Source organism: Diceros bicornis (genome assembly GCF_020826845.1).
Source record: "Diceros bicornis minor isolate mBicDic1 chromosome 21 unlocalized genomic scaffold, mDicBic1.mat.cur SUPER_21_unloc_1, whole genome shotgun sequence".
In the NCBI taxonomy this organism is placed as follows: Eukaryota; Metazoa; Chordata; class Mammalia; order Perissodactyla; family Rhinocerotidae; genus Diceros; species Diceros bicornis.
This window is the reverse complement of record NW_026690885.1, coordinates 3,577,444-4,154,159: the sequence shown is the minus strand read 5'-3', so window position 1 is coordinate 4,154,159 and position 576,716 is coordinate 3,577,444. Positions and strand designations below refer to the sequence as shown.

The window sequence follows — 576,716 nt, the reverse complement described above, 5'->3', positions numbered from 1 at the left end:
CTGTGTAGTTCCCTCCCACTGTGTGGCAGGATCAGTCTGGGTGACCAACACAATCCAGATGAAGAGAGAATATGACCTTCTGAGGCTAGGTCATAAAAGACTTACGGCTTCTGCATGGGCTCTTTTGGATCACTTCCTTTGGAGGGAACCTGCTGCCATATTGTGACAATACTCAGCACCATGGAGAGACCTACATAAGGAGAAACTGAAGGACCCCTGCCAACAACTGGCACTAATTTGCCGGGGATGTGAGTAAGCTACCTTGGAAGTGGACCCTTCAGTCCCAAAGACTTTAGATGACTGCATTTCTGGCTGACATCTTGTTTCTCATGAGAGATCCTGAGCTAGAACTACATAGCTAATCCATTCCTGAACTCTTGACCTACAGAAATTGTGAGATAATAAATGCTTGTTGTTTTGAACCACTAAATTTTAGGGATAATTTATTACACAACAAATAATTTATACATCCAATGTGAGTCCCGAAGATGCCCGAGAGATGGCAGATCAATGAATGCTTTCCCACAGTTATTATATTCATATCTACCTATTATGAATTCTCTTATGCACAGAAAGGTAAGAGTTAGTGGTGAAAGATTTCCCAAAATGATTGCATTCATAGGGTTTTTCTCCAGTGTGAGTTCTCACATGTTTCTTAACAGATGAGAGATTATTTAAAGCTTTCCCACAGTCACTGCACTCGTAGGCTTTCTCTCCGTAATGTATTCTCTTGTGCACAGTAAGAGAAAAACTGCTGCTGAAGGATTTCCCACACTCATTAGACTCACAGAGTTTTTCTCCAGTATGAGTTCTCACATGCTGTGTCAGATGTGAGCTCTTCCTAAACGGTCTACAACAATCATGACATTCATAAGGTTTCTCCCCTGTATGCATTCTATTGTGGACAGTAAGGGAGGAGCTTGTGCTGAAGCATTTCCACAGTGATTACATTCGTAACGATTCTCCCCAGTATGAACTCTCCTGTGCCTTTTGAGGATACATCTAGTGCGGAAGACGTGAAAACACTGGTTACATTCATAGGGCTTTTCTGCAGTGTGAGTTCTCACATGCAGTCTAAAGGATGAGGGGTTACTGAAAGCTTTCCCACAGTCACTGCATTCATAGAGTTTCTCCCCATTATGTATTCTCTTATGAACAGTGAGGTAAGAACTGCTGCTGAAGGATTTGCCACATTGATTGCAATCATAGGGTTTTTCTCCAGTATGAATTCTCTTGTGCTGAATAAGATTAGCTTTTGTGCTGAAGACTTTAAAACACTGATTACACTCATTGAGTTTCACTCCAAGATGACTTCTCTCCTGTTGATTAAGAAATGAATGCTGACTATAATTTATAATATTTTTAATATTCAATGCTATCATAGGAATTTTTCTTCCAGGAATTCTGCTATGTATAGCATCATTATAATTGGTGTTTTTGCCACTTTGAGTGCCTGTATATGATTTCTGCTGGTTTGAGTTCTCAGAAGTTAAAAAAGATGGATGCTTTGCCATAAGTCCTTATCAGATTCACAGAACATCTTCTGATAAGTTTAAGACAAATTTATGTTTGAAACACTCAATATCTGAGTCACATTTATGGAAACATTTACTTTTGTGAACACTCAGGGAAGAAAAACTTTGGGGGATAACTTATGCTTCTCTCCAAATTCACAAGAGTTTCAGGGTATCTCTCCAGAGGGACAACTTTTTCTTGGGAAAATGAATCTCTTGGTAACTTTGTGGCTTTTCTAATTTATGGTATTTTCCTACTGTGGAAAATCAGAAATCTTACCATTTTTAAACCTTTAGATTGTTCTTCTCTAAAAACATGCTGCTTAGAAGTTAACCCTTGGACTTTAAGTAGAGTCTCCAAATCCGAAACAAATTGAAAAGAAATTTAAGTTGATGAAGGAAAGAAAAGGTAAAATGCACACATTAGTGAAGGTAGACCCGAAGGGGTTAGAGATTTTCAGGAGGTTTACAACGAAAGGGACACGAGTGTGAAAATTTTAGGTTTGTATTAAAGAAGACTCTAGAAATATTGAGACTGATGCTGATGGAAAGAAGGAATTGTCAGGAATGTAAAGTGAGAAGGAACTAGACAAAGAGCTCATATGAGACTTAAATTTAAAAAGGAAGAGAGAGATCTTTTTCCCCCCTCTGAGGCCAAAGTAAAGTATGAGATAATGAACAGAAAGTTAAAGAAAAAGAAAAGGAGGTCCACGAGGAGGCTCATACTAAACGTTTTTGGCCTTCTTGTCGGAAAAAAGGGCATTTTACAAATATCTCTGATGGATATTTCCTAATGTAATACTCCAAACTGTCAAGCCACAGGCCAGAGAGGTTCCTGACAAAGACTCATATATACCTAGTGCTCACCTGGACAGGTGCCTGGGAGAATTCCTCTTTCCTCTGTCCTCACTTTATCTTCTTGCCCCAATTCGGAGAGCAGACTAGGTTTATCAACTTGATTCCCTATACATGGAGAAAAGACATATGATGTAGGGGACTCTGCATGGGACAAGAAGCCTCACCATGGAACTGAGGCCCATACTTCTATAGATGAGCAGGTGTGACTTTAGGAGCAGCAGTACAATTATCCTTAAATTCTAACAAATATAGTAAAACTATCTTTCACCAAGAAAAAAAAATGCAAGCATCCTCAGTCAATATCCAGGGTGACGGGGGATAACTGGTCCCAGAAGTTCATGCCCAGTTTCAAATACAGACTTAAAAGCCCCAAAGCTTTTATCCATGGAGAACATGAAGTCAGGGCAAGGAGTAGATCTTCAGTTGATAGGGAAGGCATTAGACCACAAGCTCCAGGATGGTAGGGACCTAATTCCCTAATTCCTAATTCCTAGCACAGACCTCATTCACCACCATATTCCTAATTCCTAGCACAGACCCAGGAACATAAAGGTGCTTAAGAAAGACTTGTGAGAAGTGATGTCAGTGACAATGGTGGAGTAGGTAACTCTCAACGTCCAACACTCTACAAAACACCAGCAAATAAACTGGTAAAAACTGTCGGAATCAACTTGATTGGAACATTGGAGAGTTATAAAAAGTTTACAGCAACCAGAATAATGCTTAATCAAAACAAAAGTGAATTTGGTAAGAGAGCTCTGTGACAATTTAACTGACCCTGGCCCATCACCTGTTCCCCACCATGGCAGTCACCTTGAAGACAGCAGCCTGTGTTCCTACTACTGGAGGGAGCAGAACGGATTTTATTCTCAAAGAGCTGTGGTTGCTTGTTTTGACCTGTCTGGTGGCTCCCTGAATGACTGGCTCAAAGGGCTTGCTTTTATTTTGTCTAACTCCAAACTCTCTGAGTGCTGAGGTGGCTATGAAGGGTGGAGGGCTGGGGCATGTGCCAAACACATTTAAATGTATTAGCCACTGCTGCCTGGGGCAAGGGAAAACCATTGAACCAAACAAAAGACTAACCAAAAAGTCTAAGAGGAAAGCAGGGAATAAGATGTTTTGGACAAAAAAAGGCTTCGAAAAGCTCCCACATGTTCCTAGGTATACGTAAGACCATGCACATACCCAGGGCTGGGTGCATGCTCTGAAAAGACCTGAGAAGGCACTAAGCCCTCACCTTTGATTGACCTTCCTGCTCTGCACAAGCAGGAAGTGAAGGCTAAGACAGAGTTGGCAATCGCCTGATTGAGTTTTGAAAGCACGCTCCAAAATATACACAGAGACCGTCTGCAAAGACTGTGCGTTTTTGGGTTCTAGGTATTTAAGGAAATCTCTGACAAATCACTAGCTGGCCATTAAGCTAAGAAAACAGAGACTTCAGTGGCCACACATGACTAATACAGACATTGCAAAATTAGTTCAGAAATGTCACCAAACAAACAACACCAACTACAACAAGCAACAACAACAAAACTTAGGGATGGGGGGAAATCTGATTTACAGAATTGCCAGACTATAATGCCAAACGTCCAGTTTTCAACAACAAAAAAAATGAGTCATGCAAAGAAACAAAAGTGCTTGGCCCATTACAGGAAAAGGAAATTAACAGAAATTGTCCCCAAAGAAGGGACTTTCCAGACAAAGACTTCAAATCAACTATTTTAATTATGCTCAAAGAGATAAAGGAAACCATGTACAAAGAACTAAAGGAAATGGAACTCTTACCAAATAGAGACCATCAAAAAGATAGAAATTATTGGGGCTTGCCCGGTGGTGTAGCAGTTAAGTGCGCGTGCTCCATTTCGGTTGCCCAGGGTTCGCAAGTTCGGATCCCGGGCGCGCACCGACACACCGCTTGTCAAGCCATGCTGTGGCGGCGTCCCATATAAAGTAGAGGAAGATGGGCACGCATGTTTTCCCAGAGCCAGTCTTCCTCAGCAAAAAAGAGGAGGATTAGCAGATGTTAGCTCAGGGCTGGTCTTCCTCACACACAAAAAAATAAACAAAGTTCTGAAAGAAAACAAACTGTCACCCACAAATTCTATATGCAGCAAAAGTCTCCTTCAAGAAAGTGAAAAGGAAATCCATAGAATGGGAGGAAATATTTGCAAATCATATGTTTGATAAATGTCTAGCATCCAGAAGATATAAAGAACTCTTACAACTCAACAACAAAAAGACAAACAACCCTGTTCCCCCTAAAATGGGCAAAAGACTTGAATACACATTTTACTAAAGAAGATATAGAAATGGCCAACAAGCATAAGAGAAGATGATTCTTATCTCATTATTCTTTAGGGAAATGCAAATAAAAGCCACATTGAGATATATACCACTTCACATCTATAAGGACGGCTTTCATAAAAAAAAAAAAAGGAAAATAAACAAGTGTGGTTAAGAATGAGGAGAAATTGGACCCCTCACATATTGTGGGAGGGAATGTAAATGCTGCACAGGTACTCTGCCAAACAGTTTAGAGATTCCTCAAAAAGTTAAAACATAGAATGACTATATGACCCAGTAATTCCATTCCTAAGTTTATACCTGAAAGAACTGAAAACAACTGTTCAAGGAAAAATTTGTACATGAATGTTCGTAGCAGCACTATTCACAATAGCTAAAATGTCCATCAACAGATGAGTGGATACACAACAAGTGGTATATATGCACAATGGTATACATTCAGCCATAAAAAGGAACGAAGCCTGATACACACTACAACATGGATGAATCTTAAAAACATTACGCTGAACAAAAGAAGCCAGACACCAAAGGCCATATATTGTATGATTCATTTATATACAATGTCCAGAATAGGTAAATCCACAGAGACAGAAAGTAAATTAGTGGTAGCCAGTGGCTGGGGGTAGGCAGGACTGGGGAGTAATTACTTAATGATCATGGGTATGATAAAAGGGTTCCGGAATTATAGAGTGGTGATGGTTGCACAAGACTGTGACATTATTAAAAGCCACTGAACTGTATATTTAAAATAGTTAAAATGGTCAGTCTTTCTGTTTTGTGAATGTTACATGAATTAAAAAAAGCCTTGTTACCTGAGTCAATAAATAAATGCAGGAATGATGTCAGGCTTACCAAGAGACGCGAGGTTCCTGCAGTTTTCCAGCATCACATCCCTGTACAGTGTTCTCTGAGAAGCATCCAGCAATGCCCACTCTTCCAGGGTGAACTCCACAGCCACATCCTCGAAGGTCACCAAGTCTTAAACCATCACAAACATCATGGCTTAGCCAAGGACCACCCTCACCAATGTTGACAGGAAAAGGGCCGAGGATGACAGAACTAGGGAAGAGGAACCCAAAACACACGATGTCCGGGCAGGTACTGAGCTCTGCTCTCCTTTGCTTCCAGGCTCAGCCCTCAATGCTCGTCTCCTGTCTACTTACTTCCACCCACTCCCAAGGTTAGATGCATGTCCACCACATACACGGTTGTCTTTTTCCAGTAAGACTGTGGGCTCTGTAATCTTATTTCTCTCAATCTCCAAGGTTGACAGGCTGGGACACTGCAGAAAACAGAGAAATACTCACTAGTAGCCGTCATAAATTACTTGAGTACAGGACACGGTCATGTCTTTCCTTTAAAAGTCTCAGCAGAACACAATATAGACGGTGACCCCGGAGGAAGCTTTGAAAATGTAAAAAATGTTGACATAGGCTGACATTTTCTGGGCAGCCCCTCACCCTCCATCAGATGCTCGGAGATCCTGGGATGCCTGAGGACCTGGTTTGCCTGTGAGGCTCCAGGCCACAAAAGATAAGTCCAATTTCTGGTCAAAAGAATAATTATCTGGAGAAAGGAGTATCTGACTTACCAGTAACCAGCTTGCCAGGAAGCCATGAACAAGACCTTCCTCCTCTGTGCATCTTCTCCGAGGAGAGGCTGGGTACAGGGGAGACTGAGCTGGAGAAGAAGGAAGGAGTCACAAGAATCCAGGGATGCCCTCTGTTCACAGATTATTCCCATTTCACAGATAAAGAAATTGAGGTTCAGAGGGACATCATTGTTACTTCATCAAGTTTATAGAAGGAATTAGAGGTAAAATTCATAAAATCCCACACACTCACCACACAGGTGACATCTCCACAGACACTCAAACCACTGAAGTCCCAAATCCCAAGAACCACATAATCAGATATCAGTGACCTCAGGGATCCTGGGGCTCCACTCCCACCTCCCCTGCTCAGCCCCCTCCCCTGTGGTGCAGGGGCCTTTAGCGCCTGGACTCTGAGGGCTGTAAGGACCCAAGAACTTAGCACAAGTTGGGGACAGAACCATGGCCGCCATCCTGTGATTCAGTAAATGTTCGTGAACAACAGGGCAGTGGAGAACCAGGATGCTCCTCCTCTTATCCCCACAGAGCACTCAGGACAGGGCCCTGGAATAAATGGGAAAATACAAAGTATTCACAGCCTCTCTCCCTCTCTAGGTTACTGAGGACGAATCTGTCTTAGCCCGTCCGTCATGTCCTCCTTCAGACATAATATATTTGATACTGGGCCTTTATTTTGCTTAGCAGGTGATGAACTCAGGGCCATGTGATGGCAAAACTTGTCTTCTTCTGCCCCAATGGTATGACCAATACATTACTGCTCCCCCCATTTTAAGTCCTTGGCTTCCCTGAGTCTCAGGGCACATTCTTCCCATCCGCGTGGTTGTCTCAATCACAGTCCCAGCTACAACCCCTGTTCACGGAGACTTTGGCACCTGACTCCCATTGTTATTTCAACCTCCAGTCCCACCTCACTTGGATGATGTCAGCGTCCATGAGGATGAGTCTCACAGTATTAGGAGTTTGTCCCCATCCATCTTGGCCACACATTTCCATGGGCACCACCCCAGGCTTTGTCATCACCTAACACTGCTCTACCATCTAGAACACTAGTTCAGAAACTTCTCTCTCTGAACCCAAATTCCCAAACATCTACCCTGCTGACTCATTTCCTCCTCTCAGGACATGTGTTCTACCACACATGGCTCCAGTCTACCCACTCTCCTACTTTATTGTTGTCCATCTACTACCTTCTCTCCTCACTTCATACTTACCCAACTTGTATTTCACTGTCTCTCATTTCAACATATTTCCTTATCCCTACCCCCTATCTTCACTCTGGCACAGCAGAACTCCAACCAAGCATGATTCCAATAATCTGCCTGCTCCATGGCAACATCTGGGCAGGCCACCCTGCACAAGAGATGTCACGTTGCCACCTCCAGAAAAACATGGTCTCCACCACGCAAAGAGCTCTTGACACTGTAGGACAATCCCACAAGTCTCTGAAGCTTCCTATTCATCATACCTTGTCTAATGTCTCTAAATCTCTCACATGCTCACCTTTTCCCCTATGGTAACCAGCTTCCTAAATAGCCCTCAATGATTCGAGCCTCCTGGTTGTCACACTCACATCGAATTAGGGCTGACCTGTGTGACCAACAGAATATTGTGGAGGTGACTTCTGAGGCTAGGTCTTAGAAAGCACTGTAGCTTCTGCCTTGTTCTCTTGGACTGCTGGCTCTAAGGGAAGCCAACTGCCATGTTGCAAAGACACTCAAGCATCCTGGTTGGGAGACCTACGTGGAGAAGAACTGAGGCCTCCAACAGCCAGCACCACCGTGCCAGCATGTGAGTGAACCACCTTGGAAGTCAGTCCTTCAGATGACGGCAGCCCCAGCTGATATCTTGATGTGAACTCATGAAAGTCCCTGAGACAGAACCTTCCAGCTAAGCTGCTCCTGAATTCCAGAACCACAAAAACTGTGAGATGACACATGGTTATTGTTTTAAGTCACTAAGGTTTGGGATAATTTGCTATGCAGCAATAGATATCGATGAATACACTCTGACTTTCAGCAGATGGTCTTGCCTCTTACTTCTCAAAGCAATCATCCTAAGGAGTCCATTTTCCTGTCTTGTCACCAAAATCACAACCTACGCCACGGTTTCCTCCCTCTCCTGTTACAAACCAGGAGCCGTCTCCCCTTCTCTGTAAGGCCGTGCTCTGCAGCTCTGTTCTTTGCTCCATCCCGCCTGCCTTTTTAGGATCTGAAGCCTATCGATGATCTCTTATCTACCCTTCCCCTTCCAGCTCTCCCACTCTACTGGACTCTTCCTCCCACCATTTCAACCCTATGCAGTATTTGTAGCGGGGAAATAAACCTATCCTAAGAGCATAGTTTTTTTTCCAGTTACTTCTCAGTCTCTCTCCCTCATCACTGCCAAAGTGTTTGCATTCTGTGTCTCATTTCCTCATGTTCCCAACACAGGACACTCTGGTTTCCACCACTTCCATTTCAAGGACAACACTCTTGGTAGAATCATCAATGATCTTAGTCACAGAACAGAGATGTAGATGGTAAATACTGATACTATTTCTTATCTTTCAGATCAATAAAAATCCTTTGTTGGAAAGTCTGTCTGGAAAGGCACTTTCATACACTGTTGGGGTACAACTCCTACAGAAGAAAATTTACCATAATTAAGCAAAACTGCAAAAATATTTATCCTTTCTCCATCATTCCCACTACTAGGAATCCATCTCAAAGATACAGAAATACTAAAATATTCCTCTAAGACTGTTCACTGTGACATTATTTATAACAGCAAAGAAGTAGAAACAACACAAATGACCATCAATAGGGAACTGGTTGAATAAACTATGGGATATTCACCTAGTGAAGAATCATGCAGCCATTAAAAAGTGATAAGATCTCTAGGTAGTTATAGAGATAATTATCCCCAATAAATATAAGGAGAAAAACATCAAGGTACAAAAGTGTATGCAATGATTCCTTTTTAAAAGAAGGGAAAGGCGGGGATATATACATATGTATATGTATACATATAAACGTATATACATTTGCATTTTATATGTATATGTATTGTATGTAATTGTATGTAAAATACAAATGTATTTTATATAATACATATATATATATAAATATATGTACATATATACACACATATATTTTGCATATGTATATTTTTACATATACACACACCTATTTTCTTATATTTGCAAAAGAAACGCTGAAAAGATAAAACAAATGAATACAAACGGTAACCAAGAAGGGTAGGACAATAATTGAGAAGAGGAGACAGGAATTGAATTTAGAATTGCCTAAATATGGCTCATTATACAGTTTTGACTTCGGAACCATATTTTAAAAATACAACCACAATCCTCAAAATGGAAAACAAATAACTCAATGAACCGAATTTGCATATAAATTGGAAACAGGACTACAACAGAGTTTGAAAAAGAATGCTTTCACGGGACTTTAAAACTAAGTATATTGCTAAATCAGCTGGTTTCCTACTGAAGGACATTTGAGTTGTTTCTCTTCTTTTGCTGTTGGAAATAATGCTTCTGTGAATAACCATCGTGTGTAGATGTGGTCTTGTATTTTGGGAGGTTTACATTCAGAGTATATTTCCAGAAGCGGGATTGCTACGTAAAGACAGCGACTCTTCTGGGTGTAATTTTTTATATACACTGAAGGAGAATATCATTAAGTAAATAAATTAATGCTATTCAGAGGCAATAGTTTTAGTATAACATATAAGAGATTAATATAAAATCAAAGAAAATTAAGCAAAAAACCACTGTAAAGTTAAATCGAATTAGAAATATCATGTTAAACTCATGATTTAAAAATTACGTATTCTCTACTGCAGAAATTGATAAAAGAAACCTTAACTAAATTGGAATCAGGAAGGCCTGTAGTGGGAGCTCTCACACCCTCTCACGTATTGTCAATTACACCAAACAGGAAGTGACAGAGACTTGTGTCTTGGACATGAAGTAAAACTGCTTTATTACTGAAGCAAGATTTCTTTTTCCACCTGACAACATCCTAGCCAATGAGAAACATCACAGCTCAACCAACGAAAAACGTCGCAGCTCAACCATCGAGAAACGCTGCAGCTCAGCCATCGAGAAACACCGCAGCTCAGCCAACCAGAAACGCCGCAGCTCAGCCAACCAGAAACGTGGCAGCTCAGCCATCGAGAAACGCGGCAGCTCAGCCATCGAGAAACGCGGCAGCTCAGCCATCGAGAAACACTGCAGCTAAGCTAACCAGAAACGTGGCAGCTCAGCCATGGAGAAACGCCGCAGCTCAGCCAGTGAGAAGCCTTTGCTGCCTTGACCTTTACTTCCCCCAATGGATTTTCCTTTAGAACAGCCCCTCCTTACTCCTGCTCTTCTCTATAAAAGCAGCTCCCCTCCTTTCTTTTCTGGATTTGCCTGTGGTTTGCCATAGCATGTATATCCTGAATTGCAATTCTTTTGGCTATTCCCAAATAAATTCAATTTCAGATGAAATAACAGGCAAATTTGCTTTTTAAGTTGACGCTACTATATCCACTGAAAGGTCTTAGAAGCAATGATACTCCAGAGGCACTGAGCATACCTAGTGTCCAGCTCTTCGTTTTTAAGACTATTTACCACTAAAAAGAGCAAAGTACTCTATGCACTAATAATAGAAAAATCTCCAGTATATGTTAAAGGAAAAAAGGCAGAGAAAAATGCATAGAGTACTACAATGTTTTGTATAAGTAAAAGGGGAAATGAAAATATATTTGCTTGCATTTACTTAAAGAAAATCCAGAACGGTAAGAATGCATGATAAACCAATCAAAGTAATTACCTATAGGTGGCTAGAGGAAGGAGAATGGGATGGAAAGAAAACAAGGTGAGGGCAAGACTTTGTAAGGTATATCTTTTTATATCACCTTAGTTTTGGACCAAATGCAAAGAAGAATTCTAATTAGATTTTAAACATTTGAGTATTTTATAAAAAGTCAAGTAATTTCATTTTTAACCCGAAAGTCTTCCTGACTCCTTGTGGTGACAACCCAAGCCCAGGAAAGCCCACTGGCAGGTCTTCTGCACAGCGGAGGCTGATGGAACCTGTCGGTACCAGGTCCACACGTTACTCACCTGCTCACACAGAAATCCGAGGATCAACGAGGACAGGTGGACCCTGAGCCTGGTTTCACCTCAAACTTGAGCTCCATGGATGCTTTTCTTGGCTGAGGGGGGAAAAAAGCACAGAGATTGCTTTTGAGACCTTTTATAGGGAGTAATACAGCTGATGGATGGAAAGCCACCCCATTCACTTTTCTTTTTTGGATTTACTGATTTAACTGTAACTGTTGGCTGAGACTGGATTTTCCCGATTCCTATCCAGACACCTGCTCCCCACTTAGTAAACTCAGTGAATAAAGGAGACACAATCGCTGTCCCTCAAATGTCGTCTGAGAGTAAGACAGTGACATTAGACATCTTTCGCATGTCCTGTCCTCCATGGTACATCCCAAGTGATGCACTGTGGTTTTCTTAGATTTCAGCCCAGAGCTGGGCACATAGTGGGTGGTCAATGCATGTTTGTAGAATGAATGCGTGAATGACTTAAAACCAGAAGTGGAAGAAATTGGGGACGGTGGGCTTGGGAGAGAGTAGACTCCAGGGGTGTGTGTGAATACGGGTGGGGGGACCTCTCTGGTGCTCTCAGTGCCCCGGGTAGGGGAGTGGCAAGCAGAGAGCACAGAGGTTTACCTACAACTCCTGGAAGGAGGTGGGATTTCTAACAACAGACTTGAGGTAGTGAGCTTGCCACCCCTGAGAGTGTGCAAATGGGAGGGGCACATTTCTGGAGAGTTCTAGGGGAAATTTCTGTCCCAGGGAAGGTTTGGGGCTGGGGGAACCTTAGTCTGGTCTAAATGAGAGCCCTTTGGGTTTGTCAGCAGCCCAAGAGTGGTGGGGATTTGTGCATCCTCCTCACTTCCAGTTGCATATGGGACTCAGCTTGTCCCACATCCCTTCTGTGTGCATGTGGCTGGCAGCGCCCTGACCCCGTGGTGCGGGGTGGGTCTCCTTTGAGCTCTGGGATGCAGTCGTCATGGTTCTAAATTTGGTGCAGCCCTCAGCCCCTTGAGCTTGGAGGTGCTGCCCCCTGGTGAGAAGAAAAAGCAGTTCCTCCTCATCACTTTGTAACCTTTCGGGGGTTCTTGTTTTGGGTTTTTCATATATCTTCTGACATCCTTTTTTTTTTTTTTTTTGTGAGGAAGATCTGCCCTGAGCTAACATCCTTTGCCAATCCTCTTCTTTTTGCTGAGGAAGATTTGCCCTGGGCTAACATCTGTGACCATTTTCGTCTACTTTATATGGGATGCCGCCACAGCATAGCTTGACAAGCGATGTGTCGGTGTGCGCCCGGCATCCGAACCTGCGAACCCCGGGCCTCCGAAGTGGACCGTGCACACTTAACTGCTTGCACCACCCCGCTGGCCCCTTGACATCTTTTTGTTTTGTTTTTGTTTTTTGTTTTTCCATTTTTTTAAATCTTTTGTTTATTGCAGTAACATTGGTTTATACCATTGTAAAACTTTCAGGTGTACATCATTATACTTCTATTTCTGCATAGATTACATCATGTTCACCACCAAAATACTAATTACAACCCATCACCACACACATGTACCGAATTATCCCTTTCACCCTCCTCCCTCCCCCCTTCCCCTCTGGTAACCGCCAATCCAATCTCTGTCCCTATGTGTTTGTTTATTGTTGTTATTATCTACTACTTAATGAAGGAAATCATACGGTATTTGATCTTCTCCCTCTGACTTATTTCACTTGACATCTTTTTTTATATATATTTATTTATTTTTTATTGCGGTGACATTGGTTTATAACATTGTATAAATTTCAGGCATACATCATTATACTTCTATTTCTGCATAGATTACATCATGTTCACAACCCAAATACTAATTACAATCCATCACCACACACATGTGCCTAATCCCTTTCGCCCCACTCACTTCCCCCTTCTGCTCTGGTAACCACCAATCCAATCTCTGTCTCTCTGTGGTTGTTCATTGTTGTTTTTATCTTCTAGTTATGAGTGAGATCATACGGTATTTGACCTTCTCCCTCTGACTCATTTTGCTCAGCATAATACCCTCTACGTCCATCCATGTTGTCACAAATGGCTAGATTTCGTTGTTTCTTATGGCTGAGTAGTATTCTATTGTGTATATACACCACATTTTCTTTATCCATTCATCCCTTGCTGGGCACTTAGGTTGCTTCCAAGTCTTGCTATTGTGAATAATGCTTCAATGAAAACAAGGGTGTATGTATCTTTACACATTGGTGTTTTCATGTTCTTTGGATAAATACCCAGCAGTGGAATAGCTGGGTCGTACGGTAGTTCTATTCTTAATTTTTTGAGGAATCTCCATACTGTTTTCCATAGTGGCTGCACCAGTTTGCACTCCCACTAGCAGTGTATGAGAGTTCCTTTCTCCCCACATCCTCTCCAACACTTGTTTCCTGTCTTGTTAATTGTAGTCATTCTGATGGGCGTGAGGTGATATCTCATTGTAGTTTTGATTTGCGTTTCTCTGATAGTTAATGAAGTTGAACATCTTTTCATGTGCCTGTTGGCCATCTGTATACCTTCTTTGGAGAAATGCCTGTTCAGGTCTTTTGCCCATTTTTCAATTCGGTTGTTAGTGTTTTTTGTTGTTGAGCTGTATGAGTTCTTTATATATTTTGGAGATTAATCTTGGGGGTTCTTGCTGATTCTACAGGTTGAGGCCGCCTGTGTGGGCCGGGAGTGGGTAACACAGCACAGGGGGTCCAACTCGCATGTTTCTGAACTGGGGATCTTGGCTTGTCTGCGGGGCAGTCCCCCCAGCTGAGGACCACCATCTGGCCCAGGATGGGGCTGGAGACACTGCCCACTCCCCAGGACACCATGGGACAGGGTGGGTGGGGATAGCCAGAGCATTCACCCACCCCCATTGTCTGATGGCAGATGTGACAGATGGGTGGGGTGGGCTCAGCGCTCCACAGATAAACGAGTTTCCACTCTGGAAAATTCCTGCATAAGAATGATGCTGGCAAGTGAGTCAGAGACAGAGACTCAGGGAGAGACAGAGACAGAGAGAGCCTGTGGGAGATGCTTAGTGAACAGGGACTGGTTGAAGGAATGAAGAATGAATGGTTCCTTGGACTGAGAGAAGAGAGGACTCAGCATCTATGTGGATAAGCTCTGGCAGCTCGTGCTTGTTTTGTTGGTAAACTGGGAGGATGTGTCTTGGGAGACATGTCCAGGCTGCTGGCCAGGGGTCCTGACGTCTGTGGGGCTGGATGATGGTGTGAGGCAGAGGATCCTGCCTTCAGCAGGGGCCCAGCGTGGCTGAGGATGAGGACAAAGGGAGGAGACAGTTGGGAAGATGCCCAGCTTCCCTATCCTGAGAGGCTGGACTCCCTCTCCAGGCCCCCGCAGGGACAGGATGGGATGGGAGAGGCCTCATAGGGCATCCTCAACGCAGGTCCCAAAGAAAGCTCCTGGGGTGTGTGTCCCAGGAAGAGGCTGAGCGAGGTCTGGGGAGATGGAATGAACTTGGAATGAATTACAAGCAGAATGGAGGGAGATGGGGGTGGACAGCTGGGTCATGGTGGCGTGGGTGGCCCTTGGGAACATCACTGGCCATTGGTGTCTCAACCAATGGGATGGGACCTGGGGGGGGGGTTCCTGGGCGTCTGAAAACCCCAGGGTGGGGTGTCCTGGGGGTTCATCATGAGGTGACCCTGGGAGAGTGTATTTGGGGAGGGAGTTGGGAGGTCAGAACACAGGGGAGGGACCTAGGGCATTAGTGGGGTCATCATGGGATGGTCCTGGGGGCCAAAGCCTTCCTGGGAGGATTCCAGGGCTGAGGACTGGGGTCAGGAGGTGCACTGAGAGACAGACCATGCAGGGGTATTTTCAGAGGGATGCAGAATAAGGGGCTGGGCTGAGAGCAGTGGCGTCATCCTGAGGGTTTGGGGTTTCAGAATGTGGTGTTCTTTGGGGGTACGAATGGGGGATGGGTTGTGGGAGCACTTGGATGGAAGGAGTCTAGGGGAGCAAACTGAGGGGAGGGCAGAGTTTAGGGGAGGGGCAACTTGGGGCATGGGATTTGGACGAGGGATCCTTTAGTGGGCCATTAAAGGGGAGACCCCTGATGGTCAGAACTTGGATTTTTGTGGTGAATGTGGGGTTTCAGCACTTGTGGGGAGAATTTTGGGGGTGCTCATATTATCAGAGTATAGGAGAACTTTGGATAAACAGCCAAGAGAAAACCAATGAGGGGGTGGATTTGAGGTGCTTAGAACCAGGGATGTCTTGGGAAGTGGATCTCGGGGGTATGTTTGGGGGGATTAGAAATTGGGGGCAGACTATGAGGGTGCACCTAGGGGTTGCAACACTCATGGAAAGATTCTGAGAGGGGGTTTGGAGCGCCCAGTGCAGTTCCTTGGAGAGGAACAGGGTATGGGGGTGGGTTGAGGATCCTTGATGGACATGGCAAGGGGGTGAATTGGGGAGCTTAGAGCCCAGAGGAATCTTGGGGCACTATATATCAAAAGAAATAGGTGATGGAGGGGAGATTAGGGGTTAGAATCTGGGGATGTCTTGGGGGTGGGCTTGGGTGGGGCCCCAACCTGAGAGTGCCCTGGGGGACACAGATCATGGAGACGGGTTTGACAGGGTGAGGACATGGTGGTGTGTTGGGCCTTGATCCTGGGGGAGGTGGGTTTAGGGAATCAGAACTGGGGTCTCTCCCGGGATGGACAATGGGAGGTGAATTAGGACAGGGCAGAACCAAGGATGTCTTTGGAGGCAGATCTTGGTGGGTTGGGTGTGTGGGGTCAGAGCAAGGCGAGTCTGGGTGGGTCCAGGAGTGGACGAGGCAGGGATCTGAGGGAAGGGAGGACAGAGCCGGCTGGGTAGTGGAAGCTTTACTGCCCACAACACTCCCCACCCCTGCTCCGGGTCAGTAGCACTTTCAGTACACGATGTGGGGGCCCTGCTCCTCGTACTCCTCCCGCAGGACCCAGCAGGACTGGAAGGCGCGCAGCGAGGCCAGGACGGAGCCCGCGATCCACACCGAGAAGCTCCTGCTGGGCCGGGCCGTCACCACCGCGCGGGCCTCGCAGGGCAGACCGCGCGGCAGCTCCGCGCGGAAGCGGCCCTCAAACCCCGCGAAGAGCGAGGAGCCCCCGCAGAGCAGCACGTTCTGGGCCACGTCCGCCCGCACCTCCAGGGGCACCTTGAGAAAACCCCGTGTGGCCATGGTGGGGAGGCTCACAGGCGACAGCCCTGGGATCGCGGGCGGGCTGAAGAGCAGCTCCGGGCACTGGAACAGCTCCTTGCCCAGCGTGACCGTCCGACCGGCAGCTCCAGCCTCTGCCGGTCTTCCTGCTCGGGCCGGGCCTGCTCCTGGAGCAAGTCGGCCGCCACATAGCAGTAGCGATGCTTAATGTCCTCCACCGTGTCCAGGTCCTGCTGGCCCAGCTGCACGCCGGAGCCGAGCAGCATCTCCGCCAGGAAGGCCGTCAGGTGGGTGCCTGCCAGGTCCAGGCGCTCCGTGGCGTGGGGCAGGCTGTAGCCCTGGAAGACCGGCACCGTGGAGGTGACGCCGTGGCCCGTGTCCACCACCAGCCCGCTGACCCGCCCGTGCGCGTAGACGGACAGCACGGACTGGGAAGCCACGTACATGGCGGGGGAGCGCAGCGACTCGAAGGCCACCTCCACCAGCTTCTCGCGCTTGGTGGTGCGGCTGAAGGGCGGGTCTGAGAAGAGCAGCGGGTGGTCCTGGCTGGCCACGCGGAGGTCGTGCTCCAGCAGGTGGCGCCAGATGAGCTGGGCCGCGCTCCAGTCCACCACGATGCCGCTCCGCACCGGCTGCACCAGCGTCACCTCGGGGCGCGCGCGCGCGCGCGCGCGGCCTCGCCGATGAACGTCTCCAGCGCCTGCTGCCCGGTGGGGGCCGGCTTCTGGGGCTGGCAGCCCACGATGGTGGCCACGGTGTAGGTGGGCCGCACCTGCCCCGCGAAGCCCCCTTACAGGTGCCTGTGCCCATGTCGATGACCACCGCTCCGGTCTTTGGTGGCAACCTGTCGCCCACCGTGCTGGTAGCGTCCTGCTGCAGGGTCTTGTTTCCCGGGGTTGAGCAGGGGGTCAGGCCAGGCTTGGGGGCCTCTGGGGAGGACTGAGACTCCAAGGGGTTGGAGTGATTTGCATCCATGGCTGCAGGTGGCCGAGTGGGCTGCTTGGCAAAGCTGACCCGTTTCCTCTAGGGTGTAGAGGTGTGGGGGGAAAAGGTGAGGCCGGGCCTGTGGCAGGCACAGGCAGAGAGGGAGAGGGGCCGGCCAGTGGTCTGTGACATCACCCTGCCCTCTGCCCCCTTTAGAAGACATCACAATGAAGGGGTGGGGATAGGGCCCCTCCCTGTCCCAGAAAGCTCCCAGGACACTCATCTATTCTGCATTCCCGTCAAAGTGCCAAATTCGGAGGAGGAGGATAGAGGGTGCCTGAGGAGGGATGTCTGACCCAGCTCCCTGATCCAGAACCCAGTAAGACCCAGGAATCTGTCTCTTGGGGCCTTATCTTGAAGTTATTCACATTGTAGTATGAGAGAGCTGGCCACAGGCCTCCTTAGAATATTAAAATATTAATCCTTATAATAGTCATCGGAAGGTGATCAGCTAGTGTGGCTTTCTTGTTTCCAAGAGGAAACAGAAACCAGCTTCAGGAGGAGGCAAGGAGAGGCACAGAGACCCCTGTACTAGGTTCTTTGACTCTTCTGCTCTTCCCACTGCCTGGAACAGCCTCTGTGCCCCCTTCCTGCAAAGCAGACGTTTGCCTCTTCCAATCTCAGTGGGACACTACCTCCTCCTAGAAGCCTTCCCTGATTTCCACTCCCTCTCTCTACTACATGGTGGCAGTGTGGGGTGTCTTCCTTCTCTCTAGGGATTTTCTCTGCTTCCCCTTGGTGGGGAGGGGGCATCCATGGGGCTACCAAAAGGGGCTTTCAGTACAGATAAAAGGTGGTTGCATGTGAGAGGAAGTAATAGTCTTGACTAAGGAGAGCAGGCTGGACAATGGATCAGGAGAGTTGCTTCAAAACCTGTTTTTGGTGGTGGTAGGTATCACCTGTTACAACAAATAACAAATTAAAAATTTGTGTGTGTGTGTTTGTGTGGAGTGCTAGAAATCATCATGACTAGTGCTAAATGTGCCGTGGAGATATCGAGCTGAGAGAGACTTCATTTCCTAGTTGTGTCTAGATTTATTACCGTGGCCAGAGAGCAGGGTTGAGTTTTTATTAAATTAATTAATCAATCAATTAATTATTTGTGTGTGTGGCCATTTTGAAATGTTCATTTACTCAGCCATTTATTGAGGGTCCAGGGGCTTTTATTTCCTCCAGCTTTATTGAGATGTAATTGACATACAAGATTTTGAAAGTTTACGGTGTACAACATGTTGATTTGATACACTTATGTATTGCAAAATGATTACCACTGTAGCATTAGCTAACACCTCCATCACATTACATAGTTACCATTTTTGTGGCGAGAACATTTAATATCTGCTTTCTTAGCATCTTTCAAGTATATAATTTGTTTTATTATTTCATTCAAGTATATATAATTTATTCATCTTCCAAATGGAAATTTATACCCTTTGACCGACATCTCCCCATTTCCTCCACCCCCCAGCCCCTGGTAACCACCATTCTACTCTCTGTTTCTATGAGTCTGCCTTTTTTATTTTCTGTATATAAGTGAGATCACACGGTATTTATCCTCTGTCTGACATCTCACTTAGCATAATGTGTTCATCCATGTTGTTGCAAATGGCAAGTTTTCCTTCTTTGCCATGGCTGAATAATATTTCTTTGTATATGTATACCACATCTTTATCCATTCATCCATTGATGGATGCTTAGTTTGTTTCCATATCTCGGCTGTTGTGAAAAATGCTTCAATGAATACAGGAGGACAGATATCTTTTCAGGACCCTATTTTCATTTCCTTTGGGTATATACCCAGAAGTGGGATAGTTGGATCATATGGTGCCTCTATTTTTAAGTTTTTGAAGAACTCCCATACTGTTTTCCACAGTGGCTGCACCAGTTTACATTCCCACCAGCAATGCACAGGGGTTCCCTTTTCTCCACATCCTCACTAACTCTTGTTATTTCTTGTCTTTTTGATAACAGCCATTCTAACAGGTGTGAGGGGATATCTCATTGTGGATTTGATTTGCATTTCCTGATGATTAGTGATGCTGAGCACATTTTCATAAACCTGTTGGCCATCTATAGGTCTTCTTTGGAAAAATACCTACTCACATCCTCTGCTCATTTTTCAATTGCATTGTTTGTTTGTTTTTGTTATTGAGTTGTATGAGTTCTTTACTTATTTTGGATGCAGGCACTTTTTTGGACTGTTCACAATGACCAGAAATATACTAAACAACAGCATCTTCTCCATTATTTTCAAATTTAGTTTTCAATTTTACTTTTTAATTCTCAGAAGGCTGAAAAAAACAACAGGAGGAAATGAAGTCACCCATAATCTCACTGCTTAAGAAGTCAGGATTCTGCCTCCGACCTTCTGATGCCCCTGCTCAGAGGTGACCTGATTAACGCTTTGGTGCACAGCCTTGCTGTTTTCAAATATTTTTGTTTAAAGAATAAGAGGAAGCATTTTGGCTAGAAGTGTTTCGTCCTCATGCTTATACAAAGAGCCATAGTGGTGATGTAATCAGATGGTTTTGTCTTTATCATTTGGAGAGTTTATTGAAATCACACTTTCAAAACAAATTTAAGGAAGCTTCATTTGTGGTAAAATAAACATAACATAAAATTTACCATCTTAGTCATTTTTAAGTGTGCCGTCCAGTGGTGTTAAGTACATTCACATTGTTGTGCATCCAATCTTCAAAACATTTCATCTCATAAAACCAAAACTCTAAACCTATTAAACCACAGCTTCTCATAGCCCCTGACCCCACCATCCTACTTTCTGTCTCTATGACTTTGACTCCTCTAGGGACCTCCTATAAGTGGAATTATACAGTGTTTGTCTTTTTGTGACTGGCTTATTTCACTGAGCATAATGTCCTCAAGGTTCATCCACATTGTAGCACATGTCAGAATTCCCTTCCTTTTTAAGGCTGATTAATATTCCATTATAAGTATATACCACATTTTGTTTATCCATTCATCCGTCAATGTAAATTAGAGTTGCCTCTGCCTCTTGGCTATTGTGAATGATGCTGCTGTGAACATGGGTGTACAAATATCTCTTTGGGACCTTGCTTTCAATTCTCTTAGGTATACACCCAAAAGTGGGATTGCTGGATCATATGGTAGTTCTATTTCTATTTTTTTGTGAGACCATCATACTGTTTTCCATAGCTGCAACACCATTTTACATTCCCATAGCCATGTAGAGGGTTTCACTTACTCCACATCCTCGTCAATGCTTGTTTCTGGTTTTTAAAAAAGTTACAGCTATCCTAATGAGTGTGAGGTTGTAATAGAGCTTTGAGTATCAGCATGTTAAAAGGACACATTTAGCTCAGATGGATTATTCCATTAAGAATTGAACAGACTCTGTTGAGGGTCCAGCCTTTAGTGCCGATAGTGATACAGCTGTGTGTGGACGAGGAGGTGTCTCCCATTTCTCCTCCTTGTTCAGCACATCTGCAGGATGGACCCTTGACCCCATGAAAGAGTATTGTGGCGAATTTAGGTTACAGCCACTTAAGACAATAATAAACATTTTTTCCCTTTAAAGATTCCTCATGGCAAGTGAAAGGGGTGATAGATGACAGCTTGGAAGGGGGCATCATGATGACTTAGAAATGGGTACTATGACCATTTTTTCTGATCAGGAAATAGAGGCTCAGAGAGGTGAAGTGACTTGCCCAAAGTCACACAGCTGGGGCGTGGCAGGAGCAGGATTTGAACCCAGATCTCTGAGATACTGCAGTGACTGACTGTGAGTCCCGGAAATTGTGAGGTCTCAGATCCAGCCCAAACGGTGGAAGTGGAGGTTGGGACTCTCTGAGGGGATATTGTGTCTGGCACATAACAGATGCTAGATCCTGGGATACCACAGCAAACAGGGCAGAGACCGTCATGATTAGAGGCAGCAATGCCGTGATATTGTTAAGACCACAGATCTGGAGCCAGCTGCTGGGGAGCCAGCTCCTCCCCTTCATGGCTGAGACAAACTACTATTCTCTCTGTGCCTCATCTTCCCCATTAGCAAATTGTACGTAATAATAGTACTGACGTCAAAGGGCAGGTATGGGGAGGGATGAGTTATTTGTGCAGGGTTAAGGTCCGTGGATGGCGCATAGTAAGTGCTATATGAGAGTGTTAGGTAAGTTACAGGTAATGTAGTCTGTATGTGCGTGTGTGTGAGCAAATGACAACTGGAAACATCCAAGTAACAGCTTTGAAATGGAATTATGCAGGATTAAATGGATTTAAATAGGCATTTCCATTGAAAGGGCATTTCGTGCACACACATCAACCAGACTTCAGATATGTGCAGCCAACTCCTCCAAAGCCCACGTGGGCCGGCATCTCTATCCGCCTGCCTGAGGGTGCTGGGAGACGACATGTACAGCTTCCCGCCGGCAGGGGGCGCCCAAGACCACCAGCATCTTTTCCTTCCCCTGCAGCTACTGTGTTCTCTTGGTCGGGAGTTCTCAACCTTGGTTGCAAATTAGAATCACCAGGGGAACTTAAACAAATCCCCAGATCCTGGCTGCACCCCAGACCGATTGAATGGGAATCTCTGCAGATGGAGACCAAGCATCAGTGATTTTTAAAAGCTCCCAGAAGAACTTAATGTGCGGCAATTGGAGATCTACAGATCTGGGTCTTCAAAATTCTTAAATTCTTCATTCCCCCTATCGTCTGAAAGATGGACAGTGAGTCTGGCTTGTGAGGCAGTTGTCTCAGACCAGCGGGTCCTCTTGCTTAAAGGTGTACGAGAATCTGCAGGAGGGCTTGTTAGAACACAGAGTTCTGGTCCTGCCGAAAGATTCTGGTTCAGCAGGTCCAGGGTGGGGCCTGAGAATCTGCATTTCTAACAAGCTTCCAGGTGAGGCTGATGCTGTTGTTGCTCCACTTTGAGAAGCTTGTAGCCTTGTAGTTTTGTTTCATCTGGGAGATGAAAGGAAAACTCACAATAAAGCTGGAACTACAGGGTTTCATTATTTTATTTCTAAATACATTTTTAATTTCAAAATTTGAAATTACAAAATATTTCAGGCTTACAAAACTTATACACATGCACACAGTCAAAGCATCAAAAATACAGAATAAATCAGGATAGCCAAGGTGCAGAAACAACCTAAGTGTCCATCAGTGGATGAATGGGTAAAGATGATGTGATATATATATATATATATATATATATGCAATGGAATATTACTCTGCTATGAAAAGGAAGGAAATCTTGCTATTTGCAACAACATGGATGAACCTTGAGGGCATTATACTAATGAAATAAGTCAGACAAAGACAAATCATGTGTGACCTCACTTACATGTGGAATCTAAAATAGCTGAACTCAGAAACAGAGAGTAGAATGGTGGTGACCAGGGGCTGGGGGTGGGGGAAATGGGGAGATGTTGGTCAAGGGGTACAAACTTCCAGTTAGAAGATGAATGAGTTCTGGGGATCTCAGCACAGCATCCTGATTATAGTCAACAATACTGTATTGTGTACTTGGAAGTTGCTGAGAGAGTAAATCTTCAATATTCTCATCACAAAAAAGAAATGTGTGATGTGAAGGAGCTGTTAGCTGACACTATGGTGGTAATCATTTCGCAATATATAAGTGTATCAAATCAACTCATTGTACACCTTAACCTTACACATATATTATGTCAATTATATCTCAGTAAAGCTGGAAAAAATGCAGACTAAAAAGCCAAGATTAATAGAGCATCCCTATTTGTTCTCCAGGGGTTAAGGCAAGAATGCTCAAGTGATCAATGGCTGATTCTCTTAATTTATTGCAGTAGCCTAACACGTGGAAATTATATGTCTCAAAATCGGGTGGGAGAGGGGCAGTAGACAGAATTTACAGATTAAACTAGACTGGCCATGAGATGAAATATGTGAAAGCTAGATGATGTGTACATGAGGGTTCCTTTTACTACTGTCACTATTTTGCATATGCTTGGAATTATCCACAATTTCTAAGTTAAAAGCACAAGTAATAAAATATGTGTTCATGTTGGTTCCTGGGGATGGGAACAGATAGTATGCACAAAGTTAAAAGCAGTAGATGGAGGTTGTTCTTAGTGTGCAGCACACTCCCATGGCTATATGCAGACTCATGAAATACCAAATTACAAATAATTTTGTTAGAAAGTAAAGCATATATTGCTGAGAACTCTTTTTTTGCAACATTATTCATACATCCTTCAGAACTTCTACTTCTATGGTCGACTGTCACTATTTATATCTAATTATAAATATAGTATAATTTTAAGTGTATGGCTTTATTATCCAGTTGTTTACATTAACTGAGCTACTCAACATTACAGTCCTACTTTAATGAATAGATAAAAATAATTTTAATTAAATTATTGAAGTACCTGAAATCTAATTTATATACTTATTTCATAAATAGCAATTATACTATATTAAGTTTAGAGTGTTTCTAAACTGGCTGAAAATAATTATTTTGCCTAATTAGGTAGATATGCCATTGAAATTTCACTTACTATTAATTTTCTTAGCAAAATTTTCATTGAAAACAAAGGTAAATTTCAGTTAAGCCCCTCTTCAAATTAATATTCATTCATAATTAATGAAATTTGAAATAAAATATTTTATATGTTAATAGTGACAACATTTAAATAACAAAAAATTAAGTGTGCAGGAAAATATTTATCATGATATTTTCTAAAATGAAAAGAATAGGGAAGCTTGAAGAAAAGAGCTTACAAACAAATATATCCTTTTCCACCAGCCCCTTGTCAACCTTAATTACTTTTTAAGCCTTAGCGTTACAAAATAATCAATTTAGAAAATAGACCTATCAATATTCTGCCCCAAGTAATTCTTCATAAGTTTTAGATAAAGGTAGAAGAGCAAAACTACAGAGAGAGGCAAATACATAGACTGATATGGTATGAGCTTCCTTCCCATCTTTTACGGCCACCAGAACCTTCCCTTTCTGAACTTTTCATTTCCTCTGTAAATGTCGACCAACCTTAACAGTCTGATCATAAGACGGACCAACTCCCTCCCAGATTCCCCCACCACCGCCACCAGAAAATGCTGAAAAGGAGATTCAGTCTTACTGCCACTACTGGCCATATATTAGGAACAAGACCTGAATAAAAGCAGAAGCAATGGGATACCTACCAGTCAGCTCATCCCCTGTGCCACCATATCTAATCTGATGCTTATTTAACAAATGTTAAATTTAACCTTTCTTTGATTTAACCCTTTTTCCATCCTGGCAAAGTTAGTACAACATTGGAAAGAGATTAGCATTCATATGTTTTTTCAGAAAGTAGAAATAATAAATACCCAAAAGGAGTAAATGATTTTAGGAGCAGGAGAAGATTTACAAATTGTCCCTTTATCAAAAGAACAATACAATCTCCTTATTCACACACATACCTGTGTTGAGTTACTGATAGAATGACATAAAAATATGATTTAAAATAATAATAATAATAATAATCAGGACTAGATACTGGCCCAGGATATTTGTCTCTATCTCAGTGTAAAGGTTCTTAGCACAATCATAAAACATAAGTTTTCTTGGTTTCTGTTTGGCTTGGTTTGGTTTCAGAATAATTCTTCTTGCCCATCTAATGTAAGGGAACTGGCAACAAATATTAATGTGAAAATTAAAAATTCAAACTTCATTTTAAAATTTATTTCTATTTTTAATATAACCAGAAGATCAAATTTTTCCAGCACCACCACTATCACTTTCTTTTAGAATGCCAAAGTCTAACCCCAATGTGGGGACTTAGGAACCAATGCATCCTTTTGCCAGTTAGGTGGCCTTCGGGGAGAAATTGTCCATTAGCTTTCTCTCCATTTCTTTCCCCCTTCCACTCTTCTCTGTAACAGCCTGAGCACATCAGCATTTCTCTATGGAAAAGAAGCAGTCATCATTGAAGATATTTGATGAGCAAAACTGAAAACTAACGAAATGAGAAAGATTAAGAGACTGTGAGTAACTCACCACCTAGGAACTAAACAGGAGTAAATAAGTACAAAATGGCTCTGAAATATGTGGAAATGAATGGTTGTACTCCTTGGGTATTCTAGATTACATTTTCAAGCACTAAAAGAAAATAATACTTCCAAACTCACTTCTTAAAACTAATTTCAGAATTTCCATTATACTACAATCCGGATGTGTCTTGTAACATTTACATGTGTAAGGAAGGAAACATAAGTCGCTCTCATCACGCTCTGGGCAATGTTTAGTGCATTTCCAATGCCAGTCCCTTAGGGACAATGGTCAGCTCTCCTGCCTTTTCTTTTCCCTTAAAGACTAGTAAACACCACACTAGATTAGAAGCCCCACTGATTAAGAAATACAGAAGAAAGAACATTCGTGCCTCTTGAACAATGAATGCCCTACCCTATAAACGGGTAGTCTGATTTATATTATTTGAGTTTAGTTAGCAAGAAGGGGATCAAATTTTTTTAATCCATAGTTTAAGATATTTGCTGTTGCTTAGAGATAGAGAAATGAGAAAATAAAATCCAATCCCCTCAACTTCATCAAGTCACAGAAAAATACCAAACCAGACTAGGATAACAGCCAAGAATTGAAGTATAATTTACCAATGTGAATCATGAAATTTACAGATTCATTTTCTATATGGAGAGAATTTAAGAATGCATGAGTATAATTGCAAAACAATACATAAAAGCTTGAGTCTAACAAAATGTTATTTTAAGGGTTCTATAATATGGTTGGATATGCTCTTAAGATCTAATTTGTATATAAAACAGATATGTTTATGAGTTTCTTTATAACTCTTTGCAATATGTTATATAATAATTTTACTTGGTCAACAAATATTTTAGAGATAGTTATTACTATTCAGAGGTGGTTCGTAGAAATATTGGGTATAATGGAATGCCTCAAACAAAGAGTAGCACTTAAAGAATTTTATGAGAAAGGAAAAGACAGATTAATAAAATGTATACACTTGAACAGCATTTTTAATGCACTGGAAAGATGCTGTGCTATGTACATGCAACATTTGAATTAATAAAACACTACATATACCCCAAACATCTTTATGTATACCAAAGCCTGTGATAACTAGCTCTGAAAACCTCTATGCATGTCTATGCCTATTTTATTATCATGCACGTGAAAATTAGTTACTCAGATCATTCTGTGTAGCACTGAGAATATCTGAGAGCCTGCTTTTTAGAAAGAAAGTGGACAGTCACACTCAACAAACAAATTAAAAATGACAATAGCATTCCTTTTGGTTATTCTTTCTCACTCAGTTCATTCTTGCTGGTTAAGGTATAGAAGGAAGGAAGATAAACAAGTCCTTCTCCAAAGATGTTTACTTGCTCTAGAAGCTACCATGAATTTAATTAAGTGCCACCCACCCCTTCTCTGCAGAAGCCTTAAAAAAAATATTAAAAGGCTGTTTAGTTTTCATAGATAGAGTCTTCTAGATCAACTCTTGAGAAAGGCTAAGAATGTCTCCCATATTCCATTAGCTTGTCTCTAGTTTGATTTCAAAAGACTCTAATTCTCAAGGCAGCCAGGGGCCACAAAAAAGGTAGGGAGCAGAGAATATCAGAAAAAAAGAAAACGTAAGCAAACTCAAGAAGAATTAAAAAGAATGAAAAGACTCAGAAATGTCTTTCTCTTTTCTTTTACTTTGAGATTATCATAATTTCATTCTTTAGAATCTTTCCTTTTTCTTTATCTAACTTCCATTATATTACTTCTTGGCCACGAGATAATACCTACTTAATCTGCCTAGCATTTATGTCTATGTCAGATCATTTAGTTACACCCTTCTGCCTCCACTCCCTGAAACAGGCCCTCCATAACCACAACCACACCCCAGGCATTAGGAAGTTGATTAGGAAGATTAGATTAGGAAACTGAGGCCCAGAGAGACTGAGCCTTGGCCATTGCCTTGAAATTTAGTTGTCTTCTTATGATCAAATGTAAACTTTTGATATTTTGCACATATATTGTCAACTAACCCCTAATGCAACACCAGGGAGCTAATAAGCTCTATCAAGACGCATACCCAAGTTTCTCTGGCAGTCACCTTATTAACTGTTTCTTTTTGAAAGAATTTACAGGGATATCTCAGTGTAAAGCCAAAAAAGAAACAGAGATGAGGAAGACTGGCAACTCAAAAAGCCTTATCTAATTATTTCAGATAGAATAACCTCCCACTACTTATTTCTATATCTGATTGTTTTATTTCCTCTTTAAAATTCATCTTTAATGAAAAAAATATAGAATATTCAGAATTTTTACCTAGAGGAGATCCTATATGAATCCTTTTATTTTTCTCCCAGAAGTAGAATAATTCAAACCAAGAAAAGAACAAAACTGAAAAGATTAAAAAAAAATTATACCCACACATAATAGTTGACTCTTTTCCTCACCATTCTGCACCTTTATCTGCTGAATTTTTCTAAAAACCATCAATTTAAAAACATGTAACTTGCACTTTTATTCTCTAGTTCTTTTATGTCTGTATAATGTTTTCCAACACATTATGCACTGTTGTACATATTAATTGCATTTTTAATATAAATGTATTCTTTTGCATTAATAGTTTAAACCTGTAGGCCATTCATTATGATTAGTTATTTGAAGTAAACAAATGAGTCCTTGAAATCAGTTTGTTATATACCACAAGGAGAGAGATTGTTCAGTAAATACAATTGATAAACTATGGGACTGAGGACCTCTGCTGGCAGTTTTGAGGCATTATTTTTTTTAAACCATAATACTGACAAGAGGAAAGGTGAAACTCTCGCTTTAATCTGAAGTATTCCTTTTTACTTAGAATCCCTTAATTGCCTTCCTAAAACTTTAATTATTGGTTCTACCGCACTTTCAGCAATTTGAGTCTTTCATTTCCACAACAGTTGCTTTACTTTTTAAAAAGAAAAACATTAAAAGTAAGACTATTGGATGAAAATATTAATTTTAATATTATTAATGTTTTAAAGCAAATTAAATTTGTTCATGAATAATGACTTCATTTTTATTTGACATAGTGGCTGCATACAGATATATTTAGATGAAGTGTGTATATATAGATATAGATACATCCTCATGACACAGAACATGGAATTTAGTATCAAATTAGAATAAAATTTTAATAACATAATTATTAAGAAATTTCTCATTTTTCCAGAAACTAGACTTGTTTCATACGTAATATATATCTAGACACCCTTGGAAGACAAGTTTTTATCTAAATGTTCAGAGCAATTTTTTAAAGCTTGAAAATGCAGTTGGACTGGTAACCCTTCACTCCACTTCACCCCACTTCACCCTAATGTCACTTACTTGTGCATTCTTTCTATTATTCATAAATTCATGTATTATTACGACTGAAAGAGACCTTAGAAGTCGTATAGTTCAGCCCTTTCATTTTACAAGGAAGACATCTGAGACCCATAGAGATGAACAACAGCCTCTACCTGTCCTTGCCAAGTCAGGGCGAGATGAACAGATAACTCCCAGAGACACTCATCTTCTAGGGACATATCTCCTCAAGCAAGAGAAGGGACATGGACAGCAGAGTTGCAGCTCTGGGCCACAAGAACCCAGTTCTGCTGTGGATACAGGAAGACCTAATCTGAGCTTGGTTCCAAGCATTCAAGCTGCTAGGAGGAAGTTTGGATTCAGGGGCAGGAGCAATAATAATAATCATGACAAACGTTATTGAGCACCAAGTATGTGCTAGGCAGGCACAGTCCTAAGCACTTGACATGGGATAACTCACGTAATCATCACAGCTATCCTGCATAGGATAAAACTGCTAGTATAATTAAGGAAACTGAGGCACAGAGAGATTGAGCCACTTCCCCAAGGTCACTCAGTGAAGGTTCAAACCCATGCGGTATGGATCCACAGCTCATGCTCTTAATCTCACATTATGAGAAAACATAACAAGCCCAAAAATTGGTCCCAAAGGGTCCATCCTAGAATTATAGGTGCCCTGCATAACCCTGAATCAGATAGAGATCTCCTACAGCCCAATTCTATTAGATCTAGAATTCTAGAAATTTAAGAGCTGGAAAGGGCCTTGGAGAACATGTAATCTGGTGCTCTTTAATCTCTTTTGGTTTACAGACTTCTTTGAAAATCTGCTAAAAGGAATAAAACTTGTCTTCTGAAAAATGCATAAACACACATGATGGCACAGCAACAGACACACACAATTATGCATAAAATTTTGTGTTGCTTATGGAATCTCTGAATCCCATTTATAGATCTTAGGGGACCATAGGACCCCAGATTTAAAATTTCTGACTTAGACCAACCTTCACAATTCACATTTTATATAAAATGGTCTGTCTCGTATCTCTGTACTCAAAGCAAAGAGGCTAGCTTTGTAAATGACAGTGCTGTCTGACTGTTTTCACATGGTGGCACATATAGAAAATGATAATACTGCATGGCACCCAGGCATAAAGAAAGAAACCTTCTCAAGACCAGAGGTGACCGGCCCCAAAAACCCAGCATCCCCAGACCTCACCAAACCACCCAAGGACTGAGAAGAATCAATATTTCCAAATAGCCACACCCAGTCACAGCATAGCTGCTGGGAAGGCCTGCCTCAGAGTCCTCCACTAGATGACAAACTGCAAACTGGCTTAGAACACCAGGGCTTAAATTTCCTTCTCACTCCCGAATCCACTTAAAATTCTCACTCCCACACTAGCCCCAACTTAGTTTACATTTTAAACCTCACTTCCCAGATCTTCAAAATAATAGCTAGATGGGGCCAGCCCAGGGGCGTAGTAGTCAAGTTCGTGCACACTGCTTCAGCAGCCTGGGGTTCACAGATTCGGATCCCAGGTGTGGACCTGTGCACTGCTTATCAAGCCATGCTGTGGCAGGCGTCCCACATGTAAAGTAGAGGAAGATGGGCACAGATGTTGGCCCAAGGCCAATCTTCCTCAGCAAAAAAAAAAAAAAAGAGGAGGATTGGCAACAGATGTTAGCTCAGAGCTAGTCTTCCTCACCAAAAAAAAAAAAAATCCTAACAAAATATAGCTAGATGTATTAGTTATTGATTGCTGCTTAACAAATTAACGCAAACTTAGTGACTTAAAAGAGAAGTATTTATTATCTCACAGTTTGGGTGGGCAGCAGCTTAGCTCAGTGGTTCTGGCTCATCGTCTCTCCATCAGGCTGCAGTCGGAGCGTCAGGTGGGGCTGCAGTTATCCGAGGCTTGACTGGGTCAGGAGGATCTGCTTCCAAGCTCAAGCAGAGAGCTATCGGCAGGAAGCTTCAGTTCCTCGCCACCTAAGCCTCTCTGGGACTGCACACAACATGGCTTCCGCCATGGCAAGTAATACCAAGAGAGACAGAGAACCTCAAATGGAAACTGCAATCTTTTTATCACTTAATCTCAGAAGTGACGCTTCTGCTGTATTTGATTGTCACACAGACCAACACAGGCACAGTGTAGGAAGGAACTGCACCAGCGTGTGAATACCAGGAGGTGGGGTCATTGGGTGCCATCTCAGAGGCTGGCTACCACACTAGTGTTTATTGAGTGTCTACTCACTTACAAGCACATATTTATAAAGTATTATCTCATTTAGTTTTTACAGTAGTACTCTGAGATAGATATCCCCATTTCACCATATTGGTCAAAGAGCCTAAGACCAAGGGATGTTAATTGCCCAAGGTCATACAGATGATAAGTGGCAGAAGAGAAAGTCAAAACAAGGCCTATCTGTCTGTAAGGATTCACATTCTTTTCAACATGTTATTATATTTCCATGATGTGCTTTGCCTTCCTGAATCTCAATTTTTCTAGATCTCATTTCTCATCTATGAACCCCCTGTCATTTTCTTTTCAGTTCTGACCCATCATTCTATATTTTGCCCACTCGTGCTGCGAATTCCACATCCTCTGATTACTTAGGTCAACAGCACTTCCTCAGACCATATTTAACCCCATCTTCTCAATAATCATGTGAGATGTGCAAAGCATTATGTATCAAAATATAATTGTAACTTTAGTAATAGCTATTGTTTAAAAAGATGTAAAAAAGAAAAGTGTAAAGATGTTGAAGAACAAACCTGAAACATATAATTGTTTCATTTGCAGAGATTAACAAGTGTATTCCACTGCCAGTAAAAACAGGCTGAAGTTTCAGTGAGGAAGGAGAATGAGGCAAAGTGGAGGTGCCACTGAGATGATTTCCACATGTTTCCTGAAGACTCGACTGATTAAAATGGATACACAACAAGCTACAGGATGAAAGTGGCCCTGTAGAATATCAGCTGGCCATTCAAGTTTTCACTTCAAAACAAACAGGAGTCAAATATGAAAAACTGCCTCACTTGCTGGCCTTTCTGTCTACCAACTGCACTAAGTAGTTTTTACTGAATGGACTGGTGGGTGTATATTAATTAAAGGAATCCCATCCTAATACCAACCTATCCAGGTATTAACTTCCCTGGATATCAACTGGTCAACATGATATGAGCCAAGTAGATATGTCTAATCTAGTTTTCTTTCCACATATAAAAGAGCCTTAAAAATTGTGCTTCTTGAGATGCATCAAATCTGAAGTTACCCCTCTCTGGTCACTCTGAATAGGCAGTGGTAAAAATGTGTTGGAAAGATGGCGTATGCATATGTGTGCGTGCATTTGTGCATGTGTGTGAGTATGTATATGTTTGCATGAATGTTGTTCTATGATTAACAGTGAAAATCAGACTTCTTGTCCTATTTGTACATTGTTCTAAGTCACTCTCACTAAAGTCATGCATTTGTAGATATGACTTTCCCATTTTGGGGGAGCAGGGGATGTAGTCATAATCTTCCCCAACTTAGAAAAAATCCTGAAGCTTAGACAGAAGTTGTGGACCATATAGAAGAACCAAGACTTAAACTCATGTCTCCCAGCTCTAAATCTAATTCTCTGTCTACTACACCAAACCAGAGAATCACAATCAGAGAAAAACTATTGGGAAACGAAGGGCTTATGATATCGAAGTAAGAAATAGTATCTCCTTTCTCCATCTGATTTTAAAATTAAACAAGAAAAGGAGGTCCTCAAATTCTTTGAAGGGATAGAGCAATCTTACAAACACTGAAAAAAGCTAAATGGTATAGCCCACCAGCCTTAAAATATTTTTACCACTGTCTAAAATGTTCTCTAATTAGTTTCATTGTATTCTTTCCAAGAGACCCTTTATAAAACTAATGTTAATTTCTCAATTAGGAGCACTATACATTAATTCATGTGATGAAATAACCATGTTAGTATAAGCTAGTGCAGAAATTTTCATCGTCCATGGAATCCTGCAGCCTCTGGAACAGTATCTTATAAACTTCCTGGAAGACGAGGTGCATGGGTGAGTCTCTACCTCTCCCGTACGTCTTCTTTTACAGAGCTATCTCATGATTTTGTCAGTTTTATGTGTTGACATTTTGTTTGAATAAAGAGTTACATTGTTTTTAAAACTCTGAAAACCACTGTATTAATTCATATTGGAAGTTCTCTTTTGGTATGAAGATGCTGGGTAAACATTACATCCCTAGGACAAGTAGAAGGAATCACAGGACAAGGCCATTGAAAAAAATCAAACCCAGGGAAAATGTGAAATTCATGAATTCTGTCAATAGAGGGAGTGCTAGGCAAGTATGGAACTCAGAAACAAAAATGTAAAATGAGGAGACAATTCCAATGAGATGAGCCGGTGAAGGGGTTTCCTCTCCCATCTGCAAGACTCAGGGTTTGTTGTATGCTGGGGCTGGCCCTGCAAAAACTGGTGTGCAGCCCTCCTAAAAGAAGCTATGTTCAGTGTAAATCTTGAATGTTTTCAAGAACATCTTTGGCAGAGATCTTATGAAGCTAGGAAGGATACAACTGTGCCAGCAAGTTATATATAAAATGCATAAACCTGAGCACAGAGGATTTTTACAGGAGTGAAACTATTCAGTGTGATACTACAATGGTGGATGCATGTCATTATACATTTGCAAAAACCCATGGCATGTACAACACCAAGAGTGAACCCTAATGTAAACTATGGACTTGGCGTGATAATGATGTGTTGATATAGGTTCATCAATTGTAACAAATGCACCACTCTGGTAGAGGATGTTGATAATGGAAGAGGCTATGCATATGTCAGGACAAGGAATACATGGAAAATCTCTACACCTTCTCATCACTTTTACTGTGAACTCTTGCTCCAAAAAATACAGTCTATTTAAAAAATCTGTAAACTTGTCTTTTCCCACTATCAATTGTTATTAGTGAGAAAATTGGATATATAAAGACCAATTTTGCCCAACTGCTCTGTACCATACACAGATTATAAACTTGTTGTTTTTTTCTAGAGACCTATAAACTATTCTCTCTTAACTATGTTTCTCCCATTAAGAATGAAGAAAGACCTTCAAGAGAGGTGGCAAAAGTAATACAATGTAATCAATTATCTAGGAAATGCAAATAAGAGTTTCCCCCCCATCTGAAGTGACAATGGTCATAATATTGCCCTTTATTTATATAGCTCTCCAAAGAGTTTTTACATCAAAAGACCACTCATGTGGTCATCAAAATTACCCTAAAACGTGTAGAGTAATGAGAAATGAGAAAATCATGCCTCAGAGTATTAAGTGACTTTCCCAAAGTTGTGCCACCTGTATGTTGAACCAAACCTTTTGCTCTTAGACAGATGCCAGGATTCCTGTTAAGAGGGAGAAGAGGGAGAAGACATGAAAAAAATCCAAGTCTGGGCTGATTCGTCGCAAATTTGGTAACAGAAAGGGTAGGTGCCTTTCTCCCAAGGCAAATCCTTCATCTTTATTTTAGATCCTATCCAATCCTACTTCCCAGGAATTGTACTTAATCAATGACACCCTATTCTTATTTGTCTTCATATCTCCATTTCTACTGGATTTTTTCCTCTGATATATATATGTGACTATCCCAAGTCTCTCAAATACCAAACGAATAAACCAAACTTTTCTTGACCCTATGTCCTACTTAGATAGACACCATTCTATCTCTTCTCAGTTAACCTTCTCAAAGACAGTCTATAATAATTGTCTCCACTTTCTGACCTCTTATTTATCCTTCAACCCACTCCCCTGTGCCTTCTACTTCTTCTATGCCATTGAAATAATTATTGCCCACTTAACCAGTGACATTTTTATCAATAATCCCAATGGGAATTTCTCAGTTTTGAATGACTGGACTTTTGAGCTGGTTTTGACAAAAAATTGATTGCTGTCATCTTATTGATACTCTTTCCTTCCTTGGCTTTTGTGTTGGAGGAGGATGGAATGGAAAAGGAACAGAAAGCTTTCAAGACAAAAACAACAACATATATAAAGACTCCAGGGCACAAGGGAAGTGAATCAAAGAATTAAAGGATAGCCATTGTGATTGGAATATAGATAGTAGGGGTGAGCATAGCAGAAGGTGAGCTGGAAAGGTAGGTAGAAACTAGGTAATGCAGACCATTTTTAAGACTATAGATTTTACCCTAAGAAGAAAGGATGAAAACTGAGGAAGGACGTGATATAAATAGTTCACTAAAGACCACCCTGGCTACAGTCAGGAGAAAACATTGGTAGGTTGGATAGTGTGGACAGGCCACATAGGAGGCTACTGTAATAGTTCAAGTAAAGACGATGATGGTTGAGAATAGGCTGGTGTTGATGGAGATGAAGAGACATAGCTGGAGGCCACTTTATTCTGGTTTTGATTTGACTTTTCTGGCCACTTCTTTTTTTCCATGTGACTCCTAATTTACCATCCCTAAAATATCGATGTCACCCAAGATTAACTTTTTTCTACCTTTGAACCTTCTTCATTTCATTATTCACCATCGTATCTAAGTTAGACATATATATTAGTATCACTTGTATAGCTTTCAAAATAAAAATATGTCCAGAACTTATTTCTTCTAGCATTTGGCATATGCGATGGCCATGAGAATGGGCCTCTCAGATCTCTGCCTGCAGGCAGTGTGACTCGGTCAGTTCACTCAGGGCCCCAGCAGCACTCTGAAACCATCACAGTTTTATTGAGGCCATGCTGGAGGCCAGGCATTTCCCTAATTAATGAATTTCTTCTACATTTAACCCTATCTCGGTGTCTGTTTCCTGGATGACTCAAACTAAGCTCAGCTGTACCAAGAGTAAACCAAGATAAAGGCAGTAAGATCAAAATTTGGGTTGGTTACCCTGCTACCTGGCAGTTGAATAGGATGTCATCTGGTTAGTAGAGTGGGCACGGATTGTCCTTGACACAAGGTGGCAGCACAAATGTTAAAATTTCAACTGTAGAAACCTGGGGAAATGTCCCGGTGGAGGAGAATGCTATGCCATGTGCAATGATAGGCATTTGAAAAATGATCCTAGTCATTGCCAAGTTGTTTTGACACACTGCAGAAGGATAATGAGAGACTAAGGGATGTTAACAAGCCGTTAAGGGTTAAATGTGAAAGCACTATGTCCTCTCTAATAACCCACAGGATGTCCTTACCTCAAATAGAAGAAGGGCAGACAGACATAGCTGAGCAGTAAGCTAAAGACTTAATTGTTAGTCTTAGAGTCCCAGAGATGTAGGAATGCTCAGCCAAGGCAGGTGTGTTATGTAACAGTCAGCTTCCTGGTAGGAAAACCTAAGGCCCTTAAACATCCCGAATGGATGCCCCTGAGGATGTTGACTCTGCAACCCCTGAGACCTACAGATTTACACAAGTGGTCCACACTTCCCTAATAAGAGCTGTTACTTCTGCCTTGCTAGAACATGCTGCAGAGGCCTCTCCCTCACAAAGCATTATGTGCTCCTCTCAGGAACTTCCTATTTGATCTACCAGGCTGACAACTACCAGAGGTAAAACCCAGCAGAACCAGACGGGATACATAATGGATCAGATAAGAGAGGAAAGAGATGATTTACCTCAAGTGTTGCAAGAGTTAGTCAGCATTTGCCAGCAGGAGCTAAGGGAGAACTCCTAGGACGGGGTTTTGAAGATATTTGATCAAGTGAAGAAAGACTATAAGACTGGAAAAGCAATAATTCAGTGATATGGGGGCATTTTCTTGGGACACAGGATTTAGCACCTTAGCAATGGCTCCAGGGAATGGCCAATTCACTGCTGGGATGACTCTTAGAGGGCTGGAAAAAATGACAGCCACTGTGAACAAAGCGGAAATGCCTGATTTGTCCTTGCAGAAAATGAGAAAGGAATAGAGACCCTGGGAGAAGTGGAATAATATGTGAGGGCAGAAGAACTACCAGAGGATTATGTTCCATGGGAGGGCCCAGAGTCCACACTGTTCACCAAGGCCATCAGGAATGTGCTGGTGAGAGGGGCGCCCGCACCACTGAGAAGTTCAGTGGCAGCTCTCCTTGCAGACCAGGTATGGTGGCAGGAAAGGCCTTCACGGAACTGGGCTAGTTTTATCTCAGGAGATGATGGGATCCTGAAGTAATTGAGATCAGGTGGTGTGATGCTCAACTGCTGGACCCACAAGGCTACAATTACTACGAGGACCAGCAAGGTCAGAGGGGTAGCCAAGGCCACTGGACCTGCAAGGAGTTGAGACAGTTAATAGAGAATGGTGAGGGCCGGCCCCGTGGCTTTGCAGTTAAGTGCACGTGCTCCACTGCTGGCGGCCCGGGTTCGGATCCGGGCGCGCACCGACGCACCGCTTCTCTAGCCATGCTGAGGCCGCGTCCCACATGCAGCAACTAGAAGGATGTGCAGCTATGACATACAAACTATCTACTGGGGCTTTGGGGGCGGGGGGAAATAGAGAATGGTGAACCAAAAAGCAAAATAGACAGCCAGCCAACCAAGGTGTTGTTAACATCTCTAATGTTAGGGAGAGGGGAGCAAGAATGGAGGAACAGGACATCACATTGAAGGTGATTGCTCCAATAAAAATTTACAATCTTTTGCTCATTTTCCAGACCTGAGCTGATTTTCAGGACCAGAATTGGAACCCATTGGCTGAAAAGATGGCCAGGCCCCTAGGAAGAAGACCCTGCATTATATACTGGTGATGATTTTCCCAGGCCTTTCCCCAAAGGGACATTGTCTTGACATGAGTACAGCCATGTTTGGCCGCTCCATTGACCTACAGCCACCAGCACAAAAAGAAATACAAAGCTGCTTTCTGCGTGGTGGGAACCGGCCCTTCTCTCACAGAGGGAGTTGCAGGTTGTAACATTTCAAGGCTCTTGGAGCGTCGTAGCACGGGATGGACTGGCCATCTATGCCGGGCTGGGACGATAACCAAAGAGAACAATGCACGTACACAACTACTGGGCTGGGACGTTAGCCAGGGGGCTCAGTGCACGTACGCCACTGATAACCATTTTGTGCATGGAAACACTAAATGCTTGCTCTGCAAACTCTGTAATTGCTTACTCTGAAAATTACTGATGGTATAAAAACTGCTGGAAACTGAGCCCTAGTGAGAGTTCCACCTGTGGAAGGGACACCTTGCCCAGGACGTGTGATCCTTGCCCAGCCGCGTCGATTGACAGGACTCTCCCGGCAGTGGGGCGTGGATGTTGTGAGTAACTGATTTGATGTGAAGTAATTGATTTGATGTGAAGTAATTGATTTGATGTGTTCTCTTTTCGGTCAACCTGGTGTTTCTCTTTCTGGTTGATTTGTGTCATTTCTCTTCAGCCGATGTGGGTGTTTTCCCTTTCCAGTCGGGCTGATGTTTTTTCCCTCTTAATATTTGACCTATTTAGATCTGTTTGCAGACTGTCACCTTTACTATCCTCTATATAATAAAATATACCTTCGGTCCATTTGTTTGGAGTGGAAAGTGTCTTTTACGTCTCCGATCGAATCCCCGAACCTCTCATAACAGACATATAGCCATTTACTTGGGTGAATGAACACTGGGAAAAGAATAAACATTTGTTGATGATTTAAGAGAAGAAAGCAAGCTGGCAAGAAGGCCAGAAGAGTTAGGGAAGGTTTTAAGAAGAAAATAGGCTGAATCAATAGGATTAATTCCCATCTACTACTTATCATTTTAAAAAGCTGTGAATCAAGTTATAGAAAGTATATTCTATGACCACAGTGGAATTCAATTTGAATTCAATAACAGAAAGATATCTGGAAATCCCCAAATACTTGGAAACTAAATAGCACAGTTCTCAATATCTCACAGTTCTGAATACATCAAAAGAGAAATAATAAAATATTGTGATATAATTAAAATACAACATATCAAAATTTATAAGATACAGCTATTGCCTATATAAAATACTCTCTGCCTCAGTCTGTAATAATTTTAATTAGTTTACTTTTATTCGGTTTAGTATCTAGAATATAAACTCTGAGAGCAACAATTTCCTCTTTTTCTACACTGTATCCCCAGTTTCTAGCATAATGCTCAGTCCCAATTAAAGAAATATATATGTAGATGAACTCCACCACTCAGAAGCAACCACTAAAAAATTTAAGTGTATATGCTTCCAGAATTTTCTAGGTATGTATAAAAATATTCATATTATTTTTTACAATAATGGAATAATATTATCCACATCCATTGTAGACATTTCCCCAATTAACAATATATTGAGAAGCAATTTAAGTGTGAATAAATAAAGATATACATCACTTTTTAGTGGTTGTATAATATTGTATTATATATATTTATCATATCATAAATCTGGTTATTATTCAATCTCTAGCCATGGACATTTAGCCTTCTGGTTTTTTATACTAAAAAAATAATGCAATAACTCACACACACACATCATACTTATCTGACTATTTTTTTAAGGAAAAATTTCTACAGGTACAATGGCTCACTTAAAAGGTATACAGATGTAAATGTTTGATACAAAATGACAAATTCTAGAAATAATGTACAAATTTCACAACATACTAACCTAGGTATTTTTTTTTAAAAGCGATTATCTTGATCTTGGAGTCAAGTGTACATCGATAATTCTATTTGCCCCTTTCACTCAAGTAATGGTTAAAATGACAATTTTTCTTTGCAGCTTCCTAGTAGTCCATTGATAAATATTGCTAACAATTGTGCATTTTAAGATTTTTTAAACAAGCTGTTTTTGTTGTTATTTACAAACTGTTGATGAATGAAACTACAGTACCAATAAGGCTAATTGTTGAGCAGAATGAACTTGATCAAAAGCACTTATTTTGCAAATGCCTTAAAATTCGAGCAGACTACTTGATGTAAAAAATATTTACTCGAGGATGAAGCTATTCTTTCTCTTCTCCTACAGATCTTTTGTAGCTACTTTGGAAAGTAAGTGCTCTAAGAACCAAATTCCAAGTTTAATACACTGTTATTCCAAAATAGTATTCATTTTAGCCTCAATTTCTCCATTGACAAGATACAGATTATTATCACTTGTTAGCACTTGTATAATAGCTGCCTGGCAGAAAAATGATGGGATGTATGTCAGATAACTACTAGATTCCCCCACATTAGTTCCAGGCACTTTACACTACTATAATTGTTGTAATCTCACCAGGAGATAAGTAGGAATATTATGAATGAAGGAACTGGAGCAACAAAAATTTAATAGTCCGAGGGCCAGCCTGGTGGTGAGTTAAGTTCCCGTACTCCGCTTCAGCAGCCCCGGGGTTCATGGGTTCAGATCCCGAGTGCGGACCTACTCACCACTTATCAAGCCAGGCTGTGGCGGCATCCCACATAGAAAAGGGAAGAAGATGGGCACAGATGTTAGCTCAGGGCCAATCTTCCTCAGCAAAAATAGGAGGCTTGGCAACAGATGTTCGCTCAGGGCTAATCTTCCTCAGCAAAACAAAACAAACAAACAAACAAACAAAATTTAATACTCAGTAGTCAAATAGGCAGAAAAAACCTGATCATAACTTAGATTTTCCCACATCACATTTCAGCTGTCAAATAACTGGCCCCTGAACAGGAAAATGCAATGGATCATGTTCGTAACTAGTAAGTGACTCTTTGAATGTGACGGGATTTAAATAGCACTCGATAACTCAGATTTGGAGAATAGATGGCACCAGTCCTACATTCCAAAGGGAGGTTAAAGCAGGATCAAATCCTAAGCAGGATTTGGATATGCAAATAAGGCATCTGAGAAACTGTTTTGCTCCCCCATCCCAGGATCATGTGGGGTCACACAGACCCCTTAGCCAATCTGTCACCTCCAGCCAAAAAAAACATGAGATTGAAGAGAAAAGGGAAGGCAAAGATTAGAAGAGATTAGGAGGAGGAAGGAGGTTGCTGTGGACCACTATGCATGCACTAACACCACCCTGAAGCCTGTGGAGAGGGGCATTGATGGCGTAGTCAGAAAGCTTGAGATATTTGCTCTGGAATTTGGAGATCACACCTGCCTGACATCAGACTCACGCCTGATAAATCTGCCTGGCCTGGTGGCTGACCATGGCTGGCCTATCTCTCTGAAGACTGAATCAAGAGAGATTGTTCCATTGTAGTCGATGTGTTCCTGACACAAGAGACGATTGGCCTGGGTGTTGTCCTGCTCAAGAAGATTGCTTTCCTACATGAGATAATCCAGCAGGGAGTAAACCCTCTGAATTCCTAAGAACTAAAGGAGGAGCTATACAGTCAGCCAGAAAATGTATTCCTCAGCATCAGGGAAAGGTAGGTGCAGTATCTCCAATGATGGAGGAGGGAAGGTGCAGTGCTCTCCAAAGGGCACACAGAACACTTCTGCCAGTAAAAGTTGACTTTACACATCTGCCATGGCCAGAGGAAACCAACACAAATCAGTGCCAGACAAGTAGTGTCCATAAATATATCTGCCTTCCCCACACCTCTTTCAACTCTAGAAAAAGAGTGAGAGGCAACCTCAAGAGTGGGGAAGGAGGAGAAGCACTCTGTAGAGAAATAAAGAAGCTAACTAGGCCCCTCTTTCCACAGCTGGTGGCCAATCTAAAGAAGGGGAGAATCTTTAACTTCAATGAACTTAAAAATTCTATTTCATGCAAATAAATATTTGAATGACCTGAGATTGTCTGCAGGACCAAAAAGTAACCTGAAAAGTTATGAAACCAGCTGTAAGTTTATCCATGGAGCAAGAGGTGAATTGGCCCCATAGAAAAAGTAGTATAGAATAATGCGAGATGAAAATTAAGTTGCCTCGTGATTGCACACTCCCTTTGTGTCCCACTATTTCAATATAATAATTCTACACTAAACCAAAAGAAAAGTGTTATTTTTATTAGGCAAAATATAATAGCATCTGTAGACTACAATGCATCAACTATGACAGTCATAGTCTGTCAAATAACAATTGGATATCCACAATAGGAAAAAGGCAAGTTCTTATTATGGATTTTCAATTAAAGAGGCATTGTTAAGTAACAGACTTCAGCTTTATAACGTGAATATCAATGAGTCTAAAGGTACTGATTAAGCTCCATCTATGTGTCCATTTCTCTTTCCCTCTCCCTCAAAGGAGTAAAGATTCTGATTAAAGAAGCATTAAAACACTTAAAAGGTGTGGTTCCAATTAAAAGTTCAATACAGATTTTGAAATTTAAAAAAAAAAGAATATTAGAAGAGGTTAAGAAAGCTTACTTTATGAAAAGTTGAGTTTTAAAAATGTGTGTTTTATTACTCACATAAGCTTGGGTTTGTTTGAATTTGACATGTGCTTATTCCTGAAAATAAATAGGATATTTGAGGGGCCAGCCCCGTGGCTTAGCGGTTAAGTGCACACACTCTGCTGCTGGCTGCCCGGGTTCGGATCCTGGGCACACACCGACGCACCGCTTCTCCGGCCATGCTGAGGCCGCGTCCCACATACAGCAACTAGAAGGATGTGCAGCTGTGACATACAACTATCTACTGGGGCTTTGGGGGAAAAATAAATACATAAAATTATTTTTTAAAAAAATAGGATATTTGATACTAGAAAATCCTGAAAAAGAGCTAGAAGTAAAGATACCATATCTAATTTATTCAAATCAGCAGGTGGCCCAAATCTATTTACACTTCATAAATATTTCAATTATAGAAACAAAAGAAAACAGCAACATAAAAACCAAAGAAATCAACACCACAGAAACTGCTAACAGCATATGATGCTTTTAACCTCTTTAATATAAACATATTTTTCATATATTTTTATTTCTAAATATCTTTAGCAACCATGCATTTTTTTCTTACCTCAGGGTTCACTAACACACGATAAGAAATGGACTTTTTAAACAATTTACTTAAATGCATTATTATAAAAATAATTTTAACAAAAACTAATTTATTAAATTTAATAATTAACAATTAAATTAGTTAATTAATAAGTCATTATTAAATAATTAAATTATCAACTGCAATAAACCTTACAATCATATTTTATTGCTAAATTATTTTTATCTCCAAAAACAAGTAAAAAATGTTAAAAGAGAAACTTAAAAAACAACAAAAATTATATAGGTATACTATCTGATTCTTTTTGAAATTAGGAGAATATTGAAAAAGAAGGGAAGGAAAAAAGAAGGAGGGGGATAGAGCAAAAGAGGAGAAGTTGAGACAAACCTTAAATAAACAAATAAGCTAATAATATATCAAGTGGTAAATAAACTAAAAATATACGAAATGGTTGCAGTTTCAGTAAGAGCAAGTAACATTTTGATTTACAGAGTCCCATTAAAATTGGATCAATGAAACTCACTAACTAGATTTTATTGACACTATGGGGGAAAAATCTGTCTATGTCCTGGAGTTCCAAAATGGAAGAATAAATCCAGGAGCTACTAGAGGCCATCCTGCCCATAGAAGATGAGAGCCGGGCTGAGAATAAACACAAAAGAAAGCAGAGCTGCAAGATGGAGAGAAAAATTCCTGTCAACATCTTTGACCCCTTGGATACAACAGGGTCTATGGAACATAGCCCTGCGACTTTCATTTAGGGGAACCAATAAAGCCCCTTTTTTTGTCTAAGCCAAATTGAGTTTTTTTTTAATAACACTTGCAAATGAAAGTGTCCTGATTAATGCAATTCAAAAGTGAAATTTATTATACACAAGTAGTTAGAAAGTTGAAACTGATTAGCTGAGTGTTGGTGTGGTAGTGGTTCCAAAGACGTTCATGTCCTAATTCCTGGAACTTGTGAATATGCCACCCTACGTGGTAAAAGGAACTTTGTGGGTGTGATTAAATTAAGAATTTTGAGATGAGGCGATTATCTGGGTAGGCCCAATGCATTCACAAGGGTCCCAATAAGAGTGAAGCAGGAGGAGTCAGAGCAGAAAGAGAGAAAGCCAGACGCAGAGACTGGAAGAGGGAAGCAGAGATTAGAGGCATGAGCTTTGAAGATGGAGGAATGGGCCACGAGCCAAAGAATACAGGTGGCCTCTAGAAAAGGGAAACAGATTCTCCCCCCACAGCCTCCAGAAGGAATCAGCCCTGCCGACATCTCGACTTAGCCCAGTGATTTGTACTTCTGGATTCCATAACTGTAAGAGAATACATTTGCGTTATTTAAACCACCAACTTTCTGGTAATTTGTTATAGCAGCCATTAGAAAATAATAGTAGTTGGGGCTGGCCCAGTGGTGTAGTGGTTAAGTTTGTACGCTCTGCTTCAGCAGCCCAGGGTTCACAGGTTCGAATCCCAGGGGCGGACCTATGCACAGCTTATCAAGCCATGTTGTGGTGGCATCCCATATAAAGTAGAGGAAGATGGGCACAGATGTTAGCCCAGGGCCAATCTTCCTCAGCAAAAAGAAGAGGATTGGCAACTGATGTTAGCTCAGGACTAATCTTCCTCACCAAAAAAAAAAAAAGAAAAAAGAAAATAATAGTTGGACATTTCATGGAAGCATTTTGTGTGTTATTCCAATATCCTCTAGATGATTAAGAGAATTATCCTTCTAACAAAGCTAAAATTAGATTTGGGGTATGCTGAATTGAGAAACAAAATATTGGTTTGTACTTAAATATTTTCTCTACTCTGACTACTGAAAGATCCCAGGAACAGTGATACCCCAATAACAATGAGCACATCTAGCAATCAAATCTTGGTTTCTAAAACCATTCTCCATTAAAAGAAGCAGCTCCCATTAGAGAAATGTCTGATTCTGGGGCTGGAGTTGGGAAAGTACAAGATGAGTCTGGAACATCTTTTTGAGCCAGAAAGTAATAAAGTACTCAGTGAATGAAAAGGACACGTCAAACTGACACAGAAGCCAATATAAAGGAACTTCCACTGACCAAATCAAGAACAATGCGAGCATCAAAATAAATAATAACAAATTACAGCCCATTTTATAAAATAGGAGTTTGTGAATCCATATAAATAAAAATAAATAAATAAATAAGGAGAAGAGAATCCTATACTATAATGGAAACTAGTAAATATAGAAGGAATGCTTAAATCAGAAAAATCAAATATTTAGCAACCATTATCATAATAATACCATTAATTCAGCCAAAATATATCAATGGATACTAAAATTAATGGGTGAAAGTTTGACAAAGAATAAGATATTTACATATTAAGAGAACCAAAGAAATTGCAAAAAGAAAAAGATAATTATGGCATTAAGCTAGCCCTGAAGTCTATACCCTCTGCATAGAAACTCTCCCCAAATACTTATTAATTATAAAGAGAATCGAGTAACTTTTGAATGGACAAACCTTATAGAGACCACCTCAATCAAGGATTCAAACTGAATATCACCAATGATGGAACAAATTAAAATCATAGACCACCTGATAGGATGCAATAAAAAGAACACACCATCGCTTCTGTGTTTCTGCGATATTCCTGCCACATAACATAATCTGAATCTAAGGAAACATCAGACCTACCCAAATTGAGGAGTATTCTACCAAATAATTGGCCTGTAAAAGTCATGAAAGTCAAGGATGACTGAGATTCAAGATTGAAGGAGATTAAAAAGAAATGACAATTAAATGCAACATGTGGTCCTTGACTGGATCTTTTTGCTATAAAGCATATTATTGGGACAACTGCCAAAACATGAGGGGGTAGGCAACCATCTAGAAGTAATGTAGCAATGTTAATTTCCTGATTTTGATGATTATATGGTATTTAGGTGGGAGCATGTCCTTGCTTTTGCTATTACACATTAAGTATTGGAGCGTAATGGGCATTATGTCAGTAACTTGCTTTCAAATGGTTCAGAGAAAAAAAGTTCATTGTACTATTCTTGCAAATTTTCTACAAGTTTAAAATTATTTTAAAATAAAAACACTCAAAACTGTGATTAAATTTTTTGAAAAAATAAACCCAGAAACTACAGTTAGATTTGTGTAGCTCTGATGCCAAAGTCAGCACCATGGACAGACAAGGTTAATTATGTTGTCTTGATTATGCCTGGTTCTTAATAACCAAATCCCAAAAAAGATGTGTATAAGTTAAAAGACCACTTGATGGAATTTGAAGGTGCACTAGCCACAACTGTTTCCGCCTTTCAACATCTGTTACTGACACTGATGCATTTCTAATCTCCTCCTCTAGAGAACATAACCTGTGTAGTAGACACCATGGTTGTCTACACGGCATCTGTTCCTCCTTCCTCTTTTCTAACACGATCCCACTCTTGCTTAGGCATCTACTCCTCGCACCATCACCAATGTTTTTAAATTTATTTATTTATTTATTTACTTATTTATTTCTTGTGTTTGTGTGTGTCTGAGGAAGGACAGCCCTGAGCTAACATCCATGCCAATCCTCCTCTTTTGCTGAGGAAGACCAGCCCTGAGCTAACATCTGTGCCCATCTTCCTCCTCTTTATATGGGATGCCGCCACAGCATGGCCTGACAAGCGGTGTGTCCGTGCTCGCCAGGGATCTGAATCCAGGCCGCCAGCAGCAGAGTGTGCGCACCTAACCACCACGCCACAGGGCCGGCCCCAATTACCAATGTTTTGAAAAGAAATTTGATGGATCCCGGCACCAGAGTTGGGCCTTACTTATCTAAAAGTAATTCCATTCCCCATGCTAGAGATTGGTTCAGCTAATCCAATTAGTTTGTGGTAGTCCCCTGGCCTCAAAAATTGGTTCAGGAATTAGCTTGTAACCTAATAAGGACCAATGAGTCATGAAGGAGGGTTTTCTGGATGTTTCTGATAAGAAGCTTCTTAGCTTTTAGAAGCAAAATAGAGTACTTGCATCTTCTCCATTATATGGAGCCTAGAACCTCTAAAAGGCATTTTACCACCAAGAGGCAAATCAGCCTAAGGAAATCCCATCACTTTAGAAGGAACAAAACCAAGGAAACTGCAAAGAAAAGGAGTTGTACTCATGGTGTTAAGCCAGCCCTGAAACCCATCCTGCCTTTCTATGTTACGTTGTGAGCCAATTTAAACTAGTGGGATTGAACTGAATTTTCTGTTACATACTTCCAAAGTATGCTGATACGATCTGTATTTTCAGGTTTGAAAAGGTGGCACACACAGGCTAATCTTTCCAGGTAATTTCTTATTTTATTCTCCTCTAAAGCCTAATATGAGAATAGTGGGAAGAAGAGAAGGAAAAGAAGGTAAATAGTCTATTAGTTGAAAAGAAATTTGGAGTTAGAAAGGTATTTGCATATACATGTAAAATAGGGAAAAGTATTTTATTTATTTAACAAATATGCATATGGCACTTATGTGTCTGGCACTGTTTAGATGTTTTATAATGTTAACTCACTTAATTCCTATAAAAATTTATGAGAAATTGTTATTACTATCATCCCCATTTTTTTTGTGTGTGTGAGGAAGATCAGCCCTGAGCTAAAATCCATGCTAATCCTCCTCTTTTTGCTGAGGAAGACCAGCTCTCAGCTAACATCTATTGCCAATCCTCCTCCTTTTTTTCCCCAAAGCCCCAGTAGATAGTTGGATGTCATAGTTGCACATATCATCCCCATTTTTAATTGGAGAAATTGAGGCACGTGGATGTTAAGTAACTGGCCTAAGGTCACAGCTAGCAAGAGGCAGAGCCAGGATTCAAATCACTATGTTATATTAATCCCAGACAGAGAAAAGATCATCTAATGAGGACACTTCAGTATTACGTATGTACAAAAGGATACGGCATGTGGTCAATTCACATGCAAACCTAGGATTTGCATCAGAGAAAATCAACATTTCTCATATATCAGAAAACATAAATAGAACTATTAGTCATTTACCTAAAAAAAGATAATTACTGTATGTCTATGTTTATCTAAAACCAATACATGAATAGATAGTAGCACAAACTCAGTAATTATGAAGTAGGGTCTATTATAGTAGAAAAGCCTGTTAAAAATAGAAAAAGAAAAATTCCTCTTGTTAAAAATAGAGGGTGTTTGGAAGATATAGTGGAAAATATTTAGTGAATATTAGTGAAATATAGTGAATAATTTTAATTGTCAACTGGGAAACAGTACCAGACACAATTTTCTTTTTTGTCCAATACAATCAAGACTTTGCTTATTCAAGTCTGCCTAATTGATGCCTGAACTTCATTTCCCATCACCTTTACCTAATTAGTCTAGTCTATGGTTTCCAGAGAAGGTAGGTCTAACAAATCTTCTCCAGGCTCGGGAGGGAAAGAAAAGCAGCAGGAAGACCTCTCAGCTATGCTAAAGAAAGTCCTGTGTTGTGCCACGGTTTGTATATGACTTAGGGGGGCTGCCTGTCTCCCCTTGAACAAATCTTCTTTGAATATTTCCCTTTCAAAGCTGTCCATCATGGTTGAAGTGAGTGTAGAGAAGAGGCCTAATGATAGAACAAAGAGAAGAAGAGTAAGATGGGAACTCTCTTCCACCCACCATGACTGAAGTGCTCAGTGATGCCTTTAAGTGTTTAAATGCTGCACTGTCTAAATTTTAAATCGACAAACATAATATCAAGCATACAGTAAGGTTAACAGCATAATTTAAAATGTCTCTACTTGCTACAAGGAAATTGATCAGAAACAAGCCAGCAGTAAAACTTCACCAGACAGTTTTTAAGCTGCCTGCCCCATTCCAATCAGTCCCGAAAGCCCAGCTACATTCTAAGAAGGCGATCAACATTACTGGTAAACTGTTTTGTTGCTGTTGTAGTTAGCATCTTGATTCTATCTATATCAAATGTGTGTTAACTTTACTTTTTATGTTTTTTCCATTTCTGAATGTCAGAAAACATGTCTTTACATTGATATTCCCCACAGTATGTAGAATATAGCAGCTATTAAACAAATGCATTTGAATAAATGAATTACAAAGACCACGCAGCAGGAGTCGTGAGCAGCGGTCATAATTCATCGCCCTTAACCTGTCTTGCTCCTCTTCTGCAGCACCGCCTGTGGAAAGCAAATGAATGGTTGGTTCTGCTCATTCATAAGCTCAAGTTCATTTTCCTGCCACATTTCAGAAATCGCCTGGTTTCACTGATTGCACGATACGTGAGGCCCTGCTCTGGGGGTTCCTTCAGCCCAGAACGCCCTCTCTTCTCACAGTCTTACCCATTTTTTAAAGTGCATCTCCAAGTGTTCCCTTCCTGACATAGAAGGAACATTAGCTAAATTTAGAAGGACTGAATTTTAGTCCCAACTCTTACTCTGACTTGCTGTGTAATGTTCGACAAGTTATTTAACTTTGTTCAGTATCAGTTTGTTTTTTCAAGTCGAAGCTTGAACTGCAAGGAAAGTTACAAAATGATACCCAATAGGGTTGTATATATGTTTCCTTTGACCACTCTAGTGTGGTGTGTGTGTGTGTTTTAAATTTTAAATGACTTACCAACATTTTAAAGTTGAGTAGAATTTTTTCAGTAGAATCTCAAAAAATACAGGGAAGACATTTTTCTAATTTTATTGCACTTATAAAATAATTTGATTAATAAGTTTATTGTAGGCTTATCATTTTATCTTGGCTTTTATAATATGTTGCTAGTTACAATCTTGACTTATTTGATGGTGAGTAACTGAGCAGGAATGCAATTGCAATTTTAGGTTCCTGTGGGAAAATGCAATGTGTTTATAATGCATTTTCCAGAAATGAATTGGAAAAAGTAACGGTTATCTTGTGATTTTTGTTATTTTATAAGTTCACATGCCCACTAAACTAGATTTAACTCTTGTTATAATTAGTTGTGATTTCAGAGTTTATGAGGTTTGCTGATAAAATCAAATTTAGATTGTGGCTAAGGTTGTTAATATTTTCTTAAAAGTAAGTTTAGTTGGTAGCTGTGGAGTATAAATAGTTGAAATTTGTATCAGCGCCAACCAAATTTGATTCTGTCTTCTCTCAGCTGCTTGTCTTTCACATTAGAAAATAAAGGGGAAAAAGAGCCAAAAATCTTAGTCGTGCTTACCAAGTACTTGAAGTTAGTTTTCAATTGACATTCAAATAAATTGGGGAAAAGAAAAAATGGTCATAAAGGAGTAATACAGATACATGGAAATAAAATTCTACAGGGGAATTTTACTTTAAAATTCACTGCATGATTTAAATGAGTGTATACAAGTGTCTGTGTGTGGATTTCTGACACACATTAAATAACATCAATTAGATAGATGTACATGGGATAAAGTAAATAAGTTGCAAACCTATGATTAATGCAATGGTGTTTGTAGGCTTTGAATAGGCTGCCTCTTGGAATTAGGTTAGATAATGTCATCTTCTGAACTAGAATTGAATATGCTTTTATTAAATTAGTATTAGTTATCTGGATAAGTAACACACTGAAATAACATTTGTAATTGTAATGTTAGTGAATCTAGCATTTTAATAGCATTTTATCTAGCATTTTAATAGTCTATTAAAATCCTTTCAGGGAAACAAAAAAATAAATACAAAAAAAAAAGATAACCTGCAGTCTGTATGACATTTTTAAAAACTAGACCCAAAAGGTAAAAATTCCTTTGTCTCTAGTTCAGCCCTTTCAGGAAACAGAGTTCCTAGGTGTGATGGTTAACTTTATGTGTCAAATTGACTGGGCTACTGGGTGCCCAGATATTTGGTCAAACATTATTCTGGGAGTTTCTGTGAGTGTTCTGGGGTGAGATTAACATTTAAATTGGTCTGAGTAAAGCACATTGCCCTCCCCAGTGTGGGTGGGCCAGGCTCATCCAATCTGTTGAAGGCCTGAGAACAAAAATGATGACCCTCCCCCGGGAAGAGACAATTCCTCCTACCTGACTGCCTTCAAGCTGGGCTTCAACTTTTTCCCGCCTTCAGACTCAAACTGAAACATTGGCTCTTCCTGGGTCTAACGCCTGCCAGCCTCAGCCTCAGACTGGAACTACAGCATCAGCTCTCCTGGGTCTCCAGCTTGCTGATCACCCTGCAGATCTTGGGACTTGTCAGCCTCTGTGATCATGTGAGCCAATTTCTCATCATTAATCTATTTTTTATATATATGACCCATTGGTTCTGTTTCTCTAGAGAACCCTAATACACCAGCCATCCACAACATTAGTTCACTGGTCTGTTCATCACATATGTTCCTATTTTAGAGATGGGTCCATGACACTATCTTATCCTGAAGGCATTGTGCTTTAGGAATATCCATCTCTTTTTTATTTTCTTTAAATGTTTTTATTAACTTTCTGATATTAATTTTATTTCACATGAAGTCTCTGTTACAGTAAAAGAATAGGTAGACCACTAAACATGTATTTTCCAGACTTCTCATCTAGCAATTTCGTTTTTAACCAAGTGATTTGTGAGATTAATAAATCAGTTTCTTTAGAATGTATCTGTCTCCCAAAACCTGGTTGTTCTTGAATGGACTCACAATTCACAGGTGCTCACAACAAAGGCTAAAGAGCAAATTCCAGGTTCAAGGTGGGCTCCCATGGAGTACTTGCTCCATATGACCTCTCTGAATCTTCTCTCCTTCTCCCCCACCCTTCATCTTTCCACTCCACTCCACCCCATTGGCATCATAGTTACATTCCAGAATTTTCCACATTATACAATCTTTAGGGAACAGATGGTAAGCGTATTTGAATCTCAATTTCTGATTCAAATTCATTAGTACTGGCTGTCTTACCCATTATGTTGAGAATTAACAAGCAAGTGTAGACCATTGGTAGAAATGATTAATTAGCTATGTCAGCCATAGATGAGACAGAAAGCAGTGGCTGCAAAAGTCATGCATTCACCATCCCTGCTCCAGATTTTTAAGTTGACACCCTTCTAAAATATACATGAAGAACAATGTTACAGGAAAATTTATTGAGATAATAATTTCTGTCTTATTCCCACTCCTCTATGAGACTCTCACAGGAAATGCAACTTTAATTTCATTACAGTTACCCAGACCCTTAGAAATAGGGGCTTCCAGCATTGTACTCCCATTTCCTTTAGTGTTCAGGCTTGTTCACAGCTTTGGGTTTCAGAGGCAGAAACGGAGATTGTCTGGCATCCAGGAGACAACTCCTTTTTAGGCTTTTGTTTGGGACTCAAAGCACCTGTGGTTACTAGGTTGAGTAATCCCAGTGGGGAGAGGGGAAGAAGGCTGTGCTTGGAGTAATTTTAGAAAATTGCTTATCCTAGAAAAGAAAGAATAGCTTCTGAGAGACTAGTGAAGGCACAGGAGGACTTTATGGTTTTCATATCTGGTGCACATTCACAAACCATTGGTCCTAATGGCAGATACTAGGGAGGACTGAAAGCCTTTGGACATCTGTGGAAGCCTGGCCTCTAAGTCCTGAGATTCTTCATCACAGAGAAAAGAGTCTCTGTGACGAAGCCTGAAGTCAGTACAGAAAACCTGTGTGAAGGCATCTGAGTCCTTCTGGAGCAGCAGTGCCTGAATAATGGTAGAGAAGCAGCTCTTTCCAGCAGCAGCACTTGATAGAAGGAATATTAAATGAAAACCAACACAATGGACTAAGGACCAGGGTCGTCTTCCGTTTTTCACACACTCGAATATTTGCACAACCCTAAAGAGAGGTAGTAGTCTACCACTCCCCTACAAAAAAAAATATTAGACTAAAAGTAGGGGGCTCAAATCCACATTCAAGTTGTAAAAAAAAAAAAAAAAAGAATGTTGTCTATTGTTCCCCAAGAATTGCAGAGCAAAGTCATACCTAATACACAAGAATTACAAAATGACAGAAAATACATGATAATTTAAAATGAGTTCAAATTCATTGGTATCATCAGAAATTCCACAAAGCTGGGAGAAGGGGTCAGAGAATCTCATGGGTGAATGAGAGAAATAAAGAATGAGGATTGAGCACATATGTGTGGTGATGGATTATAATTAGTATTTGGGTGGTGAACATAATGTAATCTATGCAGAAATAGAAGTATAATGATATACACCTTAAATTTATACAATGTTATAAACCAATGTTACCACAATAAAAAAAAAAGAATTAAAAGAATGAAGATTGAGGCACTAACAGCTTAAGCCATTTGTCCAAGATCACATAGCGAGTATGAGAGAACTGAAATACTAACACAGGTTTTCTGATTCCTGTGAGACTAAAGGAGCCAGGGTGATTCAGTATTAGGAAGCATGATTCATGTTGTAGTTTTGGGAACCATGTAGGGGGCCAGAGATCAGGTGGCTGAAAGTGATCCATGGGGGCCCTATGCATGATAGGGAGGAGTGAACAGAGTATCATCAGGAACAGGGCGGTACAACCATGACACCCCACAACATGTGTGACAGGTGAGGCATCACAGCAGATTGAGAAACTATAAATGGGGTTTGGAGTTAGGCAGGTCTGAATTCTTCTCGCTTCTTTGGGAAATGTGTGTAATATGCCCAGGACGTGGTAGGTAACAGATCAACGTACTTTGAATAGAGGTGCAGTGAGCTTGATTTAAAAACTTAGGAAAGAATCTGCCACAACAAATCAAAACATCACAGCAAGCTTCTTGAAGAAAATGATCCAGGAAAAGAATTATCTGTTGGTGCAGGTTTTTCACCATGGTTTGCTTTGAAAGCAGATGCTTTTTAACCTTTTATTATAATTTTTATATTTGTACGTATATTTTGTTATATTCTGCAACATTTATCAAATTTCTGTTGATTTCCAAATTTCTATAAGACCTTGATCTTACCAAATCCAGTTCTGTCGTGCCCATTAAAATTCAGGAACATAATTCTGAAAATTGGCAGGAAATTAACATGTACCAAATTTCACAATTCCCCTAGTCTTTTAGTAGACGCTGTTTTCTATATTTGCAGTCAATATTTTTGCTTTAAAAAAATTAAAGCAAAAGATAGTGGAAAAAAGTTATTTTAATTTTTTGTGTGTGTGTGTGTGAGGAAGACTGGCCCTGAGCTAGCATCCAATGCCAATCCTCCTCTTTTTGCTGAGGAAGATTGGCCTTGGGCTAACATCCATGCCCATCTTCCTCTACTTTATATGGGATGCCGCCACAGCATGGCCTGACAAGCAACACTTCAGTGCACGCCCCGGATCTGAACCTGCAAACCCCGTGCCACCGAAGCGGAGAGTGCACACTTAACCACTGCGCCACCGGGCCAGCCTCTATTTTAATATGTTTTGCTTCTTTATGGCACTCAACCAATCCAAACTGCTGATTAAACTATTCTTGACTCTCTTAAATGAATCATTCCTTATAAATTTTAAAGTCTTTAGCAACTATTCAGTGTGCTATTACATATATGAGATTTATAATTGTGCTCATATTTAGTTCTATTTGTTTTTATTAATTATGGAAGTACATATATCACAAAACTAGACCAATAATGGATACACACACACACACACACACACACACACACACTCCTATATAGATGCTTTATACCCTCTTAGCCACTTATTCATATAAATACCATAACAGAACTGAGAAGAAAGGAGCTTCCCACTTAATCAATTTTTCTGTTTGACTAGTTTTATTCACATTATATAAAATAGATTCGGATGTGGCTGAACAGTCAGCTTGTTAATTGCTCTCTGAACAAGTTCTAAATGTGTCATTATTATCTAAGTAATGAATAATTGTGGGTGTGATTTCAACATGGAATAACCCGCCCTCCGCTTTTATTTCTTAAGAGGTGTAATGTAACTTCAGTTGCTTTCAGTCGGATGTGACATCTTCTGTACGATTGATAGATGTGTTACTGACACGCGTGGTCTTGATGTGGCGAATTCGCTTTCGTCTTTGATTAAGATGAACTGTCCCGTCGCAACAGCCGCTCTCCCGTCGTCAGTCTCACAGCCAGCTTCCTGCCACTCCCCACACTGAGGCTTTAACAGCATGTTCAGCAAGTGTCTTTGTGTTTCTATATCTGCAGCCCCGTTTCCTGTTTCCTCATACGAGAGGCACGTAAACCTCTACTGCCCTGCAGTAGAAATCTATTGTTCTTGCCTGACTGCCTCTCCACTCCTGCTCACAGCAGCCCAACCTTCCTTTGGAGGATCTCCCCTAACCCCTTTCAGTCCTTGTGATAGGAGTGGGTCTCATCTTACCAGTCCCCCAACCACTTCACCTCTGAGAATAGGCATATGAATCAACTTGGCCAATGAGATTAGTCTGTCTTTGGTTACAGAAGCAACACAGGTAATAACTATTATTTGGGCATTACACTTAACAGAAAATTAAAAATTGGCCTATTTTTTATATATAAAAATAATATACCTATAGGATATAATATTAGCTTATTTCTGTAGTGTCACTGAAATTTCCATTTGATTGCAATTAAAATATCTAGAATATTCAGTCTCAAAGAAATTATAAATATTAATGGAACAACATTTTATTTATTTTGTTGCAATGGGTATAAAATTGAAATGTGACATTGAAGGTCATAGGAGCTCTTGGGAAGGCTCTAATAGGATGAAAAAATGTGGTAATTGCCATTATGGGCACAACCAATTTTGGGTTGGGTCATGTCAGCTGTTTAGTTCTAGTTCTTATATTAATTTGTTGTAATAATAAACCAGTTGCATATTAATACCTGTCTCACAAAAGATTAGATAGGTTAAAAAATGCTTTGAATTAAAAGAAAACTCACCATATAAATTCAAGGAATCATTCTCAGTTTTCTCCTCCCAATTCTACAAGACTTCTCCTAAGTCCATTTATATTTGGACCTCAACCCATGGGTTGAGAATCTATTCAAGTTCAATATTAAACGAAGTAATTCAACTAATAATGCTACAGACACTTATTTAAAGAGATGTTCTGAATAAATTATTTATAAAAATCTGGGTTAATTGGCCAAAGAAATGCTTAAAATTTTTCAAAATTAAATAATCAATGCTTTATTACTTAAAGGGAAAATTGATGGCACAGAGTTTTAATGATTCAATTAATGGAAAATTATAATGAAATTTCTTTAAAATTGTTTTCAACATCCTAGTGTACCACTAGATTCATTACCATTGTCTTTACATTCAAAGGTATTAATATCAATGGAATAATTGAAGACAATCAAAATGGAACTCATTTATATCCAATTCTCCTTTTCCCAAGGCTTTATATTGCAGGTTTATGTAGCCTTTGGATTGAAAACAGAAAAAAAATTTTTCTTGGCTAAAAAAATTAGCTTTTCTGGTTCTTTCAGAATAAACAGAAACAGAAGAGTGGTATGTAGAATGGCTAATTGTTTCATTAGAAACCCAACCACCAGAAGACAATAATAAAACCATACTCAACTAATCTAATTTTTATTTATTTATTTATTTTTCCCCCAAAGCCCCAGTAGATAGTTGTATATCATAGCTGCACATCCTTCTAGTTGCTGTATGTGGGACGCGGCCTCAGCATGGCCAGAGAAGCGGTGCATCGGTGCGCACCCGGGATCCGAACCCAGGCCGCCAGCAGCGGAGCGCGCGCACTTAACCGCTAAGCCATGGGGCTGGCCCAATACTCAACTAATCTAAACGGCCAAACTGAAATAAATTTCCATTTATTTCAGATGTCCAGAACAAAAACACCAGCACTTCAGTTAAAAGCAAACACACAGCACAATTACGTTGTTGATATGACTATAATAATTAATCCCATCAACTCTAATTAAACCTTAATGATCAAATCCCTGGGAATTTCTTCAGAGTTCATGAAACAGGCAAGAATTTCATCTATTATTAAATCATCCATAGAAAGCTTACAGTGACACTGTTAGTGATATGCTATATTAAGCTACACTAGACCGTACTTGCTTGGCTTTTTTAAATAAAAGAAAATGTAAAATGTAGCCTCAAGTTTTATTGTATTTGTTGAGAATGATACAGAAGAAATGGTGAATATTAGTTAGCTATTGAAGTGTAACAAATTACCCCAAAATTGAGTGCCATACAACAGTATTATCTCACTATTTCTGCAAATCAGGAATCGAGGCACAGCTTAGCTGGATCCTTCAGCTCTGGATCTCTCACGAGGATCATCTTGGAAGGCAATCAAACTGTCAACTGGGTCTGCAGTCACCTTAAAACATGACTGGTGGTGGAACTATTTCTAAGCTCGAGAGGGGCTGTTGGCAGAATTTAGTCCTCTCCAGCTCTCGGATTAAGGGCCTCAGTTGCTCACTGACTGTTGGCCAGATGCCGTCTTCAGCTCTTTATCATGCAGGCATCTCCATAGGGTAGCTCACCACATGACAGCTTGCTTTATCAGAGCAAGCGAGTAAGAAGAGCCAAAGGGAGAGTCTGCAAGAAAGATGGAAATCACAGACTTTTACAACCTAATCTCAAAGTGACACCTCTTTTGTCTGTTCTATTTGTTAGAAGAAAGCCACTAGATCCAGTTCACACAAAAGATGAGGGGATCCTACAAGGGGTGAATAGCAGGAGGTGGGGATCATTGAGAGTTATTTCAGAAATGGTCTACCGTGTGGTGCCAGTACTACTAAACTATAGGGGTTGTCTGAGTAGAATAGTGTCCCCCTAATATTCATATCCTTCTCAGCACCTCAGAATGTGACCTTATTTGGAAACAAGGTTGTTGCAGGTGTAATTAAGTGAAACTTATGTCATACTGGAGTAGAGATCAGCCCTATAATCCAATATGACCAGTGTCCTTATAAGAAAAGAAGACACACAGAAACATACAGGGAGAATGCCAGGTGACAACAGAGGCAGAGATTGGAGTGATGCCCCTACAAGCCAAGGGATGCCAAGGATTTCCAGCAACCACCAAAATCTAGGAAAGATCCTACCCTAGAGCCTTCAGAGGGAGCATGGCCCTCGCTTTCAGATTTCTAGCCTCCAGAACTTTGAAAGAATAAATCTGTTGTTTTAAGCCACCAAGTTTGTTCATACTTTGTTACAGCAGCCCTAGAAAACTAATATTTTTATATAGGTGCTAATTTAAAGAATAACTATATAGATCATCCCAGTAACAGAACTTTTTCTTCTGAAGAAAACAGTGTTTCTTCAGGTTAGATTAAGTAATACACAGATCTCTCTTTAAAGAAGAAAAATTCTCACGTATTACCAGTGATAAAACTATCTTAGGGGCCCGCCCGGTGGCGCAAGCGGTTAAGTGCGCGCACTCCACTGCAGTGGCCCGGGGTTCGCCAGTTCGGATCCCGGGCACACACGGACGCACCGCTTGGCAAGCCATGCTGTGGCAGCGTCCCATATAAAGTGGAGGAAGATGGGCACAGATGTTAGCCCAGGGCCAGTCTTCCTCAGCAAAAAAAGAGGAGGATTGGCAGATGTTAGCACAGGGCTGATCTTCATCACACAAAAAAAAACTTTATTAATTATATTAGTTTTATGATAGATGATATTGCTTTGCTGAACATAAATGACACTTGTTGGGGTTAATAGATTATTTGCAAGTTTTACACTTCATTTATTGTGGGACGGACAGACTTGTAGGTGGCCTCAGATACCCACCTCCTGGTATTACACCCTTGTATAATCCCCTTCCCTTGAGTGTGGGACCTGTGACTCTCTTCTAACCAAAAGAATACGGCAAAGGTGATGGGACATCACTACCACAGTTACAGTATGTCATATAGGATTCCATCTTGCCAGAGACTCTCTCTCTCTACTGCTGGCTTTAAAGAAACAAGTTGCCGTGACTCTTACAACTGCAAGTAAATGAACTCTGTAAGCAACCTGAGTGAGCCTGGAAATGAACTCTTCCCCAGTCAAGCCTCCAGATGAGACATAGTCAAGCAGAAGCATTGACTAAAGCCTTGTGAAACCCTAAGCAGAGGACACATCAAAGACCTGCTCAGACTCCTGACCCACAGAAACTGTTAGATAATAAATGTGGGTTGTTTAAAGCTGCTGTGGTTGTGGTAATTTGTTATGCAGCAATAGATAACTAATGCTCAACTTGATTCTTTTGATTTTAAGCATGATGATCCCTCATTTGAGTTATTATTGTCATTTTTTGCAGGGGGAAGTTTTAAATTTTTTTAAAGACTTTATTTTTTTAGACCAGTTTTAGGTTTACAACAAAACTGAGAGGGAGGTACAGAGATTTCTCATCTACCTCGTCCCCCACATATTCATAGCCTCCCCCATTATCAACCTCTCTCACCTGAATGGTACTTTGTTTTTTTGTGTGTGTGTGAGGAAGATTAGCCCTGAGCTAACATCTGTCACCAATCCTCCTCTTTTTGCTGAGAGAGACTGGCCTTGGGCTAACATCTGTGCCCATCTTCCTCTACTTTATATGGGACGCTGCCACAGCACGGCTTGACAAGCAGTGCATCGGTGTGCGCCCGGGATCCAAACCCCAGGCCGCCACAGTGGAGCGTGCACACTTAACCACTACACCCCAGAATGGTACATTTTTTACTGAAAAGATGAACCTACATGACACATCATAATCACCCAAAGTCCGTAGTTTACCTTAAGGTTCACTTTTGGTGTTGCACATTCTATGGGTTTAGACAGATGTATAATGACATATATCCATCATTGTGATATCATACAGATTATTTTCACTGCCCTAAAAATCCTCTGTGCTCTATTATTTTTAAATAGTGTATTTCTTTCAAACTATCAATCATTTTTTGATGAATCAATCAATTACCTAGTGCTGACATTCAACACTAAAAAGTAAAAATCTCTATTTAATTAAAAAGTCTTTTGTATATTTATTATTACTCTTAGTACAAAGAGAATTCTCCAAGTGGTGGGTAAATAAATTAGAGATTTTTACAATACGATTTTTTGCAATGTTAATATGATACGATCACACACGTAAGAAGACAATTCTCCAGTCACTTTTCCCAATTTAAACTACTGTGAAAATTTCATCCATACAGCACATCGTGATGTCATTTGGCCGTTACTGGGTAAAACATAAGTCATAAAAATAAATGCACACTCCACAGAAATCACAGGGCCATTCCCAGATATAAATGATCAATCAGATGATCCAGAATATACTTATTTTTGCTTACATTAAAATTTTAAATTATTTTATAAACATAACTGCAAAATATAAAAGTTCCCATTAATTAACATTCAAAATTATTCCCAAAGACACTCAGATCTATACTCTTGTTATAAAAATAGTAGAACAAAAACAAGTAAAAGTGATATAAAGGATATAAAAGGATAACTTGAATAATATTAATATGTTAACTTTTCTAATATAAATAATTTGCTACATTTGTTTCATTTATCAGTACTAGTTATGTAACAGGCATAAATGCCCTTTGTCACTAGCTTGGGATACAAAGATAGGCTCCAGGGGCCGGCCTGGTGGCGCAAGCGGTTAGGTGCGTGCGCTCTGCTGCAGTGGCCCAGGGTTCACCGGTTCGGATCCTGGGTGTGCACCAATGTACCGCTTGTCATGCCATGCTGTGGCGGCATCCCACATAAAGTAGAGGAAGAGGGGTATGGATGTTAGGCCGGGGCCAGTCTTCCTCAGCAAAAAAAAAGAGGAGGATTGGCAGATGTTCGCTCACGGCCAATCTTCCTCACCAAAAAAAAAAAAAAAAAAAGATAGGCTCCAATTCTATCCCTAAATCATGGGTGACTGAGGCCCTCCCCCAGTCCCCTGAGTTCTCAGTTATTCCCTAGAGCTTTATCAGGGTCCCAGGAATATCCCCATGTGGTGTTTAGGGAAGATGCTGCACTCATACCCACGTGGTGGGGTACCCTGACCTGGTCATCAGCCCTGGGCTGAGCTGCTAGGTGGGTCCAGTCTCTGCTCCTGGTAACTCACTTGAAACTCCCACAGTCAATGCCCAGATCTTAGAACGCTAAGACTTCTCTGCCCTTGTCAGAAGGATAGGCATGGAGGGGCAGGTAGGAAAAGGAATACATTCCAACCTTCACTGATGACTAGCCTATCACCCAAGGACAGACAAGAGGCTTCTTGATAAAGCATAAAAAAAGAAAAACAATCAATAAAGTTCCTTGGTGAGACCTTCTCTCTTCAATATTCAATTTCTAGCAGCACATCTCAAAGCTGACAACAAAACAATGATATGCTACGATAATGTAGTTTTTTTAAGAACCATTGTCCAATTATACATTCATATTTATTTGGTGGATTTCAAGAAAAAATTGAAATACAATACTTAAGTATAGTCATAATTATGCATTGCCAAAAAAAGGAACACTAAAAATCTTCATTAAGCAATTCCACTTCTAGGTATTTACCCAAAAGAACTAAAAACATGTCCATCAAAAGACTTGTAAAGGGCTTACGTTTTCCAGTGCAGCACGTAAAGAGCTTGGAAGTCACCACTCCAGCATCACAAGCAAGAAGCTGAAAAAACTGAACATCAGCAATTCTTCTTAGACGCATCAGAGAATTGAGGTCACAGGGCAGGCATTGTTAAGAAGAACAGAATGCTCTGGTGTGTTTCAAAATGTTTCAAAATAGGATTTTTCTCCAATCTTCACTGTGAGAACCCGGTAGAGCTCCTGGAGGAAAATCTCATGAAAAGGTGGGCGTGGCCCCTTAAGACTGGCCCCGGGGAGGTGGTACATTTCAGAATTGTCTGAGCCTCCAGCAATTCGTCAGTTACCATTTAGGTTTTCTCACCCCACACTGAGTCCCAAGGAGGTTTCTGCTCATAGGTTTCTGCTCCAGTACGTTGTGGTTCTCTGTGTCTGCCTGTCTGTTTCTCCAGCTTTTGAAGACACAAGCACTAAGCAGTTTGTATGTATTATTCTCACTCAATCTTGACAATAATTCTTTGATTCAATTATTTTCTCCACATTACAATGATTAAATGGAAGGTTAGAAAGGTTGAACTGTACCTAAAGTCTGAAGCAAAGCCAGGCCTTGAGCCTAGACTGCCCAACTCCAAAACCTCTGCTTTGAACCACCCTACTGTATGGCCTATTCAGCCCCATTTCCTGTCACGTGACTTGGAAGCTAAGCAGGTTAGCTGTCTCCTGATGGGGTAGGGGAGAAAGCAGAAGATGAGAGGAGACATGCGTGGCAGCCTATTAAGGCAAGTGTTATTACTTGTAATCCTAGATCTACCACTATTTCTATACATCACCTTGGCTTGATAACTTGATGAATAAAATGAAGGAAAATGGACAGACTGGATCCAGATTTTTCCCTTAGATTGGAATATATTAATGGGTTTGAAGGGATCAAAGAACACTGAAATTCTGTGATGGTGGTACATATGTGTGCACATGCTAGGGCATATACCTTTTTCTGGGAAGAAGATCCATGGCTTCAGATTCTGAAGCAAGTTTGTAATCCAAACATTTTAAGATGATCTTTAAGGTCCCTTTCAACTCCAACAGTCTGTGCATCTTCCACTGAGTCATAGTTCTTCTTTACCTTAATTTCTACCCATTATAGAGACAACTTGTTTTCCTTCCAAAATGTATAATGTTTGAGGGGAAAAGAAGAGAAATAATTTTTCATTTTGAAACATTGTGCTCTAAAGTTCTTTGGTGGATGTTTGTATTTTGCCTAACAATTGCATCTGCATCTTTGAACAAATACATTGGATATGGTCATTTCCACATCAATATCACCTATACAGGTAGACTAACTTGTATTCACTTTGTACAGTTAGAGAAGTTCTGGACAAAATCAAATGAGCATAACTCAACCATTCCCATTTTCACCTATATAGTCACTGTGCCAATTTGTTGAAGCTAGAAAGTCTGGATTTTTCAGTGATTTTAAGAATCTTATAAACTAAAGTGAAAAATAGAATTTTTTTCTTGAAGGAAAGGCTTCCTATGTTATGAGGAGAAATGTTTTATTAAGCATTTTTTAGTCAGGAAGTTATGACAAGAATCTTCACACATTCTCAGAGAAACCCTGAAATGGGTAAGTAATTCATAGGCTGGATTTGTGCAACATAATTATTCCTTGGAGATTCTAAGAAATACCTAGGGAGGATATTAGACTTTCATTAGTTATACATTTGGGACTTGACTGTGTTCACTGAATCTTAAAAAAAGAGGAATCTCCCATGAAGGACAGAAATATGAGAACAAGCAAGTAGTGATATGCTGGTAAATGTTTAACAACTGGGTTTCCAGAAAAAATAAAAAGCCCTGATTTGTAGTGTTTGCTGATTTTTGAAAGACCTTCTGAGACAGTAAGAGTAAAAATCAACGTGGACTGAAAAACAAAATTCAGCCCTGCTGTGAATCAGGCTGGAAGGACAAACATACAAAGTCAGCTGCAAAGTTAAGAGGACAAATGGCTTACCCCAAGGTTCGGTGGGTGTAAAATGTCATAACGCCCCCTTTATGAGTGATCACTACTTTCTCACCAATGACGCTCCCAGACGCCCTTTGCTATTCACAATTGGATTCCCAATTGCTAAACCTTCCTACCCTCATGGAGGCACACAACCCCTCGTTAATCCCCAGTTCTCTATTCCTGTCTCAGAAACAGCAACCAACCCAGAATGGATCTCCCCTCCCATAGGCCCTCCTTGGAATCCTCCAGCAGGAACCCAACATTTATAGACCCGTCCTCTCCTCCCCCTTGGTCAGGTGACCCAGCACAGTTCCTCCGACTGCACTCCCTTGCTGTGCGTCAGTCAATAAGTCAGATTTTGCCAGACTACAGGCTGGAAGTCTTTGGCTGATGAGATTTTAACATTTTCATGGTGTTAATACTCCCACCAACGCTGATTTTAAGCTGCCCAAATGATGTCCCTGAACATGATCTGGAAAAACATGAGCACGATCAGCAGAAGTTGGTACAAGCTGGCTCCACGGCCCAGGTTACACTCTCAACAGCCATGAAAGAGATATTTTTTAATCTCTATTTTATAGATACGGAAACCAAGGCTTAGAGTTTACATAAATTATTTAAGGTCACAAAGCTGGTGGCAGAGCCACCATTTAAATCTGTGTCATTCTGATTCAAAATACTATGATCTTTTAACTAACACCACCGTGTTCAATACATTATAATAGTATCATCTCATAGTAATTTCATAGGTGTAGACCTTTTTAAAGACTGCACATTCCATTGCTTGTACAGGCTGCATTTTATAATACTTTTGTGTATCTTCCACACACTGTATGGTAGCTGTGAAACTTTAGGTAAAATATTTATCATCAATGAGGTCTCATCTGTAACATGGGGACAAATACAGTGCTTATCCCATAGGGTTGTTGTATAGATTTTAAAAATTAATAAATATAAACTGATAAATATAAACTGCTTAGCGTAATGACTAACACATAGTCAGTACTTAATAAATGTTAGCTATTAAAATTACAATGCTATATATGTAAAGTGCAAAATAAATGTCATTTTTATGGGCATTCAACTTAATAAGTCTCTATAATTCTCATTCAAATCACTTTCAGATTTTCCTATACAGGTGAGATGGTTTAAAAAATCTTTCTATAATCCTGTTTCCATTAATTATTGCTGCTTTACAAACCAAAACTCATTGGTTTAAAACCACAATGATGTACTGTTTTTCACATTTCTGTGGGTTGTCTGGTGGTTCTATTCCATGTAGTGTCAGCTGACGTCTCCGTACGGCTATGTTCAACTGGAAACTAGGCTGGGGAACCCTGGTCTTCTTCCAACTGGCCTCTCTCTTCACATGTGTCTCATCCTCCAGGGCCATTCCACATGGTGTCTCTCTCTAGCAATATAGTCTGGACTTCCTTACGTTATGATATCTAGGTTCCAAAATGGAGTTTTCTAAGAGGACAACTTGAATGAGCAAGCCCTCAACAAACCCTACTGTGTCACATTTGCTAATGTCCGTTGACCACAGCCAGTTACACAGCCAAGCCCAGAGCCCTTGTGGAAGGGAGCTACACAAGGGCATTAGTATTGAGAGGCATAGTTTTTGGGGGGCCACCAATGCACCAGCCTGCCACAGATTCCTATGCATATTCATGTACAAACCTCTTTCAGAATCAATGAGAAGATGCCAAATAACTGATTTTATAGAGAGAGTCTTTAGTCCTGTGAATAATGAAAGCAGAATTGGAACTGACAAAGTTCCTGTCAGTCTGATTCTCTGCGCCATATGTGCATGGCCCTATCACATGATGAGAACTGAGAAATAATGGCAAAGTCATTTTAATGAGCTAGGGAAGAGTGAATCAATTATGATCCTATAAGTATCAATTTCCATCTACCTCTTTATGGACTAAAAAAAGTGTCACAGATTATGCTAATCATTCATCTAACAACACACACACAACGTCATCATCATTAGGGTTGTCATTATACCCGTTACATTTTTATTAACGTTTTCTCCCTGAAATTTCCATTTGAAAGCCAATGGTAATTTCATTTTGAAATCAATTCTGACTACGAATGGCTCCAATACATATTTTGTTTCTGAAGTCAGCCTCCCCTGATAAAAGCTGGCCTGTTTCACTTTTTTCTTGTTCCTTTCCTCTGTTCTTCTGAGGGTGAAAAATAATAGCTCTTTTCAAAGAAAAGAGCTATTATTATATGTCTACCGTAATTATAAGCAAGATTCAATTACACTGCTCTAAAATATTCATTGCAAATTTATGATTTAAAGATATTTCATTTCCTATTCATGTGTAGTTCCCACACTCACAGTATAAATATTTACAGTTAATTATAGAAAATTTCACACATTAATCCCAGTAGCATGAAAATATATTAATAAATTTACATTAATAAGTGATTCTTTGAAAAATTATTTAGAAGTGGGAAAAGAGAAGAATGTCATATAACTATGGTAGTCAGCGGCTTAAGCTTTGGGGTCTCTTATTTACCCAGGGCCTTTCCAAGGCCATGGTCACATAATCGTATATTTTCGTAAAATCTATAAAATGAGGATATTTTATCTTATCTTAGGACCTTTGTCTATTTCCACTTTGAATTCCCCTCCATCACACGTCCTCTCATGTAGGGTAGCATTGGAACGGCTGTGGCATTTTTAGACTCTGGTAAGGAAAAGTTAAGTGAGGAATACATTTAGTTTGGGTACTGTGGGACGTACTTAAATGGCTTTTGGTCACATCGATGTATAATTGTTATTGCCCGTGATCTCAGCATAGGAAAGTCCTTCAGAAATACTTCTTTCCAATTAAGATTATGCACACTCACACATTGTGAAGGTGCAGGCCACATGAATGTATCTTACAGTGTCTAGCATGGAAATTTGTTGGAGTAGAAGAGAAACACAGTTTGAAATTTATGGACTAAATTGTCTTTTTATTCTGAAGTGGAACCAAAAATACACACCAAAAAACTATAAAGGGGAAAAAAGTAATGTACAGGTATATCGGGCAATTCATTAATAACAAGTACATGTTTTCTTTGTGGATTTGTTCTGTTTACGGTATTGGTCAGCTTTTAAACTTTTGTAAATTGTTATGATTCCTCTTCTCAACCTAAATAAATATTCACCTTCATACTTGATTAGGTAGTAGTACTTTTGTATTCTCTTCTTAAAGAATGCTCCCCAAACTATGCAAGCAAAACCTGGATCTGCTCCCAATGGTAACCAATCTCTAATACAGTAAAATCTTCTATTTGAGGGATTGAGCTATTGGACAATAATAAAACCATGTTAAGTAAATTCTTTTTGTTTCTGGATTTCCATTTTTCTTCTCTTTACTCATGAAGACTGATTCATTCATCTATAAAATGTGACTCTAGTCTCTTACTTTCACTTTAAACTCTGACACGTAGGATTATAGATGAATTTGGGCCAGAGTAGATCATTAATCCTGATTGACTGAACGTATTGGCCAGGGTTCTCCTGAGAAACAGAATAGAGAGAGCGAGAGAGAGAAATTTATTGTAAGGAATTGGCTCACCCAATTGTAGAGGCTGGCAAGCATGAAATCTGCAAGATTTGTTTTTCTGCCAGTCTAGGCCTGCAGGCTGGAGGCCCAGGAAAGAGTTGATGTTGCAGCCGGAGTCTGAAGGCAGACTGCACGCAGAATTCTCTCTTCCTTGGGAAGTTGGTCTTTTCTCCCTTAAGGCCTTCAATAGTGACAGGTGAGGCCACTCACATTTTGGAGGGTAATCTGCTTTACTCTAAGTCTACTGATTTAAATGTTGCTCTCATCATAAAGTGCCTTCACAGCAACACATAGACTAGTTTTTGATCAAATATCTGGGTACTGTGGCCTAGCCAAGTCGACACATCCAAATAACCATCACGCTGATGAACACACAGCGAAGGTAGGAACCAGCATTGCTACATTTACTTAAGTCATGACATGAAAATATATATACCATATTCTATTCTTTTGTAGGATGATGGATTCTACGAAACTAAGTATCCAAATTAATAAAAAGGGACCAGATAAAAAAATCACGTTTTGCGTCACTATGTGAAACAAACAAGATGTTAGAAGAACACAAAAGGGCTTGACTGTAGAAATAGCAGAATGTTGAGATTTTGGCCAAAGTTATGAGACTGGCCCAGTCCCTACGAACCAGCTAGAAAAAACAGACTACTTTGAATTATAATTCCTCCAATCCCTTAGAGAATTCCAGAAAAACCAAGAGATCACAACTATGTGAACCAAGATCCCTTACAGTTCTAATATTCTGTAACTCAATTTGATGTTAAAAAATGAGATTCATAGAAGATGGGGGATGAAATATTGAAACAAGAAGATTTGATAATAGTTCTACACTAGATGTGTTAATGGCATATGCTACCTTTTGCCTCAAAGAGCCTATTAAATCATCACCTTAAATTATCATCAAAAAAGACAGCTTTGAGAGGCAAAGGGGGTTTAAAATCAAACATATTTATAGTTCACATCATAGTTCAGAATAGCTGATTCTCTAAACAGTGTTTCGAAGAACTCCTTGTAAAGTGACTTTTAACAGGTGCTGACAGAAGTTAAATACAAAATAAGACCCCTTTGTCATCCATAACTTTAACATTTTGAAAATAGAGTTTGTGGGGTGGAAAAATCTTTAAATAAATTTTATTAGATGACATGTCATATTTAACATCTTAGCAAAATCCCATTGTTAAGTGGAAATTCTCACTCCAAATGCCAATATTCTTATTAGGAGATTTATGAGCCTTTTAGTTTACGTTTCTTCCAACAAATATCATGCTCTCATGCCACTGTGCAATTTAATACAAGACAGTAGGGCCATATAGCCTATCAGTTGTAGCCTCCAAACATTTTCTCCTGTTAGTCTCTCACTTGATCCTCCTCTACATTCTAGTAAAAGGTCTGTCTGACATCATTCTCCTATACTTTCTTCACTCTCCAGCTTTTATGTCCTACTTCTTTATTCTAATCCAAATCTAATACCTCATTCAAAGATCAGACCAAGTCTTAACCCCTTAATAAATGTAAGTGCATAGAAGGGAAGCATCAAGATAATAAAGCATTCAAAATTTGTAGCAGTGGTTTTCAAACCAGCGTCTTATAAAACCACGGTTTCCCTCATGGTGATCTGAGATATTTTAACTACTAAAATCTTAATATTGGAAGTTTTTTCCCAATTTGCATATTAAAAAATGTAATTAGTAGATAAAATTTTCAATGCTAAAGAGTTCTTTTATACTTTTAAAGTAAAATTTTATTGTCAGCTAGTACCCACCAGACAACAAAATGAATGTATCAATAAATGAATACTAATGAAAATTGAAAAAATATTCATTTTATCTTGTACTGGGTATTAGCTGTTGCTAAATTTTACATGAACATTCTCCTCGCTTGAAAGGAATATCCCCACTATACATTAATACATCAACATTCTGAGTACTTGTTAGCTTCTTTTGAAAGAATAAGTTGCTGATATCCCAGTTAGCTCAAAGTGCACTGACAAATTGAGTTTCTTTATCTGAAGTTGTAGCATTAACCTTGAGCTTGGACACCCCCACCAAGATATCACCACCATATGAGAGCACACAGAAACAGTCAGCCTTCCAACCCACCAGCATCTCTCATTTTAGAAACATAACACATATTTTTTTTTTATCCAGTTGTAAGTTCTTCAAATGCATGGACTAAATTTCACTTCAAATGCATGGACTAATGCTCCACACCACCTATCACGTTACTGGCATATCAGAGATGCTTAATTATGATATTGTTATTTCTACCATTAGATGGCACCCTCCGACGTTAGATCTACCAGTCTTCACCCCACTACCCGCACATATCTTACCAACACCAATCCTAGCTGCAAATCTCTTGATCAGCATCAAAGAGTAACCAGAGACCAATGTTTTGTTTTGTCTTGTTTCCCGCCCCGCCCCGCCCCCGTCCCGACCCGTCCCGTCCTGTCCCGTCCCCACCCCACCCCCCCACGTGTATCTAGTTTCTCTCCTCACTCTTAGTGACTGAAAAAGGAGCAAAAGAAAATGGTAACCTCACCCACCTCTTTTCTGGCAACTAGATCTACGGGAACCCAACATACATTGGCTGAGAACAAGAACAGCAGCATCAACATTAACAATAATAATTACCTTTATTACGTGCTTAATTTGTTCAGGCATTGTGCTAAGCACTTTACATGGATCATCTTGTTAATTTCTCTTAATGCACCTACCTGCATTAAGAGGCATTTTGTAACTGGATAACCATTTTCCATAAATCCTACAATGGGTCTAACGTGGAAGAGAGAAATAGGGTACCCAAAAAGGCCTTGCAGTTGGGGTGAGGGAAAAACAGCAGCCTTGGTGACTAAACCCCAGCCCAGCGAGAGAATGTCCCAGCTGATGCAGGAGGGATAGATGATGACACCCAGGATCATGTGCTCTTCCTGCCTTACCTTAGCACCACTTAGAGGAAAAAGAACATTTCTATATGTGGGGGGAAGTTGAAGCCAGGTACCTGAGGGATACTGTACATATTAAACCAATTTGCTATTTTTTCCTGTTTAATTTGAGGGGTGATTCAGGGGTCTCGAGGATTTGTGAGCTTGTTTTCTAGAGGATTTGTGAGCTTGTTTTGCAGAACAAAGAGAATGTCTTTGGGGAGGTTGTGATCACAAGATGGCTGGCCCTCAGCAGCTGGTGGAGCCCAGAAGTCAGATTGCCCCCGGGCGTATTGGGAGTGAGCCCTTCTTCCCTGAAGCTCCTCCTGCCCAGCCCTTTAGCTCTATAAAATCCCCTGCTTTCTGTTCTTGGGCAAGGGAATTTGAGCGAACCCAGGCTCCCACCTACTCGTTTTGGCCAATTCAAATAAATCTTTCTCCATCTCCAAGCACTGATGTCTCAGTATTTGGCTTGCTGGGCATCGGGCACACGAACTGGAGATTGAGAGGTTCAGTATCAAAGTGACTCCTGAAACGACTGAGATTGTTCCCACCAATAGATGGATTGGGCATTCATAATAGATATTAATTTCAGTTATGGAAAAATAAATGTGTATTTCTTGCACATCTGAGTTTGTAGACCTGGGTATTAATATCACCCTATGGTTCACGGGGAAAAAAACCCCTGAGATTCAGACATTTGTCCAAGATCATACAGATATTCAGTGATGGTGTCTGGGTTTAAAGCCATGATGTCTGAATCCAGAGTTCAGTCTTTTGAGTATTGGATATATAAAAATTTTACAAACATAATGGGAATGGTGTGACATTAAAAAGGTAACCTGCCTCAGTATCATTTCTTCCAGAAGTTGTGTCCTTTCTGTGTATCCCTGGGTCACCAAGAAAAGGCACAAACGTATCTGGATCATAGCACTGTCCTATAGAACTATAATTCAAGCTAAATATATAATTTCAAATTTTCCAGCAGCCACAGTTTAAAAAGTAAAAAGAAACAGATAAAAATAAATTTTCATAAAATAGTTCCTTTAAAAAATATCCAAAATATTATTATTTCACCATGTAATCAATATTTTAAAATTTCAAATAAACTATTTTACATTTTTTTATACTAAATCTCTAAAATCTGGTGTGTATTTTTTTAATTGAGGTATAATTGACATATAACATTATATTAGTTTCAGGTGTACAACATAATGATTCGATATTTGTATATATTGCAAAATGATCACCACAAAAGTCAACATCTGTCACTACACACAGTTATAATTTTTTTCCTTGTGATAAGGACTTTTAAGATCTATTCTCTTAGCAACCTTCAAATATGCAATACAGTGTTATTGACTATAGTATCTGATGTGTATTTTATCCTGACACCACATCTCAGTTCAGATTAGCCACATTTCAAGTGCTAAACGGCCACATGTGGCTAGTGGCTACCTTTTGGACAGTACTGGCCCAGATAAAGCAGAGTAAGGGGGTGATTCCAATTCATCACAAAGGATTACTTTATGACCCCAATTCATGGCGTCCCCAGGCGCTCCTTCCTCCACAAATTGCTGAGGGAAGCACAGCCCTCCTGTCTGTCTGTCCCAGAACTTTACCTTCCTTTGAAAAAAGTCTCAAAATTCTTAGGCGTCAAGCTAGCATTTTCTTTTAGTAAGACAATTTTCATTTAACTTTTTCTTCTCTCACTTTTATGAACAGACTTGTTGAGGAATAACTGGCATACAAAAACTTACTTTAGTGAGAAAACATTTATTTCGTTTTAGTAAGAACAAAAGTTTATCAAGCTTTTACTACCTGTCCTGTACTGTCCTAGCTTTTATTAATCTAAGTGAAATCTTGCAACCTATGAGTAGGTACTACCAGTGTTATCGATCCCATTTCATATATAAGGAAATGGAGGCTTAGCGGACTAGGGCCACTTGTCAAGGCGATTCAGCTAGAAAGAGTGGACGCCTGAATTCAGAATCAGGCAGGCTGCCTCCACCGAGCAACACTGCCTTCAAGGTACCTAACTGCAAATATCAGGAGGAGGCGGGTTTGCACCATCGCACCAGACAATGCCAGAGGCAGAGGTGAGGAGGTGCTAGGAGCCTTTTAATATAATTCCCAAGAGACGCACCAGACAATGCCAGAGGCAGAGGTGAGGGGGTGCTAGGAGCCTTTTAATATAATTCCCAAGAGACGCACCAGACAATGCTAGAGGCAGAGGTGAGGGGGTGCTAGGAGCCTTTTAATATAATTACCAAGAGACGCACCAGACAATGCTAGAGGCAGAGGTGAGGGGGTGCTAGGAGCCTTTTAATATAATTACCAAGAGACGCACCAGACAATGCCAGAGGCAGAGGTGAGGGGGTGCTAGGAGCCTTTTAATATAATTACCAAGAGACGCACCAGACAATGCTAGAGGCAGAGGTGAGGGGGTGCTAGGAGCCTTTTAATATAATTACCAAGAGACGCACCAGACAATGCCAGAGGCAGAGGTGAGGGGGTGCTAGGAGCCTTTTAATATAATTACCAAGAGACGCACCAGACAATGCCAGAGGCAGAGGTGAGGGGGTGCTAGGAGCCTTTTAATATAATTACCAAGAGACGCACCAGACAATGCCAGAGGCAGAGGTGAGGGGGTGCTAGGAGCCTTTTAATATAATTCCCAAGAGACGCACCAGACAATGCCAGAGGCAGAGGTGAGGGGGTGCTAGGAGCCTTTTAATATAATTACCAAGAGACGCACCAGACAATGCCAGAGGCAGAGGTGAGGGGGTGCTAGGAGCCTTTTAATATAATTACCAAGAGACGCACCAGACAATGCTAGAGGCAGAGGTGAGGGGGTGCTAGGAGCCTTTTAATATAATTCCCAAGAGACGCACCAGACAATGCTAGAGGCAGAGGTGAGGGGGTGCTAGGAGCCTTTTAATATAATTACCAAGAGACGCACCAGACAATGCCAGAGGCAGAGGTGAGGGGGTGCTAGGAGCCTTTTAATATAATTACCAAGAGACGCACCAGACAATGCTAGAGGCAGAGGTGAGGGGGTGCTAGGAGCCTTTTAATATAATTCCCAAGAGACGCACCAGACAATGCCAGAGGCAGAGGTGAGGGGGTGCTAGGAGCCTTTTAATATAATTCCCAAGAGACGCACCAGACAATGCTAGAGGCAGAGGTGAGGGGGTGCTAGGAGCCTTTTAATATAATTACCAAGAGACGCACCAGACAATGCCAGAGGCAGAGGTGAGGGGGTGCTAGGAGCCTTTTAATATAATTACCAAGAGACGCACCAGACAATGCCAGAGGCAGAGGTGAGGGGGTGCTAGGAGCCTTTTAATATAATTACCAAGAGACGCACCAGACAATGCCAGAGGCAGAGGTGAGGGGGTGCTAGGAGCCTTTTAATATAATTCCCAAGAGACGCACCAGACAATGCCAGAGGCAGAGGTGAGGGGGTGCTAGGAGCCTTTTAATATAATTCCCAAGAGACGCACCAGACAATGCCAGAGGCAGAGGTGAGGGGGTGCTAGGAGCCTTTTAATATAATTCCCAAGAGACGCACCAGACAATGCTAGAGGCAGAGGTGAGGGGGTGCTAGGAGCCTTTTAATATAATTCCCAAGAGACGCACCAGACAATGCCAGAGGCAGAGGTGAGGGGGTGCTAGGAGCCTTTTAATATAATTCCCAAGAGACGCACCAGACAATGCCAGAGGCAGAGGTGAGGGGGTGCTAGGAGCCTTTTAATATAATTCCCAAGAGACGCACCAGACAATGCCAGAGGCAGAGGTGAGGGGGTGCTAGGAGCCTTTTAATATAATTACCAAGAGACGCACCAGACAATGCCAGAGGCAGAGGTGAGGGGGTGCTAGGAGCCTTTTAATATAATTCCCAAGAGACGCACCATACAATGCCAGAGGCAGAGGTGAGGGGGTGCTAGGAGCCTTTTAATATAATTCCCAAGAGACGCACCAGACAATGCCAGAGGCAGAGGTGAGGGGGTGCTAGGAGCCTTTTAATATAATTCCCAAGAGACGCACCAGACAATGCCAGAGGCAGAGGTGAGGGGGTGCTAGGAGCCTTTTAATATAATTCCCAAGAGACGCACCAGACAATGCCAGAGGCAGAGGTGAGGGGGTGCTAGGAGCCTTTTAATATAATTCCCAAGAGACGCACCAGACAATGCTAGAGGCAGAGGTGAGGGGGTGCTAGGAGCCTTTTAATATAATTACCAAGAGACGCACCAGACAATGCCAGAGGCAGAGGTGAGGGGGTGCTAGGAGCCTTTTAATATAATTCCCAAGAGACGCACCAGACAATGCCAGAGGCAGAGGTGAGGGGGTGCTAGGAGCCTTTTAATATAATTCCCAAGAGACGCACCAGACAATGCTAGAGGCAGAGGTGAGGGGGTGCTAGGAGCCTTTTAATATAATTACCAAGAGACGCACCAGACAATGCCAGAGGCAGAGGTGAGGGGGTGCTAGGAGCCTTTTAATATAATTCCCAAGAGACGCACCAGACAATGCTAGAGGCAGAGGTGAGGGGGTGCTAGGAGCCTTTTAATATAATTACCAAGAGACGCACCAGACAATGCCAGAGGCAGAGGTGAGGGGGTGCTAGGAGCCTTTTAATATAATTCCCAAGAGACGCACCAGACAATGCCAGAGGCAGAGGTGAGGGGGTGCTAGGAGCCTTTTAATATAATTACCAAGAGACGCACCAGACAATGCTAGAGGCAGAGGTGAGGGGGTGCTAGGAGCCTTTTAATATAATTACCAAGAGACGCACCAGACAATGCCAGAGGCAGAGGTGAGGGGGTGCTAGGAGCCTTTTAATATAATTCCCAAGAGACGCACCAGACAATGCCAGAGGCAGAGGTGAGGGGGTGCTAGGAGCCTTTTAATATAATTACCAAGAGACGCACCAGACAATGCCAGAGGCAGAGGTGAGGAGGTGCTAGGAGCCTTTTAATATAATTACCAAGAGACGCACCAGACAATGCCAGAGGCAGAGGTGAGGGGGTGCTAGGAGCCTTTTAATATAATTACCAAGAGACGCACCAGACAATGCCAGAGACAGAGGTGAGGAGGTGCTAGGAGCCTTTTAATATAATTACCAAGAGACGCACCAGACAATGCCAGAGGCAGAGGTGAGGAGGTGCTAGGAGCCTTTTAATATAATTACCAAGAGACGCACCAGACAATGCCAGAGGCAGAGGTGAGGAGGTGCTAGGAGCCTTTTAATATAATTCCCAAGAGACGCACCAGACAATGCTAGAGGCAGAGGTGAGGAGGTGCTAGGAGCCTTTTAATATAATTCCCAAGAGACGCACCAGACAATGCCAGAGGCAGAGGTGAGGGGGTGCTAGGAGCCTTTTAATATAATTACCAAGAGACGCACCAGACAATGCCAGAGGCAGAGGTGAGGGGGTGCTAGGAGCCTTTTAATATAATTCCCAAGAGACGCACCAGACAATGCTAGAGGCAGAGGTGAGGGGGTGCTAGGAGCCTTTTAATATAATTCCCAAGAGACGCACCAGACAATGCCAGAGGCAGAGGTGAGGGGGTGCTAGGAGCCTTTTAATATAATTACCAAGAGACGCACCAGACAATGCTAGAGGCAGAGGTGAGGGGGTGCTAGGAGCCTTTTAATATAATTCCCAAGAGACGCACCAGACAATGCCAGAGGCAGAGGTGAGGGGGTGCTAGGAGCCTTTTAATATAATTCCCAAGAGACGCACCAGACAATGCCAGAGGCAGAGGTGAGGGGGTGCTAGGAGCCTTTTAATATAATTCCCAAGAGACGCACCAGACAATGCCAGAGGCAGAGGTGAGGGGGTGCTAGGAGCCTTTTAATATAATTCCCAAGAGACGCACCAGACAATGCCAGAGGCAGAGGTGAGGGGGTGCTAGGAGCCTTTTAATATAATTACCAAGAGACGCACCAGACAATGCTAGAGGCAGAGGTGAGGGGGTGCTAGGAGCCTTTTAATATAATTCCCAAGAGACGCACCAGACAATGCCAGAGGCAGAGGTGAGGGGGTGCTAGGAGCCTTTTAATATAATTACCAAGAGACGCACCAGACAATGCCAGAGGCAGAGGTGAGGGGGTGCTAGGAGCCTTTTAATATAATTCCCAAGAGACGCACCAGACAATGCCAGAGGCAGAGGTGAGGGGGTGCTAGGAGCCTTTTAATATAATTCCCAAGAGACGCACCAGACAATGCCAGAGGCAGAGGTGAGGGGGTGCTAGGAGCCTTTTAATATAATTACCAAGAGACGCACCAGACAATGCCAGAGGCAGAGGTGAGGGGGTGCTAGGAGCCTTTTAATATAATTCCCAAGAGACGCACCAGACAATGCCAGAGGCAGAGGTGAGGGGGTGCTAGGAGCCTTTTAATATAATTCCCAAGAGACGCACCAGACAATGCCAGAGGCAGAGGTGAGGGGGTGCTAGGAGCCTTTTAATATAATTACCAAGAGACGCACCAGACAATGCCAGAGGCAGAGGTGAGGGGGTGCTAGGAGCCTTTTAATATAATTCCCAAGAGACGCACCAGACAATGCCAGAGGCAGAGGTGAGGGGGTGCTAGGAGCCTTTTAATATAATTCCCAAGAGACGCACCAGACAATGCCAGAGGCAGAGGTGAGGGGGTGCTAGGAGCCTTTTAATATAATTCCCAAGAGACGCACCAGACAATGCCAGAGGCAGAGGTGAGGGGGTGCTAGGAGCCTTTTAATATAATTCCCAAGAGACGCACCAGACAATGCCAGAGGCAGAGGTGAGGGGGTGCTAGGAGCCTTTTAATATAATTCCCAAGAGACGCACCAGACAATGCCAGAGGCAGAGGTGAGGGGGTGCTAGGAGCCTTTTAATATAATTCCCAAGAGACGCACCAGACAATGCTAGAGGCAGAGGTGAGGGGGTGCTAGGAGCCTTTTAATATAATTACCAAGAGACGCACCAGACAATGCCAGAGGCAGAGGTGAGGGGGTGCTAGGAGCCTTTTAATATAATTCCCAAGAGACGCACCAGACAATGCCAGAGGCAGAGGTGAGGGGGTGCTAGGAGCCTTTTAATATAATTACCAAGAGACGCACCAGACAATGCCAGAGGCAGAGGTGAGGGGGTGCTAGGAGCCTTTTAATATAATTCCCAAGAGACGCACCAGACAATGCCAGAGGCAGAGGTGAGGGGGTGCTAGGAGCCTTTTAATATAATTCCCAAGAGACGCACCAGACAATGCCAGAGGCAGAGGTGAGGGGGTGCTAGGAGCCTTTTAATATAATTCCCAAGAGACGCACCAGACAATGCCAGAGGCAGAGGTGAGGGGGTGCTAGGAGCCTTTTAATATAATTCCCAAGAGACGCACCAGACAATGCCAGAGGCAGAGGTGAGGGGGTGCTAGGAGCCTTTTAATATAATTACCAAGAGACGCACCAGACAATGCTAGAGGCAGAGGTGAGGGGGTGCTAGGAGCCTTTTAATATAATTCCCAAGAGACGCACCAGACAATGCCAGAGGCAGAGGTGAGGGGGTGCTAGGAGCCTTTTAATATAATTCCCAAGAGACGCACCAGACAATGCCAGAGGCAGAGGTGAGGGGGTGCTAGGAGCCTTTTAATATAATTCCCAAGAGACGCACCAGACAATGCCAGAGGCAGAGGTGAGGGGGTGCTAGGAGCCTTTTAATATAATTACCAAGAGACGCACCAGACAATGCCAGAGGCAGAGGTGAGGGGGTGCTAGGAGCCTTTTAATATAATTCCCAAGAGACGCACCAGACAATGCTAGAGGCAGAGGTGAGGGGGTGCTAGGAGCCTTTTAATATAATTCCCAAGAGACGCACCAGACAATGCTAGAGGCAGAGGTGAGGGGGTGCTAGGAGCCTTTTAATATAATTCCCAAGAGACGCACCAGACAATGCCAGAGGCAGAGGTGAGGAGGTGCTAGGAGCCTTTTAATATAATTACCAAGAGACGCACCAGACAATGCTAGAGGCAGAGGTGAGGGGGTGCTAGGAGCCTTTTAATATAATTCCCAAGAGACGCACCAGACAATGCCAGAGGCAGAGGTGAGGGGGTGCTAGGAGCCTTTTAATATAATTCCCAAGAGACGCACCAGACAATGCCAGAGGCAGAGGTGAGGGGGTGCTAGGAGCCTTTTAATATAATTCCCAAGAGACGCACCAGACAATGCCAGAGGCAGAGGTGAGGGGGTGCTAGGAGCCTTTTAATATAATTCCCAAGAGACGCACCAGACAATGCCAGAGGCAGAGGTGAGGAGGTGCTAGGAGCCTTTTAATATAATTCCCAAGAGACGCACCAGACAATGCCAGAGGCAGAGGTGAGGGGGTGCTAGGAGCCTTTTAATATAATTACCAAGAGACGCACCAGACAATGCCAGAGGCAGAGGTGAGGGGGTGCTAGGAGCCTTTTAATATAATTCCCAAGAGACGCACCAGACAATGCCAGAGGCAGAGGTGAGGGGGTGCTAGGAGCCTTTTAATATAATTACCAAGAGACGCACCAGACAATGCCAGAGGCAGAGGTGAGGGGGTGCTAGGAGCCTTTTAATATAATTACCAAGAGACGCACCAGACAATGCCAGAGGCAGAGGTGAGGGGGTGCTAGGAGCCTTTTAATATAATTCCCAAGAGACGCACCAGACAATGCCAGAGGCAGAGGTGAGGGGGTGCTAGGAGCCTTTTAATATAATTACCAAGAGACGCACCAGACAATGCCAGAGGCAGAGGTGAGGGGGTGCTAGGAGCCTTTTAATATAATTACCAAGAGACGCACCAGACAATGCCAGAGGCAGAGGTGAGGGGGTGCTAGGAGCCTTTTAATATAATTCCCAAGAGACGCACCAGACAATGCCAGAGGCAGAGGTGAGGGGGTGCTAGGAGCCTTTTAATATAATTACCAAGAGACGCACCAGACAATGCCAGAGGCAGAGGTGAGGGGGTGCTAGGAGCCTTTTAATATAATTCCCAAGAGACGCACCAGACAATGCCAGAGGCAGAGGTGAGGGGGTGCTAGGAGCCTTTTAATATAATTCCCAAGAGACGCACCAGACAATGCCAGAGGCAGAGGTGAGGGGGTGCTAGGAGCCTTTTAATATAATTACCAAGAGACGCACCAGACAATGCCAGAGGCAGAGGTGAGGGGGTGCTAGGAGCCTTTTAATATAATTACCAAGAGACGCACCAGACAATGCCAGAGGCAGAGGTGAGGGGGTGCTAGGAGCCTTTTAATATAATTACCAAGAGACGCACCAGACAATGCCAGAGGCAGAGGTGAGGAGGTGCTAGGAGCCTTTTAATATAATTACCAAGAGACGCACCAGACAATGCCAGAGGCAGAGGTGAGGGGGTGCTAGGAGCCTTTTAATATAATTACCAAGAGACGCACCAGACAATGCTAGAGGCAGAGGTGAGGGGGTGCTAGGAGCCTTTTAATATAATTACCAAGAGACGCACCAGACAATGCTAGAGGCAGAGGTGAGGAGGTGCTAGGAGCCTTTTAATATAATTACCAAGAGACGCACCAGACAATGCTAGAGGCAGAGGTGAGGAGGTGCTAGGAGCCTTTTAATATAATTACCAAGAGACGCACCAGACAATGCTAGAGGCAGAGGTGAGGAGGTGCTAGGAGCCTTTTAATATAATTACCAAGAGACGCACCAGACAATGCTAGAGGCAGAGGTGAGGAGGTGCTAGGAGCCTTTTAATATAATTACCAAGAGACACAGAAGAAACAAAAAAGTCTTCATGCAGATTTCTGGCTAGTCAAGCTAATCTCTCTTTAGATAACACCTATTTACTTATAGGCATGTGACTCTTCAGTCTTTTGCAACCTTAATATTTGTAAACAATGAGCTTTCCATAATAATCCTGCATAATGTTTGCTGAGCACATTACACAGTAGAAATACTTAATGAAACAGAATAGTGTTAGAGCACCTAATTTTTAGTATTATGCTCTCATGGTACATTCAAGAATGTTTGAAACTATACTCAGAGTTTCCATGAGATGTATTCTCCCTTCAAGACCAACTGCTAGAATAGTTTAGAAGCATGAGGACTGACAGCATTTTCCAACTAAAGATGTTCCTTTCCCTTAACCTGGCACCACCACCCACTATCACCTTTGGCACCACTAATGAATATGGAGAGAACCCCCCTTGAGCCTACGTTGCATTCTTCCTAGACTCAGACATGTCTGAGCATTTCTGGCAAACAGATAAATCAGAGCCAGAAGGAATCGAGGGGCGGGGCGGGGGGTGGGGTGGCGGGTGCCTTTAGGCAAAGAAAGAAAGAGAACTGAAGCTCATTGTTTCTTCTATTAAAAATGTCCTGGGTAAAGAGTGAGAGGAGTAACATTAGGCGAGTGTGGCTCGTCACAATCAGTGCCTAATATCAGGCCACTGTGGCTCATCTTGTTCTATGACTTCCCCTTCCTCCTAGGGCCCCACCTTCCCTCCCTCCAGGGACCTGGGCCAGATCCTGAGGGGAGGAGCATTTAACAGAAATGGAGGAGAGCTGCCTAGCTCAGAGGTCTGAGAAATATTGGGCGCCCAAATCAGCACTGCTTTGGAACCTTTGAGAGACAATAAAACAAAGGTAGGAATTTTCCCCACTTGGAGAAGAAGCCAGTGCAGACTTAAGAAATCAAAGTACAGAGTGAAGCCTTGGCATAACCTGAGCTCCAACACACCAGCAGTGTTGGGGACATTTCCAGCCACAGAGCAAAGCCCCAGTGACCTCAGCTTGCCTCAACATGGCAGGGGCAACATCCTCACAGCCACACATTCATCAGCAGCCTACACCCACACTGACAGGCAGCACCAGGCAGCCTACATACCCCCAGAGTCTGGCATAAAGGAAGGAAAATGTTTGCCCGGCGGCTGAGTGAGCTGAATGTGAGCACTTATGGGAATTTATGGGAACTCCCAGAAATAGTTGGGATGGGGATACCTGGAGGCAGCTGGAGGTTCCACAGAGAAATAATCCATGTGTTGCTAGCCTAATTTTATTGCTAGCTTTGTGTAGTGTAGGCACGGGTTATACATGCACTGTGCTGTCCTGCTACCATTTCTCAGACTCCAGCTCATGGTAAGTGTTCAACGATTGCTCAATTATTTGTTCCTGACCTCAGGAAAGAAAATAACATGTCAGCAGAGAACAGGCAAGGGAGATCACTGTGTGGGGGATGCCAGGGAAGGAATGGGCACCAGGATGAATTACTGGATGGTGTCTGATGACCCATCCTACAGGAACATACTTCCTGGCAATGGTGGATCCGGATGCTGGACCTATAACAAATGCGGAATGGACGGCTCTCCTTTAGTCAATTTAGTCAATGGTATTTTGGCAATTAATTATTACCAATACAAGTGATCATGTATACATGTAATACAAGTGATCATACCAACATATGATGGTATCCAACAAATCGAAAGTTTAATAGGAATTTAATTGCTTTATTGAGAAGTTTTTTTTTTAATGTCTTACGTTTGCTTTAATAGGAATTTATCTCAGTTACTCAGTCCTATAACTGAGCAAGAAGTGAGTCACATTGTTTCAGGAATTCAAATCACATTGCACAAATAAATGGAAAAATGATTCATCCTTTCAGATTTCCCTAAACAAACTATAGCCGAGCTGCCAGTAGGACTAACACCAGGAGCATTTCTCAGCAAGAGGGCGCCAGAGGCTGACATTCTTCATATAATCTGCCTAGAGCCAGTGAAGATTTCAGAGTCTGAGGACCAAGTTAAAGGGGCAAAGGAGTCAAATATATAAAAGCGATAGGCAGATGTATCTGGTTCACAGGCTTGCTTTATGCTAATGATTAAATAGTACTGAAATCTCCATAGTTGGTTCAGGATGTTAAATATGTAAATAGCAACATCTGAGCAAGGGAGATAGTGGTATCTTTCTACTTGAAATTGCCTTGCTGAATACAATGGGGTTTTTGTTAATGAATTAATTTTAACAGGCTTTTCTCCACGTAAAAGAAAACTCGGGGTGGTATTTCAATTATCAAAATCATTGGTACATATCCTTTTATGCAACGGCCAAATTGTTACACAAAACAATAGAAAGCATAACGAGGTATCTACTGTGGCATCAGTCATTGTTAATTTGCTAAGCAAGGCCAATTTTAAGGATTTGGGTTTTGAAATGAAGCTGTACTGTAGGATACAGAGAGAGGGTTTTAGAATAGTCAAGTATCAAAAGAGAGAGCAGCCAAGTTGTTTTTAAAAGGGGGAGAAAGGCAAAAATATGATCCAAATTACAATAGAAATAGATTTTAAAAATAAATGTTTTTTAACAGAGAAAAGAAAAGGTCAATGGCCCTGAGGAACTAATAGCAGGAAAATGTCAAGCTGAGGACTCTTCTGACAGAGGCACACAGCACAGCTTTATTCAGATCACTCAGCCTCTCACACCTGTAGTGCTCTTACGCGTAAACAGAAACTGTGTTAATGAGTTACATTCTTTCATCATACCCTGTGTTTCTCCTTTCGGCACTTAAAATAGTAACCTGAACACCACACCCTTTATTATGGAAGAGTGGGGTAGCAGAGTTCATAGTCCTCACGTCTTGTTTTGAGCCAATCAAGCAGACACACAGAATTCAAAAGAACCAACAAATAGCTCAGGTTAGAGCAACAAGTTCCACTCAGAACCCATCGGGCAGTGGAAACTTGAAATGGACTCTGTCACATTCATCTCTCAGTATGTTAGTTATCTCTTGCCACATAATTAATTACCCTAATACACAGCGATTTAAAACAACATAGATTGATTACTCACAGTGTCATTGGGTCAGGAATTCAAGAGAAGCCCAGCTGGTGCTTCTTGCTCAGGGTCTCATGAGAGCCTGAGCAGTCACGATATCAGCGTGACCAGGCTGTAGTCATTTGCAGGCTTGACTGAGGCTGGAAGCTCCACCTCCAAGATTGCTCGTTTGCGTGGTTATTGGAGGGGCCTCAGTTCCTCCCCTGTGGGCCTCTCCACAGAGCTGCTTGAGTCTTCACAACATGGCAGCCGGCTTCTCCCCGACAGAGTGAGCCAAGAGAGCCAGGCAGAAGCCACACATCTCTCATGACCCAGACTCAAGACACACTCAATCATTCCACGATATTCTCTTAGTTCCACAGGTCAGCCCTTTCCAGTGTGGGAGGAGACCACATAAGGACATGAATACCAGGGGGCTAGACTCACTGGGGACTATCTTGAAAGCAGGTTACCATATCCAGCTCCTCCAGTGTTCTAGATACTCATGGCATTCCCATATGGCCAACCTAGATGTAGGCAGAACAATATTTCTGCCAAGGGCCCTTTTCTACCTCCTTTCTCTCACAGCCTCTATGATTCTCTTTATAGCCTTTTTTCCTCACTCTCACCCTCTTCAACCAGACCCTCATAGTCTCTCAGTGGGTCTCTTCTTTGTCAGCTTCTTTATGTTCCATTGCCAAATTGTTCCAGAGATTTTCACTGCTGAAGGCAGAAGAGAAGGGAAAAAAATCTTCACTGAGGTCAGTCTTTTAGATTCTCAATATAAAGCCATTAGCTTCTTCACACTAGCAAGATTCACACTTTTAGTATGTCTCCTGCACTTTATTATGCCAAAGAATATTTGTCTCCTTCTTGATTCAAATTTCCAAAAACCCTGTTTTCTTGGTTTCAGTATGAGTCAGGCTCCAGGGAGCATGGAGGAGGGGGTATGGGATGAGGAGAGGGAAAGGAAACAAAAACCATATTACCATGCAACAATTGCAATCCATCAATTATTTGTAAATGATTCCTTTTGTATACACCTTATCCAATAAAATATAAGCTCCCCAAATGCAGACAGCATCTACTTGGTCACTGCTTTAGTCCTAGTACCTACAACAGTGTCTGGCACATAGCAGATACTCTAAGAATCATTTAGAATAAAATAGGCAGCCGCCTCAATGACGTTATTTGAGAGACTAAAATTGTCTCCTCTTGATATCCTAAGTGAAGATTCATAAATCTCTGTTAAAATATAATTATGCGATCTGGGACATAATATATTAAATAATGTTAATATATTGACCTCTTAATTAATTAGTATATCTGTTCATTTCTTGATATGTATTTGTAATGCATCATAACTTGAAAATAAATCGAAACTTTGTCATCCACAAAGTCATTTACCGAGCACCCACTCTATAAATGAAATCCTTCTATGGCCAGTCAATACACAAAGTTACACCTGTTAGCAGAATTCATTATCAGATCACTGATGAATTTAAATATTTCCTCTGTTAGGTATACCATAATGGAATGATTTACCAAGGGATGCTGCCTCAATTTAAAACCACAGCTCGATACAGAGGCATCATCTTCAGTGGGGTTGAGGCCCCCCGCACCCTGGGCATTTGGAGCCCTGGAATCTACAGTGTTGCACTCCATTTATCAGCCGGTATTCAGGAATAGAGGCCTCAGTGAGGCTAGTCTCAGTATACCTTTTGTGCTGTTCCATCCAAGCCAAGGAGAGAGGAGATACACCACGAGAAATAGTTCAATGAGAAGGAGAGGCTATATTGCTCTGGGTCCCAACCAAAAGCAGATTACATTCACCAGCTAATTCAAGGAGGAGGACTTATTTGAAAAGGGGTGAGTTTTCAAGATATGATGGGATGCAGACAAGCCTTGAGACAAAGTGCAAGTCAGAGGAGCTGGTACTGGTAGAGTGGCTCAACAGGCTTGGAAGAGAGGTGGGCTGCTGACACCCAGGTGCAGACCACTGCTAACAGCCCCCTAGAGAGGAGCCAGCCTCACTCTTCCATCCCTCCAACCTCCTACCGGAAGACAGAGAGGAGGGCACCCAGAACATCCAAGACAGGAGAGCTTTACTTTATTCCTCTCCGAATCCTTCACACAGAGCAGTGCCTGCCACAGACAATGAGTCCTTAGGGAACGTTTTGTGTGAACTGAGCCCAGCCTCCCCTACTCTCCCCCCACACTCATGCCGTGACACCTGGCAGGTCACTCTAGCTCCTGGATACCCAACCTCCCACCTCTACCATAAGAATGATAATAACAAGAGGGATTCTTTCTGGGGGAAAAAAATGAGATAATGTGCTGTGAACTGTACATCTCTACACAAATACGAGTCATGGGAGATCCCTAAAGGAATGCTGCCTCTATGTTTATTACACCAAAATGTCATCCCCTAGGAACATTTTAGTAGTGAAAAGACAGTGCAGATTTTCTCCTTTAAATTATTCTGCTTGATAAAGTAGGTAATGTAAGGCAGAGGAATCTACATGTATTTCCATGTTACTCAATAATTCTATTTTTATTTTCCATGGGCAAAAATCAGTCTTACGAAAGAAAAAAAAAAAAGAGTTGTTTAATTGTTAGTTTAGACTTAACCAAATCTGTATAAAGATAGAACCGAGTTGTCCAATACAGAAGCCATGAGTCATATGTGGCTATTTAAATTTAAAATTTAACGAATTAAAATTAAATATAATTAAAAATTCAGTTCCTCGGTCACAGTTGTGACAATTCAAGTGCTCAACAGTCACATGTGTTTGACAGTGCATAACATTTCCATTTTCACAAAAAGTTCTATTGGACAGCACTGAGCTTAGACGGATGACCTCTCAATTTTCCTCTAGAATTATATTTTGAAACTCATGTGGCTAAAATTAAAAATGACCACACTCTGGTTAGTTTATTCTGACCATGGCTGAGGTATGATCACAACATTAGATTCAAACTATAAATAATGGCTATCAGCATGAAATATTTGATTTTTACAACGAAGACAAGCCTAACTATATTAGCTACTGTTAAGTTATATTTAACAAGAATGATGTATGTGTAAGTACATGGGATTAAGGGGATCTTTTTAAAGTTTATAATTTCCCTCTGCTCATATAGCAGAGGTTCTATAATAAAAAGAATCACATCTTGCCAAGTGAAATCACTTATTTACATCTGTGTAAATATAAACAACGCAAAAACAAATGTGGTTCCAGGCAGTTGGAGCACGGATATGTTAGAATTTAATTTGCCACATCATTCAGCCTTTATAATAACAGAAGATGAGCTGGCCCTGTGGCGTAGCAGTTAGGTGCGCGTGCTCTGCTGCTGGTGGCCTGGATTCGGACCCCAGGCCAGAACCGATGCACCACTTGTCAAGTCATGCTGTGGTGGTGTCCCATATAAAGTGGAGGAAGATGAGCACAGATGTTAGCCCAGGGCCAGTCTTCCTCAGCAAAAAGAGGAGGATTGGCATGGATGTTAGCACAGGGCTGATCTTCCTCACAAAAAAAAAATAATAATAATAATAGCAGAAAGTATGACGGAACCACTTACAGCAGGATGTGAAATAGGTTGCTCTTTGTTAGCTACAGCTGATAAAACCTGATGAACATCCTACATTCTGAATACGTCCTCAGGGCAGAGCCAAAGAGATCTTGCAACCATCACACCCAGTGGCCCACTTAGGGAGAAGGATAGAGACTCACTGAAGAGGAGACTTTGAAATGAATTGAAGGAAGAGAGTGCCATGGTGTCCTGTGGGAAAGGGGAGTGGTGTGCTGCCCCTAAAAGCGACGCAAGTAACAGGAGCCCTAAGAGAATCACCCAGAGAGATTATGGTTTTCTGCAGGAGATATTTCACTGCTCTGGTGGAAGTTTGCTGAATGGCAAAAATGTGTAGGCACATTCTATGAGAGTATTTTAGGAAGCTCTCACATCTGTCTCCAGGTGTTTGGAGGCATACATGAAGATACAGACTGGGTCCAGACTCAGGGCCCTCAAGGAATCTGTAGGCGAGAGGCAGCTGGGGCAGCCTCCAAGGCAGGGCCAAGAGAGAGACCAGCAAGAGGAATGGCCCGCCCCAGCTGGGCCTGGGTGCATGAGGTTCCCCATGTTCAATCTTTGCTGCCTGCCCATGGAAGAAAACCTCATGAGTCTAGCGCTAGGGCAGGAGCCGGAACAGGGATATTGGCAAGTGTCAGCCAGCAAGTGCACTGCAAACATCAGGAAACTACAGTGCAGAGATGCCTGTGGAGGGAGAGGAGGGCAGAAAACCCACCAAATCATCCCACAAAAGAAAACTAACTACGGACACCTGCCAAGGTAGAGAGCAATTGCATCCGAAACACAGCCCCAGGAGAAAGACCAGTACCCAGTAATAGCAAACCCAGTAGGAATATGCAGAACAACTAACAATGGTTGAGTAAATGCTTTACATAAATGAACTCATACAATCCTCACAACCATAACTCATTATTGAAATAGTCATTAAAAAATCATTATTGGCACTTCATAGATGAGGAACCTGAGACACTACGGAATTATAACCAAGCTCACAAAGCCAGTGAGTGGTAGAGGCTCTAACCTCAGGTATCTAATTCCAGAGTCCATGCTCTTAACCACTGTGCTTACTGCCTCCCTTTCTACCCCTTTACTGCTCATCACAGCCCCCACTTGAAAGCTGGAAGAGCCAGGCACAGCAGAGTGAGCGGAGAATTGGAAGGGGATTTGAAGTAAGGATATTGAAAGAACAGTTAACACCTCCCCTCCCCGCCCACATCACTGATCTTAAAACAGGGTCAGGGCTGAAACTAAAGGGAAAAAACTTTACACTGGAAGCAAGATTAAACTGTTGCTTTAGAATGGACTTTTTAACATCTGTTAATGACTAACAAGCTACAAGATCTGTATAAAAGGCTATCAAATACTGGGGGCCAGCCTCGTGGCATAGTGGTTAAATTCATGCACTCTGCTTTGCAGCCCAGTGTTCGCAGGTTCGGATCCCGGGAACAGACCTATGCGTCGCTTATCAAGCCATGCTGTGGCAGAGGAAGATGGGCATGGATGTTAGCCCAGGGCCAGTCTTCCTCAGCAAAAAGAGAAGGATTGGCAACAGATGTTAGCTCAGGGCTCATCTTCCTCACCAAAAAAAAAAATGCTATCAAATACTGGAGAAGGGAAAGCCTAAAAATCAGGTGTGACATTGGTGATAGATGAAGCTATTTTCTGATCGGATGCCACTGAGTTCAAAGCAGTCAATAAATGTTCCATTTTTATAAATATTGTTAATAGTTTGAATCTGACAAAGTTGTGCTTATAGCTCTGCTATGCAGGTTAATAATTAAACTCACCAAGATGGGGCCAAGATTAATTTTAGTCATAGGTTTATCAAAATATAAGTCTAGAAGGACCTTGGGAAGTCATCTATCTTATCCCTTTAACAGACTGTGTTTAAGTCCAAACCAATAATGAAAAATGGTTGGGCACACAATGTAAATGAAATAGAAAAGAAAAAGGACTAATTGCTATATAATTTTTTAAAGAGCAATTGAAGCTTAATCATTACCTAATAACACAAAAGAATAAACTAATAGAATATTCATTTGCATGTCTTTTCAAAAATTCTCAAGTTCAAAAATTCGCAACTTCAAAAATTGTGTTTCCTTATCAATTGATCCATCCTTTCACTTTAATACTGGCAGTAAGATAAATGACTTATGAGAGTCAAACTAATGAAAGCTGTAGGATAAATGGAAAAATATGCTAACTTCCAGAAAACTACAACTTAGAGAAGTTTGAAATAAGTTGGACTAAGAACGTTTCCTTTTCTTCCACTCCCCCAAATATAAATCATTCTTGAAAATTAAACAGATTTTCCAAACAAAACTTCCTTTCTAGCAGGTTACACATTAAAACTCTTTCAGTAGTTATTGAGGGAAAAAAATCTGTCAAAAACATATTGATATTTTGGAACAGATTATTTTAACCGGAAAGCCTACTCATTATGGTGAGTCATGGAAAAAAAAAATCTTTTATCAGTATTTTTTTGAGTAAATGATTTTCCTAAGATATTTCACATATAAAAGTTGTCTCAAGAAAGAAACCTCATTAGAAAACCTAAATTGTCTATAGAGTCTTTAAAGTTGACTAATCTTGGAGAGAATAATCTCTAGATGAGAAAAAGAGGCATAAACACATGAAATAATTTCAAGGAGCTGAAACCCTACACAGTGGCTCAGTCTGAGGTCTGTAATTGTGCTCACAGAGGGCACAAATATAACAGCCACCTCATTTTGCTTCCTTCCTGACCTATTGTAATTTTCAAATGTTATATGTTTTCCCGAAATTAATTTCATCACCAGCTTCCTATCTTTAACTGAAGACAAAATTAAAAGGAGCCAATTCTAGCTTTTTGACCTAACAGCAATAAATGCATGGACCATCCCTCCAGAAATTCTGATTTGTAATCGATCTTGTGTGAACCCTAGATATTAGTATTTTTAAATAGTCTCCCTGGGATGAGAACCACTGCTCTGGCTTATTTGTACATGCAGGAGTGGCTCATTATTCCTTTACTAAAAAGGCCTTCCCTCCAAACCAATGAGAGGAGTTAGATGTAAAGCTCTAGTTAAATCCACAAGCAGAGGGGCCTTGTATGTTCAACATTCCTGCAATTCTGCAACCAGGTTGCCTCCTGGCCATTCACTGTGGTTTTTCCAGCACAATATATATCTTAATTGTGAATCAAAATTTTCATAAATAAATGCTAAGTAGAATTTAAAAGCTGTTTTTCAAACCATTAAATATGTTAGGTGCCCAGACACCAGGCATTTGTTGAGCCTTTGTTAAAACTGAAATTATGACATTGTTTTTACTTCAAATGACCCTCATTACAAATTTACCTAATATTCATTGGAATGACACTTTTTGTAATGACATTTGTATTCACACGCATTCATATTTATTTCTATGGGTGTTTCATTTTAATTTGCCATTGATTAAGAATCAGTTGATGATTCTTCGATTGCCTTATTTGGACAGGAGAGTAGTCCTCACTGCTTTCGGAGGAGCTCCAAGCCTGGTGTAATCAGGAGCTCTGGGTGTATAAGCCAAAGTCTTTTGTCTCATTTGTCACCTAAGCCAATCATCATTTCGACTGGATTTGCACTTGCTGAGAGAATCAGGGGAAAGTTCATTCTCCAATTATAGTGTGGCATATAAAACTGCACTATAATGGCCATGAGAGAAATGGAAACTGAGTATGAAAAATCATTTTCCATTTTCTAAATATAAAGGTGGTTTTTCAATCAGCAAGTCCATTCAGCCTTTTATTCAACTGCTGACGTTAAAATTAAATATCAGTGTTGATGCTTTTTATTCAAGAAGAAAAACACTTATTATTTAACCAGAATTTATATTACCACTCATGCATTTTCTCATTCCCATAGCAAATCTATGAGGCAGAACATCCCTCTTTTATAGACTGGTAAGGTGAGGCTCAGAAATATTTAATAATCTTTTTTTGCAACAAACAGCAAAATTATGGCAAGACCTACTTCTTAAATTCCCAATTCTTGCTTCGTCCCTAATATAAATGCTAACATATATGAGTCAAATGCAGGATTATCTCTCTCAGTAATTGATCAAATAACAAGTATTTATTATTAGCCTAGCACTGTATCATCAGGCCCCATTAGGATGCAAAAGAGTAATAAAGCATGACCTCATGGAATTTACAATCTGGTTGAGTCTAGCTTAATTAACTATTTAATTTCAGTTAGTGTTAAATTTTAAATCCTGAGATTTTTTTAAGTTACATTTTCAATAATACTATGACAGCTGTAACCAGACAAACAAGAATGTGAGAAATACTATAGAACTAATGATCTGATTTCTTCAACAAATGAAAAGAATGAAAAAACAAAAAAAAAACAAGGAGAGAAGCCAATAGATTGAAGACTGTAAAGAAAAATGTCAACCAAATTTAATGTGTGGGTGTTGTTTTGACCCTAATTTGAATAAATCTATTGGGGAAATGCGAACACTGACTGGGCATTTAAGGATAGCAAGGAACCTTTCATTTCTTTGAGGAGTTATAACGGTATTTTAGTGGCTTTTGTTGTTGTTGAGGAACATTGGCCCTGAGCTAACATCTGTGCCAGTCTTCCTCTATTTTGTATGTGGGTCACCGCCACAGCTTGGCTTGATGAGTGGTGTAGGTCCCTGCCCAGGATCCTAACCAGCAAACCTGGGACGCTGAAGCAGAGCATGCAGAAATGAACCACTAAGCCACCAGGCTGGCCCCAGTTGCATTTTTAAAATACCCCTCAACTTATAAAATTAAAAGGTTACCAACCAGTTAATAATGGTTGGTATTTTTACTGGGCATTTATATGTTCCAAGGGCTGTGCTAAATATATTACATGTACTATCTTGTTTAAAATTTATAATACTAAACATTGAGTCCCTTTTTACAGATGAAAAACTGAGATTCAGACTCCTTAAAGGTAATACCTAAAATCTTAGAGCTAGCAAACATCTGAGCCAGTCTTTGAATCCAGGTCTGTCTGATTATAGAGCTCATGTAATCGGCACTCAACCTGTAGTTAATTGTGGGTTTTTTTTGTTTTTTTTTTTTAATCTACTGCAGTACTCTAAACTATGTTTTTAAAGGTAGAAGAGATAAGGAAATTTTGTGATTTTTCTTTCTGAAACCTGAACAATCAAAACTTTTACTACTGCTGAGTATGTAAGAAATGTCTCACTAAGAGCAACTCAGATTTTCTTTTGACTCTCACTGTAAGGAATTTAAGGAATTTTTCAGGGGAGGCACAAAGATTGTTCTTTTCCCAAATTGGTTCTATAAATTCAGCAAGTGAGTGAACACATTCAAGAACAAGGGATATGGCAGAACAAGCATTTAAATCACTTCAACTTCAAAATGCTTTGTGCTCTCCAAATCTTTTTGATCATTAAGCCAGCAGTAAGTGGATGTCTAAGTTGGAGCATTTTGAGGAATATTTTCCAGAAAGTTCATAAGAAATACTGCTCCTTTGAATTGAATAAATTTTCTCCAGTAATTTATTTGAAAACAGATGAGCCACTGCTCCAAGGAGAAAGCCTATTGTCATTAATGTATTGAATCCTTTACAATGTCTTAGAAAATAATTGGACATGGTAAAACTTGAGGGGTAGAGAGATAGGATTGCAGGATGAAACACAGAAATACAGAACCAGCAATGTCTCTCAAAGGAACACCTTTGTCCTAATGTCGCTCCCACGTGAGACAGTAGCGTGAACTAGCCTTAATGCATTTAAAAATTCTGGAAGGGAAAAAAGAACTATCGCCTGATCTCCAATCTGTCCTCTACTCCACATTTGTACCAGAGTCTGTACTATTCAGCACAGCAATGCTATGCATATGCAACACTTTGTGTCTGCAAAATATGTGTAAGAAAAGGCTAAATAAGGAAGGAGCTAGCAGAAGTGAATTACCGCCATTCTGTGGTCCCAGCTGCTGGCTCTTATCTCCAAATCTAGCAAAAGATTGTTGCAGGTGAATTTGCAAATAAAAGGAAGTACTTCTCTTACTACTCTCTTCAGATAATAAAATTTTAAATCTGTTACCAAAGAGTCACAGAAATTTAGAATTGAAGATGATTTTAGAAATCTAACCAAACTCTCTTGGTTTTCACATACAGAAAGTAAACCCAAAGAGGTCAAATAATTTGCCTAAGGTAACACCGTAAAGTTGGTTAACAAAAGAGCTGGTAATGGAAATAAAACTTCTTTACCCCTAGGGTGATTTTGGAGCAAGCGACTGCCTGGATTGCTTGGGAAATTATCCTTAAAGCTTCAGAGTAACATTGCACCTTTTAGCTACATCTTGCTTTATGAAATAAACAATATTTTATGAGATGAATGATTTTAAAATCTCTATGTCATGAGAATAACCCAGTTCTGGAAAATATTTTTGTCCATTTCAAAGTGGAAACATTAATGACCCATATAGAAAATATTTAGAAAGAACTATAAATGATAGTTTCCTTAAGAAGTGATACATATCAGCCATTCTATTAAAAATGGCAAGCACTGAACATTGTATGCACTTTAAAGTATTCTTACACCAGGAAAAATCTTTAAGGAAGTCCTGTAATTTAACATTTCTGAACAATACTGGATTGTTCATCTGAAAGTCCCTATGGTATTTTGATTTTTTGAATCTCTGGCCAGATTCAGAATTCTGAAGGTATGTTAAATTCCAACTCATCTAATTTAAAAATCCATAAGAAATAATATCATAAGACAGTCAACACTAAGAAAGAGGTGTTGAGTAGAATGTTGCAGGTAAAGTTACACCAAGAAGCAAACATCAATTTAAGGTCCGTTATTCCCATCTCCAGTATTAGTCTTCGAACTTAACAGGAAGAATTTTTCTTAAAAAGACATAATTTACCATGGAATATAAGAATATCAAATTTTATATATATATGTATTTTAAAATCTTGCCCTAAAGACATTGAACAAACCAAGTAATTATTTCAAATTACTAAATCATTCATATGTGTAGGAGATGCATGTGGGAGAAAGCAAAATAGTAGCAAACCTGAAGGTGAAATCTTCTAAGACATGAAATCAAGAGGAATTAAAATATAACAGATGAATATGATCATGTCAAAAGCATAAAGGAGATAGTCTTAAGGGGCTCCCTCTGCTCAAATTTGGGACAATTTGACATCAAAATATTAATAGTGCTATTGAGTTATTATGCATTGAAAAAAATTCGTAGTGTTAAAGAGGAGAGAGAGAAATTGAGAGAGGGAAAGGAGATAAAGCTAGTTTGGAAAACTATTAACAACTTATAAATCTAAGTAAGAGATACACAAGAATTCATTGTACTACTCTTTTAACTTTACTGTAATTTTGAAATATTTCAAAATAAAATGTTGAGGAAAACAGCATTCCCTGCTCTCTCTATATATAGCAGGGGGAAAAAAGTAAAGGATAAGATTATACATCTTTTGGTGGAGAATTAAAATTCAAATAAAGTGACCTAGGTAAGAGCTCAGAGGTGATAGGATTAAGTGATTAGTTATGGTCATAACTGGGAAGCTTAAAACCAATCAATTTTATGGACATTAACTTTTTTTTTTTTTTTTTTTTTGCTGAGGAAGATTCACCCTGAGCTAACATCCATGCCACTCTTCCTCTATTTTGTATGTGGGTCACAACCACAGCATGTCCGCCTGTGAGTGGTGTAGGTCTACGCCCCGGAACCAAACCCAGGCTGCCAAAGCACGGCACACCAAACTCAACCACCAGGCCACGGGGCTGGCCCCAACATTAGCTATTTTTTAAAAAAGGAATATATAAACAAGAATGGAGGGCCGGCCCCGTGGCTTAGCGGTTAAGTGCGCGCGCTCCACTACTGGCGGCCTGGGTTCGGATCCTGGGCGCACACCGACGCACCGCTTCTCCGGCCATGCTGAGGCCGCGTCCCACATACAGCAACTAGAAGGATGTGCAACTACGACACACAACTATCTACTGGGGCATTGGGGAAAAAAAAAGGGGGAGGATTGGCAACAGATGTTAGCTCAGAGCTGGTCTTCCTCAGCAAAAAGAGAAGTATTAGCATGGATGTTAGCTCAGGGCTGATCTTCCTCACAAAAAAAAAAAACAAGAATGGAATAGTCTGCTTGTTATGTACGAAAGGGGAATTTGAAGAGCCTAATTTGACTAGTGCTGGGCTTCTAGCACTCTGCAGAGGACAAAGGGGTCTGACAAGCATAAAGCTTTGTGACAATTTGGCAGTCAAACCACTATCATAGAAATGGATATATCAGGTACCAGGTATGGTGGCACATGCCATTAAAATCATCTAATTTCCTGCTCATGAAGCTCCTTCTGTAGATTTTGGTAGGGGAAAGGGAGGAGAGGAACCATGTGGACTAGTCAATAACGCTCTGTCCCACTGGCAGATATATTTCTGTTGACATTGTGATTGGTACTTCAGTCTCCTCTAGTTTTAGTGAGTATACATGGTTAAATATGTCTAGGTGATTAGGAAAAATTGCGTTTCTGAGTTTTTAGATATGTAAATATGGGAAACAGAACCTGAGAAATGACAGATATCAGGATGTTTTCTTCAAGTAGTGCCTTTATTTTACTGCCGAGTATTTCTGAAGTGACCTTGAAATTTAGTAATAATATCAGTAAGAAACTAACATTGGAGGGTAAGAAATAGGTCTTCTTTTAGTGTTGTAAACACCCACAGGAAAGGCAAAAGAACTTTGACACATTTTCCTATAGAAGAAAATACAGAATCTCAGTGGAGAGAGATCAACAAGAAGATTTTTCCAACTCTCATCTGTGCTGATTTAGAGGATCTTTGATTTCCACAGAAATGAGCGAGTTGAAATTAATTCATTCAAAAAACATTTGTGGGGCGAGCCCAGTGGCACAAGCGGTTAAGTGCGCATGCTCCACTGCGGCGGCCCTGGGTTCGCCGGTTCGGATCCCCGGCGCGCACCAACACATCGCTTGGCAGGCCACGCTGTGGCGGTGTCCCATATAAAGTGGAGGAAGATGGGCACGGGTGTTAGCCCAGGGCCAGTCTTCCTCAGCAAAAAAAAAAAAAAAAAAAAGAGGAGGATTGGCAGATGTTAGCACAGGGCTGATCTTCCTCACACACACACACAAAAAAGAAACATTTGTTCAGTTTCCATTATGTGTGAGGCTTCACTCTGGGGATTCAGCACTGGTCCCTCCTCTCATTGAGGTTTTGTTCCATTGTCTGTAATTTATTTTAAAATTCTTCAACATGGAGAGCTAAGTAATTTTCTTTCACAGGGGCCTTTATCTCTCAAACCACACTCTACTTCATGTGTTACACTGGCCTAACTATTGTATCAAATTATTTCAGTGTTCAGCACAACACCAGAAGATGAACTAGTGGGATCCCATAATAACAAATCCAGGTATTGTCAAATCTAAGCCAGTCTTACAACCAACTAAAATTTTCAAGAGAGGATTTCCTGCCTGATGTACTAGATCTTTGGTATTTATCCTTAAACAAATTTTGGCCATATGAATTGTTTCTGAGATCACATGCAAGAGAGTTCCATTATCTGTTTAGATACCCAAGGAGAGTGTTAGTGATTGCAGAATGTGAGTAACAGGATATTAGCATTGGAACATGACCAATTTGTGGGAATCAATTCAGCACCAAATATACATTATAAATGAAATAATCTGAACACAACAGAAATTGTGGAACACCATGGGAATACCCTGGCAGGAAAAGATTACAATAAATGAATCAAGTACATCCTTACAAGGAATACAATGAATAGAGTAAGAGCAGTGATTACTAAGGGAACTTTACATAACAACAAGAAACAAATAGGAAATGCAATACACCGTAATAATTGTTCCCAGATAGCCATTTTGGCACAAGCACAATGGGAATTATAAAAACAATAAATTATAGGACATGCATTAGAAAGCAGCCACATTGTGCAGAATCAATTAGAATTCTGGAGACAGATATCTGCTCAGTAAATTACCTCCAAAATCTAGAGGCAAAGGAAAGAGCTAACGTTTTTTTCACTTTCCAGAAGAAACTGAGGCCTAGAGTAATTAAATAGCCCTAGTTGAAAAGAGAAAGTCTACTTGACAGAAGAAATTCAGCTAACAACTGTGAAATAAGGGATAGAATTATAAATATAACTACATTTCAAGCCCTAAGGAGATTATTGATTCTGCTAAGTCTTATCAATTCATGTTAACAGCATTAGGCAAATGGCTGCTGGGAACCTGGCAATTCACATAGTTCCAACCAAATAATTTTGGTCACAAGCAGAGAGACATAACTTTACAATGGAAGAATCAGACTTTAAAACCCCTTAATCCTATGGCCAAATTTAATATCACCACTGGTGGGACTACCAGACATTTGTGACCCCCAATCTGAGACAATGTAAAGTATTAAACATGACCTGTGATTTTAACTTTGACAAAAATGTTTAAATTGAATTTTACAAAGCTTTTAGATTTGACTCCTAGATTACACAGATTACTGGGTGTGAAGGAACAAGGAAAACACCACCACAAGAAAGGGACCAAGCAACATAAGACATTCTAAAGGACCACTAGGGGAACTTCAGCAAGTCAGAATGTCATCACAAAAGGTACTGCAACTCTGAAAGAGACTCAAGGGATTTAACACAGCATGTTGGGATTGGATCTTGAATCAAATAGACCACTTGGAAAGGGACAATAAAAGAAATTTAAATATGGCCTGAGTATTACATAATATTAATAAATTATTAAATATTGTTAGGTGTGATAATGTCATTTTGGTTATATAAGATGTTTTTATTTTTAAGGAAACATATTGAAGTATTAGGATGGAATGTTATATTTATTTTACTTAAAATACATCACCATAGGCAGTGTGATATATATGTACACATTAGCTTTAATCTGCAAACTATAAGCAGAATACATACACCAGGGAGAGTGAGTTAGCATCTGGAAGACTATTCAAAAGCCCTTCAAAAGTAGCTGCTTCTAGTTTCAATGATCTCTATCTCCAGCCACCAAAGTATTTATTAACTGACAAAATGGATGTTAGAAATTATTATTTTTTAATTATTTTGCATTGGTGAAATGCCTGCTGTACAATGTACATGGATTGGCCAGAAATATTTTGCAGGCACACTGGTCCTGAATTCTGTTGCTATAATATTATTGCATTTTGCTTTGAGTAAACCTTCTATGCAAGTTGCTTGTCAGAGAACCCAAAAAGAAAGGGAACTGGACTTTATGGGGAATACAGACAGGTGGTATGACTGTGCTGGTGTTTGCATGCTAATAAATGCTTGCTGAGTTTCAAAATTCAGTCTGAGGCTTGCTTTATTTCTCACATTGTAATGTGTATCATCTCATACCTAGGTTGAGGGAAAAGAGACCTATAAGTTTCACCTACATCTATGGGAAGTCATTAACTACCTAACTACCAAAGGAACTGAATTGTGAAGGAGCAATGCAGTCTTGACATTGTCAACCTGAAATAGGGTCTAATGGACCACAATGGAGAGTAACTTCAGGGGCCCTTATGTGTAAACAGTGTGTTGATTGCAAAAACGATGGTTGACCAGACCGGGAATTGTCCTCAAGTACCTTATTTTATGTAAAGACAAAACTCAAGGGCATAAAACTTTGTTTTTGTCTAATCTAAATTAAAGGAACTGTTAGAAAATGATTATTCTTTTATTTAGCTTATCATATAAAAGTAACATCTGGGTATCTATTTTCAATCCAAAATTTAGCACTCAGTTTAACTTCAACTAGTTTAATTTCCAATTCCTTGCCTTTTTATTTTATCTACAAAGTACATCACACTCCCTAAAATAGATTCTGAATAAAGGTATTTTATATTTAATAATACAAAGAGAAGGTACATGGTTGCAATGTATCTTTACACATAAATGTCTAGGTAAAACTTAACATGGCTGCCACGAGGAAGGAGCCAGCAACCTAGTACATATAGAACTAACACCTCTACTCATGCTGAGGAAAAAACACTCAGTATCTATTCAATCAGGATACCCAGAACTAGGCCAGACTAGTTCAGGGACATCAATTATGGATGGGCTCCCCTGACACCAAACTCTCACCTCTCCTCACCTCAAAAAGAGATACAGTTTTGGGTCATTCCAGTGACCCAGCAAGTCCCAGGACCTGCTGTTGCCCAACCTGGAGAGGCTCCACAAAGCCCCTTGACTTAACATGCTGAATCTGGGGAAATGTTGGTGGGAAGGGGGGCACCATAATTCAGAGGAATGGGGTGAGGAAATGGGAGGATGGAGCTCAGAATGTTCTCTCAGGCAGAGGCTGTCCCAGAAGCTTTAATAAGGATGAGATGCTGGACTTCCTGTGGCTTCAAAGTCAGCACCTCAATGGCGCACATGGGGCTGCAGCAGAAGTGAATGAGGTGCCTCAGAAGTGGACTGAGATGAGCGCCAGAAGCTGGACACAGGACTGTGCCTCTGGACGTGGAACGTGGCTCCCAGCAGAGAGAGTTGTGGGGGGAGCAGCACGGTCTGAATGGGAGAAGGTGCTGGTGCCAGAGGTTGGCAGGAAACTAGAGTGGTGGGCTGGATGTAAGGAGGAGGTGGAGGGGGTCTTTGAGGCCTGGACACCACCAAGCTGTAGTTTGAATGGATCTGAGGACCTGATCCTGGTGTGGTAAGAGGAGAAGTGGGATCAGCCTTTGGAGGTTTTTGTTTGGGTGGTTGGGCCAAAGTCTCTCTGGATGGATTGGTGGATATTTCCTATCTCGATAAACACACATGAATCATATTTTAAATCTTTTCCTAAAGCCTCAACATTGTTATCATGGGTTATGATTCTATAATTAGATAAAAATAGTGAGAAATATTGAGATAGATCTATAAACCATAGATTTGACTTTGGGACATTTTCAAATAAATTCTCTCTCCTTTTAAAAATTGGTGTATGTATGATAAGAAAAAAGAAATCATGACATACAATAAAATTGCAATTGAAAATATAAGTGCATTATCTTTCAGAGGTAACTGTTTCCTACAGCTAACATTTTGTCACTTAACTGCAGTTGGGTTGACTCTTGGGTGTCTTTCTTTGTGTTTCTGAAAGAAAGAGACCCAAATTTAACTACCATTGCAAGGAAAAAATACCTAAGTGCAATTTTAATTTGGCTTTCTCTAACTTCTTTTGGTGAATATGTAATTTTAAATGTATGCTACACTGACTTAATAAAAATCTTATGTAGTGCCTATAAAGAAATTGGTGTGTGTGTGTAAATTTGAGGCTGGCTCCTACCAAGGTGCAATATATATACAAAGCCTTGATTCAAAGATTAATGCCTACTAAAAAATAAAATAGTTATATAGAGGCACACGAAGATGTGGATTCTATCAAATGATAGCAAAGCTATCTCTGTGCATTTCTGGAAATGTGTAAACTCCCCTTGATGATTCCCATGAGCAGCTAGTGTCCTGGGGGACAGCCTGACTCTTGAGAGGGGCCAACAGGATTCACGGGCAGTGACTTCCTTGTTCCAAACATGGATCTGTCCTTTGATGATATTTTGCTGTAGCAAAGCATATTTTTTAAAAGTCCTCTGGAAGAGAAAACTCCAAAATGGTACAGTTACAAGATGGAAGCATCCCAGATACTTGAGACATCATTAGAGGAGAGCTATCAAGGAGAGACACCGAACCGCATCCAATTTTGCATGAACAAGTCATAATCTTTGTTTTGGTGAGGTGCCTCTGGGTTTTTCTGTTAAAATAGCACTGCATTGCCAATTCTCATTAATATATTAAATAATAGAATTTCCAAAGGGAGAGAAGAGAGATAATTGACGAGAGTCAATATTCAAGGAAATAATGGTCATAGAATTTTCTAGAATTAATAATCAATGCATTCACAGATGCAAGTAGTACAGAATTCCAAGGAGGAAAAATAAAAATAAATCCACTACTAGAACACAATAATAATATTTAAGAATACCAAAGACAAAGAGATCTTAAAAGCAACCACAAAGAATTGGATTGTCTAAAATGGAATAACAAGAATACTGATAACCAACTCCTCAACAGAAACAGCTGAAGCCAGAAACACAAAGGACGATCTTCAAATGGTCCACCTCGAATTGTGTATAGCTGAACTTTCTTGAAGAGTGAGGGTAAAATAAAGACATATTGCTAATTAGAAAGTACCATTGACTGAATTTTGCTAACAGAACCAATATAAGTAGGAAGGAGATGGATTTAAGAAGCAATGGTAAGCAATGAAATAGATTTGGGTAAGTTTCTAAATAGCATAGACTGTAGAAAGTATAATCAAACATCAATAGTAACCAGGGTAGAAAAAAAATACTGAACAGTAACATCATATAAGACACTAGACTCAAATTGAAGCATTTTAAGAACTTTTATTGTTCTGGAGATAGCAAAAGTATTAAGGTTCTCAAAGTCAAATGTATTTGCTCAAAAATTAAGAATTATCACTTAAGGAATAACTTTAGCGAAGTCAAAGAATAATAAAGTTTGATGAAATAGAATAGCTTAAAATTTAAATTAATAGAGATTCACAGTTTTTCTGAAAATTGAGTCCAAGCTTCTGCTGTTCAAAAGAGATACCCATAAAACAAACACATAGGACAAAAGTTTAAGGGATCGACAAAAATGCTATGAGGCAATACAAAACCAAAATTAGCAGGTGTATTCATATCATACAAAATAGACTTTTGGGGAGAAAACTGGAGATCAAGAAGTTCCAAACTGATAAAACCAACCATCAATCTATAAGTTAAACTCTAAACTTGAATGCACCTAATAACATAGTTTCAAAAATATATAAAGCAAAATCAACAGAATTTCCTGGAGAAACTGGTGCATTCACATTCATAATAAGAAATTTTAATATACATCTTTCAATAACCCCTAATCCACTGTTTTATATTTAGTAGATTTGAATGCTCAGGTGGACTTGTAGATTCAGGCACTTGAAACATATGCTTTAATTTTTTTTTTTTTGTGAGGGAGATCAGCCCTGAGCTAACATCCGTGCTAATCCTCCTCTTTTTGCTGAGGAAGACCGGCTCTGAGCTAACATCTATTGCCAATCCTCCTCCTTTTTTTTTTCCCCAAAGCCCCAGTAGATAGTTGTATGCCGTAGTTGCACATCCTTCTAGTTGCTGTATGTGGGACGCGGCCTCAGCATGGCCGGAGAAGCGGTGCCTCGGTGCGCGCCCGGGATCCGAACCCAGGCCGCCAGTAGCGTAGCACGCACGCTTAACCGCCAAGCCACCGGGCCGGCCCTATGCTTTAATTTTAAATGATGCTAGTGTATTAGTTTACCATGTTCCTATGGTATCTATTTTGATCTTACCCTAAGGAGAAAAGAAATATACTATATACTCACCAAGATGATCACAGAGACTGGACCTATGAAACTCCAGATAAACCCTCCTGTTAGGTTGAACCAGCAACTGAAAAAAGAAGAATCAGTAAATATATATGAACTGTTCAGTACTGCCTCGGATAAATGTAAGATGCTTAAGGGATACTAAAATGTATGCAGTATGTTTCCCATCAAAATAATTCATAATTAGAGATGCATTAGGTGTTCAACTAAAGCGGCCACACGAGGTTCATGAGGGACGGGAATGTGGTTGGATGATGTCTGGTAGGTAGTCGCCTGGCGATTCAGTAAGGTAGAGTGAAAAATTCTGGGAATAAGTGGAGTGAGGCTGGGTTATGAAGGACCTGGAAAGATTGTAATAGGCAGTTTGACTTGATGTAAATTTGGTCTAGACCATTTGCTGGTTTTTGAATTTGAACAGCACAATGAAATTTTAAGAAAATTCTGAATGCAAAATATATTAGAATTGCAGCGAGAACTAATGTAGAGATTACCTAGAGAGCACAAGAATGGAGACAAGAAATCCCAAATATAATTAAAGGCTCTGAATAGAATAGAATAGAATGTTTATCAACATAGTTAGATAGAAATAGGAATCCACAGATTTTTGCTAATTCAGAGGAGAATCTCAGAGTGCGAAGAATGTTTAGAGTAATGATGAGGACTTCAAGTGCTTCTAAAGACTGTCACATAACACTATATATTTAACAGCGTACTTGGGATTAAAAACAACACAAAAATACTCGTTTATCAGAAAAAATAATTTTAAGTTTTAAAACATTTAGAAAGCACCATGTATTCAGAGTGCTGAAGCCATTATCGTGGGTGGATAGGATTTAAGAAGAGGCACCTTTCTTGACATCAGTGAATTGGCCTCCTAAAACTGTAACTAATCTAGAGAAATTTATTTAATTTCTGTTTATATTGAGACAGGAGTTTTCTTTCTCCGAATTTCAATATGATTACATTTTCAACCACTACTCAGGCTGCTTTTTCGTGTATAAAATGTACGTGGGAGGTGGGGCTGAATGAGATTTTAGATAACCTCTAATACTCTATACACCCCAGAAATTAATGATTCCATCTATATGATAGTTTACACTTGAGTGGTAATTCAGGGAACTCACCTGCTTACACTTTAAATGATAAACCATTTCCTCCTAACTCTCTGATATTGATGAGAGGAGGAAAAGCCCAAGAAGATGAGTAAGTTGCTTCGTGTTGTGAATACAATGATTTAGGGATGCAGCAAAATTTAGTTGAATGAGAACACCTTCCAGAAGTAGGCAAATCTGATACTGGCATAATTCACTGAACAAGAACTAATCACGACCTCTCTGAGTCTCTGTTTCCTCCCCTGTTAAGTGGGGACACAGGAATAAGCCCTACTTCAAATGCGGATACTGAGTATTAAATGGAATATTATATACAAAGCGTTTACCACGGAGCCTGCACATAGGAAACGGCAAGTGAGAACTGCTGGCACCACTGCTGTTAATATTATGGATGTCAATATTAATAATTATAATTGTCTTAAAAAGTTTCCTGTTGTTGTCCCTTGGTTTCCTGCGGAGAGAGGTGTACACACATTTCCCCATCAGCAGGAGTTCAGCACCCCACTCACAGTGTAGGTGTGCCGTATCCATGGGGGTTGAGCCCTGCAGACACAGCCACAATCACAGCTGGGATCCCATAGCCAAAAGGATACAGAAGCCTCTTCTTGAGTCTTTTTGTGCTGGTGTAGTTGGCCACTTTGAGGTTCCTAACGGTGAGGAGGAGCTGCTGTCCTTCAAGGAGCATCCAGGCAAAAGAGGCCAAGTAGAGCTAGTGCAACACCCTTGCGATGATGGAGCACAGCACCTGGAGGGGAGAGGAGAGTTAATGGAGTGCTTGATGGGCACAAAGAGCACACCACCTGCTATTCCTCAATGCAGTCTCAGGACACATTTAGTGGGAGAAGTTTGCTTAGCCTTCTTTGAATGTCCTTCTTTTGTTTAGTTTTGTTGACAAATAAATCTAGGATGTAATTTTATTCCCACTGTAGCATCACATTTGAACTACTGAAGAGAGATATAAACTTAGAAACATTAAATTTACAAGTAAATTTCACAATTTATCTTTTTAACTATAAAATATTGACACAGGACAAGGAAAGTATTCAATGTGTTAGAGGTTTAAGAACTAAAATAATCCCCGTTGTCTGCCTCCTTAGGTGGGCTGGCATTGAGTCTGAAGTCTTCTTCTAGAAAGACATGATTCCTTCCCCAACTACAAAGGTGTACAAAAACCAATTCTTCTAGAAAACTTGTGGCCTGCTAATCCCCCTGTGTATCTCATTCCTATCACACTTGATCATTGTTTGAAATGTTTCATTTATTATTTTCCATGCTCTCATTCCCACATGACTCCATGTTTCCTCAGCCCAGACCCAACCTCTTTGTGCTTCACTTCCCCCAAAACTGTTCCCCCGGCCCTGTGAATTTCCTGCCACATCTTTACTGAACTCTCCTCCATCTCCTTGATTTTCCTCAAATCTGATTCTCCTTTGGAGATGCTACTTCGCCTGCATCTGTCTTAAGTAGATTCCCTTCCATGTAGACTATGCGCGTTAAGGTCTGAAGGTGGGTCAGTATTCTTTTTACTCATTAACCCACTTTCCTGTCTATTATTCCTGCACAGAGAATCCTGCCATCCAGCTCCAGCTGTGTCATCCTTCACCCTTTCTTATCCTTGGCACTTGCTAATTACTGAGTGACTCCCGTTACGCTTTTACAATTTGAGTGCCTCCCCAGTTTCTGCCATTGTCCTGGATAACTTCAATATCCACTGCCTTGGCTTCTAAGTTTCTTGACCCCTTACCTTCAATAATCAACATTTCAATTTGAACACCTATTTCCACGGCCACACCATACTCCTTGCCATTAAATTCAGACATTCTTCTTTCTAAACTTGTCCTCCCAGGTTTTTAAAAGTGCAATCACTCCAAACATCCTTGTTCTTAAACTTTGCCAAGACACCAGGCTTGATCCTTGTGCTTTCTCCACACTAGTCTATTCCTTCTTTCATTCATCTCCTTCCCTGTCTATCCTCGACCTCAACTTATACTGCTTCAGCCAGTCTATGCAATTATATTCCACTCTCTTGCTTTTTAATTCTTTTATGAAACTCAATTGGCAAAACTCTACTACCAGATAAGCCTAACTATCTGCCTCCTTTATTCCAATTAAGATACTGCCTAAGAACTAAAATAATGTATAGTTTTATGGTCTCTGACTAAAATGTGTTAACGCTGTGTAGAAATTCTTCTACATTTCCTTTATCTTTTCTGTTTTTTGTTTGTTTGTTTGTTTATTGTGGTAACATTGGTTTATAACATTGTATAAATTTCAGGTGTACCTCATTATACTTCTATTTCTGCACGGATTCCATCATGTTCTCATGTTCACCACCCAAATACTAATTACAATCCATCACCAAATATATGTGCCGAATTATCCCTTTCGCCCTCCTCTCTCCGCACTTCCCCTCTGGTAACCACCAATCCAATCCCTGTCTCTACGTGTTTGTTGTTATTATCTATTACTTAATGAGTGAGATCATACGGTATTTGACCTTCTGCCTCTGACTTATTTCACTTTGCATAATACCCTCAATGTCCATCCATGCTGTCATAAATGGCTGGATTTCTTTATTTCTTATGGCTGAGTAGCCTAAAGCTAATGCGATGAGATAATAGTCCATAGTATTAATAACTGAAATCTTTTACTTGAAACCCAGGATCTTCTTGCAGTCCCTAGGGAGGAATCATGTCCTTCTAAATCAGATCTACAAATATTGCCTACTGAATAACAGGAAGGAAGGGAAACTGATGGTCATGGCCTGTGACAGAAAGTTCAGAGGCATAACTTGCAGAGTTTTCCTGACCTGGGAAAGAAGATAAAAGTTGCCCATGATCTGATCACACAGAGGGAAGGACAAACCAAAGGGACAAGAGAGGATGAGGCTAAGAAACCAAGAGAGAACTCCAGAACAGGCTTACCATCCACAAGCCATGCTGGGAAGTTACAAGGAATTTGTTTATCCAGTCATTCAACAAATACTTATTGAGTACCTAGGATATGCCAGTTACTGTTGTAGGCACCTGGGGTGTATCTATGAACAAAATGGATAAAGATCTCTGCCCTGTGGAGTTTACATCCCAGCAGGGAAGACAGGAAGTAGACAAACAGAAATAAATAAAGTACATAGTCTCTTAGAGGGTAAAACATACCAAGAATAAAAGTAGAAAGAGGGGCCAGCCCCGTGGCTTAGCGGTTAAGTGCGCATGCTCCGCTACTGGAGGCCTGGGTTTGGATCCCGGGCGTGCACCGACGCACCGCTTCTCCGGCCATGCTGAGACGGCGTCCCACATACAGCAACTAGAAGGATGTGCAACTATGACATATAACTATCTACTGGGGCTTTGGGGAGAAAAAGGGGAAAAGGAGGAGGATTGGCAATAGATGTTAGCTTGGGGCCGGTCTTCCTCGCAAAAAAAAAAAAGTAGAAAGAATGAGGGATCCAAAGTGGGTTGAGGAGTTAAAATTTGGTGTGGTGATGGTGGACCCCCCTGAGCTAGATTTCAGCCAAGACATGAAGAGTTGAGGGAATGGGCTAGGTATGTGGTATGGTCCTTGTGGCCCATCATAGCGATCCAGTAAGCCCCTATTTCCAGGAGACAGCCGCGCATTGCCTACTTTGGAATAAAACTTCTCTGTGTCCTCCAGATTCTTGTCAGCCCTCCGTGACCCATTCTGTGAAAGCCACCACCTTTGGACAACCCGGCACACGTCTGGAGCGAAGGGAGAAGGTAGATTCTTTGAGAAGGTGGCATGACTTCTGAAAGCCTTGGCGATGATCAAAGCCGAACGGGACAGAAACACATGATAAACTTGCCCATTGAGCTAGCATAGCAGTGGCACCCTCAACCAAAGTGGAATCCTTCTACTTCAGAATATCACCTAAAACACAACCCCAAATGGGCTTTTAGATACTTGGCCGTTTTGTTTTTGTTGTTCCTTCTTGATTGGGTTTATATTTCACAACTGACTCTCTCCGGGACTCAGCCTACATCTTGTGATAACTTTTTACTTTTATTTTTATTTTTTCAGGCTTATTTCATTTTGACCATTGGGTCATTACACTTCCTATTAATTATACTTATTAATATTTTTTCTTGCAAAAGTTTTGTCAATTGCTATTCATGAAGTCACAAGTTCACTAGAAATAAAGCCAGGTATAAATGAACCCCCAAATGGATAGGATCTGTGAAACCCTACATCCCCAATTTTCTGAGATTGCCTTGATTTTAAAATTCTGCTCCCAACATTATCACAACCTAGAAATTCAAGCATTATTTCCTACTCTGTCACTCACACTCAAACAGCCTGGAAATCGGTTGTTGACCAGGTATGACAAGGTGTTCTAATTTTTAGCTTAGAACATGTGGCCATGGGAGAAGTGGGTATTTACGTGTATGCATGTGTGTGTGTGTGTATGCGTGCACATGGGCATGTACATTCACACTCACGTGTCCATCCCCTTTGCAATTTGTCCTCTTTATGAGTCCTCAAGATTATTTCAGCCTTTCTACTGCCTTTATTTGGAAACAATCCCAAAAGCTAACATCTCCAGGAGCTGAGATTTGGTCCCCGGAATCATGAATCCCAAGTTCCCACAAGCCCTCATCCTTTGCTGGTTGAGTTTTTCCTTTGGGTATGAAGAGAAAATGTTCCTAGGTAACTTTTACGACAATTCATTCTGTATCTATCCATATCTATACCCATATCTATGGATCCATTTTGTCCATATCTACCCAAAAGTCCAGTTCATTGGTCAAGGGTATGGGTTTGGATACTCAAGACCTCAGAGTTATATTTCTAAATGAGTTCCCACCCTATTTTTGCCTTCCCCCATTTTTTATAATCATTGCCCTTGTGAGGTACTGAGAATATGGTAAAGAAAACAGAGACTAATCTGGATCTAATGATGCTATAATGCCTTCTAGTATGATGGAGCATGGACAGTTTGAGCCTAGCTCAAAGGGAATACATTTGTGAAGGTTTAAATGAATCAAAAGCCCTCTTGCCATTGCAAGTGCCACTGTCCCCACTCAAGTTTTCCCATCATCCTAACAATCTGCCTCCACAACAAGCAGTGGGAACACAGGTAGAAGAACTGGAAGATGCCTTAATTCTCTTTTGGCCTCCCTTCTTTTGTGCTCTGGGCATCATACTCTGTATACCACTACCCACAAACCCTTAGAGGGTTCCAAATGAATATTCGCTTTCTTCCACATCTTGGCACCAAAAGTACTTTTTTAGTCTTTTCTCATATCCAACACCAGTATGTCTGATCGTACCATAAAATTGACCAGTCAATAAAGGGAAAGGAAGACAAGCTGGCCTAAGGTGAAAGGAAGTGAAAATATTAACCAGAGTAAGTTTGACTGCAGACTCTTGCCACTAATGCAAGGAGTGGCTATCAGCCCCTCCCAGTTCTGGTCAAAGTCCCTCATGCTCTTCTTCTAGATGGGATGACAGAGCTTCCTTGCACCTCACCCCTCCCTCCTTACAACTTCCATTTCCTTGAGTGTAAATTTGGGAAAGCATAATCTACATTGCATGACTATTGTCAGGACTAAACGAGAGAATATGTGTAAAATCGACACATTGACCACCACATAGTCAAATTTAATAAATGGTGGTGGTGATGATGATAATTAATGAGTGCAAGCCATTTTAATTATTTTTAATGTTATTGCTTAATTCAGTTAAATGAAGCACTAAGTGCCTCCCCAAAACATGTACAGGTGCACATGGGCAAGGCTGCACTAGTTAGGAAAACTCCAGTCTGAGCAAGAAGACGTGAGCCCCATGACAGGCATCTTCCAATGTTCTCCAACCTCTCGTGGTGGCGGGTTCTCCTGGAGCCTTCATTTCCCATCTGAAAATGAGATTGGTGCTATCTTCTTGAACCTACCTCATAAATCCTATATGAAGAGATGATAAAGTGAATTGAATGATCTTTTCTACTCTAAACAAAACACAGCAAAACCACAAAACACGCATCTACCTTTTTTGAGGGAATATGTGAAATAATATATGATAACACACTGAGAACTCTCTGGTAAACCATGTTTTCCTGACTCAATCTAAGCACATGACTATGAGGGGAACATCTCTTAACCCTGGAAATAGCCTTTTCCAGGCCTTCAAATTCAATTTCAACAAATATTTATTAAATCCTACTATGTACCATGCACAATGGGAATGTTCTATATCTGCACATTCTGATACAGGAGCCACTAGCCCATGTGATTGTTGAGCACATAAAATGTGGCTAGTGTGACTGAGGAACTGAATTTTTAATTTTATTTAATATTAATAAATTTTAAATTAAATTTAAATGCCCACATGTGACCAGTGACTACCATATTGGACAGTACAGGAACAGACACTGGAGATTCAGCAGTGGTCAAAACAGCTAAAAGTCCTTGCTTTCCTGAAGCGTATGTTCTAGTAAGTGGAGAGTGGAGACAGACAGAAAGATAAATAAATAAAACACACAGTAAGCCAGATAGTGAAAAGTGCTGTAGGAAAAAAATAAAGCCAAAATGGAGGTAGGAAAGGTCAGAATTCTAAAAGGAGTAACACACTTAACTTTTTTCATGCCCAGTAAATGTCTTGTAAAGGCAAACCTCTCAGATTTTATTTTAGGTATCACCTTAAGCAAACTGCAGAGTCCAGAGCACATCATTTCTGAATACATTCATGAATCAGGTGTCTGATTTGGACGGTTGCTTTTATCCTTCTCAACTCTGTACTCAAAATACACCACTTCTCACTTGGTAAAATAATCAGGAATAATGTAGAGCTTAATGGAACTTCTCCATTAAAAGGTTTTGGAAATAATATATAAAATTAATGGTTTACAAGAATAGTTTTAGACACTTGAAAACATAGCTAACCTAAAGACCTTCAATGCACCATGAATACATTCATTTCCCGACCAAAAACGAATCCCAAAATTGGTTTTGATTTTTATTTAAAATTCAAATGTCTGATGTCCTTAAATTGAACAAATGATATTTAAAAATATCTATATCAGCCTCCAACATCTGCAGATTGCAATTTGCATTTTGAAATTGGCTGCTTGAAATGAACGAGGATGAGCACCGCCACTCTCTCTTTCCTTCCTCTGGTTAGCTAATGAAATGCGAGAGGTCAACCCTTTGTCCTTAAATTAGTTCCCATAAAAATATTTTTGTACTTTGCAGCTTGTTATGATGTCTTGAGGCTGAAGGAAACGTTGCCATTAATTATGTCTTTGTTGAATACGGATATCTATTCAGAGTTAGTTGAACAGTTTCAAACAAAATTAGCATGGAGCGATACTCAGGGCCAGCTTTGGGTTGGTTATCAAAATATTTTTCTCTTTTTTTTCCTTTTCTTTCTTTCTGTAAAAAAATTTTTTTTTAATCTCTAGGAGAATGCTCTTTGGCAAGTATGTATTATCTAATATATTCAGCTTTCAGTTGCTACTTTTTTCCAGATGAAGATGAGCTTAATTGAGGTTGTCCTTTTAAGATTGCAGAGCCCTTCAACATCTCACACAAAAGCATCTAGAGGCTTTTCATTTGCCTTGAGTATGTTTCAGATGTACAAATATTATTTACTTTAAACTCCAAATCAAAAGGTGCACAGTAACTGTTTTAAATAAAACATTTGTCAAGACTGAAATATATATAAATTCAAAGCAAGGCTTTTTTTTTTTTTCCCATTATCAAATCATTTATGGTGAGGGAGCTCAGTTAACAAATTTTAGGGTATGTATTGGAGGAACTGTTGAGCAACACACTTCAAGCAAGCACTTATTAAAGGAATTTATTTTCAGACCTCCAAAGATAAATGTTACAAACCCACTCTGCAGCTAAGCTATGGAGTAAGTTTTCCATTTCAGATGCTTCTAAATGTTTGCTTGAATAAGATGGGGTAAAGCTTGATTTTGGAGAAGTGAAGTTGATGGGTGAAATGTACCCAGTGTGCTCTTCTACGGGGGCATTTTGAAGAAGTGAAGAAAAACATTCAGCTACAGGCTCAGCACTATAAAAGCAGGTTTGTAGTATGAGGGTCTTGAAGGCTGATGAATGGGACTCCAGCGCTGAGAGGGAAACTCTATTTTGTGAGCATTTAAATCGATACAGTGGAAAGTATAACACCTCCTAGGGAACATCGAAGAAATTGTGAAAAATAAAATAAGATCTCTTTTTTTTTTTATGAAAGGAAAAAAAATAAAGCCCCAAGTACTACACTAACAAAGTAGATTAACTGGTTTAGCAATAAAATTCTCAAACAACCCAATGAAAGATAATTATTCCCTGTTGTAGGAAAGACAAAGGATATGAACCTTTCTTTTCCCTCAATGAGGGGCTTCTTAATATCTTAAAAAGATTTTGTAGTGCTTTCTATTTTCTTTCATTTTCCTCCAGCTCCTTTCCTGAATATGGAACCAGAGTGTCCCTTGTTGTGAAACATTCCCTGGGAAGAGGTGCTAACCTTGTATCGCTTTTAACTGTAGTATACATTTTTCATTTTAAATGGGAGCTCATAATGACATTGTGTAGACGGGATTCCAGGCCCCCTGATTATCACCATGTCTCCTTGAGCTGCGCCTCTGGAAAAAAATGTGAAGGAGGTAGCCCTCTGGAATGAATAAATTCTGTAGCTGCCTGTAATTATTTATTAAAATAGGTTAAAGAAATAGGCTAAAAAGGAATCTGCCACCCATGTTAGAGATAGTGTAATAAGGGTACATAGAAAGGGAAAATTAACACCAGGGAGGAAAGAATGTTAAATATGTGTGTTCAAGAATACGGCCATCTCTGCATTGTTGGCTCACACGCAGACACACTCCCGGGTTTTTCATTTGGCCGGGTGGGCTGTGCTAATGAAAACGTGGGTTACTAATACGGATGTGTATGTCTCTAATTAACATGAGAATTGAGTGGTAAACATAGCCAGGAGAGAATTCAAGAGATGGGCTAAAAGAGAAGCCAGTGCATCAGGAGGGGAGGGCGAGGAGACGGGTTCCAGAGAAGAAATGGGTCAGCCCTTGTTCAGATGGGTTTAATTTTGTCACTTGAGTCAAAATTGGAAACCCGTTTTCTAGTACAATTGCTTCTGTGTTTAGTAGGCACTGTACTTACAGGCTCCGTTCATTGTGGGAGAATTTTATAAACTTAGCACTCCATCATCACACCATCTCGGGGGTCAACTTTCCACTTGTGCCTCTAGCTCTTACGCAAGGGCTTTTACAGTGTCTTCTAATATATAGGATTCATCTTCGGTTCTGAGAAGAGCTTTTAAACTTAATCCCTCGTTGGAGTACTAATTTGTTTCCTCATCCTTAAAAAGTACTTGTGATTAACTTTCATCAGATGCAATAGGTTTCTCTAGTATGGCCCCTCAAGAAATGTAGGTTTGTGAATTTTTTGTTTTGTTTTCTTGCTGTTGTTGTTTGTGACGGCTGGGGATGAGTACAGTGGAAGGGAGAGGAATTGATTATAGTTGCTGATATTATTATATTTGTTCTTTTTTTAAGTCTAAAAAATGTAACTGGAAATGATATTTGTGGACAGTTGCCTTAAAATATTTCAAATCACGTTTGACTAAAGAAAACAAAAACTACCGCCTACTAAAAACAAAAAAAGGAGCCTTTAAAGATATGCTTTGATATGTCACAACTTATTTTTGCTTTTTCATTCTGGTTTTAACCATGACGTTTGAGTGGAATATTATGCCATGATGTTTATGTATGAAAAACAGAATACACTTGTATATGTTATAGAGAAGGAAGCTCTTTCTAGGAAAATGAACATTTTTCCTTTTCTTATGTTTTTGGGAATGATTTACCAAAGTAGCAAAATGACTCACTGTGAAGGCAGTGTTATCTGTAAAAATAATCAGTGTTCTACTTCCTTTCATACTTATAAGGCTAATATAACAAAGATGTTGCAGAGATTAAAAAATGTGTTAGAATCCTTTTAACCATATGAATACTTATGAATTTTATTGAAGCTCATACGTAACCACTCTATTTAACCAATTTAATAACATGTATATTTTTCTTAACATTTAATGCTAAGCCCCAAAAACTGTGTCCAATGAAAATTTACATTTCCTGCATAATATCTGCATTTCCTTGCTAATTTGTTAGGAAAAAAACTATGAATCTATGCAGAGAAATGCTTTGGATTTATTCTTTGAAAAGTAATACATGTTACATGTAGAGGGTAGTGGAACTACACTTACACATGAAGAGAAAGCAGAGACCTCCAGTGTCTCAGGTCGGAAAATGAAGAGAACTTATAAAAAGGTACAGCTAGAAATGTCATTCCAGTGGATCTCCCCACCACAAAGTTATTACCGTGTGAACAACGTTCATTAGCTTCACCAATATTGTGCTTCTGTTTATTTGCCCATTACCATCTTCACAAAGTAAATCATTCCTGTTCCGCCCAGATTGCTTCCCTTTCCCCGCCCTCTGAAAACCGACATTTGCTACCTGTAAACAGGGGACACCCGCTCAGCGATAAGTATAATAACTTAAATTGAATTTTCCTCTGAATGATTTAGTGAATACTGGAACACATTTTTACTTTGTTGTTTAGACTCAAGAAGGCATAAAATCTCCGCCATCTATTTATCATGTAGTTATTTTAATGTAAACATGTGTCCATTTAGATGAAGTCTTTTCATTATTAAGCTAATTCTGAAGCATCTCAGATAGACCATGAGAAGGGAGCACAACTCTTGCTGATGGGGAACCAAAATCTGCCTCCGTTCAGCCTGCTGTCAGATACGTCTTCATTAGTTTTTTTTGTCATTCACCAGTGGCAAATGCTGTATAAATGGAATGATGATCAGGTCCGCCTTGATAACTTGTCTTATCTCACTAGTTTTCACATCAAAGTTAATCAGCAATGTGAATTGTAATTGCTAGAGGAGACAACGCGTAGATCACTGGTCGTTTTTTTTTTTCCTCCTGTATGGCGTCTTGAAACATCAGCAGGCTGGCTAGAGCAGATAGGCTCAGGAGGAAAATGATGTGCAAGGCATAATAAGCAAGCTGCTCAGAATCAATGAGCTAACCCAATAAGAAAAGAATAGCCAATCAATGTGAGTTGGGCAAATATAATTTAGAAATAATTGCTTGATTGGTTGCCTATAGTAGACTGATTTGCCACACACAAGGATTAAGAATTAAGATGTCAAGGCAAAAAATAATTTGGCAACTGAGGGCATGTAATTTTTTGTTTCCTTCCCTTTATGATTGAAAGAGATGGGCATTTGATATGCTATTGGCCAGAATGAAAACATTAGACATCCTCTCATTCTCTTTCTCCTCCCCTCACAATGCAGGCCCATTCAGAACACATTTGTGATACTCCTGGACAGGACATGAAAAAGGTGCAGATTAAGAGAGGGAGAGAGTGTTCCCATTTATGGTAGTTATGCCCGAAGGATGAATGGGTTGGTACAAGGTGTTTGCATCCCCGCAAAGCTGCAGCATCATTTGGAGGCACTGGCAAAGTGATAGATGCAGATGTTTGCAAAATACACCAATTGTCTGTCCTAGGCCGGAAGAGTTCTGATCACATCCTACATGTTCCTAGTGCAATTTTCCCTACAGCTATTCGCCAATTAGTAAAGGACCCTTGCTATATTCTTCTGTCTAAACTATTGGGAAGTTTCAGCCAGAAGGTAAATTTGCTTTGATCTACATTACACCTAATTAAGTCACCAGCAATGTCTCTATCCCAACATCAAGAAACGTGAAAATGTTAGATTATTTCACTGGGGATTAAACCTAATTTTCGCGTGTTCTGCATTAACCTCTTAGGCTGGCTAATCTGCATTGCTAATGTGGCTGAGGCAGCTGTCACAGCTAAAGAAAAACATGATCGTGCAATCCTTGAATGAATGATTCCTGGCCTGATTAGTCTTAGTGAAGTTAGCTGAGCCCTGGTGATAAAGAAGGAAAATTCCCAGGTTGCCAATAGCTTTGAAAATTATCAGACTGTAAGCAAAAATATACCTCATGATTCACAGGTTTCGGTCCAAATGCCGAGTTGAGTGACATTATTTAAGACTGACTAAGGCTAACTTGAATTGTCACTCGCATAAATGTTTGTGTTTGTTTTAAGGAACTAATGTAATGGATGCAGATTTAAATGCTAATAGAAGCCAGCCAGACACATAAAACCCCAGGTGTTGTTACTCTGTTGGTCTTTTATTAACACAGATTAAATTGTAATATTTTCTAGATAAATTGGCAAAATCAGACAGATGCATGGCCCCCCAGAACGGTGGATAAGAACGACTCTTGCAAGACTTCTAGTTTTCTCATAGATGCACAGAGCACGCTTACACTTTCACGACTCTCTGTCACTGTCAGGTTTTTTAAAAGAGAAAATTAGAAAAATGTGTGCAGTGTACGATGGTAATTAGTCTTCAGGTGGTGAGCATGATGTAGTCTATACAGAAATCGAAATATAATGATGTACACCTGAAATTTATGTTATAAACCAATGTTACCTCAATTAAAAAAGAAAAAATATATATTTATAAGGATGAAAATTGGTTTCTAGTCATTGGCTAGAAGGACTTTCTCAGCTTATCTGCTTTATTGCAAGGGTTGGGCATGTATTTTTCCTCATCCTGCACTTTGCTTGGAATCAGGCTTTGCTGCAATTTCAAGCCTTTGCTTGCTTCTCTCCATTTGATTTCAAAAGCAAGAGATCCACCATGATGGGTAATCTTCAGATGTGGAAAATGTTCAAGGGAGCTTGGTGGCTACAAATAGAGCTAGGAGTCCATTTAATCCGATTAGCAGTTCAGCACAATGGGCCTGCCCAACCCATTATGGGAAATGAAGCCTTTACTTTATTTGTTTCTATTAGCCAAGAATTAGTTTTCAGAAAAGTGGAATTTTGCCCCATCAGATTGCCCACACAATCAACAGAAAATAAATGAGGAAATAGTCTTATGTGTCAATATTTATCTTTTGGCCCTAATTGTCCACAGAGAGGACTTGTTGAGCGTGTAGAGCTGGCAGCCACGGTTTATCTGTGTGCTCTTGATTGCTTCTCCCATTGTGTAGGCACAGGAGCTGCTACTCGCAGGGTAATGACATCTCAAAGGCAGAGCGCCCTGGCTGGAGAATAAAGGCATTGTAAAGCTCTAAGAACACTGGATTGGAGAGCCAAGAAGAACCCTTGATGGCTGGGAAGGAAGGTAGACCCCAGCAAATTACAAGGCATTTGTGACTGGGTTTCAAATGTGGGGGCGGGGAGGGGTGTGGAATAAAAGGAGTGAAGAGATACACGCATCCTTTTTCACCCAGGTTCCTGGGCATCTTCCTCCGCCCGTTTTCCAGGAAGCTCAGCTGGCTCCATGACTGTGGGGGTGCAGTCCTCTTGCTTTTGTTGCCTCTTGTTGGTTGCAAAGTTTTAATGTCTAAAATACTCTCAAGTTTCCCTTAACGATAATGATAATCAAAGTCATTGTAACTAAAAATATTTGAGCACTCACTACATACCAGATATTTCTCTAAGCACCTGATATTTGACCTCCCCGAGGCCCCCTGAGACGGCTGCTATCATGAGGCCCATTTTTCACAAGTAGCTGGGGCCCCGAAAATAACTCGCCCAAGGTCACTCAGCCGGTGGCTATGGAGCCAGGCCTTGGGCGCAAGCAGTCTAACTCCACGCTGCTCATTACCCCTGGGCCCCAGAGCCCAGGCCCCGACCAGGGAGCCAGTGTCTCCTTAAACGTTGCGCCCCGCGCACCTCGCTCGCCAAAGCGCTGACCAGAGGCCCCTTTCCCAGAGACCTTCTTTCTGGCGGATGGCTGATCGCTCTCTCCCCATCCCGAAAAGCCCAAGCCCACACCAGTGGCAGAAGTGGAATGTGAGTCTCTCGCTCGCGGTCCCATCGACCAAGTGTTTTCAAGAGCACAATCCATTCAGTCCTCACACCGTCTTTTCCTGGAAGGAGGGACAGAAATTTCAATTATCCAAGCCTCCCTTAGGCCTCTCAGACCACGGCTACGTAGACTTCCGAGTCAGCGAAGATCACTCCTGAGGGGTCACGCCTCCGCAACTTATCTGGACTGAAGACAATGTCTGTGAACTGACCCCCTTTCCCTCGCTCTGCTGAAAGACACCCTCCCTTCTGGTTCCACAAGATGAGCTGTGGCTACCGATTCATTCCAAGAAGATAGCAAATGGATCCAATCACGGAGCACAGCACACGTTGGATTGGCCATAGACACAGATCCGTAATCTCTTCCATAACTCCAGCCTATTGCACAAAGTTAACAGGCTCTTTTCTTTCCGGCTGGATCTGATAGCATTCCGGGAAGTCTTTGTATCACTTATATCACAGGATCACTGTACCTGTGTGGGAGTTAACAAACCTGCAGTTATGAACTCCTGATATTATCTTTTAGTAAATTAGATCTGCCTTCCCTCTGAATAGCAGAGTTAAGAAAGCTGAGACAAGTTCTTAAAAAAATATTTCTTTGAATTCTATATTACTCACATATGGATTATTTTCTCTTTCTAGCAATTCTGCTGGGCTCATTCTTTTCTAATAATGTGATGCATCATCACAATGCCAAATATATTTTTGACCTCCAATAAGAGCATCTTAGAGAGACAGGACAGGCTCATTAACATTAGCATCAACGTCAACACTAGTTGCATGTCTGTGAGTTGCCCAGTTATATTTGACATGTGTATCAGTTTCCTGTTGCTGCTATAACTAATTACCACAAACTTAGTGGCTTAAAGTGATACAGATTTATTCTTTTACAGTTCTGGAGGTCAGAAGTCCAAAATGGGTCTTAAAGGGCTAAGATAAGGGATCAGTGGGGCTGGTTCCTTCTGAGGCTTCAGGGGAGAATCCATTCCCTGCCCCCTCCAGTTTGTTGTTTTTTTTCTGTGTGTGTGAGGAAGACCAGCCCAGAGCTAACATCCATGCCAATCTTCCTCTTTTTGCTGATGAAGACCGGCCCTGAGCTAACATCTATTGCCAATCCTCCTCCTTTTTTTTTCCCCAAAGCCCCAGTAGATAGTTGTATGTCATAGTTGCACATCCTTCTGGTTGCTGTATGTGGGACGCCGCCTCAGCATGGCCGACAAGCGGTGCGTCGGTGAGCGCCCGGGATCCGAACCTGGGCTGCCAGTAGTGGAGCTCGAGCACTTGGAGCGCAAACACTCAACCGCTAAGCCACCGGGCTGGCCCCCCAGCTCCAGTTTTGAGATGCTGCAACATTCCTTGGCTCATGGCCGCCTCACTCCAACGTCTGCTTCTACCCTCACATCCCCTCTCTCCCTCTTATAAAGACACTTGTGAGTATTTCAGGCCCACCCAGGTAATCCAGGATAATCTCCCCATCTCAAGAGCTTTAACTTGATCCCATCTGAAAAGTCCTGTTAGCCATATAAAGTAACATTCACAGGTTCCAGGAATTCAGACTTAGGTCTCTCTAGGGGGACCATTATTCAGCCTACCACAACATGCAATTGATTCTGGAAGAAAGGCAAAGTGCTTGTCAGTCATTCACTTATTCATTCGTTGTCCATCTGCAAACATTGACTTGTGGGCACTGTGCTTGGCACAAGGGCTGCAGCAGGGAGCAAGACAGTGTTCTCGTTGTGGAGTGCCAGTTCCGGGGAGTGAGTGGCCATCCCCTGGGCAATCACACTGCAAGTTAGTTCATTGCTGGGGAGGTGCAAGTGGGAAAGGAAGAGTTGAGAGAAGAAATGAGGGGGAGCTAGAGCTAATCCTGCCTGGGGGGTGCTGGTGTCCAGCAAGTCCTCCCTGAGAAAATGCCCATTAGGCCAGGAGCTGAGGGAAGTGTAGGGCTTCACCAGGGGAAGAGGTTCCCTAAAGGTGGACAAACCAAGAGGACAAAGTGACCAGCCAAGCCTCCAATCTCTGTCAATCTAGAAGAGAAGCGTTTAACTGCAGGGACAATGATTTTTACTTGGTCTGCTGTAGTCAAAGTTGGGGTCCCTGCTGAGTGAGCACCCATGTTTGTGTTATTTGCTAAAAGGGCAAGGGATCTCTGGAGGTGGGAAGAAGGCAGGGCAAGCTCTGTGTGTGCCCGGCGGCTAAGGAGGCAGAAAACTTCCTCAGTCTTCCAGTTCTTAAGCCCAGCCCTTATCTGAGGAGAGGCAGCCTTTTGTTGTGTTTATTCCACTCTTTTGCAGGGTTAAATGTGGTGCAGAGCCCAATTGGCCCTGCTTCCTAGAAGGGCCAGGTGTAAAGAGTTTGTGACAGACCAGCTTTCCTCCCTTCTGATTGGACTAGGACGTCAAACAGCTTCCACAACCAAAATGCCATATACTAAGTTTATTTACACAGCCTCAGAATAGCTCCCCGTAAAATACTTAATCATTACAAAGGGAAAATAGTAAATTCACAGTGAAGAAGCCTGGTAGACAACTCCTTAACCCAGTGATCAGAATTAACACAACCAGTAATGGGACAACTTGACATCATGCACCTCTTAATAGGATGCACTGAAAAGGATGTGATAGCCCTTCTGGGGTCTTCCTGCCCAAAACGCATCCCCTCAATATAATCATGAGGAAATATCACACAAACTCAAATTGAGGGATTTTCTACCAAATAGCTGACTTGTACTCTTCAAAGCTGTCATTATCACAAAAGATGTATCTACTTTTTGTCTTTACAGATTTGCCTATTCTGGTTATTGGATATAAATGGAATCATACAATGTCTAGTCCTTTGTGACTGGCTTCTTTCACTCAGCATGATGTTTTCAAGATTTGTAGCACGTATCAGTATGCATTTCTTTTTATTGCCAAATAATAGTTTGTTGTTTGGATATATTACATTCTGTTTAGCCATTCATCAGTTGATGGGAATTTGGATTGTTTCTGCTTTTGGTCTATTATGAATAATGCTTCTATGAACACTCATATACAAGTTTTTGTGTGGACAAAGTTGCCATTTCTCCTGGGTGTATACCTAGGGGTGGAACTGCTGGGTCATATGCTAACTCTATGTTTAACCTTTTGAGGTACTGTCAGACTGTTTTCTAAAGTGGCTGTGTTATTTCACATTCCCACCAACAGTGTATGAGGTTCCAATTTCTCTACATTCTCACCAACACTTGTTATTTTCTTTCTTATTTTAGTCATCCTAGTACATTTGAAGTGGTATTTCATTGTGGTTTTGATTCTTTATACTATTCTTAAAACTTTCCTTTCCATCTAAAATTATGTCAAAATAGAAAATGAAAAGAAAAATGTCCTGAACCATAATTACTCTGTAATGAAAGGACTTGGAAGTGAAGTCCTATCTTTCTCTTAAGCTGAGCTGATGAGCAAACAAATAGATCCTGAGGACAAGAGCAAGCTAGTGACCTGAGTTCTAGAAATTTGGATACTTCTGGGGTTCAGTGTTTCCACTCATTTACCCAAAAAACATTTATCAAGCCCCAGTTAAAATAAGTTACTAATAAGATGACTGTGGGGAAATGTGTATTGCTGTCCTTGTCATGTAAAAGTGAACTGCTTTCGAAGCTCTTTTTGGATGGAGATTGAAAAAACACATTCACAAATGTAATAAATGCATATCAAGTACCAAAGGCTATATTTATCTGTTCCGGTAAGATACCACATTAAGCATTGCAACTATGATTAGAGCTATCATTTGGTTAAGTTTATGGTAGTTCACTGTCATCTGCCGTAACCTATCTGGTTTTTGCTGAAACTCACACAGGTGAACTAGATGAGGATATGATGGGGACCACCACTTTTGCATTCTTAAAGTCTTTGAGGGTGATGCAATTCCTCCTGGGATGTCATGATTCTATCTTGGCCAGGACCAGGGAGGAACAGTTTTAAGGGCTTCCACTTGGATCTTCCTTCAATAATATCTCTTAATCCACATTAACAGGGACTCAACATGAGGATTCTGCCAGCTGCTAAGGATCTCCATCCTGATTATGCATATGAGTACTGGGAAAATAACTTTAAGATGGGTGTGAGGACCCATTGGAAACACTGTCAGATGGACTTGGGCCAAAATTCAATTTGTCATCTGATCTGCATAAATCCCTAATAGAGGCCACAATGCTGTTTTAGATCCCTTGGTGTCCGTGTCAGCTCGGATCTGTATCAAATAGCTCTCTAAAGGTTAGGGTATTTCCTCTTCTCTAGTGCACTTACTATGGCAAATGGCCAATGGTGGTCTAACGACTGAAAACCAGATAGGACACAGGGTAAGTTTATAGAAGAGCGTAGAGGAAACTCAAAAATCCCAGATTCATACAAAGAACATGGACTTTGGATCCATGAATATCTGGGTTGGATGCCTGCGCTACCACTCATCGGCCAAGCAAGGCTCTACATCATCTGTAAAGTGGTATTGTTAATGTCCACCTTGCAGGGACATTCCAAATAAATATATAGAGCAGAAGACACAGAGGAGGATCTCATTAAATAAGTAGCTGTTTCTATTAATATTACCAATGGGATGTCCATTGGTCATGAGTCATGGTTCATGCAGCACACGAATGTTCATGTGGCACAGTCTTAGCCAGTTGAATTTTGAGACCTTTATGAGTACGGAACAGTTTCACCTGGAACTTGGAGGCAACAAAACAGTGAGCACCTGCACATAATAAAGAAAGTGTGTCTTTGGGGCAACTGGATTTTACCAAGGAGCAGGAAATTAGTCTGAAATGATATGGTAATGAATACAAGGAGACAGATTTATACACTGCCTTAGTTAGGATCCTGCAAAAGCGGAGTGTCAGTTAAGGACTTGGGTGCTGGCAGTTTATTTGGGAGGTGATTCCAAGGAAGGAATGGGGAGAGTCATATAGAAGAGAAAAATCCAGTAAAATGTGTGCTAAGATTGTTACTGCTGTAGGCAACTGAGGCTCAGTTCTGTTAGGAAATCACATAAAATGCACATCTGTATTGTTGCTTCAAAAGACTAGAAGATGAGAAATTTATCTTTTAACTCCTATCAGCAATTGTTTGAGGGTTACCCCTGGAGGCCTTGGTTCCAGCCTAGCTGGGGGCACCTGTGGCTGAGTATGGCTCCAAGAACCCTAACAAGGCAGGTGGAGCTCTGCGATGGGTCCTTGAAACGGTCACTAAAACGACTTAGGAGATACCTGCCACAGCTAAAGCCAGAGGCCAGCTTAGGGCGTGTTATACAGGACACAAAAGAGGCTCCTACATATATTCGACGTTTTCAGATTTCATTATTATTCCTTGGCTAAGCCACTGAGGTGTAGTGTTTTCAACTAGCCTCAGTTTACCCATCTGCAGTAGTTTCACAGAAGACCATAAGGATTTTGCATTTGTTATACGGCTTTCTGGCATTTACTTCTGAGGATGCCTACCATAAAGCAGGAAATTGCTTGAGAATATTTTAAACATTATGGCCTTTCCTGATGCACAGTCACTTTGCATAGGCAGGAAGCGGAGAGCGTGGGGTAACAGGTCCAGCATAAATATCGGAAGCAATACATAGTACTTGGATTTGGAAGGGTGTCTAAATGATTTGGGTTCTACAAACATAGCATTTTTGGCACCTTGGGGCAGCTATAATCCTGTGTCCATAAATTTCATTTTATTTTAAGAGGATCTGCGCCTATTTTCCTTTAGCTGATAAGAAGTGTCCTCGCAATATGAATATACTTCAAAGCTTTTGTAAAAATTCATTTGGCTCTACCTAAGAAATTTCCCAGTTTTCCATTTTGGGCCTGGGAACAATGGAAATAGCTTTCTTTTAACTGATTCTGGAGAGAATTATAATCACTTTTTGGCGTGGGCCTCAGCTTTGGGGGGTGAAAGAGGTGCTGTGTTGATCGGCTCTCGAGCTTCTTGGTGACCCCACATGGACGTCCACAATGCCAGGGTCCACTCCACTTCCTCCAAAGCCTGTGCCGGCGGGATGACCACGGGGGACTGGCAGACAGAACGGAGGTCGAAGCCTCCGTGTCAGGCCAGTTTCCCTGTGATTCCCCTCCCCCCTCAAAAAAAGACAAAAGAGATGGATTTTCTCTGGATGAAATTTTTATTGTCAAGTCCTTCTGAATCAGCCTTTAATATTATGAGCCACAGTTTGGCATATGCTTTTGTGATTTCAAGAACGCTCTTTCTCTCAGGACAGAATGGGCCTCCGGTGTCACATGGTGAAATACGTCCTTCTTCCTCGGCATCACTTTCCTCCTCTTTGAAACTTGGAGCCTATTGGTTTGGACTGTTTTGATTGCAAGTGACAGAAACCGATCTGGAACTAGCTTAAAGACATAGGGGGCCCTATCACAGGGGTCCTCAGCTGTTTTATAGGGACAAGGGCAGCAATCCAGGGCTGTGAGAGGAATATGTCTGGCCTCAGGAACAACTGGCTCTAAGGACACACTCAGTCCCCAGCAGACTCTCTCTTCATCTCCCAGACGTGTCCCTTGCTATACATCTGCATAACTCCTCTCTCTCTATGTGGATTACTTCTTCTGTCTCTCTGGCCCATGAGGGAAAACTATGCAGCCCTGGACAATTTCCAAGTATAATGTCATAAAGCCCAGCTCCCAACAGGAGGACAGACATTTCAGCTCCGTAATTCCCACAGAAAAACTCTAATTGGCTCACTTTGCACCAATCAACTGTAATCAGGGTTCCATTCAAGGAATAACATGGCAGATGCCTCTATAACCACAGTGAGAAGTCCCCAGAGAAAAGGAGATCATGGATTGCCAAACCATAATTCTCTCTTACCAAGGGGTTGGACCCAATGATTACTAAGGGTCCTTCTAGCTTTAACAGCCCACCTTGCATTCTCTGCTTGACTTAAGCTGACTCTCAGTTCAAAGGAGCTAATGATTGTGTGTTTCTTAAACAGAGGTATAAGTTTGCTCTAGCCAGAGGCTGAGCCTATGATAGTGGAACCAGAAGCATCCCCAGTTACTAATGCTGCCAAGTCCCCTCTATCCTTGGGCTTTTCATTCCAGGAGCCGTTACACATCTAAGCTTACAAACAGCTCCCTGGGCACACCATAATACCCAGCTGAGTATCCTGCCAGCTGAGGTTGCCTTTGTTCTGAGTTAGACCAGGAATCCTGCACAACTGAGCTGACGACTTCCAGGTTGGGGCTGTGGCCTCCACTGAGGCTGGACCAGGGTGAGATGTGCTGTCAAGCTTACTCCTGTGGGCTCGGTCAGGATCAGCTTCACTGAGAGCCTGGCTCCTTTCTGTCTGTTGGCCAGGGCACTCCCTTGGTTTTCTTCTGCATGGGCCTCTGCATAGGGGAGCTCAGGACGTCCATGTATGTCCCCAGGTCCAGGGGTTAGACAGACTGAGAGAGGGGAACAAGGGGAGAGGGAAGAGGGAACACAAGAGAGCGAGTGAGAGAGAATGACAGCCTCGGTGAGGGAATCTGGGAAGGGTCGTCCTGTCACTTGTGCTGGGTCTGCTGGTCAGAAGCCAGTCCCTAAGCAGTCAGTGGTCCACAGGGACGTATAGAACAGGCAGGGAGCTCATCCCTGCAGGGGCACGCTGACCTTGACTCGAGTGTCCTGGTGGCGAAAGGCTCCCTTCCTACTTGGGCTGATCCTGCGTTGAGCTCAGATCCTCCTCCTTGGGAGTGTTGCTCATCGCGGCCCGGGTGTGCTCTCCCGGGTTCCCTGGGCTCCTGTCCCCTCCAGGAGGGAGATGTACACTGAGGGGGCTGAGGCCAGAGCAAGCAGGGACCACTCCACCCTCCCAGCTCATTTGCTTCCTTCCCCAGGAGGGCCGACTCCTCAGGAGCCTCTCCTCACTGCTCACCATCTTCTCTGCTCTGAGAGCACCTCGTTTCAGCCTCTGAAGAAGACCTGGGAAGAAGTTTCCAGGTGGGAAGGCCTCTCCCCATGGGAGCCCTAGAGTGGACAGGGACCTTCGACAGGGCTGGGCATTGTCCCCTCAGTCAACTTGGACTTCCTGGGAGGCAGCAACCCCTGGGGGCAGGGCCTAGGCTGGTGGCAGGTCTCTAAGCGTCCCCACAATCCCCATCTTCCTGGTCTCACCTGATTGAGCACAGGCCTGCACAAGCACACCACCTTCCAGACCCCCTGGGGTTACGTGCAGCCCATCAAGGCCGCTGTGTCTGTCTCATTGTGTGGTTGTCCGTCTCACCTTCCTGGCTGATTCGCTGCTCTGTTCTAGATCCAACCTCAGGCGGCTGCAAAGTTGACCTTCCACGTCAGCTTGCCACTGAGATGGCTACTGTTTCCAGGAATGCTTAGGGGCCGGGCTTTGCCCACGCATGGCGACATCAAGTGGGCAACCTCTGACAGTGAAGCCACCCCCATTCAGGCTTGCGCCGCTCACAGGGCCGTCACACTGAGGGGGTGGGGACGGGACCTGCCCTGGGCAAAAACACCACGACTCTCACTGTTCTTCCCTCAGCTTCACATGCTCCTCAGTTGGTTGTATGTCTTCGGTCTCTTCCCAGAGGTTGTTTTCTGACAGCACGTCCGGTGTGATCATGGCTTTCCGGGAAGAGGATTGGCTGAACTCCTCACTCAACCATTCGGTGCGTCCTGCCGACCCACGCCGATCACTTTCTGAAGGCGCATCCTTTCAGCAATCTGAGGACCCAAGATTGTGAGTCTGTGTCCTGGAGGGATTTTGAGAAGAGCTGGTGGGATGGCAGTATTGCAAAGCATCAAGTCTTGCTTCCAGAAAGCTCTCTGGGATCCTCATCATCTTGCTGTTTTGGAGTCAAAGCCCTGAGATCTTTAAAAAGCCAGCAATGTTAGAACATGGGCAGGACAAACAAAAGTCTCTGGGCTCCAACACCAACTAAAATATTCTGAATTTCTAGTAACCTGAGACGAGTGGAAAGGAGTTGGGAGTGTGGAGTGGAGGGGCGGTTTGGGCCAACTACGCATCTGGGAGGAGAAATGCCACGCAGAGCAGCCTTTCTGGGGGCATACGTGTGGGACATGTGTGCAGACCCCCGCTGCAGACATTGCTGCTGCTGCCCTTCAGTTCCCTCAGCCCACTTGAGTCCCTGCAGTCCCTGGGAGCCAGTCCCCGGCAGGCCCACAGTGTCCCCCTGGAGCACCTGCATCCACTCTCTGCCTGAGGGCTCTCTCCTGCAGCGGGAGCTTCCTCTGCTGCGAGCCTGTGCCAGCCTGTAGCACAGAAGCCTTCACGACCCGGGGTAAACCCTCCACCCACGGGGACAGAGCCAGTCCGGGTGGGATCTCGTCTCCCAGCAGGACTAGGATGGATGCTCACCTCAGTGCTCCCTCGTCAGGCCCCGCACTGGCGCTCCTCCTCCAGGCTCCCTTCCCCATGGCCTCCCTCGGGCCTCCTCCCTCACCTGCAGACAAACCACTCGCCCTATGTCCTTGTCTGCGTTGGGGCCCAGACTCTGCGGAGGCTGCACGCTGGCTGTGACGTGGAGCAGGTTGTCCAGCTTTCTGGACTTGAGCTTCCTCACCTGTGAGATGGGGACACAGGCCTGCCTCCCGGAGTCGCCAGAGGAGACGCAGCGTGCAGAGAGGCACACCGCTGCAAAGAAGGACGCCCGCTGATCACCCAGGGAAAACCCCAACCTTGCCAAAGCAACAGGAGCTCGCGAGGCTGCGGGAGGAACGCGGGCAGCCTGTCCACACAACGTGGAGAGTCACTGACGAGTGTGGCCGTGCAGGGTAGGCCCCCGGACAGTGGAAGAGCCATTCGACAAGGAGGGGGACAGGACAGAGGCTTCCAAGGAGAAAGATTTAAGTGTTGGAGGATCACAGAGGCCTTAGGAAAATCATGAGGCCCTGGAACATGTTTACTGAAATGCTGTTATTGGCCGGAAGAATGTGTTACAAACACCCAGTCCACTCTGGATTACTTCTCATTGGTTGTCGGAATGAGTGCACACTTGTGATTAGAACCCACATTTTGTTAAGTGTAGGATATCTTTATTTTTCTTAACTTTTAATTATTTTTTTTTGTCGATGAAGTGCCAAGCATGGGTTTTCTCCGTTCTTTTCTTTGCATGGGTGGCCTCTACTTTCAGAAGCGGATTCCTGGTGCTCATCACCCCTGCTAACCCGAGGGACAGCCCTCTTTCAGGTCACACAGTGGATGTGAGCTCCAGGTGGGCAGGGACCACGTGGGGTCATACTCACTGGTGAAGTTACAGTGCTCGGCCCCTGGCAGGGACCAGAACGTATTGGCTGAATGAGTGAGTGAAACAATGAACGAATGCATGAATGAGTACATGAGTGCAGGAGTGAGTGAGTGAAGGAATGAGTGAAGGAATGACTGGGTGAATGAAGCAGTAAGTGAGTAAACCACAGAAGCTGGATCCACACAGGAGGAGCCTTTATCTGTGGCGGGCTCACAGCGGGTCACAGCACAAGCCCTGGACGGTGGCATGGAGCATGTCCAGCTGTCCTCCCAGCGCTGAACCTCCACCTGCAACACAGTGTGGTCCTGGATCTTCTTCAGCTCCTCCTCAAACAATGCTGAATGTTCCCGGGAGCAGGGCAGCAGGAAGGGAACCTGAGGAGGGACTTCCCAGACCCTGCGCCCTGGAGGACCACTGTGACAGCCTGGCAGGGGGCTCTTAACACGCTCCGGGCACCAGGCTAGAGATGCTCAAGCAATTCCTCAGGGAAGTCTCCCAACAGCCCATCAGGAGGCCAAGTTATTTCCTCATTGTACAGATGGGGAAACTGAGGCTGAGAGCCTCACCTGCATCACCAGCTAGAAAGAGGCTGAGCAGGGACTAGGACCCCTGTGTCTCTGACTTTGGATCATTGCAAACCACTGTCCTGCACTGTGGCCTCCTCGGGCTCAGGGGTCCTGGCCTCCCTGGGGCCTGCACCCTTCTGGCCTCCAGCCATCACTGAACTAAAGGGACAGGGCCACTCCGTCTGCCTGGGGCTGGGTATGGTGGCCGGAGAATGGCCAGATGTGGGCGCTGTGGGCTCTCCCAGTACCAGGGACCAGCCTATCCCCCCGCAGAGTGAGGTCTCTCTGGGCATCAGGACCAAAAGTTCTCAGAACTTTAGGGAAAAGAGGTCCCTCTCTCAGCATGGGGGAGCCCTTCTCAGGCAGGCCCAAGGGGTCTAAGAGGCACTGGGTTCAAATCCCGGCTCTGCCACTCTGCAGGGCACAGAGGGGGCAAGTCTCTTTGAGCCTCAGTTTCCTCATCAGTGAAATGAAGACAATAATTGCTCCTCCCCCAAGGAGTTGTGGGGAGAATTCAAGGAGATAGCTCAAGAGGAGAACAGAGGCCCCGGTAAGTGCTCATCACCGTGAGCTGTTCCTGCTGATGTCACCCCACTCAGAGCCCCCTGAGGCCCTTCGCCTCTGCCCACTCTGATCTCCCACCAGGCATGCCCTACTCGCTCTGACTCCGCTGTTCCTCTGGAATGCCTTTCTCCACCCCATCTCGTCCCACGGCAGTCAGCCAACCAGGTGGGGATCCAGGACCCAGCCCCATCTCTCCTCTCTTGATTCCTCTTCATTAGAGCTAGCAGCTGTTGAGATCTGAGAAGGTGCAGGGCACTCCAGGTGCAGCCTCAGCGAACTTGTCTGACACCACCATGAAAGGTCGGCTGTCACCCCACTTCACAGGTGAGGAAACCGAGGCTCCAATGGCAGTGCCTCTCCGAGGTCACCAGGGCTCTCTCCCTCATCCCCACTGAGCAGGGCCCCTCCATCGCAGAGGCTGAATGTGCTGGATATGTGGGCTGGGGCTGGCACAGTGCCTGAGGCAGCCATCACTCCTGGAAAACACTGAGGTGTGCTTTGGGCACGATGACCTTCTCCACAGCCTCTAGCCCCGTGCTCTGACATTCTGGCACCTTCTATGACACCTCCACTCTGTCTTGTAAGAGTCACTTCTGCTCACACAAGCTCAAGTGGGTCCTGCTGTTGCAACTGAGAACTCCCCCTGGAGGGAGCATGTTCAAGGAGGTCCCTGTGACTCACTGCACTGACCTAGATGTACTTTCCTGACTGAGGATGGGGCTCTCTGCTTGGAGGGAGAGGGAGCAGGCAGGAGTGTCCAGACCCCCATCATCATCTGTCCTGGATGGCAGGCCAGGCTGCTCAGCTCAGGTGAGTTAGGGAGCAGGAGGGGCATGGGCAAGGCCAAAGCGGGGTCAGGTGTGTTAGGGGCGGGGCCAGGGGTGAGGGGAGTGGGAAGGACAGAAGCAACAGGAGCGAGGCCTTCCAGCTGGGCAGGTAACCCCAGGTACCTTCATCCCCTGCATCCTAGCTGCTCCTCCTTCTCCCTCCCTCCCTCAGGTCTCTGCTTCAGGGTCTCTGGACTCCCTGTTCCCAAACAAGATCACAGGGTAGAAGGAGACCTTGAGTGTCAGAGACTGTGACCAACACCTTAACATCACGTTTACATTATGAGCCAGAATCTCCGCCTCTAGGGATCGGTCCTAAAGAAGTAGAGATTTATGGATGCAGGTGTTCCTTTCAGCACGATGAAATCAGAAATGATCCGTGTTGCCCAGCAGAGGCTCTTAGGCAATTCTGAGGCCGACGCAGAGGAGAAAGAGGATTGACTGGCCAGGGTCCAGCCCTGGGGAAATCAGGTTCCAGAAGAGCACACTCCCTGCAGTCCTTCCCACACGATAGCCGCAAGTGCACACCCATACACACTTGCACATAGACATACCCATGTGCATACAGATGCACACAGCTGAATGGGCACATGCACACACGTGCACACACACGTGCATACAAAGGCAAAGGACTGAAACGGTGAACACTGCCTGTTAAGGGCACTCCTCAGTTTCCACTTAATTCTTAATTCCCTTAGAATTCATTCTTTTACTGTAATTAACGTACATTGTCTTCGTAATAAAAACCTTTACAAAGAAAAACTAAATAATGTACTTCAGTCCAAAGATGAATGATAAATGGATAACATTAACATGTGATTTTAATCTTGTTAGAATTATAAGAGGAATAGAGGCACATTCTATCAAGTTGAAACATCACGCAGGCCTCTAAAGGAGAAGAGAAGCGAGTGGCAATTCCCATCCCCAGAGGTGAGCCCCATGGATGATTTGGTACGTATCTCTCTGGCTCTGTCTCTCTCTTTCTCTGTCTGTCTCTGTCTCTCTCTCACACACAGATTCATGTTCCTAGATGCATGTCTCCCGGCTGATATCACATATTAGTGGTCTTACAGATGGGACGGATGGATCCCATCGCCTCGCCATGGACAGTAGCGTTCCTTCCAATTGCTTGCTATTGCAACCAGTGCTGTGATGAATAGTCTGGAAAATACATCTTTGAAAAGTTGGGCAGGAATTTCTGTGGGATGAAGTCCTGGGATCAGTACCGCCAGCACAGGCGTGCCCCTGGGGACTGCGATGGGTCCTGCAGGTTGGTCTCCAGAGAGGAGTGTCCTTTCACACTTGTCTCTAGGGGTCTACTGGGGCCTCTGCTTCCTCACATTGTCACCAGGTCTGGTTGTCACCACACTGGAACCCAGCCCGTCTGATGGGGCCCAGTGCCCTCTCCACAGTGTCTCCATGTGCGCGTCTCCTCCTCGGGGATCTCGCGCATCTCTGACACATGCTGCCCCTGTGTATCACCTCTCGTTGGCGTTGAATGTGTTTGCTCTTTATCTCTTTTTAAAACTCTGACTTTCGAGTGTTTTTTTGGACCACAAGGATGCGTAACCTTTCCCTGACCTTGTGTCATGAGGAATACATTCCGGTTTGTGGTTTGTCTTTCCAGCTTTCTACCCTTTCTTGTTTTTGTTTTGGCCGCAGGAAGAGCAACGCGTTTCGTGTGTGGCTTCTGGCTCTGGTGTCCCACTTAGAACAGCAGTCTGTACCCCAAGATTATGCACATATTTACCAGAAGGGCTTTCTTTGATACATCAAATCTAGACTCCATCTGGGATTTTCCTATCAAATTAGAGAAATTCTATTTCAAATAAAAACAGAAAAGGAAAACCTATCAGGCCGTTTGAAAAGAAATGGGCAGACACACATGGCCACCTACGGCATGATTTCACTTATAAGAAACATGCAGAACAGATTAAAAACAAAACAAAACAGTGACAGAAAACAGATTAGGGGTTGCCAGGGCCTGAGGGAGAAAGTGGGAGTGAGTGCTTTTAGAACAGGGTGTTCTTTTGGAGAATGAAATATTGTAAACGCATACAGCGGTGATGGCTGCACAGCATTGTGAATGTACTTAATGCTCATGAAGTGTACAATTTAAAATGAAAAACAGTAAACTGTTAAAAGATGAAAGTGAAATTTATTTTAAATAATCAAGATATAAACAATAAAAAAAGCAATGAAAGGAACCATGAAATAGAGAAACACAATTAGGAGGATGGGGAAGGAAATTGGTGGTAAGGGAGCAGGTGGAACAGGTGGGACTGGAGGTGCTAATGAGGGAGGTTCCCGAGCCAGCTCTCACAGGCCTCAGAATTTGGCCTCAGCTGCCTCTCTGTCTCATGCAGGCGCCTGTGCAGAGCTTGACTCTCCTTGCACAGAGGCTGGGCCCTCAGCTGCCTCCTGATCTCCTGCAGGAGCCTGTGCAGGGGATGGCTCTCCCTGCACAGAGGCTGTAGCCTCAGCTGCCTCCCTGTCTCCTGCAGGAGACTGTGCAAGGGATGGCTCTCCCTGCACGGAGGCTGGGCCCTCTGCTGACTCTCGTTCTCCTGCAGGAGCCTGTGCAGGGCATGGCTCTCCCTGCACAGAGGTTGGGGCCTCAGCTGCCTCCTGTTCTCCTGCAGGAGCCAGTGCAGGGGATGGCTCTCCCTGCTTGGAGGCTGATGCCTCAGCTGCCTCTTGGTTTGTCTTTCCAGCTTTCTACCCTTTCTTGTTTTTGTTTAGGCTGCAGGAAGAGCAACGCATTTCGTGTGTGGCTTCTGGCTCTGGTGTCACACTTAGAACAGCAGTCTGTACCCCAAGATTATGCACATATTTACCAAAAGGGCTTTCTTTGATACATCAAATCTAGACTCCATCTGGGATTTTCCTATCAAATTAGAGAAATTCTATTTCAAATAAAAGCAGAAAAGGAAAACCTATCAGGCCGTTTGAAAAGAAATGGGCAGAAAACACATGGCCACCTATGGCATGATTTCACTTATAGGAAACATCCTGAACAGATTTAAAAAAAAAAAGGAAACAGTGACAGAAAACAGATTAGGGGTTGCCAGGGCCTGAGGGAGAAAGTGGGAGTGAGTGCTTTTAGAACAGGGTGTTCTTTTGGAGAATGAAATACTCTAAACGCATACAGCGGTGATGGCTGCACAGCATTGTGAATGTACTTAATGCTCATGAAGTGTACAATTTAAAATGAAAAACAGTAAACTGTTAAAAGATGAAAGTGAAATTTATTTTAAATAATCAAGATATAAACAATAAAAAAAAATCAATGAAAGAAACCAAGAAATAGAGAAACACAATTAGGAGGATGGGGAAGGAAATTGGTGGTAAGGGAGTAGGTGGAACAGGTGGGACTGGAGGTGCTAATGAGGGAGGGTCCTGAGCCAGCTCTCCCAGGCCGCAGAGATTGGCCTCAGCTGCCTCCCTGTGTCCTGCAGGCGCCTGTGCAAGGGATGGCTCTCCCTGCACAGAGGCTGGGGCCTCAGCTGCCTCTGGTTCTCCTCCCTGAGCCTGTGCAGGGCTTGGCTCTCCCTGCACAGAGGCTGGGCCCTCAGCTGCCTCCTGTTCTCCTGCAGGAGACTGTGCAGGGGATGGCTCTCCCTGCACAGAGGCTGGGCCCTCAGCTGCCTCCTGTTCTCCTGCAGGAGACTGTGCAGGGGATGGCTCTCCCTGCACAGAGGCTGGGCCCTCAGCTGCCTCCTGTTCTCCTGCAGGAGACTGTGCAGGGGATGGCTCTCCCTGCACAGAGGCTGGGCCCTCAGCTGCCTCCTGTTCTCCTGCAGGAGACTGTGCAGGGGATGGCTCTCCCTGCACAGAGGCTGGGCCCTCAGCTGCCTCCTGTTCTCCTGCAGGAGACTGTGCAGGGGATGGCTCTCCCTGCACAGAGGCTGGGCCCTCAGCTGCCTCCTGTTCTCCTGCAGGAGACTGTGCAGGGGATGGCTCTCCCTGCACAGAGGCTGGGCCCTCAGCTGCCTCCTGTTCTCCTGCAGGAGACTGTGCAGGGGATGGCTCTCCCTGCACAGAGGCTGGGCCCTCAGCTGCCTCCTGTTCTCCTGCTGGAGGCTGTGCAGGGGATGGCTCTCCCTGCACAGAGGCTGGGGCCTCAGCTGCCTCCCTGTCTCCTGCAGGAGACTGTGCAGGGGATGGCTCTCCCTGCACAGAGGCTGGGCCCTCAGCTGCCTCCTGTTCTCCTGCAGGAGACTGTGCAGGGGATGGCTCTCCCTGCACAGAGGCTGGGCCCTCAGCTGCCTCCTGTTCTCCTGCCGGAGAGAGTGCAGGGGATGGTTCTCCCAGCACGGAGGCTGGGCCCTCAGCTCCCTCCTGTTCTCCTGCAGGAGACTGTGCAGGGGATGGCTCTCCCTGCACAGAGGCTGGGCCCTCAGCTGCCTCCTGTTCTCCTGCTGGAGGCTGTGCAGTGGATGGCTCTCCCTCCACAGAGGCTGGGGCCTCAGCTGCCTCCCTGTCTCCTGCAGGAGACTGTGCAGGGGATGGCTCTCCCTGCACAGAGGCTGGGCCCTCAGCTGCCTCCTGTTCTCCTGCAGGAGCCTGTGCAGGGGATGGCTCTCCCTGCACAGAGGCTGGGGCCTCAGCTGCCTCCTGTTCTCCTGCAGGAGGCTGTGCAGGGGATGGCTCTCCCTGCACAGAGGCTGGGGCCTCAGCTGCCTCCTGGTCTCCTGCAGGAGACTGTGCAGGGTATAGCTCTCCCTGCACAGAGGCTGGGCCCTCAGCTACCTCCTGTTCTCCTATAGGAGCCTGTGCAGGGGATGGCTCTCCCTGCACAGAGGCTGAGGCCTCAGCTGCCTCTTGGAGTCCTGCGGGAGTCTGTGCAGGAGATGTCTGTCCCAGCACGGAGGCAGGGATCTCAGCTGCCTCCTCGTCTCCTGCAGGAGGCTGTGCAGGGGATGGCCCTCCCTGCACAGAGGTTTGGGCCTCTTCTGCCTCCTGGTATGCTACAGGAGACTCTGCAGGGGATGGCGCTCCCTGCACGGAGGCTGGGGCCTCAGCTGCCTCCTGCGCTGCTGCAGGACATGGTGGGTATGATGGTTCTCCCGGGATTGAAGCTGGGTCTTCTGGTGGCTCTGAGGGTTTTATCACTGTCACTGCAGACCGTCTCCCGGTAGCTGCTGGTCCAGGCCTGTGGGACACCGGCGCCTCCATCGGGGAGATGGATGGAATATCCCCTTCCGCCAGCTCCACGCTGATCTTCTTCGTGGAGCTCTGCAAAGACAGTGACTGGCTCCGTCCCAGAGGCATCAGAGCCCTGCCCAGCTGTCCTTGCTGCTGCTTCTGCCCTCTGGTCCTAATTCTCCCAGATCAGGCACACACCTGTGTCTGCACATTATTCCACCCCTGAGGAAAGACCTACACCTCAGGGGCTTGGGATAAACCTCAGGCAGAAGGGCACCACCCCGCACTCCACATCCCACTCAGCCGGCCTTGACCTGGGCTTTGAACCTGACCGACCCCCCAAGGCTTCTAACACCTCACCGACTGCTCCTGCTCACGGTGGTCTACCCACATGAACCCGCCCTTCCAGGCACACATGGGGAGGGGATGTGGGGCTGCCCAGATGGGCCCACAGTGGTAGCCTGGTTTGGAATGGCCTTCCCTGGGCCTCCCGGTGTTACCTTTCCGTCCCTCCGGGTAAACGACCAGAGCCGTCGGCCGTGAGAGGGGCACCAGCATCTGCATCGGTCTTTGGGGGCTTTCCTGGGGCTCCGGCCCCTGGTCATTGGGAAGCAGCAACTAAACATGTTGCTCCTTCTAGACAAGTGCTAGAGAAGTGAGCTCGCTTGGGGGCTGTGTTTAGGATGTGGGTGCCTAGTTACCAGGGTTCCAAGTTCTATTGGGCTCTGTGAGGTCACTTCCTGGGATCCCCTTACCTAAGCTTCCTCCTCACACAAGACCTTCCTAAGGGCCCCCCGGGCTGCTGACTGCTCACTCTCCATCTCCACACCCTGTCCAGACACAGTCACACTGACACAGTCCGCCCCACAGCCTCTGGGGAGGTCTGGACGCAACCAGGGCCCCAGCTTTGAGGACACAGAGTTGAATTCAGTCCCGCTCCTGCTTCTTGCCAGTGATGTCACCCTGGACAACCCTGCGCCTCTCAGGGCCTCCCCTCTCAGGGTCTCTCCTGTGTTCATGTCCCTCTCTGTGTAGTGGGGGTCATTCTAGCATCTACTTCCTAGGGATGTCATCAGGTGTATAGACCTAGAGATCCCTTCAGAGTCTGTGAATCCCGTGGGCTGCTCCCACACGTAGCTCCTGCACAGACTTGGCAGTGCAAGGATTACAGAAAGGGCTGGCTGTGGCAGAGAATACAACGCAAAGAGGCTTGGGTCTGCTGGGCGTCTGGGAGAGGCACTTCCCCTCTTGCCTGTTTCCCAGTGTTCCTAGGGAGGGTTGAAATGAAATGACGTTCAGACATCATCTCCTTCTGGCTCGCAACCCTCCAGGGCCTCCTGTTATGTTTAGACTCAGGTCCAAGTGCCTGAGTGGTGGTCATCTCAGCCTATGTGGTGGGCAGCCCCCACAACGGCTCCCAGCGTTCCCACTTCCTAGGCACACATCCTATGTAATCCCCGCTCCTCTATGAGAATGGACTTTGCGGCTGGCTTCTAACCAATAGAATAGGGCCGAGTGATGGGATGTCACTTCCACGGTCAGCTTAATGAAAAGTCTGTGACTTCTGTGTGGTTCTGTCTCTCCTGTGTTCATTCTATCTCTCTGTCTCTGTCTCTCTCTCTCTGTCTTTGTCTCTCTCTGTCTCTGTGTCTCTGGCTGTCTGTATCTCTCTTGGTCTCTCCCTGTCTCTCTGTCTCTCTCTTTGTCTCCCTGTCTCTGTCTGTGTCTACTCTTTGTCTCTCCTCCCCATCTTTCTATCTCTGTGTGTCACTGTCTCTCTTTCTCTCCCTCTTTCTGTCTCTCTGATCCACTATTCAGGAGAAGCCATATCAGATATTATGAGCTTCCTTCCCTATGACACCCCCTAATGCAAAGAACTGGCAGAGGGTCCCGGCCCACAGACAGAAAAGGCCTGAAACCCCCCATCCAAACTGAATCCTACCACTGCCCCGATACTTGTGAATGATCTCCGAGATGGCTCCTGCCTCTATCGAGCTTCAGTTGAGAACACAGCCCCAGCCTCCTGCTAGACCTTGACGGGGAGCCTCCCAGCTGACCTGAGCCTGGACCCTGGTAGAGACACTGTCAGATGCTCAATGATAGGTCTCGTAAGTGCTAAGTGAGGCTAATGCTGTCACCCAGCATAGACAGCTAGTACCTCCTTCCAGGCCTGGGTCTGGCCCTGCCATCCTCTCTCCCTCACTTCTCTCCTCCCCAGCTCACTCTAGCCACACTGGCTCTTTTCTCACCTCCTCTCTCGTCAAATCCTCTTCTGCCTCCAAGTCTCTGTGCCTTTGAGCTTCCCCCCAGCACGCTGTTTGCAGACAGATGCAGGGCTGGTTCCTCTTGTCCTTCTGCTCAGGGCACAAATGTCCCCAGGGAGGCCCTTTACACCCACCTAGGGGCTCCAGGCCCTCCCTCCTCCAGCACCCTGCTTCATTGCTCTGTAGTACCTTCTCTTCTTTTTCACATGGATTTGTTCATGATTTTGTCCTTTCCATCTCCAGGCTGTGAGCTCCTGGAGGACAGGGACCATGTGGGTGCTTTCTGCACTGCCCTCAGGACTAACATGGGCCCTGCTCAGGGTGAGTGCTGGGGCCACAGTAGCTGAAAGAATCATGAAAGGATCTCAGGGTCCCCTCCCGCCTCTGAGCAGCTCCCATTGTGGACGTGGATGCCAGTAATCAAAGGTGCCTGTTGCTTTGGACAGGGGAACACCCAGAACGAGCCCTGGGCGTCCCTTCCCTGCTCCACTTGCTGCATTGAGCATGAGTGGACACAGGACACCCCTGGTGGTCAGCCCCAGCCTTGCAGCCCCAGGCAGGAAAGCAGAAAGCAAAACACACACCTTTCTTTGTTTGGGGTCCTCAAGGCAGTGGTTCCACCAGGGCCGAGGACGGGCAAAGGAGCAGGACCTGTGGGCTCCAGCAGGGACGTGAGGGACCTCAGAAGCCTCTCTTGCTCCCCGCTTTCCCTCCACTGGCCCTGGCGTGTCCCGTTGACTCACAAGGCCTCCTCGCCCCAGCCAGGGCAATGACTCCACCTCACTTCCAAAGGAGGCCCCCGAGGCTCCGACAAGGATGGCCTTGTCCCTGGTCCCCAGACAAGTCGACCAGTGCTCTGCCATGTTCTGCACTGCCCGGGGCTCCAGTCCCCAAGCTCTCAGGCTGCCTTCTGCTCAGCAAGACCTCGAGGGAATGGAATGCATTTTACAAGGACTCAGAGAACAGTGGGTCATGGATGGAGAACGAAGGTCAATAGACTCTTCTACAAGCCTGTGGGACCCTTAGAGTCACCCCATCTATGCACCCCAATTTACAGAGGTGTAAGATCTAGCCTTCTCTGCTGTATCCCCTCCCCCCTATGGGGTCACATCCTAGTTCCCGGTGCCCAGAGTGGTGGCCACAGGACGCCAGACCTGGTTCTCTACAGGCTGCTCTAGGGATGGCCCCAACCCCTGCATCCCCCTGTGTACCTTGGGGACCCCCTGCCCACCAGTCTGGCATCTCTCCCCTTCATGCTATGGGCCTGGGCATGTTGTTAGGGGACCGGATGCCCATGCCCCATGGCAGAGCTGCCTCCAACCTCTTTCTTCCTTCCTCCTGTCACCTCCCCAGTGAGCACTTCCCTTCTGAGACCGGGCTGGGCATTCAGAGTGTGTGTGTATGCTTGTGTGTGTGAGTGTGTCTACGTGGGGATGCGTATAGCAAAGGGCCCTACATGGGAGGGCGTTGGCAGGGGTCCCCCAGGGGATTAGGGGCTCTCATTCCCAAAGCAAACCCCTTGGAAGTGCTGAGGCTGGCCTAAGAGCTTGGAATGCTCTCTTCCCCTCTGGACTCTGCCCACCTTGTGACCCCAGGGCCTGTCCCTGCTTCTCCTGGCCTCAGTTTCCCAACTGTCCTGTGAGGGTTGGACACGGAGCAACATCAGCCCCGATGAGCATGGACATGGCCCGGGATCTCCGCCCACATCAGTGTGGCAGGGATACCCTCACGGTCTCACAGGCCTCTCTCCTGTGTGGCAACCAGGCCTCCTGTCCATGGTCAGGCACACAGAGGGGCCCTGCAGACAGCACTTCTGGGTGACACAGCTCGCAGCACACACGTGTAACACAACGGTCCCTTGACATGGCTGCTTTCGTCTGTCCCCTCCCCAGCCAACTGCTCAGTGACCCTCACACCCCCTACGTCGCAGGAACACGCCACAGAAGCCAGGTGGGCCACACGGTGCACAGTTGGGTAGGTTGGACATCTGGGGACGTGAGGGTCACTGAATATACACCGACTTCACTGTCCTGGTCCACAGACTCCATCCCAGGGTCCAGCTCCATGCATGGCTCGTCCTGCAGACACGAAGACAGTGGTGGACACAGACCCTGGGCAGGGAGAAGGCCAGGCTGCCCTTTTCCCTCCTCCTCTACACCCCCTCCCTACCACATGAGGTCCAGCCAGTCCCTGCCTGCAGCCCTGGCGGGTGTAGGAGGAGCTGAAGGGAGCCCAGCTGGGCAACTATTGGAGGGAGTTACTGTTATTAGGGAGCCCACTGGGTGCTGAGTGATTGCACCCCATTTTACAGATGACCAGTGGTCCCAGCATTCAAGGTCACTCTGCTCTAAGTGACCAAGTCCAGACGTGAACAGGGGACTAGAAATCCTTGATTTTCACCAGCATTGAGCCCAGCATTGACCATCGAGGCCTTGTCCTGCGTTGGGGCTCCCCCAGCCAGGCGACCTCCTGAGTCCAAGCACTTTGGGCAGCTTCGTCTCCCTGCTTGAATCCCAACACACTCTCCTGAGGTCAGAGTCACTGACCCCATTTTTCATGGAGGAAACTGAGGCTCCGAGAAGACACCACATGACCTTGCCTGTCACAGGGCTGTGAGGTGACCCAGCTGTGGGTTTGACCCCAGGTCAATCTGACCCTAAAGGCTCTGCTAGCACAGGAGCCTGAGGAGGTGGCCTGTGAGCCCAGCACAGAGGTGAGTCCATCCTGGATGGGGGCTCGGGGGAGGGGCACTGCAGACTAGGAGCTCTGAAGGGGGCAGGGGCTTGGCAGGGTCCTTGGGGAGGAAGGCTTTAGGGAGGGTGGGGTGCGGTGAGGGGTGAACTCTGGGGACGGTGTCTGGACCAGATCACACAGGGCCGTGACTCAGGCAAGGAGTCGGGCTTCACTACAGGTTGGTTGGACTTGAATGAGCAGTCTCATCAGAGCCTCAGGCGGTTAGATCCTAGATTTGGAGGGAGCTCGGTGGGCACCTTATCCACCTCCACTCAAGCCCAGATCCCCAAGAACCAACAGGATGAGAAGGCTGCCTCCATTTCTTCCCATGTACAGTGGGCACTGTGGCGGTTGCCTACCTCCTGCCTGGGCTGGGCCTGCTGCCTGGAGGGCCCAGAGAGGGCTTCTTGTCAAAGTAGCCATTCAGGACAGGTCTGTGCTCAGAGAGCTCTGAGTGATGGGACCAAGGGCACGTCCCACCAGTGGGCTAAACAAGACGCTCCTGTCCACGTTGCTGTTGTTTACTCCAGGTGGACAGGGATGATGCAGCATCGCCCACCGTGTGGATGGAGAGGGCCAGCGAGGAGCTATGGTTGAAGAGCCTGAGACACGACACTTGTGTGTGACCAAAGCTGCCATGGGTGTGGTGGAGGCTGAGGAGGAGGAAGTGCTGCTGGAGGCCAAGATGAAACCAGAGACCATCGGGGACCAGGGGGCGGTTGATTTCCATCACTGTGGGGGTGGCATGATCAGCAGAGTCTCTGGACCCGGCAGGACACCCCAGGCCGGCATCCAGCTCCTGGGGTTCTTGGCCCCTTTGTAGGTGTCACTGGGGAACACTGGTCCCAGGCAAGAAGGGACTGGGAGTGGGCTGTCAGGGAGAATGGGGAGGGCAGCCACATTCTTTTCCTTGCCATCAGGGGCCTCTGGCTCAAAACTCATGTTGCTCTCCTCCACCTTGGAGCTGGAGGAACCAGCCAAGTGCTCGCTGAGCATTGGACAATGTCCCTGCCACTGAGGTCCTGGCCCCACCTGAGGTGTCCCAGCACTTGGAGTGGGAGCCGTGCCTGGTCCTGAAGCCTGTGTTGGGGCCTGTTGGCTTGGAGGCTGGACGGAAGGGCTGCATTTGCAGAGGTCACGCCCCCTGGCTGAGTGGGGACCCTGGGACACCTGAAGTCACAGATGCAAGTGACCCGCACCTGGGAAGGTGTGAGGGAGGTGCACAGAGGGCAGTGCCTCAGTGGCAGGCAGAGCTTCATGCCCATGGGCAGCACTCCTTGGCAAAGATCAGCTAGTCCTTTGGACCCTAGAGGGCAGAAGGCACCTAAGGCTCCCAGTGGTCCACGAGAGGCCAGGACAGCCTGCTGACTGGCAGGCATCAGGCCTGCAGCACGAGAGGTTCAGGGTGAAACTGCTCCTGGGTAGCCTGGACCAGCTGGTTGGACAGAAAAGATGGCCACCTGGTTTTTGTCACTCTAGTCTGTACGTGCTCATCTCCCCAGCTAGCCAGACCCTGGGGAGGGTGGTCCTGTGGCTAAACAGCACTAGGGACTGAGGAGAAGGTGCCCTTGGCAATATCGAGTCCCTCTTCTTCATGTGAAGCAGGGTTGAGCTGGCTCCATGCCTGACCTCACCCCCTTGGTGACGGCGGGCTTCCTCAGGTCAAAGTCATACTAGGCATCGGGTTCATGGCACTGAACACATTGGCATCCTCAGGGGTCTTCAGCATGGGGGGGAGGGGCCAAAGGAGGGTTGGCTGTGCTCAGGACAGCCACACCAGGGCCAGGGAAATGCACAGAGACAGGAAGCAGATCAGTGCTTGTCAGGGGGTGGGGGAGTGGATATGGGAGCATGGCTGCTTCATGGGTACAGGGGTTCTGGTGGGGTGAAGCAATGATCTGGAACTAGATAACGGTGACGGTACACAGCATAGAGGATGTAGTTAATGGCCGGCCCTGAATTGTACAACTTTAAGTGATGAAAACATTAAACTTTATTGAATCTAAATTGGAACACATAAAACATAAGAAATCATAAAACATAGAAAAGGGAAAGACATCTCTGGGTGGGGGCTGGAGCCGGCCGGGCCTTAGTTGCTGGCGATGTGGGTGGTGCTGCAGCTGCCCTAGTGCTGGAGCCACTGCTGTGGCTGATGCTGGAGATCCCCCCAGCTCTGGCTGTGCAACTGGCTCAGGAGCTGGACCTGAGCTGGGGCTAGAGCTGGGTCTGTCTCAGGCGGTGGTGCCTGACCTGCTTCTAGAATTGGCTCCGGTCCTGAGACTGACTCTAGCTCTGCCTTATTGACAGATGTGGTGCGGGAGCTAGTGATGGGAATGGCTGCGGCTCTGGAGCTGGTCGAGTGTGGGAGCTGGAGGAGCTCTAGTTCTGGAGCTGGCTGCAACTGAGCTCTGGAGCTGCTGCCAGAGCTCTCACTAGTCCACAGCTGGAGCAGGATCTGCTTCTATGTGGCTCTAACTTTGTAGGTCGAGGTAACTCTGGCTCTGCTGCTGGTGACCGAGCCTTCTCTAGCTCCACAGCTGGTAAACAACGTGTCCTGACCTTTAGATGGTGTCAGCGACATCACCAACCCATCATGAGCTGTCCATCAGATGGTGGGAGCACTCCAGCAAATAGCATCTATTACATTAGTGTTATTTCATCTCAGTTCCAGTTACATATTTATTTATTTATTTATTTATTTTATTTATTTTTTTTTTTGTGAGGAGATCAGCCCTGTGCTAACATCCGCCAATCCTCCTCTTTTTTTTGCCGAGGAAGACGGCCCTGGGCTAACATCTGTGCCCATCCTCCTCCACTTTATATGGGACGCCGCCACAGCATGGCTTGCCAAAGCAGTGCGTCGGTGCACGCCCGGGATCCAAACCAGCGAACCCCGGGCCGCCGCAGCGGAGCGCATGCACCCAACCGCTTGCGCCACCGGGCGGGCCCCCAGTTACATATTTATTTTAAATATACTTAGAAGGAGAATAGGATAACAGAAACCATTTACTCTTTGCTGAGATTTAACAGAGCACACCTTATTGATGTCGTTTTTTAAGAAATATTACACAGTGGAAGACACCATTCTCCTTCCTCTCTCTTTCCTCCCCAAAGGTAACTACTGGCTTGAAGTTAATATATGTATTCTATACACATTTTCTCTTGCAAAAAACAGTTGTCCCCAATTTGCTGAGATTTTTTTATGTGTCTATCAAAGATATGCTTCTGAGCAGATGCTGTTAGAAACTCTGTCCTTTCAAAGTAAAGATGACAAGTCAACCATTAGTTGAGAAACTACCTGCTTTTTAGACATCATTTTTAAAAGAGAGGTTTGAAAATATCTCCATCATGTTACCATTGATCCTCCCTATTTGGAAGAGTTACATTCTATTAATTTTTAGCAAACACTGCATGAGCCAGACTGAACCAGGGCTCCTAGGGGAAGGACAAGGTTAGGTTTCTGCAGTCTTTGGTCGTGACATGTTTGGGAACCTGTCAACGCATACCCTTGTTTTATGTTTGTCTCTTTTGAAAAGACCTTATTTAGTATGGACTGTAGACACATTATTTGAACTCCCAGCCAATATCACTATCCATAACCCATGCCTGAAGGAAGCTCATCTAACGCAAGTGTTTTCTACATATGGCCCAGCACAGGCTTCCTGTGCTTAGGAACACTACACAGCACTTCAGCACTATGTTTGCGGATCATTACAAAGAGGAAAAACAGCAGCAAGAAGCAAAAAAGGTGAAAAACGTACCATTTAATAGACCAGGAAAAGGACACTTGTTGACCTGAGAACTGAAACAAGAGTGTCACCTTGTTCTACCTCAGCTGGGAACGTGCGCCTCAGGCAACTCCCACTTTCTGCCACTCTGCACCCGTCCAGGAATTACCAGGGAAAACACAGTGTGTGCTGGGTTTGGATTCACCTGTAAATGTTAGTGACTAGGTGAATTCACGAATATCAAATTACTGAATAAGGAGGATTGACTCTGTTCTGTTGCCAAAAACAATGAGTGTGTGAAACTCATACTTCAGAACTTCAACGTGGAAGGCTTTCTCATCTGCTTTAAAATCTACATGAAGAGTTTCATGGTTTTGAGCCATTTGTTAAAAATGTCAAAAACATCTTCTGATTGGTTTAAAAGAACAACTGATTGACCTCAGGAATGGCTGTGCGTACTCACCATCTCTGATTTCTCTCATTCTCTCTTGAACCCATTCCAATAAACCCCCACCACCCCACTACAACACTTTTTTCCACGGTCACAGGTGACCACCACATTGCTAAATCCTACAGTCATTTGTCAGTCTGTGATTTACTTGATCTACCAGCACTTGACATAACTATTCACTATGTATGTTAATAAAGTCTGGTAATAGCCAATAAATTATTTTGGGACAATCAGATATTCATTTGACAAAATATTAATAAATATTCTATTTGGTCTCACACCACTCCTTAAAAATCAACTCCAAATCTGAATATAATAAACAATAAAAGTTGAATGAATATTAAAAGTATTAGATTGTTTTAAAAAGATTATAGAACATCTTTATATCTTGGATAATAGACAGTCTTGTTAAACGAGACTCAGAAAGCAGAACTCTAGTCGACAAGATTCATAAAACTAACTACAGCAAAATACAACTTTGTAAGACCAAAGGCACTGTAAATTAAGTAAAAAAAAGAAGAAAACACTCCAACATGTAATCAAGGGTTTCTCTGCAGACTATATGAAGAACTCCTATAAACTAATGAGAGACAAACCATCCAGTGGAAGTGTGGCAAAGGACACGAACAGCCAAACAATTCTCAGTGGAGGAAATATGAAATGCCAGTAACCAAGAAGTGTTCAACCTTCCCAGAGATGACAGAAATACAAAATAAATCAAGAAAGAGACATGCCTTAGATATCAGATTGACAAACACTTACAAAGTTTGTTTCAGGTGTTGGTTACATGGAAAAAAGAATCCACTCATACAGTACTGAAGCACAACTTTTGGAGAACAAATTGAAAATACCTGTTGAATTTCTCAAATGAGCATTTTCTATGACTCAGCAGTTCTGTTTATTAGTATCTGCCCAGGAGATACCTTCACACAGATGCAAAAAGAAACATGTATAAGAATATTCTTCATAATATTGTAATAGCAAAAAATGGGGACAACCCAAACGTGCACCAAAGGAAGAATGGTTCAACAAGACGTCGTTTATTCATAGTAACATGTCAGAGTGACAAAGAATGGAGTAGATCCAAGCAAATTGTTACAGAAGTATCTCCCATATAGTTTTGGGTGAAAAGAGGAGGCTGCAGAATGAAGTGCATATTATACCATTTTCTTTAAACACACAAAACAAAAAGAAAAGAATATTTTTTCTACAGTGACAGATGTATGTGGGGCTGTGGTTAAAGGAGCCTTTAGCTTGATCCATATATAACTTTTAATTAATTAATGTTTTACAAAGGTACTGCTTCATATATTATTTGTATAATGAAAAATTAAAATACATAAGACTAATTAAGTTCATTCTTTCCTACTAGAGAATTTCAGCTACCCCAAAGTAACTAAGAAATCAGAACGTCCACAGGAAAATGTCAGCATAGGTGGGGGACAATTGAGCTTGGCTAACATGAGCAGACATTTTTCATACATTAGGGGAGCTGATATTTTGCTGTAGGACCATCTTTGCCATGCAAACCTTGGGACAAAAGTGCAAGTATTTGCCAGGATACAGCCAAGATATAAAACCAACCAGATCTTGAAAATAAAACGGAAAAGCCCAGTTGTCACTCTAAATCTACCTCTTCATTGGCCAAAACCAGCTTTGAAGCTGTTTTAGCCTGTTTCTCCACGAACAAGAGCCACAAAATTGACGCGCCAGCATCACCACCTCATGGCTCTGCTTCTCATCGCAGGGTCCATCACCATACCCTTTGGCCCCCAAATCTCAAACCAAGAGTTCCGTCTTTTGGATAGCCCTTCAAAGTTAAATGTTTTAGAAATACAAGAGACCCAAGTAGGGTTATGGATTTTTTAATTTTGACAAGTCAAGATTTTTTAAGAGACTGCTGTCTATCATCATTGCCAGTTTGCAAAAGAACAGCTATTTAAAACCAAGAAATCAGAAAGGCCATAAACTCATATCAGAAGACAGTCCTGCTTATCAAAGAACAGTTGAAAGTGGTATACACATTTCATAAATACGTAAATATCCCATAACTATATTAATAATTGTGATCATTAGTTAGGCTGTTAAATAGGTCAACTTGACCAGGTCATGAGGTGCCCAGATCGCTGGCTAAACGTTATTTCTGAGGGTGTCTGTAAAAGTGTTTCTGGAAGAGATTAGCAATTGAACTAGTGGGCTGAGTAAAGCAGATTGCCCTCCCTGTTGTGTGTGGGCCTCATCCAACCCACTGAGGGCCTGAATAGAACAAAAATGCCGAGGAAAGTTGAATTCTCTGTCTCTCTCTCTCTCTGCCTGAAGGTTTGAGCTGGGACATCAGTCTTCTCCCGCCCTTGAACTGGAACTTATACCATTGTTGTTCCTGATTCTCAGGCCTGTGGACTCAGACTGAAACTACACCGCCAGCCTTCCTGAGTCTCCAGCTTGCAGACGGAAGATCATGGCACTCCTATGTCTCCTAGTGGTTCTGTTTCTCTGGAGAACGCTGATTAACACAATCATATTTACATACTTCTCCTTTATCAATCTGTGTCTCAGCTTTATCAATAAAGGCAGAGCTGGAGACAAGGTCTTGTACATAGATACTTAATTTGGATAGTGTGAGAGAGCAGGGAGAGGTCATGAGTAATACTGTCCTTCTCATGGAGAGGCAGCCTTCCTTTGATCCTCATTGGTCAGACTGGCCAGACGGCTCTGTCAGGTTCCAGGCACCCCCAGGAAACCACTGCTTGTCTGTCCTCACTCCTCCTTGTACATGGCCTGAAAATTGGCTCAGAGAACTTATGCAATTCACCAGAGATAGACTCAAGTTGGCCTGGCAGAAGAGGCATTGAAAAACAGGCTGACACATGTTCTGGTTCCTTTCACATCAGATTTTATTCTTCCCTTTACTCACTTATTCTTTCAATAAAAAATGTATCAATATCTACCATGTCTTAATAATGATAGCAACATTTATTGAGCGCTTACTATATGCCTGGTACTGTTACTGCTTTATAGGTATTATTTCATTTAATCCTCACAACAGTGTTATGAGGTAAGTGCTTTTAGTATCCCCCATTTTACAGATGAAGAACAAAACACAGAGAAGTTAAATAATGTGCTTGAGGCCACACAGTCAAGAAATGGTGGCGCTCAAATATGACTCGGGAGTTTGGGCTCCTTCCTAACTGCCAGATGTCAACTGTGTTTCAGCTGCTCTGCTTCCAGGTTTCAGGCTCGTGATGGGGCATAGGGAGAAAGAGAATGCACACCGGGAGACAGGTGGGTGCCATCCCAACCCAACACAGTAAGTCGGATGGAAGTGGGCACCCAGGTGTCATCGGAGCATGGAGGGGTACTCTCACCCCAGAAGTTGGGGCCACTGAGCTGACTCTTGAATGACAGAAAGTGGAGATGGGGCGATGTAAGTTGGGGAGGAGTCCAGGCAGCAGAAATAACAGAAGAATACCACTGGGAACACCACAGAAGTGTAACGGTTTCAAATTTCAGTGCACACGCTCAGGTGGCAAACCATGCCATTGCCTTTTTTCTTTGGGACCTTAAAGTCTATTAGGATCCCCCATTCTCTAGGTGTCAGAAATAATCTCCTTCAATTCAGAGGCTGAGTCCACCCTGGCCCTGGGACCGTGTCCTCAACTGGGGGCTTCTGTGGAGCCACGGTATGTATCTGCATGGAGGACAAAGGTGGAGAAACCATCGTTACTCATCATCAGTCCACATGTTTCTGCTGACACTGTCCACAAGGGGTCCTTGACACAGAATACCGACTTGCTTAGTAAGCCTGTCTTATCTCCTGCTTCCTTGACCTTCTGGCTTCCTTCGGTGATGGCTCTCTCTCTGCTCTCCTTCACTGACAAGCTTCTCCAAAGACTCTCATCACCATGTCTACACTTCTTCCCCTCCCAGTCTTCATTCACTATTCAACACACAGTGATGTGTATTCTGTTCCTACAACACACCCAAAATGTTCTGCTAAGATCGCCACTGGGCTCCACGTTGCTAAATCCAATAGATGCTCTTCTCTTCATCTTAGCTGATTTCCTGGCTATATTCAACTTTCATGACCCGACACTTTCCTACTTTTCTTTCTACAACGTTGACCACCTCCAAAAGTCATCCCTGATTTTTCTCTCATCTCCTTGATTTTACCTCTCCCCAAACATTTAATCTATCAACAAGTTCTATCAATTGTATTGACAAAAATTACACATCAAGTCTATCCACTTCTCTGCAGTTCCGCTGCTAACACAGTGGCATATGCTACAATTCTCTCTCCCCTGGATGAGTGAAACAGCCTCTTCACTCATCTCTCTGCTTCCACACTTGCCTCCAACAATCCAGTCTCTGCACAGTAGACGTGGCATCCTCAATTCTGTGCAACATCTCATCATGTCTGGCTCCAGGAAAATTCAGTTCTGTTTTTCTTATGAATATCTTTGGTTTTGTAAGATATCCTTGATGTTTTCTGGCATATAGTTTTATTTATCTTCATTTTTACTGTCAAAAGACACATATAATCACACACACACACAGAAACTCTCATTAAGGGCCTATTACTTGTAAATCATTAGCTTGATATAGTGAGACATAAAAAGTAACCTCATTCTTTTAAAAAGTAACTTGATAACAGGGACTCTGGCTTAAGGAGCTCATGAATTGGTTGGAGAAAAAAATAAAACAATGAAAATGTAAGCAAAGAGAAAAAGGTGTAAACAACAGTCCACCATAAAATATCATCACAAGATGGCACAAGATTAGTTGCCAAATTAAATATGAACAAATTATTTGCTACAGAAATTCACAGGAAGGAAAATACTGGAAGTTGGACTGGAAAGAAAAAACTTCAGGGAAGACAGAAAATAAATTTGAATTGGCCCCTGAAGAATGAGTAGGATTTATAAAAGCACAAAGAATTAAAAAGTCATAAAAGCTCAAGTAAACTAGTTTTGCTAAAGAAGAAAGTATGGTTTACTGAGTCATCAGAAAGAAGGCTCACACCAGAATGAGGTCAGCTCAGCGAGGACCACGAATGCCAGGGTGAGAAGTCTGACTGATTTTATAGGCAATGAGAGCCACTTAAGCATTCGATGTAGGGCTTCCCATGATCAATGTGGTACTTTAGGAAGATTATTCTGGCATGGTGTGAGACTGAAGGATGAGAGGAAGCTGTCACTAATCCACTCAGCCTCCCTATAGGGAGCTCTCATTTTTTTTTACATAAGCTTTGTGAACAGTTATCCTCCAACAACAGGTTCTGGATGAGCATCTCCAGGATGGTCATGGCTGCACATATCTTGTTTAATTGGAAGAGACCACAGATAACTAAATCACAGGCTGACATTATGATGAGACTGAAGAAGACAAGTCTTTACTCAGCCGGTGTCCACTGGGAAAGCAGGAGGTGCCCTCCACTCTGCTCCCTCCTCCCTTACATCCAGACAAAACACCAGCATCTCCAGGCCACCTCCCTTTGTTCCAGTCAGGTTCATCTGATGCTGTTCCTTACCTTCTCCTTACATCTGACGTCACTGCTCATGCTATTAGGTCCTAAGACTTTGGGACTTCAGCTCCTTTGGCCTTGCCTTTCTTTGGCTGTGACAGCAATGGTCATCTCTTTACAGCTGAGACAAAGACCAATTATTTGCATCTTGGTCTCTCCTCTTTACCTTTTAGGGCTTCATCCTCTGGGGCAGATGCTACAGAAAGACGAATGCCAAAATGCTTTTGCTATGTGATGACAATAAGTTATTTCTACTCTTCAAAGCCCTGTAGATCTATGGGCAGGTCTGTGCATTCCGTAGAACAATATCTTGAGAATGAAGCTCAAAATGCACTCACTCCCATTCTGTGCCAGGCATAAAATATACCCGCCAGCAGAAAACTAGGGGATTGCAACTCCAACACTTCAGTCTCAGACTTACCTTTAGTTTATTAAACACTTTAAAGGATAGAACAGTTAATGATGTATCTTCCTGCTCAAATATTATCAATATCTCCTAATATTTCCAAATAAAATCCTTTGGGAGGAAAGAAACTAATACTTTGGGGGATGTCTTAAGTACCAGGCCCTCTTCTAAGCAGTTTTCATACATTATTTATTTCATCTTCTAAACAACACTTTTAGGTGGGTACTATCCCCGTTTTACTGAGGAGGAAACTAATGTTGAAGAAGGTTAAGTAATTTGGCCAAGGTAACACAGAATGTAAGGAGTGGATTCAACCTAGCCCCATCTTCACTGTACCACCCGGCCCACTCTGCCTTCACATGGCATTCAGGCTCCGAAGAGTGTGGCCCCAAACTGCCTCTCCAATCTAGCACACATTTTCCCGTCTTTTATTTTGTTATATATAAATCACAGTTGTTTGTCCAATCTAATTTCATGATTTCAAAAACATAACATCATAGAAAACCAACCAGCAGCAGTTGCTAAGCTGAAATACACATACTTTACAACCTAGCAATTCTACTCCTAGGTAAATACCAAGAGAAACATGCACATATGTTCATCAAAGACAGGTACAGTACTCAGAGCAGCACTACTCACACGAGTCAAAAACAAAAACAGGGGCATAACCCAAATATCTATCTACAACAGAAGGGACAGATATTTCTACAAGGAAAATATAAATAGCAATGAGAACAAACCGTAGCCATACACACGTATGAATCTCACAAACATAATGCTGTGTGAAAGAAGCCGGGCACGAAAAAGTATATGCTCTATGATTCCATTTATATGAAGTTCAGAAACAGGCAAAACTTATCTGTCCCACTGGAAGCTGGGACAGAGGTCATCTGCCCCCAGGTGGAGGGGAGCAGATATGACTGAAGAGAGATGACGCCTCAGCACAAATCAAGGTGGTTGCACCAAACTATATTAGAGTCATCGTAGTCTTCACAGGCATGACCTCACGCTGGGGAAAAAAAAAAAAAGCCAGTTTTACTAAAGAACATTCTTTTTTTTTGTTGTGAGGAAGATCAGCCCCGGGCTAACATCCGTGCCCATCTTCCTCTGCTTTATATGGGATGCTGCCACAGCATGGCTCGACAAGCAGTGCGTCGGTGCGTGCCGGGATCCAAACTGGCGAACCCCGGGCCGCCGCAGCGGAGCGTGCTCACTTAACCGCTTGCGCCCGGGGCCGGCCCCTAAAGAACGTTCTTGATGGAGCAGTAATATTATTTTTTTTAAAATTTTATTTATTTTCCCCCCAAAGCCCCAGTAGATAGTTGTATGTCATAGTTGCACATCCTTCTAGTTGCTGTATGTGGGACGCGGCCTCAGCATGGCCGGAGAAGCGGTGCCTCAGTGCGCGCCCGGGATCTGAACCCGGGTCGCCAGCAGCGGAGCACGCACACTTAACCGCTATGCTACGGGGCCGGCCCGTATTATTAACTTTATTAAATCTTGACCTTGAATATACCTCTTTTTAATATTTTGATATAATACATAGTATGTGATGAAATGGGAAGTAGGCGGGAAGCACTTCTGTTACGCACTGAAGGACAATGGCTGTCTTGAGGAGAAGCACTTGTGTGACAATGTGAGCTGACCTAGCCACTCTTGATAGAACGTCATTTTTACTTAAAAGAACGACTGACAAACTGAGGTTATTCAGTTTTGGGTATTTGGCACACATTTTCTCAAAAATTACCTCCAAGAGCCCATCAGTTCAAGGAAAACAACTGACAGTATTTGTTGACAATGACAAAATTCAAGCTCTCAGCCAAAATTATGATAAACTTACACTTGATACAAAGAGCTTGACAGCTTTCCACTATGTAAGACTTTTCTGATAGGTCTGTATGGTATTTTGTTTTGTTTTGTTTTCGTATAATGAAATGTGTCAACACTTGGAAGATCTGCAGAACTCAATGAGCAGAGGTCTAGAATAGTAAATCCTTAGAGACGGAACAGTGGTTGCTTGGGGCTGGGTCAAGTGATGGAGCAGGAATGGGGAGAGATGCTAATGTGCTCGGGGTTTCATTTTGCGGTGTTGAAAATGTTCTAAAATTAGACTGTAGTGATGGTTATAAAACTGTAAATATACTAAAAACTACTGCACTGTGTACTTTAAGTGGGTGAATCGTATGGTATGTGACATATATCTCAAAAAAGTTATAAAATAAAAACTCTACCACCGTAATAACATTGTAACATCTGGAGTTTATTTTAAAAAAAACAGGTTGTCAACCCAAAGGCCATGGTTTGCTGACCCCTGTTTTATTGTACAATGTACCATCATCTTTGAGTTTATCATTCTAGAACATCTCTGGTGTCCAGTATTTCAAAGTCTATCTTTAATCTACTATTTTTTTTTTTTTTTTTTTTTGTGAGGAGGACCAGCCCTGAGCTAACATCCAATGCCAATCCTCCTCTTTTTTGCTGAGGAAGACTGGCCCTGGGCTAACATCCATGCCCATCTTCCTCTACTTTATATGGGACGCCGCCACAGCATGGCCTAACAAGTGGTGCGTCGGTGCGCACCCGGGATCCGAACCGGCGAACCCTGGGCCGCCGCAGCGGAACGTGCGCACTTAACCGCCTGCGCCACCGGGCTGGCCCCTAATCTACTATTTTTTTATTCTCCCAATATGCCCTCCTTTTATCTGTGCAGCAAAAAAATGTTCTTTAAAGTGAGAATTGCCTCTATTAGTAAAACAAACTTACTTCTAACCAACACTCCACAATCAACACACACAACAACAACAATAAAAGATATCGGCTGAGGCTACAGTCATCTGAAGACTTGATTGAGGCTGAAGGATCTGCTTCTAAAATCACTCATGTGGCTGTTGGCACGAGGCCTCGGTTCTTCACCTCAAGGATTTCTCCATCTGTTGCCTGAGTTTCCTCATGACATGTCAGCTGACTTCCTCCTGAGCAAGAAATCCAAGAGAGAGCAAGGAAGACACCTCAGTGCCTTTTCTGACCCAGTTTCTGAAATGTACAACATCACTTTCACTTTCTTCTATTTGTTAGGAGTGAGTAGTCAAGTTTTGCCCACACTCAAGGAGAGGGGAATTAGGCTCCACCTTTTGAAGGGAAGAATATCAAAGAATTTGTGGACATATCTTCAAACCACCATAGCCACCTTGGCAGTATACAAACAGGCTCTCATCTCCTCCGTGGGAAGGCAGAGAAACTGGGGACCAGGCCCAAGACTCAATGGTCAGAACAGCCAAACTCCAAAGAAGGATAAATTCCCAACAAAGGTAGGTCTGCTGTACCAAGGTCAGGGCCCGGTTGGGAAAAAGATGGATGGAGTTATCTAGATTGATGTCCCTGAAGATCCTGAATCCCCAGATTCCCCTGAACCCTCTGAGCCTCCAAAGGTAGCCCACTCCTTTCCATTATGCACTAACCTCCTGTCTCCCACTTGCTTGGAGATGATGCAGAGGCTGCTTCCCCACAAGACAATGTTCACCCACCCACCTCCATCTCAGTGGGGTGTGGATATTCAGGATCTGCCCTTCCTGGCCACCAGGACTTTAATCCCTACAACTGTGATTTAATCTCAAAATTAAGATTAAGTCACAACATAACCCAGCTGCTGACACATTGAGGTTGACAAGGGAGCAAAGGGACTATGGCCCAGGGAGCTACAAAACCTACCCAGCATGGACCAGCATAAGTCAGGAGAGCGTGTGTGAGACTGGAGTCTAGGGTGCTTGATCAAGAGGACTGGAACATAAGTTGAATAAGGGAGAGTTGATCCATTTGCAAGCTCTTTCCTAGGATCCAGGATTCAACACTTACTCATCAAGAAAATGAATAGGCAAGCTACAGATTGGAGAAAATATTCTCAATACATGTATCTGACAAAAGACTTGTGTCAAGAATATATAAAGAACTTCTACAACTCAATAATAAACAGACAATCCAACTTTTTTAAAAGGACAAAAAACTTGAGTAGATAGTGAACAAAGAAGAAATGGCCAGTGAACACATGAAAAAGTTCTCAACATCATAAGTCATCAGTAAAATGCAAATTAACCCCATGAGATACTTCCACACACCCATTAGGATGGTTAAAATGAAAAAGACCGACAACAGCAAGTGTTGGTGAAGATGAGAAACAACTGGAACTCTCATATTTTGGTGTGTAAAATGGTACAATCACTTTAAAAAACTGTTAGGCAGTTTCTTAACTGAAACCCAGCAATTCCACTCCTAGGTATACATCCAAGAGCAACAAAAATTTAGGTCCACAAAAAGCCTTGTACAAGAATGCTTGTAGGAGTTTCATTCACAATACTGCCAAAATTGAAAACAGCTCAGGCGTCCATCAATAGAAGAGATAAACTGTGGTATGGTCATATAACAGAAAACTACTTTGCAATAAAATGGATTGAATTATTAATAATCATAATTTGCCTTTTTATTCATATATCACATAGTGATTAAATCTCAACCTCTTTGAATCCATTCCCTCATCCATAAAATGCAGCACCTTCCTTGCTCACTCTACAGGACTGTCATGAGGACCAAATTGGTTAAAGTTGGTGAAAGCTCTTGAACTATTTGCTTCACCTTGGAAATATGGTACAGTGGTATAGTCCTAGTTCTAGAATGCTTTAGACTTGCAGTCAAGGAGTTGTTATTTGTGCACTTATCTTACAGTCACATGTCATCATGCCTTGAGGGCAGTAACTTTTACAATTGGCTTTCTTTCACTGGTATTTTGCCTTATTTAAAAAAATATGTTCCCAACAATTTATCACAAATGGTCAAGCAGATTGCACACTAAACACCCAAATACCCACCACCCACATTCTACAATTGCTAACATTTTGCTATATTGCTTTCATCACTTATTCATGCAGATATCCTTCCATCAATCACTGCATGATGGGTCAGTTTATTTTTTATGGTATTTCCTTCTCTTCTCCCTTCTTGACCACATCCTTGATTCTTACCTCTTTGAAGCGTTTCTTTGGCAACCCTGCCTGAAAGTAAGATTTCCAATCTCTGGGAAATATAGTCATTTTACACTGATTATGTCTGCCATGTATGCTTACTATTTCATGTACTTACATCTTATTTCTCCACATCAGTGGTTCTGAACCAGGGGTGATTTGTGCCCCCCAGGGGACATTTGGTAATATCTGGTGATATTTTGGTTTGTCATGATGTCAGGGTGAGGTTCTGGCATCTGGATACCAGGTTTGCTGCTAATCATTTTATAATAGACAAGGCAGTCCCCACAACAATGAATGAACCAGCCCCAAATATCAATATTGCCAAAGTCAAGAAACCATGCACTAGATAAGTTATAAGTCCTCCAGCTTAGCAGCTGAAGGACAAGTGCCCATTGAAATACAAACCTGGAAAATACCCAAAAAGAATGTTAAATATGTGGTTAGACTGAGAGTGACCAGTCGCAATCTTTCCACCCATGATTTCATTATTCTAGGACACAAGTTACTTTATTCAATAACACTCTGTGGAAACTTCATGACTCCTGGCCTGTGTAGGTTCTGAAAGGGTCTTATTTTCATTGTGGTCCATGAATTTTTTTTGCAGAGACAACCCATTTTGAAACACATTCATCCAAGCAGATGCCTTGTGAGGAAGAGTGACTGGTGTGGGCTTACCCATAAACTGTGTCTCTACCCTCCGTTTCCACTCTGTGGTTTGTTTCTGAGCTGCACCGTATGCTGCTGATTGAACACCCTGAAGATGCAGAGTTAGCACCACAGCCGTTTCTTCTTTGTCTCCGGCAGTTCCATAGGCAGTAACGTTTGCGAGGAGATCAAAAGAATTAGCTATTCCCTGCCATAAAATATAGAAAATGTCACTAAGGAAAATGGAAAGAGATGCCTGAAACTGAATATTCTGTGCCCAAGACCTTTCTCTAGAGATTTGGAACTAAAGAAACACCTTCCTTGGGGATGCTTGTCTTCCTACATATCGAGATGATGGGTGTATTGCAACAGAATGCTTGGGAAATCAACGCAATTGTTCAAACCTAGTAGGAAGTAACTGTTCTCCTGTTATCGGGTCGCTTCTCAAAAAACTATGGATGAATACAGCTCTGCCTTCCGGTCCCACATTCTGTCCTTTCTGTCATTATTTTTCATGTATGTGTTGCTTTTCTTGTTCACGGTCTCCCTGTTCTGCTGTCTGCTATTCTCTTACCGTAAATATTCATTGTTAACCAATTGAGTAAAACAACAACTATATTAAAAACTAGTAAAATGAATAGAGTTAATCAATATGGTAAAAGAATCTGGTGAAATATCAGAGACTTCATGTATTGGGCCAGAAAGAACATCTGTTTTCACCTGTTTACCTATTGAATTAAGCCAAATACATATACGTCTGTGGGCTTCTAGACTGAGGAACTTTTAGGGGGTGGGTGGAAGGAGAGAGAAGCATAGTATCCTCAGTGCAGACTCACAGGCCCTCTTTTGGAAATAGTTTTAACTATTAAAATCTCTCCGAACCTCCCATTCTCCTAGTGATTTGGATACTTATTCTGTATGTGCTCCCTTTTCCTTCAAAAATGAACTAGGATTCCAGTGATCTGGCCTGCTAGCCAGATGATTGAGAGGAAACCCTGGGAGCCATTTGTGATGGTTCTCAACCACCCTTGTATATTAGAATCATTTGACAAGTTAAACTATATAGACAATAGGGCTCTAACCTCAGAGATTCTGATTCATCAGAGGCCCAGGTATAAGTACATTTTGTACAGCCTTCCAAGTGTTTCTAATGTATGGTCAAGTTTGAGAATCACCAAGCATGAAAAGATATTAAAATATTAGAAAGGATTTCAAACCTTTAAAGAGAGTGTTGCATTCCCATTTCCACACCTATTTGAGAGCCTCACTAAGTCAGAGCAAATCCATTTATTGTTATTCTGATAATTTGTGAAATTCAGCTAGTAAAACACACACTAGCATGGCAATTTGGACATTTTCTTTATACCACAGAGATCTGGGCTTCATAGAAATATGTGTATTTAACTTGGGCAGCCAAGACTTTAAGTGGCTGATAGTTCATGTGACCATGATGTTGACTTAAAGCTAATTATGCATTTATAGATGGTTAGTACAATTTGCCAGTAGTTTTCTCAGAACAAGTCAATATGTAAAAATCAAAATCAGTTATAAGAGATTTAGTATCTGAATTGAACACTTGAGGGATATTTTGTGGCATTCAACACATTTAGTATTAAAGAAAGGCATGCTCAACTGAGATTCAGAAAAAAAGGAAAATTTTTAATGCCATGACCTATGAGTTATTAACAGATATAAAGCTGCATTAATTAAAAATGTTGTTCCTGTTAGGGAAATAAGAAAATAGGTGAAACGAAGAGAGCAGAGAGTGTAAGAACTAAATTCATGTGTGTGGGATGCCCAACTCCAGGGCTGCAATAGGGCTAATGGTCACTTCCCCACCCAATTCACAAAAAAATTGCAAAATAGTACACAGAATTTCTATACACACCGCACCACGTTTTAGTTATCACATTGCATTTTGAAAAGTAGCATTTTACATTAGCGGGTATCTAACGAATAAATAGAGCTGGTACATTTAGGTTCTTATTTGGAAAAATATCTACCACACAACATATTGAAAAATGTTGCGAGAGTCTTAAGTATATTCTATGTCTGCCCCTTCTCATGCCCAGTCCACAAGATGATGACGGTATGAAACTCACTTGGACTTCACAGTCTCTGGAAAATTTATTTTTGCCAAGTTGAGAAGAATTAGGGTTGATTTCTAAGAATGAAAAATAGAAGAGAAGCTGGAGAGAGTTACTTCCTCAAGGTCAGGAACTATTTGACCTTACAAGATGAAAAAACGTCTCCCCATTTTTCTTCTCACATTCCTGTAGCATCAAGTATCTAAACGTGAGACAGGATCAAGTTTTCTAAAAAAAAAAAAAAATGTTTTGGAGACCCAGGGAAACAGAGTAACATTAATGAAGAATGTTTACCTTCAAATGTTCCTGAATATTTCTCTCAAACTCCTTATACCATCTCTATAGACTAGTCCCTATACTAGCCACGGTCCCTGTTTTATTATATAAAACAGTGTAACCTATCACCAGCATTGGTGGGCAAGAATTCTTGACATGATTTTTATGGCGTGTCCCCTGCCACCTTTTTTGACTACTGCTGTAGGTTGGGCTAAGGCAGTGGTTCTCAAACTCTGGTGTGCATCAGCACTGCCTGGAGGGCTTGTTCAAACACGCTGCTGGGTCCCATCCCCACAGATTTCAATTCAGTAGGTCTGGGGTGGGGCCTGAAAATTTGCATTCCTGACAAATTCCCAAACATTCCACTCTCCTGGCTGACACGGATGCTTCTGCTTCTGAAGCAAAGACAGCTCTTACCCAACTTCATTAGTCTCTTCTCCTACCTGAAAGTGAAAATATCCAGTTATCAACTTGCACTCATTTCCTGACAGGACCATTTACAGAAGAAACCCTTGCTTCCTTAGCTTTCCTCAAAGCCACGTGGCATGAGGCCAGACACTTCAATAAGCCCCTTCTAGCATCTTCTTACTGAGACACCGAAGCTTCCCAATGGGAGGTGCACTTTGCTGCAGCACATTAATAAACCTAACACTTTGGACATCATATGCATTCCTGGTGGTCCGCAGGCACTGGGATTTATCCATACTTACCCGTGCGTTCTTCCTCTTCATGTGTGAAGTTTGACGTTCCCTTACTTGGAGCCAAACCAGGTTGAGGGGTACGAAGGCAGCTTCCAATTGGATAGGTCCAATAATTTTGGGGTGGTCAGTCAGTGGCATTCATCCTCATCTGTGGAATGGAGCAAACAGTTCATAATCAAACCAGCTGAATGTATATGCTCCACCTATCCATTGGCAGTGGTGCCCAAGACGTTTCTGTCGACTGACAGCGTCAGAAATATTTAGAGATAATTGTTGAAAATATAAATCCCAAAGTAAATCTCAGACCCAGTAAAACGAATTTCAGAGAAGTTGGGACTCAGAATCTGATGTTTTCAGAAAAACACTGGGTGATTTCATTCAGCATACAGGTTTGGGAGCCACTGATAAGGACAGCTGGACTGAAGAGATAAGAGATTTTCCTAAGATATTAAGAGCTTAAAAATTATCCGAGTGTATGTTCTTTAGGAGAATTCTTAGCAGTAACAGCCTGCTGTGCACAAAGGCAATAATTCTCCAGTATCATAGAGATAATCAAAATGGGAATAGAAGACTAACCTGTTCATACAATGTCCACATCTAGGACAGGGAGTGGATAAATGGGAAAAGTCAACTGTTATGCTGTTATGATTCCCATTTGTTTCCTGGGTTTTAATTTGATAATGTGCACAGGCTTCTCTATCTGCTTAGTAACGTTTCCAACTACGGATGGCCTTGGGCTTTGATTGAAAACCCTGGTCTATTAGGCTGTTATTGCAGAATGAGTTAAGACTCTAAGGTGTGGACTACTTTCAACATTCACTGTTATTTTTTTAAAGCAACCAATAAAAGAGAAAAATCAATTGTAGGCCTGGTGTCACATTTCGGTTCTATGACCTGTTTTCTTCCTGGCATCTTTGCTCACTTCGGTAGGTTTTCTCCAGAATTTCACGTCATATTCTAAGGAACTGGTTCAATTTTGCTGCAACTAACTCTGTTCTGATTTTTGAAGGCTGTTACTCTATTTGGACTTACCGTTGCAATCTTCTGTGCCGTTTGTAAAATTCTCCCTTCCAGGACATGATATAAATCCTGTGTCAGTGGTAGATTCATAACCCTTTGTGATGTTATTGCACGTTGCATTTGGGGGACAAGTAGTGGAGACATTTTCACAGTCACAACAACCGTTAGAGTGGAGGAGAGGATAGGAACTCTGTTTAGACCCTGGGCTGCCTCAAGTCAACTTGAGTCTTGGTTACTTGAATCCTTTTATGTGCTGAGTGTGACACTCGGCAAGTGGTACTCACTTTGTAAACATTTGTTCAATGGATGATCAATGAACATGATTGGTGTTGCCAGCTTATGTTATTAGAAAAAAAAAATTTTTCTTTCAGCAGGGACTCAAACTCTTTTGGAAAACATTGGAGCAATCCTCTTGAACTGTCCTACTCAAGGTGTGGTCTCTGGACCAGCAGCATCAGCATCACCCGGGAGCTTGTTACAAATGCAAATTTCCTGGCTCCACCCAAGCCCTACTGAATCTAAGTCTGGGTCCTGGGCTAGGAATCTGTTTGAACAAGCTCCCCAGGGGATGACGATGATGCTCAGGCTTGAGAACCTCTGCATCTCAGCTGCTTCTAGAATAAAAGAGTTCTCTGATGAAAACCCTAAGAATTTTTAATGACTTGGTTTAGAATTTCTTGACCTTTATTTCATTCTTTTACATCAACTCAGTCATGAGTCACCCGGTCACTATTTAAAGCCATGGTTTTCCATCAGCCAAAATTCCCAGCTTCATATTGGACTTCTTAAACCTCAGATTGTTTTCAACACCAGTTCTATTTCTAGTTCTTCCTTCTTTATCACCTCACCAAACCTATGACTCATTTTCTCTCTCCTCATGAAGCTTTCTCTCTAATCCCCTCCATCTCCTCTCCTTTTCCCAAGATCCAAGTCCCTTTCATATCTTCTTATCCATTGTCCTATCTCACACCCTTTCTCCATCATCTCTGGAAGCAGATGGCTATGATTCAGGGGGCAGATTTATTTGTATAAGATTTAATTTTTAAATTACTTTTAATTTCATTAGTTGTGATATTGAAACTTTTGTATTTAATCCAAATGAGATAAAATTATAAAGAAAGATTCATCCTCTAACATATGATAAAGTAAATAAAAATTTTTAAAATGTGTGCCAAAACATGCATCTAAATTGTTCACCTGGGAGATTATGTACTCATTTGAATAAAATCACTCCATATACTATCTTTTAATTCTTTTCTCTTCCTTTTATTTTCCTTTTTATTTTTCTGGTCTTCTTCCTTTTTTCCTCCCTCTTCACACCTATACATTTTGTCCTTGGACTTTATTACTGAAAAAGACAAGAAAATTCACCTCATTTTCACTTTCTCTTCCAAATAGTATTTTTGAAAAGAAATAAAAGACATACCATCTTCAACTGAAGAAGAAACAACACTTTGAATAGCATTTTGTATGATTTCTGACATTTCGCTTTGACCAACCACCTGGGGAAAGGATGAAATGATCTGAATCCATTGAGCTCCTATGTAAGCCCTGAGTCCTGAACTCACTAATGCATTGCTTCTGAAGGCCTCTGAAGAAGTGTTCTTCATTGCTGGTGTGCAATAGAGAAGTCATCTTATTTCCAACATTATGATCAGTGCTTGAGTCGGAGGAAATAGAAACAACACTTATTGTGCACTTATTCTGGCGAGTACTGAAATAGGCAGTTTACTGGTGTTATCTTACTTAATCATTGAAGCAGGCCTCTTCATACAGTAACTCTTAAAGCCATTTTAGTGACCAGGAAAATGAGGTTCAAAGAAGGGAAGTCACTTGCTCCTGGTCTCCCAGCTGGTACGTTGCAGGACGGATAGAGTCTGGCATACTAGGGAAAAACCTTCATGGAGGCTATTACAGCACCATGTTTCAATGTGCACGCGCATGATTGTGGACACACAACAGCAGTTGTAATGGGGTCTTATTTTAGGTTTTCCCAGGAGAAACTACTGATGGATAATTCTGGTCTTTAGATTCCATGTAATTTTCAAATTATGTACAAATATTTTGCACCCTCTTATCTTCCTCAACAGCTATAAATCCATATCCTTTCTGAATCTAAATCAGCTTCCATTTTAGCGAGTAATGGAATACTCAAATGCAAATACCATAGATTTACTTTCCAATGAAAACCTATACATGCTCATTTGATTAAGATGTTATTTTTAGGGAAAAAAAGAAGTATATTCAAGTAGACAAAAGAGCCATATATATTCTGCAAAATATTGCAAAAATGTTACCTATTGTAGCTGCCCCTCTATGGCCGCAGGAAGTGAGGAAACAGTGAGATTCCTCTCTTCTGGTTATAAAGAGTGAGTATCAGAAGCATCTGAAGGGTCATGATATTTACATAATGGAAACAATGGACAAAATGCCATTTTGCATTATTTTGTAATAAAGTTATTTATTAATAAAGGAGTGAAGCATTCTACCTTATCTCATTTTGCCATTAAGAATCTAGTTAAATGAAGCTTTGATTAAAATAATGCCTATCACTACTAAGCATTTATCACACATAAGGCATCCCACAAAATGTCATTCAGATGTTCTATTTATTTTATTGCATTTCCTCAAAATAGCCATATCATGTAAATATTATCATTCACATTTCAAGTTGAGGAAGAAGCAACCTAGAGAGGTTCTATATTCTCCCAAGGTCATCTCTTGGTATCTATGGGAGCAGAGGTTCAAACTCACGATTGTCTACCTGTAGATCAAATAGCATTGGCCTCCATTCTCTGTGTGATATTCTCTTCATTACTTAAGAAGCTCACTTACCATCTCTATGCCACACTTTCTCCATCGGAAACAGGTTGAGGACAATGTTTGTCTTTCTTACCTCCAAATGGTTGTAAGATAATATAAAATCACACACAGGGACTGTGTTGAAAACCCAGTGCTGTAGAACTGCAAGAGGTACTAACCACTTCCTTCACCATCAACAAACCTTGGGTTGAACACTTTTGAATCTCAATGAAAGCAAGAAAGCAGTAGAGTCCTGAGAGGAAACAAAGATAATTTAGGTTAATAGCTGGCATCCACAAATGCCTTCTGGGTCTTCGAGTCGGCCTGGGGCTGACCTTTTTTGCCATCCTGCACATTGCAGAGTTCAGTACTGTCTCTTAGTTTCCGCCAAACCAGGTGCAGAAGTTCAATTAGGGAAATACAGTGTGCCACTGGCATAACTCCAACATTTCCACTCTAGCCAACGGCCTTTCACATTTTTGATCGTGGAGAGACCATTATAAGAGTGGATAATTGGCCCTTGGGAATCAGATTCGATGTTTATTAAGGGACTGTTTCCTAGGAGTTTCATTCTTTAGAAAATAAAGTATTGCCAAAAAAAAAAGCAAAACACGAAAGTTGGACAGAAACTCAAGAGTGAAACAGAGTCAACAATTAGAGGTGTATTCTTATTTAGTTGGGATTGTCACCAATGTCCCATTTTAATGACACAGGATTTTAAGGTGCATGTCAGATTAAGTCTGGTGGCTAGTACTTGTGAAGTCTCAATTTTATGATGCCATCTTTGCCATTATTATTTCCTTGACCTTTTCCCTCCCCTCACCTTTACCTCGACACAAACACATACACACACACACAACCACCACCACCATCAACAACAGGGGCGCATGGATGACACGGGATGGATAAGGCGATGCTGCAGCTTAGCAGACTAAAAAAAGATGAGATGATAACAGTGATCTGAAGACAACTGTCTTTTAGGTTCAGCAGTTTATCTGCAGGCTTGAACTGCACGTTAGATAATTTTCTCATTGGAGAGGGAATAAGCTGTTTAAGCCCTTACCCCAGAAAAGCAGCACTCCTCTTGTAGCCAGAGATTTGAGCGCTGTTTCCTGACAAAAGTCAGAGACACACCTGATCCCTTATTTCTCCCACCTGTTTCATAGAATCTTCAGCGATGATGGTCTAGTCATGTAAAACAATACACAATTTTCCTTATTACCAAAATTGCATGATCATTTTAGCAGAAAATCAGGTAAGCAAAGAGAGACAAAAATGAAAACTGAGTCAACTGTAAGTTCATCTTTCAAAGATATTCCCTATTAATATTTTGGTGCTTTGTCTTCCAGCCAATTTTCCTCTTATGTAGATAAACATAAAAATTTCATTTCACAACGTTGGTATCCTATAATAGCTAAACTTAGTTTTTGCTCAAAAAATAGACTCCGATTTGATTTTTAATGTCCAGAGTACTTAATTTGAATTTATTATAATAGCTTTAACCAGCATCCTATCAACAGACACTTAAGAGTTTGGAAAATTTTCAATATTATAAATCAGCTTACATGGAAGTTCTTCTTTGGTTCATCATGAATTGGACAAGGTCCCATTTTTCTCAGGCAACAGTGGGGAAGGGCAAGTCAGACCTGATTCCAATCACCTTGTGACGGCCTTTTCCCCAGTTAAGGACTCTTGAATCACAAATATCTCCAAAATTTCCAGCATAATATTTAGAGCTCCGCATACCACTATCTCTGTCTCCTCAAACAGCCCAACATCTTCACCAGCTCCTGTGGCCCCAGAAAAACCCCAGTGACACCAGGGACCTCTGCTACAGCAACCAGTTTTTCTGGAAACCACTCCAACCTGGAAGGAAGAGAATAAATCCCCCTTTTTCTGCCTCTGTTTTATGTTTCCTGTGTGACATGAGCTCTGCCATTTATACTTGTATGACTTTCCAGGGCTGCTGTAACAAAATAGCACAAAGTGGGTGACTTAAAACAAAAGAAATTCAATCTCTCCCAGTTCTGAGGCCTAGAAATCTGATATCAAAGTAGCAGCAGGCCCTTTCTTGACTCCCCCAGCTTGCGGTGGTGGCCGCTAATCATTGGTGTTCATTGGCTGCAGCTGCAACACTCCAATCTCTGCCTCAGTCGTGAAATGCTGTTTCCTCTCCAACCAGTCATATTGGATTAGAGTCCACACTAATGACCTCATCTTAACTTGATCACATCTGCAAAGACCCTCTTTCCAAATAAGGTCACATTCATAGCTTCCAGGGATTAGAACATCAACATATCTTTTGGGAGACACAATTCAACCCATAGCAATAGCCTTGCTCCAAGTCAGGAGAGGTGGGTTTGAGTGTGGGAGGCCATAAGATTATGAGGTGGTTGCAAAACCTAGAAGACTCTGCCTCAGCCAGAGTCTTATGTGTGTGTGTAGTTGCGCATCTTGCAATTCCCAAGTCAGTAGCCATGTAAGCCTTTCATTTTTTTATCTTAATATATTTTATTTAACCCAACATCTCCAAAGAATTAGCATCTCAACATGTAGTTAATATATAATTATCATTGAGGTATTATACATTCATATTTTTATATAAAAGCTTTGAAACCCATTGTGTATTTTACACTTACAGCACATCTCAATTTGGATTAGCCCCATTTTAAATGCTCAATGGTGACATGCAGTTAGAGGCTACCAGATAGGAAAATATGGTTTAAAAAAATAGATTTTATTTCTTATAACGTTTTACAGTTATAGGTTTACCATTTTAGGTTTACAGAAAAATTAAGTGGAAATTATAGAGAGTTCCTATATATACCCTAATCCCCCTCAACATAGTTTCCCTATTATTAACATCTCATTAGTAATCTATATAACTTATATAACATTATTACTGTAACATTATTAACTACAAATTATTAACTTGAGTGTGGTACATTTGTTATAATTCCTGAACCAGTCCAGATATCTTATAATTAATGAAAGTCCATAGTTGGAATTAGGGTCACTCTTTGTGTTGTACATTCTACGGGTTTTGACAAATGCATAGTAATATGTATCCGCCATTACAGAATCATATAGAACTATGGTTTCACTGCCCTAAAATCCCCTTTGCTCCAGGGCCATAGAGGTGTGTAAGTGTGACCTTTGTCTTAGTCATAGATGTTTGGGGTGATGGGGAATACAGGGTCTCCTTCCAGCTAGTATCCTCTGCTTTAGGGTGAGGAAAGGGAGGAATTTCTCACAACAGCATTAATAATGGAGGAAACCAATGTTGAGGGTGCAGAAGTGGATCATCACAACATATTGATCCCGGAATTAACATGGTTAAAAGAACTGAGGAAAAGGAAAGGAGGTCAATTTTTAGAAAATCAAAATGCAACTTGATTTCTGCATTGATCTTGAGTTACTGATTTGGAGTCTTATAAATTCAGCATGACTATTGATTCCCCAGGCAGGGACTCATGGGTTTGTGGTGTTTCTGCACTCATGATTGGTGTGCAGCCATGCATGGGTCACACACAGAACGTTCTGTGGCTGCCCTGGGCCCTGGGTGTGTGAGTCTGTCCCTCCCTATCTTGCACTTTGGAGGCATGGATGCCGGATTGTTCTTGTCTGAGCCCTGAGTGCCATGGGCCCTGTCTGTCACCTTCACCTTACACCTGACATTGCCTCCTCTGATGCAGTTTATTTGCATCACTGCAGAGGTTGTTCATGCAAATGGCTTGTTGACTCAGGCTTGGGACCCAATCTAGCCAAGAGCAGATGGTCCCTGGAACCTTGTTATCAATGGACATGGATGAAATCATCGAGTTTAGGGATACCAAATAAAGGAAATGTGCATACCTCACTAAGACTCTATACACTCGTCCTTGGAGATTACATCCTGTGAGAGATGCATAAACACAGTCTCCTCCTTTCTTCCTTTTCAGGCACCTGAGAATGGCATCAAAGTAGACATGGTTTCATGTCTCCCCATCCCACACAGCCTTACCTGTGGAAATTTGTACAGTTCCAGCAGTGTTCCAATCTGGGCAGAAATTGCACATGTTGTTCCAGTAGGGGCTGCTAGAGACTTGCTCTCTCTCCTACAGGTGTAATTTGGGATGTCGTTGCCCAGCCCTGAGAGCCAAGTGAGTGAACTCTCCAGTGTCCTCTGTTCATAGTGCAGGACATTATAGAGATCAACTCCCAAATATATGTTGGGTAAAAAATGGTGGTTTCTGTTGATTTCCTCAATGGCAAAAACCAAGGCCACAACATACTTATAGTTCTTGTACTGAAACCTGCTGTGATGGATGGGGCTCCTTAGGGAAAAGACTCAAACCACAATTATCTTCAAATCCAATGTAATCACTTAATTAAGGAAGAATGCCAAGCCAACTCATTCCATCTGTGGCAACAGCTCTCCTGAAGCCTTAGAATTTATAGCTAAATCAAGTAACATCACCTGGGCTCTGGAACATCTTTACTGAATTCCACACACATGGAGAAAAGTGATTAAGTTTATGAGAAAAGTTTAATGAATGGAAAAGCAGATCACATTCAGAGTGCGTTTTGTAAATGGTTCTTTGGTTCAGGATCCAAAATGCTTGTTCATTTGAACACATCATCAAATGCTTCAGAGAACAGCAATAATATCAACATGAGATTGGAGATAGCCCTGGGGAGGAAGAGTAATTACAACTGAAGGCTCTGGGACAAGCAGAGAAGCACGGCATCTGTGGGTTGAGAATGGTGCAGCAGAAGGCTGGCAATCAAACTGCCTAAACTTCTGCCCCATGAAACTCGTGTATCTGCCACTGTCAACAACCAGGCAGCTAGGAAGAGCTTCAGAGCTCCCATGCAGAAGGAATCACCGTAAGGCAGGAACATCTGGGAGAAGTTTGAAGGAGTTAAAACTGAAAACACTTAGGAGTCTAAGAGACACAGCCTTGTACAGTTTAAAAATTGAAAATGTGATTACCAAAACTGACTCAAATAGAAAATAAAGAGAGAATATTATACAAATGTGACCATGTGGTTTCAAGAGAACATTTGAGAAAAAAATTCCAAATATCCACCAGGCCTGGAAGAATTTACATGGGGCGTTGCCTGCACACCAACTTGTCCAGGAACAAGGTCTCCTGAGCTGGTGTGAATGGAGAGCAGAGGGCGAAAAGAAAAGCATTGAGCCTCTCGTCCTGCAATGAGAACAAGCTCTCCCTCCAGCATCCAGGTGCCTGAAGCTGCGGGGACACATGAGTTGAGCTTGACTTCTGCCCCCAGGAGACTCACCCCAGACCTTCCTTGACAACACACGTGTCATTATAAATAACATGTCAATACATGTGAACATTTAGATGAAATTCACAAATTGCCAGGAAAATGAAAGTTACCAAAACTGTCTCAAGAAGAAATGAGAAATCTGAATAGTGCCATATCTAAAGAAGAAACTGAATCCATAGTTTAAAACATTCCCACATTTCATCGTGTCCAACACCGCTGCTGGCAAATTCCACCAAACATTCAGGAGAGAAATAATACACATTGACTCTAGCTCTTCCACAGAACAGGAAAAATGGGAAAAACTTTTTGATTTATTTTATGAGAATAGCTTAACTTTGCTACAAAAATCTTACAAGGTTATTACAGGAAAGGAAATTTACAAGCCTCTTTTTTTCTGGAACTAAACTCATGTATTCCTAAAAAAAATTAACCTTCCAAATCCAGCTACATATTTGAAGCAGGCCACATCATGACCAAATTTGCTTTAAGCATTGCCATTCTGTGTGCTACTTCCTGAAAAAGGAGAAATAATAATCTGGGTAACTGCGGTTATTATCTATTATATATATCATGTATAATCTACTATAAACAGAACTGGTCATGTTCTGTTTGTTGGCCTGGGTGGTGTTAACACATGTGTACACTTTTTGATAACTTATCAATCTTTACATTTGGGTTTGTGCTCTATTCTGATTGTATGTCATATTTCAACAAATATGTTTATTAAAAAGAGAAAATGAAAGCACAACAACGAATGAAAAACACAACAGTTATCCAATTGAGAAGTGCCCAGAGGACTAACCAGAAAGTTTGGGGAAAACAAACGGAAACAGACCTAACAAGTTAAAATGCAGAGTTATTTAGAGTCAATACAAACCGGAAATTTACCTTATTGAAGGTGAAATTGTAGAGAGATACACATGTGCATGTGAGTATTCTATCATGTATACATACATGTATGTGATATACATAGGTACATGCATTATATATATGTATGAGTGTTTGTGGACACACATGCACATATGTGTCTCTCTATATATATAACTTATAGGGGGTATATATATGTGTGTGTGTGTGTATCTATACATATACATACGGCTGCTCTGGCGAGGGAGGGAGGGACAGATGTTTCCTGACCACCTACAAGGTTTCTCAAACTTAATTTTTCCAACATTTGAAATGTCATTTTTTTAAACTTAATATATGTTTCAATAATACATTTGTATTTTAATGTGTTATACCAGTATAATCCCAGCATTTTTAATTTGTTCATTAATGGCAGAATTCTCCAGCTTGTATGCATTCTCTTGATGCTGTGATGTAATAGGCTGGGCGCTGACAGCCTCCCTTTTGTATTCCACAAACCTCAAGTTTGTGGTCTCTCTCTGGCCTGCGGATTTGGACCAAGTTTCTGCACGTGCTCACCAGCTGTCCTTCAAAATTCACTCTAACCACCACTGTTGGGAGCATACACAAGGAAGAAGCCCTAGGGTGGAGGTGTGTGTATGTGAGGCACGCAGAGCACTGGCGGTGCCCAAGGGCCAGCTGGGGAGATCCATGGGTGAGGCATACCCCACAAGTCGTGGGAGACTTCTTGATGGAGTGCTCAGTGCAGTTACAGGATCCACATCCTTTAAAGCCCTCTGAGAGTACCTATCTGCCAATGTCTCCAAACTCTTCAACCCACCCACACTCATATTTTTGTGCTTCAACAGAGGGCTGGAACTTCTCTTCTTGAAACCTGGACTTCCACAAAGGCCCTCTCCTCTGTGTGTCATGATCTAAGACAGTGTTTTCAGGGGTTTCCATGCAGCAGCTGAAAGGAGCTTGAGCTGGTTCACGGGCCACTGTAGGGTCCAGAGCTGGGACCGAGGTCTGTCTGCCTATTACCAGATGCATGGGTGGGTGAGACTCCCTCTGGGTCCCTTGCCATATGGTGCTGGATCCCACTTCTCCCACAAAGGCACTTTTGTCTATGGATGGATGCCAAAGAATTGTTAGTGCAGGAGTAGAAAAACAGGAGGTGTCTTATTCCACCATGATCCTGATATCACTCTCCTTTGAATTACAGAGATTCCAATTTGACTCAGTTTCTCAGGAGCCTGCTATTTGCCTATAATTCACTACAACCTCAGACTCTCCCAGACCCACTCTATGAAGGACATAGAAAGAATGTTCTAAGATCTACTTACAAGGGCCAGGCAAATAAAAGCCAACAAATTGGTTCTGGTCATTCTGCTGGGAACAGAGGGCAGTGGACGTCTCATACATTCTGGTTTGGGCACAAGACTTCTTGTTCTCTGGGGATGAATAAACAACAAGAAAAGAGAGCCTGTGGTAGGTAAATACATGCTTGATTCATCTGAAAAGATCATCTCCTCCCCTTCATCTTGAAGGTTAGCGTAGGGAGAGAGCACGGGTAGTTTCCACTGTTCACCTTCTCCCTTAATATTCAGAACAGAGAATCAGTTTTATTTTGGGTGCCAATTCAACAAACTAAAAGATAAAATTCCTAACCCTTCTTGCAGATAAGAGTGACCAAACCAAATTCAGGCCAATGATGTGTGACAAGAAGTATGGAGTGGGGGTTTGTGGAGGCTGCACAGATGGAACTGACATAGATGGGAGGTTCAGCATTAGACATATGTGACACCAATCCACAGGTGCTGTAGGTATTATCTCATATACACCTGACGATGTTCCTAGAAAGCTGTTTTTAGCACCATCCCCATTGTGCAGGTTGGGAGACTGGGGAGATCTTGAGAGGTACAGTGGCTTTTCCAGGACACAGAACTGGTAGGATAAAAGAGGTGTGACTTCAGCTCTGTCTCCTCAAAGTTGGCCACTGCTTCCACTCCCAAGGAGCTGTGGGGAGGGTGGTGATGGATATTTGTGTACAGTGACGGAGATGACATGGGCAAGGAGGGAGAGTAGCCAACAGCCTAGCGGGGGCTTTGGGTGGGTCTGATTGAAGGAAGGGGCCAAGTAATAGAACCTTGAAGAAGTGACCTCACTTCCTTGGTGACAGCCCCCAACAGAACTTAGAACTCTGGTTACCAGGCACCCACACTGTAACCACAGCCTCCTGTCCAGTTCATTTGAGTGGAGACACTCGACACAGCAGGATGTTCTCGTGTTGTCCCGTGACTTTCCGAGGCTCTGGCTCCCAGAAAGCCAAGAATGAGAGCATATTAAGTCGCTTTAGACATTGGCTCAGCCCTCACCTCGAATGCCTGTGGCCTTTTGGCAGGAGGAACCATCAGGTAACAGCGTAGCACAGGGCAGGCATCTCTAGGTCAGGCCACAACTGTGATCCAAAATGGACAGCCCCACACCCCTTGACCCTCATTGTGTGTGTGTGTGTGTGTGTGTGTGTGTGTGTGTGTGTGTGTGTATGTGGGAGGTGGAGTTAGAGAAGGTAGTATGAGGAGGAACCACCCTGAGCAGGAGCAGGTAGCTAAATGGTGGAGATCTGGTGGTGTGTCATGTTCATACTGAAGATCTTGGCTGCACAAGAGGATGGTGAGTGCTGGGGACCAAGCTCTTCTACCCACATGTGAATCCTAGGCCGTCGAGGTGTCATCACATTCCTTCCCTGATGGAGACTATGCAGATGCCCCTCTGTGCCTGAACTGTGGTGGGGTTTCCCTCTGTGGCAAAGTCCAGGCAGGCCCCTGATGCCTCCTGGCCTGACTTCTGGGCACTGTCACTGCAGAGCTGCACCCAAGTGATGGTTGAGGAGCTGGTAGATGGTTTCCAGTCCGCCATCTCCCTGGAGCGGACACAGGTGCACCAGTCCATCAATGAAGAGGGCTGGTCTGAGGTGAGTGTGGGTGCAGAGGGGTCTTCATACCCAGGACTCTGAGATGACCAAGGCACTACTAGAATGCAGACTCAAATCTGAGTCTCCCCTGGAACCCCCCAGGGTTTTCTCATTAGAGTGCTCCACAGTCCCACTCCCAAAGGAATCTGGACCTCCACTCCTTCCCACCAGCTACACAGGAGGGTAGAAAGTCACCTCAATCCTCCCGCTGGTTCACCATGATGTCATTGAGTGTATGTCCCTCCTCCTCTCCCTCAGTGTGAGCATGAGTCCACCGTGAATTTAAATGAGGCCTGCAGGATGCGGGCCCTCCAGACAGGCATGATGGAGAAGCTGACAGAGTCCATCGCACCAGCTTTCCTGAGGAGGAACATCTCTAGCTTCACCACCTTCATGGTCAACTACTCAGCCTTAGACACATCCCACCAGGTCCTGGACCAGCTGTTTCCTAGGTGAGTGGCCACTCCCTCCTCAGCACAGTGGTGACTCTGCCCCCTGCCAGCTGTGTGTCTTGCGAGTGTCACCAAATCTCTCTGAGCCTCAGTTTGCTCCTCTGAAAAGTAGGGTGGGAGAGGATAAATTTCATGGGGATCTTGTAGGAACTCATGGGATCAGCCATGGCGGGTGCTTACCTGGTGCCTGGCTCTGCAGAGAGGGCTGTGGACGTGCGGTGGTTGTTCATGGTGTTTATTTCTCTCTTCCCCGTGAATAGTAGTCTGCCTCACCCATCTCTGAGATGCGGCCTTTCTGAGTTTGGAAAAGCACATGGAAAGCACCCTGTCAAGGAGTTGGAGATTCCATCCAGCTGGTCCTGGTCCTTTTCCTTGGGGTAGCCAATCAAGGATCTCTGGGGCAGCAGAGAGGCCCTAGACCCACTCAGGTGTCTGGGATGGTTCTGGGTGGACTACATTCATTCAACCATGTAGATTAAGCACCTACTGCATGCAGGACATTTGGAGACAGGAAACTCAGTGAAAGAAGGAGACACAATGCGTGCCCTCAATTTCCGTCTGAGAGTCAGACATTGACATTAGACATCATTCGCAGGTCTTGTCATCCACCGTCCATCCCAAGGGATGCCCTCATAGCCTCCTTGACATCTGGAGGCATCTCCCCTTATTCCAGCCAGGAGGGCAGAGCGCAGGACCACCTAAAAAAGTGAGTGGTCCTTGGGGCCAGAAGGACGGCCTCCTGTCTCTAAAGAACAAGCTGTGGGGGGAGAGATGGAGGCTGTGGCTGAGGGGAGCCTGTCAGAAGCCGCATCTCACGCATCTTTTGATTCCCATGGGAAGGCAGAGGCCCGGTGGCTTCCATTCCAGGAGGACAGGAGTCAAAGAGCTATGGATGGGTGCCAGGACCCCTGGGAACCAGAGGAGTGGCTGTGCTGAGTTCTCCCCTAGAAACCCATTCCCACCACAGACCCATTTTAATCTGCCTCCCCTTCTCCACATCTACCTCTTCTGACCACCGCCTCCAGGCCCAGAACAGGAGGTGTGTGAGCAACCTGGTCACAAATCTGTCTCAGTGCTCAATCCAGTTGCACAAGTGCATGGAGGGCCGGGGTGGGCTGTGTCCCTGACCTTCAGGAGAAGAGTGTCAGTGGGAAGAGAGTCACAACAGACTCTGTGTCAACCTGCTGGATAAGCAGGCCTGCCACTGCCAGGACAGCCTCGTAGGGGTCAGGGCTGCCATGTGGCTCTCACCTGGATGGAGAGGGGCAGGCATAGGGTCCAGTCCCAAGCCAGGGTGTCTTGGGTGAGAAGTGTGGAGGGAAAGGCCAGGCCTCTGACTCTGTTGCCCAATTGCCTCCCCCAGTGCCATCTCTTCTCTGGTGGGAACCTGCCTGGACCCAGGGCAGGATTTCTGGGAGCTCCTGCACTATCCCTGCTTCAGCATGAAGCTGGCCTCTCTGCATCTCAGCTTGCCTGGCTCGGGGCTTCAGGGCCACACCTACCTTCTCCAGGTCCAGCTGGAGCATCCACGGCCCATTGAGGCAGAGCTGGAAGGTGAGGCGACTGCAGTCTGGGATGACAATTTGCGGAGTGTTCGGAGGCTTGGTTCACTTCAAGGCAGTGGGGTCTTTCCTGGCTTTGACAGGCACAGGGGAAGTCAGCTACTTGAGTGACAGTTTCTTTCTCCTGCTGCAGTACCATCTCCAGAGCTCCCTCCAGCTCCAGCGCCAGAGCAAGGCCCAGCTCCATGGCTAGATCCAGCTCCAGCTCTAGTTCCACCACCTGTGCTAGAGCTGGAGCCAGTGTCACCTCCATCAGTCCCTCCAGGGCCAGAGCCACCACCAACCTCAGCTCCAGCCCCAGTGCCAGCTCCTGAGCTGGAGCCAGCTGGACCATTGGCTCCAGGGAGAATCCTCCCTCCACCTGGTGAGATAACAGCAGAGCCAGATCCAGCCCCAGAGCCCGCCTGCCCCTGGGACGTGACCACCAAGAACCTGCTGAGGGAGGAGAAGCCTGACTTCTTGGAGTTCCCTCCCCGGCTGGTGGCAGAGCAGTTGACACTGATGGATGTGGTGAGCAGCGGGGCTCTCAGGGCAGGTGGGGCCGGCCTTCCCTGTGCCATCAGCTGCCCCAGACCTGCCATTTCCTGATCCAGAATCCCATGATCTCGGTCCAACCTCTTGCTTCCCCACTTACCCTCATGTGACCTGAGCAGCCTTCTTCACTCCCAAGCCTTTGCTGTCCTCATGTGGACAGTAGGGGTGGACTTTGAGAGCAGCTGCCATGCAGAGTGGCTGTGCAGGTGAATGAGGTGGAGCAGAGAGGAAGTTGGTCAGAGTCTGCGCTTTGGTGGGGGAGGGGAGCACACTGAAGTGCTGTCTTGTCCTTGGGTAGTTCACTCATTTGCCCAGGAGGCCTCAACAGCCTCAGCACTAATTAGGCACTTAATGTGTACATGACTACAAGGCAGACAAACAAAGCCCGTGGTTGTTGCTGCCTTGGGGGAATGTGCATCTGAAAGAGGAGTCAGACCCCGGGATGGTCAGAATGGGTGGAAGATGCCCCTAGAGATGGTCATGCAGGAGCTGAGTTCTGGTGCTTGGAGGAAGTGAGACTAGGCGGCGAGCAAATGCCACTTCCCTGCGCCACAGTATCGGTTCCTGGGTCATCCTGTGCTGGGTGCCCTCAGGGGACACAGGCAACACCCAGGGACTCCCACAAGCCTCAGACCGCATTCTCAGCTTCCTGAGCTCCAACTCTCACCACTGACCCGGCCTGGGACTGGGGGCTGCAGATGCTGAGGTAGGCTGTGGCAGGGCTGGGTGACACTCCCTGTCCTCTCCAGGAGCTCTTCAAGACAGTGAGGCCCCACGACTTCCTGGACTCCATCTGGTCCCAGTGTGACAACAGGGGCAATGAGCACCTGGCACCGACCATCCATCCCTCCGTGACCCACTTTAACAGATTGGTCCAATGTGTTGTCACCACCTGCATTGGGGACCCGAGCATGACGGCCCAGGACAGGGCCAGGGTGGTGGAGCTCTGGATCCAGGTGGCCAAGGTAAGATGTGGGAGGCCCTGGGAGCCCCTCTCTGGAGTCAGGGGAACTGCCCCTTCTCCTTTCTCAGCTCTCATGTTTGAAGTCCGTGGTCTGAGCCTTTGCACAATCCTTAGGCCCCTCCTGCCAGGCCTCGATGACCTGACTCCTGGTCCCAGTGGTGGGAAGCTCACCCCTTCCTGGGCTCCTTTCTTGGCTTGAGCTGAAATCCTCCTCCCTGGAAGTATTCCTCATCAGGTTCCAGCTGTGCCCTTCCCGGGTTCCCTGAGCTGCTGTCTCATCCAGGACAGGAGACGTTAATGAGGCGACAGAAGCCAGAGGAAGCAGGGCTCCAGCTCCCCCTCACAGCTCATTCTCTTCCCTTCCCCAGGAATGCCACAGCCTGAGGAACCTTTCCTCTCTCCACGCGATCTTCTGGGCTCTGAAGGGCCCCTCCATTCAACATTTAAAAGAGACGTGGAGACAGGTGTCCAGGTGGGTAGGCCTCTCTCCATGCGAGCACCACCTGGGTGGACCAGACACCCCCCACAGGGCTGGCATTGCCCTTCAGTCAGTTGGGACCTCCTGGGAGACAGCAAACCCTGGGGTTAGGGTCTGACCTGGTTGGCAGGCTGGAAGTCTTTCTGAAAACTTAGGCCAGTGGTTCTGCTTCAGGAATCAGTTTCCCTAAGTGACAGATCATGGCTTGAACCAAATTGAAGATTTTCAAGTGTTTGCAGCAACAGAACTCTCTGTCCACGTGAAATTAAGACTGTTTAAAACATATCTGCTGAGAAAATAAGAGAATGGAGGCCCAAGGTGACAATAGGAGAGCCCCCTCCCCAGTCCCAGACACCTCAGGGCTCAGAGGACACAGTGAAAATGTTCATCCAGGCTGTCTGGATCTTCTGGGTTTTCAGACAAAAGGGATTTACCCTCAAACCACTCCACAGTGTTTCTTTCCTTTTTTCCCTCCTCAGGAAGAACTGTCAAATGCTTAAAAACATCCTCCAAACATGCCACCGGGAGAGCAGGAAGCTTCTCAAGGAGGTGAGTGGAGGCTGGAGACCTGGAAGGACGGGAGGTGAGGTGGGGAGGGACCAGGCAGGATGTGCTTTGGTAAGTTTTTCACTTAAGGTTCCCCGAGAAATAACGGTCTGTCTTGTCCAGCTGGACAGGAAGCGGGGGGTGTGAGCTGCAGGGGCAGGTGGGGACTGTTTGGGGCAGGAGGCCTTGGTCACGGGATACAGTGGTGTCGCCTGGACTGTTCCAAGAGGTGAGGAGCTGGCAGAATGAGCAGGTGTCTGGTTTCCATGCGGACCCATCAGCTGGCCCTCATCATCCTCCAGGCTGGCGGGTGGATGGAGTGGGTGGGGGTTCCTTTCTTCCTAAAGCAGCCCAGTCTGTCCTCAGGAAGCCAGGCCCCTGCTGCTCCTTCTGTCTTCACTGCACCTCACAGGGGAGGGCACTCTGCCTGTCCCAGGGATGGGCACTGTGAGGTCACACAGGCCTTGTGGACACAGGGGCTGCCCAGCCTTGGGCCAAATGGTGGATCTGGGACAGAACTGTGTGCTCTCTGGGACTGTGCACTCTAGTCCGATAGTGGTCACTGCTGACAAACCAGTGAGTCTCCCCCAGTGCCTTGTCGACAAGGATATGCCCCAGATGGGAATGAGAATTATCGAGGAACCTACAGATTCTTAATGGCCTCCATCGAGGCCCTGGAAGGAGGGGCCTAAGGATTGTGCAAAGGCTCAGACCACAGACTTCAAACATGAGAGCTGAGAAAGGAGAAGGGACATTAGAAGTCTCCATGTGAAAAAGGATGCAAATGTCACCATTACACAGTGCCGTGGTCAACTCCTACACTGTCACTCAGATGTGGCACACGGGGGTCCCCTTCCTGAGTGAGTGAAGGAGGAGTTCTGTGCAGGGACAATCCTGAGGGGATCCTAGGGAGCTGAGGACTTTGGCATGGCCTCAGGTCCAGCCTGGTGTCAGAGAATCCCAGGGGGCTGGAAAACACAGAAGCCACTTGCATGGGACCCCGAGACACCTTGTGCCTCTCCATCCATGGCTCAGGTTGACTGAGGGCCTCAACACACCCCGAGAGTCCAGAGGACAGGACATTGGTCCGAGGTGTGTCTGGAGGAGGAGTGAAGGCCGGGGGCCAGGGCCTCTGGCTGGGAGGGGGAGTGGTCTCCTCTGCGGGCCCTTGAGCAAGTCACTGCCCCTCTGTGGGCCTCGGTCTCCTCATCTCGGAAATGGAGGGAGATGATCTGTGGTGCAGGCCTCACAGGGGTGATGAGGTACAAGGGGGAGAGGAATGTGCAGGAGCTTTGTGCTCCTCCTCCTTGAGGGGGGGGACAGCACTGGTGACAGTCAGATGACACTGAGTCCTCAGGGGACCCTGAGAGGCATGGGGAGTCCTCACACTTTCCTGATGAGGATAGAGGCTTAGGGGCCTGGGCAGGCCTGAGGGCACAGAGGAGGGAGTGTTGGAGCTGGGAGTCATCTAGAATCAGGGCACCCTGGAATGGGAGCAGCCATAGACACCAGATGTCCAGGGTCCAAGATCAGGGACCTGGGAGACATGGGGAAGGGAACATGGCCTCCCTGAGCCTGTCCTTGACCCTGCAGGAGGTGACATCTGTGAGGGCCACCCTGGAGATTGACCCCCATGGAGCCCAGGAGAGGCAGCAGCAGCAGGTGAGGTGGCCTGAGGGGGAGGGTCTAGGTGTCAGAGGAGGGGTCACTCACCTCATGGCTGGAGGCATCCCTAAGAGAGCGGTCCCTCCTCCTCCAGCCCAGCTCCTGGAGCCCAAGAGCCTGAAATGCCTGCCCTGGAAGTGACCAGGAGGAGGCCTGGAAGAGCTGGGCCCAGGATGGGTTAGGGAGGGGACGGGCAGGGACCACATACCCTGGGATTTGCCAAAAGCCGCCCCTTGGAGGTGACTGGAGAAGTTGGGTGGTCCTGGAGGGGGCAACTGGGGGGAGGCCGCTGAGGGTCCTAGGCTGTTCTCTGTGGGAGTCTGTGGTAGGCAGAAGGCTGGGGTGAAGGGATTTGGGGGAGGGTCCATGGGGGCACCTGAGAGTTGGGACTCATCTCACCACTCCCACCCTGATTTCACAGGGTGTCATCCCCTTCCTGGGCACGTTCCTCTATCAGGTGAAGCTGCTGGACATTGGGATGGTGGATGATCTGGAAGTGAGTGAGCCTGGAGATGGGGACAGGGAGCAGGATCCTGAGGTTTGGGAGGCGAGAGCCCTGCACTGAGACCTGAGCTCTCAGTACCTGGCAAACCTCCTCTGATGAGAGCCCCATGGCCACCCCTGGGAGCTGGGGAGTCAGGCCCATCTTAGCAATGCGTGAATAGACGCTCCGCATAAGCCCCCCACCAGTCTACCTGGGCTGGTGAAGCTCATAGCTGCCTGCCTGCAGAGCTGCAGGAGGCTGTGTCTGAGATGGATTCAGCCTCCCCCTCGGGCCCTGCCCCTGGGGGAGTGCCATCAGCCCCTGCAAGTGAGGAAGCACTTCTGTGTTCCAGCTGTCCCTTCCTCCCTGAGGCCTCAGTCTCCCCGTCTGTCATCAGAGAGGGTGTGCTACAGAAGGTCTCTGGCCTCAGCTCCCCTGTCCCTCCTGCTCTGGAGCCCAGAGCCTGGCCCAGTGTCAAGTTCTCTTTGTGGAAGGTCTGCCCTCTGCTGGGCCCTGACATTCCTGTAGCCTGAAAGGGGTGGGATGGGGGTTGGTTCTGGGCTTAGGGGGCTGTTTTTGACGGACATTGGCTGTCTCCCTTCCAGGGAAATCGGGTCAACTTCCAGAAATGGTGTGAAGTGAGCAGCTATGGGGAGGGTGGGGATGTGGAAATCAGAGACCTCCCCTGGCAAGACTTTCTCTGGCCTCATCCCTTGGGTCTTACATTTATTGAGAGAGTCAGATCCACAGAGCTGGGCATCCCATCACGTTGGCGGGTGCGGGAGGGGCTGGCATCAAGGACACCTTCCTGGATGAGGAACTAGTTCAAGCCAACTGTGAGGACAGGCAAGTCTTGAATGGAGTGGGAAGGAAGGAGGGTTCCCGAGTGAGCACAGACCCCAGACCAGATCCTCACTCCACACAAGTGCCTGGCAGCGTTCCCCACCCAAGCCCTGTCTGCATCCTGTCCTTCCTCCCAGAAATTCAAAGTCATCAGGAGGATCCAGCTGCTCCAGCAGGCTGCAAATGCATATGACCTGGAGCCCAACGAGCGATTTGGGGCCTGGTTCCAGGCCATGGAGCCCATCAGTGTCCATGAGAGGTGAGGGGGACAGGAGTTGGGTGAGGGCAGGGCAGACTCTCTCTGATGGCCAGCTCCAGAGCCTGTGGCCTGGATCGCTGATCAGCCACAGAACTCGTAGCGTGGTGACCCATGGGGCACTGGGACTCATCTGCTGGCAGGCTCTGGGAGGGGCACCTGAGGTGTGGCTCCTGGTAGCTCACAGGCCACTCTGTCCTGTAGCTACTGGGTCTCCTGCCGGCTGGAGCCCGCACACCAGAAGGCGAGCAAAATGCGGCTCTTCAGGAGAAAGAGGAACCGGACATCCTCCAGTTCAGGGCCGAGTGAGTGTTGGGACCAGGAGCGACTGAATCCAGGGGCTCAGTACAGCTTCGGGCTAAGCATGGGACTGGATCCCAGCTCCACTGCTGAGCAGGCCTGGGACAGGCCGCTCCCCTGTCCTCTCTGGGATTTAGTTGAATCCTCTGAAATGGGTGATGCTAAATGATGCCTCTCGCATCAGGGACAAACGGGGTGCTGTTGATGGACTGAGCACTCGGCACAGAGTTTGGCTCAGAGTGCAGAGGTGCAGGGAGGTGTGCCATGAATCACAGGGAGGGACCCCAAAATAGTCTGTTTCTTCTCTTCAGCCACCACGCCCTTGGCGATGAGCCGTCACACTCTGGAGACCACAAGGGCAGCTCCTCCTGACCAGCAGAGACACTGACGCCCTCGGGGTGCACCGGGCCAGCTCTTCCCACCCTGAGTGAACGATGACATCCTAAGACTTTCCCTGGTTTCCCCTAAAGCCCCAGAGGGAGGGCACCACCCCTTCCAACTCCCTGACATCTCCACCCCTGCGACCGTTAACCCATTGGGGAGGAGTGATATTATTTCTTTAATAGTAAATGGTAGGTTTGACTCTTACGTTATATCCTGTTTCTGTCGCAGCCTGGGTGTTGTGGTGTGGTTCTTTCACTTCTTATGCTCATGTAAAAGAGACACAGAATCTTATTTTCCTCCTTGAATTAAGAACTTGTGTATGGTCACATCTTATTGTATGTGGGAGAAGGGAGGAGGGCCAGCCTCCTCCCTGGCTACTTAATGACACCCTCAAGTCCCCCTTCCTCAGAGGACAGGTGCATTTCTGTGTGGTTCACCTGGGCCAGGAGCAGAGACAGCCCCTCAGATCTCCCTGGATGTCGAGGTTGGAGGGACATTCCCAGGCAGAGCAACAACCACTGAAATGTGGGTGTCTTTCAAATAGCACTTACCAGGACCATGTCCTTCCCCAGGACAGTGGCTGTCTTTCTACAGCTTATCAGGAAGAAGGAATGATTTTTGCTTCTCTTGTTAATGTTTCTTTGATCAGATATTGGAAATTGCCGTTTGCTAAACAGTCTCTGGATTTGCATCAACACTAAATGAGGAAAAATATAAAAAGATAAAAGTTTGCATGTGGAACAGACAAGGCCAGAGGAACACCATGTGCAGATGGACTAAGGGCCGACAGGACATCCCCACCAGGCCGCCTCTAGTACTCCCTGTTCACCCTTCGCCAAGACTGGAAACCTGGGATCCTGGCCCATGCCCTAGGAAGTCCTTTTCTCGCTTGTTTCATATCCAGAGGGAAAGATTCATGATGCAGCTTTTAAAGCTACAACAGGACTTTGTTCCATAAACCTCACTGCTCCCTGTGAACTAGGATTTCCAGCATCCCCGCACTTCCTTGTATGATTCTTTTTTGGCAGAAATTCCCTAGAAGGCCCCCAGCCTCTCTGTCAGGTACATCGTGGCCATTCCTCCCTGGCTGAGCCTGATGGATCAGTGGTGAGCTCTGGTTTGCCAGGACAATAGACCTTAATCCTGTCCACTGAATGACCCACACCGTCCCTTGCTGCCCTGGGTGACATCTGGGCCCCTGTGGTTCTGAGGTCCATGGTCTTAGACAATCACTAGTTTACACACTCAGTCGTGTTGTTACTGACTTGTCCCAAAGTGGCAGCTGGGCCTGAGCGAATAGAGCACTTAGTCCCTGGGACGGCTGTGTTCTTTTCCCCAGTCTGTGCTGTGGTTATGTGGATTTGTGTTACAGGGATGTGAAACTTTACTGTTGGGAGTTTTGAAAGATGAGGCAGGAGAGGGGCAGGTATAGAAGTGGGTCCAGCAGGGGAATTCCACCAATCTTAGACACCACAGACACAACAGATACCACCTTAACAATTAAAATACTGAAATGCTCCCCACGTGTGTGGTGAACAGACACTGCTCAGAGCTCATGCTGAGAATCCACCCGACGACGTGGAGCTAAAGTCTTAGCACCTGGCATTTTGAACATCATGCCCTGGAAACACCCTGTAAGACAAGGGCCATTGTCTTGAATTCCTTGGTACTTCTTCCCCCTCCTTTCTGAAGGCTGCAAGTGTCACCCACGGATGCCTTTTCAGTTCAGCCTGAAGCAGAGTAGAAATCCTGCTTCCCACAGCCCAGGTCCTTCCTTTCAGGACACTGCCATCCAGGAAAGAAAGAATTCATGCATCAGTGTAGACACACAAACACACACACTCATATCCCACCCAAATCCCAAGATGCATGAACTACTAAGAGATTAAAAGTGACTTCAGAAACAGATCAACCAATTGCAAAAGAAGGGTTTCATGAAGATCCTGACTCAAATAAAATGTAAAACCAGGAAATAACCTTGACAAAACTGGGAGACTTGGGATACTGACTGGACAGTTGATTATCCGAATGACATTTTTATTTTTGTGTGTGATAATATTATTGTGTTTGTGTTCCAAAAATCCCTCATCTGTAAGAGAAACAGAAATATTTACAGCTGAAATGATGTGCTCTCAGACATCTCTTCTGGTTAATTCTTGGGGTCTTGGTGTGAGGATAAACAAAGCCAGATGGTATACGAGTTGACAATCTTTAAAGCAAGTAACAGGTTCACAGAGATTGATTTTTCTCTATTCTGAGATTTAGAGATTTTTGAAAACCTTCAGAACACAATTTTGATAAATGTAGTATACTTGCTGTTCATATTACAATGTTACAAATTAAAACCTCACAAATATAAAGGAATGCTTCTCCTTCCTGACCTAAGGAAGCTCTCTCTCAGTCTGGCTTCTGTGAATGACCTGATGATGCCACCAGTTATTCACTTATCACGTGTTTGTTGAGTAATTCCTATGTGCTCTGTGCTGTGTGCAAGGCGAACACATTTCCACGACTCTGGATCTCGTGTGGGAAGGAAGGCAATGAGCCTGCTGCAAGGTTCTCTACGGGGAAAATAATGCCTCCAGGGGGTATGCTCATTCTGGAGATTCCAGAATCAAAGCTACACAAGTTTGCCAGGTAACAGATAAGAGATACTTAATTCATGATATTGAAATCACCTATGTCTGAATTACCATGTGACAATGAAGAGAAGATTGATGGATTTTATGTTATAATTAGATGCACAATCATGGTGCTGGCCTCTGGCCAGGTGGTTAAGTTTGGCATGTTCTGCTTTGGTGTCCCAGGTTCAGTTACCAGGCACGGACCTACAGTACTCATTAGCAGCCATGCCGTGACGGTGACCCACACACAAAGTAGAGGAAGATTGGCAACAAATGTTAGCTCACGATGAATCTTCCTCAGCAAAAAAAAAAAAAAGCAAAATCACAATAAAAATTTATGGAATCGGATTTAATAGAAATTAACAGACAAATCTTGTTCAAGTAGGTATTATCTCTTCATTGAGTGTAAGTTCTAGAAAATACAAATGTAACTTCAAAACACTAATTCCTCAGCTTCAATTCTCCTATCAATTTTAATATAAAAAGGAGAAAACTCATGGTAAATAAAAATTGAGGTTTACCATGAAAGCTCAAGATCATGATGGCCGTTACAAAGAGATGCTGTGAGAGTCAAGCCTGTCTCGTGGGGAATTTCTCATCGGCACCACTCTCCTTTTCTTTAGAACTGATGTTGCCTTCCTCACTGTGTTTTCAGGATGCCTTTCTTGGCTCCTTGCTCTCTCTGCCTCCCCGGCAATCTCGTCTGTCCTCGAGGCCACCGTCAGTCTGTCCCATGCTTTTCCTCACTTTCTGTGTCTGTCTCCTGATATCTCTAGAAGATGTCCGTTGCCTGCAGAGGGGCTGTGAGCGACCCAGACCCATCCCTGGACTCATCTCTGCCCAATATGGACAGTGGCCCGGGTGGGCTCAGGGCTGGTGTGCAGATCCCTCGGCCCCAGCATGTCCAGGGATTCACATGGGCCAGTCTGTGCGACTGTTTAGAAGGTATTTGCGACTCCAAAGAACGTAAGAGTTCTCCTTCACTGCTGCAGGCCTGGAGTCCCTGCAGTCTACAGTATCCACAGACCTTCTGCGGCTTCTCCAAGGTCTCCTCCCACTGACTGCACCTGACCTCACCGCCAGGATGGGCAGTTAGTCCAGTAACTGGCCTCTGGAACATACAGCTGTTTAGGCTTCTAGGTGCGTAGAACTTCAGTTTTCTGATCGGGTTTAGTTTCATGGTCTTACTGTTTCCACTATGAAGTCGGGCCATGTTTTTTGAGCTTTCTCTTTCAAAACAAAATAAAATCTGAAATTTGAACAAAATGGATGATGAAGATTACCATCCATGGAGATCGTTCTCAGCTCACATAGATATTCCACCCTCCTTCTCTCCCTGGACACATGCGTCTCAATTCACACCGTGCATCACAATCATTGGAGGGTTTTTAAAACTCAGAGTGCTGGACCTCAACCCAAGTAGGTCTAGGGAAGGAATGGAGACTTTTCATTTCTAAGAGGTGATGTTGATCCTGCTGGTACAGGGACCACATGTGGAGAACAGGATTCAGTGACACCATCAAGCTGAGGTGAGACAAGGACAGAAATAGCCAGGTCATTATCTAGTGTCAAATCCAGACCAACTTCCCTCTGCCATCTTGCTTCAGGATGTTCCTCTCCTCCTCTCTCTGTCATGGTCAAATTCACACATGCTGGTTCCCCACAGCCAACTGTTATTGGGACACACGACTTCCAAGGACTCCATAGATCCTTTTAGTGCCTCATCTCTAATGAAATTATTCACTATTCCATTATTAGTCATCCACTTCCACACCCCGATCCTATCTTCACCCAAAATTCTCCTGCTCACAAATCAGTAATTCACAAACACCATATTCCCACCACAAATTTCCACATTTCCAGTTTTTACACAAATAAATCCACTCTAAATAATCATTCTTCAATAAACTAGATTACTCCAGTAGGAATGTCTTCACAAACCACTCTTTTTCTTCTCATACTCCTTTCTAGTAACCTCAGATTCACAGTGCATCATTTCAGTCATCCACTGACCATACTCCAAGATTCTTTATTGCCATCATATCCACCCTGCACACTTAAGATGATTTCAAATACCTGCCATGCCATGTTGACACTTGCACTGAAGAGAGAATGCACCAGAAACCTGTGGATCCCAACAGAGAATCAACAGCAACCAATGGACTTATATGCATGCTCTAATGCTTCCTGAATGCCCTGCTCAATTCTTTCCATTTCTTGAGTTCCATAAATCTCTATATTCCGACATCCTCCATATTTCACAGATAAATTGTAAACCACCAGACAAGAACTGTTTCACTCTCTAGTCATCAGATCTACAAATATTCCTCATAAGGAATTCATTTATCACACCCTTTCTGTTGTTATATCCAAAGAAATTGATTTTTTGGCTGAAACGACTCTGATTTTTATCTTATCCTTCCATTTCAATGACATCATGCCCTCAATATTTGTTGTGCTTTCCATAACTTCCCTACTGGAATCATCCCTCAAGTTTCAAATATGCACAAATCTCTACCATCTACAAACGAATCTCTCATCCAGAATTCCTAATAGTCCTCACCCTCCACGCCCCTACTTTCCTCCTCCTGCCAGGCATACATTGCAAAAAGTTCACATATATCCCAATGCCTCTGTTTCCACAGTGCCCACCTAATCCCATCCCCGTTCTGTGGATGCTTCTCTTGCTAACCTCACAAGCCGTGTCTCTTTCTAATCAACTGGGGACTTTTCATGATTTGTCTGACATGCTCTGCAGTAGCAGGTGACATTGCGGACAGCAATGTCCTTTTAAAAGCTGATTTGTCTTTGGGATCCACCACCCTACACTGTCCTGTTCTTGCCTGTCTAAACTTCCTGAGCAACATCCTTGCTTACCTTTATTACCACCCCACAACGATGGATGATTCCTGGAAGTGAGCCCTGCTCTGACACCTGTTCCCCATCTGCACCCTCCTTCTTGGGCAAAACCCATGCATTTCCCTGGCTTCAAATACCACTAATGACCCAAACATGTCCAAATAATCAACAGAGACCTAACTCTGACCCCCAGACCCATTTATCTACCTGCCCACTCACCACATCAGTGATGACTCAACTCACAATGACCAGGTCCCAACTTCAACAAATCACATCCTCAAATAATTTGCTTCTCTCTCAGTGTCCCCAAACTCACTTATTTGTGGTAATAAGCTGTCTACCCCTGGGTGTCACTCTGCACAGCCTGCCACCCCAAACTCACCAATCAATGAACCATCCATGCACCCTTCTGAAGCTACCTACAGGTTATCCACTTCTAATTTATTTCTAATCACCTTTCAGATCTCATACAAAATATCATTTCCACACAGGGATGTCTCCTGCTCTAGTAACCTAAATTACAAAACCCCATTTTACCTCTTTGTTGATTTTGTTTCTATTTTAGTTATATGTGCATTATTATCTATTTCTTTCAAGATTTAATTCGTTCTCACTAAATTAGATATTCCATGAAGACAAGACTAATATGGATTTTCCAACCTTTCCCACTATAGTGTTCACATATGGCTTTGTACACAAAAAGGGCTCACATATGTTATGTGTACAATATATATTTTATATTTATATACGTGTAAAATTCAAACACTAAAACATTTCTTCATGAAATATTTTAAATCCATCCACGTAACTACTGTTTTTTTATTTTTTCCGAGAAAGATCAGCCCTGAGCTATCATCCATGCTAATCCTCCTCTTTTTGCTGAGGAAGACCGGCTCTGAGCTGACATCTATTGCCACTCCTCCTCGTTTTTTTCCTCAAAGCCCCAGCAGGTAGTTGTATGTCATAGTTTCACATCCTTCTAGTTGCTGTATGTGGGACACGGCCTCAGCATGGCCAGAAAAGCGGTACATTGGTGTGCACCCAGGATCCGAACCCCAGCCACCAGCAGCAGAGTGCCAGCACTTAACCGCTAAGCCACGGGGCCGGCCCCTCGACTTAACTACTCTTGTGCAAAGATACCACATTTAGAGTGGTACACTGCAATAAATTAGCAAGAGTAGCTTAAGATTCCAAATCCTTTCTCCTCGTAATCCAATCATGAGATTCTAGTCACAATGACCTGTTTAAAATGCAAAAGTGATTAGTTCATCTTAATTTTAAAACCTCTATTTCTGTCTTCACCACATATTTCTTCTGTTGTCTTATCATAATTATTAGCACTACCCTTTTCATTCCCTGATATGTTCCAGTTTGGAGGGAAAACTATTTGGTCATTCGATTTTTAGAGCGTTTACTACACGCAAAGCTCTGGTATAAAACCTGTGATCTACAAAATAACTAAACAGACTGACTGTGCCTGCTTGATTTAGTCTTAGTGGGAGGAAATAGATAATAAATGGCAAAGGATGTATAACATGCCATGTAGAAATCACTGCTGTGATGAACAATAAGGCAGAGAGTGAGAGTTTGAGCTTGAGCACATTTTCAAATTACTTGGGTTTGTGTGTGTGTGTGTGTGAACATGCTCATGCCTGCTGCCTGGATGGGATGAGTTGCTTCCTCCTGGGGCTTGGGGGAGCCTCCTATGCCTTAGGAAATTTCCTCCATGTTCACTTAATATGCACTTTTTTATCCATGTGTATTAGGATTCTCTAGAGAAATAGAACCATAGAATATATATAAACATATAGAAGTGGAGATTTATTGTAGGAATTGGCTCACAAGGTTATGGAGGTTGAGAAGTCCCACAATCTGCCATCTGCAAGCTGGAGAACAAGAGAAACCAGTGATATAATTCAGTCAAAGTCTGAAGGCCTGACAACCAGGACCTCTGATGTCCAAGTGCAGGAAAAGAAGGACATCCCAAGTCAGGAAGAGACAATGGATTCAGCCTTTCTTGGCTTTTTGTTCTATTGAGCCCTCAACAGATCAGATGATGCCCCCCCACACTAGTGATGGTGGGTTTGTTTATGTAGACTATGGAGTCAAATGCTAATCTCTTCCAGAAACATCCTCACAAGCACACCCAGAAATAATGCTTCACAGTCTATCTGGGCACTCCTGAGTCTAGTCAAGTTGACACCTAAAATTAACCATCACATCATGCCTCTATCCAACCAAGACCTACAGAGATATCACAACATGACCTATGTCATTTAAATTTTCCAGAAGACATGTTAAAGAAAGTAAATACAAACAGATGAAACTCGATCTTATAACATTTTTATTTAACCTAAGAAATCTAAATATTATCATTTCAAAAGGTAGTCCACATCAGTACAAAGAACAAGATACTCAGGTTTTCCACCCACTCTGTCTTACTGGTGAATTTTAATGAATACTGGCTCCTCATATAACTTAATATGATCCAATTTATAATTTTCTCCTATCTATTTGAGTTTTATTGTATCAAAAGTAAATCATTTTCTCCTTATTGTCAAACTGCTCTGCTAGCTCTTTTTTAAAAAAAATTCAAGTTATATATTGTGTTTATGTTAGAAGTCAAATTAAGAATTTAAGGAATTAAGAAGGAATTGATTCCAGCAAAAGGCTGGTTTACTAAAATGGAAGACAGTTCAAGAGCAAATCTCCCAAGAAAATCATAGGGTCAATGACATTGGAAAATTCAGGGTAGAATTAGAAGACACATGGGGTGTGATTAAAAGGGGAGTTGAGAGAACGTGGGGAGGAATTGATGTCAGAAGTGAAAATACACGAGCATGTTCCAAGTTGATGAAAGACATCAATCGACAGATTCAATTAATTCAACATTCCCTAAGCAGAGTGACTACACAGGAAATATTAATGAACTAAACTATGGTCTAAAAGCCAAAGTTAATGTAAAGGGTTTTAGGGATTATAGAGGCCAAATAAGCAAGAAAAAGGCCAATTGGTGATTTCTAACCATAAAGAAAATAAGATAGACATCAACAGAGCAGCATTTTTAAAATGCTAAATGAAATCTCACGTCAAACCAGAATTCTACACCCAGCAGCAATAGTGCCCCAAATAAAGAAGTTCTAGAAAAACTTAAAGTGCAACTTTTTGTTGTTAGTAGCCTTGAATTAGATAAAATACTGGAGTGAGTTATCACACCGAAAGGAATATAATCCCAGGTTGAAAACCAGGAATGCAGAAAGGACTGAAGAGGAAAGGAAAGGATAATTTATAATTTATAAATAAATATAAATGAATTTTATTTTGTGAAGTAATTCTAGAAATCTCTCATGGAGTTTAAAATATATGTAGTATAAAATGCATAAAAACAGTAATACAAATGTCAGGAAGCTTAAAAATAGAATTGAAACTGTTGAAGGTATTAGCATTTGGGGGAGGTGGTAAAAGTAATTATTTGTATTAGACTGTATTAAAGATTCAGGATTTAACCATTAGTGCAATTAAACAAAGACTTCTATATGATTTCAAGTAATAAGTTTATAGAGGAAATAATGGAATAATAAAAGAGTTAAATCAACATCAGTGAAGTAAAGAGAGTAAAGGAACATTAATTATTTAGGTTAAAGGGAAGGGAAAGAGTAATTACATGAGACGTGTGATATATTCTAGAGACGTGTTAATAAATATTTTGGACATTCTTTTATTGTTAAACGTTTACACAGTCTCTATTTTTCCTATTAAAACATAAGTTGTATGGACATTTTTGTACATATAAACTTCCATTCCTATTTTTACAGAAGGTATCCATAGTGGAAGAAAAAGGAAATAGAAACTGCAAATACCACCTCCCCACACAATTGTAGTAAATTTTTTCATCTATCAACAGTATCTGACAGTGTCAATCACCCAACATTTTTGTGTTTAGGTATAAAGCTTTAGGAATCTCTCAAATCCCATTGATAAGAGACAGGATGTCTCCTCTGGATTATCCACTGATTGAATTATCCACTTCCTTCCTCCATAAAAGGGGAATCAGAGGCAGAAGTCACTGCATTTTCTAGCAATCCACGGGCTGTCTGCACATCAGGAGTGGGGTCAGCAGGACAACTCTGCAGCCATGGAGGAACTGCATCGGCCTGTTTTCCAAGCCAGCCTATTCTGGTGAGTGTGGAATCCATACAGACAGCAAGACTGTCCATTTGTACACTTTGTCCTTCTGTGAAACCTCTTTAAGTGAGAAGACAGTAGGTCTTAAAACAAGAAGATACCTTATTGAAAGTTGTAACAAATACTAACACCTAGGAAACAAGCCCCAGTGTCTGGGCCTGCCACCATCCCACAGGGCCAGTTGTTCTGTGGCTTGCTGTGGAACACGAATCCCCAATCATCTTGTACCCTCCACCACGCACCCCCAGCAGGCACACATGTGCCCTCTCACTATGTAAGATCAGAACGCGAGGGAAACAGAAGCCTGCCATATTAAGAGGTAATTAGCAAGGGGTGCATCTAACCATCTGTTTATTTTAGTGTTTTGATCTACATCCTTTATGGGAATAGAATTAAATGAATAGCATTAAATGACTTAGCTTTGGCTAGGTTATCATTTAAATCTATGAGGATTCATATGCACTTTTAAACAGTTTTATTGAGATATAATTCATACAATTCACCCATTTAAAGTGTGTGACTCAATTGTTTTTAGTACACTCAAAGAATTGTGTGACCATCACCACAGTCAATTTTAGAACATTTTCCTCACTACAAAAAGAAACCCCATACTCTTTAGCTATCATCTCCCTTCCCCACCCCCTGCCATCTCTGCAGGCCTAGGAAACCACTAAAAGTGTTGTTTGATCACCCTGGCTGTAATCTCTAGTACAAAAATGGGAGTGATGTAGCAGTTGCCCATGTCTTGCTCCTGGTCCTAGAGGGTAAACATCCACTTTCACCATCAACGAAGCTGTCAGCTCTGGGGTTTTCCTGGATGCCTTTTATGACGCTGAGGTCATTTCTTTCTATTCCCAGTTTTCTGAGTTTTTTTTTTTTTTTAATCATGAAAGAATGTTGGATTTTGTCCAATGCTTTTTCTGCATCTATTGCAATGATAACGTGGTTTTTATTTTTTATTCTATTTTATTGGTCTGATGTATGACATTAATTAATTTTCAGATGTTGAACTAATCTTGCATTCCTAGAATTGATCCCACTTGGTTGTGGCATATAATTTTTCTTATACGTTGCCTGATTCAGTTTTCTAGTACTTTTTTCTGTGAACTTTTGCATCTATATTCATAAGAAATATTGATCTGTGGTTTTCTTTTTTGCGATGTCTTTGCCTGGTTTTGATATTAGGATAATACTGGTCTTAGGAAGAAGTTGAGTAGTAGTCCTCTCTTTTTTATTTTTTGGAAGAGTTTGTGAAGAATTGGTATTAATTCTTCTTTAAATGTTTGGTAGATGTCATCTAGGCCTGAGTTTTTCTTTGTAGGTAGTTTTTTTTTATTACTAATTTAATCTTTTTGCTTGTTATAGGATTATTCAAATTTTCTATTTCTTCTTGAATAAGTTTTTGTAGTTTGTGTCTTTATAGGTATTTGGTCATTTCATCTGAGTGGTCTAATTAGCTTATATCACATGTACATAGTATCCTCTTGTTATCGTTTTTATTCTTGTAAGTTTTCTAGATCCGTTTCCATTTTCATTCATGATTTTAGCAATTTAAGGCTTTTCTTTTCTTGGTCAGTCTAGCTACAGGTTTCTTGATTTTCCTGATATTTTCGAAGAACAAACCTTTGGATTCACTGATTTTTCTCTATTGTTTTTCTATTCTCTATTTCATTTATTTCCATCCTAATACTTGTTACTTCCTCCCTCTGCATGTTTTAGGTTTAGTTTGGTCTACTTTGTCCAGTTGGAAGGTTAGGTTACTGATTTGAGATCTTTTTTCTTTTTTTTCTGTAAGGAAGATTAGCCCTGAGCTAAACATCCATGCCAATCCTCCTCTTTTTGCTGAGGAAGACTGGCACTGGGCTAACATCTGTGCCTATCTTCCCCCACTTTATATGGGATGCCGCCACAGCACGGCCTGACAAGCGGTGCATCAGTGCACGCCCAGTATCCGAACCCAGGCCGCCAGCAGTAGAGCACACACACTTAACCACTATGCCACGGGGCCAGCCCCTCCTTTTTCTTTTTTAAGAGTAGCTATGAATTTCCCTATGTGCACTGCTTTTGCTGAGTCTCATAAGTTGTTTTAGGTTGTGTCTTCATTTTTACTTATTTCAAAATATTTTAAATTTCCCCTGTGATTTTTTTCTTTGATCCATTGCTCAGTTAGGAGTAGGTTGTTTAATTTTCACATATTTGTGAATTTCCAAATTTTCTTTTGTGATTGATTTCTAGTATAATTCCATTTTTGTTGGAGATGACACTTTCTATAACTTCAATCCTTTTAAGCTTATTGAGGCTTGTTAAAAGGAAAACTTCTTGGGTCCAGCTCGGTGGCCTAATTTGCGTGCTCTGCTTTGGCCACCTGGGGTTTGCATCCTGGGCGCAGACCTACACACTGCTCATTAAGCCATACTGTGGCGGTGTCCCATATACAAAATAGAGGAAGATTAGCACAGATGTTAGTCAGCAATAATCTTCCTCAAGCAAAAAGAGGAAGATTGGCAACAAATGTTAGGTCAGGGCCAATCATCCACACCAAAAACAAAAAAGGAAAATTTCCTGTTTCTCTCTACTCACAACAACACTTCTGAAGCCAAAGGTGTGTGGGGTTTTACACCAAGCAATTCTCCAATTCTTGGAGGACACTAACTGGTTGTACTACAAGTTAACTCAATTTTGACAGTAACTGCATGGAGTTGATACAGACTCCATAGCTTAAGGGCTCAGTTGCCTTGACTTCAGATGCCAATCACAAGTTCCAGGTTGTCACCTGTACTTCTGACTGACTGGCTATAAATTGGGGATTCCACAACTCCCTTCTTGGGGTCAATAATTTGCTGAAACAGCTCACAGAACTCAGGGAAATACTTACTTATATTTACCAGTTTATGATACAGGATTTTTACTGAGAATGTAACCAGATCAAGAGTTGCATAGGGAAAAGGAGGGAAGGGGCATGGAGCTTCCATGGCAGGCAAATCACCCTCTCAGAACTTCTATGTGTTAGCAATCCAGGAGCTCTCTGAATGTCTTCATTTAGGGTTTTTGTTGAGGCTCCATTATATACCCATAATTCATTACATCATTGGACATTGGTGATTCACTCAATCTCCAGCTCCTCTCCCCTCCCCAGAGGTTGAGGGTGGACCTGAAAGTCCCAACTCTTTAATCACATAATTAGTTTCCCTGGCAACCAGGCCCCCATCCTTAGGGCTTTCCAGAAGTCACCTCATTAACAGAAACTCAGAGGTGCTGGAAAGGGGCTTTGTATGAATAACAAAAGGTGCTGCTTTCACCTTTATCAGTCTGGAGCTAACCAGGAGCTGGGAATAAAAACGGAATATTATAACAAAATATGCTCCTGTTACTGTTACCAGTTTGGAAATTACAAAGATTTTAGAAGCTCTGTGCCAGGAACCAAGGACAAAGACCAAATATACATTTCTTATTATATCACAACATCACACTTGTTGTATGGCCTAGCATATGGTCTCTTCTAGAGTATGTTCCATGTGCACTTGAGAAGAATGTCTACTCTGCTGTTGTTGGGTCAAGTGTTTTTTAGATGTCTGTTAGATCTTGTTGGTTTATAGTGTGGTTCAAAGTTTCTACCGCCTTACTAATCTTCTGTCTTGTAGTTCTGTTCATATTTAAAGTGAAGTATTGAAGTTTCCAATTATTACTGTTGAATTGTCTAGTTCTACCTTCAGTTTTGTCAATTTTTGCTTTGTGTGTTTTGGAGCAACATTGTAGACGCTGTATTAGCTTCCTATATTGCTGCTACAAATTACCAAACACTTAATGCCTTAAAACAGTGTTAATTTACTATCTTACAGTTTTGCAAATCAGAAGTCATAAAATTAAAGTGTCAGCAGGGCTGCGTTTCCTCTGGAGGTCCTGAAGCAGAATTTATTTTGTTGCCTTTTCTAGTTCCTAAAGGCTGCCTTCATGTGTTTCAGCTGAGTAGTTTTATCAGCCTCTTTTCTGATTGTGGATGTTGGAAGTCTGAGAGCCTTCTTTTATTCATCTTCTCTCTGTTCTTTTTAGTCCAAGCCCTCAGTTTTTCACAGGTGTAACATCTTTGAGGACCTTGTGGGTCTCCTGTGAATGTTACATAAATGCACTTTTTTATACAGACCTTCCTGTACAGAACTTTCCTGATAACCCCATCTCTATCTTCAGTTTCTGCTGAGATGGATGACGAGATCCATGAGTCACACACTTCTTCGCTTCAAAGACCTGTCTGTGAAATTGAATACTCTGACATTTTCATCCTTTTGAGGCACTAGCAGAAGTGTAACCAAGCAAGGGGTCATTCTGCTCACCACAAAACTAACGTCAATCAATTGCAAGATAAGTCGGTGGTCGAGAAAGGGATTTATTAGATTAGCCAGCAAAATTGGAAGATGGTGGACTCATGTCCCAAAGACCATCTTAAACAAGCACCCAGTTCAAGCCGTTATATAGGGCTAGTGGGCTATGAAGGAGGGGCTCAGGTATGTTGACCGTCTGGCATCAGCGACCAGAGGCGCCACACCAGGTCTTTCAGTTGTCATCATGGTGGATGGCAGCATAGATGTTCTTCTCTGAGGAGGTCACCATATTCCTAAGAAGCTCAACAGAACAAAGTTGTCATGTATCACAATGCATCAGCCAGGATTATAATCTGCAGAGTGTGTATATTTCCTGGAGAGTAGCTATTTATCACCTAGGCTATGTGTATGTTAAACCATATACAGCTGGGAGGGTTGGTTAGAGGTTATTCTAAGTTACAATATGGCTTCCTTCGTGTTAACCTTGCTTTAGGCCTATATTGGAGCGTTGTTCAGCCACACCCTTGACATTCTCTCCATAGCACACTTTCCTAATAGTGAATCTGCAAATTTTAGAGTCTTTTGCAATCTGAATGGGTTGAAAATTTCCCAAATCATTAAATCCTGATTCCTTTTTGCCAAATAGTGATCTATCTTTTTTGTTTGTTTGTTTGTTTTTGCACATTTTACTCTAAGTAGCAAGAGAAAACCAGCTGCATCTTCCATGCTTTTTTTGGAAATCTCCTAAGGCGAATACTCAAGTTCATCACCTACAAGTCTGCTTCCCATGTAACTGTAGGACACAATTCAGCTCAGCTCTCTGCCACTGTATTACAAGGTTTTCCTTTCTTCCAGTTTCCAATAACATGTTCCCCATTTCCCCCTGAGCCCTCACCAGCTATGCTTTGAATGTCCACATTTCTTCTACAGTCTGTTTATGAAGATTTAGTTATTCTCTAGTGCTGTACAGTTTTCTGCTACCATTCTCCTCACTTCCTTCTGAGCCCTCGTCAGGATCATTTCTAATGTGCATATTTCCACCTACAATCAGTTTATGGTGATTTAGTTATTCTCTAAGGTGATATATGCTTCCTCTCCCATGCTACTCACTGCCTTCTGAGTCCTTACCAGTAGAGTCTTTAACTTCTGTAGTTCTATTAATGGTCTCCTCAAGCAATCTAGCCCTTTTCTATGATGTTCCATAAAATTTTTCCTTCCTCTGCCCGCTTCCCAATTTCAAAGCCAGTATTTCTTACAGTAGTTCTCCACTTCTGGTATCAAAATCTATATTAGTTTCCTATTGCTGCTGTAACACATTACCAGAAACTCAGAGTTTTAAAACAATGCAAATATATTATCTTAGTTATTGAGACCAAAAGTCCTAACATCCAGTTGCTGGCAGGGTTGTGTTTTTTCTGCAGACTCTAGGGGAGAATCAGTTTCATTACATTTTCTAATTTATAGACGCTTCCTGCATTCCTTCTTTCATGGCATCAACCTCCATCTTCAAAGCCAGTGGCATGACATCTTCCAGTCTCTCACTGTCTGACTCCAAATCTCCTGCTTCTCACTCACAAAGACCCTTGTGATTGCATTGGGTAATCCAAGATATTCTCTATCTCAAGATCCCTAACTAAATCACACCTGCAAAATCTCCTTGGCTGTGTAATGTAAAACATTTCTAAGTTGTGGAAATTATGGTACGGTTATCTTTAGCAGGTCAGTAATTTATCTACTGTAGGTACATATGTTTATTATTGTTATTGTTTAGTGATAGATTAACTTTTTTTTTTTTTTTTTTGTGAGGAGATCAGCCCTGTGCTAACATCCGCCAATCCTCCTCTTTTTTTTGCTGAGGAAGACGGCCCTGGGCTAACATCTGTGCCCATCTTCCTCCACTTTATATGGGACGCCGCCACAGCATGGCTTGCCAAGCAGTGCGTCGGTGCGTGCCCGGGATCCGAACCAGTGAACCCTGGGCCGCCGCAGCGGAGCGCGTGCACTTAACCGCTTGCGCCACCGGGCCGGCCCCTAGATTAACTCTTTGATCATTACAAAATGTCCCTTTTATCCCTAGTAACTTTTTTTTGTTTTGAAGTCTAGTTTGTGTAGTATACCATTGTTAGTATACCATTCCAGCTTTCTTAAGGTTGTTTTTGAATGATTTATCTTTTTTCCATTCTTTTAATTCAACCTATTTCTATCTGTGAAATCAAAGTATGTCTCCTGTAGACAGCATAGAGTGGGTCTTGTTTTCTTTATCTAGTCTGACAATCTTTGCTTTTTGATTGGATTATTTAATTCACTCACATTTAATGTTATTATTGATAGAGTTGGGTTTATGTCTGATACTTTACTTTTGTTTTATATATGTCTATAGTATTTTTGTTCCTCCATTACTACTTTCATTTGCATCAAGTTAAACTGTTCTCTTGTAACATTTTAATTTCTTTAATGATTTTTCACTATATTTCTTGACTAATTTTCATAGTGGTGGCTCTGGAGCTCACCACATATGTCTTAACTTATCAGAATCTACTTGAGATCTATACTAATTTAATACCAGTGAGATATAAAAATGTTATTCCTTTGTAGCTCTAGCTCCTTTTTCCCTCTCAAGCTATCATTGTTATACGTATGACATTTATGTATATTACAAACCCAACAATATATTGTTATAATTATTACTTTATGCAATTTTATATCATTTATAGAAGCTGGGAGAAGAGAGGAGAGCAAATGTATATTTGCAGGGTTTGTTACATTAACCTTGTAATTTAACAGTTCTGGTTCTCTTCATTTATTCCCTTGGATACAAGTTAGCATCTGGTGTCATTTCCTTCCTCCTTATTTACAACTTTGATCCCACCCACCTCCTTGGTGCTATTATTGTCAAATATATTACATTTCTATATGCTATAGGACCAACAATAAAATCATTTACATGCTGTTTCATGCAATTGAAATTTAAATCAGATAAGAGAATAAAGAAGAAATATGCATTTATATTATCTTTTATATTTACAAAAGTCCCTTTACTGGTTCTTGTTTCTTTGTGTTTATTGAGTTACTACCAGGCATTACTTGCATTCAGATTAAACAACATTTCTTATCAAGTGGGTCTGCCAGCAACAATTCTCTTGGTTTTTGTTTATCTGTGAATGAATATTTTAATTTTACTTTCCATTTTGAAAGACGATTTTGCTGGATATAAGATTCTTGGTTGACAATTTTTTTTTCTTTCTTTCAGCTCTTTGAATATATCATCTGACTGGCTTTTGAACTCCACAGTTTCTCATGAGAAGTCAGCTGTTAATCTTATCTGGGGTCCCTTGTACAGACTGAGTCATTTTTCTCTTTCTACTTTCAACATTTCATCTTGACCTTCATCTTTTTATTATGATGTGTCTCAGTGTGGGTCTCTTTGCATTGCATTTATTCTGTTTGGAGTTTGTTGAGCTACTTGGATATTTAGATTAATATTTTTTATCAAATATGGGAAGTTTTCAAACATTATTTCTTCACGTATTTCCTTCCTTTTCTCTCCTTCTGTATGTTGGTGTATGTGGCCTCCTCCCCCCAGGAGATCTGTAGCCCTTGACTGGGAGCCCTGTCTTTCTGGCCACATACATGCAGAGTGGAGTTTCTGTCATGCTGAGATGGGATGGTGAGCTGTGGCTCGTGTATCAAGCACTCTCACTGTTCCTACTGAGATCTAGCAGGTTTCCTTAAGCAAATGTTCTTGCATTTGCTGTGTATCTTTGGGGACATTTCCAAAGACTTTAAATTGTAGTTTTTAAAACAATTTCACCAGTTATGATTGTTTTGCTCAGGAATGTGTTCATCGAGCTCCTGGTGCTGCCATCCTGGAGGTAGAATCCTCGCCTTCGTTCACTCGTGCACTTGTTCAACAAGTATTTGCTATGTTTCTCATATATGTCTCCAAGTGTGCTTCCATATCTTCCTCTTGGATGCCCCACTGCAGCTCAGACACTGATTCCTTCTCTCTTGAGTCCTTTCAACAACCTCCTGAGTGATCTCTGTCTGTAGTCTTGTCCTACTGAAATCCATCCTCCCCATGGCTACAAAAAATATTTAACCCACTTAAAACTCTACAAAGTTCCCAAGTTTTTTCAGACTAAAACTTAAGTCCTTTCCAACCTAGTTTACATCTGTAACTCATGCAGCATCTGTATCTCTTGTACTTTAATCATCTCGTCTAGCCTCAGCATGTACACTTTTGCTTTAATGTAGTTACACAAGTTTTCTTCACCTGCAACAACCTTCTGGCATATCTCAGCTTGAAAAATTCCTCTTTGATATTTAAGAAGGGTTCACTTTGATATTAGCTCAGGGTTCACTTCCTTAGGAAAATGGAGGCTGATTATTTTTTATGCCTCATATGCATAATGTTATCACAGCTTTATAGTATTTGTTTTCCTATCTATCTTATATTTATTAAAATGTGGGCTTCCTGAAACCAGAGACCCTGCCCTTTACTGTTGTACATTTAGTACCATTCACAGTGCCTGACACACAAGGAGGAGGTTCATGAATAGGCTTAGTCAATTTAAAAAGAATTGGCTGTGATGTGACACCTATTTTCATGAAGCTTACGGTTCACCAGGAGTTTCAGTATGCAAGCCAGTTTAAGTTAGTGTGATGAATATCATGATAATTGCATAAGCAGAGTCATATGGAAACATAGGTAGAGAATGGGGCCAGAGGACAATGATTAGGGTTTATTTGAAATGGGTGGGATTTCAGTGATGGACTGTGGTAGGTGGCAGAACCTATCTCAGCATAGATGGAGGCAAAGATGCTGCTTATGGCCTGTGTGGAAACGGTGAATATTCTGATAAGACTCAAGGGAGGGGTTAGAGACACTGTCATGAAAGTAAATTCAGGTCAGATTCTGAAGACCCTTTAATGTCATTTTACAGAACTTAGTTCTTTATTTTCTAAGCATTAATATTTGTATGATGTTTCCATTTGCAGACTAGACACAAGAACGTTGACTTACCAACCTGTCACAACTGTGAAGTCGTCAACGTGTGATTCATGCTTTACTTAAGATTGGGAACAAAACCGCTGCTGAAAGACTTAGAGAGCACCCACAGCACTTGATTTCTTCTTATGGTGAGGGACACAGTTTTTCACATTTAGGATTATGTGATAGAAGTGTTACAGCTGGCTCATTTTTGTCCATGAGCCAGCAGCCAGTTTGCAAACAAACTTGACCCATCTTCAGTGTTCATGGGAAATGACAGGGCATTTTGTGCAGACTAAAACATCTGCAACATAATGGTATCAAGATTAAAATCTACATCAGCAAAAATATTGTAGTTTAAATTACTGTTTCTTTATCTTAAAGAATATAAAAATGCTCTATAGACTCAACATGAGCTGAAATGACGTTTTTGAACTCTGTGTTTGGTTTCTGGGAGTCTTTTTATGGGTAGGTAATGATGACAATAGGATCTAACCGAGCCCTTGAGTAATTTCTGTGGTTGCTTACGTGATAGTTAACACAGGATCTCACTGTAACAGGCACGTCTGCCTTCTCTGCAGGCAAATGGATCCTATGTGACTATTTGAAAGGCTGTGAGAAGCTGGGTGCTCAACGAATATAAGTTCAGCTGAGGTGAATCTAAAATATGATTTTCCCACACGAAATGCTTCTGTCAAAATAAAAATAAAGAGTAATGAGGCCCTCCCGGAATCAAGCTTAGATGAGATACAGACCTGGCTTGGGGGTATCAAGGATGATGCATCTTCTTTTACATTTTCTTCCTTTCACTCTCTTTACATCCTGCTTCTGAGGAATGGTGCCAACCTGCCGTAAGCAGCGGTTGTTCAGGGATACGCTTCAGCGACCTGTCTGGGCCTGTGGGCCTGGGACAACATCCTCTCACCTGGTCCTGCAGCCCCACCTGGATGAACTATTTCCCCAAGGCTCAACTCTACTTCCCAGGTCAGATCGAATACCAGCAACTGAAGTGCATTGGAGACTGCGTCTGTGCAAAAACTTCTCTACACCCCAGGTTTTCCACCCTTTCAACTCATATCTGGTGCTCTTCCTGAGTCCTATATGCAAGAATGTGAAAATAACTATTATAATGGCTGGGGAGAAATTTACAGCTCGGGCCAAGTTCATGGAAAATATACTGTGGGAAAAAGCAGAGACCTTGTGGAGTTTCCACTCTATTCACATTCTGGAAACTACACACACACACGTGACTATATGAATTAAGCCATGCCCAGCCCAGGAGCCTCGAGCCATGTGCCATGAGAAAAAGAAAGCCAGGTGGAGGACACAGGGTCTGTGGGACAGTGGAGCACCACCGAGGACATTCTGTCCACGCAAGTGACATTTGAGCAGAGATCTGAAGGACACAGGACAGCAAACCATGTGGATATCTGGGGCAAGAGCTCTCAGAGCAGAAAGAGCATCCCTGAGGCAGCAGTTTAAGAAACAGTAAAGAGTCAGCCAGTGTGGCTGTAGGGAGGTGGCAGAGGGGAAGAGCGGTCGCAGATGGGGTCAGAGGCCACTGTGGGCAGGATGGTGTCGGCATTCAGAGGACACTGGAGCGCCTCAGCCTTTTCCTCCACCAGTGAAATGGAACCTGCATTCTGTGCTAGGTCTATGCAGGTCCTTGGCTTCTGCAACCACATTTTATACTCACAACAAAGTTTTGAAGGAGCTGTTACAGTAGCAAAAAAATTATTGAGGACATCAGAGAGAGCAGACAACCTTACTAGGTCCACAAAGCCAATAGCTGGGGCATCCCAGCTTCAAAACTGGAATTCCATGATTCCAAAGCCCACTCCTACTCATTATGTCACAAAACAGGGGAATAAAACAAATAGACTCACCTGGCATGTCCTCTCTCACGCCTCAGGCTGCCACATCGTTGCCACCTTCAGCCTCTGCTCAGCGTCCCACAGTTTCCTTTCTGATTCATTGCTTTTAATCTGTGGATAGCTTTTTTTTTTTCCTATCTCCATCTCACTCAAATGAGCACATGATTTTTTCTCTCGACCAAATTCAGAAAAATTTTCTCTATTTGTAGAAAAAGAAAGAATACAATAAATAAACTCTCATGATATGCATTGACTCATATTTATTGTCAACCACTTAACACCGTTTATTTGAAATATTCCATATCTTTAAAATTTAGAGCTCACTAAATGATTTTAGACCAGAAAATGTGCCTTCAAAAGTTAATGTTGTAGATTATCTAATTTTCATTATTAAAGCATACATCCATTGCACAAGTTCTATTTTCTTGTTTTATCTCAAATGTGGTGAATGAATTTTATGTGGAAGCTTTTATAAGAGCCATGTTTTATAGTTGTGTACATTTATTACAGCTGAGTGTATCCATGACTAAAGCAACACTTAAAAGGTGAAGTTTGTATTTTGTATCCTGATTATAGTGATGGTTACATGCATCTATTAAAGGGTTAAATGTTATAGAACCATACACTAAAGGGAAAAAAAGTGGAGTTTGAACAGAATGTCTAACTAATATTAATGGGTCTGCAAATAAAAATACATCTTTTTATGATTCTTTAAACTCTAAAAATGCAAAGTTAATCAACAATTATGAAACGATGAAGAATTTATGAAGTGCTAAGTAAATATCAACTATATTTAGCATGTCTTGGGTTATAGCTTTATAGTAGGTGCTTTTAAGAGTAATGAACTGATGTGTCAAAAACAGTTCTCCAAAATAGAAAAAGATGGAATTATAAGGGAGAAAATAGGTTTCTGCTAAGGATCTTGTCTTCAGAGTCAGATGTTCTCTGCCATTTCCCCTATTTCCTATACCCATCATCACCAAAACAACCACCAGCGAGGTTTTACCCTTTGAATGCTCAAAGCTGACTTGTCATGCTTCCCTGCCAGGGGTTCAGAATGCTCCTCCCCCACCTCTGTTCTTCATTTCATGGGTGCCATGTAGTTGTATGCAGCTTTCAAGTGATCCCAGCTTCCTGGTCTCCATGCCCCTGCGCCTGCCACCCCTCCCTCGAGTGTGGGTGAACCTAGTGCCTCACGGCTCGTGGACAGAAGATGGTGAAAGTGATGGAGTGCCACTTCTGGGATCCGGTCACACAAATCCGTGACTTCTGTCTTGCTGTTCGTAGTTCTTCTCACTTGCTCCCTCTGATGAAACCAGCAGCTTTGTTGGGACCTGTCAAAGGGAGAGGCCCACAGGCAAGGAATTCATGGCAGCTTCAGGCCAGTAGTCCTGGAACAAAGACACAAGTGAGCTGAGAATCAGATTCCTCCCCAGTGGTTCCTTCAGATGTGACCACAGCCCAGCCAGTGTTTTGATTAAAGCTTTGTGAGAGACCCCAAACCAGAGGGCCCCACTCAGCCACACTGAGATTCCTGACCACAGAAGCTGTGAGATCATCAGTGTTGTTTTTTTAAGCCACTATGTTTTGGGGTGATTTTTGTTTTGAGGAAGATTGGCCCCATGCTAACATCTGTTGCCAATCTTCCTCTTTTTTCTCCCCAAAGCCCCAGTACATAGTTGTATATCATAGCTGTAGAGTTGTAGCTCCTCTATATGAGATGCTGCCTCAGCATACCTTGATGGGCAGTGAATGGGTCCACTCCCAGGATCCAAACTGGTGAACCCCAGGCCACTGAAGTGGAATGTGTGAACCCAACCGCTGAGCCACCAGGCCGGCCGCATTGGGTGATTTTTTAATGCAGCAATTTATATGCCATCTTAGCTTTCAGGTCTCAGCTTAGGTGAAGATGTTCTATCTTTTCGATGAGGACTTCACTCCTCAACCTATGGCAGACTCTTCTTACATTCTTTCTTTCAGGCCCATGTTTATTTTTTTAATTACACACTTTTTCAATGTGCTATTATTTCACTTACAAATTTGTTTAGTTATTCATTGTCTATTCCCACTTTATCCTTCACTATAATATAAGTATCTAGAAAATGTTTACATTCAATAAATATTAATTGCATAAGTAAATGAATGGGTGGAAGAAACACAAACTTACAACCTTACAAACAAATTTTTTCTGAGAAGGTAGATGTTTAATCAGAATGATTATTCGGAGGACTATTTTTTAAAAAAGATTATTTATACCAGCCTGGATGGCAAGAAAATTCTCACCAGGAGTCATGGGTCAGGAAGGAAGACGAGGCTCTCAGATGCGGCAGCCACAGCAGGGGGTTTAGAAGACTGGGACAGGCAGTGCCACCCAGAGCAGGTTGCAGCCTCTAACTGTCATTCACAGCTCTAGGCACTTTACATCTGTGATGTTTATCTTTTCTTTTTTTTTTTTTCCCCACTCACAATGATCCAGTGAGGAAAATCTTTATATTTGCTTTTTACTCAATTTTCAGTGTCAGATAGTTTACATGATTTGCTAGGAGCCACATGACAAGTAACAAAGTAGGGTCTGAATTCTGGTCTGACTCCAAACACACGTACATGTACACATGCCCTACCTTCCACTGTCACGTGCTATGGAGTCAGACCCAAGACACGTGTCCCTTAACACTAGCTGCACATTAGAATCATATAGAAGACTTTGAAAGGTATCCATGCCTGGCTGAACCCTGATATACTGCTTTAATTTATTTTTATTATGAATGTCATTTAGAGGGTGTACTTTCCACATCTATCCTAAAAACTTTGGAATTACAGAACATACTATTTGCATAAGGAATTTAAATTATCATGGGAGGAACAGAGATGGTTGACAGCCCAGGAAGGCAGGATTAACGTTTCCCACCAAGCAGAGGACCAGAGACGCTCCAAGGTGGGGTACTTCGAGACAACATTGGTGAGGGCATGAACCTTACCTTGGGACACTGTAGGAAGAAGCTTCTGCTGTGTGATGTGGCTTTGGATCTGTAACTCAGTGTCACCTGAGAAGACTCTTAAGCCTTTCAACAAACTTCTTTGCTTGATCAGATTCAAGTTTGTTTGACCCCTTTTTATGATCAGATTCGAGTCTTCATAAATTAACTAGGAAAACTGATAAGACACAGTACAGTTATGGAAATTTGGTAGACTGGTACCAACCTAGCAGTAGCCAATACTTTATTTTTCATTTAATGAGACTTTTTTTTTACCTTTTTGTTTTCCTCAACAAATTTATAATTCTGCTTAAATTTCTCTTCTCCTAAATTTATATTTCTCCTTCTTAAAAATAAAATACTAGACCAGGAGAAGTTTCTCTTTTCCTCATTATTACCGATTATGGACACAGTGATAGACTTCTAGAAGTTTCTGCCTTTAATGACTTCGGTTTTCACCTGGAAAGGCTTATATGTCTCACAGCATCATTCTCCTGAGAGCTCCATCCTGCACAGGCCTGCGGTTTTAGAACAAAGTGAGATAAACGAAAGGATCTCCAGAAAGTAAAATTAAAGACTTAAAGTTTCTGTGTGGGTTAGTTGTGATCTTAGTTTATGAGCCTTTCCCAGAAAATTGAATGCAGTGAAAGAGTGAGAAAAATAACACCACACATACACCTCCAGGGTCTTGAATTACCCGGAGAAAGATAGTTTCATCCAAGCCCAGAGAAAAAACGAAAGCTGAGGCTGAATTGAAGGATTTAGGTAGCAGGACAGCAGCTGCCAAGCCAAAGTCTGTGCAAACCAGTAACCAGCCAACCCCAGGCAGTGGTTACCAAACAGAGCATCGTCTGTGCTCCCCGCTGGCAGGGACACCTGCTGACTAGCTGGGCACTGCAAATCTTTGACCCCAGGTACCCTGGCGTTGCAATGGGTACTTGCCATCCAACAGGAATGATGCTCTGGTCTTAATATGGCTTCTCTCTCTGAGATGTATGTAGTGGCAGAAGCAAGTGAAGTACAGACCGACAGTTGTATAGACATTGGGAGTGTTGATGGTCTGAGCTCTCTCGTGCAAACAGATGACAGGGAGAGACCTGGAAAGTATCAGCCTGGGTGCCAGCCACAGTTTCTCCTCCATTTTCTTGGAAGAAGCTGGGATTTGGAAGCAATTTCTGGGCTCCTGCTGTGTTGTGCATGGCAGAATAAACACGGCTCTAAAAGAGTCTATTAGGGATAATTAATCATTTTAACTCAGGATGGTTTTTGGAAGGGCTCGTATACCTTCACCAGAGGAGGAATTTCTAAATACCTAGCAAAGGCACCATATTTTTTTAAAAAACAGTTTAACAAGGACTGTTTCTTCAGAAAGCATTTTCTATCTAAATGCATTGATGGCTGGACCTCAAGAAATGATTTAAGTGTTTTTCTAAAACACAAGGCAGGTACTTTTCAATGCAACTGTTTTCAGGGAGAACACAGGGCACTTTTTGTGGGATACATCTTGATACTTACAGAGATTTTAAAAGACAATATTTGGGCTGTGGTTTAAGAATCAAGCAGTCTTAAATATATAAATGACAGGCTGGAACTCTTTCTAAAATAATATATACTAACTGTTCAACACACGGCCAAATCCCAGAGGCCAGAATGTGCTGTGAGAAGGCACCAACAGGTTTGTTTCCTGGGCATAAATGGCTGGAGGGACTGACTGGTACGGGTGGGCCTCGTCCTGCACATGGCACCAGTGAACAACCACATGGGAACTGCTCTGAAAGGTCTTTATCATTAATCTCGGTGTAATCCACGGAATTAATTCTGCTCTTTAAGACTCTTCTTGAAGAGTTTATGTTGGGGGAAGAGAATTTGTTGTCTGAGAGGGACAGTGCATTTTTTCCTTCAACATAGTGGCCAACATTGACTTGTCTTATTTGGGGCATTACCGCTTCCACTGGCACGGCAGCTCCACAGGAGCAGGAACTTCATCCGTTTGGTTCACTCTTGCGTCCCCAGTGCCGAGGGCAGTGGCTGGCACACAAACATGTGACTTTACGTTGCTCTCTTATTGCGCTCATTTTTGTAAATTCATTGGCATGCACTTCCATCCTAGGCTCCAACTTAACTTCCGGGTTTGGGAGGAAGGCAGGCACTGGGATTTGTACACTTGAAATATCTTCAGTTTAATTAGCACAGTGTGATTTGGATGTATCTACGCACAGCACAAAAAAAGAAGATGACATCACCGATGTGGAACTGACAGCAGTCGCTGACCCTCGAGGGAGCAGTACAGGGAGGCCGTTCTCCACCGCGTGTCTTCTGTGCTCTCAGGCACACGGCCGCTCCTGCGCTGCCCCTGTGACGACTGCGAGGCTCCATCCAGCCTGTCCTCCTCACAGACGCTACTTCTGCTCCTACTCTTGGCCGTCCATTGGGAGTGGGAGCTTGGGGCTTCTGTCTCCAGAATCCAGTCAGTCCAGGACTCCGGCTCCTCCAGCAGAATATGGCCAGACGTGACAGGCTGAGCTGGCCGGACACAGGTCCCTTTTTAGGGAAACAGGTCTGCAGTTAATTCTATTTATTCTAGGTTTTCCTCCTTTCCCCCATTCTCAGGAAACTTGAGCAAGTCAAGTTACAGAAAAAAACTGGTCTGACTTTTCTCTTTTTCCTGTAAGTCCTACTTTGTGGACTCAGCTTTTGAAATTCAAATGTCAAGACAACAAATTTCCTCTTTATGCTGTTTCAATAATTCTTGCTTCAAGAAAAGGACTTTTCAGGTCGAGCTGTCTGAGTGGAGGTCGGTCACGGGAGATAGAAATTACAAGGGAGAACTGTACAGTGAGTAATTTATCAGAATGCACCCCCACACTTGGGCTCGTAGATTCATATCTGGAATGCGTTATGAGTAAAGGTTACAAGGATATGAATATCATCCAAGATATCAGAGTAAGCAGAGCCTTAGAGACTAAGAAATGGGTCAAGAAGCCCAGAAAATGAAGAGCACCTGCCAAGAACCCAGGCACTTGGACATTATTAAGAGCTTGAGGGGCCACAAATAGCTCAATTTAACCCTGCTTCATGAAGGTCTTCATGTCCTCCTGGGTGAAACCAGGCCTACGGTTATCGAGAGGAATTAAATCCATTCAACTCAAAGGGTTAAAAGGATTGAAAGGTAGGAATCCTCCCGGACCATGATAAATTGCAATAATTACACGTACACAAACTATGCTTTGCCTTGATATATCAGTTGGAAGTGTTTTTGAATATATAATTGACTAAATGTCTCAATTTTCCACTTCAGCTTCATTTGTAGATACATTTTAAGATAGGTTTTGAGTTTATACACCAATTCTCCCCGGAGAAGAGAAAAAAGTAAAGCAGATTTTAGGAACAGTGCCAATTCCTAGTGACTGATTCCTATATGGATCAAAATAGAGGACTATTTATTTTGTCCTGCATTTTTGAAGATTTATTCTTTATCTACATCCAGGAAGCAGTATGTTATGAAGTGATGTGCAAGTTGAGGTTGAAAATATTCACTTCCTGTTAATAATAGAAGACAAGGGGAGCCAACTGGTATGAGTTATATGCCCAGACTTCAGCTCCAAATCCTTTGTTGTGCTGAGCAAATTCAGTAATCCACTTCCACAGATGGAGTGTAGGAGGGGCCTAGGGTGGTACTTGAGGCTGATGCTGGAGAAACCAACAGTGTCTTGAAGGAGGCGGAGAAAGGAGTGTGGTGATATGGTCATGGCCAATTTTAGAATCACAAAACTATTAGTCTCTGGTATTAGTACCAGACTTCCCAGAACAAGACTAATAGCATCTTTTGATTTATGATATAGATATAACTGGAAAAAGTCATTTTTTTTTTTTCTAGCACAACCACGTGACAACTTTTAGGGTTCTGGAGTTTCTGAAATTCAACCTCTACATTTCTACACTGCTTCACAGTAAAAACTCGTAAGTAAATTTCCATTTGGAAAATGAATTAGGACTTCCAGGAAAGGTGGATACAAACATGTTGACAAAGATATCATATGCTAATTTGTATCAGTAAATCTCTGATAAGTAGTTGCTATGTGCCAGGCACTGTGCGAAGAATCAGAAACTCAATGGTCAGACCAATCAACTCTCCTTGATCTCAGGGTTCCTGGAGATGAGACAAGCGTAGATTAATCACACGATGAGATTAGAACACATTGAGAAAGCACACATTGTGAGAGAATGGTGGGAAGTGAGACAATGGTGTCCTGAGAGATAGACTATCTTTCTGACATTGATTCTAAGATTTCATGACTCATGTGCCTTTATACCAAGTTTTCCTAAAATTAATTCCAACTCCATTGTAACTGGGTCTTCCTGCTACCTTTAATATTTCCTGGAATGGTCTGCATTTCCAAACCAAAACCCTGACATAGCTCTCTGCTCTTCAGTGCTCTGTGGATGCCTTCTCCAAACAAACTGTGCTCACATCTGTCCACATTTCTGATGGAGCATCCACGATCTCAGATGGTTGGTTGAAAGATGAACAATAGGCACAGCAGATATAAATAAATGCCCTTTCTAACATGGAAATAAATATTTCTACAGCAAGTATTCTCTCTAGACAGAATTACCAAATTTAAGTTAAACTTAATAAACATTTATTGTGTACTTACTCTGTAGAAGATACTTTGCTGGGTGCCAACTAGTATATACAGATAAACCCAATCTCTACCATCTAGAAAGACTGTTGTCATAGATAACATAAAAATGCATAATGTATTGGATAGCGTTATAGAGATGTAGTCAAACAACATTGTAGTAGATTAGATTAATTCTTGCTGGGAGAGACTAAGTTGAAAAATTGCATTTAAACTGGTGTTATATAAATTTAACAAATTATTTTAGATATATCATTTAGGAGACATACATATTCTGCAAAGCATATGAATAAAAATGGATATGATGGGGCCACAAACTTGTCCACACAATACTAATATGTGAAGAAAACATGATTTCTTCATTTTTTATTTTCTCTGCTTTTTCTTGTAACCAATCCTTCCAAATGTTCCAGTAGATGCTTCAATAATCTCTCCTCAAGGACTTGGACACATCAAATAATATATTAATTCTGTTTTTCTCATTGGAGCCTTCTTTCCGGAAATCCACCATCCTCCTACACCAATTTGGATGCCATTTGGTGGGCTAGCCCTTGTCAGCCTGAAATCTGAGAGGAATAAACATTTGCTACCACAGCCTACCCTGTATTGTCTTGACTGCTGGAGAAATTGGTGCTGAACGTGGGGTACCACCACAAGAAGAATGGCAGGGCGTTAAGTGGCAGAGGGAGAGAGAATTTGCCCCCATGTGTGCTGGCAATTAGATGTGTGTTGTGCCTCCCAAGGGGCAGGGGATTCAGGCGTCCATGTGACCAGAAGTAGAAGGAGCCGGAAGTCAGCAAGAGGGCCTCTCCAGGTCTTAGCTTTGTTCTTACAGATTAATAAATTTTCCTTTATCAGTCACTGCAATTTTAGTGTCTGCTGGAAAAGAGGGTAGATAATGGTATTCAGTTCCCATGTTTAATTCAAATAATCAAGGGATTGTTATTTATGGGAGAGACTCTGTGAGACTCTGGGCTCTGGCAGCCCCTTCAGGGCTTGGGTGATGGGGCAGCACAGGGTTGGGGACAGGACTCCAACCCCACTTTGCAAGAATCTCATCATCGCTTGGGCGAGTTAGCAGGACCACCATCAGCTATGACAATGAGAGTCGACGACCTACCTGACACGCCCATGTTCTTTCTCGTATTAGGTGATGCTGGCTGGCACAACAGCGGGACTTCTCAGGGGAAGGTGGAAGCAGAAAGTAAGAACCCGGCGGACACACCTGTAAGCTCTTTCAGGGACAGTTTGGCACTCCTAAAGGTCTGAGAGGAGGAGCTCATGTGTGGGAGGACAGCCGGCGGGGGTGGGGGGTGGTGGGGTGAGGCACAGGTGAGGACAAAACCCACGTGCTTCTAAGACCAACGTTGCTTCCGGTATATTCATAACCACACATTCAAAAAATGATGACATTGGTTTATAAAAAATTCACCATTACTGTTCTGTGAGCACTGCTGTCTCACGACATTTTCTGTTTACTAAGCTATTTTTACAAAGTGACTGTAGGAATGTGATGAAAATTGATGTTTGTTGTATATAAGGATGAATTCTAGATGGTTTCCTATCTTTCTAAATGGATCTTTCTCATGGTTAGTTCACTGGAGACAGTGTCCCTTGTAGCAAAGGTACACCAAAACTATTATTTCTCTGGCGATAACAGGTTATTTATTTATTGAAATTATTGGTTAAAATGGTAACATGTGGTTGTTTCCCATCTAGTCAAGGACAAGAGTTGAATGTCGCTAAGAGGCACAATGGTTCCAAATAAAGAGATTTACAATATGGAAGCCATGAAGCAAAATCGTGTTTAATATATTAATGCCATATTAATTATTAATATAGCATGTTAATTATATTAATATATTATAATAATGATAAAACACACTAAAATACTGTATTATATATTAATATAGTGTGTACAATACACTACTATACTATACTATATATTAATGTATTATATACATCTATTAATTACATAATTAATTATATTATTGATTAATATTATATGAATAATAATACAGCATATTGATTAATCAATTGATTCAATATCAATCTCATAATAGTTGACATTACTTATAATAATACATATCACATACGCATGTACAACCCATGTCTAGGCATCTCAAGGGAGCAGTCCGACAAAAGCCGACTTTTTTCCCGGGCTGCTTGAGAAGCAGGCAGTTCTCTCACACAACAGAAACCAGAGCCCAAGGTAACTTGGGACTCCGCTTCTTACGGTATCCAGCTTCTGGTAGTCTGGCTGAAACCACAGATATTCGATTTCAGAAGCCTCTTTCAAAACCTGCGAGTTTTCCTGTGCTTAATCCCCAGAACTTCCACCGAGCTCCTAAAAGTCCTGCGATGCTGCGCTCCATCCTCGCGTGCGCCTTGCGATCTGCAGTAAGGATGGCATTTAGGGATGGACCTGTCCAGGTGTTTCCAGCTTAACAAATGCAGTGGAAGTTTCCCAAATTCTTATTGTCTGGTGTGAATCCCGAGGCTGTTAGGGATGCATATAACCAAACTGTTCCCTTCTGAGTTAGTCTTACGGAAAAGTAGGACATGCCAGATGCCGATATGTAACAACACATGTCCAGTTCAGATCAATAAGTGTGTGCATCCTTAGTCCATCACCATGGACTGTCCTCAGCGGGGGCTGTCAGGAACACGCAGACAAAGGGGACCTAGTCCTTGCTCTTGAGAACCTTATGTTCTAGCAAATTCTTGAGCTGCTTAGATATTAGAAATCGGTTTTATGTAAGTTGGCACAGTTCATTATTTTCCATATTGAAAAATTGTCCCAGAGAGAAAGAAAAACGTACATTTATTGGCCAACTACTATGTTCCAGGAACGTCACATGTATTATCTAATTTAATCCTCTAAGCAATCCTAAAAGAAAGGTACCATTGTCTTCACTTGTGCTTCAATAACCAGCTCGAGGACAAAAGGGATCCATTGCAGATTGGTGAACCCCAAAGCTTTTGTTCTTTCCTCAAGAACCTAGACGTTTGATTTTAATAAACTTTTTCTTCCGTTGGTGATGTCATAAAGTAGATATCTCTAGAGACCAGATCAGAAAAATCAGCAAATTAACACACAGAACATGGTTGTAGACATTGTTTAAGTTTAAATTCTCCCAGCTGTTTCTGCATGTCTGTTTTTCAGATCTTTGTCACTTTGTGTACAAGGTTGGCAAGGACAGCGACCTCTGTCTTCCTTTCTTGGGGGAACCATTTCTCAGCTTCCCATGAATCTGGACGCTACTCAGAGTGCTGTTTGTGAGGACAGGGAACTATTAAGGATTCCTGATCTGTGGCTTTTTGGACAGGTGGCGTGCCTCTATGATGCTACCCTGTTAGGGAGTGCCTCTGGCACATGAACACCCTAACAGAAAGATGAATTGGGCTAATGGGTTTACTCTGGGATCTAGGAATATACTTTTCCTTCCAAAATTAAATGGCCCATATCCGTACAACTCAAAGATTTCCATCAAGAGCTGGAATCAATTGAGCCTGTGATTCTTAACCTTTAGGGTACATCAGACTCAGTGAAGTCTTGTGAAAAGTACATGTGCCTGGGGCTGGCCTGGTGGCATAGTGGTTAAGTTCGCGTGCTCTGCTTCGGCCGTCTGGGGTTCGTGGGTTCGGATCCCAGGCTCGGAAGTACACACCGCTTGTCAAGCCATGCTGTGGTGGCATCCCATATACAAAATAGAGGAAGATTGGCACAGATGTTAGCTCAGGGCCAGTCTTCCTCACCACAAAATAAAAGTACACATGCCTGCTTCTTATCCCTTGGGGGTTCTGGTTCATTTGATCGGGGTGGGGGCCAGGAACTGAGCAGCTGTGTTTTTATAAAATGTCCATCATTTTACTGGCCTCCAAGTTTGAGAACCACTGACCCAAGCAGACAGCCCAGGTTCTGGGTCTTTATCTGCTGCCTCAGCCACCGCTGCTCAGCTGGATCTAGAAGCCGTAATTGACCACTCAATGGTTCTAGTTGTCCCAGTGGGCAACTCTAACTCCACCTGGTTAAAGTCAGGGATTTGTGTAGGTTCAACGAGGAGGCTGCCCACACTTGATCTCTTTCTAGAGTCTAAGAGCCTCTTATCAGTTTTCTCTTAAAATAATGTTTTCAAAAATGAAAATTGAGGGATCATGTGATATTAACCTCACGACAAGAAATGCCTTTTCCTAAATCCATGTCCTTAGTGTGGAAAATGTCCTGTTGGGGGGGAGCTGTGTGTCTGCGGCTCCGTGTTGGTGCTGCAGTCAGGAGATGGCCCAAAGGCATCGATCACTCCCCCATCATAATGAATTGACATATATTAAACTTAGTGCCCGTTACTGTGAAATGCGCTCGTGTGCGTTGTATAATTGGTATGGTGAGTAATAAGAGAGTTTATGCCCCATTTTATTTCATGGAACAACTAACAAATCACAGTGATTTATGCTTTATTCGAAAACCCGTTTCCATTCTTAAATTTGTTCATGCTTTACGAATCCACCTGCTTCTGTTGGAACCAACACTCCTCTGTGCTTTTACTAAGTTATGAGCATTCTGTGGAAAACTTGTTTTGAAAGATAAGAATGGTTACTAGGAAAAACGAGACACGTTCAAACCCTACACCTAACTAGCTTTGTGAGGGGCTTCCCTGACGCACGTCATTTCCTCCCAAAACCTCTGTACAATGTTCAAATCATTGACAGTGTGGGAGAAAAGAAGCTGCTTCCCAGTGAATCACTGTCACTTACCGTCCTGGTGGCCAACTGCATGTGTGACCTCTGAAGGGAATCTCTCAGAACTGTGTGAATGGTTCACAGACTGAGTGATGACTCCTACAGTGCCATCCTCAACACCTCAGCAAGTTTTGGAGACGGAGGAGTCATCACAGCTCACACTCACCCCTGTTAGTTTCCTGTCTGTCCTTGCTGCTCTGATTCTGTCTTTTGGATTTCTCACTGGGGCTCTACTTCCTCCACTCCCAGATGTCAGCAGGCACTCTAATATCACAGATTACTTGGCTGCACCGCCCCTGAATGCTGTCTGTATTACTTACGTAGTGCTGCATATCAAATCACCCCAAACTTAGTGCCTTAAAACAAGAGTAATAATTCGTGATCTCTCTCCTCTTCTGGAGGTGAGGAGAATGGAAGCAGCATGCTCAGGTGGTCCAGGCTCAGGGACTCTCTGGGGCTGCAGTCATCGAAGGCTGGGTTGGGGTTTGCAGATGCACTTCCAAGGTGGGTCATTCACATGCTAGCTGGTTCCTCTCCACGGGCACCTCTCCAGGGGGCTGCTTGAGTGTCTTCCTGACGTGGTGGCTGGTTTCCTGCAGAGAGTGATACAGAAGACCTGGGTGATGGAAACTGCAAGACTTTTGCACATGCTGCTGCTTTGGTGGCCCAAGCCAGCCCTAATTCCATAGGACAGGACCTACAAAAGGGAATGAATACAAGGATGTGGGACCACAGGGTGCCGTCTTGGGTGCTAACTAGCCAGTACATTCCACTAGCTTCCACCCTCATGCAGGTGGAAACCCAAGGTCATCTGATGACCTTGAAGGCATCCTCTCTGACTTGTTTTCCACCACTGTCCCCCATTCCTCTGTTTCAGCCACAATTCCCTCCTTTTAACGTGCCAGACTCTCTCCTCTCTCGGGCTTTTGCACATGTCCTTCCTCTATTGGGTCCTCTCCCCGCAGATGTCTGCACAGCTTATTCCCTCATTCCATGTGGGACGTCACTCCAACGTCACATCCTCAGGAAGGCTTCTGGGCCCCATATTTAAAACTGAAATGCCAGGCCCCATCCTCAGCACACCTTATCTCCCTTCCCTGCTTCAATTTCTCTTTGTTACTTATCACCAACAGTGCCCACCTGTGAATCAGCTCTCCCTCTCAAAAAAAAAGAAAAAAGAAAAAAAGAGCCCTGATTTGTAGCATTTGCATTTCCATTGCATAAACACTCGTTCACCACAGCCCATTTATTTCAAACTCGCATCGTGATGTCTCGGAAAACGACGTCGGGAGAAATTTGCCCACTCAGCCCTCCTGAGCCGTAGGCCAGCTCCACCTCTGTTTTTCTCCCTCCCACACTGTGCGAGTTTTACTTACTTCTTTCTTTTAAGGTCCATGGAGCAGAAATTTTGGTCTGTTTTGTTCACTGCTGGATCCTCCATGTCTAAAACACTGCCTTCCCACAGCAGGCACTCGATAAATATCTGATGGACCAGTGGTGTTGGGAGGTCCGTGCTTTGCCTGCGCCCGTTGGCAGTGATTTCATCCATATTTCCATGAAGTGGAGGGAGGGGAGGGGAAGAAAGGTTTACTTTATGGTCATATGACTAGTGAAAATAATCGCCCGCACTAGGAAGAGAACACACAAAATAACCGTGAAAGTGGGTGTGTGGAATAACTAAGCTGATAATCAAGAAGTGACCCGGGCTTAGTGATGATCTCGTTGATAGATCTAAATTGGCTTCAAGTCTCTCAGAATTCCAAAACTGTGATAATAGTTATGATAATAACTTTGAGACATATACAATTCAGAACACAAATAAACAGAAAGATGAATAGCTCTTCATATATTCAGAGATGTTTCTCATATATAAAGGAATGATTATATTTCACTTGGAAAAGCCAGGAAAGGATTACTCAAGAAATCGTGCTGAGAAAAAATGGCTATTTATACAAAAATAGAATTAACTCTTTATTTAATACCATTCTTCAAAATAAATTCCAGACCAAGATCAAAAGGAAAAACCTTTTAAGAACTGGACACGTGTGGGAGGATAATAATATTAGATCAAGGTGTAGTAGAACTTCCCAAGCACAAACTCAGGAAATAGTAAGAGAAATCTTGATTGATTCAATTTTGTAAACAAAAAAATTATATATTTAAACTATAAAGAACAAATTAAGTTGTAAACAATAACTGGAAATAATTCTTGGTAATACTTAAATAATATATTACAACCAATTAAAGTGGTAGGATTGCATTAAAAGCTGACAACAACGTGAATAAAACATTCACAGAAAAGGACATGAATAAACAACTCAAATGGCTAAAACATATACATTTATGTTAAAATGTGCAGAAAATTGTAATCTAATACTGTTTTCACCTATGAAGCTGGCAAATAATTAAAAAGTTATATTCCTCATAGCTGGCGTACATTTGGCAAGACAGGTACTTCCCCGTTTCTTTAGTGGAAAACTTAATTGATATACTCTTTCTGGAAAATAATCTGACAATATGCACCAATTTCCTTTAAAATAGTCATATTCTTTGATCTAATAATCCCGCATCTAGGAAGCTATCCAAATGAAATAGTGATAAAAGAAAAATACATGTGCACCAAGATGTATATTATAACATTATTATAATAGAAGCTATTTTTAAAGAACATAAATGCCTAACATTAGCAGAATAATATATAAATTATACCATATTCATATTATGGAAGTGTGCAAATATTAAAGCTGATGTTTACAAAGAAATTTTAATATTGTAGGAACATTTTTATGAATATGAAATTAAGTAAAAATGTCTAGATACAAAACGGTCATGCAGTACAGCCTCATTTATAGTATTGAACTAAAGGAAGGAAATTCACCAAATATTAATAGGAATTATATCAGAGTACTGTAGTGGAATTTATGAGTCATCTTTATTTTCTTCTTCACTTGTGTTTGGTTTTCTATAAAGAGCATTTGTTATGCTTTTACTCAGAAAAATAGTTTAATGATTAGACAGCAGTGAGTTAATGTTCAGTGTAGGGTCTGGCCTTTGAGAGCTTCTCAGCTGGCGGAAGCCGCGTGTGTCGAGTCAGCCGCGCCCTTCCTCAGGGCCTTTTCTCACAAACGTCTTAGTTACTGTCACGGCCTGGAGTGTGTCCTCACAGAAGTGATATGTTGGAGTCCTAGCCCCCAGTACCACAGAACGTGACCAGATTAGAGACAGGGCCTTTAATGAGGAGATTAAATTAAAATGGAGCCATTAGAGTGGGCCCTAATCCAATCTGAACTGTGTTTTTATAAGAAAAGGAAATTTGGACACGTGGACCCCAGAGATGTGCACACAGAGGGACGACCGTGTGAGGACCCAGGAAGACGACCATCTGCAGCCAAGGAGAGAGGCCCCAGGAGAAGCCCGCCCTGCCCACACCCGGATCTCAGACCTCCAGCGTCCAGCACCGGGGGGAGTCAATTCTGTTGTCAAAGCTGCCTGGTCGGTGGTATAGTCGTGGCGGCTCAAGCAGAGCAAGACAGGTACTGTGTTTGGCGTGGTTACCTGTAAATACGGATTGGAGCTAAACCAATGGAGCTCTGTGAGCAGGAGCCTGGTCACATTAATGATGTGACCTAAACGGCTGAACGTATTAGCCACGTGCACTGTCTAGAAGGCATTATTCTTTTAAGAGGGTGGTATTTTAAATAAGACTGTATAAGTTTACACTTATGTGTAATGCTAAAACTTTTAACATTGGTATTAATTTTCATCATTCTTGGCTGAAGAAACAGGGGAGGATGGCTTTTGGATAAACTACAAATATTGAAATGTCATTTGTGGAGTATTTGGTTTCAAATTTGGGACAAAGTACAAACAAGGCAGACATAGTGTGGAAAGAAAATGCCCCGAAGGCGTGACTGTGATTGAGTTCGCTGTTTGGCGAGTGAGCAAACCCGCAGAAGGGAGACCCCGTGGGCGGGTAACAGTGCAGGCGCCTCCGTAAATCTCTGAGCCAGCAGATCATTGTTAGAGCGCAGATGCCGTCAGCATCCTGGTGGAAGTGCTCTGAGATATGGCCTGTGAAAATCGCCGTACTTCTCCAAAGAAGGATATCGGGTCATACACAACAGCACTTTTAGCCATACTCAATTACAATGCACACTTCGTTTGTTATGAAATCTGGAAAATAAATGTTTCTCTGCTGCTCTAACCTTCTGTGAAGGTGTGCAAGTTACCACTTTGCCTGCAGGAGTCTGGCAGAGTTTGCCTTCTCTGTCTCTCTCTGTCTCTCTGTCTCTCTCTCTCTCTCCCTCTCCTTCTGTCTCCCACCTCCCTCTCTCCCTGCCACCATCGTCTAAACTTATTATTATAAAAAATTCCAAACACATGTACAAGTGGAGGCAACAGTCCAGTGAGCCCCCGTGTACCCAGCACAGGGTTGTAACAATTATCGATATGAGGACAGTTTTGTTTCCTCTAATACCCCCACCCACTGGCCCATCCTCCACTAGATTATCTTGAAGCACAACCCAGCAATCATCCTTTGACTTGTCTTGACATTGTGGCTTTCCTGCAGGTGAAATCGGCTGTAAACCAAGAGCTTCTCCAAGGCACACAGCTGGTGAACACAGGTGACACCCTTGGGACCCCATGACACCTGAGTTCTTACTCGCCCTTTGGAAAAGGCGCTCCAGTTTGTCACCAAGTGACAGCAAGTGACTTAACATGAATGCAATTGAGCTGAGGTTCAGAGGGCTGAGGGGCTTTTTCAAAATAAGTGACCTTTCTTTTAGCGTTCTTAGGCCATATATGAGAGATGATGTTCTGAATATAGAGATAGATAGATGTTAGGTGGATGAATGAATAGGTAAGTGGGTGGATAGATAGATCCATCAATGATATATAGATGGATATATAGATAGACATAGAGATAGATTCTAAGAATGTGTATGTGTATTTGCACTCTGCTCTGAAATATTTCTATAAAATATTCCTAAATTTAATTTCCTCAGGCAGTATGTTATTACCACTTTGCCTAGCTAACCCATTTTATGAACATGACTTACAACAGTAAACATACAATTGATGACTTCATCTTTGGATTTGGTGTACTAAAACAGGTGCTAACTAAAATTCGTTGATTTTTTACAGTTTTCAATGCATAGCATTTATTAATAATTTTATACTGTAAGTGTAGATCCACACACTTGAATTTATGCTTTTACGAATCACCTAAAGCAAACTTCAACCAATCCTCAAAGATTAGACTGTTCTAAGAGATTTCTAATTATTCTGCCCGCCTCTCACCTCTCCTGCCCCCAAGCCCTCCTGTACATCCCACACATCCTGGTGTCTTACAGATTTGGATTTTACCCTGCCAGCCCCTCAGACATCTCAGTGAGGACGCAGCACGGACAGAGCATGTCAGCGTGGACGTACTCAGGGTACTGCTTTCCCACATGCTCAGCCTGCTGTCCACTCTGTTCCTTTCTCCATTTCATCTTCCAATGAAGTGTGCCCTGAGAGCCTCTTCTCCTCTTGACATCCAGGCCTGCTGCCTTTATTACATATTTTAATTTATTTTTTTTGCTGGTAAAGATTCCCCCTGAGCTAGCATGCTATGCCAATCTTCCTCTCTCTTCTTTTTTTCCTGCCCAAAGCCCCAGTATATAGTTGTATACTCTAGTTGTAAGTCCTTCTAGTTCTTCTATGTGAGCCACTGCCACAGCATGGCTACTGACAGATGATGGGTGTGGTTCCGCGCCCGGGAACTGAACCTGAGCCGCCGAAGCGGAGTGTGCCGGACTTTAACCACTAGGCCGTCAGGCTTAGACCCACATTTTGCACTTACAGAAAATGGCTTTGCATTTTCAATAGTCAGTCCTAGACTCCAGATCTGAACTCCTCAATTAGGTTACAGACTTCTTGGTATCACAAATCATAGTCTTTCTTTCCTCTCGCCTCCCTCCAACAGTCAATTTATTCAATCAACATACGTGGTTCATCTACTAGTAATCAGTCAGTGTGCTGGAAAATTGAGTAGCATAACAGATGGGAGCAGCACTAAACACACCCAAATAGTAGAACTTAATAAACATTTTTGAAAGAAAGAATGAATGGCTACAAGAGCACAATAAAGAATGACCAAGAAGATGACACAGCACAGAAGGGACAGGCTGGGTTAGAAAAGGCTTCCTGGAGGAGGTGGCATCTGTCCTGGGCTGGGATCTTGACAATTGGAGAAAATGCAGAATTTTATTTCAACCATGAGGAATAAAATGCATGGTTTTCTGACAAAAAAGCAAGCGGTTGAACAGATTGGTTCTGCTATAAAGGGATAGCTGAGTTTCTAACAAAGCTTAATTTATCAAAACGTTAGTTTCCATGAGATAAAAGAGGCTAGCTTTAGAGGATATATGATAGGCAATAACAAAGCAGTTTTACTTCCAGGTATTTTAACAATAATTATTTTAATGTTTTAAGTAGCTTGAAGCTGCATTTGTGCACCCCGAAATGAAAATTTTGTTGATAAAAATGGCCCAAAAAACCCTCTAAAAATGTCTCTTGCCCTTTAACCCAGAAGTTCAGGTGCCTGGGACTCCTCTGCTATTTTTGACCTTGACCTTGAAAATTTCCTGTGGAAGAATTCACAGACTCCAGTAGTAAATGAAAGAAGAGAAGAACCAGACGATGTCAGATGACCAGTCCCCCAAATAAAGCCACTCTGTGAATTCTGACCTTATGGTTGATGGCTCTCTACCACAGTTGTGTTTTTACCCAGAGCGATTACATATTTTTCTTTTTGCCCAAACCAGGGCACTTTCAAGAATGGAAAAGGGAACATTACTTTGGGACAACAGGCCTAAACCACAAATCGCCCAAACAAAATTGGATCAATATTGAATGCCAATCATATTCTCTAATCAATTAATCACCTTTTTCCCAATTTGAGTACTGAAAACTGGCACTGTAAAAGAAACATCGGTTCTCACCTGTGGATGAAGCACACACTTCCTGACGTGAAATTCATGAGAATGAAAATAGGTACACCCATGAAAGCCTGTAAATACTATGATCATATTAATGCTTTAGACGATCTGTTGGTAGTCTGTTCGACACTTTGTATTACCTTATTTGAACCTTCACTCAGGTGTTACTATACCAGCTGCATAAAGGAGGAGGGAGAGGCAGGGAGCTGTGGAAACTCTCCCAAGATCCTGGCGGGAGTGCCCCCAGAGAGACAGGGCTGAAACCAGGCATCTGAGTCTGCAGCCGTGGTTACCGCCTGTTGTTATGGGTTGGTATGCAGATTTTGTGGTTTATTTTATTGGAAACTTGGAGCCATTAAAGTTATTGAAGCAGGTAATAGCACACTGAGGCCTCTGTCTTAGAAAATTAACTCTGGCTAAAGCATAAATATGCACTGGAGGGGAGAGAGACCAGAGGCAGAGAAAGGAGTTACGGAATTATCAAATGAGAGGTTGAAATGAAGCGGTTGCAGCAGAAGCAGAGTAGACGAGACTCCTGGACAGACTGCACGGCAGAACGAGGGAGAGGAGGAGACAGGGGTTTCTGACATGGTTGATTGTGTTTATGGTGATAATAGGAAAAGAGAAAGAAATAGAGAAGGCGAGGTGGGCTCGAAGCTAGACAGAGATGAATTGTGTGCATCGGTAAGGATCCAATCTGTGGGGGAAGATAGAGGCATTTCAGCCCCAAACCTAATTTTTAGAATTAATTGATCCACCAAGTCCTATTGATGGATTTATTCATATCTATCTTTAGGGTAGATTTAGCAAAAACGTATTTCTTATAACACTCCTTTTTATCACAGGATATTTGGAAGATATTACAAAGATTTCTTAACTAATCAGTTAATAACTCTAAGCAAATCCCTAACTTTAATTTTAATGGGTCATATCTAAACTAACTTTTAAGTGACCTTCTGTCACCACTTACATACTCTATTATTTACAGGGAAATAAAATATCTTATTCAGTTTTGTTTGATGTTTACATATGTTGTTTGGCTGATAGGATTATTTGACATTATTCTTTCCAACATCTCAGTGTGTTAGGGAAAACATGTTGTTTGGAATAACTTAACAAAAAATCAACTAAATATTTTTCTCACATTTTTCTAGAACTTCACTAAGATATATTTCACATACCACAAAATCCACCCATTTCAAGTGTTCAGTTCAGTGTTTTTTACCTCATTCACAGATGTGTTCAGTCATCACCACAATCTAATTATGGAACATTTTCAACACCCCAACAAGAAACCCTACACACATTAGCATTCACTCCCCATTGCTGTATCCTCACCTCACCCCACTCCCGGGTAGCCCATAATCTATGTCTCTGTGACTTTTCTATTCTGGAAATTCCACATATATAAATTCATACCATCTGTGATCTTTTGTGACTGGCTTCTTTCACTTAACATACTTTTTCAAGGTTTACCCATGTGGTAGCACATGTCAGCACCTTCTCATTATTGATGAATCATATTCCATTGTACGGGCATATCACATTTTATTCATCCATTCATCAGTTGATGGACATTTGAGTTGTTTTCGCTTTTTGGGTATTATGAATAATTCTGTTAGGAACATTCGTGTCCAAGTTTTGGTGTGAACGTACGTGTTCAGTTCTCTCGGGTATGCACTTAGGAGTGGAATTGCTGAATCATATGGTAACTTTGTGTTGAGCATTTTGAGGAACTGCTCCACTGTTTTCCCAAGTGGCTGTGATGCTTTACATTCTCATCAGCAGCGAGTGAGGGTTCCACACTCTCCACATCCTCGCAGACGCGTGTTATTGTCTGCCTTTTTTATTTCAGCTGTCCTAGTGGGTGTGGAGGGCTATCTCATTGTGGTTTTGATTTGTATTTCGCTGACGACTAATGATGCAGGACATCTTTTTGTGTGCTTGTTGGCCATTTGTATCTTTTCTTTGGAGAACTGTCTATTCAAATTATTTACCCATTTCTAAAATTGGATTCTTCTCCTTTTGTTTTTTCTTTTTTGGAGTTTTGAGAGTTCGTTACATGTCTCAGCTGCATGTATCTTGTCAGTATGATTTGCGAATATCTTGTCCCATTCTGTGGAATAGGATTGTCTTTTAACCTTCTTGATGGAGTCCCTTGAAGCACAAACTTTTTTAATTTTGATGAAATCCAATTTATATATCGTTTCTTTTCTCGCTTGTGCTTCTGATGCTAAATCTAAGAACTTATTGTGTAACTCAAAGTCATGAAGATTTACTCACATGTTTTCTCCTGTCGGTTTTATAGCCTTAGTTTTACACTTAGATCTATGATCCATTTTGAGTTATTTTAGGGTGGTGTGAGGTAGGAGTCTCAATTTATTCTTTTGCATGTGGTGATTCAGTTGTCCGAGCACAATTTGTTACAAAGATGATTCTTTGCCCATTGAATTTTCTTGGCACCCTTGTTAGAAACCAATTCATCAGAAATGTGAGAATTTGTTACTGTACTCTCAGTTATATTCCATTTATCTATATGTCTGTATTTATGCTACTACTACACTATCTCGACTACTGTAGATTTTCAGTAGGTTACAAAATTGGGAAATATTAATACTCCAACTTTTTTATTTTTCAAAATTATTTTTGGCTATTTTGGATCCCTTGCATTTCCATGTGGACTTTAGCAACAGATTACAAAGTTCTGGGGGTGAAAAAAGGCATTTGAAATTTTGATCATGTTTAAATCAAATCTGTAGATCAATTTGAGGAATATTCCCATCTTAATAATGTTGTCTTCCAATACGTGAGCATAAGATGTCTTTCTATTTATGTAAATCTTCTTTAATTTTTTTCAATGACATCTTCACTTTACAAGTCTTACACTTCTTTTGTTAAATATATTCTTTGTAATGCTACTTCAAATGGAATTGTTTTCTTAATTTCATTTTCAGGTTGTTCAGTGCTAGTGTATGGAAATAGAACTGATTCTTGTAAACTGATCTTGTATTCTGTGAGCTTGTGAAACTCATTGATTAGCTCTAGCAGTTTTTTTGTGGATTCCTTAGGATTTTCTATATATAAGATCATGTCATCTGTGAATATACAGAATTGTTCTTCTTCCTTCTAACCTGGGTGCCTTTTATTTCCTTTACCTGCCTAACTGTCCTGGCTGCAAACTTGGGTACAAAGTTGAATAGAAGTGGTGAGAGCAGACATTCTCGTCTTGTTCCTGACTTTAGGGCAAAAGCCTTCTGTCTTTCACTGGTTTTTAATAATTGCTCTTTTTTGTGTTAAGGAAGTTCCCTTTTATTTCTAGTTTTCTCAGTAAGATGTTAGCTGCAAGTTTTTCCTAGAGAACCTTTATCAGGTTGAGAAATTTCTCTTCTGTTCCTAATTTGTTGAGGGTTTTTATCATGAAAGCACACTGAGTTTTATCCAATGCTTTTGCTATGTTCATTGAGGTGATCATTAGAAGTGTTTCCTTTATTCTATTAACATGGTGTGCTACACTGAGTAATTTTAATATGTTGGAAAAATCTTATAGTTCCGAGATAAATCCAACTAGGTCGTGCTTTATAATCCATTTTATATTTTGCTGGAATAAATCTGCTAGTATTTCATTGTGGATGTTGACAACTATATTTATAAATGTTATTGGCCTGTAATTTTCTTTACTCATCAAGTTCTTTCTCTTGTTTTTATATTAGGATGATGCTGGCCTCACAGCATGAATTGGAAAGTGTTCCCTCCTCTCCTACTTCTTGAAAGAGTTTGTGAGAAATTGATATCTTTTTTTTTTTTTTTAGTTTTTATTTTTTTAGAGCAGTTTTAGATTCACAGCAAAATTAAGAGGAAGGTACGGAGATTTCCCAAATACCCCTTGCCCCACATCTGTAGAGCCCTTCCCCCTTATCAATATTCCTCATGAGACGGTACATTTGTTATAATCAGTGGACCTGCATTGACACATCATAATCATCCAAAGCCCATAGTTTACATTGGGGTTCCCTCTTGGTGCTGTACATTTTATGGGTTTGGACAAATGTATAATGACATGTTTCTGTCGTTATAGTATAATACACAGTACTTTCACTGCCCTAAAAATCCTCTGTGCTCTGTTTATTCAATTCTCCACCTCTCAAGCCCTGGCAACCACTGATCTTTTTACTATCTCTGTAGTTTTCCCTTTTCCAGAATGTTATATATTTGGAACTTACAGTATATAGCCTTTTCAGATTGGCTTCTTTCACTTAGTAATATGCATTTAAGATCCATCCATGTCTTTTCATGGCTAGATGGCTCATTTCTTTTTAGTGCTGAATGATATTCCACCGTCTGGAGGGACCAAAGTTTATTTATCCATTCACCTACTGAAGGACATCTTGGTTGTTTCCAAGTTTTGGCAATTATGAATAAAGCTGCTGTAAACCTACATGTGCAGGTTTTTTTGTGTGGACATAAGTTTTCAACTCTTTTGGGTAAATACCAAGAAATGCAATGGCTAGATCATATGGTAAGAGTATGGTTAGTTTTGTTAGAAACTGCCAAAATGTCTTCCAAAGTGGCTATGCCATTTTGAATTCCCACCACCAACAAATGAGTTCCTGTTGCTCCACATCCTCAGCAGCATTTGGTGCTGTCAGTGTTCCAGATTTTGGCCATTCTGATTGATATGTAGTGGTATCTCATTGTTGTTTTAATTTGCATTTCCCTGATACATAGGATGTGGAATATCTGTTCATATGTTTATTTGCCATCTGTATATCTTCTTTGGTGAGATGTCTATTAAGATCTTTGGCTCATTTTTTTATTTGGTTGTCTTCTTATTGTTGAGTTTCAAGAGTTCTTTGCATACTTTGAATATCATTTCTTCATCAGATGTGTCTTTTTCAAATATTTTCTCCCAGCTTGTGGCTTGTCTTCTCATTCTCTTGACATTGTCTTTCACAGAGCAGAAGTTTTTAATTTTAGAAGTCTAGCTTATCAATTATTTATTTAATGGATCATGCCTTTGGCCACGTATCTAAAAAGTCATCACATTCCCAAAGTCATCTAGGTTGTCTCTTATGTTATCTTCTAGGATTTTTATGGTTTTGCATTTGACATTTAGATCTGTGATCCACTTTGAGTTATTTTTTGTGAAAGATATAATTTGTGTCTAGATTCGTTTTTTTTTTTTTTTTTTTTTGCATGTGGATATCCAGTTGTTCAAGCACCATTTACTGGAAAGTCTATTTACTCCATTGCATTGCCTTTGCTCCTTTGTCAGAGATCAGTTGACTATACTTATGTGGGTCTATTTTGGGGCTCTCGATTCTTTGAGAAATATAGATTCCATTGATCTATATTTGTCTATTCTTTTACTAATACCACACTGTCTTTGTTACTGTAGCTTTATGGTAAATCTTAAAGTTGGGTCTTGTCAGTTCCCTCTCTTTATTCTTCTCCTTCAGAAATGTGTTAGTTATCAGTTATTTTTTTAAATGTTCAGTAGAATCCTCTTATAGTGTAATTTGACCTAGACTTTTCTTGATTGGAAGATTTAAAATTACTAATTCAATCTCATTTCTTGTTAAGAATTTCCTCCTCTCATATTTTTTATGTGTATTTTGTGAATGATTGATGTTAATTCTGTTTTAAACTTGTGGTAGAATTTGCCAATGAAGTCATTGTGTCTGTGATTTCCTTTGTGGGAAGTTTTTTGATTATGAATTCAGTCTCTTCAGTTGGTATTTATCTAGCTTATTATCTATCTCTTTGAGTCAGTTTCAGTATTTTTTGCTTTCTTTTAGAATTTATCAATCTCATCTAAGCTATTTAAATTTTGGTATAAATTTTTCATAGTATTCCCTTAGCATCTTTTTTTTTTTTAAATGTAAGATTAGTAGTGTTATTCCTTTCTTTATTTCCTATTTTAGTAATTTTGTACTTCTCTAATTTTTCTTGGTCAGCCTACTAAAGATTAGTTAATTTTGTTTATATTTGGAAAGAATAAACTTTTGATTTGGTTTATTTTCTGTGTTGTCTTTCTGTTTATTATTTTCTTCATTTTATTTCTATTCTTTATTAGGTCTTTCTTTCTCCTTGCTTTAAGTTTAATTTGCTCTTTTTTCCTAGAATCTCAAGGTGGAAATGTAATTTATTGATTTGAGATTAGTCTTTTTCAACATAGACATCTACAGTGCTAAATTTTCCTGTAAGCACAGTATCTGCATCCCATAAGTTTTGGTATGTTGTGTTTTCATTTTTATTCATCTCCAAGTATTTTCTAACACCTCTTGTGACTTCTTCTTTGACCCATTGATTACACATATTTGTGAATTTCTCATATTTGTTGTGTTGGGATTTCCTATCCTAATCTTCCTAATATGATTTAGGAATTCATCCTAGGATGATTTAGGAAATCATCCTAAATAGGGTGATTTCCTATATAAATTTATTTTGGTCAGAGAACAGACTTTGTGTCATTTAATCCCTTTAGATATATTGTTGTAAAGCCTAGAATATAGTTTATCTAAAGTATGTTCCATATTCACTTGAGAATAATGTGTATTCTGCTATTGTTGGTTGGAGTGTTCTGTAGATGTCTCTTAGGTCTAGTTGGTTTATAATGTTTTTCAAGTCTTCCTTCTTTCTTGATCTTCTGCCTAATTTTTCTACCCGTTATTGAAAATGAGATATTGAAGGCTCCATTATTAATGTTGAATTGTCTATTTTTCCTTTCAGTTTAGTCCGTTTCTGCTTCATGTCTTTTATTGCTATATTGTTAGGTGCATATATGTTTATAATTATTATATAGTCTCGGTGAATTGACTTTCTTCTTATAATAAAATGTCCTCTTTGTGTCTAGTAACAAGTCTTATGTTAAAGTCTAATTTTTCTGATGTTAACATAGCCACTCCAATTCTCTCTTGGTTTTCTTTTATATGGTATATTTTCCCATCATTTTAATTTCAATCTATTTGTGTCTTGATTATGAAGTGTGTCTCTTGTAGACAGCATATAGTTGGAACATTTAAAAAATTCATTTTGCCAATCTCTGCCTTTAGATAGGGTGTTTAATTTACTTACATTTAATGAATTTAAGGACTAGGTGGATTTATATTTGTCACTTTGCTATTTATTTTCTGTAAGTCTTATACATTTTTTTATTGCTCTATTCCTTTGTTCTTGTCTTCCTTTGTTTTAAACATAGATTTGCAGTGTACTATTTTAATCCCTTGTTTCTTTTACTATTTTTTGAGTTGTTTCTTAGTGGTTGCCCTGAGGATTGCAATTGAAGGAATTGATTTCAATTGCAGCTGAAGTCTGCTGTCAGTCTTGTTGAGCATCCCTTGAACATAATGTGTCATTTTTGTCTTGCTGCTTCAAGATTTTCTCTTTGTCAAGACCAATAAATTCTGGGAATCTAATGTACAGCATGGTGACTATAGTTAATACTGTATTTTATATTTGAAATTGATAACAGAGTAGATCTTAAGTATTCTCACCACTCACACATGCACACAAAAGGTAACTACATGAGGTGATGAATATGTTAATTAACTTGATTCTGGTAATGATTTCACAATCTACAGAATTTTATTATATTAAATTATCACATTGTACACTTTAAATATATAAAATTTATATTTGTTAAAAATACCTCAATAAAGCTGAAAAAATATTTTCTGTCTTCCACTTTTGTAAATGTTACTATGATGAAGTTGTGAATCTTTTTGAGTTGATTCTACTCAGGATTTGTTGAGCTCCTTCAATGTGTATGTTAATATTTTTGATCTAATTTGGGAAAATTTCAGCCATTGTCCCTTCACATGTTTTTTATGCCTCTTCATTTTCTCTTCTTATGCTAGTTCCATGATGCATATGTTGGTATACTTGATGTTGTTTTATAGGTCTCTGAGTTGCCATTAATTTTTCTTCATTCTATTTTATTTTTGCTCCTGAGACTGGATAATTTTTTATTAACTTGTCTTCAAGTTCTCTGTTTATTTCTTCAACCAACTCTAATGTATTGTTAAAACTTTTTAATGATTTTTAATTTCAGCTATTATACTTTTCAACTCACTCCATAGCTTCTATTTGGTTCTTCCTTATGGTTTCTATATATTTATTAATATTCTCTTTTTGGAGAGATATCATTGTAATGCTTTTCTTTAATTCTTTAGACATAGTTTCTCTCAGTTCCTTGGACATATTTATAACTGATTAAGGTCTTTTCCCACTTAATCTAAAATCTGGGCCCTCTCAGGAACACTTTCTGTTGGCTGCTTTTTTTCCTGTATGTGGCATACTTTCCTGTTTTTTGCATATCTCATAACTTTTTACCAAAAGTTTACCAGATCATATACTGTAATAATTCTGGTATCAGAGTTTTCTACCTGCTCTCCCACTAAGATTTGTTGCTGTTGCTGTTTTTGTTGGTGTTTATTTTTGTTTGTTGTTTTTCTTGTTACTGCTTTTTTGTTTACTGAATTTCTTCAACTACTTCTGTAGATTCTCTATTCCCTACAGCAACTGAATTCTTTGTCAGCATAGTTTTAAAGTTCCTGATTTAATTTTTAAACATTGCTTCCTAGGGGTCACACCTGGGTCAATATTATTTAGTAGTGAACCAGTGGTTGTCAGAAGTTTCCTTATATGCCATCCTGTATGTCTCGGGGCATCTATGTGAAAAAGCTGGCTTTCTGATGTCAGGTAGTTCATGAGACAGCCTTAGTTTTCAGTTCCTACTTTCACAGGGCCTCAAGGTCAGCGAGAGGTGGTGATTTCTCCTGTCTCCTTTCCAGGTCTTTCCTGGGCATGCACACAGTCTTGCAGACATGCACAGCCTTTTAGATAGCCAGGAATTTATGGGAGCATTTTAAATTTCCCTGTGTTCATCTAGTTCTCCAGAATTTCCTTCAACTTTCTCCCAAACTCTCAGTTTGCCTGAACTAAGCTCATATCCTTGGGCCACTGAGATATTGCCAGCAGTTTGCTATTGTTTTGGTAATGTCCTGGGCTTAGGTTCTCTGCCACCAGCACCCCCAGTTGATCTCTGAGTCAAATCCAATAGCCACCACACTGAAAACAAATTTCCCAGGGAGTTCAAAGTTCGTACAAAATACTGACTGTGTTCTGGGGATAGTGTTTTTAATGGAATTTCAAAATTAGTCAAATCTCTCCATTGTCTGCAAAGCTGCTGTCTTTTGGCTACCACACCAATGAGCTGGGGAGGAAGGGAAGATGGGAATAGCCCCAAGTTACAGTGTCACCAACCTTACTGTTCTACCAAAGCTCATAAAGTTCTCTTGCATACACCATTTTCAGCTCATTCCATTGCTTTAATTAATTGCCAGAATTCCAAAATGGCTTATTTTACTTGTTTTGCCAGTATTTTAATTATTTTAGAGGGAAATCAAGTTGACTGAGTCTTCACTCCGGAATTCCAGAAGCCAGTCTGTCTCAATGATATTTTGTGATTACCAATCTAGAGATTAGTAATCTAGATTACTAATCCATTAGGATTAAAAAAATTTAGTACTGTTTAAAACGTTGAGTATCATTTAAAACAATACTCAATATATTATAGGAAAACTGCTGAGAATTTAGTATTATATAAATTTTACTTTTACATTATGCTGTAATCTTCAAAGAAAAATTATTTCTTTATTTGGGTGCAATATATTATTAATGAATGCATGATGAAATAGTGTGAAAGGATTCTAATATACACACATATTTTATTTCTCATACAACAGAATGTTGAATGAAATGATTAAAGCACACAATTTTATATAGCTGATTCTGATTATTCCTTTTTTTAAATGACATTTTTGAATTATTATGAAGTGAATTAGGATGGGAGCATCATGAGCAACCTCAACATTCTATGGAATTGCTCAGCCACCATGCTAAAAGCTTACACACCCAGAACTTACAGGACTTAATGAAAATCAGAGCAATTAAAACCACACTATTGATTAGGCTTAGCAGGAAAAAACTTCAAATTCTGTGGCTTGAACAGTGAAAGTCTTAGTGCACTAAATGCTTTACAGCTGGACCATCGTCCTACTCATTTTTCTCAGTGAAATGTTTGTTGTTTCCTACAAAATAAAAAACAGATGAAAAAAGTAGGTGATCTAAACTATGTGAATGATTAAGTTTGGAGCAAACCAAAAACTCACAGCCTTCTTCTGAGACATCCGTTCAACTAGCTCTATATAGATTTGAAAAGTTGTAGAAAATATCTGTGTATCTATTGACATGAAAACCTTTGAATCAAATAAGGCTGACACATTAGTGCTTTGCATATTTTTGGAATTTTTCCATCTTGGATTGAAATAGCCAACTTAGTTATGTTTTTCATACAATACCAGAATACCATAAGGGACTGTGTAGGGTAGTCCTGGGTTATAATCTGAATCCCGGAGCAGTTTCTTTGGTTTACTTAATATTCTCCTTTCTCTGAGCTGCCTTTTCAGTCTCAGTTATTTTACAGAACTTTGGTGTAAGTGATCCATTTGACGCTTAATTATGCATCGTCTTGGACTTACATTGAAAAGTTTTACTGCCATATAACTTCCCCCATGTTTCTGTACTATCTCTCCCAACTACATTGTGAGTAATTTGATGACAAAAAAATCTTACCCCTTAAAAAAATAGTTTTGGTGTAAACAATGTGTACAGTGATGGATGATGATTAGTCTTTGGGTGGTGAACATGATGTTAACTACACAGAAATTGAAATATAATGAAGTACACCTGAAATTTATAAAATGTTATAAACTGATATTACCTCAATAAAAAAAATGTTCCCCACCAAAACAATAGTTTCATACTGGATAGCCTTACTTCCAATCAGTATTGCAGCATTTAGTAATTTGATTAGGTAAGACCTGTGCAAATTTCTAAGCAATATCATCCTCTTAAAAATAATAAAGTTAATCTGAGGTCCCTGAAGGCTGGGAGAAGAAGAGAATAAACTTAAAGGTAACACTACAAAAGCTCAAAATGACTCTTTTACTTAAGAATCATGACTAAGAGCATTTTGGGGTTTTGGTAGAGGTGTGGGATCTTCTGTTTCAAAGACTTCAGCATTACTTTCCATATCACCTTTCAGTATGGAGTTGACTTTAAATAATGAAGATGTGTGTGAGTTCAAATGCTAACATTGAATTAGGAATTTTTGGTCTTCCCTAAACAGTGGCTTCATCTTTTTGTTCAGTAAAACTGATCACCTAAAATGAGTTTCTTTCAGATTATTTTGGGTTTTGTTTGGTTTTGTTTTAGGGTTTATTATTTCCCTGTAAGGAAAACTGTAGTTTACATTTCCCTCTGCTGGTTTAACAGTCATTAATGTGCAAAGCACAAGGCATGCCTCAAAACCATCAGTAACTTCACAATAAGAAGTCAGAAAGAGCAAAGGCCTTGCAGAAGAAGCACCAGGGAAAATAGGCTTAATAGCAACAAGATGGACATTTCTGGGCGAAAACATATTTTAGGTCTCTCTTTTTATTTTTTTTAATGAAAAACATAATTTGATTCATTCTCCTTTTTGTATGCATAAAATTTAGATGAATGTATAATTATGTTACTTAAGTCTCTTAGAAATTTAAGAATATGGTGAATAGAACTGGATTTTGAGTATGAGCTTCCTCAAGTCATTCTCTTGCATTGAGTCAGTTGCCTCAGGAAAATTTTAGCTCACGTGACTAAACATCATTTATTGACCTACTCTTTATGCATCTCAATAAATCCCAGCCGTAGAATGGTGAAATTTTAGAGTGGCAAGGACCTTTATCATAAATTGTTCAATTTCCACAGATAGTTTAATGGCACAGTCAGAGTAGTCTTGGCTACCACTTATCAAAGACCACTAAATGCTGGGTATTTTGCATACATTATTTCTTATACTAACCCCCAAAAGACACTCTCCCTATCTTACAAAGGAAGACATTGAGATGCAGAAAAGTTATTTGCCCAAGCAAAAACTGGTGGCAAGGATTCCATTCTAAGTTACTCTATTTCTAAATCTTTCTCATCTTCCCCAAAACCCCCACCATACCTCATTGCTTTCTCTTGAATTTAGATTCTACATTCTTACTTTCCTGCCCCAGTGTTTTTTCCCATTACACCACTGTCTCGGATAACCACAAAGTGATTTGGAAATATATTGCTTCATTGTTTATATTGTCTATTCTGAAATAATATTAATTATCTTTCCCTCCTTTAAAACAATTTTAAGCTGCTTGATTCTTTGAACTATCTTGCTTCTGTCTTTTACTACATCAATATAAAAGACTTTATCCAATATAGATAAAGACGTCATACAACTCAAGAATAAGAAGACAAACCAACATAAAAAGGGAAAATATTTAAACAAAACTTCACGTGAGAAGATATATAAATAGGAAATATGCACATGAAACAGTACTCAACATCATTATTTATCAGAAAAATTAAATATAAAAGCACAAAGAGATGCCACTTTGTATCAACTATCACCATCTATAATGGATAGTATTAAAAAGACTGACAAGGGAGGGCATGGCACGGTGGCGTAGCGGTTAAGTTCACTGGCTCCACTTTGGTAGCCTGGGGTTCATAGGTTTGGATCCCGGGCACAGACCGACACACCATTTGTCAAGCCATGCTGTGGCAGCATCCAATATAAAGTAGAGGAAGATGGGCACAGATGTTAGCCCAGGACCAATGTTCCTCTGCAAAGAGGATTGGCAACGGATGTTAGCTCACAGCTAATTTTCCTCACCAAGAAAAAAGACAATAATACTAAGTGTTGGTGAGATTATAATAAGCAACTGGAATTCTCATTTATTTCTGGTAGGAATGTAAGTTACTACAACCTCTGGAAATCAGCTTGGAAGGTTCTCATAAAGTTAAAAGTACCCCTAAAATCTGATTCAGCAATTATTTTCCTAGGCCTTTATTCAATAGAAATAAAAAGTGTCCATACAAAGATTTGTATACAAATGTCTATAGAAGCTTTATTTATAAGAGCTAAAACTGGAAGCAGTGCAATGCCCACCAACAGTTGAATGGATAAACAAGTTGTGGTATATCCATACATTGGAATACTACTTAAAAAAATTTTCTTAAAGGCCTATTGATACAGGAACAACATAGATGCATTTCCAAATCATAATGATGATCAAAAGAAGTGAGACACAAAAGAGTAGACACCATATGATTCTATTTACATGAAACTCCAGGAAGGTCATTTCTAATCTATGGTGATAGACATTGCATCAATGGTTTCCTGAGGGCAAGATTGTGGAGTGGGGATTGACTGAGGAGGCACAGGGGAAATTTTTGAGGTGATGAAAATTTTGTCTATTTTCATTGTAATGGTGTTTACATAATATGCATATATTTGTCAAAATACATCAAATTCTATACATAAAATGAGTGCATTTTCCTGTATGTAAATTCTACCTCAATAAAATTGATTTTAAAATAAAAGAGAAAGATGGGATGGCAATATCTACATCACAATTATTGTGAGGATTTGAGGAGATGTCATCTGTGAAAGTACCTACCATATTGTGAACATTCAATGACTAGTAGAAATTATTACTCTGTTCTTCATTCCTTTTCTTGTTATATTTTGAGTCCATTTCAAACTAATTAATGATTTAATCTTAACAAATCTCCAATCAATTCCAATGTATGGGGGTTTTCCCCACACCATCAAGCAATTCTCCAACACCAGCTGGACGTCCTACAATTCAACTCAGTATGACACTGTTTACCTTGACATAGTGTCAGATCCCACAGGTTAAGGGCTCAGTCCCACAAGACAACCTTTCCCTTCAGACACCAATCTCAAGCCCAGGTTGTCACCTGTACTTCTGAACAACTGGCTATAGATAGGAGGTTCCCACAAGCCCCTCCTTCCGTTTGATTAATTTTCTAGAGAAGCTCATAGATGTCAGAGAAACATTTGACTTATTAGATTACTGGTTTATTATAAAAGGATATACTCAGGAACAGGCAGATGGAAGAGATGCATAGGGCAAGGTATGGGGACATGATGTGGAGCTTCTATGCTCTATCTGGGCACAATTCTCCCCTAATCTCCACGGGTTCACCAGCCCAGAAGCTCTCTGAACCCATCCTTTTGAATTTTTATGGAGGCTTTATTACATAGCCATGATTAATTAAATCCTTGGCTATTGGTGATTGAACTCAATCTCCAGCCCCTCTCCCTGCTCTCTGGAGGTCATGGGTAGGACTGAAAGTTCCAACCCTCTAATGACATGGTTGGCTCCACCAGCAAGCAGCTCCCATCCTTTGGGGCTTTCCAAAAGTCACCTCATTAACATAGCAAAAGACACTTTAATCACTCTCTTGGCAGAAAATTCCAAGGGTTTAAGAACTCTGTTCCAGGGACAGGGATGAAGACTACATATATATATATATATATATATATATCTTACTATAAGTTACAATATCACAAAACTTGAGCAAGACTTTAGTTGCTTTCATGGGATATGATATAGTGTGATCCAATTCCAGTCAAATATGGAAGATTGGGCTTTTCATTCCAACCCACCACCCATTTCATAGCAAGATCTTCACCCAATTTTTGGGGGGCAAGGCATGCTAATATTGTAGGATGTTTAAAAGACTGGATAATCAGATGGAGCTCTGCAAATAATAATATCCACAAAATATATAATATACACATTGGAGGAAATAATACTTGAAGTAAATTGTTCAAGACATTGTTACTGACATGGTTGAAGCTTTAACTAATTTAAAAATAATTTGTTGGAATTAATTGTATATCCATGAAATTAGCATTCTTTTCTATGCACATGCTCTCTAACTTGATGGTTCCCTTACAGACTTTATTTGCAAAATGTTTTAAAGTTTATTAAACTTTTTGACAAATGTTATGTCTTGATATAATCATTCCTTTGCCAAATTTTGGATGACTGCCTCTCTCTCATTCTATTCATTTGTCTCTCTTAGCCTAGCTGACTGGAATTCTGTTTCTTCATAAGTCTTTTTCATGTTGTTTACTGTGACATTAACTGTAACAAAATAATATAAGCACAGACAAATTATAGCTTCAATCATGACATTGTTATCAAACCAGGTTCGTTTTGCCTGCCACACGATTATGCCAATCACTGAGATGACGAGTTTGCAAAGAGAAAGGGTTTAATCACAAGGCAGCTGAGCAAGGAGATGGGCGAACCAATCTCAAATCCACCTCCCCAAAAAATGGGGATTAGAGATACTTAAGGGATAAAGGGGTGGGGTGGCCTGAAGTAAGGGAATAGACGATTGGAGGAGAGGAGGAGTGAGGTAATTGCTGATCCGTGCAAGCACAGTCAAGCTTCTTGGCTTTTCATAGGACACATGTTCATAAAATGGCGGTGTTACCGTAATCTGAGGGTGGAGTTTTCAGTTCTTTGAAATCAAAGGGTCACCTATCTGCCATCCACACAGGCCCAGTTGATGAGTCGGGGTCTTACCCAGCCTGAATTGGATAAGAAGTCGACTTTCAGTTCCTGAAAAACTTAAGCACCACACTTGTTGCTCTGGTGACCTAAGCAGCAGAGATGTGTGTGTGTGTGTGTGTGTGTGTGTGTGTGTGTTTAAGTGTGTATATAAGGATTGGAAAACAAAATTGTAAGGTATTGTAATTAAGAATGACATACCTGTCTACATATAAAACCCAAAAGAATCTATAAACTCATAATTCATAAACCATTGGTATGCTTTTTAACAGAAAATCAGAAGAGAACAACAAGTGCAATGTTATACACCATATGCCATTAATGAAGGGTCACTAAAAGTAATGTTTTAAAAAAAATACAGAAGCAATATAGTACCTGGGAATAAATACAACAAAGATGTGCAGAACTTTTATGAAGAAAAGTATTCCAGCATAGTGTTGTTATAAGGAAAGAAACATTTACTCACGTAAAAGAATAAAATATCCAGAAACAGACTCATGGAATTATGGAAGTGTCATTCAAGACAGAATTAACTTTGCAGTCAGCAGGAGAAAGCATAGACTTCCATAAATAGTGTGGAAACAACTGGCCATCCTTGGGGAAAATAAAGTGAAATTGAATCCATCCCTTGCACCATGAACAAGAGTTAGGACAATAAAAGTGAAAGACAAAACACACTATTAGAAGATAATTTGGAATTCATATTTATGGCCTCAGGAGACAGAATGGTTTATTAAACAAGACGTAAAAACCATTGAGAAAAGATTGATATACTCAATTACAGTGAAATTAGTAACTTCTGTTCACTAAAAGACACCGGAAAAGGGGTAAATTAACGAGGCACAAAATAGGATCAAATATTTGCCACACATGTTACTGACATAGATTGGAATCCATAATTTATAAATTATTCCTACTAAAAGCAAGACAAGCCAATACAAAATGTGCATAAAATTTCAATATGAATTTAAAGAAGATGAGACAGGATTGTCCAATAAACATATGAAATTGTGTATAACTTATAGTCATGGAGAGGAAAATTAAAACCACAATGAGATACCATTTCAGATCCATCAAATTGGCAACAACTTACAATGTGTCACAATACTGAGAGTTAAAAAGGATGTGGAGCAGTAGAAATACTTGCACAGCCTGGGTGGGAGTATAAATGAGAGCAACTGCTCTAGAACACAATGCAGCTTTATCTAGTAACCTTACAGACATGCACAAACTCTGATGCAGCAATTGCGCTTGAAGGTCTGGAACCCAGAGAAACTATTGCACAAAAGTGTGTGAGTGGACATGTACAATATTGTGGAAATATTGTTTGCAAAAACAAACACGTGGAAACAACAAAAATGTGCATCCAAAGAATGGGCATATAAATTGCTGTATATTAACATAACAAAATACTCCAAAGCAGTAAACATCAATGAAAGATAGCATGGAAGAATCTCAGGGATATGATGTTTAGTCAAAAGCAAGTTGCTAAAGAATGATTCCAACACAGTGATGCAGTGTGGCTCCAAGTACGTAAAATCTAAAAACATAATACACCAGATAATATATTATTTATGCTAAAAAATATATATGGTAAAAATATAAAGAAAAAGCAAGTAAGTTATAAATACAAATTTAGGCCAGTAGGCACATCTGCTGAGGGGGGGAAGAGAGGAGGTGGATGTGGAGGAGAATCATATGGTCTATTCCAAAGTTGATGTCAATGTTCTTCTTCTTCAGCTGAGTGGGGTGTACATTGGTGTTTATGGTATGTTTACTTTATGTTCTACATGTACTATATCTATATTACCTTGTGTCTATACAATACTTTTAAAATCAATTGAAATGAAAATGTAAAACTAACAGAAGAAAATATCCACAAAAACATTAATTTAGGAAGGGGTGAAACAGATAAAGCATGGCACCAAAGTTCAAAAAATAAAAGACAAGGTCAAATAAAACAAAATAAAGAGAACTTTTGTAATATGGAAAGGAAAATATCCCTTGCTAAATCAAATTAAAATTAAAAGATAAATTGAGTATAAGTATTTCAAACATATATAATAAAATCAATATTCTTAATGAATAAAATAGTTTATCAAACAATATGAATAAGATAGTCACTCCAATTTTTAAAAAGAGTGAAGGACGTGAATAGGCAATTCAAACAAAAAGAAATATACACAGTCAATAAAGTTAAGGAAAAATTACACGTTACTAGCAAGAAAGGGAAAGCAATTAAAATGTTTTTGTTGTCTATCAAGTTGCCAAGATTTTGTAAAGATTATTGTCAATGTTGATGAGTCATATACATTGCTCCATTCTTACAACTTTCCTAGAGGACAGCTGGCAATAAATATTAAACATTTTAAAATTGAATGCTCTTAGTCAATAATTCATTCTCTTGTGAATTTAACTTAAAGAAAAAAGGCAAATAGCTAAATAAATATTTGTCCTCTAGAATGTTCCAACATAGTGTGTGTGGTTACAAAAAAACTTGCTAAAATGTAAAGATTCCACAATGTTGGTGTCTTAAGTAATGCATAGAGACAGGAGAGAGATTTACAGCATTTTGAAAAGTGAATCCAAGCAAGTTACACAGCCTAAGGTAGAGTGATATTCCACTTTATAGGAAAATGTAAATATCCATGTATAGAAAGATTGAGAAGGAGAGAAATACAAGCAAAGAAAAAGAGAGAAATGGAGGGAGGGAAACAGAAACGAAGAGAGAAGGACAGAAAAGATGAAGAGAATGCTGGGAGGATTTGCAGCAGAATGTTATAGCAGGATCTCCAGGTCAAATTGACAAAATAATTGTCTCCTTTCCTTTTAAAAAATTTGTAATTTATAAATTTTTCACATTCATCTCACACGAAATTTTAACAAGGAATAGAACATAACAAAGCAACAATTAAGCCGGTGAGAACTGTTTTTGGTGGAGAGCAAAGAAACCCAACAGTTTTAGGAACAAAGCCCTCTCCGAAGGTGTGAAGTGTTCCAGCCCAGATTAGCACGGGGGGGTAAGAGAGGCCTGAACTTGGCGTGAATTTTCAGCTGTTTCTCTTCCCTCTTATCCGTCTTTACAAAATAGAAGACGCAAGTGCGGAGTTCAGAGAAGTGACACAGCACGATGCGGATGCCAGCGGGGTCATTGTCCGCCTGCACAGGCTCAGGGGAAACTGCCCACACACTGAAGGCCATCTGCGAAGGATGCTGCCATTTAATACGGGTTCCAGCAACTCACCTGTCAACTTTGTGTCTCCAGCTGACCCACACAGCCGTGTGCCATGTCACACATTGGGCTGGAATGATCCCTTGGCAGCTGCGTTAAAGCCCAGGACATGAGAAAGTGGACACGCTGACAGAGACCAGGTGAGGTCCTGCTTCACCAGCACAGATGTGGGTTTCTTGTCAGCCGCAGTGGCTGGGAAAGATCCAGTCGCCCTGCTGGGCTCGAAGCCCGAGCCGGGTCCCACGGGCAGAGAACGGCCTCCCACTCAGCTGTCCGCGGTGTGCTGCAGGCTGCCCCAGCCCAGCTGGCCTCACCTGGGCACTGCCATCTGCAGACAGCGTATGTGTCCTTTGTGTCGAGGTCACTGCACACACCTGCAGAGAAGACATAGATCAGAAAGCCTGAAGCTCTCTCCTGCACTTCCCTGAGTGTTCTCATCCCTCTCTGATCTTCCAGCGTGTTCTTTAAGGTTCTTCTTTGTCTTTCTTATTTTTCCCAGTTATACCAAGTACGCTGCATCAGAGGAGAGCAGCAGAGAACGTGATTTCTACTCCTTGATCTGGCAATACTCGACTATGCCTCTGTGAAGCACTAGTTACTTTAAATCTGTAATTAACTTGTCAAATATCTTTTCTCCAAGAATCTCGCACAGGTTTTATAAGGATGGATGTGTAAGAGTTTGCAGTATAATTTAAAAGGAAGGCCACAAATCACTTTTTCTGTTTTCTCCAATTTCATTTCCTGTCTTCTCCTGTCCATCTATTTGGATATCCTTGGTTGATCCAGGGCCTTCTGGACCCCCCTCTCACCCCTCCCTCACTTGGCTAGCTGAAATGTGCTTGCTGACCTGTGATTCCTCCAGGGTCTGGAAATCTTGGCAGTTTCTGCAAAGTTAAGACAAGCTGCGTGTAAGGCAGCAGCAAACAGTCCCCAACACTGTAGGTCTTGGGTTAGAGCGGGCATGTTGGAAGCCTCAGAACTAGACAGAGCGGCTAAGGAAATGCAGGCACCCAGCTCCAGCAGGGAAGATTCAGGATCCTGGGATCTGCGTATCATGCAGAACTCCCACAGGACCCCAGGGAGAGGAGATGGGATGAAAAATTCTGCAAGTGGCACCTTCGACGTCAGTCTCTGCCCACAGTGAGTGATGGCTAGGCCCGCACTCCGTGATGCAGACACCTGGTTTTTAGGTGCCAGAATTAATACGTCAAGGAAAGAATAATGTAAACTTGGGAAATAAATATTTTTGGTCGCATACTCCTCATTATCCCCTTGTCCCTCCTAAGATGACCTTGGTTTTGTTACAGTATCTACTCCCCCCAATCCCACCCATCTCAGAGGAAGCTGGTTATTTAGGGATCCCATTCCCTTCTCAGACCTTGGTTTTGTTACAGTATCTACTCCCCCCAATCCCACCCATCTCAGAGGAAGCTGGTTATTTAGGGATCCCATTCCCTTCTCAGTGGCTGATGATGAGGAGGTGTTATGGGCTAAAGTGTGTCTCCCAAAATTCGTAGGTTGGCGTCTGAACTCCCAGTCTCTCAGAATGGGACTGTATTTGAAGATGGGGCCTTACAGAGATAACTAAGGTAAAATGAGGTCATTAGAGTGCACCCTAATCCCATAGGACTGGTGTCCCCACAAGAAGAGGAGATGAGGACACAGACGTGCACAGAGGGATGACATGTGAGGGCACAGGGAAAAGACAGCCGTCTACACAGCTGGAGAGAGGCCTCAGGAGAAGAGGAGATGAGGACACAGACAAGCACAGAGGGACGACATGTGAGGGCACAGGGAGAAGACAGCCGTCTACACACCAGGAGAGAGGCCTCAGGAGAACACCGACACCTGGATCCCGGACTCCCAGCCTCCGGACTGTGAGAGAATAAACGCTGGTTGTTCAGACTCGTGGTCTGTGGAGCTTTGTTACAGCAGCCCAGCCAACTAGTGGAGTGGCCATGGGACACGTGCTCTCTCTCCCCCTCTCGTGTGTGTAACAGACAAGGGCACAGGTGCCCCAGGTGCTGCTGGCAGCACCTCCAACAGGAGAAGAACCAGAGCGAGAACGACGCTGCCTGCTTGTCCCACGAGTTGGGAATTTCTTTCTGATTTAAGCATGTTTGGGTCATTGTTTCTGTTACCTGCAGCTGAAAACATCTTGTTAGTACTACTGCCATTAATAACACCATCACCACCACTACTACTACTATTACTACTAATACCACCACCACTACTACCATTACCATTACTACTGCTGCTGTTACCACCACCACCACTAACACTGCTGCTGCTGCTACTGCTTCTGTTACCACTACCACTACTACTATTACTACTACCACCTCCACTACTACCATAATCATTACTACTGCTGCCGTTACCATCACCACCACTAACACTGCTGTTGCTGCTACTACTACTGTTACCACTGCCACTACTACTACTATTACTACTACCACCACCACTACTACCCTTATCATTACTAACTGCTGCCATTACCACCACCACCACTAACACTGCTGCTGCTGCTACTGCTTCTGTTACCACTACCACTACTACTACTGTTACTACTACCACCACCACTACTACCGTTATCATTACTAACTGCTGCCGTTACCATCACCACCACTAACACTGCTGCTGCTGCTACTACTACTATTACCATTGCCATTACTACTACTATTACTACTACCACCACCACTACTGCTGTTATCATTACTACTGCTGCCTTTACGACCACCACCACTAACACTGCTGCTGCTGCTACTGCTTCTGTTACCACTACCACTAATACTATTACTACTACCACCTCCACTACTACCATAATCATTACTACTGCTGCCGTTACCATCACCACCACTAACACTGCTGTTGCTGCTACTACTACTGTTACCACTGCCACTACTACTACTATTACTACTACCACCACCACTACTACCGTTATCATTACTAACTGCTGCCATTACCACCACCACCACTAACACTGCTGCTGCTGCTACTGTTTCTGTTACCACTACCACTACTACTACTGTTACTACTACCACCACCACTACTACCGTTATCATTACTAACTGCTGCCGTTACTACCACCACCACTAACACTGCTGCTGCTGCTACTACTACTATTACCATTGCCATTACTACTACTATTACTACTACCACCACCACTACTACCATAATCATTACTACTGCTGCCTTTACTACCACCACCACTAACACTGCTGCTGCTGCTACTGCTTCTGTTACTACTACCACTACTACTATTACTACTACCACCACCACTACTATCATTATCATTACTACTGATGCCTTTACTACCACCACCACTAATACTGCTGCTGGTGCTACTACTACTGTTAACCACTACCACTACTACTACTATTACTCCTACCACCTCTACTACTACCATTACTGCTACTACTACCACTATAGCCACTATTATTATTACTGCTACTGCTATTACTACCACTACCACCACCACCTCTACTATTACTACTACCACCATCATCATCACTCCTACTACTATTATGGCTACTACTACTACTACTGGAGTCTCCCTATAAAGCACTTGCAGCATGGTGGGCACTATTCTAAGCACTCTATTAACTGATTTCACCCTCAAGTCGAGCGCAGGAGCTAGGCTTTATTATTCTCCCTTTTACAGAGGCCTGGAGGGGTTAACTAACTGGCCAGGCTGATCCAGAAGAGCTGGGCTGGGCAGCCAGGAAGCTGTGGCCCTGTGTCCCTGCTGACAGCCACATCACGGGGCCACCTCCCTGGGACAGACAGTTCCTGAGAACCAGGACATCCCACTAGTTAGGGGTCAGGGAGCGAGCACAGGGGTCACTGTATGGAAGATGGGAGACAGACGGGAGCTGGACTTTGGAGGAAGGGCAAGCATAGGGAGGAGATTATGGATGCAATGCCTGCCAGGGGCATGTCCTGGGCAAAAGGGCGTGGGAAAGGAGAACTCACATCATGGGTCCTTGTCCTGCAGAGAGCAGAGGACTAGGGAGCTATAAAAGGTGATGGGGAGAGGCGGGCAGGGCCCTTGGGTGAGGACGTGCATAGCCCAGTGAATCATCGACACACAGCTGGTGGTCACACAGAAGGGAAGAAATGGGTGAGAGCACCCTGGTCGCTGAGATTTCCTGATAGATAGGTGCTGTTGTGAGCATTTTCCTGATCTTGAAAATGAACACAGTACAATTGAGTTGAGGACCGACCTGGAGCTCCTCTCTCTGAGCATAAACCATGTTTTCCCTGCTGCATAAGGAAAGGCATGATGACATTTAACTGCACTACTGAAAACACTTTAAGAGATACTTATCTTGTTTAAATAATTTAAAATCACTGGTCCGCATCAAGGAAAACAGACTCAAAACAAACTCTTTTCTCCTCCCCGCCCTGTGGGATCAGCCAGCAAACTGCCAGTGTTGTTACATTTAAGGCCAGAATGCTCCAGTGAAGTGTTGAGCTGTCTTTGTTCTTTGTTTTCATAGTATTTTCAATGTTGGAGGCTGTTAGCAAAAAGCTCCGCGACACCTCCCTGTTTGCCCTTGCCCTGGGACACCGAGGGCACTGGGTCTGGGAGCTGCCAGGCATGCAGGGACGCTGTGGTGGTTCTTTGCTGTCCCTGGAGGGCAGGATGGCTCCCGGGCCTCCAGCCACCCAAGACCAGACTAATTGCATTTAACCAGGATATTGCTGCTCTTACAAAGTGCCTTGGCCATGATTTTGTAAAATGGGCTGATGGCTCTGTCCCAGTTCCGTGTTATGCTGACACTCGGAAAGGCTGGATCTTCCATAGGTCACCCCAGAGGCTCTCTTTCGTGATGTTATTGCTTAGCACTTGAAAATTAACTTTTCTAAGGCCATTTAGTATGGTTATTTATGGGGAAGAATAAACATTGCATTTAAAAATAAATTTCAGAAAACTATAAAGTATGGCATATTTAATGGGGATGGGGCAATATGATACGATCACGCGGCTTCGTAAAACTTTAAATAAAATTAGCATGCATAACTTTTAGTACACCCACGTCAAAGTGTCTTAAAATTGCCAGGAGTAAACAAATACAACCTCAGCCCCTTTTAAAGCTGCACTAATGTTTGGATTCTTATCTCAGTTTATCAAATGCTTTTTATGAGCCTGGATTGATCTCAGGGATGATATGTCTTCAGAAAACAACATTCTTGTTTGATGTTTTCCATCTAGGGAAGCTAGAAGGTGAAATCTCTACCGTCTATTACTTCTGATGTTAATTAGCTGCTCTGTCTCCCTTATGGGCACTGTTTGCATGGCGTATCTTTTCCATCCTTTTACTTTCAATCTGTTTGTGTCTTTGAGTCTTAAGTGTTTAACAACCAGTGTTGTCCCATTTCATTCCTACACATGCCAAGAAAAGCAGAAGGAACCCACAGCCACTTATCAGGCTCATTGGAGCAGCAGCGCGGCAGGGCCTCCCTGCCCGCGTGTCTCTGTGTGGTCCCGCTGCTCCAGGCACCTTACATCTGCTGAGCTGCCTTGCTAGAAAGTCAACCCTGTTTCTCGTGTTACTTTAATTCTATTTCTTGTATGAATATCATCGGTGGCGATGGCTGGTGTGGCAGAAAGAGGGAGAGAAAGGACAAACAAACGTTGTGTTGCCTGGGATTCAGATAATGGGCTCTTTCCATAAATCTTCACCTGGGCTTTTTGTTTGAACAGATTTTTGAGGTCTAATTATGTTACATAAAATTCACTTCTTTTAAGTGTACAATTCGAAGATTTTTATAAATGTACACAGTTGTACAACCATTACCACGATCCAATCCCCCCAAAAGATCTCTTGTACCTACTTAGAGTCAACCCCCATTTCCACCTAAAGCCCTGGGCCACCACCAGTCTACTTTATGTCTCTATAAAATTTTCCTTTTCTGGACATTTCATATAAATAGGATACGACACACTGTCTATTACATTCAGCTCCATTAACTTAGTACAAAGCTTTTAAGGTTCAACCATGTTGCAGCATGTTGTTTATTTGTTTTTATTACTGCACAGTATTCCATTGTATGGATATATCACCAATTGTTTACGCATTCACAAGTGGATGAACATGTCAGTTGTTTCCACGTTGTGGTTATTACGGATAAAGCCACTATGAGCATTTGTGTGCAAGTTTTCTGTGGACACATGTTTTTCTGTCTTTTGAGTAGTTAGCTTGGAGTTGAACCACTGGGTCAAAAGATAACTTTATATTTAACTTTTTAAGAAACTGTTTTCCAAGATGGCTAGACCATTATACATTCCAGCTGACAATGTAGAGGGATCCCATGTCTCACCAACGTTTGTTATTGTTGATCTTTTTGGTTATAGCCGTTCTAATGAATGTGAAGTGGTATCTCAATGTAGTTTTCATTAATATTTCCTTGGTGACTAATGATTTTGAACATCTTTTCATATCCTTTTTATTCTTTGATCTCTTTTGGTAAAATGTCTATTTATATCTTTGCCCATTTTTTAATGGGATAGTCAGTGTTCTCGTTGATTTGTTCTTTATATATTTTCAATACAATCCTTTGTAAAAAATAAGATTTGCAAATGTTTTTGCCTAGTCCATGGCTTTTTATTCCGTTAGTAGTGTCTTTTGAAGGACAAAAGTTTTGTTTTTTGATGAACTCCAGTTTATCGTTCTTTTTTCTTTTATCGACTGTGCATTTGGTGTTGTATCTAAGAAATATTTGCATAACCATTTCAAATTTTTCTCCTGTTTTCTTTTAAAATTTTTATGGCTTCAGCTGTTACATTGAGTTCAATGATACGTTCTGAGATAATTTTCAGGTGTGCTCTCAGTTCATCTTTTTCATGTGTTTATCCAATTGTCCCTGCACCACTTGTTGAAAAGTTTGCCATTTCAACAATTGAATTTTGTTGGCACCTTTGCTAAAAATCAATTGACTATAAACATTAGTGTTTATTTGTGGACTGCTAATTGTGTTCCATTGCTCTATATGGAGATCCTTATCCCAGTAACTCATTCTCTTGATTTACTGAAGCATTAGAGTAAGTTTTAAAAATGGGAAGTGAAATTCCTCCAAATTTCTTCCTTTTCAAAATAGTTTTGACTATTTTGGGTCTTTGCATTTTCATGTAAAGTTTAGGATCGGCTTGTGAATTGTTACAAAAATCCTGCTGGGATTTTTACAGGTATAGAATTGAATCTATGAATCAATTTGATAATAATTTTTGTCTAAGTATATTGATTTTTCCAATCTATGAACATGGAATATATCTCTATTTAATGAGATCTCTATTAATTTCAGCAATATTTTGTAGTTTCTAGTGTAAAAGTCTTCCACTTTTGGGTAAGTTTATTTCTACGTATTTTATTCTTTTTGATACTAATGTGAATAAAATTATTTTTTGAATTTCATTTTTGGCTTGTTCATCACTAGTATATAGAAATGCAATTGTTTCCTTCTCTTCCCCCTCCCCCTTCTCCTTCTTCCTCCCCTTCCCCCTCTTCCCTCTCCCTGCTCTTCCCATTCTTCCTCTCCTCCTTCCCCTCCTCCTCCTCCTCCTTCTTCTTCATGGTCTTATTGGTCAAATATATAAATAGTAAGACTGAGTATCGCTGGTAAGATCCTCGAGAGACAGCATTCAGCTTTTCACCATTAAATATGATGTTAACTGTGGGTTTTTCATAGATATGCTATATCACATTAAGAAAGTTTCCTCCTTTTCCTAGTTTGTTGAGGATTTAAACCATGAATGGGTGTTGGATTTTGTCAAGTGTTTTTTTCTGCATCTATTGAGATGATCATGTACTTTTTGACCTTTATTAATATGGCTTATTACATTAATTGAAATTTTGATGTTAAACCAAACTTGCAGTCTTAGGCTAAATTCCACTTGGTCATGGGGTACAACTCTTTTATATGTTGCTGGAGTCATTTTCCTAGTATTTTATTGAGGATTTTTGCATTTGTATTTATGAGAGATATTGGTCTGTAGTTTTCCTTTCTTGTGCTGTTTGTGTGTGGTTTTGGTATCAGGGTAATGCTAGTGTCATAGAATGAGTTGGGAAATGTTCCTTCCTCCTCTACTTTCTGGAAGAGTTTTGTGAAGCGTTGGTATTATTTCTTTTTTAGATCACTAGTGAAATTCACCAGTGAAGCCATCTGTGCCCAAGCTTTTCTTTGTGGGTGAAAACATTTTTCATCATTAATTCATTTTCTTTATTCATCACAGACATATTCAGACTTCCCAGTTTTTTAATCACTTTTGGTAATTTGCCTCTTAGGAATTTGTTCATTTTATCTAAATATCTAAATATCTAAAAACCTATTGGCATAAAGTTGTTCGTAGTCAGTCCTTACCATTCTTTTGATTTCTGTTAGGTTGGTAGTGATGTTTCCTTTTTCATTCCTGATTTTGGTAATTTTTGTCTTCTCTATTTTTTTCTTGGTTAGTCTAGCTAAAGGTTTGTCAGTTTGGTGGTTGTCTTCATAGAACCCACTTTTGGCTTCATTGATTTTTCTCTGTTGTTTTTCTGTTTTCTATTTCACTGATGTATTCTCTAATTTTTATTGTTTTACACATTTTGCTTTCCTTGGGCTTACTTTACACTTCTTTTCTAGATTCTTACGGTAAAAACTTAGATGATTTAGTTGAGATCTCTTTCCAATGTACTGGTTTCAAGCTGTAGATTTCCATCCAGGCATTGCTTGAGCTGCATTTGTAAATGTTGTAATGTTGTATTTTTGTTTTCATTGAGTTCAAATTATTTTCTAATTTTCCTTGAAATTTCTTCTTTGAAGAAATGTTTAGATGTGTATTTCCTGAATTTCTTTCTGCTGCTGTTATCTAATTTGATTCCATGCAGTTGGAGAATATACTTTACATGATTTAGTTAATTTTGTTTTTATCAAGACGTGTTTTATAAGTTAATATGTGTTCTATCCTGAAGGTGAAGAGAGACAGTGTTGGAAAAAGGTCATTATGACATTGGAATATGTCATAATCCGAATATTTAATGAATATATGTATTGGATCAACAAATACACTGTGTGCTTTGCCGGGGTCCTGTCTAACCTCTGTGTTCTTCCTGTTCCTTGTCTGTTTGTCTGAGTGTGCTGGTTTGTTTTTCCATCTGCTTGTTATTCTTTTTTACCATTAAGATGATATATGTATGTGTGGATATATATTTTCTCCAAAAGTGAAACAGTTCACTGTTAACAGTTAATTGAGAAAGGCATCCTGCGAATTTGAGACTCAAAGTGAGTGCTTAGATTCACATGTCTGGATAGTTCAATGGATGTAATACACTGTGAATGTATATACACACATCCATGAATACACATACACACACAAAAGGGAACTGCTGGAGCATTTGCTATTGGAAAAACATCAGTTAGACTGGCAGATTCTCTCTAGGAGGCCTGGTAACAGAAGAGGAAACAGTTACCAGGTAAACTCCACTCTAAACTGATCTAAGATCAGTATCCTTGAGGTCAGAATTATAGTGAGGGGCAGCCTAATATGTCGTCAGTTTCTACACTAAGTAAGTTTAACAGATGACTGTATGATGTAGCAATATTAAAGCCAATAATGCAAAATACAATATAGGGAAAAGTATGCACTATAATTCCTGAATTGAGAACGAAAATGCCCCATTAACATCAAGACTACTCCAAGCATCCTCTGAGATCTGAAAAGCATGAGTGACACAAAATGTGGTCAATAAAATATTTCAACAATATAAGCCCACGAGCAGAAATACTTGTCTGCTGTGTGAATAATAAAGTGATGGCCGGCTTCCACTTCCAGGTCTGTGGACGTTTGCTACACGGTGTTCCCGGGCGCACCAGGCACCCGGTATACCAATATATATATACCAATAACACCAATAATACACCAATTAAAAAAATTTAATTGTGGCATTCAAATTGATTTTCACACCTTTTATTTTTTTTGGTCTATTTATTCTATCAGCTTGTGACAGAAATGTGTTAATATCTGCAACTATGCTTGTATATATTCCCCTTCTCCCTTTAGTGATGTCAGTTTTTTCTTATACATATTTAATGATATTATTCAGTGCACATAAGATGATGAGTTTTGTGTCTTCCTGTTTTCCTTATGAAATGTCCCCTCTGTCTTGAGTAGAGTAATATTTTTGTCATTGTCAGTGCACTCTCACATGTGGTAGGGCTACCCCAGCCACCTTTGGAAAACGTTTCCATGGTTCCTCTTTTACAGCCATATTGTTTGGTACATTTTTTTTTTTGATACATACAATCCTTATCTTTTAATTGGCTCGTTCAGTTTTTCTTTTCTTTTTTTTTTTAATATTGGCAATTTTTTTTTTTTTTTTTGGCGAGGAAGATCAGCCCTGAGCTAACATCCATGCCAATCCTCCTCTTTTTGCTGAGGAAGACTGGCCCTGAGCTAACATCTATTGCCAATCCTCCTCCTTTTTTTTTCTCCTTTTCTCCCCAGATCCAAACCCGGGCCGCCAGTAGTGGAGCTCGAGCACTTAACCGCTAAGCCACGGGGCCGGCCCCCAGTTTTCCATGTTTACTATTGTCACTGGTATAGTTGTATTTGTCTACCATCTTACTATTTGATTCTTTCTCGTCTGTTTTTGTTTCTTTGTTCCATCTTTCTTGTTTTATTTCAGATAAATCAATTATTTTCATCAATCAATTTTTCTCTTTTATTACTTTTTAGTTAATATTCTATTATTGTTATTTTAGCAGTTACCATAGAGATTATAACATGTATCCTTGAGCAACTAATATTTAAATTATCCCTTTTAATATTTCCCTGAAAATGCAAGAAGTTTCCAACAATTAACTCCATTTACTATACTAATGTTGTAATGTAAGATTTTACTTCTACATACCTTAGAAAACTCACGCCACATTATTATAGTTATTGGTTTAGACAGTTAATATTCTTTTACATTTACACTTTCTGTCATTCTTCATTCCTTCCTGAATATCTGTGCTAACCTCTAGGATCATTTTGGGTTTTTTTCCATGTTGAAGAACTTCCTTTACTATTTCTTTCTAAAGTAGTTCAATGGCAGAACATTTATCAGCTTTTGTTTAACTTGCAATGTCTTTATTTCACCTTATGTCCTTACAGCTTTAAGGAGGTATAATTTTGTTCAAGGTATTGCACATATTTAAAATGCTATTTGATACATGTACACACCCATGACTACATCATCCCAATCAAGATGCCATAGGTGCCATCACCCAAAGGGTTCCTCCTGTCCTAGGGCCCACTCCTCCAGCATCCCTGTTCTAGGCAATCATTGATCAGATTTCGGTTGCTGTAAAATTTTTTGCACTTTCTAGACTTTCCTGTACATGGAGTATTAAAGTGTATACTCTTTCCTACTTTGGCTTCCTTTACTCCACATAACTTCACATTCATCCATCCAACGCACGTGTCAGTAGCTTGTCCCTTTACATGGCTGGGTAGGATTCCGTTTCATGAGCACAGCACAGTTTGTTTGTTCATCACCTGTTGATGAGCATTTAGAGAATTTCCAAGTTTTGGCTATTACAAATAAAAGGTGATTTGAGTATTTGTACCCCAAAATTTGTGTTCAAATATATTAATTCTAGGAGTAGAATGAGTGAGCCCTATGGTAGATGTATGTTTAATATTTTATGAATTTGCCAAACTGTTTTCCAAAATGGTTTTACATTCCCACCAGGAATGTATGAGTTCAAGTTACTATCTATCCTTGCAACACTGGATATGTCAGCCATTTAAACATTAGGCATTCAAACAGACAAGTAGTGGTATCTCTTTGTGTTCTTAATCTGCTTTTTTTCTAATAACGAATGCTGCTGAGGATCATTCTACTTGCTCATTTGCCAGTTCTGCATCTTTTTGTTGTTACTGAAGTGTCCCTTAAAATCTTTGCCTGTATTTGCACTGGATTATTTGTTTTCTTACCTTTGCATTGTAAGTTACTTATGTATTCAGAACAAAACCCCTTTGTCAAATATTTGTTTTGCAAATATTTTCTCTTAGTCTGTGATATAATTATTAATGATGTCTTTTGAAGGGTAAAAGTTCATAATTTTGATTGTTTCATCTGTAATTTGTGTTTGTTTATGTCTGCTTTGGGAAAATTTTGCCAAACAGAAGCTCATTAATCTTTTCTCCTATGGTTTTTCTATAAACACTATTAGCCAACTTGACATTACTGATATTTATAGACGACCTCACCCAACAGCAACAAAATCCATTTTTCTCAGCTTGAAATATTCACTGAGAGAGATGATATTCTGGGCCATAAAGCTAACCCTAAAAATGGTGAAATAATAGAAAATATACAAAATATCTTCTCAGAGCTTAACAAAGTTAACTGGAAATAAAAAACAAAAACATATTTGGAAAATCCCTGAGTATATGGAAACTAAACAACACACTGCTAAATAACTCATGAGTCAAAAAAGAAGTCCCCCACTAAGTTGAGAATAATTTAGGGTAAATGAAAGCACAACATGTGAAAATTCACAGAATGTACCTAAAGCAGAGCTTAGAGAGAAACTTAAGAGTATTAAATGCTTGTGTTAGAAAATAAGAAACATCTAAAATCAGTAATATTATAAACATCTCTGTGCCCATAAATTAAACTACTTATATGAAAATTAAACATATTTCTATGTACAATGATGAACATTTAGAATTTGAATTTTAAAAGTACCACTTACAATATCACCAAAACAAATGGAATACTTAGATATAAATATAACAAAATAAGTGAAGCATCTGTATGCCAAAAATTACAAAACATTGATGAAAGAAAGAAAAAGAATCTAATTAAATGGAGAAAAATGCTATTTCATGGACTGGGAGACTCAGTACTTTAAGATGCTTATCCTCCCAATTCCCCCCAATTTGATCAGTGTAATTGCAATCAAATTCCAGCAAGTCTGTTCTTTAGATAACAAACTGAATCTAAAATTCACATAGAAAGACAGAGAAACTATAATAACCACAATAATTCTGGAAAACAAGCAAAGGAACAAAGTTGTAGGACTCCCTCGACCCAATTTCAAGACTTACTGTGTAGGTACAGTAATCAATACAGAGTGATATTGGTGCTGTGATAGGAAAATAGATCTATGGTACAAGAGAGAGTCCAGAAATAGACTCATGCATATACTGACAAGCAACTTTTGGCAGAGGTGCACAGGCACTTCAGTTGAATAAGACAGTCTTTTCAATTAATGGTGTTGGAATTCTTGGATATTCACATGCAAAAGTAAAAAGAACATCGATCCATACCTTGCCCCATATACAAACATTAATTCATAATGAATTATAAACCTAAATGTAAAGTGCAAAATTGTAAAACTTATAGAAGAAAACATCAAAGAAAATCTACGTGACCTTAATTTGGATGATGGGTTTATAGATACAATACCAAAAGTATGACCCACAAAATAAATATTTTTCTAAATTTGACTTCATTAAAGTTAAAACAAACTTTTACTTTGCAAAAGATTCTGTAAACATAATGAAAAGACAAGCAACAGACTTGGAGAAACTATTTGCAAATTACATATTTAGTAAGGGACTTGGATCCAGAACATACACACATACACACACACTCTCAACAATACATATTGCCAAAATTAATTTGTTTTTTTTTAAAGTGACAATACCAAATGTATGGATATAGTGCCACAAGAACTCTCATTCTTTGCTGTCAGGAATGCAAGAATAGTAAGACCACCTTGGATGACAATTGGGCTGTTTCTTATAATGATAAACATACACTTACCATATGGCCCAGAAATCCCTCTCTTAGATTTTTACCTAAATGAATGGAAAATGTATGTTCCTACAAAAAGCTATTTGTAAATGTTTTTATCAAATTTATTTGTAACACCTCAAATTGGCAACAGCCCAGTTGTCCTTCAACAGAGAATGGATAAACAAACCGTGGTCTCTTTACACAGTGGAACACAACTCACAGTAAAAAGAAGCGAGCAATTAACTCTCAAGGAACATGGATGAATTGAACTTGTTTTGGTTAAGTGAAAAAGCCAGACCCCAAAGGCTACATATTATATTTTTCCATTTTTATGACATCCTGAAAAAGGCAAAAATACAGGGATGGAAAAGCCATCACTGGTTTCCCAGGGTTTGGGAAGGGCTTGATTACAAACAAGCCACACAGGGAGATGCTTAGAGGGATGGAATTGGTCCGTATGGTACTGGATGATGGATCTTTGACTCTACGTATTTGTCAAATGCTATTGAAATGCCACAAGCCATAGAAAACCCAGAGTAAAATTTACTGCATTCAAAGTAAAAAAAAAAAATCAATCAGGATTTGAGGGTATGCCAAATGCCAAGACAAAATGCGGGTTGTGACAAATGAATCTAATTGTATCACAAACGATAACACAACTCAAAAATTTGGCTCCAGAGTCGGAAGAATCCGGTAGTAAATTCCACGAGGACAGCTTGAGGGGCAGTTAGGTCAGCCACTTGGTGGTGCCAGAGGATCTCACATGAAACGTTGCAAAAATTTTTACATGAAATTACCTATTACAGCAAAGATAGACTGGCCACTCTAATCATCAATATGGGTGAGGAAATTTTACTAAAATTGCAGAACATAATGCTGGAGCATGTCTTCTCATAAACCGTATGTTACTAGTGTAACTGAGAAAGTGGGAAATGCACCGGATCCTGAGGCTCAGGGTTCTTTCTTGGCTTTCACACAATTAAGCCATATAAGTTTCTACTATGTACTGGTCATTGTTTGATTTTCCTCAGAACTGATTGGAACTTTTACTTGTCAGAGATCTATGGCTTGGACAGTAGGAAAACATGATATATAAATAAATGTTATTAAGTTGGTTCCCAATGTAGAGAACAAATCTGTCTCCACATTGTTGCCAGCATTGTCATTAAAGAGCTCTTAATAAAACCTGTCACTTACTAGGACACCTCATCACCCTCCTTGGATAGAGATATCCAGTGGCGCTGTAGAGTTCAAACCATCCAAAATACCTGGAAATCTTAGGTTTCCTCGATGAAAACTGTTCGCACTCATGACTGTGAGTCCACACCCTCTGGCGTGAGAAACTCTCCCCAGGTGAAAGTGTCCGAGCTTTCACTGCTACGTAAGGTGCTATCCCCACAATTTTCAACTTCACCTCACTTCACACAGACAGAGTAAATTACTTTGCAAGGTTCGTACATTAGCCTCAGTCTCATAGCCAGTGAGTACAAGCTGCCTTTTCTCCATATGCTCCAACGAAGCTTCTACTAGACCTAGAACCTGAAGATTTTGTCTTTTTGAAGGGATGAGAAGAAAAGAACAGGCCTTGGAACCATGTTGGAAGGGTTATTGCTTATGACCTCTAGCAGAGCAATTAAACTCCAGAGTAGAGACCTCTGGAGTTATGTCTCCCAGGCGAAAGGCCACAAGATTTTATCCTGAATCGCCTGGACCACCTTCCCATCAGGAAATTTTACAGCAAATGTTGCCGGGGATGTGCCAGAGCCGATGATTTTTGGGAGAAGACAACTTATCCCAAGAACTTCAGATGAAGAATAAAATTGTAAGAATTGGGTAGTTTCAAACCAAGACCCATTGACTATTTTCCAGATGGCCGGATCTGCATGGTTTTAGTCTCTATTTTTCTGGGAATTTTCCCTACCTTTTGCTTGTGTAAGGTTCTGTGTGTTAACAGACACTTATTCCCTCTCAACTACGATGCTTATAATGTTCCTGTCTGTAATATGCCTTTTCATCCCTAGTCCTTCTTGTTATAAGTTTAATTTCTGGTTTTAATATTCTCATAATTTACCTGATTCACACAATCAAAACAACTCTGAGATTTGTTCTTACTTCCTCTGGGTGTCATACAGACTCTCTTGGTAACAGTGCCTTCTAACACACCGTTTGGTTTTCCCAGTAATTGTGCTCAATCAAGGGACATTTTAGATGTGACTTTAATGGTTGTTTCAAGAAATTCTTGTAAACCAATTCACCAAGGGAAACAATTTGCTCATCTGAGCAAAAGTCTCTCCATCAGGACAATATATTCCTAATCTGGGCAAAAAGTTCATTTGTCAGACAGCAGTGTTCATATGAAGACGCAGCCAAAACTCTTGTTTCGTTGTGCCACCTGTCCTAAATGATCAATTACCAACTACCCAATCCCAATCAATTTTCACCTTGAAAACATCACTTAAACCTGCACTTTCTTTCTGTTCTGACACAGTCAGCTAAGACTCTACCAAGTGATATTCCATCTTTTTTTCCTGCAATAAATCTAATAAACTTAACTTTGCTTGATCAACAAACTTTGGTCTTGCATGGAGTTGATAAACACTTAATCCTCGCAAAAACATTAATTCAGGCGATTTTAATGGCATGCATTGGATCTCCCTATATTTGTCTTTTTTCCGTTATTATCTTGGCTCTTCCAGGATCCCACCTTTATAGAGGATGAGCGATGCGAAGTCCTGAGTACTCTAACCATCCCTGGGGAGACTTTAAGGCCTGAAGAGTCTCAAGAAGCTACAATATACATTTTTTGTTGTTTTCTTTTATTGTTAATTAGTTCTTATAGCATACATGTGTGTACATGTCTCATACATTCGTTGTGTGTTGTATGCAAAAACAGTATTTTTCTTTTTTCTGTCTTTCTGAAAAGTCTTCCCAGGAAGAAATATGTGTTGGTTGTGTGAGTGTGTGTGCATTGGCACATATGTGTGATGGGGGAGTGGTGGTGGTATTATCTTTATTTTGCTAGTGAAGGTTGTATAATTTGCTCAAGGTCACACAATAAGTTTAAGAACAAGAATTCATAGCTTTTGAAACATTTGGTAAAAATGGAAAAAACTTCAGAAAATTAACTCAAACTCATCTAAAACTCAAATCTCCATGGAAATGTATTAAATAGATTTTACTCATTAGATTTCATTCAAGAAATTCCAGTAGATCCCAAAATACTAAAATTATAAGGGCTAATCTGTTTTTTTGTCACTGAATATTTTAATGATATTATTGAGATATAACGCATACACCATACAAGTCAATACTTTTTAGTTCTTCTCAGTGTTGTGCAACCATAACCACAATATAATTTTGGAACATTTTTATTCTAAAAGAAACATTAGTAATCACTCTCTAATCCACTCCACATCCCTCCCCCCTGCCCTAGGCAGCCACTAATCTACTTTGTGTCTCTGTGGATTTGTCTGTTCTGGACATTTCACATACAGGTAATCTCACAATGTATGGTCTTTTTTTTGTATCTGGCTTCTCTCACTTATTGTAATGCTCTCAAGGTTCACCCTTGTAGTGTGTATCAGTACCTCATTTCTATTGATTGGACTGATTTTTTTTTTTAATCTTTCAAAACTCTGCATTTTCCCTAAGCATGTCTCTAACTGAATTCATGAAACCTTTGAAATACTGTATAAGAAAAGTTTTGAGTTACTATTATCAGAAAGAGTAACACACAAGATTTGAAAAGAATCCATAAAGAAATCTCTTTGAAAAGCTCAACTGTTGGAAGTTAAAATGCCTTGCCTTAAAAGGAGAAATAAAATTAGGATGAAGAAACACTACTTTATATTACATTTCATGATGAGAAAAATAGAAGATGTTTATTAGGAAAATCAACTTCTGATCATGCATAATAGGGCATAAACTCTGGCCACAGAGCATTTTGAAGAGGTTACATGATAATATTCATTAAGTACCTATATGGGAACCAAATTTTATTTTAGGAAACAAATTAAAATATTCAAATCCATGCACGGCATGAGAATTACATCCTTATGGGGAAGGAAACAAACTTTCCAGAAAAGGACTGAGAGAAAAAGAAGAGAAAGTCAGAAGGAAGGAACTAAGTTGAGGCTGTGAGTTTTCTGGTTCTTCCTCCCGACCCTGCAATTCCAGTCTTTTCCTTGCCCTCTGAACAAATTAGAATGTATCAAATTCCCCTCCAAATGGGTTAATGCGTTTTCCACACCTCTTTCACTCAGTCTGGATATAGAAACAAAGCAGAGTGGAGAAAGTTCTGACACACACGGCAACGTGTTGGTTTAATCTTCGGATTCACTCTTGAATCTTGGACAAGTCACTGTAGTTCTCTGACCTTCCGAGTCCTCATTTATGAAATACAGCAAAAATTTAGAACTTCCCGGCTTGCGATAATGATGAATTCATATGGTAAATTCCTAGTCTGGGGCCTGGCTCGCTGTAGATCCACCATACGTGCCACTTGAAGTAGATCCCAGGGGCTCTTCTCTTTGAGACAAGGACGGTTTAAGAAGAGGAGATTTTTAAATAACTTACCTGCAATTTCTACAAGAAATTTTAAGCACATATGGTTTCCATCTCATTTAGATGAACCATAAATCATAATTCAATCTCTCTCACTGGCATAGGGATGCTGCGGAAGCAGACTCCAGCCCTCTCTTGTAGCTTTTAATGGACTACTCTCCTTTGCCTCTTCACCTCCCTAAAACCAACTGTTTTAAGGCTTTTAAAAGCCCATAATTTAGGCAATTTCCTCACTCCCAGTTGTTGCAATGTGACGCTTTGGGGCATGTAGCTGAGAAGTCATTTTGAAAAAGAAGAATGGATGCTTTTCTTAATAAAAGCAGTGCTGTTCCTCAAAGGAGGGGCCTCCCCTGGAGCTCAGCGGACACCGCAGAGAAGGGGCCTCTCTCTTTACACCCATGTGGCTTTATGGAGAGGCTCCAGCTCTTGGGTTTGTCGGTGTTTGACAGGTAATGTCCCACTCTCAGTCTTTAGATGGAGTTCTGGTCATCATGCTGAAGGCCACAGTCCTGGATACAAATGGGTTTGAATTCACTATCCACACGTGAGTGTCCTTCCCCCGTGTCCTCACCAACACTTAGCACGGGCAGTCTTTTTAATGTGAGCTGTCTCATAGACACGTAGCAGCACCTCACTGTTGTTATAATGTACAATTCCTTAATAGCTAATGACATGGAGCATCTTTCATGTGTTTATTTTCCATCTATATATTTTCTTTGGTGACATGACTGTTAAAATCTTCTGCCTATTTTTGATTGGTAGTTAGTTTTCTTATTATTGTGTTTTGGGAGTCCTTATATATTTAAAGTATAAGACTTTTCTCAGATATGTGATTTGCAAATGTTTTCTCCCGGTTCGTGGCTTCCATGTTCAATGTCTCAATATTAGAGTCTTTTGACAGACATATATTCTTCTTCTTGATTTTGTCCAATTTATCCATTTCATTTCTTTTATGCATCAAGCTTTTGCTGTCAAATTTTAAATATCTTTGCCTAACTCAAGGTCACAAAGATTTTCTCCAATGATTTTTACTAGATTTTTATAGCTTTGCATTTCACATTGTCTATAATCTATTTTGAGTTTTCTTTTTTTTACATTGTGTGAGATATAGATTAAATTTAATTTTTGCATAGGATATCCCATTTTTCTGGCACCATTTGTTGACAGGCTATTTTTTTCCTCCCCTGAATTATCTTTGCATCTTTCTTAAAATCAATAGACCACAGATATGTGAGTCCATTTCTGGACTGCCTATTCTGTTTGTATAACCCTGTGTCAGCATCACACTGTTCTGTTTACTGTGTCTTATTGTAAGCTTTGAAATTAAGTAGTGTGAATCTTGCAATTTTGTTGTCCTTTAAAGTTGTTTGGGTAATTTATGTACTTTGTATTTCCAAATAAAGTTTAAAATAAAGTTTTCAGTTCTTACAAAAAAAAAGCCTCCTGGGATTTTGATTGAAATTTCATTGACTCCATAGATTAATTTGGGAAGAATTCAACAACATTGAGTCTTCAGCACCATGACCATAGTGTGACTTTCCATTTAATAATTCTTCTTTAATTTCTCTCAGCAATGTTTTATAATTTTAAATGTACAAGTCTTGCACATCTGTTCACAGATTTATCCCTAAGTGTTTTGCACTGATGATGCTATTATAAATTTTACCATATGTTCACTTCCAATTTCTGATTGTCAATTGCTAGCATTTGGGTTATACCTGATTTTTTATATATTTATCTTGTATCCTTCAACCTTTTTATACTCACTTACTTATTCTAATAACATTTCTGTGTTTTCATAGGATTTTCTACATAGGTAATCATCTTGTTTTCAAATAAAGTCAATTTTACTTTTTCATTTTCAGTCTGGATGACATGCATTTCTTTTCTTACCTTAATGTACTAGCTAGAACTTTCAGTGCAATGTTGAATAGAAGTGATGAGAGTGGAGGTCCTTGCCATTTTTCTGAGCCTGGGGAAAGTGTTCAGTCTTTCATCTTTAGGAATTATGTCAGCTGTATGTTTTATGTAGATGTTCTTTATCAAGTTGAGAACGTTCTCTTCTATACCTCGTTTGTTGACAGCGTTTATTAGAATGAATGTTAGATATTTTCAAATGCTTTCTCTGCATCTATTGAGATAATCATATGTATATATATATATTTTTATTACTAAGGTGATTTGCATTAATTGATGTTAAAATAACTTTGTATTCCTGGGCTAAACCTCACTTTATTATGATTACATTACTCTTTTTATGTATTTTTAAATTGTATTCAGATCTTTTGCATTATTTAGATGAAGAGTGTTGGTCTGCAAGTTCTTTTCTTGTACTGGTTTTGGTATCAGAGCAATCTTGGCCCTGTAGAATGAACTGGGGTGTATTGGCACCTCTTAAGTTTCTGGAAGAATCTGTGTAAAATTGGTATTGTTCCCTAAATGTTTGGTAGAATTCACCAGTGAAACCATCTGGGCCTGAAATTTTCTTTGTAGGAAGAATTTTAGTACAAATTTATTTTCTTTACTAGGTTATCTATTTCTTCCTGAGTGAGCTTTGGTAGTAGGACTCTTTCAGGGGTTTATTTTTTTAATTTCATTGAATTGCTGAGTGTATTGGCATAAAATTGGCTATAATAGTCTCTCATTATATATTTAATATCTGTGGGATCTGTAGTGCTTGCTCCTCTGTCACTCCCAATATTGGTAGGTTGTCTTCTCTCTCTTTTTTTTTCCTGATCAGCCTAGGAGGAGGCTTATCAATTTTATTGAACTTCTCAATGCATCAGCTTTTTGTTTCACTCATCTTTCTCTCTTTTTTCTGTTTTTCAGAATTTCACTGATTTCCACTCCGATCAATGGCATTTGCCTTGCTTCAGCTTACTTTCGTTTCATTTGCTCTTTGGTTTCTAGATTCCTAACCTGGAAGCTGAGGTCATTGATGGAGAGCTTTCTTTTATTCTAGTGTGGGCACTTACTGCTGTAACTGCCCCATCTGTCCATCACTGCATCTGGCTGGTTTGGACATGTCCTGCTGTTATTCTGTTACAAGCATCCCTTATTTCTTGCTTGATTCATTCTTTGACACATGGGTTATTTAGAAATATTAACTCCTTTTCAAATATTTGGGAATTTTTAACATACCTTTCTACTATGAATTTTCTGCTATTAATAACTCAGTTAATATATATTTTTTTCCCTCAGAGAGCAAATTTGTATGATTTGAATATTCTCAAACATATTGAGACTTATCTTTTGCCCAGAACATGGTCTATCTTGGTAAATGTTCCTTGTGCAAGTGGAAAGATGCCGCATTGTGCTGTTTTAGTGTGGAGTGTTTTCATTAGGCTAAGTGGGTTGATAATGTTGAGCAGGTCTTCTCTGTCAGTGTTGATTTTCTGTCTATTGTTGTATCAATTAGAGATTGGTACATACATACTTCTATGTACTTCTTCACACACTGAAATCTCTGAGTCCACATGGATACTTATCATCATAATCCAGCACCCAGGGTTCATTCTTGCTTCCTCCTTTTCCATATTTCCATATTTGTAACTTCTCCTATGTGTAAATTTGTAATTTTTCTGATGTCTGCACTCCCTGATGTGTTCAGTCCCACTGTCACTTAACTTCGACCGCCGGGTGGACACCCTCCTCACCCCCTGGAGCCCCACATCCCCTGAGGGACCACTGCCCCACTCTCCCTTGCCACACTGGTCCAGGCAACAGCTTGGTGTGGAGGCCCATCTCCTACTGTGTGGTGGCACACACACCAGGCACCCAGTTCCTTGTATGTCCTCACCCACCTCAGGTCGGACCCTCCCATGGACCACCCCCATGCACTATGCTGTGGCTGGGACTTCAGAGTCCATGTGTTTCTTAGAAAGCCATATCTGTGAGAGAAAGGAGGAGGAAGAAGGAATGTGTAGTGGGAGAGGTTGCCATGTAGGCCTGGTAGAACCTCAGTGCACGCACAGAGAGCTCTGGAGCAGATATTTACCTGACAACCTTATCTCGGGTGAACCACTGTGCCTGCTCTCTACACCCTGGGGTGGCCAAGTCACTGGCCGTGGCTGCCTCAGGAAGAGTATTCCCTCACATCAGGCTGGCTCTGGAGCCAGAGAAGAGGTGGAGGGAGCTGCAGCCGAAGGCCTTGGCTCGCCTCCTTCCCTGCAGTTGGGCAGCAAGCCTTTCCTCAGGGGAGTCAGGTGGTGGTCTCCACAGCCCTGCATAGGCTGTCTCCTTGCCATCCTCAGCCTGCCTGTTCCCCAGCACTCTGTGCCAGGCCACCCCAGCTGGCCTGGACACCCTCCTCACACACTTGCCCTCTTTCACCCCAAACTAGCTGGCCCCTCCTGGGACCACTGTCCTCACCCCACTGTGATTCTGACACAGCATTGAGCCATCCCCACATGTGGACATGTGGATGCCCTCCTCACCCTGCTGGGGTTCTATCCATCCAAGCCAAGCCCCTTCCATGGGGATGTTCACTCTCTGCACTTTGCTGCCCCCTCCCTACAGATACCCCCTCACCTGGCCTGGGCCCTGGCACCCCATGCTGGGCTGCCCCTTCCACTTGGCACCCCCTTCTTCTCACAGCAGGCTTACACTCCTCCCTAAGCCTCCATAGCTCCTTGCTCATAGCTGAAGATGCAGGGCCACCAGTGGCTCAGGCACTTCATGCTCCCAGGTCTACTCCCAATCTGGATGTCATTCAGAGAGCCCGGCGGCCCACTGGTCTCTTCCACCAAAAAGCAGATGGTGTACATTACCCAGAACAGCTGAACTGAGGACCAGCTCCAACACCGAGTGGCCGGCGACCACAGTGACAGAATCAGCTTCACACTCCATGGCCCCGGCGTGTCCGGGAGGTAATCACCTCCGCAGCCCAGAAGATGGCTTTGTTGTGAATTCTGAGATGTCCTGGGTAGCCTCAAGCTTAAGGACTAACGGCTGTCTTTATTTTGTAGTAGACTTGTTAGAATTTTTGTCAGCTGATAGAATTAAGGGCTGAGAAGCACTCTGCTCTGGGGAGAGGTCCAACCAGTGCCATCTGAGTTCGTCCCCGGGGGAGGGTCCTTGCTGGAACCAGGAGCAGAGGTGAGCACTGTCAGAGGGATCTTCTCTGAGGAAACTCATCTGGTCCGTGTTTCCTCACCATGTGTTGGACTTCTATAACTGGCCCTGGAGCTGGGAGGGGACAGGGAGCAGGGATGACCTGGGTGGTGGAGGAGAGGAGAAGAGAAGGTCTGGAAGTCCAGCCTCCCGAGGATGCCACCTGATGAAAGGGAAAGTGCAGAGAGGACCGAGTGCCATTTTCTGACTCCGTGTGTGTTGGTGATTAGCTAGACCTAAGCCTGCTCTCTGGTAACTGACATTCCCAGCCAGAGGGATGCGCACAGTGTGGCTGAAGGGTCACACATGTAGAGCACACAGCACTGCACCTGTGCATCAAGTTACTCTGAAGTATCCCAGTTGCCTATGTGAGCTTGTCACACTATGGGAAACGGGGTGCTGCCAGCTTGGCCTAGAGCCACCTAATACTAAGCAGTCTACTTTTTTTTTTTTTTTTGTGAGGAAGATCAGCCCTGAGCTAACATCCATGCTAATCCTCCTCCTTTTTTGCTGAGGAAGACCGGCTCTGAGCTAACATCTATTGCCAGTCCTCCTCCCTTTTCTCGCCAAAGCCCCAGTAGATAGCCGTATGTCCCAGTTGCACATCCTTCCAGTTGCTGCATGTGGGACGCGGCCTCAGCATGGCCGGAGAAGCGGCGTGTCGGTGCGCGCCCGGGATCCGAACCCGGGCCGCCAGTAGCGGAGCGCACGCACTCAACCGCCAAGCCACGGGGCCGGCCCCCAAGCACTCTACTTCTGATTGTGAAGGGCAATCCTGCAAAATTCCTAATCAGTTTACAGCTGATGTCTGATTTTAGAGAGCCTTTGGAGGATTCTATCTGTTTTTAACAGTCGTTTGAGCTGTCTCTGAGTTTCCACACCAATTTGGTCTGCTGCTCTTTACTTCTCAGAATTCCATCAACAAGAACACAGAGTAACTGTCTATAGAAATCTACGTTGATGGATATTGGGGAAGTGGATTAAAATTACCCAGACACAGAGGCGTGAAGGGCCCAGGACAGGTTATGGATGGAGATTTCAGTGGTCTGTACCGTTGAGGGGCCTGCATCTCTAACCCCGAGTCTGAACTGTATTGTGGATTCACTCTCTCTAAGTTCCTTTTAGGATTAATACGCCTTACTTCACTCTGATATGCCTTAGATATTCCACTCAAGCCATCACACTCTTCTCCTTGGATTCCACTGGGGCCTGCTCGGCTTCAGCAGACATAGAACACGAAGGTCCTGTTTCCGTCGCCGTACACCAATGGTCACTCGATTCCCATTACATGCTCCTCGGTAACCCCCTAGTGACACCTCTCTAGAGACATGCAGTCTGACACAACTCTGTTTTGGTTAGAATCCAATCTCAGCTCTTCTTCCTACTCACTCCTGCCATCCCTTGACCTTCTTCAACAGCCCTCATGGCAACAGACCCCTTCTTGGTCCAGCTCCTGAGCACTATCTCCCATATGCTTTCTTTTGGGGAGCTCCTCACCGTGCTCTCACTATGAAAGGGAGCAGGGCCCCTCTTGGGAAAAGTCCGAGATTCCACCCAGGTAGTGAGGCAGGTGAAGATCTCTCAAATGAACACATTAGAAGACAGGGGTCAGGAGAAAACCTTGGGCATTATTGTGCATTAGAGAGAAGGTTGCTCCATGGTCTAATGGAATCTATGGTAGAAGAAAATATTTCATAAAAGAGTTTTTACTGTATTTGGAAAAGTTCATGCTTTAGCCAAATGAATCAGAAATGGCTTTTTTAAAATTTTTTGCCAAAAGTGTCCATATGTTTTCAGATGCATTAGCAAAGCAAAAGCACAGAAATATTAATTTGCTAAAAGTAGGGCAAAACCACATTCTTTCCCTGGAAAAACTCAAGAGTTGGGGAAAAGAATTGGACTTGTCATTTTGGATCACAGTGAGAAAAAATTGCCATCTGGACAAAAACTGGCTCGAGAATGGAACACGACCATCTCCTTTCTTCCAGCAGAGTTTACCTCTCAACAGGCTTTGCCCTCGCTGTGGAATGCTCTCTTCAGTCCTGTTGGTGGTGCCTTTATGATGACATGGGAAAATGCATAATAAACACGAGTTTGACACAAATAAAGCATGTTTTCAAATAGTTAGCTCAAGGCTGCAGTGTTTTTTAAGAGTTGGACGACTTTGTACTTTTAGAGTATATTTGAGTGGATCATTTCAAATGATCACATTATGATGCAAAGCTCTTTGTTAAGAGCCAAGAGCAAGCTTGTCACTGCAGAAACCAGAGCCTGAAGGGTCACTTGTGGCAGTAGGGGGACACCCTGCACACTACCTTCTTTAGGAAGGACTCCGAGAGAATACACACAATTTGATCCAGCCAAATGCTTGAGCTGGTTGATAGTGCTCTCCCGCTCCCCAAGTCAAGATTCTTTGGAAAAGTGCATTTGTAAATGTGTTTCTAAATTTAGCCACTCTTCTATATCCAGGCCAAGTTTTCATGGTGGAATCCAAAGCAAACCAGCAGTTGATGGAAAATCTGTATTGTATAAGTCCCCCAAACTGTTCAAATGGTCACGAGAAAGTACAAGGTGCTTATGCCTTGTGAAGATGCTGCATTCAGTAAGTGTTCAACATACACAAATGGCACATTTTATAAACCTTTACCACTTAGTCAGATCAAGGATAAGGATGGGCTCGCCTGGACCATTCTCCTTGCTGGGGTAACACCTTATATTCATAGAGTAAACACGTGCCAAGTGAAAAGCACAGGATCACTCATTCCACTCATGTGACTTGAATTCCTCCTATGCACCAGCTGCTGTCCCCAAAGCTGCAGGGCACACCGTGAAACAACAGAATGCCTTCTCTCAAGTAGCTCACATTCCACCGTTCCCCTAGGGGAATAACTGAAACAATTCTTGCAGAAGTACTTTATACTCAAAACGTTTTATCTGGGGACTTGAGGGATTCTGATACGGCCGACTTTGCTCATTGAAGATGAAGAGACTGAGACCCAGAGAGGTGAGCTCAACTCAAGCAAATTCCTCGAAGCCAGTGAAACAGTTATTGTCATTACAGTGCTTTATGGTTATAACTTTGAAATAGTTGCAGAGGATCTAGACAAAGCAGGCTCTCACACCACTTCTGATGGTGCAGTTGATGCAATTACACAGCACAGCACCTTGTGCTACCTAACAGAACTGAGCATCTGCGTTACTATTTGGTGATGCCATAGATCCCACTCTAAAGGATGTACTCTCCAATTGCAGCTTTCAACCTTTTTTTATTATGAGGCACAGTTAGAAATACATTTAATATCATAATCCAGGACACAGAGCTCCAATATAAAAGTTTCACAAAATGCTTTTGGCTCTTACTTTGTGCAATGCAATCTGATATTTTTCTTTTTTCTTCCCTTTATTGAATTTCATTTTTTTTAAAAGAATATTTTCATCATTGAGCACATTGATCTAATGATTTACTAACGGGTCAAACTTCAGTTTGAAAAGCACTACCTTTGGAGAATTCTCGTCCTTGTACCCAGGAGGCACTGCAAGAACGCGCGAAGCACCAGCGTCCATAAGAGCAGAAGTGGGAAAACCCCAAATGCCCGTCAACAGGTGAGCTAGTAAGAAAGGATAGTTCTAAAATGGAATATTGAATGTCAGTGAAAGTTTCTAAACTGCAGATTTACCTGTCATCGTAAATGATTCTCAAAAGCCAAATGTGTGAAAAACAGTTCTGGACAGAAATAGACAGCACAGCTCCATTTATTTGTTGGTCAAAACTAGGAAAGCTGAGGAGCAAATTCTTATGCAACAACATATGTACATATGCAACATCATTAAAAAAGAGGGAATGACGAATATAAAATTTAGGGTAACTTTTCCCCGGGTGGAGGAGTGTGGAGGAAAGTGGATGTATTTGGAAAGATGAACAATGAGAGTCCCATATGTATAGAAAATATTCTGTGTCTTAAGCTGTGTAGTGGGTATATGGATATTCTTATTTTTAAATAAATATATTTTAAACAGTATTTATAAATTTTATTATTTTAAATAAAATTCTAAATAATATTTTTTATTTTTACAATTGTACATATATGCATTTTTCATATGCAATATAATATAAAATAAAAATATCAAAATTATAAGTAATAAATGTCAGAGAGATAGTCAATATTTTAAATATAATGATTATTATATTAAATAATAGGGTTAGAATTAGGTACAGTGACAAACTATCCAAGAGAGAAGAATATAATCAAATTATCATATATCCACATAAGAGTCTTATAAATTGTGTTTTGAGTGAACATTAAGTGGTAAATTAAGTAAATTAAGTGGTAAATAAATTAAGTGGTAATGACATACTTTGCATAAAAAGTACATATACGGGGCCGACTTGGTGGCATTAAGTTCAAGCACTCCACATTGGCGGCCCGAGGTTCTCGGGTTTGGACCCCGGGTTCAAACCTAAATACCGCTCATCAAACCATGCTGTGGTGGCATCCCACATACAAAATAGAGGAAGACGGGCACCGATGTTAGCTCAGGGACAATCTTCCTCAAGCAAAAAGAGGAAGATTAGCAACAGACATTAGCTCAGGGCCAATCTTCCTCACCAAAAAAAAAAAGTACATGTAGCTATATATACAGTGTGATGTAATTCTGTGTGTATAATTTTATATTTATATAAAATATTTTTGGGAATTATACCAAATCTCAATTTATATTGTCCAAAATATTGTTGGTAATTATACCAATGTCATGACATGATGGTGATTTTTATTTTTTTCTATGGGTTTTCAAATTCTAAAATGAGCATAAGTTACTTTGTAAGTCAGAAATGGTCAATAAGTCATTTTAAATGAATCAAATTTAGAAGAATGGTCTTGCTCTCTGTGTTAGCTCAGGCTGCTACAGCAGACACCATAGACGGGGCAGCTTAAACAGCAGACGTGCATTGCTCACAGTGCTGGAGGCTGGAATCTAAGGTCAAGGCACCTGCAGATTTGGTGTCTGGTGAGAGCTGCTTCCTAGTTTGCAGACGGCCATGTTTTTGCTATGTCCTCACATTCTCTTCTTATAAGGGCATTAATCCCCTCATGAGGCTCCACCCTCATGACTTTATCTAACCCTAATCACCTCCCAAAGGCCCCACCTCCAAATGTCATCATGTTGGGGATTACGACTTTAGCATATGAAATTGAGGGGAACACAAACATTCGGTTCAGAGCACTCTCTCTTCCCTAATCCCTCCACACAGTATTAATGAAATGTTAGAGAAACTTCTACTGTGCAGGATAATCTAGCAGGGTCTTTAATGAAGACACCCCATTAAATGAAGACAGGAAAGAACCTTGGTCAGTAGTAGTTCAGCCTCCATACTTGGTTATGTCAACTCCCTGGGATGAAAATAAAATAAAAATTCACCAAGTGGGAAAGTGGGAATACAGTTTTTGATCCCAGTGCAAAAAAGGGACAAAATGGAAAACTGTAGCACAGGCTAAGAGATCCACTGGACGTGTACTTGCCCACTCAGCTCTCATTTCTGAGAAGATGAAGATAACGAGCGGGGCAGGTGTAGACTTTCCTCAGGGAAGATCTGCCAAGTGAAACTGTAAAAATGAAGGTGGTCACACCGTGGAGGAACTTGTTACCGATGAGCTCCGTGAAGTGACTTCAGAGATGCTGAGTTCTCTGCATTGCTAATCAATCACTCCAGCTCTCACAGCACCAATCTCCAGATACCCACATTCTGTCTAACATTCATGTCACTCTTGAGAAAAAGACACAGAAAAATTATTAATGGAGATTTAAAGTGCAAAAATATTAAAAGATGTTATGACCAAAGTAAGTTATTTTCTAGGAATGGTCTCATGACTACGAGTCTTGCTTATTTTAATCCATCTGACCATCTCCATCTTTTAATTTGAATGTTTGGCCAATTCATTTGTATTATAATTATTAATTTAGCTTGGTGTAAGTCTACCTTCTTGGTATTGCTTTTCCATTAACCTCAGATCTTTTTTGTGTGTGTGAGGAGGATCATCCCTGAGCTAACATCCATGCCAATCCTCCTCTTTTTTTTGCTGAGAAAGACCAGTCCTGAGCTAATTGCCAATCCTCCTCCTTTATTTCCCTTTTTCTCCCCAAAGCCCCAGTAGATAGTTGTACGTCATAGTTACACATCCTTCTAGTTGCTGTATGTGGGACGCAGCCTCAGCATGGCCCGACAAGCAGTGCGTGGGTGCGCGCCTGGGTCTGAACCTGGGCCGCCAGTATCGGAGCACGCACTTCACCTCTAAGCCACGGGCCATCCCCAAGCTCAGATCTTTTTTATTTGATCTTCATTTCCTGCTTTCTTTTGGTTTAATTGAGTATTTATAAACATCCCATTTTATTTCCTCTACTGTATTTTTAACTAATTCTGCTTGAATTACTTCCTAGGCGTTGCTCTAGAACTACAGTGAGTATCTTAATTTGTCGCAGCCAATCTTGAGTTAATATTTCAAAATGTAGGTACAACATAAGATGTTTACCAGGGTTTCCATATATTTCAATAGCACATATGAAATAAACCCCACAATACAATGTTGCAGTTTTTTATCATAAAGTTAATTTACTTTTTAAAAATTAAAAAAAATATAAAAAATAATGTTTTCTACGTATGTCCACATTTACCAGTCCTGGAATTCTTTCTAAAGATCCAGGTTGCTACCTATGACAATTGCTCTTCAGCCTGAAGAACTATTTTTACCATTTTTTACAGTGCAAGTCTGCTGGCAACAAATGATCTCAGCTTACATTATTTGAGAATGTTTCATGTCTCTTTATTCTTGAGGATTAATTTCTTTGGTAATAGATTCTGTTAATCGGCTTTTTCTTCCCTTTCATTTTTGAAGACTGATTTCTCTAGTAGTGGATTCTAAGGTAACTGACTTTCTGCCTTTTCTTTCAACACATTCAAGAAGTCCTTACATCGTCACTCGTACTATTGGTGCTTTGTATGTAGGTGTTTTCTCCTCTGGCTGTTTTTAGGATATCTTTTCTATCTTTTATCTTTCACAGCTGGTGTTATGCACAGGTGTGGGGTTCTTTGTATATATCCCACTGGGTTTGCTGAGTGTCTTGCATGTATAGCTTGTTTTTCATCACATTTGTGAAAATTTTTCCCTTTTTCTTGGAATGACTTTCTGCTCCTTTCTCTCTCCCTCTCCTGATGCTCTGAGTTCTTGGATGTTAGACCTCTCAATATTGCCACAGGGGTCTTCTGAGCTTCACTTTAGATAGTTTCCATCTAGATCTCTTTTCAAATTTGCTCATCTTTCTTCAGCATTCTTCATTCTGTGGTTGAGCCCGCCCAATGTATATTTTTAATTCAAATATTGTAATTTTGTGATTTAGAATTTCCGTTTGGTTCCTTTTTCTAATATGCCTTTCTCTGCTCTCTTTCCTTATCTGTTCACTCACTCTTTCCTATAAAGCCTCAAATATATTTATAACGGTTGTTTTCAAAGTCTTGTTTGTTAGTCCAGTTCTGGAACCAGCAAAGCATTGCATCAATTTCTCTCTCTTGCTTGTAAGCCTCTCATTACTTTGTATGCGTCATGATTTTTGATGGTATAGGAGATGCTGTATGGAAAGGCACTGGAATATGGAATAGTATCATGTTTTAATAGGGCTTGTTTGTTTGTTTCCAGAGAATGTGAGCTTCTTCCTGTGTCTGCTGGATAAATTGAGGAAGTGATCATATTTCATCCAAAGTCATGATGAACTAGGACCACTGCCTTGCTTTGACATGAGTGAGCTCGCCTCCACTGGTCCACAGCGGAGGGACCCGTCTGCCTTGATTGTGTACATGTTTGGTTCAGAAGGAGGCTGGATTTGACTGTATCAGGGCCTCCAATCCTTGGCTCCACGAGAAGAAGCAAAACTGTGCAGATTCTGTTTTTCAGCCTCTCTTCACTGCTTTTTTCTTTTCTTTCCCAGAATGTTGGGGTTGGACCAGGGATACTTTTCAGAAGAAGCAAATTATTGTTTCATTTGGATCTCTTCCAGACTCCAATCCACTCCAACAACTCCACCATTGCTAATAGCTTGACCGAATTCACCTCGACCTTGAAGAGTCTGATGTTCTTTGAGGGGCTTCTTCCTCCTGCTGCCATGACTGCAAGACCTGGGCTCTGTCCCCAGGAGGCTTCCACTGCCCTCAGACCACCCATGAAGGGTCCCTTTATTCTAAATCAGTTCACCAATTTCTTCTAGTATCCACCACTCAAGAATATTCTCATAGATAAAGAGATCTTTTTGTACTTATTTTTCTTTGATGTTCTTTGTTACTTCCATTATCAAGTATTATAAGCATACATCATATTAAAATATCAATAAAGAATATGAGTAAGAATATATACTAACATTAAATATTTTATATAATAAATTTGACCTTTTATGAATATAGTCAATGCTTTTAACCATCTGCTTTATATTTAGTATTCTGGATACTGATCAAGAAGGAATGCATTTGAGTCTCCTGGTCTGTACAATGTTACTAACCCTAGACACTGTGAGTTTGGTGGATGATAACATAGACTGTGTGGTTGCTATTAAAATAGACTCTAAATAATCATAGATGACTATGAGTGTGTCAGTATTTACCAAAACAGCTGTGGCTGGCTAACTCAATTTGTTGTCACCATGGTGATAAGGTCAGGGTTACGGTTCCATCACGTGTGGACAATTAGCTTTACTCTGTTCTGAGATCAGAGATGACATTCCCCTCCCTCCCACAATCTTGGCTGACTTCTCTACAAAGACTTATTGGGTGACAGAATGTAGATGAAGCAGAGCAAATCTATCTGTGAATCATGCCTTCCTATATCCGTGTCTTTACACAAAGGGATATTTTTGTCTGTCGAGTTCTAACTCATCCTTCAAGACTCCAGTTCTACATTAAACAGCATGCAGAACGTGATGGTTGGTGAAGAACCAACCATCAGTGGTTGGTGACACAAAAGACAGCACTTTTGTCCAAAGCAATATTCCCATTGTATAGCTAAATTGCGTTTGTGTTAAAGAATGCTTGGGGCTTTGTTCACAGCAGACTTTCATCATGTATTGGTTGAATTGATGTTGTTTCTCTTGGTATGTATACCTATGATGAATTCATCATTTCTCTTTGAAAAAATATTTTAAATGATTGCTGAGCTTGTACTTGACTAGAATAAACATCAGAATATTAGTGCTAAAACGAGGAAAGTTATTATAACCTACAAGATAGTATAACTAATGTGCTACCAAACGTTTCAGAAAGTGCAGTACACATATTCCAACTGAATCTTGCTTTAAAGAATTATCATAGAAGTTTAGTATTTCTACTATGCTTAGAAAAAAGTGAATGTGAAGATACATTTTCTATCTCATCTTTGACACTTTTGAAGACGTTAAGTGATAGACAGAAAGATTTTGATAGAAGATCCCAAACTCTGGTATATTTTCAAAAACTTCTTAGTGGAATGTTCTCTCTCTCTCTGTCTCTTCTGTAAACACACACACACACACACACACACACACACACCTCTAAATAAAATGGAAAAAGTCCTTTTCTAGTTAGTTTACTAGGATTATGAAAAGAAAAAAATTACACAGACATACTCAAAAATATTCCCAAACTTCAACCCTGAATAATGACTCTGTGCTTTAGATATGAAAGATTTGCAAAAGTTCATTGAAAATTGATGACCCTTAGAATAGACTATTAAAAAAAAAAAAGGCTCTGCACATGACTCCAGTTCCAAAGAGATGGATCAAACCCACCTCCCAGAAGTTTCATCCAAAAATGAGACTGGAATCTATAATGAGAATCAAAAATGAGACTCTTATCTACAATTCGATATTTTTCCACTGAGCTCTGTTTTTCTTTCTGGGCCCCTCTGGCTTTCTCCTCTTAGATTTTTGTTTTGTGTTGTTTTTGATGTCATTTAACTTGATTTTGTTTTATTTTTGTAAAATGTCCGTATGATATATGACCATGTTCTAGTCCCACATCAAGGGTCTCATGTCTGAAGTGGCTTTGCCACTGTATTCACCTGTTTTACCATATCCCTTCCACCTGAATCTTGGGAAGAGATGCTATGTGATGTGTTAGCTCTATCTGTAATCTTCCTTAGACAATTTAGTGAATCTCATTATCCTGAGAAATTAAATAATAAAATATATTTTCCTATGTCCTGGAAAAGACAAGGGAGTGATTTACGAATATATTCAAAGGAAAATAACTGATTTTTTAAAGAATTATTCCAGGATTATTGCCTTTGGGTAAAACCATGAAGCTTTCAAAGTATTTTCTGGAGCTATATCAAATAAAGTGGTGGCTAAAATGCTCTGCATAAGGGAAAATAGAATTTTAAAGATTGGGGAGAAGTATGTTGGAGGAGGCTAAAAGGCAAAGAATCCCAGTATGTGGTTCAAAGACACATTCCAAGTAGAAGGGAGAGTTAGAAAAAATTTACTTCTAAGAGCAAAGATGTCTGCTATTCTATACTAAATTATCCAGTTTTAATGATCTGCTTAGCTGGATGCAATACATGCCTCTATCTTTGAGTCTGTAATGAACAGGTGTTATAAGGGGATAGAGAGTGATAAGAATTTAGCAAGGCTTAGAAAGAGGTGAGAGGTATATTACAGATAGAGGAGAGAGAGGGAGTAAAGATACATTTGAGAATAAGTACCAAGCATCAAATGTTAAAGACCCGTGAGCAGATTGGATCGAGGAGTCTTAAGTGTGGCAATGAGATGTGATGGAGTTGAGGGTCAAGGGTTTGGGAAGGACCAGGTCGTGAAGGGCCTTTCATGCCATGTCATGAGCTGTTACTTTATCTTGAAGACTGTGGGAAATTGCCAAAAAGTATGAAGGAGAATATGTGGGTCAGACTTGTAGTTTTGACAGATTATGACACTGTGTCTACAGAAATACAATTTGAGAGAGATGAGATTCGGTTGGGGAGACACAGAAGGCTGTTGGGTAGTCCAGAACATTACAATGAATCCCACGTAGTAGTGGGAATAAAGATATAGAGATGAATTCAAGAAGTACATGGAATACAACATTACCAAAACTTGGTCCTTTATTGGCTATGGAGAGCAGGCAATTAGTCAATGATAACTCATAAGTGTGAAGTCTGGGTCATACTATGGATGAGAATATGATCAACTGAGATGCATAATTCATTAGGTATGCAACCACTGGAGGATAATGATGAATTTAACTTGGGATATATTGAGAGCAAGGTGCCTCTGGAGCATCCAAATTGTGAGCTGTTGTTATTAACTATGTGCTAGGTGCTTTTCCCAGTAATTTATATATAGTAACTCATTTAATCTTCACAAGAACTCTCAGAGATGAATAATATTATTAACCAATTTTATGTTAGAGGATACTGGAGCCTAGTGGTGCATTCTGACATTCTGGGAGAGGATTATAATAGAGATATAGACTTGGGAGAACGAGATATAGGTCATAACTGAGACCATTGGAGTGGATAATATTAAGTAGGGTGGGGAGTGTGGAGTGAGAAAGACAATGTGTTGAGTTTGGTATCCTGGGATGTAACAACACTAAATGTAAACTTCCTGTAGACCTCTAGTGGTAACATGTAGGCATGGGCAGTGAGAGGGCTAGGATTAGGATAAACACAAAAATAGCTGCTATTAGAGGCTCCACCACTATCAAACATGTGTGACATGAACCAGAAAACAGAAATTTTTAAAAAGGACAAAGTTAGGAGCACAATGACATCACTTTGAGACTTGCCAATGATTTGTATTTATTGAGAAAACAATTCCATTCATCTTACTTTCATTCAAAACATACCAAGTAAATTATATCAGATATTGTATATCACACACATTTCTTGATTCAATTCAATAGATATAGTACTAATTTCCATTTTCCTAAAATTAGAAGGGGGTGTGAAATTTCATTTTGTTATGCTTAGACATCTCTGACAGAGGTGGGGCATCTTCCCATTCTTTCCACCGCTCTTCTTTTTACTCCACCCTCTGACTTCCACCGTTTGGTTCTTGCAGCAAATGTTACAGAGTGTCTGTTTCATGCCTGATTTTTGTCCTACAAACAAAACAGATAATGAGTGTCGCCCATGTGGATCTTGTACTTAGCAATTGTCTTTGCCTAACCATGGGCAGTGAGGCTGCTCAGAGAGGTCGAGGGCTGAGACGGGTTTGACCGTGGTCCATGGTGGTCTCGCTCATGCTCAGGTCCTCTTCCTGTAAACAGAACACCTATTAGGAGATTTTCAGGCATGTCTCTTACTCCAGGGACTCAGTTCACCTCAAGAAGAATTTAAACACTTTCCTACACATTCAGAATGGTCAAAATTCCTGTAAATGCTTAACTAGACTGAGTCCTGAAGAGATCCTTGAGTGTTCTACAACACATGACAAAATTAAGGAGGCTTTGGCTTTCTTACAGTGGCAGAAAACACTACAGTACTCCTCTTCCTGGTTCTTGAATCTTCAGTTAGACCTGAGATTACTCTGGATTTTTGCATCTGAGTTCACTAGCACATTTAGTACACACACACACACACACACACACACACATATACACATATATATATATATTCTCCACATCTTTAAGAAATCCTCACTTTGTTAGTGAAGTGAGAAATTCATGTTTTGCTATTAATGGCCAAATCCATTTTTAAAAAAACTTGATCATTGAAGGATTTTTTGGAGTACAAATGGTCACAGATCACATTGAAATTTTTCTCTAAATTTGCAATAAACTAATTAAAAGACAATGCTTTCCTCAACTATGAGGCAAATAAGAATTTAGAAGTCAAGAAGTTTGAGCATTAAGTAATATAAAGCATAGAAAGAAGCCAGCACAGTAACCAGACTAGAGGAAGCACATACAGTGTATTATTATTACATTACTATTAATATTGGTAGTATTGATAAACTCAAAATTGCCTTTCACTTTTATACTATATGCTTCCATATTTTACATTATGTAGAATCCATTTGTCCAAAACCAATTCTGACCTGAGTTGTTTTCTGTGTGAATAAGAAGCAGTTTCATCCCCTTAAACATATATTGTATCTTCCATTAGATATGAATACCTCATAAGACTAAGTGAAGTCAATTGACCATTTGAATTATATTTCAACCTTTTGAGGAAATTCATGCTCAAATATCTCATCACTTTTACTCACAATTTAGTATAAATTTATCTATTTCAATAAAATGATTTTCATAAAACTGAAAAAAAGCTTACAAAACAACAATAAAGGAATTTGACCTGATTTGGCAATGGACTAATAGTTTTTTATGATGACAGGCCACTGGACAGAGCTCCAACATACTGAATGGGCGATTTCAGAATTTTGAAAAGTGATACTTTTCCTTTAAAACAAAAAAGATAAAATGCCATTTCAAATATGTAAAGAACCTGGAAGTTGTCACTCCCATCCTTACAAGAAAAACACTGAACAAGCTGAAAATCAATGACTTTTCTTGTACTAACAGAGAATTAAAGTCACAGAGCACAGTGCCATCTGAGTCTGTGAAGACAGGTGAACACAGAGACTCACAGCTGAGATCAACTTATCTGCAGCAGAAGTAGCAGGGCCATCAACAGTAGCAACATTTAACTGAAATTTTGATGAACTGTTTGAGGCTGAATACGGACCAGCATGAAAGAGAGCATCCAGGTGACTGCAGGCTTAGGGAGTCCCCAGAGCTTTCCTGGGCTTACTTCCAGGAAGCAAACCAGCTTCTCATGGTGAAGATTTAGAAAAGAGCTCCTCAAGAAAGACCCCTCTTGGCTCTGTCAGGGGGATGGGAAAAGTAACAACAGTGAGAAGCATTCAGATCCTCTACATAACAAAGCCTACTCTCTGGGGTAAGGACTTTGCCAGAGTCTTTTCAGAGCTGGAGAAGGACAATTGCCCAACTCCAGCCCATTCTAGCTTTCCTGTCTCACCTAAGGAAGAGGGGAGACAAATAAATACTTGAGAACATCACAGACCAGGAATAGAAGTCTTCTAAAGCTTGTAAGATAATACCACACTTGCCCTCTCCCATAGCTTACTACCACACTCGCAGGGCTCCAGCATAATAACAGTGAATTATAGTTGAAAGAGCTGCAAATCTCAGACTCCCAATGAGGAGGAGTAGTTAGGGAAGCCTACAGTATACAATGAAGACAAAACATAAAAACTAGAAGAAATGGAAAGATCTACACCTACAACTGTAGAAAACATTAAACACAGCCCAACTCCTAGCCAGATTAACATAAAATCTCACATTAAAGTCCTATTTACCTTAGTTTCTATTATCAGTCATGTTGAAGTCATGTTCAACATTGAAGAACAAAAACAAACAAAAACAAACAATTATAAGGCATGTGAAAAGGCAAAAAAAAAATAACCTAAAGAGAAAAATTAAGCATTGTAACCACATTCAAATGTAACACAGATTTTAGAATTATCTGACAGCAAATTTAAAATAAGTATGACTAATATGCTAAGGGCTCTAATGAAAATGTGACAACAAGCAGGAAGTGATAGATATTGTAAGCAGCGAAGTGGAGACTCTAAGAAAGATTCAAAGAGAAATTCTTTTCTTTTTTTTTAAAGAGTTTATTTATTTATTTATTTTTCCCCCAAAGCCCCAGTAGATAGTTGTATGTCGTAGTTGCACATCCTCCTACTTGCTGTATGTGGGACGTGGCCTCAGCATAGCCAGAGAAGCGGTGCATCGGTGCACACCTGGGATCCGAACCCGGGCCACCAGTAGCGGAGCATGCGCAGTTAACTGCTAAGCCACGGGGCCGGCCCAAAGAGAAATTCTATAAATCAAAAACAGTATAACAGAAATGCATAATGCCTTTGATGGACTCATCAGTATAATGGACAAAGCTGAGAAAAGAATCAGTGAACTTGAGGATATGTCAACAGAAACTTCCAAAAGAAGACGTAACTATCCATTACATGCATGCACCTAATAAACGAGAATCAAAATATGTGAGGCAAAAACTGATCAAACTGCAAGGAGAAATGGACAAATCCATTGTTGTCTTAGAGATTTAAATGTTCCACTTTCAGTCATTCATAGATCAAGCAGGCAGACTATTAGCAGAGATGTAGTTGACTTAACCAGCACCATCATTCAACTTGATCTAATTGACATTTATTAAATACTTCATCCAACAACAGCAGAATATGCATTCTTCTCAAGCTCATGTGGAAAAGTTACCAAAAGAGACCACATTCTGAGACATAAAACAGTTTAACAAATTTGAAAGAATAGAAATCATACAAAGTATGTGCTCAGACTACATGAAACAAAACTAGAAATCACTAACAGAAAAATAGCTGGGAAATCCCAAAATATTTAGAGATTAAACAACATACTACTAAAAACACATATGTTAAACAAAAAGTCTCAAGACAAAGTAAGGCAAATTTTGAACAATGAGGATGAAAATACACCTTATAAAATTTTGGGGGATTCAGCAAATGCAGTGCTCTAAGGAAAATTTATAGTATTTGACTGTATGTTTTAGAAAAAAAGAAAGGCCTAACATCAATAATATAAATAAATAAATCAATAATCTAAAAAAATCAATAATCCAAATCTTTCACCTTAGAAAACCAGAGAAAGATGAGCAATTGAAACATAAAGCAAAAAGAGGAAACAAAATTTTAAAAATCAAAGCAGAAATCAGCAAAATGGTAAACATAAAAACAATAGAAAAAAACAACGAAACCAAAAGCTGATTCTGTGAAATGATTGGTAAAATGGACACAATGCCAGCCAGGCTAACCAAGATAAAAAGAGCAGTGACACAAATGACCAGCATCAGATATCAAAGAGCAGTCATCACAGCTGATCTCACGGACATTAAAAGGATGGTACAGGAATACTATGAGCAATTCTACACACGCTGAATCTATAACTTTGAGGAAATGCACCAATACCTTGAAAGACACAAACTATCAAAACTCACCCAAGGAAAAATGATCTGAATATGCCTACATCCATTTAAAAAATGGAATCAATAATTAATAACTTTCCAGCAAAAAAAGTATCAAATCCAAATGGTTTTACAGGTGAATTCTACCAATCCTTTAAGAAAGAAACATTAGGAAATCTCTATACTCTCTTCCAGAAAAATAAGAGCAGAAGGATCACTTTTTAACTTAATCTATGTGGTTAGCATTACACTAATACCAAAACCAGATTAAGACATTACAAGAAAAGGAAACTATAGACCAATACCGCTCAGCCCCTATTGATAGGGATACCTTAAACAGATACAGGAGACAACTGAAAGAGCCTCCACTGGTTAAAGCTAAAGCAATTTGAGCAAAAAAATAAAGTACTAATGGATTATAATCAAAAGCATAACATACATATATTCATGATTGCATACTGATGTAAATAAATGATTGAATAAGAAAATAAATGTGAGACAACAGCTAAATCTCCCTGCAGAAGAATTCCAAATGAGGTGGAAATAATTCCTCTCTCCTTAAGGAGGGACTACACATGGTTATTTCCTTCCAAACAGTACATTATGGTAAGTCATAAAAATTAGCAGCGTTACAGCAGAAAAATCTGACAAACAGGACCTCAGCCAGGTGATCAAAGTCAACATCAATACTAAAAAGTCATGCTGAGAGTATGTAATTCTGATATAATGCAATGGAAATAGCGTTTTACCTCTGAGATCTTCCTCTCAAAAAACAGTAATCTGTGTCCAACCATGAGAAAAACACAAAGACAGATTCCAATAGAAGGTCATTCTACAAAACATCTGCTCAGTATGTCTCAAAACTGTCAAAGTCATCAAAACCAAGGAGTGCCTGGGAAATTCCGAGCCGAGAGGGGATCTGACAACTAGACATCATGTGGTGTCCTGGATGGGATCTGGAAACAGAAAAAGATATTAGAGGAAAACTAAGGAAATTTGAATAAAAGATGGACTTTAGGGGCTGGCCCAGTGTTTTCGTGGTTAAGTTTGTACACTCCGCCTCGGTGGCCCGGGGTTTGCAGGTTCGGATTCTGGGCGTGGATGTACGTGCTGCTTATCAAGCCATGCTGTAGCAGCGTCCTGCATACAAAATAGAGGAAGATGGGCACGGATGTTAACCCAAGGACCATCTTCCTCAGCAAGAAGAGGGAGATTGACAACAGATGTTCGCTAAGGGCCAATCTTCCTCAAGAACAACAACAAAAAGGTGAACTTTAGTCCATGAAAATGTATCAATATTGGTTCATTAATTGTTACAAATGTAGTATACTAATATAAGAGGTAGAAGAAACAGAAATAACTAACACACAACGACCTTTGACAGCCTCTGTGCTGCATACATTTTATGTTACAAATTTTACAAAAAATAAGATTATTAATATCTTTATTCTTTATATCAGAGAAAATTAGGCTCAGAAAGAGTCATCGATGTGCTTAAAGTGAGTAAGATTTGCGGTTAGGACTTAGTTCTAGTTAACACCAGGGTCTACACCTTTAATTTCTCCTATTATCTAAACCCCAAATTTCCTTTGAAAAAATTCAAGTTTCACCTGGCCAGAGCATAATGATTGCTAATATTTACCACAAGGCTTTACTGTGTGCAAGCACTGTTCTAAGTATGTGCTCATTTAATCCTTAAAAATCACTAGGAAGTGGTATGATGATTTGTTCCACACTTCAAGCCATTAAACACAGGGAGATTAACTTAATGGTTGCAAGTAACACAGAGATCATAAAGTGCTGGGATTCAAACCCAGTCTGTCTGGCTCCAAAGTCAGGTTCTTAGTCAACCTTCCAGTAGTGTAATGTTTCTAGGATGAGAAATGGCACATTTAGGAAGTTCTGGGGAGAGTATGCACTCCCTTCACCATCTTCCATTTATTTTGTCATCAGAGCCCTCGTATACTGTGGCTGCATTTATGTATGTATTGTGCATGGGTACACGTGTGCATTTTAGAGATGGGCTGCTTTTGTGTGAATTCCTAGTAACCAACACACTCATTAAGGACATATGAGAACTTATTTGGGGATGATTATACTAAGACAACTTTATTTCAAAATTTTATTGTGCTGCAAGAGCCAGCTGTATTCCTCAGCTCTCTATTCTATTCCATTGATTTGTCTGTTCTTCTGCTAGTATCATAAATTTAACTTTTAATTATTGTGCTTTTGTAATCTTTTAAATTACACCATTCTTCAGTTGGTGGAGATAAGTTGTGTTATGTAAACACAGCACTAAACTTGAGTTAGAAGGCCTGGTGTTGGCGGTTACATGGCTCTGGTTAAGTTACCTAAACTATGAGTTTTAATATTCTTATCTTTAAAATACAGAAAATAATTTCATAGGATGATTTGAAAATTAAATAAATTGGTGAATTTGAATGTGGCAAAATGAATAAAATGGTATATTTTACATTAGTGTTACAATTTATTACTATAAATGGATTTTACATAACTGTAATTTACATCAATTGTCAATATTATTTCTATGATGAAGATCTCTGACGTGTCTGAGTCAATAGAGAAAGACCACAATCCGGGGTCTTGGTGTTTGGACGATGAGTCTGGCTCTCTGGAGCCCTGGGGGTACCAGCATAAATAAATGTTCCCAGAGGCTGCAGGAAGCTTGTCAGTTAAACCGTTTAATTTGAGGGTGGCCCTGAGATGGGATGCCAAGCTTATTCATGGATTCTGACGTTCAGTGTTATAAACAGACTCATGGAGGTGATGGTTGTTCTCAGTCAATCCTAACAGAAGTACTCAGTCATAATTTCATTACTGGATTCACTGTAACATGGGCAGCTCGGCCAATTCAAAGGAGATGGTGAGACAAATCGCACCACCTGGATCGCGAAAGTGGCCTCTTGACTCAGGGTTGGTGACATCCAGTGGGACAGCCCTGTTTCCAAATTCAAGAGTCTGTCAGAGAGTCAGAGAAAGTGTTTCCTTTTGGACAAATGCAATTCCTAGGTCACAAGCTGTGAATCCAGATCTAGAGCTCAAAGAAAAATTTGGCTTCAGAATTGGCATGGCTGAATGCAAGGGGTAATCTTAGGAAGTCAACAGTCCCAGGAACAGTCTCAGAGCCTCGTAATAGAGTCTGAACACACTCACCGGAATGCTGTAATCATTCCCTGGCTTCTGAGAGAGAGGGAGAGACTTGGGATACAAAACTAAAAATTATACTTATTTGCTAATTTTTGCAAATGGGTTGTAGGGGAGAAAAAGCCATTATCACTAAGTTTTGAGCCAAATCAAGCCTCCCTCTAGCAGCATGTCAGTAGCAATAGTCCCTTCTCTTCATCAGCATGTTTTTCATCTTATCCTTTCATTAACACAGTTGTGTACAAGCGGATCTTTCCATGAGCTGAGCTCATGCTCAACACACCCTGAACGCCCTGCCTTCCTCCTCCTGTGGTCACGCGTTCACTCTCCTTCTTTCTCTGCTCTCTCCTCCTCAAATTCCATGCAATGGTGTTAAAATGTTTGTGAAAATAGTGATGATCCTTCCCTTCCTGCATCCGTGTGTTAGGGTATCTACTGAATGCCCTAGCTATCTTCTCTTCTCAAATCCATCCTTAGTCCTTCAGAGACACTTCTTGTTTTGAATTACTGGGTTCTGTAGCAGTGCTCTGCTTCTCACTCTCCCTTTTCCTACACAGACAGCCAATGCATGTGCCCTTCCCAACATAAGCTTGCGTGCTGTCTATAGTTTTAAGATTAATTTCCCATATTTCTAAGACAGCCTAGGTACCTCTCCAGATACAATTGACATAATAAGCAACAAAAATATAGACCAATGAACGAAAATAATGTTTTTGATGGGCAGAGATTGGGGCTCAAATTTGGACTCCGCACACTCTGTGAGGTTTGAGTACAAACAGCTACTTATTTGGGTAAATGAAAATCATCCTGTATTCACAGGCCCACGCAATTGCCTCCCGAGTCAAAGGTTTGATAATCTGAAATACAAATACCTGGTGTTCCGGTTGCCATGATGATTTAGTCTCCAATCCCTAGGTCCCTATACAGAATAGTATTGGGAGTAACACTCTTAGAAGAATTCCTTCTAGAATTTCTACATGTTGCATAAAATTGCCCAACACTTCTATCCTCTTTCTATAAATCCTTCCGAATATAAGTGGCATCTACTTTTACCGCTATTCCATCTATGTCTCCCCTCCACTCTTCACTACATTCATTGCTGAAGTTTCAACCCTGGTTCACTTTCTCCAGCATGTTCTCCAGCATGTTCTCCAGCTCCTCTTTCTCCAGCATGTTCTCCCAAAAAGAACTCATCTGTCCTCATGTCTCAACCAGTCCTGTACACTCCTCCCCCGACTGTATAGTTGATGTGTCATAGGACCATAAACCTTTAGAGCTAGAATAAATCTGATCTGAGAGTCACCGTGGCTAAATCATCATCATCATCATCTATAAAAATAATTTTAAAAACAAACAGATGATCTGCTTATAGCCATTGAGCTCACTAGGTTGCTTTTTTCTCACATAAATTTAGAAATTCTAAAACCAAGCCCACCATTTTCCATGATATTCTCAAAATCGATTATATCTTCCCAAAGTCTTCAGCCAATGGAAAGATCGTTCTCAAAATCACAAAAGCTCTATAATTCAGCTTTATTTTACCCCACTCCTTCATTATCCACACCTAGATGGTAGAAATATATCAGTTCTTCCCTCAAAATGTCTCTCACTCACTTCCTTTCTCTCAATTCAGACTGTTGTTCTCCACATTGATAATCTTGCCTTGTTCACACCATCAGTTCTGACGTTGACCTCCCAGATTTGAGTCTTTCTCCCTAAAAACCATCCCATATCCATCATAAACTCTCTTGTCCTAAACCTTTGGTGGCTTGCTAGCCCAGACTACATGAAGGCAATGAAAAATCTTTGAATATACACATTTGTTGTTATTCTGATAACTCCCAGCTACAGGAGTGATGATGCTGATAATGGAGAGCAGGAACCAGACAGATGCCCATTAAGGGCTGAGATCATTTTTCTGACTGCTGAAAAGGAGACTTAACTCTTCAGCCCTTGAAGTTTTTGGTCTGTTACATTTTTAATGTTTTGCTTAAGTTTTTAATACAACATAATTTGCATGAGGCAACTGTAAGGCTTTTATGTGATCCATTTCATTGCCTGAATCTTTCATCTGGGTGGGGACTGCATTAAGCTCATCCTAAATAATAGCTTCTATTATTTAAATCCGTTATTTAAATTCAATTTTGCCAAGAAGCTATCACTCCTACTCTATCTGCAAATATGGAAACTTAAATGTAGACTTTCCTCCTGAAATTTTCCATAGGGGAAAAAAAATGTCATCCATTTAAATGCATCCTTTGAGTACTGCAAATTCTGTGAGCAAACAACTTTAAACAACCTATTTCTTTTTCATATCAAAATTAGGATTTTAAAAAATTTTGCTGATTATAAAAGTAATTTGTGTTTACTGTAAAAGAAAAAATGAAACACTGAAGAATCTAAAGTAGAAAGCAGTGTCTACTCAAAATGGCTATGCCCAATGGAAACATTGTGTTATCTCTATATTTTTTTCTAGATTTTTAAACATAAACATTTACTTAGGTAAATATTAATGTTACCTAAGTTGCATCATATGATACCACGCAGACTGCATTTTCCAAAGACAGCCACAACAATATTCCCATCCTGCACGCTCTTCTGCAAGTGTCCTTGGCATTCTCTCAACAAGAATTGTTATTTCTCCACCTCCTGGAATCTGAGCAGGCCGTTGGATAGCTTCAATAGATAGGATATGGCTGCCATAATGTGGCATAAAACTAATTCTGTGCATAGCCCTTAACTGGCCTGGCAACTTCCACTCTCTACTTCTTGGAAGCTGACCACCATGTAAGAAGTAGGACTATTCTGAGAGCACCATGCTGTGAGGAAGCCCAAGAAGGCCTGGAAGATGAAATTCCATGTTGAGAGGTGAAGAAATTATTAAGTTCCCCAAAGCACCAGACATGTGAATGAAGAAGCCATCTTGGAAGTGGATTCTTCCATCCCAGCTGATCCAGGTGATTTACACGTGGGTCAAAGACAAACCACCCAGCTGAGCCCTTCCTGATTCCTGATCTACAAAATCAGCAACAGAGTAAAATAGTTGTGTTTTAAAAATTATTACCAATAATTTTTAATGAAATGGGAAAATACTAATTAGGGAATATTAAGTGAAAAAACTTAAGTACGAAACTATAAATACAACATGATGTTAGATGTGCCTTAGCTTGTCTCACCTGCTCACTGCAGCAGCCACCAAAACGGGCTCCCTCGCCCAGACCTAACCCCCTTCAATGCATTCTCTACACTGAAGCCAGAGACATCTTCCTAAATTAAAATAGTTGTTTCAAACTCCAAAGTTCTGGGGTTATTTGTGATATAGCAACAGAAAACCAAAACATATTCCTTGAATATTTTTTATCGTAAAACAAATTAAATCCACCTCATCTCTTTTAGTGGTTCTCATATTATATGCATTTACCATATGCTAATTAACTCATCCCTTATAGATGTACTTTTAGACTGTTTTCTTTTATTATTGTAAATAATGCTGCAGTGAACATTTCTTTGCATATGCACCTATCTGATTGTTTTCAAGGGTGAATTCTTGTAAGTCATATTACTGAGCCAAAAGATAATTCAAAAATTACATTTTGATATCTTCAGCGTGACTATATTTCAGGAATGTACAAATTTATTCTCACACCAGGAGTCTGTGAGAATGTCACTTCCATCATACTGGGCCTTATCAACTTTTATAGCCAATGTGGTAAAATATACATAATTTCATTTTTATTGGCCATTTCTTGTATTTTGTAAATTGCTTGTGCATAAAGTATAAACCATTTCAAAGCCATTTTAAAGCTTAGTTTCTTTATATAAATAAATAATTTCATAAATCTATATACAGTAGACATTATTGCTGCTCACCAATATTTCCATTCCTCCTCCCTTTCCAGAGGAGCACAGGAGGAATAAATTTCCCTAATTCCATGAACTTATGTACGGCTATGTGCCTTGAGTGGGGAAAAAAAAGAGGAACATGACATGCATCAAATTGCTAGTGCACCAATCTCCCACGTTCTTTCTTCCCCTGCTGCAGCAATCATGAAAACACAGGTTGATAGGAAGATTCCATGAGATCTAAATGGCCTGGAAGGCTAAGCCAACCTGTTGAGATAATTGCTCTGGAGAGTCTCCCAGACCCTCCCTCACCCTTTGTGTGAGAAAGAAGTAAACGTTTTGTTCATATTAATACATTGGGATGTCAAACTGTTTACCACTGAAGAATAACCTAACCTATCCTGACTAGTAAAATACACATCTGGGGGCCGGCCAGGTGGCACAGTGGTTAAGTGTGCATGCTCTGCTTCGGCGGCCCAGGGTTCACAGGTTCGGATCCCGGGCACGCACCGACACACCGCTTGTCAAGCCATGCTGTGGCGGCGTCCCACATAAAGTAGAGGAAGATGGGCACGGATGTTAGCCCAGGGCTAGTCTTCCTTACACACACACACACAAAAATACACATCTGGTCATATATATGCTTTCCAAATTCAGACCTTGTCATTGGGTTTGTTGGTTGCTTGGCTTTATCCCTGCCTACACATATATCAACACGCACAACATGGGTCACCTTGGTAGAAAGATTTAACAATCTGTTATGTATTCTTCCATATTTTTCATTCATGCTCGTAACATTATACAGATATATCCATATGCATATACATGGAAATGTATGTATGTATGTAAAGTGGGATTTTAGCCTTTGTTTTCCAAAAAAAGAAAGTAGATAATTATACTCCCTTTTCTGCCTCTTGCATTTCTTACTCAACAATAACTGGTGGAATGTAGTCACCTTCTATAGCTCTAATTCCCTCATTTTACCGATTGCTCAATAGAACGTAGTCTGCACGCAGTAGAATTCATTCAACCAGTCTCCTCTTGACCGGCATCCACTTTGATCTAGTTTTGTGCCATTAGAAACAATGCTGCAGTAAACACTTGAGTGCCCAAGTCCATTAATACGTCTGCTTTTATTTCTATTGGCATTCTTGGGAGAAGCCCAGTGAGGTTAAATGATATATGTGTTTTTATTTTTAATAAATGCTGTTAGATTACTTCTGCCAAAAACTATAACACTGCACATTTCCACCAGGAATATGAGATATTATTTCCTTTAATTCCCCGGGAGTATTAAGTGTGTAGCTCTTTCTAATCAATGTAAACTGCTATCTCATCACTTCTTAAATTTGCATCCTCCTGGCTACCAGTGCATTTAAGCATCTTTTCATATATCTGTGACCATTTACATTTGCTCTTCTATGACTTTTCCTTAGTCAATTACTCAACAGTGTTTTTCTCTTGTCAGTTTGGAGAAGTACTTTGAATAACATGGACAACTTACCCCTTGTCTGCCATTTGCATTACACTATTTTGTCCTCATGTATTTTGTCCGTTGATTTTAATTGTTTCTATAGCCACACAAAGGTTATTATCATTTCTTTTATAGCATTTAAGTTTCTGATCTTAGTTAAGACGTTATCCCTGACCCCTAAGTTGTAAGATTTTCTTGCAAGAGTATTGATTGTGGGGTTTTTTCTTACACTTGAGTATTTAAGTCATGAGGAACCTACTGTTTTTTGATTTTTTAAAAGCTAAGGTATTATTTCTATTTAAAAAATGCGCTTAAGTGTACAATTTGAGAAATTGTGGTAATTATATATGATAAAGTAATGACAGTCAAGATACAGAACCGTTCCATCACCATAAAGTGTTTTCTTACACTCCCTCACACCCCCAGTGCCAGTCCCCGGCAAACACTGATCTGCGCTCTGTTACTCTAGTTTTGAATTTTTCTATACTGTTGTATAAATAGAATCATCCAGTATAGACTTTCGTGCTTGACTTCTTTCAGTTAGCGTAATGTTTTTGAGATTCATCCATGATGTTGAATGTATTAATCATTTGTTACTTCTTATTGTAGTGTAGAATTCCATAATATAGATAAACCACAATTTCTTTATCCATTCACCAGTTTTTGCCTATTGTAGATTGTCCTGCTATAAATATTTGCATACATGTCTCTGTGGATATGTTTTTCTTTCACTTGAGTGAATATCTAGGAGTGGAACTTCTGGGTCACATGGTAAGTGTATGTCATACAGTTAGAGATACTACCCGACTGTTTTCCAAAGTGACTGTACCATTTTGCATTTCAGCCAGCAACGAACAAGACTTACAATTGTTCTATAGCCTCACCAATGCTTGTACTCAGTATTTTTCAATTCAGCCACTCTGGTAGGCATGTCATTGTGGTTTTTAATTGGCATTTCTCTGATGATCAGCGATGTTGAAAATCTGTTCATATGCTTATTGGCTACTCATATATCTTCATTTGTAAAATATATAGTCATAAATTTGGTCCTTGTTTTAGAAAGACCTTCATTTTTGGGGGGATGTTTGACTTAGTCTTGAGCTATAAGAGTTCTTTATCTATTCTAGATACAAGTCCCTTGCCTGATGTATGCTTTGCAAAAAAATTTCCAGTCTAGGGTTTGCATTTTTATTTTCTTAACTTTGTCTCTTAAAACTCAGAAGCTTATAATCTGAATGAAGTCCATTTTATCATTTTTTATTTATATTTTATGCTTTTTGTATCTTGTTTAAGAAATCCTAGTGTAACCAAAAGTCACAAAGATTTTCTTCAATGTTTTCTTCCAGAAATTTTATAATTTTAGTTTTTACATTTAGACCTGTGATCCACTTGGAATTAACTTTTTTGCATAGTGTTAGGTAAGGGTATAAGTTCATTTTTTTGCATATATCGGAATATATAAGTATTCCAGCACCCTTTGTTAAAAAGACTGTCCTTTCTCCATTGGCTTGCCTTGGCACTCAATTGCCCATATAAGTGTGGGTCTATTTATGGACTCTAATCTGTTCCGTTGGTCTATGTGACTATCCTTAAGCCAATCTTTTTTTTTTTTTATAATTTTTATTTATTTATTTATTTTTCACCCCAAAGCCCCAGTAGATAGTTGTATGTCATAGCTGCACATCCTTCTAGTTGCTGTATGTGGGACACAGCCTCAGCATGGCCAGAGAAGCGGTGCGTCGGTACACGCCCAGGATCCGAACCCGGGCCACCAGCAGCGGAGCGTGCGCACTTAACCGCTAAGCCATGGGGCCGGCCCAAGCCAATCTTGATTGTTATAGATTTATACTAAGTTTTGCAATCAGGTAGTGTAAGTCTTCCAAATTGACTCCTCTTTTCCAAAAACGTTTTAGGTATTCTAAGTCCATTGCCTTTTCATATAAACTTTTAAATCTGCTTGTCAATTTCTTCAAAAAGCCTTTTGTTTGTCACCTTCTCAGACCCTGGAGCATCCCGGATGCAGAACCCAGAACTGGGGGGATGTGACTACTGAGGGGGCCCAGAGTATGCAGTAACAGGGAACAGATTAGCCTTCCTGCCTGAAACAACAACAAATTGGAAAATACATTAAAGAAAGTTTCTCAAGACATTGGACATCGAGTAATGAAGGACAGTGACCCCTGAGAGATGAGAAACAAATGAAGCGAACCCTAAACTGCCCCGGCTATGACCTGCAGAGAGTTTCCAGGCAGCAGCACAGGGAGGGGAACCCGGGGGAGCACAGCATTCTCCCTAAATTGAGGAGAAGGAGCTGGGATCCAGGGGGCTAAGGCAGCTAGAATCAGCAGGGCAGAGCATTGAAGAGGAGAGCACTGCAAGGAGAGAGAATTGCAGAGATCTACGAGAGTATTCTTCAGCACGTGCATGTGAGAAAACTATCAAAAGGATTAGAGGGGAAAGTCTTCCAGGATAATGGGGGGCCAGAGCAGTGCCTGCTCACACCGTCTGGAGTGGAAAATCCTCATAATTATAAGGACTGGTAGAATACTGAAAAGTTTTTCCTCAGTAGTGGAGAAAATTTTACCCTAGACTAGGCGTTACTCTGTTCCCTCCTAGCAAAGCTTAAAGCACAACTCAAAAGCATCAAATTGTTTCCAAGTAACTTAAATGCATCCCAAAACGAAGCTTAAGTATATTTATAGGAATGTTATAACATACAGCACCCAAAAAGGAAAAAAACCACAAAGCCTGGTATTTTTCTCTTCGAGTGTTTTAGCAGATAATGTCCTTGCCTAGGCTTAAACTTCAAACTCGTCTCTTAAGCAGTGGCCCTAGTCATAGTTCAGATCTTTTTGTCTTCAACTGAGCCGCTTTGAGTCCTCCGCATATGTGCAGTTTGTGAGTCAGAGATATGGGTACACCCATCCCTCCGCCCCCCACCACTCTCTTCAGTGGTCACAGCATTCCAGCTTCAATCTTCTGGTCCCCACGTGCACCCCCACAGCTGCTGTGTGCACTGCCATGTGGAGGCAGAGACAACACTTGTAGAGCTTCTGATCTCCCCTCCTTCCTTCTATTCCTCAGACTGAATAATCTCAGTTGGCCTATGTTCGATGTCACTGACTCTTTCTTCTGCCTGCTTACATTTGCATTACATCTTATATTGAGCCCATCTAGTGAATTTGTCATTTCAGTTATTATACTTCTAACTCCAGCTTTTCCATTTGGTTGCTTTTTATAATTTCTATCTTCTTATTGATATTCTCTATTTGGTGACACATTGTTCTCCTGATTCCTTTTGTTCTTTGGACTTGGTTTTCTGTAGCTCTTTAAACATATTTAGAATAGCTGACTTAAAGTCTTAGTCTAGTAAGTCCAAGGTCTAGGCTTCCTGAGGGACAATTTCCATTGGATTCCTGTGTATGGACCATGTCTTCTTTTGTATTGTCTCATAATATTTTTTCTTGAAAACTAGACATTTCAAATAATATGTATGACAACTCTGAAAATCAGATTCTCTCCACTACCCAGGGTTTGCTCTTGCTGCTTGTTATAGTTTTTATTGTCTGTTTAGTGACTTTTCTGAAATAATTCTTTAAGTCTGTATCTTTGTCATGTGTGGACACTGAAGTCACTACTTATTTAGCTTAGCGATCAGCTAATGATTAGACAGAAATTGGCTTAAATGTCTAGAACCCTTAAGTCTATGGGTATTTGCCCAGCAGCTCTGTGTGCATGTTGGGGCGTGTCCTTGACACTCAGCCAGGTGATTTACAACTCTGCCTCCGCTGCAGTTGCTGCTTGCACAGAGCCTCGAAGTCAATCAGGGGTGAGGACTTGGGACTTTCCTCAAGTCCCAGGTGTCTCCTGAACACGTGTATAGCCCTATGCATGTGTGTGACATTTTAGCCCCTGTGGACATCTCATTTGTTCCTTTAATAGTCTTGTCTTTCTTCTTTAAAAGTTAAGACATTTAAAGCTTTAGATTTTGAAGAGTTCAGCTGTTCTGGGTCATTTTATTTTGTTTGGGATTTCTTTTATATTTCTCCTATAATTCAAGGGTTTTCTAAAAATATGTTTCTTGATTTCCAAGTGATTAAGATTTTTAATCACTCTTTTATTATTTAGTTCCAATTTTTTTGGATTATAATCAGAGAATATGGTCAGAAAAATTTAATGTTTTCTTCATGGCTAAGTCCATTTTTTAAATATGTACATGAGCATAGAAAAATCCAGTTTTGCATTTGAAGTATGTAAATTTCTACACACAGTTATAAAATCAAATTTGAGTATGATCAAATTCCACTATATCATTTCTTCAAAAAAATTTTTTTTCTCAAAGGGAGACTGAAGCCAACCGAAAGAGTGGCCAAAGCTGGAACAATTTGAGCAACAAAATAAATAAAATAGTATGGGGTTGAAACCTAAAATATAAAATAAATATCTGTAAGTACATACTGATATAAATAAATGATTGAATACATAAATAATTAGGGAGAGAATAGACAAATTTGTCATGCAGAATTCCAAATAATTTATGAAGCAACTCTACACTCACGGACATGGAGACTAACTCTCACTTCTTAAGTGTGGGCTGTGCATAGTGACTTCCTTCCAGAGCACAGCATGGAAAGAGGAGGGGAAAATTAACCTTACGGTGGAAAAACACAAACACTACTTCATGCAGGTTAGCACCTATGCGATAAACCACTCTGATAGTACGTTCCCTTGATATGATGTAATGGGAAGGGCACTTTACCTCTGTGGTATTTCTGCCAAAAATCATAACTTCAGTCTAATCATGAGAAAAAAATCAGGCAAATCACACTTGAGGGACACTCTACAAAATATCTGACTAGCATGCAAAACTGTCAAGGTTGAGGTGTCAACAAAAATGTCAGAATAAGACCTGTCAAAGTTCTCTCTCCATAGAAGCAATGGGAAACTGGCAAAAACGTTCACAATAAACTTTATTAAAGCTCTATAAATTAATTTAGCATTTGTAGCAACTTTGAGACTATTCCGTGAAAAAAAACTTAAAACAAACAAACAAAAAATCCCACTGAATCTCAGCAAAAACAGCAAGGTTTGTGGCATTTTAGCTTACCATTTTCCACTCCTCAGCTTTGCAGGCTTTGAACAATAGCAGCCTGCATTCCCAATGTAAGAGGGGGCAGACTGGGGCTGGAGCTCTCGCTCAAAGACTCGCCACCAAGATTGTTACTGGACCAATCTTATGGCTCCCTGGCAGACCTCATGCAAAAACCTGTCTTTATTTGACCTGATTCAAATTATCCCCGTGCTAAAGCTTCACCTTGGAAAGCATTTGTCCAATGTTTTAAAATCTTGGCTTCCTGAGGCAATAACAGTTGGGGCAAACAATAGACTAACCAAAAAGCTTGAAAGGAAAAGCTGAGGGATGAGATGGCCACAGGGGCTAAACTGTCACACACACGCATAGGGCTATACACGTGTTCAGGAGACACCTGGGACTTGAGGAAAGTCCCAAGTCCTCACCCCTGATTGACTTCGAGGCTCTGTGCAAGCAGCAAGTGCAGATGGAGGCAGAGTTGTAAATCACCTGGCTGAGTGTCAAGGACACGCCCCAACATGCACACAGAGCTGCTGGGCAAATACCCACAGACTTAAGGGTTCTAGACATTTAAGCCAATTTCTGTCTAATCATTAGCTGATCGCTAAGCTAAATAAGTAGTGACTTCAGTGTCCACACACGACAAAGATACAGACTTAAAGAATTATTTCAGAAAAGTCACTAAACAGACAATAAAAACTATAACAAGCAGCAAGAGCAAACCCTGGGTAGTGGAGAGAATCTGATTTTCAGAGTTGTCATACATATTATTTGAAATGTCTAGTTTTCAAGAAAAAAATATTATGAGACAATACAAAAGAAGACATGGTCCATACACAGGAATCCAATGGAAATTGTCCCTCAGGAAGCCTAGACCTTGGACTTACTAGACTAAGACTTTAAGTCAGCTATTTTAAATAGTTTCAGCGGCCCGGGCTACGCAGGTTCAGATCCTGGGCGCACACTGATGCACCACTTGTCAAGCCATGCTGTGGCGGCATCCCATATAAAGTAGAGGAAGATGGGCACTGATGTTAGCCCAGGGCCAATCTTCCTCAGCAAAAAAGAGGAGGATTGGCAAAGCATGTTAGCTCAGGCTAATCTTCCTCACAAAAAGAAAAAAAAGAAGAACGATCTCAAATCAACAACCTAAATTTCCACCGTAAGAAACTAGAAGAAGGGGCCAGCCCCATGGCTTAGCAGTTAAGTGCGCGCACTGTGCTACCGGAGGCCCGGGTTTGGATCCCGGGCACACACCGATGCACCGCTTGTCCGGCCATGCTGAGGCAGCGTCCCAGCAACTAGAAGGATGTGCAACTATGACATACAACTATCTACTGGGGCTTTGGGGAGAAAAAGGGGGGGGGAATAGGAGGAGGATTGGCAATAGATGTTAGGTCAGGGCCGGTCTTCCTCAGCAAAAAGAGGAGGATTAGCATGGATGTTAGCTCAGGGCTGATCTTCTTCACACAAAAATAAATAAATAAATAAGTAAAATAAGAAACTAGAAAAAAAAAGACCAAACTAAACCCAAAGCAAGCAGAAAGAAGGAAATAATAAAGTTTAGAGGGAAAATAAATGAAAGAATAGAAAAATAGAGAAAATCAATGAACTTCAAAAAACATCAACAAAATTGAAAACTTTTAGCTAGACTGACCAAGAAAAAGAGAAGACTCAAATTACTAAAATCAGGAATGAAAGAAAGGACATTACTACTGCCCATACAGAAACAAAAAAAATGACAAGGGAATACTATGAACAACTGTAAACCAACAAATTATATAATTTAGGTGAAGCAGACACATCTAGAAAGAGACAAACTACCAAAACTGACTCAAGATGAAATACAAAATCTGAATAGATGTACAATAAGTAAAGTGTTTGAGTTAGTAATCAAAATACTTCCCACAAAGAAAAGCCCAGAACCAGATGACTTCACTGGTGAATTCTACTAAACATTTAAAGGAGATTTAACACCAATCCTCTACAGTCTCTCTCAAAAAATAGAACAGAAAAAGAAGATTCATTAGTTTGATACCAATGCCAGACAAAGACACCACACACACACAAAAAAACTACATGAAAATCCTCATACATTTGCAAAAATCCTCAACAAAGTACTAGCAAACAGAATCCAGCAGCATATAAAAAGGATTATACATCACATCCAAGATAACTCCATAACCAAGTAGAATTTATCCCAGGAATCCAAGGTGTCTCAACATCTGAAAATTAATCAATACAATACACCATATCAATAGAATAATTTTTTAAAAAATGATCATCTCACTAGATGCAGAAAAACATTTGACAAAATTCAACACTTTTTCTTGATAAATTAGGAATAGAAAGGACCTTCCTCAACCTTAAGGGACATAAGGGACAAATGTCCCAACCCATAAGGGACATTTATGAAAAACACACAGCTAACATAATGTTCAATGGCGAAAGACTGAATGCTTTCCCAAAGATCAGGAACAAGACATGGATGTCTGCTCTACCACGTATATTCAACACTGTGCCGGAGGTTCCAGCTACGGCAACTGGTCCAAAAAATAAAATAAAAGGCATCCAGATTGGAAAGGAAGAAGTAAAACTATTTCTATACACAGATGACATGACCTTATAGAAAATTCTAAACAATCCATGCACACTAAAAACTAGTAGGGCTAACAAATGAGTTTATTATGGTTGCAGAATATAAGATTAATGTGCAAAAACAGTGGTATTTCTATATACTTTCAATGAACAATTTGCAAATGAAATTAAGAAAACAATTCTATTTACAATAGCATAAAAGAGAATAAAGTGCTTAGGAATAAATTAAAGAAATGCAAGACTTGTACGCAGAAAATTGTAAAATGTTGTTGAAAGAAATTAGCAGTAGTATTTATAATAGTCAAAAAAATAGAAACCACCCAAATGTTCATCAACTGATGAATGGATGAAGAAAATGTGGGATATCCATACAACGGAATGTTATTCAGGCATAAAAATGAATGAAGTACTGACACATGCTACATCATGAATGAATCTTGAAAATAATATGCTAAGTGAGAAAAGCCAGTCACAAAAAGCCACATATTATATGATTCCATCCTTATGAAATGTCCAAATTAGACAAATCTATAGAGACAGGAAGTAGACTAGCAGTTGCCTAGGGCTGAGGAGACGAGGACTCTGTGGGGTGATAAATAAGAGGAACTGGGTTTATTTTAAGGGTGATTTAAATGCTTTAAAATTCATTGTGGTGATGGTTTCACAACTCTGAGGATACACTAAAAAATATTGAATTGTACACTCCAAATGGGTGAATTGTGTGGGATGTGAATTATATCTCAGTAAAGCTTCTACCTCCCAAAATATAAACAACTGTCCAAGTCATCCAAAAGAAGAAAAGTCTGAGAAACTGTCACATTTAAGAGGAGCCCGAGGACACAGCTGAATAAATATAATGTGGTATCCTAGATGGGATTCTGGAATAGAAAAAGGACATTAGGTTAAAAACTAAGAAAATATGAATAAATTATGTACGGTAGTCCCCCCTTATCCACAGGGGATACGTGCCTGAAACCACGGATAGTACCGAACCCTATATATACCATGTATTTTTTCTATACATAGGTAGTCACGATAAAGTTTAATTTATAAAGAGACTAACAACAATATTATTAACATTATAAACTACATTCTATTATAAATTATTATTATATTATATTGTAAATTAACAAAAACAGTGACATTAACAATAATTAATAATAAAATAGAACAATTATAACAATAAATTGTAATAAAAATTACTGTAGATCTCAGCAACCTCAGCATACAATTTTTTTTCTTTATTAAAAGTTGAGCACTTTCACATTTTCACTTAAAGGAAGCACTTGACAGCTTCTCTTTGGCACACCCGAATCGCCAGTGTCACTACCCTTGTGCTCTGGGGCCGTTTCTGAGTAAAATAAGAGTTAGTGGAAATACAAGCACTGCAGATACGACGACAGTTCCTCTGATAACCCAGACTACCGACTAACGGGTGGGTAGCGTTTACGGTGTGGATACTCTGGACAAAGGGACGATTCACATCCCTGGCGAGATGCAGCGGGATGGCATGAGATTTCATCACACTACTCAGAACGGTGCGCATTTTAAAATTTATAAATCGTTTGTTTCTGGAATTTTTCATTTAATATTTTCAGACCACTGTTGACTGCAAGTAACTGAAACCCTGGAAAGCAAAACTGTGGATAAAGGGGAACTATTGTATTTGATTAATAATAACACGTCAATATTGGCGAATTAATTGTGACAAATGTACCATACTATTGTATGTTAATAATAGGAGAAACTGCATATGGGGTATATATAAACTCTCTGTACTGTCTTCACAATTTTTCTTTTATCTAAAACTATTCTAAAATTATAGCATATTTTAAAAACCATCTTCACAATTCTGAGAGAGTTGATTAAGGCGCCCACTTTAATTAAATTTTTATCAATTCTCCCTTACTTTATGTATTTAATCACTATTGCTTTTGGTGCACGCATATTTGGTTTGTCATCACACAATTCCTTTTTATCTTGGTAGGCGCTTTTGCCCTTGAATCCCACTGTAATTTTAACAGGGCCATGTTCGCGGGCGCGTGGCGCACACGGTTTCCACGTGACCAGGTCCGGTGGGGTCTGTGACGGACCTTCACTCACCACCTTCACTCCCTGTGCACAGTCTATTCCATCGTCAACACCACTCTGTGGCTTCCAGAACTAGTTTCACCTGCGTCTCGCCTCCCAGCTCGTAAATTTGCTGAGTATTTACTAGAATCCCCCTACCATACCCTCTCTGTTTGAAGAATTTTTGCCTTTGTTGTCTCATTTCACAATGTCAATCTATCCATTTCCATTTATAGATATTCTGTTGTTCACCTCGTTTTCCTGGTTTTCCCCAACTTCAGTTCTCTATTCTTTTTTTGTGGTCAGTTATTTCCTTAGTATTTTCTTAAAATAAAGCATGTGAGTGATATACTCCAACTTGAATAAAAAGAAATATTTTTAGATCCATTTTTAAGGCGTTCACCACTTCAGAAGTCACAGGGATTCTGAGGTTCATCAACAATATAAGAATCATCAAGGAAGTGAGAATGATTCAAACTGTCTCTCTATCCTTGATTTCTTCAGAAGGATAGGAAGACCTATTTCCTGTGTGGGAGAGGTAGAGGTTTTCTCTTCCGTGAAAGACTCTTAGAAATCATCAGGGGTGAGGGCAGAAATAGGAGGTTGCTGGAATTTACCTGCCAAGCAGCTAGAAAGTGTTTGGTGCAAATGTGAGTGCAGTCAGCATGACTGAAAGGGCAGCCTGGCCTGTTGGAAAGGGAGTACTTAAGACAAGTAAAGCCGAGTCCCACACACTGGCTGAGGGAAGGAGCCAGCCGGCTGGCCCCGGTGCTCTCATTTCAGAGACCTCGCCAAGCAAGATTTGGTTTTTCAAATAGCCTCCCTCGTAGACAGAAGTTATGCCTCAATAAAAATGAATTCTTCTTCCACTCGCACTCAGATTTATTTTAATGCGTTGTTCCAAGGGTCTGATTCCACAATAAAGGAAGGGGAAAGGAGAGGAGCGAAGAAAAGGAGCCAGGGAGAAGTTTCCATGTCTGTCTCCGTGTGAATTCACTAGGCCTTGTAGGAACCACCTGACCTGAGGTTACGTGGGAGAACGCACCACTTGTAGTTTTCCAGAAAGAATGTCCAGAACCTACAGATTTAATAGAGCCAGAGAAAGACACACAGATAAACTTTAGGACCCCTGACAAGCTTAACTGAAGATTTTACCCCCGGACAAGGGGGTGAGTTACTTCAATATTTCCTTCCTACATACTGATGTGCATTGTCCCAGCCCTTTAATGCAACATTCGGGGACCACTGGACTGGGCCCCAAGGACTCACTGTAATTATTAGTACAATCACATTTTTTCCGATTTCAAGGAAGAGCCTAGGGTATATTTTTGATTATAAGGTAGACTCAGCATTTGGCCCTATGTATTATGAAACATCTCGGCCAAAGTCAAACAGGTGAGTCCCAGGACCAGGAGGCAGTATTCATATGTTCTTATAGTAAGCAATTCAGCTCCTCTTATCCTCAAATCTGCCCTCACTGCGTCCATTGAACACACATCTGCGCCATTGTTCTCACTTGCACGCTCTGACGGGAAGCCGTGTGACTTGATCTCTCACACATTATAGGTGTCTCATTAGGATTATCATTTAAAATGTGGGGAAAAAGGCACACTCCAGGGTGCCACATATTAACATTTTATCTTTTCTCTTTAAAACAATCAGAGCTAAATGTTTTTACAGATAATCCCAGATCTCATTACAGAGGAGTAAATGCATACTCTAATGAACCACTTTTCAGATTCCTCAATAACCTAGCTTATTAACATTTTCCTCTTCTCTTTTCCCATTTTCACATTTCACCTAGTTTCCTCACCTTTAGAAATGCAGCTGGAGCATCTCTGTCTTGTGTACCCTTGGCTGTGTTCCCCTGACTTCGCTTCCAGAGATGATTTCTCTGCTATTTACTTAATGCCACCCACACAGTCACACTCATAACACAGAGTTTGCCTGGGGTGGGCTGTCAGCAGTTAAGGTCTTTATAATTTTCATGCTTTGCACTGTGTTTTGGAGAGGGAAGAAATCAATGAAGCTAGTCACTGCTGCCCTTGCCTCCCCGTCAGGTATTATTATTATTATTATTGAGAAAGATTTGAGTCTGCAGTTGGACAGACTCTCCTGCTTTGGAGGGCAAAGATGCCGCATGAGTGAAGGAGTCCATAGATTTTCTTGTCCATCCCCCTGCCTCTGGGAGAGATGGGATTGGTTCTAGAGTTCCAGAGTGTTAGTTTTCCCTCCCTCCATGAGAGTGTTCAACTGTATGCTCAGCCTCATGCTTCAAGAGGAAGTTTTCTTAGTGTAGCAGAAACTCTTGGGTCCTCCGCCAGCCCCCAGCCTGAGCCAATCATCATCCTTCCTCAGGAATATAGATTGGGACTGCATAGCAAGATCCCCAGCATGTAAACCCAGGTATTGCTGGTGGCCGTGCCTTCTACCAGGTGAACTGGAGAACAGAGGAAGCAAGGACATGGAGTGAGGAAGATGTGCAGAGAGGAGTTGAAATGAAGGCAAAGAGGGGATCCTCTTTGGTGACATCCATGTCTTTGGTTCCATTCTTTTCTGAAACCCAGCTGCATGACGAATCCATGAGCTACTCTTATCCTTATAATGAACCCTCCTCACTTATTTTTCCCTTAAACAGCTCTAGTAGGCTTCTGATGCAAACAATAGGGTCTTTATTAATAAACATATCTAAGTTTTAAAGGATTATTATTATTCTCCTCTCCTTTCACCTTTTCCCACTTAATTGCTTGGCTTTTGCCTTCATGGTTTTTGCTGAGCATGCTCACATGCACTTGTGTGCTGTAAGTAGATAGGTTAGTCCATATGGGAAAAAGATCCATTTATCCTCTTCATAGACTAGTGTGGGGAATAGCACTTCAGAACCTCCCTTGGTGAGTCACCTGCACCCCCTTCTCAGGGCAGTCGCTCTTCAGCACTGGTCTATGTGGAAATGCAAGGCTGGTGTCGCAGGATGTTTCATTTTTTTCCAAAAGAAATCAGAAATCTGAATTTTTATGAGAAATCTCTTGATTTTGAAATATTGACTCAATTTGCATTTAAAAATGTAATAGACCAACCAAAAAAAAGAAAAAAAAACCCACAAAACAGTCTGTGGGCTGCTGGAGATCTCTATGGTAGATCCTTGCTATTCATAGTATGGTCTGAAAACCAGAAGCGTTGGCATCACTCAGGAACTTACTAAAAGTGCAGAATCTCAGGCCCACCCCAGACCTGGTGTATCAGAATCTGCCTGTTAACAAGGTCTCCAGGCCATCTGTCTGTACGTTAAAGACTGAGAAGTCCTGGCTTCATTCACTTGTTCACAAACTGGGCAGCACAGTGAAATTACCTGAGCAGCTTAAAAAAGTACCGATGTCTGGGTCCCACTCCCAGAGATTCTGTGTTAATTAGTGAATGCAGCCTAAAGCTCCGTAAGTGATTTTAACGTGCAGCAAATGTCAATATCCACCTTGGCCTGTGAGCTGGTGACCCCCCATCTGGAGTCTCAAGACCCTCACAGAAGTTGTAAATCAAAGGTCCACAGATATTTTCAGAAGATTTATTATTTTTGGCGCAGAACAGTGTTTCAAAAAAATTTTTAATTTTATTGTCCTAAATTAGAAGATAGGACTTTCTTAAATGCTGCAAAGAAACATTAAGTATGAACATCTTAGAAAAATAAACTATTAGAGTCCAAAATACTCAATTACACAGTACAAAGACCTCAAACACACAGCACTAGCCAAAGCCTGCATCCTAAACGATCTCAGACATCTGAAAATTCCTGTCCTTTGAAAATGTAGCCAAAGGAGGAGAGAGGGCAACAATAGCAAAACCATCACAGTTGAACCCTGAGACAATGGACCCCCAAAGTCAGAGTACAGGAAACCATCTTCTTTTAAATGTCAACATCTAATCTCGCACTCTGATCATTATTCCTATATTCCAGCAGCTAAAACAATCTTTTCTGTTTGTGTCTGTGTGTATGTATAAAATTCTTCCAGTGTGACAAACTGCAAACAAAAAACAAACCCACAATTCTTTACCCTCCCCGTATCTGTGCTCTTTGCAATGTGACTTTGTGGCTCCTCCCCTCAAGAGGTAGAGTCTATTACCCACCCTTTGAATCTGGTCCGGCTGAGTGAGGTCCAGGGCAGTTCTAGAATGGGCAGAAGTGATGTGCCAGTTCTGAGCCTAAGCGTCAAGAGATCTTGCTCACTGCTTCTCTCTCTTTTGGACCCCTGCTACTGCAATGTGAGCAAGCTGGATTAGTGGAACTTAGAGAAGACCCAAGGCCTTGCTAGACCAGCTGCCAGCCAGCTGACCCCCAATATTTGAGAAAACCCAGCCGGCATCAGTAGAGTCACCTACCTGGCCCACAGCTGACCAAAGATGCATGAGCAAGCCCAGTCAAGACCAAGGCATCACCCAACCAGCCCACAGAATCATGAGATACATAAATGCTTGATTTGTTTTGGAGTGATTTGTTACACAGCAATAACTAACTGACATACTCAGCCTAGAGAATTTCACCTTAGATATTGAAGTTCTAAAGAAATAGAGTCTAAAAAAAAATAACTAGAAAACAGTTAAGCTGAACTAGAAAAGACTAAGGAAAGAATGACAAGGCCCTCTTCTCCACTTTGCTCCTGCCATCGGGCCGTCTTGGGAATGCTGTGTTACTTTGCTAGGCCAAGGAGCTGAGCAGAAATGAAGCCAGCGGGCTGGAGGTGGTGCATATTCAGAGGATGTCCCTAATGACCAGCATCTGACAGTGATTTCCCACCTACTTCCTAATTTTGCCACCACTATTGCTCCTTTTATATTTCCCTCTCAATGTTATTGAGCATCTTAATCTGAAGACCAAATTTAAATGTGAACAATGGATCATGTTCTGAATAACACCAAGTATATGGATTCAGACTTAAATAATTCTTATGACTTAGTAAGAATTACCATCTGAACCACACCTGTTGGTGGTATTGATCTACACACCATTGTTCTCAGGTATGTCCATCTTGTAAAGTTAGTATGATTTCCAAAAGATAGTAGCATTACATGTCCTAAAGTTTTCTGCAACCTTGCTAAGAAAACTGAACTGTTTCAGAAAAACTGCTTTCAATATTCTTGCTAGTTCTGAAAATCAGTTTAAAATTTAGCTCAAATGGCAAAAGAAAACAGAAAAAGAAAGTCAGCATTTAAAAATACCACATGTACCGCAAACTTGGTCCTCTCCCTCCTCTAACAAATTAGGAGTGGTGTTCAGTCACTTTACAGTAGGTAGCTTTGTGAAAAAGAAAATTATTTGCGTAGCTCCCTGTCACAGAGATTTCGGCAAATTCCTCCCAGCCTTCGTAGCTGACTTGAGTTTGCCAAGAAGGGAACAATAGGCTATCCATGCTTTTGAGGAAGGTTAGTGGCTGCATATGGTAAGCAGCGGCCCAAAGATTAAGAAGATCCACGTTGAGAAGCCAGATCTATAGCAGTCTCACCTCCAGGTAAATAGAAGACTAAGGAAATTGCTTTTTACTCCTAATAGTGAGGCCAGCAAACTAAGTATGTGACATACATATGGATCTTTGTCGTAGACATTATGAAGGATAGAGAAACCATTTCCGACGTAGTCCTGCTGTCAAGGAGCTACCAGTCTGACTACGGAGACAAGATGGACATACCTGAGAACAATGGTGCGCCAATCGACGCTGCCAGGAGGTGTGGTTCAGATAGAGAATGGTGCCACAGTCACCAGATTAGAAGCAAAAGGGTCACCATGAGCTGGCCAGTAGGGGAAGGCTGTGGGAGAAATCCAGCAGCCCTCTGGAGAGATCGACTGTTTGTTTATTTTTGACAGCATTATCGAGACATAATCGACAAATAAAAATTGTATATATTTAAGATGTACAATTTGATGTTTTGATATACTGTGAACATTGTGAAATGATTGCCACACTCAATCTAACATATCCATCACCCTGCATAGTTACCATTTTTTTCCCTTTTTTTGTGCTGAGAACTCTTAAGATCTATCCTCTTAGCAACTTTAAAGTGTACAATACAGTATTGTTAACTATAGTCACCATGCTGTACATCAGATCCCCAGAAGTTATTCACCTTGCATAACTGAAACTCTGTACCCCTTGAACAATAGCTCCACCGTTTCCTCCTCCCCCAACCACCATTCTACTCTCAGCTTCTACGAGTTTGACTATTTTAGATTCCACATATAGGTGGAATCATGCAGATTGTGTCTTTTTGTGTCTGGTTTATTTCACTTAGCATAATGTCCTCCAGGTTCATCCATGTTGTCGAAGATGGCAGGATTTCCTTCTTTTTTAAAGCTGAATAATATTGCTGTGTGTGTGTAGGGGGGGTGTATACATATATATATCACATTTTCTTTATCCATTTATCTATTGACAGACATTTAGGTTGTTTCCATATCTTGGCTATTGTGAATAACGCTGCAATGAACATGGGAGGGCAGATATCTCTTTGAGATACTGATTTCATTTCCTTTGCATATATACCCAGAAGTGAGATTGCTGGATCACATGTTTTAATTCATTTGCAGAACCTCATACTGTTTTCTGTGATGGCTGTACCAATTTACATTCCCACCAATAATGTACAAGAGTTCCCTTTTCTCCACATCCTCACCAACACTTGTTATCTCTTGCCTTTTGGATAATAGGCTTCTTAACAGGTGTGAGGTGATATCTCATTGTGGTTTTGATTTGCATTTCCCTGATGATTAGCAATGTTGAGCATCTTTTCATGTATCTGTTGGCCATTTGTGTGGAAGATCCTGTTTATTAAATACTCCTTTAGAAGTATGTCCTGGGTATCTGTCTCTCTCTCTCTCTCTCTCACACACACACACACACACACACATATGCTGTATTTGTCTCATCAAATTATCCCTGTCTCCTGAGAGTCTCAGGAGAGATAGCTGTGTAGTAGGTCACTGTTGTCATATCTTCACATTATCTTGAGCTAGACACCACCCAGGACAGGTGAGCTCCCAAAGAAATGGTTGCCAGTGTTATCAATGAGACAAGAGCAGCCCAGACACATGAACCAGGAACACACACAAAAGCACCTTTTGATAAGTTCCTGTGAACAGCAATTCTTAGAAAGCTTCTATGGGATGCCATCTGGATGCCCAACTATCACCATGATAAAATCGCACTTGCTTCCACCCTAGCCATGCACATACCTTATAATTATCTATACTCCCAAGTTATCTGAGCCTTTATTTTTAAAAATTAAGGGAAACTTCATCTTTCCACATTTGGTTTTCAATACAGTTGTAGCGCATTTTCCAAAATGCCAAGTAATCTAAAAGTAATTTACATCTGAGCTAGGAATACGTTGGATTTTTAGGATATTTTCCTTCTTACTTCCCAAATTGTGCTCTGACTAATCTAGCAGTAAAATTAGTTAAATATTCAACTAGGCACAAACTGCATGATTAGAAAGGATAGCTGTGAAGTCTGGAAGGAAACCAGACTGATTTAAAATTTATCAAGAGATCATTTAATTCCATGCAATGAGCATTTCCTGCACTACCAGGGAACCGATCATCATTCAGACACAGCCCATGTGGAGCTAGATTAAGGGGTGATCATTCAGAGGCCTCACTAATTTTTACATCCAAATCCAACCCCATAGTCGTAACAGCACAGACCAGCCTGCAGACAGCAATTTCACCTCTCAGGTTATTAACATGAGCCTCTCCTTCGAGCTTCATCCAGCAGACAACTGCCTAGCCTTATTACAATCAACCTGAAACGTGCTGCATGCTGCATCTTGCGGCCTTAACTAAAGTACACCAATCATCCAATTACACCGCATGATTTCTCAAACCTCTCTTGAAGCAAGCCCCTAGAAAACCAGGAGGAAAAATCAAATTGAAGAAGGAAGCCCCAGGATCTCAACAGGCTCTAACCGCAAGGGCTTCAATTTGCTCCTGGGTGTATAAGGGGTAGAAAGGAAACAAGATTCTTTACCTCCTGCGTGGTCTTCATCAGGCAGGGGACTCGGCTCAGCCAAAGAAGGTTAGTGTGAAGCTGCTCACCCACGCCTCATTGTGCGGTCACACCTGGCCTCTCATTGTCTCTCTCCCTCTGGGCTGACCAAGCCGGGTGCCCTCACCCCGGCTAATAAAACACAAATCTTTGAGAGGAAACAGCTCACTTCGCTGACTACGTCATTCACTAGCTAGACCATCCTTTACGTTTGATAAAGGGACCTGCAAAAGAGATCTTCTGCAGAAGATGTACATCCAAATGTCTCTTTACCAATGAGAACCAGGTGTCCATGGCGAGACTCCTGGAGAAACGTAACCAGGGCTTTCTGAATCCCTGCGCCGTGGCTGACACAATACAAAGCACTCAGTGCACGTGACCACATCTCATCTTAACCGCTCTACGTGGGGACCTGGAAGTTCAGATTGGGTCAGTAATTTGCTTACAGACAGGCAGGAGGTAAGGTGCAGAATCAGAAAATGCTGTTGGACAATTTGAGAAAACAAGTTCAGGTTCCAGTTCTTCTCAGAGGCCGGTGAGACACGGTTGGGAGTAGCGCTCCGGAAGCAGACCAACGTGGGTTTGAATTCTGATTTTACCACTTTATAGCTCTATGACCTTGACAAAGCTATTGACCCCCCCGAGCCTTGGTTTCTTCATCACTAAAATGGAGATACTCCCCTCTGCCTTATAAAGTTGCAATGAGGATTAGATGAAGTAATAATTCATGCAAAGTACTTAGCACATTATCTGGCACTCAAAGTATTCAGTCGGTGCTGGCTATTATTATTTATTACACTATTTTTCTTGGTTTAACCTTCTTTCAATCCTTACTGGGGTAGCTTGAGAGCTTTAGCTAAAGCAACTTCCAACAGATGGATGTAAGAAGCAACCGGAGATCATTTGCGACGATGGCGATACAGCAGTAGTTAAATCAGAATTACCACCCAAACTCAACCAGGCAGGAGGGATCGGGTAGGAAATCTGGTCTATTGTTTTCTCCTTATCGGAGGAAGAGCTGTGCTCCTGGTGATGCTGGAGCAGGAGGCAGAGGAATGTAGAGCTGAGAGGAAGGGGGGCCCTCCTCACCGTGGCTTTCACTTTGCTTAAGACTCGGTTCTTTGCCCTGCACCCTTGAACAAGATGAACCTTGCACACAAGTGCATGCGGCAAGAGACCCCACTTTCATCGGCTGGCTCCCTGGGCCAGCCGTCTGCCACATCTGATTGGGGAGCAGAGTTGAAATTAAATAGCTGTGGCATCACTTCCCCACTGCCCAAGAAACCCAGTGAAGGGTGAGGCTGCTGGCTGTGGCCGTTTCCGGGGCAGACCATTCTGCGCTAACGCAGCAGAAACAAGCGGGACGGCGAAACTGGGAGACGCATTTTCTGTTTCTTCGTGGAGGGACCTCAAGGAAAGACAACATCCCATAACAAAGGGAGTAAAAGAAATCAGAATCATGTTCATTTGATGACGTCTCTGTCAGCTCAAAGTTTCCCAGACAGAGGAGCATGGAAAACTCTGAAAAGAGTTAGGAGAAGAGCAGCTGGAAATAAGGAAAAGGGCTTATGCTGAGACCAACACCAAAATGCAACAGCAGCAGAATTCACCCACAGCATCGAGATGCAATGGTCAGCTGGACCCAACAGCCTGCCTGGGACAGAAGGCATAGCTGGACCAGGAGCAAAGGAATCTTAGTTCTAGTCCTGCCCAGAACCAGAAGGGGGCAGGGGTAGAGATGGAGCATGCTCTACAAAGGTGGGGATTTTCAGCAGTTTCTTCCATATTCTGTGTTGATGTAGATGAAGAGACATGAGAGGGCGTCAGTGTGAAGGCAAGACCACAGGAGGCACAGAGAAAGCAGTCCAAAGGCGGGAAGGGCCCCCTCAGCTCTCCCCCACAGTGGGGCCTGTAAGGTAGCTGGGCAAGGTCTCAGAGAACACGAGCTGGGGTTCAAATTTCACCACCATTTGGCCTCAAGCATAGAAATAAGAGTTTCCAATATGCAAGGTGCCCCTCTAGGTACTGCTAAGATGTCAGAAGGGGCAAGGAGGGGAATAATGCTGCTGTGTTGGGACCAGATCTGACGGAGTGTCACTTTCGTGTACACTACCTCACAGCAAGCCACTGAGCTCAGTAGGGCTTTCCTTGTCTTACAGAGGAGCCTCAAACAGTGGTGGAGAAGGAGTCGGTGTAATGTGTTTCTCATTCTCTTCCTACACCTCTCCTGAATTTAGCTGGAAATGGGTCAATACGCAGAGAAACTCAGGCGTTTCTTGAAGCTGATGTTTCAACAAATCTAAAGACTGTAACATGGAAAAAGGAAATAAACATACTCTGGTGTCTGCACACATCGCCATAGCCCAGGGGTGGACGTTGTCTTGACAGCTCCTTTGCTCTGCTTCTGGACCAAAGGGGTTGCATGACTCTGCCACTAGCAGAGAGCTGGTCAGTTGCAGAGTACAGATTTGGGACTTTTCCCGAAACACAGTTTAAGAAGTCTGGACTCTATTCTGTAAGCAGTGGGGAGTCAAAAAAAAACCTTCTGAGCAGAAGAGGAACTGGATTGGATTCCCTGCATGTAGGGGAGGTGGGCAGGAAGGACAAAACTCAGGTTTGAAAAGCTGGTGGGAAGAGGTACCTGGAGCAGTCAAGATGAGAGGTGATGAACAGGTGATGAAAGCGGAAAGGGACAATGGATAGAAATTTCCTTACAGCCCAGCCTTCAAACAGCCCACGTGATTAACCCGTGTAGATGTGCTTGCATGATATGGTCCCGTTAGTCGGAGCATGCATTTAGCAGGATTCTCCTAGAGATAATGGCTTCCAGCCAAAGGGCTACTCGAGGTGGACTATGTCCCCCAGGGGCAGCTGGGTGAGGAAATCTCTCTGGGAAGGGAGGTGCTGGAGGCTCCCCAGCCCTGGTAAAGTGTCTCTGGCTTTCCTTAGCTGGGTGAGGCCCATCACCAGAGAGCACCTTTTCCACCCACGTCAACCAAAGTCTCCTGGGAAATGGAGAGAGGGACGTTCCTGCTGTTCCAGCGTCTGAGTCCTAGTCTTTCCCCTGGTGCCTGCCTTCCGATCCAGCGGCAGTGTTTAGCCAGCAAAGCCTTCCTTGCTGGGTCTCTGAAAAACAGGCAGAATCATGTCCTGCTTCTGAGGGACTATTATAAAAGCACTTTGATGATTAAGTTTTTTAATGTGCAGAATAGATTTTAAAATTGTCAGTCCTATCACCCAGCCCCATCCCTGGGCTTCACTCAGAGCTAACCCTGTGCCCTCCTTTCTCCATCTATCACAGACATAAAAGCTGGTCAAAGATCCACTCGCTCCTCCCGCCCCCATAATTATCGCCATAGTTCTAGCTGTCAAGAGATCTTGCTACAGAAAAAAAGGCTATAATTCAGTATTAGCTTACTGGAAAACACTAGTGGGAGTTGAAATCACAAGTAGGCAGAGAATAAAGTAGAACCAAAATTCATCATGAAGTCATTTTCGCCTCCCACATTCCACTATGATCCAGACAATAACCTCTATTTGTGAAGAACATAAAGATTTGCTCCTGCACATCATAGGAAAAACATTGTGATGGTTGGTTGCTGCTATTTTTTGTGTATGTGTGTGAGGAGGACTAGCCCTGAGCTAATATCCAATGCCAATCCTCCTCTTTTTGCTGAGGAAGACTGGCCCTGGGCTAACATCCATGCCCGTCTTCCTCCACTTTATATGGGACGCCGCCACAGTGTGGCTTAACAAGCGGTGCATCGGTGTGTGCCCGGGATCCGAACCGGCGAACCCTGGGCCACGGCAGCGGAGCGCGCGCACTTAACCACTTGCGCCACCAGGCTGGCCCGCTGCTACTTTTTTGAGTGTCAAGATTGTCATTCCTCCCCTGAAAAAGAGCAGTATATTTTTGAAACGCTCTGATCTCTTATCAGAAATGCTCTGATCTCTTATAGCTCACTTTGAAGAAATGATGTTTGGACTGGATTCCAAAAGCAGGCAACATGGATAAGTGGCAATTCTCTGCCTCTAAGAACCGTGGCAAATGCTGCAGAAGAGCTTTGGCCGGGACTTCAACAAGAGGTTCCCCGGAAGCTGGTAGGTGCCTACCCGTCCCCTGACAGGGAGGCGTGGAGGGAAGCAGCTCCTGGAGGTGGCTGGCTGGCTTCGGGCACACAGAAATTCGGAGATAGCAGTTTTAAAAGTAGAAAGCTAAGTCTGCAAATGTGGCCAAGTCATCTTAATTAAGGCCTGAGCCTCTTCATTGAAAAGAAACAGCACCGGAGTTTGGAAATCCAATAGAAGTTGCCACAACGAGCTGGAAAGAACGGAGGGCACTGGCTGGATATGCCGCTAAAGGCACATGTGATTTTTGGTTGCCTTTTCCTAAAGGTAGTCTCAGACTCAGGCCAAGTGGCTGATGCCAAGGGAGGCAGTTTAGCGAGAGCCAGTGACTGGTGCACAAACCCCATTGGCCTTAGCCTTACCAGGGGCTGTCCCTCTTTGTTACCAACCCCGCAATGAGTCCCCCAAATTCTTCTTCCTCACTCCAAGCTTTCATATCACCCCTTGCTCAAAACCCTCCAATGGCTTCCTGCTGCACTTAGACCAGCAGCCAACCCACCCCCCTTGCCAAGGCCTGCAGAGTCCCCACCCTCCAAACTCGCACCTACCCATTCCCCTGTGTTCCTTCCATTCCAGCAACTCTGGACTTTCTGTTCTATGAACACAGCAAACTTGCTCCTGCCTCACGGCCTTTGCACTTGCAGTTTCCTCCTCCTGGATTGCTCTTCTCTCAAATCATATTGCTGGTTCCTTCCCACCATTCAGTTCAAACATTAGCTGCTCGTAGAAGCCTTTCTGACGTTCCCTATATAAAATATCCCTTCCTCCCTCCATAACTCTCTAATCACTATCTTGTTTTTGTTTCTTTTTCTCATCAATATCTGACATTGCTATATTTCTTTACTTGTTTATTTTTCTGTCTCTCCACAGTAGAATATCAGCTCCTTGAGAACAGAGACCTCACCTCTCTGGTTTACCACTCAATCCCTATCCCCTACAACAGTGCTTAATCAATACTTTTGAATGAATGAATGAATTTGTTAGGAGACTCACAATTATTAAAAATCTAAAAATAAATCTTTAAAAACCTCAGCAGTCAGGCGAGTACATGTGTACATACGCCAACCTGGCAGTGCTCTACAGAGAATTCTGCACACATCTCCATCAGAGCCGTCACTGCACCTCTAGCCCCGCTGTGCTCCCGGCTGGCACCGGACAGAAGACAGAGATAACTTGTAGGATGTTGCTTTACAGCAAAACCAGAGGTTCTAGTTTCCACTCCCCAGAGCCCCTGACATTCATTCGCGGGCATTTTTACCCAGAGATGCATCCTGCAGTCAGCCCCATTAATATCCTACATAAACAAGCCACAAGGGGCATCCCTTGGAGAGTCTTTAAAAAAACATCTCAAGTAGTCTGTGCACAGCAGTAATCTCAAAGTCAGAGTGAGGCCACTGCTGGGGAGAGAGGAGTCCATGAGAAAAAGGAGAGGTTGGAACTGGGCTCTCATTCAGAAGTCCCCTTACCTCACTATCATTCTTACACATCCAATTAGACGTTGTCCTAGGCTGCCACACACCCCAGCAAACACAAATGAGGTGGCTTTTCTAGTTATGACGCAGATTGTGAGCACGCTCCCTGGAGCGTATTCTGCTCCATCCTGTGTCAGTGATCCAGAAAGAAAGGTGGGAAGAGATGGAACCAAATGGGGCCAAACTCATGGATTGGGTGTGGCTCCCTTTAGAGTAATTCTAAAACAAATAAAAGTGGATGCTTTGTAGAAAGAAGGGCACGTGGTCTGTCTGTTCCTGTGGCTCCCTCCAAGACTAACTGATTTCTGTTGGTGACAGAATTTCCTCAGTGGTGATACAGATGTATGTGGTACCTCTGTGGAGCCATACCAAACAACAAAGAAACTATTCAGGAGATGTAAAATGATAATGATAATGACAGTAATAATAACTCAGCTGTTTTCCCTAGGAACTGTTGGTAAGAACTCCAGGAGACAGCTGTGCACAGACCTCACCATGAGCACTGAGACCCTTGACATCATTCGGCTATCTCTGCAGGCACAGAGCGGCCTGGCGCTGCAAGAGGCAGGCTTTCAGAGGGGAAACTAGAGAACTCCAGGGTCTGATGGTCGTGGAACCTCTAAATTCAGGGTCACTGCTTCCCCTCGCAGTGTGACAGAGGTCAAGGGGCATTTATATAGAAAGCATTAAAATTATCGGGGTGGAATGGATCAAAGTCAACATTTCTTCCCCAAATGTAAGAAAAAACAAAACATTTAGAAGGCCAGACCCACTCAGAAGGGCAGCCCTGCCCTTTACTTGCCCCCTTCACCACCAGTCAGCCAGCACTTAAGCACACGTCATGTGCAAGGCACCCTGTTGTGTGCTAGGTACTCAATGATAGACACGACTGACAAGTTTCTGCCTCATCTACAGCTCTCATTCCAGTGTAAGCCTGTCGTTTTTTAAAGACAACTTTATTGAGACATAATCCACATACCATACAATTCACCCATTTCGGGTGTACAATTCAATGGCTTTTCATATATTCATGGAATTGTTCAACCATCACCACAATCGATTTTAGAACATTTTCATTACCCTAACAAGTAGTGTAAAGCCTTAAGGAGCAAATCACTCAGTCGATTATTGAGTTACAATCGTGAGCATTGCTTCTACCTCTCTGAAAGAATGAAGCACATAACAAGAGGACCTCTCTGGTCTTGCGGCTCCAAGAAGGCTCCGTGCAAAGTGACATTTGAATTGTGAGCTGATGGATGAGGAGGAGAGAGTCAGGCAGAAGGAGTGGAGCGAGGAGGAGGCAGGCAAAGCAAGAGCAAAGGCTCTGTGGTGAATCTGAGGAACTGAAGGAAGAATTTTGAATTTTGTCTTAGAACAATTGGTTTTCTATTTTTCAAGACATTTAAGTCTCCCTGCTCTCTCTTCATCCACTCCTCACACTCATGCTCCGATTTTCATTTTGAAAGTGTATCTCCTGCTGATGGCTGGAGAATGGCTCGGAGGGAGGCGGGAGCGAAAGCAGGAAGACAGGAGCCCATCACAGGAGTCCAGCTAAGAGGTGATGGTGGCCTAAGTCGGGGAGTTGGCAGTAGAAGCGAGAGCAGAGAGCTGATTCCAGATTTGTTAGGACCTGAACTGAAAGACCTTCGTGATTGATTGACCGTGGGAGGGATAAATCCCAAACAGGATGCCTCTGCAGCTGGGTATACGGGCTATGGAAGGAAAACTGGAAGAAAATTAGGGTTTTAGGAGTTGAGAGATCATTACAGATTCAACACTGGATAACGACAGTGAAGCGTCTACAGACTGGGCTGTAGGTGTGAGTAGGTGTGAGTCTGGCGTCAGAGGTGAGATCTGGGGTGGAGACACAAACGCTGGGGTCATTGTTGCACAGCAGGCTGTTGACCACTGGTGTCCCGCAAGCAGGTGACACCCAGGGAGAGACAACGAAGTACAGAAGGGGCCTCAGGCGAAGCCAAGGGGAGGTCCAACATCGTAATGGTGGGTAGAAGAGGAGGAGCTGGTGAAAGAGGCTGAGAAGAGCTGCCAGCGAGGAGGTAAACCAGCAGTGTGGTGACCTGGAAACCAAGGGAAGATGGCGCTTTAAGGTGGGAGAGGCTCTTTGTTTAAACACTGCTGAGACACGAGGCCTAAAATAACGTCCTTTGGACTTGGTGACTTGAAAATTATTGGTGACCTTAGCAAGAGTCATTTCAGTGACAGACAGGGAGGTCAAAAAATTGAACGTGTGTGAATCGTTTTGAGAAATTTGGCTGGGAATGGGAGGAGAAAGACGGTGTGATGAAGGGCCAGGGGGGTGAGGGAGGAACGTCTGTTTTAACATGGGGGAGATGTAAGCAAATGTTAATGCTAACAGGAAGGGTTCAGTGAGGAGTAGAAAAGAGAGGAATGACTGATGGGTAAGGCACCTGAGAAGACGGGAGTGGGTGGGATCCCAGCATAGCTGCAGCGTGGGCCTCAGCAGGAAGGGAAACCTGCTTCTGCCCTGAGGAGCCTGAAGCAAACCCTGGTCTCAGTTATAGCCAGGAATGAACCCGAGCCACACTGGGAGCCGGGGCGTGTTCTCCAAAAGCCTCACTGGGCGTCGTGTGCTCTTTACTGTGCACTGGGTGTGGGATGAGCGTTCTTGTTCTGGCCTGCTGCCCCCGCCAAACACAAACACATGCACACACACACATGCACACGCACTCATTAAACATGTTCTGGAAACAGGAGCCTCATAGAAGGAACCCTACCTCCCCTTCCTCTCTGAAGCCCTTCTCCTTGCACAGCTGAGACCTCTGTTTATACTTCACACATCAGAACACCCTTTCTCCATCCCTCCTGCTCTCAGCGTTCATCCTTCACCTCCTCAGGACGATAATAAATGGCCAAGTCAATTGAGACATAATTAACAGCAAAAGGGAGGTCAGAAGTATAACATCACTCCAGGGATGGAGTCACCGCAAGACATTCTTTTCCCAGAGGCAACAAGACAGGCACGAAGAGGAACGGTGGTGACAGAGCAGAGCAGCAGCTGCCTGACGCCCTGCAGCTTCTGACCTAGAGAATTCATGGAGCCTCAGGCCTGACCTGTGAGGGAGGTGGCTGTCCCCATCTCTCGTCACAGAGTTCAGATGGAGGGGCCTTGGGCGCAGTTCCAGAGTGGTCAGCAGGGGTAAGCACTGGGCCAGCATTGGGCCACCGCTCTAGGTGGAGGGGACCGCCCCAGAGCAGGGCCTCAAAGGTGGTGAGGATAAAACGGGATGATGCTGGGAAAGGTGCTTGAACAGGTGACTAATATCGTCATGACTCACTAATGTTGGAGGATCTGGTGAAGATTCACGTAGACCTCTGGCCTGTAAGGGAGCTTTGGACCAAAGGCCCATGCAGTCACTGTTGTCACACCAGCATGGACATATTTAAGTCAGGCTCCCATATGTACAACGATACAAGGCCTGTATATAGTTAAAACTTCATTTTTATACATCACGTGACGGAATAACTACCACGCAGGCCTGTCATTTTACACCAGGCCACCCTCAATAATGATATACTATATAGTGAACTGTTACACTTTTCAGTGACCTTTCTCACTTATTGCCCCAGTTTTTCTCCACAATGACCCTCTGAGATGTGGTGGGTAACTATGGGTTCCCCTCATGCATCTGATGAGGAGAGGGGAGCCGGGAGACCTCTGGATGAGCACGTGTTTCCTCCAGTTACTAGTAACGCAGGGTGACTAAAGGCAACTGTTCGCTCCAGCCAACACTGCGCACTGCTGCCTTGGGCCTCTCCTTAGTTAAAGGATCTAAGGAAAATCTCACTGGCATAATGTATTTTAACCAAACAGTTGCCAACTAAGCTCCTGTCAAGGATTTGGGGCACTGGGCCAAAAGTAGAAGGAACTGTGTTGGGCTCATCCTCCACCTCCACAACAGAGAAGATTCACGGCTCTGCCCTTGACACGTTGTGAGAACCACTTAACTAACTGTATTTGGCAGTGGGATAGATCTAGGGACAGAAAGTGACTCTCTCATCCCCTGCCAGTGGGGGAACTCAGGCAGAACAAGAGAACCCAAAAGGATGTCTGGAGTGTGAAAGGGAGGGGGAAGAAACATACTGATTCAGAGCAGTATCACTGTGGAAGCAGTCCCACAGTATGATTACGATGTCCTTCAAGGATTCTTGACTCCCCAGGATAGCATCGTTTCTCTCCTAAGGCGGCAAGAAATATCTTGATAACCCCATCGAGGTCATATTCTTTTTAATGGGGGCCCACGGCTGGTGGGAGGTGTACCATGGACTGTAATGTGAATGTAAAATGTGCCCTCCCTCACGGAAGAGGTGCACTTCCAGGCAGTCCTGAGCTGTTAGAACCATTCTGCATGAGTACAACCCACCCTGTTTCAAAAAACACCACTCCAGCCAGCTTCTCCTCTAATCTTGGGAGGTGGGCTAGAGACTCGGAGAAGCTCCCCCCCCGGGATCCTTCCAGGGCCTGGCTACAGTCTCTGCTTCCTCCTTCCCCTGACCCCTCCACAGTGTCCATCAGGAGTTACAGCTCCACATGGGGCCTCACCAGGACCAGGGCAGGGGCACAGGTAGGAAAGCTTCTGTCTCATCACTTCCTGCTCATGGCATACAAACACCATGGTTTAAACCAAATCGAGGGTTTTGTTTTGAAACCATGGATATTAAAATATGTTAAGTCTCAGATGGGAGAGATGTTTACAAGCCCTGCTGTTCCTGTCAATCAAATGAAAATGAAAACACAACACACGAAAATCTATGGGTTGCAGCAAAAGTGGTACTAAGAGGGAAGTATATAGCAATACAGGCCTACCTCAAGAAAGAAGAAAAATTTCAAAGCGACAAACTATTGCTAAACTAAAAAGAACAAGAAAAAGAACAAATGAAGCCCAAAGTCAGTAGAAGAAAGGAAGTAATAAAAATGAGAGCATAAATAAATAAAAATAGAAACTAAAAAGGCAACAGAGAGGATTAGTGAAGCTAAGAGCTATCTCTTTGAGAGATAAACAAAATTGACAAATCCTTAGCCAGACTCACTAAGAAAAAAAGAAGGCTCAAATAAATAAAATCAGAAATGAAAGAGGAGAAATTACAACAGATACCTCAGAAATACAAAAGATTTTAAGAGAATACTGTGAAAAGCTATATGTCAACAAATTGGATAATTTTGAAGAAATGGATAAATTCTTAGAATCATACAACTTCCCAAAAATGAATCAAGAAGAAATAGAGAATCTGAACAGACAAATCACTAGTGAAGAGACTAAAACAGTAATCAAAAAACTCCCAAGAAACAAAAGTCCAGGACTAGATGGCTTCTCTGGTGAATTCTAGCAAACATTCAAAGAAGATTTAATACCTATACTTCTCAAACTCTTTCAAAAAATTGAAGAGGAAGGGATGTTTCATAATTCATTTTACAAGGCCAACATTACCCTGATACCAAAACCAGACAAGGACAACCCCAAAAAGGAACATTCCAGGCCAATATCATTGATGAACACAGATCCAAAACTCCTCAACAAAATATTAGGAAAACAAATACAACAATACATTAAAAGGATCATACACCATGATCAAGTGGGATTTATTCCAGGGAAGCAGGGATGGTTCAACATCTGCAAATCAATCAACATGATGTACCACATTAACAAATGAAGAATGAAAATCACATGATCATCTCAATAGATAAAAATAAAGCATCTGACAAGATGCACCATCCACTTATGATAAAAATTCTCAATAAAATGGGTATAGAAAGAAAGAACTTCAATATAATTAAGGCCATGTACAACAAACCCACAGCCAACACGATACTCAATGGTGAAAAAATGAAAGGTATCCCTCTAAGAACAGGAACAAACAAAGATGTGCACTCTCATCACTCTTATTTAACATAGTATTAGAAGTCCTAGCCAGAGAAATTAGGCAAGAAAAAGAAATAAAAAGGATCCAAATCGGAAAGGAAGAAGTAAAACTGTCACTATTTGTGGATGACATGATTTTATATATAGAAAACCCTAAAGAATCCACCAAAAAACTATTAGAAATAATTAACAAATACAGTAAAGTTGCAGGGTACAAAATCAACATACAAAAATCAGTTGTATTTCTATACACTAACAATTAACTAACAGAAACAGAAATCAAGAATACAATCCCATTTACAATCACAACAAAAAGAATAAAATAGTAGGAATAAATTTAACCAAGGAGGTGAAAGACCTAAACACTAAAAACTATAAGACATATTGGAAGAAATCAAAGACGACATAAAGAAATAGAAAGATATTCCATGTGCATGAATTGTAGGAATAAATGCAGTTAAAATGTCCATACTACCTAAAGCAATCTAGAGATTCAATGCAATCCCAATCAGAATCCCAATGACATTCTTCACAGAAATAGAACAAATAATCCTAAAATTTATACGGAACAAAAGACCCTGAATAGCCAAGCACTGAGAAAAAAAGAACAAAGTTGGAGGTGTCACACTCCCTGACTTCAAAATGTACTACAAAGCTATAGTAATCAAAACAGCATGGTACTGGCAGGAAAACAGACACACAGATCTATGAAACAGAACTGAGAGCCCAGAAATACCACACATCTATTGACAGCTAATCTTTGACCAAGGAGCCAAGAACACACAATGGAGAGAGGAAAGTCTGTTCAATAAATGGTGCTGGGAAAACTGGACAGCCACATGCAAAAGAATGAAAGTAGACCATTATCTTACACCATGCACAAAAATTAATTCAAAATGGACTAAATTTAAGACCTGAATGTAAGACCTTGAATCTAAGACCTGAAACCATAAAACTCCTAGAAGAAAACACAGGCAGTATGCCCTTTGACATGGGTCTTAGGAGTATCTTTTTGAATACCATGTCTCCTCAGGCAAAAGAAACAAAAGGAAAAATAAACAAATGGAAATACATGAAACTAAAAAGCTTCTGCGCGGCAAAGGAAACCATCAACAAAATGAAAAGACAACCCACCAATTTGGAGAAGATATTTACAAATCATATATCCAATAAGGAGTTGATATCCAAAATATATAAAGAATTCATACAGCCCAACAACAGAAAAACAAACCACCTGATCAAAAAATGGGCAGAGGATCCAAACATACATGTTTCCAAAGAAGACATACAGATGGCCAGTAGGTACATGAAAAGATTTCAATATCAGTAATTACTAAGGAAATGCAAATCAAAACCACAATGAGACATCACTCCATGCCCATCAGAATGGCTATTATTAGAAAGACAAGAGGGGCTGTCCTGGTGGTGCAGTGGTTAAGTGCGCGCGCTCTGCTGTGGCGGCCCGGGGTTCGCCGGTTCAGATCCCGGGCACACACCGACACACAGCTTGCTAAGCCATGCTGTGGTGGCATCCCATATAAAGCAGAGGAGGATGGACATGGATGTTAGCCCAGGGCCAGTCTTCCTCAAGAAAAAAGGAGAGGATTGGCATTGGATGTTAGCTCAGGGCTAGTTCTCCTCACAAAAAAAAAAAAAAGACAAGAAACAACAAGTATTGGAGAGGATATGGAGAAAAGGGAACTCATACACTGCTGGTGGGAAAGTAAATTGGTGCAGCTACTGTGGAAAACAGTATGGAGATTCTTCAAAAAATTAAAAATAGAACTACCATATGATCCAGCTATTCCACTTCTGGGTATTCGTCCAAAGAACATGAAAACACTAATTCAAAAAGATATATGCACCCCTATGTTCATTGCAGCATTACTCACAATTACCAAGACTTGGAAAAACATAAGGGCCCATGAACGAATGAATGGATAAAGTAGATGTGGTATATATACACGACAGAATACTACTCACTCATACAAATGATGAAATCTTGCCATTTGTGACAACATGGTTGGACCTTGAGGATATTATGCTAAGTGAAATAAGTCATACAGAGAAAGCCAAGTACCTTACGATTTCACTCATATGTGGAAGATAAACACACAGATACAGAGAACAGATTGGTGGTTACCAGAGGGGAAAGGGGTGGGGGGAGGGTGAAAGGGGTAAAAGGGCACACTTGTATGGTGATGGATGGCATCTAGACTTTTGGTGGTGAACACAATGTAGTCTATACAGAAGTTGAAATATAAGGATGTACACCTGCAATTTATATGATGTTATAAACCAATATTACCTCAATAAAAAAAAATTTTTCTTAATCAAGTAATATATTCCCAAATCTTGGCTAAGGCCTGTAACAATATGTTTAGATCGAGTATGTCTTAGGGAAGGACAGTTTTTAGAAAGTGATTATCGGGGCCGGCCCCATGGCTTAGTGATGAAGTGCGCACGCTCCGCTGCTGGTGGCCCGGGTTTGGATCCCGGGCGCTCACCGACGCACCACTTCTCCAGCCATGCTGAGGCCGCGTCCCACATACAGCAACTAGAAGGATGTGCAACTATGACATACAACTATCTACTGGGGCTTTGGGGGAAAAAATAAATAAAATTATAAAAAAAAAAAAGAAAGTGATTATCATTTTTATGATTTTTATATAAGTGTAAACTCAAACTGTTTTATCTTATAATCCCTTGCCTCATTCTCATTAGCTAATGAACACTATAGAATATAAAATATTTCACTGAGAAACAGAAAAGCATTGTGTAAGTAGAGACTTTTTAATGAAAAGCAATTTAGTCACATCGACAGTTTTAAAATGCTACAGTGCTGCAGTAAACATCAAATCTTAATCAGCTCTTGTTAGGATACACTTCTAGAATAGAAATTATTACATTAAAAAGTGTATGGTAAAAGAAACCTTGATATAGCCTAATGAAGAAACATTATATAGACATTTAAAATAATATTTTATAGAAATAATATGAAGAATAACTATGATAGTATAAATAAATGTTAGTGAACACAAAACTGAATATCCAATAATGGCTGTAACCACATAATAAGAAAGCCTATGCACAGTAATAGCCAAAATGTTGAAAACGTAATGTTTTCCTCCAGACTTTTCAGGATTTTTCACATTCTCTTTGACGAGAAATTAATATTATTTATAAAATGAGTTATTTGGAATAAAATAAAAATAGCAATATTTATTTAGCTCTTATAATGTGTCAGACATTTTGTTAAGAGCTCTACACACATTATCATTTAATCATATATGACTACCATGAGTTAGGAATTATTATCCCTACATAATAGACGAAAAAAGTGAGGTGTAAAGAGATTAATTAAATTGTCCAAGGTCACACAGTTAAGAAATAGAAGAGACTGGTTTTATAGCTAGGCCTATATGATGGAAAGCTACTTTCGTGTATCACCTTCTTAAAAATAAAAATTTATTATATATATATGTGGTATTCTTTAATCTTCAGGAAAATAATTTGTGGAAAATTTCATGGACCTGTATTTTCACAAAACAAAGTACGAAATCTCCTTTTCTCCATTAATTTGAAAAATGAGAGACCAACAAGTATATATGTTTTTAGCCCAGATCTCTATAAATCTGTACATGATTTAGTAAATAAGTACTGACATTCATCATAAATTTAGAACCTTTGCAGCTTGGAAAATAAGCTCTTATGATTAAAAAGAATTCCTTTCTTTTTGGCCTTTTCTCCAAAGACTGTCAAAGTAGATCAATCCATTTTAATTGACATATGAAATGTGCTAGTCTACTTCTCAGATTTAAAGTTTGGGTTCACTGAAAACAACAAATGTGAAACAATTCTTTCAAGGATGCTTCAACACACATGATCTGATCTATCACGATAATTATGCCATAAATGTAAAATACTGCTTCAAGTAGCTGACCAAAATTACTCATATTGTGTTCACCAGTATGATGGCAAAAATACATGGAACTCTCCAAGAACCTTATGAGAGAACGTCACACCTCAGGGAAGGAGGGGCTCCCAAGGCCCAGTCCTCTGGTTTAGAAGAGGGCAGCTCTTTACAATATGGCTCATTAAATAAGAGGGGGTTAGAATAGGACTAAATAGGATAGGTTTTTCATCAAAGTTCAACAGACCTTTAAAAACTGTTAATAGATTCAAAATAAGAACAAAAAGGGGGAAGGAAATAGGGAAGTCTCAGGTAAGTTTCTAGATTTATTTATATTTATGAATAAATATGATTTTTTTTCTCAGAGTAAAATGCCAGGAGTATAGGCAGGCTCAGTGGCTTGGACCAGAGCAGGGGCACAAATTGAGACCTGTAGTAGATTCGGTAAAACAATACTAGATCATAATATTCCTTGTACATCTTTATTCTGGACCACAAACCTTGCTTTCTTATTTGAATCTGTTGTTCCTCTTTTACATTTCAGCCATAACTATAAGAAGTCTTCATCTTGTATGTGAAATATTTCATTATATCTCATGCCTATTATTAGAACTTCTAATTTTAATAAGTTCAGTGGGTTAATTAGAAGGATGCTATTAAATGTCTTTAAGCTCATTTTTTTTTACTTCCAATTTAACTTTTCTCAGTTCTGGATATTTCTGAGCAAGGCATTTAATCTTCATTGGCTCTGGTATAAATACTAGTTGACAGGAGACTTTCATTTCCCTTAAAGACTGCAGACAGTATTACCTGAAAAGAACCTCTGTGTAGCTGTCGCATGTGCAGCCTAGGCTTTCAGAAGCAGTTCTGATGCCTTAACTATTTTATTCTGTTTTATTATGATAATCATAAGAATGTCTGTTCAGTACTCAAATTCACTCTCATGCCTATAGATAAATTTGGCTTTCTGGTTCCTCAAAAACACTTTCTTTCTTTGCCAAACTAATGAAGTAGATGTTTTCTTTTAACTCTTTAAGTAGATATTATGTCTCAAATGGGTTAAACTATTTGAGAGCATTAGAACAAAGTGAACCAAATAAAACTGAGCCACGTGCAAAATTTACTTAAATCGTCAAAGATTAATAAACCTTTAAGAACTGTGAATAGATTTGAAACAAGAATAAAAGAGGGACATCGGTATAGGCTCATGTTGCAGGATTGCTATATAACAAATCTACTAAATTAGGAGAGGCTTATACCCTTTCTTGGATTGCAGCAATCTCACTTCCTGAACAGATGGTCTTCCACCATTTAATCGCTCTTTAACTCCCTACAATCTGCCTTCTGGGCACACTATCCACTAAAATCACTCAAAGGTCACCAATAACCTGGATCATGGAAGCCAGCAACAGAAGTGCTAGAAAGAGATTTACGAATCAAACCCAGCCAAATAATTTTATGGATTAGAGAACTACACTCCAGATACATTAGGAGACCTTCCCCAGATTACACTGCGGGTGAATCGTGCGAGGTCTGAAGACCAGCACCTGAATTTCTGCCAGTGCTGTGCTGTTCCTCCCGGCCAACAAGGTAGTCAAAAGCCTTCTTGAACCACCAACTCAAAGTCAAAATTCTCCACACTTTCACATCCACTGACACTGTTTTACCTTCTCACTAGACTCCTTTGTCCTGCCCTCCTTGAACATCCCTTTACTCCATCATCTGCATTACCCACACCCTGGCAAAGAACTAAGCCTCAACCCTGGCCTCCCAAGAACTTTCTGCTCATCGTTTCAAATTCTACCATAAGCCATGTTCAATAGCAACACAACCTTGTACCTTTTCTTTTCATTAACTACTGGGCACCTCGATTAACTACCAAGTCTGCATTGGAACTATCAAAATGCAAATATTAATAATAGCTAACATTTGTTGAGTGCTTAACTAAAAACTAGGAGCTGTTTTAAGCTCTTTACCTGTATTAACTCATTTAATCCTCACAACTCTTGAGTATTATTCTGATTTTACATGCGAGGAAACTAAGGCATAACAGAGGTTAACCAACTTGCCCAAACTTGGATTCAAACCCCTATACTGTGCCTCCAGAGGCTGTGCTCTACACTGTTTTGCTAGGCAGAAGGTCTAGCAATATGAAATCTCTCCTATTTATATTCTTGAATATTAACACAGCATTTTCATATCATAGTGTTTTTTTTTCTGTGACTCGTCCTTTGATGTTAGAATGGCTTATTTATGTAAAAATTCTGTTGCATTCAACATCAATTTCAAGAAACAACATCAAATTTTCTCAAGTTGGTTTAAAAATGAAGAAAAGAAACCCAATTCCTGGCTGGTCTTATGCTACTGCCTGTTAAATATGTTAGTTTCAGACAGAATCCTGCAAACATTTAAAAAGGTATGAAGTGTGTTTTCCTATTTAACCACTAATCCTCTGTATTTTGATTAGTATAATACACATTTCAAAAGAAAGTCCATTTGCTCTACAACTCCAGAAACCTACCCCTGGTTGCTATAAATGGATGTCCTCTGTAAGGTCACCTTATCCCCAGTGGACAACTGCAATGTAGAATACAAAGAATCAGTGAAATGTACATGGTCTGCTGCTTACACTTTCTGCACCAGTCAAATCTCTTCCAGATATGAATGAGCAGCAAAGGCTGGAAACAAACACAGCCTTCAAGAAACCATTATCTGATGTTAACATGGCAGAGTCACTGCAGTGCGAACAACGAAAGTCTCATCGACAGATAATCAGTAGGTAGTCAGCACCAGAATTACTGAGGCAACAGAAAACGATGAACATCTACCGACAACAAGTTAGGGTGAAAGGAGAGGGAGAGTAAACACTCAAAGAAGCTTGCTAGCCTCCTGAAAGTGTTTTCCTTTGGACAAGGAAGAAGAAAATCCCTAATAAAATTACTAATTATTAGACTGTGGACTTGGTCTCATCCTAGTGCTAACAGGGAAGAAGAAAGAAGCTAACAGTTAGACCCTTTTAACATGATCAACCCCATGAGGTGACATCTCTGCATCTAATTCTTCAGATCATTTCCACAGCCCTCTCAGTGTGCTAAGGCACAGGTGCAACTATTTTTCTGTGATGTAATATTGAGCCAGCCTGTTCAGTTAATAAGCTATTTCCTTTGTTAATTCCTTCACACCATTACAAAAATCATTGCTTCCAAATGCTTGACATCCCCTCCCCCTTTCCTTCTTCAGGTAACACCTTCATATTGGTTATGCCACTTGACAACTGTGTGACCTTGGAAAAATTACTTAACCCTTCTGAGACTCACATTAGCTATTTGCAAAATGGGTATAATAATATATATTTCAGAAAAGTGTTAAAATCAGATATAATACATACAATACATATAAAATACCCATACCGTAGGAGCACAATCAATAGTGGCTATTCTTATTTCTCTCATTTCCTTTCTCTTGCCCTGACAAACACCAGACTAGGCTGATAGAACACAAAGAAGAACAAGACACATTCTCTACTGTGAGGAGCCTTGCCAGGCCACAACTACGACAGTGTGACAAGTGTTGTAACATGGAGTGCGTAAAGAGCTATAGGAAAGCAGGCTTAGTGGCACAGCTGCCAAACCCACACGACTTGTTTCCAGGGAGTTGTTTATGGGATGATTGGATAATATGGTCTTTTGTATAATTTATCTTCTCTAAATCAAATGTGACATAGGAAAGTGGGAGCAAGAAGAGCAGGCATTGTGACCCTATTTATAAGAATAAAGGACAGACTAATTAACAGGTTGGGGTTAATTATTTTCTTTCAAGTATTTATTTATCAGATAATATGAATAATTTTGGCATTTAATTTACTTGGTTTGCATCTACTTGGGGTCATCACAACTGTTTAATGAACATTTACTCTGCTTAAATCCCAGTGTTAGGTTTATCAGCCCAGATCTGTGGAGCATAGAGGGTAGCTGGAGAGCAAAACACTCACAGAAACAATGAGATAAGACTCAAGCAAAGGAGGTAAGGCTTAGGTTTCTAGTTCCAGAGAGCAAAGTGAGCACATGCACTCAATTCTCATTCCTCCTCAGACCCCAGAGAAATGACCATAAAGATGTTAATAATAAATAAAAAAAACTAAAGCCACAGCAATGAAGAGAAAACATCAAATAAGATATTTCAGCACATTTCTAGTATAAGAGACGGCAAATGGAAGTGCACTAATGCATAAAGCAGAGCAGAGGAAGCCCATATATCCCAAACTATACCACTTAGAATATCACCAAAATGCTGCCACAGGTGTGGGAGTTGATCCACCAAATAGAGGGACCCCAGAGGGGCACCTGGTTTGCAGGCACAATGAAGGGCAGATGGGAGAGGTGGGGTGTGACACAGAACTGATGAAAGGCCACAGTGGCCAGCCTCATGCCCCACACAGAGAACTACAGTCAGCAATAAAACCAAGTTTTTCTCTTAATATACTGAACAAACTGACTGGCGCAAGTTAATGCTTCCAGTGTAGGCAAGAGCCTCCTCAAAGTTTCCCCTTCACATTCTGGCATTTGGCAAGAATGATGAGGGTCTGATCCCTGAGAGACAAAACTCCTAATCACATCTCCCTCACCTCTTGTTGAGGTGGTGTGGGGGCAGACCACTTAAGACACTGAGACACTTAAGTGAGACCACGTAAGATACAATCAGATCATCCATCACATTAATATGACTGGATAAATGAAGATCATCAGGTAGGTGACAAAATAACCAGCAGGAAGAAAGAGAAACATCACATTAATGAAACACAAAAATTACCTTGGATATTACATTTAGTGAAATAAGCTAGACACAGAAAGGTGAATATTGTATAATTTCACTTATATGAGGTACCTAAAATGGGCAAATTCATAGAGACAGAAGACAGAATAGAGGTTATCAAGAGCTGGAGGGTGGGGAGAAGGGGGAGTCATTGTTTAAGGGGTAGAGAGTTTTTTTTGGGAATGACGAAAAGGTTTTGGGTATAGACAGTGGTGATGGTTACACAACATTGTAAATGCATTTAATGCCAACGAACTGTACACTTATGAATGGTTAAAATGGTAAATATTATGTTACGTATATTTTGCCACAATAAAAAAAAAGAAAAAAAATTACTCTAGAGATTTAACAAATGGCACTTTGACAACTGGATATTCACATGCAAAGAACCAAGTTGGGTCCCTACCTCACACCATATACATAAATTAACTCAAAATGGATCAGAGACCTAAACATAAGAGCTAAACCTATAAAATTCTTAGAAGAAAATATCAGCATAAATCTTCATCACCCTGGATTAGGCAATGGTTTCTTAGATATGACAGAAAAACACAAGCAACCAAAGAAAAAATAGATAAATTAGACTTCATCAAAATGGAAAACTTCTGTGCTTCAAATGACACCATCAAGAAAGTGAAATGACAGTCTACCAAATGGCATAAAAAATTTGCAGATCATATAAGGAACTCATATTCAGAATACATAAAGAACTCTTACAATACAATAATAAAAAGACAAATAACCCAATTAAAAAATGACACTGTATCTTAACAGACATTTCTCCAAAGAATATAAATACAAATTGCCAATAAACACATGAAAAGATGCTCAACAACATTACTAACCAGGGAAGGCAAAAAAAAAAAAAAACCCCACAATGATATACCACTTCTCACCCATTAGAATGGCTATAATCAAAAAGACAGATAATCACAAGTATGGACAAGAATGTAGAGAAATCGGAACCCTCGTACTTTGCTGGTAGGAATGCAAAATAATGCAGTCACTTTGGAAAACAGACTGGCAGTTCCTCAAAATGTTAAACATAGAGTTAGCATATGACTCAGCAATTCCATAATGTCCAAAAACTTGTACACAAAATTTCATAGCAGCAATATTCATAATGGCCAAAAGTGGAAACCACCCAAATGTCCATCACCTGATGAATGGATAAATAAAATATGGTGTACACATACAATGGAATGTTACTTTGCCCTAAAAAGGAATGAAGTACTGATACATGCTACAACACTGATGAATTTTGAAAACATTATGGGAGTAAAAAAAGCCAGTCACAAAATATCACATATATGAAACCATTTATATGCTATGTCCAGAATAGGAAAACCCACACAGACACAAAGTAGATTAGTAGTTGCCTCGGGCTAGGGTAGGGAGAGAGAGAAAGGTTGAGGAAAGTGGAGAGTGACTGTTAAAGGGTACAGGGTTTCTTTTGGGGGTGATGAAAATGTTCTAAAATTGATTGTGATGAATATACTAAAAATTATTGAATTGTACACCTTAAATTAGTGACTTGTATAGGATGTAAATTATATTTCAATAAAGCTTTTATTAAAAAAAGTTCAATAAATGATAGCTGTTATTGTTTCATACAATTACTCTGGAGAAAAAAGATGCTTCAAGAACAGAAGAAATCTTAACTCCAAATTTTACTTACAGAAAGACTTACAGAGATAAAGTATCTATTGAAAAAAGGGAAATGGGAACAAGATGCATAGACTCAGTTTTCCCTCCTGCTCTAATTACAATTTTTTACCCTGGAAATAATCAATGGATAACAATTAAAGGACTCTGAAAGCTGGAAAGAAGAAGGTAGACTGGACTGGCTAAGAACCTCAGGACTTGAAGAATGGCAATACAGTGCGATTCCTGAGATCCCACATATGCTGGGCTGAGCACCAGTGAAGCCTGCAGCCTGACACAACCAACAGGCATAGACAAAAAAATAAACAAACACAAAAACAATAAAAGTCTGTTCTCTCTGGCGAAAGGACTGGGAAACAGGAAGCACAACAGAGACCAAGTGGGGACCCCAACCCTAGTTCCTCAACTGAGGTACTTGTTGGCCAATTTGCCTTTAGCGGCAACTGCAAAGCCCTAATGGGCCCACCCAACCTCTGCTTCACAACCAGGGCACTGGTGGGCCAATACAACTGTAGCATCAGCAAAGAAGCCCCAGTGAGCTGTCCAGATCCCTGTTTGGCAAACCAGGCTTCAGTAGGCAGTCCAATTCACCTGCAGGAGCAGCAGTAAAGTTCCAAGAGCCAGCTCAACCCCTACTTCAGAACCAGGGCACCAGCAGGCAGTCTGATCCGCCAGCAGCAGCAGCTCCACAGCAGTGACAAGCCTACCCAGCCCCAGTGCCATACCTGGGAACCAGTGAGTGGGCCGATCCACCCACACCAGCTCAGGCTGGTGTCAGGCCAGAGAGAAATGGCGTATTACCTATAGAAGAACACAAATTTGAATCGACAAGGGGTTTTTCATCTGAAACTACAGAGGCCAGAGGAAGTGGTACAATAATTCTTAGCGCTGAAAGAAAACAACTGCCAATCAGGAGTCCTGTATATAACAAAAGTATCCTTCAGGAATGAAGGGGAAATAAAGACACTATCAGACAATGGAAAACTAATAAGTTTGTTAGCAGACCTACTTATAAATAATATCCAGAGAAAGCTATCTAAACAGAAAGAAAATGATAAAATGTGGTATATACATACAATGGAATGTTATTTGGCTGTGAAAAGGAATGAAGTACTAATATATGCTACCAGATTGATGAATTTTGAAAACATTATGCAAGTGAAAAAAGCCAGTCACAAAATACCACATATTATATGAAACTATTTTTCCAGAAAGCTGAGACATTCAGAAAGGAAAGAATAATGGAATGGTAAAAGTTGAGATAAGCAGAACAGACTCTCCTTTACCTCATGAGTTTCTTTAATCAAATTTTATGGTTGAAGCAAAAATTTTCACACAACCTGATGTGCTGCTCAATTAATGCAGAGGAAATACTTAAGAAAATTATGCTTAAAAAGTGAAAAAGGGAAAGAAAACTAAATGGAAGTAAAGTTTCTACACTTCACTTAAAGTGGTAAAATGTTGATACAGTAGAGTTTTGATAATCTAAGTATGTATATGGTAATTCCTAGAGCAACTACTAAGAAAATTTAAGAAAGCAATACACTAAAAAACATTATAAATAAATCATAATGGAATTCTAAGAAATGTCAAATAAGCCACAAGATATCCTTCAGTGGGTGAACGGTGAAACGATGGTATAGTCATACCATGAAATACTACTAAGCAATAAAAAGGAACAAACTTCATAACACGCAACAATTTGTATCAGTCTCATGGGAATTATGCTGAGTGAAAAAAACCAATTCCAAAAGGTTATATATCATATAGTTCCATTTATATAACATTCCTGACATGACAAAATTATAAAATGGAGAACAGATTAGTGGTTGTCTGGGGTTAAAACTGGGGGTGAGGGAGTGGGTGTGGTTAAAAAGGGGTAACACAAGGAAGCCTTATTATGATATGGTGATAGTACAATTAAGTATCTTGACTATGATGGAGGTTACAGAAAGCTACACATGTGATTAAAATGGTCAGAGCTCTACACACACACACATACACACACACACACACACACACACACACGAGTGTATGTATAACTGGTTAAATCTGAATACGCTTTATAGACTGTACCACTGTCAATTTTCTGGTTTTCTGTTGTACTATGTAATATAAGGCATTAACATTGTGGAGGCTGAGTGAAGGATTCACAGGCCCTCCCTGAACATTTCTTTGCAATTTCTTGTGGATCTGTATTTATTTCAAAATAAAAAGTTAAAAAAAGTTTTTATTAAATTAATACCTCAAAAATTTTTGACTCTCCAAATTTGTAGTAATTGTGACAATAATTTTAAATAAAAATTAGAAAGCTATGAAAATGAGAACAAGAATGAGCTATTAGATATTAAAATGTGACTTTGAAAAAAAATTCAACAGAAGAGCTGGAACAAAAAGTTAAGGAAGATTCCCTGAATGTAGAGCAAAAAAAACACAAAGAAATAGAAACCATATGAAAAAAAAGAAGAGATTCAGAGGATCACTCCTTTAGGTCTAAGATCTCACTAATAAGAGCACTAATAGAAAGAATAGAGAAAATAAAGAAAAGGAAATTATCAAAGATATAATTTAAGAAAATTTCCCACAACTGAAGAAAGTCACAAAATGAAAGGGGCAACCAAATGCCAAGCAAAATAAATGAAAATAAGATTCGTACAAAAACAGGTTCCCATGAAATTTTAGGACATCAAAAATAAGGACAAGTTCCCAAAAGGAGATGACCCCAAAAATGTAGTTTTATTACATCGTTTAAAGTTATAAAGGTGATAAATAAAAGAACTAAAAATAACTACTAAATATTGGGAGATTAAGATGGAAGGGAGGTTGGGGTATACAAGTGATCTTTCCAAAACAAAGAAACAACAGATACTGTGTAAAGGTAAAACATCAAGCACAGGAGTTACGTCTACATTATTCAGAAATTTGGAGACAGAGGTGAAAACAGATATAGATTTAAAAAAGGCTTTTCTAGAGATGGAGAAATGGTGGAATGGTTAATACTCCCAATGGATTGTAATGCAATTGCACTGTAATCTCATCTGTATTATTTCACGTTTTACAATATGCATTTATGTAACTTTTTTTTTTTGGTGAGGAAGATTGGCCCTGAGCTAACACCTCTTGCCAATCTTCCTCTTATTGCTTGAGGAAGCATGGCCCTGAGCTAACATCTGTGCCCATCTTCCTCTATTTTGTATGTGGGTCACTCCCACAGCATGGCTTGATGTGTGGTGTAGGTCTGTGCCCAGGAGCTGAACCTGTGAACCCAGGCCACCAAAGCGGAGCGTGCAAACTTAACTACTATGCCACCAGGCCGGCCCCTGCATTTATATAACTTTTATATGTAGTCAAAGAAAAAGGCACTGCATGGGGCTTGGATTTTTAGGAGTCTGACTCAAAAAGAGGCCAGGGTTTCAGGATGAAGGTTGCACTAAGTGTGGAGGTCTGGGAGTGGTTGAGGGCAGGGTGTGATTGTGATATTAGATCAACAATTCTGCTGAGACTCTAGCGAAGGAAGAGCAGGGAGAAATTTGGAGAAATTGCAGGACATAGGTGAAAAACAAGGAACTGAGGTGACCGTGTGGGGCCTCGAATGTCGGGATATGGAGTTTAGAATCTATCCTGTAGGCAGCAGAGAGTCAGGGAAGGTTTTAAGCAGAAAATAACATGAATGCACCCACGCTTTATAAGATCATGTGTTCTCAAGCACAGATGATAAACGGGAGGAGAGACTGGAGACAAAGAGATTATAGTAATCATCCCATTGAGCAGTAATAAAGTCTGAGTGGTACATGGCAGTGCGGATGAATATGAAGAGACAAATGTGGATGTTACAGCGAAGGCAAAGCCAATATGACAATCAACTGAATACAGAAGCTACTGGTGTGAGAAGAGACTACTGCAGTCCTTTCTTATCCAAGATAGGGACTGTGGAAAGAGGGGCAGGTTTGAAAAGAGAAGACAACAAATTTGGCATTAGAAATGTTGGGTTTTACTTCTTTTTAAATTTTTTAAACCACTGTATTGAGAAATATGCACATACAAAAAGCTGTGCATATTTAATGTATACAACTTGATGGGTTAGAAATAAGTATACAACCAGAAACATCGGGTTTTAAATACTAGATCTGTGGAGAGATGATCACCAGGTAGTTGGAAATTCAAGTTTAAATATTAGGAAAGAATCACAATTAGAGAACAGATTTAGAGATATTTGCATGAGAAGTCCACTATTTCCCATGACAGACCTTCCCCCCACACATCCCTTCAAGCATCCCTTCAAGCATCCTCAAGCCTTCAAGTTAAACACTGAGTACCTCCTACATAACAGGTGTTGTGGTACTAGGACAGGTCCTGAAGCTACAAAAATGAATAAAACGTAGTTTCTTATCTCTAGGAGTTTACATTCGAAGACCTCCAAAAGGTTTTTTTTTTTTTTGGTCAGAATCTCATAATACGTTCAAGTATATCTGCTATTGCTTACAATGCTTTGCTTTCTACTTCTCTAAACTTTACTTACAAAATGGGATTTGTTTTGTTCTCTAACTAACATCAAGAGGAAACAGCAATTTCTGACTAAAGAGTGAGTAGTGAGAAGGGTTACCCTAGATGATACCACACTTCTCCAACCTCAGTCTTACCCCCAGGTACAAAAGTATTCCCTTTTCCTGAAATGAATTTGCTACGGGTATTGTTAAGAAAATCAACAGTTCTCAATTTAGTCCTCAATGTTTTGGGTTTGCAATGTGCCAATAGCCCTATGCAAACTTGAAGGAATGGACCTTTCTACAGTTCTAGCACACTCCCTGCTTTCTGGATTCTGGAAACTTCCTTCTGCCATAACCCTTCTGTGAAGGAATGAGTTGATTCGGCAGGTCTGGGTTGTTCAAGCCCTGAACATTCCCAAGAAAGGCATGTTTTCAGGATGGGCCCTTGGCCGGCTTCTTGGAATGTTCTGTCAGATAAGAGTGTTTTGCATGCCTGAGGCCTTGGGCCACAGCGTACTAGTTTGTCCAGAGGGTTTCCCCTAACATTGTGGTTTATGGAGAACATCTGCTTTTTCTCTAAGGGGCTAGAGCTTGAATGACCGAGGTCAGTCATGCGGGTGCTGTACGCCCACAGGACTGACCCCCAGTGAAAAGCCTGGACACTCCAGCTTGAGAAAGCTTCCCTGCTTGGAAACGCTCTGCACGCTGTCACACGTGGCTGCTGCGTAACTGCGTCTCGCACGGCTCCACTGGGAGAGCACACTGGGCGGCTTGTGCCTGGTGTCCCCAGACTTGCCCCACGTGCCTCTGCTGATTTTACCCTGTACCCTTTCACTGTAATACACTCCAAGTGTAAGTACAACAGCTTCCGAGTCTCGTGAGTCCTTCTAGTGAATCTCTGAGGCTAAGGGTGGTCATGGGGACCCCGATACATCTTCCTTCAAAGTCTGGGATTTCTCTCGTTTTCAGGAATTGTCTGAAATTTACTCCTCTCTATTTACTTTTTCCAACACTTGGCAGACTTTAAAGCACCTGGTCAACCCCCACACATCAGCTAATTGCAAAGTCTGACCTGGTCAATCATGACCAAGAGGCCACTGACACCATTTCAAGCAGAGGACTACATCTGACCTCTATATTTCGCCAGTCCATGTCACCCAAGCCAGCAATGGACATGGGCATGCCAGTCTTGGCTACCACTTAAATGGCTGAGAAAGTGACAAGGGCACCTCACCATTTTATATCCTACCACAACAAAGCTGCCAGTAGGGTGGGGCATGACAGCTCCCAGCAATTTTCTGCTGCCAATCCTCCGCATCATCTCCCTCTCAGAAACCATACACAACTCTGCACAGACGTAATCTACCACATGGCTGCAGGAGACGAGCCTTTGTCCTTACCCTAGAGCAAGTCTCTTAGCTGCGATGTGGCTCCACCAGGGAGGCATGCCACAGACAATTTAATAGCAACATCAGAAAATGATTTCAACGTTAAAAAATACACGTAAAGCAAATTCTCTATAAAAGTCACTCTCACTCACTCTGATGTGCTTTCTTGAGTGAGAGAGAAAGAGCTGCAAGCATATTGGATGTCAAAAAATAAAAATAACCCACAGCCTTCCTTATAAGTAACAAGCATAAAAATTGTTTATATTGTTGATTTTGCTAGCCATGTGCTTTGATGTTCTCCGGTTCCTGCCCCCACACCTCAAATCTGTGACCTATTACTTTATTTTCTAAGAAAAGGATTTGAGATTTCATTGCCCTAGAGAAGTGGGTCACACATGTGAAATGCTATGTAAATGATAAACACTAGTCTTAAAATGGCTCCGAGTCACAGCACTGGGTAATATGAAGTTAAATGTATTCCCTATTTTATCATTTCTTCAATGATAAACTGCATGTCTCAAATCTGTACAGAATGTACACTTGTACTGCACTGACCCCAGTGGTAACTAAGATAAAGGCTAAATCCCCACCTTGTGTAGGAGCTAACAGGCCCGTGAAAAATTTCTATCACATATTAACATAGGGATTTTATGTTCTTGAGAAAATCTTAACATTTATTTACAAGTCTCCCAAATAGCTTCCCATCTATAAACCACAAGGAGTACTTAACATGTTTTGTTGAAGACCAGCAAAAGACTCAGAAATAGCGTGATAGAATGTAATGGAGCTGGTTGGCTCTCCTTTCTCTCATTAAAACAAACATTTATTTCTGTGTGTGTGTGTGTTTGTATATGTATGTTTTTTAAAATAAAAGGAGCATTTCAATTTTGTAGACATGTCTTCTATAAGTTCTGATGCTGTTCTTATTAAATAAATGTTAACTGCTTGGAATCCCAAGCACAGACTCAAGTTCATTCCCTTTCTCCTCAGGCAGTTTCCATAATCCACAGCATTTTCATTTTAACAGTCCTCATTACTGGTATCATTTAATACTTGAGAGTTTGTTCAAGTCTACATCAATCTTGCTGATCCTGCAAACACTTATGTTGTTGACACAACACAATCTGAATCCATAGCTACTAAATGTAAAAAACTGAGAACTATTCCTTCACCCGACACATCACCAAGTACTAAGAACAACTCTGTCAGTCACTTGTCCCGTCACGGAGACACAGCGCTGGAGAGACGTCAAGCACAGGGCCTTTCACCAGACCCCATTCCCTTCAATATGGTGCCGTCTCATCTATCTCCCTGCCTCCCATAGGTACTGCATCTTCTCAAAGACATTTGACACCTTAAGCTTACCCACTTTGAAGAGGAAAATGTTTACCTGGAAAACATCTTGTTAGACATATCTGGCTCATACTCCCTCACTAAAAAAGAGCCCTTTACCACAAGTAAATCTCAACTAACCAGAGACGGAGAATCTTCGCCCTCGGAAAAAGCAATAAAAACCCCTTCAGAATAAAATTTCTTCTTCAATTAAGCTTTAAATGTCTTTGAATGAGTCTAAATCAAGAAATAAAATCTCTCTTTACCTGATTGGAAAACCTCACGCTCACGTTACGTTGATTCTGTAGTGGGATATAGCACTGAACAGGATCAATGTCTTTAGGACTGATTAATTCATCAGCTGAAAAAAAAAGAAGGGAAATGACATTATCAAAAACGCATCTGTACAACACCATAAACCAACCAGACCTAATATATATCTATAGAACATTCCATTCAATAAGAGCAGAATATATATCCTTCTCAATGCAAATGGAACGTCTTCCATATGCTAGGCCATAGAACAAGTTTCAATAAATTTAAAAGGACTAAAATCATACAAAGTATGTTCTCTGACCACAATAGAATGAAATTAGAAATCAATAACAGGAAGAAGTTTTAGAAATTCACAAATACGTAGAAATTAAACAACGTAATCCTAAATAACCAATGGGTCAAAGAAGAACCAAAAGGGAAATTAGAAAATACTTTCTAATGTACTTTCTGATGAGATGATTAAAATAATGAAGACATAACATAACTTATGGGATATAGGTAAAGCAATGCTCAGAGGGAAATTTGTATCTGTAAATGCTTATATTAAAACAGAAGAAAAGCCTCAAACCAATAACCTATTCTTCCACGTTAAGAAAGCAGATGAAAAAGAGCAAACTAAGTCAAAATCAAGCAGAAGCAAGGAAATAATAAAGATTAGAGTGCAAATTAATGAAATAGAGTATAGAAAAACAATAAAGAATATAAATTAAACCAAAAGAAGATTCTTGAAAAGCTCAAAAGTTGACAAACCCTTAGCTAGACTGACCAAGAAAAAAAGAAAGAAGACAAATTACTAAATCAGGAATGAAAGAAGGAACATTACTACCATCTTTAAGGATTATAAGAGAATACTATGAACAGATGTACACCCAGAATTTAGATAACCCAGACGATATAGACAAATTCCTAGAAATACACATATTACCAAAACTGACTCAAGAAAAAACAGAAAATCTGAACAGATTTGTAACAAGTGACTGAAACTTCCCACCAAAAAAAAGCTCAGAACATATGGCTTCACTGCTGAAGTCTACCAAACAGTTAAAGAAGAACTAAAAGCAACCTTTCACCAACTTTTCCAAAAAATAGTAGGGAGAACACTTTCCAACTCATTCTAAGAGGCTGGTATTACCCAAATACCAAAACCAAAGACACCACAAGAAAAGAAAATTACAAACCCAAATCTCTTCTGAATATAGACACAAAAATCCTCAATGAAAATACTAGCAAACCAAAGCCAGTAACATTTTAGGATTACACACCATGACCAAGTGAGATTTATCCCACAAATGCAAGGATAGCTTAACATCCCAAATCAATACTTGCAATACACCATTTCAATAGAATAAAGGACAAAAAACTACATGATCATCTCAGTAGACACAGAAAACACATTTGACAAAATTCAACAACCTTTCTTAATAAAAAGCATTCAACAAACTAGGGATAGAAGGAAACTTCCTCAACCTGATAAAGGGCATCTATGAAAAACTGATGGCTAATATCATACTCATGATCAAAGAGTGAATGTCCCAAAGATTAGGAACAAGACAATGATGTTCGCTCTTGTCACTTCTATTCAACATTGTAATGGAGGTTCTAGCCAGAGAAATTAGGCAAGAAAAAGTAATAAAAGGCATCCAGATTGAAAAGAAGAAGTTACAGTAATTAAGACAATGTGGTACTGGCATGAAGATAAGACACACAGATCAACAGAATAGAATCGAGAGTCTAGAAATAAACCCTTACATTTACAGTCAATTGATTTTTGACAAGGGTGCCAAAACAATTCAAGAGGGAAAAGAATAAGTTTTTTTCCCCCACAAATTGTGCTGGGACAACTGGACATCCAAATGCAAAAGAATGAAGTTGGACCTTCATTCCTCACACCATCTACAAAAATAAACGGAAAATAGATCAAAAAGTTCAACCTAAGAGCTAAAATTATAAAACTGTTAGAAGAAAATATGCATAAATCTTTGTGACTTTGAATTAGACAAAACTACGACATCAAACCATAAATGACAGAAAAAATGAGATAAATTGGATTTTGTCCAAATTATAACCTTTTGTGCCTCAAAGGACACCATCAAGAAAGCAGAGTGTTAGCCCACAGAATGGAAGAGAGTATTCGCAAATCATATATCTTGTAAGGAACTTGTACCTTGAATATGTAAAGAACTCTTAAAACTCAATAATAAAAATACAACCTAATTTAAAAATGGCCACAGTACCTGAATAGACATATCTGAATAGACATTTCTCCAAAGATTTACAAATTACCAATAAGCACATGAAAAGATGCTCAACATTAGTCATTTGCGAAATGCTTATCAAAACCACAATGAAATACCACTTCACATCCATTAGGATGGCTATAATCAAAACAGACAAGAAGAAGGGTTGGAGAGAATGTAGAGAAATTGGAACCCTCATACATTGCTGGTTGGAATGCAAAATCGTTTAGCCACTTTGGAAAACAGTCTGGAATTGCTCAAAATGTTAAACACAGAGTTACAATATGACTCACCCCTAGGTATAGACCATACATTTCACCTATTTAAAGTTTACAATTCAGTGGTTTTCCACCCCTAGGTATATCCAAGAAAGCTAAAAACATGTCATTTTATGAAGGAAACAATGTCAAACAATAATTTGTACATGAAAGTTCATAGCAGTATTACTCATAACAGCAAAAACGTGGAAACAACCCAAATGTCTATCTCCTGAGGAATGGATAAACAAATCAGATGTGGTATATACATACAATGGAATGTTATTCCACCACAAAAAGTAATGAGGTGTTGATTGATACATGGATGAACCTTGCAAACAGTGAAAAAAGTGAAAATAGACAGTCACAAAAGGCCCCACATTATGAGTCAAGGTACATGAAATGTCCAGAAAAGGAAAATCTATAGAAAATAGAAAGTAGATTAATGACTGTCTAGTGCTGGGGTGGAGAGTCAGCCTTGGTGGTCTAGTGGTTAAGATCAGGTGCTCTTCCACGGTCGCCCAGGTTCGTTTCCTGATCAGGAACCACACGACCCATGTCACAGTTGTGACACTGTGGCGGCTGGGTGTTGCTGTGATGCTGAAAGTTATGCCATTGGTATTTCAAATATCAGCAGGGTCGCCCACGGTGAAGAGGTTTCAGCAGAGCTTCCAGGCTAAGACAGACTAGGAAGGAGAACCCGGCCACCCACTTCCAAAAAATCTGGCCACGAAAACACCATGAATAGCAGCAGAACATTGTCTGATATAGCCAGGATGCTGGGGGGAACGGGGGAAGGGTGAAGTGATTGGGGGGAAGTGGGGGGTGACTGCTAAAGGGTATGAGGTTTTTTGGGGGATGATGAAAATTAAATTAATTAACTGTTTGTAGTGACAGTTGCACAATTCTCTGTGAATATACTAAAAACCACTGAATTGTAAACTTTAAATAAGTGAAATGTATGGTGTGTAAATTATACCTCAATAAAGCTGTTCTAAAAATAATGCATTTGCATTCTCAAGGAAGGAAATCATTTCACTAAGGGGAGTCAAAGTGTCTGCTGATGCTAAATTCTACAATAGTCTTCTGAGATGGGGCGTTTTTTCTGGGGCACTGACCAGCATGACGGTAATGTCTCCAACCGCTGCTATACTGTAAACACGGAAGCTCTTTTCATGTGGTAGTCCCTTGTGGCAACTTTTGATAAAATCCAAGGATACAACAAGGAACGCCACTTAGATTTTTGGGAGGGGAGGTTGAGAAGAAGGTACTAAGTCAGTGGTTCTTTGCTGTCTTCTGCTCTAACACACCTGAGAGGCCCATCAGCACCTGAGACTCACTGAGGCAGGGATTCTCCCTGGGCCTGGAAGAAACTAAGCTGGGGAGGAGAGAGTCGGTGGTGGGAAACCACAACTCAAATATAATTCTGCATAATCTCGTCAGAGGACAAGTTGGCAGTATTACCCAAATTTACAGCAAGCATACTCTGACCCAGCATTTGCACATCTATCAAGTTATCTTGTTATGCTCAGACATGTGAAACATCATTAAATAATAACATCGAAAAAGGAATGCAACTATTCTAAAGTGAGTCAGCACACTTTTTTATTTTTACCGCACTTAAGTTATGAAAATGTGCTCATTTCACTCTTGATCTTCAATTCTATATTGATCACATAAAAACGACACCATGCTGAGTTTTGTATAAATTCACCCACGTATAATATTTACTAAAAAAAAGAAAAAAATTACACCTCATTTTCCATAGCTTTTTAGGTACTGCTTTTAGACAGTGAATAATTCTAAAAAACAGAACAGGGAGTTAACCACAAAAATGCTTATAAATTTCTTTGCAGTTTTGGGAATGTTTCTCATTATATTTCTATTTGAGGGTAACCTCAGGGCACATGTGCAATGTTATCCAACAGGCAAAATCACCAAAGGTGTTTATAGTAACACTTGGAAGATGTTTTTAATAATAATAAAAGTGATATTAAAAATAGAATAACAAAAAAAGGAGGAGCAGCCACAGAAGCCACTGCTGCCTCTGCAACAGCAGCCCTAGCAACACTCACACAGAACTGACTACATCCCTGGCAGTATGTCACATGTATTAATTCATTAATCGTCACAACAACTTTATCATTTTACAGATGATGAAATGGAGGTACTGAGTGGTTAAGCAACTTCCACACGGCTGGTAAATGACAGAGCTTAGATTCCAACACAGGCAGTCTCTCTCTGGAGTCGGGGTTCTAAACCACATACAATTCTGTCCTTTGAGAACACTGACATTCTATACAATACAGATGGAAGAGACACCAGGAGGAAGAAACAATAAACAAACAATTTAGACCTTGATATGTTATACTTTCCTACCCAAATCAGGGAGCATATTACAGAACATTCTTCTCTCTGAAAAAAAATATACTTTTGCAAAATTTAAAACAAACCAATACAGGCTTAATTATGGCAAATATCAACATATAATTCCAATTTATTATCATTTTAGCTCATGATGCAAGGTTGACCATGATAGTCTAAATAGCAGCAAATTATTTCCCTATTTCATTTGTCTGATCATTGAGATGTGGAAAAATTTCCACTACCAACAAGCATTTTACATAATTGATGTTTCACTGTCATTCTATAGAAATGAAATTCTATCTTTATTATTTTGTTATTTATAAATGATGACAGATAAATTAAGAAATCTTTATATCCTTGGAAAGCATAAATGCTAACGTATAAAAATTGATATGAATCAAATAGTTAACCAAGTCTTTTGAAAGTTTATTTCTTTGTACTTCCTTCTTATTTCTCTCTTTGTACTGCACCTGCGTATCTAGCTTGATGTTCCCCCACTTATACCATGTGCTTGTCTATGTCTCCACGGGCTGTATGCTTCTTACTCATAGCTGTACCCCACTACCTAGCACAGCATCTGGCATACAGTAGGTACTCAAGAGACTTATTAACCAAAATAATAAATTGGTGAGTTAACAAATTTGGAAACATTAATTGCCATAATCATTACTTTAATTTCCACAGAGGTAAAAGTGACAGGTATTTTAAAAGGTCAAGTTAACAGACATACATTTTTTTCACTGCACTGATTTTTATCACTCAGGAGGCAAAAACGGAGCTCCTCATTGTGCGAATTCCATGACACCAGCTTTCTGGTGAAGTGTGAGAAGCCTGAAAGAACTTACACCCAACCAACTACAGAATTGTTAAAGGGAAAATGAGACAACAGGAGAAAAGAGCAATTGGCTTCCTACATTTCACAATACAGTACCAAAGCTCACAGAAAATCAAGCATTTCTGTAAATAGGAATAGCTGTCTTTAAATCCTTAGAAGACAGATTAGGTTCATTAATATTTGCACTTTTTTATGCATAGAAAGGCTTATAAAACATACCCTGGGTTTACCTCTAACAATAATTATTGAGGGTAAAAAGAAAATATTAAGGAGAATTTTTGTTTCTTTAATGAAATGACAATTTAAAGGAAATTTAACAGAGTAATTTTTTATCATGACACCAAAATTACATAGGACACACTAAAACAGGCTCAGCAGCTAATTTATGGGGTAAAATTCTGTGCTGCAAAGCCTGGTTGATTCTCAGGGGCAGGGACACATATTAGTAACACATGTATTAAGAAATGAGCTATGAAGAAAAAGAAAATGTAGATCTTCAACCAAATACATTATACCAAAAAATTCAAATGTATAATATATGTTTTTAACTCAATTGATTAACAGTGATGAACTTTCAAAGATTAAATGTTAAATTCTATGGCAAAAAGTTAAATAGAAAAACAATGAAACACCTGAATATATAAAGACTTTAAATTTCATTCATCAAAAAACAAAGTTTAGAGGCAAACTAGGAAAACGTCAGAGAGGTTTAGTATACCTAACATATGAAACATTTATGTAGACTGATAAGAAAAATCGTAAAACCAAGGTTAAATGCGCAAAGCAGATACCCAGACAATTCACAGAGGATACAGAAATGACTAAGAAATATGTTTTTAACAATCAGCATGTAAATGAAAACAGAATACAAATTAATTCTTATTAGGTTACCAAAGTTTTTATTTTTAATAAGCATATTTACTGCCACAAAGGTTACAGGTGACGCAAGCACCTCGAAGACTCCTGAATAAATCAATCAAGTCTCTGTCAGTCCCGGGCTGGGTGACCTCGGGTGAGGTGCTGAGCTCTTCGGCGTTTCAGTTATGACACAGAGTACCCATCTCATAGAGGAGTTAGGAGGATTACTTAGGACATTATTTGTAAAGGGTAGAGTACAGAATCTGACACATTTTAAGGCAGGTATTATTATTAGCATTTCTGGGAAATAGTTTGACAATATGTATGCAGTCTTCTCGAACTCTAGGCATCACTGCTTTCATATTCAATGTCACTAAGATATTTGAGGGTGGGATCATAAATTTTTTATACAAGTTTTCTAGACCTAGTAGCAATTCAACTAAAAATTTCAGTTTCAAGAAAGCTAGTCATTTATACAATAAGCTAAAAGAAGAAAATCTTCCTACGTGAAGCTTTTCAAGTAATACTGTATTACATGTGCTCTCAAGATGTTTATAATGCCCACTGCACAGAAATTCCATTATAGGTCACTATCAATCACAAGGATACCATGAAAAGGATAACAAAAGTGCTCAGAAATTGATGTCTTTCTGCTTGAAGTTTCCTGAAATGTAACAGATGGGAAATCTTTCAGCAACCACAATTTATAAATATATCTGTACTCTTATCTATTCATTTTACCTTTACTGATCAGTAACAAAACACGTGCTATACTGAGCAATAAAATTAAGTCAACTGCATTTGAAGTCAACGGACCAATGAAAATCAAGACCTCAGTTTCGTATGACCTCATGCACACTAGGGGTGTGATCACTGATTTACTTTAACTTTTAAAAGCATTAAATTTCCAGGCTTAATAAGTGGCTTTTATATTTGAGGTCAATTGGGCAAGAAATATCATGAATGAAATCAAATGCAAATGGACTTATCTTAGTTACAAACACTGGAATTAGGAAGCAGTATATCAGAATAACTAGGCTGCCCTCAGAGGACAGAAATATTTCCTAGATTGTCACATTCCTTTCTTGCTGTAGAGCTACTGGATATCACAGTGACTAGCACAGAGCAGGCCTCTACAAATAGGAGCTGAATCATCAAGCAGATGAATGGTTATGGAGCAACTAGGCAAGCATTCTCTTCCTGTGATGTTTTGTGGCAATGGGAGTACTAGCAAGGAGGGCCCGGGAGCATCCTGAGTTGCCTGGTTAACAAGAACTAGGCAACATATTTTCACAAAACCATATCCTAAACGGTGGCTGAGAGAGGGAGGGAGGGTAGAAGGGCAGGAAGTAGAAGAACCATTGAAGTATGTAGTTGTCCCACAGTCAATGCTTTATATATATTTCCTCATCAGTTAATCTTTCTGACATAAAAATAAAGAAACTGATGATCACAGAAGGTAAGAAAATTCTTCAAGTCATATAAATAGTAAGTAGTAGAACTTATATTCAAACCGTGAACTGCCTAGTTCCTAAGTTTAGGACCCCAAAACTCTTGATCTTTCCACTACAGTCAAAGAAAAACATGAAGAAAAGGAAAAAAAGAAGAGAAACTAGGGGAGAAGGAAGTGGAGGAAAAAGACGATAATGTCAGAGAAATAATCTATATCACATGGCTACAAGTTTGCTAGGTATTAATACTCATTTAAAATATAGTCTAGTGGAAAATAAATTGAGTTTGAAACAATGACTTACCAAAGAACTTTAGGTACCCAAGAAATTAAGTTGGGAACTTTATATGTACATAACACTTTGGATATTTTAAAGTACTTTTATATCCATTTTATCACTTTAAAAGTCTCTGAATAAAACTCCCAGGAAATTAAATAACATTCATGCCAAAAAGACAAAAAGTCTTCACAAAACTCAAGAAAAATTTCATTCACCTGAATATTTTGGGAGTTTGTGTATATTGGAGAGAAAGGTGTACTTATTAAAATTACTCAATAATTCAAGCTTAATCAAAGAACATGACTGACTTTAACTCCTGATGTTTACTAATAATGTTTTCAAAGTATCCATTCTAAAAAAATCCTTCTATTCGCCTGTCTTAAGTTATACAGTATATAAAGCTCTAATCTTTAACGATTTGGGATCTTACAGTAGGACCTACATGAAGGTCATCACTGTCAATGTCCTACGTACAGAGAAAGGAAAGTCAGTTGCATGTATATTGAAAAGACAAGATAAAATCTAGAAGTCAGATATTTTTTAAAGCTAAACAACTGATATGTTAGTTTCTCTTTTTAGAAAATACTAAGAAAACATATTAAAGTTAAGTAATGGCTTTGGGAAAGTTTTAGAGTAAAGTTATCATTAACCTTATGTTATCTTATATTTCCCTACTTTTCTTAACCTCAAAAAAGAAATGCAATCCAAAGAACTTTTATGTGATAAATACTTTTACAGTTATTTTTGCAAAGAACTCAAAAAGTACACTGCTTTCTACAGACTGATCATCTCTTACATGGATAGTTTCTAAACTTCCAAATTTAAATAACAATTGTAGGTATAACAAATGATCACTTTATTCTAAGACAAGACAAATGTATCTTAAAATATGTCTCTGGTTTAAAATAAACATGTTTACAATTTATTTACCCATTTTATAGCAAACACTGATGTTCTAAAAGTCTAAATTTTCTAAAGAAAAAAAAAGAAATACTGTAATAATTAACTATTTTCTAAGAACACAGTGGGTAGGTCAAGCCTTTGGCCAGGAAACACCATATTGAGTCTTTTTGCTCTAACAGTGGAATACAAGTCACATAGTTTTGTTGTATAATTATTCACTAAGGCATACACAGAACAAAATATTCTTAGTGGATTTCACTGGATACAAACTGGCCTGAATTAGTAAAAGTCATATATTCCAGAATATTTTTAAAGATTTACTGTTCTATTATTTTTACATAACTCCAATCAATTAACTGTCCATAAAATGTTGCCAAGCAGATATCCAACTGAGGCTTCTTTAATGAATAAATAAGCCTTTGTTGGTAAATGTGGCGTCTAGAATGCTGATTAACGTCCACAGAAGTGTGTTGGTTCTTGGAGCAAGTATACAATAGTTAAGAGTGAGTTGTCAACCAGAAGACACACAGCTAGGTAAGAGTGCTAAAGAATATGCAGCATCTCTTTCTCAGGGAAGACAAGCATGTTGTTTCCTAGTTTGAAACACACCTTCTGCATGTTCTCTACCGCCTTTGTAGAAGCTCAGCAGGGAAGAAGAGAAACTGACTCTTTCTTTGAAGGCTCTTTCTTCTTTTTGATCGTGAAACAGATCAAGGCATGACCTACACTATTTCTGTTCACTCTGGTCTTAAGATAAGAAAATGGTATCTACACTCAAAATCTGTCTACACTGAATACATTAATTTTGGAGTAAAGAAGGTCCAATGCTTTTTTACTGATTGATATTGTTTTCAATTTTTTTCTTTTTTTTTAAAGCTCAATTTGCTTATGTAGAGTATAGTCAATTCTGCATTCCCAATTCACTAGGCTTCTCAATTTTATCCACAGGCTTTGCTCAAATAGCACTTTTTCTCACTGTATCAACCTCAGGCTGAATATACAGCAAGAAGCAGAATGAAGAAGGTTTAGATCTCAAATCCCATATCCCAGGCACCAGTTTTCAGCCTCTGAATCACAGGAAAACTTTGTTATGCTCGTTTGTAATTTCCAAGTATAGTACTTAGGATTCTGATGTTAAAATTCTTGTCCTTAGGTAGGTTAGCTACTCCTCTACTATAATATGTTTTATTTAGCTGTGAGTATCAACAAGGCTTCTTCATATTCATGTTAGTGAGAAGGAAATAACATTCTACCCAGAGATAACCTTACCAACTAGGCTTGATTCTAAGAACACTACTTCATCTATATATATTTGTCTGTTGGAAAATCTAAATGCAAAACCTGTATAAATAATATCAACTCCTTATTAAAAAGCTGTCCTTTTAAAGGAAGAAAATTTTTCTACAGGTTTTAAAATTAGGATTAAGTTTATATGGAGATCCAGAAAATACAGTTAGGAAAAGAACAAACTGGAAACAGCATTAAGTTAATTTTCTCTTCTTTGGTTAGCTTCTATTTGCCCTTATATATCATCTGTGTAAAGCTTGAATTGGAAATCTGGACTTTGAAACATTCTTCCCTAATGGAATGGAAAAAAAAGAAACCAAAGACAATAACTCCTACAGCACAAATTTAGCATTTATGCAGTAGTACTGGGGACAACAAAGACAACAACAGTATTTCACATAGCAAGCAGTTCTTTTAGTGCAGGTACAGTATTCACAATCAGCCTGTTTCATAATCTTTTTGCCATAAAGGAATTCTGCCTCTAATAAGATAGGCTTTTTGATGGAAATGCTAATAATATTTTAAATTTTAGCAAGGAATCGCACAGGAAGAGGCATAATAGTTCTTTGTGTTCGTTAAATTAGCCTTCATTTCAATGTGTCCAAAGAGTACTTTTATTCAGCTGAAGTTTTAGGAAAAGCTAAAGAATATTTCTTCAAAGAATTATGAATAATGTTCCCGTTAAGCCTCTAGCAAACTGAGTAAATTGCTAATGTGTATTTACCGGAAAGAAGAAAACTCTGGGATAACCAATTCCTTTTGGCAAGTGGTTTACTAAAGCTATGACCAAACATGATTGCTATATTAAATCAGAATTTTATTACCTTATATAAAAGTAACTCAAAGTTCCCATAGGCTTCTGTTAGAAACCTATCCACTAAGCTGAATGCAGCCCTCTAAATGATAATGGTACCCGCACTATCTGACTTTCTTCCCAGAAACCGTCCATCATCATTCAGTGAAACAAACATATTAATATACCTTTACATACTAAGAAACTCCCCCAAGACCTCTTAGCAGCATGAAACGCCAGGCAAACACAAGAAAAATGTCTGCAAAGACCTACTTCTTCTTCTTTTTTTTTTTTTGGTGAGGAAGATTAGCCCTGAGCTAACATCTGTTGCCAATCCTCCTCGTTTTGCTGAGGAAGATTGGCCCTGGGCTAACATCCGTGCCCATCTTCCTCTACTTTATATGTGGGATGCCTGTCACAGCATGGCTTGATGAGCAGTGAGTAGGTCCACACCTGGGATCCAAACCTGCAAACCCCAGGCCACCGAAGAGGAGTGTGTGAACTTAACCACTAATACACTGGGCCAGCCCCTGACATACTTATTTCTAACGACTTGATAACAAGAGATAAAATTGTTCCCAACATTCTCCACTTACCCAGGAGTTTTGCAATGATATAAAGGCCTTGTCCCCAAAGAAACAGTTTTCCATCACGGCCACAGTTGCTAGGAAATCGCTTCTGACTACCAGGGTTTCTTTTTTCAGATTCTACAAAATCAGCTGGCACATAGTAGTGCTTTGGTACAACAGGATCACCTATGGAGTTTAAAAATAAATATTTAAAATATAACAAATCAGTGTCCTTCCTAAATTTTCTCTTCAAGAAATTGCAATAACTAGAAGGGAGAGAGAAAGGTTGTAGAGGAGGTGACAGATTTGATAGACTACAGAAAATTGGATATTTTGGCTCCTTTCAGAAATTGCAAGTGCACAATGCGGAAAAAGCTTCTTGACTTTAAAACACTAATTTGACAGCATATGTTATGCTTTAGCCAACAATGTTAACATATCTCCTTTAACAACATTTAATTTTAACACCTTTAAATGAATCAACAAATATACAGTACGCAAATATTTAGAGCCATTGAAGAAGCTATTTTTAATAGCATTAGTCTATGGAAGTTTTACAAATGAGATACTGTATAATCTTAAATGAAGAATTATAACCCTGAGCCATTGCTTAGAGGGAAGAAATCCTCATTTTAATCATTAAACCCATTATCTACCATTCAATATCACTGAAGAGAAAAAATCCATCTTACCCTGTGAGCAAACTGTTTAAAAATATTCCTTGGTAGAAACTAAAAATTCTTATTTAAAGACTAGAATCTCCGTGGATGATGTAAAGGGGGAAAAAAACCCAATTCCAGTAGAGTGCTACAGAAGACTTTTTGCAATATCAGCCCATAGTAAACTTAATTTCCCTAATTTCCCTAAAATTTGCTTCCTTCTTCATGCATCAATCAATCACGATATTTGTGTCTAAAACTAGTAAAAAGGTCTATGATTCACAGGGAGTAGTTTGAACACCACTCTCTGAATATGATGAAGCCTAAAGTGTGGTACACTAAACCACCATCTCAAGGCATCAATGATTTACCACTGAGTACTAAAAGATCTCATTCAAGGGATTTTAAATATCATATGCATTACCACACGCATTACATTATTTCTCACATTGCACAAGTAATTATTTGGAACATAAAGACATAAATAAATTAATTAATTTTTATTTCAAATTCAATGTTTATCCATAAACATTTCACTACTTTAACATTACAAGTATTTTAAAGGGTGAGCACATACTGTGAAGTATTTAGGGTACTTGTGGAAAACTCTAAAGAATATCACAAACTTCATGTGAGATAGGAACAGGGCTCAGTGCTGTAACCGCCAGTTCATGCATTGTGCCCATAAACCATCCATTTTTTACCAACAAATCATATATATATATTTTTTTGTGTGAGGAAGATCGGCCCTGAGCTAACATCTGCCAATTCTCCTCTTTTTTTTGCTGAGGAAGACTGGCCCTGGGCTACCATCCGTGCCCATCTTCCTCCACTTTATATGGGACACTGCCACAGCATGGCTTGAGAAGCAGTGTGTCGGTGCACGCCTGGGATCCGAACCGGTGAGCCTCCGGCCGCTGCAGTGGAGCGCGCACACTTAACTGCTTGCGCCGCTGGGCCAGCCCCAACAAATCATAATTTTTAACTTCCAGATAAATATGTTTTCAAAGCTGTTCACTTATGAGAACATATTCTCATTTTATTAATACTTCCAAACCCCAAAGATATTTGGAACTTCTCCTTTGGAATTCCTTTGATAACTAGTTTTCTAGTCATACAGAAAAATCAGTTATGTTCTTTTATGGGCCCTGACAGTGTTTAACTGCAACCAACATACTACTCATAAGATGGGGCCTTTTGACCATTTCTAAAATATTAAACCCATCCTCAAAGGATGACATTTTAGCATCACAGCAGACATTCAAAATAACATGCTAAAAGCCCTAGAAGCAACTCCAAAGAGGAGGCCAGAATGTTCTTGACAATGGTAGTACCTTTAGGCTAGGACAGAGCCTCTAGCTGGCCCTCTGGAGGGGGCAGCAGTCACCTGAACATACCATTTCTGGTGACCTGAATACAAATCAGTCATTTTATATTATTGCCGCACTACACAGAGTGGAGTTACACAGTAGATAACAGATGAAGAACCTGGGCCTAGCCAATGAACTATTTTCCAATTACTACAGCCATGACGACCTAAATTCGTCTCCATCCTTGTATTGCCTAATGAACTCCTTTTATAAAAACAAATTTATTATAGCAAATTAATAAATTATTCTTTCTAATTCATTCAAGATCTCATTCATTTTTTTCAATTTAAATAAACTGTTCTGTTTAAAAAGCAATCATTTAGGTATTTCAAAAGAATGTGAAGGAAATATCAGTAGGAAGAATTTCTTGAAAAACAAGCCAACTATACCGTCTGTGGTCTGACGAAGTACTGGAGTCAGAAGGTCCTGATATTCCTTTACTTGGCTGGGATTTTGCCTCTAAAAACTCCTAAAATGTAAAATATAAAATCCAGCAGTATCTGAGCTCAATAAGCACCACAGAAATTTTACCTTAGGAAAATCTATTAGCCCAGTTATAATTATTTTGGTAATTTTCTACATAAATGATAAAAATAAAATTGAAAAAGGTAATGCAAACGTGTGTGATATTTTTTTCAGGAAATTGATTTTAGAAGGTCATGTTAGCATTTAGAATCGAAAACAGAATTTTAATTGAAATATCTCTATTTATATGTGTAAATATTATAGATATTCACAATGTTACGAATTATGGTATTCGTGCTTTCTATTCATAAAAAAACTTCTTTGCAAATATGAAAATATGTTTGCATCATTTTTTAAATAAAGTATTTCTTTAATTCTTTAAATTCTTTTACAGAAAATGATTTAATATTCACTCAGAAAGCAGAAGAGTAGCATACAAAAATGCAGAGCAGTTAACATCACTGGGTGCGGTCTATTTTCCTAGCTGAAAGGAGTCATATTTCATTTTTCTCTTCTTTAAACCACTTATATCCTATAGCTTAAATTTCAGGAGGAAAGCTCACTTACCATCAATCATCATGTAAAGGAAAAATATGGGAAATTCACATTCAATGCCATCAAATAGCTAAAACAGAAAATAAAATATTAAAAATTTCACTAAATTAACTAGAAAATTATATTAATTAGAATAATTATAGTTAGGATGTACATAAAAGATTCATTTATAGTAATAACAAAATTGGACTGATTTATAAGTAGTTTCATTGTTCTTTTTTAAAAATTTTTCTCAGAACTCTTATTATTCAAACACTCATTCATTTAATCCATCACACACAGTAGTCATTCATTCAATAAGCGTTTGTGAAGTACTCAGCAATGCCTGGCACCAACTAGACAGAGGGCTGTGAAGACAAAAAGACAGAGAAGCTGCCCTCAAGAGCTCACAGCCTAGGGGACAGGCAGGCATGTAAACGAACAACTGTAGCACCCGATGAAATCTATATACGTGATATACCAGAAACACAGGGAATGAAAGACCCAAGTCTGCCTAGGGGGTCAGGGAAGGGTGTATAGGAAAAGAGATGCTTCAGCTAATGCTTGATGGATTTCTCCAGGGAGATGAGCTAAGGGAACTCCACACAGAGAAACAAAAGTATAAACTACAGATGCATGGAAGCACAAAGTTTCTTAAAGAAACTACCAGCAATTCAGTATTTCTGGAAGAAGCAGGGAAGAAAGAGGGAAAGCTGAAGCCCAACACGGGGGCCAGGCCAGCCAGACCAAGAAGAGCCTGGCGGGTCACGCTAAGAGACTAAGACTTTGATCTGGAAGCGACACAGAACCACTGTTGAATACTGAGCAGGATCAGATTTATTCATTAGATTTACTTGCTAGATGGACAGCAGGCAGTGTTGAAGAGAGTTTTAGGGCAAGAAATGAGACCAATTGGAAGGCTGCTGGGAATAATCCAAAGAGAAAAGATGATAGCCTAAACCAAGGTTTTTCCACTTCAGCATTTATTGACATTTTGGGCAAAATAATTCTTGGTTGTAGGGGCTATCCTGTGCATTGCAGGATGTTGGTAGAATCCCTGGCCTCTACCTCCAGATGCCAGTAGCACCCACCAAGTGGTGACAATGAAAAAATGTCTGCAGATATTGTCAAAGGCCCCCGGGAGAGCAAAACTGTTCTTTGTTATGAACCACTAGCCTAAACCAAGGAGTTAATAGAGAGGAAGGTTAAATCTGTCAGCCTTGGTGAGTGACAACAAGGGGTGAGTGAGAATGAAGTGCCTAGGATGACTCTCAGGTTTGCAACCTGGGCAGAAGAGGGGGAGACGCACATAAGCAGACTGCAGGGCATCCAAGGGAGGACGTCCAGAAGGCAGGTGGATACATGGTAGGGCACTCCTGGGGAGAAGTATGAGTTAGGGATAGAGACACTAAAGTTAACAGTGATAGCTATGATTGCATGAATAGCAGAAGAGTAAGGATGGAACCCAGGAGAAGAGTAATATTTAAGAGGTGGAAGAAGAGGAACCTGCAGAGGAGACTAACAAAGACAGTGAGAGAAGTAAGCAGAGTCAGGAAGAGAATGGGGTCACAGAAAACGTTCCAAGTAAGAGAACTCAGTTAAGACACCCAAATGCCAAGGAAATAAGTGAAATAAGGCCAGAAAAGCATCCACTATGACCCAGTGACCTAAACTGACTGAAGCCAGCACAGCTCCCGGAAGTACTGGGAAGAGGAGCAGGGTTATAAGGTGAAGGAGTGAGTAGAGGCAAACGAGGTACTACACCTAGAATGGACCATGCTTTTCAGAAGTGTAGCCACAAAGAGAGAGGCGATGGGAGGCAGACAGGGGTGAGTGGTGAGGGAGAGTTTTCTGTTTGTTTTTTTAATTATGAACTTCATTGTGTTTATGTGAAGAAAAAGAAGCTGATTTGAGTTGGGGAAGCAAAACAGCGGGAAGGAAGAAGTAGGGAAGATGAGGAGACAAAAAGAAAGAGATAAAAACAGACACCTATCTATCAGGGAAGAAGACAAATGATACACCAAGAATCCTAGGAACTAAAAGAGAACAGGATGAGGTGTACATATGGAGGGTTAGCCTTAGAATGAAGAACAGACAGCAACTTCTGGGAGACAAGAGAGATGGAGGTAAGTATGGATGAAGGATAGATGCAGTGGAGGAGGCCAAACAGAAATGTAAGGCTAACAAGTAGAAAGTGAGAAGTCAAGTCTGGGAACTTGAGTACAAATGGAAAAAATTTTGAAAAGCTTATAAGAGGAGTCCCTGGCAGGGTCACATAGCAGAACTAACAAGCAGTGAAAGCAATGATGAGAACTGAAGCAAGATGGATGTCCTAAATCCGGGGTGGCATCTATCCACACTGCTGTGGCCTTTCTCAGTGGTGCTCAGCAATAGGTGGGAAATAGAGAGAGCCTGCTGGACTGATCCAAACTTGAAAGTATGCAGGGTGGTAGTTACAGGGGGTCCAGTTCAAATGTAAGTGCTGTAAATCAGCACAGGAAAGGTATTAAATAGAAAAGAAACATCTCAAGGTGTTTAAGAGATAAACGGATCTTTTGGCTTAATCTAACAGACTGCTGTAAGGTTTCAAAGATGTACACAATACAATGGCTCCTAATGCTCCCAAATGATAGTCAGTTGTGAAATTAAATAAAATGATAAATACTGTGTCTCGCTGTTCTGCAAAACTAAATGTATACTAAATTTTAAAAGAGTATTTAATTGTCAAACAAATTACAAGGTACCATGCTGCCTGGACATTTTTTATATACAGATTCATGGGATTTTCCCTATCTTCAGTGAATGAGTCAAAATTATGACAATGCTTACAAAAGTAATTTTCAATCTACCCCACTAATTGTATTCAGCAATGTGGAGGCACGCTTACCTTTTTGGGGGGTGTTATAGTTTTCTGGACAGCTTAAAAACACCTAGTATAAATCTAGATATAGTGGTACATATGTATATTTGAAATAGAAAATATTTTAAAACTAATTATTTAGAGGACTATATTTCAAAGGGAAGTGTCTAAGTGAAACAAAAAAAAAGAGCATTTGCTTAACAGATTGAAAATTGGATCACAAATAGATATTTTCTATTACATGAGACAAATGGTATGAAACAGGCAGGCAGAGTTCTGAAAGTGTGAAAGAAGAATTATTCACCCGATGAATCAATATGGCTCCATATGAGCAAATGGGCTTCACTGGTGGTAAGAGCTAACACTTATCAAGTGCTTACGATGTGCGAAGCACCAATCTAAGCATTTTTATATATACTAACTCATTTAATCCTCACAAGAACCTCAATAATAGGACCAATAATAGTAGGTACTATTATATTACCAATGAAGAATATTAACACAGAGAGGTTAATTAACATGCCCAAGGCCAGACAGCTAGTAAGTAGCAGACCCAGAAGTCAAGCCCAAGAAGTCTGACTCCTCAATCGGTGCTTTTGACCACTCTGTTATGCCCTGATATGGAATAGTTTTTGATACCTTCATTTCAGCTGGTTTGTAGCAGCGTCTGTTGGGATCTTCCAGTGATGTTCTATATCCATCTCTCAAGAAACGTTTAAATCCATATTTTCCTTTTAATTTTCTAACCACTTTATCAAGTGTCTGGCTATACAGAACTTCATCATCCAGGGCAAATGCAGGATAAGTGATGCAGGGGAGCAGGGCAGCATCTGTGTTCTGGCAGCAATAAAAAAAAAGAAGGGACTGTAAGTGCCTGCAGTGATATGATCAACACAGCCCAAGGAGAATCATGGAGATGAAAAGCCGATAAAAATAAGTCAATAAATAAGGAATAGATAATAAAAGGTAAACAAATAAGAAATAAGTCAATAAATAAGTCAATAAAAGTCTTTAACTGACAGTGAGATTGCTGTGCTGCAAGGGACACACAGACGCTTATATGGTATGGTTTAGTGAAGCTTACAGAGGAGATAAAACTTTATTCACCAATAAAGAGTATTTTCAAGGTTCAACACTGGACTCAAACTTTAAGATATTAATTAAGGCAGTGTGTAAAAATTTAACACCAATAACTAATCATTAAAACTTAGTTTCTCATAACAATTTTTTGGTATCAGTGAAAAACACAAAACAATCTAAATGTCCAACAATTAGATAAGTAAATTAGCAGCCATTAAAGTTTATATTGTAGAAACATTTATTGATCTGGAAACATGTCCATTCATAGAACCAGATTATCAAATATTATGAACAATATTCTCCCAGTATTATAAAATGAAAAGTATATATGTATATAAAAATATTTAAAAACATATAAACACAAATGTTGTCACCCTAAGATTATAACTGAGTGGTGGAATAACGAGTGGATATTATATTATTATTATTTGCTTATTTGTGGGTTTTGTTTTTCTTTTATCATAATCCTGCATTACTTCTATAAAACAGTTATTTTTAAATAATTAAATTATTCCATTTTGAGTGTTTTCTAAGAATAGAGCCATAAATAACCCCTATAAAAATCCGCAATTGCGTACTATAGGCATATAAAAGTTTATCAGACAAAAAAAATTGTGACTCGAATGAGAGAAAAGACGCATGAAAAATAATTTTATTCAAAAGGAATATAAATTATGAAAAATATTTTTCTAATATTCTGTGACAAAAAAATTCATTTTGGTATAATGTTGCTACTCCCTCCTGAAAAAATAAAAGGTCTACTTTTCTCCTGTTCTACAAAAGACTCGAAAGACAAAGCAGCTGTGTCCACAGCTCTGCTCACTTCCTGAACAAGACCTCCACAGACCAGGCAAGTGAGAGGCAACGTCTATTCTCTCTTCTCTTCTCTGCTGGCAACCTCTAACATTCTGGAACACATTCTTAGAAAAGTAAACAAAATTACATAACAATCATAAACGATAGCTCATATTAATTTATTATAAAAATATCTCACATGAGATCTTGATTCTCTGGGTAAGAGTGAGCACAAAGTTTGCCTATTGCGATTGTGAGCATCGAGATCCACAAATATAATCGACCAAGAACAGCCCTGGAACGAGAAAGAGAAAAACATTTCCTAAATTAAGAAAAAACGACTTGTAGAACATTGGGCATTTTGACTGTAAGAAATTTCACAAAAACACTAACATTGGTTGCATTGAGAGTGGCATTACAGAAGATTTTAATTTTCTTTTTTTATACTTTCAGCATTTCCCAAATTTCTTGCAATAAACATTCATTTTATAATCATAAAAAATGTTATTTTTACATTTCCCTATTTCTCCTCAGTCTTCTTATAAATCAAAATGTATTGATTATAAGATACCTAATCAATTAAGGATATTTATGTTAATAAAAATACAAATAGTTTACTCACATTTTTGACAAGGAATAAAAGAAGAACCAATTTGAGTTCACAAAATCTGAATTGTACAGTCCTAATAAAGAATGTTGATTATATGATCAAACCAAGCAAATTTAGATACAATCTAGAATTATAGATATAAAAACTACTTGATTAAAATATAGAGACAGGAGAATCTCAAATAATAAAAATGCAAATAAAAGCTAATATTCACTGTGTGTCAGGCACTGTGCTTTATGCTTCACATGGGTTATCTCATTTAATCCCCATATATAGAGGATTATTATCCCCATTTTACTGAAAAAGATGCTAAATCTTAGTTTAACAGAGCACGGGTTCAAAATCAAGTCTCTAACACAGAAGCCCACACCTTAACCACTAAGTTATACAATTTCCCACAATAAAAAATATCTTTCAAGTAAGAGCCAAAAAACTTGAACAAAAAGACAGGTGTAACAAAAAATGTCAATTGGTCTGCTAACCAAGTTAAAAAAAATTTAATATTTAGCCATTAGTGCTTTCCATATTTACGAGCATAGCCATAAGTAAACATAGCTTTGTTCTTTTACTGGGGAGCTAAACATTTTGAAAACACAGAGAATGAAACTGGAATACAAATACAGCTTCCATTATAAGAGAATACTCAGAAAAACACATGGGGAAGGGAAGAAGAGAACTATCATTCTAATTCTCACCAACTTCAAAGACGCATTCACTCTGAAACTAAAATACCTCAAATCAATCACCTAGACTGAAACTCAATGTCTAGTGGTACTAGGCCCTACCTCCAAATATCAGACTCACTATATGTACATTTTTCCTGTTAACCCATGTACATACATGAGTATTAGCTCATAAAATAGAATGATTTCTCAGGCCGGCCCGGTGGTGCAAGTGGTTAAGCGCGCACGCTCCGCTGCGGCAGCATGGGGTTCGTCGGTTCGGATCCTGGGCGCGCACCAACACACGGCTTGGCAAGCCATGTTGTGGCGGCGTCCCATATAAAGTGGAGGAAGACGGGCACAGATGTTAACCCAGGGCCAGTCTTCCTCAGCAAAAAAAGGAGGATTGGCAGATGTTAGCACAGGGCTGATCTTCCTCACCAAAAAAAAAAAAATAGAATGATTTCTCATTCATAATATCATTTCTTAAATCTGTTTTAACTCTGACGAGTAAATTAATAAATGAAGAAGAAATGAGTGAGGCTGTCATTCTACAACCAGATTAACGCTAAACTGTCCTTTCTATTATTTGAAATTCCCTAGTTTTCATATCCACTGACAAAATTGAATTCAACAAAGCTTCATGCGGTATCTGCCACTGTCAGAGTGATGTGTTCTCTGCTTTGAGGAAAACAAGATAGAACTTGACCTCTGCTCTCAAGGAGCTGACCCAGGTGATATTCAGTCCTAACCAGATGAATATTAAACAAAACAAAAAGACTGCACATGGAAGGCAATACATGACGATGTACCAAGATATGGGCCTATGTACCAAGTGAGTGGCTTAGATGAGAGAATAATAATGATAATAAATCTCTAAAGGTAACATAAAAAAAACAAAATAGGGAACCTGGGATACTTCATGGAGAAGGCAAGGACCAAAGCTAGGATCTGAATTTTTGTGGGAAGGGGAGCAGGCAGGGTAGTTAGAACAAACAGCAGAGAAATGAATAGGTATGAGATGTTGGGAGCCTGTGAATACACAAAATAACAGGACTTATAATTTATCCTTAGGCTCATAATTAATAAAGTTAATTTCATGCCAAATCAGTCTGCCTTGAACTGAATTTTTAAAAGATAAAATCTAACTAGTGTAATTTATAAATAATGAAGTGAAATAGCAAATTTGGCAATTCTTGCCATTATCTGATTAATATAAACAAGCCAATTTCTATTTTCTGGCCACGAATAAATGGTTTATTTATCTAAATTCATCAAAGTATTTGTTCAGGTTTCTTCCTCTGCCAGCCTCTAAGAAATATGCACAAAGGGAAAAATAATTTCATAATATTACTGGATTTTAACAGTGAGAGCAAATGCTAGTTAACTATATTGTGTGGCTGTCCTCTTAAAAAATATACCATGCTTAGGCATAGGGCCAAGATTCACAGGAAGATAAAATTCACCATAAAATTCACCTAAGACCATGGGCACCTATTCCTGTTCAGAAGCAAATTTTTAAGAAAGTCATCAAGGAGACCCTACTTATGGAATCAATTATCACCAACTTTAAATCATCAGACACATTAATTTTATGCCTGCAAATTTCAAAGGAAGTTTGATATGTCTGCATTGCTTTGAATGCTCTGCATAACATGAGCAATTTCTCTAGTCATTACCTTTTAGATTCTGGCCTCAGCTCATTTGTCAGTATTGTGATTTCTCCAATCAAAACCAGGAATATGAAAGGATGTTTTATATGTATATGTCACTCCAAAGTATCTGATTAACACTGTATATTTTATTTTCATCTTCCATTTCCTGAAATTATCACAACTCTACCATCATATCCTGACTCCATCTACAGAGCATATTTTAAGACTGATAGCTCAAACTGTATTCCCAAACTGTGTTTCCATGACTACTTTCTAGTAAATACACTAGAAGATGATTCAACCTAACCACTGTCATGGGGACTTGAGTTCCAATGGTGGGGAAGAGCTGCACTGAACCATCTACCCCAGACTCCATGACTGCAACAAACACTTTTGAGATGGTACCTAAAGCCAAGGGTGACATCTATGACCATAAGACACTGCTGATCTGTTTAGTCTCAATTCAAAGGGAAATGATTTGAAGGATTGTCTGGGCCTTTCTTTACCCCATCAATCACTTCTCTGAACCTGAGCTAATAGGCTTGCTGCCACATAGCATCAAAGCATAAAACAAGATGAACCCACTCAGTGTATCTACTACACATGATTTCTGTTCTTCTGAACGCAAAATCATACCACAGAACTACCATCAGGAGACTTTCTTCCCTAGTTCAGCATTAAGCTGTTCTTGAGCTCCGTGGCAGAGCCTGGAGAGCAGGATTCTTACAGAAAGGATATTTACTGATGGGAATTACCCCTCTGCATCATGGCTGTGGTGGCAATGGGCATGTAAATAGTCAACTTTTACTTACTGGCCCAACAGTAGCTTCCAGCAGCCCCTCTCACAAGCCATGCTTCTCTTTTCTACAGAAGATTCTACTCACATGCGTTAAAAGAACTTTCCAACTACAGAGCGAGGTGAACCTGAGTAGTAATTCTTAGGGTTTCAGAAAGGGGAGAGCTGAGACTCAGACCCAGGAACCACAAAACTGTTGCTTAGCATGTCTATGACATTTGCTGAGTGTGAATTATAATTTATTTAAAAATTATTATTTAAATATTGTCAAATATCACTTAAATATTATATGTCACTATATTTATAGAGAACATATTTGAAAGTATGATGAAATATGTGATTCTCATATTGATGAGTATGTTTCTAAATGCTCCAAATTAGCCTTTATTATAAACTTATCACTAAAGACATTAGGCCATTTTATCACATTTTCTTCTTAGATATTTTCTGCCAAAGAAAAATAACTTGCTTTCAAAGGGAAGATTTAAATGATAAGGTTTTTTCCTTGAATAATAAGACAAGTCTGACATTTTAAAAAAAAGAAGAAAGGAAGTGTAAGAACACATAATAACCATTATCAAAGCTAAAAGCTTATTCCACCCAACAATTTTCCATAAAAATAAAAATTAACATTTGTCTTATCTCATACACTGAAGCACAAAAAGGGCAAAAGGCAAGCCTTTCACGCTGTTTGCCAAGTGGATGTCTCATTCAGAAGTTCAACAATTAAGAAGAAAATAATGTGGTCAAAAGGTAAAAACTTCCAGTTATAAAATAAATAAGTCATGGGGACGTGATATACAGCATGGTGACTACAGTTAACAATACTGTACCGCATATTTGAAAGTTGCTAGGAGAGTCGATCTTAAAAGTTCTCACCACAAGAAAAATAAATTTGTAACTACGTGTGGGTTTGGATGTTAACTAGACTTATTATGGTGATCATTTCATAATATATACAAATACTGAATCACTATGTTGTACACCTGAAACTAATATGTCGATTACACCTCAATAAAAAAATTAAATTTTTTAAAAAAGAAGAAAATGGCTTAAAAGTTTTCAAAAGCAAATGCACAGTTCTCACCTCTAAAGGTAGAAAGCATTCAAGATTTAAGATTTCCTGTACTAATAGTTGATATTCCAGATTCATTCCCAAGTGGCTTTGGTTTAATTCCTGTTCTGCCTCTTTGTTGCATGACCAGTGAAAAGCCACCTCAACTCTGTGACCACTCATTTTGAGAGAAGGGCCCTTCCAGCTCCAAAGATCTAAGATTGTCTGAGTTGCGATCAATAGGTGTACTTTTTCAAAGCTCTAAATTAATTTAGTTAAAGACACATGATCAGGTCTTCTAAAACACTACATCAACAGTTTTTGGAAATAGCTGAGAATATTCATCTGATCTGAAATCCCTCAAATCTTGAGGAGGTTTCTATAGGTTTTCATTTGAATAAAAACATTTCTTTGTTACATTTCTTTGTTACATCAGTTCTTTTCCCAGCCACTGACTTCTAATTAGACCACAGCCCATTGAAGTACATGGAGCAATATGATAAAATGATTAAACACTGAAAAGATCATATGCACTCTTAAATGTGCTACTATTTAGCAGGTATATTTTTAACTTTGCTGTAGAGGTGGGAATTTTAACATTAACAAAGTCAGGTTTCTGTAATTCTCCACATCAGAAACAAAAATGAAAGGGAATTGGTAAAACTAGGATACTGTTTGATATTATCCAAAAAAAAGGAACATGGAGAGCTCCACTTGCAACATGTGACATCTATGTGGCTAAAGGAATAAGATATTATTTGTCTATATTTCCATCCAAAATACTCAACGAATAGTCAACTCGGCAAACATTTGGCACACAGCTCCGCTGAGAATGGACATGAGCTAACCAAGGTCAATATTAACTCTGCTTAGAGCAGTCGTTCTCATCCTCGGCTGAACATTACAATTCCTGGGCAGTTGGAAACATCTCAAGGCCAAGGTCTCCCCCTAGACCAATTAAATCAGAATCTCCAGGGGTAGAGCCCAGCAATCAGTATTGCAAATAATTCCACTGTGCAGCCAAGACTGAGACATTATGGCTGAGGAACAATTCTAGCAGTATATTTATAACTCAGAATCAGAAAGTATAGTAGAGCAATTCAGTGCTTTTAGAGTTATGGCTAAGAGATCTATGAAAGCTTCCTGGGAAAAGTAGGCTGAAGACAGAGCCCTGAAAGATGGGTAGTTAGGAAAGGTAGCATGTATACGTGTGGGCTTCTATGTAGGTGGAGGCATATATGTAGTATATATACCAGACACATAAGCAACATACACTAAGACTCAGGGACATCAAAGGAGATGGCACGATTGCAAAAAAGAGCTGACCAATACCTTATAATGTAGACACAAAATAGACACAAAACTCCATTCAGCACACTACTTGGTATGCCATGGAAGGCAGAAGAGCAAGACCTGTATCTTTCCAGACTGCTGCTGTAACACTATTGATTTAGTCCATGACTCCTCTAAGTCTCCTTGAGATACTCTCTAGAGGCTTTTCAGTCCAATCTCTTCATTTCCGTTCTTTAACATTACCAGTACTTCATTAACAATAACAAGAGATAATATTTATTGAGGGTTTGATCTTTGCCAAGCACTATACTAAGCTTTTTATTTGCATGAAAACCTTCTGAGTTAGGTCCTAGTATCATTATCCCTATTTTTTTAGATGAGGAAGCCGAGACAGGCAAACAACTAGCCAATGTCACAGAACTCACTGGTGGGAGTACAGAGCGTACAGTGAGTCTCCTGACTCCAAATACAATGCCATTCTTTTTTTTTTAATTGAGGTATAATTGACGTATAACATTATATTAGATTCAGGTGTACAACATAATGACTCAATATTTGTATATACTGCAATATGATCACCACAATAAGTCTAGTTAACATCCATCACCGTACATAGTTACAAAAATTTTCTCTCTTGTGAAGAGAACTTTTAAGATCTACTCTTAGCAATTTTTGAATATGCAATACAGTATTATTAACTATAGTCACCATGATACACATTACATCCCCATGACTTATGTTATAACTGGAAGTTTGTGCCTTTTGACCCCCTTCTCCTATTTCACCCACCCTCCACCCCCGACCTCTGGCATCCACCAATCTGTTCTCTGTATATATATGCTTGGTGTTTTGTTGTTTTAGATTCCACATATAAGTGAGATCATATGCTATTTGTCTTTCTCTGTCTGACTTAGTTCACTTAGCATAACGCCCTCAAGGTTCATCTATGTTGTCACAAATGTCAAGATTTCATTCTTTTTCATAGCTAAATAATGTTCCATTGTATAGTCATGCATCACTTGATGATGGGGATATGTTCTGAGAAATGTGCTGTTAGGCACACTGTATGCTGTTCATCATTGTGTGACTATCACAGAGTGTACTTACACAAACCTTGATTGTATAGCCTACTACACACCTATGCTACATGGTACTAATCTTATGGGACCACCATCATATATGCAGTCCATTGTGGACCAAAACATCGCAATGCGACGCATGATTGTATATATATTTACCACATTTTTTTTATCCATTCATCCATCGATGGACACTTAGGTTGTTTCCATATCTTGGCCATCGTAAATAATGCTACAATGCCATACCTTTATGCCATGTTTATGCCTTTATACCTTTATGCCATACTCCTTCCTTCCTTTCCACCTACCTATCTATCTAATATACCTATATACATACACAAACACAAACACAGACATACACACACACATATACACACACAAATTCATACATACACACGTACACACTAATTTAAATGAATGTACTGAGAGTGAGGCAAGGGTGAAAAGGAAATGAGAAGTACTGAAGGATACATGTGGGACTTCCATGAGTATGTTGACTCTTCCAGTGAGAAAGAAATGTTGACATAAGCCAAGAGATCAGTGCCAGAGGCACCAAGAATCTCCAGGAGAGGCATAATATTAATAATCATGATTTCGATAGGCTCACACCCCTCAAACCCCCATGAGCTCTGATCTCTCCATTTCTCCAGCCAGAGGTCTTGAGAGAGGAGGAAGAGTGTGGGAAGTGGGCGATTTAGTCTTGGGCACCCAAAATAAGGTGCTGCTCCCCTCTTCCCAATCCGTTCATGTCTATGTTCATTCTTCATTCTTCATGTCCTGGATGTAAGCAGAGTCCATCCTCCAAGAGGAAGTTAGAGTGAGAACAGAAGTGAGTTTGTGGATGTAGGGAGTGAAAGAGAGGCAGTTGTACTATAACACTCCAACTTAAAACTTTCTTAAATTCAAGACTTCGGGTACATAGTATTACAATTGCCATAACAAAAACCATGTTACCTTTTGCATATCTGCATAACTTTCTAAAATGTATTTTTACTGACTCGGCATTTTAATTGGTTGTTGTTTTTAGTGCCATCAAGTCCGTTCCGACCCCTAGTGACCCTGTGTACCGAAGAGCAGAACCCCGCCTGGTCTTTTTGCTCCATCCTCTCACCTTCTGGTGGTGTATCAGATAATGCTCCAATGCTATTCATAGGGTTTTCACGGCCAATTTTTTCAGAAATGTGTGGTCATGTCCTTCTTCCTAGTCTGCCTTGGTCTGGAAGCTTCCCTGAAACCTGTCCACCACGGGTGACCCTGCTGGTATTTGACATACCAGTGGCATAGCTTTCAGCATCACAGCAACACATGGCTGCCACAGTATAACAACCAACAGATGGGTGGTGAGGTTCCCTGACCAGGAAACGAACTCAGGCCACAGCAACGAGAGTGCTGAATCTTAACCACTAGACCACCAAGCATTTTAATAGCTTAGGGTTAATTATAATATCAGCTGGAAACTGCCTTTGCCCTCCCATCTTAAGAATCTTTACAAAAATTGCTAAAGACAATTAGCCTACTTCTTGATCCAGAGTAATAACCTGTATTCCTACATTTTATTCCCTTTCATTGACAACTCAATCCACGGTCACTTGATTGGGTGCAGAAACTTGTTAAAGATCTTGTTTTAAGAAAATTTAAGGCAACCCTTAGGATTGCTCTTTTATCCCGAAGAAAATGAGATTTAGACATATAATTACAGCCAGTTGAGGGTTAAACTAGGATTAAAATTTCCAATTCTTTGGCTGCACATATTACACAAATTCCCCTCTACATAAGATTTACATTAAGTTGAAACCAACATGAGAACTAATATGGAAAATATATGATATATAAGGCTAGGAATATCTAAAACTGTGAAAGCTCAACAAGAGACCTGAGGAAAAAGCTAGCGAACAAAGACAATGAGAATTCTTTATGAGATTTTTTTCTTTCTAATTAAGCAATGTTTTTTAGTTAGAAAACTAAAATTTAACCGGCAAATCATATTCAAAGGAAAGTCTGTTCAACCATGGTCTGCCACATAAATTTCAGACATTCTCTGATCATAAGGAACAACTTGGTTAATGAATGGCCAAATTAATTAAAAACATAATTCAAAAAAAAACAATCACAGTTTACTGTTACTATTGCTGTTTTTTTTACCTGGTTGCCAAAGAGGTTGAATCCATTAATTGCTTCTAGAGCTGCTTTTGCTAAGCCAACAGAGCTAAAAGAGAAAAGGAAATACTTTATAACTCTAATATATCTGGCTACAAAATAAGAACCATTATCTGATGAATATTCACAAGTAAGTTTCTTTATTAAAACTTAGAACAACTTCTGTAGGAAGAATAATGTCTAAGAGATCGCAGTCTGACATTTCACTATTTTAATTTCTCTTTTTTATAGTTAGTGATCTTCTGGGAAAAATATTTCTAAGTTCACCTTGATCTAGGCAAATGGTCATACTATTGATGGCAGTAGTTTTAATTCCAGTATCATTTATATTCACTAACTCAAGAAAAAAAAAGATGAACTTTAGAGGAAGGTATATTATAATGATATGTGCACAGTAATAACAAGGTTGCGCATCATTAGCTCAGATCAATGTAAAAGAGCTTTTCTGATATCAACTCTGAGCCTTAAAAAAAGTTCTTGCACATCATACACTTACCACAGAGTGGGGTTTAATATACCCATTCAAATACTCTTTGCTTAGAGTCCAATAAAATAGGCATTACTTTATGCTCACAAAACAACTGATCATCATACCTCTCATTTTTTGCTATATTGTTCTGTTTATAATAAAATACGTACTCCTTTGCCCTCTCAAATGCCACATACAATAGTGCTGGAAAATGGGAAGACCCAAATTTCATTAAAAATATGACTGTCATCTTATAAATAACATTTAAATATTTTAGATCTAATATCCAGTTTATTTTACTTATTGCATTTTTTCTGTTTTTATTAAAAGCAAATGCATATGCTATTAATATCATTTAAAATTAATGATCTGTCATCATTTCAGCATTTCTCTAAAGGAGTGATTATCAAAGTGTGGTCCCCAGAGCAGTAGCATTATCTGGGAACTTGTTAGAAATGCCAATTCTCACTCCTCTCCAGGAGTGGGGCCCAACAATCAGTGTTAAAAAGCCCCCCAGGGGGTTAAATGCACTTTAAATTTGAGAACCACTGTTCTAAGCTATTCGAATCATCATTATCTACATTTTCAATGGGTTGTTTACATGAAATGTTCTCAAGTATACATTACTTTTAATACAGGATAGTAAATAGGTGGGAAACCTTTTAAAATACATGGATGGGGAAGTGGAGTAGACATAAGTTTCCCTATTTCTCTCACTAAGTACAACGAAAAACCCTGGACATCACATAACAAAAATAAAAAGCCTCAGAAAGATGGAAAAGCAGACTGGCTAGGAGCCTTAGGATTCTAGGAACAACACTTGGTAAGTTCCCTGAGTTTCCTTTTTGCCTCCAATATACCAGACTTAGAGCTAAAGAAGCCAAAAACCAGGAAATGCCTGTAGGTGCATTAAAAAAAGCCCCAACAAAAGCCTGCTCTCTCTAGCCAAAGGACCAGGAAAAGGATAGCCTAGCAAAACACAATAGACAACAACCACTCAAAATTTAGACAGTTTAAAATTTAGAGAAGAACCACTCAAGAAAAGAAAACTGTGGCCCTACCCCCACTCACTCCTGTAAAGGCTAGTGGGGAACCTAGACTTCTACATTGAGTCTATAATAAGGAACTGCACCCAGCCTGCAACCCTCTCAGCTGCCATGTGGTGTCAGAGAAGTCCAAGAAGGAAGCCAAGACTTTCATTACCAATGAGTGTTAAGAAGTCTCCCCCCTCACACTTCAGCGTCAGTGGAGAACACACGGAAAGCCTAGACTTCCACACCTGCTTGCCAGTAATGAGGTGAACCTACCCTTCCTGCTGGGATGGCATCAGAGGAGGTCCAATGGAGAGTCAGTACTTTCACTAATGCCCAGCTGCAAAGAGGCCATATCCTCTCCCTGTTCCATAAGTAGAGGCCAACTGGGAATGAGTAATGAGGCACTCCTATCCTTCCTAGCCAAGGAGGTATCAGTGGAGGCCTACTGGGGAACTAGGCATCCCAACTAGACCCAGCAACAATGAAGAGTCTCCATCTTGGATATCAAAGAAAAACCTAGACTTACATTCCTACCCAGTAGTAATGAGGTGATGACCCTGCCCCCTTCCCCTGGCAGAGTGGTGCCAAAAAAATATAGCTACAATAGAAAGTTAAAATAAGATTCAGGGTGTTACAACATAATACTCAAAATGTCCACATTTCAATCAAAAATCACTGATCACGTCTAGAACCAGACCCAGCCAAACTGAATGAAAAAGGACAATCAATAGATGCTAACACTGAGACGAAAGCAATGTTAAAATTATCTAACAAAGATTTTAAAACAACCATAATAAAAATTCTTCAATGAGCAATTATAAATATGATTGAAACAAGTGAAAAGATAGAAAGCCTCAGCTAAGAAACAGAAAAGTGTAAACAAAGTTTTTACAAGTGAAAAATTACAATAATAAAAATTAAAAGCTCAGTGGACAGGATCAATGGCAGAATGGGGGAGAAAGAGGAAACAATAACCAAATTGGAAGATAAAACAATAGAAATTATCCAATCAGAACAAAAGAGAAAAAAATTGACTAGAAAAAAAAAAACAAAGAGAGCTTCAGGGACCTTTGGGGCTATAACAAAAGATCTAACATTCATGTCATTGGACTCCCTCAAGGAGAGAAGAAAAAGGGCAGAGCTAAAAAAAAAAGTACTTGAAATAATGGCAGACAACTTCCCAATTTGCAAGAAACAAAAAGCTACAGATTCAAGCAGCCGAGTGAAACTCAATCAGAATAAAATAAATATATCCATGCTAGGCACATCAAAACTTTTGAAAACTAAAGACAAAGAAAAAATCTTTAAAGTAGCCACGGACAACATTTTACCTATAGGGGAAAAACAATGGAATGACAATGAATTGCTTACCAAAAACCACGAAGGCTAAAAGGATGTGGCGCAAGTGTTTTCAAGCATTGAAACAGAAGAACTGTCAACCCAGAATCTTATACCAGTAAATATATCCTATTTGTTTATTTATTTACACAAGACATTCCCAGATGAAAGAAAAATAAGAAATCTGTCACCAGTAGATCTACCCTAAAAGTATGACTAAAGTAAGTTCTCAAAACAAAATGATTGCAAGCAACCAACCAACCAATCAACCTTGGAACAATCAAAAAGGAAGAAAAAATATAGTAAGCAAAAATATGGGTACACACGGTAGGCTTTTCTTCTCCTCTTGAGTTTTATAAATTATGTTTGACAATTACAGCAACAGTTGTAACACTGTGGGTTCTAAATGCATGTGGGAAAAATATTTATGATAACTATAATATAAATGGGGGAGGGTAACAAGACATAAATGGAGGTAAGACTTCTATATTTGCCTCCAGTGGGTGAAATAATGACCGCGGTACACTCAGTTTATATATATAATGTAATACCTAGAGCAATCGCTAAAAAGCTATACAAAAAGATACCTTCAAAATCATTACAGATAAATCAATACGCAATTCTAAAAAATGCTGAAGAACCCACAGGAAGGTAGGAAAAAGAAAACAGAGAAATGACAAGGCCTAGAACCTGAAGGAATAAAGTCCAAGCGAAAAATATGTGCCAGTTTAAAACATGTCTGCAAATTCTTTGACAGTCTTCCCATCAAGAGGTGGACTCTTATTCCCCTCACTAGAATATGGCCTGGTCTTACTGACTCTAACAAATAGAATGTGGTGGAAGTTATACTGCATGACCTCTAAAGCTAGGTCATAAAAGGCAATACAGCCCCCACCTGGCCCTCTCTTTTGTGACGCTGGACCTTGGAACCCAGCCACCATGTTGTGAGGAAGTCTATATGAAAAAACTTCATATAAGTCTTGTGGCAGACAGCTCCTGCCAAGGTTCCAGTCAACATTCCGATACCTGAGTGAGGAAGCCATCAAGCTGACTCCAACCCCACCCACAACTGATGGAAAATGCATAAAAGACCCTGAGCAGGAACCACCTAGCTTAGCTCAGCAACCCTCAGAACTATGAGAGTTAATACTAATAAAATATTGTTGTTGTTTTATGCCTCTAATTTGGGGTAGTTTATTGGCAACAATAGGTAACTAGAAAAGAACCTAAGTCAGGTTCCTAATTCTATCACGTACCCAGAATAAGTAGGCCCATCATACTCAGCCTTGCATGCTCCAAATGGAAACCAAATAGTACCTGCATAAGAATTCTAGACTCCTGGAACCTAAGGGTTAGGAGAGCCCCTAAGGGTCATCTATTCTGACAGTTCATGCCAAAACATCCATCGTCAACTGGTGTTCTTGCTTAAGAATGTGTTCCTGATGTCCTAGGAGTTCCCTTATAGCCCCCAACGCACAAACATTTACATGCATTTAACTGAGTAATACCAGAAAACCTCCACTTACAGTGTGAGGTACATGTGTTATGAAGACTGTTTGTAGTATTTTGAGAAGCGAGAATAAATAAATTATTCAAAAGGCAAATATCCAAAAGAAATACTGCACTGGAGGAGATGCACAATGTAGCTAACTCAAGGTTTTGTCTTTAACAAGACAGCTAAAGGATGAATTTGGAAATTGTCTTCTAAATAAAGCATTACAAAAACAAACAAATACTGTACCTGGACTAGAGTAAATGTGGAACTCTTTCTCTTTTAACTTTCTTTCCCAATGCAATTGGTTAAATAATTGGACTTAACTGAAATTCACAAATATGTTACTTTATTATCCACCAGTTATTTAAATCTCTGGCTACAGCAAGCTATTTAGAAACTCAAACATACTCCTAATGTGATCTTACATTTTACTGGCAAATATAATACATACTGTTGTAAGAGTTAAAAATATTTTACTAGCACAAGACATTCTCAGAAAATTAAATTATTCTATAATTAGTTACTGAACATATTAATATTAGGTGAATACTACCAGTAGAACATTCACCAATCTGATTCTTGAAAAGTGTTACCTCAACATTCATTTAACAGGGCTAAAATGAAGTGATGTTCACTTGGGAGATAGTTTGTAATAAAAGTGATTTGTTGCATATTTCAAAGCTTTTCTAGAAAAGATGATGGGTTTGGACTCAGTGATTGATAACCCACCACAGAATCCAAAAAATTCATTGACAAGCATGAGAACTAAATTCACATCCTCCTGCTCATTAACACTATGCTTTAGCTCCCTGAGCCACCCAATCATATCCCCTGAAACAGCAAGGACTTGACAGGACTATAGTTTTAATGAGTGCTGATGAATTGTTCAGTACAGCAAAAATATATAAAATGAAGCAGAAAGGAGGGATAGTTGCTTCTATCATAGTTCAATGACTGGAACATCAAAAATGATTTAAGAAGATCAAGTAGTTACTTTAAATAGCAAGCACTGTGTGGAATAAAATGGTCACTAAAAGCATCTTAAACTGAGTAAAGTGGTGATATGATGGTTACTTATCTGATATTTTAGTGATGGCTTTCTTTATTAGAAAAGCCAAGCGAATAGAACATAAAACCATGAAAAAAAAAAAAACTGAAAAATCAGATCTAAATTTCTAAATTCTCTTTGCTTCTACAGTCTTATTTGTACCGCAAATATAAGATTTAACAAAGTAAAAAAGGAAATTATGCTATTAAATAGAAAGTTCTATTTAGGAGTTAATGTTTCAAAAACTTTTCTTTCTATTTGGGCAGATATCCACATTACTAAGTTATTAAGTACAATTTTCCTTTTTCTTTCCAACAGCCAAAAAATTCAAAGTTAGTCTTGGTGAAGATTCAATTCACATCTTATAGATGACTCATCTCTTCTCCAAAACAAAGAATTTTGGTTTAAAGGTAGTCCCAAGGTGTAGGAATATCCTCACATAAATGAGGAAGGGGCAATATAAAGATTAAAATACTTTAATTCAACTTGGAGCAGCTGAGAAGACTACTTGGATACGTAATTCTGGGGGTTAAGAATTAGTGCTACAATAAATAGGTACCAAAAAGATATATGGAGGAAAATGTAATTAAATCAAATAATATAGGATTTTAAAATACATAGGCATTTGTTAAAGACTTAGAGACTGAACAAGAGAAAAGAGGAGAATTAGCTGACACAGTTCCAGACACCCTGGGAGAAAGTGAAAGGAGCATGTCACTTGAGGAAAGTCAAGTCAACAGAAAAACCAGGAAAGCAGGGAACACTTGCTTAGGAAACATTTCAAGAAAATCATAGTGAGCCTAGAGCAATGGATCCTTTTCCTAAAGCCCTGAAAAGGGTGAGGCAGCTGCTAGAATGGGGTTCAAATAAATGTAAAGAGATCACCTTTCAGAAAAAAATTCTAGGGTTTATCTAAGAAATACTAAATAATTCAAAAACTTGGACTAAAAGGGATACCAGCAAACCTGGGGCTGAAAAGGGCAGATCAGGAAGGGTCTGATCAAAGCATTAAGCTGAATCAAGCTGTACTGATTACTAAACAAAGATATACTTGAAACTTATAACAGTTTCACCAAGAGCATATACCCTACTGTTCTTTCAAACTTTAGAAAAACTTTTTAAGACTTGAAAATACAACGTGAAAGAGCAGAAACAACTTTGGACTTGGAGGCCAATCACCTGGAATCCAGTTCTGGTTCTACTACCTACTGGGTTGTATCATTTAAAGGCAGGGTCGGGGGGAGATCGCTAAACCTTCTAAACTTTAGTTTCTTCCCGTAGAAAAGGCAATAATGTTCCCTGCCCGACCTAAATAAAATATATTCTGTAACTGTACAGTGCCACAGATTGCAATTATTAAAGGACCACTGAGAATGGATGCTGAAAAGGGAGCCTCTGACCTCAGAATACTATGTGTGCCTTTTGGGGGCCTAGGGGTGGTAACCTTCTTTGATCAAGTTGCAGCTTAGAAGGGATGTGCCCAGTGTGATAAGGGAAGAAAGGAACATTCACCAAGCCAGTCGCTTTGGCCAAGGCCCTAGTGAGCACCAAGGCAACAGTCAGATTGTGCTCTGTCTCTTCTCTGACTCCTGCTAAGGAGGACCGTATAGTACACAGCTAGAGGCAAAGAAAGCCAGAAGGCAAAAAGGGTGGTATGGGTACTTACAGCAAGAGTTACTGTATACTACTTCAGGCTGTCTGAAATGAGGAGGACAGCTTAAGGATATAACAGGGTATTGCACTAAGCAGTAAAGATCAGATCCAACCAGGCACAGACAGTTCTGGGATGTCTTACAGCAGCAACAGGCTAAGCAGCAGCTCCACATTCCACTACCCAGGCCTGAGCACAGAAAGATACTGGTCTCCCACCACTACTGCTATCAATGCGTCCATCAGCGCCAAGTCCGCCTGCAGTGTCAAAATAGACCCTTTTGGCACCAGAGGTGACACATCCAAGAAGGCTTGTGGAGATCTGAGGTCAGACACATTTGAAAAAAATGTTTAAAATTCTTATGGAGAATTGTAAAGTAGTATACCATAGAAAATTAAAAGATCAATGTTAAATGTATAAAACCCATCATCCAAACCTAATGGCAAACTTCATTACCCATCCATTTGAATATAATTGGCCTGCTACAATTAAGATTAATTTTGCATGCAAAAGGTAGCAAAGAACATCATATAATGATCTTCCAAGCCTTGAAATACAATCCTTAATGGTTCAATTAAAGATTAGCACCTTAGTTACAAGAAAACAAGTTGGAGCCTGTTTTTTCACTAGAAACCTTCCAACACCTTCACTTTCTAGGATGGTATCTTTCACCCAAGGTTCTTTCTGAGTTTACTACACTTTTTATAAACAGAAAAAACCCTACTCCAAATATTTTATACTGAAAATAATGTCAGTGGGATAACATTGGCATGTATCAAACGGTTATTAAAACGCAGATAAAAGGTCTGATAAATCATAAATGCTAGAAAGGTAAATTTTTAAAAATCACCTTTTCTAATCAAATCCACTTTCTTTCTTGTAATTTGATAATCTGGAAAATGTTGAGAACTTCATTTGGATTATGGCTGAAATATAACATTATCTTCCTATTTTTAATATTTGCCAGAATTTGTTTAATGTCTGAACTGAACTTTCCCACAAATTATTTCTCCACTTCACTGACTTCTTCACTGATTGCTACTATTCTGCTGTGTACTATAAAAATGCCTCATATGAATCATAAAACTTACAGAAAAATGTTTGTATTTTAGTTAACCAGAGTTAACTGAAGTCCTTTTTGTTTCAATCTTTGTTATTAAAATATTCTTAAATGTGTGAGTACACTTGTATTCTAGTGCTCACTTATGCCAGGTATTCAAATGCTTTACATATATATTAACTCAATCATTATAACAACTTTATAAAGTAGAAACTATTATTATCTTCATTTTATAGATGAAGAAACTGAGGCATGGAGATGATACACAGCTAGAGATCTGGAGCCAGTTTCTACATCTTAGTTTATATCTTATATTGGCTTAGTTTTCTGTTGATTAGTTCTTCTACCCAAAAAAGTATACAGCTGTGGATTCCTCTTAACCAGTGTTTCTTAAACTGTTTCTCTACTTCAAGTTTCAATGATCTAAACTGACCTATAGTTAATCACCTTTAAATTCTTAAATCTTTTAGTGTGAAATGGATAGGACTCACTGAGCTACACTTTTTAGTTAAAAGATGACCTCCTGGGCAAAAATTTACAACATCTGAAAGGTGCAATCAGTCATTAAAACTATTTCCCTCACCCTAAGGAGTAAAGGAAACTCATAAACTACTAACATAAGTTATCAACTATTCTTGTTTATTCAAACCCCCTAAACCACAGCTCAAGATGGTGACCACACCTCTCAGAGAAACCAATGAATGTTAAGTTTTATATGAAGGGTATAAGTATCTCTGATTAGGACAAAAATCAGCTCTATAACATGGAAGGGAATTTTACATGCAATGTATATACATAGGTGTTTGGCAATTTTAATTTCCTTGATCTTTCAAAGAGTGTCATTGTAAAGAGGAAAAAGAAAATGACTTGGCTGAGCAGCAAGGTCAAGCCGTGGACTGGAGGCTGATATGCATGTACTAACACCACGGGAGGCTGGGAAAGACACCCTGCTCCTTTCCTGCATCTGTTTATGGGCACTGAGAGCAGACTCTTCTGGTTTAATTTTAAGTGAATTTCATCTGCATCACATAGGAAAAAAAAAAGAGATGAAATTAACATAGAAACCACAGTTCCCATCTAATACTTTTGATTTTTATTCATATTCAAATTCCACACATTTAAATTAAAAAAAAAAAACCCTTAGAAATAAACAAATTACCTCGAATGTAGCTCTGTGCTGCCATTATTATATTTGCTTCCTCTTTCCCAGACACCAAAATCAGGCACACGGTAAACTCTTTCTACACAAAATACAAGGTTTTGAATAAAAGAGACCTAAAAGAAACGAAATAAAACATAAGGACACATGCAGTAACAGGATCTTTCGATACTGATAAGAACAATTAGATACCGTTTGAAAACCAAATACATACTTGCCTACTAGCACTTTATTACCATGTTGAAACTCTTGTGATTATTACATTACTATTAATATTCTGCTATACCTGGCTTTTCAAATATAAAGCTTAAAATGAGAACTTAATATTATACCGTACAGATACAGAATTTAAATCCTGTCAATGCTCCAACGATAATTCTTCAATGATACACTTATTACTGTTCATGACTACTGTGCATCTTAAGAATTAAGAAAAACATAAAGCACTCTTTTATACTAGATGATAATATTTGGAATCTAAAATAGCCATATGAAATGTTAAATAAGCCTAAAACTTGAGAGATAAAAAGGTATTTCTCAGTTCTGCAACGAGCCAGTCCCATGTTGAATAAACCAGGAGTCTTGGGTCTATTACTCCTGGAATCTAATTTTCCTCCTGCCTTTTCGACAGCTATAGGTACCCATTCTTATAAACTCAAAGCTTGCACTTGGAGGTAGGCTCCAACCAACAGGTCAGGAGTCACAGCTTCCATGTAAGGATGTCAAATATTTGATGAAGTTTACACTCTCAGAAGTAACTACGGAAAGCAAAGATTACGGTCAGTTCTTATTTAATAAAACTTTAGTCATTTTAATAAAGGCAATATCTTAAGTGGGCTATGGTCCTGATTATAGGGTTTTTAATTTAGTCATCATGTTTGGTTCAATAAGACAAACTGAATATGTGCATCGAGCCTAGCCTTCATCTCAAGATCCCTCTCAAGTGGCAATATATATTCCCAACTGCCACCCTACACACACATAATTAATATAATGTATATACCTTCAGAATGACAGAATAATAACACTGAAAACCAAGGTAAGGTCCCACCAGTAGACCAGAAACTTTGAGAAATTACAGGAAGACAGAAAGCAGTAGGAAGGAATTGATCAAGAAATCAGAACAGGAGCCGGCCTGGTGGCGTAGTGGTTAAGTGCGCGCGCTCCGCTGCGGCGGCCCTGGGGTTTGCGGGTTTGGATCCCAGGCGCGCACCGACGCACCGCTTGTCAAGCCATGCTGTGGCGGCGTCCCATGTGAAGTAGAGGAAGATGGGCACAGATGTTAGCCCAGGGCCAGTCTTCCTCAGCCAAAAGAGGAGGATTGGCGACAGATGTTAGGTCAGGGCTAATCTTCCTCACACACAAAAAAAAGAAATCAGAGCAGAGGAAACCATAGCCCCTCAAAATGGTTCTTCATTGTAATCTAGCGTCTCTGGAAAGTCTCTAAGGCCAGAGTCAACATACACATTGATCAAGAGCTGAGCAGGGAGCAGTCTACCCAGATTCTCTTACAAATGATAGACAGCTGGGGCACTTGACACCTGCCTTTTCCATTCTCCATCCCAACAGAGAGATATTTGCCCTCAGGGCCAAGAACAGCTCACACATTTCAGTGGACAAAAAGGACCTAGGATGTTGGGGCCTCACAGAAAGAGAACTGAACATAAGATAATTCTGGGTTTCCACAAAACATGCATCTATCTCACAACTTCTCTACCCAAGAGTGGAGCAGTACATACCTACAGTAAACTTTTTTTTACTTTGATTATTGGTGAGGGTCTCCCTAGCTTTCCCAACCTCTTGCTACCGTGTCTACATACCCTAAGGAAAACCTGCCTGTATAAAAACTCTGGTCCATTTTCACAAAACCTGGTGTCTTTGCCTCTTCCAGCGTCTTTCAAGTTATTTAGATTCTATAACACATACAGGAAATATGCTATACTTTGTCAGGTCTCCATGTTTAAAGCTTTGAAACCATCCAAACCTTCTTCCTTTCACGATAAACTTCTCAAGTGATAGTCCATATACCTCTTTCTTAATCCTCTTAGAAGAACTTTAGGAACAGGGTTAAGCCCAAGTAAGGCAGTCTGGTCAGGCTGTGTAATTGGTATAACAGGTGGCTAGAAAGGCATTTTTGGCTAACAAGCCCTGTGGGGAAAACTAAAATAACACTTACATTCCAGTTCTGCAAGTAAGCAGTTTGGAAACTGCCATTCCACTCCGTCTTAACAAGTAAAAAGCTGAACAGACTGAAAAATCCACAACTCTTCTTGGATCCATAAGAGAAAAGAGGACACAGAGCAAACTGCTGCTCTATGACTGGAAAGACAACAGGTGAATACAGGCAGTCACGGCTTCCTGGAGCAGAGACTCACGGGGGAAACCAACTTGGGAACTAGCACTGGGGTAGTAAAACCTTAACTGTAACTGACAAACTGCTCAGTTAAAAACTGAGAGTTAAAAACTCCAAGAGGACCCAGTCATAAGGGGGTTCCCACAATATTGTGAGATTTACCTCCAAGAGTCCGACTAGATTTCCATACTAAATATCAGAGAAAAATCCCCTCTGGCTTCCAACAGGGGGAGGGGAAAAGAAACCATTTTGAGATACACCAAAGCACTCAGTTTTTCTTAACAAGGCCTGCCATTGTGGGGCAACCAGTCAAGCAGAGCTTGACCTGCTGGGCTATTATCAGAGCCTAACTCACCTGGGGAAGGGGAATACCCACCTCCAGCCAGCTCTAGCCTTCCACAAAAGGAAGCCCACCATAGCCATTCTGTCCTCTCTGAGGGGAGAGAAAAAACTAAGAAACACTTGTGAAGTCCACAGTCCAGAAGCATAAGGCAACTAAAAGACTGAGACCTAATCATAGGACTACAGAGTGCTTTGCTTCCCTCCCCCTCACACCTCACCACCAGAACACTAAAGGCCTACTTACAGCAGATCCTTTTAGTTGGCACATCATGTCTGGCTATCAAGGCATACCAAAAGACAAAAAAACACAATTTGAAGAAACAAAGCAAGTACATGGCAGGATGTTGGAATTATCAGACTGAATTTTAAAAAACTATGATTAATATGATAAGGACTCTCCTGGGTAAAGTAGACATCATGTAAGAACACATGGCCAGTGTAATCAGAGAGAGGGAAATCCTAAGGAAGAACCAAAAGAAACGCTAGAGACAAAAAATTGTAACAGAAATTTAAAATGGCTTTGATGGGCTTATTAGTAGACTAGACTGAAGAATCTCTGAGCTAGAGGATACGCCAACAGAATCCTTGAAAACTAAAAAGCAAAGAGAATGAAGACAAAAACACAGAACAGAATGTTCAAGGACTGTGAGACAACTAAAGAAGGTGAAACATATATGTAATGGGAAGATGGAGGGACAGAGAGAGGGAGGGAGGAAGAAAGGAAGGAAGGAAAGAAGGGAGGGAGGGAGGGAGGGAGGAAGGAAGAAAAGAGAAGAAATATTTAAAACAATGACGTCTGAGAAGTTCCCCAAATTAATGTCTCACACCAAACCACCAAACCATATGATAAATGCCAAAAAAACTACACCTCAGCATATTGTTTTCAAAATACAGAAAATCAAACATAAAGAAAAAAACCAGAAAGAAGTCAGAGGAAAAAAACACCTTACCTATAAAGGAACAAAGATAAGAATTACATCCAACTTCCAACTTCTCAGAAGCCATGCAAGTGAGAGTGGAGTAAAATATTTAAAGTGTTGAGATAAAAAAACCATCAACCGGGGCCGGCCCGGTGGCGCAAGCGGTTAAGTGCGCACGCTCCGCTGCGGCGGCCCGGGGTTCACTGGTTCGGATCCCGGGCGCGCACCGACGCACTGCTTGGCAAGCCATGCTGTGGCGGCGTCCCATATAAAATGGAGGAAGATGGGCACAGATGATAGCCCAGGGCCGTCTTCCTCAGCAAAAAAAAAAAAAAAAAAGAGGAGGATTGGCGGATGTTAGCACAGGGCTGATCTCCTCACAAAAAAAAAAAAAAAAAAAAAAAAAACCATCAACCTAGAATTCTGTACTCTGTAAAATTATCCTATAAGAGTGAAGGAGAAATAAACACTTTCTCAGGCCCATAAAAATTGACAGAATTTGTTGCCAGTAGACGTGCCCTGCAAGAAATGCTAAAAGTCCTTTAGAGGGAAGGAAAATAATATAAGACAGAAACTCAGATCTACATAAAGAAATGAAGAGCACCAAAGAAGAAATAAGTGAAGGTAAAATAAAAAATTTATTTTTCTTATTTTTTTTTTGCTGGGAAAGATTTGCTCTGAACTAACATCTGTTGCCTATCTTCCTCTCTCTCTTTTTTATTTCTCCCTAAAGCCCTAGTACATAGCTGTATATTCTGGTTGTTAAGTCCTTCTAGTTCTACATGAGCCGCCATAATATGGCTACTGACAGACAGGTGGTGTGTTTCTGCACCTGGAACTGAACTCAGGTCGCCAAAGTAGAGCACACCAAACTTTAACTGTAGGTCATCAGGGCTGGCTCTATTTTTCTTATTCTTAGTGGATCTAATATATAACAGTTTGTTCAAAATAAGAACAGCAACAATGTAATTGATTATGTTTATGAATATACCCTATGTATGCTTATATATACGTGAAATGAATAACAGCAAAGATAAAAGGGAAGGAAAGAAGGAACTAGGGTTATTTTGTTATTATAAGGTATTGACACTATATGTGAAGCAGTATAGTGTTATTTGAAAGTGAACTAGGTTAGTTATAAATGTATATTGCAAACTCCAGGGCAACAAGTAAAAAAGCTAAAAAAAAAAAAAAGAAGTGTAACTGATATGCTAAGAAAAAAGGGAAAATGAAATCATATAAAATACTCAATTAAAAAGACAAAAGGCAGAAAAAGAATGGAAGACAAAAATAGACAAACAATAAGGGCAACAAATAGAAAACAGTAAAAAATATAGTAGATAGTAATCCACCTGTATCAATAATCACTTTGAATGTCAATGGTCTAAATGTACCAAGTAAAAGATAAAGATTATCAAAAAACATGGCCTAATTATATGTTGTCTATAAGAAACCCACTTTATATATAAAGATACATAGATCACAAGTAAATGAATGGAGAAAAACACACCATGCTGACACTAATCAAAAGAAAGCTGGAGTAGCTATTTAATTTCGGAGAGAGAAGAATTCAAAGTAAGGAAAAGTTATCCGGGGTAAAGAAGGGCATTACATAACGATAAAGGAGTTAATTCTCCAAGAAGACATAACAATCCTTAACGTGTATGAAACTAACAACAGAGCATCAAACTAAGTGAGGCAAAAACCAATAGAATTGGGAAGAGAAATAGATGAATATACTATCAGGATTGGAGACTTCAACTCCCCTCCATCAAAAATAAGCAGATCCAGCAGGCAGGAAATCAGTAAGAACATAGTTGAATTCAACAACACCATCCATCAACTGGATATTACTGACTTCTACAGATGATTTCACGTAGCAACAGCAGAATACACATTATTCTCAAGCTTACATGAAACATTCACCAAGACAGATCACATTCTGGGCCATAAAACATACCTTAATGAATTTAAAAGAATAAAAATCATACAATGTCTGCTCTCAGACCACAATAGAATTAAAGTAGAAATCAATAAAAGAAAGATAACTGGAAAATCCCAAAATATGTGGAGATTAAACAACATGCTTTTAAATAACACATGGGTCAAACAAAAAAAACCTCAAGAGAAATTAGAACATATTTTGAGGGGCCGGCCAAGTAGCGCAAGCGGTTAAGTACGTGTGGTTTGCTGCAGCGGCCCAGGGTTCGCCAGTTTGGATCCCGGGTGCGCACCAACGCACCGCTTGTTAGGCCATGCTGTGGCAGCGTCCCATATAAAGTAGAGGAAGATGGGCACGCATGTTAGCCCAGGGCCAGTCTTCCTCAGCAAAAAAGAGGAGGACTGGCATCGGATGTTAGCTCAGGGCTGGTCTTCCTCACACACAAAAAAAAACATATTTTGAGATAAATGAAAATACAACTATTCAAAATTTGTGAGATACAGCAAAAGCAGTGCATAGCAAGAAATTTATAGCACTGAATGCATATATTAAAAAAGAAGAGGGGTGGGCCCGGTGGTGCAAGCGGTTAAGTGCGCGCACTCCGCTGCGGTGGCCCCGGGGTTCACCGGTTCGGATCCCGGGCACGCACCGACGCACCACTTGTCAAGCCATGCTGTGGTGGTGTCCCACATAAAGTGGAGGAAGATGGGCATGGATGTTAGCCCAGGGCCAGTCTTCCTGAGCAACAAAAAAAAAAAGAGGAAGACCGGCAGATGTTAGCACAGGGCTGATCTCCTCACCAAAAAAAAAAAAAGAAGAAGAGAGATCTAAAATCAACAATCTAAGTTTCCACCCTGGGCAACTACAAAAAGAAGAGCAAATTAAATCCAAAATAAATAGAAGAAAAGAAATAAGAATTAGAGCAGAAATCAATGAAATTGAAAACAGAAAATCAATAGAGAAAAATCAACGCAACCAAAAGCTGGTTCTTTGAAAAGATCAATAAAATTTATAAGCCTCTAGCCAGGCTAAGGAAAAAAAAAAGAGGACACAAATTACTAATACCAGAAATAAAAGAGAGAACATCACTACAGATCCCACGGAAATTAAAAGTAAATAAAGAAATATAATGAACAACTCTATGCCCACAGATTTGATAGGCTAGATAAAATGGAGCAATTTCAAGGAACAATTCCTTGAAAGACACCATCTGCCAAAACTCACACAAGAACCAACAGACAATCTGAATAAACCTGTATCTATTAAAGAAATTGAATCGATAATTAATGAAATTCCAAAACAGAAAACACCAGGTCCAGATGGGTTCACTGGTGAATTCTAACAAACATTTAAGGAAGAAATTATATCAATTCCCTACAATCTCCTTCAGAGGACAGAAGCAGAAGGAATATTTCTTAACTCATTCTACGAGGCCAGCATTACCCTAATATCAAAACCAGACAAAGACATTGTAAGAAAAGAAAACTACAGACCAATATCTCTCATGAACATTGATGCAAAAATGCTCAACAGGGGCTGGCCCCGTGCCATAGTGGTTAATTTCGGCATCTTCTGCTTCAGCAGCCCAGGTTCACAGGTCTGGCTCCTGGGCGTGGACCTATACCACTCGTCAGCCATGCTGTGGCGGCAACTCACATACAAAATGGAAGAAGACTGGCACAGATGTTAGCTCAGGGTGAATCTTCCTCAGCAAAAAAAAAAAAAAAAAATCCTCAACAAAATATTAGCAGAATGAATCTGAAAAAGTATAAAAAGAATTACACACCACAACTAAGTGGAACTGATCCCAGGCATGCAAGGCTAGTTCAACATTAGAAAATCAATTAACGTAATCCATCAGATCAACAGAAAAAAAAGAAAAATCACATGATGATATTAACAGATGCAGAAAAGCATTTGACAAAATCCAACACCTATTCATGATAAAAACTCTCAGTAAACTAAGAATAGAGGGGAACTTTCTCAACTTGAAAAAGACTATCTACATAAAACCTATAGCTAAAATCATACTTATGGTGAGAAATTCAATGCTTTCCCACTAAGTTGGTACAAGGCAAGCATGACCCCCTCACCACTCCTTTTCAACATGGTACTGGAAGTCCTTGCTAATCAAAAAAGGCAAGAAAAAGAAATAAAAGGTATACAGATTGGGAAGGAAGACATAAAACTATTTTTGTTCACAGATTACATGATCATCTCTATAGAAAATCCAAAAAAAATCTACAAAATAACTGGAACTAATAAGTGAATATAGCAAGTTGCACGATATATGTTTAATATACAAAAGTCATTCACTTTCCTATATACCCAAAATGAACAATTTGAAATTAAAAACAGCACCCCTCAAAATGAAATACTTAGGTATAAATCTAACAAAATATATATAAGATCTATATAAGGAAAACTACAAAACTCTGATGAATGAACTCTAAGAAGAACTAAATAAATGCAGAGATATTTCATGTTCATGGATAGGCAGACTCAATATTGTCAAGATGTCAATTCTTCCCAACTTTATCTGTAGATTCAATACAATCCCAATCAAAATACCAGTGAGTTATTTTATAGGTATCTACAAACTGATTTTAAAGTGTTTATGGAGAGGCAAAAGACTCGAATAGCCAACTCAATATTGAAGAAAAAGAACAAAGTTGGAGGACTCACACTACCCAACTTCAACAACTACTATAAAGCTATGCTAATCAAGACAGTGTGGTATTGGCAAAAGGACAGACAGACAAATCAATGGAAGAGAATAGAGAGCCCAGAAATAGACCCCCATAAATATAGTCAACGGATCTTTGACAAAAGAGCAAAGGCAATACAATGGAGTAAAGACAATCTCTGCAATAAACGGTGCTGGAACAACTGGACATCCACATACAAAAAAATGAATCTAGAGAAAGACCTTATACCCTTTAAAAATTAACTCAAAATGGATCATAGACCTAAATCTAAAAGCAAAACTATAAAACTCCTAAAAGATAACATAGGAGAAAACCTAGATGACCCTGGGTTTGATGATGCCTTTTTAGATACAACACCAAAGAGACAATTCATGAAAGAAATAATTGATAAGCTGGACTTCAATAAAATTAAAAACTTCTGCTCTGTAAAAGACAACGTCAAGAGAATGAGAAGACAAGTCACAGATTGGAAGAAAATATTTACACAAAAGATACATCTGATAAAGCACTGTTATCCAAAATATACAAAGAACTTTTAAAACTCAATAAGAAAACAATCAACCCAATTATAAAATGGGCCAAAGATCTTAACAGACACCTAACAAAAGAAGATACACAGATGACAAATAAGCACGTGCCAAAGGATGCTCCAAGTCATGGCATCAGAGAAATGCAAATTAAAACAACATTAAGATACCACTACACACCTATCAGGATGCCCAAAATGTGGAATATTGACCAAACGCTGGCAAGGATGTGGAGCTACAGGGAATCTCATATATTGCTGGTGGGTATGCAAAATGGTACAGACACTTTGGACTATAGTTTGGAGGTTTCTTACAAAACTAAACATACTCTTAACAAACGATCTGGCAATTGCACTCTTTGCTATGGACCCAAAAGAGTTGAAAACTTAGGTACACATAAAAACCTGCATTCAGATGTTTATATCAGCTTTATTCACAAATGCCAAAACATGGAAGCAACCAAGATGTCCTTCAGCAGGTAAGTGGATAAATAAACTTTGGTATATCCAGACGATCCTACTTGGAAAAAACACGATGTCATCTCCCTTAAGAACTTGTCTGGTATCCACCCTTCAGACAATATGAACTCACAATTCTATGGGATTCCCTGATTATGTGATCACCACAGAATTACATAGGGTGAGGTTTTGGTTCAAAAATGTTTTGAACAGCAGTTTTTGACTCTATGTTTTATGTGCTTTTAAAAGAACCCACCAATTTCATTTCCCCATCAATTCTCATTTCTTGTCAGTTTTCTTTGAAAATTCATTTTGTACTGTGTGCCTGTGTCACTGACTAGGTTCCTCAGAAACTCCAAGGTGGGTTTGGAAACAATTAACTGTTTTTCCAAGCTGTTTCTTTTCCTTTTGTATGTTAAGGAGATGTAACCACCAGCCATCCTGAAACTGACCAAATGAGGCACTCAAGGGAGATGTAACCACCAGCCATCCTGAAACTGACCAAGCCTCACCACAGGAGCTGTGCCCACGACCTTTGCCTTATTTTTAAAGCAAAGATCTCTCCAGGAGGAGCTTAGGCCTCATTATGTGGAAGCATGTTCTCCAACTGAGCCTGTGCAAGTCAATACTCACCTCTCCCTTTTGAATATTCATTACCCAAGGAAATAAAAGTTGCTGCTTCCCTTTGTTCAGGGACGCCATGACTTCAGAAATGATTCCTCGTGGCCTCCTATTTGCTGCAAATACACTTTACTTTGTGAGACAACTTCTACTGGTGTTGAGTCTTATTTAACTCACCAGGAGGCGAGCTCACTTGGTTCAATAACACCTGTTCCTCAATTTATCTCATTTTTAATTCATCACCAGCAATGGTCTTCTCCATCAACTGACAAAGTTATCACTTTGATGTAGTTTTTATAAAGATATATTATGCTTACATGTTCTAAACATTTCAAAAGTGTGAAGTCATCAAGTCTTTGCAGGCTGCATTCATTTCTACAGCACTTGCACAGCCACCACTGCTCTAAAACTGGGCTGAAGTCCAGGAACCTTGTTGTCACGCATGAACAGGTTTGTTCTAACCCCCGTGTCTAATTCCAAGGACAAATGTTTGTTGTTCTGTTAATTGAGCTATACATACATGCAGCAAAGTACACACAAATCTCAAATTCACAGCTTGATAAATAAACACATGTCCTTGTCCAATGACCACCAGGCTTAGAGTACAAACCTCCCAAAACCCCACTAGTCTTCAGATGGCACCACGTCTCAGAATCAACTCCTGAGATCAGACCCTGCACACAGTGTGGGGCAGTCAACAGACAAGTGCTCAGAGCCTCAGGCTCAACCGCCAACAGGCTGTGTGGCCTCCAGCATATTATTAATCACTCTGAACTTTCATTCTCCTGGCTGTACAACAAAGATGATGTGACCAGTGTCAATGTCACTGTGTGAATTACATGAGACTGTGCACGAAAATCACTTTCTCTGCATCTGACATATCATTGCTAGTTCCCTTCTCCCACCACAATGAGGAAACTAGGTTGGGGGTAGTAGAAACAGACCTGTAGCAAGGTGGCCACAGGCTTGCTCTAGGCATTCAATAATTTTGCTACATTCTTCTGTGTTTGCAGTCACAGAAATCAAATGAATTGGCAGGGGTCACCTCCCACAGCAGGATTTCTCATGGTGCAGGCCTGCTAAGACTGCCCACTTGTGGATGCCTCGAGATGTTCATAAAAATGTAAATCTTTCCACTTTAAACCTAGGAAAACAAATTATAGATGTATGCATGTATATATCTGTGTGCGTACATTTGTATGTATTTGCATGTATGTGTATGTGTGTGAGTGTAAATTAATGTGTGTACACGTGTGCATGTATGTTAATTTGTGCATGTTTAGAACAATTCTTGAAAACATGCATTTTTAAAATGTTGTTTTGTATTCTTTTGGCACATTCACATTTGATAACCACTATTAAATATTGGTTATTTCATTTGAGATCCTATGAATTACATTTGGTGAGTAATTTGGTGTTTTCTACTAAGTGGAAGTGATGGTAACTTTCCTAGCAACAGATACCTGAGATCTTCAAACTCACCATCTAGTTTGTAGTTTCCCCATGTTCTCTCCTACGCGGGCAGAATAATGTCAAACAATATGAATTTAGTAACTCTCTGGGTGAGAAAGACTGATACCAAGATACACTTTTAAAGATAAGACTTGTTCATAGAAACTGAGCAGCCAGGACACCTGTAGATGCTGGCAGGCGACCTCAACTCAAGGGAAAAGCATCCTTGACCACTTTCCAAGTGCTGGTCATGGGGCGTAAGGTAAACTTCTTGCCCTCCAATTTTTCAGTTTAGTCTTAATATTTACCTGATTAAGATTCCTCATTTGGCTCCCCTAGCATCTTCTGGTGGTTGTTGGAAAACAGCCCTGCTCTCAGTCTCGCTATGGCCCACCAGATGATGCAGCTTTTAGAGAAGGTTCCTACTAAGTTATTCTAACTGTCTGTCTTATCAGACCCGAGCATGGGGGCCCAATCTCAGTATTCTTTCAAATGGGGAGGCCTTCTCGATTACCCTCAGCTGCCTGACCTAAATTCCTGTACTTGCGGAGGGGAAAAGGCTAAGACTTCCTCAGAGCAAAAGGCATTTTAATTATTAATCCTTGCAGTTTTTGTTCAATGCAGATTGAGTTTTTTAAGTATCCCATTTGGCTGTTTTTCTATTATTTTCTTCTAAGTTCATATTGAAAGACAGCTTTCTGTTAAATCACAAAATCTAGTTTACAATTTACTTTTCAAAGACAGTGTGGTTATTAGGAAAACATAACTTTCAACATGAGGCACCCAGATCTACAATCTTACTCCCATTGATTTACGTAGAAAACAGCTAAGATTGTCTCTTGACCTCTCCTGTTCCAGTTTGAATGGAGAACCCTCCACTGGCCATGTCTGCATCTGCTGTCACAGTTTAGATTTCTGCTGTCCCAACTAGATGAAATCTCTTCAAAGACAGACATTGTGTCTTATTTTTGCCCAATTAACAAATATAATTTGAGAGCCTGCTAGACACCAGACACTTTTCTTGGCACTGGGATAGCGGAGCAAACAGAGAAGAGAAACCCCCACCACGTGGCACTTGCCTTCTCGTGGAGCAGATGGACATTCAGTGTAATAAATAGTCAGTTGTATCGTGTATCTGACAGTGAAGAGTGCTATGGAGAAGAAGCAGAGAAGGGTGGCTGAGATTGCCCCCAGCATCCAATGAAGTGCACGATTCAAACACTATTGAACACAACTATATTTATCTAAAAGGAAATAGAATCTTTTGAAAATATGTTGAGAACGGAAGACAATGTTCAAACAATTCACTACTCTTGTATAAAAATGCCTGAAAGAAAAATAATGAAGGACGTATTAACAGTGTGTGTAGGACAACACAATTTAGTCAGAATGTCCAGGATGTAGAAGGCATTCCATTAGCCTCACTGCATAAGGAATCAACTCCATGTGTAATATTATTCACTATAAACCAGTTCCTGGACTCCTGCTGGCACCTACTGTGTGCTTAATAAATACTTTTAATCCATAAGTGAAGGAGAGCAGAGGATAGAGCAAGGAGGAGGAGATCTCATTTCTAACATATGAGAGCGAGGAGTGAAATCCAGTGCTCTCAGCACTCTAAGGGGAGAATCAAGGGTTAGCGTTGAGGACAAGAGCACTCCAGATTGACCTCTTTATTGGAGAAAATTCTGAGTAATCTATGCAGACTTAGGTTCTCTCTTGGCTCATTTACAGCTGTGAATAGACTGTCATCATCATTTGGGCAAGGATTTTTTATCCTAATTTCTTAAAATACTTTAATAATTTGAGAAACTTGTGTTCAACTGTTTTCATATTTTGATGTGTCTAGAAAGCCTATTTGAAGACCGGAATGGCTATCTGAATCATACACGCACAATGCTATTAATTGCAGCTTAGTATTTTTTACTACTTCTACAGTAAACAAAAATTATTTTGCCTGAAACTGTAACCCTTCTTCCCTTGGTAAATCTCCTGTCTGACCATCTGGTTCTTGAAAAAGAGGAGTGCTGCCCTCATAGTCTCCACACTCTCTGGCTCCAGGTGGGCCCTGACCCTGGGTGAGTCAGCATACTCCATCCCCCAGAACAATGGTTGGTCCAGGAAGACACACCTGACTCTCCAGGCCAGTCGGCACCCTCCAGGAGTTTCCTGTCCAACTCTCTGGGGAACAAATCTCCTTCACATTCTCCCAACTCTTTAAGGATGTGACTCCTGAGCTCCCAGCAGCTGTGTGCTCAGCTGTGTGAAGAAAGCCATCAGACATACAAGAGCATGAAGCTGAGACAGAAAGAAAAACAAAAAGCAAAGACAAAATACAAAGAGATCGAAAGAAAGAGAGATAGAGAGAGAGGAAGAGGGGTGGGTACTGGGAGAGAGATTGCTGACAGTGATGCTAGGAGATGCCTTACTTCCTTTACATTTTTCACTAATTTTGTCTTCTACTTTTGTACTCTTCCAATAAATCCTATTTTCATTACTTTAGTTCAAATTGGATTTCTGTTACAACCTAAAAAATATGCAGTGCCACAGAAATTAGACTCAAGCGTGGTGTCACAGGGAAATACTCCAAAATATAGCTGTGCTGAAGTGAGAGAAGTGGGTCTGGGGAGCAAAGACCCTTGAGTCCTGGCCACTCACAATGAGGAGTCCTCATTCTGGTCACTCTTCTAAACTGGGCATGTAACACCTCCAATTGTCTCAATGAATTGGAAGAAGGCAACGTTATCCCCATTTTACTAATGAAACCTAAGCTTACATAAGTTTATGTAATAAGTTTATGCAATAGAGTGGAGTTTTGTTTAATTCAAAAAAGGTAATATGTGTTTTTATCATGGATGAAAGTTTTAGACTAATATTGAAGGCTATAGTCTAGAAAGGAATAACAGAAAGGCTTGGAGACCAGGTGCAGGAGACAATCCTTCCGGAGCCAACCCCAAGACCACTTACCAAAGGGCTGGAACTCTGTCAGCTGCAAAGCCTCCATTTGATGGTAACCAAAGCTGGTAGTGTTAGTTGTCTGGAACATCATGAAACACTTTCCTGTGTGAGAACTCACATCTGGTTCTAGTGTCCCATCATTTTTGGGTTTGGCTCTCCTTTTTTCAACAACGGTATCTGCTGATAGAGATGGGAGAAACCAGCAGCCTTTCATTTTCAACAAAATACATCTTAACCTATTTTTGAAAGGTTCTGGCAAACACATTTTGCACAAATTTGTTTTTCTCCTCAATCACTGGATTTGCAAAGAAATGTTAAACCATGTGTATTTGATTAAGTTACCATTAACTCTTTGAAAAAGCTCTTTAGAAGAAATGTTTAATGGACAGAAATCCTTGGAAATCTTTGTTTTTGGACCAAATCTTACCATTTTGTTGAAATGAAATGAAACTTGAAATCAATGCATTGAATTTGAGTCTACAATTGGCACTCTATATTTGACTAAATGTAAAAAAGACTGAAAACACAATAAGCAACATAAATTATACATATTGAATGTGTTATGTTTTAGAATATTCTCATTAGTTTCAAAACAGCATCCTACCATTACTAAATGGCATTTACTTTAAGTGAGTAACTATGACTATATGTCTCACAAAAAGTAAATTAAATTTAGCAATAGGTTTACACAATTGTAATCTCATAACATGTTATAGTCTCTCAAGTGTAAAATATGAATAGAAAAACCAGAACTGGTGATTTTAAGGAGTCAATAAGATTTTCAAAGAGGTTTAACTTCATCTTGAGTATCAGGAGTAGAGCAGCAATTAAGTGATGCTCTGAGAACATATTGGGTACCGTCTACTGGCTCCACGCAGCCACTCAGTATCACTTATATCTGGATATCTCTTCTGAGGCCTCATCTCTCATTTCTGTCACCCAACTGCGCACCTCACACTTAATCTCCTTGCCATAACCTCAAAACTAATTTGTCTAATTAATGCAAAGTTTCCCCTGTTCTCAAACTGGTTTTTCTCTTTCTTCTTCTCTTTATTTTCCTGCTGATAACCGAATTGTAAACTTCTCTACCACTTATTTTTTTTAACAGCTTTTTTGAGATATTAACTGCAAAGCACAAATTCACCCAATTTAAGTGTACCATTCGGCATACATTTCCTTTTTGTCTTTACACAAAGGTCATCTTCTCAGTGATTTCTCTCTAACCAGTTACTTAACTTGTCAATACCTTTTCATCAATAACTCCCAGATATTGTCTTTGCTTTACATTTGCCACTTACCATTTGCTTTTTTATTTTTAACACATCTTAACAAGGTCAGGGTTTTTCATCTGTCTCATTTGTTACCACATCCCCAGTAAGTACAACAGTGGCTGGCACAGAGTAAGCACTCAATAAATATTTAGTAATGAATGAAAACTCGTGAGAAATTATGATAAATAGAGACGGAATAAGAACTATTGGATTTAGTGGTAGGGAAATAAGTAGCGATCCTGTCAAGAATAGTTTCAATTAAATAGCTTGTATAAAACAAGATCATAGTGGCTAAAAAAGTGGAAGAAACCCTTGTGCACTGTTGGTGGGAATATAAAATGGTACAATCTCTGTGGAAAACAGTATGGTGGTTTCTCAAAAAATTTAAAAATATAACATATGATCCAGCAATTTCACTTCTGAGTATACATCCAAAGGAATTGAAAGTGGGGTCTTGAAGAGATATGTGTACACCCATTTCCATAGCAGCATTATTCACAATAGCTAAAATGTGGAAGCAAGTCAAGCTTCCATTGACAGATGAATGGATAAACAGAATGTGGCATATTCATACAGTGGAATATTATTCAGCCTTAAAAAGGAAGGAAATTCTGACACATGCTACAACATGGATAAACCTTAAGAACATTATGCTGAGTGAAATAAGCCAGGCACAAAAGGATAAATACCGTATGATTCAGTTATATAACGTCTCTAGACCTTATATAGTCAAATTCACCGAGACAGAAAGTAGAACGGAGGCTGCCAGGGGCTGGGGGAGGGGGGTGGAGAGTTACTGTTTAATGGGTATAGAACTTCAGTTTTACAAGGTGAAAAGTATTCTGGAGATGGATGGTGGTGATGGCTGCACAACAATGTGAATGTACTTAATGCCACTGAACTGTACTCTTAAAAATAGTTAAGATGGTCAATCTTATATGTGTGTATTTTACTACAATGAAAAACAACAACAACAAAAACAAGCAAAAAAGTGGAAAGTGAGGAAAAAATTAACGCATTGAAACCCATTTAAAAGCTTAATATGTGGCATGCAGAAGAGTGATAATTAAAAAAGGATGTGGGATCAGGGGAGGTGTTTTAACATACAGATATGGATTTACATGTTAGGAAACATAAAGAAGTTGAGAGAGAGAAGCGAGAGAGAATAACTGAATAAATCAAATAGTCTGAGGAGGCAAGAGGAGATGAGATGCAGAGAACACACAGGGAAATTAGCCTACAGGAAGGAGGAAAGACAGAAAATACGATATATAAAGATGCAGATAAATGTGTAGCCTTGAAGGTAAATTTTAAGAGAAATTTGTCTCTTACTTCTGTGTTCTTTGTGATGTCTGAGAAATGGAAATCCCTGGAGGTTTGAGGATGCTAGGGCATACTTGAAAGAACTGTTACATAAAACGGCGGAGGAGGAGAAAGAGACGACTCACAAAGTGTAATTACACAGTAGGCAGAAGGGAGGGTCCAGATGAGGTTGCTGACTGTACTGATAGCGGTGTCAGTCTAGACTTGGTACGTAGATTTAAAGTTGCTGCAGTCTTCACGTTTCATTCTGTTATTTATGTTTTCTCAATTTTATGGGTGTAGGGTCATTGCTGTGCTATTCTTATCTCTACTAACTGTTCTTAGAGCCATGCAAAGATGAGGAATGTGAAAGCACTGGGTTTGAGAAAACCAGGCTCCGGGGGTACTGAGGTGGCTGCGTCAGCTCCCGTGAATGATTCCACAGGCTGCAGTTGAAACTTAAGCAAATTAGGCTCCAAATAAAGACTGTTCTTTCAGCTTTTGACTCAGAGATGAGCAGAATAAGTGGGGAAGGGGCCATATAGTGGGATTTTCTCTGGGTAACAAAATAAGGGAAGATACACTTCGATGAAATTTTTACTTATCTGTGGAGATAAGTAATTCCATAATGGAAAGAGATACCTACTAAATTTTATAAAGTGGCCGTGAATTTGGGGTATTTAAGTAACTGATCTTTTTTTTTAAATTATGATTTGTATGTTTATACCACTGTCTTGATAGTTTTGTGGGCAACGCACCCAGATATGATTTATAATGTTAGGTGGGATAGGGTGGAGTTCTTGGCTGTGGACCTGTGGGAGCAGGAGCTATAATGCATGCCCATCACCATCTTCTTTTCTTGACCCCGCAATGTGAGAAGAACAACAAAAGAGACTGCACAAGACCATGCCCTATTGTCTTACCTTTCCTGGGAATCCAGAATTTTTACGTTTTTCTTGTATACATAAAACAGAAGATCTCCCCCCACCACTTTCCTTCAAAAATTGTAAAAATACACTCTGGACAGGATGGCCCTCTGAGACTCTGACTTGCTCTTTCTTTCTCTTCTTCCACATGATGACACAGTGGAAGTGGACAGAATGGAGAAGGCCAAGGCTGCGGCCCTAAGATTTGGTGCAAAGTGGTGACCCCAGGATATCGGGCCAAGGTGAACTAAGACAGCTCTAGGCTTCTCTCTGTGTCTGTCCTGGCTTTTGGCAGCCCTGGATTCTTTTTAATCAGTCTTTCTTCTAGTTATATTGACGATGGCTGACACTAAGGCTTAGACGTTAAAGGGAAATATATAGGAGTGATATTTGTGCTTTCTTTGAATTGAGAATATTCAGACCTTCCTGGAGTAGGAAAAAAAAAAGTAGTGCCCTCTACATGGTCCAGCACATTCACTAAACATTGGGTTCTGAGGCCATTGGGATCTCTTGCCCAACCCCATTAAAAATAAAGGGATATTTTGATTCATTTTCCCTCTTGGTTTGTTTTAACTCCCTCTAAGTCTTCTTAGAGGAGAAGAAGTGGCTCAGTTAAATCAGGATTCAGAAATTCAAAAGCCTACTCACAAATTCCATTGTAAGATAATCTTACTGTTACCCCAATCAACATTACTAGCATTTTCGTCGGGTTCAAGAGCCGTCAAAGACATTATAAAGGTATTTATAACAACCTAAGGCTGGAAATGTGGGTAAAGGTAGAGGAATAAAAGCATTAGAAAATAAATATCATAAACAGTTAGGTAGGATTTTATTGATATTCCACCGAAAGCCACCCTCAAAGAGGAAGGGGGAACAGGAAGACCCTGGATGACCACCCTTCTGACTTGTAAGCACATTTGGTCAACAGGAGAAAGCACCATAATGGAGCCACATGGATGGCAGAATACGGCTTCTGGGAGGACTCACGATGCCTTCTGGGAAGATGTTACTACAGCAGCTATGTGTGCAAAAACGAAATGTGATTAGGGTGAGAAGAACCCACATAAAAGAGATAAAGTTAGTGAAATTTTGGTCAAAAAGGAGATTGGTTCCCAGGTCACTTAGGACCTCAGATGTAATGCAAATGAGATCTTTTTACACTAATAATTGTAATAGCTAATATGTGTTGAGCACGTGTTATGTGCCAGACACTGCAAGCGTGATGTGTATATTAAACAAATGTACAATATGTAATGTTACAAGAGGAGAAACACAAAGAAACCCAAACCTGGGCACATCATGGTCAATTCCATCAAGTTAAAGATAAAAAGAAAATCCTAAAGGCTTCTTGGAGAGATGGCTGTTTCTAGGCATGGAGTAGGAAATATACAAGATGAGGCTGGTGCATCTTGTAATGACAGAAGTAAGGAAGCAATTATTAAAATGCACAAAGATGCAGTCTGTCACAGGGACACAGGAGCCATCCTAAAGAGCTCCCAATGGCCAAAACTGGACCAACTGGAGGAACAAAATAGAGTTATTTGGTCATAACCCAAAGTATAAATAGATATCTTTGAGCCCGTACTTATATAAACAAATGATAGAATGAATTAAAAATGGGGGAGAATGGATGTCTCCCATGTTCAGAACTTCAAATAATTCACGCAGATATTCTGCCCTGTAAGTGGTGGAGCAAAACTCTTCACTCCTTAGGTGTGGGCTGCACACAGTAAATTCCTCCCACAGACCACAGCATGGAAAGGGGATGAGAGTCCCTTTACAGTGGAGACACTTGACAACCACACCTCAGCCAGGTGATTGGGGTCAACATCAACAGTGATAAGCCATGTTGAGATGTACCTTAGATACAGTGTGATGGAAAAGGCACCCTGCCTCTGTGTCTCTCCTCTCAAGAACACATAACCCCAGTCCCATCATTAGGAAAACAACAGACAAATCCAAACTGAGACACATTCTACAAGATTCCTGACCAATCTGTCAGGAATCCTCCAAACTGTCAAGGTCACCAAAACAGGGAAAGTCTGAGAAACTACCGTAGCCCAAAGGAGGCTGAGGAGACAGGGCTACATGTAATGTTGTGTCCTGGATGGGATCCGTGAACTGAATTAGGATGTTAGGTAAAAAACAGGAAAATCTGAATAACATACAGACTTCAGTTAATAACGATATATCAATATTGGTTCATTAGTTGTGACAAATGGAATATCCTATAGTAAAATGTTAGTAATAGGGTAACCTGGGGTGTGGGGGCTATGGGAACTCCCTGTATTATCCTTGTAATTTTACTGCAAATCTAAAACTGTTCTAAAATAAAACGTTTATTTAAAAAAGGAATTCTTCAAGCAGATTAAAAAACACATTTTATAGAGAGGAATAATGATAAGAATGAGTCCGTTCCATCAGAAACAATGTAGGCCTCAAGAAATGGTTACCTCTTTAAAGTGATAAAGATGAAAAGCATCAATCTAGACTTCTATGTCCAATTAAAATATCTCTCAGAAGCGAAAGCAGAATAAAGATATTTTCAGATGATCAAAAGCTGAAAGAATGTATTGCCAGCAGGTTCACACCATAATTGCTAAAGAAAGTCTTCCAGGCTAAAGGAAAATGGAAATTTGTATTTATAAGAGTGTTAGAAATTGTAAAAATGTGAGTAGGTATAAAATATTTTTTTTAACTAATAATCTTTAAAAGTTAATTGATTCTTTAGAGTAATATAATAATGCACTGTAGAACCTACAATATACGTTGAATCGAAATACGTAACCTACAAAGCACAAAGGATAGGAGAAGTTAAATGGAATTATACTGTTGTAAGGATTTTACATTATATACAAAGTGGTGTCATATTAATTCAAGGTAGATTGTATTAAATTAAGGATGTGTATTTATAAACCCTATAGTAACAATAAAATATAACATGAAGAGTTACAGCAAAAAAAACCAATAGAGAAGATAAAATGCAATGTAAAGAAATACTTAGTTAACCAAAGTACAGCAGGAAAGGAGGAAGCAAGAATAAAAGAACAGAAAGTATGAACGGAAGGTAAATACCAAGATGACGGACAGAGACGGGGAGATGGAGTGTGATGGAGCACAGCAGGCAGAGAAGGTGGTGTTGCTTCCTAGGGCAACAGTGATGTGTAAGAAATATGGACATAAAGAAAACATTCAAAGTTTTCTTTGTTAGCAGATTATCGACATGTCAGAGCCATCACTGATGTCCACTCTCCCTTTCTGGAGATCTCAAGTGGGTACAGCATCTTCAGTTATAAATCAGCCAGGTGTGTGAAAGGACAGCCCTTATTTCAATGGAAGATTTTCTAGTTAAGAAACTGGAAGCTATTTTTAGTAATTGCTTGTTTTCAGTTGGCTCCAGTTTACTAAGTTGATACAAGATGGAGTCTTTTAGACCACATATTGAAATATTATTTGTGAGTAAGAGAAGTATACGACTTCAGGTGCCTAACCGAATATAAAAATTCTCAGGCAAGCCACTCAACATGAAAACAATGACCATTCCAAGAGGCTATTCCTGTATGCTGTAAGAAATCTGTGACTAAGCTGTGTGTGAAAAGATTCAAACTCTATTGCAGAGTCACAGGAATGTGCTATTTCTATCAACATATTTTAAGCTGGAGTAACATTTAACTTAATTCTTTGAACAGCTTTGGTGACTTCCTGGGTATTTTACCAGTTCACTGGACTATCTTCCGCATTCACATGCTCAGGCTAAAAGTAATGGTGTATTTTTCTTCAAACAAGCAGAGTTAAAAACAAAATTTGTCGAAGATTTACAGATGATACACCGCCTTTTGGAGGTGATTGCTTTTCTGTGGCTTGAAGGTGCGTTGGGTCCAAGGAGTTCCTCCTGAACCCAGAGGAACCTGGTTCCTCTGTGGAACCCAGAGATTTGTAGTGAGCTATTCAGCTTCACTTCCACTACCTTTAACTGTAATTAGTACCACTCAGAAATTTGGGGACAAGGTTTGATCCCAGAAAGGGCAAGCGTAAGGAATCCCATGGCAGATGGTCTTGCTGTGTGTCCCCGATGACCATGTGATATCATGGATAAACCAAGAATTCTGGAATCAGAGGGATCTGAGTTTCAACCTATGTGGCCTCTGGGTAAAGTGGGATAACGGCCTTCTCAGAGGAACTCGAGGATTAAATCATGGCAGCAGAGCTCTCGCACAGCCCCTGCTACTGGCGGGTAGCAATGAATAGTGGTCCCACCTCACTCCCTCTCTTTCTTTCTTCGCTGACCTTGGCCACACCTAGATTAACTGAAAATATTCAGTTATTAGTCTTTTAAATTTAAGACAATATGTTCTTATATGTCTGCAATGGTCATTGTGACTCTAATCTTCATTCATTGTTGACTGTTGATGTTAAACATCTTTTCACATGCTTATTGGCAATTTGTCCCATTTGAAAGTATTAATTCAAATATTTTGCTCACTTTTTAATTGTCTTGTTCATCTCTTTACTGAGTTGTGAGTGTTCTCTTTGTATCCTGGAGACAAGCCCTTCCTTTGTCATATATTTTCTCCCAAGATGTGGCTTGCCTTTTCTTCTTTTTCATTTTTTAAGAGCAGGATTTTTTATTTTGATAAAGTCAAATTTACAAAATTTTTCTTCTGCTGTACGTACCTTTTGTTTCCTGTGTAAGAAGTAACCACAAAGTCTCAAATATTTTCTCCTATAATTCCTTTTGGAAGTTTTATAGTTTTAGCTTTTATGCTTAGGTCTACGATCCATTTTTAATTCATTTTTGTCTATAGTATGAAGTAGTTGTCAGGGTGTTTTCCCTTATATTTCTATTGGTTGTCCCAGCACCATTGGTTGAATGACTGTCATGTCTCTCATTGATTTGCATTGCCAAACTGGTCAAAGATCAAATGACCATTTGGGTGTGGTTCTGGACTCTCTCTTTGTTCCTTTGATCAATGTGTCTATTCTCTCTCTCATACCCACTCTCTTGATTATGGCATCTTTATAGTCTGTTGCAGGATCTGAAATCTTTGTAGTTTGATACATGATTCGAAACCAGATCGTATAAGATATACAGATTTTTTTCTTTTAGGTTTGCTTGACTCTTTAGATTCTTTTCATTCCCATCTAAATTTTAAAATCAACTTACAGTTTTCTAGATGAAATTTACACTTTTGGAATTTGACTAGGATTGCTTTGAGTCTATAGACCAAATTGGGTAAAGTGAACACTATAACAATATTGAGTCTTTTGATCCTTAAAACAACATATATCTCCCCATTTTTTCAGGTCTTCCTTAATTTCTCTCGGAAGTCCTATTTACTTTTCATTGTACAGATCTTTTTCATATTTTGAGTTCATCCCTAAGTATGTCATATTTTTTTACACTGTTGTAGATAGTACTTCAATTTCAAAGTCCCATTTTTCTTTTTTTTTACAAAGATTCATGCTGAGCTAACATCTGCTGCTAATTTTCCTCCTTTTTATTCCCCTTCTAAAAACCCCAGTACATAGTTGTATATTCTAGTTGTATGTCTCAAATTCCCTTTTTTTTTTGATGAGGAAGATTGGCCCTGAGCTAATATCTGTTGCCAATCTTCCTCTTTTTGCTTGAGGAAGATTGTCGCTGAGCTAACATCTGTGCCAGTCTTCCTCTATTTTGTATGTGGGATGCTACTGCAGCACGGCTTGATGAGCAGCGAGTAGGTCCACGTCTGGGATCCAAACCCACGAACTCTGTGCCACCGAAGCAGAGTACACAAACTTAACCACTATGCCACTAGGCTGGCCTCTCAAATTCCAATTTTTGATAGTAGTATATAGAAATACAAAAATACAATTGATCTTTGCATTTCTATATTGTGTGCTGTGACCTTGTTCAACACATTTATAAGAGCTAGTGGCTATTTTGTGGATTCTTTAGGATTTCCTATGTGCATGATCATATCATTTACACATAAAGATAGTTTTACTTCTTATTTTCCAATTTATATGTCCTTTATTTCTTAATTACCTTATTAGGTGGGGTAGGATATGTCCTTTTTGGTGGAAAGTTTTCAATATGTTTTTTTTCTTTTTGCTGAGCAAGATTCACCTTGAGCTAATATACACTGCCAATCCTCCACTTTTATTGCTTGAGGAAGATTAGCCCTGAGATAACATCTGTGCCAGTCTTCCTGTATTTTGTATGTGGGGCACCACCACAGCATGGCTGATGAGTGGAGGAAGTCCTTGCCTGGGATCTGAACCTGTGAACCCAGGCCGCCATTGTGGAGCACATGGAACTGTAACCAGTCGGCCACGGGGTCGGGCCCTCAATATTTTTTTTTAAATGTATATAGGACTTTGCAGATTTTCTATTTCTTCTTAAGTCAGTTTTGGTAATTTGTGGCTTTCAAGGAATGTGTCCATTTCATCTCATTTTTCAAATTTATTGGTGTAAAGTTGTACATAAAATAACTTTATTATTCTTTTAATGTCTGTAGGATCTTAGAAATGTTCCATCTTTCACTCCTCATATTAGTAAGTAATATCTTCTCTCATTGTTTTCTTATTCAGCCTGATTAGAGTTTCATAGATTTTATTGATCTTTTCAGAGATCCAGTTTTGGGTTACATTGATTTTCTCTCTTCTTTGTCTATTGAATTGATTTTCCACTCTTCTTTTTATTTTTCCTTCATTCTACTTACTGTGAGTTTACTTTGATCTACTTTTTTTCATTTCTTGAGGAAAACATTGATTTTTATCATAATCATTTCAAATTCTACATTTCCCTCTAAGCATTTCTTTAGCAATACCTCAAAATCTTTGGAAATTTTGTGTTTTATTTTTATTTATTTGAAAGTATATTCCAGCTGCTCTCATAATTTCTTTGACTCATGGATTATTTAAAAGCATGTTGGATTATTTCCAAATATTTAGATATTTTTCAGATATCTTTCTGTGATTGATTTCTTATCAGTACTGTTATGGTGAGAGAATGTACTCTGTACAATTTTAAGCATTTTTAACATTCTGAGATTTGTTTTATGGTCTGGAATATGGCCATAATACCTGGTGAGTGTTTTATATATAACAGAAACGAATACATATTCTGTAGTTTTGGACGAGAATGTTCCATAAATGTCAATTATGTGATTAAGAGTATTATTTCAGTGTTGCATAATCTTCCAAAGACGTGTCTAAGATTTAATTTAGTCTGATAATATTTGTATGTAAATCTCCTGGGGGAGAGGTCCTAGGGCAACACTGAGCCAGGCCGGCCTGGTGGCTTAGCGGTTAAGTGCGCGTGCCCCGCTACGGGCGGCCCGGGTTCGGATCCAGGGCGCGCACCGACGCACCGCTTCTCCGGCCATGCTGAGGCCGCGTCCCACATACAGCAACTAGAAGGATGTGCAACTATGACATACAACTATCTTCTGGGGCTTTGAGGAAGAAAAAAAAAGGAGGAGGATTGGCAATAGATGTTAGCTCAGAGCTGGTCTTCCCCAGCAAAAAACGAGGAGGATTAGCACGGATGTTAGCTCAGGGCCGATCTCCCTCACAAAAAAAAAAAAAAAAATTGAAGCCAAAGATAGGTAACTTGTTGGAAAACTTGGGACACTGACGCATGGGATGGGGACAGCTGGATGGATGCCCGCAAAGATTCTGGCTCCTGAGACCCCTCTGAACACTGAGAGCCTGCAGAGGTTGCCCACCTTTCTTACTAAAAGCTAACACTCCTCCCACGCAGAAAGCCACTGCAGCGAGTGCTTCTGAATAAAGCAACAGAGAGCCCTCTCAGAAACTTACCCCACCTCCTCTCATGGCAGTCACGCCAATAACTAGGGTTAAGTCACAGCATAATCTACATGGGAATGTGCTAGGCCTGATCTATACCCCAAAGAAGCTGCCAGAATGAGTCAGCATATATTGGCAGGAAAAAGGGAAGTTTTTAGGACTGGATTTTGAGGGGGCCTAGTCAAGAGACCTAGCATATAAGATTGGATAATGGTGAGCTTATTGACTTGGAGGCACTCTTGAGATATGGGATGTAACACCATGGCAGGCCCCAGGCGCAAACTCCCCGTTAGGATGGTTCCTAGAAGTCTGGAGAAAGTAATAGCCTGTGCTGAGAGATCTTGAAATGCTTAAATTGCCATGGCAGTCAGTGGAGGGCGGGATTAAAAACCTCAAGGGGAGTGGGCAGGCTGGAGTGCATATATTATGTGAGGCCAGAAGCCCTTAGGGAAGATTATGGGAGGGGCCAGAGGATACATCATTCACCAAGGCCTTCAGTAAGAGAGACATCCTGGTAAAAGAGACACCACCCTCACCACGAAGTTCAGTGACAGTTCACCTCTGAGGGCCAGGGCTCACAGTAGGAGATGCTATCACAGAGCTTGGCTTATTAATAGCAATGGGAATGATGGGGCCCAGAAGCATAGTAGATCCAGGAGGCAGAACTTAATGCCAGAAGTCAGAGTAGTCACAATTATCAGAATGACTGGCAAAATCAGAGTGATAGCCAAGGGAGCTTGACCTAGAAAGAGTTGTGGAGATGTTTTATAGAACCCAGTGCTCCTAGGGGAAAAATAAATGGGCAGGGAATAAAGGTACTACCTAATATATGTAATCAAAGAAAGCAAGAGTGGATGAGGTTGGTCACTACAATAAAAAGTGTCACGATCTCTTGTCCAGTTTCCAGATCTGAGTTAATTCTCAGACCCAGAACCTACTGACTATAAAGGTGGCCAAGTCATGGAGGAAAGGACCCCACAACTCTATGGCAAGTATATACTGTAATAATTCTTCTAGTCCTTCCTCAAAGGGACCTACACCATTTTCTCAGGTGACTGCACACTGAGAAAGGGGGAATATCTAGACATTTCAGGAAAAATTAGACACAGGATCTGAGTTGACATTGATACTTAGAGACCCAGATTATCATCTTGGTCTCCTCATTAAGAGTAGGAACATACAGAAGCCAGGCAATAAATGGCCAAATCCTGGCTCAGAGTAGGTACACTGGGTCCATGGAAACACCTAGTGGTCATTTCCTCAGTCCCTGAAGGTTACAACTGTGAGTAACATACTTGGCAGTTGGAGTAATCCCCACTTTGGGTTTTAGCTCCTGAAGTAAGAGCTGTTACAGTGGTGAAGGCCAAGTAGAAGTCTTGGAAATTGATACCCAGCCTGCTTCAGCCAAAATAAACCAAAAACAATGTATCATATTTTGGGTGTGCATGGCAGAGATTAGCGCCACTCTTAAGGATCACAAGAATGCCTGGGTGGAGGTCTGTGAGGTTAATTTTCTGTGTCAACTTGACTGGGCCACAGGGTGCCTGGACATTTGGTTAAACACTTTGGGTGTGTCTGTGAGAGAGTTTCTGGATGAGATTAATATTTGAATTGGTAGACTGAGCAGACTGTCCTCCCCAAGGTGGGTGGGCCTCATCCACTCTGTTGAAGGCCTGAATAGAACAAAAAGGCTGAGTAAGGGAGAATTTGCTTTCTCCTCTTGTCTTCAAGCGGGGACATCAGTCTTCTGCCTTTGGACTCAGACGTGGACCGGAACTTATACCATCAGCTCTCCTGGTTCTCAAGTCTTTAGACTGGGACTGAAACTATACCATAGGCTCTCCTGGGTCTCCAGCTTACTGACCATAGATCTTTGGACTTCTCAGTCTCTATAACTGCAGGAGCCAGTTCCTTGTAACAAATTTCTTTTTATATATACCCTATTGGTTCTGTTTCTCTGGAGAACCCTAATACATGGTCCCTATCATATCTCCATTTAATTCACCTCTCTGCCCCCTGCAAAAACTGGATGAATTCTGGAGAATGACCCTAGACTACTGCAAGCCCAACCAAGTAATAGCCCTGATTGCAGGTGTCAGACTCAACCTGTCTCTTTAGTAGAGCATATTACTATGGCTTCAGTCTCACAATTGGGGGTAAAGCAAACTGAGCACAGAACCTTCTGGATGTTTATGCTATTTTCTTTCTTTCTTTTCTTTCTTTTTTTTTTTTTGCTGGGAAAGATTCATCCTGAGCTAACATCTGTCGCCAATCCTCTTTTTTTTTTTCCCCTCTCCCAAAGCCCCAGTACATAGTTGTATATTGTAGTGGTAAGTCCTTCTAGTTTTGCTGTGTAAGCCACCACCACAGCGCGGCTACTGACAGACAAGTGGTCTGATTCCACCCCCGGGAACTGAACCCAGGCTGTCGAAGGGGAGCGCACTGAACTTTAACCACTAGACCATCAGGGCTGGCTCTCCTTCTTTCTTTCTTTGTTTTTTTCTTTCTTTTTTTTTTTACAGTTGTCTCATCCACACCTCATTTATCTGAATATTTTTAGCTAGTTATCTTTCAGTTTTTCAAAAGCATTCCACAAAATTTTCACAGAAAAAACTGTTTACCTTCTTAGTTCATCAATTTACATAATTTTTTTCAATTACATAATTGAAATAACAAGTACAACTAGAATTAACAGGCTTAAGAACAAACACATCATCTCTTAAAATATACAATTCAACTCACAGGAGCAAAAATGTATGTTGCGCTAGAGTAGCTTGCCAGCTGTAAGCTGTTAGAGATTCCGCATACCAACGACAGCAGTGTGTTTTAGAGATGGAATGGGGAGGGTCGGTCCTTCATTCTAAGGAGTTATAGTGGATTTAAGATTAAATGGAGCTCAGTTGTAAGTGTTTACACTCAGAAAGGACAAGATTCTCCTCTCCTTCTCCCCAGCCCTGTGTGTTTGTATGTGTCTACTGGGGCGGGGGGGCGGTGACGGTAGACAAATGTACTTTTGCTCTTTTGTTCTTGTCAACGTTAAACAGATCTGATCTTATCATTTCCCTGCTCCCAAACCACCATCAGTCCCCACTGCCTTCAAGACAAATAAAAACTCCTTAAAAGTGGTGTATAAGGCCCTTCACCACCTCAGACTCCTTATCTTTTCAGTCATATATCTACCTCGTGCCATTTCCCCCACCAACCCTCCTGTCATGCCGAACCAGAGGAGATCATGCTCTTTCACTTACCCATGACCTTGCCACTCAGACTAGAATGAATTTTTCCTTCTTTTTAGGGTGACTACATAATTTGCTGTCCAAACTGGTACACATTTGAGAATGAAAGGGGACACTAACCAGATGGGACAATGGGAAAACAGATACAAACTGGGGTAGTTCTGTGTAAACAGGCCTATGGTCACCGTGCTCATTGTAGGCCCATTGATTTCCTCATTTCTGTGATCTCAGTGCCTAACACTCAGTGGGTGCTCCAAAAATCTTAGTTGAAATTGATCACATATTCTACGACCTTCCCCTATTGTTGTTGTTATTTTCCTCTCCAACCTTGGTCACCACTAATACATATAGAAACTTTGTGTGAATTACAATATGTGCCCTTTCTTCCTAGCAGACTACACAGCGAGTGGACACAAGCTGGGTTTCAGCCACCACTTTCCCTCACATGGGCATTTTTGTATAGTGAGAAAAGTACTCAATGTGTCTCCAACTATTTATCCTGTATAAAAATTAAGTGGTTGTGGAAGATACTGAAACACTCTACTAAAATATATGTCAGATGACATTTGAAATCTGGATGAGAAAAGATGCCAAATCAAATTTGTAGTAAGAAGAGCAAAGTATCAAACATTTATCTGGAATTTTATGCAGAGTGAACATAAGAGGACTGTGAAAATCTATTCGGGAGTAATAAATTTGCTTCACATTGAAACAGGGAAATATTTTACAAGTGGAACACAGGGCCATAATATTATTCAGAGAAAGCGTACTATCAATATCAATCTAAGAAAAAGAAAAAATGATATTCTTATCACTTGGAAATGGGCTATGATAACCTTATGTATAAAAGGTCTATTTTATTTTAAGAAACCTATCTTAAAAAACAAGCATCCAGTACTTTTTTGGTTGTTCAATACTTTCATAGTACCTACATTTAAAGATACTAGCCATTAGGCACTTAAAACAACAAAAACAAGTTCAAACGTCTTGTCCTTTAAGAACCTGCCTTTCCTTTTAAATCTATCTATGTATCCCACTCCTCTATTACCATTCTTTACATCTAGAACACCACATATTTTAATTTTTAAGTTGCTTGTATTAAAACAGTAATTAAAGAAATAATTTTTTAAAATGGACTCAATTTAAAATTCTAATCTCCATTAGGTTCGTTTTGAAAAAGTCTAAATAATTAAAGTTCATTAAGAAATCAAATAGTTTTGAAAGGCTAACAGTTAAAAAGTCCTGTGCCTTGTCTCTCTTCTCGCCATCTCTCTTCTCTCCATCTCTGGTCCCTGTTTCCCAGAGGCAAACACTTTTCAGCTATGAAAGCTGTTTCTTCTGTCAGCAAGCTCCATCTTTATTTGAGGCTCTTTTGTTGCTGGTTACAAGCAAGGCTTAGTTTTAGGCTAAGTTGTTACATAGAATAGATCCTCCTCATTCATTAGCACCCTTACCAAACCACAACCCCCACCGACTGAGATTTCACTAAAAGATACTACCTAGTTTGCCATCCTTTATAGCCGGGTTTCTCAACAATGGCATTATTGTCATTTTGGGCCAGATAATTCTCTGTTGTGGGGGGCTGTCCAGTGCATTGTAGGATGTTTAGCAGTATCCCTGGCCTCTGCCCAATATATATCAGTAGCAGCCCCCACCCAAGTAATTGTGACAACCACAAATGTTTCCAGATCCTTGCCAAATATCCCCTGAGGTGCAAAATCTCCACCCACCACTGCCCTGTTAATAACCACTATTTTCTAAATAAATATTCTGGCCTCTCCACACTTCATCTAAACCAAATGTCATGAGTCAATGCAGTGTTAATACAATGATGTCCCTAGTTTTTCAATACTAACGGCACATTAGAATCATCTTTTTAAAAGGGGAGCTTTGAAAGAACGCATATGCCAAGGCCCCACCTTAGAACAATGGAATGAAATCTCTTAAGGTAAGTCTTGAGTATTTTTCTTTTTCTTTTTTTTGGTGAAGAAGATTAGCTCTGAGCTAACATCTGCTGCCAATCTTCCTCTTTTTGCTAAGGAAGATTAGCCCTGAGCTAACAGCTGCGCCCATCTTCCCCTATTTTTGTACACAGTTTGCCACCACAGCATGACTTGATGAGCAGTGCATAGGTCCGCAGCCAGGACCTGAACCTGCGAACCCCAGGCCACCAAGGCAGACTGCGCGAACTTAACCATTACACCACCAGGCTGGCCCCTTGAGCATTTTTATTTTAAAGCTCCTTAGGTAATTCTAAACTTCGGCACAGCTGAGAACTACCTTCTTAACATATTACTCTTCCCAGGAATATATGGGAATATATTCAAATAGATTTCTACCAAGACTTTTCAAACATTAGTAGAGCATGAGGCATGTATCTGGGGAGTAAAAGACTCACAGAAATTCTCAAGCTACACCAATTAAGTGTCTATAGCCCATAACTATAAACAGTGATATCTAGTGTTCAGTTCCCGATTGGGGAAAAAAAATGTATATGTGTTAATTCTTACAGCTAACTCTAATACATTCAACCTCTCTTTCAAAGGGATATTTCCCATTGTCTTTGAAACACCTTAAATCTATCACCTAAACAAACAAAAATCCACAAGCCCCCCCCCCAAAAAACAAACAGAACAATTCATATTCACTCTCAAGTCAAAGTCAAACTGTCTGAGAGAGAAATTGAGACTCACTGATTCCATTTCTTCATTTATCACATCCCACTCCAATCTGGCTTCTGGTCCTATTATTCCAACAAAATAGTTCTTGCTAAGGTAAATGACCCTTATGTTACTAAATCTAATGGATATTATTCAGGCCTTAGTTCACATGACTTCTCAACAGCATTGGACACTACTCACCACTCCTTCCTTGAATCATTTATGCCTTTGTCTTCCATTGCACAACACCCATCCGATATCTGCAACTCCTTAGCCAGCTCATCTTCCTCTACCTAGCCAAAAATTAATTTAAATTCTTCATTGCACACTCCTAGGTTGTCTGCTAAGTCTATTTCATGTATACTCAAGACTTTAATTTCTCCCTACATACTTAACAGTTAGTTTTCAGTCTAGATCTTACTTCTCAGCTCTAGACTTCAATCCAAAAGCCTCTTGGATGACTCAAAGGCATCAGAAACTCAGTAAGTCCTACACCAATGATCTCCACACCTACTCATCTCCAAACATATTACTTTTCAAATGGATGTCATCAATCAGCTCCATCCCATTCCATTGTATGTACAGCTTCCATCCTCCTCCTGACCTTGAATCCAATTGCATCAACAAATCCCTCCTCGCGCCCAGTGGGGAAGGGGAGCGAGCAGGGAGCTTACGTCGCGCGGGCGGCGGCGGCGGCGGCGGCGGCGGCGGCGGCGGCGGCGGCGGCGGCGGCGGCGGCGGCGGCGGCGGCGGCGGCGGCGGCGGCGGCGGCGGCTACGACGGAGATGGCTGCGCTTGCTCTCTCGGCGTTATGGCGGCTGCCGGGAGCCGATAAGCGGCGGGAGCGGGAGCGCGCACGTGGCTGCGGCGACGACGACGGCTCGTTCCTTCTCGTTTTAGCTGCCCTCGCCGTTGGTGCTTCAATCCTGAATGGATTATGGGATCCGCTCCACAGGGGGTCGCGCGTGGGAGCCGCGGGGCGGGGCTTCCCCTCCCCCTCCCCCTCCCCCTCACGGACTCCTGCTTCCCCCCAGACGCCCGGAGCCCGAGGACTCACCCGGCGGCGGAGACCTGAGTGGGCTCCCTCCGCCCCCGCGAAGCCTGCACGGCCGCCGGTAAGAAAGGGGGCGGCGGGCGGGTCAGGATGTGGCGGGGAGGCCGGGAGCCGGCCGGGCGGGGGCGGGGGCGCTGGGCGAAGGCCGGGGCGGCTCTGCGAGGGCGGCGGCGGCGGCGGCGGCGGCGGCAGCGGCCGGGCTGGGCGCGCGGGGGCCGCGTGAGTGGCGCGCGCAGGCGGCTCCGCGGAGCGCGTCCTAGCGCCGGCGGGCGGCGGAGCCCGGGCCTCCTCGGCGTGGGCGCGGCGGGGCCGCGAGGGCAGAGCCGCGGAGCACGAGCGGCGAGCGCTTGGCCGGCGCGTCGCCCCCGCCGCGACCCGGCCTCCCGGCACGTGGGGGGCGGCGGCGAGGGGGAGGGGGCGGCGGCCCAGGCGAGCCCGGGAGGGCGCGGAGCGGGGCGGCGGGAAGTGTGAGGCGGGAAGAGAGACTCGGGGACCGGGAGGGAGGCCCTGGGAGGGACGGGGGTGGGAGTGTGCGTCCGGCCGGGAGACTGACTGGAGCGAAGCTGCGATGGACGGAGGAGGGAGGAGGAAGGCTTCCAGCCTCCTTTCGAGCCCCGCTTCGGAAACTCAGCAGGAGCAGAGCAGCTGTTGAAGGACCGGGCACAGGGGAGGAGGGTTGGGGAGGTTTGACTTCATTGTTGAGACGCGGGAAAGGCTGGAGAGAGCTGCGTGCGCCTGGAGCTTCAGCACTCAGGGCTGTGAGCAGGGCCTCAGAAAGAGGACTGACTCGGGGAAGGCAGATGAGGGGGGAAAAGGAAGTTAGAATGTCCAGAGAAAGCCGTTTTGAGGAGCGAAAGGAAGGTGGAAAGGAAAGAACGAACAGAGGAGTGAACTTTCTCAACGCAGAGAGACTTTCGGGAAAGAGGCGGTTTGTTCGAGTCCCTAGATTTTTAAGACTTGTTGAACAGTAAAGCTCTTTGACGGGTTGGAATTAATCTTTAACATGAGGAGTAAATGTTGCGTGGAAGAGTTACTTTTTGGATAACCAGTTCTTGCAAAGAGTCTACTGGACCTTAGTCTCTGGAGAATTAAAATCTCGATCTAGATGTAGAGTTTGCTATGATTAAGTTGGCAACGGCCTGTTTTCCTCCTCTTTTTTTGTGGAATGGAGATCATCGTAGGACTGAATTCTCTTTGCTGAGGTCGGAGGACAGCTCTGCTCTCAGTCGGCTATCTAGGTCCTTTCTGGCTGGGGAAGGATCTGATGTCTCCTTCCCCGGCTTCTTCCTCTCCCTCCCCTGCCAGAGATCTCCTTTGTTTATTCGTGGATGGCTTGTAGGTGACTCTCCAGTGTTGTGCTGAAATCTTGAAAGGTGGGAATGCTGTGTCTTGGTCCGTGATTTCTGCCCCAAACCCGTTACTTAAAAAGTCATAGTGTATATTCCATTACCTTTTTTTTTTTTAATGGAATCTCGGCAAGTCCAAACTGGATAAATATTATTTAAATTTTATTATTCCACTGTCGGCTTAACCTGTGAAAGTACACATTTATTTTGACCTGTACAGTTTTTGCGAAGATTGTATGATACCCTTTTATTCTTCTGTTCTTATGTGAGCATTTTCAAAACTTTGCCTCATTCAAGTGTATGAAGTTCTTGGTGATATGAATTCGTGTTTGATTAAAGGTAACCTTTTCCCCCCTTACTTGGTTTGACAAAGTATCTAATAAGACTCTGTTTTCTATTCTTGGAAGGTATGTATATGTTATATATTACCGTTTTTCTTTAGTTAGCTAGTTATCCATAATATGTGTATATGTATCGCTACACAGCTGCAGTTAGTCTAAAAGTTTTATCACTCAGCAGATATTCTGATTTCTTCTGTCAAAAATAAGCACTGGTGTGCTATAAATTCTAGTAAGTAGTCAGGAATGTAGTTAATGGAAGCCTAGGTATTTCTGATTGGCCTAGGTAGATTTGTATAAGTTCTAAATAGACTTATCTTTTTCTCTACAGGAAGTTTTCTTATTTTCTTAATATGTTTTCTTTAGGTGAATCAAAAAGGGTCCCAGGAAACCTGTGAATGTTGAAGAAAATTCGTCTGTGAATTTTTGGTGTTCAAGGAGGAGTCAGTATTTATATTCATCTTTTAAACTGGGAAGATTTATATTTTATTTTAAAACTTCTTGATATTTACAATGAATGGACACAGTGATGAAGAAAGTGTTAGAAACAGTAGTGGAGAATCAAGGTAAGCACTTTATCATCAAGTATTTATTATGAAGAGAATGGAAAACTTGTGTGACTCTTTTTAGTTTTCTTAGTAGATGGCAGTTTTCAGGTTCAAATTCTTCCTCTTAGGTATCCAAACAGTAAAAAGTTTCTAATATAAGGAGCTTTGTTGATAATACAGGTTTTAATTATTTTTTTCCTTTGAAATACACAAAGAAGAATTTAAGTATAGAAGTTTGGATTACTTAAATCTCCTTGGAGGTATATATTGTTTGGGTTAATAACTGAAGCTAGAACAAGTAGGAAAAGAGATTTAAATTGATTTGACTGTTAGTGCACTCTCTAAATAAAGGCAATAAGAATTTCTTTCCTCATCTTTTTCTGGCATTTTATCTTCTACCTGTGCTGTCCAATATAGTAGCCACTAGCCACATGTGGCTGTTTAAATGTAAATTAATTAAAATTACACAATATTCAAAATTCAGTTACTCAATCACATTAGACACATTTCAAATGCTGAATAGTCCCATGTGGCTAGTGGCTACCATGATGGACGGTGCAGATAGAAAACATTACTATCACTACAAAAAGTTCTTTTGGACAATGCTGATCTGGATATTTGTTAAAGTATTATTGCAACTCTTTTTTCCTCCTATTTTCTTTAATTTGAGTTTTAATTATATATGAGTGAGTTAAGAGTTCTTACTTGGGCCATGTCTTTTTAAGGAAGATATAGTTTATGGGAATAAGCCATATTAAGCTATTTTAATGTGAAAGAATCCTCTTCAAATACAAAGACTCTTTAAATTCTTCTGTGGCCTCCAAATTTTGAGTTATCTGCATATTAATAATAAAGTCCATGTAGTTATTTATACTTATCATATGTAGAGATCAGGAATATGGACATTGGAGTGAGACTGCCTGGTTACTTATCCCGGTTCTACTTCTGGTTAGCTCTGTGAATTAGGACAAATTATTTAACCTCTGGGGCCAGCCCCATGGCCTAGTGGTTAAGTTTGGTGTGGTCTGCTTCAGTGGCCCGGGTTCAGTTCCTGGGCACCGACCTACATCACTCATTGGTGGCCATGCTGTGGCGGCAACGCACATACAAAATAGAGGAAGACTGGCACAGATGTTAGCTCAGGGTGAATCTTCCTCAAGCCAAAAGAGGAAGATTGGCAACACATCTTAGCTCAGAGCCAATCTTCCTCAGCAAAAAAAAAAAAGGGAGAGCGAAAAAGAAAAAATTAACTTCTGAAGCTTTGATTTTTGCAGTTTTGAAATGGGGATTATGGTATTATTTATCTTATTTGAAGTTGAGGATTAAGCGACATGCTACATCTAAAGGTCTTAATATAGTTCCTGATATAATGAGCACTCAATATTTGCTTATTATGATTAGCATTATGTTTTATGTAACATAGGGTACTAGATAACTAAAACATTAATTATAGTGATAGAGAAATGTGATGGACAAGAAACAGGAAAGTTTTGGCAGTTAGGAGGGTTTCAGAAAAAATGTTGGGGTAGAAAATGAAGCAGTGGTATATGTATTTGACCTGAGACTTGGGATTTTCTAGTCATTCTAGGAATACATGAGTTTATCAGCTTTCACAGGTGCACTGTTTGGATAACAAGAACATCATAGAGAAGAAGGAGTAGTTACGGAAAGCAGCATGATTTAGCAGAACAAGTGTTGATCTGGAGTTACAAAACCTGAGTTGACACCATCTAACTAGTTCTCTGAATGATTTCTCAACTGTAAAGTAATTAAGAGTTGAACTAAATGATTTTGAAGTTTCATCCTATCACTTTTACAATGTGTAATAAAATTTTAGGTAACAGAGTTTCTGGTGATTCTAGTCAAACTCTGTTATCTAAAACTTTATGAATCACCAGAGTTGAGAGGTAAATTAGAAGACTTTTGAATCTCAGTTTTGATTCAGATCTCTACAGGTATATTGACTATAGTAAGTGAATAGGAGAGTCACATTGTCCCGCATTGTCTTATTCATTAGTGAGCAATGAAATGGTTGATAGGTAGAAATACCTAGAGGAGACACAGGAACAAAACTACCTGGAAAATAGGAAGTAAGCCTCTTGAGAGTAAATCCTCTTGTTGAGTATGCGGAGAGATCGCGTGCTGTTATATTCTGACCGCTTACCTGTTCGAGTAATCTTTTATATATTTTACTGCCATATCTAAAGCAAAGATGAGTAGTAAGTCAAATTAGATGGTATAGTTGAAAAAAGTTAAACCCTGTGAAAGCAGATTTACTTACAGGAGTCTTATTATGCATACTCATTTAAAATAATTGCAAAGCATATTCTGTAATTATTCTGAGTCACCATTTCTACCATACAAGGTATGTGCTTCTGAGAAGTATGATTGTCGAGTTATCTAATTCTTTCAACTGCCTTGGTGTTTGTTTATCAGGAGGAGGAAGACCTGCTTCTATTTTGCTTTCATTTTCTTCCTTACTGCTGTTATGCTATCCTTTTCCTTTGCTCTACTGTCATTGTTACTAACCCTGAGACCTCCTCCCCAAAGCTTTTATAACAAGGCAGTACAGAGAAGGGAGATTGGGCCTAGTTAGTTAAAAGAGTGAGGAGGTGAACTTTATAGACATAGGGATTTTCTTGCAAACAACAAAAGTTTCAGTAACTATGAATGTTAATAGAGTGATGAGAGGAGAAATATGCTCTCCTTTTAAAATTAATATACACTGTAAATAGTTTTTAAAGTAAAATTTGATTTTTATTGGCTAGAATTTTTAAATTTATTTTTGCTTTAGCGTTTCTTTTTTCCTTTATGAAAATGAAGTTTATGAAATGAAATAGACTTAAGAAGTCATTTAGCATTTTTGGTTGGTATAATTAGCTTTCTACTAAAAAAATGGTTTTTTGATTCTTTCCATGTAGAAAGCTCTCTATAACCATTGACTGAAGGGAAGAAGAATACATAGGAAAATGTGTCTTGGGCTGTGCTATAACGGACAGTTTTGAAACTTATTTACTAAGAAATCTGGGTCAGGATGCACCTGTACATCAGTTTCAGCTCAGCACAAAGTTTCTTATGTAACTGAAGTTAAGCTTTCTGAAGATACTATTGGAAGATTTCAGAGCATCAATGCCTCACTGTGTGGATGTGTTGTTATTTGCAACCAAATTTCTCAAATCCTGGGTAGATATTTTTTATTTTAAAATTATCTTGAATGATGATTTACTCCAGGACTAGATTTATGGGTAAAGACCAGAAATATATTATCATATTTTGCTCATTTTTGGATGATTGATACATGCTTAATGCTCAGAAGAATTTCTCTGCTGGCCTGTAGATTAAATAAATTTTTAATAATATGTTTGTCCATGTAAATTTGAGAATTTATTTGAATCACTTTAATCAGTCTCTGTCTATTACGCTCTTGAAAAATTCTTACAGGGTGAGGCAGGTGGTTAGTGATGTGCTGTAATGGTCTCAGCCATTTAGAATTAGTCTCTAGCTGGCAATGGAGCTTTGTGGACCTGTAACCCTTCAATTTCCTTGGCTTATAGAAAATATTGTAATTATCGTTTTATGGTTGAAGAATCTCTGGATCTCAGCTTGTAAAGTGTTGTGGGTAGGCAGTGAATAGGGAATGTGGTCACGGGAAATGTGCTGAATGGAAACCTCCTTTGTAGAAATTCAGAGTTTAAAGGCTGTTTAGAGGCTTTGAGAAGCCCTGGAGCCTCAATGACCTGTGACATTTAAGGAAAACCAGTTCAGAGTGAATTTGAACACAGGGCACGGTTTGCACCATGGGTCTGTTAGTGTCCTGTTGAATTCTACTATGGTATACTGTGTTTGGAAACATTGTGTTTATGTATACACATACCAGAAAGATTTCTTGCCATCAAAATCAGTTAGTTTCTTTCACTAAATAAATTTGAACAATTTTTAAAGTCAATACCAGTTAAAATGGTGTTTGCTGAGCTTGTTTTGCAGTTATCTCAGAGTTTTTAAAAAAATGTCATTTTTTAAATTTCCAAAGTTTGTGTTAAGAAACATTTTAAGGAGGATGGGAAAGTGTGAAATCACAAAGCCAGAATGGCTAGAAATCATTGAGTTAAGGAAACTGCTTTTTAAAATTTTCTGTGATGTCATTAATTGCAGGGAAGTATGACTCTTTTACATCTCATTTTTTGTTATTCCCTATTTCTCAGTTCAGCATGTGCTTTCTTCATCTTTTCCTCTTTTTTCTCTCAAATATCCTGTATATGCTACTAAATCTAAGATCATCTAAGATCGCTTCTTATCCTTTGAAAACTCAATAAATCGTTAAGCAGGAGCCTTAGTAATAGGATACTCTGTTTCCAAGCAGAATTTACCTAATTAAAATTTTCACATAATTTCCTAGGATTGTGGTTAATCTAGGTTACTGTAAAGTATTTAGGCTTTTTTAACTGATAAGGCTAAGAGAATTGTATATGACTTGACTTTGCAAGACATTACTTTTATCTACATAGGTATGAGATCATGTGGGGGCAAACATTCATGTGTAGTTACCCCTTTTTTGTACAGTAGCCTCCCCTCATCCACGGGGAATGTGTTACAAGACCCCAAGTGGATGCCTGAAACTGCGGATAATACAGAACCCTGTGTATACTATATTCTTTCCTATGCATTCATACCTGTGATAAAGTCTAATTTATAAATTAGGCACAGTAAGAGATTAACAACAATAATAAAATAGAACAGTTATAACCATATGCTGTAAAAATAGTTCTGTGAATGTGGTCTCTCTCTCTCAAGATACCTTATTGTACTGTACTCACCCTTCCTCTTGTGAGGATGTGAGATGATACAATGCCTACATGTTGAGATGAAGTGAGGTGAATGATCTACGCATTGTGATGTAGCGCTAGGTTAATATTGACCTTCTGACAATACATGAGGAGGATCATTGAGCCATGATGGTGTTGATGGTTGGATGTCATAAGCAGATGATGTCCATGGTTGTTAGAACACAAGCACTGTGATACTGCGATAGTCAATCTGATAACTGAGATAGCTACTAAGTGACTAATGGGCAGGTAGCTTATGCAGCGTGGATACGCTGGACAAAGGGATGATTCACGTCCCAGGTGGGATGGAGCGAGATTTCATCATGCTACTCAGAACAGCACGAAATTTAAAACTTACGAAGTTGGGAATTTTCTATTTAATATTTTCAGACCACAGTTGACTGCAGGTAACTTAAACTGTGGCAGGCAAAACTGCGTATAAGCGGGGAAGGCTGTACTGTTGAAATAGTTGCTTATTTAAGATCTTGAGGACTGGTGGGTTACATATGATATAGTTGGGTTTAAAAATAAGAGTATTTTTTTGTGGTGAAGAGATAAAGAATAGATGGAGAAAACTTTTTTGTATTTTTTTAAGGAAAATTTAAAAACATGCAGAAATAGAAAAGTTGCAGCCCCAATTTCCGTCCTTGGACCAGCAGCATTGGCGTCACTTGGGAGCTTGTTCAAAATGTAAAACCTTGGCCCCTACCCCAGACCTTCTGAATCAGAATCTTCATTTTAACAAGATTCTCCAGTAATTCGTCTTCATATTAAATTCATACGCATATATATGAAGCGGTTCATTCAGCACCTTGCCGCTTTTTTTGTTACTGATGTTGTTATACATCGTTTTTATTTTCTGGGAACTCCCAAAGAACGGTGTCATAGGCCCTGCCATCAAGAGGCTGGGTACATTTCATTGCTCTAGAAACAATAATGCGACCAATAATCATTGAGCTCTTAACTCTGACTGAGCCAGGCATGGTGCACAGTACATGGTGCATTATGTGAATTTATCACAGTTCATCCTCACAAAACTCCTGTGATGTTCACAGTATTATGAGTCCCATTCTCTAGAAGGAGAAACCAGATTTATAACCATTAAAAAAAATAATAAAAAAAAAAGCTATTGGGGCCAGCCTGGTGGTGTAGTGGTTAAGTTCACGTGCTCTCCTTCCGCGGCCCAGGGTTCGCAGGTTCGGATCCTGGGCGCAGACGTATGCACCACTTATCAAGCCGTGCTGTGGCAAGTGTCCCACAGAAAATGGAGGAAGATGGGCACAGATGTTAGCCCAGGGCCAGTCTTCTTCAGCAAAAAGAGGAGGATTGGCAGCAGATGTTAGCTCAGGGCTAATCTTTCTCACCAAAAAAAAAAATAAATTTCAAACTTCACTTGGATTTCATTGACTTTTCCATTAATGCCCTCTTTCTATTCCAGGATTCAACCCAGGGTACCATGTTATGTTTAATTGTCAGCTCTCTCTAGTGTCCTCTGTTCTGTGAGAGTTTCTTAGCCTTTGTTTGATTTCCTTAACAGTCATCAGAAGTACTGGCTAGGTGTCCTGTAGAATGTCCCCCAGTTTGGATTAGTCTGATATTTTTGTTAGGATAAACTAGGGTTATCAGTTTTTAGCACGAATATCACAGAGATGAAGTGTTCTTCCAGTCACATCGTATGGGGAGCATAATATCCACGTGACATTACTGTTGATGCTAACGTCCATCACTTGGCCAAGGTAGTATTTGCCAGGTTTCTCCACGGTAAAGTTACTGTTTGTTTTTCCCTTTCCGTGCTGTATTCTTTGGAAGCAAGTGACTGTGTCTGGCTCACTCTCAAGGGGGTGGAGGGAGTGGGAATTAAGTTCATCTCCTGCTGGGAGGGAGTGTCTACATATATTATAATAGAGTTCTTCTGTAGAGAAGTCACTGCTCCCCCGTTTAGTCACTCATTCATTTATATAAGCATGGACTTATGTATATGTATTTTATACTTTGGGCTATAATCCAATGAATTTATTTTGTTGCTCAAATTGTTCTAGCCTTGCCCATTGTGAGCTTTCTGTCGAGTTGGCTTCTGTGTCCTTTTGACACATTCCCATTCTTTTGCCCTCGAGTCACTCATTTCTCCAAAGAGCTCTGGTCCCTTTTATTGGAGAAAAGGGTATTAGAAAGCAGATTTGGGTGCGGGGTATGCTCATTGCTACTCAGGTGTCACGACTTCTAGGCCCTCTCAGCAGACAAAGCAGACAGAGCTAGTAACATATGTATGTATAGTAAACCACGTATGTCGGCATATCTATAGTTCTTTCTGTATCTGTCCATCTGTATACATATTAAGGTAAACTTGAGTTTGTACTGATGTCTCCAGCTATAATCCTGAACTACAGGATTCATCCTAACCTTCCTTTCTTGCTCCTTTATAATTTCTATCTCCAACAGAGAAACTTGGTTCCCACCATCCTCTACCTACCATCCATACTCTTCACCCTCAGCATATGGGTAAAGCAGTTGCAGAATTTCTAGGCTATTCTCACAGAAGAAACAAATTTACCAACTAGAATACAGTGTTTACGTACAGTGTACAGTTCCTGTTATATTTAGCCTTACAGTTTCTAGTCAAAACACCCGTTTTCCAAAGTTACTCAAGTTAGCTTCTGCCCCCCAACCCCCTTCAGTATGGTGATATCATAAATTTATAATAATGTTAGATTCATTTGTCACAGTTTGCATTCCATCCTGGGATACTCAGTCACATGGGTTGATTTTTTTTAAACTTGCACGTATTACATACACTCCGTGCTACACAGTTTTGTGGCCTTTGACAAATGCATAGAATCATTTATTCTCCGCCACAGTACTGTCAGAATGATTCCTTCATCTAAAAGTTCCCCTGTGTGTCCCAGATTTATGGAATCAAAATTTTCATTTTAACAATATTCCCAGGAGATTTGTATGCATATGAAATTCATATGCATATATATGAAGCTATTCACCTGGAGTCATTCAGTATCTTGCCATGTTTTAAAATTATAAATTAACTTGGAGAAAGATATTATGACCTAGAGGTGATAATGGAATAGCCAGGTTTAAATAGACAGTCAAGGAAGTGAGTATATTCAAATTCATGGGGCATGTAGGTATGCAAGTGAGGTGAAAGAAAATAGAATTGGGCAAATTATTGGACTAAAGTAGTGGGCTGTATGGCAGGTTTTCACAGAGCTCTTTAAGTTTTGTCCTCTTGATAATGATGAGAAATGATGTAGTTCGGAAAGAAGGAAGAACAAATGGTATCCAGAGGCATGATGGAGAGGAAGGTTTTTTACAGAGGTCGTAGTCCCCAACAAAGATGTGCAAGTTCCCTAATAAAGAGAATGTGGTGGACATCCTAGCTTTGCAGTTCTTTACCCTGAGGTTTATTCAGTGTTCTGCTGAAGTTTTTGTGTGGTTTAGTCCCAGGTGGAGGAAGGAGAAAAAAGGAAGCATAGCTGAATAAATGCTACCTGTATTGAGGGATACCCCTGGGAGTGTAATACAGTCCATGTGAATGGACTGGTCAGAACCACAGATTTTAAGGAGGCACTCTAGGAATCTCTTGTACCAGAATCAAGTTCTTATGTATGAATGACTGAGAAAATTGCTTTTCGTAATTAAGAGTATATTATCTGTCCCTGTGATATGAGGTGACTGCTTAGTCAAAAGTCAGCTTTAAGTAAATGTTAAACTGCGTTCCAAAGTTTCCTTGGTGTGGATAGATTAAGTGAGATCTAAGTTATCTTTGGGATTAAAATACACAGAGGTGAAAAGTTCTGGGTAATTACGCGCTACTGGCTTTTGGGATCTAATGTCTACAGTATCTCTCAGAGCTGAGGCATAAGGCACAAAAATAGTAGGGGGCTCTTTTCTTAATGAAAACCTTCTGTTAGCTATTTCACATCTCTCTTGTTGCTGCTTTCAGAACTAGAGTTCTGTGTCCTCAGATAGTTATTTAATTTAGATGATTGAGCAAGTACTGTGTGGTAGATACCATCAAATACTAAAATTTGAGATTCTTCTCTGAAGCTTGTAATCAAGAAAGAGACCTTAGCCTTAAATATTTGTAGTATCAGGTGGATATGGTAAATACAGAGAGATACAGTCTGCACCACTTCAAAGGTAGGAGACAGAGAAGTGATACGTGCTATTGAGACGAATATCTCCCAGTAATGATAAGAAATGTGGGAATTGGAGACTTGCTCATTTATCTGGAGTGAGAATGAAAGTCTCTCTGTTCAGGGCACACTTGAGCAGAGACCTAAGTGAACTGTGAGTGAGCCATGTGGCTACATTGGGGGATATCAGTCTAGGCAGTACAGAGACCCTGACAGTGAACTGTACTGGGGTGAGGGAGCTGCAGCAAGACCAGTATGGCTACAGTGGATGGAGCAAATAGGAGAGTGGTGGAAGGTGAGGTCAGTGATGTGATGAATCCTGATTATTTGGGGCCCCTGTAGGAAATGGTACAGACTTTTCATTATGCTCTCCGTGCACTGATGTGTCACTAGGCCAGAATGATTCATGTTAACAGGACTAGGGTGTAGGGAAACCAAAGAGGGATACTGCATATTCAGTCACTGGAAGAGCAAGGAAGAAAAGGGGAGGGGAGGGAGTGAGTCTGGGGTCATAGTGGGGAAACGGGAGACAGCTGCACCACAGGGGCTGAGAAGAGCTCAAGGGTAACACCCGGACCCCAGTTCTCCTGCAGGGATATAGTCATGGCATGGAGTCACTCTCCTCCAACCCTCTGATCTCCTAACTGGGCTCCCCACTGACCAACCCAAACAGAAGCCTAAGGCAAATGAGCTCTTTGATATAGTCCATCAACCTGCACAGAGCAGTGTAGACTAGAGGGGAGAGTGCCAGTGTTTGCCATTCCACATTCCTTATATACAGGGTGTTCCTCTGCAGTGTGTTTCTCATGTGTGTCTTAAGGGATGAGGGTCCTCTGAAGGGTTTTCCATTTTGATGATATTCATAGAGTTTTCCCTTAGTGTAAATTGTGACGTGACTCCCTAGGGCTATCACCAAAGGCTTTCCTATAGCCATTGCATTCTTTAGGTTTCTCCCCAGTAGGTCATCTTCTGGCACACAGTAGGGTCAGAGTTTGTGTTGAAGGTTTTACCACATACAGTGCACTTAGAAGGCTTCTCTCCAGAGTGAGTTAACGTGTGGGTTATTGAATGCTACTCCATATTGATCAGATTAGAAGGATGAGGGTGTGCTGAAGGCTTTTCTTCACTGAAGGCCAGACTCCAAGAGGATTCCCAGTGATCTCTGTCTCCTGGTATTCATAGCCTGTGTAGTTCCCTCCCACTCTGTGGCAGGATCAGTCTGGGTGACCAACACAATCCAGATGAAGAGAGAATATGGCCTTCTGAGGCTAGGTCATAAAAGACTTACGGCTTCTGCATGGGCTCCTTTGGATCACTTCCTTTGGAGGGTACCTGCTGCCATATTGTGATGATACTCAGCACCATGGAGAGACCTACATAAGGAGAAACTGAAGGACCCCTGCCAACAACTGGCACTAATTTGCCAGGGATGTGAGTAAGCTGTCTTGGAAGTGGACCCTTCAGTCCCAAAGACTTTAGATGACTGCATTTCTGGTTGACATCTTGCTTCTCATGAGAGATCCTGAGCTAGAACTACATAGCTAATCCATTCCTTAACTCTTGACCTACAGAAATTGTGAGATAATAAATGCTTGTTGTTTTGAACCGCTAAATTTTAGGGATAATTTATTACACAACAAATAATTTATACATCCAATGTGAGTCCCGAAGATGCCCCAGAGATGGCAGATCAATGAATGCTTTCCCACAGTTACTATATTCATATCTACCTATTATGAATTCTCTTATGCACAGAAAGGTAAGAGTTAGTGGTGAAAGATTTCCCAAAATGATTGCATTCATAGGGTTTTTCTGCAGTGTGAGTTCTCACATGTTTCTTAACAGATGAGAGATTATTTAAAGCTTTCCCACAGTCACTGCACTCATAGGGTTTCTCTCTGTAATGTATTCTCTTGTGCACAGTAAGAGAAAAACTACTGGTGAAGGATTTCCCACACTCATTAGACTCACAGTTTTTCTCCAGTATGAGTTCTCACATGCTGTGTCAGATGTGAGCTCTTCCTAAAGGCTCTACAACAATCATGACATTCATAAGGTTTCTCCCCTGTATGCATTCTATTGTGGACAGTAAGGGAGGAGCTCATGCTGAAGCCTTTCCACAGTGATTACATTCGTAACGATTCTCCCCAGTATGAACTCTCCTGTGCCTTTTAAGGATACATCTAGTGCGGAAGACGTGAAAACACTGGTTACATTCATAAGGCTTTTCTCCAGTGTGAATTCTCACATGCAGTCTAAGGGATGAGGGATTACTGAAGGCTTTCGCACAGTCACTGCATTCATAGGGTTTCTCCCCATTATGTATTCTCTTATGAACAGTGAGGTAAGAACTGCTGCTGAAGGATTTGCCACATTGATTGCAATCATAGGGTTTTTCTCCAGTATGAATTCTCTTGTGCTGAATAAGATTAGATTTTGTGCTGAAGACTTTAAAACACTGATTACACTCGTTGAGTTTCACTCCAAGATGACTTCTCTCCTGTTGATTAAGAAATGAATGCTAACTATAATTTATAATATTTTTAATATTCAATGCTATCATAGGAATTTTTCTTCCAGGAATTCTGCTATGTATAACATCATTATAATTGGTGTTTTTGCCACTTTGAGTGCCTGTATATGATTTCTGCTGGTTTGAGTTCTCAGAAGTTAAAAAAGATGGATGCTTTGCCATAAGTCCTTATCAGATTCACAGACCATCTTCTGATAAGTTTAAGACAAATTTATGTTTGAAACACTCAATATCTGAGTCACATTTATGGAAACATTTACTTTTGTGAACACTCAGGGAAGAAAACATTTTGGAGATAACTTATGCTTCTCTCCAAATTCACAAGAGTTTCAGGGTATCTCTCCAGAGGGACAACTTTTTCTTGGGAAAATGAATCCCTTGGTAACTTTGTGGCTTTTCTAATTTATGGTATTTTCCTACTGTGGAAAATCAGAAATCTTACCATTTTTAAACCTTTAGATTGTTCTTCTCTGAAAACATGCTGCTTAGAAGTTAACCCTTGGACTTTAAGTAAGAGTCTCCAAATCCGAAACAAATTGAAAAGAAATTTAAGTTGATAAAGGAAAGAAAAGGTAAAATGCACGTGTTAGTGAAGGGAGACCCGAAGGGGTTAGAGATTTTCAGGAGGTTTGCAATGAAAGGGACACGAGTGTGAAAATTTTAGGTTTGTATTAAAGAAGACTCTAGAAATATTGAAATTGATGCTGATGGAAAGAAGGAATTGTCAGGAATGTAAAGTGAGAAGGAACTAGACAAAGAGCTCATATGAGACTTAAATTTAAGAAGGAAGAGAGAGATCTTTTTCCCCCCTCTGAGGCCAAAGTAAAGTATGAGATAATGAACAGAAAGTTAGAGAAAAAGAAAAGGAGGTCCACGAGGAGGCTCATACTAAACGTTTTTGGCCTTCTTGTCAGAAAAAAAGGGCATTTTACAAATGTGTCTGATGGACATTTCCTAATGTAATACTCCAAACTGTCAAGCCACAGGCCAGAGAGGTTCCTGACAAAGACTCATATATACCTAGTGCTCACCCGGCCAGGTGCCTGGGAGAATTCCTCTTTCCTCTGTCCTCACTTTATCTTCTTGCTCCAATTCGGAGAGCAGACTAGGTTTATCAACTTGATTCCCTATACATGGAGAAAAGACATATGATGTAGGGGACTCTGCATGGGACAAGAAGCCTCACCATGGAACTGAGGCCCACACTTCTATAGATGAGCAAGTGTGACTTTAGGAGCAGCAGTACAATTATCCTTAAATTCTAACAAATATAGTAAAACTATCTTTCACCAAGAAAAAAAAATGTAAGCATCCTCAGTCAATATCCAGGATGACGGGGGATAACTGGTCCCAGAAGTTCATGCCCAGTTTCAAATACAGACTTAAAAGCCCCAAAGCTTTTATCCATGGAGAACTTGAAGTCAGGCCAAGGAGTAGATCTTCAGTTGATAGGGAAGGCATTAGACCACAAGCTCCAGGATGGTAGGGACCTAATTCCGTAATTCCTAATTCCCAGCACAGACCTCATTCACCACCATATTCCTAATTCCTAGCACAGACCCAGGAACATAAAGGTGCTTAAGAAAGACTTGTAAGAAGTGATGTCAGTGACAGTGGTGGAGTAGGTAACTCTCAAAGTCCAACACTCTACAAAACACCAGCAAATAAACTGGTAAAAACTGTCAGAATCAACTTGATTGGAACACTGGAGAGTTATAAGAAGTTTACAGCAACCAGAACAATGCTTAATCAAAACAAAGAAGTGAATTTGGTAAGAGAGCTCTGTGACACTTGAACTGACCCTGGCCCATCACCTGTTCCCCACCATGGCAGTCACCTTGAAGACAGCAGCCTGTGTTCCTACTACTGGAGGGAGCAGAACGGATTTTCTTCTCAAAGAGCTGTGGTTGCTTTTTTTGACCTGTCTGGTGGCTCCCTGAATGACTGCCTCAAAGGGCTTGCTTTTATTTTGTCTAACTCCAAACTCTCTCAGTGCTGAGGTGGCTATGAAGGGTGGAGGGCCGGGGCATGTGCCAAACACATTTAAATGTATTAGCCACTGCTGCCTGGGGCAAGGAAAAACCATTGAACCAAACAAAAGACTAAGAAAAAAGTCTAAGAGGAAAGCAGGGAATAAGATGTTTTGGACAAAAAAGGCTTCGAAAAGCTCCCACATATTCCTAGGTATACGTAAGACCACGCACATACCCAGGGCTGGGTGCATGCTCCGAAAAGACCTGAGAAGGCACTAAGCCCTCACCTTTGATTGACCTTCCTGCTCTGCACAAGCAGGAAGTGAAGGCTAAGACAGAGTTGTCAATCGCCTGATTGAGTTTTGAAAGCCTGCTCCAAAATATACACAGAGACCATTTGCAAAGACTCTGCGTTTTTGGGTTCTAGGTATTTAAGGAAATCTCTGACAAATCACTAGCTGGCCATTAAACTAACAAAACAGAGACTTCAGTGGCCACACATGACTAATACAGACATTGCAAAATTAGTTCAGAAATGTCACCAAACAAACAACACCAACTACTACAAGCAACAACAACAAAACTTAGGGATAGGGGGAAATCTGATTTACAGAATTGCCAGATGTCCAGTTTTCAACAACAAAAAAAATGAGTCATGCAAAGAAACAAAAGTGCTTGGCCCATTACAGGAAAAGGAAATTAACAGAAATTGTCCCCAAAGAAGGGACTTTCCAGACAAAGACTTCAAATCAACTATTTTAAGTATGCTCGAAGAGATAAAGGAAACCATGTACAAAGAACTAAAGGAAATGGAACTCTTACCAAATAGAGAGCATCAAAAAGATAGAAATTATTGGGGCTTGCCCAGTGGTGTAGCAGTTAAGTGCGCGTGCTCCATTTTGGTTGCCCAGGGTTCGCAAGTTCGGATCCCGGGCGCGCACCGACACACCGCTTGTCAAGCCATGCTGTGGCAACGTCCCATATAAAGTAGAGGAAGATGGGCACGCATGTTAGCCCAGGGCCAGTCTTCCTCAGCAAAAAGGAGGAGGATTAGCAGATGTTAGCTGAGGGCTGGTCTTCCTCACACACAAAAAAATAAGTAAACAAAGTTCTGAAAGAAAACAAACTATCACCCACAAATTCTATATGCAGCAAAAGTCTCCTTCAAGAAAGTGAAAAGGAAATGCATAGAATGAGAGGAAATATTTGCAAATCATATATTTGATAAATGTCTAGCATCCAGAAGATATAAAGAACTCTTACAACTCAACAACAAAAAGACAGACAACCCTGTTCCCCCTAAAATGGGCAAAAGACTTGAATACACATTTTACTAAAGAAAATATAGAAATGGCCAACAAGCATAAGAGAAGATGATTCTTATCTCATTATTCTTTAGGGAAATGCAAATAAAAGCCACATTGAGATATATACCACTTCACATCTATAAGGATGGCTTTAATTAAAAAAAAAAGGAAAATAAACAAGTGTGGTTAAGAATGAGGAGAAATTGGAACCCTCTCATATTGTGGGAGGGAATGTAAATGGTGCACAGGTGTTATGAGAGGTTCGGGGATTCGATCGGAGACGTAAAAGACACTTTCCACTCCAAACAAATGGACTGAAGGTATATTTTATTATATAGAGGATAGTAAAGGCGACAGTCTGCAAACAGATCAAATAGGTCAAATATTAAGAGGGAAAAAAAACATCAGCCCGACTGGAAAGGGAAAACACCCACATCGGCTGAAGAGAAATGACACAAATCAACCCGAAAGAGAAACACCAGGTTGACCGAAAAGAGAACACATCAAATCAATTGCTTCATATCAAATCAATTACTTCACATCAAATCAGTTACTCACAACATCCACGCCCCACTGCCAGGAGAGCCCTGTCAATCGACGCGGCTGCGCAAGGATCACACGTCCTGGGCAAGGTGTCCCTTCCACAGGTGGAACTCTCTCCGGGTCTCAGTCTCCAGTAGTTTTTATACCATCAGTAATTTTCAGAGTAAGCAATTACAGAGTTTGCAGAGCAAGCATTTAGTGTTCCCATGCACAAAATGGTTATCAGTGGCTTACGTGCACTGAGCCCCCTGGCTAACATCCCAGCCCAGTAGTTGTGTACGTGTATTGTTCTCTTTGGTTATCGTCCCAGCCCGGCACAGATGGCCAGTCCATCCTGTGCTACGACGCTCCAAGAGCCTTGAAATGTTACAACTTGCGACTCTCTCTGTGGGAGAAGGGCCAGTTCCCACCACACAGAAAGCAGCTTTGTATTTCTGTTTGTGCTGGTGGCTGTAGGTCAACGGAGCGGCCAATCATGGCTGTACTCATGTCAAGACAGCAGGTACTCTGCCAAACAGTTTAGAGCTTCCTCAAAAAGTTAAAACATAGAATGACTATATGACCCAGTAATTCCATTCCTAAGTTTATACCTGAAAGAACTGAAAACAACTGTTCAAGGAAAAATTTGTACACGAATGTTCGTAGCAGCACTATTCACAATAGCTAAAATGTCCATCAACAGATGAGTGGATACACAACAAGTGGTATATATGCACAATGGAATACATTCAGCCATAAAAAGGAACGAAGCCTGATACACACTACAACATGGATGAATCTTAAAAACATTATGCTGAACAAAAGAAGCCAGACACCAAAGCCCATATATTGTATGATTCATTTATATACAATGTCTAGAATAGGTAAATCCACAGAGACAGAAAGTAAATTAGTGGTAGCCAGTGGCTGGGGGTAGGCAGGACTGGGGAGTAACTACTTAATGATCATGGGTGTGATAAAAGGGTTCTGGAATTACAGAGTGGTGATGGTTGCGCAAGACTGTGACATTATTAAAAGCCACTGAACTGTATATTTAAAATAGTTAAAATGGTCAGTCTTTCTGTTTTGTGAATGTTACATGAATTAAAAAAAGCCTTGTTACCTGAGTCAATAAATAAATGCAGGAATGATGTCAGGCTTACCAAGAGATGCGAGGTTCCTGCAGTTTTCCAGCATCACATCCCTGTACAGTGTTCTCTGAGAAGCATCCAGCAATACCCACTCTTCCAGGGTGAACTCCACAGCCACATCCTCGAAGGTCACCAAGTCTTAAACCATCACAAACGTCATGGCTTAGCCAAGGACCACCCTCACCAATGTTGACAGGAAAAGGGCCGAGGATGACAGAACTAGGGAAGAGGAACCCAAAACACACGATGTCTGGGCAGGTGCTGAGCTCTGCTCTCCTTTGCTTCCAGGCTCAGCCCTCAATGCTCATCTCCAGTCTACTTACTTCCAGCCACTCCCAAGGTTAGATGCATGTCCACCACATACACAGTTGTCTTTTTCCAGTAAGACTGTGGGCTCTGTAATCTTATTTCTCTCAATCTCCAAGGTTGACAGGCTGGGACACTGAAGAAAACAGAGAAATACTCACTAGTAGCCGTCATAAATTACTTGAGTACAGGACACGGTCATGTCTTTCCTTTAAAAGTCTCAGCAGAACACAATATAGACGGTGACCCTGGAGGAAGCTTTGAAAATGTAAAAAATGTTGACATAGGCTGACATTTTCTGGGCAGCCCCTCACCCTCCATCAGATGCTCGGAGATCCTGGGATGCCTTAGGACCTGGTTTGCCTGTGAGGCTCCAGGCCACAAAAGATAAGTCCAATTTCTGGTCAAAAGAATAATTATCTTGAGAAAGGAGTATCTGACTTACCAGTAACCAGCTTGCCAGGAAGCCATGAACAAGACCTTCCTCCTCTGTGCATCTTCTCCGAGGAGAGGCTGGGTACAGGGGAGACTGAGCTGGAGAAGAAGGAAGGAGTCACAATAATCCAGGGATGCCCTCTGTTCACAGATTATTCCCATTTCACAGATAAAGAAATTGATGTTCGGAGGGGCATCATTGTTACTTCATCAAGTTTATAGAAGGAATTAGAGGTAAAATTCATGAGATCCCACACAGTCACCGCACAGGTGACATCTCCACAGACACTCAAACCACTGAAGTCCCAAATCCCAAGAACCACATAATCAGATATCAGTGACCTCATGGATCCTGGGGCTCCACTCCCACCTCCCCTGCTCAGCCCCCTCCCCTGTGGTGCAGGGGCCTTTAGCGCCTGGACTCTGAGGCCTGTAAGGACCCAAGAACTTACCACAAGTCGGGGACAGAACCATGGCCGCCATCCTGTGATTCAGTAAATGTTCGTGAACAACAGGGCAGTGGAGAACCAGGATGCTCCTCCTCTTATCCCCACAGAGCATTCAGGACAGGGCCCTGGAATAAATGGGAAAATACAAAGTATTCACAGCCTCTCTCCCTCTCTAGGTTACTGAGGACGAATCTGTCTTAGCCCGTCCGTCATGTCCTCCTTCAAACATAATATATTTGATACTGGGCCTTTATTTTGCTTAGCAGGTGATGAACTCAGGGCCATGTGATGGCAAAACTTGTCTTCTGCCCCCAGTGGTATGACCAATACATTACTGCTCCCCCCATTTTAAGTCTTTGGCTTCCCTGAGTCTCAGGGCACATTCTTCCCATCCGCGTGGTTGTCACAATCACAGTCCCAGCTACAACCCCTGTTCACGGAGACTTTGGCACCTGAGTCCCATTGTTATTTCAACCTCCAGTCCCACCTCACTTGGATGACGTCAGCGTCCATGAGGATGACTCTCACAGTATTAGGAGTTTGTCCCCATCCATCTTGGCCACACATTTCCATGGTCACCACCCCAGGCTTTGTCATCACCTAACACTGCTCTACCATCTAGAACAATAGTTCAGAAACTTCTCTCTCTGAACCCAAACTCCCAAACATCTACCCTGCTCACTCATTTCCTCCTTTCAGGACATGTGTTCTACCACACATGGCTCCAGTCTACCCACTCTCCTACTTTATTGTTGTCCATCTACTACCTTCTCTCTTCACTTCATACTTACCCAACTTGTATTTCACTGTGTCTCATTTCAACATATTTCCTTATCCCTACCCCCTATCTTCACTCTGGTACAGCAGAACTCCAACCAAGCATGATTCCAATAATCTGCCTGCTCCGTGGCAACATCTGGGCAGGCCAGCCTGCACAAGAGATGTCACGTTGCCACCTCCAGAAAAACATGGTCTCCACCACGCAAAGAGCTCTTGACCCTGTAGGACAATCCCACAAGTCTCTGAAGCTTCCTACTCATCATACCTTCTCTAATGTCTCTAAATCTCTCACATGGTCACCTTTTCCCCTATGGTAACCAGCTTCATAAATAGCCCTCAATGATTCGAGCCTCCTGGTTGTCACACTCACATTGAATTAGGGCTGACCTGTGTGACCAACAGAATATTGTGGAGGTGACTTCTCAGGCTAGGTCTTAGAAAGCACTGTAGCTTCCGCCTTGTTCTCTTGGACTGCTGGCTCTAAGGGAAGCCAACTGCCATGTTGCAAAGACACTCAAGCATCCTGGTGGGGAGACCTACGTGGAGAGGAACTGAGGCCTCCAACAGCCAGCACCACCGTGCCAGCATGTGAGTGAACCACCTTGGAAGTCAATCCTTCAGGTGACTGCAGCCCCAGCTGATATCTTGATGTGAACTCATGAAAGTCCCTGAGACAGAACCTTCCAGCTAAGCTGCTCCTGAATTCCAGAACCACAAAAACTGTGAGATGACACATGGTTATTGTTGTTTTAAGTCACTAAGGTTTGGGATAATTTGCTATGCAGCAATAGGTATCGATGAATACACTCTGACTTTCAGCAGATGGTCTTGCCTCTTACTTCTCAAAGCAATCATCCTAAGGAGTCCATTTTCCTGTCTTGTCACCAAAATCACAACCTGCACCACGGTTTCCTCCCTCTCCTGTTACAAACCAGGAGCCGTCTCCCCTTCTCTGTAAGGCCGTGCTCTGCAGCTCTGTGCTTTGCTCCATCCCGCCTGCCTTTTTAGGATCTGAAGCCTATCGATGATCTCTTATCTACCCTTCCCCTTCCAGCTCTCCCACTCTCCTGGACTCTTCCTCCCACCATTTCAACCCTGTGCAGTATTTGTATTGGGGAAATAAACCTATCCTAAGAGCATAGTTTTCTTTCCAGTTACTTCCCAGTCTCTCTCCCTCATCACTGCCAAAGTGTTTGCATTCTCTGTCTCATTTCCTCATGTCCCCAACACAGGACATTCTGGTTTCCACCACTTCCATTTCAAGGACAACACTCTTGGTAGAATCATCAATGATCTTAGTCACAGAACAGAGATGTAGATGGTAAATACTGATACTATTTCTTATCTTTCAGATCAATAAAAATCCTTTGTTGGAAAGTCTGTCTGGAAAGGCACTTTCATACACTGCTGGGGTACAACTCCTACAGAAGAAAATTTACCATAATCAAGCAAAACTGCAAAAATATTTATCCTTTCTCCATCATTCCCACTACTAGGAATCCATCTCAAAGATACAGAAATACTAAAATATTCCTCTAAGACTATTCACTGTGACATTATTTATAACAGCAAAGGAGTAGAAACAACACAAATGACCATCAATAGGAACTGGTTGAATAAACTATGGGATATTCACCTAGTGAAGAATCATGCAGCCATTGAAAAGTGATAAGATCTCTAGGTAGTTATAGAGATAATTATCCCCAATAAATATAAGGAGAAAAACATCAAGGTACAAAAGTGTATGGAATGATTCCTTTTTAAAAGAAGGGAAAGGCCAGGATATATACATATGTATATGTATACATATAAATGTATATACATTTGCATTTTATATGTATATGTATTGTATGTAATTGTATGTAAAATACAAATGTATTTTATATAATACATATATATAAATATATGTACATATATACACACATATATTTTGCATATGTATATTTTTACGTATACACACACCTATTTTCTTATATTTGCAAAAGAAACGCTGAAAGGATAAAACATGAATACAAACGGTAACCAAGAAGGGTAGGACAATAATTGAGAAGAGGAGACAGGAATTGAATTTAGAATTCCCTAAATATGGCTCATTATACAGTTTTGACTTCGGAACCGTATTTTAAAAATACAACCACAATCCTCAAAATGGAAAACAAATAACTAAATGAACCGAATTTGCATATAAACTGGAAACATGACTACAACAGAGTTTGAAAAAGAATGCTTTCACGGGACTTTAAAACTAAGTATATTGCTAATTCAGCTGGTTTCCTCCTGAAGGACATTTGAGTTTAAAACTAAGTATATTGCTAATTCAGCTGGTTTCCTCCTGAAGGACATTTGAGTTGTTTCTCTTCTTTTGCTGTTGGAAATAATGCTTCTGTGAATAACCATCGTGTGTAGATGTGGTCTTGTATTTTGGGAGGTTTACATTCAGAGTATATTTCCAGAAGCGAGATTGCTACGTAAAGACAGCGACTCTTCTGGGTGTAATTTTTTATATACACTGAAGGAGAATATCATTAAGTAAATAAATTAATGCTATTCAGAGGCAATATTTTTAGTATAACATATAAGAGATTAATATAAAATCAAAGAAAATTAAGCAAAAAACCACTGTAAAGTTGAATTAGAAATATCATGTTAAACTCATGATTTAAAAATTACGTATTCTCTGCTGCAGAAATTGATAAAAGAAACCTTAACTAAATTGGAGTCAGGAAGGCCTGTAGTGGGAGCTCTCACACCCTCTCGCATATTGTCAATTACACCAAACAGGAAGTGACAGAGACTTGTGTCTTGGACACGAAGTAAAACTGCTTTATTACTGAAGCAAGATTTTTTTTTCCACCTGACAACATCCTAGCCAATGAGAAACATCACAGCTCAACCAACGAAACACGTTGCAGCTCAACCATCGAGAAACGCTGTAGCTCAGCCATCGAGAAACGCTGCAGCTAAGCCAACCAGAAACGTGGCAGCTCAGCCATCGAGAAACGCTGCAGCTCAGCCATCGAGAAACGCCACAGCTCAGCCAGTGAGAAGCCTTTGCTGCCTTGACCTTTACTTTCTCCCAATGGATTTTCCTTTAGAACAGCCCCTCCTTACTCCTGCTCTTCTCTATAAAAGCAGCTCCCCTCCTTTCTTTTCTGGATTTGCCTGTGGTTTGCCATAGCATGTATATCCTGAATTGCAATTCTTTTGGCTATTCCCAAATAAATTCAATTTCAGATGAAATAACAGGCAAATTTGCTTTTTAAGTTGACACTACTATATCCACTGAAAGGTCTTAGAAGCAATGATACTCCAGAGGCACTGAGCATACCTAGTGTCCAGCTCTTGGTTTTTAAGACTATTTACCACTAAAAAGAGCAAAGTACTCTATGCACTAATAATAGAAAAATTTCCAGTATATGTTAAAGGAAAAAAGGCAGAGAAAAATGCATAGAGTACTACAATGTTTTGTATAAGTAAAAGGGGAAATGAAAATATATTTGCTTGCATTTACTTAAAGAAAATCCAGAACGGTAAGAATGCATGATAAACCAATCAAAGTAATTACCTATAGGTGGCTAGAGGAAGGAGAATGGGATGGAAAGAAAACAAGGTGAGGGCAAGACTTTGTAAGGTATATCTTTTTATATCACCTTAGTTTTGGACCAGATGCAAAGAAGAATTCTAATTAGATTTTAAACATTTGAGTATTTTATAAAAAATCGAGTAATTTCATTTTTAACCCGAAAGTCTTCCTGACTCCTTGTGGTGACAACCCAAGCCCAGGAAAGCCCACTGGCAGGTCTTCTGCACAGCAGAGGCTGATGGAACCTGTCGGTACCAGGTCCACACGGTACTCACCTGCTCACACAGAAATCCGAGGATCAACGAGGACAGGTGGACCCTGAGCCTGGTTTCACCTCAAACTTGAGCTCCATGGATGCTTTTCTTGGCTGAGGGGGGAAAAAAGCACAGAGATTGCTTTTGAGACCCTTTATAGGGAGTAATACAGCTGATGGATGGAAAGGCACCCCATTCACTTTTCTTTTTTGGATTTACTGATTTAACTGTAACTGTTGGCTGAGACTGGATTTTCCCGATTCCTATCCAGACACCTGCTCCCCACTTAGTAAACTCAGTGAATAAAGGAGACACAATCGCTATCCCTCAAATGTCGTCTGAGAGTAAGACAGTGACATTAGACATCTTTCGCATGTCCTGTTCTCCATGGTACATCCCAAGTGATGCACTGTGGTTTCCTTAGATTTCAGCCCAGAGCTGGGCACATAGTGGGTGGTCAATGCATGTTTGTGGAATGAATGCGTGAATGACTTAAAACCAGAAGTGGAAGAAATTGGGGACGGTGGGCTTGGGAGAGACTAGACTCCAGAGGTGTGTGTGAATACGGGTGGGGGGACCTCTCTGGTGCTCTCAGTGCCCCGGGTAGGGGAGTGGCAAGCAGAGAGCACAGAGGTTTACCTACAACTCCTGGAAGGAGGTGGGATTTCTAACAACAGACTTGAGGTAGTGAGCTCCCCACCCCTGAGAGTGTGCAAATGGGTGGGGCACATTTCTGGAGAGTTCTAGGGGAAATTTCTGTCCCAGGGAAGGTTTGGGGCTGGGGAAACCTTAGTCTGGTCTAAATGAGAGCCCTTTGGGTTTGTCAGCAGCCCAAGAGTGGTGGGGGTTTGTGCATCCTCCTCACTTCCAGTTGCATATGGGACTCAGCTTGTCCCACATCCCTTCTGTGTGTGTGTGGCTGGCAGCGCCCTGACCCCGTGGTGCAGGGTGGGTCTCCTTTGAGCTCTGGGATGCAGTCGTCATGGTTCTAAATTTGGTGCAGCCCTCAGCCCCTTGAGCTTGGACGCGCTGCCCCCTGGTGAGAAGAAAAAGCAGTTCCTCCTCATCACTTTGTAACCTCTTGGGGGTTCTTGTTTTGGGTTTTTCATATATCTTCTGACATCCTTTTTTTTTTTTTTTTTCTGGGAGTCTGAAAACCCCAGGGTGGGGTGTCCTGGGGGTTCATCATGAGTTGACCGTGGGAGACTGTATTTGGGGAGGGACTTGGGAGGTCAGAACACAGGGGAGGGACCTAGGGCATTAGTGGGGTCATCACGGGATGGTCCTGGGGGCCAAAGCCTTCCTGGGAGGATTCCAGGGCTGAGGACTGGGGTCATGATGTACACTGAGAGACAGACCATGCAGGGGTATTTTCGGAGGGATGCAGAACAAGGGGCTGGGCTGAGAGCAGTGGCATCATCCTGGGGGTTTGGGGTTTCAGAACATGGTGTTCTTTGGGGGTACGAATGGGGGATCGGTTGTGGGAGCACCTGGATGGAAAGAGTCTAGGGGAGCAAACTGTGAGGGGAGGGCAGAGTTTGGGGGAGGGGCACTTGGGGCATGGGATTTGGACGAGGGATCCTTTAGTGGGCCACTATAGGGGAGACCCCTGATGGTCAGAACTTGGATTTTTGTGGTGAATGTGGGGTTTCAGCACTTGTGGGGAGAATTTTGGGGGTGCTCATACTATCAGAGTATAGGAGAACTTTGGTTAAACAGACAAGAGAAAACCAATGAGGGGGTGGATTTGAGGTGCTTAGAACCGGGGATGTCTTGGGAAATGGATCTCGGGACTATGTTTGGGGGGATTAGAAATTGGGGGCAGACTATGAGGGTGCACCTAGGGGTTGCAACACTCATGGAAAGATTCTGGGAGGGGGTTTGGAGTGCCCAGTGCAGTTCCTTGGGGAGGAACAGGGTATGGGGGTGGTTGAGGATCCTTGACGGACATGGCAAGGGGGTGAATTGGGGAGCTTAGAGCCCAGAGGAATCTTGGGGCACTATATATCAAAAGAAATAGATAATGGAGGGGAGATTAGGGGTTAGAATCTGGGGATGTCTTGGGGTTGGGCTTGGGTGGGGCCCCAACCTGAGAGTGCCCTGGGGGACACAGATCATGGAGACGGGTTTGACAGGGTGAGGACATGGTGGTGTGTTGGGCCTTGATCCTGGGGGAGGTGGGTTCAGGGAATCAGAACTGGGGTCTCTCATGGGATGGACCATGGGAGGTGAATTAGGACAGGGCAGAACCAAGGATGTCTTTGGAGGCAGATCTTGGTGGGGTGGGCGTGTGGGGTCAGAGCAAGGCGAGTCTGGGTGGGTCCAGGAGTGGACGAGGCTGGGCCCTGAGGGAAGGGAGGACAGAGCCCGCTGGGTAGCGGAAGCTTTACTGCCCACAACACTCCCCACCCTTGCTCCGGGTCAGTAGCACTTTCAGTACACGATGTGGGGGCCCTGCTCCTCGTACTCCTCCCACAGGACCCAGCAGGACTGGAAGGCGCGCAGCGAGGCCAGGATGGAGCCCCCGATCCACACTGAGAAGCTCCTGCTGGGCCGGGCCGTCACCACCGCGCGGGCCTCGCAGGGCAGACCGCGCGGCAGCTCCACGCGGAAGCGGCCCTCGAACCCCGCGAAGAGCGAGGAGCCCCCGCAGAGCAGCACGTTCTGGGCCACGTCCGCCCGCACCTCCAGGGGCACCTTGAGAAAACCCCGTGTGGCCATGGTGGGGAGGCTCACGGGCGACAGCCCTGGGATCGCGGGCGGGCTGAAGAGCAGCTCCGGGCACTGGAACAGCTCCTTGCCCAGCGTGACCGTCCGCCCGTCCGGCAGCTCCAGCCTCTGCCGGTCTTCCTGCTCGGGCCGGGCCTGCTCCTGGAGCAAGTCGGCCGCCACATAGCAGTAGCGATGCTTAATGTCCTCCACGGTGTCCAGGTCCTGCTGGCCCAGCTGCACGCCGGAGCCGAGCAGCATCTCCGGCAGGAAGGCCGTCAGGTGGGTGCCCGCCAGGTCCAGGCGCTCTGTGGCGTGGGGCAGCTTGTAGCCCTGGAAGACCCGCACCGTGGAGGTGACCCTGTGGCCCGTGTCCACCACCAGCCCGCTGACCCGCCCGTGCGCGTAGACGGACAGCACGGACTGGGAAGCCACGTACATGGCGGGGGAACGCAGCGACTCGAAGGCCACCTCCACCAGCTTCTCGCGGTTGGTGGCGGGGCTGAAGGGCGGGTCTGAGAAGAGCAGCGGGTGGTCCTGGCTGGCCACGCGGAGGTCGTGCTCCAGCAGGTGGCGCCAGATGAGCTGGGCCGCGCTCCAGTCCACCACGAAGCCTCTCCGCACCGGCTGCACCAGCGTCAGCTCGGGGCGCGCGCGCGCGCGGCCTCACCGATGAACGTCTCCAGCGCTTGCTGCCCGGTGGGGGCCGGCCTCTGGGGCTGGCAGCCCACGATGGTGGCCACGGTGTAGTGGGCCTCGCCTGCCCCACCAAGCCCACCTTACAGGTGCCTGTGCCCGTGTCGATGACCACCGCTCCGGTCTTTGGTGGCAACCTGTCGCCCACTGTGCTGGGGGCTGGTGTCCTGCTGCAGGCCTTGTTTCCCGGGGTTGAGCAGGGTGTCAGGCCAGACCTGGGGGTCTCTGGGGAGGACTGGGGCTCCAAGGGGGTGGAGTGATTTGCATCCATGGCTGCAGGTGGCCGGGTGGCCTGCTTGGCAAAGCTGACCCCTTTCCTCTGGGGTGCAGAGGTGTGGGGGGAAAAGGTGAGGCCGGGCCTGTGGCAGGCACAGGCAGAGAGGGAGAGGGGCCGGCCAGTGGTCTGTGACATCACCCTGCCCTCTGCCCCCTTTAGAAGACGTCACAATGAAGGGCTGGGGATAGGGCCCCTCCCTGTCCCAGAAAGCTCCCAGGACACTCATCTATTCTGGATTCCCCTGAAAGTGCCAAATTTGGAGAAGGAGGAGGATAGAGAGTTCCTGAGGAGGCATGTCTGACCCAGCTCCCTGATCCAGAACCCAGTAAGACCCAGGAATCTTTCTCTTGGTGCCTTGTCTTGAAGTTATTTACAGCGTCCTATGGGAGAGCTGGCCACGTGCCTCCTTAGAATATTAAAATATTAATCCTTAGAATATTCATCAGAAGGTGATCAGCTAGTGTGGCTTTAGAAATATACTAAATAACAGCGCCTTATCCATCACATTCAAACTTGGTTGTCATTTTTACTTTTTAATTCAAAACAGGCTGAAAAACACAGCATGAGAAAATGAAGTCACCCATAATCTCACCACTTAAAACTTATGTAAGGGAAAAAAAATAGGGGCTGGCCCAGAGGTGTAGTGGTTAAGTGCAGGCTCTCTGTTTTGGGGTCCCAGGGTTCACAGGTGCCAATCCTAGGTGTGCACTGATGCACCACTTGTCAAGACATGGTGTAGCCGCGTCCCATATAAAATAGAGAAAGCTGGGCACGGATGTTAGCCCAGGGCCAATCTTCCTCAGCAGAAAGAGGAAGAGTGGCATTGGATGTTAGCTCATGGCTAATCTTCCTCTCAAAAAAAAAAAAAAAAGTAGGATTCTGCCTCTGACCTTCCGATGCCCCTGCTCAGAGCTGACCTGATTAACGCTTTGGTGCGCAGCCGTTCTGTTTTCAAATGTTTTTGGTTAAAGAATAAGAATAAGCATTTTGGCTGGAAGGATTTCCCCCTCATGTTTTTAAAAAGAGCCATAGTGATGATGTAGTCAGATTTTTTTTCTTTATCCTTTGGAGGGTTTATTGAAATCACAACTTTTAACAAAATTTTAAAGAAAAGTCTAATTGTGGTAAAATAAACATAACATAAAATTTACCATCTTACCCATTTTAAGTGTACAGTCCAGTGGTGTTAAGTACATTCACATTGTTGTGCATCCAATCTCCAAAACTTTTCATCTCACAAAACTGAAACTCTAAACCTATTAAAGAACAGCTCCTTCAGCCCCTGGCCCCCACCATCCTACTTTCTGTCTCTGTGAGTCTGACTCCTCTAGGGACCTCCTATAAGTGAGTCACACTTTACTTGTCTTTTTGTGACTGGCTTATTTCACTGAGCATAATGTCCTCAAGGTTGATCCATGTTGCAGCGTGTGTCAGAATGTCCTTCCTTTTTAAGGCTGATTACTATTCCATTATAAGTATATACCACATTGTGTTGCTCCGTCCTTCCATCACTGGAAACTAGAGTTGCCTCCACCTCTGGGCTATTGTGAGTGATGCTGCTGTGATCATGGGTGTACAGATATCTCTTTGGGACCTTGCTTTCAGTTCTCTTGGGTATACACACAGAAGTGGGAATGCTGGATCATATAGTAGTTCTGTTTCTAATTTTGGGGGGACCATCATACTATTTTCATAGCTGCAACACCATTTTACATTCCCACTAGCCCTGTAGAGGATTTCACTGACTCCACATCCTTGTCAACACTTGTTATTTTCTGGTTTTTAAAAAAGTTACAGCTATCCTAATGAGTGTGGGGTTATAATAGAGCTTTGAGCATCAGCACATTAAAAGGACACATTTAGTTCAGATGGATTATTCCATTAAGAATTGAACAGACTCTGTTGAGGGCCCAGCCTTTAGTGCCGATAGTGATACAGCTGTGTGTGGACGGGGAGGTGTCTCCCATTTCTCCACCTTGTTCAGCACATCTGCAGGATGGACCCTTGACCCCATGAAAGAGTATTGTGGTGAATTTACATTACAGCCACTTAAGACAATAATAAACATTTTTTTCCCTTTAAAGAATCCTCATGGCAAGTGAAAGGGGTGTTAGATGACAGCTTGGAATGGGGCATTGTGATGACTTAAAAATGGGTACTATGGCCACTTTTTCTGATGGGAAAATAGAGGCTCAGAGAGGTGAAGTGACTTGCCCAAAGTCACACAGCTGGAACAGTGCAGGAGCAGGGTTTGAACCCAGATCTCTGAGATACTGCAGTGACTGGGTCCAGGAAACTGTGAGGTCTCAGATCCATCCCAAACAGTGGAAGTGGAGGTTGGGACTCACTGAGGGGGTATTGTGTCTGGCACATAACAGATGCTAGATCCTGGGATACCACAGCAAACAGGGCAGAGACCGTCATGATTAGAGGCAACAATGCCATGATATTGTTAAGACCACAGATCTGGAGCCAGCTGCTGGGTTTAAACCCCAGCCCCTCCACTTCATGGCTGAGACAAACTACTATTCTCTCTGTGCCTCATCTTCCCCATTAGCAAATTGTACGTAATAGTACTGACGTCAAAGGGCAGGTATGGGGAGGGACGAGTTATTTGTGCAGGGTTAAGGTCCGTGAATGGCACATAGTGCTATATGAGGGTTTGTTACGTAAATTACAGGTAATGTATTCTGTATGTGGGTGTGTGTGAGCAAATGACAACTGGAAACATTCAAACAACAGCTTTGAAATGGAATTATATAGGATTAAATGGATTTAAATAGGCATTTCCATTGAAAGGGCATTTCGTGGACACATATCAACCAGACTTCAGATACGTGCAGCGAACTCCTACAAAGCCCACGTGGGCCGGCATTTCTATCCACCTGACTGAGGGTGCTGGGAGCCGACATGTACAGCTTCCCGCCGGCAGGGGGCGCCCAAGACCACCAGCTTCTCTTCCTTTCCCCTGCTGCCCCTTTGTTCTCTTGGTCGGGAGTTCTCAACCTTGGTTGCAAATTAGAATCACCAGGGGAACTTAAACAAATCCCCAGATCCTGGCTGCACCCCAGACCGATTGAATCGGAATCTCTGCAGATGGAGAGCAAGCATCAGTGATTTTTAAAAGCTCCCAGAAGAACTTAATGTGCGGCAATTGGAGATCTACAGATCTGGGTCTTCAAAATTCTTAAATTCTTCATTCCCCCTGATCATCTGAAACGTGGACAGTGAGTCTGGCTTGTGAGGCAGTTCTCTCAGACCAGCGGGTCCTCTTGCTTAAAGGTGTATGAGAATCTGCAGGAGGGCTTGTTAAAACACAGAGTTCTGGTCCTGCCCAAAGATTCTGATTCAGCAGGTCCAGGGTGGGGCCTGAGAATCTGCATTTCTAACAAGCTTCCAGGTGAGGCTGATGCTGTTGTTGCTCCACTTTGAAAAATTTGTAGCCTTGTAGTTTTGTTTCATCTGGGAGATGAAAGGAAAACTCACAATAAAGCTGGAACTACAAGGTTTCATTATTTTATTTCTAAATACATTTTTAATTTCAAAATTTGAAATTACAAAATGTTTCAGGCTTACAAAACTTACACACATACACACAGTCAAAGCATCAAAAATACAGAATAAATCAGGATAGCCAAGGTGCAGAAACAACCCAAGTGTCCGTCAATGGATGAATGGGTAAAGATGATGTGATATATATATATGCAATGGAATATTACTCTACTATGAAAAGGAAGAAACTCTTGCCATTTGCAACAACATGGATGAACATTGAGGGCATTATACTAATGAAATAAGTCAGACAAAGACAAATCATGTGTGACCTCACTTACACGTGGAATCTAAAATAGCTGAACTCAGAAACAGAGAGTAGAATGGTGGTTACCAGGGGGTGGGGGAAATGGGGAGATGTTGGTCAAGGGGTACAAACTTCCAGTTAGAAGATGAATGAGTTCTGGGGATCTCAGCACAGCATCCTGATTATAGTCAAAAATACTGTATTGTGTATTTGGAAGTTGCTAAGAGAGTAGATCTTCAATATTCTCATCACACAAAAGAAATGTGTGATGTGAAGGAGCTGTTAGCTGCATGATGGTGGTAATCACTTTGCCATATATAAGTGTATCAAATCAACTCATTGTACACCTTAACCTTACACATATATTATGTCAATTATATCTCAGTAAAGCTGGAAAAAATGCAGACTAAAAAGCCAAGATTAATACAGCATCCCTGTTTGTTCTCCAGGGGTTAAGGCAAGAATGCTTAAGTGATCAATGGCTGATTCTCTTAATTTATTGCAGTAGTTGTGTTCTATAAAGTCACGATGAACGCTGAACTATTGCCTCTAGGGGAATGTAGGGGAACTATTGTGCCCTTTATGAGCCATGCGTCCTTGAGGCCCCTTGTCTGGTCTACATGCCAGCACTCATGATGATCACAATCCTGGGCTTGGCCGACCCAGCTGTTTCTCATGGGACAGTTAACTCAAAGGCCGTCATGGTCTGAGGGAACATGGAGGCCCTCTGGGGGGAGCTCTCGTCCTTGGAATGCAGGTCATACATGGACAGTCCTCCTCGGCAAGCACGCAGCCTTTGTTCCTCTGCCTGCTTAAGCAAGCTTCTCTCGGGGGCAGGAGCAGGTGCACACTTCTGTCCAGCCGGCCACTGCTGGACATTCCCTGTAAGTAATTCCCAATAAACCCATGTGTCTCACTCACCATCTTTGGGTCTTTTCTTCAGTCTCTGTGCAACCTATCCCACACTGCTCACCCAACTGGGCATGTGGCCAAACTGGGAATCACTGGATTAGGATCCTGCAAGTCTCTAGTTACAGCATTTTGATCAACTAATCCATACATAGCTTTGTGTTGTGTGTGTTTCTGTTTAAAAACACCCCATTTAATATGTATTAATGATCCATTAACATTGAACCCACGGCCAACAGTGCTACAACTCATACCTGAACGAAACTTATCTAACACACGCATTTTCTCTGTAAGTCACGTCACAGCCCCCTTGCACTTAAGAACACTAGATAGCAGCACCTCAGCACTATGCCTGGGGGCCAATGTAAACAGTGAAGGCACAAAAGCACAAAAACGTGACACACGTGGCACTAGATAGACCATGACGATGACATGTTTGTGGTCTGAGAGCTGAAACTAGAAGGGAGAGCCTTGCCTTGTTTGACATCAGCTGGGAAGGAGCGTGCAGATGACTCAAATTTTTCACTGCTCTGTGCATGTCTGCGAATGGCCTAGGACATCCCACCAGTATTGATTTGGGGATTGCAAATAAATGTTAGCAAGTAGGTGAATTCTCAGATATAGTCTTTGTTAGTAATGACGATCAACTGTACACACACACACACACACACACACACACACACACAGAATCTCAAGTGCCTGTGTGTATCCACCACCCAACACAAGCAACAATAACACGATGGACACATGGGAAGCCCTCTGTGGATCCTCCCCTGAGAGGATCGTGCTGCTGAATTTGGGGTGTTTTTACATGGGGAAATCACAGTTTTTCCAGGACACTGCACCTCCTTCTGGCTCTGCTGAAATGAGCAGCTCCATCCATTCTTTAGTCTGGAGGTCCCCATTCCCCAACGATGCTGATTCACTTGACCTGGGGTGTGGCCTGAGCATCACATTTTTAAGAACTTCCAGCTCACTCTACTGTGTATTCCGTGCTGAGAACCACTGATTACTCGAGCAGTCTTGCCACAAACCCTGGAGAACACACAGGAATGTTGCATTAATCGTGTCTTTTTATTCTGTATTTTTGATGCTTTGACATCTTGGGGACTTGTTTGGGGAGAGACTGCTCCTTCTAGGACTAGCTAATTCCTAGAGACAGCAAACAACCACCTGTGAGTGCACCTGTCATGTGCAAACCAACCAATGCAGAGCCCACACCCCAACCCTCTCCTTCATGGAGCTCTTATACTCAGGGCCACTGTCCACTTACTAGATCACTCCGGGACCAGGGGCCAGACAACTAGGGACATCCCTGTGCCCCAGAGCCCACCAAAATTATTCAGACTAGACAATCCTAAGCCGGCTAACCCTGCCTCACCCATTTTTTCCATGGAAACCAGAATAAAGGCTGTTGCCCACGTTTTCCCCTCTCTCCCTCTGCCTCCTGACTGACCCTGGTGCCTCCCCATGTGACCCCCATGGCATGGTGTGCCACCTCCTCTTGGGAACCGTAAGAAACAGGGTGTCTTTTCAATGGCAATCATCTGACCTGTTGGCTTCACCATACCTGAATAATAATAAACCTACATTTTAAAACAGATGCCTTGGGAGCTGGCCCTGTAGCCTACTGGTTAAGTTCAGCATGCTCTGCTTCAGCAGTTGAGTCTCAGTTGCAGGGTGTGGAGTTACACCACTCATCAGCCATGCTGTGGCAGCGACGCACATACAAAATAGAGGAAAACTGGCACAGTTGTTAGCTAAAGGTGAATCTTCCTCAACAAAAACATAAAATAAAATAATATAAAATAAAAAAATAACCACTTAAAAATAAATAAAATAAAACAGACTCCTTCTCCCATTCTTCTCACTCAGAACTCTCCAGGGTATTCGATGGCCTGGCACTTTTCAGTCATCCATGCAAATACTCCCTCCTCCATTCCTGTGGTCAGTTAAGAGCTGAACATAATTGTTGTCTCATGCTCTGCTGGGGCAAACGTTAGATGTAGGGCACCTGACTCCCACTGCTGTTAATATTCTCTGCAGTTGAAAGAGGAAGCCAGAAGAGGCTTCCCCTGGGACCTCCATCCCTTGACAATTAGCTCGTCACTGCTCGGGTGAAGGTGCTGGTGGGCTAACCAGGGCGTGACACATCCCAGGGAGGTGTCCTCAGGAGTCATTGTGAGATGGGGAGAGCTGATGGGCATCTCTCACTGGGTCTGCTCATGACCCTGGATCCACAGACTTAAGAGCAAGGTAGGGAAAGGACCTACAGAAGATATGTGTCTCTCTCCTTTGTCTTGTGCAAACAGGATGCATTAGAACTGTGCAAATCTAGGGTCTGTTTTTCCAGCCTGTAGACCAAGTATGTGGATATTTGACATCATCTTTCTACTTTAGTCCACGGCAGTGTGTGTGTTTGCTGAGGCAGGCTCTCCAGATATGATGGAACCAGTGCCACCCCTGTGAGTGTCCTCGCACAAATGTGTCTGCAGGTGTTGCTGGTATCCGCAGGTGAGTTTTGGGCAGGAGTGGTGGTGAGAGACTGAGTCTTCTTCTTTTCTTTTTGTTTTGGAACCCAAAACTCTGTATTTATGTAAATCTCCTCTCGAAACTTTCAAACACACGAAGGTTTCTATCAGTTTAATTTTCTTGAAGAAACCTCTGCTGGAGCCTCCTGAACTGCTTCAGGCTGAACTAGCTGACAGCTGCCATCCTAGGATCCCCCTTCACCATTACCCTAGAGATGCCATTTGGGTTGAATCCTCTGTTTCCTATAGTCTGTATTTTCTCTTTAGGTTTATGCCCCATTGAGGTGGCACACGTGCTCCCTGAGAAAGAGTCAATGGAGACACACTTTTTGAAAATACCATCAGGTCTAAAGATGTCTTTATTCTTTTTTTGTGTGTGTGTGAGGAAGATCAGCCTTGAGCTAACATCCATGCTAATCCTCCTCTTTTTGCTGAGGAAGACTGGCGCTGAGCTAACATCTGTTGTCAATCCTCCTCCCTTTTTTTCCCCCAAAGCCCCAGAAGATAGTTGTACGTCATAGTTGCACATCCTTCTAGTTGCTGTATGTGGGACGTGGCCTCAGCATGGCCGGAGAAGCAGTGCGTTGGTGCACGTCCAGGATCCGAACCTGGGCCACCAGTAGCAGAGCACATGCACTTAACCACTAAGCCATGGGGCCGGCCCAAAAGATGTCTTTATTCTATTCTCACACTTAAATGGTTATTTGACCAGCTATAGAATCCTGGGTTGGAATTAATTTTCCTTGAGCATTTTGAAGAGATCACTCCATTGCCTTCTAGTATTTTTTGTTCCTGCTGAAAAGTTCCAGGGCATTCTTATTTTTGAGTTTTGTAGGAAAGGTGTTTTATCTCTCTGGAAGCTTATAGGATATATTATTTTTGTCTACTCTGCTGAGCAATTTTCAATCTTGAAATTCACAACTTCCATTCTGGAAAATTTTCTTGCATTATTTCTTCGAATTTTTCTGTTTTTTTCTTCTCATATTTCCATACATCTGAAATGCCTATTGTTTCTTTGTTGGGCCATCTGTGATGATTCTTTGACTTATTCATCATTTTTCTACTATTTTTCTCTTTGTTCTTTTGTGATGTCTTCCTAAATTTTATATTTCAACACTTCTATTGAGTTTTTCATGTCTCCTATCATTAAAAACATTCTAAAAGATTTTTTTTGTTATTTAAAGTAAAGATAAAATCCTTTGTTTCATGATTATTATCTTTGTAGTTATGTCTCTGAGTTCTATTCAGTTATATTTCTAATATTACTAAGAATTTCTTTTTAATTTCTTCTTCCCTCAAAGTCTGTTTCCTCCAAAGTGCCTTTATTTTCAGAACTACTGTTTCGGTCTCTGTCACTTGTATGACATGTTTTTGGTTAATTGGGTAAAAGAGTTGATGGGAAGCTCTATGCACGTGTGTTAGCCTGTTTACTTGGTTTTCTATTTAGGGTGACCTTGCTGGGCTGTTTCCTTGGGGATTCCGTAGTGGTAGCTTTTTCTTTCTTTTTGGGACTGGTTGATTCTCAGAGAAGAATCTCTTATATAGATGTCAGTTCATTGGGTAACCCCCTGAAAGGCTGGAATGTTGGACAAATTCTCCAATTCTTTCCCTCCTCAAGGAGAAGCCAGGACTGGGGGTTTTTAGCTCACTTGCCTTGTGCTGACATGGGGAAAGGTCTATGGCCAGGGAGTGCACACTAGTCTAAACCATCACCTTTGTTCTCAGTGGCTCCCAACCTGGGCCACTTTCCCATCAGTGCTCAGACTCAGGCAAGACAGAAACCAGTCCTTCAGGCAGCCCCTCAAAATGCTAGAATATGGGATGTGTGGTACAGCGCTTTCCTTCCTTTCTCAGGGAGAATCTGGGAGCTGGGGGTTTCCTCCTGGATTGTGTGGTGCTATGATGGGGGAGGAATTATGGTGAGATGGTGTCGTGTATTTTCCTACTGGCTTCAATGCAGCTGATCTCATGCTCAGTTGAGGTGCAGGAGCCGTTCAACTGGTCTCTGGATTTCACAAAGGGAAATAATCTATATATTGTTAAATCAGTATGTCCATGTTGGGGAAAGAAGTCTGGGGCTTCCCCTTCCACCATTTTGCTTACATTATCCCTGCTCTCTTCATATAAGGTCATGAGTCATATTGGATTAGATCCCATCCAAATGACCTCATTTTCACATAATTACCTCTTTAATGACTCTATCTGTAAATACAGCTGGGTTCTCTGCTCCTGTGGGGTTAAAATTTCAACATATGAATTTTGAAGAGATATAACTCAGCCTACAACAATGCTACAACATGGATGAACCTCTAAAACATTATAATAAGTAAAAGAATTCAGACAAAAGAGGTCACATACTGTATGATTCTATTTATATGAAATATCCACCATAGGTAAATCTGTGGGTACAGACGGCAGATAGGTGGCTGCCAGATGCCAGGGGATTGATAATGGGAGTTAGCTACTTAATAAATATAGAGTCTTCTTTGGGGTGATGGAAAATCTTGGGAACTAGATAAAGGTTATGATTGCACAACCTTGTGAATATACTAAATACCATGGAATTATACACTTTAAAATGGTTAATTTTATGTTAGGTGTATTTCGCGTCACATGAATTTGTGAATTTGATGTTATGTGAAAGTGAGTGTGGTTGTGTGTTTATATGTATGTAAAGCGAGAAAGCCATGTGGCAAAAGAGTAACAATTAGTTAAGGGTACATGGTTGTTCCTTCCACTTTTCTGTAGGTTTAAAAATTTTCATGTAAAAAGTTAGAAACCCTGAGAAAAGACTTGGTGTTATTTTTTTTCAGCCATTTCCATCATTTTACGCTTATCTTTTCCAAAGGCTAATGGTGATGACTTGTCAGCATAAAAGAGGAAATTAAGTAAATTCTAAAAAAACAACTAAAAGTGAGTGATTAAAGAAAAACACAGGTATATTCCACAGACTATCTCCCTGTTTAAACTTTTCCTAGTAGAATGCAAAAATGTCTTGTTAATGCCCAAACTTCATAAAATGTGTCTGTCTCTCAATATAATGTTTTCTGGCCCATAGTTACAGAGGAAAAGTTGACATTGACACCAAGCTAAGTACAATACTTTAAACAAAACAGTGTATAGAAAAAGTGTCCCAAGTGGTAACAAAGGAGAGTGTGCGTCTCAGGTATTACTGGTGCCGAGAGGTTATGACAACATCACACTCAATGTGAGTCATTCTCTGCTGTTATGTGCTTGTCATGAACTTGTTTCCTCAAGGACCGTCTACATTTTGACAAAAGCAAAGGTTAGTGTTGTACAATGATTCCCCCAAAAGTTGAGAAGTGAAGAAAATCTTGGAAAAGGAAGCAATGGAAAAGAAATATGACTTCACACTGTTAATAGCTCTGTTCATTTCTCAGTCAACAGGAAGCAATGTTTTAAGTATGTCATATCCCAGCATGATAGCTTGTTACTGATACGTAAGCGTTTCACTGGTTTTAGCTATATTTCAGGAGATTGGTTGAGAGTTTGGGGTTGATGTAAAATACAACTTTTCCCATTTAAATAATGGAATATAGGGTTCCAATAGAGAGTTTTGTGTGCATCTGCTTTTCAGGAGTGGACAACTGACATTAAGCAGGAGATACCTGTATTGAGAAAACGTTAGTGTGGATGGAACATGGAAATGGCAAAATTATGAAGGTGGTATGCAAGGACAAATATTTGAGGCACACACCAAGACTGCTAACAATTTCTTTTTCATCTTTATTTTTCTTCATCTGTTCCTTAGAACAACATGACTCAGCCACAAATAACTTGAATCATGGCTTGTTCTTTCCATTCCTACACCCTTCCATCCACCCACCTGCCCATCCACCCATCCATCCATCTTTGATGCAAGTCAGCATGCTAGGTGTTGAGGATCCAAGATCCCCTGCCCAATTCTCCATATCCTGATTTCTCTTTCCAAACTCCTGTCTGTTCCATCCCTGTCTGTTCAACAAACATTGAAGTGTCCATGTACCTTGGGTAGCAGTTACACAGAAATGAATAATAGCAGGATACTTCCTGTCCAGGATCTCATGGTCTATGGCAGTGCTATGCAAAGTGTGGTCCATGAGCTCTTATTGGCCCTTGAGGGGGAAATGACTTTGGGATGGACTGTCAATCAACAGCATCACTAACCTTTAGTTCAACTGACATTTCTTCCAGAACAAGACTTTCTCAACAAAGGAAGCAGTGTGTGGAATAACTTTCTGGTACAAGCTCTTTATCTCCATGCAGACTATCTCTACTGCTTTGAGTCCTGGTCTAGAATCTGCTTGGAAAGAAGATTTCATTATGAATGTCAAATCCAATTTGTAAGCTCTGGCTGTATGGTGTGCTAGGTTGGGAAGCTCCATCTAAGGTCAGAGGTAGAAAACAATGAGATCAATGACTAACATCTGCCATGCACTTGGGAGTAGAGAGTGGTGGCATGGTACAAGGAATTTGCTAATAGTTACTACTATAAATAAAGTCCTTAGCATATGTCACTTGTTCCTGCTTCTGTCTTGGTTACACCTTGTTGCCACCTGTCTGACTCAGCTTTGGTTTGAGCAGAGCTCTGGGTAAATCACTCTGCTTTGGCCTTGCCTGTGACTTTCTGCAGAGGGCAACTTTGTTGAGGATAGCCTGGCTCTCTGGTCTCTGCCCTTTCCTTTGGCTCTGGTTGTAGACACATAATAAGTTCATGGGCACTAGAGTCATCTATCTCTTGACCATTGCATCTCCTGAGACTTGCAGGCTCCTCAAGAATGGAAGAGGAAGCAATGTCTCAAGCCAGTGAAGCTGCCTCCTAGCTGTTCCACCACCATCACTGTCTCATTATTTAACTCAGAAGAGGTCTCCTGGACATCAGAATTGGTTTTGTTTTTGAGCATGGGTCCATTTGCAATAATGGATTCCCTCATCTCCTCTTCCTAATTGGATCTAAACGAAAAGACTTGGATGTTTGTCGCATTCAATTATCCACATCAGTGCTGCTCATCCTTCTGTGGTTGTGAGATGAGTAAATGTTATTCCGTGATCCTCCAGCGACAATCCAAACATAAAGGGCTCTAGGCTCCCATTGCAACCAATTTTCTCTCCAGCAGAAAGGTAGACCCAGAGGGGTTTCTGATGCAACAGCTCTCCCTGGAGCTTCCATACCCAGGCGATGACAACTATCTCTGCACAGACAGAGGCAGCACTGGTTAAGCCCAGGATGCTGGAATCCAGGGAGGTTTTATCTGAGACTGTCTTGGAATGAGGGGGTTGACATGCTCATGGGGTGTTGAGAAAGGTCCCTCACTCCACACACAGACCATGGTAAGTGGGGGAAACACCTTGGAACCCAGCCTTGCGGAGATCTTGGGCGTCTAGGCATGATTGAGAGACTAGACATTCATGGCAGGATGAATCCAAAGAACTGCTCATGTTGTTTCCCACAAACGTGCTGAGTTGAGTCTGAGTTGTGCTTGTTCTTTCCCTGTCTGTCTTCATCGCTGTGAACCCAAGAAGGCCAGGCCTCTAGACAGCAGGAAGTCATCTATGTTGATGTTCAATCCATCTTGAAGGTCAACCCATGCTGACCTTTCATAAAAGCTGTTGGAAGCAGCCAGGCATGGGCACGTGACCTTGGTCATGAGGCTGGTACCAGAACAAACTTTATATCATGGGTTGGGGGCACCTTCAGCTCACCTTCTGAGGACTGGCCATCCACAACTGTGATCCCCTAGGGGAGTTCTCAGTTCTGGCCTCCTGGGCAGAAGAGCTGAGCATTAACTCCAGGAAAGAAGCAACATCCCGTGTTGAGAGAACTTATGATTTGGAATCAGACAAATAGGAATTCAAATCCTAGTCTGCCCTCTTAGTAGCTGTGTGACTTTAGGTAAGTCACATCTACTCTCTCAGCCAATTTGTCATTAAAATTAGTTCCAACCAAAATAGTGTTTCCCTTGCAGAATATCTTCATTCAACAACTGTTTATTGAGTGAGCTCTGCTGTGGATTCTTAAGCTGTGCTAATGGATTGTGAGGCTTAAATAAATAATATAAATGACAGTGTCCTGCAAAATGTCATTTGATTATTAAGATGATCAAGGGTCCATTTCATGCCTGGCCATCCTGGAGAGATGTGAGAGTTTTACTGGCAACAAGAAGGGAAATAATGCTGGTGTCTTCACCCTGGTCACTCAGTGTCAACAAAGGGGTCCTCAGACCCAAATTTTGGCATCCTTAATGAAAATGGGGAAAGAAAGAGGTAAAACCACACTTGGAAAGTTGCTGAAGGGGCTTCTCTTCAACCCAAATGAGAAGTATTGATTTAGGAGTCACAGTGTGATAAGCCAGCCCGGATTCAAGTGAGTCATGGCTAACTCTGCCAGCTCTGGCTGTGTGACTGGCAGGGCAGGGGTTGGGGAGGTTGGGTGGGTGGAAACATATTTTCCAAAAGAGGTCTTGGGGGGGAAAGAGTTTGACAAAAGCTCATGACACTAGTGGACCACAACCAGAATTGCTAGCCTCTGTGGAACTGCTGGTTAGAGATTCCAAATATCCAGGGCTTTGCATTTTTTAAAAGATGCATCAAGAACAGTGGGACCCTCTGGGCACCTTGGAAGGAAAGGTGAGTTTGAGGACTCACAGGACAGAGTGTGTGCGTGTGAGTGTGTAAAAACTCCTGAAATATATATTACAGTGTTTTTTTTTTTTTGGAGGCGGGGTGTAGAATGCCAAGATAAAAATAGGGACTTTGAAATCAAATCCCTATTTGTTCAAATCTTGGCTCTATTACTTCCTTGCTGGGTGATACTGGACAAGTCTCTATGCTTCTCTCAACCTCTATCTTATCCAAAAAAAAAAAAAACACCACATATAAATAACAATACATACAGGCACTGTTTTCTTTTATTGTGATAAAACATACATAACACAATTTACCATTTTAACCACTTCTGAGTGCACTGTCCATGGCATTAAGTGTATTCGCATTGTTGTGCAACCATCTCCACCATCCATCTCCAGGACTGGAGGATTAAAGCATTAAGCACATAAAACAGCCAGATGACTGCTACACAGTCAGCACTCAGTCGGTGTCAGCTCCTTTCAGGGTGAGGACATGTGAGTGCACAGAGCAAGACCAGGTTCATTTGGACACTTAAATAGCCCTGGACAGGAGTCTGCAGTAGAAGCTCTTTACCAGCTGGGGTACTGGCGACTGGGGGGATTGATTGGCTGTAAGTTGACTGAAAGGTGTGAGCAGGCTCATTCTACTTCCTGGGGACATTTGGCCATGTGTGGAGCCATTTTTGGTTTTCCTGACTAGATGGTGGGAGGGAAGTGCTGCTGGCATCAAGTAGGTTGAGGCCAGGGGTGCTGCTAAACTTCATACAGTGCACAGGACAGCTCCCCACAACAGAGAGTTATCTGTCCACAAATAATGCCAAGGTGGAAAAACCCTGTTGTAAGCCAGTGGGGTTGGGAATGAGTGGATTTTTAAAGACTCTGCTAAGGGATCTCAGAAGCCAGAGAAGGAGCAGGTGGGTTTCTACCCAGTAAGGACAAGGGCATCACAGAGCAGCACTCATGAGGATGAACTGGACAAGGTCAGGCTTGACCATGGAAGGGGTCATGATGTTGAATAATAATAACAGGAGTCGACATTGACAAGAATGTCCTATGTGCCTGGCACTATGCTAAGTGCAGATCATCCAGCCAGAACTCTTTAATGCTTTCCCCTTCCAGAGAATTAGTAGTATTTACAATTTATTGAGCACTTGCTGTGTGGCAGGTACTAAGCTCTTAACATTCATGCTTTGATATAATCTTTACAACAATGCCTGTGACCCAAATTATCACCATCCATTTTATGGATGAAAAAACTGAGGTTGAGTAGCTGCTCAAGGTCATGTTGCTACAAAGTATTTGAGCTGGGATCCAAGCTCCTGGGTACCCTCTCCTAACCACCAATCCATACAGCTCATGTGATCTATTTCTTCTGCTTGGAACAACTTTCCCTCCCCTAGCTGCCTGGAAAATTCCTGCTTGATCTTCAAAACTCAGTTCCAGTGCCTCCTCCTCTATGAAGGCTTCCCTGTCCCCACCCCAGGCAGAGTTTGATTCTCTGGGTACCCAAAGCATCATGCATGTGTCTCTATTACATTTCTGATTAGACTATTCTGAAACTATGTGAACAATGCTTGTTTTCCCTCTCGAACTCTGAATTCTATAATCACAGAACTAACTTATCTTACTTCCTTACATCATGGACTGACTTTGGAAAATGCTGCCAGTAAGGCAGCCCATTCCATTTTTGTTTGGATCTCACTGTTAGAAAGTTCTTCATTAGGGTGAACCGCACAGCCAGCCTCACTAAAACCCACTTCCAGGCAGCAGGAAGCAGTTGGTTCTACGGCATCAGTAGCCCGGGGTCGGGGCCGCCTCCGCCGAGCCGCGCCGCCGGATTTGTAGCGGCCGAGGCCGCGCGCCCCTCCGGCGGCTGATTCAAGGAGCCTCCCGGGCGGGGGCTGCGACCCGAGGGCCGCGGGCGTGGAAGAAAAGGACGCGCCCCCAGCGCCCCTCGGGCAGCCACCTCGGAGCACGACCCTCGCGGGCCGGCGCCGCGCGCTCTGATCCGTCGGGACCCCAGCCATGGGCGCCGCGGGCCACCTGTACCCCGGAGAGGGTGAGTCTGGGGTCCGGGAGTGGGCGGGGAGTCGCGCGGTGGGGAGGCGATCCCTCGCCAAAATGGAGCCCCAGCTGTGGACCAAGAGCCCTCCCGGGTGGGGAGGCGGGTGGCCGGGGCGGTCACTCAGGTCCCCCTGGGGGCGGGAAGCCGCTGACCTTGGTCTTTGCCCGCCTGGGCTCACGGCTCCGCGCCCCGCGTGCCGGCCCCGGGCTGGAGCAACCTTGCGCCAGTGCCTGCTCTGCCGCGGGCGCCTCTCCGGAGCGCGCCTCGGACCCGTGCCTGGCTCTCTCCGACCCCAAGTCGCTCCGGAGAGGGGACACACGTCCTCTCTGGGTCGCCTCCGAGAAGTGGGGTCCCTGGGTCCGGGAGGCCACGGACAGCCAAATGCGCGGGGCGCACACGGTAAGGAGCCGGAGTCGAGGGTGACAGACCGGGGGGTCCCTTGGGGTCGCTGCTGCTAGGTGACGCTGCCCGGGGCGGGGAACTGTAGAATCCCTCCATCCCCTTCCTGGGATCGAGGCCCGTGGCTACCCCGGACTTCAGGTGCATGTTTACACTTTGGGATTCTGTTTCCACATGTCCGGAGGCAAACTCCGGCGCCTTGGGAACAGCACAGTTATAGTAGCAGAAGGAGTGGACGTTTTTATCATGATTATTATAGTGGGTGTCACCGAATGCCACGGGCTGCGCCATCCTATCTCTCTGGACCCTCAGAGTGGCCCCTAAAGGCTGACGCTGTTGTTCGCCCATTTCATAAAGGAGTAAACTGAGGCTCAGAGAGGACGCATAACTTACTGCCCCAAGTCAGTGCCAGAGGGAGGGCTGGAACCTCTCCGTGTGGTGCCCACCCAAGGCTCTGGACTGCTGCCGAGGCTCCCTGCTAACCTCCCCCCGCCAGCTCCGCCCGTCATGAAGCGGTCTTTTGCAGTCAGACTTGGGAGGTCTCTAACCTTGAATGAGCCTCTCATGCGCCCTAACCCCGAGGGCCTCCCTCCTGCGTGTCCCTGTGTGGCAGCAGACAGAGGCCAACCCCAACCCCAGCATGCTTCTGCGGCTTGACAGCAGGCCTTTCTGGTTGTGGGACAAGGACTGAAGAATCGTTTAAGAGAAGACGGCTGGAGATTCCCACCGTGGTGTCTGAGGCTGTGCTTTAAAAATATCTGTTGGGTTACTTCAGATTTCTGCATAAAAGGAAATCAGTCATGATGAGGAAGGGGTTGGGGAGGAAAGGAAGAGACTCCTTGAGTTCCCTGATGGTGAGTGAGGTGTGGGAGAAAGCATACACAGGCTCAGGAGTTGAAAACCAGGTTTGCTGAGCGCCTCTGCCAATTACGCAATGTCTTGATGCCCCCGTATGCCTGGTGTACAGTGAGCGCTCAATGAAGGAAGGATGGCAATTGGTTTAGGTTCTTGTTAAGAAAATCCAAGACAAGTTGTCAGACCTACGCCAGGCTTTGTGGTTGTTTGTGTGTATGCATTTGTGTACGTGCGGTTCCCTGTTCCTCTTTTCCTTGTGGCTTTGGTAATTAATTGTGGATTTACGCCTGGGCTTCCAGGAGTGAACAGATGGATTTACCACTTGGTTACACATTTACAGTTCCCACAAGGGCAGAGGCTTATGTGTATTTCATTCACTGCGACATTTCTAGAGCCTAGAACGGTGCCTGGCACACAGTAGGCATCTGGTAAATATTTCTTCTTGATTCAACTCTTTTCCTTCATGTCCTCACCAGTCCTCCAAGCCACTGCTCCTTTATTCTCCAGATAATACCTAACTAACAAGAATAAAAGGAAACACTCAGTGGGAGCTGTGCCATATGCTTTGCATATATAATCTCAGTTAATTCTCACCATGACCCTATGAGGTAGAGTCTGCCCTCCCTTTTTGTAGGCGAGCAACTTGACGTGGTTACAGAGCTGGAATTAGAGCCCCAGCTTGTCTGGCTGCAGAGCACTGGCTTCTCAATAAAAGGTTGTTCATTGGGGTCCCAGCCTCCCCATCCCTACCCTGCGGTAATGGTTAACAAAATCCTATCAAATACATGAGATGTGAGGCCCCTCAGAGATTTGGAGAGGTTAACAAAATCCTATCAAATACATGAGATGTGAGGCCCCTCAGAGATTTGGAGAGGGGCAAGAAAGTTTACAGATCATTAATCTCTTACATCAACTGACATGACATTTTGGCGGGGCTGGGCGGTGGAGGGAGATCAATGTGATTTTTCACGAATGAAGGACTCTTTCTTGGAGATGTTGTATGGGATGTTCCACCCTGGTTCATTCTCCTGTGGCGTCTCTGTTGCTTTGCTGAAGAGGGCAATGGCTTTCCCCGCCATTTCTCCTTCATAAATAATTAGAGCGGAAATTCCCAAGGTTGCTGACATAAGTGGTCTCCAGGGGTTCCTCTTAAAAAACTTAAAGTAGGGCCTCCTAGTAGAATTTGTCATCCTTCTTGGTTTCTCAGCCACTGAACCCCTATCCTATGTTTGAGGGCTTCCCTCACTTTATGATCCTGGGGGGAGATAACACCAGCTTCCAGATTTAACAGCAGAAAAATGCCAGACACGTCCATTTCCCGCCTCCCCACTGTAGCCAGGGCACAGTTCTGTGGATCAGACGCACCCACGCAGACTCTGACCCAGGAGAGGGACCTACGCTCTGATGACGATGGATTTGGACAGCAGCTAATAGAAGCGGCCTCAGCGGGGCTCCAGCCCATTCCCGTCCTCCCAGAGGCTCCGTGAGCAATCCCTCTAACAATCCTGTTTCACACAATCAAGAGCCCTGAGTGAGAGCCTGGCGCTGGTGTTGGAAGTGGGGAGACGGTCAGGAGGGGCCCACAGTTCGCATTCCAGCCTCGTCTAGGATGGGGGCCTCTTCCCAGACCCCCAGTCAGCCGGCGTGGTCACTGCCCCCCAGCGGCTTCCCCACGGGCTGGGTCCGCGGGCTCAGCGCGGGTCAGAGGCTGCACCCCCGGGGTCAGTCCCTGCGCTGACACCGGCGCCAGACTCCACGCGGCCATCACGTCCGGAGGATGCAGCCGCGGGGACACGCGCGTCCTCGTCGTGGGCGGAGGACACGCGGCTGTCCGGCCAGAGCGCCCCGCGCCGTGGGCAGCGGCGGGGCCGGGGGAGCGGGGAGGAGGGCAGCGGGGACCGGGTCCACGACCCTCCGGGGGGGCGCTCGGGGCGACTCGGGCGCGTGGAAGGCTCCGGACTTTACATCCAGGGCCCCATGCAGCGCGGTCCCCTTCATCGTCGCCGTCCTCGCCTCCGCTTCCTTCTGAGGCGCCAACCGCCTGTTCTCTCTTCACCGCCCACGACCTGTCAGCCCTTCCCCGCGGCCCCGGGGCTCGGCTCTCTCCGCCCCCTCTCGCCGCTTTTCAGCTGGGCTCGGCTCCTCTAACCAGGCGTCGGGCCCTTCCGCCTGGCCTCCGCTGTGTCGTCACATCTTCGGCTCTTTCCGTTTATCTTCGTCTCTCTCCGCCTGTTCGGCTCCCTCCGCCTGTCCCCGCCGCTCCTCGGCTCAGTGGTTCGGGTTCGTCTCTCTCCGTCTGGTTTCGGCTTTCTCCGATTTCACTGCCACAGTTCGGCTCTTTCCGTCTCTCCCCGCCAAGTCTTGGGCTTCGCTGGTTGTTCAAGTTCACCCCCTCTTCACTGTGCTGTCGGAGTGTCACTTTCTCTACATCCTAATAGATCAACATATTAAACAAACAGTAAGTGTTCCTAATCTGATAAATAAAAACAAGAATTTTGGTGTTTTACTTATCTTTCCTTTGGTGGGCGAAGTTGAGAATCATCTCTTATACTGAGAGCATTCTGTATTTTCTGTGAACTGTTCTTCGCCATTTGTCCAATTTCTCCAACGGATTCTTTGTCTTTTTTGGTTGGTAAGAGTTCCTTAATATTAAAAAATTAGCTTTTTGAGGGGCCGGCCCGGTGGCGCAAGCGGTTAAGTGCGCGCGCTCCGCTGCGGCGGCCCGGGGTTCGCTGGTTCGGATCCCGGGCGCGCACCGACGCACTGCTTGGTAAGCCATGCTGTGGCGGCGTCCCATATAAAGTGGAGGAAGATAGGCACCAATGTTAGCCCAGGGCCGTCTTCCTCAGCAAAAAAAAAAGAGGAGGATTGGCGGATGTTAGCTCAGGGCTGATCTCCTCACAAAAAAAAAAAAAAAAAAAAAAAATTAGCTTTTTGTGATGAGTTGCCAACATCCTCCTCTTTTCCTGTTTTTGTCTTTGCCTCTAGTTGTTGCTGCCATGCAGATTTTTTGAAAGGAAATCAAACGTGTTAATTTCGGTTCTTGTTTTGGTATAGTTTTAAAAGACCATCTCTTCTCTGAGATTATATATAAAATACTTATCCTTTGGTTTTTTATAGGACTTTCATAGCTTTAATCTGTACCTTTAAATCTATGATAATCCCTATTCCACAGAACAACTGGGGGTTCCAACATGATTTTTTTGTTAACAATTCGTTTTTTCTTTCCTGCCTTAGCACACCACCTGCACCCACTTTATTAGGAAAAATGTTCAGGCAGGGAGATAATTTGAAAGAGTTTTGCAGTGAACAGTCACGTTATGGACAGAATTCTGTCCCCTCAACAGTCACGTGTTGAAGCCCAAATCCCTAGTACCTCTTATTGTAACTTTATTTGGAGTTTGTGACTTAAAAGAAAGTAACTGAGATAAAATAGGGCCATTAGGGTGGACCCTAATCCAATTTGATCAGTGTCCTTATAAGATGAGATTAGGACACACAGACCAAGAGACGCCAGGGGCACGCATGCACAGAGGGATGACAACGTGAAGAGGCAGCTAGACGATGGTCATCTGGAAGCCAAGGAGAGAGGACTCAGGGGAAACCAATCCTGCAGGCACCTTGATCTTGGACTTCCAGCCTCCAGAATTATGAGAAAGTAAATTTCTGCTGTTTAAGCCACTCCGTCTGTGGTACTTTACTACGGCAGCCCTAATGAAGACAGTCCACCACCTAGATTCCATCAGTTACAATTTACTATGTTTACTTTGCCACCTCCATCCGTTTATCACCCAAGAATCCATCTCCGTTTAATGCATTTTGAAGTACGATGCAAACAACAGTAGACTTCACTCCTAAACATGTTAGCATACGTAGTCATTAAAGTTCAAAATTTGACTGAGGCTGGAAGATCTTCCCAGGTGGCTCACTGAATGGTGAGCACTTGGTGCTGACAAGTTGGTTCCTCTCCACGTGGACCTCTCCACAGGGCTACTGGAGCATCCTCATGGCATGGTGGATGGCTTCCCCTAGAGAGGGAGCAATCTAAGAGACCAAGGAGGCAGCTTCAGTGTGGTTTATGATGTAGCCTCAGGTGTCAGACACTGTCATTTCTGCAGCACTGTATTGACCACTTGGGTTCATGACAATTCACAGCTAATCGAATGTAGGAGGGGGCTGCACAGGGCATAAACACAGGTGGAAGGTACCATTGGTGGCTATCTTGGCTGCTAGCCTACACACCCCCCTTTCCTCCAGGCCGCCTCTCCTCATAAGCCCAGAATTCCTTTTCTTCTGCTCCTGCTCACCCCTGAGAACCTGGTTTGATTGGAGCTGTTTGGGGCCTCTGGAATTCATGGCTGTGTTTGGGACAACATGGAAGGTCTCATCTTTCCCTTTACTCTTACTCCTCTCCCCTCTCTATCCTTCTCAGCCTCTCCCCCAGCTCCAGCCTTTCTTGGCTCCTAGTGACTCTTTTAGCAGTAGAGGTTATTCTGAAGGTCAGCAGGATGTGCAACAGATAAGAGGGGTTTGGTGGAGCAGGAAATGTTGAGGGGAAGTTTGCGTCCTGGGCTCCTGTCACCTTCTGTAGAAGGGGAGCTTGGGGGTTGTTGGTGGCTTGTCAGGACAACTGCTGTGTTCCTTATTTTGAGACTGGGTCCTCAACATTCCCCAGGGCAGGGGATTTTAGGTTGAACGGGGCTCTATCTATCCACTACAGTTGGGGACAGAGACATCTACACAGCAAGAGGAAGCTGACGAGTTGCCAGCTGGGGCTCAGAATGTTCCTTGTGTTTGGGATTAGGGAGGATTCCCCACAGGGGCAGTCGTCTCCTGTTGGGAGGGACTTGAGGGACTTGCATTGTGGTCTCCTCTCATTTGTGTTGAGTACTGCTTGCTGATGCTTCTATAGACTCTTATCTTTTGATAATGGGAAGAGAGGGAGTTTTCTGAGGATCTGTTTGACACTTACACTGGAGAACCTGGTGTGTTGCCTAGTGAGACTCTGGTCATTGCTTTTCTGGGGGGGAGACTGGGTTACTCATTGCTGGGTATACTCATATCTAGTCCAAGTAGTCAAGAGGCGAGCTGGGCTTTGTGTTGGGTGAAAATGGTGTGCTATTGGTTGGGGCTCCTTTCTACTTGGTGTAGAGGGGGTTGTAAGTTGGTTTTTGGGGTTTCCAACATCTCTAATCTTGCAGGAATATGGGGGAGCACTTGCTGAAGCTTCCGTCATTTGATGGAGCCCTCATTATTTTGGGGATAACTAGGAGGCATGAGACTGAGTTTCCTGTTGTATCTGGTGCTTGGAGACTGGAGGACCACTGCTTGTACGGGGATCCCACCTTTCAAGTGTTGGGGTGACAGGAAGGGGTCACTTCATGGAGGGCCATTGTCTCTAATTCAGGGAGAGGATTGGGTTAATTGCGTGAGATTCCATGTGTCTTTAGTCAGGGGGCTCTGGAGGGGTCTTTATAGAGCTCCTTTTTTCTAGTGTTGGGGGAGATCGGAAGTCTCACTTTCTGGGTCTGCCCTTGTCTGTATTGTTGGCATAGACTGGGTGGGTCACTGGGCTGGGCCTTCCCATTGTCTAGTGTTGAGGAGCAGCTAAGGGTGTTACTTATGGGACTGCTGTCATTTCTAGAATTGGAAGTGACTAGGGGGTGCTTGCTGGAGTCCCATAATTTCTAGTTCTGGGGGAATGGAGGTCTTGATGCTCAGACCCCAGCATTTGTGTTTGTGGATGACAGTTGTTATCTGAGGTCTGGTTGCCTCTAATTTTGGAAGGAACTGGTGATGTCTCTCTAGGGCTTCTGTCACATCTGCTGTTGGATGCAGATTGTGAGCACCATTTGCTGGGGCTCCATAATCTCTAGTCTTGCGGGGTGGAGTGAAGATTTTCTTGGAGGTGCTTCCATCATCGCTATTTTTCGGGTATCAGTTCAACATGTTTTTAAAAGCATTATATTTTGAAAATGTTTAAACTTACATAAAAGTTGTAAAAGTATACAGGGTTATTTTATTCAGTCAATATTCATTATATTTACATACATTTTCTTTCCTGCTGATGATCATTCCTAACATTATGTGTCTTTGTGTGGAATTCTTTTCCTTCACCCTGAAAATTCTCTTTATAGAGTTTCTTGAATTTCAGTTCTGCTGCTGTTTAATTGTTCTAGCTTGTTTTTTTAAACCCCATTTGAAAAATATCTTTAATTTGTCTGCATTTTTGAAGAATATTTTTCTTAAGTCAGAGAAATTTAAATTGGCAGCTTTTTCTCCCCTCCCATTCAACCCTTATCTGTCAGATGTCATTCATGTCTTCTGCTTCCAAAGTTTCTTTTGAAAAGTTTCCAGAATTACTATTGCTCTTTTGAAAGAAACGTGTCCTTTTTCTTTGGTTGCTCTAAAGATTTCTAGTTTGTCTTTCATTTTCTACAATTGTCCAGGTTTCTTTCCTTTTATTCATAGTTATTTTGAAGTCCTTGTCTGCTAATTCCGGTATCTGGATTGTCTCTGGGTCTGCTTCTACTGATTTATATATTCATAATTGAGAGCATTTTCCTACTGCTCCGCATGTCTATTAATCTTTTATTGTGTGCTGGATCTTGTGAACAATACCTCGTAAGGTCTTAATCATGTTGCCTTCCTCTAAAGATTAGGTTTGTAGTACGAATGGATCACCCTGAGCCTCTGAAGGCTAGGTTTTAGACCCTAAAAGGACATATATATTTCAGTTTTACAGTGACTCCCAAGATGTAATCCTTACTCTTAGTGTGTGGCACTGACTCTCAGGCTGTGACATTTCTAGGGTCATAATTGAAAGCTAGGACTTGTTTTTCTTTTATCAAGGTCGTTCCACTCCAGATGAATCCAAAAGCCAACCTCCCACTCCTGGCATGTGTGATCTCCGAAATTTCTGCACAATATTCAGTTTTCAGTGGCTTTTCTCTTCTAAGTCTCCTAGATTCGTTCCCTGCACGTGCACAAGTTAGGTGTTATTCAAGGACCTGAAGGGGGATTTTTAGTCAGATTTTGGGGGTTTCCTTTTGTGAATCTTTATTTTACACTAGAATATCCTTCAGAGATATTTCATGGTCAGGTTGTATTTCCTCTACCGTAGCCCTGGAATCCAGTATTCCTCAAGAGAGCCCTGGTTCCTTCCTTTTTCTTTAGCATAGTATCTTAGTAACCAATTTCTGGGTGGTTGATAGGTATTCTCATTATTACTGGTGTGTCGTTCTTCTAGGCCTTCTGAGCAGTCAGGCCTTGAAAAGATATGAATCTATACTGTCCTCTACATACACACATTAACTATCTATCTCTCTATCTATCTATGTATCTATCTATCTATCTACTATCTATCTATGTATCTATCTATCTATCTACCCATCCATCCGTGAAAAGCATGAATTGATAATGGTAGCTCTTATTCCAATCCAACGCCTCAGTTGGATTGGAATAAGAGCCAGCCTTCTCTCTTTCCCTGTTTATAACATTTTTCTTTGACTGTGATACACTGGCTCTCATCATCTACAATATATTTACTTAGTTGTTCATGTCTAGTGTATGCATAAATTAGTTTCAGAATTGCTAACCGATACCCTTCTGAGAAACATTTTTTATGAACTAGACTACAGGATTTCTGATCAGTTCTTTTGATCCAAGCTTACAGGATCTGGTAAAACATAGGTTTCCAAAATAATTTTGGTTTCCTTTTCATAGCCTTCATTGTGGCTATGTTATTCATTTGCAATACGTTTAGATTCATTTGTTATAGCTTGTTTTCCATTTTATGTTCCCTTCACTACCTGGTGGATTAATTTTTTTAACCTACAGTAATATCCACTCTGGGATGTACTGTTCTGTGGGTCTTGGCAAATGCATAGAGTTGTGTATCCATCAACACAGTCATGATCTAACATGATACACACATGAACAGTCTTGATAGGACAATTCCATCACTCCCAAATTCCTTTGTGCTGTCCCTTTGTAGTCATCCCCCTCTCTTACTCTTTGCCCCGGAAACCATTGATTTTTTGTCCTTCCTTACAGTTTTGCCTTTCCCCAAATGGAGTACAATGGAATCTACAATAAATGGCTTTTCATCTCTGGCTTCTTTCACTTAGGAAAATGAATCTGATTTTAATGGAGGCATATGTTACACATAGCACAATGCATAGATCTTAGGTGTAGAACTGAATGCATTTTGACAAATGCATACACCTATGTAACCTATACTCCTTTCAAGATACAGAACGTTCTCCTCATCCCATAAAGTTCCTCCATGTCCCTTCTCAGTCAATCCTTGCTCCTGCCTCACCCCTTCTCCACAATCTGAGGTTAGATGCAACCACTGTTCTGATTATTTTTCCTACCACAGACTATTTTTTGACTGTTCTTGGAATTCATACAAATAGAATCATACAATATTTACTCTTTTTTGTGTGTGGCTCATTTTGCTCACTATAATCCTGTAATGGATTTTAATTAATTCACAATAAAAGATGAAACATATAATGTTTCCTATATACTGGAAGTCTCATAAATGTTTTACATATATTAGCTGATTGAATCCTTAATACAAGTCTGTGAAGTAGTCAATCTCATTGTTCTCATTATACAGATGAAGAAACTTTGGCATAAAAAGTTTGTTACTTGCTTGAGGTAACCATCTCTAAAGAAGAGAACTGAGATTAGGCAGAAGACATTGAACTGTGATAAGTTAGAAACGGAGACCACAGTTGATCCCAATGGGAGCACTGGAGCTGAGGTGGCCCTTCTGGGGTCTCTCAAATTGAGGCAAAGGAATTGGGCCTTTGTATCCGCCTCCCTCCCCCCATGAACTGGTGATTGGAAGTGGGCTGCTATTGGGAGTGGTCACAATCTTAGGTGTGGCACTTTCCTTTGGCCCAAGGAAATTCCCAGAGAGGTTGGCAGTATGAGCCCTTAGAAGAATTTCTGCAGCTACAAGAGCGAGTGACTTAGTCCTGAAATAAGAACCTAGAAAATATACCACTGTCTCCATTATGGTCCACCACTTATGCCACTCAGATGCACTTGCTTCTTACAGTCAGTGCACTAGGATTCTGGTTGGTCTTCTTGACTGGGGAAACTTAGAACAGGAAGATCAGTGGGACAAATTACAGACAGCTCTTGACTGCACCTTTTATTCATGCTACAATTGATACTTACAATCCCACTTCTCCTACTGTCCCATTTAGATTCCCCTCACCCTTGACAAGCACTTCTGGTGGTCTGGGTGGCCTACCTGGAGAGAGGATCCAGTTCCTCATCCCTGAATCATCTGAACACCTGATCACCACACCCTTCACAGGATACAGCTGCTACACTTAATTATTGGGGAAAGAATATCAAAAGACAGCCCAATGGATTACTTGAAGGCCAAATGTCTTCTTTGCCCTCACTGTATAACAGAAGCCCCTTGTCCTCTGGATGAGTTACTTGTGCCAGAGGCCATAGTGACTTCTTTCATTCTGTTTGCCTCATAAGCAGTAGTAAAGTTCAATGGGACTCTGACTTTGTCTCCTGGTAGAAGTGTCCACCTCTGGGAACCAGGATCTGTTGGTTAATTATTGTTTGCAATTCTTCCCAAGAACCTCATAACCCATCTTACATGAAGAACACCTGCAATGGCAACTATTTTTGACTACACATGGGAGTATCAATGCTTGGATTGCACCTAGGACAGGACAGTAGCTGATGGGATTCCTGGGCAGGGATATGAACTTTCCACCCAGGTGATTGACAAGAGTACATTCTCAGGCAAAAAAGGGCTGCACAGTTCAGAATATCTTCCATTTGCCCCAGTAGATCCACCTTCTCTATCTTGCTTCACCCAGGAAGATTAGTGAAGATGAACTACGTCAGCGGGCTTTCTTGCCTTATGGCTTTTGGCTGGGTTTGGTCAATGGGGAGCCTAGATATGAAATCAGAAGGATGAAAGAGAGTGACATCTAGTCACTCTGGCAATTTCTAGTCAGTCCTGGCAATTTCTTGCAGGAGAACCTGGGGCTGGATGCTACCCCTGACCTCCTTTCAGCTCCTGGAATGCATTTCCCTCATCTCTTGTTTCTAGAATTCGATAATTTTTCACTATCCTTACTCCTTCAGACTTAGGGATGTTAGTAGAGCCCTGCACTTACCATCTCACTGGGTACCAACCACCTTTTGTGGTGTTCTTACATGCTGTCCACAACTCCGAGAAGCCCCTTTATGAAAACTCTACTTGAATCATCCTAGTCTCAGTGTGTCCTCTGTTTCCTGCTGAGACTCCAACTGATATGCCAACTCATTGATAGCATAAGGAAAAGACCTAATAGTGAACCATAACACCCAACAACATCAGGACCGACCAAGTCTCTGACCACATCACCTTCTACCACTCCCTCAGTGTCCCCAACTTGATCTACTCCAGTCACACTAGCCTCTGTCTTCCAGACCTTTGCATGAGTATATTGCTTTAGTCACACAAATTCGTATGACTCACTGTCCCAACTTGTTATGCTATCTGTTCAAGTGCTCCTTAACTAAGAGTTTATCCCTTTCTATTCTATGTAAATTAGCAAGATCTCAATCCCTCTCAACTGTCTTAAAATGCTTTCTACATTTTCTACATGACACTTATAATAACATGTTTTCTTGATTTTTCTATAGTCTGTCCTTCCCGTATTAGAACCTAAGTGCTTCAATAGCAAAAGTGGAGTTTCATTCATTGCTACAGACACCAGTGTCTCCAAAAGTGCTTGGCATATAGAATGTACTCAAGGAATATGCTGGTGGTTAAGAGTGTCTACTGTCTGGGCTCAAATTCAGGCTCTACCATTTTCTAGCCAAAGAGCTCAGGCAAGTAACATGCCAGTTTTCTCACATCTGAAGTGGGAATGATACTACTGCACACTTCTTAAGTTTATATTTAGTACTCTGTAAGTTAATATTCATAAGGCGTTTAGAAAAGTGCCTGGTCTATCAGAAGAAATGTTTGATCATTTATTAATGTAGTGAAATACTTCGCTATGAAAAAATAAGACCCCTTCATGAAAAGGAACAATTCACAAGAAAAGACCTAATCCTGTATGTACTTATTTACATTACACCCAAATATATAACGAAAAAATGACAGAATAACAAATAAGAATCTGTTTCTCTATAACCGTAGTAGAAGACTTCAGTACACCTCTATCACAAGATAAGTTCGAGAAAATAATCTGAATGTAATACTATATTCAAAAACAAAATTAGCTTGAGTTCATGAGAAAGTAGTGTCCTAAGGATAGAGCAGTCAGCCGGGTCAAATGATGCTGCGTGCTGAAGTAAAAAAAAAGTAAAGAATGACCACTGGATTGGGCCTCGTAGAAGCTGCTGATGTTCTTGACGAGAACAGATTGAGTGACGTACTTGGACAGACCTGATTGAAGTGGGTTGAAAAGAATGGGAATTGAGGAAGAGGAATATTTGAATACTAACAACACTTGCAAATGTTTGCCTTGAAGATTAGCAGAGAAATGGCAAAAGAGTTGTTGAGAGAGACTTTGGGTTTAGGAGAGACAGACTTTAAATGGAATGTACTGGAATATGTAGTAACTAAGTGCTGGAGTCCTAGCACAGGACATAGGTCTAAGGAAGAGGTTAGGTGTAAATATATGTGAATTTAGACTTCATTTCATGGGAAACTGATATGAACTGGATAATGGATATCCATTTCCTGAACTGTGCATGAGACCAGTTCTTCAGACATTGGTCAAATAGACCTAAGGGTGAGGTTGGCGATATAGGCTGTAAAGTACCATTGAGGCTTACCCAAGGCATGGTCAATGACCTCATCCTTGGGTATCACAGGAATCATGCTGGGCTGTTTTTGCCGATTGCAATACCAGCCCTTTCTGATGTTGTGTTTTGATGGATGCAACACCACTCAGTCAATTGCAAGAAACAGAATGTTTGCCTAGGAAAGAAAAAATCCAATCTCAGGATGGGGTAGTTCCCAAAGCCTTGCTGACCCCCATCCCTGATGAAATCTCTGGCACCTTCAGTGGAAGATGTTGCCCAAACGTATTTTTCACCTTTGTCTTTACCAGGGCACAGCATGCCCAGGTGCAGAGCCCCAGGGCAGGGAGGACCCCAGAGCTCCTTACTGAGAGCAGTGAGCACTTAGGCCTGGACTGGGGGAGTGACAGAAAGAGGGTACCGGAAGCAACTCTGAACCACAGTGACATTGAGGGAAAATCTGAGCCAGTATATATTGCTCTTGAAAATGCCCTAGTTCTGATTAATAACAAATCTTCTTTCCATGGTGTTGAATGGCAGAGCACTTTTAGACACGTGTACCATGCACAGGAGTAAAATTTCCCTGCAGAAGGCTACACTGCAGGTCTCTTTCCATCTCTGCTCCCTCAATCACCACTGACTAGAGGCCTTGCCTCAAACTGTTAAGTCAGCTGAGATGTTCTTTCTGCTTCTTCTGCCCCTCCTTGGGAAATTTCCACATTCCATGTGCCTGATGAGTTATTCGAGCGGCTTTGATTACATAAGGCCCAGTGTCTACAAGGAAGGGAACTTAGTGGTCAGTGGGTTTTCCCCCTTCTATACGTTGACCCAGGATTCAGAAATGCAATGGAAATTTCTTTGTGACTTGTCCAAGCAAAGATGTCACATTTTGCGTGTAAGTTCCTGTGTGTGTGTGAATCCCTCTGACAGTTATGAAAGTTGAATATAAAAACTGTGTTGAGATTCTCCCGTAAACTATGAATCATCGGCTCCTTTCTTTTCCTTCAATAATTATTTGTGGCTTCCTTTCTTTTTCCCTTCTGGAATATTTTCCTTCCAAACAGAAGACAGAAATAAGCATCTTTTATTTTCCCCTGCCTTGGAATAATCTCCATTAGTGATTATTTTCTGAAAGCCTAAAGGATGCAAATTGTAGGGAAAAAACACCAAGATCCTACTGCAGTGATCCACAAGCCACCCTGCTCCTGACCCATATTGTGGGAGGGGAGGGAATCTTTGGGCAAACCATACCTTGGCTAGAAGTTAGTACTAAGAGAAAGTCTCATCATAATGTATAGATTATTCAAAAACGAACTACTTATTGAGATGATATTTATTTTTCTTCAAAATGCATTTACTCAGTATCCTTTATGGTCTAAAATAATTTGGTGTATTCTCTGAAAAAGATGTGTTTTTGTTCCAGTTTTATTGAGATATTATTGACGTTCATCACTGTATAAATTTAACGTGTACTGCATAATGGTTTGACTTATATATTTGGTACAATGATTACCACAATAAATTTAGTTAGCATCTATCATCTCATATAAATATAATAAAACAGAAAAAGCAAAAAAAGAAAAGAATATTTTTTCCTCTTGATGAGAACTCAGGACTTAGTATCTTAACATTCATATGTATCATACAGCGGTGTTAACTATAGTCGTGTTGTACATTTGATCCCTAGTACTGGATCAAAGATCAAGTGTTTAACATATACATACATATATATATATATAAAATGGAATTTTCTAGATCTTTTTATTAATTGCTAGCCTAATGATACTGTGGTCAGAGAATGCATTGTGTATAATTTCAATGTTCAAAGGCTTACTTGATGGCCCAGTGTCTGGTCAAATGTATGTATATTCTTTGGGGTTCATAATATACCAGCGTTATTTACATTTATATGTAAATATCTGTTAAGCTTAAGTCTTCCATAACTTGGCATATTTTTTTTGTCTTTAATTTGACCATTTCTAAGAGGATATGTTAAATCTCCAAATCTGGTTGTTCATATATGTACTTATGCACATGGGTCTATAAATAATAGCTTTTTTTCACTTTGGGGGGATATATATAATGACTGTTAGTACTCGATCTTCTCTTCCTTTCACCACATAGGGTCACCACATATGTCACATATGACATATGGTCACCACCTTTGATATTTCACATGCTTTTTGCTTTCAACTCGGATTTTATCAGATATTAACAAGGATACCCATGCTTTCTTTTGGTTCATATTTAAATGGAATATCATTTCTACCTACTTTAACCTCTTCTGTGTTTTGCTTCAAGTATTGGAAAGCATGTAGTTGGGTCCTGTGGTAGGTGAAATGTGCCCCCAAAGGTGACCAATTCCTAATCCTTCGAATCTGTGAATATGTTACCTCACATAGAAAGGATACTTTGCAAGTGTGAAGAAGTCAAGGATCTTGAGATGAGGAGATAATCCTGAAGTATCTGGATGGGTCCAATATAATCACAAAGGTCCTTACAAGTGAAAGAATAAGTCAAGAAAGTCAGAGTCAGAGAAGGAGTTATGACAATGGAAACAGAGATTGAAGTGATATGAGGCTGTTACCTAGGAATGTGAGCAGCCTCTAGAAGCTAGAAAATGCAAGGAAATGGACTCTTCTCTAGAGCCTCCAGAAGGAATGCATTCCTGCTGACACCTTTATTTTAGCCAGTGAGACTCATTTTAGATTTCTCTCCTCCCAAAGTATAAGATAATAAATTTTGTGTTATTTTAGGCCTCTAAATCTGTGGTAGTTTCTCAGAGTAGCAATAGGAAATGGATACAAATCCTATTTGTAATCCAATCTGAGTGTTTCTGTGTGACTCAGAATTACAGCATCCCAACATTTTGGTTTTTAAAGCTGTATTCACCAATGAAAATAATATTTTAATGTTAGAGCACCAAAAGCCTATGTTCTGCTGTGCAATCTTCTGGAATTGCATGTTGTACCTTGTCAATTAAATTGTTTGAAAATTAACGTTGGACTGAACTTAGATGTGTAAGAGAGGAATCAACCCAAAGATAAGCTGTAAAGCTCACTGCTTATGATGGTTTTCTAATCTGTAAAGAAATAGATGAAAAGCTGCAAGTTTACACTGCTCCTCGGACTCTGAATTGTTTTAGAACTCTTTTAGAAAAACATAGAGTCATAAATTGCTTCTTCCTCTTTATTTTCTCCCTAAGACTATCTCCTTATTTATTATGGTGCAATTTCCCTGCTTCTGGTAGTATGTGTTTCCTAAGTCTGTGAGGCAGGCAGTTTTAGAAAGGTATATTGCAAAAGTTTTGATGATACCATTCTATACTCGACTTGCCCTTCCTTCAAGTTTTTCTTATGCACTTCCCTGTCCTACCTAGTTTCTTTAATGGATTATAAACTTTTGCTTCATCTCACTATACCTGCACATGCCCATGACCAACCTCATGTTGGTGCCACTGTGTGAAATAGTGTTTGACTTGTAAACAAATATGCAAATGGGTTCTTTCCCCTTAAGCATCCTTTGTGCCTCTTCTTTCCACTAATTCATTTTAGGATATTGATCTATCTCTTTTGAGTCTAGAGTTGTAGGGCTTGATCTTCCAAGGCTTTGGGAACATCTTGTGCGTGTGCTCCAGATTCCAAAGTCATGAAGAGACAGCCATTGCTCTGGAATGAACAAGTTGCTTAAGTCAAAATGCCACCCTTTACTCTTTTTTTTCCCCACTTGAGTTATGCCTGAAGTGCATGACTTGATCTTTGTTTTTAATACTATGGCCTTGGTACAGGTTGAACTTCAAAAACTATCGTTATGTCCTGGTCTTTGTTTTTGCCATCGAGGAGATCAACAGGAGCCCCCAGCGGCTCCCCAACCTGTCTCTGGGTTTCCATGTCTACAATTCCTTCAACAGTGATGTCAGCACCTTGGTGAGCACCCTGAGGTGGTTATCGGGATGGGGTCAGATGATCCCTAATTACACCTGCCAGGCACAGAACAAGAATGTGGCTGTCACTGCAGGAACCACACCAGCATTCTCTGCCCACATTGCGACACTGTTGGAGCTCTACAAAATACCACAGGTATGAGCATGGTGGAGGGATGGATCTGGAGGGACTGACGTTTTCCTCCTTGGTGAAATTCTGTGGCCACTCATGTGGAAAAGAAGAAAGTGGTTTTGCATGTCTCCCTAATAGGAAAAAACCTACCACAGATAGTTCTTGAAATGGTGGATTCATTATTTTGGTGTGTGAATCTGAGAGAGGGATGAAGTAGCCAGAGGCTAGCATCACTGTCTAAAGCAGACCACAGGAGCTTCTGGAAGTGTGGTTGCCCAAATTCTCTCAAAGGAGTGGAAGCTAGATATTCTGAAATAATCATACCCTAGTTACTTATCGAATAGTTAATAAAATTTTATATGTAAACATGTACTTAAAACCACTTTACACTCTTCAAATGCTTTACAAATAGTCACAAATTTAATTCTAATATAAGTCAATGAATAGGTAACGTTATTATGGGACTTTTTAGAGATATAGAAACTAAGATGGATAGAGGTTATTTAACCTTCTCAAGTGCGTTAAGCTAGTCACATTAGAGTCAGGATTTGAACCCAGGCAGTCTGGGTTCAAAGCCAAGCTTCCCCTCAATCACTTCTACCATCAGATAATATTGCTTCATACTCACAGTGTTAGCACCAAGAATGTAAGTTTAGCTAGCTGATCATATGAATTTTGTTGAAATTCTGTTTATTTTTCTTCCAGAGAACTCAATATGGAACACTTTTTCTCTTTTGATTCAGACAACCTATGGAGATTTTGATCCTGTACTGAAAGGTAAGGACTAGTTTTCTGCTCTCTATCAGATAGCTCACAAGGACACATCTCTAGTCTTCAGAATGGTCTTATTGTTGACACATTTTGGCTGGACCTGGGTAGGAATCTTAGTATCACTTGATAAAAAAGGTGAGCAATTCCTCTGGGAACTTAGAAGAGAGATGACTATGAACGGTGCCTGCCTGTGACTAAGATACCTGTGAGCAAGAGGACGTACACTTCAAAAGATTGGACATGCATAGCCAGAAGCACAGACTCATCAGCCAACGTGTTTATCATTTATGGTGACACAAGTAGATTAATAAATGTGAGCATTGCAGGAAACCATTATTTAACCACTCAGAAGGTGTGGATCACTACACCACAGTGGGATGCTTCTTTTATTCCACGTCACCACTTTTTCGATACCTACCATGGGAGTCTTTCCTTTGCACACCAGAACTTTGAGATATCTGGATTTAAACACTCTCTATGGACAGTTAGCCCCTCTAAATACCAAGAAGACTTTTTCTTTACCAAATGATGCCTTGAACATTTCAACTGCTCATTTGCAGGAACTGAATGTGGAAATTTTTGGAGTGTCCATTCAATGCCTCCCTGGAGTCTCTGCCAAAGGAAACATTAGACACGACTCTGTCTGGATCCAGCTACTACATCTATGATGCTGTGGATGTGGTGGCATGAGCCCTCCATGAAATACTTCTTATAAAAGCAGAACCGGGGTCCATAATGGATGCAGGCCAGCTCATGTTTTTCCCTTAGCAGGTAAAATTCTCCCTTAAATAGGATTCTCATTATTGTTCTTTTAGGATCCGAGAGTTATTTTATTTGGGTATCGAATTGTGATTGTCACATTGTCACAGATCAGCAGTGACTTGTGCATAATGAATTACTGTTCTTTCTTACAGGTTGCAAGTAAACCTCTAATGATTGTAGGGTCTAATTAGCAACAGTGTCAACTCTTTTAACTAGAAATAATTGATTAAAAACTTTCACTGTGAGAGGTAAGCGTTCAAGAGAAAACAATGACAATTCATCCCAGGGAATTAAAAAATTCAGGGATTTCCAAAATCTAGTTCTGGCCCTATCCCTTGATATCTTAAATGCTTCTGGGGAAAGGACAATTTATTTGAACTTCCTGCATTTTTCTAGAAAGGCTACTGATAGCTAAATAAATATTTCCCCATTGAAATTTAAAATGACTTTTGGAAGCAAGGAGTTTGATCCCCTTTTTACAGATCAGAACCCCAATACTATGAAATATATTTTAATTCCCCAAGTCCTTATCAATTCTATTTAGATGAATTTGTACATGAACCTAGACTTTTATAAATCCAAAACCTATGAATAATGTGTCATGAAACTCTTGCTTTCAGGTATGAGGAAGTGAATGTCATGTTAGATCTAAATACACACATTTGTTGTGAATATATATTTGTTCATGTATATATACAACCATATATATAGTTATGTATTATACAAATATCAGTTGTACATTTATATAGAAATTATATCAATTAATGCGTGAAGATTCTGTACTAGGAGCTTTCATCTCTTCTCTCTCATTTAATAAAATATTTTGTTCAAAGGTAGGAAGAAGCAGGCTGTCTTTGTCTCTTCTTGAGCTCGAGGAAACTCCCTAGCACCCCTAAAGCAAACCTCATTGCTCAAGGTGCAGCTCAGGTTTAGCCCCACAGCACTCCCTGGACGTGGAATCTTCAGGAATGGTTTAAACCTCACCATGTGCTCTCTGAGGGCAGACAAGAATGCCTGCTTCCTTAAGCATGCAGAATAGTAAACACTCCCCAAATTGAACTTATTCAGAGGATGACTAATATAGAGGGGAAAAAATCTAATTGCTGGGCAACTCAGTATCCCCACCAGTTCGAATCTGGGTTTTCTGCCTTCAATTTCCATGCTCATTTCATTTCCCAATTATGTCTCCCTTTTAGCTCCACCCATTCCTAAGAAACACCCAATTTAAAAAAAGCACTGGAGCTCACGTGTCACTGGATGAGAAAAGAAACTCTGTGTCACAGCATGTAATTCTGAACTATATGATTTTCCTAAAGGTCTTGGACTTCAGGTGAAAGTAAGGGAGTTTGTTCCCCAGGAACCACGTGGTCAAGGTTTCATCACACATGAGGAGCTGATAGACTGGGCCATGCGATTCAAAAAGGTTGCAGACAAGTCAATCTTGGATTAATCATCTACATCACAAGATAGAGAGCATATATGAAAATAATGGTGAAATCATTTAACTCATAACAAAATTCTCATTTGTTGATATAATTTTTCTTACTGTCCAAGAGATATTGAAAGGACACTTGTAATTAAAGAGATATTCCGGAATTTTGAAATGCTTTATACATTACAGCAGGACAGTGAGGCTACCAATTTAATAGGATGAGCTGATAAAAAATTGATTGAATTCCCATTTAAGCTGAAAAAGTGTCAATCTCACGTGCTTGCAAATTTATTGCTCTGCATGCATTGTGCCCTGAAGATATAACAGATGCTGATGACCTAGACTTTTGATGATTTAAAGATACAATTCAAATTGTCTTTTGCCATACGCTTTTCTTCCAGAAAACAAATTTTATTCTCTTTAACGAAAATCAAAAGAATTGACATTGAGGGGTTTTTTTAATATTTCAATATTTTATTAATTTTCCTTATATTTCCATCTCTTCATCCCAACTTTATACATTCTTGTAGAAAAATTCACCATCAGAAAAAAAGATTCTTTTGGCTCCCAAGGAACTGCATTCTTCCTCTTCTTCAGATTTCCCTTTAGAACTCAGTCTTGTAAGCCATCCCTCAAGATGCTATATTATATCATTCAAGCCTGTCCCTGTGTCTTTGGTGTATAATCTACCTGACATTAAATACATTACTAAATTAATTCAATAATTACAATTTGTACTAATCAAACAATTCTCATATAAATGCATTGTATGAATTAAAATATTATTTTTTATTAAGGTAAAATCTGCTTATAGTTCAAAAAAGTAATCCTGGAATACCATATTCAGAATCACATTTGTTATTGCCAGATGCCCCATTCCATAAAACAAACAAGTGTTGGGAACTCTTTTCTGCAGATTGACCTTGATTTTATTTTGCTTTCCCTGGGTGCATCAATCATGTCAAATCTTATAGGTGATCTCTAAGATAAGTTTTGAGGTAATTTAAACAATATTATCAATTATTCAATATTATTAAATAAAAAAATATTATCCAATTATATAGTATTGTTCAGTATCATCAATAATTCTCTTCTTTCAAACTCCCCACTCTGGGTGTAGGACGTTCTGTCAGCCAGGATTCAGGAACATCCCTCAGGAAGAGAGAGCTACCTGCTGCTTTGTCTGTGTATTGTGCCCCGAGAGAGAAATATGTAATCAGAGAGATATGAACTGGCAAAATTACACAATCACTTTCTCTCACCTCTTCTTTGTCTCCAAATAAAATGTAAAGGATCTGAGAGTAACCAATAGCATCACATTTCTTCATTATTTTCTATTATTTCATTCACTCATTCAATACATTCATTTAGGAAATCAATACATCGTTTCCATGTTGGGAGTTACCTTGATCTGGCTTCCTTATACTCACATTGTTAGGTTCTGCTGAAGCAGCTCTTCTCAAGGGAATACAACCCTTAAACCACATGATGTGTTAGGCAAACACTTAGATATTCCGTAGCACCATATACTCATCTTGATCACAGAATAACACACATGGAATTATGATGGAAGTAAGTGTGGGTGTCTTTAGCACATGCCTCCTATTCATATCTTTACACCCAAGGTGGCGAGCACTATGTCTTACACATAGTAGGTGTGCAAAAAACCAGAACTAAAGATTCAATAAATGAATGGACATATTATATTATTATTACTCTAGTAGAAGACATAAACAATGAACTGAGCATGCAAACTTGATAAGATAAAGGCTCTGCTTTCCAAGAAATCATAGTGAGGTACATGTGAAAAAGAATAGCAGGGCAATTTGAAAAGTGCCAAAATAAAGGTAGTTAGAGGTTAGCAGAGTCAACAAGAGTAGATAGTGTTACTTGGATAAATCAGATAATTCTTCATGGAAAGCTTATGTTTGAGTTGAGCTTTTAAAAATATGGGGGGATTTTTCAGTTAAAGATGAAGAGGGCCTCTTGGCAATAGATGTTTGAGCAACAAAAGTTATGCAAGATTAATAAGTTCTGGAGACCTACCATCCAACATGGGCCGATAGTTCACAATACTGTACTGTAGACTTAAAAATTTACTAGGAGGGTAGATTTATGTTAAGTATTCCTACCTCAAAAGAAAAAAAGTATTTTAAAAAAGAAAGTTAAATAGGGGCCGGCCCGGTGGCGCAAGCAGTTAAGTGCGCCCGTTCCGCTGCGGCGGCCCGGGGTTCGCTGGTTCGGATCCCGGGCGCACACCGACGCACTGCTTGGTAAGCCATGCTGTGGCGGCGTCCCATATAAAATGGAGGAAGATGGGCACCGATGTTAGCCCAGGGCCGTCTTCCTCAGCGGAAAAAAAAAAAAAAAAAAAGAGGAAGATTGGCGGATGTTAGCTCAGGGCCGATCTCCTCACAAAAAAAAAAAAAAAAAAAAAGAAAGTTAAATAAAAAAATTAAAGAGGACAGCAGGAAACATTTGGGGGTGATGAATAGGTTAAGGACTTGAGTAGTGATGGTTTCACGGGTGTATATTATCTCCGAACACATTAAGTTGTATACATTAAATATGTACAGCTTTTTGTATGTCAGTCATACCTCAATAAAGTTTTTTTTAAATGTTTTCATGTGGCATATTCAGACATTCAGAATATGACTAATATGACTGGAATGAGATGATAAAAGACTGATCATGGATGATGATGGAATAGGTAAATAATGAAAAAAAATCCCATCATATTTAAAGTACAATATTCCAGTCTTACCAAACAAAACAGCAAACAATTCATATATACTTATTACCAAAGTTGTCTCTACATTGCTAAATGTTCTGTCCAGTAAGATAATTCATGAAATAACATATTACAGAAATAATAATGGGCTGGAGGAGAGAGCATGTTTACAAATTATGTTTGTTGTTAGAATGCATCTGGCTATAAATTAAAAAGAAAAAAGTCTAAAAGTGTCTTTTAAAAAATATTTATTATATCCCATAAAAAAGACCAGAGTAATTTACTACGATGATTCTTTTTGCCAGAAAAAATAAAAGCACAATTGTTGCATTATAAAGATGGAGAAGGAAATAGGTTTCATTCCATTTGTTATTTACTTGATGAATGTTGTCATAGATATCACTTTTTACGAAAAAATAGTGAAAGAATTAAAAAAAAGGCCAGAGATAGAATGACTCCAGGTTTAGGGAAAGGAATGAAGAAAAGCTATTCAACATCCAGCTACCTGTACAGTCTAGGGGTGCACGGAAAGCATCGCCTCCAGCCCCGCCCCTGGAGCTGATTTCCTCCCACTGTGAAGTCGGCCAGACTTATTCCAGCCCCACCCCCGCCTCTTCCCGCCCCTGGAACTGGTCTCCGCGGACAACCTCCTGGCCTGGTTCCGCCCGCAGCCTGGTCCCGGCTCATTGCCCCGCCCGCACCCTTGTCCCCCCCACCCCCGGGCCTGGTGTCACTCACACCCTTGTGCCCGCCCACAGCCCGCCCCTAGAACTGGTTCCCGCCCCTAGATTTCGTCCCTGTCCCTGGTGCTGACCCAGCCCGCGTCCCAGCTTCGCACTCACTCTAGACACTGGAGACCTCCCCCGAGGCTGGGGTGCGCGGCCCCGCCCCGCCCGCCGCCTCAACCCGGAGCCCCCAAACGTCCGTCCTCCCCGAACGCCCGCCCGAGACCGGAAGCGGAAGCGCGGGCGGCGCGGTGGATGGAGCGGGAGGTCTGCGCGGTGTGTCTGGTCTTCTCGGCGCGGACGGGATTCCCATGGACCTTCGGCCTCAGGGGCGCAGCTCGGTGAGCAGCGGGCGGTCCCGGCTCCGGTCGCGGTCGAGGGAGGGGCCTGGGCCGCGGGCAGCCCTGTCAGGGCCCGGCGTCCCCGCGTCCCCCCGGAGCCCCGTTTCCCCCGGGCTGTTCGCTCAGGGCGCCCGAGGCTGCTGTTCCTCCCGGCTCCGGGCGCCGCCGGCCCCTCCTCAGAGTCCCCGTCACCGTCCTCCTGTGATTTTGTCCCCAGGGGGCTTATCCGCGTCTGGAGGCGGTGTTTGGGTTGTTACTAATGGGGGCGCTCCTGGCATCTAGGGGGGGAGGCAGGGATGCTGCTCAGCGTCCTCCAGGGCCCAGGACGGCCCGACAGAGAATCATCCGGCCCCAGATGTCAATGGTGCGGAGGTTGGGAGACCTGCTCCAGGGCCTGAAAATCTCCCGAGCCCTGAATGAAGTGTGGGAATTGTTTACCAGTCAGCGAGCCACTTACAGGGGCCATAAATGACAAGCTTGTTTAAAGGGTCCGGAGTCACCAAAAAGTCTCTGTCCAGCCAAGTGAGTTGAGCGAGTCAAGTGCACACAGCGCGGAGCTGCTTCTCCCATCTTGGGGAGCAGGTGGCTGGACAGGAATCGGGAAAATCCAGTCTCAGCCAACAGTTACAGTTAAATAAGTAAATACGAAAAAGAAAAGTAAGTGGGGTGGGCTTTCCTTCCATCACCTGTATTACTCCCTGTAAAAGGCCTCAAAAGCAATCTTTGCTTTTTTTTTCCGTTAGAAAAGAAAAGTGTCTGTGGGGCTCAAGTTTGAGTTGAAACCAGGCTCAGGGTCCACCTGTCCTCGCTGATCCGTGGATTTCTGTGTGACCAGGTGAGTACCCTGTGGACCTGGTACCAACAGGTTCCGGCAGCCTCCGCTGTGCAGAAGACCTGCCAGTGGGCTTTCCTGGGCTCAGGTTGTCACCACATGGACACTGAGAGTGAGGGTATCATGAGAAAAATTATTGATGTTTGATGGATTATATTCAAGGGAAAGATGGTAAGGTGTGTGAGGCTCTGTGTGTGTAAATAATTCAGAAAATAGTTATTTGCAAAGAAGAACACATTAAACAAATATATGTAAATAAGTGTAAATATGTGTAACATAGACTTACCTGCATTCCGAATTCTCAAAAGTCAGGATTCCATATATAAATATAAATATATAAATGTTTTACGTGTATATGTAGTATTACAAAACATCTCATTAAATATTAGCAGGGATGCTCAGCAACATTCCTCAGGCCTATTCAATTTGACTTCTAAAGACCTATAAATGCTCCACAAAAATTCAAAATCTTACAGACACCTGGAGAAAAATATGATTTGAACTTCTTTATGTTAGTAACAGAAATGTAAAGTTAAATTGACCAGCAGCCGGATTTATTTTCAGCATATTGTTGTTGTTTATGAGATTTCAAATCATTTGGAGGAATATTAAGCAACACTTTTTAGATAGAAGGGTAGGGCACTAGTCTCCAAAAAGATTGTCCTCTCCACCTCACATTCTAAAGGGAATTAACTTTGCTTCTTGAGTCCTTTCTGAAATAACAGTCTGGTGATTCACGTTGAAGACAATCTTGTTAAGTAATTTTATATATAATTGTTGGCCTCTCCTAATTGTGTGTGTATGTCTGTGTGCCTTTTTCATTCTAGCATTCCTGGGACGTTCTTGAGGGAATGTGTGCTTGTCATGCAGTAGATATTCTTTGAGTGCACAATTTATGGTGACCCACCATCCTCATTTATTCAGAACAGAGGGGTTTTCCAGGACACAGGACATTTAGCGTTCAAACCAGGATGGTTCCTCATCTGATGAGCCAGGCTCTGGGCCAGATGCGTGGGGACCTGGAGAACCAAACAGACCTTGTCCCACCTCCATGGGATTTACATTCTGTTAGGGAATTTGGATTTTAGACAGTTAATGATGAGAGTGATGTGGGAGTTTGGCACAAGGGGACTCAACCTGAGGGGGCAGGGAAGCCCTCTTGAGAAGGACTGATATTTAGCTTGAGAGCTAGAGTTGGGACTGGATTTAGGTGGTTGGAGGGTTAGACTGGAGTGAGGGTGTGGGAGTGTGTTCAAGAGAGCGTTTCAGGCAGAGGGACCCGCATGAGGACACCCCTGAAGCAGAGAGCCTGGTGTGTCCATGACCTGAAAGAGGGATGGCTGAGCCGAGTCAACACAGGGGGAGGGGTGTGAGCCAGACCAGCGAGGGGAACAGGCTGGACCAGGTCAGGCGTGACTTTGGACTCTGTTCTAAGACCAGTGGGAAGACAGTGGAGAGGTGCGAGCAGATGGGTGATGTGATTGGCGTTTGGTCTAAGCATGTGGGTTAAAATGGACTTCATGGTTAAGAATGTAGACTTAAGAGGCAGATAGGAGGTGTTGGGAAGAAGGTTACGAATAAGGTGATTGTTCCCTAGGCCTGGGTGATGGCTGTGGAGTAGGAAAGAAGTAGAAAGAAAAGACCTTGGAGTGTAGAACCGCGAGAAGGTAACGGTACTTTCTTGCCTGGATGTGTCAGATGGCACAGGGTAGTGACTGTGCTCCTCGCTGCTGTCCGTGCAGACCTGCAGGCGCCCCCTCACCCAGGTCTGTGTGTTCACCCCACTTAGCCACTCACAGGCCTCCCTCCACATCTTAAAGGAAGTCAGGCCTTACTTGTGAGGGGGTTGTCTCAGACGGGAGACACCGAGGAGAGCCCCTCCAGGCATCAGAGCAGCCCCTTCAGCCTCTCCCTCAGGCTGCTACCCCTCCACTCTCTCGCTTTCCACCCTCAGAAGGACCCCTGCTCAATATTCCACGTCCCCATGTTCTTCCTCCCTCAGGCTTGAGAAGGGTGGGCAGCCAGTGGGGTGGACATCATCTGTACCTTCCACTCTGACCCCCGCAGGTCCTGGGCTGGACAGAGAGCAACTCTACTGGGAGCTGAGCCATGAGAGCCAGGGCGTCCCCCACCTGGGCTCCTTCATCCTGGATGGGGACAGCCTCTATGTCAGTGTTGAGGGGCTGGGCTACAGCCGTGCTCTCTGTCCCTATCATAGTTCTGTGTTGCCTCCATTGCTCTAAAGTGAGCTGTGATCCATCTCTGTCTCCTTCTGGTCAGGGTGCAGTCTTCTGGGGTGATGACTGGGGCCAGCCACCTTCCATCTCGTTTCATCCCCCCTGAACACCCCTCCACTCTTCCCCTCTGCTTTTCCCTAAGCTTTTCCCACAAAGCTCCCTACATCCTCCCTCTCCCTTAATCCTTTATGTTCACCCCAACTCTTGCTCAGCTCCTCTCACCTTCTCTCCACAGCTGACACCTATGGAGCTGTGGCCCTGACTACTACCAGTCAGTATTCCTGGCCCTCATCTCCTGGGTTCCATCCCCATTTGGGGTTGGGGAGCAGTGGTTCTCCTGCACCCACTGTCCTTGGTGAGAGAAGGACCTGGAAGGGCCCTAACTCATCCCTTCTCTCTCTCCCGTGTTCTGGTGGAGAGTCCCAGCCCAGTGTGAGAAAGCCTTAGACACAGACGTGTTCTCCACCACATTCTGACCCCACGTGGTTTTCACTTTAATTCTCCTAAAGCCTCGCCCTTGGTCCTCCTTTTCCAGGTATCCCGTATGTCTGTCCAGTGTTCTGCCCGTCCATCTGTCTCTCCTCTGTGTTCAGTCTCTCTTGTTCACCTATCTCACTCTCTTGGGCTCCTCTCATCCACAGGCTTGCTCATCCCTCTACTCACACACTCACCCCTCCCCTCACTCTCATTTATGCTTCACCTGTGAATGGTGGTCCTGGGAAAGCCTCTGCTGGAGCCCGGGTGAGCCTGGGGGCTCCTCCCACTCTGTCCCTCCCTGAGACAGCCCTCGAGGCCAGCTCCCGAGCCGGCCACCACGTCCCTGCATACTTGATCATCAACTGTGCCACCAGAAGCCACCACAAGTGTCTGGGGGCCCCTTTTCCTTCCCAAGAGAAGCTCTCCAGCCCCACACCTCCACCAGCCAGTTGTGATCCAGGAGCTGGGCAGCCACAGTGTGAGATTCTGGTTTTGAGGAAATGGTGCTGATCACAAAGATTATACCAATGATTCAGTCTGAGGCCAGCCCTCAGAGAGCCCCTAGCCTCGTGAAATTAACACACCAATATAACACTGTGTGGGAGGTTTCGGGAAGAGGCACCTGGCATAGTTTGCAGGGGAAGAGCTTGCTAGAGAAAGTTGCACCTGAATAGAGTCTTTAAGAATGAGCAGGAGAGACCCAGGCAGGTAGAGGATGAAGAGTTTTTCTGGCAGAGAGGATTCCATGAGCAAAGGCTCCAGCCAGAAACAACATGGCATATGGGGAGAATTGAAACGAATTTGGGTTGCGTGAAGCATAAAGTTTAACCCGCAGTACATGGATAAAATGAGACTGAAAGGTCAGCAGGAGCCAGATTGAGTAGAGCCTTGAGTGCCAGGTCAAGAAGGTTGAACTAACACTGAAGGCCATAGGGAGCCATGGGTGGTACTAGAGCAGTGGTGGCCCTAGTGAGGTATTAATTTCAGAAAGATTCTTCTAGTGGTCCATGTAGAACATCATTTAGACAGAGCATCCAGTGAGCCTGCTGGGGTGTTGGTCCGGGTGAAGGAAGTTAAGACCTAAGCTGGGACAGGGATGGAGAGAGGGAGTGTGTGTGAGGACCAGTGTGCAACTGGAATTGGTGTTACTGGGAGGGAGGAGGAGCTGAGCAGATATGCTGGTTCTGACTTGGGTGACCACACGGGTGGGTGGTGGTGCCCCTGGGAGAGAAGACGACAGATGATAATGAGTGCAGGACTCTGGTCTGGTCTCAGGCCAGCTCTCAGTGATGGCCATCGCTCTCCCTCTCGTCTTGCAGCTCTGGGGTGCAACCTGAAGACCCTCACAGTCACCTTCCCCATCTCCACCCTCCAGTATTCATCAGACAGGAGCAACGGCTCAGCCACGTTCCACTCCACTGAGAGGGTCCTGCAGAGCCTGGGGAGACCCTGGTCCCAGCAGCTCCTGGTGGGTTAAATCCCACCCAGCCCCTCCCCCAATCCTTGTCCCTCCTGCTCCTCCTCCTCCTCCTTCCTCCCCAGCTGGATTCTTGTTCAAGAAGAACAGCCTGGGCCTCTTCTCCTTGAGTTGCAGACTGGTCTCCCTCAGGTGAGACCCTCCCCTGAGTATTTGCCCCTAATGACCACTTTTGTTACCACCCCTCTCTCAGTCTCCCCTCTGACCTCCCATTTCCTCCTTCCTGTTCTGGCCCCCACCCCAGAGGTTTCAGGACCTCTCTCTAGATTCCCCATGTACCTCTCTCCCCAGTCTCCCCAGGCCTGTGAAGGATGGGGGAGCCACCTGAGTGGACGCTGTCTGCACCCACCACCGTGACCCCGTGGGCCACCATGCCTCTGTGCTGGGAGCTGACAGTCTCCACGTGTCTGCTCTTCCTCTCAGTGGCTCCAGGCTCTGCACCCTGGAGTTTATGCATGCAGAGAGAACACCAGCTGCATTTCCGCAGCATCAGCTGGAACCACAGCAACCCGGAGCCCACATCCTCGGAGTACACCGCCCTGCTGAGGGTCACCCAGGACCAGGTGGGGTCTCCCCTGTCCCGTCTCTCCTTGCCCTGAAGGCACCCTCATTCCTCTGCCTGACTTACATCTGTTACCTGGTTGTTTCAATCCTTCACATTCCCTGCGTGTCTGGGTTCTCTCAGTTTCCAGAGGTGATGTCCTAGCTGCCTTCCCCATTTCTCACGTGGGTAAACTGAAGCTCAGAAAGGGGAGTATTGTGTCTAAGGTCACACAATGAGTTAGGGGCAGAGCCAGGATTTGAAGTCAGGTCTCCCTTGCCCCAAAGTCTGTGATCTTTCACTGGCTCCAGTGGGGCCTCGCATCCCCAGGAGACCTCCATCTCTCCCACTCTCTCTCGCATTTGTTCTAGGTCACCAAGCTCTACAGACGCAGCCAGCTGTGAGACATATTCCACTCCTGCCTGGTCACCGACTTGTTGTAGGTTGAGGAGATTGGAAGCATTGGCTGAGCTGGTGACTGATGGCTCTGAGCTCCCGTGACACATCCTTGATCTGGAAGTCACTGACATGGTGCCCATTCTCCCCCACATCCCTATCAGCTAATCTTACCATCTCCTTCCATAGGTTTTTCGGGGGTTGAGAAAAGCATTAACATTTGGGGCCACCAACCTCCAGCATCATCCTCCTCCTCCTCTTCTGGAGACTTTCAACAAATATCAGCAGTCTAACTGTGCTCTCCACTAGTGGAGCCGCTAACCACATGGGGCAATTGAAATTTTTTATACACCTGGTGGGATACGATTCACATATTGTGTGTGTGTGGGGGCTGTATTTTTTAGGTTTTTCTATATACAATATCTTCTCCTCTGCAAAACAAATAGTTTTACCTCTTCTGTTCCAATCTGGGTTTCTTTTATTCCTTTTTCTTGCCTAATTGCCCTCATTAGAAACTCTAGTACCTGTGATTAACATATCAGATGAGGGAAGACATCATGGTCTTGTCCCTGGTCTTAGGGGGAAATTTTTAGTCTTTCAGCATTGAATATGGTGTTAGCTGTGGGTTTTTCATTGAAGCTATTTATAGGTTGGGAAAGTTTTTTATATTCCTAATTTGTTGAGTGTTTTCTTTTTTAGACATGAAGGGCGTTGTATTTTGTGAAATTCTTTTCTATGTATATGGTCGAGATTATGTGGTATTGGCCGTTATTCTATTAATATGGTGTATTACATAATTAGTTTTCAGATATTAAGCCACCGCTCCAACTAGAGGTGAGAGATTCAGACGTTTTCAAGTCTTTTCTGGGCGTGCCACATCCCTGAGCCCTTGTGGCCTTCCAGATGCCTACAAATACACTGGAGCTTTTCAAAGCCCCCTGTGGAGATCTCATTCCCCCAATTTTTCTTCTAAGTTGTCGGCTCACCTCTTGCCTGCCTCTCCTGGTGTCACTCCCTCAGGCAACTACAATAGAAAACAATTAGCGCTGATTGTTTTTAGCTAGTGCCTTGTGGACAGACTTTCCACCTTGGGAAAGCTCTGAGTCTAGTAACGACAAGCCCTGAACATGGGGCGTTTTCGGGGAGCTGCCAGGCAGGTCAGCTAGTTGCAGTTGGGTGGGGAGGGGTCTTTTCAGAGCTCCACACCCATTATGGCTGCTGTGCTGCGGGTTGTCTCAGCCACCATGGTTCTGAGACTGACGGTTTTCACAGTTATGGAGGATGTTGTGAGAGCAGGATGGGAATAGTGCAAGTTATAGTGCCACAAAGTTTCCTCCCTTTATCAAGATTCCACTGTGTGTCTTCACTAAACCCTCCTCAGATTCTTACAAGCCTTTGATTAATTTCTAGACTTCTGAAAAGATGATTTCGACCATTTTTACCAGTGTTCTCATTGTTTTTATGCATTTGCAGAAGTCCTTACTCCAAAGTTTGAAAAATGTTCTCCCTGTAGTTATTTATTTATAAATTAATTACTTGAAATGAAATTACATGAGAAATTCAGTTCCTCACTCACACACACTAGCCACATTTTAAGTGCTCGATAACAACATGGGGCTAATAATGAGTGTATTTGGTAATGCAGACAAATGTTTACATTATTGCAGAAAGTTCTCTTGGACAGGACCCAGAAGCAGGGAATCTAGAATCAGGGTAGAATTCCAGACACCCTTGATCATCCTTTGGGTCCTTCCAGGTCTGTCCCCCACAGTAACCACACTGGAGTGGACTCACTGTGTACCTTGCCGCCTTGGCACAGAGACTGGACAGAGTTGCCATCTATGAGGAATTCCTGTGGCTGACCCAGAATGGTACCCAGCTGCAGAACTTGACCCTGGACAGGAAGAGTGTCCTTGGGGATGGTAAGGCTCCCTGGTCATTGGGAAAGGAAGTGAGGCCATTCTGGGGACTCTGGAGGCCTAGGGCTGAGAGAGCATTGAACTTTCTCAGGCTGGCAGGAGGTGGCATAGTCCCCCAGTCTTTCCCCACCGTTGAGAGAGAGAAAAGGACACCAGTGTAGTATGGGAGGCCCTCACCTTCTCCGAGACAGCTCTGTGACCTCAAGCTAGTCACCTCCCCTCTCTGGACTTTTGTTTCCTTATCTCTGCACTGAGAGCCACTGGGCCAGATGGTCAGTGAGGGCCTCCAGCTGTGTGTGAAGCAGACTTACAGGTTTGGGGGTGGTTGTGGTTCCTGGTCCACAGGCTATAGTTTGCCAAGTCCCGCTCTAGATGAGCACCAATGTGCTAGAACTTTCTGCAGTGGTGGAATGCTCTATCTGTGCTGTCCAGTGCATAGCCGCATGTGGCTGTTGAGTGCTTGAAGGATGGTATTGTGACTGGTCTTTATTGTTACTGATTTTTAATGTTACTGAGGTTAGAATTTTTATTTTGTTTAACTAAAATTAATTTTAATTCAAAAAGAGACTTGTTGCTGCTCCATATCAGACAGCACTCCTCTAAGAGGTTGTCTGGGTAGAGGTACAAGTAGGGGGACCTGCACCCTTCCCCCCATGCCCATTGGGTGCTGCGTTTCCTACCCTCCTGGAGTTTATGTTGTAGCTGGCAATAACAAGAATAGAGAATTGAAAATTATCAATTATTTGATGTGAACAAACTCATACTTGCAGGTGGAAATCAGAGAAGACTTCCTGCAGGATATTACATTGTAGGTTAATCCTAGAAAATGAATATTAAGCAAATAGATAAAGGAGAAGGGGATGAATGTGTTTCTAGGCAAGGAAGAACACTTTTGAGTGGGAATTTACAAATTTAGAGAGATCCCATAGGCTTGCCAACTGTGATGACACATTCTCCCCCAAGCCGTCCTAAGAAAGTCCATCTCAAATTCAGTCCTCTGTGCCCAGAGGTATGAATTTGGTTTAATTTATTAAACTTTTGTTCTGTGATAATGGTCTTGGATTTTGTAGCAAAGTGTGCTCACTTTTTAGAGATGGAAACTAAAATGGTGTGAAACATGATGATGTCTACTTGACTTTAATATTTCATTGAAAACATGGGATGAATCAAGGGTGGCAAGTGTTAATAATTTATACATTGATGAAATATTGTTTTAATTGAATGGAATATACATGGTTAAATTAGATGATGGATGTTTTTGAGACTCTCCCTTTATTTTTCTGTGTCTAAAAAGTTTTATTAAAAAGAGTGAAACACACTCACATGCATTCTCCATTTCATTCACTTCCAGAATATTCTCCCAACAGAGATGACACCTTGACTGAGAAGCCTGGTAAACCTGCAGGAAGCCCCAGCCCACGGTAGGGGGCGAGTATCTTGATGCTGTGCCTCATCGAAGAGAACCATGCGCACAGGGTCTTGGATGATGAGGAAAGTTGGCCAACCCTTGTCAAGGATGGTTGAGGCACAGTGGGGTCAGCAGGAGCCCTGGGGCAATGACAGGAGGTGGCTCATCCCAGCACTTGTCTCCGCAGACCACCCCGTCTGGGCTCTCATCCTCATCTGCTTGGCGGGAATCCTGGTGCTCATCACAGGCCTCATCTGCTGTCTCCTGGTAAGGCATGACGTGTTGCTTGTCTTCTTACTATTGGGTTGTAAGAGCTCTTTATATATTATAAATACACGTCCTTTTCTAGGGATATGTTTTGCAGATGTTTTCTCCCAGTCTGTGTGTGGCTTGCCTTCTCCTTCACAACATGAGTCATTGGGGAAATGTAAGTGACAGTCATCCTGAGATTCCACCATACTTGAGAATGGCTAAAATTAAAAAGACTGACTATAGCAAGTGTTGTTGAAGATGTCAATTCACTGAAACTCTCATCGAGTGCTGGTGAAAAATAGCTTGGATGCGTCTTTAATAATTACGTACGTCTACCCAGCCATTCCTCCCCTAGGAATCCATCCAAGGGAAATAAACCCGTATGTCTATACACAGACTTGTACACACATGTTGATAACAACCAATTTATAGTAGACAAAAACGGAAAACAACCCAAATGTCCATCTACTGGTGAACGGATACACAAATTGTGGTATATCCCCACAATTGAATACTATTCAACCATAAAAAAGAATGAATTATTTTTTTTCATTATTTTATTGAAATTATAAAGGGTGTTAACATTGTGTAATTTCAGGTGTTCATTATTATTTGTGAATTTCTGTATAGACTGCATCGTGCTCACCACAAGTAGTCTGACTTTTATCCATCACCATGCATATGTGCCCCTTTAACTCTTTCACTCAACCCCCAGCCCCCATCCCCTCTGGTAACCACTAATCTGTTCTCTTTATCCCTGTGTATGTTTATCTTCTGCATATGAGTGAAATCATGCATATTTGTCTTTGTCTGGCTTATTTCATTTAACATCATACCCTCAAGGTCCATCCAGGTTGTTGCAAACAGGATGATCTTGTCTTTTTTTTTTTTTCTGGCTGAGTAGTATTCCATTGTATATAATACATACCACATCTTCTTTATCCATTCATCTGTAGCAAGGCACTTGGGTTGCTTCCATGTCTTGGCTATTGTGAATAATGCCACAGTGAACACAGGGGTGCATAAATCTCTTTGAATTGTTGATTTCAATTTCTCTGGATAAATACCCAGTAGTTGGATAGCTGAAAGGTATGGTATTTCTATTTTTAATTATTTCAGAAATCTCCATACTATTTTCCCTGGTGGCTGCACCAGTTTGCATTCCCACCAGCAGTGTGTGAGGGTGCCCTTTTCTCCTTATCCTCTCCAACATTTGTTATTTTTTGTCTTGGGAATTATAGCCATTCTGACAGGTGTAAGGTGATCTGTCATTGTAGTTTTGATTTGAATATCCCTAATAATTAGTGATGTTATACATCTTTTCGTGTGTCTGTTGGCCTTCTGTATATCTTCTTTGGAAAAATGTCTGTTCATATCCTCTGCCCATTTTTAGATTGGATTATCTGTTTTTTTTGTTGTTGGGTTGTTTGAGTTGTTTATATATTTTGGAGATTAACCCCTTGTCAGCTATATGATTTGCAAATATTTTCTCCCAGTTGGTGGGTTGTCTTTTCATTTTTTTTTGTTTTTGTGAGGAAGATCAGCCCTGAGCTAACATCCGTGCTAATCCTCCTCTTTTTTTCTGAGGAAGACCGGCTCTGAACTAACATCTGTTGCCAATTCTCCTCCTTTTTCTTTTCCCCAAAGTCCCAGTTGATGGTCGTATGTCATAGTTGCAGATCCTTCTAGTTGCTGTATGTGGGACGCAGCCTCAGCATGGCCGGACAAGAGGTGCGTCTATGTGCGTCTGGGAACCGAACCTGGGCCGCCAGTAGCAGAGAGCGCGCACTTAACCACTAAGCCACGGGGCCGGCCCTATCTTTTTGTTTTATTCATCGTTTCCTTTGCCTTGCAGAATCCTTTTAGTCTCATGTAGTCCCATTTGTATATTTTTTCTTTTCTTTCCCTTGCCTGAGTAGACACGGTATTGGAAAAGATGCTGCTAAGACCAATGTCAAATCCTGTACTGCGTACGTATGTTTTCTTCTAGGAGTTTTATGTTTCAAGTGTTAGATTCAAGTCTTTTATCCAATTCGTTTTAATTTTGGTGTATGGTGGAAGATAATGATCTACTTTCATTCTTTTGCATGTGGCTGTCCAGTTTTCCCCACAGCATTTATTGAAGAGACTTTCCTTTCTCCATTGTATGATCTTGGCTCCTTCGTCAGAGATTAACTGACCACAGATGTGTGGTTTTCTTTCTGGGCTTTCAGTTCTGCTCCATTGATCTATGAGTCTGCTTTTGTGCCAGTACTATGCCATTTTGATTACTATAGCTATGTAATATATTTTCAAGTTAGGATTGTGATGCCTCCAGCTTTGTTCTTTCTTCTCAGGATTGCTTTGGCTATTCGAGGTCTTTTGTTATTCCACACATATTTTAGGATTCTGTGTTCTATTACTATGAAGAATGTCATTGGGATTCTGATTGGGATTGCATTGAATCTGTAGATTACTTTAGGTAATATGGACATTTTAACTGTGTTTATTCTTCCAATCCATGTGCATGGAATATCTTCCCATTACTTCAGGTCATCATTGATTTCTTTTAATAATGTCTTATAGTTTTCATTGTATAGGTCTTTTACCTCTTTGGTTAAATTTATCCCTAGACACTTTTTTCTTTTTGTTGCAGTTGTAAATGGGACTGTATTCTTGACTTCTCTATCTGTTAGTTCATTATTAGAGTATAGACTTGCAACTGATTGGGGTGAGTTGATTTTGTACGCTGCAACTTTGCTGTAGTTGTTGATTATTTCTCATAGTTTTCTGATGGATTCTTTAGGGTTTTCTATATTTACAATCATGTCATCTGCAAACAGCAAGAGTTTCATTTCTTCCTTTCCAATTTGGATTCCTTTTATTTCTTTTTCCAGCCTAATTGCTCTGGCCAAAACCTCCAGTACTATGTTGAATGCGAGTGGCGAGAGTGGGCACCTTTGTCTTCTTCCTGTTCTCAGAGGAATGGCTTTAAATTTTTCACCATTAAGTATGATGTTGGCTGTGGGTTTGTAATATATGGCCTTTACTGTGTTGAGGTACGTTCCTTCTATACCCATTTTATTGAGAGTTTTTATCATAAATGGATGTTGGATCTTGTCAAATCCTTTCTCTGCATCTGTGGAGAGGATCATGTGATTTTTATTCCTCATTTTCTTAATGTGGTGTGTCACATTGATTGATTTGTGGATGTTGAACCATCCCGGTATCCCTGGTATAATTTCCACTTGATCATGGTATATGATCCTTTTAATATATTGCTGTGTTCGATTTGCTGATATTTAGTTGAGGATTTTTGCATCTGTGTTCATCAGTGATTTTGGCCTGTAATATTCCTTCTTTGTGCTGTCCTTGCCTGCTTTTGCTGTCAGGGTGATGTTGGCCTCATAGAATGAATTAGGAAGTGTTCCATCTTCTTCAACTGTTTGGAATAGTTTGAGAAGCATAGGTATTAAATCTTGTTTGAATATTTGGTAGAATTCTCCAGAGAAGCCATCTGGTCCTGGACTTTTGTTTTTTGGGAGGTTTTTGATGACCATTTTGATCTCTTTACTTGTGATTGGTCTGTTCATTTTCTCTATTTCTTCTTGATTCAGTTTTGGGAGGTTGTATGAATCTAAGAATTTATCTATTTCTTTTAGGTTATTGAAATTGGTGGCATGTAAGTTGTTCAGTGTATTCTCTGATTGTCCTTTGGATTTCTGTGGTATCTGTTGTAATTTCTCCTCTTTCATTTCTAATTTTATGTCTTTGAGCCTTCTCTCTTTTTTTCTTAGTGAGTCTGGCTAAGGGTCTGTCAATTTTGTTTCAATCTTCTCAAAGAACCAGCTCTTTGTTTCATTGATCCTTTCTACTGTTTTTTTTAGTCTCTATTTCATTTATTTCTGCTCTAATTTTTATTATTTCCCTCATTCTGCTGACTTTGGTCTTCATTTGTTCTTCATTTTCTGGTTCTATTAGGTGTAGTTTAAGGTTACTTATTTGGTATTTTTCTTGTTTGTTGAGGTGCGCTTGTATTGCTATGAATTTCCTTCTTAGAACTGCTTTTGCTGCATCCCATAAGAGTTGTTTTGTTGTCTTTTCATTTTCATTTGTCTTCAGGTATTTTTTGATTTCTCCTTTCATTTGTTCATTGATCCAATGGTTCTTCAGTCATGTGTTCTTTAGTCTCCACATATTTGTGACTTCCCCATCTTTTTTCTTGTAGTTGATTTCTAGTGTCATAGCATTGTGGTCAGAAAAGAAGCTTGATATGATTTCCAACTTAAATTTATTCAGGCTTGCCTTGTTTCACAACATATGGTCTATCTTTGAGAATGTTCCATGTGCACTGAAGAAGAATGTGTATTCTGCTGTTTTGGGCGGGTATGCTTTATATATATCGATTAAGTTCATCTGATCATATGTTTCACTTAATTCCACTATTTACTTGTTGTCTTTCTCTGCATGATTTATCCATGGATGTAAGTGGGTTGTTCAGGTCCCCTGCTATTATTGTGTTGCTGTTAATTTCTCCCTTTAGGTCTATTAATAGTTGCTATATATTCTTTTGTGCTGCTGTGTTAGGTGCATATATCTTTATAAGTGTTATGTCCTCTTGGTGGAAAGTCCCCTTTATCATTATATATCGCCCCTCTTTGTATCTCATAGACTTTTTTATCTTGAAGTCAGCTTTGTCTGATATAAGTATGGCAACACATACTTTCTTTTATTTGCCATTTGCTTGGAGTATTGTCTCTCATCCTTTCATTCTGAGCCTGTTTGTTTTTAGAGCTGAGATGTGTTTCCTGGAGGCAGCATATTGTTGGGTCTTGTTTTCTAATCCACCCCACAACTCTGTGTCTGTTGATTGGAGAATTCAATCGATTTACATTTAGAGTGATTATTGATACATGAGGACTTAATCCCACCTAATCTATATTTCCATTGTTTCTCTTCCTTTGTGTTTCTGACTGCCATTTCATTTTGGGGGTTGTCTGTGGAGGTTTTCTCTTTTTTTATGATGTATGGCTCTGCTCTGATTTTTTGTTTGATGGTTACTGTGAGGTTTGTATGAAGATCTCATAGATGAGATAGTCCATCTTCTGATAGCCTCTTGTCTCCATTAGTCTAAGCAGGTTCCATCCCTTTCCTCTTCTCCTTCTGAGTTATTGTTGTCACAAGTTATTCATTTTTGTGTTGTGCGTTTGTGACTAAGCTGAAGTGTTTATAGTTACTTTTGATGCTTCCCTTCCCTTCTTCTTTTAAGTTATAATTAAGTATTTGCTACCCTATTGTGAAACAGAGCTGTAGCTTTCTGATTTTGTCTGTCTATTTATCTCTTTGCTCAAAGCTTTGTAGACATTTGCCTTCTTTTTGTTTCAGGTATGAGGGCGTTCTTGATCATTGCTTGTAGAGGAGATCTAGTGGCGATGAACTCCCTCAGACTTTGTTTATCTGGGAAAACTTTTATTTCTCCATTGTATCATAAGGATCGTTTCACTGGATAGAGTATTCTAGGCTGAAAGTTTCTGTCTTTCACTATTTTTAATATATCATTCCATTCTTTCCTTGCCTGTAAAGTTTCTGCCAAGAAATATACTGAAAGCCTGATAGGGGTTCCTTTGTAGGTTATTTTCTTCTGTCTCGCTTCCCTTAATATTTTTTCTTTGTCATTGGCTTTTGCCAATTTTACTATTATATGCCTTGGAGAAGGTCTTTTAGCATTGATGTAATTAGGCATTCTGTTGGCTTCATGTATTTATAACTCCGGTTCTTGCCCAGGTTTGGGAAGTTCTCAGCTATTATTTCTTTGAACAAGCTCTCTGCTCCTTTCTCCCTCTTTTCTCCCTCCAGAATACGTATAATTCTTATGTTGCTTTTATAATTGAGTCATATATTTCTCCAAGAATTCCTTCATTTTTAAAAAATCTGACTTCTCTCTCCTTGTCCACTGGAAGCATTTCTATATTTCTATCCTCTAAATCACTAATTCTTTCATCCATAATATCAGATCTATTTTTTAAGGATTCTAGATTCTTTTTTATCTCACTAATTATGTTCTTCATATCCAGAATTTCTGCTTGTTTTTTTTTAATAGTTTTAGTCTCTTTGATGAAGTATTCCTTTTCCTCATTAATTTTATTTCTGAGTTCATCGAACTGTCTGAACATTCCTGTAACTTGGTGAGTTTCTTTATGACAGTTATTTTGAATTCTCTGTCATTTAGATTGTAAATTTCTGTGACTTCAAGGTTGGTTTCTGGAGATTTGTCATTTCCTTCTGCTCTGAATTGTTACTGTAGTTTCTTATGGTGTTTGATGAACTAATCTTTTGCCTGAGTATTTGTGGTAGTATCAGGTCGCAGATTCCACCTGCTACTGCTGTGGGGGAAGCATGAGCTGTGTTTCTGATCCCCCCCATATGCTGGAAGTTGTGTGGGTACAGTGGGTGTTCCAGCCAGCTGGGAAAGCATTCACACTGGGCTCAGAGCTCCCGCCACACGGAGGCAAGTACCCAGTTGTGAGAGCGCAGCACTGCTATGGGTGTGTGTGCATCTGGGAAAGCATCTGCATGTGCGCGTGTATCTGCTGCTGCCTTTTCTTATGCTCATGGCAGCCTCTGTGCTTGGTGGGTGGGGCTTCTTCACGGGTCTGAGCATTGGCCGATCATTGGGACTCCAGTGGCACGGTGGGCTTTCCAGCCATCCAGGAAAGCATTCATGTGTGGGTCCAGGGCTGCCGCCAACCCCTCCCAGAGTTGCACCAAGGTGCATTCCCACTTTTGGGGATGCAGCAGTACTATTGGATCTCACGCCAACCTGGAAAGTGCTCGGGCTTGTGTACAGTGCTGCCAGGGAAGGGTTGGGGATAGGAATGAATTCATAGTACATGCAATGACAAGCATGAATCTCAGAAAAATTATGCTGAGTGAATGAAGCCGGTAAAAAATGAGTACATAGTATATGATCCCATTTATAAAAATTCTTGGAAAATACAGGAAAATCTATAGGGACATATACTGGATCACTGGTTGCCTGGGAATGAGAATGTGTTTGCAAACGGCAGGGAAGGAGGAATTAAAATGAGCATGAGGAAATTTGGGGAGGATGGGCGTTCCTTTTCTTTATTGTGGTGATGGTTCAATAAGTTATAATCAAAATGTATCAAATTGTTCACTTTAAATATATGCAGTTTACTGTATGTCGTTAATACCTCAATTAAGCTAGAACATGTAGGGGAAAGAGAGGGAGAGAGAGCCGAAAGAGGGAAAAGGGAAGGAAAAGAAGGACGGAGGGTGAAAATTAAGTGGACAAAAGGAAGAGAGAGACACAGGAGGCTTCGGGTCTCTGTGGCTTTGGCATCTCCTTCCCCTGGAGTCTCCCATACTGGGCAGCTGACTGGACCATTCTGATGCGCCCTCGTCACCTCACAAGTCACTTGTCTGCCGGCAGAAGAAGGAGGGCAACTATGAGGTCCAGTGACGACGCCTGGGCTATTACCTGCCTCGTGGCGACCTACGGAAGCTGCGATGACTAGATCTGACTAGATCTGAGGTCCCATTTCCCAGATGGGGTCTGGAGCAGCTTGACTGGAACAGAACGAAACCACATTGGACGGACACAGGCTCCGAGCCTTTCTAGACTTGGGCCCTGACTGGCTCACAGGGGACTAAGCTGAAAGGTTTCAACTTCCTTAAGTCCTGAAAGTGACCGTAACTTCTGTCCTGTGGTGTCACACCAGTTCATCCCTCAGGGACACCAGAATTGGTGAAACCAGCACAGACATTGCCATCATGTAAAATCGAACCCCCACTTCAGTGCAAGTTTTCCCTATTAGGAAACTTTGGAACATCCCTCCCCTTGACTCTGTGCAGCCATCACACCCCTCTCGGTTCCTCCATATTCCTCCCCCACTGAAGCACTGGCAGTCTCACGTTCCCCTTTTCTGCTTCATTCTCTGAAGCTCAGATTCACCAGGACTTCCAGATCAATCTCCCTCGATGGCTCCTCTCCCCACTCATGGGTCCTCCATGACGGGAAACAGGCCAAGATGAGAGGAATGGGTGAGACATGACTCTGCAGTCACCTTGGGCCTTGGGAGCTGAAATGACTAGGTGTCTGGAGACCCTGAATCCCAGAGTAACACCAAGGCTCTGGGAAGAGAGTATCTGCTCTGGATGTAAAAGTGAATAAAACTCGGGGGGGGGGGAGGAAATCTGAGGGAAAAGAAAGAGTCTTTTTTCATCTTTCTCTGTACAGAGTCCAACTAGCCTCACAGCATTGGCCCCGACAACAAGCAGCCCAGAGCATCCAGGCATGAGGCAGGCTGCGCTGTTCTGCCGTGGGTCTGTGGGAACAGATTACATTATCTGTGCACACTGTGTAGACGACCACAGCTGAACATACCCAAGGGCTGAGAATTAAATTCACAGTCATGCCACTCTCTCAGACTTTTTGTGTGTGAGCTTCACATTCTCAGTCTTAAGCAGTGATTCTCTGAGAATACACACTCTGAAGATTATCATGATTAATAATATTAATATATTGTTATTATACATTGCATACATTATACGTTATACACTGTACATTATAGTTATAAATTAATGTATAATAATAATTATACATTAAATATATTATTATGATATATTACATTATTATAATAATATCATTCTAATGATTAATAATAGTTACCGTTATTGACTATTTAATTTCTGCTAAGCAACATGACTGGCAAGCTCTGCGTGTATTATCTCAGTTACAGTCACCATTTTTAGGGTTTTATTCCCATTTTAAGCTAAAGATATGGAGGCTCAGAAATATTAAATAACTTGACAAAGAAGGAAAAAAATTACTCCAAAGCTAAATTAAACACCTATTCAAACTATGTGTCAAAGAAAGAAAGACGTTATCTGACCTACAAACAGACTCAAAGTTGACCTCCCACAGGCCTGCAGTGAAAGAACCGGTAAAGAATGTGCATCAGGAAGAAGAAATGTGAACCCAGGGAAACAAAACAGGAGTCACGAGGAAAGGAAAAAACAGTCTGTCTAATTTAGTATTAGTTTTAAAACAAGACATTAAAAACACATTCGAACCAAAATTCCAGATGATTACCCATGGAAGAATAGAGGAGAGAAGATTTACCTAAAAAATAACTCATTTTTAGGGAAGATATAAATACTAAGATACTCTATTATTGTTTAACACATTGCTCTCAGAAACTGATAAATCTGTGGGGTAAAAGTAAGTAATGATAAAGAGGATTTGAAGAGTGCAACATGCTCGATCAGGCAAATAGACAAATCCCAACACACTGGCTTATTGTGAGACTTGTGATGCTGAAAACAGTCGTTCTCCTGACAGCATGATACCGCAATGGGACATCAATTTTCATGAATCAAATTTCCAATGCATATAAATCTAAAAACAGGGAAAATCCAGTATTTCATTATATGGAACTGTGATTCAACATGCAACAAATACCAGAAAAATAGAGACCCAGAAGTAGGTGTCTTTTTTGAGAAGACAGATATAACAGCTCTTTAGTGAAATACTATGTTGGAATCTGTTGCAATATTACGCAAAAAGGACAGTCCATTTGGACTAGGTATGTTTTCTCTGTGACTGTGAGGGCAAAACTCTAAAGAATCCCCTGACTGTGATAACTCTCTGTTGATCTTAAAATACAAGTACATGACACTCAGGAAAGGAAAATGAGAGAACAAAGTGAGAAGGAAAGATCTCCTTTCTCTCTTCACTTAAACCCAATCTCTCACCTCCGAAGGATCACTGTCTGTATCTTCTCTGTCATGCAAAGGAATCAAAGAAAAGAAAACTATTGGTATATATTAAAGTTTCAAGAGCTTAAAGCAAGAAGACATCAGGACCCCTGCAGAGGCATTAATGTAGTGTGAGCTGCATGTCATCTGCGCCGTCTTCTCTTTTCTTCATCGTGTTTGTCCGGACGTCCTTCTTGGCCCCTCACTCTCCCTACCTCGCTAGCGAGTCTGTCTGCATTAGTGCTACCGCCAGTGTCTCTCTTGCCATCTTCACTTTCCCTTCCTGTTTCCTGATATCCTCCTCAGTCACCAGAAGTTGTTTGCAAAGGAGCTGTGGGATGTACAGACCAGCTCCTGGGATCGTCTCTGCCGAATCTGAAGACTAGGCAGGGGTGGGCATGGGACTGGAGTTCAGACCACCTGTGAGCACACCTGGCAGGGATGCACTTGTGCAACTAGGTGCAAGTTTCGGCAGGGCTTTGGCAAGGTCCAAAGGACTTAACAGTTCTCCTGTACTCTGCAGGCCTGGAGACCTTGCAGTCTCTTCTGCCAGCAGAGTTGTTGGGGCTGCTCCAAGGTTTCCTCCCATTGATGGCATCTGATCTCATTGGCAGGATAGGATGTGATTCTAGTAACTGGCCTCTTGAATATGTAACTGGACATCCTCAAAGGGGTGGAGATGCTCAAACCAGGCTTTGGTTTGGATTGGTTTCCACAATCATGTCACTTCCTCTGTGATGATTTGACCATCATACTTCTTTTCCTCTTACCCTATAAAAATAAATTGTGAAAGTGGATCAGAGTTATAGTCTGGCAGGGAAACCTGCCTTCCCAGGACAATTATGTCAGATGCCTTGTGCTTCTACACTCCCTCTCTCCCTGTGGGGATTAATCTGACCTGTGTCCTGGGACATCATCAAAGAGATTTGGGTCCAGAACAGAAAGCTCGAGGTCAAAACTCAGGACTACGGCAGGTCATTTCTTCTCCCCTATGTTGTCAGACACTTATGAGTATGACTTTATTCTCTTCTTGTCCTTGTCACTCTCAACAACAAAATCCCTGGTGCCCCCTGTCAGGACACACGGTCCACAGTCTTTTTCTAAATCCCAAATCATACCAGTCTTCTGTACTATATGACTATTCATTTGATTAACCCATTGACCTGTTGGTGTTCATAGCTCCATTAGAGCTTAAATCAGTAGTGAAATTATCATCCACCCCACTCCTAGTGACGCTTATTTGACAACTGTGAACATTAAATCTCAGTACAGAGAACGTATGTCTGAAAAAACTCAACTTACAAATGGAGATTGTGCTGTAAGTGGGAAGTACACACTGGATTTATGAAACCCAGGAAAAAAATGTAAACTCTCTCATTATTAGTTTTGTATAGACTGCACCCACATTGATGATATCTTGGTTATAGTGGGTTAAAATATACCATTAAAATTAGTTTCACCTGTTCGCTTTCCTTTTTTAAAATGTGGCTACTAAAAAAAATATTTAAATTCTATAATAGAGTGTGCTTAATGTTGCTATTGGACAGTGCCGATGAAGCCATCAGTGAAAATAAAGTCCAGAGAAAGTGGTTCGGGAAATTTTTTCCCTAGAAATGGAGTCTACACTGGCCCGCACTGCAAGATGCAGCAAAAACTGTCATACACACACACACACACACACACACACACACACACACACACACACTGATAGAATGGAACAAACCTCTTCCTAGAGTCCCACCACTTCTCACATGGCATGAGGTTGCACTCCTACTTAGTCCTTAGTGGACTAATCTCAAGAAAGAAGGCAGAAGTCAAGGTAATTTACCAGTTAGGAAGATCTAAAACCAGAGACTAAAGCTCAAGATATGTGGTGAATTTCCTGTCATGGCTTCTGTTATTAATTCAATATGTTAGGGAGACTTTTCCAAGGAGGGTTGTTTTAAAACTCACTTTTTCTTTACTATGTAAAAATAGACAGGCTATGTAAAGAATAATTACTCTAGCCAATCAATGAAAAGGAGATGATAGAACACAAATACCCTTATTATAAGTCACTACTGGATTAGAGAGTCAGGGAACAGCTGACATTGGGTTAATTTCCCCTAAATTAGGCTGATTCTGATTTCATGACCGTCATATTGATTGTATTATGCTAGAACCTACGAAACTTCCCAGCCCGCCCTACTATTTAACCACCGAGGCCCACCAACCAGACCAGTCCTTGCTGACACATCCCCTGCCTCCATCCCTGCTGACAACACCTGGAGGATTTTCCCCAAATCCCACTCTGTCCCTGCGCTCTTCTACCTACCCCAGGGTCAGGGAAACATTTTCTCCAAGGCTCAGGCTCTGCGTGTGCCCAGCTCTGGGGATGGCACTTCTCCCTCGAGTGAAGACAAGGATCAGAGTGCAGACCCTGTGAGCTGCAGCAATTGGACAAAGACTGGACTTTGCTGACAGAAAAGAACCTTTAGTGGGCATGGTTACCAGGGTCCAAGAAGCCCCAGTGATTCCTCCAGGGAATGTGATGCAGGACAGAGCAGGAATGTCTGCGTGTGTTTCGGCTTGGGAATGCCTGTAGGGTGACATAGGTGACATTGGTAATGCATTTGCCAATGTTGTTCACTCATTTATTCATCGTATGTCATGGAGTGCTTTCTACATACATCCAGGCAACAGTCTCACCCTCTGGGGCTCACAGGCAGTGTCAGAAGAATTTCTAAATTTTATTTCTAATATATAGGTACAGCACTGGGAATACACTAGGTGTTCCAAGCATTTTTCAAACATGAACTCCTTTAATACTCTCCATAAACCTACAAAGTAGGTATGCTGATCATTATTGCCAACTGAGAGATGAAGAAACTGAGGCACCAATAAGGCAAATAACTCTGTCAATACAAATATCTAGTAAGGGATTGAGCTGGAATTTGGACGTGAAGAGTTAGCTCCATAGTCTGTGCTCCTAAGCATGACATTTACTCTCTAAAGACTTCACATCATGAAAAAATGTGATCAGTTATCCATTTTCTTGGTGCATTGAGTAGCCACACTATTTTATCTGTGTCTGAAAAGTAGAATACCTGCGTAGAAACTACTGCACATACACACTCAAATTACATCTACCAATGTCCCCAGTCCCTGAACATTAATACAGAGAACATTTCAGAATGTTTCTTGCCCAAGTTGGGAGGACTCTGAGGAAATCTCAGTGTTACTGTAAGAAGCTGAGGACAGGCTGGGAGTGGGTCTCAGGGGAAAGGTGTCCTCAGGAGTCACCATTGAATGACAACATTGATGGGAGTGTCTCAGCAGTGACTGAATTCAGGATCTGGTGGTGTTTTAACCTGGTGCTTATCTTCTGGCTGTGGGTTTATGGTGATGCAGCACAGGGAGAGGGGATGGTTCACTGTGTTCTTGGGGAAACCAGACCCATGAAAGAGAGGGAATGTTGGTTTACTTAAACAATGGACTCGTGGTGGGAAAAATTCGGCCTGGAAGAGACAGTCGTGTTCCTGGTATAACCAGAAGGAGTTGCCTCTGCTTCAGCCAAAGCAGACAGCCCTTCCTCATGTACTCATTTTATCTCAATGGGAGGAAGGAGGAGGAAAAAAATTCAATGGAGTGTGGCTGCCTCTCAAATTTTAACAAGTTTATAACAATTCACTTTGGGCAACTGAGAAAGAATCTGCTCTCCATCCCTCTCTACTCTGCTCTGTGCACTGGTAGGTTGTCCTGTATGGATTGTATTATCAGCCCACTCTTGTGCTCTTTCTTCCAAATGAGTTTGAAAATGGTAGCCATGGAAGGAGAGAAGAGGGCTAGAGAAGAGAGAGATGAAGAAACTCCCCCTTCCCTGCAGAGACTGCACATTTGGGCAGTGGTTCAATTCTTCTGTCACAGGCTAAGCCCCTTTCCAGGTTCCTGTAACTGCTCCATCCCCTTGGATCAAAGGGTATCTCCTTTAATCCAAGGAATGATAAGCGATCCCTCATATTGCTACTCCCAGGGTGTCCCACCATCCTCTGTTGGTTTCTCTTAGCTCTGCTGTGATGTTGTGATTTATAATAAAAAATATATATTTGGTCTTCATCCTGTTTCTGGCACAAAGATCCTAAGACCCTTGGAATTTCCTGAGCAATAGGAGCCATGGGAGCATCTTTTGTTGTATTTGGTCTCTCCTCCTCAGTTCCTGAGCCATAAAGGTGAAATGGGTGACCTGTTATTCATAACAAGCCCCATTCCAGCATAAGTGGGTTTATGCTAATGAGGTGACTTTTGGAGAGCACCTAAGGGGGGCTGGTTGCCAGTGGAGCCAGCCAAGAGATTAGAGATTTGGAATTTTCAGTCCCACCCCCTGATATCCAGGGAGGGGAGAGGGGATGGAGATTGAGTTCAATCACCAATGGCAAATAATTTAATCAATCCAATCAATCAATGCTTATGCAATGAAGCCTCTAGAAAAATACAAAAAGGTGGGTTCGGAGAGCTTCCAGGTTGGTGAAGACCTGGAAATTTGGGAAGTGGCACACCTGGAGAGGGCATGGAAGCTCCAAGCCCCGTCTCCGTACCTTGCCCTATGCATCTCTTCCATCTGGCTGTTCCTGAGTTACATCCTTTCATAACAAACCAGTAATCTAGTAAGTAAAATGTTTCTCTGAGTTCCATGAGCCACCCTAGCAAATTAATGGGACTTGAGGAGGGGGTCATGGGAACCTCCAATCTATAGCCGGTCAGTCAGAAGCACAAGTGACAATCTAGGCTTTCGACTGGCTTCTGAAGTAGGAGGGGAGGCAGTCTTGTGGGACTGAGCCATTAACCTATGGGATCTGACGCTATCTCTGGGTAGATAGTGTCACAATTGAGATGCATTGTAGAACACACAGATGGTGTCAGAGAATTGCTTGAATGTGTGGGGAAACCCCCCCACCTCATGCTGTGGCATTGGATTCAGAACCTATTCTACCTGCGCACACTTATATAAATTGTATCTTCTTTAAACCCTCTTCATTTAATCCGTTTGGCTGGGCAGGCGCTTCTCGACAAGTTGCCAGCTAACGTACACCCTGGCACTATAGGGGCTCTACTCATTCTAACCAGAAGCCAAATCTTTCTTATTCACTGTCACAGAAGAGGAAGCCACATTTCAAGAAAAGAAGGAAACGTCACCCTTTGCCAATATATGAGTTTGAAGCACAAAACACAAAAGCCACTTCCTCCTTTGCCTATCGTTTGAACACAATTGTTTCTCAGCAAACTTCCCACGCCTTGAAGCAGTGATATTTGGTTAGGAGGATTGGCTGGAAATAAGGTGAAGGTGTTCTGCCCTGCAAAGAACAGGACACAAGTATCAAGTAGAGCCCAGTATTTCTGCCCCATCAGAACGGCAGCCTAGACTTGATGCCAACGTGGTCCTGGTTAGTGGCTCATACAAACGTTCTTTCTCACCCGGCTCACTGGAAATCAACTGAATCTTGCCCTTAGAATATACTGTCACTTTTGTTTCAAAGAAACCTCTCATGCCAAGTGTGCTTGGTACCTGAGATGCTTTAAAACATGGCCCCACAGGGTGATGGTTGCACAACATTTTGTGTGTTCTAAAAGCCACTGGATATTAATTTAAAATGGCTAAAATGGTGAATTTTATGTTATGTGACTTTTATTAAAAAATAACAAATAAATTACTGGTCCCATACGGGTTTAAACAGGGAACCTAGTTGATCAGTTTGGGTTTTGGCAAAATCATATCCGTTACCCAGGGATTTTGATGAACATTATTTTTCATAAAATCCAGACAACATTGGCTTTTTTTTTTTTTTTATCTCTGTGGCGATCATGCAAAATGCTGGTGGGGAGGGCACAACATGATGTAATTCATACAAAAAGTATGGATGTTAATTCTGCAAATGTCCTAACTGAAGCTTTCTAAGTTTTCTTTTTATTCTATGTGGAAATAAAATCACAGGATAGGCTGAAGATGTTTAGGAACTGCATGTAATGCTATTAAGACAGTATCAGAATGGACAAGGATAAGAAATTGTAATTGATAAGATTTGGTGCACCACATCTTGGAGCTGTGGTCTTCATTCAAGGGACAGACAGCTCATGGTGACTCACAGGGAAGGAGCTAAGAGAATAAATACTCTGACCTCTCTCTCCTCCATTTTTCTGATATCCTATTGGTGTTTCCCACTGGCCAAAACCAACTGAAAGGCAGAGGTCAAGAAAGTCCATTGTCATACTCCAAAGATGTTAGCATTCCAGGCAGACAACTGGATGGATTTGGAGGGGTCAATGGAAGACATCCAGCTCACTTTAATATCTATTTACTTGTTTATTGGGTCTCCCCCCACCATTAGAATGTAAGTTCCATGAAAGGAAAGACAATGTATGTCTTGTTTAGTATCATAGCCCCAGTTTCTAGACAATAGATACTTCATAAATATTCAGAGGATGAATAAATGACATCGTGACAATTCCTTAACATCTCCAAGCCTCCTGGGTTTTCTCAGCTGTCTGTCACAGGGTGTTTGGGCTGGACCAGAGGTAGAATTTAGATGCTTCTGGAAGTGATTGAGATACACCCTTATAACGCCTCCAAAACACCTACCTGCATGAGTCGATATGCATGGAGGTTTTGAGAAGATTCCACTGGAAGGAAAAGAGAGAGAAGACAGAAGGGTGGAGAATGTCCATGTGTCCAGCAGACCTAAGTGGTTATTTGGTGGCCCCTCAAGTGAAGGGATAGAATGAGAGATGGTGCCATGGTGTTTATGAGTCAAAAGTGATTCCATGCCCAAGGGCAGCTGCTTTCAAGCTCGGGAGACAATGGCAGCCCCAAGCTGGGGAGAGAACCTGCTTCTTCCGGCACAGGTCAGGATGACTCTCGGCACTCTGTGGGCTTGACCTGGCCACAAGCAAATATCACTGTGCTGAGCTGAGCAGAAACTTGGGGAAGGCATATGAGGGACTTTGACAAGGAGGTCAGAATAGAGGAAGATGGGGAGCAGAGACCAGATGCTACTTCAGCAAAACCCACAAACTCCCAAAGAGGGAATTTTATGAGAAATAGGGAAGAGGAAGGAAGACAGTCTGAGATCCCATGGTCAAAAGCTAGCCAGGCAAATTGAGCCAGCCGATATCTGTAGCACTGGCAGACGCAGCTTGAGAGTTTCAAATTGCACATACAGTGGATACTTTTATTAAAGCTGGGAATTACCCATGAAGTAGGGTCACAGAAGTGGGACATGACAAAGATTAAATATCGATAATAAAGCGATATAATGTTCAGGGAGTAATGGCAAGTACTATTGGGTGTTGTACATTATAGGATTTCAAATAGAAAGTATGCCCCCTCCCAAGATAAGAATTAGAAATGTCTCTTTCTGACACTTTTCATATTTTTTAAAGATGGAAGTACTTTATTAGAGGTATATTTGGAAATATAAAAACCATTGCATTCTAGACTCAATAAAGCCAAATGGTAACAGTAAATAATCTTTAAGATCTTTAGTAAGAGGAAGGTTTTACTGGAAGGCCTAAGAAGTTTGCAGCATCACTTGAAACAAGTTGTTTTAATGCAGTTCGAAATCTCATTACAATGAGCTTCAAGCAAGTATCTGAATTATTGATACAACTGACTTTTTCATATTTGGTGGTCACGAGGATGGGGCGAAATAGTCAATATTGTTGGTGGCTCTCCCTAGTCCCCTTTTTGGGCCAGCTGTCCCCTTCTCCAGAAAATTGGCCTCAGCCAAAGGGAAGCTGTTATACATCTTCCCACCACCATGGGGGCAGCATGCAGCCAATAATTAACTGACACAGGGACAAAACAGGCTGGTCCCTGTGCCTCAAAATGGGACCAACGCTGAGGTACAATTCATGCTCCAGAGCTCACAGTGAGGTCAGGCTGCAAGTAGGTTCCAGCTGAGACCACAGCCTTGCTCCGCTCCTTCTTCTTCCCATACTTTCTCTCTTCTCAGAGCACTCCCTCAAAGATCATGGGCACCAAAATCCCTGTCTCAGGCTCTGCTTTTAGGGAAGCTGACCTAAGTTGCTTATTGTCGTTTTAGAAATAGCAGTGTTCATAATGGAATTAGCACAGACATATTGTTATTGTAAACTTAAACAAAAGGGTCTTGGGCCGGCCCTGTGGCTTAGTGGCTAAGTGCTCGTGCTCCGCTGCTGGCGGCCCGGGTTCGGACCCCGGGCGTGCACCGCTTCTCCGGCCATGCTGAGGCCACGCCCCACATACAGCAACTAGAAGGATGTGCAGCTATGACATACAACTATCTACTGGGGCTGTGGGGGAAAAATAAATAAATAGATAAAATTAAGGCATATTAAAAAAAGGGTCTTTGGGTGACTCTGCAAGAGCATGACATTATCTGTAAAATCGGGTGTCCTTCAGGAGGCAGAATAGAGAACAGTGTCCTGTTGCTGTGTGGTAGATTGACACACTCTTTCCTTGATGCATTCATTAAACAAACATTATTGATCCAATCCGTGAACCTAATCTTCTGTTGGGTCATAAGCGTGCAGAGATAAATGACAAGGAACTCATAGGATAGAGGGGCACAAAAACACATGAGCATCTGATTATAATCCAACATGCTGAGTATCACAAATAAAAGATTGATAACTTTAGGCACAACAGAACAGAAATGTTAAGGCAGGGAGGCAACCAGATGACTTAGAACTGAGGATGGAAAGATTTTCTATGAGTAGAGCTTAAGTAAACTTCAAATTACTATATTTCTAATGATTTACTTTTGGACAGTTTGTGAAAGTTTGATAGATTTGTGCAGTTACTAATGTTTTTCTTCAACCAGACATTAAGGAAGACATATACGCTTCCTCTCACTGATAACCTACCACTAATTTTAAAAGCATTTAACTAGAAGAGTGCTCAAAATTTAGCTCAAAGATGTTTATTACAGTATAGTTTATAGTACTAAAAAGTTGGAAATGATGCAAACACAGGCTAAATACATTATGACGCATGTATACCGTGCAGCTCTCGAGAAAAAAAATGAAGTTCTAAGAGGTTCAATGAGTTGAAAAGATGTTCACAATACGACAAGTGGGAAAAATAAAGGTTTTAAAATAACATGGGCATACTTGTTCTATGTCACCCTGAGGATAACTTTCTGTGTAGCCATGAGACATCTGGCACTATGTTATGGTTTTCTCTTTCCATGTAGACAGGTGTGACTAATACAGCATTATTAATACTCAAGTGTTTTTAAGCAAGGGGTGCCAAGGATGTTGTCCCACTTCCTGAAAAACCAGTATGAATCTGCCCCCCAAAAATCATGACCAGGGCCCGCCCCAGTGGCCTAGTGGTTAAGTTCCGCATGCTCTGTTTCGGTGGCCTTGGTTCGGTTCCTGGGTACAGACCTACACCACTCGTCTGTCAGTGGTCATGCTGTGGTGGCAGCTCACATACTAAACAAGGAAGATTGGCAGCAGTTGCTAGCTCAGGGAGAATCTTCCTCAGTAAAACAAAAGATCACGATCAGGGCCAGCACTGGGGTGAGGGGAGGGAAGCACTCGTCTCAGGCACAAAATTTAAGTTTGCATCAAAAAAACTAAGTAATCAAGATAAATACCATGTAAATGCAATTTTTAAAAATATCAAAATCAATGCAAGAAAAATCCATGATAAGCAAAATATCCAAATCCAAGATCTGACAGTGCTATGCTGGGGTCATAATGGAACCTGATACAAAAGGAAAAATGTGAGCCCCTACATATACTTTTTCAATGTACTTTTAATGGTTAATTTTTTTCTAGAAATTGATTTTGAAAAATTATTGATGAATTTTCTTCCATTAAAATCAAGAAAGTCAAATTTTAATAAATTCTGGTTTGGGGAAAATAAAATATTTAAATTTAAAATAATATTTTATGTTCTAATATCCTTGCTTTTCAATTTTTTAATTTTTTTCAATGATGTTTAATGGTTTAGGAAGGAAAAGTACATTTTAGGTGGTCAATAAATATTTCTTGAATGAATGGATTCTGTCTTTTTTTGGACACCATAAATTATTTGGATTATAAGAGGACAGAGTTATTTCACTTTATATTTATGGGATTTGAGAACCATGCAGTTTTTATTCTAAGTGTCTTTTCTGTCTCTAGGGGAGGCATATGAGGCCATGGGGGTAAAGGAACGTACCAAGCATAGCTTGATGTTTATAGTAAGAAAGATCCTTATTGTGGAGGTTACAGCTTTCACTTACCTTAGAAACATAGAGTTCCTTAACACGATTGCATTTTAAACCACCATGTAACACTGTAATAGAGATAGACAATGCCTTGTGCAAGTCTTCTGTCAGAAAGAACTTTATTCAAGCATTATAGATTTATAGACCTTGATAGCTAAGAGGAAATATAGATGCAAATCCTCCTCTTTGTATATTCCAAATTGTTGCAATCAAATGCAAAATGTTGACAATCCATTGGCTGCTGTATCAGTTAGCAATTGCCACAAATAACACTTCATAACAAACCACTCCTGAAACTCAGTGCCCTAAAATAATGATACCTGATTGTTGCTCCTGAGTTGATGGGTTGGGTGGGCAGGTCTGCTGATCTTGACTTGGCTCACTGATGCGACTGCAGTCAGCTACAAGTTGGTTAGGTGGCTGATTAAGGACAGCCTCAGCTGGTGTAACGGGATGACTTAACTCTCCTCCATATGTTTCTCACATCCCTCCAGCAGGTTAGACTGGGCACGTTCTTATGGCGGAGGCAGGGGTGCAAGAGCGAGCAAGACAAATCATGCAAAGGGCAAGAAGGGATGCACACCCAATTTTGAAACCTCTGAGTCATGCTTGCTAACATTCCGTTGGCCAAATAAACTCTCAAGGCCAAGCCAGAGTCAGAGAAGGAAGGGTTACAAAGTTACAGGGAAGGGGTGTGGAGGCATGGAAACCATTCTTGAAGGCATTGATGCAATTAACCTGCCACAATTGGCAATGAGTAAAAATCATGCCTTCTCTTGCTTCAATATCCCTTAGAATTGTCACCTCTATATTGAACCCTCTGGACAAGCCAGGCATTGAAGACCAACCTATCATAAGTGAACTCTTGTTTGTAAACAGGTGTCAGCCCCCCTCCCAAATTGTGGCTGCCACAAATAACAAAGACTGAGCCTCCATCAATCAAGTTTAATGTTGTGATCAAATTGTTCAACACAGGATCATTACCGAGCGAACTGAATCCTAAATGATAAGTTGACTCAAAGTAAATAGTCTTTTCTCTGTATCCCCAAACTAAGAATTCCTAGGGTCAAAGAAAGAGAAGGAGAAGGACTAGTGGCCTGGAAGAGGAGCTCTCTGGTCAAGAGTTCAAAGCCCAGCTCAGCCCGCTACAGCTGTGTAATGATGGGAAAGTTACTTAACCTCTCTGAGCCTCAGTTTCCTCATCTTCAAAATGGAGAGTAACCATTCATTCATGCTTTCATTCAAAACATTTATGAAGAATCCACTGACTATACTTCCCTGCACTTATGGAGCTCAGAATCTAATTGGAGACACTCAAGAAGAAAAGAAATTATAATACAGAGCTAGAAAGCATGAAGCCTTAGAGGACACGCAGAGGTGACATCTAATCCTACTTGAAGAGATCTAAAGAGTGCTTCCTGGTGGAAGTGACGACTAAGCTGAGACTCAAAGAGAGGGTAGAAATTAGTCCAATCTTGAGGAAAGGTGTTCTAGGAAGAGAGAATGGCAGATGCAAAGTCCTAAAGCCAAGAATATGTTTTCCTTTCTAGTTTTAAAAACAAGCTCTGCTATCAGCATGGAAAACAGAAGAATATTCTAGAGCATTCACTCATGCACAACAAAAACCCCCCGGGGATCTCATTAAACCACAGGTTCTGGTTCAGCAGATCTGGGCTGGGGCCTGAGATCCTGTTTATCCAACAAAGGGATGCTGATGCTTCTGGTCCACGGACCACACTTTGAGGAGGCAGGCTGGAGAGTGGCCATGGAAGGGAGGATATGTACATTTTAAATTTTCCTTCTTCTCTCCTTGGCACTCAAGACTTTATGGGGGACGAAGAGCAAGGCAGGATGGTGATAACTTTGCGAGCAGTGCGAATCCTAGCCAAGTCACAAAACAGTTCCAGGAAGGAAGGGAGATGTTGGTTCCCTGAAAGGTTGCAGGAAACCAAAATATTTCCCAAGGCTTTGTCATCAAGTCCTTCAACTCTCTGTGAAACGCTGGAATTCTGCTCCATTGACACTCCTGCTTACCAACATAACTCTTTTAAGTGTTTGTGCCAAAGTAGCGTACATGTCAGTGAGCTTTATTTATCCCCTGGGGCTCTTGTTACAGTTTTACTGGCCATTTCTTTAAAGGCAGGGGGAGTCTTTGTTAAAGGGTAAGCCAGTCGGTCAGAAGACAAGCCATTTCCTGAAGCCGTTTCCATACTCTGTGACAGGTGCTGGAGAGGCAGGCTTGGAGCCACACGCCAAAGAACTTAGGAGAAAAGAAAATGGTAGCCAGATGTTCTTGGTCATGCCATTGCACTAGGATCTATTATTTCCTCAAAACTCTGGAAATTCAAAGGGCTGCAGAACATAGAAGATAAAATGGTAATCTGGAACAGAAAGTCTTGTTTCTCACCAGCGCATGGAACGTGGGAAGAGCGCCCCACCCATCAGTGCTCTGAATCACCCAGAGAGTCCTGGGGCTGGTGAGATCTGCAATTCCACATTAAGCCATGAAGAGAAGATTTCAGCGTCAGCTCCTGCCGGCACCTGCTGTCCTCAAATGTTGCTTCATAGCGTATTTGAAAGCAAGAAAGAGCTTTAACCCTGTGAGAGAGAAATCAGAACTGGAATCAGTACCAAGATTAGTACAAACATGATCCCAGGGGTCATATCTATATGGGCATGGGTCTTATAAATACAGAGAGAGAGAAATATGGCAACACAGACTAGAAGGATAAACCTTAAAATGTTAACAGTGATTATCTCTAGCATGGCAGGCACTGCAGGCAAACTCCAAAGCCATTCTTAACCTCTTCACCACTGATAGCTCTCGCTCTAGAAGCTAGAAAGCCAAATACTTGTTTTGTCAAATTCTTTTGTAACTAGGAGTGGTCATGTGACACAGTTCTGACCAAATAGGTGAGAGGGAAATCTGCTGAGGGGTTTCTGGGAAAAGCTTCTGTTTCCTGTTAAAGGGAGAGGCATGAAAGGAGAGGCTGCTGTTTCTGCCCCATCCCTCTTCTTTCTGCCTTGAACATGGTCGTGATGTCTGAAGCTATGGCACCCACCTTGCAACCATAAAAAACATTTTGATGAAAAGCCAACATGCTGCTAGCAGATTGGAAAACCGGGAAGAGCCTAAATCCTTTACAATACCACTGAGCAATAGAACCAATACCAGCAACACCTAACTCTGGGCTTCTATTCTTGCAAAAAAAATAATTCCCTATTTAATTAAGCCACTGGATCTTAGTTAATTGAGTTTGGAATATGTCAGTGAAAAAATAAGACATTCTAGTGTGAGATGGAAGACCATAAATAAATAAGGAAGTTATAGCATGTTAGGAAGTGGTAAGCGCTATGAAAAGAAAATCAGGATTAGGGGCAGGAGAAGCATGAATGTCAGGGTAGGAGAAAAGGAAGCAGTACGAAATCGAGTTGCCAGAGGAAATACTATTGATAACAAATGATTGGAACAAAGATTTGAAGGAGGTGAGGGAGTTGGCCATGTGGGTATCAGGACAAGAACATTCAAGGCAGAGTGAGCATCCAGGTCAAGATTCCTAAAGAGGAAGTGAGCTTGGCGTGTCTGAAGAATCCTGAGCAGGCCAGCATGGGTGGAGCAGAGGGAAGTGAGATTAACAGAAGATGAGGTCAAGGAGGAAAAGAGGGTCAGATCGTACAGGGCCTTGTGGGCCATCAGGTGACTTTGGCTTTTACTGAGTAAGGTGGGAGCCATAGAGGTTTGTAGGCAGAGAAGGCATGTGACCCGACTCAGGAGTTCACAGGCGCCCTCTGGCTGCTGCAAGGAGAACAGACCAAAGGTGGGGCAGGGAAAAGGCAAGAGGGGAAGCAGAAAGACCCTTTATGAGGCTATTTCCATAATCCTGGCTACAGACAATAGGACTTGGAACAGAATAGAAGCAACAAAGGAACAGACAGGCGATCAGATTCTGGATACATTCTGAGGAAGGGTCAACAGGATTTGCTGACAGATCGGAGATGAAGGGTAAGAAGAAAGGCAGAGTCAAGGATAACTCCACGGCCTTGTGCTGAGCAATAGAAGGATAGGGGACCCTCCATGGAAATGAGAGGCGGGGGGATCAGAAGCTCAGTTTGGAACACATTACATTTGTGACATCTATTAGACATCTCAGTGGGGGCACTAGGTAGGTGGTTGGTTATATGAGTCTAGAATTCAGGAAGGGGGCTGGACTGCACATTGTTTAGTATTTTGGGGTCATTGCTAATAAATGGTGTTTATGGCTGTGAGACTGGATGAGATCTATGGTGTAGAGAAAAATGAGTACTTCCATGGAAAACGATGTATTGTCAGAGCACACATCTCCAGGTTACCCAGTTCTGATCTATGTGGGAGATATTTTACAATTCAGTAAATTTTAAATAAATGACAGAGATGCAGAATAATTCCATGGAAAAAACAGTTTTGTGTCCATTTGCACGTTCATTTCAATATTCCTGAAATTATATATATGTATTATAATTCATAGGTATTATAATGCATATATATGTAATACATCTATAACATATAGGTATATGAAATTTTATATGTATTTTATAATATTAATAATTATATGTATAATTATACAATATATAAACATTATATTATATATACCTTGGGTTAACACAGCTAGGAAGTGACAGAGATGGACTTGAAACTCGGCTGGTCTTGCTCTGGATCCAGGTCTCTCAAGTCCTAAGCCCCATATTCCTCTAACTAGCAGTTAGGGCCTCCCTGGCAGAGAATTCACCTCAGATCTTGCATGAGAGGTAAGGAAACTCACCACAGCACTAATGAGGATGTCTTTCCTCTCTCCCAAATCTGCCTGCTCACCAAGGCTTACTTTGTTCTTCATTTCTTCCCTGATCTGTCACCAGATCTCACTGAAACACCTCTGAATTCCTACAGCGCAACCTCTTGCACCATTTGTATGGTTCAGTGGAAAGAGACTTCTGGAGCCAGACTGTCCTGGAATAGAATCCCACCTTCCAATTACTAGAAGGCTACTGAGCCTCAGTCTCTTATCCTGTGCAATGGGTCTAAAAACACTTAAAATAAAGGGTCCAGAACAAGATAAGTGCTCAGTAAATGGGATCTGTGATTTTTACTGTGCCTGCACCTGTTTAGGGTCATTCCTCATCTGACATATGAGGGTCATGGCTTCCCAACAAGACCATGAATTCTCCAAGGGCAGAGGTATGGCACACACCCCTTCTGTGCCCCCATGACTCCTCCCACAACACACAAGGCCATGAGAGGCACACCATGCATGTTTAGTCAATATTTTCCCATTGGATTTGGGGAGCAAGAAACAGAGCATCAGTACTGACCGTGAGCTCCCCAGAAGCCATGATGATGGCCAGGTTCGCCATTCGATTACAGCTGCAGACAGTATGCGTCTCGGAAGCTTCAAGGATCACGCAGCCAGATGGCGTCCACCTGCCACCCTTTGCATCCATTCTCCAGGAAACGCAGTTGGGGCTCTCAGACTTCTGCTTTGGCTGAAAAAATCAAAGTCCCTGGTCACCTGAGAATCCTTCTTGAATGGATGCAGTGTGGCCAACCTGAAGTCATCTGGGGCAAGAAGATGCAGGTATGCTCTATAGGGGATGGAGGAAAACGCTGCCATTTCATTGTGCAGTCATGAGAAGAAATGTCTTGGATGTCAGATCTGTCTCTCCCACTGACTTGGTCATAGCTAATGTAACTAAAGTCTCTGTAAATATTCCTGCATCAGTGTTACTTAACCTAACCTAAATCTTGCCTGCTGATGAATGGAAGAACGCCACATAGAAATAGGAAAGTTTACTCCTCTAGAGGTGGGTTTTGAGGATTGGCTTAAGTTGCTAGAAATTGTGGAAGCTTGCCACCTTAATGGGTCCCCATTAAAAATGAGAGTTAAGCTATTCCACTGCCAGGTATTTATCCAAAGTACGTGAAAACATGAATGTGTAAAGATACTTGCACCCCTATGTTCATTGCAGCATTATTAACAATAGCCAAGACTTGGAAACAACCTAAGTGCCCATCAATGGACAAATGGATAAAGGAGATGTGGTATATATACACAATGGAATACTACTCAGCCATAAAAAAGATGAAATCTTTCCATTTGCAACAACATGGATGGTCCTTGAGGGTATTATGCTAAAAGAAATGTCAGAGAGAGAAAGTCAAATACCGTATGATCTCCCTCATAAATAGAAGATAAAGACAACAACAACAACAATAAACAAACACATAGATACAGAGATTAGACTAGTGGTTACCAGAGTGGAAAGGGGGAGGGAGGAGGGCAGAAGGGGTGACAGGGTACCTGTGTGTGGTGATGGACAGTAATTAGTCTTTGGGTAGTGAACATGACATAGTCTACACAGAAATCAAAATATAATGATGTACACCTGAAATTTATATAATATTATAAACCAACGTTACCTCAATAAACAAAAATAAGAGTTAAGCCCACTAGGGGATGGGGAGTTCTCAACGGGTAGATGGGGGCTCAGTGGAGACCTCTTCACAAACCTTGATGTTCTCCAGAGTGTAGATGATTGGGTCGGAGAAGCCATCTTTCTTCTTCCCGGTCATGATGCCCCCAGCGATGCGAGAATTCATCTTCAGCTTCCTCTTGGAGTTGCCCAAGAAGGTCCGAGGGTCTTGGAAGAAGCTCTCATCCAAAACAGACTCCATACCCGCAAAGGAGACAAATGCCACCCCAGTGGTCCCTGCGATTTGCCACAAATGCAAAAAAAAAAAAAAAGGGAATCATTTGCTCAGTATTTATTAGTATATGCACTGTAATATCCCATGCATTCCTGCACCTTCACTGGCCTGCTCTGAGGATTAAAACATGGGTGGGCTTCTGGTTGGTGACCCTCATAGAACCATAGAAAAAAATCCTGAGGTGCTATCACCTGGAGAAATCTTGGCTATACTTAAAAACAAATTTGAATTTGTGTTTTTAAAGGACGATTCAACTCAGCAGTGGAAAATAAGTTCCCCTCCCACATTTGTGGTCATTCTTGTTTAATCTCTTTGGTGGGCTTCCCCTTTCAACGTTGGGGGTCTCCCAGGATGTGTCCTAGGTCTGTGCCCTCCAGAGAGCATGTAGATCTGGGTGGTGGACAATGTACAGGCTTATCTGGCCATTGCCTGTGTTTTGTAAATAAAAGTTCTGTTGCAACGCAGCCACACCCGTTCATTTACATATTGCCTGTGAATGCTTTTGCCCCACAGCAGTAGAGTCGCATGGTTGCAACACAAATTGTATTGCCCTCAATGCCTAAAATATTTACTAACCTGCCCTCTACAGGAAAAGTTTGCCAACCCTTGATACAGATTAGCGCCGTCTGCTAGAAACATAGTATGAGCCACATATGCAATTTTAAATTTTCTAGTAGCCACATTTCAGAAAAGTAGAAAACGGGTAAAATTCATTTTAATAATATATTAACTCAATACATGCAAAATATTATCATTTCAACACATGATCAGTAGCAAAAATTATTATTATATTTTTGTGTGTGAGGAAGATCAGCCCTGTGCTAACATCTGCCAATCCTCCTCTTATTTTTGCTGAGGAAGTCTGGCCCTGGGCTAATATCCGTGCCCATCTTCCTCCACTTTATGTGGGACGCCGCCGCAGCGTGGCTTCCCAAGCGGTGCGTCAGTGCGCGCCTGGGATCCGAACCGGCGAACCCTGGGCCGCCGCAGCGGAGCACGTGCACTTAACCATTTGCGCCATCGGGCCGGCCCCTAGAAAAATTATTAATGAGATGTTTTACATCCTCTGTTTTTTGTACCAAGCCTTTGAAATTTGGTATGTATTCTATGCTCACAATCTAGCCACATTTCAAGCGCTCAATAACAAAGTGTGGCCAGTGGCTGCTGTATTGGACAGGGAAGGTTTCAGTGCTCCGGTATTGTGAGATTATTTATTTAATGTCTGCCTTCCCTAGCAGATGGAAAACTCCCCAAGGGCATGGGCTATTTCTGCCTCTGCCATCAGAGATTCCCTCACCACCTGGCACAGGACTTGGGACCTAGAAGTTGATGGATAAATATTTGCTGATTGAATATACCACAACCACCCTCCTTGATTCTCAGGAGCGGGTCTGTACCTGTGGATTCAGATTCTTCAATTGTGGAGCACCAAATCTTCATCTCATCGCCTTTGGCTTTGAAGTTAAAGACGGTGTTCTCCTCAGCGCATTCTTTGTTGATAACTTGGGTCTTAATATCTAGAAGGAGAAAGGGAGAGTTTGCATGAGGTCACCCAGAGAGTGGGTCCTGAATTCAGTTTCTGTCCAAGAAGGGTACGCATCCATAGTCGCAAGCAAAGGAGAGAACAGAAAGGCCAATTGATCACGGGAAACCTCTTGAGCCCCTGATTATTGGTAGGAGGATGGTAGCACCAAACATATGAGAAACTCGGGTGGAGCCATAGGCGTGAGCCCTCACATCATAGGGGGTGCATGAGGAAAAGATGGGATTGAAGTCGACAGTGATGGAAGGCGACAGAGTTGTGACTCTGGCTACTCCAAATTTAGGCAAGTTTTCCAAAGCCAAAGGAATAGAAAGGGACCGGGGCAAGCCCAGTATGGTGGATGAGGGCTTGGGTTCTGCAGTCAGATGGAGTCCAGCCCTGCCACTCACCAGCTGTGCAAATTTGAGCAACGACTTAACCTCTCTGAGCCTCAGATTTCCCACCTGCAGCATGGCAATGATTAAAGGACTCTTATTGAAAACAAAATAGATAATTCTACCAGAGGTACCCTCGAAAAATATCAGCCAGATAATGCCATGCATTTTCTCAAACTCTCCAATCCCACCCCCCATCTTACCTCAAATAAAATCCTGAGTCCCTACCTTCGTCTACAAAATCTGCACTCCCTTTCTGTTCTGACCCCTTCTGCTGCAGCTTTCACCGGCCTGCTCATTGTTCCTTGAACTCACCAAGTGTTCCAAGGAACACACTTGCTCTGTCTCCCAATATTTACACGGCTCCCTTCCCTCAGGTCTCTGCCCCAGTGAGACTTCCCCTAACCGCACTATATACAATAGCAACGCTCCCACTAATCTTGACCCTCTCGAGCCTCCTTAGCGTGCTGTATTTTTCTCAGTAGCACTAGCTCTATCTGGTATGCCATAGGTCTATCACTAAAATATAAAATTCACGAGGCTAGTTTTGTTCAATTCTGGTGGCAGTTCACCAAACACTCTATTTCCACCTCTTGGCCTCCTGGGCACCCATGAGGATGGAACTACCCGGGATTATGTGACTGATACTGGAGCTACACCAGGAGTGGGGTGCTGCTGTTAAGGCATACAGTACCCGAAATTCCCATGCAGTCACCCACCAAGCACGTTCAGGGTGGTAAATCCATAGCTGTATCAGTCAGGAGAGGATTGGGCATGCAGCAGTAACACACAACCCCAAATCTTAGTGGGTTATAAATAATTATTGATTTCTCATTCATGCTTTGTGTCCATCGTGAATTGACTTGGGGCTGTGCTCTGTGTTCTCCTTGCCCTGGGACCCACACAGATGGAGACATTGTGATCTGAAACACTGCCTGTCCCTAGAGTAGAGGGAAAGAAGGCTCTGGAAGGTCTCACACCAGCAACTATTCCATTCACAATTCACTGGCTTAAACTCATCACAAAATGCCACCTAACCCCAAGCCAGGGAGTACAATCCTAACGTGGGCCCAGAAGAAAGAGCTCGAAATATTTGAACACAGCAAACGACTATCATATCTTAACACCTGGCACACAGTAGGCAGTCAACGAGTATTTGTTGAATGAATTAACGATGCCCTCCAAACAGTGCCTGGCCACAAACTCTTAACACAATGCCTGATGCTCAATAAATGAGAGATGTCATTACTATAATAGGCTTGCTTTGTGTGAGTTCAGAGGTTAGAAACAGTCAGGGAAACGGTATATGGAAAAGACATGGAGAATCACATTGCTGAAGTCACCCCTCAAAATCAGCGCCCAGGTGTGAGCTTGCCGTGGAGGATATAGCCTACCTAGGCGTTCCGTCTGAATAGACTGACTGACATTCTCTGAGGATTTCAGGAACGCTGCCAACGTGGTGCTCTCCACGGTCTCCAGTAAGACTATGGCCAGGGTGGACGTTTCTTCTTTGGTGAAGGTGGATCACGTGGACGTTTGCTTAAGCACAGAGGTAACACTCTCAGGCGTATTCTGCAAAGAAAGGTGTATTTGCGCTCTGTCTCTCATCAATGAAATAGCAGCTGTCCTCTCTCATCAAGAGAATGGGTTGCAGTCAAGGGAAGGATGAGGTGTGTCTGCTTAACGGGTAGGGAATTTCCTTTTGGGGTGATGAAAATGTTCTGGAACTAGATAGTGGTGATGGTTAGACAACATTGTAAATGTACTAAATATCATTAATGGTTACCAGAAAAAAAGGAATGGGACTATTGATAAACACAACATTGATGAATCTCGAAGGCATTATGCTGAGTGAAAGAAGCCAGACTCAAAAGGCCATGTGATTCCATTTATATCACATTCTTGAAAAGACAAAGCTATAATGACAGAGAACAGATCAGGGATTTACAGGGGCTAGTGGTGGAGGGAGTATCTGATTGTACAGAGAAAACCCAAGAGAGTTCTTGGGGGAGATGGAACTGTTCTGTATTCTGATTGTGGTGGTGGTTACACAAATCTACTCAGGTGATAAAACTCATAGGATTGTAAAGAAAAGGGCAATTTTACTGCGTGTTAATTTTTAAAAACTTACAACTGTAATAAATTAAATATTAACTCACAGTCGATTAATTATAAAGAGGACTTTCTGCTCCCAAAGTGTCCCACAAGATGCTCGAAACTGGAAACACAATTACAAAGACTTCCTCGTTACCTTCAGAGAAACGACGGTGGCTTTGTTCTCACAGGCATTGTCCAGGATGCTGAAGATGGTGTTCATTAGTGCACAAAAAGAAACCTGTGCCCCCGAGGGAAAAGCATTCGTGAGCATTGATCAGTCTATCCCCCAAGCATGTAAGGTACAAATTGGGCCATCAAGCCCACCATACAGGGTGGTCCCAAATTCCTGAGGTCTCGTGAGTCTCTCGAATTCTCGGAGAAATAAAAACTCACTATTTGATCAGAATTGGAACCACAGCTCCTTTCTCTTCCATGAACAACAAAAGAAACATAGACAGCAAAACTATTTAGTAGGGTAAAAAGATGGGGAAATGTGTGAAAAAACAGTGGTCCAAATGAAATAGTACTCAGCCGTAAAAAGGAATGAAGCATTGACACATGCTGCAACATGGATGAACCTTGAAAACATGTTGCTCAGTGAAAGGAGCCAGACACAAAAGACCACATAGCGTATGATTCCATTTATATGAAATGTCCAGAATAGACACATCTGTGGAGACAGAAAGTAGACGAGTGTTTACCAGGGGTTGGGGTGGGGGGAATGGGCAGTGACTGCTAGTGGGTACAGGGTTTCCTTTGGGGGTGATGAAAATGTTTTGGAGATAGATAGAGGTGGTGGTTACACACCATTGTGAGTACTAAATAACACTGAATTGTATAATTTACAATGGTGATTTTTTAGGTGTATTTCACCACAATGAAAAAAAGACATGACAATGGTCCAAAGTGCATGGCAATTCCAAAGCTAGTTTATAAGCTGATATTTAAAATAGTTACACCAATTCCTGAAGATGCTCATGGAGCCTTTACTCACTGGAGTGACTCCATTAGAGAATCAGATGTCCAGATTCCTCTTTGCCTGGCCTGGGGGCTATGTATCACACATGCATCCCATATCACACAGATGCAGCACCAACAGCTTCACTAGTAATGAGACTCCAACATCCTTTCTTCTTTTAGTAAGAGAATTCCCAAGTTTTAGATGAGCAAATGTCCTCCCTTCCCGGCTTTCCTTGTAGCTAGGTGTGACCACATGACTAATTTCTGGCCAATGAGGTATAAGCAGAAGTGATACTGGGTCATACTCTTGAAGGGAAGGACAGTGCCTGTCACCTCCCCTTCTCCCTTGCCCACAAGCTGAAATGCAGATGTGATGGCAGGGGCTGGAGCAGCCATGTTCGACCACAACAAGGGAGTCTTGTGTTCATGATGACAGAGCATTATGGAGCCATCACATCAGCTCTCAGCAGCTTACACTCAGACTGTTACAAAGAGAGAAATAAACTGTTATCTGGTTTAGGCCATTGTATATTTTTGTCTTCGTTAAAACTGCAAAACAACATCCTACCTAAGTGGCTTCTAGGACAACTTCAAGAGCTAGGAACCTTCAAAAATACTTACATATTCAGTCTCCACCGCTGCTCCCTCTTGGCATAGCTGGACCTGCTCATTGTTGGGTAACATATCTTCTTTACACTTGAAGGGAACCACTAGGACGAAAACAAAAGCAAGCAAATCAAATGTCAACCACAGAAAGATATTATTATTTACACAATCATACCCCATGCTGTAAATGCATCCATTGCCATGTTATACAACAGTGGAAATGAACAAGCTACAGCTACACGCTACAACATCAGGGGCTTTGGGAAGTGTGATTATTGAGTGAAAAAGAGCAACTCTGGAAAATATCATATGATCTCACTTATATGTGGAATATTAAAAAAAAAAAAAAAGCCAAGCTCATAGATAAGAGAACAGATTGGTGGTTGCCAGAGGTGGGGGTGGAGGGTGGGCAAAATGGATGACGGTCGTCAGGAGGAACAAACTTCCAGTTATAAAATAAATAAGTCCTGGGGATGTAATATACAGCATGGGGACAATAGTGAATAATACTGTATTGCATATTTGAAAGTTGCTAAGAGAGTAGATCTTAAAAGTTCTCATCACAAGCAAAAGAAATTTTGTAACTATGTAGGGTGACGAATGTTAACTAGACTTATTGTGATTATTTTGCAATATATCCAAATATCAATCATTATGTTGTACACCTGAAACTAATAGAATGTTATATGTCAATTGTATCTCAATAAAAAAAGATCATATGTGGTATGATACCATTTTTGTAAAGCTCCAAAGCAAACAAAACTAAGCAAGATATTGTTTAGGGATACGTAAATGGCAGGGTTTTTTTTAAGTAGGGGAATTATAAACACAAAATTCCGAGTGGTTCCCTCTGGGGAGAAGACAAGGATATACGGAGTGGAGAAGAAGCATGCAGAAAATGCAATGGCATTGATGATATTCTGGTTCTTATGTTGGCAAGGGCCTCGGATATATCCATTTTATTATTATACTTCATTGCCTCCGTATAAATTACTTATATTTTTAATGTATCAAATAATCCATAATTTTAAAAACATAAACCTTTCACGGTTCCCCACTGTTCTCAGCAGAAAGACTAAAGTTCTTCACACAGCACACAAGGTCCTGCAGAATCTGACCTCTGCCCACCTGCTCAGATGCAGCTAATGCCATTCTCTTTGTCCTCAGTCTTTGTTAGCCTCAGGGCCTTTGCACATGCTATAACCTGTCACGCTGTGATCTCCACTCTTCATCTGCATAATCCCTACTCTTCCTTCAAGCTTCAGCTTAAATGTCACTTGCCTGGAGCATATTATATATCTCACTAATGGGGTATATAATATGCCAAAGGGCGTGACAGTTTTTCAATTATTAAATAATTATGTGTGTGCTCTCTACTTCCTTCCCTAGACTATAAGCTACATGAGGGCAAATATCATGTCCATCACATCCAGGATTGAATCCCCAGTACCTAGTGCAGGGGCCTGTTTGACTAATTAGTTAATTAATGCTTCAAAAATAATTTATCAAATTAATGTATTAGTGAAAAAATATAAAAAGGGAGAATGAATGAAAGTAAGAAGAGGATCCAGAGCTTGGGTAGAGTGAGGATTTTACAACCAAAGAAAGACACAGATTCCATTGCCAAGACACATAAGGAGAGGATTACTTTCGCAGCTGAAGTTGCCATGTTTCCAGGAGCCTTCTGGATTGGGACGGAAGCCCACAACGCAGCTACAGCTGTAGGAGCCTGGGGCGTTGGTGCAGACAGAATCGGGACCACACCGTGATGGATCTTGGGAGCACTCATCAATATCTGCAAAGAACTCAAAAAGATCAAAAAACCCAGAGGAACAGGGATAGCCTTCTTTCCAGGGTTGACCAGCAAACCCTCTGCTCTCCTCTGCATCCCACTGCTTGGTCTGTGAAGTTCAGCTGTCCATTGCTTGGTGCAAAGCCATGGTGGCAGGTACAAAAGTAGCTCCTGGTGCGTGTTGGTGCACGTTGCATTGAAAAGGCACTTTTCACTGCCTTTGGCCGAAAGGTTACATATCAAGGCACTCATCAATATCTGTGGAGTGAGGCAGAGTTGGCCAACAATCCAACAAAGTCATGCTTCCCCTTCCAAAGCATAGCCTTGTCACTGAAAAATGGCGGCACAACAAGGGACTACATTTCCCAGAGCCCCCTGCATCTAGGCGGGGCCATGTGGTTAGCTTTCACTCATAGAATGGAAGAGGGTATGGCATATCACTCCTGGGCCCACGTGGTTAAGAAGTGAGTGTGTCTTCTCCCTCTTTCCCTGCCACTGGCTGAAACCAAGGATTCCAAGTTCCTAACCATAGGAAAACCAGAGATGCAAGAGGACTGGATCCCTGTATCACCTTGTGGAGGAAAGCTGCCTATTGACCAAGGATATCCATACTGGATGGTTAAGGGAGTAAGAAATTTCTATTTCGTTAAGCTAGTGGTTCTCAACTGAGGGCAATTTGCCCCTCCAGGGGACGTTGGGCAATGTCTGGAGACATTTTTCGTGGTCACTGGGATCTGGGGGTAGATGCCAAACATACTGCCAATCCACTAATGCACAGAATAGCCCTACACACAACAAAGAACTATCCAGCCCAAAATGTTAATAGTGCAAAAGTTGAGAAACCCCAGCTTAACCAATACAGGGTGATGTATGGTCACTGTGGCAACAAGAGGTTACTTCTCCCTCTGAAGGTTTCTGATCCACAGAGGATATATGGAATAGAATGTCTCAGAAAAAAATAAATAGGAGGGGTCTGGCCCTGTGGTGTAAGTTCACACACTCTGCTTCAGCAGCCCAGGGCTCGTGGGTTCAGATCCCAGGCGTGAACCTACACGCCGCCCATCAAGCCATGCTAGGTCAGCATCCCACATATAAAGTAGAGGAAGATGGGCATAAATGTTAGCTCAGGGCCACTCTTCCTCCAGCAAAACGAGGAAGATTGGCAACAGACGTTAGCTCTGAGCCAATCTTCCTCACCAAAAAAAAAAAAAAATAAAGAAATAAAAGTAATAAAAAAATGAATAGGAGGGAGGTAAGGACAAAACCTTTCATATTTCTATGTCATCTCAAAAAACATGAGGGATAAATAGGCGCTGTCCACACTAGGGGCTTACACAAGTATATGGTATATTGCACCAGGCGATACCATGGAGAGTTGGTACGAGAAGTCTTTGTGATAGGAACGTAGACTAATTTGGAGGTCTCAAACGACATGGTTGGAAGGCATGGGGAAGTGGTTTTTTTCTTGGTATCACAGAAAACATCTCTAACCAAGGAGTGGGTTTCTTTTCACCGCAGGTTGCCCACTTCCAGAAATATTTAAGCATCGACTAAGTGAGCTCTTGTCAGACATACCACAGGTGCAATTTATATTTTGCATATAGAGCTGGACTAGGGGCATGGCTTTCAAAACTTTTTGGCCCAAGAAACCTTCCTTCTTGTGAAGTGAAACCCGAATAGGTAAGACAAATAAAAGAGGTGATAATTTGACTGAAAGGAGAGTGGAAGACCATGGCCTTGTTTTCTGGCCCTAGATGGGGATTCTGAAAGGTTCCTAGAGCCCTTAGAGCTGTGTTAATCTCTCTAAGATCCCTTTCCTCTTTATGCCTCTATTGTTCTGCTTCTAACAATGTCAGCAGCTAGTAAAGATCAACGAATGAGAAGAAATATAATATTTCTAATGAAAAGAAGCATGCATTTCCCCGGGGATTGAAGACTATAAAATGTGTTCTGCTGTATGGTAGACCCTCCGAAGATGGAGCCATCAGTTCTTCCATTTCCTGTATGCACATGTTGCTGTCCCAGTGAGATGGAGAGTTTATTTCCCCTCCTTTTGGATCTAGGCTGGCCCTGTGACTGTGACCAATAGAATGTGGTAGAAGTAACACTTGGGGACTTCCAAGCCCAGGCCTTATGAGAACTGGCAGTTTCTGCTTTCTTCTTCTTGGAACTTTCCTTCTTGGAAACCAACTGCCATGCTCTGAGGAAGCCCAAGAAGCCATGTGGAAAGGCCCACTGAGGGCCCTGCCAGAGATCAGCACCAACTACCAGTCACGTAAGCAAGCCTACTTTGGACCAGCCAGCCATCTTAGTGCCCCAGAAAAACCATGTGGTCAACCCATGGAATCATGAGCAAGAACAGATGGTTGTTGTTATAAGCTGCTGCATTTCAGAGTAGTTTGACATGCATTGAGAAGTCCTCAGCATGGCTGGGAGAATGACTGGTACATTTGAAAGCCTCTGGTTTCTCAGGGGTCCAAACATCAGGCAAAAAGAACCCAGGCAGGCAGGAGCAACTGTGTTCTCCCGAGATATTGGTGCAGGTGGAATTGGGACCACAAAGAGTCAAGCTCCTGGAACATCCATCCATATCTAAGCAGAAAACTGGTCTAAGTCAAAAGGATGAAGGATGCTGAGGCTGCAGCTGCAGTGCACAGCCCCACCACTGACTGAAACCAATGGGTTTCCCTGGCTCTGGTCCCACCTTCTTAAACACATTTTTGTCGTTACAGAAAGGAAGCATTTAGAGGCAAGTTTATGACCCAGGCAAATCTTCTGATGAGGGTCCTCGCAGCTCAGGATAAAATCCAAACTCCTCATTAGAACAGGCAAGACCCTGAGAGTTTGTTCTCACCTACGCTCATCTTTTGCCTCTAAACCCTTCATAATTCACGATCCAGATTCATTGATTACCTGTGAATTCATGAAGGCTTATTATCTCCTCACATGAAGAAGAATGGTTGAGACCCAAAGAACTGACCAGCAGAGCCCAACCTAAACCACCAATGCATGAAATCAAGAGCTAAATGAATGGTGCTAGTTTTTACCCATTGACTTTCAGAGTGATTTGTTACTCAGCAATAGCTAACTGCTACAAATGGACCAGAAAAATCAGAGATGACTTCGAATATCTCTGACTCCAAGCCAAGGGAATGTGATAAGGGCTTGATCACTCCATGCCCTGCTGAATGAAGTCATCCTCCCTATAAATGAAAGAGGAAAACAATAGAACCACCCTAGACTCAGGAAGATGGAGCCATGGTGTCTTTGTGAGAATATCCTGGCTGCAGTGTGGAGGATGGATTTGAGAGGGGAAGACTGGAGAAAGGGAGAGACCAGTGAGGATGCTGTTACAGTACGGATGCAGCCTGAATAAAGGATGGAGAAGAGTGGAGAGATTCAAGACATATCTAGCAGTTAGATTCTCTGAGACTTGATGACCGATTTAATATGGAAGGGGAGGGAGCATGAGGGTAACTCTCACGTCTTAATTCAAATACCTTTTAGGAAAAAGACCTGAGCTCTCCCTATAACACAGTATCTCTACCTCAGCATTACTGGCATTTGGGACTGGATCACATTTGGTCGTGGGGAGGCTGTTCTGTGCATTGTAAGATGGTTAACAACATCTCTGGCCTCTACCCACTAGAGGACAGTAGCACACACAATCCAATAACAACAGCTGTGGCAATCAAAAATGTCTCTAGACATTGCCAATGTCCACTGGAGAGAAAATCGCTATAGAGATGGAGCCCCGCATTATTCGCAGGAACTGCCTGACCCACTGCTTAAGTCACAGTAGGCCCTCAACGGGAGTTCAAATCATGATTCTTCCACCGAATAGCTGTGCATCCCTTGGCAAGTCACTTCACCTCTCTGAGCCTCCGTGTTCTCATTCCTAAAATAAGGATCATGATCACTACCTAATAGGATCATGAAATGAGGTGATTCTTAATTAAGTAGGTAAATAAAGAAGGGCAGGCCCTCTGTGCCTTCACAGGTGGAGTTGTTAGAGAAGAGCCCATCTCGACAGCTGCACCTATAGCTTCCTAAGGAGTAGGAACACTCAGAACGCTCTGCGAAGATCCCACTGGAGAGGCATTCATTGATGTCTAGGAGCAGTGGAGGAGAGTGAGCAGACAAAAGATTGGGTGTCTACAGTGAGAAACACATGTACCCAACTCAATGATAGCTTTCCACCAAAGACCATGCCTGAGAGCCTGAGAGCATTACGTGTACAGGCAAAATGACCTGGATTTCCCAGGTTCCAGTTGGTTCCAGTAGGAGAAGAGAAACCAGGCAAACAGCTGCACTTGTACCTCCCTGGCAGGTTTTGGCAGATTGAGTTAAGACCACATTGTCGCGGGTTTTGAGAACACCCATCTATATCTGGATAGAGAAAGAGTCAGAGTTACAAAGTTGCCTCATCTTGTGAAGCCCATTGTATTTTCCAAAGATGGTTGAAACAATGTTTCCCTCCCATATGTCCTTCATTCAGTGAGACCTTGGTACTCCACCCATCAAGTATTGGGGTCTATATTCCCTCCCCTGGAATCTGAGCATGCTTGTGACTATGGTGGAAGTGACACCAGGTCATAAAAATACCATGCTTAGTCAGAAGAATGTCATGATAGGTCGTAGAAATATAATGTAATTCCTTCTTCTCTTGAGATGCTCATTCTTGGAAATGAGCTGCCATACTTTGAGGAAGCCCAACCAGCCATGAAAATGCAGCTCAATGGGGAAGAACTAAGACATCCAGCCCACAGCCCTGGGGGAGCAGCCAGTCAAACAGCCAGCACCACCTAGCCAGCCTTGTGAGTAGACCCTTTTCAAAGTGGATCCTCTAGCCTCCAGTTGCGCCAACTCAACTGACACTATGTGGAATAGGGACAAGCCATCCTCTCCAAACTCAGCCCTAATAGCAGATTCATTCATGAGCATAATGAATGATTACTATTTGCAACTAAATTTGCAGGTGGTCTGTTACCCAGCAACAGATAACTCGGACACTTGCAAAGCAAATTCTAGGAATTTACTCATTGAAGGACCCATGGAATCGTGCAGTCATGGAACCATGGGGTGGCTCTCCACAAATCTATTTCAACCCTGCTCTGACAAGTTACTCGAAATAAACCCTTGCTAGGTACTTGTTATAGAAGCACAACTTCAACACAAGTCTCCTATAGCTCCCTCCCAGATCACAGGGATGCTCATTCAGCTTTCTTTCAAGTTGTAAAACGTTAGAAAAACCTAAGTGCCTGCCAATAGAAGGATGACTCAATTTGGAGTTGACATAAAGAATAAGGTACATATTCCTTCATTCAACAAATACATATTAAATACTCACAATGTATCAGTCACCATACTGGGGGTCAAAGACATAGAGTAGACAAAATAGTTGCTGTAGTATCCATCATTTTCTATATGGTTAATATTGATTTCACCCCAAATTTAAACACCAGGGTTCGTCAGCACTACTGAGCTGACTGAATAACCCATGAACTGTAGCCCAAAGATAAAGAATGATGTTTGGGGATCCCTGGAAACTAACTGCAAAAGTGATAGAAATGCATCATCTTCTTCAGAGCTCAGCAAACTACATCCCATGGGTCAAATCCAGCCCACCATCTGTTTGTGTACATAAAGCTTTATTGGCACACAGACACATCCATTCATTTTTGTATCATCTCTGGCTGTGTTTGCACCACCACTGAGTGGTCATGACAGAGATCGTACGACTTGCAACTTCCAGAATGTTTACTCTGTGGCCCCTTACAGAAAAATTGCCAACCTATGGTCTTATTCAGAGGAATAATCAGATTTTTACTGTCAAGAGGAGAACTGGGGTTTAAATATAAGGAATGCTGACAGAGAACTTAGCTCCTTCTGGGAATTATGTTACTTTATATTATTTATATTAATATAGCTCTTAATACTGCACATGTGCCTAGCACACTGCATACATTATTGCATTTAATCTTCCCAACTATCCTTGGAGTTGGATACTCTTATACGCCCGTTTTTCAAATGGAACCATTGAGGCTTATAGAGATGAAATATATTTCACCAACATCTCTTAACTAGAGTGTGGCAGCTAAGTAACGTGGTTGAGACACCCTCAGTAGAGTCAGAAAGACCTGGGTTTGAATCCCAGTTCAACTGCATGACCCTAAAAAAGTCATTTCAGTTCTCCAAGCCTCAGTTTTCTCATCTGGACAATGGAGATCATCATAATGCCTATAGTCCATTTAATGTGACATTGCACATAAAGCACTTCGCACAGGACCTGGCACTCTATAAATATTGGAAATTCTAACTATCTCCATGGAAAGGCGACCAAACAGTGGGCCCTCACAATGAAATCAGTGGCTATTTCTGGATATTGACAGGGAGCATGATTTTAATTTTAATTTTCTTCCTAATGCTAGTCTATAATCATTGGAAATTTTAGTGGCCAGGAATAATTCTCATGATGAAAGAAATAGAAAGTAAGAGCGAGAGAGAGAGAAAGGAAGAATGCAAAGAAGAAAGAAAGAAAGGAAGGGAGGAGGGAGGGAGGGAGAGAGAGAGGGAGGGAGAAAGAGAGGGAGAGAGGGGGGAGAGGGGGAAAGGGGGAGAGGGGGAGGGAGGGAGGGAGAGAGAGAGAGAGAGGAGAGAGAGAGAGAGAGGAGAGAGAGAGAGAGAAAGAAAAGAAAGAAAGAAAGAAAGGGAAAGAGAGAAAGAAAGAAAGAGAGAGAAGGGAGGGAGGAAGGAAGGAAGGAGGAAGGAAAGCAGGAAGGAAGGAAGGAAATAAATAAATAATTAATATTTGGGGCAAAAACAAAAAGCATCTGTATCTGCTACCCAGCTAGATCCCACCTGCTTTTCCGACCACCTGTGAGGGGACGTGAACTCACCTTTGCATTCGACTCCTGGGCCCATGAACTGTGTCTCTCTCGTGCTGGACAGGAAGCCTTGTTTGCAAGTACAGTAGTAACTGTCCAAAGTGTTGGTGCAGGTTGCATAAGCTGGGCAGATGGTGGAACTTGCACACTCATTCACATCTAGGCAGCGTAGAAGGAAAAGGTTGAGTTAGCGCCCCAGAGCAGGGCTTCAAGAGAAGGCAGCATTTGAGAGTGAAGGAGACCACTGTGGGTTGAATTGTGTCCTCCAAAAAGAAATGTTGAGTTCCTAAACCTGGTCCCTTAGAAACCTTATTTGGAAATAGGGTCCTTGTAGATGCAATTAAGATGTAAGTTAATGTGGGATCCTGCTGGAGAAGGATGGTCCCTTAATCTGATATAATTGGTGTCCATATAAGAAGAGGACAAGAGGCACAGAGACAGGCTTGGGGAGAACACCATGTGATGACAGAGGCAGAGATGGGAGTGATGCATTTACAAGTCAAGGAACACCGAAGATTGCTGGCAACACCAGAAGCTAGGAGAGAGACACAGAGCAGATTCTCTCCCAGAGCCTTCAGAGAAAGCACGGCCCTGCTGACACCTTGATTCCAGACCTCTGGCCTTCAGAATGTGGGACAATAATTCTCTGTTATTTAAGGCCGCCAGTCTACAATATTCTGTTATGCAGCCCGAGCTTCCTAACACGATGGACAAGAGAATTCATCTCTGTGTGTCTCAACTTCCCCATCTGTCAGACGAGGATAATAATACCCACCCCACAAGGTCATTCAGAGGATTAAATAAGATGACCTCTGGAAAGCGCTCACCACAGAGCCTGGAACACAGTAAGTACTAGGCAAGCAAATCTTAACTAAAATAAAAATTAACCACTAACATGTCGAGCTTTCTTTGTGGCAGGTATTGCCGTAGATCCCTTACATGTGTTAGCTCCATGAATGCTCATAGCAGCCCTACGAGCTATAAACTAATATTTCCACTTTTCAGAGGAGGAAACTGAAACTCAAAAATTGTGTAACGTCGCATAGATTGTGAAAGGCACGAGGATTGGAATCCGGGTTCTGTCTGGCTCTGGAATATTTGCATGACAGCTTCTCAGGCTGTCTTGAGTGCCAGAGTCTGGAAATTTGGTGATTAAATCAATGTCTGTCCTACGCAAGCCCTCCTTGAGCTGCCAGAGGTTGCAGCCTCATTTGGAGGCAGAATGTCATGGTGGTTGTGAGCATGGGGTGTGAAGTCACTCTTGGGCACACTCAGATCCTGACTCTCCTACCTCCTATCTATTTGGCCATGGGAGGGTGATTCCACCACAGTGGAGGCTCACAGTCCTTGTCTGTGAAATGGGTGTAGAATATGACCAATACCGTCAGGTTGTTGGGAGGACTGAATGAGCACACGAGAGGGAGAGCTTAGCGCCTTGGCTGGGATCCTGCCTCCAGCCTTTTGTACCTGGTGTTCCCTCCTCCTGGAACATCCTTCCCCAGATACCCAATCTCTCACTCCCTCACTTCCTTCAGATCTTGTCTCAAATATCAACTTCTCAGCACGGCCTCTTCTTACCACCGTGTTAAAATTAGAAACCCACCTCCGGAACTTTATATCTACATTTCCTGCCTTATTTGTCTTCATCTCCTTTAGGTATCCCTAACACACAATATGTTCGTGCTTCTATTTTTTGTTATCTATCTCCCTGCAAACAAGATGATAATTTCCAGGGGGACAAATATTATTGCCTGTGTTATTCACTGCTGTATTCACCATTCCTAGAATAGAACCTGCTGTATTGTAGATGCTCAAGTAGTATTGCAGGAATGAATGAATGAATGAGTGAATGTATGAATGAATGATTATTAGCATCAGCTTTGCAGAAAAGTCTTTGAACTCAGCCGAGACATGCCCCTACTCATCACCCACCACTGCTGAATTTGCAAACAGAATGGGACCTGATTCCCCAACAGATCCCTCCACCTACTTTCACACGTCTCTCCTGGACCGCGGAATCTCATGTTTCCACTGCTAGAAACAAATCCTGGGTTGCAGACACAATAGTAGCTTCCAGGACTGTTGTGGCAAGTCGCATGCTCTGGGCAGGCTCTGGAATCCACACATTCATCCACATCTAGAGAGTGGAAGAAAAAACCCGGGTTGAGGCAGACGAGGAAATGAGAGCAGGAGACTGCAAGTGCAGACTTGCTCTACATGTTCTTATCTTGTGGCACACAGTGCTGAGGCTCCCCAATACCCACATTCTCCCCTTCTCCCTAACCTCCCTTGCTGTTAGGTGGGACCAAGAGAATAAATACTGGCCAATATTATGTAAGGAAAAGGGTGATGAATAATTTCAAAACGTAATGATCACAGATTGCACAAATGGCCGTAGTCTTTTTTTCTTGGCATAGAGAAAAAAGATATGTTGAAGTGCTAAACCGGGTCTCTGAGAATGTGACCTTATTTGGAAACAGGGTCTTTCTAGTTGCAATTAAGATGTAAGTTAACATGGGATCATGCTGGAGTAGGATGGTTAATCTTAATCTTATCTGATTGGTGTCTTTATAAGTAGAGGAGAAGGGGCACAGAGGCAGGCTTGGGGAGAACACGATGTGATGACAAAGGCAGAGATTGGAGTGATGCGTCTACAGCTCAAGGAATCCCAAGGATTGATGGCAACACCAGAAGCTGGGAGAGAGACACAGAGCAGATTCTCTCCTAGAGCCTTCAGAGAAACCACGGCCCTGCTGACATCTCGATTTCAGACCTCTGACCTCCAGAGATGTGAGAAAATAAATCTCTGCTGTTTAAGGCCGCCAGTCTATAATATTTGGTGATGCAGCCCAAGCTGCCTAACACAATGTGCAAGACAATTCATCTCTGTGTGTCTCAGTTTCCCCATCTATCAGATGAGGATAATAGTACCCACCCCATAGGGTCATTCAGAGGACTAAATAAGGTGACCTCTGTAAAGCACTCCACACAGAACCTGGAGCACAGTAAGTACTATGCAAGCAAACGTTAACTAAAATAAAAATTAACTACTAATATGTTGAGCTTTCTTTGTGGCAGGCATTGACAGAGATCTCTTACGTGCATTAGCTCCACGAATCCTCCTAGCACCCCTATGAGCTATAAACTAATATTTCCACTTTTCAGAGGAGGAAACTGGGGCTTCACAATTCTGCACTGTCACATAGCTTGTGAAAGGCACAACGAGGATTGGAATCCAGGTTCTGTCTTGCTCTGGAATGTTTGCATGACAGCTTCCCAGGCTGTCTTGAGTCTCAGAGTCTGTGAACTTGGGGATTAAATCGATGTGTGTCCTACGCCAGCCCACCTTGAGCTGCCAGAGGTTGCAGCCTCATTTGGAGGCAGAAGGGCATGGTGGTTGGGAGCATGGGGGGTGAAGTCACATCTAGGCACACTCAGATCCTGACTCTCCTACATCCTCTCTATTTGGCCTTGGGATCGTGATTCCACCACAATGGAGGCTCAGTTTTCTTGTCTGTGAAATTGCTGTAGAGTACAACCAATACCATCAGGTTGCTGGGAGGACTGAATGAGCACATGTATGAGAGAGCTTAACGCATTAGCTGGGATCCTGCCTCCAGGCCTTTGTACCTGCTGTTCCCTCCTCCTGGAACATCCTTCCCCAGACACCCAATCTCTCACTCCCTCACTCCTTCAATCTTATCTCAAATATCAACTTCTCAGCATGGCCTTTCTTTACCACTCTGTTAAAAGTGGTAGAATCCCATCCCTAGAACCCTTTATCTGCCTTTCCTGCCTTATTTGTCTTCATCTCCTTTAACTATTCCTAACACACAAGATGTTCATGCATCTATTTTTTGTTATCTATCTCCCTCCACACTAGATGATAAGTTCCAGGAGAACAAATATTATTGCCTGTGTTAGTCACTGCTGTGTCCGCCATCCCTAGAATAGAACCTGGTGTATTGTAGATGCTCAAGAAGTATTGGTCAAAGGGTGCATCAGTGAATCAATGTATGAATGAATGATTCAGCCAAGACCTCCCCCGACTCCTCTCCCACCACTGCTGTCTTTGCAAACAGAATTGGACCTGATTCCCCAGCAGATCCCTCCACCTACCTTCACATGTCCCTCCAGGACTGAGGAATCTCGTGTTTCCACTTCTAGAAACAAATCCTGGGTTGCAGACACAATAGTAGCTTCCAGGGCTGTTGTGGCAAGTCGCATGCTCTGGGCAGGCTCTGGGATCCACACATTCATCCACATCTAGAGAGTGGAAGAGAAAACCCATATCAAGGCAGAGGAGGAAATGAAGACAGGAGACTGCAAGTGGAGATTCGCTCTACATGTTCTTAGCTCGTGGCACGCAGTGCTGAGGCTCCCCAATACCCACATTCTCCCCTTCTTCCTAACCTCCCTTGCAGGTAGGTGTCGTGGTTAAAATAAATTCTGGCCAGTGGTATGTAAGCAAAAGGATGACAATAATGTCAAACATAATGATCATAGCTTGCAGAAAGGCTGTAGTCTTTCTTTTTTAGCATAGACAAAAAAGTACACTGTTTATTTCTTTGTTGTTGTTCATTTGTTTGTGTCATACATCCGTCCGTCCATCCACCCACCCATCCACCCACCCATCCATCCATCCTTCCATCTATCCATCCATCCATCCATCCATCCACCCATCCATCCATCTATCCAAGCAGCTATCCATCTGTCTATGCATCCAGCTTTCCATCTATTCATCCATCCAAAAGATATCTGCCACGAGTGTGATACTTCAGTGGCCCCATATATACCCCTGTATCCACACCTCAGGATGCAGGTTATGCAGTATGACGTAACTTTGACACTCCTCTCTTTAAATGTGGAGTTTGTTTCCCACCGCTGAATCCAGCTGGCCCTATGACTTCCATTGGCCAATTGAATGCAGCAGAAGTGATGTGGCACCAGTTCCTAACTTTGACCTCTAGAGGCTTCTTTGCTTCTGTTCATGCTTTGGGCCTCCTGATTCTGCCACATGAACAAGCCCTAAACTAGCCTAATGAAGGATGGAAGACATGGATCATCCCAGATGAGCCCTAGTCATGTGCGACAGCCCAGCCCAACCACAGCTGACCACAGACACACGAAGAATGTTTGAGACCCAAAGAACTGACCAGCAGAGCCCAACCTAAACCACCAATGCATGGAATCAAGAGCTAAATAAATGTTAGTTTTTTTCAGCCATTGTCATTCCGGGTGATTTGTTACTCAGCAATAGCTAACTGCTAAAAATGGACTAGACAAATCAGAGATGACTTCAAATATCTGTGACTCCAAGTCAAGGGGATGTGATGAGGGCTGGATCACTCCATGCCCTGCTGGATGGAGTCACCCTTCCTATAAATGAATGTGGAGAACAATAGAACCACACTAGACTCCGGAAGATGGAGCCTTGGTGTCTTGGTGAGAACATTCTGGCTGCAGTGTGGAGGATAGATAGAGGTGACAAGACTGCAGAAAGGGAGAGACCAGAGGGGATGCTGCTGCAATACGGATGAAGCCTGATCCAAGGATGGAGAAGAGTGGAGAGATTCAAGACATATTTAGCAGGTAGATACCCCAAGACATGATGACTGATTTAATATGGAAGGGGAAGGGGGGTGAGGGTAACTCGCAGGTCTTAATTCAAATATCTTTTAGGAAAAAGTGCTGAGGTTTGGATCTGAGCTCTCCCTAGGACAGAGTTTCTCTACCTCAGCACTACTGAAATTTGGGACTGGATCATTTTTATTTGCGGGGAGGCTGTTCTGTGCATTGTAGAGTATTTAACAGCATCTCTGGCTTCTACCCACTAGATGACAATAGCACACACAACCCCAACACCACCAGCAGCTGCAACAATCAAAAATGTCTCTAGATATTGCCAATGTCCCCTGAGGATAAAATCGCTGTAGGGACAGAGCCCCCTATTACTCTCAAGTACTGCCTGACCCACTGGTTAAGTCACAGTAGTGCCTCAACAGGAGTTCAAACCCTGGATCTTCCACTTAACAGCTGTGCATCCTTGGGCAAGTCACTTCACCTCTCTGAGCCTCAATTTTCTCATTCCTAAAGTGAGGATCATGATCCCTGCCTCAAAGGACCATCAAATGAGGTGATTCTTAATTAAGTAGGTAAATAAAGAAGGGCAGGCCCTCTGTGCCTTCACAGGCGGAGTTGTTAGAGAAGAGCCCATCACGACAGCTGCACCTGTAGCTTCCCAAGGAGTTGGAACACTCAGAATGCTCTGGGCAGATTCCACTGGAGAGGCAGTCATTGATGTCTGAGGAGCAGTGAAGGAGAGTGAGCAGACAAAAGATTGGGTGTCTACAGTGAGAAACACATGTACCCAACTCAGTGATAGCATTCCTCCAAAGACCATGCCTGAGATCCTGAGAGCATTACCTGTACAGGCAAAATGACCTGGCTTTCCAGGGTTCCAGTTGTTTCCAGTAGGAGAAGAAAAACCACGCAAACAGCTGCACTTGTACCTCCCTGGCAGGTTTTTGCAGATTGAGTTGTGACCACATTGTAGGGGATTTTGAGAACACTCATCTATATCTGGATAGAGAAAGAGTCAGAGTTACAAAGTTGCTTCATCTTGTGCTGCCGATTGTATTTTACAAAGATGGTTGAAACAATGTTTCCCTCCCATAAGCCCTTCTTTCAGTGAGACCTTGGTACTCCATCCATAAGCAGTGGGGTCTATATTCCCTCCCCTTGAATCTGAGCATGCTTGTGACTATGGTGGAAGTGACACCAGGTCATAAAAATACCATGCTGGGTCAGAAGAATGTCACGCTGGGTCATAAATATATAATGTACTTCGTTGTTCTCTTGAGTGGCTCATTCTTGGAAATGAGCTACCATACTTTGAGGAAGCCCAACAAGCCGTGAAAATGCAGCTCACATGGGGCAGAACTAAGACATCCAGCCCACAGCCCTGGGGGAGGAGCCAGTCAACAGCCAGCACCACCTCGCCAGCCTTGTGAGTAGACCCTCTTCAAAGTGGATCCTCTAGCCTCCAGTTGAGGCTCAACTGACACTGTATGGAAGAGAGACAAGCCATCCTCTCCAAACTCAGCCCTAATAGCAGATTCATTCATGAGCAAAATAAATGATTGTTGTTTGCAACTAAGTTTGCCGGTGGTCTGTTACCCAACAATACATAGGTTGAACACCTTGCAAAGCCAATTCTAGGAATTTACTTCCTGAAGCACTCACTGAATTGTGCAGTCATGGTACCATGGTGGGGGGACCCTCCCCTAATTTCCTTCAGCCCTGCTCTGCCAAGTCACCCCAAATAAACACTTGCTATGTACTTGTCATGCAAGCACACCTTCAAGACAAGTCTCCTATAGCTTGCTACCCATCATTGCACCTCTCCTAGAGAGATATCTGGAGCTGCCACTGTACATCAACATAAGATCACAGGGACGTTCATTCAGCTTTGTTTCAAGTTGTAAAACATTAGAAAAACCTAAGTGCCTGTCAATAGAAGGATGATTGGAGTTGACTAAAGATTAAAGTTCGTGTTCCTTCATTCAACAAATATCTATTTAACTCACAATGTATCAGGTACCATGCTGGGGGTCAAAGACATACAGTGGACAAAATCGTTGCTATAGTATCCATCACTTTCTAGATGGGGAACATTGATTTCACACCAAATTTAAACACCAGGGCCCACCAGCACTACTGAGCTGACTGAATAACCCATGATCTGTAGCTCAAAGATAAAGAAGGACATTTGGGGCTCCCTGGAAACCACAGTGATAGAAATGCATTCTCTTCTTCAGAGCTCAGCAAACTACATCCCATAGGTCAAATCCGGCCCATCACTTGTTCGTGTAAATAAAGTTTTATTGGCACACAGCCACATCCATTCATTTTTGTATCATCTATGGCTGCTTTTGCACCACAACTGGAGCACTGAGTAGTCATGACAGAGATCATAAGCCTTGCAGTCTCCAAAATATTTACTTTCTGTTCCCTTACAGAAAATTTTGCCAACGTCTGGTCTTATTCAGAGGCATAATCAGATCTTTACTATCAAGAGAATAAGGGTCTAAATATAAGGAATGCAGACAAAGAACTTAGCTCTTTCTGGGAATTATGTCAGTTTATATTATTTACGTTAATATAGCCCTTGATACTGCACATGTGCCTAGCACACTGCATACATTGTTGCATTTAATCTTCCCAACTATCCTTTGAGATACATACTTTTATACACCCATTTTACAGATGGAAACATTGAGGTTTAGAGTGATTAAACATGCTTCCCCAACACCCCTTAACTAGAGTGTGGCAACTAAGCCACGTGTTTGAGAGACCCTCAGTAAAGTCAGAAAGACCTGGGTTTGAATCCTAGTTCAACTGCATGACCCTAAACAAATCACTTCAGCTCTCCAAGCCTCAGATTTCTCATCTGGACATTGGAGATCATCACAATGCTTACAGTCAATTTTATGTGACGATGCACATAAAGCCTTTCTCACGCAGGCTGGCACTCAATAAATGTCAAAAATTCTTATTATCTACTGGAGAGGTGACTGAAGGCACACCCCAAAAATGAAATCAGTGATTATTTCTGGATATTGACAGATAGTAGGATTTTTATTTTCATTTTCATCCTAGTGCTAGCCTCTAACCATTGGAAATTTTTGTGACCAGGAATAATTCTCATGATGAAAGAAAGAAAGAAAAAGAGAGAGAGAGAGAGAAATGAAGAATGAAAAGAAAGAAAGAGAGAAAGAGGGGGGGAGGGAGGGGGGAGGGAGGGAGGGAGGAAGGGAGGAAGGAAGGAAGGAAAGAAAGAAAGAAGGAAGGAAGGAAAGAAAGAAAGAAGGAAGGAAGGAAGGAAGGAAGGAAAGAAGGAAGGAAGGAAGGAAAGAAGGAAGAAAGAGACAGAGGCAGGGAGGGATGGAGGAAATCATATTTGGGGAAAAAACAAAAAGCACCCACATCTACTACCCAGCTAGCTTCTATTTGATTTTCCTACCACCTTTGAGGGGGTATGAACTCACCTTTGCATTCCACACCTGAGCCCCTGAACTGTGTCTCTCCGGTGCTGGACAGGAAGCCTTGTTTGCAAGTGCAGTAGTAACTTTTTGGAGTGTCGGTGCAGGTTGCATAAGCTGGGCAGACGGTCGTATCCACACACTCATTCGTTTCTGGGCAGCACAGAAGGAAGAGTTCGGGTTAGCGCACCAGAGCGGGGCTGCAAGGGAAGCCAGCGTTCGAGAGTAAAGGCGACCGTTGTGGGTTGAATTGTGTCCTTCAAAAAGATATGTTGAGGCCCTAAACCTGGTCCCTGAGAATGTGACCTTATTTGGAAATAGGGTCCTTGTAGATGCAATTAAGATGTAAGTTAATGTGGGATCATGCTGGAGAAGGATGGTCCCTTAATCTGATATAATTAGCGTCCTTATGAGAAGAGGAGAAGAGGCATGGGGACAGGCTTGGGGAGAACACCATGTGATACCAGAGGCAGAGATGGGAGTGATGCATCTACAAGTCAAGAGACACCGAGAATTGCTGGCAACACCAGAAGCTGAGAGAGACACAGAGCAGATTCTCTCCTAGAGCCTTCAGAGAAAGCACGGCCCTGCTGACACCTTAATTTCAGACCTCTGGCCTCCAGAACTGTGAGAGAACAAATTTCTGTTGTCTTAAGCCACATGGTTTGTGATAACTTGTTACAGCAGCCCTAGGAAACTGGTTAGTCAAGGACCTTACAGACCCTAGACTTTGCCACTCAAAGTGTGGTCCGTGGGTGGGCAGCATCAGCATCGCCTGGCATTTTGATGGAAACAGAAAACCCCAGGCCCTGCCCCAGATCTGCTGAAAGAATCTGCATTTTAGCAAGATCCTCAGGTGATGTGTGTGCACAAGAAGTGTGAGAAGTACTGATCTGGACTCTTGCTTCTCCAAGTGTGGTCCGCAGACCAGCAGCATCTGCCTCACCTGGGATCCCCGAGAGACCTTGGAAAATCAGGTGCTGATTCAGCTGGTCTGGGGGACCTGAGTCTCTGCATTTCTAACAAGCCTGTGACTGATGCTGATGATGCCAGTCCATGGACCACTCTGTGAGCATCAGAGCTCCAGACAGAAGAGTATGCGAGTCAAAGCTGCAGCCTTTGGAGCAAGGACCACCTGGGTTAAAGCTCCCACAGGAAACATCAAAGCAGGGAATGGTGGCTACTCCCCCACACCCATCTCCCCCTCTTCCTTTTATTAAAATGACCACCCATTTAAGCTTCAATCCCAGCTTCTCTTGCAGCTACGTGTGGCCATGTGGCTAAGTTCCAGCCAATGGAAATGAGCAGAAGTGGTATGTGCACCTTTTGGCCACACCCTTAAAAAGAAGGAGCATGGTCTTCACTTCTCCTTTCCCTTTCACCTGGGCTGGAACATGGACAGAATGAGGTGATCTGTCCATAACCGTGGGGATGATGCTTTGGAAAACCTCCACACCGAGGGACAGAGAAACAACAAGATGGGAGGCACCTGGGAGCTGAGAAGATCTCAGACGAGGTAGCCCTGTCACCTTGTTCCATCCTCAAAGTGGAGATTTATGAGAGGGTGAAGAATAAACTTCTAAGAGATAAACATTTTAAGTTGTTGTCATTTGGTTTCTATGGAAACAGTCAAAACTACATCCTAGCCACCCCAGCCCTGGGACAAGTGAAGTTCACATCTCTGTACCTCCGTTTACTTCTTTGGCCCTCAACTCATGTCCAGTGTGTTCCCAAGCCCCATTGATTCTTCCTCCCAAATATTCGACATCTACCCACATCTCTCCATTTCCATGGCTATGCTTGGTACAGATCTTCCCCTGGATGCTGCATCCCCTACATCCCCTACAGCCCCTACACCCTCCACTGTTCCCTGCAATCATTTCTGAATGCAAATCTGATCACCCACCCCCACCCCTGCCTACAACACTCCCTGTTGCACTCAGAATGAAAATGCAAGTTACTTAATATGACCTGGAAAGTCCCCAGTGACCAGACCGAACCACATCTCTCTTCACTCTCCATTTCTAGCCTCCCCCAGCACAGGGCCTTTGCACATGCTGTTCTGTTTTCCTCTGCTTTGCCTGGCCAGCTCCTATTCATTCTCCAGTTCTTGCTTCCTCCAAGAAGCCTTCCCTGACTCCCCCATAGCTCCCTGTGCTCTCTGTTTATGGCACTTATCAAAATTATAATTGGTGGATTATTTGAGTGGTTAGCTTTTTAGTGATCATCTCCTCTACTACACTGTGAGTTCCAGGAGGACAAAGCCACAGGTGGGGGCAGGCTTCCAGGTGCTAGGGAAGGGACTCACTTGACACTATCATTTCTGTGTTTGGCAGAATAATGGCCCCCCCAAAGATGACCACGTCCAAATCCCTGGAACCTGCAAATATGCTATGCTACATGGCACAGGGATATTAAGGTTGCAGATGGAATTAAGACTGTTAATCAGCTGACCCTGAGATGGAGAGATTAGCCTGGGTTATCCAGGTGGGACCAACACAATCACAAGCATCTTCATAAGAGACAGGTGAAACCAGGAGAGACAGAGTCAGAGTGAAGCAATGTGAGAAAAACTTGACCAGCCCCTGTTGGTTCTGGAGATGGAAAAAGAGGGACACGAATAAAGGGATACAGTTGGCTTCTAGAAGCCAGAAAAGGCAAGAAAACAGATTCTCCCCTAGAACTTCCAGCGAGGAATGCAGCACTGCTGACACCTGGATTTCAGCCCAGTGGGACCCGTTTCAAACTTCTGACCTCCAGAACTGTAAGAATACGCTTCTGTTGTTTCAAGCCACCAAGTTTTCGGTGACTTGTTACAGCAGCAATAGGAAACTAATACAACTTCCATTATATGGATGTGGAAAACTGAGGCTCAGAGAGGTTAAGTAACTTGCCCAAGGGCACACAGCCGGTGAATGGCAGCATCAGGCCGGTGAAAACCCTAAGTGCATGATTTTCATTACTTCTACACGACAAGAGGTAGGTCTGACTGGAAATGGAGTAAATTTTCAGGCAATATCTAAGATAATTCTACATAAAAACTTTTGTAATTGGTTGTTTAAAGTTTCTCTCCCTGATTGACTGTGAGCCCCCAGAAGAGATGTGTGACCATCTTACTTACTACTGCATCCCAAGTGCATAGAATAGCGCCTGGTGCATAGTCGGTGCTCAATGATAAAGACCTCACTGAGAAGGTAACATTTGAGCAAAGATCTGAAGGAGGTGAGTGAGCTATGAAGCAGAGGAGACAGCAAGTGCAAAGGCCCATTGGCAGGACCACACCTTGTGATTTTGGGGAACTACAAGGAGGCCGATGTCGTTGGAGTACAGTGGATAAATGGAGAGTGGGAGGAGGTGACATAGCAAGATCATGCAGGATCTGCTGGACCACTGTAAGACTTCAGCATTTTATCAGAGCAAAAGGGGAGCATGGGAGAGTTTTGAGCAGAGGAAGGACAGAGCATGACTTTAATGTGATCCTTCTGGCCATTGGTTGGAAGATGCACTGTAGAGGGACAGAGGCCGGATGACCAGGGAGGAGGTGACCACACTTGTCGAGGCGAGCGATGATGGTGGATACAACCCAGGTGGGAGCTATGGAAAGCTAGGATTCTGGATTTATTTTGAAGGTAACGTTAACAGGATTTGCCAGTGGATGGGATGTGGGGCGTGAAATAAATAGAGGGGCACAGCGAGAATGCCAGCATCAATTGGTAGGATAGGACATCATAGGAAAACTCTTTATAAAGTGCCATGAAAACGTAAGAGATAGGGCCAGCCCTGTGGCTTAGCGGTTAAGTGGGCGTGCTCCGCTGCTGGCGGCCCGGGTTCGGATCCCGGGCGCACACCGACGCACCACTTCTCCAGCCATGCTGAGGCCGCATCCCACATACAGCAACTAGAAGGATGTGCAGCTATGACATACAACTATCTACTGGGGCTTTAAGGGAAAAAAATAAATAAATAAAATCTTAAAAAAAAAAAACGTATGAGATGGATTATCATTATTAGGGTCTTGAGACCCAAGCTCTTTGCTCCCTACAGCATGATTTGTTTATTTCCCTTCCCTGCATGATGCCTCAGATAACATCTTGCTTCTCATTTCCAGCTTCCTCTTTCAGCTACGAAGGCAACATTTCTCTTTGCAGACTTCCGGCACGTTATCACTTGTGGTCTCTCAACTCTGAGCTTCCCATTACTCACAACTCAAATCCACCCCAAACCAGACTAGCAACCCAGTCATGTCTGACTGGGCACTTGTCAACCTCTCCAGCTCGTCTCCTATCCTGCCCCATCAGCCATGCTCACTTTCACTCAGTTCTCCAAATTCCTTCCAGTCTCAGCCCGCAGATCTTGAGACTTGCCAGCCTCCATAATTGTGTGAGCCAATTCTCTGTAATGAATCTTTACGTATGTGTGTGTGTGTGTGTATACAGATATATAGATATCCATCCTATTAGTTCTGTTTCTCTGAACAACCCTGACAAATACAAACACCTACTATACACCAGGCCCTATTCTAGGCACTGTGGATTCAGCGGCGGAACAAGACACACAAAATTCTCCACCTTCACAGAGCTGATAATCTGGAGATGTGGGGGTGAGGGATACAATGTCAAAAATAGAGAGGTCACTAAGAAGACGACACATGAGCTAAAACATAAAGAAGGTGAGGGAGGGAGCCACGTGTATATGTAGGGCAAGAGCTTTCCAGGCAGAAGGAACTGCGTGTGCAAAGACCCTGGGACAGGACTGTGCCTGGCATGTTGGAGGAAGAGTGAGGAGGCCCGCGTGGCTGGAGCAGAGGAAGCGAAGGGGAGAGAGGGAGGAGGGGAGGGCAGGAAGGGGATAGGGGAAGATTGTGCAGGGCCTTGTGAGCCACAAGGAGGACTTGAGAGTTTACCCAGAGGGAGGTGGGAGCCCTGAAGGGCTGTGGGCCAAGGAGGGATGGCCCCTGACTCAGGGGTTCACAGGTGCCCTCTGGCCGCTCTTGGAAGGGCAAGGAGTGGGGATACCAGGGCACAGGCCACTTCAACACCCCAACTGAGACACACACATGATCTTCAAAACAATTTAATGGTCATTTAACTGACCTAAGCAGAAAATGAGACTCAGAGAGACAAAGGAACTTATTAAAATACAAATAGAGCTTTCATTTCATAAGTGACTTCCGTGCAACAGGCCTCTTCCATGCATTTTCTGCAGTCCCCACTGTAATGCGTCGAGGTAGTTGACCAAGTCATCCTGGCTTTCCCAGGATTTTCCTGTTGTTAGCCCTCAAAGTCCAAATTCCTGGGATCCGCCCCCCCGATCCCAGTCTGGGGCAAGTCAGGATGGTCAGTCACCCTGCTTCAAGGTAAACGTTACAACTCCATTTTACAAATGTGGAAACGGATGCCCAAGAGAGTTCCCGTAGCCTGCCCCAGGCCACACCACAAGTCAGAACGCAAGAGGAGAGCAAAGTAGAGGGGATGAGTGCAGGGAGGGAGTCCAGGGGACCCGCCGTGGTCCTGGCTCTGCCCCTCACTGGCTCCCAGCTTCAGCCCAGCCGCAGCCCAGCCACTAACAACCAGATAATACGCGTTTCTCCAAGGAGGAGGAGGAGGAACAGAAGGAGGAGAGGAGGAGGGGGAGGAGGGGAAGAAGGGGAGGGGGAGGCTGAGGGGGTGGGGGAGGAGCAGAGGAGAAGGAGGAGGCAGAGGAGCAGGAGGAGAAGGAGGGGAAGGAGGGAGGAGTGGGAGGAGGGGGGAGGAGGAGGGGGAAGAAAAGGGAGAAGGAGGGGAGGAGGGAGAAGAGGAGGAGGGGGGAAGAGGAGGAAGAGAGGCAAGAGGAGTGGAAGAAGAGGAAGGGGGAGAGGGAGGAGGGAAGTCAGGGAAGAGGGGAGAGAGGAAGAGGGGGAGGAAGGGAGGAAGGGAGGGAGGAGGAGGGGGAGGAAGGGAGGGAGGAGGGGAGGGAGGGAGGAGGGGAGGGAAAAGGAGGGGGAGGAGGAGGGGGAGGGAGGGGAGGGAAGAGGAGAGGAGGGAGGAGGAGGGGAGGAGGGGAGGGAGGAGGAGGGGAGAGACAAGGAGGGGGAGGGAGGAGGGGAGGGAGGAGGAGGGGAGGAGGGGAGGGAGGAGGAGGGGAGGAGGGGAGGGAGGAGGAGGGGAGGGAGGAGGAGGGGGAGTGTTAACATAATGGAGCGCTTACCATGTTCCACGTACCACTCTAAGCACTGCCCGTACACACCTCATTTAATCCTCATCAAAACCCTGTGGAATTAACTCCTCTTACCCTCATTTTCAAGGACACTGAAGTCGTGGGGATTTTATTGAAATGCCTGAGGTCCCCAAGGCAATGAGCACCAGAACCAAGATTTGAACCCAGGAAGAGTGACTCCAGAGCCCCCCTCTTAGCAACTCCACATGGAGGGGAGTCCTCACAACTATCCCATTAGGTAGGGGTCGTCCCAATACCCACTAATCAGATGATGACACCGGGAGATGGAAGTGCTTGCCCAAGGCCTGATTGCCTTCAATCTGGGGGAGTTTCTTACCAAAAGCCGTCCCTGTCAGATTAAGCAGCCGACCTGCAAGCAGAGGACAGAGAAGTTGTTAGCTGCCTTGGAGATCTGGCCATGAGCCACCCGCTCACCCAGCCAGGCTCCGTATTTCCCTGGGGGCCAAGGTCACGGTGGCAAGTTACGGAAGCAGGCGTTGGTATGTGATGAAGAAAACCCAGTCTCTTCCTGGAGATTTACCTGCATCAGCTCATGAGTTCCTCACACCTTGCCAGGTGAGACGGGTGGGACAGTAGCCACTCTTGGCACCACCCCCATCCCCTGTACCAGGTTGGCACACTCGTCTGACAGCTGTTTCACTGCTCCAGAAGCGATGACAGACAGATGCAGGAGTGTAACAGCGCAGCCATCCCCTTGCCTCTGAGCAGGTGAACGTCTCGGGTGCAATTCACACTCTAGAGCTCCGGCGGGATGGGCTGTGGCTAAGCCTTTCCTGAAATGCCTTCTGAGTGGCTAGTTTCTCCCCCTGCCCTATCCTGCTTCCCTCACTCCTGCAAGTGTCTGCAAGTGCCTCCTGAGAGCCCTCTCTTCATGAATTACTCACACCAGAATCCTCATCTCAGGCTCTGCTTCGACGGAAACTAACCAAAAGCAGATGGTAATCCTTATTTTTGTTTCTTTTGTTTTTATCTTTTTTTAAGAAGGTAATAATCGCTTGTTGTAAAAAAAATTCGAACAATGCAGAAGTGTATAAAATTAAAAGTGAAGGTCTCCCCGTCCCCCATCCTCATACCCAGAGGTAACAATTGTCAAAAGCTTGAGTGAATCCTTCAAGGCTGGGTCCTATTCACAACTCAACTGTGCAAATATACTATCAAATAGAAATGAATTTATAAATTCACACAATTTTCTTAACACAAATAGGATCGTGCAATCTACAATCCGCTGTGCTCTCTAATACAGTAGCTACTATTTACACTTAAATCTATTAAAATTAAATAAAATGAAACATGCCATTCCTCAGTATATCAGCCATTTATCAGCTACTCAATAACCACATGTGACTAGTGGCTTCTGTGGATCTAGAACATTCCATCATCATGGAAAGTTCTGTTGGACAGCTCTGTTCTATTTCTACTTGCTTTTTCACTCAACAGTATGTCTTGCAAACCAAGAGGAGCAAAATTTGTCAGGCATTGAAGCTGGACAATGGGCACATGGGTGTTTGTTATACTTTCTTTGCTGCCTCTGAGTGTTTAAATATTTCTATAATAGAAATTTAAGAAAATAATACATTTTGGGCGACTTTCCATGTCAGTCCATATAGACCTAACTCATGATTTTTAACAGCTGCATAGTATTCCATTGTATCCATGAGCTATAGCTGCGCCAGAAATAGCTAGGTAGCCAAAGATCAAACAAAAACTCCACACTCCCCTTTCCGTGGTGTGGAATTGTCACTAGGAGGCAGCCGCCCAACCATGGACTACATTTCCCAGCTCACCTTGCATCCAGGTATGGTCATGTGACCGTGAGCAGAAGTGACATGTGTCACGGCCAGGCCTAGGCTTTTATCAAGTGGGTGTGCCTTCTCCACTGTTTCTTTCCCCTTCTGCCACTGTCTGCAGAAGTCTCTGAGACCCTAGCTTGGCTGAGCCCCAATACAGAAGGATCTGGGTCCCTGAATCATCCCATGGAGGAAAGCCACTCACTAGCCAGAAATAACTGCGTTGGACTCTTAAACAAACAAGAATTAAATTTCTTTTTATTAAGCCACTGACAGTTTTGGGTTTATTTGTTACAGTAGCTGGAGTTACTCTAACAAACACAACAATTTACCCAATCAGTCCCTGAGTGCCCATTCTTGAGTATATAGCAAGGTATCTCTGTATGTTATATGACTATCTCTTTGGAGTAAATTTCTGGATGAGCGGTTGCTGTGTCAAGTGTATGTCCATTTTTATAACATTTTATTAAGTGTAATATATATAGAAAAGTGCAAGTATCATAAGTGTACACTTGGATGAACTCTCACAAAGTTAACACACCTGTGTTTATGCATTTTTAATCCTGATAGTACAGAATTTTCTCAAACGTTAAGCCTTTTGAATTCCCATTTATAAATTCCTTGTACAACCCTCTACCATACATTTCTCACACTCTCTATGTGGCGCACATATTCTTCGTTTATCCATCTAACTTGCCCACACTCTGCCAGGCTTGGACTGGGTCCCAGAGCTATGGAGATTAATACAATCTCTTTCTCACCAAGCAAAGGCTTTCTGGGCTCAGGTTTATTAAAAAATTTTATTAAAGATTTTTTATTATTTAAAAAACAATAGTTTTTTTAAATCAAGGATGACCTTTTTGGGCATATATTGATGTAACTTTCTCTTTTCCACTTATAGGGATGTGAACCCCCCCACCCCCGCTCAAACCCATCCTGCCAAAAGATTTCATCTCATTCAGGAAAATTTAAGATGTCTTAGCTGCAGACACACAATGACAGCCAAAGGTAATGTTCAGATTTTCATTATCAAATTGGGTTTTTGGGTTCCCAAGAAGACAGTAGTCTTGAAAGCAAAGCCTTACAAGATGCATATATTTTGGGAGTCTAATGTACAAAATGGTAACTATAGTTAACAATAGTGTACTATATACTTGAAAGTTGCTAAGAGTAGATCTTGAATGTTCTCACCACACAAAAAAAAAAAATGGTAGTTATGTGAGGTGATGAAGGTGTTAGCTAATGTTACGGTGGTAACCATTGTGCAATATATAAGTGTATCAAATCAACATGTTGCATGCCTTACACTTGCGCAATGTTATATCTCAATTCTATGTCAATAAATGTTTTTTTCAATAGCCAGGCTTGGAGGACTGGAAGATAGAGATTTCATTAAGCTGTGGCGTAGAGAGGACTCAGGATATGATGTAAGGGAAATACCTATTATATAGGAAGGGTGAAAACTGAAGGAAGCTAAAAGAGAACTAAGACGAAGAAGACTCACCAGGATTCCTGCTTCTCTGCCATCTCCCCTCAAGGCTAAATATAAGTGGTGATGGGTCACCTGAGAGATTTCCAGATAGGAGTGGGTGAATTTAGAGGCATCAAGGCTAAGGGTTAACTTCTCCCAACAAAAGCTTTCTTTCTGCTGTTGCCACATCCAACGCGGTGTGGGAGCCAAGGATTAGAACAAGCAGACGGAGAGAGCTGGTAGGTGACCCAAGAAAACTCTTATGGTTTCTGTAGCCTGGACATGGAAACCAGGAGCTACTGCATGGACCCCTTGGAGATGCTGAGCTTCTGAGAGGATTGATGGACAAGCAAGAACCAAGATGGGGCCATGCTCCATCTGTAGACAAAACACCGCACCTGGAGTCCACACTTCACAGCTACAAGATCCCATAAGCTGCCCCTATGCCAATACCCAGACACCATCTTGGGAGGAACAAGGGTAGGGTGAGAAATTTTGAAAGATTAAGTCTTCATACAATATAAACGGGGTTTCCCAAATAAGACTAAACCAAGAAACTGAGACACTGAGAACACTGAGAAAACTAACACTGTTTTCCTCCTCTATCCAGTAGGAGCTTATATGGAAGATGAGAATACTTAATGAAACATTAAAAAAATGCATTTTTTTCCACATTGAGTTGTAGTTTGAGTAAATTTCATGCCCATTCCCACCATGCTACCATTTATGAAGCTCTTGTCACGCACACCAGGTGGTTTAGAAAGTTACCCCTTTTGACTCAAGCTTCACAACATCCCTGTGGGATAGGAACCTTGTTATCTGTACTTCATAGCTGAGGAAACTGAAGATCAGAGAGGTAATGTGACTTGCCTGAGGTCACACAGCAAGTCCAAGGCACAAAGGAAAGAGCCTGGAGTGGGAACCAGGAGACCTGGAAGTTATCCCTTGTTCTGCCACTAACTAGCTCTCAGCAAGTGACCAGCTGTCAGCCTCTGAACAAAAGAATCTCCTCTCCAGAAGACGTCCTCCCACCACATTGGACATATGGATTCTCTTGGACCAACTTACGCCATGCCACTGATTCCGGTGGGGTTAATGTGACTGTTTCGCAGCTACATATACCACAACACCCTGTGTAGAAAGAAAAGAAAAATACCGTGAAGCAGCAAGAAGCTTTTTGGGCTCAACCTTAAAAATTACTCCTGGCATGGCCTCAGGTTTGATGAGCTTACATGAGAGACCCAATTGAGTGAGAAACATACATTATTGCACATAATCTTCACAGCCACCATTCCTGCCTTTCTGCACGTTATTTTGGTTTTTCATTTTGATTGTATTCATTTTCTTCTCAATTACAAAAATAGCTCCAAGCGGTTTTCAAAGATGTACAATAAAACACACATTCTCAAAAGGAATGACATCTCCCCCAAAAGGGCAAAACTTGGTTCTTTTGGGAAAGATGAAAAAAATCTTACTCTTTTATGTATAATACACATATAGATATACATATAATACACAAATAGATGTACAGTCTGTGGTATTAAAATTTCATGAAATGGTAGGGCAATTAGTTTTTTTAAATATCTAAAAGGCAGTGTAGTCCTCCAGCATTTAGCTCTTCTCCAACATCATCATCATCATCATCATCATTATCCCTCACCACCATCATCATCGCTATCATCACCACCATCATCACCTTCATCACCACCACCATCATCATCTTCATCAGCACCACTGCCACCACCACCACTACCATCATCATCCTCTTCATCATCACCACCACCACCACCATCATCATCATCATCACCACCATCATCATCTTCATCATCACCATCACCATCATCACCACCACCACCACCACCACCATTATCATCACCCTCACCATCAACATCATCAAAGTCATCATAACTACTCTTTGCTGGTTGACTTCAGAGCATAACGAGGGGTGCTAATGGCTAATACCAGTGCTGACACCCCAAAGCAACAACTCTGCATTCCTGCATTTGGAGTCCATGACTTATCTGCTTCTTCTGATGAAGCCTTCCAGTCAACCAGTTCCACAGACCCAAACTCCCAACACTCCAACTCACCATCACTAACTGAAATCCTCTTGCTCATGAATTATCTTAGAGGCAACCGAGTATCGCATTTAAGCATACCAAATCTGGCATCAAAATATGCGGGTTTAAAAATCTGGCTTCACCAATTACAGACCATGTGGCCTCAGGGAAGTTATTTAATCTCATCATAGCTAAGTTTCCTCCTTCATAAAATAGGAGAAACTCTACAACAGCAGAGGAAACCCACACTTGTCACTTAGAAAAGATCCCTCATTCTTAGATTTGAACCCATGACCCAAACTCACAAGACATGTCAAAGAAACCACAACATAGAAGATAAACAATACCAAGAAAAACTGACGCCTAAAGAAGAAGCAATAAGAGGACAGACAGAAAGTCTCCATCTCATTGTTCTGATCTTAGCACAAATATCATCCCCTCAGAAATGTCTTTCCTGACTTCCGCCTTCAATACAACCCCTAGTCACACTCTGTAACAACTTCTTTCATAGCACTTATTATTACCTGAAATGCTTTTGTTTATTATTTGTGGTAGCATAGTGTAGTGATAAAGCATACAGACTCTGGACCAGACTGCCTGGTTTTAAACCCTGACTCTACCCCTTACCAGCTAAGCTGTCTTGGGCAAGATATTTAATCTCTTTTGCCTCAGTTTTCTCCTTTGTAAAATGGAGCTATTGATGACCCAATATCAGAGAAATTCTGTGAAGGTTGAATGCATTCTATATTTGAGGAACTTAGAATGATGGTAAGTGGGTGGTTGCTGTTACTGTTAGTGGATTCTTTTCCACCCACCCCCTCCCACTAGGATGTTAGCCCCACGAGAGTAGGAACCTCGTCTGTTTATTCACTTCTCTATCCTCATTGCCTAGAACAGCTCCTGATACATAGTAGGTACTCAGGAAATACATGTCAAGTGAATGGCTATAAAGGAATTCTGCTCTGACGGATGGAATTCCCTGAGCTAGAGTGATTTTTGTTGAAGGTCCCCCAATAAAGGTGTTTGCAGTGTCCAACCTACATTTATGACCTCTTGGCTGGACGGTCCATGGCCCTCCCTTTTTCCTACAGCCTGTTTCCAGCCCAGGCTTCCCCGAGTGCCCCATTCAGCCTCACACGCACCCCAGAAGAGGAGCAAGCTGAAGGTCCACATCGTGCTGCGTTTCTGTCACTCAAAGAGGGGAACCTTTTCTCTGTTCTCCGGGTTTTCAATTACAGAAAGTGTGGGAAGACGGCAGGGGTGGAGCTGGAATTGCTCAACACTGTGAGAATATCATGACCCTTTTTGCTGAGTTGCTCCCACTAAATGAGGACAGGGTGGCAAACCCCTTATTTTCTCCTCTCATCACCGTGAAGAAAAATTGGTCTGGCTGCTGTGTCACCATGTTCTCTCTCTCCCTCTCTCTCTCCTTCCCTCCTGCTCTCTTTTTTCTTTCCTCACCAACATCTACCTCCCATCTCTCATCACCTTCCTCCATTGCACCCAATAATAAATGGGCTTCCACCACTTGACCCCGATGAGGCAAGTCCCAACTCAAGGGTCTCTTCCCAGCCTGCTCCATAAAAATAAGCACCATAGCCATCATGTACCAGGCACTGTGTAGACACATTGCCAACAAAATTTAATTTCATCATCATGTCAACATTGTAAAGTAGGGATTCCCACCCCCACCTATTTTACCAAAAAATACAAAAGGAAACTGAGGCTTGGAGAAGAGATGTGACTTGTCCAAGATTACTTGGACCTGAAACTTGAATCCAGGACCCTCTGAATCCAAGGTCTAGAGTATAATCATTTTATCTGCCTTCAGCTCTCCACTATATCTGATCATATCCATCATCACCACAATGCACAGCAATACTCCCACCCCATTCCCAGCCCTCCAACCCAACCCAACACACACATGCACAATCTCATACATATGGAGGTCTAGTAATGCCTTAGTTGGGGTCCCCCAGAAGCAGATGCTGAGACAAGAATTCTGGTAAGAGTAGATTATCAAGGAGGTACCCAAAAACTCCAGCTAGCTAGGGGGGGAAGTGAGATAGGGAAGGGAAAGAGCCCACAGTGGGTGTGTTATCAAGCAGGTTACATAGCGAGAAACTGGATCTTAATCTCCCTGGCACCTCTGGAAGGCAGCATAGAGTGCACTCTTCAGAGTTATCCCAACTGAGGGGCGAGGGAACTGGGGTGTTTATCCACCAGCTCCTGTCACTCACAGATTGAGGCTCCAGAGTGTAACCCTCTTGATAACAAAATGCAGTGGCTGGAAGATGTCAGTCTAGTGTGTCCTGAGGGGTTGAGGGTCACGGGAGTGGGCAGGCACCAAGAGTATCTGCTACAAGCTAAAAAGTGAGATGGAAAGACCAGCCCCAAGTTCTTGGGAAGAAAAGCCCCACTTGTCTTTGCATTCTCCCTTTTGATCTGTGCAAGGCAAGATACCCATCTTGGAGTTATGATCACTGAAGCAGATTCATCAAGGGACCCTGCCCCAGTGAGGCTGCAGTTAAGAGCCAGCATGAAAATGCAGCAAATTCCACTAAGAAGGAGGATAAACAGAGCTGTGTTGTGTTTGAGAAGCACTGGAGGGTAAAAGCAGACTCTGGAACCAGCTTGCTGGGGGGTTCAAATCCCATTTCCACCGCTTGCCAGTCATGTGTTGTCCTGGGCAACTTCTCAATCTCTCTATGCCTCAACATTCCCATCCATAAGATGGGCCCAGTAATGGTAGGATCTACTCCGTGTGGCTGACATGAACATCCGAGGAGTGGTCATATGTGATGTGCCTGGAACAGAGCCTGGCACACAGGAAATCTCCAAGCGTTGGCTATCACAGTGAGAGGGTCTGAGGTCAGACAGACCTGGGATCAAATGCTGACTCTGCAAGATATTCCCAAAGTGACCTTGGGAGATGACTTGCCTGTCTGGGCCTCAGTTTCTTCATCTGGAGAATAGGAATAACAATAGGTCGTGTCCCAAAGGATCGCTGTGGAAGGGATGCAGTAATGTCTGGTAACATTGCTACCTGGGAGGGGATGCTGGGACTTGCACTTTCTTCTATAATCCTTGTTCAATGCATCCAGGAGTGTGGACCCTAGAGGCAGAAAGACCAATGGGGTAGTTTTAACAGATGTCCACAAATTCTTTGATACTCCTGCGTTCAAGAGGGGGAGCCTAATTCCTCTCTCCTTGAGTGTGAGCTGGATTTAGTGACTTGCTTCTAATGAACAGGAAAAGGAGGATGTGACATTGTGTGACATCTGAGACACCTGAGGTTGTAAGAGTCATTGTGGCTTCCTCCGTGCTCTCTCTTTCCAGGATCACTCACTGAGGTGAAGCCAGTCACCATGCTGTTATGACACTCAAGCAGCGCAGTGGCGAAGCCCCTGTGAGGAGGAACTGAGATCTCCAGCCATCTGTTTGACTGCCACCTCATTAGAGACCCCAATCTAGAACCACCGAGCTAGGCCACCTCCAGATACCTGACCCCGATACAGTATAAGAAAATAAAAATATGTTGTTTAAAGTTGTTAAGTTTTGGAGTAATTTGTTACACAGCAAGAAGTAACTAACACACTGAGAAGCAACGTTTCCCCATCAGTAAAATGACGATAATAACTTCATAAGGTTTGAGGTTTCATGTGATAAAATCAAAAAATCCTGCATGACAGATTAAATGCTCAAGAGTATTAGTTACTGTTGTCAATATCATTATCCCACTATGCCAAATGGCTACAGCTACTCATAGGAGGCATGGTACCAGCCACAATTGAATTGAAGAGGTCGCCAAAGATCATTTCATCCAGTATCTTCTGAAGTGGGTGAAAGGGTTGAGGCTTTATCCTCAGGACAATTTAAGGAGGTTCAGGAAGGGAGTAATGGGCAGGTTGGTGTTTTACAACACTTGTTCTGTGTAGAGTGGGTGTTGCACAGGATGTGGTCATGGGTGGGGAGACAGGGAGAAAGTGAGGCTGATCCAAGAGAGAGAAAAGAGTGGTGATGGTCTGGTCTAGGACAGGGGCTGTGGAGATGGAGAGGAATTTGGGAAGTAGGAAGAGAATTGGGGTAACATCAGGATGTGGGTGGGGAGTCTGAGACAGAAGGAAGAGTTGACTTTTGGAGGTTGCATTAAGGAATTGGAAGGTTTTCTGATCAAGCCCAGATTCCTCCTGGGGATGGGAATGGGATGAGGTGATGAATGAGTCTTCTGCTGCTGCCATAATGAATCACCACAAACTTAGAGGCTTGACACAACACAAATTTATTATGTCACAGGGCTGGAAGTCAGAGTCCCACACGAGTCTTATGAGGCCGAAATCAAGATGGCAGCTGGTCTGTGCTCCTTCTGGAAGCTCCAGAGGAGAATCCATTCCTTGCCTTTTCCAGCTTCTGGAGGCCACCTGCATTCTTTGGCTCAAGACCCCTTCCTCCAGCTTCAAAGCCAGCAGTGTAGCCTCCTCAAATCTCTCGCTTCAAATCTCTCTCTCTCTCTTCTTCTTCTACCTTTTCCTCTTTCTCTCTCTCACCCTCTCGATAGATAGACAGATAGATAGATACACACATACATACATACATACATACGTGCATACATACATACATACATATATAGATACATAAATACATAGAAACATAGATACATATGTAGATACACAGACACATAGATCCCAATCTCTCTCTCTCTCTCTCTCTCCCCCTCCATCTCCTTCTCTTATTCTCTCTCTCTGACCCTTATGCCTCCCTCTTAAAAGGACCCTTGTGATTACATTGGACCCGCCTGGATAATCCAGAAAAATCTCCCCATCTCAAGATCCTTCACTTAATCACATCTGCAAAGTCCCTTTTTCTGTGTAAGGTCATATATTCACAGATTCTAGGGATTAGGATGTGGGCAACTTGGGGTGGGGAGCCACATTATTCTACCTACCACAGATGGGGTCTGGGGTCTTAGTGAGTGATTGAGCACACAAGATGCCATTCACCCTTCAAACCCAAAAGAGGTGACCAAGGCTATAATATCTGGACCACAGAGGTCCTGCAAGGATGAGGGAAGTTGTAAGGGGAGAAAAAGGGGAAAGATGGGATGGAGGAAATGAACCATTCTAGTCAAGCGATTGCAGAAACCTAACCCCTTGTGACTTTCCCAGCAAAGGGGAAATCTAAGGACACTCAAGACGGAAGAGGTCAGCCTGGAGGAGCCCCAGAGATGTCACTCATCCTCACACTGTGTGTGGGGGGCTCCAGGGAAGCCCTGCCCACCTTGACTATGCTCCTTCTGTGTTCTAAACCCTCCCATGGCTCCCTATTACCTTCAGGATGAAGTCCATGCTCATTAATATGGCACTTGAGACCCTCCCTCATCTTACACTGGTCTCCACCTCTAGTCTCCCCACTCCCCCAAAACCCCAGTCATCTTAAACTAATTGAAGCCCCCTGTAGCAGACACTGTTGATGCCTCCCTGTCCAGCCACCCTTGAGCAGCTGGTGCACCCATCCCCCAGCTTCCGGGGGTGTCGCCTGCTCACAGCTCACAGCTTCCGCTTCCCCAGAGGACTGCTTTCCAGTCCAACAGCTGCACAAGCCCTCTGACCCAGCCCACAGCCAATAACTGGTGGTCACAGAAGTACAAAAAGCCAGCCCTCGCCCCAAGGTGAGATCAATTCGGTGGTGTTGTTCAGGCTCCAGGGCTCCCCATGGGATTAGGCTGAGGCTAGATTCCAACTGAGACCACCTCCTTGCTCAGCTCCTCCCTCTGTCCTACCCTGCTCCCCTCACTCCTCCTCTGCTAAATGTCCTCCCTCAATAAACCCAGTGCACAAGAATCCTCATGGCAGGGTCCAAGTTCCCAGACCCCAACCAATGGCCAATTATGTTAATATTTTTCTGCACAGGTGATATTCAAAGTATAGGATTCCTGGTCTGGGCAGGGCACTGACCATACAGAACGGACACTGGCTATGAGCCTCAGACAAGATCCTAGGGGCCACCCCTGGTGCCAGCCACTAACTCATCAGTAGCTGGATTGGGGGATATCTTATGGTAAAGGCTAGATATGCAGCTGGACTGAAGTCGTGATTTACCAACTAGAATGGAAATATATCCATACACTTTTTTAAGTTTAAGATGTACAATGGGTTGATTTGATATATTTACATATTGTAACATGATTACCACTGCAGCATCAGTTAACATCTCCATCATGTCACATGATTATCAATCCTTTTTTGTGGTGAGAACATTTAAAATCTAGTCTCTTTGCAACATTAAAGTAAACAATACGGTGTTGTTGACTATAATCACTATGCTGTGCTTGAGATCCCAAGAACTTATTCATCTTATAACTGCAAGTTTGTACCCTTTGGACAACATCTCCCCATTGCACCAACACCCCAGCACCTGGAAACCACCATTCTACTCTCTGTTTTTACAAGTTCAGCTTTTCTTAGATTCCACCTATAAGTGAGGTCATACAGTACTTGTCTTTCTCTGTCTGACTTATCTCACTTAGCATAATGCCCTCAAGGTCCATCCATATTGTCACAAATGGCAGGATTTCCTTCTTTCTCATGGCTGAATAATATTCCATCATATATATGTCACATCTGCCTTATCCATTCTTCTGTTGACAGACAAGTTGTCCCCACATCTTGGCTATTGCGAATAATGATGCAATAAACATGGGGGTGCAGATATCTTTTCAATATCCTGTTCTCATTTCCTTTGCATATGTACCCAGAAGTTGGATTACTGGATCATATGGTATTTATCCAAGAGAAATAAAAACATACCTCCACAGAATGACTCACACACAAATGTTCACAGCAGCTTTATTCACAATTACTGAACACTGGAAAGAACCCAAACGTCCATTGATAGGTGATATATCTACACTATGAAGCGCTGACTTGCTCAATGATGTGGATGAATCTCTAAGACATTATGCTGAGGAAAAGAAATCTGACATAAAAGACACAAAAGAGTAAATGCTGGAATAGTTCTGTACTAGTCAGGGTTCTCCAGAGAAACAAAACCAATAGAAGAGAGAGAGAGAGATCTTAAGGAATTGGCGCATGCAGTTGTGGGGGTTGGCAAGTCCAAAATCTGTAGGACAAGCCAGCAGGCTGGAGACTCGGGTGAGAGTTGATGCTCTAGTCTTGAGTCTGAAGGCCGGACACTCAGGCAGAATTTCTATATTTCTACATTACTGTCTGGAAGAAGAATTCCTTCCACTCTGGGAAACCTCAATCTTTGCTCTTAAGTCCTTCAACTGACTGGATGAGGCCCACCCACATTATGGAGGGCCATCTGGTTTTCTCAAAATCTACTGATTTAAGTGTTAATCACATCTGAAAGATACCTTCACGGCAACACCTAGACTGGTGTTTGACCAAACAACTAGTCCCCACAGTCTAGCCAAACTGACACATAAAGTTAGCCATCACACAGTCCAACAATAGGAAATTTTAGAGGTTGCAAACCACATATAGGGGAGAGAGGAGGAACAAATCAATGGTGGCCTAGGGTGAAGCAGAGGGAGGGATGTATCAGAAAAAGCCTCGAGGAAAGTGAGGGGGATGATGGAAATGTTCTTTATCTTGATTGTGACAGAGGTTGTCAAAACACAGCAAATTTTACATTGTGAAAGGAAGCCGTGTGTTGTATGTGAATCATCCCTCCAAAAGTTGATAAGATTGGCTCCAAAATAAAGAGTGCCCACCATTCTGCCAAGTTATTTTATTGCCCATTCTATATAAAGGGACAAAATTATTTTATGCTATACAAAGGGACCAAAAGACATGAGTTTTGAGTTTCTCCAGAGAATCGCGGTCTCTTAAATTTGTTTTCATATGGGGCTTGATCTCATTTCACAAAGATAAATACATTTGACCTTAGAAAGCTAAGATACAACCTCTAGCTATACTTCCTTAAAAATCAAGATAAAACAATAAAAATGTGTACAGTTTCTATTTCCTAATTGCACACTGACTGATAAGAAATATTTCTTGGAAACCCCTTCCTTAGCAATAATTAGAGCTCGGCCACCCTCTTTTCAATCTACATTGTGTGCTGTTCTGTGAATGTGTCACAATTTGCTTTCCCACCCCCTTGGAGCAGATTCCTGGTGTTTGCAAGCCCTGCTGGACACACACGCTCCCTCTGCAGATTACTGCAGAAACTCAGTTCCACGAATGCTCTTACTTATCATTCTATCTCAAAGGCAGAAGGAACAGCTAGAAGAACTGTCACCCTAGACCTTCAGACACTCCCAGAAGTAGAACCAGAGGAAGATGTGAAAGTGCAGAAGCTTGGAGAGGAAAATAATACATCATCACATTTGCTCCCCAAGCACAGGGCCCACGGGCCAGAATTTCAGGGAAGTGGATCTGCAAGAATCTAGAGAAGAAAAAACATGAGCCTCCAGGCCTAAGCCTCTGAGAAGGAAGAGGTTCTAGAAGGAGAGGGACGTCTGAAGGGTACAGCCCAAATCAGGGACAATAAATTCTGTGAGCTTAGAGGACTGGCTTTTCTGGCAGATAGCATGAGTTTCACAGGATTAGTTTGCTAGGGCTGCTGTAACAAAATATGACAGTCTACGTGGTTTAAACAACAGACATTTATCGTCTCACCGTGCTGGAGTCTGGAATTCTGAGATAAGGTGTCAGTGGGGTTGGTTTCTCCTGAGGCCTCTCTTCTTGGCTTACAGACGGTCACCTTCTCCCTGTGTCCTCATATGGTCTCCCTTCTGTGCATGTCTGTGTCCTAATCTCCTCTTCTTATGAGGACACCACTCATATTGGATTAGGACCCACCCTAATGACCTCATTTTACGTTAATCACCACTTTAAATGCCTTGTCTCCAAATACAGTCACATTCTAAGGTCCCAGGCGGTTAGGGCGGCAACATACCAATTTGGGGAGACGTAATTCAGCCATAACATCCGCATTCCAGATCCAACCATGTAATATGTGACCTTAACTATTGACAGTCTCTTTGACCCTCAGTTTTCCCATCTACTAAAAAATATTTGTCTACTTCACACAGTTATCTTGAGGACTAAATGAAACAATGCACGGAAAGCATTTGGCAGAGTAGGATGTACACAGTAAATATCTATCAGCTACTATCACTATTACTATACACTGCATACAAATATGTACATATATTATTTTTACAGGATATTACAATGAGGCTCTCTCTTAATTTGTCTGCAGCCCGCAAATGTGAGAGAACATAATAAGAGGAAACAAGAGAGCATTAATATTTCATCCAAGCAGAGCTTGCAAAGGAGATGACTAATAGTGAACCTTCTGATTCCTTCGCCGAAGGTTTAGGAACTGTTTCTGTAAAGGGCCAGGTAGTAAATATTTTCAACTTTGCAAGCCATAGGGTCACTGTTGCAACTCCAGTGTTATAATGTGAAAGCAGCCATAGATGTTGTGAATGGATGTGGCTGGGTGCCAATAAAACTTTATCTGTGGACAACAAAATTTGAATTTCATATACTTCTCATGTGTCATGGAATATTATTTTTCTTTTGACTTTCTTTCACCATTTAAAAATGTAAAAACCATTCACAGACGCACTATTCCCAATAGCCAAAAGGTAAACAGAGCCTAGATGTCTATCAATGGATGAATGAATAATCAAAATGTGACATAGCTATATATTGGAATATTATGCAGACATGGAAAGGAGTGAAGCAATCCACAAACAAAATAGAGGAAGATTGGCAACAGATGTTAGCTCAGGGTGAATCTTCCTCAGAAAATGAAAATATATATATATATATTTGTTAAATGCCCAATAATCTAAAACATTCTAGTTATTAGAAAATTAGTTAAAAGTCACAGCTGTTACCAACAGGTATCTGATTATCTCCAGACTTCATGCTCCTTATGCAGGGAGAATTGTAGTCCTGGATTTAGGAAGAGCCCTCAGGAGAGAGAGGCTTTCTGTTGTTTTCACTGCACTCCCTGCCCAGAGAATGAGATTTCCAATGAGACAGGTGAGTATATGCTTTACAGAGACTTTCTCTACCTCTCTGTTATGTCCGTTCTTCATCCAAGGAAATATTCTGGATGAGAACTGCAGAGTTGAAATGCTTCCTTAGTCAATTTAGTAATTGACTATTATAAGAGGCCACTCTCCTTCTTGAATTAAGTTCATGTACCCTAAATAAAAATCAAATCAGCATTCCAAATCCAGCTATATTTTATAAGAAGGCCATATCATGACTAAGCTTGGGTCATGCCATGTAATTCAGTACTCTAGTCCCTGAAAAGGGAGAAATAATAACCTCGATAACTGCAGAAAAGGACATTTAATTAAATTCAACACCATTTGTGTATTAAAAAATAAACAGCAACAACAAAAACAACTCTTACAAAATCAGGAATAGAAGGGAACTCTGTCAATCTCATAAAGAGTATTTACAGAGTCAAACTTTATGGTGCAGTGTTGAAATCAAGGATAAGAGAAGAACGTTCATTATCATTGCTTCTACGAAACACACACTGGAGGCCCTGCTTGATGCAATATTGTCAGGAAATGATACAAAAGGAATGATTTATTGGAAAGGATGAAATAAAACTGACATTATCTTCAGCCGCTCCTCGGCTCAGCGGTTCGGGTTCGTCTCTCTCCGATTTCGCGGCCACAGTTCGGCTCTTTCCGTCTCTCCCCGCCAGGTCCCGGGCTCCGCCCACAGCCTGGTCCCCGCCCACAGCCCCGCCTCTAGAGCTGGTTTCCACCCACAGCCCCGCCCCTAGACCTGGTCCCTGTCCCTGGTGCTGACCCAGCCCGCGGACCGGTCTCACATTAACTCTAGAAACTAGACACCTCCCCCGAGGCTGGGGTGAGAGGCCCCGCCCCGCCCCGCCCCGCCCCCCCCGCGGCCTCAACCCGGAGCCCCCAATCGTCCGTTCTCCCCGAACTTCTCTCCTCCCAGACGCCCGCCCGAGACCGGAAGCGGAAGCGCGGGCGGCGCCGTGGATGGAGCGGGAGGTCTGCGCGGTGTGTCCAGTCTTCTCGGCGCGGACGGGATTCCCGTGGACCTTCGGCCGAAGGGGCGACGCGCGGTAAGCGGCGGGCGGTCCCGGCTCCGGTCGCGGTCCAGGGAGGGGCCTGGGCCGCGGGCAGCCCCGTCACGGCCCGGCGTCCCCGCGTCCCCCCGGAGCCCCGTTTCCCCGGGCTGTTCGCTCAGGGCGCCCGAGGCTGCTGTTCCTCCCGGCTCCGGGCGCCGCCGGCCCCTCCTCAGAGTCCCCGTCACCGTCCTCCTGTGATTTTGTCCCCAGGGGGCTTATCCGCGTCTGGAGGCGGTGTTTGGGTTGTTACTAATGGGGGCGCTCCTGGCATCTAGAGGGGGAGGCAGGGAAGCTGCTCAGCGTCCTCCAGGGCCCAGGACGGCCCGACAGAGAATCATCCGGCCCCACATGTCAGTGGTGCCGAGGTTGGGAAACCTGCTCCAGGGCCTGAAAATCTCCCGAGCCCTGAATGAAGTGTGGGAATTGTTTACAAGTCAGCGAGTCACTTACAGGGGCCCTAATTGACAAGCTTGTTTAAAGGGTCCAGAGTCAGCAAAAAGTCTCTGTCCAGCCAAGTGAGTTGAGCGACACAAGTGCACACAGCACGAAGCTGCTTCCTCCCATCTTGGGGAGCAGGTGACTGCATAGGAATCGGGAAAATCCAGTTTCAGCCAACAGTTACAGTTACATCAGTAAATACAAAAAAGAAAAGTGAATTGGGTGGCCTTTCCATCCAACACCCTAGAAAAGGCCTCAAAAGCTTGTTTGCGCTTTTCTTCCCCCCTCAGACACAAAAAGCATCCGTGGAGCTCAAGTTTGAGGTGAAAGCAGGCTCAGAGTCCACCTGTCCTCGCTGATCCATGGATTTCTGTGTGACCAGGTGAGTACCCTGTGGACCTGGTACCAGCAGGTTCCGGCAGCCTCCGCTGTGCAGAAGACCTGCTAGTGGGCTTTCCTGGGCTCAGGTTGTCACCACATGGACACTGAGAGTGAGGGTATCTTGAGAAAAATTATTAATGTTTCATGGATTATATTCAAGGGAAAGATGGTAAGCTGTGGGTGGTTCTGTGTGGTAAATATTTCAGTAAGTACAGTTATATGCAAATAAGAACACATAAAACAAATGTAAGTAACTGCAAATGTGTATTATAGTAGAAAATATAGATTTACTTGCATTGCATAATACTCAAAAGTCAGGATTTATATATAATATAAATACAGAAATGTTTTGCGTGTGTATGTAGTATTAGAAGACATCCCATTAAATATTAGCAGGGATACTCAGCAACATTCCTTAGACCCATTCAACTTGACTTCTAAAGTCCTATAAATCCTCCACAAAAATTTGAAATAAAGGAACATTCAGGGAAAAAGATGATTGGAACTTCTTTGTATTAATAACAAATTTGACATTGAATTTGCCAGTAGCCAGATTTATTTTGAGCATTTTTTTCTTTATGACATTTCAAATCATTTGGAGGAGTACTAAGCAACACTGTAGATTGCAGGGCAGGGCACTAGTCTCTAAAAAACCTGTCCTCACCACCTTGCCTTCTAAAGGGAATTAACTTTGTTTCTTGAAACTTTTCTGAAATAACGGTCTGGTGATTCACGTTGCAGAGAATCTTGTTAAGTAATTTTGTATTTAGTTGTTGGCCTCTACTAATTGTGTGTGTATGTGTGTGTGCCTTTTTCATTCTAGCTTTCCTGTGATGTTCTTGAGGGGAATGTGTGCTTGTCATGCAATAGATAGTCTTTGAGTTTATAATTTATGGTGACCCACCATCCTCGTTTATTCAGGACAGAGGGGTTTTCCAGGACACAGGACTTTTAGTATTCAAACCAGGGCAGTCCTAGACAAACTGGGATGGTTCCTCATCTGATGAGCCAGGCCCTGGGCCACATGCATGGGGACCTGGAGAACCAGAGAGACCTTGTCCCACCTCCGTGGAATTTATATTGTATTTGGGAATTTGGATTTTAGACAGTTAATGATGAGAGTGATGTGGGAGTTTGGCACAAGGGGACTCAACCTGAGGGGGCAGGGAAGCCCTCTTGAGAAGGACTGATATTTAGCTTGAGAGCTAGAGTTTGGACAGGATTTAGCTAGTTGGAGGGTTAGACTGGAGTGAGGGTGTGGGAGTGTGTTCAAGAGAGCGTTTCAGACAGAGGGACCCGCATGAGGACACCCCTGAAGCAGAGAGCCTGGTGTGTCCATGAACTGAGAAGAGGGATGGCTGAGCCGAGTCAACACAGGGGGAGGGGTGTGAGCCACGCCGGCGAGGGGGGACAGGCAGGACCAGATCAGGGGTAACTTGGGACTCTGTTCTAAGACCAGTGGGAAGACTCTGGAGAGATGCGAGTAGAAGGATGATGTGATTAGCGTTTGGTCTAAGCACGTTGGTTCAAATGGATTTCATGGTTAAGAATGTAGACTTAAGAGGCAAGATGGGAGGTGCTGGGAATAAGATTAGGAATAAGATGATTGTTCCCTAGGCCTGGGTGATGGCTGTGGAGTATTACAGAAATAGAAAGAAAAGACCTTGGAGTGTAGAACCGAGAGAACGTAACGGTACTTTCTTGCCTGCATGTGTCAGATGGCACAGGGCAGAGACTGTTCTCCTCGCTGCTGTCCGTGCAGAGCTGCAGGCACCCCCTCACCCAGGTCTGTGTATTCACCCCTCTTTGTCACTCACAGGCCCCCCTCCACATCCTACAGGAAGTCAGGCCTTACTTGTGAGGGGGTTGTCTCACATGGGAGACACCGAGGAGAGCCTCTCCAGACATCAGAGCAGCCCGTTCAGCCTCTCCCTCAGCCTCCTCCCTTCCCCTCTCTCGCTTTCCACACCCAGAAGGACCCCTGCTCAGTATTCCATGTCCCCAGGTTCTCCCTCCCCCAGGCTTGAAAAGGGTGGGGCAGCCACTGGGGTGGACATCATCTGCACCTTCCACTCTGACCCCCGCAGGTCCCGGGCTGGACAGAGAGTGACTCTACTGGGAGCCGTGCCATGAGACCCAGGGCGTCACCCACCTGGGCTCCCTCACCCTGGACGGGGACAGCCTCTACGTCAGTGGTGAGCGGCTGTGCTACAGCCACACTCTCTCTCCCAGTCAGAGTTCTGTGTTGCCTCCGTTGCTCTAAAGTGAGCTATGATCCATCTCTCTATGCTCCTGGTCTGGGATCAGTCTTCTCATCACTGTGTGATCACTGGGTCCAGCCACCTTCCATCTTGTTGCCTCCCCCCTGAACACCCCTCCCCTCTTCCCCTCCCCTCTTCCCCTCTGCTTTCCCCACCAAGCTCCCTACATCCTCCCTCTCCCTTAATCCTTTATGTTCACCCCAACTCTTGCGCAGCTCCTCTCGCCTTCTCTCCACAGGTTACACCTATGGAGCCGCAGCCCTGACGACCACCGGTGAGTGAGTGAGTATTCCTGGTCCTGATCTCCTGGGTCCCGTCCACCTTTGGGGTTGGGGAGCACTTGTTCTCCTTCACCCGCTGTCCTTGGTGAGGGAAGCACCTGGAAGGGCCCTAATTCATCCCTTCTCTCCCTCCCGGGTTCTGGTGGAGAGTCCCAGCCCAGTGTGAGAAAGCCTTAGACACAGACGTGTTCTCCACCACATTCTGACCCCACGTGGTTTTCACTTTAATTCTCCTGAAGACCCGCCCTTGGTCCTCCTTTTCCAGGTATCCCATCCGTCTGTCCAGTTTTCTACCCGTCCATCTGTCTCTCCTCTGTGTTCAGTCTCTCTTGTTCACCTATCTCTCTCTCTCTTGGGCTCCTCTCATCCACAGGCTTGCTCATCCCTCTACTCACACAGTCACCCCTCCCCTCACTCTCATGTATGCTTCACCTGTGAATGGTGGTCCTGGCACAGCCACTGCTGGAGCCCGGGTGAGCCTGGGGGCTCCTCCCACTCTGTCCCTCCCTGATGACAGCCCTCGCCACAGCTCCCGAGCCGGCCACCACATCCCTGCATACTTGATCATCACCTGTGCCACCAGAAGCCACCACAGGTATCTGGGGGTGCCTTTTCCTTCCCAAGAGAAGCTCTCCGGCCCCACACCTCCACCAGCCAGTTGTGATCCAGGAGCTGGGAAGCCACAGTGTGAGATTCTGGTTTTAGGGCAATCATGTTGATCACAAAGATTATACTGATGATTCAGTCTAAGGCCAGCCCTCAGAGAGCCCCTAATCTTGTGAAATTAACACACCATTATAGTACAATGTGGGATGTTTCGGGGAGAGGCGCCTGGCATGATTTGGAGGGGAAGAGCTTGCTAGAGAAAGTTTCACCAGAATGGAGTCTTTGAGAATAAGTAGGAGGGACCCTGGAAACTAGAGGATGAAGGGTTTTCCTGGCAGAGAGGATTCCATGATCAAAGGCTCCGGCCAGAAACAACATGCTGTATGGGGAGAATTGAAACGAATTTGAGTTGCGTGAAGCATGAAGTTTAACCCGCGGTACATGGATAAAATGAGACTGAAAGGTCAGCAGGAGCCAGATTGAGTAGAGCCTTGAGTGCCAGGTCAAGAAGGTTGAACTAAACACTGAAGGCCATAGGGAGCCATGGGTGGTACTAGAGCAGTGGTGGCCCTAGTGAGGTATTCATTTCAGAAAGATTCTTCTAGTGGTCCTTGTAGAACATCCTTTAGACAGAGCATCCAGTGAGCCTGCTGGGGTGTTGGTCCAGGTGAAGGAAGTTAACACCTAAGCTGGGACAGGGATGGAGAGAGGGAGTGTATGTGAGGACCAGTGTGCAACTGGAATTTGTGTTACTGGGAGGGAGGAGGAGCTGAGCAGATGTGCTGGTTCTGACTTGGGTGACCACACGGGTGGGTGGTGGTGCCACTGGGAGAGAAGACGACAGATGATAATGAGTGCAGGACTCTGGTGTGGTCTCAGGCCAGCTCTCAGTGATGGCCGTTGCTCTCCCTCTCGTCTTGCAGCTTTGGGGCACAACCTGAAGTCCCTCACAGTCACCTTCCCCATCTCCACCCTCAAGTATTCATCAGACAGGAGCAACGGCTCAGCCATGTTCAACTCCACTGAGAGGGTCCTGCAGAGCCTGGGGAGACCCTGGTCCCAGCAGCTCCTGGTGGTTTAAATCCCACCCAGCCCCTCCCCCAATCCCTGTCCCTCCTGCTCCTCCTCCTCCTCCTTCCTCCCCAGCTGGATCCTTGTTCAAGAAGAGCAGCCTGGGCCTCTTCTCCTTGAGTTGCAGACTGTTCTCCCTCAGGTGAGACCCTCCCCTGATTAGTTGCCCCTAATGACCACTTTTGTCACCACCCCTCTCTGTCTCGCCCCTGTCCTCCCATTTCCTCCTTCCTGTTCTGACCCCCACCCCAGAGGTTTCAGGACCTCTCTCTAGAGTCCCCACGTCCCTCTCTCCCCAGGCCTGAAAAGGATGGGGAAGCCAGCAGTGTGGACGCTGTCTGCACCCACCATCCTGACCCCGTGGGCCACCATGCCTGTGTGCTGGGAGCGGAGAGTCTCCACCTGTCTGCTCTTCCTCTCGGTGGCTGCAGGCTCTGCAGCACAGAGTTTATCCATCCAGAGAGAGCACCAGCTACATTTCCACATCATCAGCTGGAACCTCAGCAACCCGGAGCCCACATCCTCGGAATACACCGCCCTGCTGAGGGACACCCAGGACCAGGTGGGTTCTCCCCTGTCCCGTCTCTCCTTGCCCTGAGGGCACCGTCATTCCTCCGTCTGACTTACATCTGTTACGTGATTGTTTCAACCCTTCACTTTCCCTGCGTGCCTGGGTTCTCTCAGTGTCCAGAGGTGATGTCCTAGCTGCCTTCCCCATTTCTCACGTGGGTAAACTGAAGCTCAGAAAGGGGATTATTGTGCCTAAGGTCACACAGTGAGTTAGGAGCAGAGCCAGGATTTGAAGTCAGGTCTCCCTTGCCCCAAGGTCTGTGATCTTTCACTGGCTCCAGTGGCCCCCTGCATCTCCAGGAGACCTCCATCTTCTCACCCACTCTCCCTTGTGTTTGTTCTAGGTCACCAAGCTTTACATGAAATTACATGAGAAATTCAGTTCCTCACTCACACACACTAGCCACATTTTAAGTGCTTGATAACAACATGGGGCTAATAATGAGTGTATTTGGTAGTGCAGGCAAATGTTGACATTATTGCTGAAAGTTCTCTTGGACAGGACCCAGAAGCAGGGAATCTAGAATCAGGGTAGAATTCCAGACACCCTTGTTCATCCCTTGTGTCCTTCCAGGTCGGTCTCCCATGGTAACCACACTGGGTGGACTCACTGTGTACCCAGCCGCCTTGGCACAGAGACTGGATAGAGTTGCCATCTATGAGGAATTCCTGCGGCTGACCAGAAGGGTACCCAGCTGCAGAACTTTACCCTGGACGGAAAGAATGCCCTTGGGGATGGTAAGGCTCCCTGGTCATTGGGGAAGAAAGTGAGGCCTTTCTAGGGACTCTGGAGGCCTGGGGCTAAGAGAACACTGAACTTGCTCAGCCTGGCAGGAGGTGGCATAGTCCCCCAGTCTTTACCCACCATTGAGAGAGAGAAAAGGACACCAGTGTAGTGTGGGAGGCCCTCACCTTCTCCTAGACAGCTCTGTGACCTCAAGCTAGTCACCTCCCCTCTACGGACTTTTGTTTCCTTATCTCTGCACTGAGAGCCACTGGGCCAGATGGTCAATGAGGGCCTCCAGCTGTGTGTGAAGCAGACTTACAGGTTTGGGGGTGGATGTGGTTTCTGATCCACAGGCTATAGTTTGCCAAGTCCCGCTCTAGGTGAGCACCAACGCACTAGAACTTTCTGCAGTGGTGGAATGTTCTATATCTTTGCTGTCCAGTGAGTGCATAGCTGCATGTGGCTGTTGAGTGCTCGAAAGATGGTATTGTGACTGGTCTTTATTGTTACTGATTTTTAATGTTACTGAGGTTAGAATTTTTATTTTATTTAACTAAAATTAATTTTAATTCAAAAAGAGACTTGTTGCTGCTGCATATCAGACAGCACACCTCTAAGAGGTTGTCTGGGTAGAGGCACAAGTAGGGTGACCTGCACCCCTCCCCCCATGCCCACTCCCTCCTGGAGTTTATGTTGTAGCTGGCAATAACAAGAATAGAGAATTGAAACTTATCAATTATTTGATCTGAACAAACTCATATTTTTAGGGGGTAACCAGAGAAGACTTCCTGCAGGAAATTACATTGTAGGTTAATCCTAGGAAATGAATATTAAGCAAATAGATAAAGGAGAAGGGGATGATGTGTTTCTAGGCACGGAAGAACAATTTTGAGTGGGAATTTACGAATTTAGAGAGATCACATAGGCTTGCCAACTGTGATGACCCATTCTCCCCCCGGCCGTCATAAGATAGTCCACCCCAAATTCAGTCCTCTGTGCCCAGAGGTATTAATTTGGTTTAATTTATTACACTTTTGTTCTGTGATAATGGCCTTGGATTTTGTAGCAAAGTGTGCTCACTTTTTAGAGATGGAAAGTAAAATGAGGTGAAACATCATGATGTATACTTGACTTTAATATTTCATTGAAAACATGGGATGAATCAAGGGTGGCAAGTGTTAATAATTTATACATTGATGAAATATTGTTTTAATTGGATGGAATGTACATTGTTAAATCTAGATGATGGATGTTTATGAGACTGTTCCCTTTATTTTTCTGTGTCTAAAAAGTTTTATTAAAAAGAGTGAAACACACTCACATGCATTCTCCATTTCATTCACTTCCAGAATATTCTCCCAACAGAGATGACACCTTGACTGAGAAGCATGGTAAACCTGCAGGAAACCCCAGCCCATGGTAGGGGGCGAGTATCTTGATGCTGTGCCTCATTGAAGAGAACCATGCGCACAGGGTCTTGGATGATGAGGAAAGTTGGCCAACCCTTGTCAAGGACGGTTGAGGCACAGTGGGGTCAGCAGGAGCCCTGGGGCGATGACAGGAGGTGGCTCACCCCACCACTTGTCTCCCCAGACCTCCCCTTCTGGACCCTCATCCTCATCTGCTTGGCAGGCCTCCTGGTGCTCATCACAGGCCTGATCTGCTGTCTCCTGGTAAGCCATGACGTGTTGATTGTCTTCTTACCATTGGGTTGTAATCGCTCTTTATATATTATAAGTACACGTCCTTTTCTAGGGATATGTTTTGCAGATGTTTTCTCCCAGTCTGTGCGTGGCTTGCCTTCTCCTTCACAACATGAGTCATTGGGGAAATGTAAGTGACAGTCATCATGAGATTCTACCACACTTGAGAATGGCTAAAATTAAAAAGACTGACTATAGCAAGTGTTGTTGAAGATGTCAAGTCACTGAAACTCTCATCGAGTGCTGGTGAAAAATAGCTTGGATGCGTCTTTAATAATTACATACGTCTATCCAGCCATTCCTCTCCTAGGAATCCATCCAAGGGAAATAAACTCATATGTCTATACACAGACTTGTACACACATGTTGATAACAACCTATTTATTCTAGACAAAAACGGAAAACAACCAAAATGTCCATCTACTGGTGAACAGATACACAAAGTGTGGTATATCCCCACGATGGAATACTATTCAACCATAAAAAAGAATGAATTATTTTTTTTCTTTTTTAATTATTTTATTGAAATTATAAAGGGTGTTAACATTGTGTAATTTCGGGTGTTCATTATTATTTGTGAATTTCTGTATAGACTGCATCATGCTCACCACCAGTAGTCTAACTATTATCCATCACCATGCATATGTGCCCCTTTAACTCTTTCACTCAATGCCCAGCCCCCGTCCCCTCTGGTAACCACTAATCTGTTCTCTTTATCCCTGTGTATGTTTATCTTCTGCGTATGAGTGAAATCATGCATATTTGATTTTGTCTGGCTTATTTCATTTAACATCCTACCCTCAAGGTCCATCCAGGTTGTTGCAAACATGATGATCTTGTCTTTTTTTTCTGGCTGAGTAGTATTCCATTGTATATAATACATACTACGTCTTCTTTAAGCATTCATCCGTAGCAGGGCGCTTGGATTGCTTCCATGTTTTGGCTATTGTGAATAATGCCGCAGTGAACACAGGGGTGCATAAATCTCTTTGAATTGTTGATTTCAATTTCTTTGGATAAATACCCAGTAGTGGGATAACTGGAAGGTATGCTATTTCTATTTTTAATTTTTTGAGAAATCTCCATAGTGTTTTCCCTGGTGGCTGCGCCAGTTTGCATTCCCACCAGCAATGTGTGAGCGTGCCCTTTTCTCCTTATCCTCTCCAACATTTGGTACTTTTTGTCTTGGGAATTTTAGTTATTGTGACAGGTATAAGGTGATCTCTCATTGTAGTTTTGATTTGAATATCCCTAATAATTAGTGATGTTTTACATCTTTTCATTTGTCTGTTGGCCTTCTGTATATCTTCTTTGGAAAAGTATCTGTTCGTATCCTCTGCCCATTTTTAGATTGGATTATCTGTTTTTTTGTTGTTGGGTTGTATGAGTTGTTTATATATTTTGGAGATTAACCCCTTGTCAGATATATGATTTGCAAATATTTTCTCCCAGTTGGTGGGTTGTCTTTCCTTTTTCTTTTTTTTTTTTTTTTGGTGAAGAAGATCAGCCCTGAGCTAACATCCATGGTAATCCTCCTCTTTTTTTCTGAGGAAGACTGGCTCTGAGCTAACATCTATTGCCAATCCTCCTCCTTTTTTTTTTCCCCCAAAGTACCAGTTGACAGTTGTATGTCATAGTTGCACATCCTTCTAGTTGCTGTATGTGGGACGCGGCCGCAGCATGGTGGGAAAATTGGTGCGTTTGTTCGCGTCTGGGATCCGAACCTGGGCCGCCAGTAGCAGAGTGCGCACACTTAACCACTAAGGCTCGGGGCCGGCCCTGTCTTTTCGTTTTATTCATCGTTTCCTTTGCCTTGCAGAAGCCTTTTAGTCTCATGTAGTCCCATTTGTATATTTTTTCTTTTCTTTCCCTTGCGTGAGTAGACATGGTATTGGAAAAGATGCTGCTAAGATCGATGTCAAAGACTGTACTGTGTATATTTTCTTCTAGGAGTTTTATGGTTTCAAGTGTTAGATTCAAGTCTTTTATCCATTTCGAGTTAATTTTTGTGTATGGTGGAAGATAACGATCTACTTTCATTCTTTTGCATGTGGCTGTCCAGTTTTCCCAACAGCATTTATTGAAGAGACTTTCCTTTCTCCATTGTATGATCTTGGCTCCTTCGTCAGAGATTAACTGACCAGAGATGTGTAGTTTTCTTTCTGGGCTTTCAGTTCTGCTCCATTGATCTATGAGTCTGCTTTTGTGCCAGTACCATGCCATTTTGATTACTATAGCTATGTAATATATTTTCAAGTTAGGATTGTGATGCCTCCAGCTTTGTTCTTTCTTCTCAGGATTGCTTTGGCTGTTCGAGGTCTTTTGTTATTCCATATATATTTTAGGATTCTGTGTTCTATTTCTGTGAAGAATGTCCTTGGAATCCTGATTGGCATTGCATTGAATCTCTAGATTACTTTAGGTAATATGGACTTTTTAACTGTGTTTATTCTTCCAATCCATGTGCATGGAATATCTTCCCATTACTTCAGGTCATCAGTGATTTCTTTCAATAATGTCTTATAGTTTTCATTGTATAGGTCTTTAACCTTTTTGGTTAAATTTATCCCTAGAGACTTTTTTCTTTTTGTTGCAATTGTAAATGGGATTGTTTTCTTGAGTTCTCTTTCTGTTAGTTCATTATTAGAGTAGAAATGCAACTGATGGTGGTAAGTTGATTTTGTACGCTGCAACTTTGCTGTAGTAGTTGATTATTTCTAATAGTTTTCTGATGGATTCTTTATGGTTTTTTCTATTTACAATCATGTCATCTGCAAACAGCAAGAGTTTCATTTCTTCCTTTCCAATTTGGATTCCTTTTATTTCTTTTTCCAGCCTAATTGCTCTGGACAAAACCTCCAGTACTATGTTGAATGGGATATGTCCTCTTGGTGGAAAGTCCCCTTTATCATTATATACTGCCCCTCTTTGTCTCTCATAGTCTTTTTTATCTTGAAGTCTGCTTTGTCTGATCTAAGTATGGCAACACCTACTTTCTTTTATTTGCCATTTTCTTGGAGTATTGTCTCCCATCCATTCATTCTGAGCCTGTTTGTTTTTAGAGCTGATATGTGTTTCCTGGCGGCAGCATATCATTGGGTCTTCTTTTCTAATCCACCCCACCAGACTGTGTCTGTTGATTGGAGAATTCAGTCGATTTACATTTAGAGTGATTATTGATACATGGGGGCTTAATCCCACCTAATCTATATTTCCATTGTTCCTCTTCCTTTGTGTTTCTGACTACTATTTCATTTTGGGGGTTTTCTGTGGCAGTTTTCTCTATTTTTATGATCTATGGCTCTGCTCTGATTTTTTGTTTGCTGGTTACTCTGAGGTTTGTATGAAGATCTCATAGATGAGACAGTCCATCTTCTGATAGCCTCTTATCTCCATTAGCCTAAGCAGATTCCATCCCTTTCCTCTTCTCCTTCTGAGTTATTGTTGTCACAACTTATTCATTTTTGTGTTGTGCGTTTGTGACTAAGTTGAAGTGTTTATAGTTACTTTTGATGCCTTCCTTCCCTTCTTCTTTTAAGTTATAATTAAGTATTTGCTAGCCTGTCGTGAAACAGAGCTGTAGCTTTCTGATTTTGTCTATTTATCTCTTTGATCAAAGCTTTGTAGACATTTTCCTTCTTTTTGTTTCAGGTGTGAGGGCGTTCTTGATCATTGCTTGTATGGGAGATCTTGTAGCGATGAATTCCCTCAGCCTTTGTTTATCTGGGAAAACGTTTATTTCTCCATTGTATCATAAGGATCATTTCACTGGATAGAGTATTCTTGGCTGAAAGTTTTTTTCTTTCAGTATTTTTAATATATCATTCCATTCTTTCCTTGCCTGTAAAGTTTCTGCCAAGAAATATGCTGAAAGCCTGATAGGGATTCCTTTGTAGGTTATTTTCTTCTGTCTTACTTCCCTTCAGATTTTTTCTTTGTCATTGTCTTTTGCCAATTTTACTATTATACGCCTTGGAGAAGGTCTTTAAGCATTGATGTAATTAGGTGTTCTGTTGGCTTCATGTATTTGTAAGTCCGGTTCTTGCCCAGGGTTGGGAAGTTCTCAGCTATTATTTCTTTGAACAAGCTCTCTGCTCCTTTCTCCCTCTTTTCTCCCTCTGGAATACGTATAATTCTTAGGTTGCTTTTATAATTGCGTCCTATATTTCTGCAAGAATTCCTTCATTTTCTAAAAATCTGAGTCCTTTCTCCTCGTCCACTGGAAGCATTTCTATATTTCTATCCTCTAAATCACTTATTCTTTCAACCATGATATCAGCTCTATTTTGTAAGGATTCCAGATTCTTTTTTATCTCATTAATTACGTTCTTTATATCCAGAATTTCTGCTTGTTTTTTTTTAATAGTTTCAGTCTCTTTGATGAAGTCTTCCTTTTCCTCATTAATTTTATTCCTGAGTTCATCGAACTGTCTGAACATTCTTGTAACTTGGTGAGTTTCCTTATGACCGTTATTTTGAATTCTCTGTCATTTAGATTGTAAATTTCTGTGACTTCAAGGTTGGTTTCTGGAGATTTGTCATTTCCTTCTGCTCTGAATTGTTACTGTAGTTTCTTATGGTATTTGATGAACTTATCTTTTGCCTGCGTATTTGTGGTAGTATCAGGTCGCAGACTGGTGAGGGTGGGCCTCTTTACATAGTCTATGGAATTGAATGCTAATCTCTTCCACAAACAGCCGTGTGAACACATCCAGAAATAATGCTTAACTAGCTTTCTGGGCATCCCTTAGCTCTGTCAAGTTGACACCTGAAATTAACCAAAAAGGGTCAAGTTACAGAAGTGAGATGGGGGATCTTTCACTGGGTCAGGAAGGAAAAGGACTGAGGTGGTTTTGGAAGGATCTGGAATTTTCTGGACTTTCTTGAAGAGCTTTGATAGAGCAGTCTTAGCAGTCATGGGGAAGGAAGCCTATTTCAGAGGGTCAAAGAGTGACTGAGAAACAGAAGGGCAGAGAGGGAGTGGAGGTGCACAGCTGTGCCTTGTGCCTCCTGACAATGGCCTCTGGATTTAACATAGTGATGGCTCCCTCCCAGAGCCCACAGCTTTGGTGTGGGGCTGACTCCTCCCTAGGACTAGGGTGTTCTAATTCCTCAGTGTGAGCTAATCTGCATATTCCAAATCCCCAATGTCCTAGCAATGGGGTGTCAAATGGCCCTCTCTGGTCCAACAGGATCCAGGCACAGGACCCTTTATGGAACAGGAGTAGGAGCTGGGTATACACGGGGTTCTTACCTGCCAGACCTGGAGTTCTGGGGAGTGGAGCTGAGCGAGGTCACAGTGTAGGAGCCGCTGACAGGGTTTGAGGCCACCTGGGAGGAGAGCAGAGTAGGGATGGGCATCAGGGACGGTCAGGACAAGACCTGCCCCCTCATTTGTATGCTGCATCTCTGTGCCTGGACACAATCTGCTCCTCAAGTCTCGTTACCAAGAGCTGATTTCTTCCCTCATCGAATCTTTTTTTCCTTCTTCTTATATTGTTAAATTATTTTAAGTTAAATTTAGCTGGGTTTTCTCTCCCATACATTTAAAATTATTCCTTACTGATTCTTAGATGGAGACTGTGATTTCAGTGAGTTACAATGAGAAATGAAGGAGTTCAGGGGTGATAACTGTGGACCTGAGAAATTTAAATGATGGCATCGGGCATGGTCCATGATCTTCAGGACAGCCGTATGATAAGCCACATGATAATCAGAATTTTTAAGACAAGGTACTGTTAGGTTTTATGGTTTGAGTGAGAACAGAGGGAGAGGCCTACAATTGACGCACAGTTTACCAACAGCAGAGAATCCTCCCTCACCTCTTCCAGCTCCTGGTGGTTCCTGCTTCCCTGCCTTGTGGCAGCAGATCTCCAATCTCTGCCTACGTCTTTCACATGATCTTTTTCCCTCCATGTGTCTGTGTCCTCATCTCTTCTTATAAGGATGCCAGTCACTGGATTGAGGGCCCACTCATTTAATCTTCTCAGCAATCCTGGAGGTAGATACTGTTGTTATCCTCATTTTCTAGGGAGGCTCAGAGGGGTAAGTTAACTTGTCTAAGACTGTACAGCTAGGCAGAGGCAAAAATCAAACCCTGACCATTTGGCCTCAGCAGCCATACTGTTAGCCATCTTGCTGCACTGCCTTATAAGTGAGCATGGGTGAAAGGCTCTTCAAATGTTGGGAGGAATTCCTGATCAGATAAAAACATCCTAGCTACATCATGTGAAATATTTCAATTATTTATTTAGATTCTGCATTTTTATCTAACTCTGGGAGCTAGTGAAATGGTCTCCCTTAGTGCTGTAATATTCCAGCTGAATCAGGTGAGCCGTGAAAAGCAGAGTGCCCATCTCTAAACTGCTCACATTTCCAATAAAAGGAGCATCCATTTGAGTTGGCTTTTTTGGAGAGAAGAAATACCTTCAAGCTCCACTGAAGAAAATTTCAAGCAAGAAGACAGACGTGTGCCTAGTGTGCAGTGGCTTTGGCTGTGGATTTGAGCCATGTCAGGAGAGGTGGTGGAGCTGTGAGTGGAAGAAGCCCCACAGCAGGAGAGGCACCAGACGAAGACACCCCAGTGTTACACGGTGGGAAGAGTTCCATCCTGAGAGGGCAGCCTGCAGCTCCCAGGATCTGAGTAGTGTTCATAAGACCAAGGCAGCCACTGTAGAGCCCAGGCTTATCTCCAAGGGGTGAAGTGACCCGTGTTCTGGAGGGGACACCTGGTTAAAATAAACATCCTGGCAAGGGGAAAGGAGTCATAAGACTATCCTGAAGTGCCCATATTTAAAGAGGAAATGACTTAGGTTGGAGTTGCTGGGAAGCAGATCCTGAGACAAGGATTTGAGTATAAGTAGTTTATGTAGGAGGTGGTCCCAAAAATCCCAGATAGAGGAGAGAGGAAAGTGACAGGGCCGATAAAGAGTGTGACTGAGTAGGTTACCTCTGTGAGCAGCTGGAGCTCAGTCCCCTTGGAAGACTGTAGAACATGCCTCAGAGTTATTGCACACAGGGGTGGGAAAGGGAGGCGTTTACCGTTCCCCTCCCGTCTGTCACTGACTGACTGTTGTGCCTGGCTCCACTTCTGGCAGCTGCACAGCAGCGAGGGAAGTGCTCAGGCCAGGAGGCATGGGTGCTTGTAGGAGGACACTGTGGGCATGTACTGGGGTGGTGAGGGCCCCAGGGATATGGGCCTGGCCCTGTCATACTCGCTACAGGAAAGAACAGTAGGGGAAGGGGGTGAAGGAGTTGGGTTCTTACTTAAAGTTGTCTGTATAAGCCTCAGTTTCTTATCCTTGCTAGCCCACAGTGCTTCCTTCACCAACAGTCCCCTTGAATCACTGCTCAGTTATACACAGTGCACAAGAATCTCCCTAATGTGGGGCTCTGAGCGGTTGCCCAGGTTTCTAATACCAAGCCATTGTGCCTTCATGGGGATGGTGACCCCTCAGCTCTGCCATCCTCAAAGATGTGACTTCATTTGACCCAGAGCGATGACAAGTCGAAAGGTAGTCTCTCTGTGTTCAGCTGGACCTCTTTTGTCTTAATAGCTTTTAATTCATGTGTGTTTCTATTCAGAAAACAATTAGAAATTAAACTGAATACACAAACAGTTTTTCAAGTCCTGGCCCTAAAACTAGATCTGCAGGCCTGTTTTCAGGAGAGGGTAGTAACTGCTCTTCTCTCCAGGCTCGCTAGACCATGAGCTCCCGTGGGGCAGGGCCCAGGGCCCCTTCCCCTGCTACACCTGGTGAGTGAGAATGGCCCGCTGACTTCAAAGAGGGAGAGGAGACAGCTGTTCTCTTTGAGCCAGGTGTGCATGCCTCCCATTTCACATGGAGTTAGAGGGCAAATGAAGTTTGAACTCTCCACATCCTGCTTCCTTTTAGGGGTGCCTTCCAGGTGGGTAGTGGGGAATGTGGCTCAGATTTACAGCTAACACTTACATTGGTCTTACTGTGTTTCAGGTACTAAGGTCTTTATATATGTGTGTATATAAATATTTATAAATATACACACAAACATAAACATATACACACTCTCATTGCAACAACCTTACAAAGTAAGAACTATTTTTGTACCCATTTTACAGATTAAGAAACAGAGGCCAAAGAAGTTAGGTAACTTGTTCCCAGGTCACACAACTGGTCAGTAGAAGAGCAAATCTCAGCAGACGGGTTCAGAGCCTTAATTAATAAGTATATCTACTCACTTTTCAGTTACTGGAAGAAAGATTTCACTTAGGAAAATGATGAGAGGGAGCCTTTCTTTAAGGGATTTAGCTTCTCTCGTAGTCAAGAAAGAAAATAACAATAAAGTCTTACCTTTTGTGGAAATGTTTGGCTACCCAACTATCGTTCCTTTCGCCTTCTCTGTGGTGAAATTATGGGACAAGTGTGTTAGGTGTCAAGGCTCTTACAAGTGAGAAAGCTGTGTTCATACATATAGGTGCACATCTTACAGTGGAGTGATGGGGAAGAGAGGAAAAGTGAACAAGAATGGGAAAAGGAAACATAAGTCGATTTTGCATGAGGCAGATAAATTTTGTGAGTAACAGTTTCTTTTCTCCTTTTGATAGTAAAAGGGATTACAGAAGCCTCCACAGGAGAACAAATATTGATTTCTTGTTCTTTAGAAGACTTTCCAAACTTTGTGTACTTATAGTCTATGAAATACTGTATTAGTAGAAAAGGACAGCCTGCTTCATATAGCCTGAAAAAAAATGTTAGTGCCTAGAACTTTTTTTGGAAAGGAATCTAGCAATAACCATCACAGTTAATAGCCATATATACTTTATCCCAGCAATCCAACTTTTGGTAATCTATGCTCTAGGAATAGAAGCTCTAGTTAATTTAATAATGTTAATATAGTGAAAAAAAATTAAATATATGAGGAAGGAATGGACAGGTGGTTAATCCATTTTAGGAAAAAGGAGCCTGCCTGTGGATGAGATTGCTTTTTTAATTGTGGTAGAGTATGAGTTGCTTTTATCTTTACTCAGGTCTCTCAGAATTAGTAAAAGGAGTTGGTGTTCTGTCTCTCTGTGGTAATTCTTTAGTGAACAGGGAACTCTAAGAGACATAGTTATATCCTGAGTCACCCTATTTGGGAATTTCCGAGCAGATACAGGGCATATTAAATTGTATTATAAAAGAATGAGCAGTTGCCTTGATATTCGCAGACACTTGTTAAGCTTCTGTTCTTTACTTGAAACCAAGACTTAACTTGTATTGTTTTGGTGAAGGCAGTTGCTTTGGCCTAGAGGTATTGGGGAAAATGTTGAACAAAAAATGTTCCATCATTTTTTGAAAATCACCTACTGGTACAATTTAGGAATGCTGAATTTCTCCTGAAGCTTCTGTCTGCTTTTCTACTCTTCCCATTTACCCTACAGGGACTTGGTTTTATTTATCAGGTACAAGTTCCATTTAGAGTCTATTTTAGTAGATCTGGTTTTGTACTGGTTGTATTTAGTAAGAAATTAGACATAGACTTCAGATTAATTATTAGGGATTTTTATTTATTTTTTCAAAAAAGCTATGGTTCAGTAACACAATTTGAGTTTAAATGATTCAGTTTTGAGAATTGTAGCATAAGAAATGGGCACTGGAGTGCTTGTGTCTGGGTTTGAATCCTGTGACAGAGAGCAAATTGTTCAACCTTGCTAAATCTTGTAAGAGTGGGGATAATAATAATGGTTATTTTGAAGATTAAAAAAGGTAATAGATATCTGCTTGACATCTGGTAAGTGCTTGACAAATGTTCACTGATCTTGTCACCACCACTCTTACCACTGTCACCATCATCACCATCTTTGTTCTCCACTAGGTCAGCCATACTTTGGTCCTGGCTTCTTGTCGCTGATCTAGGATAGTGGAGAGGCCAGCTATGGGGATAGAGAGGCTAGCTATGAATTAAAGAAATGGGAGGTAAAGCCCCCTGGTGGTAACAACTCGTAAAATATTGATTTTATAGTGATTTATCCTACAAAATAACTTAGAATACATCCTTTGAAGCCTAAATTTAGTGGATTCATTTTAAAATTTAGATAGTTCCAATGACTATTGGATTTAATGGCCAGAGACATCTCTTTGTGGCCTCAGTTGAGAAAATTTGGTTGTGTCTATAATCTATCACAGTGGCAAAAAGGAAAGAACAGTTACAAATCACATTGGTGTGGTGTCTTAGTTGTGTCAGGCTGCCATAACAAAAGACTACAAACTGGGTGGCTTAAACAACAGAAATGTATTTTCTCCCTCTTCTGGAGGCTGGAAGTCCAAGAGCACGGTGCCAGCAGGGTTGGTTTCTGGTGAGGCCTCTCTCCTTGTGTTGCATGTGGCCACCCTCCTCTGTGTCCTCATATGGCCTCTCCTCTGTGCCTGTGCGTGGAGAGAGAGCGATCTCTGCTGTCTCTTCCTCTTCTAAGGACACCAGTCCTATCAGATTAGGGCTCTACCCTTATGACCTCATTTAACCTTAATTACCTCCCTAAAGGCCCTGTCACATTGGGGATTGGAGCTTCAACATAAGAATTTGGGGCCAGCACAATTCAGTTTATAACACATGGTAAAGTAAAATAATTCCTTCAGGATTGTTATATGTAAGTTTTTATTAAGGGATATTTTTGAAATCTTAATGTAATTTAAGGACTTGTTTATGTGGAAACTAAAAAGTGATAATTATACTGTGTGAAAAGCTGAAAATTTAGTCTGACAGCTCTGTTTCCATTCTACATTCACCTTGATGCTTCCCAATTCCCTTGTCTGGGGAAAAAATATACAAAGAAAAAATTAAAATTTCCTCAGCATATTGTAAAACGAAGTATAACAAATATTTTTTCAAAGTACAGTAGTGGTCAAGATCCTCTTGCTTTGAAAATTCCAGTTAGTAATTATTAACCGAGACATCATTACAATAATTCTAAACTTGCTGATATCTCCTTATATATGTCCCCTCTTTTCCTCCAGCAAAGAGGAATGCCTGATTGAAGAAGTTACCTTCTGTTCCTTAATAAGTATTTTCAGTTGTGTTTGTTTGCTTTGCTATCACTTTCCCCAACTCTCAATATTTTTTAAGAAATTGCAGATGGGTAACTGTGACAGGAAAAGGAAGAACTGAACTAAAATCTTTGATTATAGATTTACCTCAAGCACTCAACTACAGAAAGTAATAGGAAGGCATAAAAAAGTTGACCATTATGTCAGATCCTTAAATTCTGATACACGGTCCTTCTTTCGGCAATAACATCTGTCTCTCAAAAACCTGTCAATTCCTACTGTTATTCTAGTGTCAACAATAATGTGAAACGCGACATTCTCTCTTCAGCTTCCCTGGTTCAGAAACTGCTTTGAGAAGACACATAATTATGTTCAGAATTTTAAGATTCAAGACCACCCTATTTCCTGTTGCTAAGCACACAAACTGACAGACTATTTTAAAAAAGAAAAGAGACGCCTGTCTTTGTGCCTGTTCTCGGCAAGTGGGAAATCTGCCAACCTGCAAAAGCCCAGCTTGTATTTTGCTAGAGCCAATATTTTACTTTGCGAATGTTGAGCCCGTTCAAATGTAGCATTACCTTATGGTGAGCAGGAGTTAATTTTTGCAGATTTCTTGTACATTTTTTGTTATAAAAGTTTAAACTGTTGCTGGTGGGAATGTAAAATGGTACAGCCACTTTGGAAAACAGTTTGGCAGTTTCTCAGAATGTTCAACATAGTTACCATGTGACCCAGCAACTCCACACCTAGGTATATACTCAAGAGAGGTAAAAACATATGCACACAAAATCTTATGTGCAAATTTCCAAGCAGCAGTATTCATAACAGCCAAAAAGTGGAAACAACTCAAATGTCCATCATCTGATAAATGGATAAACAAAATGTGGTATATCCATGCAATGGAATATTATTTGGCCGTTAAACGGAAGTACTTATAACTGCTACAGCATGGATAAACCTTGAAAACGTTATGCTGAGTGAAAAAAGCCAGTCTCGGGCTGGCCCAGTGGTGTAGCGCTTAAGTACACGCGCTCTGCTTTGGCGGCGCCAGGTTCGCAGGTTTGGATCCCAGGCACAGACCTACGCACTGCTCATCAAGCCATGCTATGGTGGCATCCCATATAGAAAACAGAGGAAGATGGGGACAGATATTAACTCAGGGCTAATCTTCCTCAGCAAAAAGAGGAAGATTGGCAACAGATGTTAGCTCAGGGCCGATCTTCCTCACCAAAAAAAAAGAAAAAGAAAAAAGCCACTCAAAAAAGACCACCTATTACACCTATTGTATAATTTTATTGATATGAAATGTCCAGAAGAGGCAAATCTTTAGAGACAGAAGGTAAGTGGTTGCTAGGGCTGGAGGTTGGGGAGGATGGGGAGTGATTGCTAAAGGGTATGGAGTTTCTTTCTGGAATGATGAAAATGTTCTAAAATTGATTGTGGTGATAGTGGCACAGCTTTGTGAATAAACTAAAAAACTGCTAAACTATATAGTTTAAAAAGATGAATTATATGATCTGTGAATTATGTCTCAATAAAACTGTTTTTAACAGTTTAAATTAAGTTAAATTTGTTAAATTGGAAAAAAAAAAGCCAAGAAGACAATGTTCATTTTCCTGGCATAATCCTGTACAAACAGATTTTGGGTAATTTCTTTTTCCTGTGTTTAGATTGATCTTTACATAGGTATAAGCATACTGAATATATAATTTTTTTTTCATTTACCATATTTAAGCATTTCCCTTGATGTGACATAGTCTTCATTTGCCTCGTTTTTATGACTTCCTAATCTTGCCTATTTTGTTGTCATATAGGTCGCTTCCAACTTTTCATGATTATAAGTAATGCTGCAAATGAACTTGTTTGTCCACGTAGCTTTTTTTTCTGTTAGGTTTATTTCCTTAACAATGTTTCCATGTAGAATTATAGAATCAAAGGCAACAAGGATATTTAGGACCCTTAATGTCTGACTCTTTTCCAAGAGGATTCTGCCTGTTTATTCTGCTACCAAGAATGCAAGAGCTTCTGTTTTACCTATCCTTCATCAATACTGGGGGTTATAATTTTTTAAGTGAACTTTTCATTCTAGAATAATTTTAGGTTTGCAGAAAAGCTGCAAAGATAATATCAAGATTTCCCTTGAATCCCTTACTCAGTGTCCACCATTGTTAACCTCTTACATTATAGTGCCACACTTGTCAAATCTAAGAAACCAACATAGGTACATCACTATTGACTAAACTCCAGACTTTATTCAGATTTCACCAGTTTTTCTATTAATGCCTCTTTGCTGTTCCAGGACCCAGTCCAGGATTGAGTGTTATAGTTTTAATTTTAAAAAATTTAATGTAATGGGTATAAAATGATATTACATTGTTGTCAGTCTTGTTTTTTGTTTTTTTAAGCCAAGTTTTTAAGGGAATATTTCTAACTATTTTGTTTGATAGGAGAAAGATTGGAAGTTAATTTCCCTCCCAATAAACTTAGTTTATCAGGGCTGGCCCGGTGGCACAAGCGGTTAAGTGCGCGTGCTCCGCTGCAGTGGCCCGGGGTTCGCTGGTTCGGACCCCGGGCGCGCACCGACGCACAGCTTCTCAAGCCGTGCTGTGGCAGCGTCCCATATAAAGTGGAGGAGGATGGGCATGGACGTTAGCCCAGGGCCAGTCTTCCTCAGCAAAAAGAGGAGGATTGGCAGACGTTAACTCAGGGCCCATCTTCCTCACAAAAGAAAAAAAAAACTTACTTTATGAAAGTATTATTCCTGTCACTTGAAAACTAGAAACACACTTCTGTGGTCTTCCTGCCAAAAATGCATAACCAGAATGTAACCATGAGGAAACATCAGTCAAACACATATTGAGAGACAGTCTACAAAGTAGCCAGCCTATATTCTTAAAAAGATGTCAAGGTCAAGAATGACAAAGACAGACTGAGGAGCTGTTCCAGATTAAAAGAAATTCAAGAGACATGACCCTAGATTGGATCCTGAACCTGGAAAAAAGTTGGCTACAAAGCAGATTATTGGGCCAATTGACAAAATCTGAATGTGGACTGTGGAATGAAAAATAAGATTGTATCAATGTAAAATTTCCTGATTTTAATCATTGAACTCTGCTCATGAAAGAGAATGTCCCTGTGGACATTTGGAAATACATACTGAACTGTTTAGGGGGAGAGAGGGAAGATGTCTGTAACTTACCTTCAAATGGTTCAGGAAAAAATAGTATGCATATATATAAACATACTCACATGCATGTATGTAGAGGGAGAGAGAATGATAAAACAAATGGGGCAAAACATAAACAATTGTTAAATCCAGCTAAAGAGTATTAGGGAAGTTTCTTGTATGATTCTTGCAACTTTTCTGTAAGTTTGAAGTTATATCAAAATAAAAAATTACCCCTCTCCCCCTCCAAAAAAGTAGAACTTTTTTCCCTATTGAGTCTCCTAAATAATTTTCTATTTATTCCTATTGGGTCTCAGCAGATCCTCAAATACAAGTTGCCTCCTTTGATCCTTATAGGGGAATAATGCACCAGACTGATTTTTATGCATAATTAAGGGTAATCTTTTTATAACGCCTGATTTATTACATGCCACTAAAATATAATGTTCTCATTAATTAGTGTATTACTAGAGTTTGTTGAGGACCCAGAGTTCCATATTCTAAAAAGTCTGGAATTCTTGGCAAAATGGCACTTAATAACTACTTGCTATCACAGAGAATTGTAACTTCTCCTGTTTTTAGGAAGTACCCACTGTTAACAGTGCTTTTTTGAATTGGTCATTGTTTTCAGTTCCTGTGGTTACGGAAGCGTTTACTGTAAGTTAAATCATGGTTTTGTGCTACTTTTGTTGATTGCACAGGTT

The 576,716-nt window shown here is 41.8% G+C and overlaps 8 long non-coding RNA genes and 3 pseudogenes across 8 annotated transcripts; 6 read left to right on the top strand and 5 right to left on the bottom strand.

The window, feature by feature from the left end:
• Positions 1-16,284: 16,284 nt before the first annotated feature.
• LOC131401889 (actin-like protein 9) lies at positions 16,285-17,558 on the bottom strand (annotated as a pseudogene).
• An 83,815-nt stretch (positions 17,559-101,373) lies between these two features.
• LOC131401856 (adhesion G protein-coupled receptor E1-like) lies at positions 101,374-532,946 on the bottom strand (annotated as a pseudogene).
• LOC131401888 (uncharacterized) lies at positions 178,274-178,988 on the top strand. Its single transcript, XR_009218083.1, has 3 exons — positions 178,274-178,294; positions 178,496-178,596; positions 178,903-178,988. It is a non-coding gene; the product is annotated as an uncharacterized LOC131401888 (long non-coding RNA).
• Positions 347,265-351,329, bottom strand: LOC131401887 (uncharacterized). The gene is made up of 3 exons (XR_009218082.1): positions 351,311-351,329; positions 347,845-347,902; positions 347,265-347,281 (listed from the first exon to the last, which is right to left on the bottom strand). It is a non-coding gene; the product is annotated as an uncharacterized LOC131401887 (long non-coding RNA).
• Positions 351,328-371,223, bottom strand: LOC131401881 (uncharacterized). The gene is made up of 4 exons (XR_009218077.1): positions 371,107-371,223; positions 361,838-361,901; positions 352,746-352,841; positions 351,328-351,508 (listed from the first exon to the last, which is right to left on the bottom strand). It is a non-coding gene; the product is annotated as an uncharacterized LOC131401881 (long non-coding RNA).
• Positions 430,548-431,802, bottom strand: LOC131401880 (actin-like protein 9; annotated as a pseudogene).
• On the top strand, positions 464,691-466,247 carry LOC131401882 (uncharacterized). The gene is made up of 3 exons (XR_009218078.1): positions 464,691-464,858; positions 465,540-465,611; positions 466,166-466,247. It is a non-coding gene; the product is annotated as an uncharacterized LOC131401882 (long non-coding RNA).
• On the top strand, positions 466,374-469,014 carry LOC131401883 (uncharacterized). Its single transcript, XR_009218079.1, has 3 exons — positions 466,374-466,615; positions 467,564-467,703; positions 468,920-469,014. It is a non-coding gene; the product is annotated as an uncharacterized LOC131401883 (long non-coding RNA).
• LOC131401886 (uncharacterized) lies at positions 472,156-475,324 on the top strand. The gene is made up of 3 exons (XR_009218081.1): positions 472,156-472,431; positions 474,901-474,936; positions 475,201-475,324. It is a non-coding gene; the product is annotated as an uncharacterized LOC131401886 (long non-coding RNA).
• Positions 532,947-553,717: 20,771 nt separating the features above from the next.
• On the top strand, positions 553,718-556,822 carry LOC131401884 (uncharacterized). The gene is made up of 3 exons (XR_009218080.1): positions 553,718-553,799; positions 554,534-554,625; positions 556,712-556,822. It is a non-coding gene; the product is annotated as an uncharacterized LOC131401884 (long non-coding RNA).
• A 909-nt stretch (positions 556,823-557,731) lies between these two features.
• On the top strand, positions 557,732-559,187 carry LOC131401842 (uncharacterized). The gene is made up of 3 exons (XR_009218045.1): positions 557,732-557,761; positions 558,696-558,844; positions 559,143-559,187. It is a non-coding gene; the product is annotated as an uncharacterized LOC131401842 (long non-coding RNA).
• The last annotated feature ends 17,529 nt before the right edge of the window (positions 559,188-576,716 follow it).